A 576,716-nucleotide genomic window follows, 5' to 3' on the forward strand; every position below is an offset into this window, starting at 1 on the left:
TAACCTTGACCGTCCCGCCTCTTGTCACCGGAGACAGTCACCACAGAGTCCCCAGAGCCTTCTAGAACCTTCCAACCCCCACCCCAGGTTGGAGCCAGAACTTGCTGCCTTTTTGATAGGGTCACCTGACCTAGGGGTATAAAAAGTTAAGGAGGGAAACCTCACAGTTCAGTTGTTGCACTACTGGACCTGGGGACCCTCCGCTAGAGTAAAGGCTGCTGAGCTAGGGGGATGCTACACTACTGAGGCTGACTGATCTTAGGACCTGCTGCCCCTAGTCAGATGAGTTGACCTGCCTGCCTAGTGACCTTGCCCTGTATAGCGGAACCTGGGACACCAGCTCCAGTGTGCCTGCCCAGGACCACCAACTCTTCCCCTGCAACTAATAGATGCCATCTAGAGCCAGCGATGAGACTGGGAAGAGATGTGGACCTGACAACTGAAACTCCCCCACTAGCGCTGTTACTCCTAAGCGCTGGGAACCTTAGAGTGCTGCTGCTGCTGGGGATCATAAGATACAGAGCGCTAAGCCAGCTGAGCACTGTACCACAAGAATCTGCCATTGTCGTGGAGCGCTGTGTCAACTGAACGCAGTACAATCCAAACTCAAAGTGAAGGCTTAGCGCCCTCTGCCCAGGATCACCGCAGCTGGGGGCGAGCGCTGAGGCAGGGCAGAGCCCTTTGGGCCGGAGCGCCACTGGGCCGAACTCAATGCTGTGGACCCAGCGCCGCTAGCTGAAGACGCCGTAGCTGAGATCACCGCCGCGGCCTAGGCGCCGTTTGAAGAATCCGCTGTGGGCCTGATCACCGCCGTGGCCCCCCTGGGGTAAAGTTAGGGCCGCCGCAACGAGCGCCGAGCCGAGCGCGCGAAGTAGCGCATTGCCTGGCAACCTGGGGGGCCAGTCGCTTCATCGGCCGCGCCCCCGGGAAGCCGCGCTTTGGTTGGTTCCCGGGCCCCGAGTGTAGGAGGGAGCCAGCCCGGGCATCAGAGCGAGAGCAGGAGCAGGGAGATGTGCCACCTTCCCCAGTCTAAGCCCAGAGTGTAGGAGGGAGCGGGCTGACTGGGGAGGAGGCGGCTACGAGGCCTGAATTCCTCCCCCCAGGACAGAGTGGTGAGTGAGGGAGATCGGTGGCCCACGCCTACGTAGAGTCCCCGTCTCAGGTGCAACAAGGAAATTCTGGGGCACCAACAATCAACCACCGAAGACCAGACGCATGCCCCCATTGTCTAAATACCTCCTGCATGGAATCTTTGCCCTGGGAATGTACCTGTTATGAATGTAACTCTGCATTACACCTACTACCTGAATATTGTACGTAACTGGGCCTTAGAACTGGTTTACCCACCTAAGCGAGCCTGACTACCTGTAGTGAATCAGTGCATGTTGAATATATGACTGCGGAAGACAGGCTGCCTACATTAATTATATATCTGCCTAATAATTATCCCCTGTTCTGTATCTCCGAATGAGTCATATTACCTGCCCTGCATAGGAAATGTTGCCCAAATTGAACCTATGTCTAAGTAATGTTTCTTGTATGGAATGTTTGCCTAAGAATTGTTGTTCGCATTGACCTAATGTAACTGAAATTGTTTAACCTGCATCCTGTGAGACCCTTGCATTTCTAATCCTGACCAGTAGACAAAGATACTGGTTTTTGGTAAATGAAACCAGAGTGGTGTCTCCTTATTGCGTGTGCTTTACTGAGTCAGATTGGGAGTGTGCTGCACAACTACTTCACACATAGCCTTGGCGTGCCTACCTCCCTCGCGCCACGCTACAGTGTCAGAGTCAGTGGTCCCTGGGGCCGCGGTTCTAACATTGGTGGCAGCGGTGGGATTAGGATTTGCGCTGGTGTAGAACCACTTATCCTGACAGAAGTTAGCAGCCCAAGTCTGTCCAGTGCTATGAGTGCGGAGAGGTTGGACACTATAAGGGGGATTCCCAGTGTCGTATACGGACCCCAGCCCCTACTGGAGGTAAGAACCCCAGGGTGGCTAGTGTAGAGCTGGGGGAAGAGCTGTCTCTAGAAAAGGCGGGTGAGAGGGCAGGTTTGACCCTAGTATCCATGGGAGACAGGGAGATAGTCCCACAGACTCAGGTACCCTCAAACACTGCCAAGTACCGGCAGAGGGTCCTTGTCAACGGGCAGGGGGTGGAGGCTCTAAGGGACACAGGTGCCAGCATGACAATGGTAAGGAGACAGATGGTGTCCCCGGAGCAAGTGATTCCGGATGTATTCCACCTGGTTGTGATGGCTGACAACAGTGTGGGTAACTACCCCGTGGCCTAGGTTCCCTTTGAGTGGGGAGGGGGTTTCAGGCCTTCTGAGAGTTGCGGTGAGCCCTGCCATGCCAGTCGACTGTTTGTTGGGTAACGATCTTGAGCATACTGCCTGGAAGGAGGTGGAGTTTAAAGCGCACGCAGAGATGCTGGGACTACCAGAATGGACCTGTGCGGTCACACGGTCAATGGCTGTCCGGCATGGGAATCAACCAGGGCTGGAGCCTGGGACAATGGCCAGCCCACTGCTGAACAGGAAAACGCCTTGGAGGACGCACCCCGTAAGCTGGGTGGGGCACCCGCTGCGGATGCACCGGAGTCCATGTAGGATGACGTTGTTCCCGTGGGGGACTTGCCAACCCCTGCAGAGCGCCAGGTGGAAGGAGGGCCTACCCAGGAGGAATTCTGTGGGGCCAGGAGTGTCCCACCCTTGAGGGCATGCGGCCACAGGCCGAAGCTCAAGCAGCTGAAAATGCTGCTGGAAACTATCATATCTACTGGGAGGATGGTCTTCTTTACAGTGAGCCCAAGGCTCCGGTTCATAGGTCCTCAAGGGCCTTAGTGGTCCCCTAATGCTATTGAGCCTTTTTGCTGGAGTTAGCGCATGAGATCCCCCAAGCTGGACACCTGGGCCGAGATAAAACTTTTGATCGTCTGGTCCCACACTTTTATTGGTCCAGGATGAGGATTGCTTCCGATGCCTTCTGCAAGACTTACATGACCTGTCAAGCGAGTGGGAAGACAGGGACCAAGTTGAAGGTCGCCCTAGAACTGCTACCCGTCGTTGGTACTCCTTCTGAGCGGGTGTGCATCGACATTGTCGGGCCTATGGATTCGCTGACCTCTTCTGGACACCAGTTCATCCTAGTTCTGGTGGACCACGCCACCCGGTACCCGGAGGCAATCCCTCCAAGGACCATCACTGCACCTACAGTGGCGCGGGACCTGATGGGAATTTTTACCCAGGTGAGTTTCCCAAAGGTCGTGGTGTCGGATAGGGTCACCAACTTTCTGTCCGCCTATATGCAGTCCATGTGGAAGGAGTGTGGGGTGACTTACAAGTTCTCCACTCCTTACCACCCCCAGACCAACGGGCTCGTTGAGTGTTTTAACAAGACTCTGAAAGGAATAATCAGGAGTCTGCCTGAGGACTGGAGGAAGAAGTGGAACCTCCTCTTGCCCTGGGTGTTGTTTTCCTACAAGGAGATGCCGCAGAAGGGGGTAGGCTTCAGCCCCTTCGAGCTTCTGTATGGACACCCTGTTAGGGGACCCCTCAGTCTAGTGAAGGAGGGGTGGGAGAAGACTCCTAGGAGGCTTCCCCAGGATGTGGTGAGCTACATGTTGGCGTTTCGCAGCCAGAAGGCCAAGTTGTGGAAGGAGGCATCCGACAATCTGGAGGTCAGCCAAGCAGTCATAAAAGAGTGGTACGACCGGAGTGCCCATCCTGTGGAACTGGAAGCTGGACAGAAGGTGTGGGTCATGGAGCCCGGAGAGCTTAGCGCTCTCCAGGACCAGTGGACTGGCCCACTCGACATACTGGAGAAGAAGGGCCAGGCCACTTACATGGTGGATCTTAAGACCCCAAGGCAACCCCACCGATTGTTACACATCAACCGCCTCAAGCCACACTATGACAGATCTGACCTTACCCTCCTGATGGTAACTGATGGGAGCGAGAAGGAGGAGAGCGAGCCTCTTCCGGACCCTCTGGCGTCCCAAGAGAAAGATGGATTGGTAGAGGGAGTGGTCCTCTCCCCGTCCCTGACGCAGGAGAAACAGAGGGACTGCCGCCAGGTATTGGGGCAGTACGCCTCCTTATTTTCCCTCATCCTGGGATTACCCACCTGTGTACCCATGACGTGGACACAGGAGACAGCCCCCCTGTCAAGACCAAATATTATCGGCTATCAGACAAGGTGAAGACCAGCATCCAGCGCAAAGTCACCAAAATGCTGGAGCTGGGAGTGATGGAGCCGGCCAGCAGCCCCTGGGCCAGTCCGGTGGTGTTGGTACCGAAAGCAGCCCCACCGGGCACCACACCTGTACTTCGGTTCTGTGTGGACTATCGAGGACTTAACTCCGTGACTAAGACGGATGCTCACCCGAGCCCTAGGGCAGATGAGCTCGGACCGGCTGGGGGCCGCCCGGTACTTGAGTACTTTGACCTCACATCAGGATACTGGCAGATCGCCCTCACAGACGGAGCCAAGGAGAAGACTGCATTCTCCACTGCAGTGGGCCACTTCCAATTTAGAGTGATGCCCTCTGGATTGAAAAACGCTCCTGCCACCTTTCAGCGGATGGTGAACCAGGTGCTTTCTGGCCTAGAGGCCTTCTCTGCTGCCTACCTGGATGACATTGCTGTCTTTAGCAGCAGCTGGGAGGACCATCTGGAGCATCTCCAGGAGGTGCTGCAGGCCCTGCAGCGGGCCCGCCTGATGCCAGATTCGACAGGGATCGGTTGTCTACCTAGGACACCTGGTGGGCAGGGGTAAGGTGCAGCCCCTCCAAGCCAAAATCGAGACCATCCTGGCCTGGGAGCCCCCAAAACCCAGACGGAGGTCCGGGCTTTCCTAGGCCTCACAGGTTACTACCTCCAGTTTGTCAAGGGGTATTGCACCATTGTGGCCCCCTTAACCGAACTCACGTCCAAGAAGGAACCACAAAAAGTGATTTGGACTGAAGCTTGCCAGAAAGCTTTTGATACCTTCAAGCAAGCTGTGTGCACTGCTCCGGTGCTTAGGGCTCTGGACTATAGCAAGGAATTTATCGTTCAAACGGATGTCTACGAACATGGCATTGGGGTAGTACTCTCGCAACTTAACGAGGAGTGCCTAGACTAGCCTATGGCCTTCATATCGAGGAGGCTACTCCCCCGGGAACTGCGGTGCAGTACTATCAAGCAAGAAGCTTTTGCTCTGGTTTGGGCCTTGAAGAAGCTGAGGCCCTATCTTTTTGGCTCTCACTTCCTGATTCAGACCGACCACTGGCCCCTTCGTTGGCTTATGAGGGGCGAAAACCCTAAATTGCTGAGGTGGTCCATTTCCCACCAGGGTATGGACTTCAGGTTGGAACACCGACCCGGAGTAGACCACGCCAACGCTGTCGGTCTCTCTAGGTTTTTCCGCCTTAGTGACGAGAACTCCCTAGAGGTTGGGTAGGTCTCCCTACTTTCGGCTGGGGGGTGGGGGGACGCGTGTTAGACCTGTCAGCCCTGGGGTGGTCTTATCCCGCATTTTTTCCCATTTTTGCGACGATCTTGACCGCCATTTTTGTTGGACATAGGACTCTGGGCGCCTTACCGCTGTTGAACAGTGCTAAGGTGCAGGTGCTCTCTCTTAACAACATGTTTGCCACAGGCCCCTGCTACTGCGGTGTGGCCACTGTCTTATCTGCGCACTAGTAGTTGGGATAAGGCTGGGACTTAATCCTACTGTAACCTTGACTGTCCCGCCTCTTGTCACCGGAGACAGTCACCACAGAGTCCCCAGAGCCTTCTAGAACCTCCCCCCCAGGTTGGAGCCGGAACTTGCTGCCTTTCGGGTAGGGTCACCTGACCTAGGTGTATAAAAGTAAAGGAGGGAAACCTGACAGTTCAGTTGTTGCACTACTGGACCTGGGGACCCTCTGCTGGAGTAAAGGCTCCTGAGCTAGGGGGATGCTACACTACTGAGGCTGACTGATCCTAGGACCTGCTGCCCCAAGTCAGATGAGTTGACCTGCCTGCCTACTGACCTTGCCCTGTGTGAGGGAACCAAGGACACCAGCTCCAGTGTGCCTGCCCAGGACTACCAACTCTTCCTCTGCAACTAATACCTGCCATCTAGTGCCAGCGCTGAGACTGGAAAGTACTGTGGACCTAACACCTGAAACTCCCCCACTAGCGCTGTGACTCCTAAGCGCTGGGAACCTGAGAGTGCTGCTGCTGCTGGGGATCATTAGATACGGAGCGCTAAGCCTGCTGAGCGTTGTACCACAAGGATCTGCCATTGTCGGGGAGCGCTGTGTCAACTGAGCGTGGTACATTCCGAACTCGAAGTGAAGGCTAAGCGCCCTCTGCCCAGGATCACCGCAGCTGGGGGCGAACGGTGAAGCGGGGGAAAGCCCTGTGGGCCGGGCGCCGCTGGGCCTGACTCACCGCCATGGACCCCGCGCCGATAGCTGAAGACGCCATAGCCGAGGTCACCACAGCGGCCTAGGCGCCGCTTAAAGAAGCCGCTGTGGCCCCCCTGAGGTACAGTGAGGGCTGCCACAACCACTGCCGAAGCCGCTCCGAGCCGAGCGCGAGAAGAGCGTTGCCTGGCAACCGGGGCGCCAGCTGTGCCATCGGCCGCGCCCCTGGGAAGCTGCACTCTGGTTGGTTCCCGAGCCCAGAGTGTAGGAAGGAGCCAGCCCAGGCATCGGAGCGAGAGCAGGAGCAGGGAGATATGCTGCCTTCCCCTGTCTAAGCCCAGAGTGTAGGAGGGAGCGGTCTGACTGGGGAGGAGGCGGCTAAGAGCAGGGCCGGAATGAGAACCAAAACCGGCCTTGGCAAAGTGCTCGGCCGGCCCCCTGGGGGTGCGACCGAGCTCTTTGGCGGGGCTGGTTTTCGGCCAATTTTGTTACAGGGCCGATTTTGCAGCTATGCTGCAAAAACGGCCCTGTAACAAAAACGGCCCCTGGGCCCAAAACCGGCCCCCACCCTTGCCGCCCACCGGGGGATTGCCCGGTGCCCGCAACGGCCAGTCCGGGCCTGGCTAAGAGGCCTGAATTCTTCCTTTCAGGACAGAGTGAGGGAGATCGGGGCCCACGCCTAAGTAGCCCAGACGCACGCCCCATTGTCTGGGGAATGCCCCTGCCTACGAAATACCGCCTGCATGGAATCTCTGCCCTGGGAATGTACCCGTAATGAATGTATGTCTGCATTACACCTTCTACCTGAATATTGTACGTAACTGGGCCTTAGAACTGGTTTACCCACCTAAGCGAGCCTAACTACCTGTATTGAATCGGTGCATGGGGCATGGCGCTTATGTTGAATATATGACTGCGGGAGACAGGCAGCCTACAATAATTATATATCTGCCTAAGAATGATCCCCTGTGCTGTATCTCTGAATGAGCCGTATTACCTACCCTGCATAGGAAATGTTACCCAAATCTAACCTCTGTCTAAGTAATGTTTCTTGTATGGCATTTTTGCCAAAGATTTGTTGTTGGCATTGACCTAATGTTGGCTGTCTCCACCAGGAGGGTGTATAAGCAGGCTTGGTTGGAGGTCATAGAAGGGGAGACTTAGAAGAGGACGAACATGTGGGCAAGGGAAGAGGATGTTGTACTGTAGATTTTATCAAGGATTGACAGGGGCCTGTTGAAAGTCACGATTGCAGGCAAGCTGGCAGAAACCGCTTTCATGGGGAGGCTGTGGTGGGGGTATGCCCCCTCTGCGGGTGAATCAGGCATATTATAGTTTAGAAGGCTGGGTTAGATAGAAGGGAGCTAAGCCATGAGTTAGGAGGCCGGTGTCTAAAGCTTTGTTGTCATTCTTGTTAGAGGTCATGCCGAAGAATTGCAGGAATATTGAGGAGACAACATTGTTCTCTAACTTAATGTCTTGGATGTATTTTGGTGCTTTTCGGGTTTTGGACCTGCTGGGAAGGAAAGGCGTGCCAGGTCTACAATGGGGCAAAGTAGACATGCAGGAAGGGGTGGTTGCAGTGGAGCTCAAATAATCGTAGACAGATCAAAGGGGTACAGAGAAGTGGGTAGTGATGGCGGCAGCAGGTGACGTGGAGGCATGTCCGGTGCGATGGGTGTGTTCATTGACAGGGTTAGCTGCACCAGGTTCTAGGGAGGTGGGGAGTTCGCAGGGTTTCAGGCCACATGGTTACTGCAGCGCAGCTGCTGTGGGTGATGCGTAGACCATTGTTGCATTTAGGGGAAGCCCCAGGCGATTATGGTACTCACGCCTTTCGGATCGGGGTAGCGACGGATGCAGTGAGACAGGGCTGGGAGAAGGATAAGATCATGCAATTGGGGCATTGGACTTCTGATTGGTTTAAAACGTACTTCAAATTGGGGGAGACAGGGTTCTGTGATCCATAGTTTTCCATGTACTTACACGTGTCTTTTCAGGTGCAATGGCGGGGCCAACTGCGGTGGAGCTGTCCATTTGGATAGTTGGTCATTCTTTTATAATATGGGCTGCACGTGATGAAATGAAAAATGGGAAAGTTTTGAACCCTGGTTAGGAAACGTCTTTATTTAATGTTTCGTGGCATGGGAAGGGTGGTATGTGATGGCATGAGCTGACTCCCCATTTGAACAATTTAATTAGAAGTAACATTTGCCCGGATTTTTTGATTGTGCACCTTGGGGAGAATGACCTTGTGATTTGTAAAGGGTTAGTGTTACTTAAACAGATGGAAAGGGACATCCTAGGGATTAAGCAGCAGTGGTCAGAATGTTATATCATCTGGACGGAGTTCATTCATAGGAGAAAGTTGGAGGGGGGCTGAAAGACCCGCTGCAATAGACAGAGCTAGGAGAAAAATCAATAGGAATATGAGGGTATTTCGTGATAAGGAGGCTTTTGGGAGTGAGCATCCCGACCTGAGGTATGCAGAGGTTTAATTTTCAGGGATGATGGGGTGCACTTGTCACACTTGAGGATGGAACTATATCTGATACAGATCAAGGCGATACTAGATAGGCCCTTAAATATAAGGAGGTATCATAAACCGTTCTAGATTGGGGGTTCAGTAAATTCATAGTCAGGCAGGGACATTGGTAGCTAGTTTTTGCATGTTTACAGGCTTATGGTTGGGAACAAGTTACTCCGGGATCAGGCAATAAGGGGAAGTTAAGATAAGAGATGCTTAGTTAGGTAGATGTTTTGAGAAGGTAAGAAGTTACAGGCTTAAAGTTCAACAGTTAATGACTGAGTAGGATATTTTAAATAGTTCCAAGGAAGGGTAAAAGTGGAAAACCTTAGGGGTGGGAGGAGGAGGCAAGGTAGGTGAACAAATGTACAGCAAGGTTTAGTTTTGTAAAATAAATGACAAGGGTAATGTTGTGATGTGCACCTTTCTTCAACAAAGCGCTCTTTTTCACAAATATAGAAACTGTTTTGTGGTCTGTGTAGCTCCCCGTTTGGCCAAATCAATACACAGCAGAGAAATTATAAATTAGTTAGTTAGATTGCACTGAATTAATCTTTTAAAATAAAAAAAAAATCCTTTCCATATAATACGTTTTCAGTGAGGGCGTGCTTCCAGCTCTGTGCAGTTTGTGAGGCACCCTCTTTAGAGCATTTTTGGCAGCAAGAGGGCACACGGGACGTGCTTCAGAAAGAACAGTGGTAGAGAATTTGGCTTTTCCTACCAAACAGTGACCGAAAGGAAACAGGATATCACTTGAATAACAGGTTGGGAAAGGAGCCCTGTGGTTACACCAGTTAGTGTAGTGTTGAAAATTGCTCAAGTCGTAATAACATTGGAGTTTGCAGGAGAAAATATAAGGAACCAACAAGATATCATATCTGGAGCAGTGGATATGCACGGAAATAGTGTAGGAATGCCTCTCAACATTTTTTGCCCTTGAGCACACCAGGGTGCTACATATTTGCTCAACTCGTGTCGTACGCCGACGACACCCAGCTCCTCTTCTCTTGCGAGAGAGGGGCTGACTTTGACGGGGAGAGTATCCGGAATTGCCTTGGGGCTGTGTTCGCATGGTTCCAACTGAACAGCCTCAAGTGCAATTCCGACAAATCGGAGGTACTCTTCTTCGGGTGCGATACGGAGCCTAGCTGGCAGGCCTGGTGGCCCATCGACATGTTCCCTCCGTCCGGCTCTTCTCCCATGGCTAAAAACTTGGGGGTTAAGATGGACAAGGGGCTGACGATGAAAGCCCAGATCCTGGGGGTAACCGGCACCTGCTTCGGCCTTTTAAAAATGTTGCGGAGGTTTCTGCCTCTCTTGTCCGAGGAGCACAGGAGGCTGACGGTGCAGGCTCTGATAGGCTCCAGGTTGGATTATGCCAACATTCTTTACCTGGGCCTGCCAGAGTATCTGCTGCAGAGGCTTCAAGTTGCACAGAACGCGGCGGCCAGGGCCATCTTTGGCCTAAGTAGACGCACCAGCGCCTCTGGGTTGTTGGTGACGTTACACTGGCTACCCATCCGCAAACGGATCGCCTTTAAGGCTCTGACCTTGGCCTACAAAGCGCTCCATGCTGTGGGAGCTAAACATCTCCAAAAGAGACTGACCTTTTACCACCCGACTCGCTCGTTGAGGTCGGAATCTCTACTCTTGGCGGCTGTTCCGCGTGTGAAGAGGGCTCGCCTCGGGGGCCGCTCTTTCAGTCTGTTGGCCCCACAGATGTGGAATTCATTACCGCTCCCTTTGCGGGGGGCGACTACTCTCCTTGATTTTAGAAGAGGTCTCAAAACCTGGCTGTTTTCCCAATAGGTCTGCCAGTAGTTCCGCTTTTTTTCTGTTTGCTTTTTAACCTCTTTTATCTGTGTTGTGTTATTCTGAAATCTGTTCTCCTTACCTAAAGCGCCGGGACACTCTTTTTGAGTAACCGTTGCGCTATACAAAAGAATAAATAACATAACATAACATAACATAAAGGAGAACTTCAAGTGGAGAATGTATATTTCCAGACTTCTCCCGTGAGGTGCAAAGACAGAGAGCGACATTTCAGGAGGCCAAGAAAAAACTGCGACAACTAGGTCTTCCATATGCAATGATCTTCCCGGCTCGATCGCGAGTAGTGAATCCGGACGATGCAAAATTCTTTTAGTCTTCTCAGGATCTGTGGGACTGACTGGACCAGCGTCCGCAGAGAGAGCCTACGAAAGCCCAAGGAGACAGCGGAGGCGTCATTCTCGCTCTGGGCGCAGAAAGTCACTACATAGCACTGCAGCTCTGTCACAGGCTGAAGCACAATTAGGTAGACAGAGTGTAGTGGAAACGCAAATTAACGAAGAGGACACGGGCCCCTCTCCACCGGAGCGGGTGAATCCAGCACAAGATAAGGACTCAGACCACGGCTCCCTCAGCTCTGCGTTAAGTGCCTTACGCTCCCTAAGGTGACCCTGGGATCAACTGATGACCTTATCTAATTACCTACACAGCCTCATATTGAGCGAGGGGAATTAACTGAGAGACCTTCATGATGTAATATGGGGCAATTACTACTCTTGTCACATTCTTTCCCTCAGGGCTGCAAAAAATTATCCTTAGATTTTAACTGGATTAGGGGATGAGTGCCTAAGAGGATCTCTTGATCGTGCCCCCTCTCTAAGAGCTGCAGGAGAACTCCCTCGACTTTTCTAATAATAGGTTACTTGTTTGGATGGGGGGGGCGACCACCTACTTGTACTGGGGAGTGGGCATCAGGGAAATTGTTGTTGGTTTATATGTAGGGGGACTTTTGATTCATACAACATTGAATGCCATGGTTGTGCCACATAGGGGATAGCTTCTTGATGGTGGCGGGTGGAGGTCGGGAGGGGAACAAGCCTATAACTTACTCATATGTAGTAGATGGCAGTACCACTAACCTACAAATGTATATCCTGGAACATATATGGTATGAACACTATGTCAAAGAATTACAAAGTATTCTCCTATCTCAACAGGAGAGGAGTACAGATAGCAATGTTACTAGAAACGCACCTCAGAGGGTAGGTACGTTATGGTTGGGACGGCACTACCCATTGTAAATCTCTATGCCCCAAACGGGGACCAGATTGCTTTCCTTGAAAATCTCTCACGGTCCTTAGCCCCTTACTTGACGACTCCAACTATAACAGGAGGGGACTTTAATTGCGAAGCAGACGTCTACCTAGATAGATCTCACTCCTCATTGTGGGACTCCTAGATGGTGCGTACGGCCCCAGCCTTCGGGGACTACTAACAACACTGGGGACTTGTTGATTCTTGGAGAACTATGCACCCCCACAGGGACAATACTATTCATTTTTATTTGGCCTATATTATTATTATTATTATGTTTCTTATATAGCGCCAGAATCGACCCCCGAAGGGGTATCTCCGCGCTTGCCTTGGGAACCCGTCCAGGTTTTTCCCTGTGAGATAGCCCCTACAGGGCATCCCCAAGGTGAAAGCCAGGCATCCCGCCGCGGGGGGCCGTTGTGGAGATTAAGCAAGCTTAATGCCCAGAGTTGCAGAGTGTGAACCCATGATTAGGTCAGGCACCGATGCGAGAATGATCGAGTCCATGGACATTTGAGCTCAAGACCCTGCCGCGTCGGGAATTGAACCCTGGTCCCGGGTCTGACTCTGCTTCAGGGTCTGCCTGCTCTAACCAGTGAGCCACACTTCTCCACATATGAGGTTCACGCCCGCTTAGACACATTTCTCTGCACTGTGGATATCCACTGCTTAGTCCACACTGTTGAATATCTTGCACACCCAATATCTGATCATAACTCTGTCCTCCTCTGTTTGAAGTGTGCCAACCTCTCACCCTCTATTCCTACTCGGGAACTTAAGTCAGAGTCACTGGAGGGCCAGGCTTTTAGAGAAGTGATTAGGGACCAGTATTTTATTGATTACAATGGTATGGCCTTCTCTCCCCTGGTGGAGTGGGATGCCTTTAAAGCAGTCCTACGAGGCCAGTGCATAGTGGAGTCCAAGGGAGTTAGAAATACCATACTGATGGAGGTGCTTGCTGCTGAACAGAACCTAAGAGATCTTGAAACTCGGCTGCCGGGATACCCAGAAATACAGCCTGTGCTACTAGAAGGTTAAGAGACAGAGGCGGTGCAGACGGAGAAACTTAGATGCTTTGACTTTAAGCAGCATATGGACCAAACACATGCAGACTGAGAAAAGTCTGTGTCCCTTCTGGCATGGCTACGGAACCCGTCCAAGCGTGGCTCTCCTATAGTCAAATTGGGGGACGACCAAGGAGACAAATATACACTGGAAGGTATTAACTCTTCGTTCAGTATTTCTCCATTTTCTATTGTGGAGGTCTGACAAACGTCACATCAATACGAATGTACCTGGAAAAGTAGTCTCCAGCGCCTTGGAGAGGAGGCGGCGGAGGAACTGTGAGGAAACATAACGCCCTAGGAGGTGCGAACTGCCATTAAACACATGGCCCGCAATAAGGATTCAGGCACAGATTGATTTCCAACAGAATTCTATGCTGCGTGCTCCACAGAACTGGCACCTAGACTGGCTGCCTTATATGCTGCATCCAAGACTACAGGGAACCTACCGGTCATTACCAGGGAAGCACTCATAATACCTGTCCTGAAGCCGGGGCAACAGGTTCATCATCGCACAGCCTGAAGGTCACTGTCAATGTTAAATATAGACTTCAAAATATTGAGCAATATTGAGCAGATTATTGCCCCTCATGCCTAAACTGATTAACTAAGACCAGGCACGATTCATACCGGGCCGGAACATGGCCATAAACACTAGGCAACTCCTGTCCATCCTGGATGCAGAGGACTATGACTGGGCAAGTGCAGCAGTATTCGTGGTGGAAATAGACAAAGCATTTGACAGTCTTGATTAGCACTACCTCTATGAGATGTTATTGCACGTGGGGCTTGGTGGAGGCTTCCTGGCATGGACGAGGATCCTCTATACAAACACAACTGCCTGAGTCCGCACAGGCAAAACCATCTCCTTGAGTTAGAGAGTAAAGCAGTGACAGGGGTGTCCCCTATTCCCCCTGTTGTTAGTGCTAGCTATGGAGCCCGTGGCAAGCTATGCGCACACGGTGTGGCTATCATGGATTGCACATACGGGGCTCGCAGCATTGCTTTATATGCTGATGATCTCCTCCTCTTCCTCCGCCATCCAGAGGGAGACCTGGATGGGGCCAGGAACATGCTGGAGAACTTTATCCTATTGTTTGGCTTGTAGCTAAACCGTGGGAATACCGCTGCCTAGCATACCTGGCGGTGAGGATATACCACAACCCTGCAGACCTTTTGGAGGGCAACATGAGTAGAGAGCAATCCCCCTGGTCCTAAGGAAGAATTGAGTCATCTGAACCACCGGCACTTGGATGCTGCCTCTACGTGTCCTTATCGGCGGGCACCATTAAGACGGTCTCTTGTCTCTATAAAGCGATAGGCAGTGACCTCAAGCGCCTGCTGGAGCGCCTGAGGACACAGTTACTGGAAAGTTTCAAGATCTAGCATACGTACTTGACAAATATGCAATTGCCAGAAACTGGAAATCACCGGGAGGGCCCAGACTAACCTCATGGAAGGTGAAATGGATAAATGGGTAGCATGTGAAGGAAGGTTACTACTGAGGGAGGCCTGACAAAGCATTGGCAAATTAGAGAGAGCCAGGGCCTGGGAAAAGTTGGCTGACGGGTTTGTTGCACCGGAATTAGAAACTACCATGTCATCAACTGTAAGATCGCAACACCTAGACCTGGGAAAATACGGGTTATGCCCACACTGAAGATCTGGTGAGCCCCCTGCTACTCCGACACCCAGCCAAACATGTCACTGAATACTTGCTCATCAATATAAAGTACTCTCTAGAGTGCACATATGTATTACCCATAATATCAGTTCTGTGATGTGGCATTGACTCACCGGGGAAGATGAAGTAGGGGGCGGTAGGAACATTCAATACAGTAAGGGTCCAGAGATACAGTTGATGTGCTAGTGCTATCGCCATTTAAATGAACCAACTGTAAAACTGCAATATGATGTAGGCTAAACAAAACCCTAATAAAGTTTGTTAAAAAAAAAAAAAAAAGAGGACCAGGTAAAAAGGCTCATAGCAGAAGTAACTTAAGATCTGCAGGATAGTCAGACCACAAGATGGCCGACGCATAGCATGGCTCTGCCGGGCGAAGGCACAATCCTGCTTTTATTTGGGGTGCCAGTCTGCTTTCCAACTCCTGAAGTGCTAGTGTCCATGACAGCGAGAGGCGTGGGGCATCAACCCTTAAGATTTTCTTGTTTGGCGACCCCGGGTGAGAGACCCACAGTCTTGCACTGTGCTTTCCTGTATCATGACTGTGGCTGTTGAGGTGGCAGTGGCCTGCGCCTCTGCTGCGGGAGCTCTGTGGAACATCCCGTGGCAGCTTCGCCTCATCACACATAGGCGGGCGGAACGGCTTAATGCAGATCAGATTTAGCCCAGGTGAGGAGGATTGGGAGGGAGGGGTGCTGTACAGAAACTGACCACTGCTTTATTGATACAGGTGCACATCACAAATTTTCCTGGCAAACTGCCTTACAAAGCCAAAACCTCGCTATACATCCAGTGAACTAGCACCTACCCCACTCTCATAGTCCCCCCTAACATACCCACGCTGCCGCCTCTGACTATATGTATGAACCTGTAAGTAACAAACCTAAACTGAACCTTGATCTACCTGCCTACTCTCCCCTTGCACATGGTTCCCCAACAGGCAATGCCAACCAAATTCTAGCAAACTTTTCATGCCGCTGTTATCCAAACAAGGGAGGTTGTGAAACTACCCCCCTTTTTTGCCCCGCCTCTACCTTTATTGAGTGGTATGACCATCTACTGCCTAAAATTCAATGCCTTAGCCAAAACTTCCTTTATCACCAGCAAATACAAATCCATTCCCACCGAGACAGATGTACCCCATTTCCCCTAAAAGCTCTGTGGTCTCAAATTTAATGTCAGAGTGACAAATTTGACCAAAACCAATTTCCCTACAAGAACGTAACATCTACTATGGATTTTCCTCTGTGCCTTGTCTATTGACGTCGGCTTGCATGCACCTCTCAAGAGCGCCTAGCACAAACTCAGCCCATAGTACGAAACACCCTGCCCACTGCCTGCTCTTTTATCTCCGAACCTCTTTCCATAGTCCTTAACAACACAACCCCTTTCTCTCCCACCAAGTCATTCTCTCCAAGGTAAAGAAGCAACACATTCAGGCACCTTACCCAACCATCATGACATTTAATGTGTGGAAAAGGTACCTCCAAAGCATTCCGTCCATTCCCCTCCAAGCAACCCAAAAAAGGCAGTCGCTGAAGACCATATTAGACCCCATGCCCCTCTGGCATGCTTGTATAGCCATCATCAGCCAGGCTAGCTTAAATCCAGTGGCAAAGTGAGCAAGCAACCCACGTCTGGGCATAACCTGCCAACTTAGAGCGAACATAGCGATACCAAAGGGGATGATGGACGAAGCGTTGGAGCAAATCAAACACTCACCCCCAGTCAACTGATCTGGGTTTAATCCATCATCATTCTTTAGCTCACTCCACCACCCCGGTTCAGACATGGTCATTTGCAAATCAGTTTGACCCTGTGCCTCTTGAGAACAGTCCAGCCCGAACTGCCAAGCCATGTCTTCCCTGGACCGGAAACAAGCATCCTGGGACCGGTTTCTGGCTAATCAGCCGTCATCAGCCAGGCTAGCTTGAATCCATTTGGCAATGTGAGCAAGGGACCCACGTCTGGGCATACCCTGCCAACTTAGGATGAACAAAGCGATACCAAAGGGGATGATGGACGGAGCGTTGGAGCAAATCAAACACTCACCCCCAGTCAATTGATATGGGTTTAATCGATCATCATTCTTTAGCTCACTCCACCACCCCAGTTCAGGCATGGCCATATGCAAATCAATCTGACCCTTTGCCTCATGGGAACAGTCCAGCCTGCCAAGCCATGTCTTCCCTGGACCAGAAACAAGCATCCTGGGACCAGTTTCTGGCTAATCAGCTGTCATCAGCTAGGCTAGCTTGAATCCAGTGGCAAAGTGATCAATGGACCCACGTCTGGGAATACCCTGCCAACTTAGGGCAAACAAAGCGATTCCAAAGGGTATGATGGATGGAGCGTTGGAACAAATCAAACACTCACCCCCAGTCAATTGATCTGGGTTTAATCCATCATCATTAGTTCGCTCACTCCAACACCCCAGTTCAGACATGGCCATATGCAAATCAGTTTGACCCTGTGCCTCTTGTGAACAGTCCAGCCCGAACTGCCAAGCCATGTCTTCCCTGGACCGGAAACAAGCATCCTGGGAGCGGTTTCTGGCTAATCAGCTGTCATCAGCCAGGCTGAGCAAGCAACCCATGTCTGGGCATACCCTGACAACTTATGGCGAACATAGCGATACCAAAGGGGATGATGGACGAAGCGTTGGAGCAAATCAAACACTCACCCCCAGTCAACTGATCTGGGTTTAATCCATCATCATTCTTTAGCTCACTCCACCACCCCGGTTCAGACATGGTCGTTTGCAAATCAGTTTGACCCTGTGCCTCTTGAGAACAGTCCAGCCCGAACTGCCAAGCCATGTCTTCCCTGGACCGGAAACAAGCATCCTGGGAGCGGTTTCTGGCTAATCAGCTGTCATTAGCCAGGCTAGCTTGAATCGACTAGCAAAGTGAGCAAGGGGCCCACGTCTAGGCATACCCTACCAACTTAGGGCGAACAAAGCAATACCAAAGGGGATGATGGACAGAGCGTTGGAACAAATCAAACACTCACCCCCAGTCAACTGATCTGGGTTTAATCCATCATCATTCTTTAGCTCCCTCCACCACCCCAGTTCAGACATGGCCATATGCAAATCAGTCGATAAACCCGTATTTCTTGCTTATATGCATCCAAAATCATTTACTTCCCATACTGGTGGATGATTAAGCATGTCGGTGTGCCTGCCGGCTGGGACTCCTCACGTTTGGTGACCTATATTCTGCCTCCCCCAACACAGACCTGCACTGCTCTTGATCATTGCTATACCATCAGCTGCTTGCCACATGCTGGGCCCTGCATGACACCTTACCTTCAGTCCCCCGTAAGCTCCATGCTCTAGAAAAAGGGTTCTCCAATGTCGGTCCTGGGGGGGCAAGATCCTTGCCAGATTTTTTGGACATCCACATTTCGATAAATGTAGGTATCTTAAACAACAGATATGGATCTGTCCCTTCAGGACCGAATATGGAGAACCCTGATCTAGAACACCTAATTGTTGATCCTTCAGCCTACAAACTCATCACATGTCTTACGGTTCCTACCTTCTTAATAAGACTGTGCGTTTAGGCAACATAAGCTTCGAAATTATGTGGGACTGAGTCCACTCATACAATCAGAATATGTATTTTATAAAGATGCAGAATTCAAAAATGCTCGAACTTCATTATTATTCAAAGGTTCTGAGAGTCAGTAGGAGCACTATTGTTCCCAGCCTCCGCAGATATGTTTCCGATGGTGCCCAAGAGAACAAATATGATCATGTCCAACAGCAGCTGAGCGTATGGCAGCCAGTAGTGTTCCTGATGACAAGGAGTCCTGTTCCACATCCGTGGATGTCACATAATATGCATTCTGTAACAAAGGTAACCAATCTCCCAGGACTTCCGCGTAGATGGATTCTTAATGAACCCATCAGCAACTCTACGTCCGTAGACTGGACCAGTTGTTTAACAAGACATAAATCCATTGCACACTCAAATATGCACAATATGCAGCAGAATACAGGCTGCACACAATGTAATCATATATGTTGAAAGAGAGACCAATTCTCGTTCAGTTACTAGAGCAAGGGTGCACTGGCTCGGGAGCCGCGGGGTCGCGTAGATACCCTGCCGCGATGCACGGACACTGCAACTGTGGAGTGCGCCCTGGGCGAACAGCAGTGAGGGCCTCTGCAGGGACATCCTGAGCTGGACCAGCCCCTACGCGTTGGTGACCCTTAGGCCCCTTGCGGGGTGCGTTTACTATCGGCGGCCTGTTCGGGTCTCAGACGGATCCGTGTAAGCGGCTGGAGTGTGAGGTGCAGCCGGTGGCCATCTTGGAGCTGCAGTTTCCTCCCGGTGGCAGAGGACTGCGAAAAGGGAATATGGAGTGATTTCTTAAGGAATGGCTGAAGAGCAGGCTCCCGACTGGAGAACTATCGACCTGTTTTGTGGTGGAACGTGCACACAGGGCCCTGATGCAGAAGCCCCCCCTCCCCCCCAGGGCGCCCGCCCGCGGCCTGTCATCGCCAAGCTCAATTTCTATGACAGGGACACTATCCTGAAACAGGCCCGAGCTAGGGAACCGCTACTCTTCAACAACTCACGTATCTTAATTTTTCTGGACTACACTAAGCTAGTACAGCAGCAGCGACAGTAGTTCTTGGCTGCTGTTGGAGTTGAATTCAAACTCCCCTATGCCTTGCTTTATCCAGCCAGGATTCGTGTGGTATACCGGTCCTGCACTGACTTCTTTGACACACCGGAGGAGGTATTCCACTGGACAGACGAAACTGTGTGGTTACGCCCTCACTCTCTCCCGGGAAGAGAATCCCACTCCTCTTCGGGTGGGCCTGCCCGGAATCATCGTGGGGTTAGAGGGGGAAGGTGCTCCAAATCCAGGCGTCGCTCACAGTCTGCTGGAGTCGTGGCCCAGAAGGGGTCCGTCTCTCGGTCGCATGTTTCGGCGGACTGACACCAGGTTGACCAGGCAATTTACCGAACTTGATTATTCTTCTATGACCGGAGAAGCGTGCATGATGGCCGGTCTCTCCGTGGGGCTCCACAGAAGGAGAGGAGGCCAATAGACAATGGGTTGTGACTTGGGGATCCATGGGCGGATGAGGGGTGGGAACTCCGGTTGGGGTCAGCCTGCTCTGCCTGCTGCAACAGGTACTTCACTGTTTTGGAGGTACAGGGTGGGGGGGATGTTGTGGGGTTGTATTTTTGGGGGGGGGGGAGGGTTGTGGGGTTGCTGCACTGTCTACCTGGGTTCTGGACTGTGTTTTATTATGCAGGGGATTTTTGATGCTGCGAAGGTACTGTATAGGGCCTGCACGGAGTAGGAATGCCCGTTAGCACACAGGAGGCCCCTGGTCTAATTAGAGTCCTTAGTTGGAATGTGAGAGGGGAACTCAACAAGATCAAAAGGGGGGCTATCCTAAAGTCGGCCAAGCGTGCCCGCGTAGATTTATTGTTGTTGCAGGAGACCCACCTCATGGGGACTAAGGCATTATGCTTTCAGCGTTTTGGATTTACTCAGGTCTTTCATTCCGGGTTTGTGAGGGGTTCCAGAGGGGTTGCTATTTTAATACACCGTAGGGTTGCGTATACACACGTTATGACCTGGGGGGACCTTAAGGGCAGGTACATGTTTGTGCAGGGCACAGTGGATGGTGAGATCTTGGTGTCAGGGAGGCTCTACGCCCGCCTCTTTCCTGGAGGCTGGGCGAGAAAATTATGACCCTGTGGGCGGATATACCAGAGGGCCTAGCGGTGGTTGGAGGGGATTGGAATGATGGGATGGATGTGGCCAGAGACAGATGGAGGTCCAGGGGTTGATCAGAAGCTCGCCACCCTACTAAATACCCTTAGTGATGAGCCTGGATTGGGTTGACCGCAGGTGCAGAATGCATGGTAGTACACTGGGTACACATACCTCTCGGTAGTGCCTGGTCCCCTTTCCCGCCTAGATTATCTGTTAATTCCATGGGTCTTTGACAATAGGGTGATGGCGGTGGACATTCTCCCGCGGGGACTTTCCAATCACTCCCCGCTGACACTTACTATACGAGCTGGGGGTGCCTGTGGGCCGTTGGCACCGATCAGTCTGGAACCTTCAGAAGGAGGATTATAGAAACCGAATGGACGATGCGATTGATCAATATCTAGCCGTTAATTTGGGTTCGGTCTCGGGCTGGGACTCTTTAGGAGGACTTAAAGCCCACTATTCAGGGGTGGACATCTCCTTTTGCGCTGCTGCCCAACAACTGCGTATAGAAGTCCTGGTCCGTGCGGAAGCTACCATTCTGGAGTTGGAGTCATGCGGCGGGGAAGAGGGAGGGCGACGGACTCAACATCAGTTACTTCTAGCGCAGCAGGAATATTCTTGTATCCCATTGGATGAGGCTCGCCAGGCTTGGCTGGCTACTCGCAGTAGGATCTACGAGCGGGGCGAAAAATCTAGAAAATGTTGCATAGACTGTGTCAGGGTTCGCTCCGCCTTCAGGCCCTCCCGGGTATCGTGGGGTCGGATGGGCTACCTTTGTCTGGCACGTCGGCTATTGCACGTAGTTTTGCAGAGTATTATGCTCAGCTATATGCCCCCATGGAATGCCTCCCGGCGGAAGTCATTGATCGCTTCCTGGACGATCTCCCTCTGAAGGCACTTCCAGATGAAGTTAGGGAAGCACTGGAGGACCCGCTTACAGATGAAGAATTAGGGGCGGCCCCAGGGGAGCTAAACTCGGGCAAGGCTCCTGGCACTAACTGCTTTCCGTGCACATTTTTAAGAAATATTTTCGGCAGCTGGGGACCCACTACCGCAGGGTGGTGAAGGAGGCCAGGGACCTGGGGTGTCTGCCCAGTGACTGAAGGCATGCGGAGATAGTGGGCTTCCATAAGCCCAGTAGACCGCCGGAACATCACGCCTCATATCACCCTATCTCCCTCCTGAATGTTGAGGCTAAGAAATTAGCTAAGGCATTGGCAAACAGCCTCCGCCCCCATATCAGCCCCATATCAGCCTACTTGTGCATCCGGACCAGGCTGGGTTCATGCCCCAGCGTGCAACCCACCATAATATCAGGCAGGCACATGTGGCGGTCGTAACGGTTCAGGGATTGGGAGAACAAGCAGCGCTTGTGCTGGCGGATATGGACAGGGCGTTCGCTTTCCTGAATTGGGTCTCTTTATTTGCGCTACTGCCGCGAATGAATTTCGGACCGCATTTTTTGTCCTACCTAACCCTGTTGTACACTGACTTGACGGCATAAGTGCAAGTTGCGAGCTTCGTTTCTTCTGGTTTTTCCATTGGGCGGGGCACCAGGCAGGGGTGACCTCTATCCCCATATCTTTTTGCTCTAGCAAAGGAACCCTTGGCTGCCTGGGTGCGGATGGACGCTCAGGTGTCAGATTTGGAGTGGGCGCACGGAATCTCTGATCGCATTGCCCTTTATGCGGATGATGTATTGTTTTCCTTACCAATCTGGAACGCACGAGCCCCCTATTGAAATGTCTCATGCAGATCTTTGGGGAAACGTTGGGTCTATATATGAACCCTCTGAAGTACACCTAATGGGTATTGTGAGGTCGGGTAGTTGGGCATCGCCGGTACAGGTGGTGTATGGGGGCGCGAAATATTTGGGGGTGTATCTGTCCGTTTCTCCCACCACGGCTTGGGAGCGAAATCTCGCACGTATATGGGAGCGTGTGCAAGAGGAAATTAAGACCTGGTCCCATAGGCAACTGTCCATCTATGGCCGATCTGTAATTTGTAAGATAGTGTCGCTCACACGATTATTGTATCGCGTACAAAATCATCCCTACCCGATTTCCCCGCTGTGGTACTGGCAGGTGAACCCTGTCCTGGGCTAATTCCTTTGGGATTGGGGAGCAGTGAGGGTAGAGGTCCGGATGTACTTTATATCTACGTGTTGTGGGGATGTGGGGGGAGGGGGGCAGGCAATCTGTGATATCTGGTCATATTATGTTGCATCGCATCTACTTGTCTGAAATGAGTGGTGGTATGGAGACAGAGCAGACCCAGCCTATGCCGTGGAGCGCCGCTGCATGGATGACCAGTCCCTACACATTGTCCCTTATTCGGCCCCGTTGAGGCGTCCCCGACCGTTTGCCTCGCAGATTGTTTTTCAGCTTTGGAGGCAGGCATTGCGAAGGATGGGCTGGTGGAATAGACTGACTCGGGAGACCCCACTTTGGTACAACGGTCGCTTCCCGCAGTTGCTGAATCTTTGTCATTGGGACAACATTGGGATTTCCACTCTGGGGGACGTCATGCGGGGCACTATTTTAAAATCCTTTCAGCACATCCAGAATGATTTCCAGATGCCAAAGACCCAATTCTTCAAATATTTGCAATTTAGGCATGCTATCCCCCCCAGCTTGGAGGGTCTGGACTCATTGCCGGAGTTTAGCCCAGTAGAGGCTAAGGTATTTATGGGGGACTTCCTAGACCAGGGGTACTCATAGTATGGCCCGCTGGCCTCCAGCTGCCTGGCAAGCCTTCCTTGACGGCCCGCAGACCTTGCAAGCATGTACCAGTTAAAAAAATTTTTTTTTTCAAGAGTGTCAGTTAACACCACCGGTTGCAGCAGCCTGGAGAGGCTCTGCTCTATGGGGGCCCGGGAGATTCCAGCCATAGAGTGGAGCTGCAGAGGCCTCAGAAGAGGTGAAGCAGAACAAAGCCTCATTAACAAGTTAATGGTCTTTTAAAGACCTGTGAAGTGCTCCAGTGCGGCTGTGTGAGCGCCAGGCAAGCTGTCTCATCCCGTGCTTACACACGGGGGAGGGGCTTTGAACTCCATGGGCGTTGCAAGCCTGTATGTGGCACATATATTTCCTTCAGGGCTTTGACCTGGCACGCAGGTTTCTGGTGGTCACATACATAAGCTTGCTTGCCCTTGGTTGATGGCAGGGCTGTCCTTCACAACCTACTTTTAACAGTGTGCAAAGCTTCACTTTCCACCCAGCGCATGGCTGGAGCCGGGCCTTGGAAAGCATCTGCGGTTGTGGGGAGCAGTCCCCCCACTTTGTTCTTTTTCTGCTCTCTTGTAATTTGGGAATTGTTGGACAATTACAGTGACCAGGACTCAAAGACAAACCCCGTGAATGATTGAAGTAGCATTTGTTTTATCGACACTAAAGGGATAAAGATCTCTAAAATCTATCAATCCCTGGTCACGTACTGTTCCCCCTCTTTGCAGCGTCTGCGGGAGGCCTGAGAGGGAGATGTGGGTCAGATGGAGGAAGAGGACTGGACGGAAGCTTTGGCTTACCCGCGTGAGGCGGCTTTTGCGGTCAGCCCGAGGTTTATTTAGTTTAAATACCTTCATAGGGTCTATTTCACCGGGGTTAGGCTCTGGCGGGCGGGACTGGTGGCTTCCCTGGTGTGTCTTCGATGCGGGCATGAGGAGAGGATCCTGCTACACACTAATTGGCACTGCGCTCGCACGATTCTGGAGGGGGGTTCTGGCTTGCCTTTTTGAAGTACTGGGGGGAGTGCTCCCTAATTCACCGAAACTTGTCCTCCTCCATGTGATGAAAGGGATCGGGGGCAACATCTATAAGCGCCATTTTATGCTCATAGGCTTTACCTTAGCGACGAGAGATATAACTAGAGCCTGGAAAGCGGTGGTTGCCCCCTCGGTCTCGGCTTGGAAAAAAGGTCTGGACTTTTTTTTTATATGAATCTGTTTTTATTTTTTATGGAAGGAACAAAGTTAGGGTCCAGGTACATACAGTGCAAGGCCCACAACCCTGCGTAAGGCCCACAACTCTACTAAGGGCCGGCCGCGCAATTCAAAAGTGCCTCGAGGGATTTCAGGGAGGCTTATCGGAACAGCTTATACACAGTATGTCGCCTACAGGTCTGGACTTTTGTATGGGCCTTGAGATTCCCATTTTTGAAGCTAGAGGGTGCCCCCGCAAGCACTATAAGATCTGGAGGCGCTGGGCGGATTATCGATGCTTGGGGTTGGAGCCGCCGCGGAGGGCCCGGGGTCATGACCCAGAGTGACCTCTTGGCCTCTTCCTGCACTTTCATATGGGTTGCCCTTACTTCCACAGCAGGATGTGATATCCTAGACAGTGAGCTTTATGTAGAGTAATGGCACTCTGGCTTAGAGATATGTTGTTCCGGAATAAGGAGACTGTGCTCTAGGGGGTGGGGAAGGAGGGGGGGTGTAGGGTGTTTGCAGGGATCGATTTTATTTGAATTGCCTTCCATATTCTCCTGTTTTAAATGAGTAAAACGGTCAAAGTCAATTCCTTTTGTATCGTACATGCAGCAGCGGTCTTTGGGATTCAGAGGTCGGCATAATATGTGTTATTTTGACAAATAAAATCTGTTTTCAACAAAAAAAAGAGATGGTAATGATTTTTGTCAATGATGTGGTTACGGTTGTGCAGTAGGTTATATGGGAGTGGGTCTTTGGTGTGCGAGGTTGGCGTTAATTTCATAATGATATTAAAGACTTCAAGCTCAGTCATAGGATAGAAATTAGACCAGGAGACTGTATTTTTCAGTTGTAAATTGGAAAGAATGTCACCAGAGATAGTTTGAATGGGTAGGAGAGTGGGAGGATTAGGCGGGAGGAACGGGGCACAAATAGGAGGTAGGTCTGTAGAAATTTGGGGGCAGGGCCAGTCTTTGAGGAAAGGATTGATCAATTTTAGCAATTTTTTCCGAGAAGAAGTTGGCAATTACCTCACATCTTTCGATTGAGGCCGTCAGCTCTGGAGGGGGGAGATGAAGATTGTGTTCTGACAATGTTAAAGAGTTCTCTGGGCTTGTTCTTGACACGATCAAGTTGGGCACGAAAGAAAGATGCCTTTTCATTGAAAATGTGCTTCTTATATGTTGATCTTTCAGATCTGATGGGAGGGCGTGGGGTGTTGTCTCGATGTTCTTTCAGCTAGTCTAATTTGTCTTTTTTCATTATTGAGTTCAGGATTGAACCAAGAATTGGATTGATTCTTCTTTGTAGTTTTAGTTTGAGTGGTGTGACTTGATCCAAGACATCACTAATGGCCTTATTGAAATGTTTAGTGAGCTCATTAGCGTTCTGGAAGAGAGGGAGAAGTTGTAGTTGGGCTTACAGTTTGGACTCGAGTTCACTAGGGAGGGTTTGTTTAAGGTTTCTGGTCCACATCTTGGGTTTGTTATTAACTGGTGTGGGAATTAGGGCGCTGGTTGAGATGTTGAACAGAATGAGATGGTGGTGAGATCAGTCGATGGAGATAATGTTGGTAAAGGAGACCAGATCAGTGTTAGAGATGATTGTGTCAAGTGAGTAAGTCCCAATCATCCGTGATGGTTCCAGGAGTAATAACATCTTGAAGTGTCAATTTCAAAACATAAGGTATTTGTAACCTTTCTGTTGGTCCAAATATTTCAAAAGTTACCTTATCTCAAACAAAGACTTTATGTACTGAAACCGTTGAAATGTTCACAAGGAACAGGCCTCTTCAAACTTTCTGTCACGACGAATGAGGTTTCAATACCTCAACCACAGAGGATTCTGGAAGAAAGTCTTTAAGAATAAAAAGAACAGATTTACAAAGATGATATAAAAAGAAAAAAAGCAATGTCACTGACATCTAAATGTAAATCCACGGTGGAACAAAATGTATTGCTTTGAGCCAAATAATGTTCGCATGGATTCCATGCGGCGTGTGTCTTTCTGATCCAAAGACAAGTCAATTAAAATCTATGAAATAACCAGAAATAGTTTCTGCAAAAACAGGGACATCATGCAGCATTATTGAATTTGTAGTTGACACCAAAGGTGGAACATAGTAAACAACTTTGTTGCTGTGATTTGTTGATGAATTCTGTGAAGTTGCGTATGAAGCTTTAATGTTGTTAGTTGAAGTGACTGGAAGTAGCATAACTCAGTATCAGATGTCCCCAGCAAGGGTGTAGCAACTTCAACGGTGGTGAAAGTTTGTAACAGGAATTTCTTCATGGTACTGAGAAGAGGCGGGTAACTACTCGGCCCACTGATTAGGACTGGCCAAATGGTGTGGTTTGATCAGAGCGACTGACACAAACCTCTGTTTTTTTACAACCAGCAAGAGGCGGTAAAAGTATAGTTCTGGTACCTTCAACCGTCAGTACAGACACTGGTGCTCTGTACAATGGGCCAAATTGTGTTTTGTCCATATTCTTCTCTCAGACCAGATCCTTGGAATCAAGCCAGGAGCTTGTCGCATCCCCACTTCCCCAGTGGCTGTAGGTTTCTTCAATTTGTTACTGTTCTCCTCACAGAAATCATTCAGTTTGTGTAAGACAGCAAAGGGTTCACTAATATAGGCAGGCATTTCCGCTGCGACTGGGATAGGATTGTCTAGGTCAGATACACACATTGTGAGCCCAAACAGGACTTCATAGGGAGTCTGACCACCTAAGGATCTTCTTGGCAGATTATTTAGAGCTCTCTGAACCCTATATAGGTGATGCACCCAACTACAACCTGAACCTAATACTCTAGCTGTTGAAGACTGTTTTAAGTAATGGTTCTTCCTCTCCACTGTAGAATTTCCCTCGGAACGGTATAGGGAAGAGAACTGCAGGTACACCCAAAGTTTCCATGGTATCCTGAAAAGCCTTAGAGGCAAACACAGGTACTCGGTCCAAATAGATACAGCGAATGCATGTCCTGATAAAGACTTGTTAATCTGCAATAACAGTTCGAGCGGCAGCCGGTCGCTGTGTCCATACTAATAGGAAGATCCCACAAATACGCGGATTACTAGGTCTACACGTGTATTTAAGGGTTTTGTAGCTAGCATTTCAGCTTACACTGCAAGCAGAATCTATGTGTGTTCTGGTGTCTACTGTGTGCTTGAGAGGTCTGGGTGGATCAGTTCATAAAATAGTATATATGTTCTACCAACATTTAGAAAGCCTAAAAGTGATTGTAGCCTTTTTATTGAGGCTGGTGTTTGAGAAAGTGTGCGCTTCTCTAAGAAGTGTGGCGCTAAGCTTTTGCCTTCATTTGACAACTTGTATCTGAAGACCAGGAAACATACGCAATTTTGAATTTTTTTATTGAATTTGTATCCAACCATAGCACATTCCATGATTATGCGAGCTACTCTGACCAGATGGGCGTCTAAGTCCTCATCCGTATGGTATATGTCATTGACATAGGACAATGCTTTATTGTCCAATCTTTGTAACAGTTCTGTTACACAGGCTGAGAACAAGCTTGGGCTGTTCTTGTATCCGTGTGCCTAGCGGCAGAATTAGTTTTGTGACCATAGGACGGTAAATGTTGTCAAAAACCTGCTTTCAGGTGCTATGTTTTGTAATATTTGATATGTCTAATGAGGTTTTATATTTTTTGCACACTGTTATTCATTAGTGCTGCGTTGTGCGTATTTTGTACTGGAAATGTGCAAGTGTGACTTTAATGGTCTATAGTCTAAGATGAATCTGTATAAGTGCTCTGGTTTTGCTACTGAAATCAAGGAATTGTTCATTGGTGAGTTACAAGGCTCGATGACGCCTTGATATTCAAGTTGTGTTAATATTTCTCAATCTTCTTTTTTAGCCTCATGTTTAATGGGATACTGAGGTTGCACTTGCGGGCTTTACCTAGTAGGTATTATATAAAGCTAATCTTCATCCCAGCCAACAAGACTGCTATACAATGCAAGGGTTTGAGCAACAGCCCACTCAATGGAATATGCATATTTAACTGATTCTAGAACAAGGCAGGAGAAAGCTGGACATATCATAGTTCCCCTCATGGAGCTTATGTTACGAACTCAGGTGGTTAATCTTTGTCAGTCAAGAGAAGGCCAAAGCCAAATGTCAGGTTCTCCCAAAAAACGCAGCTATTAGACACAATCTGATATTTGACTGGTGCCCACAGATATGTCGAGACAACCGTGTGTCGGGTCTAGTCAATAGTTTGTCTTACAGATGTGCCACAGGATATGACAAACTATACTGTTGATTGTTTTTCTCTCGAGGGTGATTGTGGAGATTAACTCCTTATTGTTTTTCAAGTGATATTGTATGAATCTGCCTTCATAATCAAATGTCTGATATAGTTTAGCTTTTTATAATTGATTGTAATGTTTGTTTTATGTAAAAAAAGAAATATCTGATTTGTAAAATGATTTTCTAAATAAATCTACTAATGTTAATTTTGACCTTGATTTTGTGGTTTACTCATTGGGCTTTATTTCCTGTGTTTGCCTTTTCTATGGTATTGTCCTTTCTATGGTATGGTTTTCTTCTATACAAGAAAGGGCTTGTGAATAGATGTCACATTATATGTATGAGTTGGTATTAGCAACCACGGAATTCCCTACCTTTTAAGTCTCCCACAAAACAACCATAATGGTGCGTTCTTTATCTCCCCCAATTTGGAGTAGCAAATCATATCCTCTGCTTGGCGAGCTGAGGCTCTGACCTGGTGTTTTCACTTGAACAAATTCTTCAGTTGCCCTTGCCACCAGCAACGCTTGGATACCCTGGAGAACTATCAATACCTCTGCAGTGCTGCTTAGAAGAGTCAGAGCACACTCCATGTTTAGAAGCAGAGTCCTTAGTATTTGTGGCATGTCTAACCAAAATACTTCATCATTTGGGATTTGTCCGGACCACCCGTGTGAGAATGTTTTTATCACAGTCAAAGAGAGACCAGGTGGTTGAACAGTCTCCTTTGCTGTGCCAACAGCAGTGTGGTCTACCACTCGACAATAACTAATGAGTGGAAAAAATCATGGGACTGGGGTGTGCAGTGCGAAAAAATGTGAGTGAAAAACAATAAACAAAGTGTGCTAAAATTGAGAGCACAGAACAAACTTTATTTAATGGGTGCTCACTGGACCAGGATTAAAATTGTTTTGTCTAAGACAGTCAGGTTAGGTAGATTGTCTAAGGTAGAACCAGGTCGACATGTTTCAGCAATATAGGACTCCTTCGTCCTTGCTTTCATCAGGACCATATAAACAAAACCAGTGCTATTGCACAAAAGTGAAGAAAATAAAGAAGTGTCAACAAAAAGTGTGGGATAAACAAGTGCAAAAAGTCACCTGTAATTTCCAAGTACGATTACAGCTAGTGTTGTTCACTGTGGATATAGAAAGAAAAAGGAGGAATGAGTGTCAGATAAGGCTATCTACTCCTTTCAAACTCTTGTCGTGATTAAGTCCATTATCTATAGATCTACAGTTCTGTCAGAATTTACTGGTGCTGACATGCGCTCTATTTACGATAGAGAATCAGTTATCTTATATTTGGAAATACACCTTATATTCCAAACACACGAAACAAGTCTTCCCATAGTATGTAAGGTAGGACGACCTCACCCCACCTGGCAGCGGCTCAGGAGAAGAGTGAAGCACCGCTCTAAAAAAACATGTAAAAGGTCACAACATGTTTACATAGTGTGCAAAAAACTTCCATACAGTTCCTTTCTCTCTGGTTGACTGAAGAAAGGCACATTTTTCAGAAGAATGATAACCCCAATTACTTTCGTTCGATACTGTTTTTTTAAGGGGCATGGATCGTAATCTAACCCACGGCAAACCATTTGTCAGTGAGCATGGTGAATACGCGGGTGAGCTGTTGCTAACCTAGATTATTCCCGAAGCAATAGAGAAGCCCCCCTTACCTGTCCGTCGGTACTCCGTAGCCGGCGTCTGAACCGACTGGGGAGGTACCGGACGGCAGGAAAGGGCTTCGTTTTCTAGCGCTGTCTGATAGGCGGAGAATCACGTGGTGTTAGTGGCTCAGCATTCCTATTGGTCTATTGTAGGCTGGCCGTCTAACCGCACTTCTCATTGGTGTAGTTAAGGTTACCATGGTGTTTATGTGTGTATCGATGTTGTTCGAGCAAAGTAAACCTGTAAGTAAAGGTGATAACTAGCATCTACATATAAATGTATGTATGCATATAGCGTAACCCATAAACTTAATTTTGAAACAAGAAACAAGTCTTGTCTAATACGTCAAGTAATGTCATAGTTGACGCTCGGCAATATCTAAGGCGCATCGGCACCCATCTGCAGCGGCAAAGAAGTGCTCATTGTCTCTCAGAATGTATGCGATATGAGGCCAAGGCACTCGGCAATATCTAAGGCGCATCGGCACCCATCTGCAGCGGCAAGGAAAGTGCTCATTGTCTCTCAGAATGTGTGCGATATGGGGCCAAGGCACTATGTGATGGCAGAGTGTCTAATTATGTCAAGCGGGCATTCAAGTTTAAATAGATGATGGTTAGATATGACCATTTAGAAAATGGATATACCACGATAACTTCGTCAAGGCTCAGCAGCTCAATTAGAGAAATATGTTTCCTTATATCATCTGAGGCAGTAAGATGAATACAGAGGACCAGACTACTTAAGGGTAAAGCTACTTATAATGTAGACCAAGGAATATCATCATTGAGCCCCTCACGATGTGTATTCAGCTTCAGTACCCATTTCTGTTCTTTTACCAATAGGTATTTGGCGACGTCTGCTGTATGTGATGGAATGAATGGTTGCTCTAAAACAGTCCATTGGAACTCAGTAGACAGATGTTTGGCCTCTAAAAAATGGGTGGTTAGTTTAGTGGCCTGTCTCGCACACCGAATCGTGCTTTTATGTTCCGATATCCTTATACGGACTTTTCGTGTAGTCATACCCACATACTTGTATCCACAGGGACATGTAATTAGATAGACAAGATGATCACTGTTGCAATTGGTGAATTTCACTTGTTTTCAGGGTCTTGATGTTCCAAGTCTATCTCAACGGACTTGGTGGTCTGTGCACAAGCATGACAATTGCCACAGGGATGGTGTCCCGTGACTGGGGGAAGGTTCCATAGTGATCCAATAGCTCTTGGTTGTTCCTCAAGTGGTCTGGTGTGTACCAGTCTGTCTTTTAGGTTGGGACCCCTTTTAAATGAGAACAGAGGACGTTGAAGAGTCAGTCGAGCCGCTGCCAGGTGGGGTAAGGTTGTCCTACCTTACAGACTATGGTAAGACTTGTTTTGTGTGTTTGGAATATAAGGTGTATTTCCAAATATAAGATAACTGATTCTCTATCGTAAATAGAGCGCATGTCAGCACCAGTAAATTCTGACAGAACTGTAGATCTATAGATAATGGACTTAATCATGACAAGAGTTTGAAAGGAGTAGATAGCCTTATCTGACACTCATTCCTCCTTTTTCTTCCTATATCCACAGTGAACAACACTAGCTGTAATCGTACTTGGAAATTACAGGTGACTTTTTGCACTTGTTTATCCCACACTTTTTGTTGTCACTTCTTTATTTTCTTCACTATTGTGCAGTAGCACTGGTTTTGTTTATATGGTCCTGATGAAAGCAAGGACGAAGGAGTCCTATATTGCTGAAACATGTCGACCTGGTTCTACCTTAGACAGTCTACCTAACCTGACTGTCTTAGACAAAACAATTTTAATCTTGGTACAGTGAGCACCCATTGAATAAAGTTTGTTCTGTGCTCTCTTAGCCAATTTTAGCACACTTTGTTTATTGTTTTTCACTCACATTTATTCGCACTGCACACCCCAGTCCCATGACTTTTTCCACTCATTAGTTATTGTCGAGTGGTAGACCACACTGCTGTTGGCACAGCAAAGGAGACTGTTCAACCACCTGGTATCTCTTTGACTGTGATAAAAACATTCTCACACGGGTGGTCCGGACAAATCCCAAATGATGAAGGGCGGATCCGAGTGGTGACTGATGGGTATTTTCCTCATCCACTTGAGATGTTTTTTGCACACTACGCTATCTTTTAGTCAGTTTAAGGGCTTTGTACTGTTGGGTGGGTGTCTATCACCTTTGAACTCTTTTCTTTTCTGAGACCCTCTGGTACTTCTGGTAATTGTTTGGTATTTGGGGACTGTATCCAGAGCTTGGTCTTTAAACATCCCCTAGGTCCTACCCCACCGTAGTGTGTTTTGCTAACCAAAATACTTGCCACCTTCTTTTTGAATTGAGCCTTTGGATATTTTTCTTCCTTTTTAGGGCGAGGCCTCCGCCACTGCGTCAGCAGTGGGAGGAGCTCCGACCCTATCGGGGCTTCCAGACTTCTGTAGGATACATTCCAGAAAGCGCGCGGTTTTTGCGTGTGGTATTTTGCCATGTGCATGGTAATTGGTCCAGGCAAGGCTGTGTTTAAGTAAGGCAGCACGCCATAGGCCTTAGGAATTTGTCAATGTCCACTTCCTGCATATTGTGTTCGGACACGCGCAGAAGAATACATAAATCCTCAATTACCAGCTGTCCGAGGTGCCGGTAATTGCAGGCAGATGGTGCTGGGAGCGTGTGCACTGCTGCTGCTTGTTTAAACATTTGTGATCGCGAAAGTGATCGCTTTCTGTGCTGCTTGTTTTTCGTATGTAATCTTGTTCTTCTACGAACTCGATGGTAGCGGAGTATCCCATCCTCACCCTCTAGGTCACTTCATTAATTTTCCACGAGTCCGCAGTGTCTGGTGGCGAGTGCAGAGTGGTAGTGCAGAGTGCAGAGTGGTAGTGCAGAGTGAGAGTGCAGATTGGTAGTGCAGATTGGTAGTGCAGATTGCAGATTGGTAGTGCAGAGTGCAGATTGGTAGTGCAGAGTGCAGAGTGGTAGTGCAGAGTGGTAGTGAAGAGTGCAGAGTGGTAGCGCAGAGTGCAGATTGGTAGTGCAGAGTGGTAGTGCAGAGTGCAGAGTGGTAGTGCAGAGTGCAGAGTGGTAGTGCAGAGTGGTAGTGCAGAGTGCAGAGTGGTAGTGCAGAGTGCAGAGTGGTAGTGCAGAGTGCAGATTGGTAGTGCAGAGTGCAGATTGGTAGTGCAGAGTGGTAGTGAAGAGTGCAGATTGGTAGTGCAGAGTGCAGATTGGTAGTGCAGAGTGCAGATTGGTAGTGCAGAGTACAGAGTGGTAGTGCAGAGTGGTAGTGCAGAGTGCAGGGTGCTAGTGCAGAGTGCAGAGTGGTAGTGCAGAGTGGTAGTGCAGAGTGCAGATTGAGAGTGCAGAGTGGTAGTGCAGAGTGGTAGTGCAGAGTGGTAGTGCAGAGTGAGAGTGCGAGTGGTAGTGCAGAGTGAGAGTGCGAGTGGTAGTGGTAGTGCAGAGTGCAGAGTGGTAGTACAGAGTGCGAGTGGTAGTGCACAGTGCAGAGTGGTAGTGCAGAATGCAGTTTGGTAGTGCAGATTGGTAGTGCAGAGTGCAGAGTGGTAGTGCAGAGTGCAGATTGGTAGTGCAGAGTGCAGATTGGTAGTGCAGAGTGCAGAGTGGTAGTGCAGAGTGCAGAGTGGTAGTGCAGAGTGGTAGTGTAGAGTGCAGAGTGGTAGTGCAGAGTGCAGAGTGGTAGTGCAGAGTGCAGAGAAGTAGTGCAGAGTGCAGAGTGGTAGTGCAGAGTGCAGAGTGGTAGTGCAGAGTGCAGAGTGGTAGTGCAGAGTGGTAGTGCAGAGTGCAGATTGGTAGTTCAGAGTGCAGATTGGTAGTGCAGAGTGCAGATTGGTAGTGCAGAGTGGTAGTGCAGAGTGCAGAGTGGTAGTGCAGTGTGGTAGTGCAGAGTGGTAGTGCAGAGTGCAGAGTGGTAGTGCAGAGTGCAGAGTGGTAGTGCAGATTGGTAGTGCAGAGTGCAGAGTGGTAGTGCAGAGTGCAGATTGAGAGTGCAGAGTGCAGATTGACAGTGCAGAGTGCAGATTGAGAGTGCAAGTGGTAGTGCAGAGTGCAGAGTGGTAGTGCAGAGTGGTAGTGCAGAGTGAAGAGTGGTAGTGCAGAGTGGTAGTGCAGTGTGGTAGTGCAGAGTGCAGAGTGGTAGTGCAGAGTGGTAGTGCAGAGTGCAGAGTGGTAGTGCAGAGTGGTAGTGCAAAGTGGTAGTGCAGAGTGGTAGTGCAGAGTGGTAGTGCAGAGTGGTAGTGCAGAGTGCAGAGTGGAAGTGCAGAGTGCAGAGTGGTAGTGCAGAGTGGTAGTGCAGAGTGCAGAGTGGTAGTGCAGAGTGGTAGTGCAGATTGGTAGTGCAGAGTGCAGAGTGGTAGTGCAGATTGAGAGTGCAGAGTGCAGATTGAGAGTGCAGAGTGGTAGTGCAGAGTGCAGAGTGGTAGTGCAGAGTGCAGATTGAGAGTGCAGAGTGCAGATTGGTAGTGCAGAGTGCAGAGTGGTAGTGCAGAGTGCAGAGTGGTAGTGCAGAGTGCAGATTGAGAGTGCAGAGTGCAGATTGGTAGTGCAGAGTGCAGAGTGGTAGTGCAGAGTGCAGAGTGGTAGTGCAGAGTGCAGAGTGGTAGTGCAGAGTGCAGAGTGGTAGTGCAGAGTGCAGAGTGGTAGTGCAGATTGCAGAGTGGTAGTGCAGAGTGGTAGTGCAGAGTGCAGAGTGGTAGTGCAGAGTGCAGAGTGGTAGTGCAGAGTGCAGATTGAGAGTGCAGAGTGCAGATTGGTAGTGCAGAGTGGTAGTGCAGATTGAGAGTGCAGAGTGCAGATTGAGAGTGCAGAGTGGTAGTGCAGAGTGGTAGAGCAGAGTGCAGATTGAGAGTGCGAGTGGTAGTGCAGAGTGCAGATTGGTAGTGCAGAGTGGTAGTGCAGAGTGCAGAGTGGTAGTGCAGAGTGCAGAGTGGCAGTGCAGAGTGCAGAGTGGCAGTGCAGAGTGCAGAGTGGTGGTGCAGAGTGCAGAGTGGTGGTGCAGAGTGCAGAGTGGTGGTGCAGAGTGCAGAGTGGTAGTGCAGATTGCAGAGTGGTAGTGCAGAGTGGTAGTGCAGAGTGGTAGTGCAGAGTGCAGATTGAGAGTGCAGAGTGCAGATTGGTAGTGCAGATTGAGAGTGCAGAGTGGTAGTGCAGAGTGCAGAGTGGTAGTGCAGAGTGGTAGTGCAGAGTGGTAGTGCAGAGTGCAGAGTGGTAGTGCAGAGTGGTATTGCAGAGTGGTAGTGCAGAGTGCAGAGTGGTAGTGCAGAGTGCAGAGTGGTAGTGCAGAGTGGTAGTGCAGAGTGCAGAGTGAGAGTGCAGAGTGGTAGTGCAGAGTGCAGAGTGGTAGTGCAGATTGGTAGTGCAGAGTGCAGAGTGGTAGTGCAGAGTGGTAGTGCAGATTGAGAGTGCGAGTGGTAGTGCAGATTGAGAGTGCAAGTGGTAGTGCAGAGTGCAGATTGAGAGTGCAGAGTGCAGATTGAGAGTGCAGAGTGCAGATTGAGAGTGCAGAGTGCAGAGTGCAGATTGGTAGTGCAGAGTAGTAGTGCAGAGTGCAGAGTGGTAGTGCAGAGTGCAGAGTGGTAGTGCAGAGTGCAGATTGAGAGTGCAGAGTGCAGAGTGGTAGTGCAGAGTGCAGATTGGTAGTGCAGAGTGCAGATTGGTAGTGCAGAGTGCAGAGTGGTAGTGCAGAGTGGTAGTGCAGAGTGCAGGGTGGTAGTGCAGAGTGGTAGTGTAGAGTGCAGAGTGGTAGTGCAGAGTGCAGAGTGAGAGTGCAGAGTGGTAGTGCAGAGTGGTAGTGCAGAGTGCAGAGTGGTAGTGCAGAGTGCAGATTGGTAGTTCAGAGTGCAGATTGGTAGTGCAGAGTGCAGATTGGTAGTGCAGAGTGGTAGTGCAGAGTGCCGAGTGGTAGTGCAGAGTGGTAGTGCAGAGTGCAGAGTGCTAGTGCAGAGTGGTAGTGCAGAGTGCAGAGTGGTAGTGCAGATTGGTAGTGCAGAGTGCAGAGTGGTAGTGCAGAGTGCAGATTGAGAGTGCAGAGTGCAGATTGACAGTGCAGAGTGCAGATTGAGAGTGCAGAGTGCAGATTGAGAGTGCAGAGTGGTAGTGCAGAGTGCTAGTGCAGAGTGAAGAGTGGTAGTGCAGAGTGGTAGTGCAGTGTGGTAGTGCAGAGTGCAGAGTGGTAGTGCAGAGTGAGAGTGCAGAGTGGTAGTGCAGAGTGCAGAGTGGTAGTGCAGAGTGGTAGTGCAAAGTGGTAGTGCAGAGTGGTAGTGCAGAGTGGTAGTGCAGAGTGCAGAGTGGTAGTGCAGAGTGCAGAGTGGAAGTGCAGAGTGGTAGTGCAGAGTGGTAGTGCAGAGTGCAGAGTGGTAGTGCAGAGTGGTAGTGCAGATTGGTAGTGCAGAGTGGTAGTGCAGAGTGCAGAGTGGTAGTGCAGAGTGCAGAGTGGTAGTGCAGATTGAGAGTGCAGAGTGCAGATTGAGAGTGCAGAGTGGTAGTGCAGAGTGCAGAGTGGTAGTGCAGAGTGGTAGTGCAGAGTGCAGATTGAGAGTGCAGAGTGCAGATTGGTAGTGCAGAGTGCAGAGTGGTAGTGCAGAGTGCAGAGTGGTAGTGCAGAGTGCAGATTGAGAGTGCAGAGTGCAGATTGAGAGTGCAGAGTGCAGATTGGTAGTGCAGAGTGCAGATTGGTAGTGCAGAGTGCAGATTGAGAGTGCAGAGTGCAGATTGGTAGTGCAGAGTGCAGATTGGTAGTGCAGAGTGCAGATTGAGAGTGCAGAGTGGTAGTGCAGAGTGCAGAGTGGTAGTGCAGAGTGCAGAGTGGTAGTGCAGAGTGCAGAGTGGTAGTGCAGAGTGGTAGTGCAGATTGCAGAGTGGTAGTGCAGAGTGGTAGTGCAGAGTGCAGAGTGGTAGTGCAGAGTGGTAGTGCAGAGTGCAGATTGAGAGTGCAGAGTGCAGATTGGTAGTGCAGAGTGGCAGTGCAGATTGAGAGTGCAGAGTGCAGATTGAGAGTGCAGAGTGGTAGTGCAGAGTGCAGAGTGGTAGTGCAGAGTGCAGATTGAGAGTGCGAGTGGTAGTGCAGAGTGCAGATTGGTAGTGCAGAGTGGTAGTGCAGAGTGCAGAGTGGTAGTGCAGAGTGCAGAGTGGCAGTGCAGAGTGTAGATTGGTAGTGCAGAGTGCAGAGTGGTGGGGCAGAGTGCAGAGTGGTGGTGCAGAGTGCAGAGTGGTGGTGCAGAGTGCAGAGTGGTAGTGCAGATTGCAGAGTGGTAGTGCAGAGTGGTAGTGCAGAGTGGTAGTGCAGAGTGCAGATTGAGAGTGCAGAGTGCAGATTGGTAGTGCAGAGTGGTAGTGCAGATTGAGAGTGCAGATTGAGAGTGCAGAGTGGTAGTGCAGAGTGCAGAGTGGTAGTGCAGAGTGGTAGTGCAGAGTGCAGAGTGGTAGTGCAGAGTGGTATTGCAGAGTGGTAGTGCAGAGTGCAGAGTGGTAGTGCAGAGTAGTAGTGCAGAGTGGTAGTGCAGAGTGCAGAGTGGTAGTGCAGAGTGCAGAGTGAGAGTGCAGAGTGGTAGTGCAGAGTGCAGAGTGGTAGTGCAGATTGGTAGTGCAGAGTGCAGAGTGGTAGTGCAGAGTGGTAGTGCAGATTGAGAGTGCGAGTGGTAGTGCAGATTGAGAGTGCAAGTGGTAGTGCAGAGTGCAGATTGAGAGTGCAGAGTGCAGATTGAGAGTGCAGAGTGCAGATTGAGAGTGCAGAGTGCAGATTGGTAGTGCAGAGTAGTAGTGCAGAGTGGTAGTGCAGAGTGCAGAGTGGTAGTGCAGAGTGCAGATTGAGAGTGCAGAGTGCAGATTGGTAGTGCAGAGTGCATAGTGGTAGTGCAGAGTGCAGAGTGGTAGTGCAGAGTGCAGAGTGGTAGTGCAGAGCGCAGAGTGGTAGTGCAGAGTGCAGATTGAGAGTGCGAGTGGTAGTGCAGAGTGCAGATTGAGAGTGCAGATTGGTAGTGCAGAGTGCGGATTGGTAGTGCAGAGTGCAGATTGGTAGTGCAGAGTGCAGAGTGGTAGTGCAGAGTGCAGAGTGGTAGTGCAGAGTGGTAGTGCAGAGTGCAGAGTGGTAGTGCAGAGTGCAGATTGAGAGTGCAGAGTGCAGATTGAGAGTGCAGAGTGCAGATTGAGAGTGCAGATTGAGAGTGGTAGTGCAGAGTGCAGAGTGGTAGTGCAGAGTGCCTAAAACACATTGCCATTTACAATGCCATTATCTCTAACTTAAAACAAACCTGAGCCCTAATGCATTCCTAATGCTTGTTTAAAATGAAGTCTGAAGAGAGGTGTGACTCCTTCTTTGGTTTCACGTACTCCTTCAACCTGTGTTCTGATCATCCTGCTCTTTCCGTCAGATTTTCGTATGACTCCTGAAAAGAACGAGAAGGACGTGTATTAGTATACTGATACCTTAAGTGTATCACTTTTGTGCAGATTATAAATCTTTTTGGAGGATTACTGTGAAGTAAATCCACCCCGTGTTGTAAAATGTTCTTTATTATTTTTCCTATTAGCCCAGCATTTTTTAGAAGACTCAGGTGCCTGTTTGGAGTTATCCTTTTCAGAAAACTCTTTATTTGTGGTTTATTAGTTTTGTCTCCCAAATTATCTCGACCTATAGATGTATAGGTGTATGCAATAATCTTTGGTAGTTCTCACTCCTGAGCCACTCATGGAACTTGTGTGAGACGTTAGCCTACTGCAAGTGCTGCTGCTTCTCCTTTAATATTCCTTAAAATCACAGAGGAGACTGTGGCAAAGTTCTTCAGCAGTTTCGTCCCCAAGTCCAGGGCTGGAGCTGCCCCATATTCATTTTGAATCTGTTTTAGCGCATCAGACAAAACAGCAATGGATGGTGTACCATGTATTTCCTTCCATCCAGTAATCTTTCCCATAACTGAATTAATATTTACAGAACTAATTGCCTGCATTGATAAATGCAACATTGCAATTTCTGTTTTCCTCGTTTAATTTAGTGCCATTGTTTGCATTACGTCCTGAATCATACTTCTGTATAACCTATCTAGACCTGAGTAAAGTACACGTAGTTATATTGCGTTTAGGTTTGCTATGTGAGGATACGGTATGTGGCCGGCCAAGATAGGCCATATTGCCACTTCACTGCTGAGGGGACCCAGTCTAATGTGGTATGTGGTAGTGCGTCTTGGAACCAATTTGCTTGTTGCTGATATGTGAGCGGTATTTCTAAATATGCATATGCTGGGTAATTGTTGGGAACTGCTTGTACTATGTATTCATGAAAATGTCTAGATTGCCCATTAATTGCTGGAAATGTTACCCAGGAATAAAATACCTCTGTTGTATACACGTTTGAGCCCCTACCACAAAGGTAAAATCTCCACCTGTTGCTTGGAGCCCATGATGTAGTCATAATTGTACTACCGCATGTCTACAATTTAGTAGTACGATTACCGGTTATGCGTTAGCCATGTTGATGTATGGAATTCAGAGAAGGCAACTATAGTGGGGTATCTTTTGAAAGGTTCAAGCTTGAACAAACTACAGGCAACATAGGGGTTCCCTTTTTAGCTCGAGAAGGATTCATCCTTAACACCACGGATTCAGTCGATTGGTGAGTAGGGTCTTTGGGCACACTAAAGAAAACTAATAGGGACACCCATTAAATAAGTACCCAACTAAAACGTTGGGTGCCATGATGTACTGTTCCTACTTTCTCAGTAAGATTGTGTGTTTAGACAACATAAACTTCAAAAGTTTGTGGGACTGAATCTACTCATACCATCATTATATGTTAACTCAATTCCTGGCTAGCTCACAGTACGCCATCTGGGCCCCTAAACTGACCGGGCACCGGATGGTGTCTGTAACCTTAGAACATGGCAACCCCAATTACCCCAAGAAAACTGCGGAAACAAATATTTTGCCCTTTCATTTGTAACTCAGGCATGCCCAAAGAGGTACACAAGAAATATACGAGTGGTGTTTCAAATATTTGTTGAGGCAATTTGAATCTTGTGTAAAATATATGCACTGCTTGGGTGGCTACAGGGAGGATGAAATATCTGGGAGTATTCTTGTCGGATTCGCCTAGCGGGTCTTGGGACAGAAATTTGGCCCCAGTATGGGAACATGTACGGGAGGATCTTAAGATCTGGTCCCATATGCCATTGTTCATTTATGGTAGATCGGCCATCTTCAAGATGGTCTCGCTCCCCCGTGTACTATACCACTTGCAAAATCACCCCTACCCGATTCCTCCCAGATGGCTCCAACAGGTTAATGCGGCCTTGGTACAGTTTTTGTGGGACGGTGGAGTGGCCAGAGTTGCATTGCAGGCGGGTTTCCAATCTACGTACTGCGGGGGGCTGGGGACCTCAGACATTCTGTCTTACTATATGGCTTCGCACCTGCATGTCTTAAAGGAATGGTGGTATGGAGATAGGGCAACCCTGCCTGTGCAGTTGAATGGAGGTGTATGGGGGATTCCACTTTGCACACTATACTAATCTCTGCACAGCTGCGCAACTCTTTGCCGCCAGTTACGAAGGTAATTTTTCAAATTTTGAGGCAGGCCCTACGGAAGATGGGGGTGGTGTAATAGGCTGATGAGGGAGACTTTCCCACTGGAACAATGGGCGATTGCCACAGTTGGCTACTCTATCTGGGTTTTGTGGCTGGGACAGCATTGGTATCTCGACCCCGGGGGACATTAATGCGGGGACCGGTCCTGAAGTCCTTTCAGGATCTACAGAAGTACTTTCAAATGCCGAAAACCCAATTTTATAGATATCTTCAGTTCCGGCATGGTATTCCCCTAGCTTGGAGGGCTTAGAGTTGCTTGCTGAGTTCAGCCCGATTGAGGTGAAGGTGTTTATGGGAGATCTCCAAGACCATAAGATCTCTAAAATCGACCAGTCCCTGGTTACCCATAGCTCCTCCACGCTACAGAAGTTCAGAGAGGTCTGGGAGGGCGATGTTGGCTCGCTGGAGGGGGTAGGACTGGACGGAGGCACTGGCATCCCTGCGGGGGGCTGCAATAGCAGTACGCTTGTGCCTTATCAAGGTCAAGTACCTTCATCGGGTATACTTCATTAGGGTTAGATTGTGGAGGGCGGGATTGGTGGCCTCCTCTATATGTCTCAGGTGCGAGCGGGAGGAGGGTATCCTGATGCACACGGTCTGGCACTGCTCTGCCCTGGCACGATTTTACAGGGGAGTTATGGCCTGCCTCTCTGAGGTATTGGGGAGGGAAATTCCCTGCTCGCCAAAGCTGGTACTCTTACATATTATGGAAGGGGTGGGGGGGCAACATATACAAACATCATCTTATGCTACTCGGGTTTACTCTGGCCAAAAGAGATATCGCAAAGTCATGGAGGGCACAGTGTCCACATGGAAGAACGGCCTAGACTTTTGCATGGGCTTGGAGATCCCTATTTTTACAGCAAGGGGGTGCCCGCACAAACATTTTAAAATTTGGAAGCAATGGGCAGACTATTGAGGCCTGCAGTTGGAACTCATCTCTATGGCAGGCCTCCTCGACCAAGCTTAATTTCCTTTTTGTTGATGCAAGACATAGTTTCATGTGTAATAGTGTGCTGCAGTTATTGATGTAGGTGCATTTCCTAATGATGTGCTGCTCTAGGGAAGACTTTAGTGCGACGGGGGAGGGCTTGTTGGGTTTTTGTTTCATTGATGATTTTTTCATCTGTATTGCTTTCCATTCTTCCTTGATTTGCTTTTGTAAAAGTCAAAGTCATGATTTTTTTTTTAAACAAACTTTATTGAGTTTTCAAAACCCCTTCAAGCGTGTCATACACATCAGCTTAGAGACAACATTATAACAACAGAATTGAATAGACATCTTGTGACCACAGTATGGCAAGGCCTCGCAACCCGCTAGTTTGTCTGGGACACCCTATCCTGCGTTGCCAGCAGATTAGTCCCTCTTAATATGAAGATCATAGTCCTTCCTGCAAGCAACGTGGTCCCAAGAAGCTGAGTCATGCACCCCTTATGTATGCGGGCCTTGCCCACAGCTATGCATCAATTCAGATAACAAGGAACTCAACCCCCCCACCTCAACCATCCCCCCACCCTTAACCCCCATAACTCCACCTCCCTCCTCCCCTCAGACAAGTCGCTTCCCTATCAGCACCTCCGTCGCACAGTATGCATGTCGCATTCTCCGACAGATTCCCTATGTCAGTGTTCCATGTCACACCCGGAATGATGCACCCATGGCAGCCGTCCTCTCCAATCACCCACTCATCCTGTGATCTGTGGTTGTGGTCTCATGTTACAAAGAGGACACTCAAAGCCTAAAGGATCAGTCCTCATCGTCAGCTGGGTTTTTAAGCAGGTCCACCATTGCCACCCAAGCTCTCGCCGTGTCCCACATTTTGTCGTTATCAGTCCTCTGAGCTAGCTGGAGTTGGAGGGCCCCCTCGCAGCCAGCCCACTTCAAAAAGTCCCATAACCAGTGTGCAACACTGGGTGCTGTGACTGCCTTCCAATGACTAGTGATTTCGCGCTTGGCCAGGACTAACCCCAAATCTAGGAATTTACTGATGGTTTTGTTACGGGCAGTGTGGCAGAACCAATGCAGCAAGCACACCCCTGGAGTATGCTGCAGCTCCCGATCCATCACCTCTGTCAATTTAGCCAGAACCTCTCCCCAATACCCCTGGAGCAATGAGCATACCCAGAGCATATGCAAGAACGCCGCATCCTCCAGCCTGCATCTCGGACAGGCAGTGCGGGAGCCAAAAAAAAAAGTCAAAGTCATGATGATGTAAACTTATCATGCAGAATTTTCTGGGTTACAGAGCTCTGCTTCATATGTGCTATTTGACAAATAAAATCTGTTAAAAAAATATATTCATATATGCACTGTAATGATTAAAAGCAAGAAACAAACAATGTCACCAGCATGACAAGAATGGTGAACAGGATGAATAATTAAACCATTGTAAATTGCATTGGAATATATAAAGACGTATACAATTGTACTCCTACCAGCTTTGCCTGTCCTAATAAGCATAGGCGTGCTAATTTGCCATATCCCCCAGAATGTTCTAACTTCCCATTTACCTGTGTGCATACATCATCCGACAGCCAGGTCTAGCATAGAGCAGGATGCTGTCCTTCTCAGGATAGAGATGAGATACAGCTGTGCCACAATTCAGGCTCAGAGTGACCACAACAATCCTGTCTGGATGTTCCTCTGCCTATGCAAGGATTAATGTGGTTTATACATTAAATTAAACCCATGCCTTAAGTACCTGAGCTCCGGACCGGCCACCTCTTGTTTATTCTACCCACTCAGGGGTGTCGCATCAAACACAACAATCCATAACATAGTTTGTACAGAGTACCGGGGACAGAGTGTTCAAAGAGACAATAATGTGCCCACACAGAAATGTACATGAAAGCAACTATTTTCTGAGTAGGCTGATGTGTAAGCAAATGTGTTACAAAGGTCACAGTTTACAAAGATGTCAACATTAAACGTGAATATGTCAAATGTAAGTGTTTGTGCCCAGGACCTATGCAACTAGACAACACACTTGCTCATACACTATGATGTAGGAGAGGGTTCCCGTATTCGATTCCGGAGCTCGTGTTGACTGAGAGGCAGATACGGACGTTCCCATTCCTATAGCGCAGAGGCACTACTACTGCGCACAGTCCATGACCCTATCCTCGAACACACAAGAACAACTAGAGAGTAAGGAACTAGTTTACTTGTCCTTTTCCCTGGGTAGTATGCAAATAAACAAAGTGGACAAGTCTTTTAGTAGGTTTTAGGTCATAGTTCCTGACCTGAACCTTTCAAAAAGGAGCACAAACAACTGATAGTTGTTTTATGAAACTCCTCACCCACCTACCTAATAGGTGGCATGCTTCATCATCGGGGCAGAGCTGGATCACCGAGTGAAATCCAGCTGTGCTTCTACGCCTGAATTACAGCTGAGCTGGTTGTTTGTGTGAGAAAAGTGAAGTGCTATGTGAAGTAAAGTTATGTGATAAAAAGGCCTCTAGGAATACCCTTTATAAAAGTTTTAATGTAAGGGTCCTAGGACATAGGAAACAACATCGTCGGGATCAGTGTGAGGTTTTAAAATGTACCTCTGTATCCTTTAAAGATTTGGGTCTACTAATTTCAGCCTTCAGATGTGTTCACAAGGCTTTCGTCAGGACCATTCAAGTGGATGGCCAAAATGAAGGGCCACTGTGGTGCACCTATCAGCACACCCCCTAAAGTGCGCTGTGAGTGTGGTGGGATCTTGTTACTTACAGATCCTCAATAGGGAGTACTTTGACTCTGTATGAAAATTGCCTCATGGATCCGATCGATCAATGCTACACCCCACTCTGACCGTTTGTCTGGGGATATTAATCGTTAATTATTTATTTTTTATTTATTTATTTAGAGGGTTTTATAGAGCGCAAACAAGATCCTTGCGGTTTACAATGATCAAAGCTGATTAAACATAATGAATAGTATGACACATTATATATGCAGTAATATGGGGGAAAGAACAAGTATGGGATAAATATAAGAATTCACACGAAAAAGTCGTAAAGTACCAAAACATGGGATCATGGTACAAAAACACAGAAAAGTCGTCAAAGAACATAACAGGCGTGTCTCGGTTGAAAAAGGATCGGGGCAGGTTAGAGTGGTCAAGTAAATTTTGCCATGAGAATCGCTTTTACTTCCTTTTTGAAAGATACGGTAGAAGAATTCAGTCTGGTTTCAGGGGGAAGAGTATTCCAAATCCTAGGCGCCATCCCAGAGAAGAATAGTTTAAATGTGTTTTTTTTTATTGAATCTTTGAGGTTTCAGTAGGAGGTTATCTGCACCCCTAGAGGACCTTGAGCCACCAGAGATTGTCAGTTTCTGTGCGAGGTAAATGGATGCCTTGTGGTGTAAGGCCTTATGTGTCATGCAAGCTATTTTTAGATGAATTCTTGCTTCGAACGGGAGTCAGTTCAAGGATTTTAGGTCAGGGGAGATGTGGGAACTTCTTTTTGAGCCAGTGATGAGTCTTTCTGCAGAGTTTATTGCGGCTCTAAGGGGGGCTGTAGTCGCTTTTGGAAGGCCGCATAAAGAGACACCACCATAATCCACACGAGGGATAACTAGCGCTTGTACAGCCTGTTTGAAGTTGTTGACTGGCAAAAATGCCTTCAACTTTCTTAGAATGTTTATCTGGAAGTATGTTCCCTTTGTAGCGTTGCTAACGTGTTTCTGCATAGTGAGATTGCTGTCCAGAGTTATTCCCAAGGATTTTGCTGAGTCCACAATAGTTGGTTGAACGCGTTGAGTGCAGTGAGATGTTGGATTAAGTTTTGCATCAAGGGGATTTTAGCAGGGGGGCTATAAGGAGGAATTCAGTCTTTAGAGCTTTCAGTTTGAGATTATTTTCTGCCAACCATGTTTGGGTGTTCATGAGTGTAGAGTTAAGCTGTCTAATGTCTTCTAAGGTATTAATCTTTAGATACAGTTGTGTGTCATCAGCGTACATATGATATTGCAGGTTAGCCGCTTGTAGAATTTCCGTGAGCGGCTCCATGAACAGGTTAAACAGTGTCGGGGATAGTGAGGATCCTTGCGGGACGCCCAGCCTTACTGTTACTGGGTTGGAAAGAGTGTTGTTTATCTTGAATAGTTGTGTTCGGTTATGTAGAAAGGAGGTAAGGGTAAACCAGTTTAGCACTGATCTTGATAGACCCATCCTAAGTCTGAGCACATCAAGCAAGACTCTCGTTTTTGACCATATTAAAAGCTGAAGATAGGCCCAGTAGGATACATAGGCATGATCCATTCTGGTTCAGGATTTGAAGCGCATCATCAATAATGTGAGTTATGGCTGATTCCGTGCTGTGCCCTGCTCTGAAGCCTGATTGGTAGTTGTTAAGGAGTTCAAAGTGAACGATATGTTTCGTTAGTTGGTGGTGCACACATTTTTTAAGCAGTTTGGCCAGGGTAGGGATATTGGATATAGGGCGATAGATTGTAAGATCTGTGGGGTCAGCTGTTGGTTTCTTTAGGATGGGTGAGACCTGCCCGACTTTGAGGGTGTCCGGAATGCAACCTGTTGGAGTGAATTGTTGATGACTTTGGTCCATAGTGGAAGCAGCCATGGGGTTAGGTCTTTAACAGCGTTAGCGGGGAGCGGATCGATGAGGTGGTTGGAAGGTTTCAAGGCATTTAGAATCTTACCCAAAGCCTCTTCCGGATAGGTGTCAAAGGACGACCAGGCGGCTTCGTCCTTAAGGGCACACTTTGAAAGGATTTGGAGCGTTGTAGTTGGTGGTGACGGGGAGGTTTGTGAATGTGGCACAGAATATAGTAATTGGTCCTTCAAGAGATCATTCTCGTTGATAAGGGTCTTCTGAGTAAAGAAGGTGGAAAATTGTTCACACTTGGGTTGCGATTGGGCGGCGTCTTGTAACCATTGGGGTGCGTCCTTAGATTGAGTTTGATAAGCTGTTACGTTCAGCAACTCTAAGAGAACGTCTGTCTTCATTGAGTAGGCTATTGTACCAAGGTTTTGAGTCTTTAGTGGAGACTCTCTTTAGTTAAAGAGAGGCTACCTCATTGATTATTGCGGTCATCGAGTTGAGGTAGTGGTTGGTTAGTTCATGCACGTCTGCGGTGCGACCTACGATGTCGATCGGTGGGACCCGGGATTTATTTTGGCGCTCCAACATTTTTCGTTCTCTAAAAGTCAGGAAGATCAAAGCACTTCATCAGGACCAAACATAACTATCTACACAACTTGATAAGTGGAACTTTTTTAAAGAAAAAATGTTGGCACACCCATGCTCAATACCTTGTTGGTGGTATAATCAAGATCATGCTACAGTCATGTATTGGAATTCAGGTATACATGACAGGTACATCAGCTTAAAAACTTAATACTGTAAGACACTCATAATAAAAAACTATTGTAGGCAAAAAGTTAAACAGTGCAAACAAAATTAAAAAAGGCTCACCACACTTGCTGCCTATGAGGGCTCGCAACGGACAGCAATGTGTGTCCTAGGGAGAAGGGGAGGGAAGATAGGAGTCCGGGTGTAGTTAAAAGCAAAAACACCTCTGTCAGAGGGGATTTTAGAAGGGGGGCTATAAGGAGGAATTTAGTCTTTAGAGCTTTCAGTTTGAGATTATTTTCTGCCAACCATGTTTGGGTGTTCATGAGTGTAGAGTTAAGCTGTCTAATGTCTTCTAAGGTATTAATCTTTAGATACAGTTGTGTGTCATCAGCGTACATATGATATTGCAGGTTAGCCGCGTGTAGAATTTCCGTGAGCGGCTCCATGAACAGGTTAAACAGTGTCGGGGATAGTGAGGATCCTTGCGGGACGCCCAGCCTTACTGGTACTGGGTTGGAAAGAGTGTTGTTTATCTTGAATAGTTGTGTTCGGTTATGTAGAAAGGAGGTAAACCAGTTTAGCACTGATCCTGATAGACCCATCCTAAGTCTGAGCACATCAAGCAGACTCTCGTTTTTGACCATATTAAAAGCTGAAGATAGGCCCAGTAGGATACATAGTCATGCTACAGTCATGTATTGGAATTCAGGTATACATGACAGGTACATCAGCTTAAAAACTTAATACTGTAAGACACTCATAATAAAAAACTATTGTGGGCAAAAAGTTAAACAGTGCAAACAAAATTGAAAAAGGCTCACCACACTTGCTGCCTATGAGGGCTCGCAACGGACAGCAATGTGTGTCCTGTCAGAGGTGTTTTTTTGCTTTTAACCACTTTTTCTTAAATACACCCCCCTACTGAGTAATAGTACGCAACGCTGAGGTTTTTATTTATAATGTTCTTCTGTTTCCACATTTAGGGTAACGTCCTGACTACATGGTATGTAGGTTCCCACTTATCATGTTGTGTAGATAGTTATGTTTGGTCCTGATGAAGAGCTTTGATCTTCCTGACGCTTGGAGCATGAAACATGTTGAGCTTTAGAGAGTAGAGCATACACAGCTAGAAACCTTAGATCTAGTTTATTGCCACTCTTCCTATTTTTACTCAGGCAGTTTACCTTCCAGAATAAAATGTCACTGGGACTAACTGACCTGTATTAATTCACCCACCCACATCTACACACACTAGGCCCCTCACCCCCACTGCACCCACCGGCAGGAACAAAAGATCCCCGCTAAAGAGCCCCGTACTGGGTGCCCGTCAGGTATTGCAACACCGACCTGATGAGGGGCAGGCTCATATGAGGAAGCACGACACCTAGCTTGCTAGGTATGTGAGAGCCCTAGTTCCAACAAGGGAACTTCCCCTTCCCTTTTTCTACCTCCTAGGTGGAACGGCAACCGTGTGGCGTAAATCCCCACCTACATTTTCTCGTTATTTAATCAGACATTGAGGAACTTTATACCCTCTTTGTACACTGCACCAAGTGCTGTCACAAGAGGAAGGCAGCCAACACTCTTTGCCCTAGAGCCCGACACTTTTGTTACAAAATGTATTATTATAAAAAACAAAAAGACCGCCTGACCTCTACTTTTGCAGCAGACATAGCCACAGCACTAAGGGGCACCAAATGAAGCATTTTCTATCCCAAGCGAACTTTGGTTTTAATGAGGATGTTCGATTAAAAATCAGAGTAGCCACAAAAAATGCTGGATGGATCCCCAGATAGCTTTTGAAAATCCTGCATCTACCTCTGCCTTACTCCTACCTCCCTCTATCTTGCCCCCTTCCTCTGGCTACCACACCTTTTTCCTCATCTACGCATTTTGTTGTATCTCATCCACTACACCAATCAAGATCCCCGCGCTACTACACCAATCAAGATCCCCACGCTTCTAACTCATTTCTACCTCATTACTCTCTACCTCACATGTTTTGCTACCTCCTCTACACAACTTTGTCCTGGTGTAATTGGCAGACCCCAGGCCACATTCCACAGCAGCCCACATTCCACAGCATCTAGACATCTCTGCTTTCTGTTCCAAGCAGCAACCTGCAGTGGGTGAAATGGGTTTCTTATTTTCCTTCCAGTTGGGCCCAATACAAAGGTTTTACTTTAAGGGCCATCAGTACTCCTTTTGTCAGAGTCTTTTCTTGGCCATGAGATAGGTACCTGGAGCCTAATACGTTGATGCCAGTGGAGGGTAATAAAGGCACTCAGCTTGTTAGCACTTCACAAGTACTAGGGATAAACCTTGATTTGGAGTGAGGAGTTTGACTTCATTCGACCTCTGTATGTAAGAGATATACATGCACTTTAAGAATGTCAGAGCAATTTGTGTTTGAATAGTTATTCTAATAGCAAATTAAATTGCACTAATTTCATGTTTTCAATTCTTTTGTAACGCTACTTATCCCAGTGATGGGTGTCAGAGTGCTCTACAACACACACAGACACACACACACACACACACACACACACAATATAGAGACAATGAATTATATTAGTGTGTAAATCTAGCTACAAGAAATGCTACATGAGACAATTAGGGTTAAGGTGTAGTAATGGGTCAAATATCATCCATGGTAGGAAGCATTATATGTTAAAAATGCTTCATCTTGAGACAGGCAAACTCATGATCGAAGACGTAACCCAGTGGTTGGGTCGTCTGTACTAATAAGACTGGATCGTTTTTTTACAACCCAAGTGAACCCTTTTTAGCAACCTTGCAATAATGAAAGAACGAAAGGGAAAAAAAAGATTCTAAAACTATTTCTTGTAGTTTACATGCAGTTCCCCGAGTTCAGTTGACAGTGATGTAGTAGAAGAACTGTAACTTATGAACTGCAAGGAACAAAGGGGTCTCTTTGGCAAAAGCTGTAATCCACTGAGCTATCTAAATAAAATAAAAGATGTTCTTTGCATTTTACACGTTCTGCTTTGCAGCAGGAACAGTAACCATCTATGCTACATGATGAGTCGCAACTGTCACTAGCCAAATCACAGATCTCAAAGTAAGTACAACCAATGTTATTATTATGACCTGAAAACTGATGGGCACACTGCAGGAGACGTCACTGATATTTTAAAATGCAACTTGTTTGAGACTAATTTGAATTTCCATTAAAGCGCCTCGTGTAACGGACTGAAAAGGGTGTCAAAGTTAAGAACTACTATCTCACGTTAGCAGAAAACACTCTTACACTTTATGGGAGCAGCTCTTATTCAGTTCAAATGAACTAACAGAAGCTCCCCCAAAGAAACGTATTTGTTACTATATAAAGGCCAGGGCTGCAAGCTTTCCGCCGGAGGTGGCATGGAACGGCACCTTGATCACAAATACATTCAGCCAACTGGAAAGGGTATATGTGAATTCCAACCTGCTCTGTCACAGAACTCGGTGTCGACGACGTACATTTTTTATGTTGCGCAGATCTTTTTATCTACAGCAACCCTGTCGTCGCTCACTTCGACACCACTGAAAGTTTACGGAACGCGAGCGACAAGGTCAGGGGTCGCACGTTGCTTCCTACGCGCACACGGCCGTGCGCTAGTTAAGCGAATCACGACCTTGGAAGGCCCAGAATAGGCGAGTTACGCTAATGCCGTTCGTTGTCATTCCGTTTCTTGCTGCTATCGCATAATCATATATGGGATGAAGGGATTCTGGACAGTAACCCACACCCCTTTCTTTTTGCTCGGAACCTAGCCTGATTTCATCAGAGTTGCAAAGATAAATAAATGTAATTGGAGGGTGCGCGAGGTGTGTCCGGCACACTGGAGCTCTTTGTACGAGCAAATCCGCAGGGGACAGAAAAGTCAAACCCACCTCGAAGCCGCAGAGTCGGCTCCGTCCGGATTCCACTCCGTCACAATGTGCTTCTTTGTGGGCAAGCGGAGACTTAAAAGGATACAACAGGGTGACCAGATTTTCATAACAAGAAAAAAAGCAGAACAGCCATCGACATAGAAAACGGGACTAATTGTTGGCACTAGTGAAGTAAGTATCATACACCAATCAAGGGCTATGCTAGCCCCTTCGCGGCTAGGCCTCCTCCCTCTCGCCCCACCCCCCCACTCCCTCCCCCGGCCTTTTTTTTGGGCTATTTGAGGTCGTTCGTGCTTAGGCCCCTGTAACTTTTTGACCACATAAGGTATCCACATCAAATTTGCGTCCTTTTTTCCCCAACATCATGGGGATTCTAAAGGTATCCAGGGTTTGTGGATTCCCCTGCATGGGACCCAGAAATTAGCCAAAAGACAGCATTTTTTTATTTTTTTTTAATGGGAAAAAAGGTCTCCAGATGAAAGCATCTGTTTTTCCCCGCTGCAAATGGTATCAACAAAGGGGTTGTGGGGCTGAAATCACAGTTTTCCCAGCTTTCCGGGACAAGCACACTTTTGTCAGAAAACAAACATTTTTTACTACGTTTTGGCATTTTTCTGGGACATAGTCTATTTTTTGTGCTTTCAACCTCCTTCCAGTTAATGGTAGAAATGGGTATGGGAGCAATAATTGATCCTGGAAAACTATACATTTTAGAAAAGTAGACAACATTCTGAATTCAGCAAGGGGTCATTTGTGTAGATCCTTTAAGGTTTCTTCATAGAAACTTACAGATGAATATAGGAAACATTTAAAATTAGTTGGAAAAAACAGCCATTTGTGACAACGTTTTCACCTGTAACAACTTCTGATTGTGACAGCTATTTGAAAAGAATATGACGTTACATTTGCTAGACCCTTCTGGTTGTGGGGATATATATAGGACGTGTAAGTTCACCAAGAACCTGACGAACCCAGAGCCAATAACTGAGCACCGTCTTACAATGGTTTTTCATTATGTTTCGGTATATAGCATTAATTTGGGAAAATATATACATGGAAAAATCGGTATGAAAGACATCTATGTATTTCTGAATTTGGGACAAAATATAGAGTTTAGAAACAGTAGATATTTGCACATTTCCAAAATTGTAGGTACCCATACTAGCATGAGACTTATAGGTCATTTTTCAAAATGACTTATTTTTTACACATTGCCTTTTATTTGGGAGGCAGAAGTGCATCGAAAGTCAATAGGTGATAACAGTTACAATTCTGTGTTACCCTAAGTCTCCCGATAAAAATGGTACCTCACTTGTGTGGGTAGGCTTAGTTCCTATGACAGGAAACGGTCCAAAACGCAACATGGACACTTTATTTTTACCATGAAAACTGACCCTTTTTTTGCAAAGTGCCTACCTGTAGATTTTGAACCCTAGTTCTTCCGGCACCTAGGGAAACCTAGCAAACCTATACATTTTTGAAAAGTAGACATCCAGGGGAATCCAGGATGGGGTGACTTGTGTGGCTCTCACCAGGTTCTGCTACCCAGAATCCCTTGTAAACTTCAGAATTTGTCAAAAATACACATTTTCCTCACATTTCTGTAGTGGAAAGTTCTGGAATGTGCCTGGATCCACAAAATCCCATCTACCCTGCATTTCCCAATGTCTTACGAGGAAAACGGTACCTCACCTTTCTGGATAGGCCTAGTTCCCGCAACAGAAAATGGCCCAAAACGCAACATGGACACACCACATTTTCACAGTCAAAACTGACCCTTTTTTTGCAAAGTGCCTTGCTGTAGATTTTTAACCTTAGCTCTGCCGGCACCTATGGAAACCTAGCAAACCTATACATTTTTGAAAACTACACTCCCAGGGGAATCCAGGATAGGGTGACTTGTATGGCTATCACCAGGTTCTGTTACCCAGAACCCCTTGCAAACCTCTAAATTTGTAAAAATAAAAACACATTTTCCTCACATTTCTGTGGTGAAAGTCCAGAAATCTGCGTGGATCCACAAAATTCCACCCACGCTGCGTCCCCCAAAGTGTTCAGAGAAAAATGGTACCTCACTTGTGTGGGTAGGCCTAGTGCCCGCGACAGGAAATGGCCCAAAACGCACCATGGACCCACCACATTTTCACAGTGAAAACGGACCCCTTTTTTGCAAAGTGCCAAACTGTAGATTTTGAACCCTAGCTCTGCCGGCACCTAGAGAAACCTAGCAAACCTATATATTTTTGAAAACTAGACACCTGGGGGATTTCAGGGTGGTATGGCTTGCGTGGATCCCCCAACGTTTTCTTACCCAGAATCCCCTGCAAACCTCAAATTTAGCTGAAATAATCACTTTTACCATACATTTTTGTGTGGGAAAGTTCTGGCATCACCGGGCTGACACAAATTTCCTACACCCCGTGTTTCCCCAGGTCTCCCGATAAAAATAGTGCCTCACTCATATGGGAGGCCCAAGTACCCGCGACAAGCAAGGGCCCAAAACATATTGAGGCGGCATCAAAATTGCCTATCACAAAACGACCTGGTTTTGCAAGAGGGGTCACCTGGGTTTTTCGGCGGCCAGCTAGGGAAATGTTATGTTTGCTGTCTCTTTAAGAGTGTCCTGGTTGATTACATCATTAATGGAATGATTATATTCCAATTGCTGAGAATTCAGTTTGCTGTTACTATTGCTGGTTGATGGTTGTACATTAAAGCTACTCTACAACTACTACTTCTTCTGGATTGGGAGCTTTTATCACTCGCGACGAGGGTCACGGCTTGATTGGGGACAGGCATCTACAACCATCAATTCCCCTAGATTTGAAAATTTTATTGGACTTGGTTTGGACAAAACTTTGAACTTTCCTCTTCATTTGGATACCTTACAGATACTTGGACTTGTACTTGGACACCTTCAGGTACTGCATTCTTGGATTTATCATGGCACTTTATCTCTACTTGTGCTATTGATTCATTTGACTTTATCTACAACTTGAATTTTAATTATCTTTGGATTGACTATTTCTTGTGATTCCTGGAAATTCGTTACACTGTTTAATTTTGGATTATTTACTTTAATCTGCCTTTGGATTGGCCGAACAAGAACTTATTTCCGTTTTGCCTGTGAAATTCCGATATTTAGAAACCCTTTCTAAATTCTTTAATCGGATTCCCCGATCTTCACATTAATTTTGTTGATTTTTAAAATCATAACGCTGGACTTGCCTCGCGTCACGTCGCGTGCAAACCTCAAGATTCCTGCCTCCTTCGTGACTCCATTCGGCATTCGGCAGCTTCTTCATTCCAGCGCGATTGTGGACGATACGTGCCTGACGTCCACCTCCTCACGCAACGTATTGCGTCATCGCGCAGGCGGCCATTTTCTTTGTTTCCATGACTACGTTTCCACGACGATGCGCACGGCTGCGCATCAATTATTCATAAACGCCGATGCACACAGCTGTGCATCAATTATTTACCTAATCGCATTACTGTTTCTACGCCGATGCGCACGGCTGCGCATCAATTATTCATAAACGCGGATGCACACGGCTGTGTATCTATTATTTTGCTAATCAGATTATCGTCTCCACGCTGATGTGCACAGCTGCACATCAATTCTTTTAAAGGTTTGGACCACTCATTCTACGTTGATGCGCACAGCTACACATTACTCATTTCATATATTCTAATTCGAACTGTGTATGTGTACAGTTGTACTTTGCAATATTGGAAATTTTATAGTTTCTCTCTTACCTACCTGTTTCTTGATAATTGCCACAGCTTATTGATTTCTTTTATTATTCTGATGTTATTGCATTTTTCAAGATTTTCGTTGTGTTAGCCTTTATTTTCTTATTCATTACTAATTCATTATGGCTACTACATCTAGCATGTCACAACCACCACCTTTTCTTTCAGAGGAAGGTGAACCCATTCTTCCTTGGAAGAGATGGAGGAATTTGTTTGACTCATATTTGGTTGCAATTGGTGGAGAGAAATTTTCGGCTTTTAGAAAACAAGCGATTTTGTTACACAATTTAGGAGTTGAAGGTAGACACACTTACAATAGTATGGACATTATACCTGTTGGTGGTGCTGATGGTGAACCTGCAGATGTTTTTGAAATGTCTATGACTATGTTAGAACAGTATTTTGGTCCAAGAATTAATGTTGTTTTAGAACGACATAGATTCTTTACTCGTGTCCAAGGTTCTCGCGAACGTGTTGGGACATATGTTGCTGCTTTGAAAACTCTTTCACGTACATGTGATTTTGGAGATTTATCTGAATCTCTTGTCAGAGATCAACTTGTTCGGTGCACGAACAGTTCTAGGGTTCAAGAGAAGTTATTGTCTAAGAACCCCACATTGAAAGAAGCTGTAGCTATTGTAGAGGGCATGGAGAATACCTCTACATGGGTCAAAGAAATAAGAAAAAATAAAGAAGGTGAAAGTCATACTGTTAGTGATAATAAAAAGAAAGCTCTTGACTCTGTACACATGTTAGAAGAAAATGAACTGGTTGGTGAGTGTCATGAGTAAGTGGCTAAAATCAGTGTTGGTTCAAAGAACAAACCTATTCAAAAGACTTCATTTTCTCAAAAAAACACTTTTGATAATCGTCCTTCTTCTTCTAAAGAGTCTGTTCTGTCTAAAGAACGTGATTCTCGTCAACAACGTCCTTTCACCAACCAGAAGTTACGTTGTTTTAGGTGTGGAAGCTTTTCCCACACTTCTAATTTTCCTAATTGTTTTGCAAAAGACAATATTTGTAATAACTGTGGAATCAAAGGACATTATGCACGCGTGTGTAGGTCTGGTAAGAAGAGGGATACCAATGAGTCTATTTCTGACATTGTTCGTACAGTTGTGGTTTCTAATGTTAAAGGTGAAATGGTTGTCACAGAACATATTTTCATGCCATTCTGTGATATAGGAATTGACAAATTTGTATTTAAGCTTATGGCAGACTCTGGGTCCCCCTTTACCTTAATTGGGAACAAGATTTGGGATGAAGTGGTAGGTCTAGAAAATGTTCAACTTTTACCTTCTGACATTTCTCCTCTGAGTTATACTAAGTCAAAAATAGAGATTTTGGGATACACTGTAGCCAACATTTCTTTCAGAGGTAAGAGTATTTCTGGCAAGGTTTATGTTGCTGTTAGAGGTGACAACTTTCTTGGATGGCAACATCAGCATGATTTAGGTATTATTCTTAATCCTGGAGCCGAAGATCCTAAGAACCAAGTCATGCTGATGGAGGATTTTCTTTCTGGTTCTCTCCCTACTCAGGTAGATTTTGTGTGTGGGTCTGACAAATATTTTGCTGATTATCCTAAAGTCTTTTCTGATACCTTGGGGTGTTTAAAGGGATTTGAACACAAAATCATTCTTAAGAAATCTGACAAACCATGTGTGCACAAAGTTAGGAAAGTACCTAACATGATGCTTGAGCCACTGAAGCATGAGATTGAAAGATTGTTGAATTTAGGTGTGGTTGAAGAGATTGAATCGTCTGAATGGTTAAGTCCAGTGGTTTTAGCACCCTAGGATGGTGGGAAATCGATTAGGATGTGTGTAGATCTGCGCGGATTGAATGAGTGGATTTGGGTAGATCGGCAGCCGTTACCCAACATAGCTGAGAGTATTAGTATTTTGAAGAGGTGCAAAGATATTCAGTGTACTGGATCTTTCTTCAGCTTATCACCAAATTGTCTTGCATAAGGATTGCAGACATCTAACATCTTTTGTTAAACCTTTGGGTGCTTATCAATTTCTAAGAATGCCTTTTGGTTTAGCCTCGGCTGCTGCGTGTTTTCAAAGAGTGATGAAGATGGTTCTTGGTAGTCTTTCCAATGTGATGTTCTTCCAAGACGATATTTTAATTCATGGTATAGATGTGTGGGAACATGACAAAGTATTGAGATCTGTTTTAGACAAGTTAAATGATAGTGGACTTACAGTGAAGAAGGAAAAGTGTCGTATTGGTTGAGAGTCTGTCACATATTTGGGACATGTTATTTCTGGGAGTGGAATTCAGCCCAAATTGGAGCTAGCTGAGAGCATTGTAAAGGCACCGACTCGGATAAAGACCAAGTCAAGTCATTTTTAGGAATGGCGGAATTTTATTCCAAGTTTGTTAAGGGTTTTGCCAGTCTTGCTGAGCCCATAAGGTCCCTATTAAAGAAGGGTGTGCATTTTACTTGGTCTGTTGATTGTGAGAAAGCTTTTGAATTGGTTAAAATGGAGATAGGTAAAATGCCAACTCTGGGTCATTTTGACTCCAAACTCAAGACCATCCTGACAACTGATGCTAGCCTTAAGGGTTTAGGTGCTGTGCTTTCCCCAGTTGTGAATGGAGAAGAAGTTGTTGTTGCTTTCGCTTCAAGAGCCTTAAAGGAAGCTGAGTTTAATTATTCGTGTATTGAGATAGAAGCGTTGGCAGTATTTTGGTCTGTACTTCACTTTAAATTTTACCTGTGGGGCATTCCGTTCGTTGTTAAATCTGATCATCGTCCCCTGGTTCAAATTTTTTCATGTCATCAGAGTGATCATATGACACCTAGGTTGAAAAGGTGGAGTGAGGGCTTGCAAGAGTTTAACTTCATAGTAAAGTATATTCCAGGATTGAATAATAAGCCTGCTGATTGTTTATCACGTCTTCCCATCAAAAGAGATTGTGTTACAGATGGTGTCGCTACATGTATAAATTGGGTATTGGAGTCTAGCATATCCAAGGAGGAATGGTTACAGAGTGTTGAAGATGATGTCATTTTTCAGTTGTTAAAAAATGTCATCAGGAATGGGTGGCCAAACTATGATGCTCCTGAGGGTGTATTGAAGCCTTGTTGGACAGTGAAGGATGATTTGACTTTTTTCCAAGACAATTTGATGAGAGGCGACAGAATTGTGCCTCCAGGTGATTTAAGAGAAAGAGTTGTTAATCTCGCTCATGAAGGGCACTTGGGTAGAAATCTCACAAAGGCTCGGATTAGAGAGAGGTGCTGGTGGCCTGGTATGGATCGTATGGTGGAAGCTGTTGTCAAAGATTCTCATTTGTGTGCAGTCAATGACAAGTCACGTACCACTAGTCAGTCTCCACTTTCACCTGTTGAGGTTCCTGTTGCTGTATGGACTAAGTTAGGCTTGGACATTGCAGGTCCGTTTGAACTTATGCCCTCACATGAGAGATTTGTTGTATTGTTGGTGGATTACACCACTAAATGGGTGGTTTCCAAATGCATGAGTGTTGTTAATTCTAGAACTGTGATTGAGTTCTTGAAGGATGTGTTTGTGTTGGAGGGTGTGCCAAAGTATTTGCTCACTGATAACGGGGTACAATTCACTTCCAGTGAGATGTATGGTTTCTTGAAAAGTCTGGGAATTATTCATCAGAACACAGCTCTTTACTCTCCACAGGCGAATGGTCTCACGGAGAGGATGAATAGAGTTGTGAAGAGTTGTGCACAGAGGGTTTGGAGTCCAAAGCTTCTTTTAGCAGTGTCTTGAGGGAAACGTGGTGGGCACACCGCACAACTCCTAATGCTGTCATGCAGAGATCTCCTTTTGAGGCTTTGAGGGGAAGATTAGCTAGTTCTAAGCTCAACCCTACTTGGCTTCCGGAGAAGGTTGGTGCTGACAGTGTTGAAAAGGAAGTGAGAAGGAGAGAAGTGTTGACAAATTATCAGCAGAAATATAAACAACGTTACGATGCTAAGATGGTTGTCAAACTTAGGAAATGGAATGTGTTCTGGTGAAAAAAACGAAATTTGGTCACAAAGGTGTTTCGAACTTCACCGGTCCTTTCACCATTGTTTCCATTAGGAGAAATGTTGTCACTTTGGATAATGGTTGCACTTGGAATATGTCTAAACTAGCCAAGTGCAATGATGTCAGGAATCATTTCAATAATGGTTCCAGAGTCTCTGGCAATCCTAGTATTGCTCCTTCTACTAGTTGCCAGAGAGATTCTCCTAGGAGGTCTACACAGCTTCCTAGGAAGTTTAATGATTATGTAATGCATTAATTCATTTTATTGTTATACATTCTTTTCCTAGTTTGATGTTTTATATTCTCTTTTCAAACTTTATCTTTTTTCTTTTACTGTGTATAGGGGATGTGTTATGTTTGCTGTCTCTTTAAGAGTGTCCTGGTTGATTACATCATTAATGGAATGATTATATTCCAATTGCTGAGAATTCAGTTTGCTGTTACTATTGCTTGTTGATGGTTGTACATTAAAGCTACTCTACAACTACTACTTCTTCTAGATTGTGAGCTTTTATCAGGAAACCTACCAAACCCACACATTTCTGAAAACTAGATACCCGGGGTATTCCAGGGAGATATGGCTTGCGTTTTGTGATAGGCAATTTTGATGTTGCCTCAATACATTTTGGGCCCTTGCCTGTCGTGGGTACTTGGGCGTCCCACACGAGTGAGGCACCCCAGCCAGACAAGTCACCCCTTCCTGGATTCCCCTTGGTGTCTAGTTTTCAAAAGTGTACACGTTTGATCTGTTTTCCTATGTGCCAGCTGCACTAGGGCCCAAAATCCCCAGGTAGGCACATTGCTAAAACAAAGTCTGTGCCCTAGGAGGAATCGGGGGTGGGGGAGGGGTTGCCCTAATATATCCCCAAGGGGGCAGAAAGACTGTGGCAATTTTTTGGGGGTGGGGGCATTGGTATGCCTATTCTGGGCAGCCCCCACCGCCAATCTGGTGGCAGATCAGGGGCCACTGCCTCCACCTGCCTCCCCGGGGGGGCAAAAAGACTGGAATTTCTTTAGGGGGGAGGGTGGGGGTAATTGTCATTTATTTATTTTAAGTTTTATATAGCCCGAACATGACCCGTTAGGGTATCAGAGCCATATTCGATTCTGGAGATAACTAACACCTGCACAGTGGTTTTTAGGTCAGCAGTTCCAAGGAATGGTTTTAGTTTTCAAGTAGCTCCGATGGAATCTGGCAGTATTGGCCATTGCGTTGATGTGTTCAATAATATCAAGGTTCCTGTCAAAAATGATCCCAAGAGATTTGGCAGAATCCATAATGGTAGGGGTGCAGTTGAGTGCTGTGATTGAGTTAGTCCATTCCAGGATGTCAGCAGATGTTTTTGGGGGGGAGATGAGAAGAAACTCAGTTTTTTGGACATTCAGTTTGAGCTGGTTGTTGGCAAGCCAATGGACAGTCAGTTTCAGGGCATCATTTAGATGGGTGATCTCCTCAAGAGAGGAGATTTTAATGTAGATCTGGGTATCGTCAGCATACATGTGGAAGGAGATGTTGGCTGAGTGGAGAATTTCAGCTTAAGGTTTGAGGTAGAGATTGAAGAGGGTAGGGGACAGAGTGGAGTCTTGCGGGACACCGATGGAGATCGGAGAGGGAGAAGATAGGTTGTTGTTGACAAGGAATCTGTGTGCAGTTCTGCAGGAAGGAACCAAACCATTTGATGACGGTACCTCCTAAGCCCATCCTGTGTTCGAGGCAAAAAAAGTGTCTCATGGTTGACCGTGTCGAATGCCGGGGAGAGATCCAGAAGGATCATAAGACCGGTTTTGCCTTGGTCAAGGGCTAGGATAGCATCATCAACGATGTGAAGAATAGTAGTTTCAGTGCTGTGCCCAGGCCTGAACCCAGATTGGAATTCATTGAGTAGATTGAAATTGGCAATGTGTTGGTTTAGTTGTAGCAGCACACATTTCTCCAGTACTTTCGCAAGAAGAGGGATATTCAATATGGGTCTGAAGTTATTTGGAATTTCCGGGTTCCAAGTGTTTTTTTTATAGGATGGGGATGACTTGCCCGGTTTTCAGTTAGTCGGGTATGGTCCTTTGGAGAAGGGAAGCATTGGTAATGGTAGTCCAGATGGGAGCGATGAGTGAGGCGGTCACTGCCAAGCAGTTGGCGGGGAGCGGGTCGTTAAAGTGGGTATTCGGTTTTAAGGAGGATAGAATTTTCGAGATGAAACGGTCATCATAAAGTTTGAATTTGGACCAGTGAGCCTTGTTTTTGGGTGTTGCTTGGTGGGGACGAGAGGAGAGAGGGGTCCCAGACGGGGAAGGAGGGGAGTTTGAGGAAGCATTGAGGTTGTTACCAAGCGAGTTGATTTTGGTTATGAAAAAGGAGGAGAACTCATTGCAGGTTATTGTAGATTTAGTGGTTTCTTTTGATGATTTTGCTAGTTTGTTTGATTGAAGTTTGACTATTTTCAAAAGTTTGCAGGGTCTGATCTTGGCATTTTCCAGCTCAGAATTGAAAAACTCTGTTTTGGACAGAAAGATATTCTTATTGTACTTATTTCTGGCCTGACGGATGAGTTTAAGGTGGGAGGCTGAGGGGTGCTGTCTCCTGTTCCTTTCTTTCAGACGGAGATCTCTCCTTTCGTCATTGAGGGGTCCGCTGAACCAATGGTTTTTGTCTTTGATTTGGGACCTTTTAAAATATTTGTCATAGTCGAGTTGTAGTGATCTGCGAGGTCGTTGACCTTAGGTAGATTCGGGGGGTTGGGGCTCATTCTCGCAGCGAGCTGTCAGTTTTTGGAGGTCCAGGATCTTAGAGTCTCTGAGCCAGCGTTTTGGTTTCACCGGTTGCCCAAGTTTTTTCAGGCAGTGATCAGGTATAGTGCAGGTGATGATGTGGTGGTCTGACTAGTCACATGGCTCTATTGAATTCAGCTTGATCGCCCAAGCCTTAGCAATAATCCAGTCTGGGTAGGCAAGGTGCAGGCCTGGGTGAGTGATTGATCAACAAGGAAAACTTTGACAGAGTTGACCTGGGAGTTATTAGGGTCATTTCAATGCATATTAAAGTCACAGGGGAAAATGTCATTGGAGTGAGGTGAGATGCCCATTTTGGGCAACCCCCAACCCTACATGAATTTAAAAAAATCCCTGGTGTCTAGTGGGCTTTCTGCCCCCTGGGGGCAGATTGGGGGATACTGCCCCCATATGCCTCCGGGGGTAGCGGGGGGGGGGGCAGAAAGGCTGTAATTTTGGCAGGGGAGGTGGGGGCATTGGCACGCCCGTTTTGGGCAACCCTCACCCTAATTAAAATTCCCCCCCACCCCCCCAAAAAAAATCCCTGGTTTTTAGTGGGCTCTCTGCCCCCGGGGGCAGAAAGACTATAATTGTTGCTGTGGGGGGCAGAAAGGCTGTAATTGTGGCAGGGGTGGGACATTGGCATGCTCGTTTTTGGCAGCCCCCACCCTAATTAGAATTGCTTCCAAAAAATCCCTGGTGTCTAGGGGGCTTTCTACCCCACCGGGGCGGGTTAGAAAGGCTGTAGTTGTGATGGGGGTGGAGGCATTGGCATGTCCGTTTTGAGCAGCCCCCACCCTCATTGAAATGGCACACAAAAATAATCCATGGCCCCCGAGGTGGGAAGGGGGGTCAGACTGAATATGGACAATATATTTTTGGGGGGGAGCAAAGGCCCTTGCCTAAGGGGCTGCCCACACCCTCTCCCCCCCCCCCCGGTGTCTAGTGGTGGATCCCTGGGGCGGGAGGGGTACCATTGGAAAGGGGAGATTCTCCCTTTTTCCATGATACCTTTCCAGTCTTTCTACTTGCTCAGGGGGCTGATATAGCCTCTTGAACACGTAGAAAGTGAAATTGAAATGAGCCTAGAGGCTCATTTCGGTTTCTGTGAAATGACGTCGTCAGCGCGACGTGCGCGCTGATCGGCATTTCACAGAAACTGGGTGGGAGGCCGAGGCTTTGGGGGAGTGAAAGATGCCTGCACCAGAGGGATTTCTTCTGTAATGGCCTTGGACGCGCTGGAGCCTTCCGACGCACACGAGAACTTATGCGTCAGACGGCTCCCGCGTGTCAGACTCATGGAAAGGGATAAGTCTTTATTTGGAGCTTCGACATACCATCCAGTCCAGTCTCCAACAGAATAAGAACCCTCCTAGAGAGGAATCTGGAATGCTCACAGTGTCCCACAGATAGGGTGACCAACTGGCATGGGTGCAAATTCAGGACACTGAGTGTAAAAACATGAGAGGGGGTTGCACAATAGTATATGAGTAAGTAAATAGACAACCACTTAAGTACAAGTGAAAATCAATTTAGATTAGGTTGTAACAATTGTGCACTTCATGGTTTTTCAGCATGAGCGCAGCTTTAAGCAAATGTGCGGTCTTTTTGTGGTAACAAAACCACCCCACCCTTCCTTTCCAGCTCCCAGACAAAACTCTTGATGCCCGGTCAGGCCAGTCTGGCGTTGTTACCATCCTCCAATGGTGCCCCTCATCTTCACATAGACCCTCTCGCATGTGTATTTAATTTCTTTCATAGTGCTATTCGTCCCAAGTATGTTGGGCCGAGTGTTGGAGTGCATTACAACACACACATATTATATAGAGCCAATGACTCATATAAATATGGAAGTAAATCTATAGCAAATGTTGCTTAAGATAATGGGGCTTACAATGTGTAATCATGCTTTCATCCATCATTCAGTCTTTCACCATTTATTCTGTCCTTCCATCTGTGTGCCCATCCATGTCCATATTCAACCATGCATTTGAGGCAGAGATGCCCTGGGGTTGAGGAGTAGATTGGTAAAGGGTTATTGGGGCATTTAAGGCCATCAGACAAGTGAAGGGTATTGGGGTTATACTTATACATGCCTATCAACAGTGTGACATGATTCAGAGTTGCGGACAAGCTGGAGTGCATAGGAACATAGATTATCATCAGAGTAAAAAAGCAATATTACCAGAGTTGGGGTGTCTGGCCAAGTTCATGATAGGATGCTTGCCTCATAGCTCCAACAGCCACACCCACTCCAGTGACTGATCCTATCCTAAGGGGGACCACCCACACCCAAACGGGATAGCGGGTGAAGGAGGTACCTCTGGTGAACCACCCCTCCCCCCCCCATCAGCTCTGGACAATAGCACTATTAGTCCCCACCCAGGCCGGGAGCAGACAGAGCTGATTGAGGCTGCTCCTGTAGTTTCTGCAGGTAGTAGGCGGGCCGAGCTGCTGACCGCTGCAGCACATCGAGCATGTGGGCTCGCATGGGATGTTGAACTGGGGAGCCCAAACCCATGAAATATCTATGCCGGGGACCCCGCGGAGCACTCTTAGTGGACAGATCAGGACAGAAGATGTGGAGGATGCCTGGGTGCTGCTTGGGATGGCGGTGGCAAACTAGAAGGCCAGATATCCGCCATTTGCTGCCGCACAGATCTCCATCCGGAATAAACCGGGAACGAACTACTTACAGAAACAAGGGGACTGGATAATAAAGGGATAGAGGGTCCACTGCCTTGTAGGGCTTAGAGATCCTGACAAAAGTACGTTTACTAAACTGGGGAAGCCTAATAGGGTGTTACTTGTGTGCTCTTCTAGATACTCTGTAGGGTGCTGGACGGCAGCAGCCTGATACTGTCCGCAGGAGGTTAAACTCCCTCCCCGAGGGACAATAGCTCTACAATGGTCAAGCCAAAAACACGACAGACAGCTAACGACTCGCAACAATCGCAACCTCCGGAAGGGACACAATTATTGAGAGGACACCGCCCTGAAATCCACATAGGATGCCATAGCAAATCAAACAGATCTATTGGGGAAGATCCTGGGGGCATTAGCTGACCTAAAAGTCTTTTTGAAGACAAAGATAGATGGGCTAGTGCTAGACTTGGGACTTCTGCGAATGGACCACCGGAAGCTGGCAGACAGAATTACTGAGGTGGTGGAGACGGTGGGACAGATGACTCCGAATCTGGAGGAAACGTAGCGCATGCTCCAAGGCATAGCTGCAGTGATGGAAAGACCCCAAGAAAAGGCGGAAGATGCTGCGGGCCACTCCCACCCTAATAGTGTTTGAGAAACATGACTTCCTGAAAAGATCGAGGATCAGTCTGCAGGACGTTCCCTGGACCAATGGCTCATCAATAACATTTAATAATGCAACCCCTTGACCCTCTTCTTCATGGAGAGGGCCCATTGGGTGCCCAGGTGCCCCCTGTTCCGGGAGCCCCAGATGCCAATGGTTGCCAGGCTGCTGAACTTCAGGGACCAAGATTACATTTAAAGAGCTACAGCACCCCTGGCCTCAGTGCAGTAGGGGGCAATGTGGTCCACCTCTATCCTGTCACTGTGATTCCAGCAGCAGCGGACTTCATTCTTAGAGACCAAGGCAAAACTGTGACAGCTGGGTCTGCAATACGCAGCCCTCGACCTGGGTAAGCTCCAGGACACCAAAGACAACAAGACCCACTTCTTACTGATGCCTGAGGAGGCCTGGAACTGGCTAGAATGGGAGGGAATGGCTAATGGAAGGGAAGGCACATGGCAGCAGGTTGGCAGGAGGAAACAGCGTCGACATAGATGGTTGGCCTCATCTTTGTAATCTCCAGCACGCATGGAGAGGGCCAGAGCGGTGGCAAAAATGGTAACTCTCTGTGACACCCAGAACTCGACTTCACAGACCGCCTCTGAGTCTGAGGTGGATTCAACAGCAGAGGCCCTTGGTCAGGGACCTGTGGTCACCCCCATGACAGTGGAGGGGCTGATATGATAAGTATGTGCCACTTGTCTACTGTGGACTCAGCAGACCGTGTGAAGGAGACCTGCCATAGACATTCACTATCTAGGTAAAGGGCGAGCTGGACCGCCTCTGGTATTAGTGGTATGAAGCGGGCGTGCTGCAAAGGGAGCACCCACCAGTAGATATATCTGCTTTGTCACCTTTTCCCTCTTGACACTGCCCGCTTGTCTGCTAAAACAGCCATATTTGGTCATTGTTAGCTTTCTTGTTTGAAGGGGGGGAGGGGTGGCGACAGACCTTTCCTGAGTTGGGGACAACCAAGTTATCGCCAATTAATAGGAAATGTGGTGTCAGAGGAGGGGGAGAGAAGTTCGGTATTGTTATGTTTTTTGAGCAGTCACATGAATGCTGGAGTGGACATGGGACAGATGAGGTGGGCTGGACTTGCGGGGGATGGATACAGCCACTGGGGTATGTAACTAGATAGAAATAAGATTGGCCTCCTCAAGTAATATTAGGCAATGGGAATAAGATAAGTTTTTTGTGTTTTTATGTTTGATATGTGCAAGTCTATATGACTTTAAGTGTATTTGTTAGTGAGCGTTGTAAATGGGTGTCTGTGTGTGTGTGTGTGTGCATGGGTGTGTGTGAGTGTATATATGTGTGTGTGTGTGGCTCCCCAAACACCTCTTTGTAAAATTACTAGCAGCCACTCCTGGACAAGAGGAACTCCCTTTTTAGACTAATGTAAACATGGCAGGACCCAGAGGGAATGGGGTTGACTGTCCAGGTAACCAAGGTACATGAGCGCTCACATTTATTAATATCTATGCATCACTGAGACTACAAAAGGAAGCACTGGAGAAAGTGGGCTCGATATTCTTAGAAGCGGGGAACACCGTTCCGCTGATGGAGGGTTACTGGAATGACGTTATCGCACCAGTACTGGACAGGTCTACCACGAGGGCCGGGTGATCGCCCCATGGACACTTATCTGGCGGAGTTTGTCAGAGCTTTTGGAATCACAGACATCTTTAGGCAGAAGCACCCAAATGCAGTGACGTATTCCTTTAATTCAGAGGCCCACAAGTCCTTTTCTAGAATAGTTTATCTGTTCACGACCATGGAAATGGCTCTGACGATAGAAAGGGGCAGAGTATCTTGCGAGGAGTATCGCTGACTATTCACCTCTATTAGTCATCCTGGGGGAGGCGGGTGGAAGACATGTAACCACCCAGTGTCGTCTTAACGCCTGGGAGCTTCAAGATCCTGAAATAGTGATTGAGATGGGGGCAGACACCACAGTTTATTCTGAAGAAAACAAGGATTCAGTGGAGTCCTCAATAGTGGTCTGGCAGGCCTACGACAGTAATGTGGGACAAACTACAATCCAAGATTGCTCGTAAGCGGGCTTAAACAATGCAGATCCAGTCCCTGGAGCGCGGGGTGTGTCAACAATAGCCCTAGGTGACGTTACGACCTGGAGAAGAAAAGTCCAGCTTCTTGGCCTTAATGGGAGCCGAAATCTAGGATGATGTGGAGGAAACGGGTAGGTGACATTACCTCTTGTTGCGGTGAAAACTCTATGATGTTGGGAACAAGGCGGGATGCCTGTTGGCGTGGCTAAGTCGCAAAGAGGAGGGGGCGAGATGGGTGGAGAAGATCACAGCCAACACTGGTGCAAAAATTACCCAGGCACCAGAAATTGCCAAAGAATTTGTCCGCTATTACCAAGCACTCTATGCCCACAGGACATAGAGGAATGAAAGGAAGATGACATGCTTTCTGGACTCCTTGAGCCTATGCGCACTAGGGAGGGAGAAAGCCGAGTATCTGGAGGGCGACATCAATTTGGGAGAGATATCGGGGCACTGGCATTCATAGTAAGTCGGAAAATGCCAGGCCCTATCAGATTCTTTGTGGGCTTCATTAAGTGACTAGTTAACCTAGTGGGACCCCATCTTTTGCCCATGTAAAAGCGAATGAAAACTGCTCCATTCCGTCCTTTCAACATGCAGGGCAGTGGCAGAAAGAAACGGTATCCCTCTATGTGGACTATGTCCTGCTCTACAACTTAGACCATGCTATGACTCTATACCCTCTACTCGAGAAGGTGAAGGACTTCAGGAATATTCTGGCTATAGGGTGACATGGGGAAAATCAGTACTTTGCAAAATTGACAACTGAGACAAGGAGATCACTATTCCGGGCACAATCAAAATAACAACAAAGGGTTTTAGATACTTGGGTATACAGTTCACAATGGATCTTGACGAGTTTCTGGGGCAGAACTTGGAGAGGCCACTGGGTTGTGGTCATATGGAGGAATCTCCCCCCTTACGAATTGGCGAAGGGCAACTATCCTAAAAATGATAACCTTTCCGTAACTCCTCTATATATCATGCAGAATACCCCATTCCAATATCAGATTCCTATTTCCTCTAATTGGACAGGGAAATTTGACGGTCAATATGGGATGCAGGAACTCCTAGAATAGCTCTGGGGGCACTCCGCCACTCGGACTATAATTGTGAGATATCACATCCCCACTTCTGGGTGTATTATTGAGCCTCCTGGATTCAAACTATAAATGACTGGGTGCATGCCCTGGAGGAAGATCCTGCACTGCATTTAGAGAAATGCTCTATTGCAGACCCGTTATGGTGGTACTACTTCTTCGGTGGACCTGACGGATCAGGGCTCTTTGCCCTGACGCTGGCAGCACTGGTGGCATGGGGTGGAGTAGGGCAGTAAATGGGATGGAAGTGCATGGTGACCAAGACCACGCCCTTCTGGGAATGTGGTGAGTTGCGAGAAGTCTGGAAACTACAGAAATTAACCCAATGAGATTTGATTGTCAATCTCCAATCTTGGTGATGGGATGGAATGGGGACTGGTGAAGTCTTCTGAACAACTACGGGGGGAACATGACTTATCAGGTACGCAGTATTATAAATATGCACAGCTTAAACATGCCCTAATGGCAGAGAAAGTGAATTGGACGGTCCGCACGGATGTTCCCCCTTTGGAAAATCACTTGCTTCGTGGCCCACTTGGTAAGGGAGCAGTTTCTACCACATACAAGGTAATCCTAAATAAAATACCTAACACACTGGAGAACCTCTGCAGACGATAGGAATAGGATATGGCGAAATAGACTATGTGGACTCGGAAGAAGCCTTGATGCTTCCCCGCAAGGTGGCTATAAGGGCCTACAGCCAGATTCATCATAGGAAATTCGGCTCGCAAAGGGCCAGATTCTGAGAATCTGGCCCTTTGCAAGCGCTATTTTTGCATTTGGGATTCATCATCCCAAATGCAAAAATTGCAATTATAGAAATCGCTAAATTGCGATAAATTGCATTAAAGGAATCTCAATTTGAGATTCCTTAAATGCAATTCATGAACCATTTAAAAATTGCGAATTCGCAATCTGGGGCCGCTATTTACCGCGAAGTCTGACTACGTGGTAAATAGCGAAAACTTAGAAAAATGCACTTTGGTGCATTTTACTTAGAAAAATGCACTTTGGTGCATTTTTCTAAGTTGTATGTTACACACACACATGTCCTTTGGACATGTGTGTGCGCAACACCAGTGTACATTACCATTTCAGGGGTGCAACAGGGTGTCCTTTGGACACCCTGGCAAACTTGAAATCGCTTCCTTATTTGCGATTCGCTACTTGCTAATCGCAAATAAGGAATGACTCCCCATTCATTCCTATGGGCCTTTAAGCCCATAGGCCCATGGGAATAAATGGGGAGTCATTCCTTTTTTTGCTATTAGCAATTAGCGAATCGCAAATAAGGAAGCTGTAGGAATCGCAATAAATATTGCGATTTCTACATGAATTCCGTTTTGCGAGTCTTTAATAGCGATTCCTTAATAATCGCTATTAAGGACTCGTAAAACATGACAATGATGAATCTGGGGGAAAATTCAGTAAAAATTCCAATATAGAACCAATATATATTCAGAGATAGACTGCGTTAAATGGGAAAATTCCCCAAACCAGACTGTCTCCGTTGGGAGCCCCTGAAGAGACTTTCTTTTCAGACAATCTGGGGCTTGCCTGCAATTCACATTTAATTGAAGGACATATCAAGGGAGCTGGGCAACATATTGGAGGAGATCCCATTCCTGCCTAAGTTTATACTACTGTGGGTCTCAGGCAATATATAGACTTGCCCTGCAGGTAGCTGATCTGCTCCTTGAGCCTTGTGGTTGCAAAGAGAGATATTGCACATGTCCTGGGGGTACGAACAATGCCCACTAAAACCCGGTGAACTGCCGGAATAGACTTGTATATTGTAGCTGAAAAGGTAGTGTATGCAGTCAGGAATGCTCCCGAAAATTCACTACGATAGGGGGAAACTGAAGGGCGAACTATGGACTAGGGGCTGAAGCCTCTGAGATGTCCCAGGTGGCAGCCTTTGTTCGAGCAGGTACACACGGAGCCTTGTATTGGAGATTAATATTCCCTTATCCAACCCCTCCACACCCCTTGACTTGGAGATTTGCCCCTCTATGCCCCAATACCACATCCACTGCTCTAACATCACAACTCACCACCCAGGGAAACTCACAGGGAGGAATCAACACCAGGCCTTCCAGATAAATGAACCATCGTATGAGTTTTAGTAACTTCTCTTCCATAAATCTTATTTTATCTCTTTAACTCCAGCTCTTTTCTGTTGGTCAGTGCTTTGTTCTCACTCCAGCTCTTGTTTGCAGGTCCATGCTCCATTCTCACTACTCCAGCTTCTGTCTACAGCTCTTTTATGCTGTCCAGTGCTTCATTTTAAGTCCAGCGCTGGTGTGCTGGTCCATGACTCATTTTTGCTCCAGATCGTGCCTGCTAGTCTGTGCTTTATTCTAACTTCATCTCTAGTGTGCGAGTCAGTGCCTCTTTATAACTCCAACTCTTGTCTGCTGGTCCATGCTTCATTCTTACTCCTCCCCTGGTGAGCTGCGCGGTGCTTTATTTTAACTCCAGCTCTTGTCTGCTGGTCCATGCTTCTTTCTTACTCCTCCCCTGGTGAGCTGGTTGGTGCTTTATTTTACCTCCAACTCTTTTCTGCTGGTCCATGCTTCATTCTTACTCCGCCCCTGATGTGCTGGTCGGTGCTTTATTTTAACTCCAGCTCTTGCCTGCTGGACCATGCTTCATTCTTAGTCCATGCCTGGTGTGCAGGTTCGTGATTGATTTGAACTCCAGCTCCAGTGTGCTGGTCCATGCTTCATTCTTACTCTGCCCCTAGTGTGCTGGTCCATGCTTTATTTTTACTCCAGCTCTTGTCTCCTGTTCCATGCTTCATTCTTATTCCACCTCTCGTTTGCTAGTCGGTGCTACTTTCTAACTCCAACTCTTGTTTGCTAGTCTGTGCTTCATTCTCACTCCACCTCTGGTGTGCTAGTCGGTGCTTTATTTTAACTCGACCTCTCGTCTGCTGGTCCATGCTTCATTCTTACTCCGTCCCTGGTGTGCTGGTCGGTGCATTATTTTAACTCCAGCTCTTGGCTTCTGGTTCATGCTTCATTCTTACTTTGCCCCTGGTGTGCTGGTTGGTGCTTTATTTTACCTCCAACTCTTTTCTGCTGGTCCATGGTTCATTTTTACTCCATCCCTGGTATGCAGGTCCGTGATTCATTCAAAATCCAGCTCTTGTCCGCTGGTCTATGCTTCATTCTTACTCCGCCCCTGGTGTGCTGGTCAGTGCTTTATTTCAACTTCAGCACTTGTCTGCTGGTCCATGCTTCATTCTTACTCTGCCCCTGGTGTGCTGGTCGGTGTTTTATTTTAACTCCAGCTCTTGTTTGCTGGTCCATGCTTCATTCTTACTCCGCCCTTGGTGTGCTGGTCGGTGCTTTATTTTAACTCCAGCTCTTGTCTTCTTGTCCATGCTTCATTCTTACTCTGCCCCTGGTGTGCTGGTCGGTGCTTTATTTTACCTCCAACTCTTTTCTGCTGGTCCATGGTTCATTTTTACTCCATCCCTGGTATGCAGGTCCGTGATTCATTCAAACTCCAACTCTTGTCTGCTGGTCCATGCTTCATTCTTAATCCGCCCTTGGTGTGCTGGTCGATGCTTCATTTTAACTCCAGCTCTTGTCTTCTGGTCCATGCTTCATTCTTACTCTGCCCCTGGTGTGCTGGTTGGTGCTTTATTTTACCTCCAACTCTTTTCTGCTGGTCCATGGTTAATTTTTACTCCATCCCTGGTATCCAGGTCCGTGATTCATTCAAACTCCAGCTCTTGTCTGCTGGTCCATGCTTCATTCTTACTCCGCCCTTGGTGTGCTGGTCGGTGCTTTATTTTAACTCCAGCTCTTGTCTTCTGGTCCATGCTTCATTCTTACTCCACTCCTGGAGAGCTGGTCGGTGCTTTATTTTACCTCCAACTCTTGTCTGCTGGTCCATGCTTCATCTTACTCCGCCCCTGGTGTGCTGGTCGGAGCTTTATTTTAACTCCAGCTCCGGTCTGCTGGTCTATGATCCATTCCTACTCCGCCCCTGGTGTGCTGGTCGGTGCTTTATTTTACCTCCAACTCTTGTCTGCTGGTCCATGCTTCATCTTACTCCGCCCCTGGTGTGCTGGTCGGAGCTTTATTTTAACTCCAGCTCCGGTCTGCTGGTCTATGATCCATTCCTACTCCGCCCCTGGTGTGCTGGTCGGTGCTTTATTTTAACTCCATCTCTTGTCTGCTGGTCCATGCTTCATTCTTACTCCGCCTCTGGTGTGCTGGCCGGTGCTTTATTTTAACTCCAGCTCTTGTCTGCTGGTCCATGCTTCATTCCTACTCCACCCCTGGTGTGTTGGTCTGTGCTTTATTTTAATTCTAGCTCCGATGTGCTGGTCCATGCATCATTCTTACTCTGCTCTTGGTGTGCTGGTCAGTGCTTTATTTTAACTCCAGTTCTAGTCTGCTGGTCCATGCTTCATTCTTACTCCGCCCCTGGTGACCTGGTCGGTGCTTCATTTTAACTCCAGCTCTTGTCTGCTGGTCCATGCTGAATTCTTTCTCCCCCCTTGGTGTGCAGGTCTTTGATTCATTAACACTCCAGCTTTTTCTGCTGGTCCATGCTTCATTCTTACTCCGCCCCTGGTGAGCTGGTTGGTGCTTTTTATTTTAACTCCAGCGCTTGTCTGCTGGTCCATGCTTCATTTTTCCTCGACCTCTGGTGTGCTGGTCGGTGCTTTATTTTACCTCCAACTCTTGTCTGCTGGTCGGTGCTTCATTCTGACTCCACCCCTGGTGTGCTGGTTGGTGCTTTATTTTAACTCCAGCTCTTCTCTGCTGGTCTGTGGTTCATTCTTACTCCGCCCCGGTGTGCTGGTTGGTGCTTTATTTTAACTCCAGCTCTTGTCTGCTGGTCGGTGCTTCACTCTTACTTTGCCCCTGGTGTGCTGGTCGGTGCTTAATTTTAACTCCAGCTCTTGTCTGCTGGTCCGTGCTTTATTTTTACTCCGCCCTGGGTGTGCTGGTCGGTGTTTTATTTTAACTCCACCTCATGTCTTCTGGTCCTTGCTTCATTCTTACTCCGCCCCTGGTGTGCTGGTTGGTGCTTCATTTTAACTCCAGCTCTTGTCTGCTGGCCAGTGCTTCATTCTTACTCCGCCCCTGGTGGGCTGGTCAGTGCTTTATTTTAACTCCAGCTCTTGTCTGCTGCTCCGTGCTTTATTCTTACTCCGCCCCGGTGTGCTGGTCGGTGCTTTATATTAACTCCAACTATTGTCTGCTGGTCGGTGCTTCATTCTTCCTCCGCCCCTGGTGTGCTGGTCGGTGCTTTATTTTAACTCCAGCTCTTGTCTGCTGGTCCATGCTTTATTCTTACTCCGCCCTGGGTGTGCTGGTCGGTGTTTTATTTTAACTCCACCTCATGTCTTCTGGTCCTTGCTTCCTTCTTACTCCGCCCCTGGTGTTCTGGTTGGTGCTTTATTTTAACTCCAGCTCTTGTCTGCTGGTCCGTACTTCCTTCTTACTCCGCCCCTGGGAAGCTGGTCGGTGCTTTATTTTAACTCCAGGTCTTGTCTGTGGTCCATGCTTCATTTTTACTCCGTCCTTGGTGTGCAGGTCTTTGATTCATTCAAACTCCAGCTCTTGTCTGCTGGTCGGTGCTTCATTCTTACTCCGCCCATTGTGTGCTAGTTGGTGCTTTATTTTAAATCCAGCTCTTATCTGCTGGTCCATGCTTCATTCTTACTCCGTCCTTGGTGTGCAGGTCTTTGATTCATTCAAACTCCAGCTCTTGTCTGCTGGTCCCTGCTTCATTCTTACTCCGTCCTTCATTCAAATTCCAGCTCTTGTCTGCTGGTCTGTGCTTCATTCTTACTCCACCTCTGTGCTAGTCGGTGCTTTATTTTAACTCCAGCTCTTGTCTGCTGGTCCATGCTTCATTCTTACTCCGCCCCTGGTGTGCTGGTCGGTGTTTTATTTTAACTCCAGCTCTTGTCTGCTGGTCCGTGCCTCATTCTTATTCCACCTCTGGTTTGCTAGTCGGTGGTACTTTCTAACTTCAACTCTTGTCTGCTGGTCTGTGCTTCTTTCTTACTCCACCTCTGTGCTAGTCGGTGCTTTATTTTAACTCCAACTCTTGTCTGCTGGTCTGTGCTTCATTCTTACTGCGCCCCGGGTGTGCAGGTCTTTCATTCATTCAAACTCCAGCTCATGTCTGCTGGTCCATGCTGCATTCCTAGTCCACCCCTGGTGTGCTGGTTGGTGCTTTATTTGAACTCCAGCTCTTGTCTGCTGGTGCATGCTTCATTCTTACTCTGCCCCTGGTGTGCTGGTCTGTGCTGTATTTTAAATCCAGCTCTTGTCTACTGGTCCATGCTTCATTCTTACTCCGCCCCTGGTGTGCTGGTCGGTGCTTTATTTTAACTCCAACTCTTCTCTGCTAGTCCATGCTTCATTCTTAAGCCACCCTTGGTGTGCAGGTCTTTGATTCATTCTAACTCCAGCTCATGTCTGCTGGTCCATGCTGCATTCCTAGTCCGCCCCTGGTGTTCTGGTCGGTGCTTTATTTTAACTCCAGCTCCGGTGTGGTGGTCCATGCTTCATTCCTACTCCACCCCTGGTGTGCTGGTCGATGCTTTGTTTAAACGACAGCTCTTGTCTGCTGGTCCATGCTTCATTCTTACTCCTCCCCTGGTGTGCTGGTCAGTGTTTTATTTTAACGACAGCTCTTGTCTGCTGGTCCATGCTTCATTCTTACTCCGCCCCAGTTGTGCTGGTCGGTGCTTTATTTTAACTCCAGCTCTTGTCTGGTGGTCCATGCTTCATTCTTACTCCGCCCCTGGTGTGCTGGTCGGTGGATTATTTTAACTCCAGCTCTTGTCTGGTGGTCCATGCTTCATTCATACTCCGCCTCTGGTGTGCTGGTCGGTGCTTTATTTTAACTCCAGGACCGGTGTGCTGGCCCATGCTTTATTTTTACTCCGCCCCTGGTGTGCTGGTCGGTTCTTTTATTTAACTCCAGCTCTAGTCTGCTGGTCCATGCTTCATTCTTACTCCGCCCCTGGTGTGCTGGTCAGTGCTTTATTTGAAATCCAGCTCTTGTCTGCTGGTCCATGCTTCATTCTTACTCCGCCCCTGGTGTGCTGGCCAGTGCTTTTTTTTACTCCAACTCTTGTCTGCTTGTCAATGCTTCATTCTTACTCCGCCCCTGGGGAGTTGGTCGTTGCTTTATTTTAACTCCAGCTCTTGTCTGCTGGTCCGTGCTTCATTCTTACTCCGCCCGTTTGTGCTGGTTGGTGCTTTATTTTAAATCCAACTCTTGTCTGCTGGTCCATGCTTCATTCTTACTCCGTCCTTGGTGTGCAGGTCTTTGATTCATTCAAACTCCAGCTCTTGTGGGAGTGCCCCAGGGATCCATTCTGAGCCCACTGTTTTTTAATCTTTATCTTAGACCTCTGGCTGACCTAGCTGACAAATCAGGACTCGCGCTCATGACCTACGCCGACGACTCACAGATCATCTTCTCCTTGCTGAATCCAGCCCTTCATCCCCGTCTCCCCTCAAACTAGGTCTTCAAAACATCTTCAGCTGGATGACTAGAAACCAGCTAAAGCTTAATGGAGAAAAAACTGAGATCCTCCTTCTGGGGAAACAACATGACCTATGGAATCCCTCCCACTGGCCACTCCAGATGGGAAATTTCCCAGTCCCAGCCACCCAGGTACGCAATCTGGGGGTCATTGTGGATAGCTCCCTCTCCATGAAACAACAGGCCAGCAAAGTCGTCGGCCTTTGTTTTACCATCATTAAGTGGCAGAGGAAAATCCTTTTGATGTTGCCCATATCCACCCAAAAAACCGTAGTCAATGTCCTCTTTACATCTCGGCTTGACTACGGTAACATACTGCACCTAGGCTCAAATAAAGCCGTAGTTCGGCGACTGCAGCTTGTCCAGAACTCAGCTGTCAGGCTGCTGTGTAGAATTCCTAAAACTACCAGGGTCTCGAACTACCGACGTGAGCTGCATTGGCTCAGGGTAGAAAACCGAATTAGATTTAAAGCCCTGTACTATATGTTCAGAATAAAAGCAGGTACTGCACCCAAATACCTACTAGCACTAGCCTATCCCTACACTCCCAAATGCAACCTACGGTCACAATCAGCAGCTAACTTTTGTGTGCCTAGGTTTAAACTCGCAAGAATGGGAGGCAGATCCTTTGCTCATCTAGGACCAACACTTTGGAACGCACTCCATCCCTATATTCGCAAGGAGGAAAACCATGCTAGGTTCAGAAAGAACATCAAAACCTGGTTGTTCGAGCAATAACATGAATGACCCTGCAATCCTTTGCCACCTTTCTGTGCTGTGTCTCTGCGCCAGGAAACCCTTTTTGGGTAGCTGTTGCGCCTTACAAGTTTAATAAATAAACAAATAAATAAATATTGTCTGCTGGTCCATGCTTCATTCTTATTCCACCTCTGGTTTGCTAGTCGGTGCTACTTTCTAACTTCAACTCTTGTCTGCTGGTCTGTGCTTCTTTCTTACTCCACCTCTGTTCTACTCAGTGCTTTATTTGAACTCCAGCTCTTGTCTGCTGGTCCATGCTTCATTCTTACTACGCCCATGGTGTGCTGGTTGGTGCTTTATTTTAACTCCAGCTCTTGTCTGCTGGTCCGTGCTTCATTCTTATTCCACCTCTGGTTTGCTAGTCGGTGCTACTTTCTAACTCCAACTCTTGTCTGCTGGTCCATGCTTCATTCTTACTCCGCCCCTGGTGTGCTGGTCGGTGCTTTATTTTAACTCCAGCTCTTGTCTGCTGGTCCATGCTTCATTCTTACTCCACCCCAGGTGAGCTGGTCGATGCTTTATTTTAACTCCAGCTCTTGTCTGCTGGTCGGTGCTACATTCTTACTCCGCCCCTTGTGTGCTGGTCGGTGCTGTACTTTAAATCCAGCTCTTGTCTGCTGGTCCATGCTTCATTCTTACTCCGTCCTTGGTGTGCAGGTCTTTGATTCATTCAAACTCCAGCTCTTGTCTGCTGGTCCATACTTCATTCTTACTCCTCTCCTGGTGTGCTGGTCGATGCTTTATTTTAACTCCAGCTCTTGTCTGCTGTTCGGTGCTTCATTCTTACTCCGCCTCTTGTGTGCTGGTTGGTGCTTTATTTTAAATCCAGCTCATGTCTGCTAGTCCATGCTTCATTCTTACTCAGTCCTTGGTGTGCAGGTTGTTTTATTCATTCAAACTCCAGCTCTTGTCTGCTGGTCCATGCTTCATTCTTACTCCTCCCCTGGTGTGCTGGTCGGTGCTGTAATTTAACTCCAGCTCTTGTCCGCTGGTCTATGCTTCATTGTTACTCCGCCCCTGGTGTGCTGGTCAGAGCTTTATTTCAACTCCAGCTCTTGTCTGCTTGTCCATGCTTCATTCTTACTCTGCCCCTGGTGTGCTGGTCGGTGCTTTATTTTAACTCCAGCTCTTGTTTGCTGGTCCATGCTTCATTCTTACTCCGCCCTTGGTGTGCAGGTCTTTGATTCATTCAAACTCCAGCTCTTTTCTGGTGGTCGGTGCTTCATTCTTACTCCGCCCCTGGTGTGCTGGTCAGTGCTTTACTTTAACTCCAGCTCTTGTCTGCTGGTCCATGCTTCATTCTTACTCCTCCCCTGGTGAGCTAGTTGGTGCTTTATTTTAACTCCAGCTCTTGACTGCTGGTCCATACTTCATTCTGACGCCGCTCTTGGTGTGCAGGTCTTTGATTCATTCAAACTCCAGCTCTTGTCTGCTGGTCCATGTTTCATTCTTAATCTGCCCCTGTTGTGCTGGTCGGTGCTTTATTTTACCTCCAACTCTTTTCTGCTGGTCCATGGTTCATTTTTACTCCATCCCTGGTATGCAGGTCCGTGATTCATTAAAACTCCAGCTCTTGTCTGCTGGTCCATGCTTCATTCTTACTCCACCCCTGGTGTGCTGGTTGGTGCTTTTTTTTAACTCCAGCTCTTGTCTGCTGGCCCATGCTTCATTCTTACTCCGCACCTGGTGAGCTATTGGTGCTTTATTTTACCTCCAACTCTTTTTTGCTGGTCCATGCTTCATTCTTACTCCGCCCCTGGTGTGCTGGTCGGTGCTTTATTTTAACTCCAGCTCTTGTCTGCTGGTCCATGCTTCATTCTTACTCCGCCTCTGGTGTGCTGGTCGGTGCTTTATTTTAACTCCAGCTCTTGTCTGCTGGTCCATGCTTCATTCTTACTCCGCCCCTGGTGTGTTGGTCTGTGCTTTATTTTAATTCTAGCTCTGATGTGCTGGTCCATGCATCATTCTTACTCCGCTCCTGGTGTGCTGGTCAGTGCTTTATTTTAACTCCAGCTCTTGTCTGCTGGTCCATGCTTCATTCTTACTCTGCCCCTGGTGTGCTGGTGGTGCTTTATTTTAACTCCAGCTCTTGTCTGCTGCTCCATGCTTCATTCTTACTCTGCCCCTGGTGTGCTGGCGGTGCTTTATTTTAACTCTAGCTCTTGTCTGCTGGTCTGTGCTTCATTCTTACTGCGCCCCGGGTGTGCAGGTCTTTGATTCATTCAAACTCCAGCTCATGTCTTCTGGTCCATGCTTCATTTTTAATCTGCCCCTGGTGTGCTGGTCGGTGCTTTATTTTAACTCCAGCTCTTGTTTTCTAGTCAATGCTTCATTCTTACTCTCCCCCTGGTGTGCTGGTCGGTGCTTTATTTTACCTCCAACTCTTTTCTGCTGGTCCATGGTTCATTTTTACTCCATCCCTGGTATGCAGGTCTGTGATTCATTCAAACTCCAGCTCTTGTCTGCTGGTCCATGCTTCATTCTTACTCCACCCCTGGTGTGCTGGTTGGTGCTCCTTTTTTTAACTCCAGCTCTTGTCTGCTGGCCCATGCTTCATTCTTACTCCGCACCTGGTGAGCTATTGGTGCTTTATTTTACCTCCAACTCTTTTTTGCTGGTCCATGCTTCATTCTTACTCCGCCCCTGGTGTGCTGGTCGGTGCTTTATTTTAACTCCAGCTCTTGTCTGCTGGTCCATGCTTCATTCTTACTCCGCCCCTGGTGTGTTGGTCTGTGCTTTATTTTAATTCTAGCTCTGATGTGCTGGTCCATGCATCATTCTTACTCCGCTCCTGGTGTGCTGGTCAGTGCTTTATTTTAACTCCAGCTCTTGTCTGCTGGTCCATGCTTCATTCTTACTCTGCCCCTGGTGTGCTGGTGGTGCTTTATTTTAACTCCAGCTCTTGTCTGCTGGTCCATGCTTCATTCTTACTCTGCCCCTGATGTGTTGGTTGGTGCTTTATTTTAATTCTAGCTCTGATGTGCTGGTCCATGCATCATTCTTACTCCGCTCCTGGTGTGCTGGTCAGTGCTTTATATTCACTCCAGCTCTAGCCTGCTGGTCCATGCTTCATTCTTACTCCGCCCCTGGTGACCTGGTCGGTCCTTCATTAAAACTACAGCTCTTGTCTGCAGGTCCATGCTTCATTCTTACTCCGCCCCGGTGAGCTGGTTGGTGCTTTTGATTTTAACTCCAGCGCTTGTCTGCTGGTCCATGCTTCATTTTTCCTCGGCCTCTGGTGTGCTTGTCGGTGCTTTATTTGACCTCCAACTCTTGTCTGCTGGTCCGTGGTTCATTCTTACTCCACCCCGGTGTGCTGGTTGGTGCTTTATTTTAACTCCAGCTCTTGTCTGCTGGTCGGTGCTTCATTCTTACTTTGCCCCTGGTGTGCTGGTCGGTGCTTAATTTTAACTCCAACTCTTGTCTGCTGGTCGGTGCTTCATTCTTATTCCGCCCCTGATGTGCTGGTCGGTGCTTTATTTTAACTGAAGCTCTTGTCTGCTGGTCCGTGCTTCATTTTTACTCCGCCCCTGGTGTGCTGGTCGGTGCTTTATTTTACCTCCAGCTCTTGTCTGCTGGCCGGTGCTTCATTCTTACTCCGCCCCTAGTGTGCTGGTTGGTGCTTTATTTTAACTCCAGCTCTTGTCTGCTGGTCGGTGCTTCATCCTTACTCCGCCCTGGTGTTCTGGTCGGTGCTTTATTTTAACTCCAGCTCTCGTCTGCTGGTCCGTGCTTTATTCTTACACCTCCCCTGGTGAGCTGATCGGTGCTTTATTCTACCGCCAACTTTTTTCTGGTGGTCCATTCTTCATTCTTTCTCCGCCCCTGGTGAGCAGGTGGGTGCTTTATTTTACTTCCAACTCTTGTCTGCTGGTCGGTGCTTCATTCTTACTCCGCACCTGGTGTGCAGGTCTTCGCTTCTTTCAAACCCCAATTCTTGTCTGCTGGTCCATGCTTCATTCTCAGGAATCCAGCTTTTGTCGACAGCTCTTTTGTGCTGTGCAGACCAGTGCCTCATTTAAGTCCAGCTCTGCTGTGCTGGCCAGTGATTCATTCTTGGTTCTGTCCGTGATTCATTCACACGCCACCTCTGGTGTGCTTACCGTAAAAGCTGCTGGTGAAAACACCAGCCATGTATCTTGGTTTGACTTTGCCTCATGTTCAGGACAACTTGGATGAGTACTGACCCTAAGTAACCTCATGTGAATCACCTCCAGTGGCGAAGTCTTTCATTTGCTCTGCCTCTGACCTCTGACTCCGTGTGACCTCTGGCACATACAGGAACGTCCCAGCGCCTACGTTAAAACCAGGCTCTGCGTCTGCCTCCAAAACGGCCACTTATCTAGCTGTGCCTCATTTGAGACCAAGATGTCTCCTGAAACTTAAATAAACATCATAAAATACACTGCATTTCCCGAAAGATAAATATTTGAACTTCTGGTGTCAAAGTAAGCCGGAGCCTGTTTATAGAAGCGGCAGCATTCAGAGCACAACAAGTCTGAAATGCGCAAAAGGAAGCGTTTCAGGGCCGGTCCAAGCGTCGGATTAGAGACTTGATCTTTTTCACATACATCGCCTCAGATGATAGCAGCGGAGAGGGGAGAGCACCCGGCAGTGAGAGTGATTGCGCATGGGGCGCCTGGGCGGTGAAGGTTGTGCACCAATCCATAAAACAGGTTAAATGGGTCGATTAGCACACAATGGACTACACCGGCGGTGCTTTGAGCCGTCACAGGGGGTGTTTCGCCGGCCTGGGAAGCTACTGTAAAGCCCGGGACAGTGCTAATCACTTTTTTCATGCCATTTATTAACTCAAGCCTGCACCAGTGGCGGCTGGCATCTATGGGGAGTGGTGAGGAGGGCAAATTGGTGGTGGGTAAAAATAACAATGAAATTAAAAAAATCGGTGACACGTCCGACTCCAACCCTATTTTCTGCTGCACGTCTTCCTCCTGCAGCGCGAGCCCTTAACCAATCCTGGCGCTGCTCTCATGCTGTGAGAGCAGCTCCTTGATTGGAGGAAGTGGCCTTACTCCCCGCTCCCAGTGATACTGGAACCCTGCACTTACTCTAACTCAGCTGTCTTAAGACTGCTGGCCAAAAAAACATGCGCACTTTGAAAAGTGCCGATGCAGCCCATCAGCCTCCCTGATGCTGTCAGTCAGCAGCGGCCTGTCCTGATGTGAGCATTAGACGGTTGTATATTGAAAACTAAAATGGTAATAAACCAACTTTATTACCATTTTTTTCTCCAATTTTGGGGCATGGAGGGGCATTTTAACCAGTAGGGCAATGTTCCTCTGCTCAAACGGAGGAGCCACCCTGGCCTGCACCACTCTTATTTTATACGTTTTCAGATCCAGTATTGTACGCCTGCCAGTTACTTGGCCCTATGGCGCTGTTCCTGGATTCAGTATGTGTTTGCGGTTGCATGCCTGTGCCAGGACAGACTAATCCTCATAGAGTAAAAGCGCTGTTGTGCTGGATATTGGAACTTCCCTGTGGCTGCATATCGATGGTGGTAGGTGCCAGGGTGAGGGAAGACCTCTTGCTGTCCAGGGTAAAACTGTAGTCTTCTAGGTGTTCTTGCAGTATGTGTGCGTCTGTGTGATGTATGGGGCTGAAGGTACTGCCAACTCTGATCAGCTGATTTTGATGTCAAGTTGCTGGACTGGTGATCTATGTGGTCCATGAGTGAGGGTTTTAATTTGTCTTGGTCATTTTAAGTGGCGAGTCTCCCTGTACAGGCATTTTCCTCAGACCAGGACTATCCTGGAAATCTAACTCAACAGTTTCCCTGTTGCTGTGCCTTCGTCTTGCCACCCCGGGTCTCCCTTCCCAAGAGCTCCTGAATTTTCCAACATGCAATGGGATTTGCATAGCACAGGAATCATCAATTACTTGTCCTGTTGGTCCTTAATATTCTAGTGGGCAGGCTCATGTCTGCCATTTCGGATTTACAAATTGGAGGGTTTCCTGGTCCTAGAAGGGATGCATACTTTTCATGGCCAGAGAATGTTAGCCACTGTAGTTGTAAAATGAGGGTTTCCCTATGAAGGAGTTTGAGCAGGCAGGGAGATATCTTGTAACCCTCCATCCTAAACTGGATGAGTCATATTATGTCATGGGGTGTCGCTGAAGCGTGCCCCCTAGGGAAGCAGTTCTAGTCTTAGTTACCAACACTGAGCTGCTGAGCTATGGCAATACTGATTAGTGACTCACAATTGGGAGCTATAAGATGAATGTAGAGCAGACAGAGAAGTAGATTCATAAACAGGTATCATACAGAAAGGTATGGACTTGTCCAAGGATAGATGAGTGAAGCAAAGCATAGATCAGCTGTCCGTATTTGGTGGGATTAGCTTTGCTGTCTGCGACGAGTGAGGGATAGCTCTGCTGCTGTCTGCACCGAGCAAAATATCAGTCAGATCAGCAAGAGAATGCTCTGCTGAATGTGTGATAGAAGTGGATATGCTCCAAAACTAGCAGCAAACATCTGTTAGTTGAGAATCATAGGGTCCGCATAGTGTATTCTTGTCTTGGGAAAACCATAGGCCAACAGTGATGGGAGGCTGAAATAGATCAAACACTGTCAGATCGGTAGTGGAGTGACATCTTCACTAGACCCTGAGTAGGCTTAACCAGCTCGATAACTTCAAGGACAATAAAAAAGAGCCAATTACTGGTATTACACCCCAAACAGAATTCACACATGGGACAATACAAAAGCCAGGCATGGTGGGGGAGGTTTGGAAGGACAAGTTCACTTTTCCACTCACCGATGGCCTTGCTCAAAGCTTAAAAGGTACTAGCAAGACCACTCAAACTGAAAATCTTTATGTTTCTGCTTTGCACTTCCTAGATTACCCACTTATACTACACCGGGTGTGGCCAACATACTTTCATATCCTTTGAGATCCCAGAGTGGTCACTTGAACCACTTGTTCACCAAACAGGTGCTTTTCAGCCCTGCAGGAGAGGGAAGATGCACTCAATCAATGGACCCAGCTTTTTGGAATTTGGATAATGATTTGAACAGAGAAGATATTGATAGACCTCGCAAGGAGGCACAAACCGTGTGAAACAACGTGGAAGCCACCATGCCTATCCCTGCTTGCAATTGAGATTACTTGTCCCAAATTCCTTAGGGTGTTAGGCATTTTGGGGATACATTTATCTGGTGATTGTGGCAAAATGAAGCCTCTGACCCAGGAGCAGTCTGACCATGGAGCTGAAAGTTTTATACTTTCTGTGGCTCTTTCTGGAAGAGTGACGCTTTTCATTTCAGGCTATGCACCAAGGGTGTGTGGGAGGGCTAAGGAGGTAGTTGGGGTGGTTTCTTGGTTAATGTCTACTTCACTGCTTTGAGTGAGGGTACGGGTCAGCAAAGAGTTCTTTGGATGCTGGCTGTGGGCTGGCCTATGTTTATTTGTTTGAAACTGATAAACAAATCGGATCCATAAAAAGGAACAGTAGCTCTCCTGTCTGACTCCTGTTTGGTAGCAGTGCCGATTGTGGTCAGTGAGGGATAGTTCTAGGTGCAACAGATGATAGGTCGCTGTTGTCTGCAGTGAGCATGGAGCTGAGCAAGGGATGGCTCTGCTCTCAATGACAGGTGAACATGAAGCTCCCTGCTCTTGCCTCTGGGCGCATGGCAGTTTATTCCTTGTGCCAGTGCTGGTATACTCTCAGAAGTCTGCCCAGGATTGCAGGAGCAGAAATGCTTTGCTAATTAGTAGTCAATAGATGTTCTTGTAGGCCAGGGCAGGCCTTTCTGCTGCTTTTCATTCATCATTACCTTTATACAGGGAGACCGAATTTGCAGATAGAGTTGACAGAAAAAGGGAAGTGATACTTGCTCATCTGACTGAAGAGTTTGGATTTCTGGGAAAGTAGGAATCAAAGAGTTTGAGACATAACCGAATCGGGGTTGTTATGAGGAGGACCATGGAATTCTAGGACAGCAAGATTTAGGGTGACAGATCCCCAGGATTCCCAGGACAGCAGGAGTTATGGTGACATCTCTCAGCCTGAACGGGCAGTGTGGCTGCTCCAGTGAGTTATCATTAGGGCTGTGCCCATGTTGGGATTCATCGGGGTCATTTACAGAGGGCAGAGCTCTGCCGCTTTCACTGCAGGGTTTCTGACTAAAGACTGGTGACAGTAGCAGCAAGCTGCAAGTTCCAAATCCAAAGCCACAAACACATTTGCATGCAGGCATAAACGCACATATGAAAACGTATCCATTTCATAAGCATCTGATGCAGTGGTCGTCGCTTGGAGAGAAATGGGGCTACACTAAGAAGTGAAGAGTGTTGTTGACTGCCCGACTGTCAATCCAGCTGATTATCTCAATTACTGTGAAATGTTGTTACATAGCAAGGGTTAAAGTTACGCCGGGGAAGATGGTGGCGTGAGCTTTTCTCTCCTCCCGTGGCTCTGTGTCTTTCAAAATTATCAGCACCTCCCTGATGCCATCCACATACCTCGGCGGTGGGGAAATGTACTGGATCCCATGAAGACCCTGATGCCAGCACCTGGATAGCCTCAGTGTGCCCTAACCTGCTCTTCTGCACACTGTTGTTGCAGTCAACGTGTCATCCTAGACGGAACTCCGATAGGCGGCCCTGGGACGCCACCGCATTCCTGAGCGCTTTACACCTGCCTATGCTGCCTCCACTGCTCATCGGTATCAGGGGCTCGCTTGCTGTAGTCCCGGAAAACGCCTGAAATTGCGGTGAGCTTTCTAAATATAGGCACAGTTTTACACGCTCGATCCAAAAATGGCAGCCATGATCATCTGAGCAGGCACTGGCTCCAGGACTTGCTCACTCCTGCCTGCATGTCGCCTATCTCAATGCCCATAGCGACGGACTGCGTGTTAGAAAGAGAATGACAGAATCAGCGCTCACTACATTTTGTTTTTAGCGAGTGCCTAACGTGAGGACTGCCATGTCTTGCCCTAGGAGGCAGCTACAGATAGCTACAGGTCCTGCTGTTATATAGCGCGAGAAATAGACCGCAGACAAGTTTTTCTGACCCTAGCAATGATTTTCCATGAGGAGCGCTTCGCCACTGTCATAAATGTGTTCATGCCTCATGCCAGCTAATGTTTTTCCCTGTGATATGTCGATGCCTGACCTCAAAATAGATGCCACCCACAGGTCCCATTCACAACACTGCCTCTGCCTGACCTTAAGATGGCCGACAATTTGGACATATCTTACTATCGTGAATCAGTGTAGCTTTGGGGCTGGTTCTCACTACATAACTGGTCCTCATTCCTCCTGTGCAGAGCTGATTCCAATCTCTCTACGCTGCCTATGCGCTACAATCGCACTTACCAAGAAGTGTAACATTTTTTCAAGCAATACAACTCTCAAGCAATAAATGACCAGCCATCACTTTCAGCACAAGGCCTGTTTTCGCGCCGTAACTCAAGACTTACGGGCTGTGTAACAATCATGTGGGAAAAAGACGCCAAAAATCTGAAGAGACTTAAAGCTGAGCCACCGAATCCAGACTCACCAACTAAAGTGAGGCGCGACATTCACTCTACATTAGATACGATTTTGCTCAAAATTGCTGAGGTTCCACGATCTGGCTAAGTCCACCAAGGAGGAAATATCTGCTGTCAGGCAGGACATCAGAGACACGAATGCCAGGCTCTCCGAGACAGAATGTAGAATAAGTCATCTGGAAGATTCCGAGGTGAAGGTGAGCAAGTCTATCTTGGATTTATCAGCAACAACGGCCTCCATCACAAGACGTCTGTCTGAGTTGGAAGACAGGAACCGAGAGGGAACCTGCGTATCTACGGAATTCCAGAAGGTTCAGAGGATAAAGATGGATCATGCATATCATTCCTAGAGTCCTGGTTCACGCAAGCCACTAACCTCTCCTTCAGCAATCCGCTAGAATTTGACCGGGCCCACAGACTTCCAGCTCGTATCACACCAAGACAAAAGGGTCCTAGACCAATTGTATGTAAACCTATCAGATACCAGCACGTCGAGCAAATCCTGGCATTTATGCGCAAAAATAATCACATTCTATGGAAAGCTAATAAAATATTCATCTGCCAGGATTATAGCAAAGAGACGGTGGGCATAAGAAAAGGCTTTCTAGCTCTCAGACCGAAGCTGTGTGATTTAAACTATCAATATGGTTTTGTAGGCCCAGGGAGATTCAGAGTCCTGATTCAAGGTGTACCGCAAATATTTACAGACCCGACGCATCTGAAGAAATTTCTAGATGGCACCGGACGACTCTTCAATGGACACAGCAGCCTCGAATGCTCATGGTGTGAGCACTCCGCATCCATAACATCGCTTTACAAGTTGTGGAAAATTAGAAAAATTGATGTACATAAGCGGCGTTCATTTCCCTTTCCCACTCCCCTCCCTGTAAGCACCATGAATACCGTAAAATATTGACCGCATCACTCCGCCAGTAAAAGCCTGTGCCCATATGTACATGACAGCCATTTTAGGCACCCTGGCCTTTTGCCCGCTCATTAGAATTACTGGCTTCCCTTCTACGCGTATTTGAACCCCCCCCCTCTCACATGCATAGACCATGAAACCCTCTCCCTCTGCGCGACCCTGCCCTGAAAGGCAACTCTCCTGCTTGACCCACGCAAACCCCCCCATTTCCTCTTGAAGAGGCATCCTTCGCCTCAGCTGACATAGCCCTCCCCAGCTGCACCTGACTGCCCCCGCTCTCTCATGCACGAGTCAATAAGACCTCTCTCTCTCTCTCTCTGTGCGACTCTGTCCTTGGGAGTCACGGCCGCGCCTGACCAGCACCTCCCTTCCTTTCATGAATAACCCCTCTGTTGGTAATCCCTCCCTCCGCGATTGACTGTCCACACATGTCCGAGGTCATCGCCTAAGCCAGGAGATACTGTTTACTGCCCCTTATTGTATGGAGTCACTCCTCTTCAAAGGACCCACTATTGATCCTGGCCTCCCCACCCCCTGGGCTACGATCAGGCGCACATATCCTAAAAATCGACGGAACACTCAGCTGTGTGATTACCCCCTCCTCTTATCGACAGGTCAAGGGTCTCTATTGTGAATATATGTGGGGTAGGATTGACACGAGGATTATGGGGATGTCTTTTCCTTGTTTCACAATGTCGTGATTGTAATACGAAGTGTTTTGTAAGGTATAAAAGACGATGTCTCAGCTCACTTGTTAGAGCACCTCCCGAAAGACACTGTGTTTCGTGTCCGAAATGACAGGCTCTCCTCATGAGTAATAAATCCTGTTCTTGTGACTCCTGCTTCCAGCGCCCGTCTCTTTATTTGGTAACTATTCAGAATGGGAACTAAGAGGCGACTTGCGCCAGCCGTCCGGGCATCGATAGTAGTCTGGGCTCCTGTTCCACAAAGTCTTCCACGCCGTATGCTCATATTGGATCGTCTGACAGGCCGGCCAATTAGACTTCCTTTGTCCTTTGTCCAGGCCCAAGCAGTGTCTATTGCTTAGTTGGCATTTCTGCCCACAGTTAGTCCTACCATGGGTCCAGGCCGGCAGGTTGACCTATTCACTGGTTTGATGACAAGTTTTATAACAGTTGTATAATGTAGTTGTGCTATGTCCCACTTGTGCTCCACGGTGTGATAAACGCGGTAAGAGGCACTCCCAGAGATTACTGAGTCAGAACAACATATTGTTTGCATTCTTCTACCGTATAACTGCGTATTCTATTTTTAGTTAATGCTAGTTAATCTTAATGTAATACCCACAGGCTAAACTACTGGTTTCAGGTTGCATTGGTTGTTCCCAGTCTTATTTGCAACTAAGCAGGGAATTCCAGATTTGCCATGGGGGGAGAGTTGTTGCTTTTTTCTCCCTTGTCACCATGTTCTTGGACTATTTTTGGGGTGGGGGAGGGATTGGGTTGAGGGGGGTTTGGGGATGGGCCCTGTTTGTATTGTTGTCTGCTTTCTTTTTGATTCTTTTCTTCAGTCGGACTTTCTTTGTGAATAGCTACCACTTGTACTTTAGTGACAGAATGAGATTTGTGCTCCTTCCAACATGTGACAGAGTTTTAGGTTCATATCGCACTATTGTCTTCACCCTCATTCAAAAAGCACCTGACTCTTGGCTTACTCGCCCACTACAATGTATACATCTGGTAATCAGAACATCATTTTGTACATTCAATATGACTCGCTGTCAATCACATTCCCTCTAATCTCATGGCCCAGAAAAATAAATCTATTAAAATTGTCTCGCTGAACGTTAAGGGTATCAATCACCCGATCAACAAAAGGAAGATACTTGATTACATATACAAACGAAAAGGGGATGTAATTCTTCTACAAGAAACAAAAATTGACTCTTCACAGTTTTATTCTATGAAGAGCAGAACGTACAGCGAGGCAATTGGTTCTGATGCTCTAGGGAAATAGAACCGAGTTTTGACTCTAATTGCAAAGAAGGCCAATATTGACGTGCTACAGAGCACTGCGGACGCCAAGGGCAGGTGGGTCTCCACGAAACTCTCGAAGGATAACAGGGACTTTTATGTACTAATATTTATGCTCCTAATAGGGATGACCCAGCTTTCTGGAAGGAGTTGTGCGACCACATCAGCACATTGCCGGATAATGTTATACATACCTTAGGTGGTGACCTTAATCTCCCCTTGACGCTCTGTTAGACAGGGATTCTCGTTGCACCTTCCGCTCGAACAACTCGCATAAAGCACTCTTTAATCTATGTACATGTTTCAACATGGTAGACTCATGGAGATTATTGAACCCCACAGGGAGGGACTACACTTTCTATTCACCCCTCAAATTCTTACTCACCTATAGACTATTTTCTCACCTCCGGTCACTCCTCTGCTGATATTGAGGAAACTTCAATTGAGCCTCGTGTGATTTCTGACCACTCTTGTATCACGATACAAAAAAAAAGACGCAAACAGACTCTCTATTGAGTCAGCCATACGCGATTACCTTGTAAATAATAAAAAAGGGGATACTGCTGACCTCACAAGGTGGGAAGCCCTCAAGACTACTATCAGAGGTGAAATAATTAGGATAAGTGCAGCCATGAATAAGGACGCCACTAGTAATCTGTCCCGTCTAGAACAGGAGATATCGGCCATGGAGAAGAGACACATACTATCTAAGGACCCTCTCATCCTAGGCGACATAATGAATAAAAAATATGAGTATAACAAAATAGTAAGTGAAAGGGCAGGAATCTGGCTAAAGAATCAAAAGCACTTTAGATTATGTTATTCAAACAAAGCTGGTAAGAGTCTTGCTTTTTACCTGAAATTTTAATTACAACAAACAGCCATCAAAAGCTTAACTTATCAATCTGGGACGGCACACTCAGACCCCACCAAAATCGCAGACATCTTTAAAGATTTTTGCAACCACTTATATAGCAAGAAAAGCCACCTCGACAATTCAAAAAAAGATGTGTATTTAAGAAACTGTTCACTTCCTTCACTTTCACAGCAAGACCAATTAGAACTTAACTTCCCCATATCAGCTGAAGAAATTGGTAACGCAATTAAAACTCTCAAAACGGGGAAAGCCCCTGGACCGGATGAGTTTAGCGCTATGTTTTATAAGAGTTTCTCTTCATTCCTGTCAAACCCCTCAAGGACCTATATGACGACTTCACTAGCAGTGGCCAAGTCAATGGCACCCCTGCAGAGGCTATTATAGCTGTAATCCCACAGGATGGGAAAGATCCATCCTCCCCGAAGAATTACAGACCGATTTCATTAATAAATTTCGATTGCAAGATCTACGCTATGATTTTAGCCAAAAGGATTCAGAAAGTCCTGCCCAAACTCATTCATCCTTCACAGGTAGGATTTCTAAAAAATAGATTGTCTAGCGACAACACACACACCCTGGCACACATAATATAAAGGGCAAAAACAAGCGACTCACCAACTGTGGCAGTCACCTTAGATGCCGAGAAGGCCTTTGATAAGGTTGACTGGACATACTTGGAGGCAGCTCTAAATAAATTCTGTCTGGGAACAGACTTTATTCGAATGGTGATGGCTCTGTATTCTAACCCTTCAGCTAGAGTTAGAGCAGGCAGCTGTCTTTCGCCCTCATTTAAATTAGAGCAAGGTACGAGACAGGGTTGCCCCCTCTCTCCCTCCCTCTTCTTGCTCGCTATTGATCCCTTCCTCTATCACCTCAGGAATAATGACCAAATCAAAGGTATTGGCTTTGATGGATACACAGTCAAAATAATGGCATATGCAGACGACGTGTTGGTGGTATCTGAAGACACGGAGGCCGCAATCTCGGCCCTGATTTCCTCAATAGAGGGTTTTGCCGCAGTCCTAATCTCCCAACTCTTAGATTGCTTATCATGTGCAAATTATATACTCCTCATGTAAGATGACTGTAAATAATTGTTGTGTCACGTGCTCGATACTCCAATCCTATTCTTCTCTCTCACAGTGTATATAATCACGCTTTCGTGACTTACAAGGCATGAGCTCTGTCTCACTACAATTACTACACATTCTTCTATGCATGATCACGTTACGAATGATCTCGTTACCAGATTCTTTTTCTCTCGTGTGTTCCATTCTCTATTAAGTTCATTTTTCAGTTTCAGAAGGTGTAACAAGCAGTTTTGGATTTTTGCCTCCGGCTTCTTTTGTTATGTTTTAGACTTCCTCCTCTTTATCTAGTACTATAGTCACGCGGCGAGTATATATTTTCCTGGTCATTGGCGCATAATTTGCGCTTTTATATTAAGAGCTATGGCATAAACCTGAACACCATGTGAAGAGAGGTTAACGTTGCGGACCCTCCAATCCGGCTCCAACGTGACGTACGGCAAGTGGGTATATAACCACTTCCGGGTCACGTGTCCTTACCCGGAGCACGAAACATATTGCAGATTGGATCTCACACAGATCTTCTTCCACGAGTAAGTTTGCTGTCCTGATTTTAAACTAATTATCATTTTTGGCACCATGTAAATGTACTATTCTTACCGGAGCTTACTTTGGCCTCCGTTTTACTGTTTTTGCAGACTTCGTGGCGAACAAGAGGGTTTATCCTTCCCTTACCACGCCGTAGTGATTTTACGCTTTGACAGCTCCATTGGATTCTGACCCAACGAAGTTTGGTAATTACCCTTTCTATGCCGCGCTTTTTATCACACGTTCACCACTCTTCCCGTACCTTTATTGGACTCCTCATTTTTTGTCTCCCTATTTTTTCCAGTTTGGACAGTATCAACTTCAGTCAGTGGACGAATAGTATTCCACCTACGTGTACGCTTTGGCACTCCTAAACTGTTTTTCTCTCCAGAAACCGTGGACACTTTTGACTCAACCCCAGATCGAGTGAGCAAGATATTATTTACCTTTACAGGGCTTTTTAAGCCCAAGACTAGTGCCAGCTGCCCACCCCTTAACACTGAGCTTGTGCACTTACTAGTGAGCAAGATATTCCTTTTTGGTCACCAGGCAGCCTGATTACAGGGCTAGTGCCCTCTGCCTTTCCCTTGTCACCAAGTTTTTGTACTCATTACTTTTTTTCTCCCCTCTCTTTCCTTCACTTTACCAGGTCTTTGTCTTTTTCTCACTACACGGTTTACAACAATTGAGTCCCGGGCCCTGCCCGGTGGGAATTATCACTGGCGGAGCAGTGAGCTTCTTTACCTTATCTTGTATTTGCCTATCTGTGACTATTTAGGCCTCGCCCTCTGACTTTGTTCCATCTCTACTTTTACCTCTTCTCTTTTTACACTTCCCTAGAGACTGATCATTTCATCATAGGTATGATCGACCTTTGAATTATAAAACCCTCCCCCCCCACCTCCTCCCCCTTGCTTGCACTCAGCACTTGCCTGTTTTTTTATCATTTCACTTTTTCCACCATTCCTTTGTATGGCATATTAAGCCCATACATTTCCTTCTTTCTGTAACAATTGGTGAGTTAATTTATCTTCCACCCTGAGCTACGTTGTCTACCCTTCCTTTACAGACACACCTCTGTATCACACCACCACCACACGATTGTTGGCCCGTGCACAGCAAGTTTTTTCACGCCTTACGAGGTCTTTCCTTTGGTTATGGGCTTCCTTTCACAGACGGTCTCGGGCTGGGACTTGTCACAAGATGTCATAATATTTCGATATTATGTTTGGTGTTCCACAAATGTCCCTTGTATCTTCCCCATCCCTGAGGAGTTGAGGGAGAACTATCCCATGAGCGACGAAACACGCGTCGGCTGGATTGTTTTGAAGAACATTAAATACTAAATTTCTCAGGAACCAGAAGATGAATTTTTTGTTTATCCACAGGCTTTGTTTCTAATTGTACCAGTTTCTACACTGACCAGCAACTCACTAGTATCCACCCCTGCTCCTCCACTATTCCAATTGTTTACAATTCCCTCAAAGGCATGCTGGTTAACTGTCGTTCGGCCTCATGTCACGCTACTGAAATCGTCAAAACCATCCTCAGCGAATGCATTGATATCGCCTTTCTGACTGAAACCTGGCTCCCCTCTCTACACGAAACCTGGACATGCTCTCCACTCCTGGTTACTCCATCCTCAGAAAAAAAACAGGCCCGGCAAAATTGGAGGTGGCCTTGCCATAATTTATAAATCCGAACTTCAACTCTCCCCTTCTAACCATCACAACCCGACTACCTATGAATACCTTGGTGCAGAACTCATAGTCCCGGGTTCACCTTCCATCTTATTACATAATATCTATCACCCCCCTGGCAAACCTCTCTCCTTCGTTGAAGAGCTATCCGATCTTCTTATACAGTCATCTATCTCTAATTCTAAAAACCTCTTCCTCGGAGATTTCAACCTCCACTTTAACAGAAGCAATGACCCTTCGGTTACTCGCTTCAATAACTTACTTGACATCAATAATTTTAAACAATTTTGTGATTCTCCAACCCACTCTAAAGGTGCCATCCTTGACGCTATTATCACTAGCAGGGATCTGGCATCTTTTTCACGATCAATAACTTTGTGCCCTCCCCTTCCTCCAACGGAACTAAACTAAAGAAGTTATCCAGAAACCTTCACACTATTCCCCCTGGTGAGCTCGAGACGAAAATAAGATTTTCTACAGGTCACTCCTCCGTCTCAAAGTCCCACCGATTTTACTGAACACTAAAATAATTCAATTAGTGAAGCACTTGATCAATTAGCCCCATCAAAATTAAAACTACAAAAAAATAAACCCTACAGATCCTGGTTCAATACTGACCATAATTATGAGAGACGTGCTCTCAGACAGACTGAACGCACATGGAGACAACAGCCCTCCCACTCTAATCTTATCTTCCTTAGAACTTCAAGGGCTAACTACAAAAAACATATCTTTAATGCGAAAGCCTCCTTCTTCCGTTCACAACTAGACCGGGTCAGAAATAGTCCCAGAGAACTATTTAACATCGTCAAATCCCAGAAGTCCTCAGCCCCCCCTAGACTAAGGGCCACGGCTGAAAGATGCAAAGAAATTGCTAGCTTTTTTTCTGATAAAATTTCTAAGATTGAGCAAACCTTCGCCCTTACACCCCCTCAAGTTTACCAACCTCCCCTCCCTAACCTCCACTTCTTGTCCTCTTCCTCTCTCACCAATCCAACTGATCCTGCCCAACCCATCCATGCTGTCACCCCCTCCGAACCTCTCTGGCTCTGAACTTAAAAATAAGGCTTCCTGGAACCACTTCAGCCCAGTTTCTGAACTTGCAGCCAGATTCATCAAAGACCCGTTTTGCGAGTTTTTAATAGCGATTCATAAGGAATCGCTATTACAGACTCGCAAAACGGGATTCATGTAGAAATCGCAAAATAAGATGCGATTGCTACACAATCCTTATTTGCGATTTGCAAATTGCTAATCGCAAATAAGGAATAACTCCCCATTCATTCCTATGGGCCTTTTTAATCGCAAATAAGATAGCGATTTCAAGGGTGCCAGGGGTGTCCAAAGGACACCCTGTGGCACCCCTTAAATGCAAATTGAAACAGGTGTTGCGCACACACATGTCCAAAGGACATGTGTGTGTGTAACATGCAAAAGAAAAAAATGCACTAAAGTGCTTTTTTCTCTCTTTTCGCAATTTACCACGAAGTCAGACTTCGTGGTAAATTGCGACCAAATATTGCGAATTCGCAATTTCAAATTGGTTGATGAATTGCATTTAAGGAATCTCTATTAGAGATTCCTTAAATCCAATTCCTCGCAAATATGCGATTTCGCTAATAGCGATTTTTGCATTTGGAATGATGAATCCCAAATGCAAAAATTGCACTCGCAAAGGGCCAGATTCTGAGAATCTGGCCCTTTGCGAGCGCAATTTCGCTTGATGAATCGGCTGTTGATGTCCTCAACATCATTACCAAGCTCAAACCCTCTTCGCACACCAAAGATCCCCTCCCTTCCTATCTGGTACAAGAATTAAAAAACATCATCGCCCCTATTGGACATCTATTATCAACTCTTCCCTTGCAAATGGTTGTGTTCCTGCATCCCTTCAATTAGGCCAAATCACTCCCATCATCAAAAACGTCATGGCCGACCCAAACGACTTAAACAATCTACCTCCTATCTCCAACCTCCCTTTCCTATCTAAGGCCCTGGAAAAATGTGCCCTGCTCCAATTATTGACACCTTCAATCTCTTGTACGCTTTACAATCTGGCTTTAGAAAGGGCTGCAGTACTGAAACTGCAATGCTCAACATCATTGACGACATCCATGGTTCCCTAGATAAGGGTGAATCTTCCCTTCTAATTCTACTTGACCTTTCTGCTGCCTTCGATACCGTCAACCATTTAACATTACGCAATACTCTCAAAAAACGTTTTGGTCAAGTGGTTCACCTCATATTTACAACACAGAACCCAACAAATTAAAGTCTGCAACTGCCTCTCGGAACCTCAGCCAATCACCTTAGGTGTCCCCCAGGGCCAATATTCGCGTTATTGGCCTTCCGGAGCGCTATGAGGGGCTTCACGCAGCGGACTTCATGGAACAATGGTTTCGAGACCATATTGCGGCAGAGGGCCTATCATCATATTTCTGCGTGGAAAGAGCACACCGCGTCCCCACGGGGAGACCTAAACCTGGACGTTCGCCTCGCCCCCTGATAGTACGGTTATTAAATTACAGAGACAGAGATGCCCTCCTCCAAAAAGCGAGAGAGAAATCCCTAATACAATATGAGAATTGCCGCGTGTCTCTTTATCCGGATTACACCAACCTAGTACAAAACAACGTTCTTCATACCAGGAGGTAAAAAAGACACTTCAAAAGGCCAAGCTGACATACGCGCTATTTTTCCCAGCTCGGCTGAAGATCGTATATGATAAGAAGACACATTTCTTTGAGAGCCCGGCAGACGTCAAGGAGCGGCTGGACGTAATGGATATTGATGGCCGCCCAAAGGCCTCTCGAAATACAATTACCGACTGCTCGGAAAGAGTTCTGGATCCGACCGGGGGAGACAACCCTGCCCCGGGAAGAAGACCCGGGAATCCCGGCCCATCGAAGGAGAAGCAGCGTGAAGAACAGCTGGACTTGGTGGAATTGGTGGGCAGCTTTCGGGAGGAGCAGGAGAAAATGAGCACGGACACAGAGGAAAGCACGATTCACTCTGATTCGGAGCATAGCATGGTCCTATTTCCCACTGTCACACCGAGGGCGGCAGACGACTTGTTGGACAATTGAAGAGATGCGGAGACCGGCCTATACCGGTTGAAATGCTTGTTGACATTTAGTATTCTTTTGATGATAAATAACTTACACTTGCAAACTTAATACGCAGAGGAATCCGGGGGGACTGGGGAACTGTACTTATCTGTATCAGGGGGGTGGACTACGGGGGGGACTCCCCTCTTAGTGGTGGGGAACCCGGTGATGGGGCCTTCCTGGTCAGTTACACCCCTATAACGCTCATATACCCCCTCTAAAAGGACCTCCAGATGGTAACGAAGAACAGACTCCTGGACTGACTGCCCCTGGGTTGGTTCACTGTAGAGCCCATGGCACCCAATAGGGCAGTTAAGATAACTAGAGCAGCGCTAGGCCACCCCCCCCAGTGGTGAATGCAATTGTGTTCATTACGTTTATGATTCCTTTGTTCGGCTCAGCACCGTTACAATGCTGCGCCAAGTTAGTTTTGTTTAGGGAAGGGAAGGCAGAGGTCTCCAAGTTGACACTCATAGAATGTAACAGAAAAGTCCTACTGATACTCAGAGATCAGATAGAAGGAGATAATGGCTGAAAGATCAGGGTCATATACATTTTCCACCTGGAACGTGCGCGGGCTTGGTGCGATTTAAAAAAAGGCACCGGATCCAAGCGTTTTTACTTAGGCAACATGCACAGATCACATTTTTACAGGAATCGCACCTAACCACAGCAGAGGCGCAGACACTAAGGAAACGATGGAGAGGTACTATATATTCCACGACATACTCTGCCTTCTCTAGAGGGGCAACCATCTGGGTTCACACAGGACGCCCTTTATTAAGATAGAGAGGAGAGTGGACGACCAAAAGAGATATATTATGGTGAAGGGCACGCTTGATGGTACGTTGTTAGTTAATGGCAGTATATACGCCCCGAATTTCAACCAAGAGGTATATCTGAGTAAGGTGCGCAGAGTGTTGTCCGACTGGGCCGACATCCCCTGGATACTAGGAGGGGACTGGAAACATGATTTTAGATATTGATCTGGATTGGTCGTACCCCCCACTGCAACTGTCTGGGGTTACAAAATTGACGGAGGCGTTTACGGCTTGGGCTGCGGGCTGGGGTCTAGTGGATGCATGGCGGGGGCTACACCCGACCCATAAGGAGTACTCTTGCTATTCCCCCGTACATAACTTGCACAAACGTATAGATAGGTTTATGTGCTCTCGCTTCTTAATGACGAAGACTGGCAGTATGGAATACTTAGCTAAAACTTTCTCTGACCACAGACCACTGACACTTGACCTCCTCTGGGGCAGAGTACCGAGCCCGGTGCCTACCTGGAGACTCGACCCACCGCTCTTGGAAGATGGCCCTTTTCGAACGTCCCTGTCCAATACCCTGAACAGTTATTTTCTTGAAAATTGGGATTCTGCGACGTCCAACTTAGTGGAGTGGGATGCCATGAAAGTGGTAGTACGGGGGGCCGCCATAGGGCAACTAGTAGGGGCCTGGCAAGAAATTCATAAGAGACTCTGTGAGGTCGAAGACCGCCTGAATACGCTGGAAAGGGAAGCAAATGTAGACCCTGAGAAACGAGGCGACCTACAGACAGGAAATATTGACCATGCGGACATCCTAGAGACACTGCGGGTCATTGACCATAGGGAATATCTACGACGGCAACACGCCGAAACGAACAGATCAGGTACCCTGTTAGCCCGCTTAGTGCTAACAGGGACACTCCGGTGATTACCCGGATACGCAATGGAACGGGCAATTTAGTTCATACGCAGTCCGAGATCAATGAGGCGTTTTACGACCACCTGAAAACATTGTATGCTTCTTTCCCTATGGAGGACCCGGTCCGAGTGGTGGAGTTCCTACATGGTATACCTTTCCCAACCCTGTCTGCGGATGCCCGAAAAGAAGTCGGTGGCCCCATAACACAGCGAGAAATCCGGGTTGCCATACGGTCCCTGAATCGAAACAAAACGCCAGGCCTGAATGGGCTACCGGTTGAGTTTTATCAAACCTACTCCGATGTTCTAGTACTAGTCCTAGAAAAGATATATAAGGTGGCATTTGAGGAGGGTCGATTACCCAAATCCACGATGCAAGCCCTAGTCATATCAATAACCATGCAGGGGAGAGACACACTCGAACTGACCAACTACAGACCCCTGTCCATGCTCTCATCAGAGTATAAGATCCTTAGTAGGGCCATCGCCTTACGGATACAACCCCACCTCTCTGATTTGGTACACCCGGACCAGTGTGGTTTTCTCCCGGAAAGGAGCACGTCCCAGAATACGCGTCGACTCCATGCCCTTATGACTGCTACATCATAGGAATATCCCCGGGTGGGCTGTATAGCACTGGACCTGAAGCAGGCGTTCGACTCCCTGTCGTGGACATTCATGTGCGAAACTCTGCGGCGTTTTGGCTTCCCGGACTCCTTGTTGACATGGATGAAACTACTCTACACGGACCCCTCGGCTCGTGCACATACAGGCCGATATATAGAGGCACCCGGCAGGGCTGTCCCCTGTCCCCGATTTTGTTCGGGCCCACGGAGAACGGAGGGGTATATCAATAGGGGGTACACATCACCTAATATCCATATATGCAGACGACATCTTACTGTATTTTCGTGATCTGGAAGAGGAGACTACTGATTGGAAGATGTGTCTGGATTAGCCATAAATCCAGGGAAATCCACTGGTTTCTACTTTAGGGACCTGCCACACCCTCCCACTCTCCACTTTGGGAGATATCGAATCCCAGTGGCCCAGACTACATTCAGATACCTGGGCATTCAGGTGCATAGACAGCCGGAGGATCAGATCGAGGGTAATGTCCGGAGAGCCATTACTGGTCTCCGTAGGAGTGTGGGGTTCTGGACGCCTTTACCCCTATCCATTATGGGCAGAATTGCCATATCCAAGATGGTCTTGCTCCCCCGCATGCTATATTACTTAATTAATCTGCCAGTCATTCTCCCACAACAGATATTTAACACGTTGAATACGATCCTGGTGACTCTTATCTGGGGTACGGGACGCAGGCGTATTAGTCTCCGAATATTGCAACTGGGGACTAGAAACGGAGGCCTAGGGGTGCCTGATCTTAGAGGTTACTACTACGCCAGTCAACTCCAGTGGCTTGCGCGATGGGTAGCGGGTAGGAACCTGCACGAAATCGACTTCACGGCAGACCGGTTGGCGCGGGGAGAATTACATTCCTTGTTGCTGCCTAAGAGCCGGCTCCCCCCGGATTGCCACCCCCTTTTGAGGACGGCCCTCTTGTGCTGGATGAAGGTGCTGGCATACACCTCAAACACAGTGTCCTTTGAGGAGAATATTCCTCTGTTAGGTATCCCATCAACGCAGGGAAGACTTACACAGTATAGATTACGACCCTTGGCAGAGGCTGGAGTGGAGGATGTAGGTGCCTTCATCGGGGATGACACCCTATTGGATCATGACTCCTTCCTGCGAGTCACGGGTGCTCCCCAGCGACTGTACCTGCTACATGTGGCGGTGTCCCACTACATACGACAAACCTGGGCTCCGCAGAGGCTTCAACCCACGAGACATGAACTGGTCCACTTGATTTACCACATGGGAACGGGGGGCCACCTAGTACGATGGTTATACTGGGGGATCAGAGAACACGCTGCGAACCCACTCGTTACGCTTAGAGACACATGGACACAGGACACGGGAGAGGTAATGACCGATAAGGCCTGGCAGATGGTTCTGGAGCATCCCAGGAGGGTGTTGAGGAACGTTAAATTTAAATTTATACAGGCCATGGTGCTACATAGAGCGTACCTCACCCCTCAGAGGTTACACAGAATGTTTCCTGACTTCCCCCACTGCTGTCCACGCTGTAAAGAGGATGAGGCTGGCTTTCTCCAAATGTTGTGAGCATGCCCGTACCTGAATAGCGACTGGGGGACAATTTGTAAGACACTGCGTACAGTAACTACCCTTCCGGTCCCAGAGGATGCATTATATTGCTTGGTGGGATCCCGTCAAAGACCTAAAAAACAAAAAAGCTAACTTGAAATTCCTATATCTGGCCTTGCTATTGGCGATAAGGGTTATTACAATGAGGTGGAAGTCACCCAGACCGCCTAGAGTATCTGTATGGCAGTCTGAGATGTTGAAATGGGGTAGGGCGGAGAGTGCAGTGTTGAGACGGGAGGAGGGTAGCGGGCAAAGGAAGCATCCCATAGCGCAGGAGTGGGAGGCTATGCTGCTAGTACTCGAGGAGGTAGAGATGGCACCATCGCAGATGGAGGGTGTGTGACTGGAAGAATAGTACAGGGTCTGAAGACGCGTGCAATACCGGTGTACTAAAGCTCGCTGGTGCACGGGTGTGGTTTATGTGAACTTACATTATGTACTATGACAATCTGGTTCATTCTGACGGAGTGTTACATTTTGGACTACACATGTGCAGGAGACGTACGGGGATAGGGTGGTTGTTGTAGGGAGGGGGGAGGATCGGGGGTTTGATCCTTCAGTTTGTTGATTGCTAAACTTGTTGATGTGACACTGTGTAATGTAATAACGACTTTGCAAGCGCCATCATGGAAATGTAGTTTGGGAAGAATATGATGTACTGTACTCCTGTATCTCTTTCCATACGACATCTATAACATGCTGGAATAGTACATGACTGCCTTGTTTGGTTGGGGAGAAAATGAGAAAATAGACTGTATTGTATGATAAGAATTAATGATAAATCGGTGCAAATACTGTACAGTTGCTAATAAAGAGTTTTTTAAAAAAGGTGTCCCCCAGGGCTCTAATCTCTCTCCCACTCCATTCAAACTTTTCATGGAACCCCTTACTCTTATTCTTAAACAAGCTGGAATCAGCTACCACCTCTATGCTGACGATACACAACTTTATTACAGAATCAAATCCCATGATGACGTCTGACATCTAAAGGACACTCTGACTAAGATTCAAATGTGGTTCCATTACAACCACCTAAAACTAAATCCTAAAAAAACTGAAATCATTCTATTCTCTCCTAAAAACAACCTGCTCCCTATCCAAAATTGGATCTCTGACATTAATGCTCTTAACTGCTCTCTCACCCTCTCAAACTCAGTCAAGTCCCTCGGCATCAGCATCGACCAGAGCCTCAGTCTTAATCCCCACATAAAAAACTCAGCCAAAGGTGCTCTTTTCACTCTGCACCATCTTAAAAAAATCAAACCCTTTATTCCTGCTGATGACTTTAAGTCAGTTGTACAATCTTTGGTCCTGTCCAAAATTGACTATGGTAACGCCTTGCTTAACGGAACTCCTAAAATCCACCTAGCCCCTCTCATATTGATCCTTAATCTTGCAGCCAGGCTAATCTCTGACTGCAAACGCTTTGAACAGATCTCCCCTGTTCTCATAAACCTGAAATGGCTCCCGATTGAAGGCAGATCTCACTACAAGACTGCTTGCATCACTCACAAAGCCCTCCACCAAAATACCCCTTCCTACCTCTCGGACAAACTCCACAAAGCAGTTTGCTCTAGAACTTTGAGCAGCACTAACGCACTTGTATTGGTCCCTCCTTTACTCAATAAGAAATCAACGCAATCTCGCTCTTTCTCTGGCAATGCGCCGTCCATCTGGAATGCCCTTCCTAAAGACTTACGTTGCAACCCCTCCTACGACTGCTTCAAAAAAGACCTCAAGCTGCTCCTTCTCAACAAATACTGGGGTACTTAATTTATTGCTTCACTGTTTATTAACTCTTGAATCTTTCTCCAGACATGGTCATTATCCACCCCCAAGCTCTTCCTTTGTTTCTCTCTTCCCAGATATCGCCTTTAACCCTTTATTTTTATTTTTCTCGAACATACCCACCCTCCATGAATCACCTCTCCCCCTTATCAAATCACTTATCACTATATTGCCTTCTCTCCCCCGCTTCCCCCTATCCGCTCTTACTCTGCAATTCGCTTTTCTCATCCATTTCCACCTACCTTAATCTGTATTTGTCTTTTGACTAACTATTTTTGTATTTTATTCCCAAATGTTGCTAAATGCCATGCCTCATTACCTTTTTGTATTATTACTCTGTTTGAAACTCTGTGGTCTCCTATATGTTGTAAAGCGCTATGATACTCCTGGTCCGGCCAGCGCTATATAAAACCCTTTAAATAAATAAATAAATGAAAGTATATCTGGTGGAGGGGCCGGAGCATGTCTCGCTAGGCCCACGCGGTGTGCCCAGTCAATGCGGATTTCAAAGACAGGTGCCTCTCCCAAAATTTCTCTAAATATTCCCTGAAGGTAGCGAGCGCTGTGGAGCCCCCAACACAGTACTGTATGTGCTGCCACTATCTGGGGTCCCCTCACTCCATACAGCCTCTTCCGTGGTGGGTCTCCTCCACCCGTGCTATGTGGTCACCAAGGCAGCCTTTGGGGGGCCCCCTGCCACTTATGTGTGGGAACACCCGTGGTGCGTGTTCCTGCTTTCTCCTGGGATGCTGCCTTAATTAACTAGGGGAATTGCAGGCCTGTCCCGCTGCCGCCACCGTGCGCACACTCCTACCTCGCCTAGGCGCTAACCGCCGATGGTATCAGCTCCGCTGCCGAGGGCTCTCCAGATTCTGCCCTGGCAGCGATAGCAGGCGCGACCCGACTTGGACTGTGCTTCTCCGTGCTACTAGCAGGTGTTCACCGCTATGTCGTGGGGGCTCTGGATTCGCCCTCGTGCAGGCCTGTGATTCACGCCTCTGCTGCTACTCTGCTGCCTGGGGGGAACCGCTAGTGACACACGGCGCCCAGGGGCGGCTCTAGGCTCATGGCGGCCCTGGGCAGGGAGCATAGGTAGGGGGCCCCAGGAGAGGGGGGTCCGGGCGGAGCGCGGAGGCCAGTGAAGAGGGGAGGGTCAGGGTGTTTGGAAGTGGAACAGAGCCAGAGGCCGCCAAATCCCTGCCAGGGACCACCACGCAAATATGTATGCATCCTCGGAGGATTATTATATTAAGGATATATAGTGGCGTGGTGGCCCCTGGGGTTTGGGGGCCCTGTGCAGGTGCACAGCTTGCACATGCCTAAGGCCGCCCCTGCGGCGCCGCTCCCCTGCGGCCACTCACCTGTTCCAGACGGGTATCAGCCACCACTGCTGCCTTACCCGCTGCTAAGGGCCCCTCCAATGTCGCTTTGACTGCAGCGCTAGATGTCGCCAGGCCTGGGCACCTTTTCCTTTTGCCACCGCCTGCACTCGGAAGGGCGCTCAGAGCGCCGATCGAGAGCGTACCTTTGCCGCTTTCGCTCTCTGGGCCGCCGCTTTGCTTCCTCACGCCGTACCGCCGTCTGTGGCATCAAGACGGGGGTCTAGTGCTAAGATTTGGCCGGATTAGAAGGCTAGGATCGAGGAGCCTCCGAGTCAAGCGACCGTTCAGACTGCCATCTTGGCCACGCCCCCAATTCGGGACTTACACTTTTAAAAAAACACGCCTTGAGGACCATTTGGTGTAATTTTGGCCAATTCTGTTTTTGAATGCTGTTTTATCCCATAAAAGCCTCTCTTGCCTCTCTGCTAATGGGCATGCATGAGAACTAATTATGTATGCATCTGAAACATTGCTGAACAAGTTACTTACCTTAAATAATCCTCTTTCTGGTAGATAGTTTATCTAACTGAAGATTCCTCAGATGTAGAATATTCCATAAGCACAAGCCTGGATCTAGAAGTTTTCACAGCAGCGCTCTCATATACTACTAGTTGGCGCAGTGCAATTCCGTGTTGGCCTCATTCCGTGCCGGAAATGATACAGCATATCCGCATACAAGCACCACCCCTGCGTGGACGCAAGAAATAAACAATTGGCGGTGCCAGTGTGCAGGTCTCTAATTTGGGAACTTTCTGATGGTAAAAAAGAGGCCATTCCACAGAATGGGAAGGTGATAAGGCATTGAGGAATCTGTGGACCAGAAAGAACATTACAGAAGGTTAAGTACCTTATTCTTCTGATAGATACAGAAAGCAGTACCTCCCCTAAGTGGAGGGTGTGTGGAGTGGACTTAGACCAAAAAGTTCTTCAGAACAGAATTGGCTAAATGTCCTTCCAATTGGTCCTGGCTTCATGCTTTATGAACGAGTGTACTGACACCCACGTCGGACCCTGACAAATGTCATGAACAGACACTCCACATGCCAACGTAGTGGTAGGAGCCATGGCCCTAGTGGAAAGAGACATCAGACCTTCTGGGGGCTGCTTCTTGGCCAATGCGTAGCAGATGTTATTGCAGAGGACTATACATCTTGACAAGGTTTTTTCTGCATGGCTTTACCTTTCTTTACCCTTAAGAACCCAACATAAAGCTGATCCCCCCCCCCCCTCGATGGTCCTTGATGCAATTGATGTATAAGCTTAAGGTTCTTTTAGGGTCTGGCCGATGGAGTCCCTCCTCATTCGGGGGGAAGGCGGAGAAAATAAGATTAGAAGGACTGCATGGAGGTTCTGGTGAAGAACCTTGCACTGAATGGTAGCTTGATTGAAGAACAGATGCTCATGTCCAGATGTTTTAGGTAGTCCACTCTCCTGGCCTAATCTAAAATCACAAGGACGACTTGGGTTGGTTGTTCCTGATCTTCAAAACTCAAGGCAGAAGAGGTAGGGGTAGAGATGCATACAGAATTCCTGTGCTCCACTCTAGCCTAAAAGTGTCTCCTAGAGAGCGCACTCTTGGAAACTAAAACAAACAGAAGTTTTGACACTGCACATTCTCAACAGCGAAAAGTTCTCATCACCCCAGCCCCCCCCCCCAATGGTGGAAGATGCCCGGTTCCACCTCAGGATGTAACTGCCATCCGCAGTCCACCAGACGTTGCCTATTGAGGTTCGTTCTTCAGCCCTTGCGTTTAAAAATCCCAGCATTGAGGTTTGTGACAAAGAGGTGCTCTGCTGCAGCAGTGAAATCCAGAGGCGTAGCTGTTCTTGGCAGAGGACCGCACTCTATCCTCCTTGTTACAGTACCACATGGTGGGGTGTTATTTGGGAGAACCTGCACCAGCCTATCCTTGATGTACAGCCGGAAGACCTTCCAAGCCAAGGATAGCCCGCAGCTCCAACAGATTTATGTAGAGGCAGGTTTCTGCCAGAGACATCTGACTTCTACCTCTCCCAGATTTCCCGCATCTGTAACTACTGTCAGCTCTGGGTGGGGAAGGGAGAGGAGTCTGCCCCTGGTCAGGTTACAGTTGAGCAGCCACCACTGTAGATCTCGTGCAGTCCACTCTGAAATCTGGATAACATCTGAGAGGGTTTCTTCATGCTGGGCCCACTGAGACTCCACATTCCGTTGCAGAGCATGCATTGGCCACCTGGCAAAGTGGGCAAGCAAGGTGCAGGAAGCCTAAGAGCTGAGATCCATGACCAAGGCTGAAGCATCAGGATCAAGCCCAAATGACCCAGATTTGTTATGACAGAGGAAAAACATATAACTGTAGAGTGTCCAGAACATCTCCCGTAAAAAGAATTCTCTGCGATGGAGTCAGATATTACTTTGTCTCATTGATCTATACGCCAACACTATGCAGTAGCTTCAGAAGGGTCAAAACTGATGAGGGAATCTTAGAGCAGGGGAAGAAAGGTCAAAGGACTCATCAAAAGGCATATCCATAAGGGATGGCTGCACGTCTCCAGAAAAGCTAGTGTATTGCATGCATGCATGGCGTAGGAGCACAAAACTAGTGCCCACTGGTTTTCCAAGGCAAACAGTAGTATCCAAACCAGCAATTATTACATATTTGTCTGCATCCTGGCTGGCCTGAATGGCTTGAGCCAGAGAGGCTCTAAACTCCCCCGGGATCATGGGCAAGAGCTTGCCGGCTGACGATATTTATAATAGTCAAAAAAGCAGACCTCAATGTCAAGCTAGAGAAAGGGAAAATGTACTTCCCTAACATCTTAATCTTTTCCGACTCCCTGTCAGGATGAGTTGAGGGGAGTGCAATATGATATACTTTGCTGGTGGAAGCCTGAACCACCACACTCTCAGCTTAAGGATAATGCGTAAGAAAATCCGGGTCAACAGGCACCAGTCTGAGGTGTGTGCAAAACCTCAGTAAGTATGCTGGTCTTGGCTTCCACAGAAGGCAGCTGTAGGTCCAAGATCCCAGCTTTACATCCTATGACTACTAGAAATGAAACACTCTCCTTCGTTGGGAGTGCAAGAAGCTAAATGAAATATATTTACACAAAAGGTTAACAGGAAATCTGCTCTGCGCTAACACACACAGATCACTGGTTACCTGGCCAGTGACTTAATGTGCCCATACAAATTAAAGTTCTGAGAACAGAAATATCAACATTATTCCAAACAAATATTGATGTTCCTGTTATGAACATGATGAGTTCTTTATTCAGTAGATAATTTACTGATCCTTCAATTAAAATGAGATAACTTTCAATTGTATCCAAAAGATTGCAAATTAATTTGTCATAACCAGCCCTAATAATATATTTCCAAATAGTACATCTTAAAAGTTCCAGACCCGACAGGTCAAGATAGTATCCCCTAAGGGGATCTTCAGTATTCTTTGAAATTGTAACTTTCGATACGACTCCAATAGTAAATTAAAAGATTTCATGCCACAGAGAACAAGACTACATCCCCCATAAAACGATATGCTCCCACTGCAGATCAGAATAATTTCAAACCACAAAGGTCATGGACCAGGAAAATCCCTATGAGACGAGATCTTCAATAATGTTTACTGAAATGCCTTATCTTGTATATAGATCACAATCGCCATTATTATAGTGGTGGCATACTATTTATATATTCTAAGCCAAAAAGATGATGGAGCCTCTGAGTATGACTCCATGGTAGATTCAGTGTTTTGTCTGAATCAGAATGTATGGGAACTGGGTGTACCAGAGTGGAGTCATACCGTGACCTTGGCCGGTGGTTCATACAGATTAGGCTTCGGCTCGGACACTAGAGTTGGCAGGGACTCGCCCTTCGGCAGCGTTGCTACCGGTGTCAATGAAGAAGGGGCCAGTGCAGGACTTGGAGGCAGTATGGAAGTTGGCACTAGAGTGGATGCAGAACTGGAAGCAGGTTCTAGGATCTCAGATGGCACACAGGGTGTATCTGCAGGTGGTAACTCTACTGGAGGCCCCTCAGACCCCCTGGGTATTAAGGCACTCCAAGAGGGAGCCAGAAATGTGCCAGAAATATGCAGCATGGTCTCCATAAAGACACTGATCTAGTGCCTGGGGGTTATTCTAAAGGCAAATTACCTGCAGTTAGAAGTATCCATCAGAAACATCCATGTGTTTTGAGCAATGGTGCACCACAATTGAGTGGGGAGGTGGGGTTCGGGAAGGGGTTAATGTAAATGTTATATAGAGTGGTTGGGAGAATTGGGAGCTCTGGGGGATTATGCAGGGGACTGGATTGACAAATATGAAATGCCACCTAGTCCTACTCCTTTGCTGAAATCAATCTGGAAAGCTGAAACCATGTGACTGCTTCTTCTGATATAAAGGCCACTGACTGGAATTGGTGGAGGAGAATGGCGATTCTCCAATTAACATGCAAAGAGAATCTTGATTCCATTAAAGATAACGGAGGATAACATTATGCAATAACCATTTATTGCTGCCCCAACATGCAGCCATTTAAAGTACATTAACACATCACAAAGCATTTAAAATATTAAAAATGTATAAACATCCAGAGCATGCAGTCATCTTCCTCTTTAAGGGAGTGACGAAACAGGATAACATCTTCTTCTGATAGGCTTAAAATCTAATATTCTGAAAATACAAAAACTCTAAATTAAACCAAGAAAAATAAACTGCATATTAACGCAAACAATACTCATACATTGACATTTCTTTATCATTTCGACTAAACTCCAACATTTAATTAATAATTTCCACTAAATTCAATTTCTCTATTTTTCTTATTTTTGTATTTTTTATTTTGTTCTTACCATTCCTCCTCCATCTTTTTCCCTTTTCTCAAAGGTGAGGAGGGTGGGATAATGTTAGTCTCCGTTTTCTATAATGAAATCAAGATTCTCTTTGCATGTTAATTGGAGAATTACAATTTCATTACAAGACCGGAGGCTACCATTATGCATGCAGTGCCACACAACTCACATGCTCTACAGGTCTTAAGTAGAACTTTGTGAAAGTATTTGCACTTGGCCAATCTGTTGTTTCAAGATCTCTGGTAGCACTCCCGGAAAAATGGGCATAATAACCTGGAAAGATCCACACCTGCTTCATTTATATGCACCCATCTGGCTAATGTAGTTGTAAATACCGCTTCATATGGTCCAACGTAAGACAACGGCAATTGAGCTACACAATGTGCTCTAAACTCCTGGACCTTGTTCTCATACACTCTAATTCAGCTCACCACACAGTTTCTCACATTCTTGAGAAAAGGGGTAGAAAACTGAATCAGACATTGTCTTTGTTCTTTTCCAAAGATCAAAATGTACCACTTCAGGAGAATAAAATCGATTTGAGATCTCTAATGCTTTAACATCTGTAATCCCATTCTGAATATCAAACAAAGGAAGGTAGCTAGCTGCAGGGATATTTGTTCAAGAGAAACGTAATCATTACCTGGCCATGAAGAAAATAACTTGAAAATTAAGCTTACGTCTCAAAGAACCTTGGAAGGTCTCCTTAATCTCACACCCTTCATCACTCTTATTAGAGGATTACTACCAATTACAAAATTATCATTCAGAGCGTGACCATCAGGAATAGCAGATCTATAACAGTTAATTGTTGTATATATGAGACCTGAGTTATACAAGACCGCTAGGTAGTTGGCTACTACAGGTGCAGGAGCCTCCACAGGATCAAACCCCCTCTCCATGCACCAACTACACAATTTCTTCCAAACACCTCTATATCTTTTCTATGTTCCTGGGGCCCAAGACTTATCCAGTAGACTCCTGAAAGGCCTGAATATCTGCTTCTACCCCTGGAATCTTCAAGACAAGAAGAATATTTTTTGCCACCAGAACCAATAGATACTCTTCACCGTTTAAATCCACCAAAAGGCACAGGGATACCAGGTATGGCGACTGCAAGTTCCATCACCCCTGGGAACTAAACTTATGACCTCCAAAAGGGAGTCACCAAAATAATGTTGCAGGCTTCCGACCTTACTTCCCTCAAAACTATCTGAATCATGGAGAAGGGGGGAAAAGATTAAATAACCCCTGCACCCCACCCCCAAACCTGCAAAAAAGCATTGACTGCTGCTGCCTCTGGATCCAGACTCCAACTAAAGTACCTGGGAACCTGGTAGGTGAGTCTGCTCGCAAACAAGTCTATTGGAACCGGGCTTCATAATTCCTGAATCAAACTGAAAATCTTTGGATTTAATTTCCAATCGCTGGAGTCACAGAGATATCTGGAATTCTAATCTGTCCTTACATTCTGAATACCTGGAATAAACTCTACTCTTAACACAATCTTGTGATCCCAACAAAAATACCAAATTCATCTTGCCAACTCCGCGAGAACCTTTGACCTCACACTGCCCAAGCAATTTATATAGGATACTGCTGTGAAATAGTCTAGCTTAATCAGTGTAACAGAATTTGCCAACTACTCTTAGAAGCTTATTAAAGCATTCAACCCAGCTAACATCTTTAAACAATTTATATGATGTAATGTTCTTCCTTGGACCATCTTCTACCTGTTTATAAATCGTCCAAGGCTAGGTCGGAGACATTCCCGAAAATAGCCTTCCCGTTCCAAGCCTTGAGATTCTTCAACCACCACTTTAGATCATCTCAAGGGTCTACTGATAGGGGAAAGAGTCCCCATGCCATAAATATTTCCTCAGTCCTTAAGCCTTCAGCCTCTGGAGGCCCTTGTAATGGTGGAGGCTGGGGGAATGGCCTTAATGGAGAATGACAATACTACAAAAACTCTTGCAAGATCCTTTAGGAAAACCACTTCTTTCATCAACACTTCTCTCATGTCCTTCTTTGTTTGTCACCTTCTTCTGAGGGAGAATAAAGTGGGACAATAGAGGATCTACCTGGAAATCCAAAATTTCTAGTTACTGAGTGGGACCCATGACAGTCTTTTCTTTATTCGCTATGAAACTCAAACTTTCCAGAAGCTCGATCTTTCATGCCAAATGTTCTAGAAGCTCTAGTCTGTCTTAGAATATTAGCAAAATGTTGGCCAAGTAAATCATTAGTCGGACGCCCCTCTGTCGGAGGAAGGCTACCACTGGATGCAACACCTTGATGAAACATCATGGAGCCAAGGACACCCCAAAAGGGAGACAGAGGAGCTAGTAAATAACACTAGTCCAGGTGAATGACAGATATTTCAGGCTGCCCCGTCCATGGGTATCTTGACAGAAGCGTCCTTCAGATCTCACTTCACTAACCTTCATTTGACTGAAAAATGCCTCTTAAAAGATGTATACCCTCCATCTTGAAGTGTCTGTAGATTAGAAATCTGTTCAACTCCCCTTAATTTATAAACAAGACACCAACCTTTGTCATTCTTCACTAGAAAAACTGTAATTTTAAAACCTCCTGTCCTTCCTTGATCTGGGACACCAATAAAAACGCCTTTTTCTAATATCTGGGCCACCTCTGAATCTATCAGAGACATCTTCTCTGCATCCAAGGAAAACTCTTTGGGTTGCCTGACCTGAACTTGTAACTCCCAGAACTCTATCCTGAAACCAACGGCTGCTTCTAAAACCCAAGCATCTCCTGTAATTTTCTCCCAATTGTGGATATAGACTTATGACCTTGTAGAAAAACAGTGTTTCTCTTGTAAATACCAAAGTTGCCCGGCGCAAGACACCTCTGATTCCCTTTAATAATAGTTACCAAAATAAAGAGGCAGGCACTGAAAAACTGGAAGGCAAGAACAGGTTTATTACTCCAGAGGAGAACACATCAACTCGGACACGCAGAATGTCTTTGGGAGGTGTTGTAACTGCATCTCATTTTGGCTCTTCCTTTTATACAGATTTTACACAATGCATTGTTGTCATGTCAGCCCACCTTTGTTATATCAACATGTTTATACAAGATTTGAGTCCCCGCTCCGAGCGTGTTGTCATACAAGCCCCACTGTTATTCTCCTCCCACCCGGGTCAAACAGACAATATTATGGTATAACAGGGCCTTGCTTCAGGGTCTAAAACATGTGAGATTGGCCAGATCTAAGAGTCTGTTCCGTTGATAGAGCAGATCCCACTGTTGGTGAAAACAAGTCTTGCTGTTTGCGGTGCAATAAATTATGTCTGCAAGGGTCATCTTAGTATCTGAAATCTTTGGTTAGTATACAAGTGTGGGGAGGGGAGAAGAATGCAAAAGTTCATAAGTTCATTAGTTATCGAGGACAGGAAGAGGTGGTGGTTTAGCCAAAGGGCGCTAAGGGTTGTTGTGGCAATAGAATGTCTCTTTGAAGATACCATCAAAGGCATGCCTGTTAGTTATGGCCTCAGCACACATACCAGGTTTGGTCAGAGGGTCAGATGGGTGTTAGTGAGGGCAGGGTGAGAAAAAGGTGACCATTAGAATACAAAATGGCTGCAATATCTAAAATAGTTGCTACTTACGTGCACGCAGAGGCCCTTGCTACGTAAGATGGCGCCGGCAATGTTTCACGATCTTCACTTTGCTCTTAACAGTGGCTGTGGCGAACATAAATGAACGCTGCTTATGTATACCTAAAGTTTATCGATTTGCACATCCTTCCCCAGACCTTTACCTTGGAAGAACCAACACTCTTCACCATGTGTTCCGCAGCCCGAAGGTCTAGATCTTCCATCATGGAATCGCAAGCTTCTCCCTCTCTGGGGGTAAAAGTTTGAATTGGGGAGGTATACCCTGCTGTAGTTACCATAGTTTCTTGAATCTTGGGTGTTAAATTGGAACCTGAAGGCACCGCAGCTGACAGCCAGTCCTCTCCTTTCATCACATACAAAAACAGCCCTGGAGCCAAAGACCCTTTGCATGTTAGTCTGTGCTTTACTGAAGGCAGTAAATGTTGATCCGTATTTCCCTAAGGACTTCACAAAACTTTCTCCAAAGAGGAGTTGTTTCGGGTCGCCCATGTCCTTCCTAGTGGACAAATCTGCCAGCTTAGGATTTCTCCTCATAAGGATTGCTTTTGCCTATCTGTGATCAGGCTCGCAATAGCGTTTCCTAAAATTTAAAAGGCATGTTGTCCCAACCCCTCAACAGATCTAAATTAACTCTGCTGTTTTTGCCGAAAAAGAACAGATGATGGACAGAATGCTAAACAAATCAAACATTCACCTCCAGTCACAAATCTGGGTTAAATCCATTGTTTGTTTGCATGCCAGATGAAAGCAGATCAGCTGTTCTCATCTTGCTTAACTTGAGTGTTGCTTTCGATACCGTCTCTCATAATAGTTTGCTCCAGCATTTACAGGAGATTGGTATCGGCAGAGCTGCACTAACTTGGTTCTCCTCCTTTCAGTGATCTTTTCAGGTTGTTTCCCCTCTATATAGTTCTCATTCATATGCTTTGCACCATGGTGTCCCCAAGGGCTCCTCGCTGAGCTCCACTTTATTTAACATTTATATTCAATCATTGGCTCAGAAAGCCCTGATGTTCATGCTGATGATGCTCAGCTTGTGATCTCTCTTTCCAACAATCCTACTTTGGATCTAGCTAAATTCCAGAGCGGCATGGTGGCTGTTGCAGAGTGGATGGCGACCAATTGCCTGGATTTCAAGTAAATCTGAAATGCTTTTTTTAGGAAGAGATATCCACCATTGGGGCGACCATTGGTCGCCCTCTTCTTTGGGGCTCCCTCCGCAGCCTAAGGCATGTTACAAAATCTAGGTGTGTGGGTCGATAATGCTTTGACTTTTGAAGCCCAGGCAAAATCGGTGGTAGGCACGTGTTTTGAACTTCTAGGTGGGCTCAAACCTATTCTTGGAATCTTTGACTCCCACACCGACAGGTTATTATTCAGTCTACCATTCTTTCTAGGTTGAACTATTGTAATATCCTGTACAAAGGTTCTAACAAGACGGTGGTCAGAAGACTCCAGTTGGCCCAAAATGCTGTGGCAAGGTTGCTATTCTCTCTTCCAAAGTTTGGCCAAGTCTCTAGCTTCATCCTCAGGTTGCATTGGCTCCCTGTGGACAAGCGTGTCCCCTTTAAGGTCCTGTGCAGCGGTCTTTTCTTGAAACCAGCACTGGGACGCCCCAGGGGCAGCCATGCGCTTTACAAATCCTTTAACATAACATCATGCCATTCCAGTTTAGACCCAGCCATATGCAAATCAGTCTTGACTCTGCTCCTCATGGGAACAGTCCAGCCTGTTCTTGCCCCCGGCCTCCTCGGTCATATCAAGGATGCGTATGAGAGTACCCAGGATGTCAAGGACATTGTCCTGACACTGTTTCGGGCACTTCTCAATTCCCTTTCTATAGTTCTTACCAAACAAACAAATATTGTACAAACTCCGTGTCCAGGTAAGGTGTGTTGCAGTTCTTATCATCGGACTAAAGAACGGTGATGGATTAAACCCAGATCTTTTGACTAGGTGTGAGTGTTTGATTGATTCAGATGCTCCGTCCATCACCACCCCCTTTTTGTACCGCAGTTCTTATCATCAGCAGAGGGTCTAGGGTATAGGGTCTAGGGTATTTATCCGGAAGCAGATTATGAGTCTCCTTGCCCAAAGACTTCCGGACCCAGTGCTTAGGTACTTAGCAACGTGGTCCATTGGCCACCACTCCGCACTGCGTGGACGCTTTGTCATGGTGAAATTTAAAATTTCTCCCTTCAAAGGCGTCTTTTACCTCAGTAGAGGTAGAAGCCTGTTCCAGGTCATCATCCAGACTACCCAAAAGCTCACAGCTGTCTTGCGGGTCAAAAACATGTACAACCCATTCTATATCATCATTGTCAGTTTTATCCTTACTGGATTTTAAGCTGTCTTGCATCTCTTTTGTGCCATGAAGGTCACTGTTTGCTAGCATGCTGCTAAGGGTAACCCTTCTCTGGGCCCCATCACGGTGGCCCCTTCCTTTTGTGCTGCTACGAGCACTACTTTCTATTGTAGCACTGAGGCTACCTGGGCCGTAGGCGTGGCTTAGTGCCTTCTCAGTATGCTTCCTCTTGTGGGAAACCTTTCCTTCTCCATGGGGTTCTGATGTAGAAGGGAAGCCCCCATCTGAGAAGGAAAAATAATTTTCCTCTACAGGGGCGTCCCTCTCTCTTAGCCAGTGCAGCGCCCAATGCGTCTCTCACAGAGGACCTAAGTTCCTCTTCCAAAGACGTTTTAATGGATTTACCCACGAAATCAGACACAGGATGGGACTGAGGATTTGAGCCCCCCATTCCTAGTGTTACCAAGGAATACCAGGATTTAAAATATCAGGCAGAAACTAACTCAACTGCAGCGCAGGGCTAAGAAGACAAAGTATAGAAGAGGCCCAGAACCAGTAATCAAATACCTTAAAAAAATGTATAGCTGTCAGCCAATATGAAATATTTCTGTTGTTCTGAAACAGTAAATTAATCCCCCTTAAATTCAACAGTGGGAGTGCAAATGCAGCAACAGCTCACAAAATGGCTCAATTTTCCTCTCGTTAACAGATTACCTAAACTTCCTGGGCCCAAACCGCTACAAAGCACCGAACTGAATGGCAGCCGTATCCAGACAATACAAAGGCTTGCGCGTCACTTGGAATGAACGAAAGAAAGAGGACTAACGCCTCAGGCAGCATCGACAAGGTTGCCTGGTGGCAATGCACTCCGTGATGAAAAGAAAATCCTTCAAACTGGGAAATCAGTGGGCGTGACGGCAGAGCAAGAGCTACCGCAACTGTGTCCAACGTTATAAAGACTATTGCAGCGTTGGTAAACGGCATCTTCAAAAGATGCACATATGTTAATGGACAAATTCAGGGCTCGAGTCGGGGTACCACGCGGGTGAAAGACGTCCCCCCACTCATTTTACCGATGGGACTGTAGTGGCGCACTAGTTGTTGCACGTCACGGCATTACGTGACGTGCAGGCGGCCATTTTGGGCAGTATGCGCGCGCAGCTCATTAGGAGGCGCGAACGCATACGGACATCAGCGCCGGCTCGGCGCTCTTTAGGAAATCACAGTTTAAGAATAAATAAGCGTTACCAACCATTACAGTGCAGCGTCTTATTGGCAATCAGCTTCTTTACAGTGGCGACGAGGTCGGGAAGCCACCACCAGGCACCCCAAAGAAAAAAAAAACAGACCCACCACGAGGGAACACTGAGGGACACAGCAGCACACCAGTGAGCCCAGACCCTGACAGAGGTCTGTTCAGCACGGACAAGCGGCCAGGACGAGCACAAGGCGGACAGAGCTCGCACAGAAGCCTCTAACTAAGGTACTGGACCCTAAAGAGCGCGGCAGAGCCCATCGACACCCTGTAAGGGAAAGCAGCAGGCTAGCAAGCATAAAGACCCAAGAGAGCCAGGAAACAAAAGCGCGCCAAAACAAATCGACCACAATAAAGTGAGAATTAGCGCTGGCTACCACAAAGGAGGGGGAGGAGGCTGACTCTGAGAGTCCCCAATTGCAACCAAGGAAAGAAGAAACGGACAGCACCCCAGGTAGCCCCAGTAACAAAGGGAGCACTACACCCACAGTTAAGGAGGAGAAAATGAGCACACCAGCAGGATACGCGATTGCGCCTGTCCAATTCCTGCCCAAGCCAGGGGAACCACTAATGAAGTGGGAAGACTGGAGAGAGTATATAGACAATTTCATTGGGGTTCTGGAAGACGAGAGTGAGGAACAATTTAACCCTAAAAGGAAAAAGCGCATACTACTACTCAATCTGGGACCAGAAGGACTCAGAATATACAAAAGCCTGGTACCCAAACAAAGAGGAAGCACAGACGATGATTTATATGTCCACGCCATTGATGACCTGAACGAACACTACCGGCCCACGGTATGTGTGTCAGTCGACAGATTCAACTTCCAGCAGAGGAGACAACGGCCGGGAGAGTCGGTAGAAGAGTATGTGGCTGCCCTGAAGAAGCTGGCGACCACGTGCAGGTACGGAGCATGGGAGGAGGAGTTCATTAAAGACCAGATAGTGATGCACACTACCAGCACGAATGTTCAGGACAAGCTGTGGGCAAGTGGGGATACCACACTCAAGGAAGTAATGGTCATCGTCAAAAGGGCGGAACTGGCGCACAGGTGCGCAGACGCAACCAAGAAAGAAACGACGCCAAACACCATGGTAAACAGGGTATACAACGAGGAACCGCGCAGAGACCAAAAGTACAAGGGTTCCACCCCAAAGGGACCCAACAAATGGCAAGGTAACACCGGACCCCCAGGGAAACAAGCAAGCAACGACAACAAGAAAACGTGCTACAGATGTGGAAGTTGGTCTCATGAGGCACACGACAGGAAATGCCCAGCGTTCCGGGCCAAATGCATGTACTGTGGAATCATTGGCCACTATGAGAAAGTGTGCCGGAAGAAATCGTCCAAGAGCGTGGTGAAATACATCGACCAGGGCGAGGAAGACCAGGAAGAAAACGCGGAAGAAGAGGTAGTCACAGTTCTGTGCATATACGACTAGGTGCTGTGTGTGGATGGAAAAAGGACAACCAAACCGGTTCTGGAAATGACGATTGGCGGAATACCCATAAGTGTAGTAGCGGATACTGGCTCTCCCTACACCAATGTCCAGAGAGCGGTATGGGACGAAACTTTCAGACCACACTTGGGCCAGAACTAGAGAAACTGGACATCCGACCAGTCACATATAACGGTGACCGCATTCCAATGGCGGGATTCCGACCCTTGAAGTTTGAGTTCAGAGGCCGGTCAGCGTTCTGCAAGCTATATATCTCAGAGAAGGGACCGTCAGTCTTGGGATGGCTGGACCAGGGCGACCTGGGAATCAAATTGGACCCAGGAGGAAAAGAACAGATACTGCTCACGGAACCAGAAGTGTGGCCAAATCTGGCCAAGTGGAAAGAAGACTACCCGAAGGTGTTCGGAGGCACAGTGGGTAAACTGGAGAGATTCCTACACAAGATAATACTTAAGGAGGGAGCAATTCCAATCGCCCACAAAGTAAGAAACGTGCCCATAGCGGTGAAAGACGCGGTCCAAATGGAACTACAAGACTTGGAGAAAAAAGGGATAATTGAACCCATCACGCGTGCAGAGTGGCTCGCGCCATTGGTGGTAGTCATGAAGCCAAATGGGAAGGTCAGGAACTGTGTTGACCTGAGAGAACTAAATAAGAACATAGTGGTAGAGAAATTCCCGCTCCCAAGGATTGACGAAATGTTGGCGAAAACCCGGGGAGTCAAGTGGTACTCCACCATCGACTTAACCTACGCCTACCACCAAAAAGTCTTACACCCGGACAGCAGAAAACTCACGTCATTCATCACCCCATTCGGATGCTATCAGTTCTGCCCCATGCCGTTTGGACTGGCCTCGGCAGCCGCAGTGTTCCAGAACTAATGCACCAGCTGTTTAGGAACATGGAAGGCGTCCAATACTTCCAGGACGACATCCTGGTAATGGGGCGTGACAAAATGGACCACAACTTGAAGCTTGGCAAAGTTCTGGAAACCCTGGAGGTCAAGGGCCTCACGGCAGAATGGACAAAGTGCCGACTGGGCCTAGAGTCGGTGACTTACCTAGGCCACGAGATAGGGGTGCAAGGAATCACACCTAAGGCAGAAAATGTGAAGGCAATATCTGAAGCTCCGCCCCCCACCAACAAGGAGGAGGTCAGGTCATTTTTGGGCATGGCGGAGTACTACAGCAAATTTGTGGTACACTTTGCCTCAAAAACACACCATATGAGGATGCTGACCAGGGAGAGCACCACCATCCAGTGGACACTAGAGACTCAAAGTGAATTCGGGACAATCAAGAAAGATGTTGCAGGAGCGGTACCGCTCCAAGGATATGACCCACAGGGCACAACGGTGCTCACGACCGACGCCAGCGACAAGGGAATAGGTGCGGTGCTCATGCAAGATCGGGGGCAAGGGAAGATGGAGACGATCAGTTTTGCCTCCCGTGCATTGAACGACACCGAAAGAAAATACAGTGTAATCGAAAAGGAAATGTTGGCTGTAGTGTGGGCCATGACCAGATTTCGACAATTCCTGTGGGGAACCCGATTCCAACTAAGGACAGATCACAAGCCCTTGGTGAAGGTGCTAACATCCAGCGGACATGCCAACGCCACCCCCAGAATATCCAAAATGACTCTGAAGTTACTCGAGTTCAGGTACGACATAGAGTACATTCCAGGAAATCGGAACAGAGTAGCAGACTACCTGAGCTGAGCGGCAGCCATGGAGCCAGGAGAGGAAGACCCAACGGGTAAGGAGGAGATGGTAGCGCTCATGGAGGACCAAGAAAGAGCCATCAGCTACCAAGAGTGGACAGAGGCATACGAAGAGGACAGCGTCATGCAAGAAGTGAAGATGCACATTGTCAAGGGTTGGCCAGACAAAAGACAACTGAGTGAAAACCTCAAGCCCTACTATGAAGTTAGGGAAGAATTATCGTTAGGTGACAAGGGAGTATTCACATACAGAAGAGACAAAGTTGTCCCACCAAGAAGCATCATACCCAAGCTACTAGACATCCTACATGAGGGCTACCTGGGTATAGGAAAAATGAAGCTAAGAACGAAACAAAACTACTGGTGGCCAGGTATGGACATACGGGCAGAGAGACATGTCAGAGATTGTCCACAGTGCCAAGGAGCCGACAAGACACTCAAACCCTTGCGCCCGGCTCTGGGAAAGTTCGACCCCCCGCAGAACCCGTGGGAAGAATTGTCAATAGACATTTTGGGGCCAATCCTTGATGGCCAAGGCATCCAGAAGTACGTATGTGTCCTTATAGATAGATACTCCAAATGCCCGGAGGTAAAAGTAGATGAGGCCATGGACGCTGAAAACATACTGAAATTTCTGTCGGACACATTTGTAAGAGAAGGCATCCCCAAGTCCATCCTGAGTGATAATGGACCCCAATTTACATCTGAAAGATGGAACAGATTCCTGCAGAGGAACGGTATCACAGTCAAACATACGTCGGTCTACCATCCAGCTGGCAACGGTTTAGTGGAGCGATTTAATAGGGTTGTGATGGGAGCTGTACAAGCGGCAATCTCTAGCAACAAGGACTGGGAAAGGGCAATATGGAACATGGTATGGGCATACAGAATCACCCCCACCGGAACCGGATACAGCCGATTCCAGATATTAAGAGGCCGTGAACCGTTCACGCATGACAACCGTGCTTGGAAAGAAAAAATCATCACTAGTGAATGGTCTCCCGCATTAGTACAAGCCAACTTGGAAAGGTCACAGTCCATCTGTGCCACCCACTACAACAAACGCAGGAACGTGAAAGGGACAGAGCTGGAAAAAGTCGAGTGGGTACGAGTAAAATTGGCCACACTACAGAAGAAAGGAGACAGTAAATATAGTAAACCCATGCAAGTTAAGGAAGTGTACGACCGAGCGGCCTTGCTGAGTGATGGGAACGTGTGGTCCCAAGATCGCATGGCCAGATGCAACAAAGTCATGCAATGGCAGCAAGAAGGAACTGAATGGGAGGACATGGAGGAACCCAATGTGGACTTGGGACATCAGGCAGGAGAGCTGCAAGAAGAGAGAAGCGAAAGTAGTGAACAATCGGAAGAGAGAAGTGCTGACAGTGACCAGGGACCAGAAATGGACATGCGAAGGAGGAGCACTGATGAGAGCGCGGCTGCGCTGAGAGAGGGAAGGAGCACAGAGATAAGGAGCAGGGGGGCCCCGGTGACCCCGACCAGGGTAACCTGGAGCGGAAGGACTGTGGTGAGACCCTCTAGGTTTCGAGATTACGATATGGACAGCGAACTGTAAGTGACTTATCCATTGTTTGGAAAAAAGGAGATATGTAGTGGCGCACTAGTTGTTGCACGTCACGTCATTACGTGATGTGCAGGCGGCCATTTTGGGCAGTATGCGCGCGCAGCTCATTAGGAGGCGCGAACGCATACGGACATCAGCGCCGGCTCGGCGCTCTTTAGGAAATCACAGTTTAAGAATAAATAAGCGTTACCAACCATTACAGTGCAGCGTCGTATTGGCAATCAGCTTCTTTACAGGGACGCCATCCCCCCTGCCAAACAGCGGGACTTAACGCTTTGGCCTCTCTGGGACGAGGAGCTCGGCACCTTTCGTGAAATCACTTCCGGTTGTGACGTCACTTCCGGTGACGGCGTCCCCCCACTTCTTTTTTTACGACTTGTGCCCTGGACCAATTACACCACAAGAGAGGACGGGGATAATAGAAAAGGTCAGTTGAGGCCTCCTGAGCCTGAAACAACGGTTGGAGACCGAACCGAAGGCAAATTAGGTAAGGCAAAGAATTCTGCTTTACCTATAGAAAAACTACTAAATAGAGAAAACAAACAAGTTGCTATGCATCAAATTTAATACTGATGCCAACCATAAATTGGAGTGGCAACATAAACTGTACACATAAGCTATCAGAAAAAAGACCAATAAAGCATGATAGGCATAACAAAGTACTTATCTTGTTGAGGAGCAGCGAATAAGAAGAGGATAACTGCGTGCACTGGATGTTTATACGTTTTGAAAATTCAAAATGCTTTGTGATCGGTCAATGTTCTTTAAAGAGCTGCATAGTGGGGGCAGCAATAAAAGGTTATTGCATAATGGTAGCCTTCAGTCTTGTAATGAAATTCTATGAACCTCAATGTTGAAAGAAGGTGAAACTTCTATCGGAATTGGTTGGCACGGGTGGGCTCCTCAGTCGGATACTTCTGGTATGTTACCCCTTACACCGACTTTGGGTGGAAATGCGATTTATTGGCATTTAGGATGTGATTGACTTTTCGTGTGTGGATTGGAGGCAGGCAGTAACCACCATAAACCTTTACCATAAGTTTAGAGATCAACCTAGGAAGTGGTGTGCACTTGTGTGGCAGTGACATCTTCCTCTTTGTGAATTATACTGTTGGGCTGTCCAGTGTCTCTCTCTGTGTTAGCTGCAGTTGCAAAATTACACTGTTACAGGCACATGCATCAAAGCTTTTTGCGATCGCAAACGGTGCGGATCGTAAAAATCGTCCGTTTGCGATCTCAAAATCAGCTTTTGGGATGCATCAAAGGTGAAGGCCCTCGCAATTTGAGCATTTGCAAATATTTGCGAGTTCTCAAATTGCGATTGCATTTACGGAATCGCATTTTGCGATTCCTTAGATGCAATGCATGAAAGTTTTAAAAATAGCTATTTCGCAATTAGGTGGAGCAAATTACCATGAGGTTGAACCTCATGGTAATTTGCGAAAACTTTGAAAAATGCACTTTTGTGCATTTTTCAAAGTTTCATGTTGTGCACACACATGCCCTTAGGCTATGTGTGTGCACAACATATGTGCACAGATTGATTTCAGGGGTGCAACAGGGTGTCCTTTGGACACCCCTGCACCCTTGAAATAGCATTCTCAATTTGCGATTCGCTAATTGTGAATCGCAAATTGAGAATGTCTTCCCATTCATTCCTATGGGCATATAAGCCCATAGGAATGAATGGGGAGGCATTCCTTAATTGCAAGTCGCAATTTGCGAGTCGCAATTAAGGAATGTTTAGAAATCGCAAATTTTACATTGATTTCTTCATGCATATGCTTTTGCGATTTCTTAAATGCGATTCCTTAAAAATCGCAATTAAGAAATCGCAAAAGCCAACAATGATGCATGTGCCTGTTAGTTCGAGCCTTCTTGCTGGGTTTGAGGCTTTGGGATAAAAAGAGAAAACGTGAAGGTTTGGCTGGTGTGAAGATAAAATGTTGTGGGCTGCTGACGGGGTCTACAGTGGTGATGTGTCGGGTGCGCCGCTTCTCAGCACAACAGCTGTCCTGATTTTCTGCTTTTTGTCCACGAAAGAAGAAGCCAAATTAAACGCAAACCCCTTGGGTTTGGTGGTGACAGTTGTGTGCATGATGCTAAAGCGAAAATTTCGGCCACCAAAAAAAGTTCACAGGGACTGTTAATAGTTCCTCTTACCATTCTTGAAGTTTTCAGTCAACAGGTGTGACCTTGTTGTGACCTTTGGCAGGCAGGAGTGACTCTGCGGTGCGCACTGTGCCCTGGGGCGGGTGCATTATTAAGTACAGATGCTACCCACATTAACACACACAAGCCATTTGCACTCACGTTTAATTGTCCATTAGAGCGCCATTCTCCGCCCAGCTCATATAGGCGCTGAGAGGGGACATCGCTCTGCACCCATTGATTGTAACCGACTTCGTTCTGCGGAACCGGTCGCTTTTAGGCTTTACCAGCCGTAATGTAGATGGTTTCTTGTGCTAGAAATAAACGCAGTCATGCCTAAAATAAATACTGGGAGATATGTCGAAAGGCCGGTTTGCCAGACGAAGACTGTGAAAAGCCGGTGGAGCCGTGGTCAGTGGCCATACCTGTCAGCAACAACTGCTGCCTTAGAGAGGTGCGCATTTTCACCCCGTCAGTGAGCGGTATCTTGTCGCTCACGTTTCCTAGGGTAATAATCCTTTGTTTATCCACTTGTTACTGAACTGTTTCGTCTAAAGCGCTCCGGGTCTAGCCCGCGCTACATAAAATCATAAAAATAAAGACATAGATAACTGGCAGTCGCGCGGAATCGTGATTTCTCTTTAAACCGAGGTAGTCTTTAAAGAAGGTTTGACTGTACCAAAATGACGGACTTCCATGCGCGCCATTCCTGCGGCTGGCCCCGTTCCCTCAACATGGAAGGTGGTCTGGAGGCACCGAGACCCGTTCCTATCTGCGGGGAGAGGAGCGGTAACACTTACTCAACTGGTACAGGAAGTACCCCGGCCCGGCGGACGCAGAAGTGATACCAAACATTTTTCGCTACTCGATGCTTGCACAGTAATCTCCGTTGAATGTCGTCACGTCAAGGAGAGCAATTGTACGTGGAAGTAACATGAGAGCCTTATAAATCCGGATTAACTCTGGGCAGCTGGGCGAGGAGGGCGGCGAGCCCGGCAGCGCCGGCACGCAATGTCACACGCCCTCGGGGGAGGATTCTCCGGGGGCCACTGTGTTTATAAATTATATCGGTATGGGTCTCAGTTCGGGGGCTGGTTCTTTTATTTCGTTATGGGATCTAAGCCATGGGGGTTGCCTGCAACCATCTGAGAGAAGACCATGCAGGATTTGAGGTGTGAGGATGGGATGAAGTGCGGGCAATGGTAGCCTACTTACATTAACGCAAGTCAAGTCAAGTCAAGTCAGAGAATTTATATAGCGCACTACATACCCAGAGGGTCTCAAGGCGCTTAAGGAGGGGTGGGGAATTACTTGTCAAATATCCACGTTTTAAGTTGCTTTCTGAATGCTAGGTGGTTCTGGGTAAGGCGAAGGTAAGTGGGGAGTGAGTTCCAGGTTTTAGCTGCCAGGTAGGAGAAGGATCTACCTCCCATGGTGGTCTTGTTGATGCGAGGTACAGTGGCAAGGGCTTGGTTGGAAGATCGAAGCTGGCGGGAGGGGGTGTAGAAGGACAGTTGTGTGTTGAGGCATTCTGGTCCGATTTCGTAGAGTGCTTTGTGTGCGTGGGTTAGGAGCCGGAAAGTGATCCTCTTATTGACGGGAAGCCAGTGGAGGTTTTTCAGGTGACCAGAGATATGTTCTTTACGCGGGATGTCTAATATGAGCCTGGCTGAGGCGTTTTGGATTCGTTGGAGTTTTTTCTGGAGTTTAGCGGTAGTCCCGGCGTAGAGGGTGTTTCCATAGTCCAGTCGGCTCGTCACCAGAGCGTGGGTGACCGTTTTCCTAGTTTCGGTGGGGATCCAACGAAATGTTTTTTTGAGCATGCGAAGAATGTTGAAGCAGGATGAGGAGACGGCGTTGACTTGTCTGTTCATTGAAAGTGAGGAATCCAGGATGACGCCCAGGTTCCGTGCGTGGTATGTCGGGATGGGTGCTTTTCCAAGGGCTTCTGGCCACCAAGAGTCGTCCCATGCGGAGGGGGAGGTACCTAAGATGAGGACTTCTGTTTTATCTGAGTTCAGTTTCAGACGGCTGTGTTTCATCCATTCGGCTACTTCTTTCATTCCTTCGTGTAGGTTCGTTTTGGCGGTGCTAGGGTCATTGGTGAGTGATAGGATCAGTTGAGTGTCATCCGCGTAGGAGATGATGTTGAGGTTGTGTTGGCGGGCGATGGCCGCGAGGGGGCTCATGTATACGTTGAAAAGGGTGGGGCTGAGTGAAGATCCTTGTGGTACGCCGCAGATGACTTCAGTGGCCTCTGACTTGAATGGTGGAAGGCGGACTCTCTGGGTTCTTCCGGTGAGGAACGAGGTGATCCATTCCAGTGCTTTTCCTTGGATTCCGATGTTTCTGAGGCGCTGTAGAAGGGTGCTATGGCAGACTGTGTCGAAGGCTGCGGAGAGGTCGAGGAGGATGAGGGCGACTGTGTCTCCATTGTCCAGTAGGGTTCGGATGTCGTCTGTTGCTGCGATGAGGGCGGTCTCAGTGCTGTGTTTTGCTCGGAAGCCGGACTGTGAGGAGTCGAGGGATTTGTTGGCTTCGAGGAAGGCGGCGAGCTGGTTGTTGACAGCTTTCTCGATGACTTTGGCCGGGAATGGAAGGAGCGAGATGGGGCGGTAATTTTTGAGTTCGGTGGGGTCCGCTGTGGGTTTTTTCAGAAGGGCGCTGAGTTCAGCGTGTTTCCAGCTTTCCGGGAAGGTGGCGGATTTGAAGGAGCAATTGATGACGTCTCGGAGGTGCGGTGCTATGATGGAGTCTGCTTTGTTGAAGATGTGGTGAGGGCATGGGTCTGTGGGGGATCCTGAGTGGATGGAGTTCATCAGGCGGATGGTGTCCTCAGTGGAGATTGGGTTCCAGTCCTTAAGGATGTTCGAGGGGGGTGAAGGTCCAGCAGATGGTTGGGTGGGTTGGTCTCCGGGTTGGTTGTCGAAGCTGTTGTGGATGTCTGCAATTTTGTTGTGGAAGAATGAGTGGATGTCTGCAATTTTGTTGTGGAAGAATGAGGCTAGGGAGTCGCAGAGTGCTTGAGAGGGGGTGATGTCGTTAGAGTTGGCCGAGGGATTGGTAAATTCCTTGACGATGTTGAAAAGTTCCTTGCTGTTGTGGGCATTGTTATCTAGTCGTTCCTTGAAGGCGGTTTTCTTGGCCTTTCGGATCAGTTGGTGGTGTATGCGGGTGGTGTTTTTGAAGGCGTCCTTGGTGCTGGTGGTTGGGTCTTTTTTCCAGACCTTCTCAAGGGAGCGGCAGAGTTTCTTGGATTTCTTAAGATCATCGTTGAACCATGAGGCCTTCTTGCTGCCAAGTTTGCTTTGTCGTTTTTTCAGTGGTGCTAGGATGTCGGCGCTGTTGGATAGCCATAGGGTGAGGTTGGTGGCGGCTTGGTCGGGGTTTGAGGAGTGGGATGGGGGTTTAGAAGAAGCGATGAGGAGATCTGGTCGATGGTGATTTTGTTCCAGTTTCTTTGCAAAGTTGGTTGGGGGTGGTTGTTGGGTTTGGGCTTGTTGTAGGTAAAGTGAACGCAGCTGTGGTCAGTCCAGAGGAGAGCCGTAGTGTGGCTGAAGGAGACATGATTGCTGGAGGTGAAGATAGGGTCGAGAGTGTGACCTGCGATGTGGGTGGGGGAAGTGACCAGTTGTTTAAGTCCGAGGTTGGCGAGGTTGTCCAGAAGGGTGGTGGAGTTGCGGTCGTTGTTCTTTTCAAGGTGAAAGTTGAGGTCTCCCAGAAGGATGTAATCTTTGGAGGGGAGCGCGTGTGGAGTGATGAAGTCCGTGATGTCCTCACTAAATAGTGCGCGGGGTCCTGGTGGCCTGTAAAGGAGGGTGCCTCTGAGTGTGGTCTTGGGGTCGATGTGGATCTGGAAGTGAAGGTGTTCAGAGTTGGCGAGATTGACGTCTGAGCTGGTTGAGATGTGGATGGATTTCTTATGGACGATAGCGATTCTTCCTCCTCCTGTGTGGCCGGTACGGTCCTTGCGTATGATCTTATAATCTTCTGGGATGGCAATGGTGATGTCTGGGGCGGAGGAGGCGTTCATCCATGTTTCTGTAAGGAAGGCGACGTCCGGAGAGATGGTGTCTAGAAGATTCCAGAGGTCGATGGCGTGCCTGTGGACCGAGCGGGTGTTGAGCAGGATGCATTGTAGGTGGTTGGGGTCGGAGATCTGTTGTGTGGTCGTAGATGAGGTGTTGGTCTTGGAGCCGTCGAACTTGCAGGAGTTGCAGGAAAAGGGTCCATGGGTGTGTCCAGGAGCGGCTTGGATGCAGTTGAGGGAGCGGCCGGGGTTGAGGGCTAGGAGGGTGGTGGCATCGTAAGTAATGCGGGAGGGGTGGGCATTACGAGGACCAGGGGCACTGGCGCTGGGCGCGGTCCAGGCGCGGACGGGCGTAGACGGGCTTACCTTTGGTGCACCTTCGGCGTGGCCGTAGCGCGTGGACGCTGCGCGTGGGGGCATTGGCCATAAATGGGTGGTGGAGGGGGCAGAGCGTGGGAGGGGCCGCTGGGAGGCGGGAGCGAGGTCGAGGGAGGGCTCGGGTCAACCAGGGAAATGGCCGCAACAATAACAACAACGAGCAAAGGGGCGCTATGAGGTCCTAAATATGTTTACAGATACTGTTGTGGTGGGAGCGGGTTTGAGCGCGGAGACAGGGTTAAACACAGCCAATGTAATCACGGACAATGAGCAAACACTGCCAATCTAATCACGGAAATGAGCAGCCAATACAAACACATGGATATGCACAGGAAATATAAAACAGTTTACAGTCTGCCAAAGCGCTATGATAATGTTTAGGCAAACGTGCGCGCTAGCAGAAAGGCAGATGCAGAAGTCAGCGCTACACTCAGCCAAAGCGCTATGAACAAATTTGAACAAACAAACTAGTGCGCTAGCTGAGAGGCAAATGCGGAGGTCGGCGCTACACTCAGTCAAAGCGCTATGAAAATAATTATCAAACAAACGAGCGTGCTAGCTGAGAGGCAGATGCGGAGGTCAGCGCTACGATACCACAGTTGGAGGCTGAGGGAGGAGGCGAGGGGAGCGACCACTCGCGTTGTAGGCAAGATGGTCACAGCTCTCTGTGTGGGTGAGGACGGCCCGTAGCTCTCGTGGGTGGGAGGGGCCGCTGGGAGGCGGGAGCGAGGTCGAGGGAGGGCTCGGGTCAACCAGGGAAATGGCCGCAACAATAACAACAATGAGCAAAGGGGCGCTATGAGGTCCTAAATATGTTTACAGATACTGTTGTGGTGGGAGCGGGTTTGAGCGCTGAGACAGGGTTAAACACAGACAATGTAATCACGGACAATGAGCAAACACTGCCAATCTAATCACGGAAATGAGCAGCCAATACAAACACATGGATATGCACAGCAAATATAAAACAGTTTACAGTCTGCCAAAGCGCTATGATAATGTTTAGGCAAACGTGCGCGCTAGCAGAAAGGCAGATGCAGAAGTCAGCGCTACACTCAGCCAAAGCGCTATGAACAAATTTGAACAAACAAACTAGTGCGCTAGCTGAGAGGCAAATGCGGAGGTCGGCGCTACACTCAGTCAAAGCATCTCGCAGCAAGTTGGTCATTGTGAAGGAGACAGCCCCTCCCCCATGCAGTGCTGTGTGGGATACTCGGGATCGGGTAACATTTTTCTTGCTAACGACACACTGTCAAATTAATTGCTTCTAGGCACTCTCAGCATTTTTTGCAGACGATGGAGCTGAGCCCAAGGTACGGTGTTTGGCTCAGGATCATACAACCGAATGGAGAGTGGAAAGCAGGGATTGAAAGCTAGGTTTCCTCGCTCTAAAGATAACCTTGCTGCTAAACTACACCTTCTCTAAAGCAGCCCTTCAATGGAGCCCTAAGACCAATCCAATGTAACAGTTAATGCTTTTGTAAATTTACTGAAAGATGGCAAGAAAGGGTAATTTTGATACATTTTCAATTGAAAGTGTTGACTTTTAACATTAAAATTCGACACTTTTAACATTGAAATTCTACAGAACACATGGTAATTCCAGTGTAGCAAATTTTGAATACTACACCAAAAGCATGGCCACAGCCTAGCAGTAGCAGCACCACAAGATTAGATCTCTCACAGCACTTAACCCAACAAACACGACAGCAAGGCACACTGGAAAATATTTGCAAATCTCTTATGGACCTCAATCCTTCTGTACCCCTACAAAAGTTGCCCCTAATGGGTTAGGCACTACATAAAATATCCAAGACAGCCCCAACAGCAAATAAAGTATGTACCTGCTGTCAACCGTTATTTAAGATGTGCCTAGTAAACGAATACAAAAAAAGGGGAGTCTGCTAGAAAAATAAAGAAAGAAATAAAACTGTCACAAAACACGGTAGTTACCAGTTATTGACGCCGCACCCGTACCATTTTCTTACCCTTTGCTCCACACTAGAGAAGTTTTCAAGAATAATGTACAGAGGCGAACTCGGAAACGGTCTCTATTGGAACCCCCTCTGGGAGACCCGCACACTGCACTTGAACAATGCATACGTGCCAGTAAGAAGTCTAGATTATCATGTAAATGTAGGAGGAAATGGAACACAGTGTCCCTCTAAATGCAACATTTCACGTCTAAAAAGGGTAATATACCTACAGTGAAAAGGCTCTAGAACAGCAGAGTGCAGCGCACCACCCTGCCCACAAGTAGCAGAGGAACAGCCTCAAACCCTCTGACGCAGCAATGACAGCCTGCCCACCAGCACCTGCTGGACACCTGTCACCACCGAAGACACCACCACGACAATCAAGAGCACCCACTCCGGGGTCCCCACAGACACCTGCCCGCCTCACATCTTTCACAGAGCCGCCGCCGCCTTGTGCCCGAACTACACCGGACCATCAACGCCACCTTCGATTCCGGCTTCTTCCCACCTCACTGGAAGCTCGCCGAGGTCAAGCCAGTCCTCAAGAAACCTTCGGCTGACCAGAGGGACCTGAGAAACTGCCGACCCATCTCCCTCCTTCCCCTTCGCTGCCAAAGTCACAGAGAAATTCGTCAACGCACAACTGCCCACCTTCATCGAAGAGAACGCCATCCTCGACTCCTCCCAGTCCCGATTCCGCCGCAACCACAGTACCGCATGCTACCCGACCAGGGACACACCGTTGCCCTCGTCCTGCTAGACCTCTCCGGAGCCTTCGACACCGTCTCCCATCGCACTCTTGCAGCCAGAGTCCGCGACGCTGGCATACGGGGATCAGCCCTCAACTGGATCCTCTCCTTTCTCGCCGGCAGAACCCAAAGGATCAGACTCCCACACTTCCTCTCCCAACCCACAGAGATCAACTGCGGAGTACCCCAAGGATCATCGCTCAGCCCCACGCTCTTAAACATCTACATGACCCCCCTCGCCGCCATCATCAGACAGCATGGGCTCAGCATAGTATCCTACGCTGTCAACACCCACAACCCTTACGAAAAACCCTGAAGACACCAAACTCAGCTTCCAGGAAGGAATGAAAGACGTTGCGGCCTGGATGAGCGACAGCTGCCTAAAACTGAACTTGGAGAAGACTGAGGTCCTCGGACCCTCCCCCACCTCTTGGGATAGCTCCTGTTGGCCGTCCGCCCTCAGAAAACCTCCCACCCCGACGGACAACACCCAGAACTTTGGCATCATTCTTGACTCCTCCCTCACCATGACTCGCCAGATCAACGCTGTTGCCTCCACCTGTTTTAACTCCCTCCGCAAGACCTTCAAGTGGATCCCCACCCTGAGGCCAGAAGGACCGTCACCCACGCCCTCATTACCAGTAGATTGGACTACGGAAACACCCTCTACGCGGGAATTGACAAATCCCTGCTACACAAACTCCAGACCATCCAGAACTCCGCAGCCAGACTAGTCCTCGGCACCCCTCGACATGAGCACATGACCCAACACCTGCGAGTCCTCCACTGGCTCCCCGTCGAGAAGAGAGTAACTTTCAAACTACTCACCCACGCCTACAAATCCCTCCACAACACAGGACCCAAATACCTCAACGACAGAATCTCTTTCCACGCACCCAAAAGAAAACTCCGCTCCGCCGACCTCGCCCTGGAAGCGACCCAGCGCATCTGCAGAACCAGAGCTGGAGGAAGAGCCTTCTCCTATTTAGCAGCCAAAGCCTGGAACGAGCTCCCAGCCACCAGTAGACGCTCCCCTACCCTGCACACTTTCAGGAAGAGCCTCCTTCCCTGGCGGTTCGGCTGACCAGGAGCTGCACCCCCTCCCCACTCAGTGCCTTCAGACCCTCACGGGTGAGTAGCGCGCTTAAACAAACCCTGTTTGATTGAACTCACAACTTTAATACTTTCTCTGGTCCTGCCTTGTAGGCGGGTGAGGTGGTGGACGTGACGGTTAAAGCAGAAAATGATGCAGAAAGATAAGAAGGACACTGCGTAACAGACTAGCACAAGGGACAATGTGAGGCGAGCAGGCACCTGGGGAGACCAGGATCATTCAGGAGCGCAGAATCACGAAGACAAACAGGCCTCGAGGACAGCACAACAGTACAAGGCTTAAACATACACTCTCCACAACAAATGTGTACATGTTCACGTCCATGATAATAAAATAAAGAACTCTTTACTTGTGTGCAAACCTTGGCTGCTCTTTCAACTGTAAATGGACATTGTGAGGTGGTCCATCTTGTTTGCACACGTCAAGCAATGCCATGCAAGCAGGCTGTGTTAAACTGCCTATTTAATTAAAATTTCAAAAGCAAGTTCATGGAGCGGAACGAAGACATGGAGTGCTGGCAGTAACAAACGAGATGCACTACTGGCACGAACAAGCAGAGTTTGGATGCTAATAACCACATTTATGAGACAAAGATCCCAGATATGTTATTGTATAGTAATGACGCTCCTCTTCAGGTATGGCAAGAAGAATAAAAAGGTACTGAGTATTTTCTTATCTGGAAAATGTTAAATGAAATGAGAAGATAGTGACTGATAGATGGCATTAGATTGGAATTGAGTTTTATCGCCATTCATGCTAAAATAAATGCCCAGAAAGAAGGACAAGGTGAACCAAGAGGCAATACCACCAGGCACTGTATCAATTTAGAGTTGACACTGAAAATAAATATAGCATTTATTTTAACACATTGTTGGCTATAGATTTATCTAACCTGACATACTTGAAGGAGGAACTGTTGGGATGAATTTCAAAGAAGAGCAGATTAAAGAGAAACATTAAATGGTTCAATCTCGTGAACAATAAATAATACTGTGTGAAGATCAGGACTTTTTTGCAGAAAGTGTTGCATCTTCGTACAAAACTTGAACCAGCAGTTAGATTGTTTTATTATGTTTAAAAAATATAGTCTGAATTCTTTAGATGATATTGTGAAATATGAGTTTCTGAGGTCTACCAATTTAAATAGTTGATTATGTAAAGTGGGAGACAGTAGAGAATGTGGAACAGGCGGTGGTTGTTTGTAAATGTAGGCAATATTGACAAAGGACATAGAAAATGATTTTGGTAAGATGCGTGGAACAGTATTATAATATGTCAGGTTGCTTCTTGAGTGCGGGGGCTGGTGGCATGTGTTAAATGAAAATAATTAAATAGGCAATCACATCGGGAATCATTGTCTTTGTACATGAAACCTTAGCACACCAACTGGAACTAATGAATGTTTCTTTTGGTGTAGGCAGATAGGGCAATGGACGAAGTTGGAATAGCATGTGATATAAAAAGAGATGGCAGTATATACATCAGGTGGGTTACATGCCAAATATAACACGTGACTGAATGGTAATATACTGAAGGGAACTAATAACAAGCATTGGCAAAGCCAATAGGTCTTGTCTTTGCCAGAGGTTCTATTTTTGTTTTCTCTGTTTTACTGTAGTTGTGTTGATAGCAAGCGTAGATTGTTTGTTTTTGTGTTAATAAAATAGACTTCACTGTTACTTACCTCAAAGGACCATAATCACTACACCCTCAAAATATTACATCATCAAAAAGAATGAGTTACACTTTAAGTAACTGACCAACTTTGCTACCCAAACCTGATGTTTAAATACCATGAAAGGAAAATGTAGCTATACATAACTCTACATCCAGACAGTTACACTTTAAAAAAAATGTTCACATTCCATACACTCTATCCACAAAACACACCGAACTTGGAGGGCCTGGCAGGCAGCTGGAAGGCACATCGGGGCGAGCAGCAAACAGATATGTGTGACTAGCACACTGACGATCAATAATGTTACCCTAGATAGTACGGATTGCAAGAGGGGTCAAAACAATGACAGATTACTATGACCCAACTGAATAAACTGAGTGTGTACAAGAGGTATGTAAGTAAGAACAAAAATTATATGGAACATTTCCGCCTGGGAAAAAATAAAGTCATAAAAATGTTATTGGATTTTAGCACAGAGGTGTTAGCTAAAGCTAGAAAGCACACTACAGCAATATTTGAGAAAGCGTTCAAGGCTGTCCAGTTAACAGGGTGATGCCAGTGGATGCAACAAAACATGTAAAAGATGGGAGATACACTTTTAAAATATTGTTTCCAAACATTTACTGGTTGCTATGGTTCAAACAGTGTGAATGCAATCAGGATACGTGAGAGACTACTGCAGCAGTCAGGGCGCAGGTCTGTCCTTAGTTTACAACACAGTTTGTGGAACAAGCAGTCTCTGGTTCTAGGCTCTGGTTGAACTTTAGCCCATAACTAGTTAATCTTCGACACTGTCTCTCATCGAGAAGAGAATCACCTTCAAGCCTCCATAACACCGGACCCGCCAACCTGAACCACGCCTCAGGTTCCACGCTCCCCAGCTTTTTCTCCATTCAGCCCAGCTGACGGTACCTCGCATCAAGAAAACCAGAGCAGGAGGACGTTCCTTCACCCAAGGCTTGGAATTCCCTCCCCTGCCACCTCCGACAGACACCATCACTCCCTAAGTTCTTATAGGACCTCAATACCTGGCTCTTCAATGGAACCCTGTGAACCTCCCGAGAACTGGGGGACTCTCCCCCCCCCCCTTTCTTCTCCCCACCCCTCAGCGCCTTGAGACCCGTTCGGGTGAGTGGTTTGCGCTTACAAAACCCTTGATTGAATGATTGAATCTACTTGTATAGTGTTAAAGTACAAGTCATGTGGATCAGCTACCATTATCCCAGTAATCTCTGGTCCGTAAAGACCATTGTTTAATTTAGATTGCACATGACAACTCATCACTAGGGTGTGGAGCTAGTGGGATGCCTGGATTGTCTCATCTAGAAATCAGAACGAACATATTTTTGGCATTGTTGCTGTTTCTTTTCTATATCTATCCCATTGCAAGCCATTCCACCTTTGGAGTACACATTTTTCTGCCCAGAACAAACACACACACACTATTGAACTCGGCTGCAGCGGTAGAAAACAAGATTACCGGCGTTCTTTTGGAAGGCATAATGCGAATGCATTATAATTCTGCGATCCAAAGGAGTGCCAGCCATCTTATCTGATGTTCTTGAGGGGAGAGGATGTGGAGTAAGGACTAGAGTAGCCGACCTTGGTGCTAGGGCTAGAGTGGTTGAAGTCTCGGAGGGAGGTTCAACATCCTGTGTTTCTGTGTAAATCACTTAATATCTCTGTGCCTGTTAATTCTCTGTGCTTGTGAATGTGTCCTTGTGTCTAATGCAACTGTTACTCGTGTAAAGCGCACTGATAACTTTGGATGGAGTTTGCGCTATGAAAAATAGCAAAAAAAGCGCAAACATTTCAGAAACATATCAACACAGGATAGCCTTGCTAAACAAATAAAGCACACTCAAATTAAAAAAACGCTTAGAACACATCTCCCACAAGTTTTAGGGACAACACGACATAAGAAAACGGAACCTACCTAAAACATAGGTACTCTGCAATGAAAAAATAGTGCGCAAACACAAAGCTAAATACACCAAAGTGAAAGGATACAAGTAATATGCCATTGCTCTATGGGAGTGAGCAAGACATGAGAAAGAGGGACATATATCAAAGATTAACCACAGTTGCAAAATCCAGTCTAATGAACAAATCAAAAGTGGTTGGCGGGCTGTACGTCCACAGAATGAATACAGCATGTCTCAAAGAGACAGCACATGCATTTGTTGATTCTAAAATCAAATCAAACTGAAACAGTTTCTAGTCACCGAGGTAGGAATTTATCTATATAGAATTTGGAGACCATGTACAGATCTTTATTCATGTCTTTTATTTATTAAATTCTAACAATGAAACTGCATACATTTTGTTATGTAACTCAGTGAGTTAACCCCTCATTGGCAGGATCTGTCTGAGTGATTGACCTGCTTGTCCGAGGTTTGGATCCTTGCATTGCCAATTCAGCCTACAATATTTGGGAGGATACCAATATATGAGCTACACCACACCAAAAGCCAACAAAAACTTATTTTCCACCCCAGCACGGACTTGCACACAGGGGCTTTGGGAGTGACCATTCACACAAGTAGAAATCCAAAAAGTTCATAGGTTTTAAAATTATAATAGTCATTTCAATGATAAAAAAAATCGAATCCGTGGAAAGTTCCAAGGAATAAGGCAATCCAGTCCTCAGAAATAATACCCCACCAGCAGGCGTGTTTTAAGGTAGAATAAGGACCATATTAGAGATATAGTGCACTCTTCCACTCTGCGCTGTGGTGCGAAAAAATTGTTATTTTCAGAGCAAGCGTGAACAGCACACCAGTGAAAGACAGACCAGCTGTCTGAAGCGGTCGGTCTGCCGTTCACTGTGCCTGCATTGCTAAAGGGGGCAGGGGTACCATGGATGTCTCTGCAGGTGAGTGCAGTTAGTGGCTGTACCCACCTGCAGGAGGATACATAGGATGCCCTTTCCCCCTCTTCTAAGGAGCAATGTCGGAGGTGGGGGGGAGTGGGGTGCACTGACTGCACAACACATTTATGTGGTACACAGTTACTCAGCCATTTGATGATCTATTTGCCCACATCTGTAATATGGCGCAAAGGCAAATTAATCCCTCATTTGCATGGGCGATTGCCAGTAGGGAACACCCCCCTAAGATCGTTCCAGCGGCATCTATATATTACTGAAGAGCCTGGCAGATGTCTTTGGCCCCGATAGTGATACCAAGAACCATAGGGGTTCTGTTATGTTCTGTTGATTTGTATAGCGTACTAATCACCCAAGAGTGTATCTAGACTCTTGGCCTTTAGGGGGTGCAAAAAGCAGACACAAACACACGTTGCAACCCTAGGGAATTTTCTATAATACAGCCCAAGGTAGCCTTAGGCCTAATTTTCACCCAGCACTGCACCAATGGAGTAATTTTTTAAAATTTTATTTAAAAAGTTGTATATAGCGCTGGCTAGACCCGGAGGTATCAGAGCGCTTTACATGAGCATCAGATCATAGTTACAGGTTACATCGTTACAAAGGTTACACAGTTCTTAGAGCATGGCAACATAGTTACTTGTAAGGTCGAGATAAACAATAAGCACTAATACGAAAGGGGAAAAGCAGGCAAGGTGAGAGATTCAGGGGGGTTGGAGCAGGGGAAGTAGACCGATAATGAAGGCGGGAAAGAGGAGGGAAGGGTGAGAGACACAGCATGGGGAGAGGAGGGGAAGGGTGACGGGAACACAAACCGGTAGACGAGTCAAGGCAACGTCCAATGTCCAGTAGGCTGTGATCCCAGGGGAAGTGGTATCCCTTCTCTCTATTGCGAGAGGCTCCCTTTACGCAGTGGACTCTCTCAGTGGGGTCTCTGAGACTCCAAGGTCTACATACTGGATCCTTCCCCAAAAAGGGGAGAGGGAGTGCTTTGGCAAGGGGTGCGATACCATACCTCAAGTGTGAGTGGCTCCCTTGGTGCAGTGGACTCACTCAGCGGGTTCGCTGAGACTCCCGAGTATAAATATTGGATCTTTCGCAAACAAGGGGAGAAGGAGTGCTTAGTCAAAGGGCTCAAAGGACAGGGGGGTAGACAGAGTAGCAGGCAAGGGGAGAGATTCAGAGGAGAGAGGATAGGAGCTAGGGAAGAGACAATAAGGAGAGACGAAAAGAAATCTTCCTAAAGACCGACTGGGTAGGTGACGACCAAGGTGGGAATCCACGGCCCATCTCCCCTATAGCTAAACCAAGTAGCTCCATCGGGCATCAGACAAAATAGTTTAGTCTCAATACATTGAGAGAGGAGGGAGGGAGAGACATAAATAGAGGGAGGATGCGGTAGGAGACGACAGGAGAGAAGAAAGGAAGTGCAACAATGTGGTTCAACAATATACCAGAAAAAGATCAACAAGTAAACATTATATCAAACAATCAGCAATACAATTATGGGAGGAGAGAAAGTAGTGGGCCGTATGGGATGAGGGAAAGTGAGGATAAGGGAAGAGACAACCGTAGAGACGAAAGGAAGTCTGTCTAAAGACCGACTGGGTAGGTGACGACCAAGGAGGGAATCCACGGCCCATCTCCCTTTGTAGCTAAACCAGGTAGCTCCATCGGGCATCAGACAAAATAGTTCGGTCTCAATACATTGAGAGAGGAGGGAAGGAGAGACATAAATAGAGGGAGGATGCGGGAGGAGACGACAGGAGAGACGAAAGGAAGTGCAACAATGTGGTTCAACAATACCAGAAAAAGAACAACAAGTAAACAATAAATCAAACAGTCGCCAATACATTAGGGGAGGAGAGAAAGGAGAGAGAAAGTAGTGGGAGGTAGGGAAGAGACAACCATAGAGACGAAAGGAAGTCTGTCTAAAGACCGACTGCGTAGGTGACGACCAAGGAGGGAATCCACGGCCCATCTCCCCTATAGATAAACCAGGTAGCTCCATCGGGCATCAGACAAAATAGATCAGTCTCAAGTGGCGAGGGGAGAGGTTGACAGAAAAACAGGATGGAGACAAAGGGCAAGAGCATGTGAGGGCAGAGGACAGAAGCTGGAAAGAGTAGGAGCGGAGAGGGGGAAGGGTTGGGGGGAGGGGGAAGGGTTGGGGGAAGGGGGAAGGTAAGGTCAGGAGAGACGCGGACGCGTTAGCCCGAAGTCCGGCTGTGCTGTGTGTGGTGAGAGTGCTCGTTGACCAAGCTCCTCTTTTTTGTCATTCTTAATAGTGTACATTTGTTTAAGATTTTCAAATTAGGGTGGTGTGTGGAAAGGTTTGAGAACACATTTCCCTAAACGTAACATGCTTTGGTTTGTGAACCTAAACTTACAGATTCTCAACCTAAATGCCACTTTTCCTGATTTTTTCTGGATGGAATGAGTATATTTCTGTCAATTCTTTCATAGATGTCTAGAGTGGTTTTTAGACCTGACATCATTGGCTGGAGTCTCTCCTCCATTTTTTCTGTTTGCCTCCACTGTTTTACGATGTTTTGCTGGTATATGCTTTGGGCGCCGTGCCACTGCTGATCAGTGCCACAGCGCAAGTGCTCCCGATGTTAAATTGATGTATCGATTGTATCCATGTTTGGCTTATTTGGTTTACTGTCAGTCCCTAGTCTAGTGCACCAGGAGTGCCGGGGCTTGTAAATACAAATGCCGCTCGTGGGCCTGCAGCACGTGTTGTGCCACCCACAAGAGCGGCCTCGTAAAAGAATGTCTACGGGTCGGTCATTGCGAGACCCACGTGCAGCCTAGTGCTGTCACGCCGGCTGCGCAAGTATACCTACTTGTCAGCCCCTCAAACCTTCCCTTGACTTCATGTTAGTCACCCCTATGGTAGGCCTACGGGCAGGGTGCATTGTAAGTATAAGGTAGGACACGCCTGGCCAAGTTGGCATGTCCTAATGGTGAACAACAGCCATCTTTGTTCTTCACTATTGCGAGGTAGCCTGCTCTCCATCAGTTAGAATGGGCCGCCGGGATTATTAATGCTATGATCCTAGTTGGCTCGGGGAGCATGGTACAATGTCGAGTTTGGTATCCCTGAACTCGGGGTTTAATTACGCATCCGTTGGTGTGGATGGTTTTTGGACTCTGGGTTCGAAAATAGCACTTTTAGAAAGTGTCTATTTTCTTGTCTAACCATTTCTGGTTTCTGCTGGTCTTGCGTGTGTGTGACAGGAGCTGGGTGGCTCCAGAGGTCTGGACGAGTCAGTGTGGGATGAGTGGGACATTTGCGTTGAGAGTAGGGGGAGAGTAGTTGCTGATAGCCTGCCCTGCCTAATACAATGCTGGCTCCACCTCCTGCCAAGCGGCTGATGGCTCTGTGCCTGCCATGGACGATGTTGGCTCCATCTCCTGCTGGGCGTCTGAGGACCCAGCCCTGCTCAGTGAATAGGCCAGGTGCTTCTGCCTGGCTCCACCCACGACGGACCCAGGATGTTGGGAAAATCCCCGGCATGGACAAAGGGATCAAAGCCGAAAAGGGGTATAAGAGAAGGACCCCTGAACCAAGAATTTAGATCACTTCTGACAAGGAACCCTGTAACCAAGGACAAGAGGCCTGCTGATCTGAGGACTTGCCTACCCCTTCTGCCAGTGTGCTGTTTGCTGGGGGGAATCCTGCAGTGCTTCTTTATTTTTGCCAAGGAAACCAGGAGAGAGGAACTGTGTGTGTACTCTCACGCTTGCTAAGAAAATCTCCAAGGACTAGAAGAGTGCCAGTCTCCTGCTGAAGTCACAGGGCTAAAGGACTTCATCTGCTTAAAGTGCTATTTGCTGGAACCTGTGAATCCAGCACCTCTGAAAGAACCAGATTTCTCGACGCCGACGGACGTCGCCGAATCCAGCTCGACAAAGTGGGTAACGGCCCCATTGACCCGCTTCCTCGACGACCGGCCGCCGGGCCGATCGACGCCAGCAGCAACGCCAGTGAGTGGGAGTATGGCTCCAGCTCCAAGGGACCTCGTGTCTGCACCGCTGCTGATCGCATCGCCCTCGTGCCCTCTCGACGCCGTGAGCGCTGCTCACACTTTGCAACCGCATCATCGACAACGACGCCTGCTGAGGCCTGATCGACACGAAGACGCGACGCCGGATTGCTCGACGCCGCTGATCATCGTGTGCTTCATTTTTCCTAAGGTACCGTGTTGTTGGGGGTCCGTGTGACTCCGGACTCGACGTAGCGCTCCTCGCGGTCGACGCCGAACCTTTGGATTAACTTTGCCTCGACGTCGTGTAGCTCCCGTGTGAGTTACCCTGTTGCTAAGAACTGTGTTTCCAAGAAGAAGATTTGCTTGATACTAAAGACTTTGTGCTAAAGAAGAAACTACCTTTGAACTATCCTTTTTCCTTCCTAAAGTATTTATTCAGATTGTGTACAGTTCTGTCGTTATTTGGTCTTGTGCTAAGCCTTATATAAAAATACTTATTTTTATAATACTACTGTGTCGTGTCCATTTGTAGTGCCTTCACTTTATTACTGTATGTGGTCATAAATGCTTAACACACAGCCTCTGAGATAAGCCTGTTCTGCTCTGCCAAGCTACCAAGGGGGTGAGCAGGGGTTATCAAAGGGTGATCCCCTTGCCCTGACTAGAAAAGGTGTGTCCCTATTTGTCAGAAGTGCATACCTCTGCCAACTAGAGACAGCCGGTTCTAACAGTGGTATTGATAGTGCTATTAATTATGGTATGAAAACAATTGATCTGGAGAGGGGCCCTCGCAGCACATCTCTTTATTCTCCCCGTGGCCCACTGCTGAGGACTTTTAAAAGAGTTACATCCATTCCCCAAGATTAAGAAGGAACACACTTATGAGTCTGGTGACAGAACTCACTTTAGAGAAGGGGTAGTCTGCTACCCTGGTTACAGAGATGAAAAGTAAGACATGGCAGTACATAAAGTGTGTGAAGTGAACAGCTTGTGGCATGGAATGCAGGGAGGTAGGAGAGCTGTCTGGTTGGCTCCATAAGATTTACAGCACATCCACTCTGAAAGGCAATTTCAATATTACAAGTGGAGGCTGAATCTAAGGGAAGGCGTCTTGGGTCTTAATGTAATCCCTGCATCAAAAAAGTATGCAGAATTTTTAGGCTAGTGTCTTTACTGAGCTCATACAGAGCCCACACTGCTAAAGATAACACCTGTCCACTGAAGAAAAAACATGACTCCTGGAGAAGCTGGAAGGCCTGTGGTCTTAGAAGGTCTTACACCTAGCAGCTGAACTTTGGATTGATTGATAATTGACTGGATGTGTCAGCAACACTCTGTTCCCAAATGGTTGTAGTCACTTGCTATGCCGAGATCCCAGAAAGGAACTTGGTTCTAAAGTGTATGTAAAGCTGAGAAGTATTTTCAAAGGGGATTCAGGTACGCTTGAGGAGTCAAGGTGCTAAAATCATCTTCCGTGTTGAATCCATCCACGGTGGAAAGTTTGTGGCACTAAGCAGCTGCCGTGGGAAGAAGTCCTGGAGTCCTGGAGGAAATAAACTACAGTATGAATACAATATTCTGCACGTATTTGCACCTGTAGGACTGACTCTCAAGAGTCTCCAGTGACCGCCCTTGGTGCTCTGCTGACCTCCAATGGCTGTTTTGACAACCACATTTTCTTTTTCTTTCCTCTTTCTATCTTAACCACCATTATCTACTTAAATGAAGCAAATATGTTTATTTTAATTTCATTTCATTTCATAAAACTTTATTTCAGCAATCAATGCCATAAAAGCAACATTAAAAAACACAGAGAAATACATTGAATTCATAAAAGTTTACAGAGTTTAAAAAGTAATATTAAAAATGAGATATGGTACTAATCTGATATTAAAATGGTGTGGCCCCTCCCACGACCCAGACTATAACCAGAAAAGTGCAGTAATAGAATCATTCATACAAATCCTGCAAATCAATCGTTCGGGCCTAAAATTTCACGTCTGGACCCCAGATTTCTGCAAACTTGGATTAGCCAGTGTGTTCTGGCCTTTCCCTATCCCTTGCAGAAAAATAGCACATGCAATTCCTACTGGACATATAGCTTTTTAGCAAGGAGTGGCTGGATGTCATCCAGCACCAGTTCTAGACTGCACTTGCATTTTACCGCCAGGAATTCCACTGTCATACGGCCGGTGGTAGCTCTCCTTTCAAGCTCATTGAGCTTCTGCTCTCTAAAGCTCTCTACCAGTGCCTTTCTAGCAGTTTTTAGGGCTCGGGCCAACGTCACACACTGTGAAGCAGTGTGGGGGGAGCCTAAGAGTCCTATAATCAGGGTCTCCGAAAAGCTACCCAAACATTCCTGAATGCTCGTGATTTTTCGTGTTCTTTTTTTGCCATCTGCATGGCAATTGGGCCTCGCATGCCTGTCTTTTTAGAAGACAGCACGCAATAGGCCATAGGCTGTAGAGTTGCTCCACTTCCTGCATATTCCGTGCGGACACGAGCAGTAGAAGGGCATATATCATCAATTACCACCTGTCAGGGGCCGCGGTAATTGAAGCCAGATGCTGGGCGCGCATTAGCACTCTCCAGTTACTTTTTTTTTCCAGCTGTGTGTGCGCGCATGCTGGCTCCCTGCCAAAGCTTGTGTGTCTAGTTTATGTTGACTCAGATCGGCACTGCTTCAGGCAAGTCAAATTCCGTTAAATGTCCGAGTTCTCAACACATTAGAACGATGACTTATTCCCACCTTACAGTTAGTATTTATTCCGCTTGTACGTACATTGTAGATGTCAGTCTATTTACAACCGCAAGCATTATTTTTATGCTGGCGCAGAACGATACTGCTCCCAGTAAGTCACATTCCGTTAATACACAATATTAAGAACTGCATACGTGATTACAGTAAATGCCGTTAACGCTCTTAAGCACTTTTTTAGGTGGTGTTTTCAGCGTTCACAGTTGTTTAATAGTAACAACTACCACTCCCACAAGGCACAGTAGTTTTTAGTCACGTGACTAATAAGAACTCTATTAAACTTTGAATGGTATCATTACGTGGTAAATACAACGGGCGAGTATAGCGGTTTTTGGAAAGACGCGATCACCACTTTAATACAGATTTGCTGAGGTACGTTCATGAGGCATTTATAAGGTATTGGCAAAATTAATAGTTTAGGCTTACGAATTATTCACGGCAATTCATGAATATATGTTGTCGTTTTTTTAAAGGCACAATTTACTCACGAGCGTGTGAAGGACCATTTATTTTCCAGACCATTGGATTATTTTTTTTTTTCGCTATCACAAGGTATGTCTATTAAGACACGTTTTTTTAAGACACACACTAATGTGGATGTAAGTTTGGAAATGACAGGAGCACCATATTTCTTACAGATGATTATGAAATAGGATGATTCGGCAATTGTATAGAAAAAACATCTCTGGAATTCCTTTGGTCAGCACCTGGTCCTGCTTTAATCAGGTCAGCTACATTCTATACTTATTTGAGGGTGTTATCGGAGAGAGTAAGCAGCACAGCACTTTTCCACTCAGGTGGCAATAGTACATTTGTTGATGTATGTACAACCATGCAACATTTGTATCAGTGCTCCCTTCACACCTCGCCATAGCCTTGTGCCCCAAAACGCTTGTGTTGATCATCACAGGTTCAAACTGTGTGATCCTGGACACATCGCCCACCCCTCCTTTGTCCCCGATCTCTGGCAAAGGTGGGAGAGCTTAGAAGCAAACGTATACCCGCGTTAAGCAGCATATAAGGAACTGGGTCGGTACATTGGCAGCTGCGGCTAGCTCCCCCCTCCAACACCCCCACAGCTCCCCCATCCCAGATGTAAGTCTCCCGCGCCCAGTATTGGCTACTTTACATGTCTCTGCCTGGGAGTTCATTCCATAGGGACCCGGGCTCACTTAGCTGACGTCTCAGGGCAGGGAAGGATGTGCGCTGCCACTCACCCCTCCAACCCGTTCTCATATAACTCATGTAAGTACGTGTCTGCGGTGGCCCTGTCTTTGCATTCCTATTTGCATTCAGTGCTCTTGTAAGGACATTTCATACTCCCACAATTTAAATCATCCCTCAAGGTAGAGCTTTGTGAGTTTATCAGGAGCCCGGGAAAGGGTACCAGCATGCTACAATAGAAGTCGGACAACTCGGTGGGTCGAGTGCCTGCTACAGAGATCTGAGTAACCTGCAGGGGTAATATTCAAATATAGACAGGGCCAACTTAGATTTTCCTCCTTTGGAAGTTGATGATATAAGAGTCGTTAGATTTTACAATGGAAAAAACCTTTGTTAGCAGGACTGCAACAATGGCAAGTTGTGCGGCAGCAAGGGCTCTATGAACGCACTGAATGCACACTTTGTTGCTGTTACAACCACAGGAAGACTGCGGGGGTTCTCGCAGAGTGAACGCCGACGTGGCCATGTTTAACTGTGTATTTCGCAGCACATTTCACTGTTGTAACCCATGTGTACAGCACCAGTACTATGAGCCTCTGGTGTTCAGTGCCACAAAGGCTGCAGCACAGTAACTTTCTACAGTACAGAAATCCAAGCTTTTGAGCATGATGCTGCGGTCCAGTCCTATATATTCTTACCAGCCTGCCAGTCCTCTTCAGATTGCAGCTCCTTTCCTCCCCCACTGGCGATCTGATGTAAGTATCGTGCCTGCCGCTGTCTATGGCAGAGTGCAGTAGAGTGCAGCGTGCAGTAGAGTGCAGCGTGCAGTGGAGTGCGGCATGCAGTAGAGTGCGGCATGCAGTAGAGTGCGGCATGCAGTAGAGTGCGGCATGCAGTAGAGTGCGGCGTGCAGTAGAGTGCAGCGTGCAGTAGAGTGCGGCGTGCAGTGGAGTGCGGCATGCAGTAGAGTGCGGCATGCAGTAGAGTGCGGCATGCAGTAGAGTGCAGCGTGCAGTAGAGTGCAGCGTGCAGTAGAGTGCAGGGTGCAGTAGAGTGCAGAATAGTGCAGAGTGCAGTAGAGTGCAGAATAGTACAGTAGAGTTCAGTAGAGTGCAGCAGAGTGCAGTAGAGTGCAGCAGAGTGCAGTAGAGTGCAGAGTGAGTGCAGAATGACTGCGAAGTGAGATGGAGTGAGTGCAGAGTGTGAATAAGTGCAGAGTGCATGCAGAGTGAGCGCAGGGGCAGAGTGAGTGCAGTTGCAGAGTGAGTGCAGGTGCACAGTCATACAGGTGCAATATTTCATATAGATACATTTAATAATGTCTGATGTTACCTACAACTGTGTCAATGAAAACGTTTTCCTTTTCGAATATCAATATACCACTTTTACTTGCAAAAAGTGTTTTTTTCACAGACTGTAAATCAAAGTTCCAAACACATATTTTACGTGTGAGTGTGCAGAGTAAGCAGGCACACACACCTCCACCAGGTACTGCATGCTTCCACCAAGCACACATACCACCAGCCATCAGTGCACAATTTCTACAGCCACACACACCACCGCCCATCAGTGCACACATCAATTGTTAACGCATCTACAATTAACTATTGTAGCAATCACACTAGGCTGCACTTACTTTGAAACATATTCATCTAAAGCGCAGCATGCACCATTGCTACTAGTCCAATCCAACACACATATTTCCACTACACACCACATGCATACACTCCATAACACATGGCTAAAAGACATTGCCATTTACAATGCCATTACCTCCAACTCAAAAAAATCCGAGACCTATTGCATTTCTAATGCTTGTTTGGGTGGTGTCTGCCGCATTGGACCATAAGTTACCCCTACCAAGGCCCTCCTAAATGATCTTAATGTAGATCAACCACGGTATCCTAACCGAGTCCTGCATACCCATTACATCAGTTAATTCGTCCCTATATGCAGCTAATTCCGGGGTGCTCCAGAGGCGACGCCAATAGAGAAGGGGCCTAAGGTCAACCTCTTCTACTATGGGCCTTACCCCAAGGTCCAAGCAGAGCAGTATTAAGGGCGTACTGGGGGAAGGCCCAAAAGTTGTCTGGTGAAAAAATTCTCTGTTCGAACTAACGGGCCTGATGCACAATGTCCCCAAAGTTCTGCTCCATAAAGGGCAGCAGACCTGGCTTGCACCTTGTATATTCCTGTAACTGGGCTGAGTGTTTTTTTGGTTCAGCTCCTGTATAATTTTAGAATACCCCCCCCGATGTTTGAGTAAATTTCAGCCCTGCTTTATTTATTTGGGCACCCCAATCCATTTTTTCGGTCAGCGTCAACCCCAGGTATTCAAAGATGGTTACTCTCTCAAGAGGACTGCCGTCCAAGCAAGGATTGGGGGTGGGTGGAATTGCCTGCATTAAAAACCATGTACTTAGTTGTTTGCAGATTTATCTCCAGGCCCGATGTTTGCAGAAGGCACTAAAGTTATCGAGGGCCCTCTGAATTCCCATCGGGGATTTTGCAAGGAGAGGCATATCGTCCGCAAACATCAGGGCCGGGATCTTACGCTGCGCCAACCTGGGGGCATCAATGTTCTTCCCTGCAATCAGGAAGTCTATAAGGCTATTGATGTAGAGGGAAACGAGTGTGGGTGCCAGGACGCAGCCCCGGCAAACCCCTCTCTCTACGGTCAAAGGGGCTGAGAGTTCACCGTTCTTACCATATCTTATGCAAGCAAAGTTACCCTCATGAAGACGCCTTATTTATTTATTTATTTATAAAAGATTTATAATGCGCATGGCTGCCTCAGCAACGAGGCATCCCAGCTCAACCAGAGAACCAATCAATCAATCAATCAATCAATCATGGTATTTGTAAAGCGCGCTACTCACCAGTGAGGGTCTCAAGGCGCTGAGAGGGGGGTGAAGGGGTGGGGGGTTTCGCTACTGCTCGAAGAGCCAGGTCTTGAGGAGTCTTCTGAAGGCGAGTAGGTCTTCAATCTGCCGTAGGTGGGTAGGTAGGGTGTTCCAGGTCTTGGCGGCAAGGTAGGAGAAGGATCTGCAGCCGGAGGTTGTTCGTTGGATGCGGGGGACGGCGGCGAGGACGAGGCTGGCTGAGCGGAGCTGGCGGGTGGAGGTGTGGAAGCTGAGTCTGCTGTTCAGGTAGGCTGGTCCGGTGTTGTGGAGTGCTTTGTGTGTGTGGGTGAGGAGTTGGAAGGTGATCCTCTTGTCGATAGGAGCCAGTGTAGGTTTGTCAGGTGGGGGGTGATGTAGCTGCGGCGGGGGACGTTGACGATCATTCGGGGGGGGAGGCATTTTGGATGCGCTGTGGTCGTCGTAGGTGTTTGGCTAGGATTCCAGCGTAGAGTGTGTTGCCGTAGTCCAGCCTGCTGCTGACGAGGGCCTGTGTCACCGTTCTTCTTGTTTCGGTCGGGATCCACTTGTAGATCCTGCAGAGCATGCGGAGAGTGTTGTAGCAGGAGGAGGAGACAGCGTTGTTTGGCTATGGAGAGGGAGTAGTCGAGGATGAATCCTAGATTGCGTGCGTGGTCGGTGAGTGTTGGTGCTGTCCCGTGAGTGGTCGGCCACCAGGAGTCGTCCCAGGCTGAGAGGTTGGGTCCGAGGATAAGGACCTCCGTCTTGTCCGAGTTCAGTTTCAGCCGGCTGCTCCTCATCCAGTCGGCGATGGCCTTCATTCCGTCGTGGATGTTGGTTTTGGCGGTGCGTGGGTCCTTGGTGAGGGAGAGAATGAGCTGAGTGTCGTCGGCGTAGGAGATGATGTTGAGGTTGTGGTGGCAGGGCCACTTGTGCGAGGGGGGCCATGTAGATGTTGAACAGCGTTGGGCTGAAGGAGGAGCCCTGGGGGACGCTGCAGATGATGTTGGTGGCCTCGGATCGGAAGGATGGGAGGCGGACGAACTGTGATCTGCCGGAGAGGAAGGATGTGGTCCAGTCGAGGGCCTTCTCTTAGATACAGGCTTTTTGGAGGCGTGTTTTTAGAGTGCGATGGCAGACCGTGTTGAAGGCGGCCAAGAGGTCCAGGAGGATGAGGGCTGATGTTTCGCCGTTGTCTAATTGTCGCCTGATGTCGTCTGTGGCGGTGATGAGGGCAGTCTCGGTGCCGTGGTTTCGTCTGAATCCAGATTGGGACGGGTCCAGGATGTTGTTGTCTTCGAGGTGGTGGGTCAGTTGCATGTTGACGATTTTCTCGATGACCTTCGCCGGGAACGGGAGCAGGGAGATGGGCTGGAAGTTCTTGTGGTCCTTTAGTCCGCCTTGGGCTTCTTGAGGAGAGCATTGATTTCGGCGTGCTTCCAGCTTTCGGGAATGTCGCTGTTTCGAAGGAGATGTTGATGACCTTCCGTAGTTGGGGGGGCGATAGCTGCGTCTTCCTTGTTGAATATGTGGTGTGGGCACGGGTCTGTCGGAGATCCTGAGTTGATGGAGTACATGACCTTGCGTGTCTCGTCGTCGCTGACGTTGGACCAGGAGGTAAGGCGGTTGGCGTTGTTGGTGTTCGGAGGAGGGTTGGAGTCTGGCGTGGTTGGGTCGGTCGTGGTGTTGAAACTATCGTGGATGTCAGCGATCTTCCGGTGGAAGAAGATGGCCAGTGAGTCGCACAGTTCCTGTTAGTACGGGATGTCGTTGGTGTTGGCGCTGGGGTTGGATAGTTCTTTAACGATGCGGAAGAGCTCCTTGCTGTTGTGTGCGTTGTTATCCAGGCGGTCTTTGAAGGAGGACCTCTTCGCTGACCTGATGAGGTGGTGGTGTCTGCGGATGGCGTAATTGTGGGCTGCGTAGTTGTCCGGTGTACGTTCGTGGAGCCATTTCTTCTCCAGTTTCTGGCATGCGCGCTTGGAGGCCAGGAGCTCGTCGGTGAACCAGGTGGCTCTCTTGCTGGCGTGGCTGTTCCAGGGTTTCTTCAGTGGGGCGAGGGTGTTGGCACAGGCGTCAATCCACTGTCTGAGGTTGCGGGATGCGGGATCTGGGTTGGTGGGGTCGGTAGGTGGGTTCTGGGAGAGGGTGGTGAGCAGCTGGTCTTCAGTGACTTTGCTCCAGCCGCGGCAAGGCAGCTGTTGAGTGCGGTGGTGCGTGGTTGGTCTTTTGAAGGTGAAGTGCATGTAGCGGTGGTTGGTCCAGTGGGGTTCGGTGGTGTGGTCGAAGGTGACGTGGGTGCTTGTGGAGAAGACGGCATCCAGCGTGTGGCCGGCGGCGTGGGTGGGTGCAGTCACGAGTTGTCTGAGGCCGAGGTTGGCGAAGTTGCCGATCAGCGTGTTGGAGTTGACGTCATTGTTGTTCTTGAGGTGGAAGTTCAGGTCCCCGAGGAGGATGTAGTCCTTGGAGGCGAGTGCGTGGGTTTTGGCGAGGCCGGCAATGGAGTCGCTGAACTGGGCCTGGGGTCCGGGGGGTCTGTAGACGAGCGTTCCTCTGAGGGTCGTGTTGGGGTCGGTGTGGATCCGGAAGTGCAGGTGTTCGGCGGCATTGAGGGTGTCATCTGCGTGGGGGGGTGACCTTGAGGGTGGACTTGTGAACAATGGCAATTCCTCCTCCGATGCCGTCAGCGCGGTCCCTGCAGGTGATCTTGTAGCCGTCTGAGATGGCAATGGCGATGTCTGGTGCAGAGGAGTCGTTCCAACACGTCTCGGTCAGGAAGTCTATGTCCGGGGCAGTGACGTCGAGCTGGTCCCAGAGCTCGATTTCGTGTCTGCGTGCGGAGCGGGTGTTGAGGAGTATGCAGTGCAGGTGATTGGGTCTGGTTCATGATGGTTTGGTGGTTCTGTCGCAGGTGAAGCTGCAGCTGTGGCAGGAAAAGGGTCAGTGGGTGCGTTTCGGGGCGGCCTGGTTGCAGCGTTGGTCTCGGCCGGTGTTGAGAGCGTGGAGAAAGTTGGCGTCGTAGCTGAGGCTGGTTATGGTGCGGTTGGCTGCGTGGGGTCCAGGGGTTCTGGAGCGGGCCCAGTCCAGGCGTGAAAGGGCGCAGACGGGCTTGCCTCCGGCGTGCCAGCGGCGCGGCCGCGCAGCGTCCTACATTAAGAAGGGGTGGAGGGAGGGAGGTGCAGCTGGGAGGCGGGTGGCGGGAAGGGAATGGGAGAAGAGGGGGCGGGGCCGCAGCGGCGGGAAAGGAATGCGGGAGTGCGGGGAGCGGGGCGGCGAAGAACTAAAGGCACAGCAGAAGGAAACAGGCAACAAAAACATAACCGTCAGAAACGTTTCCCCTTTGGGTAACTTTAAACACAACAACAGTTATTATCACACCATTACATATATGGAACGACTTTTTACCCACAGACAAAGATATAAAAAGGAATATAGTTGATAAGTTTTATCAAAAAATGTACATTTTATTACACATTATTAAAAACAGTAAAAACACAATTAATATATACCACACAACATATGGGAAATACACAAAAATGGAAAATAATTCCAATTTAAAAAGAGTGATAAAAAACGCTAGTTGGAAGGAAATAAATCAAACTCCAATTCGTAGTATTATCGCAAAAGGAGTTGCTGTATCCATAGGCTTAGCGTGTCAAGACTCAACATTAGCATCGACGCGTTTCGGTTATGGCTCTTGTGTTTTATAGCCAACACCTTCTTCAGGATTAAAAAATATATTTCCCACACAGATACAGTATATCTTCTCAGGGGTTACAGACAGCCCTCAGAGCATTTCTCGGCTATATCAATATGCAATCCCATATAGTTTGGTTTGATGGGATGGTTTCATCTATGAGGGGTCAATGACCGTACGTGTTTCTCAGTTTTCTCTGAGGGATGTAAGAGTCTTGCATAAACATATGCTAAGCAATTGTCGATGTTTATGCAAGACTCTTACATCCCTCAGAGAAAGCTGAGAAACACGAACGGTATGGGATTGCATATTGATATAGCCGAGAAATGCTCTGAGGGCTGTCTGTAACCCCTGAGAAAATATACTGTATCTGTGTGGGAAATTATATTTTTTAATCCTGAAGAAGGTGTTGGCTATAAAACACAAGAGCCATAACCGAAACGCGTTGATGCTAATGTTGAGTCTTGACACGCTAAGCCTATGGATACAGCAACTCCTTTTGCGATAATACTACGAATTGGAGTTTGATTTATTTCCTTCCAACTAGCGTTTTTTATCACTCTTTTTAAATTGGAATTATTTTCAATTTTTGTGTATTTCCCATATGTTGTGTGGTATATATTAATTGTGTTTTTACTGTTTTTAATAATGTGTAATAAAATGTAAATTTTTTGATAAAGCTTATCAACTATATTCCTTTTTATATCTTTGTCTGTGGGTTAAAAGTCTTTCCATATATGTAATGGTGTGATAATAACTGTTGTTGTGTTTAAAGTTACCCAAAGGGGAAACGTTTCTGAAGGTTTTTCTTTTGGTACCCTACCCCTTTGGTTTGTGGGTCCCTCTCTTTTATTAGAGAAACAAAACAAGCATTTACAATGCAATGGTTTCGCCTTTGGAAAAGTTAGAGCTATTGGCATTGCTCATGACATTTCTTTTTTTTTTTTACTTCTAAATAAATGGCATTGTTGTTTACATTGCAATAGGTCTCACATTTGTTGGAGTTGGAGCTACTGGCATTGTAAATGGCAATGTTTTTTTATTCATGCTTTGTTAGCAGTGGAGTGATATTTTTTTTAAAGTGCCCACTATACCATATTATAAGCTTTTATAGCAACTATACAGTAAAGCTATAGCTATTTTAACGTAAAAGGGTGTAAATGGATGAATACAAATACCAAAAAGAATCTTAAACTGTATGGTGGAATGTATAGCAGGTGACAGACTACCGATCACAACATACGTACTTTAAGTGATTGTGGAAACCATATGTAATAAAAAAATCGGTAGTATGGGGTGTCAATGACGCTTATGCAAATGATGCTCAGCTGGTGAAGTGGTCAGCTCTGTTTGCAGATGCAAAGTGGTGAAAGGTGAAGTATTCAGCTCTGTCTGCAGGCACAAAGGGATGAATGGTGAAGTGGTCACTCTTCAGCTGTGAACATGCTCTTTACTGTTGCTCATGGGCATCAAGAGAATCTGCCAGGTCTGAGTAATTTCAGACACCTTATGTGAGGGCTGGGGTTTGTAAATGCACCTACATTAAACACCACTAAGAGATGAAGCGATTTCTGTGACATCACGTGATTTTTCTCCAAAATGTTTTTTTCACTTTCACTTTTTGGGTTTTCCGGGATGCTCTGGCATAAGATTCCTGGTTCCACCATGATTCGTTTTGTACAATAAGAAAACACAATAACTAAAAATACTCTCAAACTACGGTTTAACAGAGACACCTTTTTCTGTGTAAAAAGCACCTCACCATGGACCAAGCAGGGGCACGTGCCCCTAATCCACAGCAGTATTGAGACACTTCTCTGACAGGAGTTGTGCCAACCCACCTGCAGCCAACGCCATGGGTCACAGGAACATGAGATAGAGAGAAGGGGAGGAGAGAGAGAGGGGGGGGAGAGAGAGAAGGGGGGATGAGAGAGAGAAGGGGGGATGAGAGAGAGAAGGGGGGATGAGAGAGAGAAGGGGGGAGAGAGAGAGAGAAGGGGGAGAGAGAGAGAGAAGGGGGGGAGAGAGAGAGAGAAGGGGGGTACATGGAGAGAGAAATGGGAAATAGGAGAGAGAAATGGGTGACAGAGAGAGAAATGGGTGACAGAGAAATGGGGGACAGAGAGAGAAATGGGGGACAGAGAGAGAAATGGGGGACATAGAGAAATGGGGGACAGAGAGAGAAATGGGGGACAGAGAGAAATAGGGGACAGAGAGAGAAATGGGGGACAGAGAGAGAAATGGGGGACAGAGAGAGAAATGGGGGACAGAGAGAGAACGGGGGAAGAGTCTGGAAGGGTGAAAACGAAAGGGAGAGAAGGCGATAGTTCGGGGGGTACAGGAAAGGGGCAGGAGGTGGACAGGCAATATACATTTTAAAAACAAGCGGTAGATTTGGAAGAGGAAAGCAAAAGAAAGATAGGGCGAGTACAATGTATCAATGGAGGATGTGAGAGGATGGGAGGGAGAAAGGAAAGGAGGGGGCATACTAAGTGGAGAGGGGTGTGTGAGGACAACGGTGAGCGGGCAGGAGGGACGGCGAATGGAGGAGGTTGAGCTGGTCAGGGTGCGAGGAGAAGAACGAGAGGGAAAGGCAGAGCGAGGAACCAACGAGGAAATAGAGGGGAAACGCGAGAGGGGACGGCTGGGGCAGAGGGGAGAGTGAGGGCAGAAGAGAGCCACCCACACACACACACACACCCAGAGCCCCCCCCCCCCCCACACACACACACACACACACACCCCCAGAGCAGTCACATACACACACACTCTGGAGCAGTCACACACACACACACACTGGAGCAGTCACACACACACACCCACTCTGGAGCAGTCACACACACACACACACTCTGGAGCAGTCACACACACACACTGGAGCAGTCACATACACACACACACTCTGGGGCAGTCACATACACACACACTCTGAGGCAGTCACATACACACACACCCTGGGGCAGTCACACACACACACACACCCTGGAGCAGTCACACACACACCCTGGAGCAGTCACACACGCGCACACACACACCCTGGAGCAGTCACACAATCACGCACACACCCTGGAGCAGTCACACACGCACACACACACTAGAGCAGTGACATACACATACTGGAGCAGTCGCACACACACACACACACACACTGGAGCAGTCACATACACACACACACACACACTGGAGCAGTCACATACACACACACTCTGGAGCAGTCACATACACACACACACCCTGGAGCCCCGGTGTGTCTAAGACGACAACGTACGTTTATCAAACATCTCAACAAAGCATCAAGGGAACCCTGTTTTGCAAGACTATTTCACCTCAGTTATCATACCACAAATGAGCGGTTTTAAAAAAGAGACCATATTCCATATTTTTAATTGTACACCATGCACCCATAATGACATTTATCCCATATTCAGGTTTAACCATGCTCATTCTTGCGCCTCAAGTTCCTGCTGAATGACTTGTGCAGAGGTGGTCATGGTGCAGTCAATGAGGAGAAAGGTCACAGTTCAAACCCTCTAATCAATACCACTGTCGAGAAGGCTGCACAGATTTACCAGCCCTGGATTTAAAGGTATCCTGGCAACAGCATCACCCCACGCCTGGGCGCTGACACAGCAGTGACGGATTCACAGGGAGAGGACCCCCGAGCGGTCACGAACTATCCCCGCGCGTGCCGAGCAAAAGGGCGGCGCACATGTTGACAAAGACAAAAGAAGCCTTGGCAAAGCCAGAATGTTTGGTTTGCATTTTGAGTGCCGGCTAAAACATTAAGAGCGCCTGATGCACAGGAAAAAACGAACTAACCGATTTTTATATACGATGCATCTACGGAATATATACTTTAATGTGCCATGATTTCAGAGTTCTTTTGAGATATAAAATATTCCTTCATGCGCTGCAATGCAATCATTCCATAGCAGGCTGAATACTATACAAATAAGAAAATAACATGGGGTGAGAGAAATACTGTTCAGGGCAGAGCAAACACCGGCACTATGTGTGTATGTATGTATTAAAGAATTGGTAAATATCGGTCTTCAGATAGCTGCTGTCATGACAAACCTAAAGATAATAGCAACTGGTGGGAGTGCTGCCTGCCTGGGAGAGTCCCAGGTGGCCTCCTCTGTGGAAAAAAAAGTCCTCTGCCTGGATGCTTGTAAAAATAAGCCTGATGTTTCTCAAAGCGACAAACCAAAATACTTTCTTCCTACTGAGTAACCAGTCCCACATTGCAGGCGAGATCTCCCACCAAAGACGGAGGAGAGACAACCAGCGGAAGGCCAAGCACCGGACCAGCCTCGTGTTGGCTCGTGCGGGCTTTGTTCAACAGGTTTACTATGAGTCATGAGGCGAACACCCCAAGTGCAGTCCTGCGGTGTAAGCGGATGTGACCAGCTCCACCGCGGGAAACAGCACACCTACACACAGCTAGTCACACAACACATTGAACACCCGAACTTGACTTAATAATACAAAGTAGTGCTGAAGGTTGGCTTGGAGCACTGCTCGCTGTAGGAGCGGTTCTGGAGAATTCGGATTGTCCAATTGGACCTCTTCATTAGTTGCTACTCCACAGCACGTGAGCTCTAAGGGAAGGAGTGGGATAAGCTCACGTTACCTGAAAAACGTTGATAAAGTTAGGAATGCCACTGGTTGCAACCACAACCTCATTCTATACAAATGACCCATACATATCGATTCACCTCATGACCAACACCCCGGACACCATTTATGAGCCAGCTAACTCATTCACATTCAGTGCCCCCCCCATGACTCCGTGGTTCGCAGACATACCGTCGGAAACATGTCTCCGGTGGCCGGAGGGCAGTGGCGTGGGAAGTTGCAGCATAGCGCTGGTGGTACACGGACGGGGGGGGCGCAAACGGACAGCGGGAGGGGGGGGCGGGAACGGGCGCAAGAAAAATAAAACAGCACTCACCTGGAGTGCGTGAAGTGCGTGAGGGAAAAACAAGGCTCTCCACAAATCGCATGTAAACTTTTCATCAAAGCTTCAGTTCATTATCCTTTTCGTTATTAACCAGTAATATTGTTGGCGTTAATATTAACAATTAATCACTAGCGTGATTTAGAATTGTTAGTAGTATGCTGGATTAATATTACAACAAGCCCAGTTTAACTACCATAGGGTTGAGCACGCATGTTTGCTGGCATAGCGCTTAGTGTCGAGCATGTCCAGTCTCGAAGCGCCGCGCCGGAAGGAGATGCCAAGCCTGTCCGTGCGTTTTGCAGCCCAGAGCACTCCGCCTCAGGCGGGAGACGGGCACAGGGCCCTCTCCAGGCACTGCCCAGGGCCCCCACCGAGAGGAGCCAGGCTGTGTCAACACAGCCCGCGGCCCGGCCCAGAGAATTCAGGAGGGGGGTTTTACTGAGGGGAAGAAACCACAGAGAGATGGACGCACGCCTGTGGTCACGACCAATGCTAGACGGCTCTCCGAGTCTCCGTGAACGAATATCGAGTTGTGGAGAGTGAAGGGGGAGGGGGGGCGGGAACGGGCACACGGGGAGGGGGGCGGAACGGACAGCGGTAGCGGGAAGAAAAGAATTAAAAACAAGTCAGGTCCCGGGCCGGCAGCCAATCACAGCGCGGCCCGGGACAAAGGGGCGGGGCTTAAAAAAAGCCAGAGAAACGCCCCCGAATCGCGTTTTCGCCAGAAAGCGTGATTGACAGCCTCTGTCTCCCAATGGCTAGTCTCCATTTATGGAGCTAGCCAATTGGAAACAGAGGTGGTCTGAACATCCCTACTGAAAACAAAAGTTTTCGAACTGGGAGGGGCACGTGCCCCTCGCCAGGTCGAAACCTAAACACAGGCAACAGTTATTTAAGCAGCGCACAGAAAAACAGGCAACAAATACAGGCAGCAAATACAGGCAACAGTCACTGAAGCAGTGCACAGAGAAAACAGGCAAGAAATACCATACAAATAGGGGGAACAGGCAGCAGATCACACCAAATACTTACAGCCCACCACTGGGCCACCAGGTATGAGGCGCAGGCGGAAAACCTGCGGGTGGAGGTGGGCCGCGAACTCCCAGCAGCAGCGAGGGGCAGCAGACAGAGGACACAGCACCAGCAGGAAGCGCTGGGGCGGTGGGGGGAGCGTCCTGGCCTGAGAACAGGTCAAAGTTTGCACCCTGGCCGCGCAGCGTTCTGCATTTCGAAGGGGTGGAGGGTGGGAGGAGCAGCTGTGAGGCGGGTGGCGGGATGCGAATGGGAGAGGAGGGCGGGGCTGCAGGGGAAGCAGCGGCGGGAAAGGAATGCGGGGAGCGGGCGGCGAAGAACTAAAGGCACAGCAGAAGGAAACCGCAACAAAAACACAGGCAACAGTTAATTAAGCAGGGTACAGTAAAACAGGCAACAAATACAGGCAACAGTCACTAAAGCAGTGCACAGAGAAAACAGGCAACAAATACAATACAAATACGGGAAACAGTCACTCAAGCAGCGCACAGAGAAAACAGGAAACAAATACAATACAAATACGGGAAACAGTCACTGAAGCAGCGCACAGAGAAAACGGGCAACAAATACCATACAAATACGGGGAATAGGGAGCAGATCAGACCGAATACTTACCGCCCACCACTGGGCCACCAGGGATGAGGCGCAGGCGGGAGCTTGCGGGTGGCGGAGGGCCTCGAACTCCCAGCAGCAGCAGCGAGGGGCAGCAGACGAGGACACAGCACCACCAGGGAGCGCAGGGGCGGTTGGGGGAGTGTCCTGGCCTGAGAACAGGTCAAGGTTCGCCTTGACCCAAGGAAAGAGCAGAGAGACCCATAAGCGCCTAAACATCAGATAGTGGGAAACAGCCAGGTTTTTAGAGACTTACGAAACGTCAAAAGATGAGGGATGTCTCGAATGTGCGCTAGAAGAGAGTTCCAGAGTTTGGCCGCCAAGGGGCCAAACGAATGGTCCCCAGCCCTCGCTCTCCAGACTCGAGGGACACAGACAAGCCCATGATTGGCGGATCTCAGAGCACGCCTGGGCATATAGGGCTTCAATAAGCCAGATATACCCAATAGGGGCTTGGTGCATCAGGATTTTCTGAGAGATGCACAGCACCTTGAACTGAATACGTTCTTCAATAGGCAGCCAGTGCAGCTTGGGAAGCACATGTGCCACCAACTGAAATCTAGGTAGAGCCACTAACATACGTGCTGTCGTGTTCTGAACCCTCTGCAGGCATTTAATACTAGCTTTGTTGGCACCCAGATATAAAGAGTTACCGTAATCAAGCCTAGCAAGAATGGAGGCCTGCACGATGGTTTGGCGCACTCTGGGAGGAAAAAAACCAAGCAAGGGCCTCAGTCCTCTCAAGAGCCCAAAGCAAACAGCGGCAACAACTCTTGTCTGTTTCTCAAATGTCAGTCCATTATCGAGCCAGACACCCAAGTCCTTTACAGCCTCCGCAGGTGACGGGCGGGTTTAAGATGGTCAGGCCACCACTGTTCGGACCAGAGCTCCTGGTACTTCCCGAACAGTAGGACCTCGGATTTGCTGGCGTTGAAGACAATTGGCCTTCATCCAATCCGAGATGACCAACAGATCCTCCTTAAACTTTTCCAGTTTTGCGCGGCAATTTTTGGAGAAGGCGATCACCAGCTGGGTGTCATCTGTGTACGACACCAAGAACAACCCCCTCCCTCTAGCCACCTCCGCCAAGAGTCTCACATAAAGGTTAAATAAAAGCAGGCTCAGGAATTAGCCTTGAGGTACCCCATGGCACAGGGTGTGGTCCTGAGAGTGAAAAGGTGGCACTGAGACTTGGAAAGACCACCCTGCTAAGAAGGAACAAATCCAATCCAGAGCACCGCCCCTGATTCCAGCCGCCCAGAGGCGTTCGAGGAGGATCGCATGGGACACCGTATCAAAAGCGGCACTTAGGTCCAGAAGGACCAAGGCCGCAGAGTCTCGCACATCCAGCCTGCTCCGGATGGATTCCGTTACAGCCAGGAGAGCTGACTCAGTACTATGACGAAGGCGAAACCCATTTTGGGAGGAGTCAAAGATGTTACACTCGTCAATATATTTGGACAGGATGGAATTCACATGCGCCTCCACCAACTTGGCCATGAAAGGCAGCTGGGATATGGGGCGGTAATTGCCAGGGACTTCCGGATCTAATGATGACTTTTTAATCAATGGGATGACTTTTGCATGCTTCCACACCCTAGGGACGGAAGCTAGTTTCAGGGAAAAATTGGCCTTAACTGCTTGCACAGATATACTGGTACTCCCATGTCTGTTAAAATAGCCCATAATTTGTACCTCGGACCTAGGTCAAAAGCCGATTTTAAATCTACAAAAATTATATAAAGGCTGCCCCCCCTCAATGAAAACAGATTTCCAATATATCAGCTGCAGCCTACATATTTAGTCAATTGTTGATGTCCTAGCTCTAAACCCGGCTTGGAGGGGGGTTAAGATGTTATGTTCCTCCATCCAGACTTGCAGGTGTCCCAATAAAACACAAGCATAGATTTTCTGGCCAACATCTATAAGACTAATCAGACGATAATTGGCAGGCGAGAGCGGGGAGCCCTTTTTATAAATCGGTATTATTTCGGCTCCAGCCCACGTGTTAGAGATTGCCATGCCTTGTTATATAGCATTAAACAGAATGGCCAAATGTGGGGACCAGATGGTAGGTTCTGATAGGTAGAGATCGCCAGGGATCTTATCCAGACCTGCCGCTTTTGCAGGTAGTATCTTCTTTAGGGTGTCAGTGACTTCTCTTACCCTAATTGGAGGAACATCGTCTATGTTTGGGTCCAGATACAGCAAAGCGCTTGCCGCACTTTCTTCCCCATCCTTGTCCTTTTTTATTTTTTTTATTTTTGAAAACCTTTATTATATCGTTCAACACAAGATACAAAAGTAACCCTGCAGCGGCAGGGGCCGGTACCACATGCATGTAACACGGATCAGTAATGCCAATAACACAGCTCTTCAGCCGACAACCCATGGGTCCGGCAGCGGTGAAGGATAGACGATGTATTGGAAACATTTCGAATCAAGGATATGAATAAGGTTTCATTTTATATTTAACCCCCCCCCCCAAACGAAATCAAGAAGAAAATACAGGATAGCCGGAGCTACACATTCGGAGGTATAAAATATGTGGGTAGGTGTTAAAAGCAGTCGTGGATCAAAATAGGCTAACAGTAAAAACGCAAGCCCCATTAAGTTCACTAAGGGTAAAGAACTAAGCTACCTATCTATCATCACAGCCACCCACTCCATACCCCGTCCACTCGTATACATCAGGATGAAACCGAAAGTTATCGCGACCGGACCCTGCGAGAAAAAGAAAAAGAAAAAGAAAAGGGGGCCATAGAACACAACAAAGGCAAAATAACAAACCCCCCTCAACCTGCTCCCTGCAATGGCTACGGCCTACCCCACTAGCAGCGAGCCTGTCGCCCAGAGGAATACCCGAAAGAGAGAAGAGAAGAAAAAGGGGCCATAAAACAAAACAAAACAAAGGCAAAATAACAAACCCCCCCACCACCCTGCACCCCTGCAATGGCTACGGCCTAACCCACTAGCAGCGTGCCTGTCGCCCAGAAGCATCCCTAAAAGAAGAAAGCAACGGAGGAGGAGAAACAAAAACACACACTCCCGGACTCCCCTCCCCCACACCAGATGCAACCCCCCGGAACCAAATTTAAAAGAAAGGGCGAAGAAATACACAATCAATCCGGGGAAGTACCAAACATACCACCCGACTCCCGCAGTTCACAGGTCACAATCCCAGCAACCGATTACATTATTGTCCCGTGTCCTGAAAAGCCCCACAAGTTAACCCTGGCCAGTACGAGTGTTCACTGGAGTAATTGTAACCCAGGCCACAGCAGCAGTGAGAGCGGTGAAGCTTTCATGGAAATGCAAGTCAGTACGAACAAGCCAATTCAAGGATAAAAGTTCAGTCTACACAAAGCAAGCGAGGAAAAGCGTGGCAGGATGATAAAACTCTCCAATAGTCACAGGTGATGTTTTTGAGGCAGTCAAGGTTGTCCATAGTGATGTTCGGCGAGATAGGGCTCAAGCAGGGAAAGCTGACAATGTTCACGGGCGCGCGATCTGTATTATAGGAATCCGCAGCGCCAAAGGAATCCGGCTCCTGCACAGGGACCTCGAAGTCGGACATACGATGTTCCGTCGATAGCACCGCTGGCTGCGATGATGGCAAAAAGCCACAGTCCGGTCTCCAGCAAAGGTCGTCCATCGTTACAGACAGTGCTCGGTAGTTGACGACGATCTGTGAGTGGAGCGCTCTAATGGCCGCCATTACGGCGTGCAGGGGTGGCGCGTCTTTTGTCCCCTCCATCTCCTTCCGCAAGCAACAGATCAGGATGCAAACCCCCGGAGGCCGGCTTCTCCGGGGTAGCAAGCAAATCGGGAGCGGACACCAACAACGGGCGCTCTCACCTCACGATGTTGCTCCTTCGCCGCTGATCAGGTCTCCCATCCGCACCCCCGCGGCAAGCTTACTGTGTCTCCAGGCGTCGGATACGGGGCCAGCAAACGATGTGACACGCCGTAGCGTGTGTGTTGCAGGCAGGATACGAAATCGCCGTCAAAAACCAGGAAGATTATATCTCCGTTCGGGAGACCGGACAAAGCCAAGGTTCCAGCCGATGTTGTTCAATTCCAGCCCGAATGGGTTGGAAATCGAGGCCCCGGCTTCAGCTCCGGGGTAGGCCAAGAATGAAACACGGCATATCTCTGTCACCCGGTATGATAAAAAGTTCGGGATTGCGCCTTCAGAGTCAGCTACTCCTCACACATACGGGAGTCTGGTGTGAAATCAGGATAACTTGCAGGATATACGAGCTGCTGGCGGAGGTCGGCAGAGCCGGGAGCTTAAGCGGCCATCTTGCTTGCTAGCGTAGCTCCTCCCCCATCCTTGTCCTTTTTATAGAGAGTTTCAAAATGTGCCCTCCAAACTCCTTCATCTATATTAGGTTCAATTGCCAATCTACCTGCATGGGAACCAGTATTTAGAATGTTTCAGAAGGACCTCAGATCATGTTAGATTAATGCGTTTCTGACGTCCTCCCGTTTTTGCTCTTGCCAGTATTGTTTAGCTTTGGTTAAGGCACCTTTATATGCAGATCTAGCTACTTTGGTTTTTATTTTGTCACCACTTTTGATGGCAGTGATTAAGTTGGATTTAGCAACTCGGCAGTTGGCATTAAACCATTTATGCTAGGCATATTGGGCGCTCTCAACTTTGTCTTTTGGTGGAAAAAGGTGGCCATAGTAGCAACCAGATCATGATGATTTTGAGCAATCCTTGAAAAGGAGTTAGGAGTTCCAGTACTCTCAATTAATTGGGATGTTATTTCAAGATAGGGGATTGCTTGATCATAAAGTTTGGCCAATTTGTCTTGCTCTTGGGAGATTTCGGCCCAACGCACTCTTCTCCCTCCATTAGTCTGAATAAGGTTTTGAGCTGGAGTTGGGGGTTTGGCCTGAGCCTTCATATTACATGGCGATACTATTTCTAAGATAAGCGCATCATGATCACTGTCATGACGGGTTCTGATTTTAAAATCTATCACATTATGCCAAGACTGTAAATCTATTTACAAAAAGGGGGTGGTGATGAACAGAGTGTCTGAGTTAAACAGACCACTCTTACCCAGTCCAAAGATCAGGGCTTGATCCATCACCGTTATTTATCTCACTGCCCCATCCCAGTTCAGAACCTGGCTATATGCAAATCAGTCTGTCCCTGGCCCAGTGCATCATGGGAACAGGGCAGACTAAACTACCAAGCCAATTCTTCACCAGAAAGGAGACAAGCTACCGGAGACCGGTTTCTGGCATTTCAGCCTTCTTCGGCCCGGCTTGCTTGAATCCTGATGGAGCAGTGAGAAAGGGACTCATGTCTGAGTATACCCTGCCACACCTATAGTGGCCAAAAACGATTTACAAAAAGGGGGTGGCTTTTGTAGTTTGGTTTGCCCTGTTCCCATCATGCACTGGGACAGGAACAGACTAATTTGCATACAGCCAGGTTCTGAAACTGGGATGGTGCAGTGAGCTAAAAAACGGTGTTGGATCTAGCCCTGATCTCTTGACTGGGTGAGAGCTTTCTGCTTAATTCAGAGACTCTGTCCCTCTCCACCCCTTGTTGTAAATATTTTTGTCCACCCTAAGCGTGGAAGGGTATTCTCAGATGTGAGACCCTTGCTCATTGCACCATCAGGATTCAAGCAAACCGGGCCGAAGACGGCTGTAATGCCAGAAACCGGTCCCCGGGAGCTTGTTTCCTTCCCAGTGTAAGAATTGGCTTTTGTAGTTTGGTTTGCCCTGTTCCCATCATGCACTGGGACAGGAACAGACTAATTTGCATACAGCCAGGTTCTGAAACTGGGATGGTGCAGTGAGCTAAAAAACGGTGTTGGATCTAGCCCTGATCTCTTGACTGGGTGAGAGCTTTCTGCTTAATTCAAAGACTCTGTCCCTCACCACCCCTTGTTGTAAATATTTTTGTCCACCCTAAGCGTGGAAGGGTATTCTCAGATGTGAGACCCTTGCTCATTGCACCATCAGGATTCAAGCAAACCGGGCCGAAGACGGCTGTAATGCCAGAAACCGGTCCCCGGGAGCTTGTTTCCTTCCCAGTGTAAGAATTGGCTTTTGTAGTTTGGTTTGCCCTGTTCCCATCATGCACTGGGACAGGAACAGACTAATTTGCATACAGCCAGGTTCTGAAACTGGGATGGTGCAGTGAGCTAAAAAACGGTGTTGGATCTAGCCCTGATCTCTTGACTGGGTGAGAGCTTTCTGCTTAATTCAGAGACTCTGTCCCTCACCACCCCTTGTTGTAAATATTTTTGTCCACCCTAAGCGTGGAAGGGTATTCTCAGATGTGAGACCCTTGCTCATTGCACCATCAGGATTCAAGCAAACCGGGCCGAAGACGGCTGTAATGCCAGAAACCGGTCCCCGGGAGCTTGTTTCCTTCCCAGTGTAAGAATTGGCTTTTGTAGTTTGGTTTGCCCTGTTCCCATCATGCACTGGGACAGGAACAGACTAATTTGCATACAGCCAGGTTCTGAAACTGGGATGGTGCAGTGAGCTAAAAAACGGTGTTGGATCTAGCCCTGATCTCTTGACTGGGTGAGAGCTTTCTGCTTAATTCAGAGACTCTGTCCCTCACCACCCCTTGTTGTAAATAAGACTGTAAATCTAGCATAATGTAATCAATGGTTGAGGGATGGCCCGGTCTGTTAAAGGTGTTGTTCCCTGGGTTATCAGATTTGGTACGTCCATTACATGCTCTTAGAGAGAAATTTAGTGTTAGGGTCTGTATCTGGAGTACTATTGGGGTCCAAACCCTCACTGGGGAGATGTTAGGCTCGGGATGGACCAAAGTTGGTCCTCCTCATTCCTTAGGCCTGTAACTAAAACATCCAGGGGCTCAAATTGGCAGTTAAAATCACTGCCAATGATTACCCCGCAATTTAATGGAATGGTTCAGAGGAGGGTATTAAGTTGGTCCAGGGTGCTATACTCTTGAACCCGGGTCGTCGTACGTGAGTATAGATTTATTAGCAGGATACTTTGTTTTGATTGAAAGGTTAAAAGGATACAAAGAATATTGTGGGACAGCTATCAATAAGTTTTGCATCGCAGCTTAGATGGACACCCACCTATGTCGACAGCCCCCCTGAAGATCTACCTCTTCCCTTGTAGATCGCAGGGATAATGAAAAATGCGTACCACTGTCTACTCAGTTCGTCCCTAGACCATGTTTCTTGGAACATACAGATTTCATGATGTTCAATGAAGAGTCCCCAATCAGGGTTCTTGAGTTTAGACTGTAAACCCGCTGTGTTCCAAGAAAGTATTATCACACTTGGGGGGTGCACTGAAGTGGCGTGTGAGGGGGGTTCGATGCTTATACTATCTGGAGTAATCTCTTTATGACAGAAAATACTTGGGTTGTGATTTAAAGTATGTATATTTCTGGCTGTTAGGGGCGAATTTTCATCCCCGAGTGCTGATTTGCTTGAATGAGTGTCAGCAAGAGGTTTATCTAGGATCAATAAGCCCACAAGATCTTGATCCGTTTATCCTCTGCTAAGATGCGTTTTCCCGCCTCTGTATACTGAACAACAGCCATGGATTGTATTAAATGATCGCTCCTTTGGACAGTCCCCTCGCCTGTATGATGTGCATTCTAGGTTGGGCTTTATCTAGTGTGTGGGGTGCTACTTTCACCAGTCAGTCTACTGCCTCGAGGGGGCTAAACCTGGTATTCATGGGAATATTAAAGAGTAATGAGGGTGGTTTCGCCTGCAAAGGTGTAAGGAATTGGTTGTTCTGGATCTCTCCCCACCTCGGGTAGTAGGCTCCTCTGGGCTCTTGTCATTGCTGCCATGGGGGTAAAAATAGCCTAAGGGCAGTAGGTTGACAGACTTGCCAAGCCTATATACCTGGTGATCTAAGAGAGAGTTTACAATCCCCCCTACTCCTAAAGTTGATGACAACATAGTCGCCAATGATGTCTTTGGATCTCCTGCCTACCCACCCCACCCTACGGGTCCTAATTATTTAATTTATATCTCTATTGGAGAACTGTTTATTATTAGTTAACCAATGGATACATTTATTCTTCAAGTCAGAGTAGGATTCCCTAGTGCCTTTTTTCAATTCCGGGACTCCAGACAAAATAACTACATAAGGGATTGAGGCTGGGAGTAGATTAATGCACGTAAGACCTATCCCTACCTCCTGTGGCCTGCTCTTCTGCCTGACCTCAGCGTCAGTAGAATGGCTCTCAGAGGTTCTGATTACCCCTCTACCCCCCAGCACTATCTTTTTCCATCTGTGCTCCCTGCTTATTTTCCTGGCCGTGAGTACCATTTCCTTTCCCCACCCCTTTATGGCTACTGGGTCGCTTTCCCTCCTTTTCCTGATTACATTGTAGACTCTTGTTAGGGGGGGGGGGGGCATGTTAGCTTCTGCGGGCTGGGAGCCAGGTCTTGTATGGGGAAATGTATTGACTGACTCCTTTTCCCTCAAAATCACATCGGTCCTATCCACCCAGCATTCTACCAACTTAGCAAGATTATTTACCAGATCCCATACACTTTTTAGTTCGTCCGTCACTATACTCCTTATTTGGACCTGCATATCCACGACCACGTCCATAGCCCACGCTGGCTGTTCTGGGCCTTCCTTGACTAGAAGGCTATGGTCATTGGCCCTTGCAGCAATAGGGGTCTTAGGAGCTGGAGCTTTTCGTTTGGGTCCTCTGGATGCAGTGACTTTAGTTTCCCTTTTTTAGAGTGGGCCCCCCTGGATATAAATCGTCCACCCCACTTGCTATGGAAGGTCTTGTATCACAGGAGATAAGTTCCAATGGCCCAATATCAATCAATCAATCAATCAAGGCATTTATAGAGCGCACTACTTACCCGGAGGGTCTCAAGGCGCTTGGAAGGGGTGGGGTGCCGCTACTGCTTGAACAGCCAGGTCTTGAGTTTCTTCCTGAAGGAGAGGTGGTCTTGGGTCAGGCGAAGGTCGGTCGGGAGGGTGTTCCAGGTCTTGGCGGCCAGGTAGGCGAAGGACCTTCCTCCTGTTGTCGCTCTTCGGATGCGGGGGACGGCGGCGAGGGCGTGGTTGGTCGATCGGAGGTGGCGTTTGGGAGTGTAGAAGTTGAGGCGGTTGTTGAGGTAGCTCGGGCCTTGGTCGTGTAGGGCTTTGTGTGCATGGGTGAGGAGGCGGAAGGTGATTCTCTTGTTGACGGGGAGCCAGTGCAGGTCTCTCAGATGTCCGGAGATGTGGCTGCTCCGGGGGATGTCGAGGATGAGTCTGGCTGAGGCGTTCTGGATCCGCTGGAGTCTCTTCTGGAGCTTGGCGGTGGTTCCGGCGTAGAGGGCGTTGCCGTAGTCCAGTCGGCTGGTGATGAGGGCCTGGGTGACCGTCTTCCTGGTCTCGGTGGGGATCCACCGGAAGATCTTCCGTAGCATGCACAGGATGTTAAAACAGGACGCGGAGACGGCGTTGACTTGTCTGGTCATGGAGAGGGAGGAGTCCAGGATGAAGCCCAGGTTGCGTGCGTGGTCTGTCGGTTTGGATGCGGTGCCCAGGGCGGGGGGCCACCAGGAGTCGTCCCAGGCAGAGGGCGAGGAGCCCAGGATGAGGACTTCCGTCTTGTCTGAGTTCAGTTTCAGGCGGCTGGTCGTCATCCACTCGGCTACGTCTTTCATCCCTTCGTGGAGGTTGGTTCTGGCGGCGGCGGGGTCGTTGGTCAGGGAGAGGATCAGCTGGGTGTCGTCGGCGTAGGAGATGATGTTGAGGTTGTGTTGGCGTGCGATGGCCGCAAGGGGGCTCATGTAGACGTTGAAGAGGGTGGGGCTGAGCGAGGAGCCCTGAGGAACGCCGCAGATGACTTCCGTGGCTGCAGATCTGAACGGTGGTAGGCGGACTCTCTGTGTCCTTCCAGTGAGGAAGGAGATGATCCACTCCAGTGCCTTCTCCTGGATTCCGATGTTGCTGAGGCGCTGCACTAGGGTGCGGTGGCAGACAGTGTCGAACGCCGCGGAGAGGTCTAGGAGGATGAGGGCCGCTGTTTCACCGTTGTCCAGCAGGGCTCGGATGTCATCGGTGGCAGCGATGAGGGCGGTCTCGGTGCTGTGGTTGGCTCGGAAGCCAGACTGTGAGGGGTCGAGGGATCCATTCGTCTCGAGGGAGGCGGCCAGCTGCTTGTTGACGATCTTCTCGATGATTTTGGCTGGGAACGAGAGGAGCGAGATGGGGCGGTAATTCTTGAGTTCGGTGGGGTCCGCTGTTGGTTTCTTTAGTAGAGCACTGAGTTTGGCGTGCTTCCAGCTCTCAGGGAAGGTGGCGGTGTCGAAGGAGGAGTTGATGATGTCCCGCAGGTGGGGTGCGATGACAGCGTCGGCCTTGTTGAAGACGTGGCGGGGGCACGGGTCGGTCGGGGATCCGGAGTGGATAGAGTTCATCGTGCAGATGGTGTCTTCTGTGTTGATCTGGGTCCAGGCGCTGAGGGTGGTGGTGGGGGGCGTTGGTGCGGTCGTTGGGAGCGTTGTTTGTGGGCTGAAGCTGTTGTGTATGTCCGCGATCTTGTTGTGGAAGTAGGAGGCGAGGGAGTTGCAGAGGTCTTGCGACGGAGTGATGTCGTTGTTTCCGGCGTTGAGGTTGGAGAGCTCTTTCACGATGTTGAAAAGTTCCTTGCAGTTGTGTGCGTTGTTGTCCAGCGGGTCCTTGAATGCTGCTTTCTTGGTGGCGCGGATCAGTTGATGGTGCTTCCGGGTGGCGAGCTTGAGGGTGGTCATGTTGTCCGGTGTTGGCTCCCTTCTCCAGGCTTTCTCGAGGGCTCGGCAGTTCTTCTTGGAGCTCTTGAGTTCGTCGGTGAACCATGGGGCCTTCTTGCTGCCGGGTCTGCTAGGCGGGGTCCTCAGTGGGGCGAGGTCGTCTGCGCAGTTGCTGATCCACTTTGTGAGGTTGTCGGCGGCCTGGCTGGGGTTCGCTGAGCTGGCGGGAGGGTTCTGGCTCAGGGAAGCGGCGAGCTGGTCTGCTGTGATCTTGTTCCAGTTTCTTCGAGCAACCTGTTGCTGGTGGTGGTGGATCGTGGATCTTCTGAAAGTGAAGTGGACGCAGCTGTGGTCCGTCCAGTGGAGTCCGGTGGTGTGGCTGAAGACGATGTCTTTGCTGGATGAGAAGACAGCGTCGAGTGTGTGTCCGGCGAGGTGGGTGGGGGTGGTCACCAGCTGCTTGAGTCCGAGGTTGGCGAGGTTGTCAAGCAGGGTGGTGGTGTTGCAATCGTTGTTGTTCTCCAGGTGGAAGTTGATGTCCCCCAGGAGGATGTAGTCAGCGGATGGGAGGGCGTGCGGGCTGATGAAGTTGGCGATGTCTTCGCTGAATTGTGTGCGTGGTCCCGGGGGTCGGTAGATGAGGGTGCCTCTGAGGGTGGTTCTGGGGTCCGTGTGGATCTGGAAGTGCAGGTGTTCAGCGGTTGTCAGGGTGTCGTCGGTGTTGGTCGTGATGCGGATGGTGTCCCTGTAGATGATGGCGATGCCTCCTCCCGTCTGGTTGCCTCGGTCTCTTCGGGTGATCTTGTAGCCCTCTGGTATGGCGATGGCGATGTCGGGCGCTGAGGAGTCGTTCATCCAGGTTTCCGTGAGGAAGGCGACGTCAGGATCTGTGGTGTCGAGGAGGTTCCAGAGTTCGATGATGTGTCTGTGGACGGAGCGGGTGTTGAGTTGGATGCACTTGAGGTGGTTGCTGCTGGTGATCGGCTTTGCGGGTGCTGGTGCGGGGCAGGTCCGGATGCAGGAGAACTTGCAGGCGTGACAGCTGAAGGGTCCGTGGGTTCGTCTCGGGGTGGCTCGGTAGCATCCCGGGATTCGGCCGGTTTTGAGTGCGTTGAGGGTGGCGGCGTCGTACGTCCGGCGGGTGGGCTGGGGTCCTCGGGGGCCAGGGGTCCTGGCACTGGGCGCGGTCCAGGCGCGGATGGGCGCAGACGGGCTTACCTTTGGCGCACCTTCGGCGCTCAATCGGTGCTCCCGCTGCGCGCGTCCGCTGCGCGGTCGCTCAGGGGGCGTCATAAGAAGGGGGACGGGAGGGCGGGTCTGCTGGGCTGGGCGAGCGGCTGGGCCAATGGGCCTGTGGTGGGCGGGGCCGCAGGGGCCCAGCGGCGGGAAAAAGTGGCGAGCGGGCGGCTCAGCTGTGGCTGGGCCGCTCGGGGGTGCTGGGGGGCGACGGAGTCGGTAGCGGCAGGCAGGAACAGCAGGCGAGGGAGCAAGGATCAGCAGGCGAGCAGATGAGGGAGCAAGGGGGTAACCCGGCCTTGAGAGGCACAGTGGTCACTCCCGCGGCAACCGGGCTCTCCCCTTAAGAAGGGGGATGGGAGGGCGGGTCTGCTGGGCTGGGCGAGCGGCTGGGCCAATGGGCCGGTGGTGGGCGGGGCCGCAGGGGGCCAGCGGCGGGAAAAAGTGGCGAGCGGGCGGCTCAGCTGTGGCTAGGCTGCTCGGGGGTGCTGGGGGGCGACGGAGTCGGTGGCGGCAGGCAGGAACAGCAGGCGAGGGAGCAAGGATCAGCAGGCGAGCAGGTGAGGGAGCAAGGGGGTGACCCGGCCTCGAGAGGCACAATGGTCACTCCCGCGGCAACCGGGCTCTCCCCTTAAGAAGGGGGACGGGAGGGCGGGTCTGCTGGGCTGGGCGAGCGGCTGGGCCAATGGGCCGGTGGTGGGCGGGGCCGCAGGGGGCCAGCGGCGGGAAAAAGTGGCGAGCGGGCGGCTCAGCTGTGGCTGGGCCGCTCGGGGGTGCTGGGGGGCGACGGAGTCGGTGGCGGCAGGCAGGAACAGCAGGCGAGGGAGCAAGGATCAGCAGGCGAGCAGGTGAGGGAGCAAGGGGGTGACCCGGCCTCGAGAGGCACAGTGGTCACTCAATATCCAATATCCGTGGTCAGAGGTGAGCCTGTTGTGTCAAGTGGGCTAGAAGATGCGGCAAGGTTCGGTGTTAGAGATAGTCGCCTTTCAGTTAGTTCTATCTCTTTTGCAACCACGCCAATGGCTCTCTGGAGCATCCAGTCTATTGAGGTTTGCTGAATAGAAGAGGCCGGCTGTATTGGTACTGCATTTGGCTTCGCCGCCCCAGCTCTCCTCCCTATTTTTACAAAAGGCTTAATTTTAATGTGCAAAAATAAATGCACTGGTGCCCTTAAGCCACTAACATTGATAAGACCATGAAGAGATCCACTTCCCAAGATCTGTCATGCTCGCCTTCGAGGGCTCAGAGATATGGCCCAGCACAGCCTCTTCCGGGCTCGGACGGGCCTGCCCTAGGCCCGGGCTTGGTCCGCGCGCGTCCCGCACTGCGGGGGTGGCTGCGCTGGCTTTACAGAACCTTCTGACGCCCTGTGATGACACCTTCCGCAGGCGCCAAGCAATGCCTGCTGGGAGCTAAGGCTCTTTTCTGGCCGTTCCCCTCACGGCTGGAACTGGTGTCGAAGTAGCGTGGAGGCAGGTTGGCGTGCCGTTTCCCTCACGACTATGGGAAGGATGAGGTGAGTGTAGGTATATGTATTCAGCGCGTATCCCTGTTTTTTTTTTAGAACACACAATTTTTCTTTGGGGCATGGCACTGATGCTTTTGCTTACAACAAGGTGAGCACGGTTGCCCTTAGTGATTCAGGATTAACCTTCCTCACTGGTAAAGTAAGGGACCTCAGTGACACTTAAAATCAAGATTATGTCTCCACTCCTCGTAGCCTGCCAAGGATAATTTATTGCACTGTGTGCGTGTGTAACATAACCCAAGCTACTGCATTCTCCCCAACCTTGAAGTATATAACCAGTTCTTATATAACCCTTGCCCATTTGCAAACTTTAATTGGACCATTCACTGCATGTTGGTGCTCCTTGATCTATTCATCAATTTCAAACGGGAACTACCTCTTTGACTTTTTGTTTAAATATAAGAGGGGGTGCAGTGTGCCACCCACATGCAGGAACCAAGAACCATCATGACCAGTGTATCATCACAGGTACAATACAATGGATCTGGCACTCAGTAGCCCAGCGCCTCAAGTATGGTATTGCAAGCCTGGTGTCCTTGTACTGCACGGGGCCCGACACTCTGCACTGGTGACAACCGGGCAGACTAGACCCACACACTCTTGAGGCCTGACACTGCATAAGTGCTTGCTCCCCAGCCAGGCATTGCAGATGTTTAATGCTGAAAACCGGTCCTATGATTCTTGTTTCCAGTCCAGGGAGGACCTGGCCTGGCAGTTCAGGCTGCACTGTTCCCATTGGGTGCCGGGTCAAGACTGATTTGCATATGGCTGGGTTCAAACTGGGGTGGCATGGTGAGCAACAAAACGACGGATTTAGGCCCAGATCTCTGTACTGGGGTGAATGTATGACATTGTTCTGCATTCAGTCCATCAATTGTTGTTTTGCAGATGTTTGACGCCCACCAGAGTCTGCCTAATGCTGCGCTCTGACTAACTCTGTGCACCGCCTGCCTTGCGCTGCGTACCGCCTGCCTTGCGCTGCGTACCGCCTGCCTTGCGCTGCGCGCTACACCCTGCTCACAAGAGTGCCACATACTTTAGCAGCACCCGAGCAATATGAAAGGATCTCACTGCTATCTGGAAAAACTGTAAAGAGCAAGGACACATTGGTGACAAAGACTAATTTGTTTGATACACACAACTGTATATTATTATATTGTATCTATATCGTATTGCATAATTTTGATGTTAATATTTCTTATCGTATCCTACTGTTTTGGTACCTTTATCTTTGAGTGCTATGTACAGCGTATTAGAAATAGGTGCTTTACTGTTCCGCAACCCTCATTAGCTCTCTGTACAGCGCTCTGATTCCTTGTTGGTCTTGTTCGCGCTTTATAAAACACAACAAATAAATAAATAGGCTGTGCCTGGGTGTGGCATGTGTAAACAAAACTGGACAAAGTAATGGAATTAGTTGCACGTTTGTAATCTTAGGAGCTTAAAGTCACCAGGTGCTTTGACCTAATGATTAGCAAGAAAAACTGCTGGCAGGACTAAGTAAGTGCACCCCTGAATTCAGTGCAAATCTCCCTGCCTTGGGGTTGGGGCACACAGTTACAGTCCTTGCAATGCTTCTCTGTCCTGAGGTGCTGCAGCAAACCAAGAGCTATACAGATGTGGGCTTGTTAGATGGTGGCTAGTAGTATCCCTGTGGAAATGGTGCCACAATAGATGGGGGGGGGCAAGGTGAGGGTGGACCAGTGCCTACTCCTGTGCAAGACACTGCTGCTCTCCACTAGCCATAGAAATGGGTGCAACTGCGTGCCCAGTGCTGCAATTCAGTGAATTATGTCTCCCCTCAGTGGGCAGTGCGGACAGGCTGACCCCCATGAGAAACACTCACTGCTTCGCTATTGCACAGAACAAAAGATTGTCAAATCGTTTAGAACCTGCCCACGACTGGGGATGAGTTCAACTACGATGCAGCAGTAGCCCCATCCAAGGCACACTTTTAAGTTAAATGTGGACTACAAAAGGGTTGTCTTTTGCGAGGCTTCACAATGAGAAGGTGAGTCGCTCGACCAGTTTTACTCTGTATTGAGAGACCTCTCCGGTACTGATGAGGATGCAAAAAGGAGGTACTTGGTCAGATGATTAAAGGCTGCCATTCATCAGAATTAAGACATCTCATCCTCTGAACCCTGAATAGCTCTAAATGACATACGTACCCTCAGCAGGTCACATGAGTTGTCCAATGGAAGGGTGGTGACAATGGAATCTGAACTTGCTCGAATTGCAATAAAAAAAAAATCAGATGACTTCAAACCCATTAATGTGGAGCTGGTCAACCCTATTAGACACAGACCGTCCGCAAGAGGTGCTCCCAATAGGAGGAGTGGAGACCTAGGAGACAGACCACCCCTTTGGATATTGTGAAGGTGAACCACAGCAAGCAGCTGATTGTTTGGCAAAGTGAAAATAATTTAAGCGTAAGATTAAACCACTTTGCAAGAGTTTGCCACAGTGACAAAAGAGGCAAGATGCAGCTATGCCAGCCATAACAACACTGAACACTATCTTGCATGCATTTGACGATTGGGCACACTCTTCAACCAGAGATGGTGCCTTTGGAATTGAAGAGGAAGAAATCTTTATGATTTGTTGACAGATATTGCTAAACTATAAGACAGACGTCTAGATGCAGAGTCCAAATATAATCCTTAACTATCACTGGACTGATTAATGCATTCAGGCACAACATTCAACATAATGGACAGTCAACAGTTTTTGCAACTATGCCCAAGGCACACCCACAAGACAAGCATATACACTTAAGGACGCTTATCTCCTCTGCCACTTGGATGCATGTTTGAGACCTCCATATCTTAGGAGTCGACATCTTTAAAGGTCAAAGTATTTGTCTCGAAAGTTAGAACTGGCCCCTTGAATAGCTGTGCGGCAGCTTACGACTTGGGTCTCTCTTTTTTTGCCCACAGTGTAAATACATTTGCCATTGAAATATCAAAGATATTTTCTTATGACTACGATGTTTAAGAGATAAATCTATTACCACTACTTGACAAGCATATGAATCCTGCAGTTCTTAAGCACAATAGGATACTGTTTCATCTGAGGCTTCAAATAGAGGGGAAACCCCAAGAGGCTGGAGTAAATGAACATAATTGAAAAGCTCTTAGGGTCTATACCGTGGATGATGCCCATCATAGGGGCAACTAAACCAAAACAACCCAGCATGGGCCACCACAGAAATGTTTTCAGGGGGGAATAATTTTAACATCATCCACAGTGGCGGCTGGTGATATTTGAAAGTGTTGAGGTGTAAAAGTTTGAAATGAGTGACCTGGCAAGCGAGCATAGCAAGCGAGCCTGACTTCTATAATAGGAGTTTTTGGGCGAGAGGGGATCGGAGGGGGGGGGGGGATCTGTGGGGGAGGGGGATCTCACCTGAGAAAAGTTTGAGATAAAAAATGTGGGCAAATGGTTCATTTTCAAGGAAATTTGAGAAAACAAGAAGGTTATAAGGCAATTGTGAAAGTGTAGTTATGCCATCAATAAAGAGATTTCATATGATAATGATGTAAGTAGCTGCTTATTCATAATGCAGCACATTATGCGAAAGAATTATGTAGTGATTTGTCATTTTACACATGTTAGCACTGGTTGTGCTCTGGTTATGCCTCAACCAAATATAGCAACAAGCAACAGAAAGGCAACACGTCACTATGTTTTCAGTAACCTTTGCAGTTTATGTAGCAGATTATGTGGCAAATGTTGCAAATCTATAATTATGACGCGTAAGCTTTCAGTGCAGCACTGTACGGAGCAGAGTTGTGGGGATTTGACAATGCCCACAACCTCTGCAGATCTGAGCATACATTCCTTGGGGATTTAGTGATGCTTCCCTAATATATTTCCCTCACCCCTCCCCCCTTATGCTTTAAATGGGCAGACAATCTATTGGCGACATAGCGAGGCTTCGCCTGCTGCTCATCTGTGCTCGCCTCAGGCGAACCCCAAAGCTCCTACCCTATGCAGAAGCCCTATCTCAGGTTATCAGAGTTTTTAGAGGACATGAGTCCAGATAGGGGTGAGGGAGGGACACAGTCCCCAGTGGAAGGACCAGTGGGTTAGGGGTTGCTAGCTCTGAGGTCAGAGCACCCCACGACTAACCCTGTAGAGGCCACTTCTGGCCTGGGGGATCTTCATGCTCTGTCAGGTGGACAGAAGGGTGGAGACCTGCACCAGGCAGACTCTTATTCAACTCCAGACAAGTGTGTTTCCCTTGGGGGAGGTGGGTGTACTCCCCCAGAAGTCCTGGGATGCAAGGCACAGGTCCAGCCCAAGGGTGTAAACCCTAGGTTGGAGGGCCAGGTTCAGGGTGTCCCTCGTGTCCTGGAGGAAGGGATGACTGCTAACAGTTCCCCTACCAGTTTGTCATCTGGGGGCATCACTCCTAGGTGGGAGGGTGCAGGGCCCCAGAATGGGGCCAGGGAGAAGGCAGCCTCACCTCTGACCATTGCCCAGTCCAAGGGTTCAGATCATAGGCTGGGATCCCAGTTGCAGGATAGAACCCCCAAACCGGTGGGCAAATTGTGCAGGACACCTGCAACAGGTGCTCAGACAATTTTGGAAGGGGGTACCGCTCCAAGTGGGAGGGTGCAGAGCCCGAAGGAGGAGGGCCGGGTGTGGAAGAGCCCGCCCCAGTCCCCTGTCCAGTTTCAGGGTACAGAACCCGGGCTGGTGGGTCAGTGTCAGGATGTCATCCTTGACCTGACAGGATGAAGAGTGGACAAATGGTGATAAGCACCTGGGGCTACTGCCCCCCACTCTCTGATGCCACAGAGGTTTGAGAGCCCTGAGAGGCATAAGGCCTTGGTCTCATCCCTGACAACTGTCAGTGGCCACTGTGGGCTTGCAGTCCTGGGGGACAGAGTGGCCCCTGGGAGGGAGGTTACAGGAGTCCCACCCCGGGATGGACTGGACCTCACCACTGTGTTGGCCATATGGGTACTGTCTACCTGCTGGGCAACACCTGTGAGCAAGCTAAGGTTAGGTGCTGCACAGATGGGGTCCCTAGTTGAGAAGTTGGGTTAGCTTAGTGGGCCCTTAGAGTATAGACAGAGGGACCTAACTGGGTTCAGCGAGGCGTAGAACCAGAACGTGACCCCCGCTATTGTAGGCCAGGTCTATGTTATATCGCCCCAAACAGGAAAGTCCATCAAGAGATTGTCTAGTCTAACCTGGCTTTAGGCTGGAAGGGTGTTGTGTAAGACTTGGCTTTTTCAGCGGGTTTATCCACAGACATTTTGCTTTTGGGACTTCTGTTTTGGACCCTGTTTTGATGGTTTTATGACTCTGGGTACTTTGCCACTGCTGATCAGTGCTAAAGTGCATATGCTCTTCCTGTAAATTGTGTTTATGGATTGGTGATTCCATGATTGGCATATTTGATTAACTGGTAAGCTCCTACTACAGTGCACTGTGTGTGCCCAGGGAATGCAAATCAAATGCTGCTAGTGGGCCTGCAGCACTGATTGTGCCACCTACATGAGCAGCCTGTAAATGTAACTCAGACCTGCCAGTGCAGTGTCTATGCGCACTTTGGTACTGCAATGTCAACAGGGCAAGTGCACCCACTTGCCAGGTCCTAACCTTCCCTTTTCTTACATGTAAGACACCCCTAAGGTAGGCCCAAGGTAGCCCCATGGGCAAAGTGCCGTGCATGTGAGAGGTAGGACTTGTACTGAGTTGTGTGACATGTCCTGATAGTGAAATATAATGGATTTCGTTTTTCACTATTGAAAGGCTATCAGTCTCATAGGATAGAATATGAGTTTATTTATTACATCTTATAAATATAACTTTGAATTGGGACAAGATAGAAAGATGGAGTTTGGTATGCCTGAACTCAGAATATAAAATGCATCTTTTAGTAAAGATGTTTTTTATAGTGTGTGTGTGAAAATACCACTTTTAGAAAGTGGGTATATTCTTGCTTATCTATCCCTTGTGCCTCTGCTGGTTTGTGGATGCACTGTCTGGCTTTGGAGTGACAGTGCATTCTCTCAGACAACCACTGGGGGGACGTGGGTGGTTGATGTGTGTCCTGCCTTTCCTGAATGAGTCAGGGCTGGGCTGAATAGACATAGGCTGCATTCAGAGTATGGGGGAGGAGAGTTCTTTCCACACCTGAATGGGCCTGGACTGCCTTGGACAATGCTGTGTCCACCTCCTGCCGGCAGCTGCACCAGAGAGGACATAACTGGTTGTGGCTGGGCAAAGATCTTCTCTGCCGCCAGAGAACAAAGGACTTTGTGCAATAAAAAAGTGGGACCCAGACTCTCGAACTTTGGATTACTGATGAACTAAGGGTTGGCCTGCAGTGGTTGTTTCTGACTTGAGCAGTGAAAGGTTGAGACTGTGCTTTCATCATCCTGCTGTTAGAGGTTTCTCCAAGAGCTTGAATAAGAGCTTGCTTCTTGGTGGAAGTCTCAGGGATATAAAAAACTTCAGAGATTACTTCCGGGATTCAAGAGGAACTTTTGCCAAGGAGTAGAGCTGGAGAAACTTAGAAGTACTGCCCGTTTGCTGTGTGCTATCTGGGGTTGGCCTGCAGTGTCTGTTTCTGCTAAGGAAAGATCAAGGGCTTTGCTGTGTGCTGTGTCCCCTGCTTGAGGTAGACCTCCAAGGGTTTGAAGTAAAGCTTGCCTCTTGTTCTGAAGTATCAGGAACACAAAGACTTCACCCCCCAGCTCCCCTGAACTTCCTCGCCGGGAGTTCTGACCCGCCAAGAGGTGCCTGTTGCTGTTCTGGGCCTCTGGAGGTTATTCCTGCTGTTGTGAGCTTGAAAAGTAACTCAATGACGAGAAGCACGACACATCCGCTCCTGTTTCCGACGCATGGCCAAAGAAATCGACGCAGCACCTGCCCCCCGCTGGAGAAATCGCTGCAGGCAGTTTCGAGGGCACCGATCTACAAAGTCCGAGATCACTGCAATGATTTCGACGTAGGCCCTGCTGTGCAGCTGCAAGAAACAACCCATCGTGGGACCCCAGCAGTGGCAGCCGCTGCAACAAGAACCGATGCATCCCCGATCCTCATCTATCGCACTGGGGCGCAAACTAGAAACCAACGCATCACCCCCCCCTGCAGTAAGAAACCGACACATCACCTCCCCTGTGTGGCAATAAGGAATTGATGCATCACCTCCCCTGCGCGTAAGAAACCGACGTATCACCTTCCCTGCGCGTATGGAACCGATGCATCACCTTCCCTGCGGGTATTCCTGCTTTTGATTTTGCTGCATCCAAGGTACTTTGTGTTGAAAGTGTTGCATCTATAGTTTGATCTGGACAGAACTGTTTCTACATACTGTATTGTGGATATTTGTTGTTTTGGTCTTGTTTGGTTTAGATAAAGATTACTTATTTTTCTAAACTGGTATGGTGTCCATTTGTAGTGTTTTCACTATATTACTGTATGTGTGCACACATGCTTTACACACTGCCTTTGAGATAACCTGTCTGTCCGTGACAAGCAATCAAGGGGGTGAGCAGGGGTTATTTTAGAATTGTATCCCCCTTACCCTGGTTAGGAAAAAGCGTCCCTACTTGGGCAACAGTGCAAACCATTGCCAAATAGAGACCTCCATTTCTAAAAGTGCTCATTTGCTCAATGACAGTAGTGAAAGATTACAATGCGATCTCTGCATACAACCTTACCATTAATATTAAAATGATACAGCATACTTGCAGTAGGCCTTCTCCTGTAAAGCATTACTGTATAGTGGAGAAAGGGGGTGGGAGCGAGTCATGATCTTTATTATTAACAAAACTGTTAATGCTAATGCTAAAGGAGTAAGACATATAGTCATCTTCATTTTCTGTCACTTCAGAAACTAAAGATTATTCAAGACATCTTCCTGCTGTATAAATATATACCTGTGTAGAAACAGTGTGAACTGTACAGAGGAGCTTCTCAAGTTCTAACGTGAAAAGGAAAAAACAATTGCACTATTAACTGTTTAATAAATTACTTCCCTACCTCCTTGCCATTCACAACCTCCTAGCCCTTCACAATCACACACAGATAGGATCACGTTGTAACAAGATGACCAGGGGGCAGATGTAGGTAAATGTAAATGTGAAATACCGAATTCTTAATACTGAATTTTACCGATTCAGTATTAAGAAATCGGTATTTCCGATGTAGGTAAAAATTCGGTAATTTTTACCGAATCGGTAATATTCGGAAAAAAATACTGAATCCTTAATACCGATCGGTATTACCGATTCTGAATTACCGAATCGGTAAATACCGAATCGGTATTTCAAAATTCCTGCAATTGAGTAATCAACACCACCACCAATACCATCAACACCACCACCACTGGTATTGACACCGGCATCACGACCGGCATCACCAGCAGCGTCACCGACGCCATCATCTCCAAGACCCAGGAGGCATGCAGTTGCCAGCCTCCAACAGATGGAGTTGTCCTACGAGGACTGCAGGGGGGAAGAACAGCCGACGGTACGAGACGATGGCAATAATGCCGGTACACAGTCCCCCACAGAGAGACCACACACAGGTGCCAGACGCCGCAGGGCTAGGGCACACAGTCCACCTTCGCAGAGCGAGGATCAGAGTGTATATGCAGGTCTGGAAAGGAATATGTTGAAGTTGCAGCACCTGCAAGGAAAGGCAATCCGATCAGTTCAGCTGCAGATGGGGCACATGACAGCACACTTGCAGTGCATAGATCAGGGCATCTGCACAATGAACACAACACTGGCTGAGGGAATGAGGACATGGCTGAGGGCATGAGGGACATGTCCGACTCAGTGAGGCTGCTGTGCAGCAAGATGGACGATGACAGAATGGCAAGGAGCAGGGAGAGGCACATAATGGAGAACTACACTCTCCACTGCCACTTCTCTGATCTGCTGGCTCAATGACCATGCAGGAAGAGATGGCACACTGCAGCCGGGATGTGGCAAGGGGGCTGGTGACAGTGACCACTGCACTTGAAGTGCTGCAGAATAATCAGACTGCCAATACTGGTGCCGGTGATGTGGTGGACAGTGAGGAGACAAATAGCCGCAGTAGTGAAACGTCCCCTGTTATAGAATCCAGGAGGCGCAGCGGACAGCAAAGTGTTGGTACAGGAAAGATTGCCAGTGTATACAGAGGAAGCAGCCATGTTGTGCGTGGGCACAGGAGGTAATGCCAGGCACACTTGTTTTTGATACATGGGTGAATTAACCCCTGATGGCTTTGTAGGCAGTTGGAATTGGGACTGCTATGTTAAGCCCTTCATGATGTGGCGTAGTGACATGCTATTAAACTACGTCACTCACACACAATTACTGGCTGTGTCTCCTTACTTACCTAGAAATAGTTCAGTGTAATCTCAGCCCGTCTTTGTCTCCCATCTGGTGCTGGTGCCGCTCCTGCTGCGCTGGGCTCTGGCTGTGGACAGTCATTGTCATCGTCCTCAGAGTCAGTCAAATCGACTGCTGTCCCTTTCTTAGTTGCCAGGTTATGCAGCATAGCACATGTAGCGATGATCTTGCAGCAGATGATGGGTCGGTACTGACGGGTGCCTCCGCTTTTGTGCAGGCAGCGGAACCTGCTCTTCAACAGTCCAAACGTCCGCTCCACCACGTGTGCTGATTTGTGCGCAGCATTATATCGTCTCTCACTTGGGGTTGATGGCTCAGGTAGGAGTGAGGATGAATGCCCACATGGCATATGCGCGATCCCCTAGATGAGAAAGAAAGTGCCATTAATAACAAACACCAACACATTCATCAGCAGTATACATCAGGGTGTGTCACAGTGATTTACCTAGCAGATATCCTTCTCCAAATTCTCCCCCAGCCAGACATGTGTATATCCCACTGTTGCGGAATATGTAGGAGTCATGGGTGCTCCCAATAAATTTTGCCACGATGTCGGTGATGATGTAGGCCACATCACAGATGACCTGCACGTTGATGGAGTGGGTGGATTTTCTGTTACGGTAGATGTACTCGTTGGCTGTAGGTGGGCAGATAGGTATGTGTGTCCCATCAATGCACCCTATAACATGCAGGAACTGTGCCTTTTGGTACAAGTCTGTTTTTGTTTTCAGCAGTTCAGCCTGTGTGGTGGGAAAGCTTATGTAGTGATACATCCTTTGCATCATGGCATCCAGGAAACTGTTGAAGAACCGAGACAGGTAGCTCTGCGACACACCACCTACCGCGGCTATCACCCCCTGGTAACTTCCTGATGCTAATAGGTGGAGGCTACAGAGCACCTGGACATGTGGTGGTATAGCGTGCGCCTTTGGTGTAGGATGCTCCAGGAGTGGGTGCAGGTCCCGTATCAGGTCCAGAATAGTTTGGGGGATGTAGCCTGTACCTTTCATGAATTTCTGCCTCAGTGAGTTAAAATAGTGTGATGCGAAATCTGTATATGCGCTCCTCCCTTCTCCAGATCCTCATTCCTGCTGCCTATAGTCGTAGCCGCCTTGCAATAACGTAGAGGGCCCCCATTGTGTTGAGACGGTTGCATTTTGGGGCTGTTTAAATGCTGTGCACATGATTACCACCTGCTTTGAGTCCGTGGTAATTACCGACTCTTAAATACCGAATTTCATGAAATTTGGTATTACCGATTTTTGGAACATCTCTTTTACCGAATCTTATTTACCGAATCAGTATTTGTGGTTTTCGGTATCTCTGATTCAGTAATACGGAATCAGTAACTGGTTTTCCTTATTTTACCGATTCCTTATTACCGAATCCGTTCGGTATTACGAAAATTGCAATTGGCTAATTACTGGTCGGTAATGGTGAAATTTACAGAATTTCACCGTTACCGACCGGTATTTCGCCACCTACATCGGGCCCCAGAGCCCTACTCTTCTCCTCATTCACAAACCAATGCTTCCAAAATACGCAACCCCACAGCACTAAATCCTACCACCCTCACATCCGTGCTAGGACTTGCACCAAATAGGGCAAGGAAACCACTGTAAGAAGCTCCAACTTGAATAACGACTATATTACAGAGCAAGGTGCTTTACAAATGCCAGCACAATACAAACAGGAAAAATCACATGGGCAGGCTGAAACAAACAGTCCCATGCTGGCAACATTAACTTATCTGGCTACATCATGTGCTGGGCCTTGTTACTCTTTTATCATTTATGTCATGAGAATAGCAGTCTCGCTTATGATAAGGTGTACAGAGAAAGTTGTGAATGATGTGTACATTCTTACTTAAATGGTAGAAGAATTAGGAGGCCATTTCAACGTCCTTTTTACACAACACAGTGAAGTGTCAAGGTAAGTGCCTCAGCCGCAATGCATAGTCCGCTTTAGCAGTTGGATTAAGGAGGTATATCTGATGATCAAATGGCCCTTGCACCACCTCCCATACCTCACTAATGTGCACCTCTCTTGTGTACCACTATCTACACATGTGGTATAGGCACAAACCCATTTTGTATAACCTGGCTCTTCTATGCGAGTCCCTTGTTCGCAGCTTGCACAGACCTCATAAAGTTTCAGAGTTTTAGCTGCCAATACTAACCACTTAATGAGAATTAGTGGCATGGAGCAAGACTTACTCGGCAGCCTTGAGATTGAACTGCAGAACTATTCGCGCCACCAGATGCCTTATTGAGCCGTCTGGGAGACATCAGTAGCAGTGCTTAATTTGTGCCGGTGCTATCCGGTGCTTAGCACCAGCACTTAATTATCAGGGCTGGGGCTACACGCATCTGCTGCACATCACATGATATTGGTATATTTACCTCACTACTGGACTCGGAGTCGGCCCTGACTGTTTTTCTCATCTCCTGAATGTGTCCCAGTAAAGAGTTTATTTCTCTTCCGAAAAAGGATCCACCCGAACAGAACAATGCACCTGTCCCTGTGTGTAACAAGCATTGCATATAAATATGAATGACATGGCAATGAAGCTCGCTGGACATGGGACCAACCATGAAAGTTAGAAAAACAAATAGAAAGCGAGTGGGAGACAAGGGGGAGAGAATGAGATAAGTGGAGAGGGGGTGGAAAGGGAGGGGAGGTGACTGGGGAGGGATGGAAAGAGAGGGGAGGGAAGGGAAGTGAAGATGGGGAAGAGAAGTGAAGATGGGGCAGGGAAGTGAAGATGGGGCAGGGAATTGAAGATAGGGAAGGGAACCTTAAACTGCAATCCACCTTTGGTGCCCTGATACCTCCAATCCCGCCGAACCACCTGTACCCGCTTCCATGAAGGTCGATTCACCAAAGTATCAGGGTAGAATGAGTGACTTAACATGGCCTTGACCTCACTTAAATCACATGGATGCAAAAGGGGTGAGCACCTGTTTTGCAGTATGTACTGATTTGTTCTTGGTGAAGGATTGACTTTTGCTGCAGGGTCCTACATTGAAGGTGTTTGCCAATTGCAAGATTCTGTTATTAAAAACAATGGGCCATATGTAGGAGGCCAAATACCGGTCGGTAACGGCTGATTTCGGCCGTTACCGACCGGTATTTGGAGTTTCAGATGTAGGGGGCCAACATATTTCCGAATCTGTAAATTTACCGAATCGGTAATTTTACAGATTCTGTAAATTACCGATTCGTAAATTTACAGATTCGGTAATATGGGATGTAGGTGGCACTGAAAACAGTGCCACAGGCCCTAAATAATTTGTTATTTACCATCAAATTCTATTTGATGGTAAATAACGAATTCCTGTGTACATACACATCTGTGCATGTACACCTGTGCCATGTGACACACATACATGCCCCTAGGGCATGTATGTGTGCCACATGGCGCACAAGCCTGAATCCGGGGTGCAACAGGGTGTCAAAGTGACACCCTGTCCCCCTTGTCAAATCGGTAATTTTACCGAATCGGTATTTACCGATTCGGTAATTGCCATTGGTTCCTATGGGCCTCAAGGCCCATAGGAATCAATGGCAAATACCGAATTTCTTTGTTAGTACACTGGTTTCTGTCCCTAGGACTTGGCACGCTTCTCAGAGGAAAATGAATTATGATTCGGTTTCTAACATGACTGAACTCAAGGCTGACACTTTCGCCTTTACTGCTGGTGACGCAGATACAATCTATGGAATGATCCAAGAGGAAGTAGCTGCTGCCGCTAACACCCGCAGCGCTGAGAGTAATATCAAACAATTGCTCTACCTACTTAAGAAGGAATCCAACCAAAAACTTCATGCTTGTTCACTCGTGCGGTATCACCGAGCCCAGCGGATCCCCCCGGGGCCTACAGGTACCCCTTAAACCATTACTATGTAAAAATAATGTGAAGTTTGTTGAGCGATGGTTCGCCATCCTCAACAAATGTTCGCTTGATTTGATTCTCCTCATTGTTGAGGAACTAGCCAAAACACTTGAAGATTTAGCCCAAGAGATCAGAAGCGTATGTACTGGGCTTGACAATGCCATGGATGCTGCAGATCTGGCTAAAATGTTGGAAGACGTGAATGCCCAACTAGAAAAACACACCAGTGAGACACAGGAACGCAAGTTCCGGAAATATAAAAGGGATACCATCGATTACAACCTCGGCGAGGTGTACACTTGGGCAGAAGTGTACGCCCGCCGACGCCCAAATCGCCCCTATAATCCTTATTCTGAAAATGAAACCTCATCATCTGATGGTGACACCAGAGCACAAACCTCGACAAGATCTGCTTCTCGCTCCGAGCAACCACAACCAAGCACCTCCAGCACTGCGGTTAATTTTTTAGAGCAGGGCCAAGAGCAAGTTTCGGATACAGGCGAGGAAAAACCCGCAGAAGTAGAAAAAGAACAACCCAAAGCCAAGAAGGGTCAGCGACGGAAATAGCCGGCCAGGATAATTTGGTGATTAACATATAGAAGACTCAATTGAATGATGAACAAATTTGTGTTTTGCAAAAAGGTCAGTCTTTTGTACCAACCACTAGAACCAACACTCTTGAACTGGAAGTCAGTACTTTCAAACTCGGCCACAACATTAGACTACAACATTATTTTCAAAACGTGGTAACTACACCCATGGAAGAAGATAATATGTTACGAGGTCTCCGACCACACAGTACATTCATGGCTCCCGTGAGCCATAAGATTGTAGACATGTTTGAAAATTTGGTAAAACGTGACATTGCCACCTTGCCTTTTCAATTCAGGAGCAAGCAGGAAAATGTGACCAAAAAAGAAAAGAACATTTTACAAAAAATTGCAAATGATTCATCGATAGTGTGTCAAACAGCTGACAAGGGGGGTGCCCTTGTCATTATGGATTCCTCCTACTACGAAGAACAAGTACTAGCACACACTTCTGATTCTAACACGTATGCTTCATTACCATCTGACCCCACTAATGAATTCGCTACCATCTTGCTTAAAATCATCACACAGGCCTTCGACACTGGAACGATCCCTGATCGAGTAAGACGTTACTTAACACCTTCCAACCCTAAACCACCTGTGTTGTATATGTTGCCGAAAGTGCACAAGCACCCTACGAGGCCGCCACTAAGACCCATCGTCTCAACAAAAGGAAGCATCCATGAAACGACTGGCAAGTTTTTGGATAAATACCTTCAATCTTTTGTTTTACAGACGAGGTCACATGTTCGTGACACCACTGATTTTTTGATTAAATTGAAACAGATTTCCGATTTGTTGGAAGATCAAGAACTGGTAATGTGTACAGTGGACGTCTGTTCATTGTATACATCCATACCACATGACCTTGGGATTATAGCTGTGGAAAATGAACTATCCCATTCGGATCTTGATTCTGATTTGCAGGTACTACTGATAGAACTAATGGTATTCACTTTGTACCATAGTTACTTTACTGTATACGACAAATGGTTTCACCAGTTATGCGGTACCACCATGGGAAATTGTGCGGCACCGTTGTACGCTAATTTATTTATGAAATCCTTCGAAGAATCTCACATCTTGATTCAACCTACATGGCAAAAACATGGGAAACTCTATCTAAGATTTATCGATGATATTTTCCTGTTAAGGGCTGGAACAGAGAATGCTCTTCTGGATTTTTTGAGATCATGGAATGGAGTTAATGATCGAGTGCAGTTCACTTGGACCTTTGATAGGGAGTGTATACATTTCTTGGATGTGAAGATTCAACGACATACTGAAAAAATGACAACCACCATATTCCGTAAACCCACCGATCGTAATTCAATTTTACACTACCAGAGTTTCCACCGACCTGGGTTGAAACAGAATTTGCCCCTTTCACAGTTGATGCGTGTCAAACGCATCGTTTCATCTGACAGTGTATGCCAAGAAGAAATATCTCACATGGTGGAAAGATTCAGATCACGTGGATATCCCCAACAGACTTTGGAAAAGGCAGTTAACCGATGTGGTAGCATGAAACGTGATGAGCTGTTACAAGTTAGACCTAGAACTGAAAATTCTAGGATGGTTGTGGTGTCCAAATACATAGTGATGAGCAATCTTTTCAGGACCATCATTTCTAAACACTGGTCTTTACTTAGCTTGGAACCTGACTTTCAGGGAGCCTTTGCAGAACCACCGTTGTTTGCATACACAAGGGGACGCAATTTGAAAGAAATTTTGTCCAAACCTAAGGAACGACATGAATCAGAAACATTCAAAGGTCTACGACCCTGTTATAATTGCAGTTATTGCAATAACTGCATTTTAGGTAATGTCACCAACCCTCCCATGAAGGGTCAACCAATCAAATTGAGAGTTAACGCCACATGTAATTCCGCCAATGTAATTTACATGCTGAAATGTCCCTGCGGGAAATGTTACATTGGTCATATAGAAAGAAAAATAAGAGTGAGACTGTTGGAACATAAAAGTAACACAAGAACTGGAAATACTAAATCTACAGTAGCTGCACATTTCTTGGAACAAAAACATACAGTAGCCCAATTAAAATATCTTATATTGGAGCAAGTGACACCCACACACAACAACAAAAACACGTTATTGAAGAGAGAGAACTTTTGGATCCGCTTCATGGCGACGATGCAGCCACACGGTTTAAATGATAGGATGGAATTCCTATGCTACTTATAAACTTTGTTATTCCGGACATTAGCTGTGCATCTCAGATTACATATTATTCTCTCGCACCAGTTCTATATCCTATATAAGCTATCATTTATTTATTGTCATTTATTGGTGTGTTGCTTGTCTCATTCCTTCTTTTATCTTTACCATAATTTCTCGTTTCTGATTTGACACATTGTTTAAGTTAGACACATACGAAGATGTTATTTTGCTGTCCACTGTTTGTATGTGTATCTTTCGTCCCTTCCAACATAGCGCTAGCGTCCCGCTCTGTTCACAGTCCGTCGTTTATTTTTATGGTCATTTATGTCACTTGCAGCGCGTTTACTCGTCTTTTTCATACCGCCGAGTCTACAGACTCTGAGCAGGTCCCGTATAGAAAGTTCCTGTGCACCGTTCTAAGTAAGTACCTCTACCGAGGACCTTGTTTCACGCGCTTCACGTTCTCACTCTGACCGAGTGGGTCATTCACTTCAGTCCGGGTTCACTGCTGGTTTACTCTTTAGGCACTTCGATGGGATTATAGTTGCAAGCGTCGCGGATCACCGCGCTCTGTTTATTTTATGTTTGGGCACATTTCTTTAGTTTGCGCAGTGTCACGTTAGACTTTTGTTTTTTCACGCATGATTTTAACGGGTCTTTCTATCTCGTTACTACGCACGATGTTTAGGCACAGTTCGGCACGTCTTAGAGTCATTTTACTTTGTGAGATTAAGACATCAGCGTTAGGCTGTTTCACATGGGGCAAGGTTTCCGGTAATATCACGATACGTGAGTTTATATTAGTGCACTGCATGGCTTATTGTCAGTAATTGTTTAGCTGTTGAGTCACTTATTGAGATGTATGAACCTATCAGTGATGGCATGTTGTTCTTCTTTATGTTTGTAGAGCATTCCCCGGAGGAAGGGCTATACAGCAGCCCGAAATGCATTAGGATTGGGATTGTTAACGCTGCATGATACCTTTTATGGATTATACCTGTTGAATTTGCGTTTCAAGTAATCATTCACCACTCATGAATATAATGAGTACGGATTAAAACACTGGAGCAACCGCTTGAATTTGTGGATTGAACTTTTTTATGAACTTGTTTGAACCTTTAGACTTAATTGTTATTTGAACGCAGAGCACCGGAGAGTCTTCCTCCAACTGGAGGGAGCTGTGTATTAGTCTTTATAACTCACGCTGGTTGGTACAGACAGCGTCTTCCCTGGTAGCTCGCCACAGACCATCATCACAGTTTAATTTTTGGATTTACCACGCTGTGCAAGTCCTGCTTCTTTTCTCTGTTAATCTTGCACTGCTGTCACTGCTTCCTCTTTGTTCTTTGTGTTAGGGAAGCTTTGCTCTTGTTGCTATACCTGTGTTATTTGCTTCTTAAGCCAAAGCGATTGACTCTATGAGGGAGAGGAGCGCAGAGTGCAAAGAGGTGGAGCATGTGTACAAAGATGGGCAGGTTTCTGGCTCCCACACACAGCGGTGTGTACAGGTGGCTGTGCATGTTGTCTGTGCGTGTTGCCTGTGTGTTGGTTTGTGTCTGGCTCAGGTGCTTTCAAGCTGAAAGTTGAAGGAGGGCATAAGTGAGTTTAGCTAATTTATTCCAAAATTGTGCTTTAAATGCACTTTTGATTTAATCTTTTTCAAAATTTTCACAGGGAAGGAGAACCTCCTATCAAAACCCTACTATGAGGAAGGCTCCCTTGCTGAAATTCAGATCGGATATTACTCCTGAATTTTAGCAGTGCCTGTTGAGGATGTGGGTGGAGCTAATATAGTAAGTGTGTGGAGCCAGTGGAGGAAATGAGTCGAGCCAGAGAAAAGTAGGTGTGGCCTCCAACACCTATTTAAGCACCTGGACTTCATATTTTACTAATTAGGCACTGAACAGTGGGTTCTTTTTTATAAAGTCACGACTGCTACTCATTAAGGGAGCGACCGGAGGAGGCATTTGTGTCTTTTCTTGATACTAGCAAATGGCATCATAATTACCGGGTCTGACTGTCCACTCGACTCCGGAGTACTACTCTGATCTTCGTAACGAATGATCAAAGGCTGCTCGACTCACCCCAAAAGCATAAGTCACAGGTTCGGTCTGACTGGCCCTGGCTCGCTGAGAGGAGGGAGAGACAGGCTGGCCGAGCATGAATCACACATCCAATCCAGGCGCTGCTCCCTTGCTAATACACAGCATGAGAGCAGTGTCAGGACTGGCTTGAGAGGGGAAACGCACTGCTCATTAGGAGACAGAGGGTCTATGGCTTTCAGCACTCACTAATGTACAGCAGGGAGAAGCTTTTAGCGTGCATGTCGGATGGGCCAGAGAATGGCAGCCGTCCAACCTGGCATGCACACTTTGTGGTCTAACTGCCCTGCACTGTCAGTGCTACCCATGTGTGTGTCTATCACATTGAAGCCCCGCCTTCAGCCCTTAAGAGCCGTCATCGCACCTGCAGGCTAACTCGTAGTCTCGCTAATTGGATTCCAAAACAATAGATGACATGTTATTGAATCTCACTGGTGCTCGTGGTTTTCTAAACTGGATCTTAACTCTTGCTGTCACCAGTTGTGACTTGACAACAAGATAGCCCGTCGGGCTTTAGAGTAAAGGCAGGTCAGAGGGGGTAAGAAAGCAGAAAGAGTCAGAACAGAACCCTGCCGTAACTATTTAGGGGAGGTCCCATAAAGGGATCCTAGAGAATCAGGGGAGCAACAACCTACCGTTTCAGAGACAAACAACACATCATTATATTTATTATCTTTTATTTATTCATTTTTATGTTTATATTTTCAGATTTCACAAATTGACATTACAAAAATTAAAATTTATACAATTCCATTATTACACCATATGGGTTAGGATATCCATGATCAATGTAACAAATATAGTTCCACAAACACCGCACAATTCACACACTCACAACACTATCTATTCAACTAACTATCAATCAGCCAGTCTTTCACACATCCAAACAAAGAGATCTTACTGGTACATAAACACCTTTAAATGAAATCAAGATGGACAATAATTCATTAACCAAAGGGGTATGGGGCAAGGTAAGAAGGGAACAAAGGGATTGTTGAAGAAATAAGCAATCCTGCCGCCAACAAGAACCAGGCCGACGCGCGTTTCGGTGTACCGGCCCACACAGGCCACACCTTCGTCAGGGCGATGATGTACCACGGAGTAGGGGACAGAGTGACAATAAGGGTTCAACCCACAGTCTAACAGAGAGCCCTCGGAGAGGGCACGGTCAGATCAGAGAATATGTTCCAAAGGGAGGGTCCCTCAAGTAATAGGCGACAGCAGCCTGGTAGGGGTAGACGTTTCTTTCAGAACTTACATGGGCAGTATGGAAATCTGAATAGTATTTCCGAGGCGTCACATTGGGAATTAGAGCCTTGCATAGGATTCTCTATTTTGAGACGAACAATTTCAGAAGGATGGACTGAATCCGGACGGATTTAGCAATCTGTGTGTCAGGGTCTAATTCAGATAGGGCAGTCCACCTGGGTCCAGCAGCACACTTTCAATGTCAAAAACGCCCGGGGGTCGGCAGTTAAAAGTCCGGGTTGATGCACGGCAGCGCCGTCAGGATGGGGTCTGATGAATACAAGAACGTCATTATCCTCCAGGTAGCGCCCCCCGGAGGATACTGACATTCTCGTCAGACCCCAGCCTGAGGGCGCTGCCGTGCATCAAAATCCAACTGAACGAACTGACCAGATAACTTTCAGCGACAAGTAACCTTGCAAAATGATGTGTAATAAAGTACTGAGTAAATATACATGTATTCCTAAATAAAACTGCTGCCAACAAATGACCATCACAAGAAGTGTGTACGTTGGCTTTATTACAGAAGGGATACAACGTGATACATGCTACTGGGGGGAGTGGGGCTGAGTGTGTGGGTTATCACAACAAAAGAGCTCATTTGGGTCACGGGTACCCCCACCACATATGACGCACCATAAGTTATTACACACAAAACTGGAAAAATCTTGTGGCCTCTGGAACAGCGAGTCCTTTCCACATTAATTCCCTCTTCTGGGGCGAATAACCGGACCTTTCCTGCTGCCATTTACCACTTCCTCTGAGCAGAAGTAAATGATAGTTTTCTGTACAGCCTGTGGCATGCCAGGCCGTAGCCTGACTGGCAGGGCACAGGCCACTCCTACTGGAGTACTGTATGTACAGGGTGAGCTGGGCAGATCTGTGTCCCTGTCCACAGCCCCTGCCCCAATCCAGCCACAGTTCTACTGAGTGCAGATCTGTGTCTGGTAAAACTAGTTCTGCTGCTTCAAGTTGTGGTAGCTTCAGGTCCGACAACATCAGCCAACCTGTAGCTGCCATAAGCAGTATGCCCCATGGAGATACCATTCTGGGCAACTTGTTATCAGGGCAATTGTGGTTTTCTAGTTAGTAAACAGTCCCGAAATAAGAGCAAAGCGATTTATCAATGTGTTGGCTGAATTCGCGGCATCGTGTGCTGCATGAGGTTCAAATCACATACGGTGGTACATGCCCTTTAAAGCGGCAGTCTGGGATTACATTGAGTGTAATGGGGTACGCACTTCATCAGGAGAAGTGCAAAAACCACAGTTGATGGACAGAATGCAGAACAATGTCATACATTCACCCCAGTAAAGAGATCTGGGCCTAAATCCATTGTTTTTTTGCACTCCACACCACCCCAGTTCAGACATGGCCATATGCAAATCAGTCTGACCCTGTACCTCATGGGAACAGTCCAGCCGAACTGCCAAGCCATGCCTTCCCTGGACTGGAAACAAGCTTCCGAGGACCGGTTTCTGGCATTCCAGCCGTCTTCAGCCCGGCTTGCTTGAATCCAGTGGTGTGGAGTGCATGGGACTCACGTCTGAGCATACCCATCCTACTCGGGGTGACAATTGCAAAAACCACAGTTGATGGACAGAATGCAGAACAATGTCATACATTCACCCCAGTAAAGAGATCTGGGCCTAAATCCATTGTTTTTTTGCACTCCACACCACCCCAGTTCAGACATGGCCATATGCAAATCAGCCTTGACCCTGTGCCTCATGGGAACAGTCCAGCCCGAACTGCCAAGCCATGTCTTTCCTGGAACCCAGATCTCTTGACTGGGTGTGAGTGTTTGATTGGTTCAGATGCTCCGTCCATCACCACCCCCTTTTGTACCTCTTTGTTCGCCATAAGTTGGCAGGGTATGCTCAGACGTGAGTCCCTTGCTCACTTTGCCACAGGATTCAAGCAAGCCGGGCTGAAGACGGCTGAAATCAGGAGAAGTGGCACGTGACTTCGGCATGCCCGGAAGTGAAGGGCGCTACATCAAAGCAAAGCATCATTTCTGCCAACACATTCGACAAGCAAAGCAAAGGTCCGCAAGAGAAAGGGTAGGGTTGAGTGTGTGTTCTGACTGAAATGATTCCTGAAATTGGGACCAGTGCATGTGCTTAAGAATAGAAAGGAAAAGTTGTCCCTCACATCAGTCTCCATTCGTAATTTCTGTTACTGGTGTACAGCAAGGCTTGTAATATATGTATCTCTACAGCACATATTCAGTACAAGCTGATGCTGAATAACAGATGACTGCGGCCATCCAACTCAATGGTATTCATTTAGTCTACCTCGAAGGAAGAAAGACTACTTGGACCCATCAGGATCCAAACCTGTGACCAGGAGTCCAAACAGTGATGCATTAGTTCACTGACCCTCAAAATGTAGACTATATTAACCCTGTCTCATACACTTCTGTATGGAATCAGCTACAACATATATTTAGTATTAATCTGGAACATGTAACTTTCTACTTCTCTAATAAAATAGGTCAGTATAAATATATCCCAGCAGTAACAGAACTGCATCCTCTAGGACCCTAACCTGCCAGTGACCCCTTAAATATTACCCATTGTGACCCACAAATATCCCTTGAGTGACCCCATCATAGCATTGTCCGACACTAGAGTGCCTCCATGAGTGACATTGACATATGAGTTGTGTTGATTATAAAATATTCCTAGGCCAATAAATATTTCTCTATTTAAATCTAAAATATCACATACATCCCCAAAATAACGCAGAATATGATTCATAGTGCCCTTCGTTGATATTGCACTCTGGCCTTCAGTATACCGAGGGCTGGACTGGTAGTAGTGGGCACCGGGTGTTTCCCCCGTGGACCGCCAGGGTGGGGTCTGGTATTGGGCCCCTAGGAGGCCATTTTTGTAAGTGGGGGCAGGCAATATTGGATGCCTGTAACAAAATCATCCAAAACCGGCCCTCGCAAACAGCTCAGCCACCCCCCTCCCCGGCCCTCCCCACACGGGGGGCAGCCGAGCAGTTTGCCAATCAATCTTTTATGGCCTTCTAGATTGCTTTCAGTGCTCTTGCGTCATTATATTTATAAACCAATTTAGCCTGTAAGCTCTTGCTTATATAACTTTCTACATTGTTTCAATGCTGTTGTATGTCGTGTCTATATAGACATTTAACTTTTATATTAATAATTTTAGCTCTGCTATTTATTCCAATTTCGTGTATATCTAGCAATCTATGCAACCCTTTCTGTCTGTCTACTCCATCTAATTACCTGTCCGACTGTCAGTCTTCCTGTCTGTCAAGCTACATGTCTATACACCTGCCCGTCTGTCTGTCAACCTATCTATCTATTTATACATCCATTCCTCCCTCCATCCATCCATCCATCTATCCATCCATCCATCCATCCATCTATCCATCCACCCATCCATCTATGCAACCCTCTCCAACTATGCAGTCTTCTGTGTGCATGCAACCCTATCTAGCTATACAACCCTCTCTATTTGTCTCTGCAAGCCTCCCTTTTTGCCTATCTGTTCAACGCTTCTTATCTATTTGCAATAAAGAATTACAGACACATTACTTGGCAAAGAGGCTTCCATCAACAGCAGACCAATTGGTTTTTTTCTATTTTTATTTTTATAGATCTAGCTTTATTCAAGACCTTTTGATTTTTACTTAAATTGTGTGTGCAATATAGTTAGTTATAGGGAATTTCAGGCAGACTTAATCCATTGTTCATTTCACAAGGAGTACATCCGCAGACAATGAAGTTCTGTTCGGTGCCAGGGACTAAGGTAATGTGTGCTTCTTGCAGGCCAGAAAATATTTTTGCCTTCTCCCATTTTTTTTAGATAGATGAGGGCCCAGCAGCTTCCCCAACAAAAGCGTTTTGCTAAAATCCAAGAAAAAACAAAACAAAAAATTGCCGAAAGCCTAGACCCTGGCTTTGCCAATGCTTGTCTAAAGAGTCCCCTAGTCAGCTCCTGGAGTGTAAAGCCCTACCGTCAGCGTTCACATTGCTTGCTCAGCAGTACGTAAAGCTGCATTCAGCTTGTGCTTTGACACCTTTGCAGTATACACTCTGCATCCAGCCAGTGCACCCTCTTGAGGACATGGTTCTGTAGATTGTGTTTGCCCCCACCCCCCACGGTGCAAGCTCAACGCTGTGCATCTCTCGAGTCCGCGCTGGCTCCACAGCATTGTAATTGAACACCGAGGCTGCCCGGGCTTCTTTAAGTCAGTGCCAGAACCACCACTTTTCCGAGTGAGAACGATGAGCGAGCACATTGTCTAAATGTCAGTGGCTGGATGTGCACAACGCTGTAAAATCTGAAGTGTGGCCTTGGCATGCTTCTCTTCACACTCCAGGAATGAAGCGAGTCAGCCTGGCTTCCTGTGTGGTGTTGTCCTGCCATTTTCAATAACAGAGCCTTCTGTGATGCATCCACACTGCAAGTGAGGGCTCAGACCTTTGCTGAGCTTGTCCTTGAGTCCTTGGCACTTACAGGGCCCTTTGTTGCATTTTGCCTTCAGTCCAGCAGAAATATGAAAACTATGCCAGGAATCTGCCTTTCTGTTTAAAACAGATTGTCTTTTATGGAAGTATACCAAAAATAGCTGTGTTGTGATACAAACATAAGGATTCTGAGTCCATATTGGTCACTTTGAGCTCGGGACTTGTAATCAGGCCGGTGGACACGCCACACTTTGGGAGCCGGAGATATTAACGGTAGGAAGCAAAAAATCTTGCTATCAGTTATATATTAGTGCAATGGCAGTTGTGGGGAGCGAAGTGTGGAGGGGCTAATGGGTTGTATTTCTTCTTTTAAACCCGGTAGGCAACTTGAACCGGGACTGAGAGAAAAGGATTTGCTCCTCTTGACATTTGTGGAAATAGCGGAGAAGAAGGACGTGTAGGAGTACCATACACGGTGCTTGTACATTTGGGTGAGTCCTTGTTATAAATGGAATCTACTCAAAATCAACTGGTAACCAGGTCTAGACAGGGCGCACTACCACAGTTTTAAGGTCAGGTCACAAGAAAATAATGTCGATGTGGTGCTTCTAAGGGTGGAAAAGAGGTTGGCTACCAGGCAACCCCAAAGTCCCCACAAGGTGGATAACAGGTACACGAAAAAGCTTTCCTCCCTGAGCAAATACAGTAATAAATTATAAGTATATTCAATTTTTGGTAAACTTGATGTAAAGCCACAATACAAATGATGATTAAGATGAAATCAGTCCGAAATTCCTCAAAAGCTCCAAGATGTAAATCACACACAATTAATCCATGTATGGTGTTGTCTAAAGTAAATCTTCCAATCACTCTTGTCCAGATGATCCTTTATTTCTAATCAGGTTTTCCAGCTAAGTCAAAAGGTATACAGTATCCAACGTAACAAAGCAGCCTACACGTGTTTCGTCAAGTACAAGTCTGTGCAGATGACTTCATCAGGGCTGCAGTTCAAAAAGAACATACGTTTCATTATAATATCAATCCCAATAATTAATTTTGAACAAAACAAAATGAAAAGACCTCAATAGAGAAAAAAGTAAATATACCAAAGAGTTAATAGTTTCTCATAGGAGATGAGTAGATAGAAAGTTATAGAACAACACCACTAGAGTGACTTGAAAATATTATCAAAAGGATACAGCAAGTCACCAGGGTCAGAGATCCACCTTAGTGCACAACACCACCGAAGAATAAAAGTATTAAAAACTAATATAGTATTTCACCTTCTTGAACATAAAATAGCACGGTCCAAAATTTCATTCACTAGTGTTAGATCAGAGCTCTGAAACGATATATAAAGTATCCAAAAACAACAGATTAATCTATAATACTACAATGTTCTACGTGACACCACTCCTGAGATTATAAATACGTATCGATGTCCCTATGTAAAGCTTGTCCAGTATTTAAGTACAAGTCAATATCCGCTTTCTACTTGAAAAGCTCACCTAAATTCTCGAGTGGATCCTTACTCCAAATAATCAATTAAAGTATAAATATGTAATTCTGCAGAAAAAAAAGGGAGAAATTACTTTTAAACAATGTGCATGTAAGGAGTGAATATACACCCCAAAATTATCCTATACTATACTGCCATTACCCATAAATCACTCACCTATATATCGTGATCAGTACTTAGATGAATCGATATCAAGTTCATGTATCTTAATCGTCATCCCTGTGAGTAAACCAAAAAATAAAAATAATACACTAAGCACATCCTAAGTATACCATTAATACACTCCTCGCAAAATTCCGAGTCTACCCGCTTACCTGAGTATATTCGTGCTCAAAGTACAACCTCGTACCTGTAAGAATAATAACGTGTAAGCTATCGATAAACTAAACGCAAATGTTATAATACTAAAGCGTTAATAAAATATAAAAAAATCATAAAATATCAAATAAAATTTAAAAAAGACAATACGCTGGGTAACCAGTAATCACCTGAAGCTAAATGCACACAAAACTGAATTCCTATTAATCTCACCACCAAAGAACCACACAGAGGTGATGGAATGGACCAAATTTATCACAGCACTAAACTGCACCCCTACGCTAGTGGACTCAGCCAAATCATTAGGAATCACATTGGATAAGAATCAAATTTATTGCAAAAAATGCTCGCTTTCACTTGAACTACTTAAGGAAAGTGAAACTATTCATCTCGTCGGCAGATCTCAAACTGGCAATACAATCTCAAGGATTGAATACGGATGTACAACCTTAGCAGGTCTACCAAAAATTTCCACTGCACCACTAAAAGCATGCCTCAATGCAGCAGCAAGGCTCATTACCGGATCGAGGAAATTCGACCATATTTCACCACACCTAAAAGCGTTAAACTGGCTACCATATGAAGCCAGAATCCAATTTAACATGGCATGTATCACCCACAAAGCACTCCACTACAAAACACCAAGATACCTGGCCCAGAAGATTGAGCTTACTGGAGGAAGCAGACCAGCTAGGAGTGCCAAGGAGCGGCTGCTGAGGCCACCCATCTTCCGGAAGAAGAAAATATACGAAGGAGCGTTCTCTGGGGCAGCCCCCAGAATATGGAACTCACTCCCACCGAATGTCAGGAAAATTACAAACACAACAACATTCAAAAGAAAGCTAAGATCTTCCTAATGAGTAAGTCCCTTACATAGACAAGAACAGACTTCACCGCCACCGCGTCTTAGAGGTGCCAAAACGGAACATCGACTGGAAGAAAGAGAAAGACTCTAGTAAACGGGGAACAACCTAGCGGCGCTACACCCTCACAGAACCTGAGGAAGATTGCACAGATAAAGACAAGTCAGAACTATTTGTACAGGAATACAGCATACAATATAGTAGGCTAGTAGAATAACTTATATGATAACCTGGGAGATAGACGCAGACAGAAATTATATGGAAATGTGTAATCCCGATGTTAATACTAGCCTAATTTTAGCAAACCATTGTACATATTACAGGATAAATCCCCTTTTAGACATATACCTAACCTACCTCATATCAGTGTGATACGTTTACTATATAGCTCTATACTTACCTACCTCATTCCCTATATGGTAATGTTATGCGAGTTGTATCTCAAATCTACCTCATGTATATGTATCTGTGAAGCGCTCTGATACCCAAGGGTCACGTTCACGCTATTTAAAACTCTCTAAATAAAATAAATAAATAAATAAACTTTAAAGTCACTTATTCAGAGACTCACTCACTCGTCAAACCGTATTGGTCTCTAGAAGTATTTTGAGGCGTGCACAACAAGCGCCATTGCTCACGTTGCTTATAACGTGATTATCCAAATAATGGGCGCCATCTTGGAACAGTTAACCAAACCACTATTGTAAAATACTAAGCCGATTATTAAATTATTTACATTGTTTATATACTATTAACAGACGCTACAATATTGTTGGTAGCAAACTATCAAATTTGATCCTTATGTTAGGTTAATCGTTCCTCGAGTCCTATTCCAACCAGATTCGGAAACCATCATCACTTTCTACTCATTAGCCGTATCTAACGTTCAGCTCACAGGATACATAAATCAGTCCTAAATCGCAGTATTTAAATCTGTGTTAACATAAAACCTAATACCTAATAAAAGAACATTTATTCTGGTTAAAAGTATATATAAACGAATCAGAAAAAAACAATTTGTCCGTTCATCAATATCAATTGCACTGAAGTCTCGAACCTGTAAGTCCATTAAAATCTCAAGAGATAGCCAACACCTAGAGCTATCTTAGTCTTGCAAGTAATTTAATAATAAATCTTGAATCCATTCCTATTAACTAAATATCTAAATAAATGGAATCCCCCTTTTTTTATAATTACAATTCCTGGTGTAATGAGCTTGGAGTAATATTTTGAAAGAAGTTATTGCTTTTAGTGTTAGAAACTTTAGGATTTTTGTAAAATACTGATAGGTGGTGGTTTAGGATGTCACATAGAATGACTATGTATATTTTTGTGATTCTGTCTTTGCACTAGGTACATTCAGTGTCGAATATGGACTTTGAGTCCTTATGTTTGTATCACAACACAGCTATTTTTGGTATATTTTAGCCCGGAGGAAGTTGTAAGGGATACACTCCCGTTTTGATGAAACGAATTGGCGCAAGGCTAAAAAAAAATAAAAGAACAAAAAAATGAACGAGCATTTCAGCATTGTCCTTTGTTTTCAAGATAACTACGAACTGCAGTTGTGATTGTGTTACGCGGGTGCCTTGATTTTGTTAATTAATGTTTCAATCATTTGATTGATAATTGGGAGGAGCAGGGTGTATATCCCCCTCAAGAGCACGGCACTAATTGAGCTATTTCGATATACAGTGGTGTATTCAATGTACAGCACCAGAAAACTAATATACCAACGATAGTAGGATCGTTTATGGAAGTGTAGCATTTGTTTCAGAGTAGGATGTCTCTGTGGTCGTAGTGCTGCTGGCGGCTGTGTATGTAGACCACGAGGGGGAAGGCTCTGTTCGAGCACCCGAGCGTTTCTCATGTGGGTAGGCACTTGATTTAGACGATTCGCGTTACTTCAGAAATTTTGGGAGAACAATCATCACCAGATTAACACTAAGTGCCTAACATAGTAATCTTTTCTGAGGGATATGCTCTTCGCAGGTCCCTTACAATAATCCTGTTTCCAGCAGCCAGATTAACATATCCATCATAAAACACTTACGAAGATAAGGAACTTGTTATTTGGGCTTCTATTGAGAGAAGCCTGTCCAGCTGCACGCAGAAAGGTGTTATATCAAAATACAATCAATCAACCAAGTGAATTTATGCAGCATGGCCTGGATACCCTCTCGGGTATCCAGGCTCAAGCGCCTGGATACCCGAGAGGGTATCCAGGTGCTTGAGGGGCATGATGGTTCAGGTGGCTCAGTCCAACAACCAGGTCTTGCGTGCTGTCCGGGAGGGTTGTAGCTGCAAACAGAGGTCGTTCCAGGTTTTCTCTGCGATGTAGGAGAAGGAGCGTCATCCGCTGTTAATTCGGTGGATGTATTATTATATGCACTATTTTAGAGACAGGAATAAACTAAGAGTACCGAAAGTACAGCGCAGACTCAGCAATCAAAAAGTATAGTTTACGACTATTCGTTTTGAGACAAACTAACTTCAAAGGGCTCTCAGAGGCTCATTGGTGGCGAGGGACGCCGTTCCTAAAAGAGAATTCGCATGCCACCATCCATGAACTGTTACCATGTAATTTGCATCAGGGTTTCTGGTTTAACTTGAATAGCCTGTCCCAGTCTGCTGTCGTTGTACACTGACCTGCCTAGTAATAGTTGCCCAAGCGCATTTCTATTCACAATGACTTGGGGAAAGGAAACTGGTCCAGCATAACTAGTAGATTCCTTTGTCACCGTCCATTAAGCACTCAACACAAAGAAGGTGGCAATTGTGTTTCCTCCAACCCATTCTCCACTCAAACATTCACTATTGAACTCTACAGAGCAGCCAACGAAGGATATTCAAACTGAGGCCAAGTCAATAAGCTATTATGAAGAAAGTGGTGGGGGACACTTGACGATAGTCCACTTATTTCATACCCAGTTCAAAGTCTACAATGACATACAGAAAGAATAACAGCAGAAAGAAACTGGATGCCTACTAGGAACTGAGAAATAAACATTTTATTTTATTCAAGTGGATTGAAGAGTTAAACTTTGTCAGGTGGGAGGGCTCTTCTGTGCATGAAGATGAATTTGAGACTTCCAATGAGCTGCCTAACTGTGAAGTGGATTTCACGCCTTCTAAGTTTCAGGTGAGGACAGCTACTTAAATGAGATGCACGTGAGGAATGTGAAGATGGATTGAGGACACTGGGGTGAGAAAGAGTTTGTTCCCTCTGTCGACAACTGCAAGTTACCATACATCAGGAGTCAGCCCCCCCCAATGGGTTAGAATGGACCACACATTCACAAGACAGAAGATTTATTAGAGGTTTTGAGGGTATTCAGATTGTGGTTGAAGACGAAGCATACATCTCTACCCTTCTGAAGAGGTGGGTCATCAATGCTCCTCCCCACTGAAAATGGATCCATGGGACCTGATTTCTTCTTCCTCCTGAGCACGCGGCCCAAAGGAGCTCAGCTCTCAAAGGTGATTAACTTGATAGGTAAGTCTCCCACTGGACTTATTCATAAATAACCGAGAGGTAAGCCTGAATGGAGCAACACTCACTATTAACAGTGGCCTGTTATGCACTGGTGGCTGATTGTGATCAGTAAACACACACACAGGATGCTAAGGGTCTAGATAAAGCTCTGAATATCAATACACTCCTAAGTAATGTTTGAAGAGCTAAGCAAAGTGTTCAGAAAAGAAGGAGTAGAAAAGTATAGAAATATACCCATCAGCCCACCTGTGGGCGGAATCTCATCATCTGTTTTTTTTTGTTGTAAACTGGTATCTACTAGATCCTTCACTTGATTGTATTGTGAAGAATACTAGTGTGAGATCCACTACTCCTTCTTCTCTGAACACTTTGCTTAGCTCTTCAAACATTACTTAGGAGTGTATTGATATTCAGAGCTTTATCTAGACCCTTAGCATCCTGTGTGTGTGTTTACTAGTCAGATTGAGGGATAGGATGCAAGTAGGTCTTTAAAAACGTTTCCCCTTAGACCCTTATTTATGGTTAGTTTTTCTAGGCTGATTGTGATCAACTTTTTCTGGTGTCATTGAAAGCCATTACTAAACTTTCCAAATGCAACCCAATGATGTAGCTTATCCAAGTAACGATTAGAGATGCACCAACTGAATCTATCATAGAGACAAAAAGTGATAAAAAACTGTTTGCAGACTTAGTTGTAATGTTTTCTGGCCAGCACCTACTGGCAAACTCCAAAGACACTAGATGAGGGTAAAAATCCAGTCCAATGAAGTTGTCCTTAAGTCAGTCATACACATGCTCTTTCTGTTCCTGGATGGTGGTTGGTGCAGCCTTACTGCTAGGGGCACTCAAAGCCCTGTGCAAAAAAGTGACTGCCTCAGCAAAGGATTGACTTTTAGGGCCTCACTAAGAGTTAGACGGTCTGTGAACTGCTGTACCCGTGGTCGTAGTCTGACAGTCGAGAACTTCGCAGTATGACCGCCGAATTACGAGATGAGTGGATTGCATTTGGAAAAACTGCTGCTGAACCGCAGACACCTCCTACACACCACATGCCGCTGGGGTCGCAGTCGGGCAAAAGCAGTTGCCATAGGGCGGTACAAGGGAGTTTCACCGCTGTCTGTTTTATGAGTTGGCTTTTCAATGAGCTGACCGCATCGGGGGGACCGCCAGCTTACAAGTCGGCAGAAACAAAGGATTTGGGGTGGTTGCTCACCCCTTTCCTGTTCTTTCTGGCAGATTTTGACATGGATCAGTTTCTTCATTCCCCCCACCCTTCAGAGCAGCATCTTCACCCTGAGGATTATGACCCTGTTTGTGGCGATATACAGGTGAGTCTTTTTGTATCATATACCCATTGCCTGGAATGCCAACACAGGGGCCAGACTCGGGCAATGGGTAAGTGGTATATTTCCACATGTAGTATACATATGTGTGCATCCGACATATATGTAGTCTAAATACTCACACAGGCAATGATACATATGGAAAAGTTGTCACCACAGCTGCAAGATCTCCACAGCCACACCATGGGCACTGCAGTAAACTCGGAATATGGCGGTCAGAAGATCGCTAGCGCTACAGTCTTCTAGAGACCGTGGCCATGGTGTTTGGGCAGTCGGACTCGTAATAAGGTCCTTAGAAGGAATGCCGGACACATGTTGCAAAGGCAATAGTTTCTGTGTTGCATATTAAACAAGCATTGAAAATGCAATAGTCTCACCTTTGATTAAGTTAAAGCCATTTGCTTTGCTAATGGTATTGTATAGTAAAGCAAATGGATTTAACTTCATGAAAGGTGAGACCTAATGTTAGTCAGTGTCAGTGTGTGTCAGTCATGTCAGTGCCAGTCAGTGTCAGTCAGTTTCAGTCAGTGTCAGTCAGTTTCAGTCAGTGCCAGTCAGTCAGTGTCAGTCCGTGTCAGTCAGTTTCAGTCAGTGTCAGTCACTCAGTGTCAGTCAGTCAGTGCCAGTCAGTCAGTAACAGACAGTCAGTGTCAGTCAGTTAGTGTCAGTCAGTGTTACTCAGTCCATGTCAGTCATTGTCAGTCATGTCAGTCAGTGTTAGTCAGTCAGTGTCAGTCATGTCAGTCAGTGTCAGTCAGTCTGTGTCAGTCAGTCTGTGTCAGCCAGTCAGTGTCTGTTAGTCAGTGTCAGTTAGTCAGTGTCAGTCAGTCAGTGTCTGTTAGTCAGTCAGTGTCAGTCAGTCAGTCAGAGTCAGTTAGTGTCATTCAGTGTCAGTCAGTGTCTGTCAGTCAGTCAGTCAGTCAGTCAGTGTCAGTCAGCTTCAGTCAGTCATCCTAGCATTTGTTTTTTGTTATGAAGGGTAACATGGACGATGGAAGGAGGAACAACACAGTGGGGAAAGCAACAATGCGGAGGAAGAGAGGGGAAAGCAACAGCCCAGACAGTACATGAAGGCAAGCAGCAACTTGGAATATGGAAGGGGGAAAGCAACAGCATGAACAGCTGGTGGTGGCGAGCAACTGCAGCAAGGGGGTCAAAAGCACACAGTTGAGGAAGGGTGGAGAGTAGCCCAGGAGGGGGACGGCCTTCAAAGACATGCACTCTTATGGAGTGCTTAAACAAAACGAAAAAATTAGTTCCAAAAGCACAAGCAGTGGATGGACGCGAGTACTTTGTCATGCTTCAGGTAGGGATGCACACACAAAGAGTAAGACCAAGGAGAAGCAAGCAAATCAGAACAACGATAAACCCAACCAAAGGTAAGTGATTGTCAGCCTCTAAGTCCACTGTAAGTTAACATAATGCCTTGCAAGCGATAGTGCATGCACTGTATCAGGTGAGACCTAAAGAAGGGGGCAGAAACAAGGCAGGGCTGCAACTGAAAATGAGGGCGTTCATTCTCTAAAACCCCTCCATATTGAATCATCAAGAAGAGGAATTTCAGAGTCCCTTCCTTTTATCATTGTAGGTTATTTTCCCGGAGATCCTTACCTAGCTCCTTTTCCCCATGGCTTGTTGTTCAATTTGTGATTTGTATGATTATTTGGGTCAAAGGCACAGTTGATTGGGAATGGTTAATGCACTACGTTGTACACGGTGCTGAGACTGTTATAATTATACAGTTTTAACATCTGCAGTATTCCCAGTCCTTACCCTAAAAGCTTTACAATGCTTAATATACCCCACATTTCTCAAAAAATTAGTCGCCTGATGCTAACCAAGCAATGTTTGTGAAAGGCTGCACTCCTCGACTGTGGGCCATTTTTTGGGGGTTGCTGGGACAATTTTTGGTCCCAATCTGACCCTGGACCTGCAGCTAATGTAAGCATTTCTAAAACACACATACTAGATTCCCTGTCTGCGTGCACGAATGTCCCTGTGCATGTTCTTGCATGGGGGAATGTTGTCTGCAGTGTTCAGCACAGCAAATAGATAGTTGCAAGCACAACAAGCTCTGCATCACCACGTTCTGCCCATGAAGCAAGCACACGTGAAAGGGTTTGCTTGCAGCAAGTGCTAGGCCACTCTGTCCAGTGCAGATCTGCTTTCTCTGCAGTGTTTCAAAACGTTCCATTTTGTTTTTAGAGACAGTGTTCTCTTGGGTTAATGGAGGGGCTCTGGGAGTGGTAGAGGTGGGCGAACCAACAAATGAACAAGAAGAGTCCAGTCAGGAAGTCTGGTCGGCCTTAAAAGCTCGTACATAAGTCGAGCCTTGAAAACATTCCCATTGAAATACAAGTGTATATTTTATCCCGGGGAAGCGTTTCACCTTGGTGCATAAACTTATGTTACAGTATTGAGAGGAGTTTGTGCTTCCACTGTGACGACAATGCCGTTATTGATCTAGGAAGCAAGTCACTGTCAGATATAGATATATATATATATATTCCATATGAAACCGCCAAAAATTGAGGTACCACACACCAGCGACATTTCACCTTTCATTACTCACAAGTGGCAAACAACAACCAGCGTCTCCTGACAGCAAAGGTATGTCCAAACGCGTTTCAGGCTCTGTTGCCCTTGATCACTGGTATAGTTCGAAGTCAGGGTTAGGTGGTTTCGCGTCGTGAATATGGCGCTTTTCAAGTTGATCGCCTCAGTGGGCGTGGCAGTAAAGCATTCTGGTACTTGTGGTTTTATAGTCTTTAGTAGTACCACCATGTCTCCATTGTAATTTCCCTCCCTTAGTGGGCTTCCTGAAACGGAAACCGCCGTGTTGTCAGCCAAGTTTGCATGTGAAGGACAGTATCGCTGTTCCTCCTGACGCAGTTTCACATCTTATACGGCGTTGAGGAGCCGCACGTGAGCAGCGGGTTGCCTCGCGACCCAGGCGGTGCCGCTTACATATCCCATATGAAACCGGCAAAAAATTGAGGTACCACACACCAGCGACATTTCACCTTTTATTCCTCACAAGTGGCAAACAACAACCAGCGTCTCCCGACAGCCAAGGCGTTTCAGGCTCTGTGGCCCTTGATCACTGGTATAGTTTGAAGTCAGGGTTAGGTGGTTTCGCGTCGTGAATATGGCGCTTTTCAAGTTGATCGCCTCAGTGGGCGTGGCAGATAAGCATTCTGGTACTTGTGGTTTTATAGTCTTTAGTAGTACCACCCTCTCTTCTTCGTAATTTTACTCCCTTAGTGGGCTTGCTGAAACGAAAACCGCCGTGTTGTCAGCCAAATTTGCATGTGAAGTACGGTATCGCTGTTCCTCCTGACGCAGTTTCACATCTTATACGGCGTTGAGGAGCCACATGTCAGGAGGAACAGCGATACCGTCCTTCACATGCAAACTTGGCTGACAACACGGCGGTTTTCGTTTATAAATATATATATATATATATACTCAAGAAAAGTTTGATGAAGGGGCAACTGCAATGCTTGAAAGATTGGAATCAAGGGGATATAGCAAATCATGTCTTGCTATTGCAATGCAGAAGTGCAGTGAAAGATCTAGGGATTCCTTACTGTCATCCAAACCCTCTAATATGGACGCAACAACCAATACAAGTAGACTAATAACTACTTACAGTAGGCAGCACCGCAAGATTACATCCATTGTCAATAAACACTGGGCAGTCTTAAAGACCGATGGAGTTTTACGTGATTTAACTCCAGACAAACCAACAATCACATTCAGGTGTGCATACAGCATGCAAAGCAGGCTAGTACAATCCAGCCCTGAATTGCCTATGATTGCTCAATGGTTTGGGGGAAAGGGATTTCACAAATGTTCCTCATGTCGGGCGTGCAAGTTTGGACAAAATACTACCCATTACCGCACTCCGTTTTCTGAAACCGAATTTCCTATTCACGGTAACTACAACTGCCGTACGGAGTTTGCGGTTTATGTCCTAACCTGCACGTGCAGTCTACGATATGTAGGCAGTACAGGTGCACAGGTGCATGTCAGAATACTGCAGCACCTTCGTGCCATAGTTAATCACGATGGGGCATACCCGGTGGCGTGCCACTTTAACAGCAGGCATGACAGGGATCTGTCTTGTCTCACCTATTATGTCATTGATGCCCTCGCCCCCCTTAGGCGGGGTGGAGATCGTGATAAACTACTACGCCGATTAGAAACGCAGTACATCATCAAACTCGACAGCAAACAACCCAACGGGTTGAATGCGACAGAGGGCATGCACAACTTTCTGTAGGAACATCAGCTCAGTACACACATTCTGTATATAGTAGACTAACTGAATACAAACGTGGGAAAATACAAAAAATTGTATATAGTTTGTATATATATGAAATCTTGAATTGAAGCACCTATTTTAGGTATCCTGTAGTCCTATCTCTTAAAACAGAGCTATCTGCTTAGTTTTTCTAAGCAGTGCAGTCTTTTTAAACAAACACTTGGAAAATTCTTTTCGTTGGTGGTTATTTTACACTGTACATTTACTCGAGCACTTTTTTCAAAAACAACTGTCTTGTAAATAGTTCTTAAAAATGTACAAAATTTGAAGGAAATAAGAAAAATATTCTCTTAAAAACAAAATACATAGGACTGAAATTTATATTTATGTTTTTTTCACGAAGGTGCTGTTTTTTTGGTGTTACACATAAATTGTTTTTACACAAGGTTGTTCCTGGCCAGGGCAGCACATTACACTGCACAGCTATGATTTGCATTTGTACTAGTGATTTACAAGCTCTAGTTTAGTTAATTATCCAGAATTGTTTTTCTGATGTACTGTGCGATACAAAATGCATTCATGCAGGTCATTATGTTTCAGTCATTAATGTAAAATAACATTTGCGCATTCATGCGGCAATTTTGTTACTCACTAATCTGTTTTTCTGAGTATTTACGTTTACAGAAATCAATTAGGATTAACAGTTATTAACTTGGAAACATATACCATTGTTTCTGTTTCAGATGCAACTTTGTTACATGAACATAGCGTTATTGTGCACTGTTTCTTTAATTTGTTTGTACCTGGCATTGGTAGTACCATGTGACTCACGTTTGGAAGGTGGGGCCCGGAAGGGTGGGTCTACACTGCATAGATAAAAGAGTTTTCCATCCTGTGTAATGTGGTGTGTGAACAAGACTACGCTGGTAGTCGAAACGTTACATTTTGGAAGGCACAAGGAATAAATAACATCTTGCCTGGAGAACGTGGGGTCTGTCTCTTCTTTCGCCGCTGCATGTGGAGGTTTGAAGACTTTGCACTCACAGACAGCGCGTTCAAGTTCTGGGGGAGAACCAAGGCGCCACGGCGCTTTGGAACATTCTGGCGTTATTTTGAAAGGAGGAGTTACAGGAAAGGCTCACTTTGATTGTTGTTTTATTTTCCTTAAGGTTTGCCATCCAGCCCACTGGGGTATTATTTGGAACAGACTACCAGTCCCACAATTCAATGCTGACACTCACCTGAGATTGGATGTGATGATTAAAGAAAGGGACAAAAGACTGGTGTCTGCATGTTTGGCGAGCATTTTGGAGCAGAAAAGCCTTTGATAAAGGGAGGATTCCTGAAACGCGTCAGGCTCTGCTGATGCAAGTGGCGCCTTGGTTCTCCCCCAGAACTTGAACGCGCTGTCTGTGAGTGCACCCTGCACCTTGGGTAAACTGTGAACCTTAAAATATATATATATATATATATATATATTACTGCACGTTTCTGTTTCCCAATACCGGTTTTCAGAAAAAAGATTGGCTGGCACACTGGTATCCGTTTCATGAATTTAATAACACCAAACCCCCCTCACCCCTTACAGACGCGTTTCGCCTTTGCAGGCTTTGTCAGTGTAACGTTTGTGCATAGTTGGAGTCGCCATTTAAAACCATTGGCCCAATCCCTTTCATAAGCATGGAGAAAGGACAATTAATACAAAAATCCGGTGGCCATCTTGTAGTGCGCAAATTACACTAAAAATAACAGGCTAAATAATGGCGACTAAAGTGAAAAGTGCATAGTGCTCATTAAAACCATTGTAACGTAATCACAATAACTATATTGAATAAATTCATTTAAACACAGCAAAAAATGATTTCATAATCCATTGAATTCTTTGCAACAAGTTATTACTCAATGTACATGACTTAGTTATTCAGCCCTGAATGGGCGGTTTCACAAACAGTGCAGATTAATATATGTAAGGTTCACAGTTCATTGTAAAAATGGGGCATATTAGTTAGTTTGTAATTCATATTCTTCCCCTCATTACCAAATGTTAGTGACAAAACAGGAATTATAGACGAACCCAAAGTTCCTCATTGTTATTCAGTCCCCACGGAGTCATGGTTTTTAAACTGATGATGTACTTTGACTCCAAAATTCGTAGGGACTTCTCCCTGTCACCTCCCCGTTCTAATTTGGGCGCTTGGTCGATACAGTAGAAACTAAGTTTTTCCCACTTGCTCTGATGGTATTGAGCGAAGTGGCGGGCAACAGGATATGATTTATCCTTGTTTGTAATTGCCCGCATGTGTTCCAGGATCCTTAGTTTCGCTGGTTTGATAGTACTGCCAATGTATCGCAGCTTGCAAGGACAGGTAAGGCAGTAAACAGTATATTCAGAATTACAATTCAGCGATTGTTTTATTTTTGTATTGGGTTTTTTATCACCTGTACGATCGGGGTATTCCAGTACTTTGTCACTAAATCTGCAAGCCTTGCATTTTAAACAAGGAAAAAAGCCAACTGATTTTGATAATTAGATGGGTGGGACTGATGATTTAAAATGACTGTGGACCAGGTGATCTGCCAAAGATGGACATCTTTTGTGAGTGATTGATGGTTTTTTTGGCAGATTATTTTTCAAAACTCTGTCGGCAGTGAGTATATGCCAGTGTCTCTGGAAAATGTTTACTATTTCCCCTGATTTAGTATTGAATTCGGTTATCATTCGTACCTCATCAGGTGCTTCTGTTTTTGGTTTGGGAATAAGGAGATCCCTCCTATTAATCCCTGAAGCTTTGGCACTGGCTTGTTTAAGGATATTGCTGTTGTACCCCCTACTCTCAAATCTTACCCGTGCATCAGTTATGGCATGCTTATAGTCTTGTTCCAAGGAGCAATTTCTCTTTAGGCGTAAAAACTCGCCGTAGGGTACGTTTTTTACAAGACTTTTCGGGTGATATGAACTAGCATGCAATACTGCATTACCCGCGGTTGGTTTTCTGTATAAGCGGGTATGCAAGATGTCATTGTGCACAAATACTTCAAGATCTAAGTAATGGATACTGGTGGTACTTATAGTGCTTGTGAATCTAAGATTGAGAGTGTTGGTGTTCAGAATTGTAATGTACTCTTCTGCCGATTGACGATCCCCGTTCCAAATTATAAACAGGTCGTCAATATACCTAGTCCATATAAGGATTTTCTCAGTCCATTCCTGATTGGAATCTCTCCATGCCTCATGCTTCTCCCACCAGCCCACGAATAAATTCGCGTAGCTGGGGGAGAAGCACGAGCCCATGGAAGTACCCCTTTTCTGATTGTACATCGCCCCATCAAATAAAAAGTTGTTGTTAAACAAACAAAATCTGATCATAGACAAAATCATGGTGCTATGACTTCGGAAATGTTCAGGCTTTTGGTCTAAGAACCATTTGATAGCAACAAGACCCTGCTCATGGTCAATGCAGGTGTATAAATTTGCTACATCTAATGTAATCAACAACATTCCGGAGTCCCATGTAATATTGTCCATGATACTTAAGAAGTCTTGCGTGTCCTTCAGATAGGATGGAAGGTTTGTGACAAAGGGTGCCAGGTATGAGTCGACAAATCTGGAAGTATTCTCGAGAAGACTTCCGATGGAGGACACTATTGGGCGTCCTGGAGGTCTTTTTGCATGTTTGTGCACCTTTGGCAGGTGGTAGAATGTTGGTAATATTGGTGCCTCACATTTCAGAAAGAGGTACTCATCCATGGTTAGCATACCTTCTTTCTGCCAGTTATCCAACATGCCATGAAAAGTCAAAATACTCTTGTTATACTCAGTTCTTTTTATGGGGGTATAACAGTCTTTATCTTTCAGTTGTTTATGTGCCTCCGCTAGATAATGATCACGGTCAAAGATTACAACGTTTCCTCCTTTATCAGAAGGTTTGATTTCAATTGTTGTGTCTTCTTTGAGCGATCTGATCGCCTGCCATTCTCTTTTTGATATATTAGATGTTCTTTGGTTTATTTTACTTTTTGGTCCAGATGAAATTTTGTCCAAGTCTTCAAGCACCGCTTCGTTAAAGAGATCAATGGCATCATAGTTCGTAATGGGCAACTTTTTGGACTTGTTTTTCAAAGTGCTCGGGTCCCGTTTTTGAGTAATGTTACTCATTGATGGTGGTTCAACGGTTGCACTATTGGATGATAGTTCTTGAGTGGGTGTCAGGAGTATGTCAGCAAGTTCTTCACATGTTGGTGCATGACTTTGATTCAAGATTGAAACTTCCAAATTTGGTTCAATGATGTCATTTTTTGGATTTTGAAGAAAGATCTTCTTAAATTTGAGTTTCCTGATATACTTAAATAAGTCAATCCGTACTTTTACGGGGTCGAAGTCACTTGCTGGGCAGAAACTTAAGCCTTTTTTGAGGATGGAAACTTCATCGTCTGTTAGCTTTCTCTTAGACAAATTGATTATGTTGTTATCTTGTTTGTCTATTACCTTCTGCGGTTCAGTCCGCTCCTGTTCACCCTTGGGGAGGCCGTTGCTAGATGAGCCCCACCTCTTGCTCCTCTTGCCCCTCCGTGTCCTCCTCTTTGGTTTTGTTGAGGTGCCGGTGGGTGATTCCTCTGTTGGGGGCGGAGACGAGTTTCCTTGATCACCTCGAACTCGTCGAAAAAAGGATCATCAGTTGCTCTAGTATTCTCCTTGATGTTTTCCATTTGCTCTCCTTCTGAGACTTCAGATTCCTCAGTATCCTCATTAACAGGTGTCACGTTCGTCTGAGCCATGCGTTTTCTCGTGGCATCAAATTTTCTAGCGAACGTTAAAATTCTTCCTGTGAGGTAATCTTGCTCATCTCTGAGGAATTTTGATTGCTTTCTTTTTCGAATCGTTAGCTCATAGTTTTTAATCCTTTTGTTAATGGTATCTCTTAGTTCTTCCTTTTCTTTGGAGTCCTTTTCTTTTGCTATTTGTTCTTCAATATCTGCAATTTCTTTTAGGCATTTGTCTCTGTCGCTCCATGTGTATTTGATCAGTAATCGCACCATTCCCTTTGCAGACTCAGCAGTGTACTCTGCCCAGTCCTTAAGTAGCGCAGGATCCGGGTTCTCGTATGAGGGAACCGTGTAAATGCGTAACCCTCTTGGTATCCTGCCACACTCAATATACCTTTCTAATGAGGTGGCCTCCCACCATTTTCGTGTTTCTCGCTCTTGTACCTTTTCAAGTTTCGAAAATAGTGTTTTTAAAACAGTTGTGGAGGCATTCTGGGTTTGGGTTGTAGATTTATTAGGTTGCGTTTGTTTTATTCCTGAGCCTTTAAACATGAAGTTGGCAGCCGCCTCCCTTTCTCCCATGATACCATCAGCATCAGACATTCTTGTGTTGCACTGTTAGTTGCTGTGTTTAATTTTCGCTAGACAAGGGGGTGGTGACGTAGTCATTGGGGTTTGGTGTCTCCCTTTCGGAACCTTCAGAGATGAGGCTTAAGCGTATTTAGGTTGAATACAATCGGCGTTCACTCACCGGGTGCGCCGCCAGTTCTTGGCTCCCGCCGGCCGCCGCCGACGTGTTTCCAGTCCCGGTTCGGCAGACCCGCCGGTTCACGCTATATATAATATGTGTATATATATATATATATATATATATACACTATTTTCTTTTCATGAATGAAGCAACATTATAGTGTATCAAATCTAATACAAGATATGATTGTACAGGAGACATTCTGAACTGGTGAATTTTAATATACTACCATATTTGCTAATGAAGAAAAAGGAGATTGGTAAGATAAAATATTTATCTACGATCACACAGTTTGGTCATGTGGGGAGGCTAAGATTGATCCCAGAATTTCTGCTTTCACATTGTGCAATTCAGCCTCTAGGAGGCTATATATTTCTTTCTCTCAAGTATTACACTAATGGTCACTATTTGTCTTTATTCTTTGCACATGAGATTAGAGCTTGGTTGGCTGGCAGATGCACCATCACAGTTCAGTTCATTTTTGTCTTGAGAGTGCAAGAGGACCTGGAACTGAGCCAGGCATCCAGGTGGAAGCTTTCACTTACCTTCAGAAAGAGGGAATCAGACTCTACAGCAGGCCAGGAGCTTTGTGGCAAGGCTGTGCCATCTAGGAGGGGCTGGGTGATGTCTGCTAGGTATAAATGAGACAAAGAGGGTTAACCATAGTTAAACGTTTCCAAAAACTGTAAAGGAAAAGATCTTGTGCAAGTCATATGTGATTTAGGTGTTGCACCATACGAAGCCCATTTAATGTTAAATGTGTCCTTTTGTACATGTATGGGGAAAGGAATCCTCAAAATATACCAGAAATGCTTTAGTATAATCATGCACATCTGCACACTGATTAAATCTCAATCAATTTAAACACCGTAACCCACATCTACATATTGTGAGCACATGCACTTATTGTTCCATTTAAAGCACTGCCAGGGGTGACAAATGCTGATTGATTTCTGTTGCCACAGACAGATCTGCGTACAGTTGTCAAAGATTGATTAATTAATCTGTTCTGGTTTTACACAAACGAGTTTCCGTTGCTGTGGCAGAATACGCATGTACAGGAGTAACTAAATTAAAAATAGATTTCAGTACTATGTGTCAGTAACAGGGATTATGCGAGGAGCAGAAAGTGAGCAAGAGTTTGGGGCGAGCAGGAAGGGGTTGTAGGGGATTGTGCTAACTAGCCACATGTCTTTTTTGGGGTCGGCCAGTATTTCACTTCACAGTCAGCTCAACAGTGAGCGAAAGACAGCTGCCCCTGGGAGGGACAGCCAGCCAGCGAGCACGCCAGAAAGCTTTCAAGCATAGTCACATCATGTCCACAGAACCCCCCACCCCCAACATAACCAAACATCCCGCAAATAACACACAAGACACCATTGTTAGTTTGGGGAAAGTTGCTGCATGTTTATTTACATACAACGATATGTAATCATGGTGGGTTATCTTACAGGCGACCCAAGGGCAGGCCGCATTCTCGCCACCTCCCGCCTGATGTGCCAGGCAGCACCATGGCGAACCACCCATAAGCTGCACATTATGGTAATCAATCTACTCACGCCCCTTGTGGGGCATATCTAAGCAAACCCCTCGTTGCACAGGCACACAACCGCCCGAAGGACTACTGGGGCGCCGACACGGGTTCCCGGACCTCCCATGAGGTTCCAGGTTTTAGGCTCTGGCACCCCTATGTGCCCGCTGAAGTACAGTGCTGCACCTCTCTGCTTCCGGATCGCCCTGTAACTCCGCCACAGCCCGGCCGGCAGCCACCGTCGCCGTCCGGGCCCCCCACCACATCGCTGCCTGCATTACCTGCAACCATTGCTCTGCAGAGCATCTCGTAAATCCAGGAGGAACAAGTCCAACCCGACCGGGGAAAGGTGGACCCCATCCGGCTCAAAGTAACCCTTGACCTTGTCCTGAATCATTTCATGTCTGATGAAACCCAAGCCCCTCTGTAGGGTGAACTTCTTCATCGCGCTGTTGAGTCTACGCCTCGACCTGTCTATGGCCTCACTAGACTTAGCGCCCCGCCACGCCCTGCGTGGCACAATTTCGGACCACCAGACTTCACATTGTCCCACTAAACCGCAGATTTCGCCACGGTCCAACTTCATCTTTTGCAAAAGCTTTGACCTTCCCAGGTTCGTGAGGTCATTACCACCCAGGTGTATGGCTAAGTGCTGAGGCGGGCCCCTACAGCTGAAAGCGCTTCCCTCACTCTATGTACTAGACTGTTCCAGCGCATGCCAGGGAAACCCAACCACACACATTCTGTGTTAGAGAAACCCTGCGTCCAGTTCCTGATCGCTGCCCATCGCCCCAACCTGGAGACGGTCGAATACCCAAAGACCCACACAAGCGACCCTGTCAAAAGAAAAGACACAATCACTTTTCTTACTTTTATTGACATAAAGTATCACAACACAAATCACTTCTAGAAAGTGTGGAATTAAACTAGCACCATAGCTACACACTGCACACCAATATATACAAAATTGACACAGCGAATTGAGGCACTGCTAGCCGGCTCAAGGGCGGATGTACCGCTTGTAGCAAAGGGACTCCCAGCGTCCCACTTTTTGAACACCAGCTGGCGTCATCCCTGCTTTGTAGGCTGCAGTCGCCGCCCCTATTCTGAAAGAGTGGCTAGAAAACCTCTTCTCCTGACCCAACAGTCCTGCTCTGCCAAGGCATGCTAGCATGATTTTGTCCATTTGGTACCTAGTGAGTGGGCTTAGATCTGCATGAATAAGGAGGTAGCCTTGTACCGACGGCCGCAAGGCGAGATAGGCATGTAGGACTGATACTGGACAATATCTACGGTCCCCAAGGGGGGCCAACACAATAACTGCCCCTTTCCCTGCTTGGTCTGTCTTGGACTTTCTGAGGGTGATGATCAGGCTCTTGTCTATGCTAATGTCTGCTACCCCTAGGGCGTCCCCCGAACAATCGATCTTGGAGCCCGCCACTATCTCGCTGCTCCGAAAAGCACCGAAGAAAGCTAAGCAAAAGGCCGCTGAAAACAGGGACGCCTCGAACTGCGAGTGTGCCACAGCAGGCAGAGCATCTAGCATGGACTGTAAAGCGGGGAAATCAATAGGAGACCTAGTGTCAGGGACCCTCGGTGCATCCCAAGCCCAGCCCTTCAGAGCCCCCTTTATGACAAAAGACTTGTCAGGATCCTGAGCCCCTCCCAGTCTAGCATCAAGACTGATAGCAGCCAAGTGGCCACAGGTCCAGGAGTGAGATTTGCCCTGCTTCTTTGCAAAGACAACAAAAGCCTGCACTCTGTCCTCAGGAGTCAATGTTGACAGGCCCATGTCCTCCATTGCTTTGTTGAAATTCTCCAGGTAACTCCCATACCGCCTTCTCGTACCTGGGGCCAAAGATCTCTCCCCCAACTCTCTTAACTCCTGCTCCACTCCAAGATGCGCCAGAGTGCCGGTGGGAAAGGGGTCATCTCTGTTCTCGCCCGCGGGCAAGCCGCCCGGAAACGGTCCCACTGGAAACGAGAAAGAGCCTCAGCTGCCACGTTTTTGACCCCTGCAATATGCCTAGCTCTGAATTCCTGTTCCCATCGGCTGTATGATTTTCTTTTTCCTTCCCAGCATCGATTTGTTATGTTGTTGTACCTGATCAGGCGCCAGGACGCCCCTTGGCTGGGGCAGCTGTGCGCCTTATAAAAGTTATTAACATAACATTAACATATTGGCGAGCTCTCTCAGCAGACAAAGGATCAGCGGGCAGCAGGCTGTTTGACCGTTGATAGCCTGAACGACCGCCATATTATCTGACCAGAAAAGGACCTTTTTATCGGACAGGGCCCCCGGCCAGAGGTGTAGAGCAATGACAATGGGAAAAAGTTCGAGCACCGTGATATTGGAGGTGATGCCTCGCTTGTGCCATGCATTGGGCCACTCCTGCGCACACCAGTGTTAGCCCAGAATTGCGCCAAAGCCCTCTCTACCTGATGCGTCCGTAAACAAGCTGATTTCAGGACTGGTTACCCAAGGGGACCTCCAGATCACAGTCCCGTTAAAGTCAGACAAGAACTCTGCCCACATTACCAGATTTCTTCTTCAAACCAGCTGACAGCCTCACAAAATGATGACGTTTAACCACCTTGGCAGTGGCCCTGGCTAATCTTCTGGCAAACACACAACCTACCGGGATGACTCTAGCCGCAAATTGAGCTTGCCCAAAAGGCTCTGGATGACCCCTAGAGGCGCTTTGTCCCTTTCCAGCAAATCCTGAATGTCCCGTTTCAAGTCCTGCACCTTCCCGGCAGGGAGTCTCGACATGCCTACGACAGTGTCTAACTCAATGCCCAGAAATGTGAGAACCTGTACCGGGCCCTCAGTCTTGCCAGGTGCCAAAGGCACTCCCAGGTGAGTAGCCAGGTCCGTGAAGCAATGTAGTCCCTCACTGCATTCCTCAGTACCATCCTTTCCAATGAATAAGAAATCATCCAGGTAGTGGGATACTGCCTATACATCATATTTCACTGTGAGAACCCACTGCAGGAAGGAGCTAAAGGCCTCAAAAAAGGTGCACGACACAGCACAGCCCATGGGCATGCATTTGTCATAGAAGAATTCCCCTCTCCATTTGAAGCCCAAGAGGTGCTGGCTCCCAGGGTAGACTGGCAAAAGTCTGAAAGCTGCCTCAATGTCTGCCTTCGCCAACCATGCCCCCTTCCCTGTTCTCCTAATCAAGTCAATGGCAATGTCTAAAGAGCAGTAGGAAACAGAGCTAGCCCCTTCTTCCAACCAAGAATTCACAGAGTTGCCCTCAGGGAACGAAAGGTTATGGATCAGCCTAAAGGATCCTGGCTCCTTTTTGGGGACCACACCCAGAGGGGATACCACAAAGTCGGGAAGGGGCAGGAAATGGAACGGGCCAGCCACCCTCCCTAAAGCCAGTTCCTTCCTAATCTTCTCGCACACCACCTCAGGGAGGTCCCTAGCTGACTTCAAGTTCTCGGCATCCCTGCTGACCATAGGACCCAGGTAGGGGATTTTGAAGCCTTCGAGAAACCCCTCGGCCAAGGTGGCCCTATCCTTGACATTGGGGTAATTCCTCAAGAGAGGAAAAAGGCTCGGAATGATGATCGGGGACGGGCCTTTGGACTGGGGAGAACCCGTGGGAACCGGGGTCGCTACTGGGGCGGCCTGAATGGGGTGGAAAGAAGGAATGAGAGGAGGCAATGTGGCACGGCCGGGGAGGGTCCAATCTGGAGCAGGGCAGTTACTTGTCTCTACTGGCAGGGCCCGCTGCGGAATCGCGCTTGTCGCAAGCCGAGGCGGGATGGGCCCCGCTACACTTGCTGCAGGAATGTGCAAATCTGCAGGCCTTACCCCAAGTGCAGGTACCTCCGTTAAACAGCCTGCACGTGGATGAAACGCCCTTTCTGAACCCTTGCTTGTGGAAGCCCCCTCCACCCCGCCCCCCCCCCCGAAAGGACTGTTTGATTTGCACCTTCCTCTCCTGATTCTGTCCCTTACCTACCTCAACCTTCTTGTCGTGATAATTACCTTTGACCACAACATCGGCCCTACCTTTGCCCATATGCTGCATCCAAAGCCTTACTTCCATTTGGTCCCAATCTAAATCAGGACAAACAGCCATCTTTTTACTCAACTCACAATCATATCTGTACCAACCCATGCCAGCAGTGGATACAGCCTCTTCCGTTATGACACTCGCATACTGAAAAAGGCCCTGAGCCTGCTCGGGGAAACGTTCCGTAATGACCGCCGCTAAGATGGAAAAAGCCTGTCTCCAGTTCTTGATGGATTTTTCCGGCCATGCCTGAAAGCGAACCTTCTTATCTTCCTCTTTGCCCCCCATCTTCCTGATGTCTACCCCTTCCGCCCGAGCATAAGGAGCGGGAAAATGTCAATGAACTCCCTGTGTCAGGATTCCTCTTTCCGCGCCTACCGGGTGTTCAGACTACAACCCCCATGAGCCCTTGCGACATTAGGGTATTTCCTGTCTACTCGCACTTTGGAGCATGCGCGTTATTCTGTGTTTGGTTCCTGCCGACGGCTGGTCTGCTCAGCGAGTGGACACTAGTCGTTGAAGTCCTGGTGCTATTTGGAGATCCCGCGTCCTCTCCTTGAAGGTACCGTTTCTGCTGTTTGGTGCTTCGGAAGGGCGGCTGTCCCTGATGCTGTAAGCGGAGCGCCGTGTGTTGTCCGACCACGCGCTACCGTTGATGAAAGTGGAGATCGGCTGGTTTCCACCTTTGTTCTCTCAAGCGCGGTTGTGCTTGAGCTCACTGAGCGGAACGTAGTGTGTCGGCTGACCACACGTTACCGATTTAGTATCCACAAACTTATTGGATGTATTCATTGTACATTGTAGCGGCTGCTACATGTTACGGTGTGAATAGTTATTGAACTTTGATGACAAACGGAACGCTGTGTGTATTCTGCCACGCATTACCGTTAACGGAGGTACATTGGTGTCTCAAGTATTTTAGGTCGGAATCGACCTCGCTGCTTTTCTGTTTGAAACGTTCCACAGGTCTCTGTCTGGATTTCAATGTGGTATTAACTTTATACATGATATATGCATCTATAATATATTGTGTGAGCAAGGAAATCAAAGGCCAGACAAAATTCCATTGCAGCTACCTTCTCCAGGTTGTGTTATAGGAGAAGTATCCAAACTCATTCTTTTGAACTCAAGAACTGCTCCTCCTTTCTTGTATGCTGTGCGTTTTGGTTATACCTTATTTCGTGTCCTACTCTGCTGGGATGTATGGAACTTGGTTCCCCATAGGAGGTGTGTTTCCCTTCTTCCTTAGCTACTTCCTTATAGCGAGAACTGATGAGAGTAGTTTAATATGACCTATGTTGTGATTAATGTTATTTGTATGCTTATGTCTTTCAGAGCCTAACATCCCAGCAGTCCCTTCCCCTTCCCTGATTTTTCCCTCGCCTAATGGTTCGAATTCCCTGTATATTCTACTCAGGGAGTTGGTAACATTGGGAGGTGGACCCCTTTGAGCTACAGCCGTATCCTGTGGAGCGTATTCCTGACAGAATAACGCGCCCACGAATAGGGCTCCACCTGGTACGGTTGTATAGGGGTCATGGCTACCATGGACGATGTCCTCCAGACGTTGGTTGTGGTACAGCAGGAACTGCTGTCCTCAAAAAACGAGACCGCAGCTTTAAAAGAAAAGGTGGATAGATTAACCAGGAATCCTTTTGATGCCTCTTCCACCGCTCCTCAAATTCAGGTCACTGTACCCCCTCCTATACCTCTAGCAGCCCCTGAAAGGTATTCAGGGGATCCGTTAAAGACACAGGTTTATTTAACGCAGATCATGATGCATGTTTCCTACAGACCGTCCTCTTTTCCTACCAACCATTCAAGGGTAGCTTTTGCCATATCGTATTTAAGTGGGGACGCTGCCAATTGGGCAGTACCTTTTGTACGTAGAGACGATGCCATCTTGAACGATTGGACTGCATTTCGTAGAGAGTTCGAGAAAGTGTTCGACAGGAGAGCCACCACATATAGTGCGGATAGAGAACTCTTAGAGTTAAAACAAGGGAGGCAGGATCTGGTTTCTTATCTTACTGCTTTCAATAGATTAGTGGCTGAGACAGCATGGCCAAAAGAGAAGAGAATGTCTCTGTACTACCAGGGGTTGAGAGAAGGCCTAAAAAGATGTCATTGCCCAAATAGAACCTCAACCTCTCACCTGTACGGATATGATTAATCTTTCCCTTAGGTTGGATGGTAGGCTTACAGAGAGAGGAGGTGAAAGGCTTAAGAGTGAGAGGAGCTATTATAGACCAGAGTTTACCCCACGTAAGACCAGTATCCCTCCTGAACCTAGCAGTGAACCTATGGAGATAGGGGCAGTACGAGCGCCTCTATCCAGAGCAGAAAGAGAGAGCCGTAGAGTCCTGGGTCAGTGTATGTATTGCGGAAAGAAAGGACATTACGTTAAAGAATGTCCTGTGAAACCAAAAAATTCCGGAACCTGGGCAAGGAGTAAAAAGGTGGCGGTATCTACTGTAGGAGCTGAGGAACAGGCCCCTAGTATAAAGGAGGAGACCAATTGGAAAGTTCCCTCACTTACGGCCTCCATTACAAGGGATCATGAGTCACATATATTGCTTCCCATGACCCTTGAAAGACAGGATCAGATACATCAAGTGATGGTCATGGTGGATTCTGGTGCCACCGGGAATTTTGTGGACAGCGGGCTGGTGTCCACCTTGAAGCTGACTAGAGTGCGCAGGGATCGCCCCGAGGAAGTATGGGCCGTGGATGGTAAACCCCTAAAGTCAGGACTCATTACAGAACAGACAGAACTTTTGTACCTATCTATACCAGTGAGTGGGGGTACACATAGAGAAGAGATTAGACTTAACATCATTGAAGCACCACAGTACGAGGTGATCCTGGGGATGCCCTGTTTGAGCCATCACAATCCCTCGGTGCAATGGAGGGAAAAATCATTGCAGTTTCTAGATTCAAGATGTCAAGAACATATCGTAGCCGATCATAACACACAAGTGATAGCACTGTTGACTTCCCACTGCGTAGCGACCGCAGCCGAACAAGAAGTCGAGTTGCCTCCATGCTATAGTGACTATCAAGATGTGTTTAGTGAAGTCATGCAGAACATCTCCCTCCACACAGAGAATATGATTGTCGCATTGATCTGGTGGATGGAGCTGTTGTTCCTACCTGTAGGGTTTATGCCCTATCTGTACCTGAGACTACGTATCTTAAGGAATACTTGGATCACTACGTACGCATAGGTTTCATCCGTCCATCCCGTTCGCCTTCAGCTTCCTCTTTGTTTTTTATCTCAAAGGCGAATGGTGACCTGAGGGCATGTGTGGATTATCGTAGGCTAAACAAGATCACAATCCGCAACCGGTATCCACTTCCCCTGATCACTGTTTTACTAGACCAGGTTCGCACCGCAAAGATTTATACCAGACTTGATTTGCGAGGGGCTTATCAGTTGGTTCGCGTCAGGGCAGGGGATGAGTGGAAAACAGCCTTTAAAACCCATTACGGCTTGTACGAGTACTTGGTGATGCCTTTTGGGCTCTGCAATGGCCCTGCTGCATTTCAGTTTTTCTTAAACGATGCCCTAAGAGAACTCATTGATGTATGCGTAGTGGTGTATATCGATGACATCCTGATTTATTCTGATGAGGTACAGACACATAACACTCATGTCATTCTAGTACTTCAAAGATTGAGAGAACATAAGCTTTACTGCAAATTAAGCAAGTGCGATTTTGGTGTGACGTCTGTTGAGTTTTTGGGGGTGATGCTCCACCCCGAAGGGTTACGCATGTCTGACCGTAAGGTGCTAGCTGTACAAGAATGGCCTACGCCCAAGAACATGAAAGAGGTCCAAAGCTTTCTGGGCTTCGCAAATGACTACAGACGCTTTATTGTGGGGTTTTCACAGGTGGCGGTGCCTTTGACTCGTATGCTTCGAAAGGGAGTGAGTTTTCATTGGTCTCCGGAAGCCGATGCTTCCTTTGTGTGTCTGAAAGAAGCGTTTACTTCTGCTCCTGTTTTGGCCCACCCCAATCCAGCTCTTCCTTTCATTGTTGAGGCAGATGCTTCCGATGAGGCTATAGGGGCCGTATTGTCACAAAGAGATCCAGAAACAGGCCAGTTACATCCAGTGGCGTACCTTTCCAAGAAACTCAATCCAGCCGAAAAGAACTACACCATTTCTGAAAAGGAATTACTGGCAATAAAGAGAGCTTTTCAGGAATGGAGACAATATCTTTGGGGTGCGGAATACCCAGTTACAGTGTACTCAGACCATCGCAATCTTCAGTACATGAAGACAGCAAGACATCTGACCCAGAGACAAATGCGATGAATGTTATTCTTCGCAGAATACAACTTTGTCATAAATTTTCGCCCCGGAAGCGAAAACAGAAAGGCGGATGCCTTGTCCAGGCAGGAAGAAGGAAACTCTTCAGAACCACATGTTCAGGAATCCATAGTTACTCCATCAAAGGTGATATGTGTCCTTAGTGCTGAAACTTTTATAGAAAAAGTGAGAAACTCGAAACCTTTGGCCGTCTGGGTTGCCTGGGCGGCCAAAGACAACATAAGACACATAAGACAGGGGTTGCCTTTTGTGAACAAGCAGTTGTTATTGCCCTCCATTGATTTACAGAAAGAGGCCTTTCAGTGGTGTCATGTATCTCCATTGGCTGGACATCAGGGTGTAATAAAGACGATACATCTGTTACAGAGACACTTCTGGTGGTCTACTCTGAAGAAAGACGTTGCCTTATGGGTATCTCAATGCGAGGTATGTGCTCGTGCCAAGAACAGTAGTGGTAAACAGAAAGGGAAACTCATGTGGGAGAGGTGTGGCGCCGCGGCCAGGGCGACTGACGTTGGAATCTGGGGATCACGGTTCGATCCCCGGCGCCAGCAGCAGATTAGCCCAGCACCATGTGACTCTGGGCAATACCTTGCTTAATCTTCCCGACGGCCCCCAGCGCCTAGAGACCCTTACGGGTGATTGTGCGCCTTACAAATGTGGATTATTATTATTATTATTATGGTCATGCCTACTCCTCGAAAACCCTGGCAAACCCTCAGCCAGGATTTTGTTACAGGATTACCACCTGATCAAGGAAAAACCGCTATCCTGGTAGTGGTCGACAGCCTGACCAAACTTGGCCATTTCATTCCTTGTGTCAATCTTCCAACAGCAGGGCAAACAGCTCAGTTGATTCTCTCTGAAGTCATCAGGTTACATGGGGTGCCCGAGGTGATAGTGTCAGATAGAGGACCTCAGTTTATTGCTCGGTTTTGGAAAGACTGGTGTTCCGCTTTGCACATTAAGGTATTCTTGTCCACCAGTTTCCATCCCCAAACTGATGGACAGACGGAAAGATTGAATCAGACTCCCAAGAAGTATCTTCGTTGTTTTGCATCTGCTGCCCAAGACTCTTGGGTTTCCTTGTTGTGGATGGCCGAATTGGCCTACAACAATGCATGGCACTATTCCACTGGGGTATCTCCTTTCTATGCAACCTATGACATAGTGTATCAGACCAACCCTCGGTGTATAGAAGATTGAGAAGAATGCATGCTGTACGAAACAACTCATCAAACATCTAGGTAAGGCCAAGACCGAGTACAAGCGGTGGGCGGATAAGCATCGTTGTTCAGGTCCTGAATATCAGGTGGGAGACAGAGTATGGCTCTCTACGAAAAACATCCGGTTTAAGCTACAGAGCATATTCCATCCTCGCTTCATTGGCCCGTATGTGATTACCAAGAAGGTGAACGCTGTGGCCTATAAGTTGAAGTTGCCTAGCAGTCTTCGGATCCATCCAGTTTTTCATGTGAGTCTTCTGAAGCCTGCTTTGTCACCTGTCCGTAGGGCCGCCCCTCCGGTCATTATTGATGGGGGTGAGGAATATGAGGTGAAGTGTATACGTGACTCCAAGTGGAAGCGGGGAGCTCTGTGTTATCTAGTGGCATGGAAAGGGTACTCAGCAGAGATTCGTGGGAACCCTGTGACAATGTGCATTCTCCTGCGGCTGTGCGACGCTTTCATGCCAGGTTTCCTGCTAAGCCTCGTCCTAGGAGGCGCTGAGGAGGGGGGCATACTGTCAGGATTCCTCTTTCCATGCCTACCTGGTGTTCAGACTACAACCCCCATGAGCCCTTGCGACATTAGGTTATTTTCTGTCTACTCGCACTTTGGAGCATGCGCGTTATTCTGTGTCTGGTTCCTGCCGACGGCTGGTCTGCTCAGCGAGTGGACACTAGTCGTTGAAGTCCTGGTGCTATTTGGAGATCCCGTGTCCTCTCCTTGAAGGTACCGTTTCTGCTGTTTGGTGCTTCGGAAGGGCGGCTTTCCCTGATGCTGTAAGCGGAGCGCCGTGTGTTGTCCAACCACGCGCTACCGTTGATGAAAGTGGAGACCGGCTGGTTTCCACCTTCGTTCTCTCAAGCGCGTCTGTGCTTGAGCTCACTAAGCGGAATGTAGTGTGTCGGCTGACCACACGTTACCGATTTAGTATCCACAAACTTATTGGATGTATTCATTGCACATTGTAGCGGCTGCTACATGTTACGGTGTGAATAGCTATTGAACTTTGATGACAAACGGAACGCTCTGTATATTCCGCCACGCGTTACCGTTAACGGAGGTACATTGGTGTCTCAAGTATTTTAGGTCGGAATCGACCTCGCTGCTTTTCTGTTTGAAACGTTCCACAGGTCTCTGTCTGGATTTCAATGTGGTATTAACTTTATACATGATATATGCATCTATAATATATTGTGTGAGCAAGGAAATCAAAGGCCAGACAAAATTCCATTGCAGCTACCTTCTCCAGGTTGTGTTATAGGAGAAGTATCCAAACTCATTCTTTTGAACTCAAGAACCGCTCCTCCTTTCTTGTATGCTGTGCGTTTTGGTTAACATCCCAGCAGTCCCTTCCCCTTCCCTGATTTTTTCCTCGCCTAATGGTTCGAATTCCCTGTATATTCTACTCAGGGAGTTGGTAATATTGGGAGGTGGACCCCTTTGAGCTACAGCCGTATCCTGTGGAGCGTATTCCTGACACCCTGCGCCAGATGCCTTCCTTGGCAGCCAGGGGTACCTGCCATGCGAGAGAGCACTTGCCCGACAGCACGGGGACCATGGTCATGATAGCCGCCGGGGGGGGGTAGCTGTGCTAGGAGGTTGAGCGTGTGCAGCAGGTAGGGTGGGCGAGGCCGGGGTGGCCAGAGGAGTTGCTGGGAAGGGGGTGGGAGCTGACCGTAGCTGGGCGCCCGGGGTCGCCGGGGATGCTTGAGCTGAAGAAGGGGGGTTCGCTGCGCTGCTGGTGCTGGCCCCACCCAAGTCAGGAAGCAAACCCCACACTTGTGTAACCCCTGCGTCGGGTGTTGACTGCAGGGCTGGTGCAGGTGCCACCGACCCAGCCCCAAAGGCCCCAGCTGCTGGCCCAGCATGGGTGGGAGGTGCCCGAAGGCCAGCTCTGACCTCAGCCATGAAGTCTGCGAGGGAGTCAGTAAGCTTACCCAGGTCCGCACGAGTGAAAAAGTCCAAAGAAGTTGCAACAGCCGGCGGCGGAGGGGGCGCTGCCTTGGCCGCTGGTGGAGGGGATGCGGCCGTGTGTACTATTACATTTCTGGCTAACTCGGGCGGACAGGCTTTTGCAGGTGCCGGGTCCGCGGGAAAGTCCTTGACGGTGGCCCTTCGCACCCAATTGGGCCTGGTAGGCCCTGCTTCCTCTAAGATCTCATGTTCCGATGCTGGCGGCGACGGGCCGACCCCGGAGTCCCCGGGAATTTTGGCATTCAATAGTTCGCTTGCCCAAGCAACCCCTTTGGCTTTTATCAAATCCATGACAGCTTTCAGCTGCGCCTCATCTGAGGGTCCTGGGAAAGACTCATCGACTTGGGACGTCTGGGTAAAACGCGGGGGGGATTCCTGGCTGTCCATTCCAAACTTGGGCTCTTTCCCTGCCAAAGAAAGGACTGTGAGCTGACAAAAGACAGGAGTGTGGCAACCCTTCCAAGCTATCCTCAGCTAACCCTGAGGGACATCGCCCCTATGCCGAGACATGCCACCCGCAGCCCACTGTACATACCTCTGGAATTAGATCCTGATGCTGGGGGGGGAGAGCGACAAAAGCGTAATGATCAATGCGTGCCCGGCGTTGTTCTGAAATGCAAATAGGAGTGTGAGAAAAGCGCATACAGGCGAGGGTGCCCGGGGGGGCGGGGGGGCCCGGGTGCCGAGCAATCCGGCAAGCCACGCAGCGTCAAGAGACCAGCAGCCTGTGCCTATGCCCGAATGGCCAGCTAGTGCGTGAACCCGCTGTTACATAAACAAGCATGCCGTAATGCGTGGCGCCAATCACGTTAACAGGGAACAATATATGCACTAGTTTGCTCGTTGGGCAGGTGTTGCTCAGTGTACCACAATAAAGCATCAGAGCAGGCTCAGCCCTGCCCCAGGTACACATTGAATGCTCCCGCCTGAGGGCTACCGCCCCCGCCCGCACCTGCGTAAGAAAAGGGGCTGGGAGGGTGAGCTGGGCAGGGACACCTACTAAGTTAGCAGCTGCTACCGGGCCCCGGGCGGGCTGCGATGCAGGGATGGTCCACCGGCCACCGGGCGCCTACCACACGCTGATGCCAAACCATAAAACGAGCCCTGCGCCCCAACCACAGAAGGCCCGGCAAACAGGATCTCGAGCCGGCGCCGGAAAGGCAGGCCTGTCGATCCCCCCCCTGGAAGCTGTGTCCTTTAATGTATAAAAAGGTGGCAGATGCTCCCCGAGGAAGGAGGACACCAAGGCGAACCCGGCCAGACGGTTAGCCGAGGCATTGGGGGCACGACGTGCTCGCCAAGGTGGCCGCCGCCCAAGCCCGACCTATCCTACTGAGATAAAGCACAAGGGAGTCCGGGCCTTGTCCCGAGAGCACAGGTGTGCGACCACTGCCTGGCCACCAACTGCTGGAGTATGCGAGTAATCATAGCTACAGCATGAATTTCACGTAAGTAACAAACCATGAGCCTAAATGTGCACCATAGCGCCAGCCGTTCCACGAAGAGGCGCCGCCGCCACCACCGAAGTGGACAAAGTGGCAGCGCCCCCCGCCGAATCAGCACCCTGGGGGCAGTCGCCCAACTCCGCGCTGACCAGGGCACAGCTCCCGATCGCCGCCCCAGGCCCCTCCCACAATGCCATGCAGGGAGGAGCACTGGGACAGCCGACCGGAGGGAAGATAACAAAATGTTACTCCGGGAAGCCGTGCGAAACCCTTACGGCACTCGGAGGAAGTACACTTAGATCCGTACGGAGATGGAACCCGCAACGTAGGTGTGTAATCAGCACCCCGCGGCACTCCAGCCAACAGAGCTAACCGGCCTCGAGGATGGATGCCGGGTAAGGCCCAGCCCAGAACGCAGGCGCGTACCTATCCACACGGACAGGCCAGGGGCACAGCACCGGACAGTATACTCAATTTTTCAATCCCCCGAGCAACCAACCTATGAACCCTCTGCGAGGGACCCGGGTCGGTCGGCAAGGCGTGGCAGGTATGACAAGGAACACCACACACCGCCCCGCCCAACGGAGATGCGCACAACAGGGCTCAAAGTATTCAGCGGGGAATGGGGGCCACGGTCCCGCTGCCTCTTGCAAATAAGCAAGCGCTCTGCAAATTAAGCGATATGAGGTCTGGGGAGCAGGTCGGGGGACCGCGACGCCGAACCCATGAGGCGTCCGCCCGAAACCAATGCAATAGTCCGCGTAGGCCCGGGCGCGGCCCGACCACTACCGGCGGACAGGATGTCGGGCGAGGGCCCAGGGAAGGTACTGAACCCGCGCCTCCACAGCGGCCGACGATAAGCGGGTCGCCTAGCCGGGACTCCGCCTGCCCGGGGGGAGTGTGGCTGACTAGAGTAGGGGGCGGGGAGACCCTCTGTGACTAAGGGCCCGCCCTCCTGATGGCCACAGGGTGGCCTCGGGCAGACGCATTACCGCCACACCGAGCCTATCAGAGCCTGCATGACGCAGGCCTCGCAGAATTTAGCACAGCTCTCTGCCGCGCGTGCTCTCGGTGCAGATTGCGTCAGAAAGGGGCGGCGTTACAATGAGCTCTTTGAAAAAACCAAACAGGCAATTCAGTGCCCACTGAGCATGTGGCATTAGTAGAAAACACGCTGCAATACACTACGGAGGAGAGAAGTAATACTATATAGAACTCCATGAGACTGAACAAAATGCACGCAGGTCCAATATTCTGCTAAAACTGCTAGAAACAAGCAGAACTTGGAAAGATCTAACCTTGCCTTGAAATGCATGGTCCACGCAGAAAAAGGCACAGCGATCAGTAATACGCTGAATCCCTACTAGAGCCAAAGAATGTACAGGGGCAGTGCTTTAAATGGGGAAAAAAAAGTGCAGGTACTCATCAGATCGAGTTGGGGGCGTGGCAAGGAGGCGGGGCTAGAGGCGGGACTAAGGGTGGGTCTAATGAAAAACATTTGAAGGGCGCAAGAATTTTTTCAACAGGCCCGTTCAACCAATCTGTGTCATTCTCGAACGCCTTGGCTGTTTCTTGGGACACCCACCCCCGACTCGCATCGGATGATCCTCATCTCATCCATCATGTGCTTTTTTTTAAACCCAGTGCCCCCGCCTGCAGGGTATTCTCTACTATAATTTGCTTGCCCCTTTCTTCTTCTTCAGATAACCCCCCCATTTCTTCAGCTGGCGTGTGACGTCACTCCTGAAAGCTCTCCTCAGTGGTCCCCTTTCTTACCCGCCAGCTGCTGTGCTATCCTTTCCTTTCCGTCTTTTTCGCATAGAAGAAAGGGAAAGCCAGAGCAAATTGGGCTTCTTTAAGAGCTTCCCTTTGTTCCTGCGCACAGTTTCCTGGCGGGGAGTGAGGTCACACCAGAGGAGCAACGAAAGTCAAATATCGGAGGAGGGAGTGGGGGGGGGGCGTAGGAAAAAATGTTGGAGGGGGGGAGAGAGTATCTTCAAGCAAAAGTCAGAGTGGCACTGCAGGAGCTCTCTAAGAAGGGGTGAAGTAAATCAACGCCTCCTTAACAAGCAAATAGGTCTTTCAAAGACCTGTGAAGTACTAGGGTGCGGCTGTGTGCGCGCCCGGAAGCTGTCTCAGCCGGGCTCTCACACGTGGAGGGAAGGGGGGGGGGGATTAAGTCCAATGGGCATTGCGAGCCTGGGTCACACGTCGCCCTGCCTTGCAGCCAAGCCATTACTGCCCTCCGTGTGAAATCACCAATATGTGAGCATGCGCAGCAGTGTAGAAATGCGATGCATGCTCACATTACTATGCGTGACAGTGAGTACCGGTACTCTATTTTGTGACAGAGAAGTGCCGGTACTCTTGGGGGGAAAAAAAGAAGTGCCGGTACTCAGTACCAGTGAGTATCGGCCCATTTAAAGCACTGTACAGGGGAAAATAAGATGCAAAAGCTCTACCGAGACAAAACAGAGCGCCCAGGGAAGCGCACGGCATTAGGGACAGTGCGTGGTAGGGGCTCAAAAAGCCCCCTGCTACGGGAACAGACACTGACAGTGTGTATGAGCCAAGTCGCTATCTGTAGAAAGAAACCAAAGTCCAGCAATTTTGCGCCATTGCTGAAAGATCTAGAGGACTGTGTCAATCACACAAGACTGATCCCTAACATGCAAACAGGTTTTCGAGCAGGGATGGGCACCCTAACAAACTTATCAGGTGTCACGCTCTTGGGCAACCAGGCAATAGTTAATTAAAATGTTTTGTATACCTGCTTTGTAGATCTCAAATCAGCCTTTGATAAGGTCCCTAGAACTTTGCTATGGCCTAAAATGAAGTCTTCGGGAGCCCCCACGAAACTGTTAAACGCAATCATTAATCTATACTCAAAAACATGGGTCCAAATAAAAATGGGGGATGGTCAAAGTTTAACTAATAAAATCTCGACAAATGGCTTAAAACAGGGGTGCGTTTTGGCCCCCTGCTTATTCAACATCTACACAGCCGACCTAGACACTAACCTTCGCCTAGTGTGGTAATTTTAATTACCTGGTACTGAATTTCTATGCGGTAAAGTCAATAAGAATAACTCATAATAAATAAGAGGCAAAATCCGTGATATTTGAGGTTTCTCAAAAAGGGTTTTATTCCTATAAAAGGAATTGGGTGATTAGCATATTGGCTCGAGCCAAGGTGGCATACCGTTCCGTCACCACACAGGTTCGGGAAGGGACAGACTGACAGAGTCAATGGTAATATGCGAATATGCAAGTATGCGACAATACATTATTGACAGGCATTCATATATATAGTCAATGCATTACAGTAAAAGCATATGCAGGAGGCGTAACAGCTGAGAAGAGAGATAAGAATGCATGTACGTAATACAAAAAGGCGTTACAATAGGCGTGCATGAAGGCGTGAACAAGAACGTCATTTATCATGATGTCACAAGTAGGCGGATCCAGGAGTGAATCCGGCTGTGTCAGCAGAAATACATGGCAGAGATGCGCGCGCAGCAGTATGACGTGTAATGCACGTGTAACTTGAGGGGTAAAGGGGGACTTGACATTTAGCCCTACATGAGGAGACAGAAGTCTGGAGTGTCAGATCAACCTAATCCCAAATCGTATCTAATATCTCATGTTTAAGGAACAGTATTATCTGGAAGGAAAAGGTCTCTCGGACAAGAGGCTATTCTATACTGACTGTGAGTGCGTGTATGAGCGTCTACGTGTCTGCATGAGATGCGAGGGGTGCGAGGGAGGGCATGGGCCTACCATGGAAACAGAGGCATGAATTACTTGCATAGAGACAGTGAGGCCAAACCCTTTGCTCTGCAGCTGGAAGGATGTTGACGTGAACTACTAGACAGGAATGTATTTTCGAGGAGTGGAGCAGATAATTCGAAGGTTGAATACAGTCTTGGCAGGCAACAGGCTGAGCCAAGCACCGTTAGCCGCGCAGAGAGTAAGGCAGAGGTCACCGGTATAGATGCAGGCTCAGGTTTGAGATTCAGAGTCAGAAGGCAGGAAAAGGCTCGATGACAGAGTCCAGGGCCTACTTCGCCAGAACTGAAAAATGTGTAAAGTACACTACATAAAGACGTTGGCATGGCATATTTAGGAACGGACTATTTGACCCATTCATGGTGGGTCTGAAAGAGGACATGTTAACGTTGGACGCAAATGTATTTGCGTCTTCATAGCTTGAAGTGGAGGGAACATACATGTACTTGTAGCGTGTACACGGAGTCGGTGGGGTCTAAGATAGGGGACACAATTGATCATAAAATTTATATTACCTCATTCCCTCCTTGTCCCCTACGGACCCTTCATGATATATCGATCTGCATGAACCGATCAATCTGTTCATGTAACATCATTTGCTCTTCTTTCTTCTTTTGGCGGTTTGAATGGGAATTTGAATTCGGAATACATGATGTGGCGCACAGGCCGCAAATCGCCGGTCCACATTGTAAACACAGGCAACAACTGAATACTATGAGAAGGCCAATGCCTAGGAAGGATAGGATCTTCCATCCCCAAGCGGTCAACGTTGTCCAGAACCAACCGGACCAAGTCCAGGTGCCTGGATTCTGATGTATCAGACTTGCAATTTTATGGAGACGTGTTATAGCTTTATATACCGTTGGCGCGTTTTCTGGAATGAAAATACAGCAACTTGACCCGATGACCTTACAGGCTCCACCCCTATCAGCTAGGATGACGTCAATGACGAGACGATTTTGAAGAACAACAACCCGCATCGCGGACTGTTCCTCTGTTAAGTTACCTAGAGCGGAAGTAGTTTCATTCACTACTGCTTCGAGGGTTCTAGTTAATCTACGTATCAGTTTACTATTAGTAACAGTACCTAAGTAGGGGAAGAAACCTTTATTGAAGTCGGTGTATTGTTCCCATGCCGTTTCAGTGTAGTCGACAATCGGGAGATCTCTTCTAAGTCTGCTGTTTACTAGATTGGTATTTCTGTGATAGTCAGGAGGAGCTAGGAAAACAGGTGGCAGAAGGAATGCAATGTAACAGGTACCATCCCAATCTGGAGGCAAACGTATGTATGCGGTATGGCCACAGACAAAGTAGGAATGACGGGTAGCTCTAAACGTGGATTTGCCTTGATCACTGAATTCGATCACAGTAGTACATTCACTATGACCTAAGTGTATGGAACCATTCTTTCTGATACATAATTCACCTTTGACTGGTAACACTGACATGGCAGGTAAGACTGGTGCTGTTTCGGATTCAACAGTCAGAATCATGAGGTTAATTGTGTAGTTACCTAATCCATATACTTCATTTTCTAGATCTGTTCCTGTTCTAGTGGGAAGTCCCTTCTTGTCAGGGTAACAGACTTTAAGTAAAACTAAGTTCAGGTTTCCCCAAACCCAATTCCCATCGTAAACAGCAATGTCAGAATCTAGGGAATTAATCAATCTAAACCATGCCCCACAGGAGCCATTGTGAGTGAACGGATATGGAAAGAGGGGCAGAACTCCCTTGTATCTCTGGTAGGGAGGGAGTCGGCCACATATCCAGCAGTTTGTAGCATTGTTAGTCTGATGGGAGTGATGTAACATACTAATGAATGTGTTGTTGTGCAGCGCAAGTCTATAGGACAATTCATGGGGAGGTAATTTGCTAAAAGAATGTTCGGCAGTAACATTGAAAGCAGATGGTGCACGCTTGAAAATAGGGTAGTACATGTGTAATAATATACTGGCAGCAATAATAAGAAGGCTTAGAAAAAACATAATCAACAACGTCACTATACAGTGACTACGGAGTGATTTACAATATGCACGTTTCTTGAGTTGTCTCTGTCTATCTCTCTCTCTATCTCGGTCTAGGGGATACATGTCAGAAACTAATTTAACCGATTCACCTAGGGGAGGACTTAAACAATTAAACTGTCTGACTTGCTAGACCGTAACTTTAGTCTATACTCTTCGGAGGCGGTTTTCTCAACCAGGGGGAGTTTTGAGTCAGTTTGTGGAGGAGGGCAGGGCTTAGAGTCCAAGTCCGAAGGAAGTCCGTGGAATTTCTTGATGTGGCTCGAGTGCAGCCACCCTTTTCTGCCCTCCAATTTAACAGCCGTCCTTGTTGTCAGAAGAACCAACTTCGGGGTCTGCCAGCGGGGCTCCAGTGGACTTCTCCGGTCAAAATTCCTCACGAACACGAAGTCACCAGGGACCACTTCATGGGGCTTCACCTCGGTGTTGTCGGGAAAGGCTGCAGCTACCTGTGAACGACAAGATTGTAGTGCAGACATCAAGGAGGCAAGGTAATCTGTCAGCATGACACAATCAACATCTGTGATTTTACGAGGTATAGGCGTCCCCCACATATTTGGTGGCCTACCGAAGACCACTTCATACGGGGATAGCCCGGTTCGAGAGTGCGCAACCATCCTCATATAGAAGAGGGCAACTGGCAAGGCTACTATCCAGTCAACGCCTTTCTCTCTACATATTTTGGAAAGTCGGATCTTTAGAGTCTGATTATGGCGCTCCACGAGACCTGCTGCCTCGGGATGCCGGACACAGTGGAACTTCCACTGATACCCTAACAGAAGTGTTATGTGCTTCACGAGCTCGGATGAGAATGGCTGACCGTTATCTGAGTACACGATACGGGGCAAACCATACCGTGGGAAGAACTCGCGAACCAGTTGCTTGGCTGTGGTCGGAGCAGTATAATCTGGGACTGGGTATGCTTCTGTCCATCGGGAAAGTGCACATACGACTACGAGGACATACTTGAATCCTCGACAACGTTCCATCTGGATATAATCCATCTGGAGGACTTCAAAAGGGTGATCGGGAGGCTGAAATCCACCTTTCTCTACAGGAATGCTTTTACCTGGATTGAACTGACAACAAATCATGCAAGTACGCACTTTTTGTTTCGCTGCTGCTCGTAAGTTCTTATTGTACCATATGTGCTGAATACTGTCTAGCATAGCTTTTTCTCCTAGGTGTGCTGGACTATGTATCGTGTTAATGATGACCTGAACCATAGAGTCGGGGAGAAACCATGTAGATTTTCCCTCCGTCATCCATCCCTGATCTGTTTGGATCCCTCCTAGTTCAGTCCACTTCTTGATTTCGTCTGGTGTGGCATGTGTCTGTATGTCAATTACATCATGGGCGGGATCCCTGACTGTCATGCAGTGTGATGGTGTCGGAACTATTGTCTTTGTCGAGTCAGTTACATGAATTCGATTCTGGGCAGTTTGCTTAGCTGTTCGGTCTGCCAGGTCGTTACCCTGGGAGATCGTGTCGGTAACCTTCGTATGTGCCTTACACTTCATAATAGATATCGCAGTAGGTAGATGTATTGCATCTAACAGGGCTTGAATGAGGGGACCGTGTTGGATGTTGGCACCGTGAGAAGTCAAGTAACCTCTCTCTCGCCAGAGGACTCCAAAGTCGTGAACGACTCCGAATGCATAACGTGAATCAGTGTATATGTTAACTCTCTTATTTTTGGCTTGAATACAGGCTTGTGTCAGAGCGATGAGCTCTGCTGCTTGGGCTGACAGGGTGTCGATACAATTTGTTTCTATAACTTCGGTGTCTGTTGTGACTGCGTAAGCTGCCACTAATTCTCCTGTACCTGTTCTCATACATGAACCATCCACATAAAGTGTCAGATCTGGGTCTGGTAATGGGACGTCTGTCAAGTCTTGTCTGGGTTTCGTCGTAACAGTAATGACTTCAATACAATCATGCTTCAGTGGGTCTACACCGCTTAATGGCAATAGTGTGGCAGGATTCAATGTGCTGCAGCGTCTGATTTCTATATGTGGTTGAAACAATGTCAATTCATAACCTGTCAGTCTTGCTATGGTCAAGTGTTGGGTTTGTGTACGATTTAAAAGAACTTCCACGGAATGTGGAACTTGTACTGTCATTTGATGTCCTAATACTATGGAATCACTCTGTCTGATTGCTAAAGCTGTCGCTGCAACTGATTTCAAACATGCAGGTAAAGCTTGGGCTACTGGATCTAATGTGTTAGAAAAGTAAGCACACGGTTTGTGTGAACCTGCTTGTTCCTGAGTGAGGACTGATAATGCAGTACCTTCACGTTCTGTGACAAAAAGTGTAAAAGGCTTACTGTAACATGGTGTTGCTAAAACAGGTGCTTGGCATAGGGCTTTCTTTAAGTCTTCAAAAGCTTGTGTATGTTCCTGAGTCCAAGGGAGGACAGTCGATGTCGCTGCCTCCTGAGTTGTCAATTGAATGAGTGGCTTTGCTAGAAATGCATATTGGGGAATCCATTGTCTGCAGTATGAAGTGAGGCCTATAAAAGCCCGCACCTCCTTTTGTGTTTTCGGTGGTGACATGTTTACAATTAACTGGATGCGATCTGGAGTGAGCTGTCTCCCCACTTTGGACAGCAAGTGACCCAGGTACACAACTTGCTGAACACAGAATTGTAGCTTCGAAGGGGATACCTTGTGCCCCTTGTCAGCCAGAAAATTTAAAACCGTCAGTGATGCTTTTTCACATTCGGGTTCGCTTCGGGCGGTGATCAGCAGATCATCGACATACTGAAGTAGGGCGGTGTTAACAGGCATGTGGATACTGTCGAGTTGTCTTTTCAGTGCTTGGCTATAGATGCTGGGGCTTTCTGTGAATCCTTGAGGTGCGCGTGAAAATTTGAAACTTCGTCCATTTAAACTGAATCCGAACAAGTATTGGCTTTCTGGATCAATTGGGACGCTAAAGAAGGCGTTCTTGAGGTCAATTACAGTAAAGAACGTTGCTTCTGAATCAATAGCTGTCAGTAAGGAAGAGATATCTGGAACCACAGGGTACTGTGGTACAATGCATTTATTCAATTCGCGCAGATCAATAACTAATCGATAAACAGGTGGTGCATTTGGATCAGTACGTTTAAGAACTGGAATAATAGGAGAATTACATACATTGGAGTCGGTTTCTACGACCACTCCTTGTGCGATGAGTTCGTCAATGATTCTCAGTAAAGCCACTACAGCATCTGGAGGTAACTTGTATTGTCGAATTCGTGGTAATACCACTCCTGCTTTGAGTGTGACTCGATATGGTGTAATGTGCATACAACCTACATCAGTGGGGCCTTGTGCCCACAAGTGTGCAGGTACATTCTGTAACCGGGGATCCATGTCTCTTAATACATAATGGCCTTTAAAATCTCGTAAGAATAATCGTACTCCTTCCGGAGAACAGCATATTATAGCTCCTAGAGCCTTCAATGTCTTTATTCCTAATAAGTTTTCTGGACATGATTTCGTAAGCAATAGATCTGTAGTCCGTGTCAAAGGACCAACTGCCAGAGGAAGTGGCTGTGATACTTCATTAATAATAGGCTTTCCTGAAAATCCAAGGGAAACATTTTGTGAGCCTGAGAGGGGTGCCCCTGGAACCTCATTGTGACTGATTGTGGTCCTGCTTGCCCCTGTATCAATTAAAAACTTTCTGTCTTTCCCTAACACCTGACTGTGTACATAAGGACCCTCTTGATCTACAGGTACTTCAATAAGAGGCAAGCCAAATTCCCTCTCTAGGCTGTTTCATGTGTATCGCTGATAATCGGGGTAGTCATTTTGTGCATACTGGTACATCTGTTGTGTCGTGTTCTGTGTTGCAGTAATAGGCTGTTGCTGTGGCACTGCTACAGTCTGTTGTGAAACTGGCATAGGCGGAATATGTTGTATATTCTGTGGTACTTGTTGTTGGGCCTGATCTTGTCTAGGTGCACGCGGTCTCTCCTTGGTCTTGGTCTTACCCGTGGAGATATTGTGTTTAGTCTGCCCTGTTCCCATGATGCACTGGGCCAGGGACAGACTGATTTGCATATAGCCAGGTTCTGAGCTGGGATGGTGCAGTGAGATAAATAACGGTGATGGATCAAGCCCTGATCTTTGGACTGGGTAAGAGTGGTCTGCTTAATTCAGACACTCTGTTCATCACCACCCCCTTTTCTGAATCGTTTTTGGCCACTATAGGTGTGGCAGGGTATACTCAGACATGAGTCCCTTTCTCACTGCTCCATCAGGATTCAAGCAAGCCGGGCCGAAGAGGCTGAAATGCCAGAAACCGGTCCCCGGTAGCTTGTCTCCTTTCTGGTAAAGAATTGGCTTGGTAGTTTAGTCTGCCCTGTTCCCATGATGCACTGGGCCAGGGACAGACTGATTTGCATATAGCCAGGTTCTGAGCTGGGATGGGGCAGTGAGATAAATAACGGTGATGGATCAAGCCCTGATCTTTGGACTGGGTAAGAGTGGTCTGCTCAATTCAGACACTCTGTTCATCACCACCCCCTTTTGTAAATCTATTGTGTTTCAGAACTGCACAATTGTTTACATAATGACCAGGCTGTTTACAGTAGTTACATGTCCCTTTAACAGGAGCCGTCGAATTACTGGGCTGGGTCGCACCCTTTTTGTGACCGTCAGCAGGAACTGACTGGGCAACTAACATTTTCATTTTCGTGTCTTTCATACGTCTTTGTTCATGTTCTTGTTCTTCTCTGATTCTATTCTGGTGATACTGTAACATTTGTAACATTTGTGAAGGGGTGTTAGCTTGCCAAGTACTTTCGACTTTTAATACTCTGTTCTTTACTTGGGGCAGTGAGTTCTCGACTAATTTCGTTACAAAAAGGTGTGGATATGACTCGCTACTTGGTTTCAGGCCGCTATTAATACCAAAACATTTCTCAAATCGAGTATAAAAATCACTAGTGTCTTCATCGGGTTTCTGTTTACAGGCTGAAATTGCACCCCAATCTTCCTTTTTCGTACTTAATAAACGTGGCAACACTTGTACTAACAATCCTGGTAATGCTTTAACCTTATCCCCGAGCCCTTGGCCTGGAATTCTAGTATTTTCTTCGTTTTCTAATGCAGTCCAATCAATCTTTGCATTTCCCACTTCCCATTCTTTTTCTTTAAGTTTCTCATAAATACCAGGAGGCAATAGTACTTTCAATATCTTCATAATGTCGGGATAAGTATAGTCACCCATGAGTAACATGTCTTTTAATTCACGGTGGAAACCTGCGGGATCTTTATCATGGCTAGGTACTAGTTTTTTCATTTCCAATAATTCTATTTTGGTTATGGGTGTGAACACAAACACACGTCTAAGTGTATTGTCGGCATTCTGAACTGGGTGCACTTCTCGCAACGGATTCTGTCTTATCCAGGTAATACATTTTTCTTTCCATGGAGTGTGCTGAATCAGATTGTGGACATAGGAAGGCACTATATCTGTGCCTCTGTTCCAGAATTATTTTAATTAAATCGGTACCTAGACCTCTCCATTTATTCATGAGTAGTTCTGCTAATATATCATGCAGGGGGCCTGGGTCGGAATGTTGGCTCCTATATAATAGAAGTAGGTGTTGTATCATGTATGTACCAGCTAAACGCTGCTCACTTGGTGTCATATTTAAAAATGTGTGTGCTAACGCATCATCACTATATTTCTCGGGACTGTCAGCCCATTGTACTGCTGACCTCGCTAATTCTTGTTCATCCATAGAATCGAGTACATGGTACCCCATTCGTTCTCGAAGTCTGTTGTCAGTGGCTTGGAATAAGTGTTCAGGAGTTCTCGGATTACACATGGCTTCCTGAAAAAGTCTTTTGCTTTCTGGACGTACTGGACGTATTGAATTATTAAAAGGTCTCCCTTTACCTACATACGCTATCGTTTCTCTAACTGGTAATCGTTCTTGTCCTGTAGCTTCTTCTTGTTGCTCCTCCTCTGAGGACTCAAACTTGTCTGATTCATTTTCTGGTTCTAACCGTCTGGTTTCATGTATTTTTAATACTTCACTTCTGATTCTTTGATACATGTTTTTTATACTATTCTGTTTATCATGGTTCCCGTCTGCTATATTCTGACCCCATCTATGAAGTGCTTTCATTTCCTCCGGGTCCATCCCCGGCCTATCTTGTTCTCTTATTAAGCAGTTTATAAAAAACCGTAATATCTTGGCTTGAGTGTCAACTTTCTGGTGAGCCATGGCTTCCTTAATACTTTCAGGTCCTTGCCCTGTTTGGACAAAATGATATATTCTGTCTAGATGTTCAACCATTCCGGGTAGGGTTAACAAGAAATTGGTAACCCGTCTTAGTCGTACTGATGCGAGTATTAATCTATCATCATTTCTACCGGGTACTGGATCGTATCTACAATCCCCGATACGTTCTTTTATTATATCAAAATCGGCTGATCGAGGTGTACGTTGTTGTGCTAGATCCCTGTAAGTCAATCTATGTACTTGTGGAGGTGTCTGGAAACCTATCGCCCCTCCGGACGCGCCTCCTGAGGCACCGGCTCCGAAGGGGTTATTTGGGTGAAAAGTTGGAGGAATGGGTGCGGGAAGAGCTGGAAGAATGGGGGGAAGACCAGGAGGGACATTCGGAACGGGAGGAAGAGGTGGGGGAGTAGCTTGTCGCGGGGGTAGGGGCTGATTGTCTCGGGGTCGAGCGCCGCCAGTAGGAGGTGTGCGCTGCGGTGCGGTATTAGCATATGCGGGCACTACATCATCTAGATAGGAAGAAAGGAAAATATCCTTCGCGGTTTTGGGATGCACTTTAGTCGGGAGCATAGGAGGTGATAGATCTTTTGGTACTTCCGCAGTGGCCTTAGGTAAACCTTCGGCCAGGAGAGGATACATACCATTCCTAAGGGCGTTCAGTTGTCTGTCTACTTGTTCTATTTTTACTCGGATACCTTCCTCAACTAATACGTTTTCTTGGGCCTTGTCTGAATCCTCCTTCCTTTTGTCTTCTTTTCTAAGTGCTTTTTCTGTACGCCTATGCGATTCTTTACGCCATAATTCGATGGCATCCTTCTGTGACTGTCTAGCTTTCTTTTTCCGTAATGCTTCTTCTACTCTTATGATGCAATCTGCATCCCATGTCCCTGCAGCGGGCCATCTCTGGTTCTCTGCTAGATCTTTAGTGTAGTCCACCCATAAATCGAGAAATAGAACGGCATCTAGGCCGTGCTTTTGGTACATAAAGTACCCTGGAGTATCCCTAGGTGGAATGGGAACGGCTTCCTCGAGTATCCCTTTTCTAGTTTTTATCTGTCTTAATTTGGAGAATAACGGCATTTTAAAAATCTGGCTACTTGGTTCTTACTCAGATATGAACACAATGAACACAATAATCACAATAATGAAGATCGAACAATCACTCATACCACGACATTTTGAGACACATTAAAACATTTTGAAACGAACAACAATAATCAGAATAAAACTCGCTAACTGCATAGTACTAGATACACTGCTCAACAGTGCAGACTTGATATACTGCTAAACAGTACAGATACACTGTCTAAAACAGTGCAGACCAGGTGTGTGTACCCAAACCTGTCTTGACCGGCACAGACTAATGTGCACGTCTAGATGCGTCCCCAGCAACGGTACTCACCGGGAAGCACGGAAACAGAAGGCCTCGGAAACTCTGGACTGGACTCGACTGGATTCGGACTGGACTCGGACTCGACTCGTGACGCAGATACTTCGGAACTTCGGAACCTGGTGGGCCTCCGTATACCTCGGATCTTGCTCTCTCAGCTAGGCTCTGGTCGGGATCCTCCGCACTCCTCACCGCCTCGTCTGGGTGTCGATCGCAGCCTCAGTCACCTCCGTTGGCCTGAGGGAGATACAGGAAATCCTGCGGGTACGCGTAGTTTCCGTCCGGCTGTGGCAGGGGGCTAGGCCTGCGAAGCACCTCCGGCGGGTGAGATGGGGGAGGGGTCCCTATTCGGGCGCCAATTATGTGGTAATTTTAATTACCTGGTACTGAATTTCTATGCGGTAAAGTCAATAAGAATAACTCATAATAAATAAGAGGCAAAATCCGTGATATTTGAGGTTTCTCAAAAAGGGTTTTATTCCTATAAAAGGAATTGGGTGATTAGCATATTGGCTCGAGCCAAGGTGGCATACCGTTCCGTCACCACACAGGTTCGGGAAGGGACAGACTGACAGAGTCAATGGTAATATGCGAATATGCAAGTATGCGACAATACATTATTGACAGGCATTCATATATATAGTCAATGCATTACAGTAAAAGCATATGCAGGAGGCGTAACAGCTGAGAAGAGAGATAAGAATGCATGTACGTAATACAAAAAGGCGTTACAATAGGCGTGCATGAAGGCGTGAACAAGAACGTCATTTATCATGATGTCACAAGTAGGCGGATCCAGGAGTGAATCCGGCTGTGTCAGCAGAAATACATGGCAGAGATGCGCGCGCAGCAGTATGACGTGTAATGCACGTGTAACTTGAGGGGTAAAGGGGGACTTGACATTTAGCCCTACATGAGGAGACAGAAGTCTGGAGTGTCAGATCAACCTAATCCCAAATCGTATCTAATATCTCATGTTTAAGGAACAGTATTATCTGGAAGGAAAAGGTCTCTCGGACAAGAGGCTATTCTATACTGACTGTGAGTGCGTGTATGAGCGTCTACGTGTCTGCATGAGATGCGAGGGGTGCGAGGGAGGGCATGGGCCTACCATGGAAACAGAGGCATGAATTACTTGCATAGAGACAGTGAGGCCAAACCCTTTGCTCTGCAGCTGGAAGGATGTTGACGTGAACTACTAGACAGGAATGTATTTTCGAGGAGTGGAGCAGATAATTCGAAGGTTGAATACAGTCTTGGCAGGCAACAGGCTGAGCCAAGCACCGTTAGCCGCGCAGAGAGTAAGGCAGAGGTCACCGGTATAGATGCAGGCTCAGGTTTGAGATTCAGAGTCAGAAGGCAGGAAAAGGCTTGATGACAGAGTCCAGGGCCTACTTCGCCAGAACTGAAAAATGTGTAAAGTACACTACATAAAGACGTTGGCATGGCATATTTAGGAACGGACTATTTGACCCATTCATGGTGGGTCTGAAAGAGGACATGTTAACGTTGGACGCAAATGTATTTGCGTCTTCATAGCTTGAAGTGGAGGGAACATACATGTACTTGTAGCGTGTACACGGAGTCGGTGGGGTCTAAGATAGGGGACACAATTGATCATAAAATTTATATTACCTCACTAGCACAAGGGAACCCCCCTAAAACTGAGCAATGTTCGTACAACAAACCTGCAATATGCTGACGACATAGTGCTGCTATCTCAAACTCCCAGAGGTCTACAGCGGTTGATAAATCAATTAGCACTATATACAGCTTCAGTTCAACTAATCATACATTTTCGGAAAACAAAGGTTATGTATTTTTCAAACTCACATCAAAAACAACCAAAATGTACCTGGACGATAAACAGTGACTCCCTGGATCAGGTGGGAACATACAAATATCTGGCGGTACTATTAGACCAACGCCTCATTTTCAAGCAACATCTAGAACTAGGAAAGTCAAAGCAAAACAGCTATTATTCGCATTTAAAATTTTGCAAAAGAAACGGAGCGACATTTCAATAACACACTTATTAACAGTCGTGGCAGAAACATTTTTGCCATCAATCACATATGGTTCTGTACTTCTAAACACAAAGGATGCAACAATTCTAAATACTGCTCGAACCAGCCTGTTTAGGAATCTATTTTTTATTCCGCGCCATATTCCACAAGATTTGGGAATTCGGGTTAAAAAATCAGATTCCAACAAGACAAGAGGCACTTGTCAAATATTATTGGACAATGAGGGCTGCAGAGGAAGATTCCTTAACACATAATTGCTGGTTGGAGGTTGAAAAGATATCCAGATCGACTAACAGAGTTTGCATTTCCCTAAAACAATCCATCACAGCTCTAAAACTAGAGGACGCTTGGAATACAATATCGTCTTAACCTGAATTTAAACAAGTAGTCAACAAATCCATCAAGCTACAATCTCAGGTAATAGACAAAGCCTATTTGACTTCAAAAACCAACTCCTGGATGGTAATGCCAACATATAAAAAGCTAAAACCTCGACCATACCTAACAGTACATTTGGCAAATAAAACAAAAAAGCAGAAATTGATTTAACTGTGACTGGGTGCGTATTCATCAAAAGATCTTACTCCAAAATGGACACTGGCTTGGCTGCCGCCTGTGTGGTCAAGGAGAAGAGTCAGTACTCCACCTACTATGTATTTGTCCATTATTACACATAGTGAAAGCCCTTCTACAGCCACTATTGAAAAAAGAACAAATAAGGACTTGCAGAACTGCTGTAATCAAATGCCTAAGAGGCTCGATAGTACAACTGGCTTGTAAGGCAATAACATTCCTGAATATCGCAGCAAAGGAACTAGACAAGAGGGACAGGACAGCCAGTTAGAACCAACTGGGGATACAAGGTGATAAATTGCAATTAAGATTTCAAAGTCCATTTATTTACAGCCCCACATACTTCACCCTGGCGAAATAATAAGAAATTTCCAACGGTACTAGTCTCCACCCTAGATAAAGTACAAATGAACACTGTTTCCTCTTTCAGGCTATTAGTTTACAGCACTAAGCACTTTATCCTGGCAATTATTGGATTCGATCTATGGTACTAGTCTTCTTTTAGGTCACCAACCCATTTCTATCCCTTTTTAACATGTTTTAATGTAAATTTTAATGATATTCATGTTAATTAATGCATTGATATAATCGCTCTTGTACATTGTGCATATTGGTGGATGTGCCGCCCTTTTATGATTTAAACTAAATCAAATTAAAGTAAATTTCAAATTTAAAAAATGTGCGCTCTTGCTGATAGTAGTGAATTAACTGCAGCAGGGGGTCCCTTTTGTGTTCACTGGTCAGTTCCTGGCTGATCAATGACTGGCCCTTGAATACAAACCTTTACAGACCTTCCTCAGCTCACATAAATCACCTATAGCTTAGATGCTGCCCGTTTATGATGGTTTTGTTAGTGTGTGTCAGTAGGTGTGAGATGTTGAAGGGGGGTAAGGAAGGGAGCAATGGGGTGTTAAAAACATTGCCCACTGTATGATAATGAAAAATTAACAACACTTACTATCTAATTAGACAGAAATAAGCACACAAGAACAGGAACAAGGCTGGAGCAAGACCAAAGGTGTGCTGCTGTTGGCTGGTATAAAGGGCCCCTTGAGTAGATCTCCACAGCCTTTGAGGCCCCTATCGATACTCCTGAATTGAGTGTGATGGCTGCTCTGAACTAAACTGTTTACAGATGAATAAGGATCTAGATGCCGCAGCCACAACTAAAGAGAAAGAGCCCCAAACCACAAAACCATCCGAACCATGGCCTTCTGATGAGCTATTCGATAAAAAAAAGCATATAGATGGAAGCACAAAGAACAAATTGTCTAACCAAACAGCCCTCCGTCATTACAAAAGCATGATCATGCAAGCTAAAACTCACCCTCCAGATTCAATCAGGTACTAGTACTTCTAAAAACTTTTTTTAAATTGTTAACTATTGTATCAATCCAGAATATCTTGCATATGACATCACTGAAGCCCCCAAAAAGTTATGACGTAGCAAAATTCTTCCAAGATAAAATTGATAAGATCTGTGTTAGCTTTAACACAAACAAGAACTCAGATCACCTCTTGCAATGTTTTTAATTTAAACCCCACACTTACATTTGATCAGTCTTGATTGTAGTTTGAGCCCCCTTCCTCTTGTGTGTGCCATTCTGCTTTTAAACAAATCGGGGTCAGTCCGTGAACATGTCCCACTCACATCCTACTGTCAGAGTGCCACAGGGCAAACAGGGGTTACTGGGCCCAAACGTTTGGGTTGAGGCCTTTTACTTCTGATGTCCTGGGGCCCCACCTACTGTGGAATCTGAGCAACTGGGCCGAGAATCCCTTCAGCACTTAACTCACAGGGTTAGCGTAGTCCAAGCAGTCCAAGGTTTCCTGTGTGGAGAGAGGATGAGGAGTGGGTGGATAAAAGTGAGTGAACTCCGGCTGACCACTCAAAATGCACCCAACCAAATATTCACTTTTATGGAAAAAGAGAAGTATTTTATTTGTACTGCTATCTACAGAAAGGAAAACACGACATCCACAAGTAACTACACAGCACCCCTGAGGACAGAGCTCTAGTGTTTCTTTAGGCGGTCCCCGGGTCCCATTCCCTCTTTGCTCTTAGTGATAGTGGTTGTTCCCTATTCACCTCAGGCAACATCCAGGGCAAGCACCACTAATAGTCAGAGTCTCAAGAGTCCACTCTGACTATATTTTAAAGTCATGAGCTTTCAAGTGCTGCATCTTTAACTGGCAAGCTAGTTCCCCCGGGGCTTACTGGCCTGAAAGCGTCTGGAGCGTCTGGAGTTCCTGAGTGCGTTCAGACCACCGGTGCTTGGAGCAGCAGCAGCAGCTGATTCAGGTGAATTTCTCAGAATGCCGCCAAAAAGGGCTTGCACTCAGCGGGACAGAGTTTTGCACACGTAGTCGCACCACCGAAGCGACCAAAGGTTTTTTGCAGCTGCACCTTTGCAAGGAAGTGTCCGATCTGTCCCACAGTGGGTGGGCTGGGAGGGTTGTGATGCAAAGATCCTGAAGTAGGTCTCTCACCTTGGTGATCCCATGGTGATGGCCTCACTTCTGAAGCAGGTTGTAGATCAGTTTACATGTCTAGTTGCTCCCGGTGTGCACTTCTGGCACATACAGGGTCACTGTTATTCTCCCTGTACACTGGCTTTGGCCTGCTTAGCAAAGCAAAGTCTCCAGCGGCAGCCCCTCCTGGCATATAGAACTTGGCACACCACCGCTCAAGGGTTCACAGAATGGATTTCTTCACACTGCTCCTCACTACGTAGGTCTCCAACCTTATTGGCGCAGTGACGCACACAGCTAAGATGTAAATGTAAATGTAAATGTATTGGCATTTATATAGCGCACTACTTACCCGTAGGGTCCCAAGGCGCTTCGACCGCTGCGAAACCCTTCCTGGCTTCCCTGAGAGATGGTCCCTTAATGGGTATCTCCAGGGTGAGACCAGGCATCCCCGGCGGTCTGGTGGGGCCGTTAGTGAAGATGAGGCAAGCTAATGCCCAGAGTTGCCGAGTGTGATCGCTGATCAGAGTGGGAACCGAGGCGAGAGAATTATCGAGTCCGCTGACCCTGGTCCAGAAACCTGCCGCGCCGGGAATCGAACCCTGGTCCCGGGCCGTCCTCTGCTCTCGGGTCTGCCGCCTCTAACCGGTGAGCCACACTACTTCACTACTTCACTAGATCACGGCTGCCCTCCTCTGGCATAAGAGGGTCACCGACTTCATCCTGCACATGGGCAATGACCCAATCAGTGCAGCAGCCATATCCTCACACCTCACAACAGGAGTTCACTAGATAGGCTCCCCACTGAACCGTGCTTCCTCCAAATACTCTCCTCTTCCTCACAAGGGCACAGTAGTCTTGGAAAACAGGCAGGTGTTGGTGCTCAGGCTCCATGGCTGGTAGTCTTGGATTCCATTGGTGATGTCCCCTAACCCCACAGGGAGATTAGCAGGCCTTGGATCCCAGTTATGGCAGAAGTCTTGAAGAGCTTCTTCTCTCCATGTCGTCTGGCTGATTGGCAGATGCCAATTTTTGGAGTCTCAAGCTACACTGGCTCCCGGTGAGAAATCGTGTGCGCTTTAAATCTGTTTGCACTATATTTAAAGCATTTCAAGGATTAGGACCCGAGTATCTACAAAAACAATCTATGTTTGTTAGGAGCTAAGTTGGTTACAGTTCCAACTATAAAAAACAAGCATTTACAATGCCACGGTCTCGCCTTTGCCAAAGTTAGAGCTATTGGCATTGTAAATGACAACATTTTTATTTATGTGTTGGTTTTGAAAACAGATAAATAAATAGCATTGTCATTTACAATGTCAATAGCTTAATCTCTCGCAAATGCGAGACCTATTGCATTTGCACCCACACACTCACATGGAGCCCCACACAGAGAGCCACACACAGAGAGCCCCCCCACACACACACAGCGCCCCCACACACACACAGAGCCCCCCACACACAGAGCCCCCCCACACACACAGAGCCCCCCACACACACAGAGCCCCCCCCACACACACACAGAGCCCCTTCACACACACACACACAGAGCCCACCCCCACACACACAGAGCCCACCCACACACACAGAGCCCCCAAACACACAGAGACCCCCCACACACAGAGCCCCCCCCACACACAGAGCCCCCCCACACACACAGAGCCCCCCCACATACACAGCCCCCCACACACACACAGCCCCCTACACCCACAAACAAAGCCCCCCCCACACACAGAGAGCCCCCCAACACACACAGAGCCCACCCACACACAGAGCCCCCCACATACAGAGCCCCCCCACACACACACACTTTTTATCTGTGATTCAGTTCGTACCCTGCTAAAATCCGCAAATAGTGACACCACTGTCAAGGGAGGAGATCTGAAGAGGCAGGTAGGTACACGACTGGTCAAAGCCCGGGATTTGAAAGGGGACTAACAACCATAAGGTTCGTCAGGACTGAGGTACAGAAAGAGGCAGAGAGCACAAGGGGGAGGGGGCAGGTCGGAAGGTGCACCCTTTCCTGCCCGGAAGTCAATCTCGCTCCCAGCTCACCTGCTCGGGGGTATTCTTCTCGCTCACGGTGGCCAGCGGAGTCCTAGGAGACGTCATGTTTGCGGTGGACCCTGAGCGGGTCTCTGGTGCAGGGGTTGCAATACGGCCCCTGATTCAGTCCCTCAATTGCAGTACAAACTATATATAGTAAGAATAAAAAAAAATTACAATAATTTGCCTGTACCCTGAAGATCACATCCAACAAGTAAATTCCGCAGAACGATAACTGTGAAACTTCCCAGTAAGTAGTTCGCTACTGCTAACTGCCTTGCCCTGCTCCCAGTATGGGACATAACCATCCAGAATAACAAGTCACGTTAGTTATACAAGGGGGGTCAAGCAAGCACTGGGTGTCGCAGTCTCCACAATGTTATTCCTTCATGGGCAATATTCTCTAAATTCCACCTGGCCACGGTAATTTAATATACAAACATAGCAAGTACACAGTCTATTCTAGACAGCGCCTCAAATTCCCTTTGGAGTGATGCAGGTGACAGATGTCTTCTATTCAGAGAGGTGTGTGTGCGTGTCATCAAACCCAGAGGGGCACAAGGACACAGAAATGGAAGTTAGACATTGCCCCGCCTGGCGTAAACAGATGTCTTATCGCAAATCCTACACGCCACACAGATCCAAATCAAAGCCTCCTTGTAAGCCCAGGGACCTTGCAGAACTGTGGCTTTACAATTTTCCCCTGCTTGTTCTCCTGCATAAAATCAAATTATGGAAAAGGGCTTGCAAAGTACTCCTTGGGCAGGCAAGCGAGGGAGAGAGAGAGACGCATTTGGTGAGAGCACGTCCTGTTCAGCTGCTGCAATATGGTGCACTAGTGCCCTGCAGCACACCCGATAGTACTGGACGAGGTGTTCAAGACGGGCTCAACACAGCAGTAGCAGACATGGAATGGAAAAGTCACTCGGGAGAGAGAGAGACGCATTTGGTGAGAGCACGTCCTGTTCAGCTGCTGCAATATGGTGCATTAGTTCCCTGAGCACACCCGATAGTACTGGACGAGGTGTTTAAGACGTGCTCAACACAGCAATAGCAGAGATGGAATGGAAAAGTCACTCGACTTCTAGAAGCTTGGAGTAAAACGTGAAGCCTGGACAAGACTTTACGTTAACACGTGCGAACAGTTCGCTTTGTTTAATATAGCCGCCGCGGTAAAGGTACCCCGGGGGCCGGTGTCTCAGAGCGGCGACCAGCACGCCATGCTGTGCAGGGAGACCACGAGCTGGACAATGGCGAGTAAAGATTTCACAATGAACGGGCGGGGTTGGGGGACAGCCAGCCACATGTCAGATACGAAGTCACCCATTTTCCTAAGGCTCATGGGACATTAACCGGTTCCTGGCTCTTCCACCCACGCAGCCCCATTCATAATGTCGGATCCGACATGGGCTGATAAGAAGGTATGCAGCTATTGCTGCACCCCTCCCATCTTTTTGTGAAGAAACTGGGCCCCAGCCTCTCTCATACGCGCAGCCCCATTCAACACGTCAGTTCAGACCCGATAGGGGCTGTTACAGCTGTGGCTGCCCTGCCTCCCTTCCCGAACCAGGCACTCCCGCCTGTACTGCACAGATAGTGCAGGAGGCCCATTCAATGAGCGGTATCTACACTGCCCCCTGCTCGGACGCTCTAGTGCTCCGCCTCTTCTCTCGAGCACCCCCTTAGCTCCCTTTGACTGCCCAGGAGTGGCACGCGCCTCCCAGCTCGGACCAAGCTGGAGCAAGGGTCCAGGCAGGGAGGAAATCGTTCGCCAGTTGGGAGAGCCAACCACATTGGTTGGAGGGGGGACAACACGAACAACGTAGGAAAAACAAGGCCACGGACAGTGGGCGGGCGGGAGGGAGGAGGCACGGACAGTGGGCGGGCGGGAGACAGAAGGCACAGACAACGGGAGGGAGGGCGGGGGATAAACAAGGCACAACTACGGGAAGGGGAGGATAGAGAACATGGACAACAGGGAGGAGGCGGGAACAAATGGATCACCGATGGCGGGAGGAGGGCAGGATAACTCCTCGGCGAGAGGCAGGGTGTGGGGGGCGGGACTTAAAAAAAGAGACAGAAACGCCCACAAATCGTGTCGTGACGGGGGAAAGAGTGATTGACAACCATCTCTTCCAATGGCTAGCCTCCATTTATGGAGCTAGCCAATGGAAGAGAGAGGCGAGTTAAAGCCCCCTACTGCAGCTCAAAAGATTTTGCCTGCACGAACACTGCTGCGCAGTGGACGCCAGGCGAAACCTAAAAAGCAACCTGGGGAGGCCGAAGCTTTGTCTTCGGGGCAGTTAAAGCCTGGAATGATCTTCCTGTCCACCTGAGAAATGCCACAGATCTTTTATCCTTGGCTTTTCGATAAGTAACCCTGCCTGTGCTGCTTTAGCTGAAAGGATAGGTAACTAGCGCCAGGAGACCTTTGGGTAACCGCTGCGCTTTATAAATATCTGTAACATAACATAACATTCATTAAGTCCATTTCCAGATACTAAATATAATTTAGAGTCTGAGTCTTTAAAGTTTCTATTGGGGGTCTGCTTCTTTTTAAGTGCCCAATCCCCAGCCTTCTTCTTCCTCTTGAAAGCAGTCTGTCAGAGTAGAAGTGACTCAAAAGCTGAGACACACACCACAGTCCATGGGAGTGACTAGAGTTTACACCTGGATGTTAGCCACAATTAAACGTGTGTAAAAAGGTTAGCCTAGTGCCCCAGCCCTACTCTGAACCATTTGTTTATCAGAACCATCTCCTTCCTGAGAAATGGCCAATCCCCTTTCTTGTGACCTCTCACTAAGTTAAAGATCACCCTTTGAAGTGCACATGGGAGCCTGGCTCTCCTCCCTCCGGTGTGTATCCCACCCAGCTTACAGGAAAGCAGCAATACACAATTTTGTCTGTAGAATTTCTCTACCTCCTCATGTTTTGTCATGCAGGCCTGGGTCTCCCAAAATGTATCTCAGGCTCTCCATGCATTGTACTATCCAGAGACATACATACACCTAGTATATGCTTACAACCTACACACACTGCACAGCCCTATATCCTTCACGTACTGTACCACCCATAGGTACACATATATTTAACATGCACGCACTGCACATCACTGTAACACTCATAGGCGCAAACACATCCAGCACATGCATTTAACATGAACAAACCACATTCTCCATGTATCGAACCACTTAAAGGCACACACAAATTCAGCACATACATTCACCAGGCACGCACTGCTCAGGCACACATAAATCCAAATTAGGTAAAACACTCACGCAGCACTACACCCCAAACCAATGTAGGCCAAGGGAGAGTTAGGCACACAGCAGTGGAACTTTAAAATGAGTAGGCCCCACCCCAGTGACACACGTTAACAAGTCTTGGCAAAGAGAAAAGGCTTCATCTATGAGAAATCTATTGGCTTTGTCAATGTTTTTTACATATGCACATAAAGTTTAAAAATAAAAAGCACTATAGCATGACCATATCCGCGTCATAGCACTTTTCGTTTTTAAGTTTGAGCCATGTTGCTAAGCAGCTCAACTACTGTGCAACATGTAAAAAAAAGGCAAAGCCAATAAAATTCACATAGGAGATACCTATTGGCTTTGCCAATGCTTGTGATATGGTGCACGCTAAACTATTCAGAATCACTACACCGCAGGCAGTGACACATCTGGGGTAGGGCATCTGACTCTCAAGGGTTCTGATGCTATGTTTTCATTATAAACACAAGGTAAGGTCTCCGAAAAGTTAAAGCGTTCTCACTTCACCACAAATATGACCCCCTGATAGTGCACCTCAAGGAGGAACTAACATGCTTTTCAGCCTCACAAATGTGTGAATTCTCAGAAGCAAAAGAGGAACCTGCACATTCCAGCACATGACGCTGCCGGTTCACTAAAGGGCAAGTGTGGGTCAAGAAGCACACACCAATATATGTGCGAACAAACACCACTGGTGTGTAGTGTGAGCCAACTCCTCCTTGGCACTAGAAACAGTGCACACGCAAAGCCCCCCATGCCATCCTTTTAAAAAGAGTCTCCCCCCTGGGGCAGGTCTACTAGGATGGTATGCCTACAAGTACTGCTCAACATTTATTTCTAACCGCAACTATTAGAGATTTCTTACTATATGTTAATCACTCCCACGTGTGTCATTTACACACAAGACATTATTGCTGCAGGCTGTTGACACCACTTTTCAGATTTGTTACAAACCTGAAATAGAAAACAGTGGAGTTCTGTGGGACAGGTGAATGATGCAGGCATGTTCCTTCCCCACAGGATACTTAACCCGTGGCGTGTGAGCGTCGGCTAATGGCCGCCGCGAGCACTACCTCGGTAGTGCTGTTTACGTCCGTTGACTAATGCGCCCCGCCCACTCTTTAGAACTCCAGCACCACGGCAGAATTTGCGCGGCGGTTAAGGAGTTAAAAACAAAAAAAAACAATTACAATGCAATGCATCTCATGCTGTGGAGGCAACTTCAAAGGTGCATGAATAGGACTGGCTGGCCATGGAAGTCCTGTGGGCAGGCTACTTCGCCACAGATGTTCTTCATTTTTGTTTTTAATAAACCTTTTTTTTACTATCCAAAAGTTTTGGAGTCAATGTATAAGAGGTATAGCGATACCAATGAGCAAACATACTGGGAAGTGAAAATAACATCAAACACATGGTGTATCATATGCTAATAGAAGCACAACTCCCACAATATCAACCTTAAAAAGACTGCAGGGTTGTAAAGAACAGGCTGTGGTGTTTTAGTGTAGCTGGCAGTGTTGCAGAAGGGGGATTGACGTTGATAGTAAACACAGTGGTTTTGTGGAAACCCATAAACGCTCACCATCTTGCCAGCACCAGCGGACCGAAGAGGATAAGATTCACCTGGATGTGGTTGTATATATGCTTTGGAAAAGTGACCTAGAAGAAAAGGCTACATGACCCTAGTGAGATAAAAAATTGTTGTAAGAACAGGAAGTATGAGTGAATGACAACGCCATTAAGAACCTTAGATCAACAAATGTCACTGTGGATAGCACAATTTACACACACGCACACAAACTGAATTTTTTTTTTTAACCCACACTTATGCCACTCCCCGTTCAAACAAATGCGATGTTGGGGATAGTTTAGAGAGAAAAAGTGATACTCAACTCCTCCCTCACCATGACCCGACAGATCAACGCCATCTCCTACACGTGCTTCAACACCCTCCACATCATACAAAAGACCTTCAAGTGGATCCCCCACAAATCCAGAAAGAACGTCAACCATGCACTCATTACAAGCAGACTGGACTATGGAACCGCCCTCTACGCCGGAATCAACAAATCCCTGCTCCATAAACTCCAGACCATCCAGAAAGCCACTGCCAGACTCGTCCTCTGCATCCCACAACAAGAACACATCACCCAGCACCTACGAGACCTCCACTGGCTCCCCGTGGAGAAGACAGTAACCTTCAAGCTACTCACTCATGCCTACAAATCCCTCCACAACACCAGACCACTCCACCCCAGATCAGACATGGCCATGTGCAAATCAGCCTTGACCCTGTGCCTCATGGGAACAGTCCAGCCCGAACTGCCAAGCCATGCCTTTCCTGGACCGGAATCAAGCATCCTAGGACCGGTGTCTGGCTATCAGCCGTCTACAGCCAGGATAGCTTGACTCCAGTGGTGTGGAGAGCATGGGACTCACGTCTGAGCATACCCATCCCACTCGGGGTGACAAATGCAAAAACAACAGTTGATAGACAGAATGCAGAACAATGTCATACATTCACCCCAGTACAGAGATCTGGGCCTAAATCCATCGTTTTTTTGCACTCCACACCACCCCAGTTCAGACATGGCCATATGAAAATCAGCCTTGACCCTGTGCCTCATGGGTACAGTCCAGCCCGAACTGCCAAGCCATGTCTTTCCTGGAACCCAGATCTCTTGACTGGGTGTGAGTGTTTGATTGGTTCAGATGCTCCGTCCATCACCACCCCCTTTTGTACCGCTTTGTTCGCCATAAGTTGGCAGAGTATGCTCAGACGTGAGTCCCTTGCTCACTTTGCCACTGGATTCAAGCAAGCTGGGCTGAAGACGGCTGAAATGCCAGAAACCGGTCCTCGGAAGCTTGTTTCCGGTCCAGGGAAGGCATGGTTTGGCAGTTCGGGCTGGACTGTTCCCAGGAGGCACTGGGTCAGACTGATTTGCATATGGCCATGTCTGAACTGGGGTGGCAGAGTGGGCTAAAGAACGGTGATGGATTAAACCCAGAATTCTTGACTGGGTGTGAGTGTTTGATTGGTTCAGATGCTCCGTCCATCACCACCCCCTTTTGTACCGCTTTGTTCGCCATAAGTTGGCAGGGTATGCTCAGACGTGAGTCCCTTGCTCACTTTGCCGCTGGATTCAAGCAAGCCGGGCTGAAGATGGCTGAAATGCCAGAAACCGGTCCTCGGAAGCTTGTTTCCAGTCCAGGGAAGGCATGGCTTGGCAGTTCGGGCTGGACTGTTCCCATGAGGCACAGGGTCAGACTGATTTGCATATGGCCATGTCTGAACTGGGGTGGCAGAGAGGGGTAAAGAACGGTGATGGATTAAACCCAGATCTCTTGACTAGATGTGAGTGTTTGATTGGTTCAGATGCTCCGTCCATCACCACCCTCTTTTGTACCGCTTTGTTCGCCATAAGTTGGCTGGGTATGCTCAGACGTGAGTCCCTTGCTCACTTTGCCACTGGATTCAAGCAAGCCGGGCTGAAGACGGCTGAAATGCTAGAAACCGGTCCTCGGTAGCTTGTTTCTGGTCCAGGGAAGGCATGGCTTGGCAGTTCGGACTGGACTGTTCCCATGGGGCACAGGGTCAGACTGATTTGCATATGGCCATGTCTGAACTGGGGTGGCAGATTGGGCTAAAGAACGGTGATGGATTAAACCCAGATCTCTTGACTGGGTGTGAGTGTTTGATTGGTTCAGATGCTCCGTCCATCACCACCCCCTTTTGTACCGCTTTGTTCGCCATAAGTTGGCAGAGTATGCTCAGACGTGAGTCCCTTGCTCACTTTGCCACTGGATTCAAGCAAGCTGGGCTGAAGACGGCTGAAATGCCAGAAACCGGTCCTCGGAAGCTTGTTTCCGGTCCAGGGAAGGCATGGTTTGGCAGTTCGGGCTGGACTGTTCCCAGGAGGCACTGGGTCAGACTGATTTGCATATGGCCATGTCTGAACTGGGGTGGCAGAGTGGGCTAAAGAACGGTGATGGATTAAACCCAGAATTCTTGACTGGGTGTGAGTGTTTGATTGGTTCAGATGCTCCGTCCATCACCACCCCCTTTTGTACCGCTTTGTTCGCCATAAGTTGGCAGGGTATGCTCAGACGTGAGTCCCTTGCTCACTTTGCCGCTGGATTCAAGCAAGCCGGGCTGAAGATGGCTGAAATGCCAGAAACCGGTCCTCGGAAGCTTGTTTCCGGTCCAGGGAAGGCATGGCTTGGCAGTTCGGGCTGGACTGTTCCCATGAGGCACAGGGTCAGACTGATTTGCATATGGCCATGTCTGAACTGGGGTGGCAGAGAGGGGTAAAGAACGGTGATGGATTAAACCCAGATCTCTTGACTAGATGTGAGTGTTTGATTGGTTCAGATGCTCCGTCCATCACCACCCTCTTTTGTACCGCTTTGTTCGCCATAAGTTGGCTGGGTATGCTCAGACGTGAGTCCCTTGCTCACTTTGCTACTGGATTCAGGCAAGCCGGGCTGAAGACGGCTGAAATGCTAGAAACCGGTCCTCGGTAGCTTGTTTCTGGTCCAGGGAAGGCATGGCTTGGCAGTTCGGACTGGACTGTTCCCATGGGGCACAGGATCAGACTGATTTGCATATGGCCATGTCTGAACTGGGGTGGCAGATTGGGCTAAAGAACGGTGATGGATTAAACCCAGATCTCTTGACTGGGTGTGAGTGTTTGATTGGTTCAGATGCTCCGTCCATCACCACCTCCTTTTGTACCGCTTTGTTCGCCATAAGTTGGCAGGGTATGCTCAGACGTGAGTCCCTTGCTCACTTTGCCACTGGATTCAAGCAAGCCGGGCTGAAGACGGCTGAAATGCTAGAAACCGGTCCTCGGAAGCTTGTTTCCGGTCCAGGGAACGCATGGCTTGGCAGTTCGGGCTGGACTGTTCCCATGAGGCACAGGGTCAGACTGATTTTCATATGGCCATGTCTGAACTGGGGTGGCAGAGTGGGCTAAAGAACGGTGATGGATTAAACCCAGATCTCTTGACTGGATGTGAGTGTTTGACTGGCTCCCCGTCAGCAAGAGAATCACGGTCCGACTCCTCACCCACGCACACAAGGCCCTTCACGACCTGGGCACCAGGTACCTCAACAACCACCTGACCTGCTACATCCCCACCCACCAGCTACGATCGACCAGCCACGCCATCGCCGCCGTTCCACGCATTCGAAGAGCCACTATGGGAGGAAGATCCTTCTCCTACCTGGCAGCCAAGACTTGGAACTCCCTCCCCATCCACCTCCGTCTTACCCAAGACCACCTCGCCTTCAGGAAGCAACTCAAGACCAGGCTGTTCGAGCAGTAGCGTTCCCCTCTCCCCAAGCGCCTTGAGAACCTCCGGGTGAGTAGCGCGCTATAAAGATTTCTTGATTGATTGATTGATTGGTTCAGATGCTCCGTCCATCACCATCCCCTTTTGTACCGCTTTACTACTACATCATGGCGAAGCCCTGGAACGAGCTCCCGCTCAACATCAGATGTTCCCCAATCTGCACACCTTCAGGAAGAGCCTCAAGACCTGGTTCTTCGGATGATTCGGGGCTGCATGTCCCCCCAGCTCCCCAGCACCTTGAGACTCTCATAGGTGAGTAGCGCACTTCACAAATCCCTGATTGATTGATTGATACGTGTAATTCTCTACTTGAAACAAAAACATGTACCAACAATATATATAAAGAAATGCGCTAGGAAAAGTACATTTTAAATACTAGTTTGTTATGGTAATACCATATTTGTTAGTGAAAATGTCCCGCTGCAATATGGTCTCTCTTTAGGATTATCTCATTTGCACCTAAAAGATGCACTGAACCCAGGAGGAGATGGAGGCGAGGAGGAGGTGCTGACCAATAGTAAGAAAAGAAACAAGTGAGACGAGGGAGCCACATGGGAGCCAGTCATTGGTAAGTAAAGGTAAATAATGGGTGGGTTTTAAGCCCCTTTTCTTTTTAAATACAAGAGATTGCTCAAGCAAAGCTCAAGCGCTGTGCAGGTGAAACCCAAAAAGGACCTATTCACTCCTACTAATCATTACACTGTATGCTGCCACCAATGCGCTTGTGCTGCTTAACTTCTGGTGAAGGTCCAAAAAGACTGCAATCCATAGAGAGGCCTATGTCATGGCACGCACACATGATCCGTGTCTGCCTATGACAACAAAAATCAGCATTAGAAATCCAGGCATCAGTAGTTGGGCACTCAGGGCAGGGGTGCACGTCTACTACCATGCAGAGGACTTTTCTGTCGCAACACCTACATCTGGTAATTGATTCTCTTGTTCCTGTTTTCACATCACTCTGCTATACTCTCTTTAACTGCTGACGTTTCTCCTAGTTGGAAGCATGCAAATGTTTCTCCTATTTGGAAGAACCCTCTACCATCCTACCCATTATTAGCAATTACTGCCATATCTTGCTGTTACCTTGTTCTGTAGAAGCAAGTCAATAACATTTAGTCATTCTTCCTCTCATATCATTTGATCCTTGATTCATCTCAATCAGAATTTAGACCATTGTATAGCACAGAGTCTGTTTTCATTGCAGTGGTTGATAAACTACGCTGGACTCTTGACCAAGGTGGCAACACATCCTTGATTCTTTTGGACAGTGGTTATGGAATTGAACTGGCCATCTTCTTAGCTTCATAACCAAGTAGTCAAAATTCAGAAGTATTCCCAGTAACTCACTGGGGGGCATATTATCAAGAACAGCATTAAAATTATTGCTCGGCCAATAGAAGCCCATGTTCACACCAGAACATGGACTTCTATTGGAATTCTCAAAGGCATATTATCAAGCCCATTATCGCCGTTTTAGCAGCGGTTTTCTGCCGCTAAACCGGCGATAATTTTTACCGCCATTCTTGATAATATGCCTCGGAGTTCCTCAGAGCTCCTAATTATGCCTACACTTTTCATCATTTATGTGGCTCCATTGGTACAATTCATCCATTCCTTTGGGCATTTTTGTTAGGATGTATGCTGATGGCACTCAGCTCGTCATTTGTCTGCATGGGCCTATGAATCACAATGCAACATCCTTTGAGTATTGCTGATGTTAACTGGGTGAACGGTAACGTCCTAAAAAGGAATAGTGAGAAGACTGGCAATTTTGTCCTAGGACACTCAAATATCGTCTGATCTGATAGCTAATTTGTGGGCTCCTCCATCTCCAGCAAATATAGTTAAAAATGTCGGTGTTCACCTGGATGACAAAATTGTCATTATCTATTTAGATCAGTAAGACTGTCTCCACTTTTTTTGAAAAAATCTCTCCTTAGCTGCCTCTGTATAATGTGTACACTGCTTGTTAAAGCTTTTTAGGTCTCGCCTATTCTACCATGTAAGTGATAAATAGGACGAGAGTATAGAGGCTCAACCAAGCTCTGAAACCATCGCGGATTTCGTCGAGTGCATGTGCTCGTGAAAGCGCTCCCCGAGCCGCCTGCCTCCGAGAGCTTGGCCTCGCACACCACATCACCACATCAAAGGCTTCTGCTCCCCCTCACTCACACCTCATCCCCATATGCTCGCTCCTTCCCTCCCTCCCTCTCTTCGAAACTGCTTTGCCGCCCCATGCCGTGCCTTTCACGCACACAACATGCCATGCCCGCTTTCACTTTCAAAGCGTCCCTTGTCCCTCGTTCCTGTTAAGACGGTGCTGTAGAAAGTAAAAGCTCGACTGCTTGTTTTTTATTTACTTTTAGGCCGTGGTTGTTGTCTCCACCTATGTTGGTGCTTTACCACGAGCATATTTCTCACAAGCGCCTGACTATCTGTTCATCTATGTGCAGCAGCAGCTGTCAGAGTCGATTGCCTGACCCGCCGGTTTACAGGTCAAACTCTCAGGACTACAGTAAGATTAAACTGAGAACTGCAGGCTGCTTAGGCAGCCGGAACTGCAACTACGTTCTAATATTGGAAGTGCCATCATTTTGTAATCGGGGCATTGGAAACGCTTGAAGGTCTGTTTCTTCCCAGCCTTTCTGTCTTTACCCGGCTCCTGTTTCTCCGCTACCCTTCTTTCTCTCCACTTGCCTTTCTGCTTTTCCCGTTGCCCTTCTGTTTCTCCCCCTGCCTTCCTGTCTTTCCGGTGCTTCTGTCTCTACCTTGCCCTTCTGTTTCTCCCCTTGCCCTTCTGTTTCTCCTCTTGTTTCTACGGTTGCGGCAGCAGCTGTAGTGAGACATCACTGCATTGAAGTGATTGCCACCAGTGGGAAGGGACTGCAGGGGAACTTGTCTCCTGCTTGTTGTTTTTAACCTAACACTTTTCACTTCCATATGAGGCTAGACAACAGTGACTGTGCACACGCCTGGTGCTCCAGCTAATTGGGACCCCCATAACAATGTAATCAGGCTGATATGTCTTTCAGCCGCATTCACACCTGTCTCATGTATAGCCCATATTCCATGCCTCAAAATCATGTCCATTAACTCTTTGGAATGGAGCTTACTACTAACAAATACTCAAACCCTCACAGTGCCTAACACCACACGTAGCAGGTCCTACTTTCATACTTTGCACTACCTCTTTTCAAAATGTAACACTACTTACTCAGCTATTAATATTACGATAAAAAACGTTTTAAACTGTATGGAGTGCTCCAAAACAAAATTACATCTCACAGGGGAATACCAGGACGGGTTCCCTAAGCAAGCGCCGGGACACCCACTGCGGGTAGCTGTGCGCTATATAAGCTCAAATACATTTACTTATACATCTCTAATTCTATACAACACTCTCTTTTTCTACAATGTATTAGAATCAATGTCCTTATAATATTACATGTTCTCTATACATGTTTCCCTCTAAGTCAAAGACGTTACAATATAATACCATTTTATCCAAAACGTCTGTGCGTGGGAGGAATTTTTATTCCTATCGGGGTCGCCATCAGTTTCAACTTGCAGACAGGACATATACATGCCCTGAAGCAATTTGTTTCACTAGCTCCAACGCAGGCCTTTCATGCTTATCTATCTCGCTATCTCTTAGACAACAGGAATTAGTAGGTGAAAGCTAACCATTCCGGACTGACTTTCAGCCACATGCTGTGACTATTTACACTTTCCTATCAACTTGTAAGTTGACCTTTCCTCTCTGGGAATTGTACCCTGAGGTTGCTTCCATTAGCACTATTGGGCATACAGGCACAGAAGAGGACCGTTCCTACAGCCATGCACCACTAGCTCATTGATTGATTGATTGAAGCTTTATTTTGATAAAAAAAAAATCTTAAAAGCATTGACAGCATAATAAAAGATCACAATCTATACATCATTCATGTTGCTGATCATTAAAACTTGCTTAAAAACAGAGAAAAGCTACATAAAAAGATACAGGTAAAAACACTCATTAGATATGTACAGAAAGCCTTTTTAATAGGATGGACCAAGTCCATCTTAAAAATTTGGACACACCACATATAAAAGAGTACGGGCATCTGACATCAAAATGCGAAGTGCCACAATATGTTGCCGGGTGCCCAATTCCCTGCAAATTGGGCGTAACCAGCATTTTCTCCGTGCTTCATAAGCCGGACATTCAAACAACATGTGAGCAACGGACTCTACTCTAGTCAGACAGAATGGGCAAAAAGATGAAGTCTGATGCGGAGGGTTCCAGCGTGCAGTCAGTTCACCTACTGGGAGGATACCCACCCTAAATCTGAAATACAAGGCCCTGTCAGATGGCTTCAAAATTGTATCAAGGTACGGTTCATAAACCGCCACATACTTGATCCTTAAAAACTCTACAGTTGTTCTGCCATGCAATGAGTTAGAACTGTTTTTGCTGGATATCCAGCTCCAATATAACTTTTTGAGAACAGCTTTGGGGTGGCAGATCTAGTTTCCCAAGCATCCCCGAGTCCCAGTTCACCAAGCAGAAATGTAACGTATTTCAGCCACTTGATTTTTGACCAGCCATGCAACGACATTACATCCCGCAAGCCGTCTGCATAAGAGGCTAGATCCGGCACTCGCCACAACGGAGCGCATAATAACATTGGACAAATTTGAGCCTGGTCTTTAATCGAGCGACATCCCATATCTAGCAACAAGAGTTAAGTCGGGGTACGCTGTGGGAGAGCCATCAAATCCTTCAAGAATTTACTCCTGGATCTGGCTAACACATCTACATTACAAGTACCCCACAATTCAGCCCCATATAGGGCCGCGCTAACTCCTCTAGCCTTATAGATGTCAACAACAGGGGCAATAGGTTTAGATGAGGAGGAGCGCTGCTCCTTCAGGAGTGCCCCCACTACCCTTTTATGACTAAGTAACATCTTCTGGATATGGGAATTCCACTGCATAGTGTCTGTGAGACGGACGCCTGAATAATCAAATTCCGCTACCCTCTCCAATGGCACAAGGTTTAACGCCGGTGGACGTCGAAGTTTCTTCGGGGGGTTCAGCACCAAATACTTGGTTTTGTCCGTATTAATTATAAGCCCTCTGGTCTTGCGGAAGGACTCAAAACTATCCAAAAGACTCTGCAGGCCCACAGGAGACTTTGAGATGAGGAGGGTGTCGTCATCGAAAAGGAGAGTTGGTATACGCTTCCCCGCCAGGGACGGTGCATCTGATGGAATTTTCGTTAAATGTTCAACCACTCCATTCACATAAAGAGAGAATAGAGTGGGAGCAAGCACGCATCCATGGCGGACACCCCTATTCACTGGCACCCTTTCGGTTTTCTGGCCCCGCGTACCCCACCTCACCTGGGCGAAGTTACCAGCATGTAACTTCACCAGCAAGGACAAAATGTACGAGGGCACTCCCATTTCGGACAGGACCCCCCAAAGTTGGTCCCGGGGCACTAGGTCAAAGGCAGTCTTTAAGTCTATAAACGCAAGGTAAAGACTGCCTTTGGCCAGAAGGACCACCTTCCAATAGATGAGCACTAGCCTAAAGGCCTGCTCAATGGTCCCTGTACCCGTCCTGAAGCCAGCTTGGTAATCGGAAAGAATATTGTTGTCTTCCACCCACTGGAGGACCCTCCCAAGAACCACTTTCCCAGCAACCTTCTGTGAGGAGTCAATTAGACTGATTGGTCGGTAATTGGCGGGGTCGTCTCTACGCCCCTTTTTAAAAATAGGGACGACCTCCGCTCCTTTCCAGGAATCTGGAAATGGTGCACCATTGTTGATGGCGTTAAGTGAGGACGAAATTATCCTTCCCCACTCGATATAATTGAGGCGTAGCAAGTCTCTCGGGATCCCATCTGGGCCAGCTGCTTTAAGGGGGACCAAGGTTTTAATCACATTCTCCACTTCCTTAGGTGTAAAGGGTAGCCCTGGTAGTTCCCCAGAGGGGTCAGTTGAAATTAAAAAGGGTATAAACGACCCCTGGCTAACCTCCCGATCGATGGTATATAGGGACGAGAAGTGGATGAACCAGCTTTCACCCGAGATGTTGCACGTCATAAGTGTGTTATCTGGCCTATTCTTGGCCCTTACTATATTACAGAACCCTCTGGAGTCCCTCCCCGCACTGGCTTCCTTTAACTCACACCGGTACCCGTCCTCCCATTCTTCCTTAGCTACACTGATGGTCAGTTTGTATTCTTTTCTGGCCGACTGGATCTTAACCTGGGATTTGCTTTTAACTGCTATAATCAGTGCAGTCTTCATCGCCCTGCATTTTTTGTTGTACTAGCCCAAATTATTCTTGAGTCTCTTGCAGTCTGCTGGAGGAGTATCCCTACTTGCTACCAAAAATAGATCCCCCAATGCCTTAGTAGTCTCGCAGAAAAGAATAAACACCTCACTGTTGTCCACTAGCTCATTGAGTATATTTAATTTATTTACATTTTATGCTTTATAACTGGTTTTGAAGTACTAAAGCTGCACTTTAAAAAAAGTTTAAAAAAAAAGCTTACCACAAATACGGAAACACTCACAGGGCCTCACACCACACCTAGTTTCTTTTGTGTGCTGTGAGAGTCCTGAGCATCTCACTAGGAGCCAGTGGAGAAATCACTAGGAGGAGGAGGATTAGCCTGCATTAAAACATCTGGTGGGGCTCATAGAACTTACTGAAGATTGTACCGTAAATTGTACATGGCTAAACACAAGAATTGAGCTGGGCCTGCTAGTATGACAGCGAATACTGCGCAGTTATCAACATTTTCTGCACCGTTTTGAAACTTCTTCATTTCCATGTCTTCAGAAGTTAAATAGCCATGTCAGTAACGTATTGGAGGGCACCTTGAACAGCACACAATAGACCGCATCCAACACTCTATACAATGTACTTTCACCAGTGCAAAGATAATACGTCTCCTCTTTCACAATGTGTGTGCTGGTGTTAGGATATGCCACACTGACATTCCAGGCCTATTTTACCCAGTGTGCACGTTGGAGTGTAGTTGCATGTCTCATGCGCTTAGTGTGGTAAACTCGTTGCATACTGATATTTGCCCACTTGTGCTGCTGCATAGCAAAGATGTTTATGCTCATACATACATTGTAATCTGACCCCATCCTAGCCGTGCATTTTATTTAACTGAACCCCCAGTCATAAGCTTTCTCGACATAAGAGTTGTAATTTTCTCCAAATATATGTTGTGCCCCACCTGCCAGATTCAACAGCTGTGTAAAAGCTTCATTCTTTAATGCTCCTTCCCGTTGATGCTCATGAATGAATTATTTGTTGTCTCTTACCTTGTTTGTCTAACTTTCCGTTTCTCATTTCTTGTCAATAATAGAACACATTTATTAACTTTCACGGTGAAACACCTGAGGCTTCCTTGTTTCTTTCTCTTTTCCACCATATGCCTGCTCCACCTCCCCGCCCCCCACGCCTCGCAACAGACTCGCCTTCCCTCCCACTGGCAGCCTGCGGCCACTGATCACAGTAAACGCTTTGACTATCTCACACCCCTCTCCCACTCCCTCCTCCCACTTGCACCTACTGACCATGTAAAGGGGACGACACTGGAACAATGGCTGCCTTGCCAGGAATGGCCTTCTGTCGACCCCTTCTTACATCCTCCAGACATGGCTGAGGCAGCTTCTTCCTGCAGTTTGTTCTTATGCCCATGCACACCACAACTTCGCCTTGCTTTGTTGTATTTATGCATTGTTAATGTTCACATGTGTTCGCAATTCGCCATGTACCTTTCGTTTCTGTCTCACTCACTCCTGCCCCTTCACTGTCTTGGCCTCTCCCCTCTGTCTCACTCTCTCCTGACCCTTCACTGTCTTGGCCTCTCCACTCTTCCTCTATTTCTGTCTCACTCTCTCCTGCCCCTTCACTGTCTTGGCCTATCCACTCTTCCTCTATTTCTGTCTCACTCTCTCCTGCCCCTTCACTGTCTTGGTCTCTCCACTCTGTCTCACTCTCTCCCGCCCCTTCCCTGTCTTGGCCTCTCCACTCTTCCTCTATTTCTGTCTCACTCTCTCCTGCCCCTTCACTGTCTTGACCTCTCCACTCTTCCTTTGTTTCCGTCTCACTCTCTCCTGCCCCTTCACTGTCTTGGCCTCTCCACTCTGTCTCACTCTCTCCTGCCCCTTCACTGTCTTGGCCTCTCCACTCTTCCTCTAATTCTGTTTCACTCTCTCCTGCCCCTTCACTGTCTTGGCCTCTCCACTCTTCCTCTATTTCTGTTTCACTCTCTCCTGCCCCTTCACTGTCTTGGCCTCTCCACTCTTCCTCTATTTCCTTCTCACTCTCTCCTGTCCCTTCACTGTCTTGGCCTATCCACTCTTCCTCTATTTCTGTCTCACTCTCTCCTGCCCCTTCACTGTCTTGGCCTCTCCACTCTTTCTCACTCTCTCCTACCCTTTCACTGTCTTGGCCTCTCCACTCTTCCTCTATTTCTGTCTCACTCTCTCCTGGCCCTTCACTGTCTTGGCCTCTCCACTCTTTGTCTCACTCTCTCCTGCCCCTTTACTGCCTTGGCCTCTCCACTCTGTCTCACTCTCTCCTGCCCCTTCACTGTCTTGGCCTCTCCACTCTTCCTCTATTTTGGTCTCACTCTCTCCTGCCCCTTCACTGTCTTGGCCTCTCCACTCTTCCTCTACTTCTGTCTCACTCTCTCCTGCCCCTTCCCTGTCTTTGCCTCTCCACTCTTCCTCTGTTTCCATCTCACTCTCTCCTGGCCCTTCACTGTCCTGGCCTCTCCACTCTTCCTCTATTTCTGTTTCACTCTCTCCTACCCCTTCACTGTCTCTATCTGTCTATCTGTCTATCTGTCTATCTATCTATCTATCTATCTATCTATCTATCTATCTATCTATCTATCTATCTATCTATCTATCTATCTATCTATCTATCTATCTATCTATCTATCTACCTATCTACCTATCGCCCTCACTCTATCTATCTATCTATCTATCGCCCTCACTCTATCTATCTATCTATCGCCCTCACACTATTTATCGCCCTCACTCTATCTATCGCCCTCACTCTATCTATCGCCCTCACTCTATCTATCTATCGCCCTCACTCTATCTATCTATCGCCCTCACTCTATCTATCTATCGCCCTCACTCAGCACCACCACTCAGGGGCACCCCAGCATCAATCTGCACAACCATTCAACAACAACTGGTTCAAATATGTTCTCTCAATGTCTCAAACTTTATTACAAATGTCACAAAAAGATGTTAATATTTCACTTCTGTTCTTGTATTTTCGTCACAATAAAATACACTTAGCACAATCTTCACAAAAGTTATTTACGAAAGTTTAAGCTATTGCCATTATAAATTACAATAACTTTTATTTAAGTATTCATTATTTAAAAAGATTAAAAGCCATTGTTATTTGTAGGAGCAATACATCTAAGTCATGTAAATACAACACATATTGCATTACAAATGCTATAGGTGTCACATTTGCGAAAGTTAGAACTATTGGCATTGTAAATGACAAAGCTATTAATTTAGCTATTTTCAAAACAAACACAGAAATAAAAAAAAATTCATTTACAATACCAATAGCTCAAAATATCCTAATGCGAGACCTATTGCATTGCAAATGCTAGTTAATACTTCAAGCTTAGGGTACTGTAATAGCCTACATTTTAGTGCTCCTAAACCATTTTTTTGTTAAATTACAAGTACTTCAGAACCTAGCTGTGCTACTGATTTTTTGCTTAGACAGGAGGCTACACATCACCTACTTCAGGGACTACTAGTTGATTGGACGATATCCTTAAAATCCCTCTGCTTAGTTCATCAAGCTGTAAACAATATAGGACATGACTATTTGCATGGCAGGTTTAAGAAATATTTCTCTACTTGCTCACTGCACTTCATATCTGAAAACATTCTTAAACTACCTATTTAAGAAATCTCACTGTAATTGTAATGGTAATATGTAGGGCTTACTAACGCAGACAAGGTGTTAAAGTACTTTTCAGCGAGTAGCACACTACTCCGGAACAAACAAGGCTTAGTAGTGAAATAGTATAGGGAAATATTAATTAATTTGAGTGGAGAACATGTGATCTGTTGGCTGGATTGAAAAGGTGAAAGGAGGGATAGAAGAGGGAAATTGGGAGGTCGTAGTAGGATGAGGATTGGGATTAGTAAAAAGGAGATGAAGGGGGGTGGGTCTCTGGAAATGGATTGGGGAGATCATAGTAGTAAAATGAGGGGGTGTGGGTGATTCTAAGGAGGGTTATTTTATTTATTTATTTATTTAAATGCTTATAGAGCGCCAGAATCGAACCCAAGGGTTATCTCCGCGCTATGGCCGCAAGCACAGGTGACTGAATAGCAACAGTACTGGTGAACTGATGATGCGTAGTGAGGAGGAGGAAGGCTTATAAAGCAGTGAACAGATTGGTCTTTAGTGCTTTCCTGAATGTAAGGTGGTGGGAGATCTGTCTGAGGCTAAGGGGCAGATTGTTCCACAGAGTTGGCCCCACTGAGGAGAGGGCGCGGCCACCTTGTCTGGTCTTTTTAATGAAAGGAGAATTAAGCAGGAGCTGGTTGCTGGACCGTAGATCACGTTCCGGTCTGTAAGGATGAAATAGTTGGGCTAGGTAGCTGGGGCCATTTCCAAAAAGGCATCTGTGGACAGTACAGCAGATCTTGAATTTGATCCGTTGGCGTACCGGGAGCCAATGAAGTTCTCTCAACAGGGGTCCAGAAGGAGTTCTAGGGGGGGCGTTCAGAATCAATCTGGCCGCCGTGTTCTGGACCACCTGCAGCCTATTGATGGCATCCTCATTGGCTAGTATCAGGAGCCCATTGCAATAGTCAAGACGACTTATTACAAGGGTCTGTACCAGTGTCTTCCTATAGATGTCAGGTAAAAGAGGGAAGATACGTCTGAGTAAGCCAATGGTATGGAAACAGGCTCCAGCAGTCACGTTCGCGTGATCCTTTAGGGTTAAGTTTTGATCCAGTTTCACTCCTAGGTTTTTTATAGTAGACTTTGGGGAAGGTACTGGTCCCAGGTCTTGGGGCCACCAGTCGGGAGACCAGAGCATGCTAGCTTTACCGAAAAGCATCACCTCTGTCTTCCCGACATTGCACTGGAGGTAGTTGGAGGCCATCCAGTTAGAGATGGCCCTCATGCCTTCCGCAAAGTTTTCCCTAACATTAGCATTGAGGGCATGGAAAGGGAAGAGGAGTTGGGTGTCGTCGGCATACGACACTGGTGTGAATCCGTACTTCCTCACAATCTCAGCAAGGGGGGCCACATACACATTGAACAGTGTGGGGCTTAGGCATGAGCCCTGTGGCACCCCTTTGGTGAGCTCCCTAGTGATGGAATGATAGGGGCCCAAGCTGACAGATTGTGTGCGCCCAGATAGGAAACTCTCCAGCCATGCAAGCGCCTGGCCTCTAATGCCCACTCCTTGTAGTCTGTTCAACAGGATCTTATGTGACACAGTATCAAAAGCTGCAGACAGGTCTAACAGCACCAGAATCATTGATCCTCCTCTATCCTGTGACATCTTGATGTTGTCGGTCACGGAGAGGAGAGCAGATTCGGTGCTGTAGTTGGGCCTGAACCCAGATTGAGATTGGTCCAGGCCCCCTGTCGCTTCTATGAAGCTGGAAATCTGAGAGTTAGCAAATTTCTCAGCCAACTTAGTCAGGAGGGGCAGCAGAGAAATAGGGCGAAGGTTGGAGAGTTCCGTCCAGGGGGAGGTGGTGTTTTTGCGTATCGGATTCACAACTGCCTCTTTCCACTGTTGCGGGAGTTTACCCTCTGTGAAAGAGAGATTGAGGATCTTCATGATGATAGGACATAGTAAGCTGCTCAGGTTATTAGTTACTCTGGCAGGAAGAAGATCACGAGGGGAACCAGATTTCACATTACTCAGAAGGGTAAGTATATCACTTTCTGTGACTTCTGGGAAGACTTCAAGGGTCTCGGTAGGAGTTTCTTTGCACAGAGTGCTAGGGACTTCCAAATTGTTAGGATGTTTGATAAGAATTTTATTGTAAATGGTGTCTATTTTGTCCTCAAAGAATGTGGAGATGTTGTTACACAACTCTTGTGTGAAAGTGTCAGAACTTTCACAGGCCGGGGGGTTGGCGAAGGTCCTAAGAATTTTATACAGTTCCTTAGTTGAGTTGGCCGCTCCATCAAGCTGAGACAACAGGCAGGTTTTCCTTGCCTTTTTAATGTTTTTATGGTAGGAGGATAAAGCCTGCTGATAAAGTTCTTTGCTGGCAAGAGAGTGATTTCTCCTCCAGTGTTTTTCCAGCTTCCTACATTTTTGTTTCTCCAGTTTTAATGATTCAGAATACCATGGTTCTTTATTGGTGATCAGAGGTTTTTTGACAGTCTTTTGAGGGGCTAGCAAGTTAGTGATATCCAGAAGGGTATTATTTAATTTGGATAGAGCCACTTCAACATTGTCAGAGTCGGAGATTGTTGGCTCTCTCCAAAGTTGTTTAAAGGAGTCCAGAGTAATTTTATGCCACGACCTTTTGGTAATACTCAGATTAGCGCAGCGGTCCGGGGGTTTCTCAAGTAGTGAAAAGGAGAATTCCAGCAGGCTATGATCCGACCAACTGATGGCTTTGGGAGGGTGGCAATGTATTAAAGGGTGATTGGTGAATATTAGGTCCAATGTATGGCCCTTTCTATGAGTGGGGCCACAATTTCTTAAATGAAGACCTAGGAGAGCAAGGTCAGCTAGGAGGAGTTTAGTGTCAGGGTCGTCTGCAACATCTACATGAAAATTGAAATCACCGATATGAGGGAATAATTTAGAAAGGGTTTTTGAGAGCTCTTAGTTGTACAATAATGTTTGGGGTGATGCAAAGATGTTTGGAGGAGGCGAAAGAGTTATTTTGGAGATCGTAGTTGCAGAATGAGGTTTTGAATGAATCAGAGAGAGGAGGTAGAGAATATATTGAGAGAGGTATAGGGTGAAACATAGAGTAGTGAATTGGAGAGACTCAAATGAGTTTTTTTTTATGACAGTAGGAGTAAAGTAATAAATATATAGATATACAAGTACATGTAAGGTATACATAAGGAACGTAATGTATCAATATTTAAGTTGTATTTAATAAACCGATAAGCAGGTGAGCTTTATAACGACCTTCCTTGTGCTCTCAGTCATTGACCACTGTTCTGCCTTTAGGAAATCGCTCAAAATCTTCCTTTATGTCTAACCCCCCAGTGGCATCTGCTGACTGTCTTGGATTAGTTGTTAGCACCAGGACACCCTTTTGAGTTTCAGCTCGCACTCTATAAAACAATGGAATCTGCTTGCATTGAATTGAATTGAATTGAAAGAGTATTTGTATAGCGCCATACTACCCGGAGGCCTCGTAGTGCTTCAGAAGCAAGAGTGACAATTCAATGAAGCCATTAGTTGAAGAGATATGTCTTCAGGTGTTTGCGGAAGGCAGTGAGGTTGCGTATCTCTCTTAAAGATTGGGATTTTGCTGCTAGATGTGAGAAGGAGCGGCCTCCCCATCTTACTTTCTTTATCTTTCTAGTGGAAGCTAGAAATTGGTTACTAGATCGGAGCGACCTAGATGGAAGATAGAGTGGTATTAATGGGTGGAGGATTTTAGGGCCTGTTTTCCAGATGGCTTTATGAGCTATGCACAATATTTTAAATTGAATTCTGGCATTCATTGGGAGCCAATGTAATTGGCGAAGAGCTTGTTTGGCCGATTGTCTCCTAGGGACTTGAAGGAGAAGTCTGGCTGCACTGTTTTGTACCACTTGTAAATTGTTAATAGTGGACAGAGGAGCTCCCAGGTATAGAGAGTTCCCATAATCCAGCCGAGGCGGAATTAAGGCCTGAATCATGATTCTTCGTGCTGCAAAAGGGAGGAGAGGGAGAATTTTTCGCATCATCCTTAACAGGATGTAGCATGTTGATGATAGTATTGTTGCTTGGTGATTAAAGGTCAATTTATCATCAAGCCACATTCCCAGACTCTTTATATGTGGTTTGGGTAGTGGAGCTGGTCCCAAACATGTGGGCCATAAGGGCATGATGAAAGTAGGGGCGGCATTGCCCAACAACATGATTTCAGTTTTTTCTCCGTTAAGAAGGAGGCAGGAGTCCTCCATCCATCCGGCTACTGCTTCAAGGCAGGGTGTCAGCTTATCAGACAAACCCATATCTTAGCCCAACGATACCACCAGTTGGGTATCGTCTGCGTAGCTGACGATCTTAATGCCGAAAGGATGTACCACAGCTGCTAACGGCTTCATGTAAATATTAAATAATGTTGGGCTCAGTGCCGAACCCTGGGGAACTCCACATTCTAACCGCTGAACAGATGAGACTGTATCTCCCTCAAAGACTTGGAAATGGCGATCACTGAGGAAGGAGGTGATCCAGTTCAGTGCAGCGCCCGACACCCCGCTCATTCTGAGATGGTTAATTAAGATGGAATGTTTAACAGTGTCAAACGCTGCACTGAGGTCCAACAGGATGCAAGCTGCCCTTCCTCCTTCGTCTACCAATTTCCTTGCCTCTTCCGTTACTAGCAACAGTGCAGTCTCCGTACCATGGTTAGCTCGAAATCCTGTCTGGGTGTCATCTAACAGGCTGTTTGATTCGAGATGATTGGTGAAAATGTTGTTTACATGTTTCTCAACCAATTTACTAAGCCAAGGCAGGAGAAAAATTGGCCGATAATTGGATAGAATGGAAGGATCCAGACTAGGCTTTTTAATCAATGCTTTCACCATTGCGCACTTCCATAATAAAGGGACTATACCGGTCGAAAGGGAGAGATTTAATATGTCCATTATGGTAGTTTGAATACAATTAATTATTGTTTTTAGCTGATTGGGCGGTGCAGCATCTGTCGGAGATCCTGAGACTACTTTGCCAATGATAGTATTGAGTGTCTCTGGCGTCAGAGGGTCCAGATGGTCTAAGATAGGCACTCCGATTAAGTTGATGTGATGTTGATTATCTGTATCAATTTGGGTGAGGGGAAAGGTGTTATATATAGTTTCTATTTTTTCTCTAAAGAATGCTGCAAGATTGTTACAGCGTTCCAGGGCTCCTTCTTTAATGGGGGGTATTTGGGTCGGATTAATCAGAGTTTTCGCTATTCGAAAGATCTCTTTTGGGGAGTTTGCTGCAGTGGCTATTTTTTTCCTTGTAAAATTTGGCCTGTGTTTCTTTTATCTCCTTCTAGTAACTCCTAATAGCTTGTCTGTATATGTCTTTTGTGTCTTTTGATGGAGAAGCTCTCCATATTCTTTCAAGTCTACGGCATGTTTGTTTTTGCGATCTTAGTTTTATTTATTTATTTATTTGCGTGTTTATACCGCGCTAGGATCACCTCCCGAAGGAGTATCTCCGCGCCTTTGGCGACCAAAAAAGAAAAGCAAATAGCGGACCCTAACCATAAACATAGATCAATTTTGAAAAAGGAATGTCTTTAATTGCTTCCTAAAAGGAAGGTGGTCCTTGCACTGTCTCAGAAACAGTGGGAGGCTGTTCCACAAGGTTGGACCAGCAACCGTAAGAGATCTTCCCCCTTGTCTTACTTTTCTAAATTTTGGAATCTGTAACAATGCCTGCTCACTAGATCTCAAAGAGCGTGTCGGTGTGTACCAGGAGAATTTCTTAATCAAATATGCTGGGCCATTTCCCTGTAGACACTTATGCATTGTACAGCAGATCTTAAACTTTACCCTCTGTTTGATGGATAACCAATGTAACTTCTCCAGAAGGGGTTTAGAGGGGGTGCGAGAGGGCTGGTTCAGGACCAGACGGGCAGCTGTATTCTGGACCACCTGGAGTCTAGAGATTACCGCTTCATTTGTTGACAGCAGCAACCCATTGCAGTAGTCCAAGCGACTCAATACTAGGGCCTGCACCAAAGTTCTCCTAGTAGAGTCTGGTAGTAGAGGAAATACCTTTCGTAGCATCCCGATGATATGGAAGCAGGAGCCCACCACTTGATTGCTATGATGTTTTAATGAAAGCTCCTGATCAAGTCGGACGCCAAGGTTTTTCACTACCTGCTTGGGCTCTGGAGCCGGGCCAAGATCTTGAGGCCACCAGTCTGGGGTCCACAGAAGTTTGGCCTCACCGAACAGCATCACCTCCGTTTTTGCAACATTACACTGCAGGAGGTTAGATGCCATCCAGTGTGCCACCGCCTTCATCCCCTGAGCAAAGGAGTTCCTGACCTCCACCGTAAGGGTCTCAAACGGAAAGAGGAGTTGGGTGTCATCTGCATATGACACAGGAATAAATCCATACGATCTCATGATGTTAGCTAGGGGGGCCACATAGATATTAAAAAGAGTAGGGCTCAGACAGGAGCCCTGTGGCACCCCCTTAGAGATCTCCAACTCCTCTGACCGATAATCCCCCAGGGTGACCCTTTGGGTACGACCTGTCAGGAAACTCCTCAGCCATGACAGCGCCTTGCCTTCCAGGCCGATGTTAGCTAGCCTGGTTGTCATGATGTCGTATGACACGGTGTCAAACGCCGCAGACAGATCCAGCAGAACCAGGATAACAGAATGACCTTTATCCTGGAACATGCGTAGATCGTCTGCGACTGACAGCAAGGCGGTCTCAGTACTGTGTCTTGGTCTAAAGCCCGACTGGGTTGGATCCAGACCGCCTACTAGCTCAATATAGCTGGATAGGTGGCGATTTACATATTTCTCTATAATTTTCCCCAAAAAGGGGAGAAGAGAGATGGGCCTTAAATTCGCCAACTCCGTCCAGGGAATGGCAGTGTTTTTCCTCAATGGCCTTACCAACGCCCTCTTCCAGTCCATAGGGACCTGCCCTGTACAAAGGGAAAGATTAATCAAGTTCTGGATTTCTGGTCCAAGAACTTCTACCAGTTTAGGCAAGATACGGGCAGGAATGCTATCATAAGGACTTCCACTCTTGATCTGTGCAACCAAAGAGATTACCTCCTCCAAAGAGATAGGAGGAAAGCTAGAGAGACATTGAGTAGGTGGTCCTGATTGTACACTCGACTGGGATCTGTTGTTATTATTCATTCCCTCAGCCGTCTTTGAGGCCATTATCTTCTCATAGATAGCCTCTATCTTCTTCATAAAGAAGGTAGAGATCTCATTGCACAGCTCTTGGGTGGCTACCTCAGCAGTCTCACAGGCTGCAGGACTGGTAAAGGTTTGTAAGATGTTATACAAAACTCTAGAATCTTTCCCTGCCTCTATAAGTTGTGCTGCAATATGGTTTTTCCGAGCAGTCCTGATGGCTTTATGGTACAACTTAAGAGAGGATTTGTAGAGTGTTTTATCCTCCAGCCTTCTAGACCGTCTCCATAATTTTTCCAGTTTTCTAGTATTTTGTTTCAAAGATCTTAGGTCTTCCGAGAACCAGATTTCTTGCTTTTTAGCTGGGCGGGGTTTGTAGATTTTCTGTGGGATAGTAGTATTTATTGCATCCCTAACTGCCTCCTCAAACCTGTACAACTCTGTTGTTATATCTCCTGTAGTGAGTCCATACAGGGGAACTTTGTACTGATCTCTAAAGGCTTCCACCGTAAGTTTATGCCAGGGTCTCCTTTTAGTGGCCAGAATACTCCGCTTTTGAGGCTTATTATTAGTGGCAGTATGGAACTTTAAGATAAAATGATCTGTCCATTCTACTTGTTCAGGAGGCATACATTTAATTAAAGGAGAGTTGGATATGACCAAATCCAAAGTATGGCCTGCCTCATGAGTGGGGCCGTCATTGATCTTTTTCAATCCTAGGGAGTCTAGGTCCATTAGGAGAGTTCTTGCCTCCTTACAGTTCTCTAGCTCACTATGGATATTAAAATCCCCTACCAAGAGGAAATCCTGATTATCTTGTACAAATGGTGCTAAAGCCTCTATTAGCACGACTGGGAAAGTCCCAGTCGGACCTGGTGGTCTATACAATAATGCACCCTTCGTTTGATCTCTGGGATTAGGACTAAGTTTAAAAATGAGTAATTCCATTTGAGGATTACTAATTTCCTCCAGGATAGTTAAGTTCAATTCCTCTTTGTAAACAATTGCAACCCCCCCTCCAGTTTTCTTTAAGCGGTCAACCCTGGCAATCTTGTATCCTAATGGGATACTAAGTGTGATCGCTGGAACCAGATGGGGCTTAAGCCAGGTTTCTGTAAAAAAACAGAGGTCTGGCTCCTCAGTCAATATAAGATCCCATACCTGTTGAGGACTATACCAAGGTGCAGTATTTTTCCTGTCACATTTCTGTATAGTAACTTGCGGGAGAATGGAGTCTAGCGTATTTTGGATCCAGATATTAACTTACATACTTCAATGTTAGTTCCTATTACAGGTTGAGTGGCTTTTAAAGAGGTTTGCCATTTATCCAAAGGTAGCTTACCCCACTTTCGATCGCGTATTACATTGAGAGGAGGTGCTTCTCGCGTATTTTTAGTGGCCCAGAACAGAGGAATTAAAAAATGGTCAGTCCAGGGTAGAGGGATAGGATCTCCCGAGGTAAGGTTTTGCAGATTACTGAATACAGGGTCCAGTAGGTGGCCTTTCTCGTGAGTAGGAAGTGGGCATTTTAGATCCAAGCCTAAAGCCTGAAGGCCAGATAGGAGGTTATTGGTGGTGACCAGAACAGAGAGACATCATCTAGATGAATATTAAAGTCTCCTAAAGTGGTAAAATTGGCCATGGTTATCACTTGTTCAGAGGCTAGATCAATCAATTTTGGAATAAAATCTTTGAGCGTATCTGGGGGGCGATATATCAGAGTGCCGGATAGACAGTCTGTAGGGGATAGCTCTAGGGAGAAAAGAAGGTTTTCTCCTTCTGTAAAGATTGATGGCAGGAGGCGACAGCTATACTTATCCTTAAAAATAATGGCTAGCCCTCCACCTCTGCCTGTGCCACGGTCTAGTCTACAGATATTGTACCCTGAAGGCAGGGCGCAAACAATATCTGGTTCATTTCCTGTTTGGATCCAAGTTTTGGTCAGGAATATGGCATCCAATTCCAGTTCTTCTATTAGGAGTCCTATTTCTGTGCAATGTTTTGGCAAGGATCTGCAATTTAGAAGTGCTATATTATAAAGTGTGGTGGACGTATGGTCTCTATCCCGATGATCGTGCTTTTTAAAATGCCTATGACAATGTTGGCATAATAAAGGAGATTTGGCAGGATCCAATGTGTGTTGACATTTCATCAGCTCACTAGGTCTTAGACGATATAAAGTAGTGTTGTCATATCTCCTAGGGTTTTTGTCTAAAGGACTTGGGGTAATGGCCCCTTGCCCCGTTCGGCCGCGGACGGGCGCAGACGGGCAGGACTCTGGCACGACTCCGGCACAGGTCCGGCGCGCCCGCTGACCGCGTCCGCTGCGCGGAGGCATGACCGGTTCCTTTTATCTTCAGCTGGAGCGCGTCACCGCGCTCGCCCACACCCTATATGGCCGCTGATTTGGGATTGGCTGCCCGAGACCAGCTCTCAGCGTCGGTACTCAGCAGAGAGTGGCCCGGTGACGAGGGGAGGGGGAGAGAGATCTCTACGAGGTCGCCACACAGTGTCCTGAATAAAAACTGCTTTGTAATCAAGCCGAAACACACAGGTTCAATAAACTAGGTGTAAGTTTTAAAATGGCAAGTATCACGAATATCGCGAAATCACTATTAAAATAAAGGGAAAGAGAGACCTCCCGGCTGTTGCCTCAAGAGGGTGAAAAGCGCACTTCTTAGTCAAGCGAACGCGCCCTAATGAGTCCTTTTATCTTCAGCTGGAGCACGTCACCGCGCTCGCCCACACCCAATATGGCCGCTGATTTGGGATTGGCTGCCCGAGACCAGCTCTCAGCGTCGGTACTCAGCTGAGAGTGGCCCGGTGACAAGGGGAGGGGGAGAGAGATCTCTACGAGGTCTCCACACAGTGTCCTGAATAAATACTGCTTTGTAATCAAGCCGAAACACACAGGTTTAATAAACTCGGTGTAAGTTTTAAAATGGCAAGTATCACGAATATCGCGAAATCACTATTAAAATAAAGGGAAAGAGAGACCTCCCGGCTGTTGCCTCAAGAGGGTGAAAAGCGCACTTCTTAGTCAAGCGAGCGCGCCCTAATGAGTCCTTTTATCTTCAGCTGGAGCGCGTCACCGCGCTCGCCCACACCCAATATGGCCGCTGATTTGGGATTGGCTGCCCGAGACCAGCTCTCAGCGTCGGTACTCAGCTGAGAGTGGCCCGGTGACGAGGGGAGGGGGAGAGAGATCTCTACGAGGTCTCCACACAGTGTCCTGAATAAAAACTGCTTTGTAATCAAGCCGAAACACACAGGTTCAATAAACTCGGTGTAAGTTTTAAAATGGCAAGTATCACAAATATCGCGAAATCACTATTAAAATAAAGGGAAAGAGAGACCTCCCGGCTGTTGCCTCAAGAGGGTGAAAAGCGCACTTCTTAGTCGGAAGTATGTATTGAAAGCAAGTACGATCCATGCCTTATATTTGTACCGGGCTAAACCAAATCCGGTTCTTAGCATCAGGCACCCTGTGTGTAAATGGGAAAAGCACAGGGCCTTGTGTCATGTTGTTTGAATGAAAAAAGTACTCGAGGGACCGGGTCTCCACATTCGGAATATAGAGTGTGTTAGGCAGCGCATCAGTGTATTTTTTGAGAAGAGCAAAGAAGGTTCTAACATCAGAAGCAGTGGGTAAGCCTGGGAATAGCTCAGGGGAATCTCACACAAAGGGCTGTGTGTGTGCTTGGGAAGAGCACCGGAAGATCTCACATTAGGAGTTATGTGCGTACACAAACAATAATACAGGAGGGTCTCACATTCAGAGCACACTGTGTGCATGGGAAATGCGCAGGCGGTTCTCACACTAAGAACAGTGCACATACATGGGCAGAGCAAAGAGGGTTCTCAGGCTAGGAGCACTGTGCATGCAAAGGAAGAACACATGATTATCTCAGATTAGGAGCACTGTGTTTGCATGGACAGGGCGCAGTAGTTTCACATATTAAGAAAACTGAGCATGCCACCGAAGAGCACAGGAGGTTCTCTTCTGAGGAGCACTTGGTATGCACAGGAAGAGCACAGTGGGTTCTCACACAAAGAGCATATTGTATTCAAGGGGAGACAATGCTAGTACCATAGACGTGCCACATGCTTAACTGTGCACATACATATCAATGCTGGGTCTGGCTTTCATATAACTACAGAACACTACTCAAGATGGGTCAGCAGACCGCAGTCTCTCTCTCACACAGCTAGGCTTTCATATAACTACAGAACACTACTCAAGATGGGTCAGTAGACCGCAGTCTCTCTCACACAGATAAACGTCGGGTTGCACTGTATATTCATGAAACGTGGTATGCTGCCACCTCAGCTTTACATGATACACCTAGGATCGGGATAGCAATAGCTCTCTCTTTTGAGGGCTCGCTTGGTGCACCCCTATAAGTCACAGAACAGGTCTGGACCTCACACTGTTAGAGACAGAGTTAGGCGTCTGTACTCTTGTTAGATTAGCCTGATATTAGAGGCAAAATAAAAGTCAGAAAACCTATTTCACATGCAATGTGGCACTAGGGGTAGGAAAACACACCTGTATACTATGTTATTGTTATATGCATTTGTAGCACGCTCGGCAACTCCAGAGAGTGTCCCGACGTGAAACCTAAAAGGATCATAGATCAGAGTTTTAAAACAAGAAGGTGTTCAGCTTTTTCTTGAAAGTCCGGGAATCTGGAATACTGCGAATAGCCAAAGGCAGTGCGTTCCAACCTAAAGTAGCTTTCCGAACAAGGGAGCATCCGCCCAGCCTTTGACGAATGAAGCGGGGGATCTGAACCAACAGTTGAGAAGAGGAACAAAGCTGTCTCGTCGGCACATAAAAAGAGCACCTCTTCTGAAGATAACTGGGCCCCTGGCCATACAGGGCACTATGGGCAATGGACAAGACCTTAAATTTAATCCTCACCTCCATAGGTAAACCAATGCGAGCAGATGGAGGCGCACACTACTCCTTCTGGGGAGATCTAGGAAGAGGCTGGCCGCTGAATTCTGCACCACCTGGAGCTTGTTCAACAAATAGCCGGGGGTCCCGACATACAGTGCATTAGCGTAGTCCAGGCAAGAGAGGATCAGAGCCTGAACCATGGTTTCTTTTGCACTCTTTGGGAGAAGAGGAAGAAACTTCCTCAAAGTTTTTTAAATGCCAAAGCAGGACCCCGGGGCACATTCCTGTCCCAACAGGATGTCACCAAAGTAAGGCACTGCCAACGAAGCTACATATCAGTGTGAGAAAGTGCCCTCTTTCTTGCCCCCACTTTTTGCTGAACTGCTGATGTGCTTTGACTGAGCGTGCCATGGGCTCCTGCTAATCAGGTACCCAGGGCCTATGTTCTTTCTCCAAAACGGCATAGAAACCCAAACGCATATGGCATCTCTGGCCACAGGTCAGCCCCTGGTAAATGGTAACACAGGTACCCAGGGCACCGTGACCAAGGAAGACCTCTAAGGGCTGCAGCACTTATTGTGCGACTCTTAGAGGCCCTGTAACTTTACACTCACACACTTCCTTTGTAGGCTGCAAGTCTTGGTGCAGAACAAAGTGAAGAGTCGACATGGCACACTTCCGTGTATGCCATGCCTACAAACCACTGCCCTGGCATAGATCAGTCACTCCTCTAGTTGGGTGCACTATACCAGTGGAGCCCTGTACCCCTACAGTGTCCAAGTCCATGCTTAAACATTGTAAGTGCAGTGCTGCCATTAAGAGTATATGGTGTGGGAGTTTGTCATTATAAACTCCACAGCACCATAATGGCTACACTGAAAACTGAGAAGTTTGGTATCAAACTTCTCAGCACATTAAACCCACACTGATGCCAGTGTGGGATTTAAGGAAAAATGCACACAGAGGGCATCTTAGAGATGCCCCCTGAAAAACAACCTACCACTAGTGTTCAGTCTGAGTGGATGGTTTTAGCTGCCACCCCCAGATATGTTTCTGGACCCCTGGGTCGAGAGCCTGCTGCTCTGGGGGGACTGAAACAAAGCATATCCTGGGACAAGGTGCCAAGCCTCCTCCCCTAGGATGGGCAGGGTCCGCGAAGGGGAAGCTTCAAAGGCTTGCCGCCTTAGTGAGGTTCCAAGGCCACTTGCTGCTTTCAGCAACTGGTCCCCACTGGTTCTGACCTCCACTTTGGGTGGAGGTCCTCGAACTGACAGGAAAAACAAGTGAGGAAGAGAGGTGTGCCCACCTCTGCCAACTCCACCCCTCAGGTGGGGAAGGCGAGGTGAAGCACAACTCTCAGTCCCCGCCATCTTGCAGATGGGGGGTCCCAACCAACCAGAGTGAGGCACATGCCCCCCTCCCACTGGAGGGTGGCATAATAGGGGGTATATCCACCCCAAGGAAGGAACCCATGTGTCCCTACCTTTACTTACCTGTAACACACCTAAATCTAGTATTTAGGGAGCACCCCGAACCTTGCTTCCTGAGACAAGAAACCAGAAGAAGAAAAGAAGAAGGACCGAAAAGCCGTGCCCAAGCTAACAAGAGGATGCCTACTGACTTGGCCCCAGCCGGCCTGTCCCCACCTCGAACTTGCAGAAGCGAAATATCGGGGTGTCCTGGAGCCAGCAGCCTCAAGAACCCCGAGGACCTCCCTTGCATTTAAAAGAAAAGACTCTGTCTCCTGGAAACACCAGGTTTGTTCACCAACAGACTCCAGGTCCTGCAAAGTCCGCGAGTCTGCACCCGACACACACGGCCCGAGTTTGAGTTGCCCAACACCAAGAGAAGGTCTCCCCGGCGATCCTGACCTGAGATCCGATTACCCCTGACCAGCCTCAAACCTCCAGCTGACGTCTGCAACCTGAAACTGGAAGGTCTACCCACCACGACCTGGAGCTGGTAAGAAGATACAACCCTAAAAGGCACCCCTGCACCCGACGTCCCATGGCCTTGGATGGCTCAACCAAGAGTGCCTAACCAACCCCCAGCATCCCAACTTACCTCTCCAAGTGGTGGTCGCACCGAGAAGACCTTCGTCCCAGAGCCTGCAGTGTGTTTCCAAACCGGAGATTCCCCATTGAAAGCTACAGGGCGCCCAATGCCAAAACAGCACTCTGCACCCAGCCTCCCCAGTGCTGCTGAGGGTGCACCTTCTGTGCTGGCTTGAACCCCCATTTGCCCTGAGTTTAAGTCCCAGAGCTTTGCTCCCACAACCCAGTGGCCTGCTCGTAAGCAGCCACCAACCGGAGGCCTCCTATCCCTTATTAGATAACATTGGGCATCAGCACTCTGCACCTGGCCGCACTAGTGCCGTTGAGGGTGTAACAGGAGTGCATCCGTGACCCTGGGAGACCGCTGAGTCAAACCCCAGAGTACCAACACCCACAACGGAATACTTACCTTTTTACAGATAACCCTATTTTCCTCCAAAGGATAACATTGACTGTTTTTCTGTGAAAAGTTTCTAAGTGTGGAGTTGGGAAATCTATGAAACCCTTTAAAACTGTAACTAAATAACAAAAACGCTTTTACTTACCTGTTTACAGGAAATGTTCCAGCGCAGTATCCAGGTATACTGCACTGTGTAAGAAAAGTAATCTGTAAAGTAATCTACTTGACATTCTACTTAAAAGCCAACACAGAGTATATGTACAATATATCAAAAGCATTGCATTACTAGTAGCTCTACTGTAATCAAATCAAAGTGCATATACAATTGCAATTCAAACTGTTTACAAACTGCATTACTACTGTAGAGTATTTACTGCTTACCTGTGCCAGGCTCGCTTGGTTCTAGAAAATAAAATAACTACAAGAATATTTTTTATACAAAGCCAAATTGATCTGAAGTTCATGATTTGAGTGTGTGATATTATTTGCGGATTGAGTGTGTACAACAAATGCTTAACATTACCCTCTAATACAGCCTTACTGCTCGGCCACACTACTACAAATAGAGTGAAAGGTGCTATCTACTTTTACCTCTGCTTCATTTGGGGTTCCACTAGACTCTGTGCACACTATACCTCACTTTGGTATAGTATATACAGATCCAGCTTCCTACAATCAGCCCTCATTTTAACCTTACTAGAAAACTGTGAGGTGCGAGCAAGAGGTCCTACTCAATGAAAGATTATCTTGATGTAGGCAAAGTAGAGAAAAGAGAACACAGAATTTTATTAAAACCGAGAACATAAAAAAAAGCTAAAATGTACCCTTTAACTGTGAATTCTGAACTCACCACGATTTTCGTAAATAACCTGTGTTCCTTTTTCTCACGCATACTATGATCTCCTGCAACCTAAAATTTGGTTGATGAAGACACGGACACATCATAGCTTAGGAGATAAAACTATGTGGACTAGATTCTCAGGGAATCTCAGATCAGGGCCAACTTTTTTCCTTAAATCAACAGTTTCTATGAAACTAAAACCTTCCACACACGTATACTACATTTGTTTTGTAATTAATACTGTAAAACTAATTAGAAGGGTGAATATCAGAATATTCTTTTAGATATTTACATTCTTTAGCCCATATATATTCTCTCGCATTGCTATTGCCATGAGTTTGCTGATGATAGCTCTAGCTATTTCCCTTTATATGAATATAGCCATTAAACTACAGTTCCATCCCTTGTGCTGAACAGCTGTGCTTGCTGAAGCGGTGGCCTAGTGATAGCTCAGCAGCAGATTGACTCTTTCTACCGTTTTGCACTGTCAGCCTACATGTCATCTCAAAATGTCACCCCTATAGTCTTAAAATCCAGCATTAAAACAATAAAACATGACGTTGACTTAAAACTTCTGATTATTGCCTCCTCTTTTTTTTATTTTTGACTGACCCTCTTCTTCCTATATATCTACTGAATACATCCTCCCTCGGAGTACAGCCTACTTATATAGGTCAGGTGCATGTTACAATTAATCACTTTTATTGTATTGCTGAAAATTGCCCACACCTCATCTCAAATATCAAAGCCTCTTCTTCTATGAAAGTCACACCCCTGCAACCTACCAATACCCAATTTTCATTAGACCATCTATTAATTAAACCAATCATCTGCATGACCTCACATACTACTCATTAACTATCACACCTAACACCTATTAACTTAATCTATTTCGAAGAATTTGGATTAAATACATGGAATCGTTTCCTTGGGAGCACTGGCGGCACACGCACACACAATGCCCATGTTGAAGGTAGGGAGTATTAGAGATGATGCAGATATTACACCTAAATCACATCAAAGTCCCCTCCGGCAAAAGGGTGCCAGCACATTGCTTTTACTTTCTCAGAGTCTCTTTAAATAAGTCTGACTACCGCTACTCACATTGATCTGGTAAGTAACATTTTTCTAAGCCAGGGAGTGTCAATGATCCCATTAGCATCAATATGCTTGTATTTGCATTTGAAAGGCTATCTCTGCTCTTTGAAATGCTATCTCTGCTCTCTCATTGACTGGGTTGTTTACCCTGAAAATGCCTACAAGAAAAAAAGACAGAAAGTCAGGAGCTACATTTTATTTTGCATTTCACTAGTCTGTTAAGTGGCCCTATAACATATAATGCCATCAGCCTTTTCTGACTTTTCAACCAACAGCGTGTTGCATTATAGAGCTTTTAGTTTTGCTTTTAACACTTTCATTATTGGCTTATTAATCCTAGCATACAAAGAGATATTGGCTGAGATGACAAAATTGGATGAAGGTGTTATATTGCACGGGCCACTTGTCAACTACATTTAAATAATTTACAAATTATAATCTCAGTTTAGATTTTGCTGTTTTAATGGACATCATTAGCATGTATACAGTTTTCTTAGCCGCCTCACAATTTGCAATGTGTACCAGAGATCAAATGTATGTATTACATAATTTGCTATTACCTGCGATGGTGCAATCCAACCTACCCCCCAATATGTTTGTGAGGCGTGCAAAGTTCTGATATAGATACAACATAGTAACAAGAAAACAATACTCAACATAGTCCAAAGGGATTCAAACAAGCCCCCCTCCCTCTCCCGAACTGGTATGTGCGATGACTATTGCGATTTAAAAATTGGTGTGCAGAGAGAGCTTCTTAACAACTTTTAAGTTCTAGTGGTCGTCTCCTCAATTGCCATGAGCCGGAGAAGGCGGTGATACGTTGGGCACGTGATCTTATCAAATTCTGCGGACAGGAGAGTTATAAACTGCTGCCAAACCTCCTTGAATCCCAATACAGTGTTTGTGAGGGAAGCCTGTATCCGTTCCATCCCCAAAATATGCCATAATCTGTGAATCCACCCTGTGTGTGTCACGATCGTTTGTGTCCCCCAGTGTAATAAAATGTTCTGAAGTACCGCCCCCTGAGCTAGACCTATCTGTTTCCCTTTGCGAGACTTCTGAGGGAATGTTAAGGGATTGGGTAGCCCCAATAATACATAATCTGGGAATCTTGGGATCTGTGTCTCAAACTGCTGATCTATTTCCTCCAATATCTTGGGCCAGTTTGTGGCCAGAACTGGACAGTCTGTAGTAAGCTACTCCACAGCAAGAGTTCAGAAAGAGTAGTTTATTTGATAGCAGACTACACAGCTGATCATCTGCCTGGCCCATCTGTGACCAGAGACAGTTGGCTCACCCAGTTGAAGCATAACACTCTAAGTGGAACCAGACACAATGACATCACAGACCTGATGGCTGCACTGACACAGTGAGAGATAGTTAATGCAGTGTAACATCCATGGGAACTAACTAATACAGTGTAATTAGAATATAACACAGTCCCATAGAAAATGCAATAATGTCCCCTCCTCCCCGCACCCCTGCCAGCAAGTAGTGCTGCAGTCTGTGTTCCCTTTATTTAGGCGCACCGGCGTCAAGTACCAATTTTAAAAGCTGTTTCTTTGTCGACCGTGTTTCGCACCGAATGTTTGGCCCTGCAATAGATTTCCCCCCACTCCTTCCCCTTGGGCTTCCTTCCTATCTCTTTCGCCCAGCATTTCTGGCTAGCAGTAGGCTGGGTGGGGACTGGCAGACGTATCATGTCATAAAGCTCGGGAATCAGTTTCCTATTGGTTAGCTTCGTTGCCAGCCATTTCTCGTATTTCGTCAATTTCCTGTTGACATTTGGCTGGACGTCTGGATGTAGTAGCCAATGTCTTATTTGTAAATTATTGGACTTGGCCCTTTTTTGCAGGGTCATCCCTTAACTTTTTGCCTTCCTCCTGTATTTTGTCAGACCTGTTTTTGTTGGTTTTATGACTCTGGGCACTTTACCACTGCTGATCAGTGCTAAAGTGCATATGCTCTCCCTATTATAAATTAATGTATTAATTTGTGATTCAATGATTGGCTGGTTGGGTTTACCTGTCAGACCCTAGTACAGTGCACCAGGAGTGCCCAGGGCTTGTAAATCAAATGCTGCTGGTGGGCTTGCAGCACTGGTTGTGCCACCCACAGAGGTGGCCTGTAAAGGTATGTCTAAGGCCTGCCATTGCAGAGCCTGTGTGCAGTCTGGTACTGCCATGCTGACTGGGCAAGTGCACCCACTTGCCAGTCCCTAAATCTTCCCTTTTCTTCATATCAGACACCCCTATGGTAGGCCCAAGGGCAGGGTGCTTTGTAAGTATAAGGTAGGACAAGCCCTGGTGTGTGTGGAATGTCCTAATAGTGAATTACAGCCATTTTCGTTTTTCTCTATTGCAAAACTACCTGTTCTCAATAGGCAGTTAGATTATTACGTTGTATAATTCTAACTGACTCAGAGAACATGGTAGAAATTCAAGTTTAGTATGCCTGAACTCAGAATGATAAAATACATCTTTTAGCGAAGTTGATTTTAACATTCTGTGTTTGAAAATACCACTTTTAGAAAGTAGGTATTTTCTTGTCTAACTTTCCAGGCCTGCCTCTGCTAGGTTGTGCATTCCTAGTCTGGAGTTTGAGTGACAGGGCTGGGGGATTCAAGGAGACAGAATGAGTCAGCCCAGTGGTGAATAGAGAGATCTACATCTAGATGGAAGGGAGGAGTTGCACCTGGGACCTGATTAGGACTGTGCCTGCCTCCCACAGTGCTGGCTGCACCCCTGAGGTGCGTCTGATGTCTCTGCCCTGCACTGTGAAAGGAGAGAAGGAATGATGTCAACAAAGTGCTCCAGGGCTGTGCTTTCCCTCCACAATGCTGGCTCCACTTCCTGTGAGGCGTCTGATGTTTCTGCCCTGCACTGTGAAAGGAAAGAAGGAGTCATGTCGACAGAGTGCTCCAGAACTAGTTTGGACTGGGCCCCTCTGCCCTCAGAGGACGAAGGATTTTGGTTTATAAATATTGGGACCCTGATCCCAAGAAATTAGATCACTTTTGGACAAACAAGAAGAAACCTTTGCAGAGGAGAGGAACCTGATGAAACTGAGGAGAGACTATCCCTAAGCTGAAGTGCTGCTTGGGGGATTGGCCTACAGTGGTTGCCTGACTGTCAAAGAGAGGAGAAATGGACTTTGTGTACTTTCATCAACTTGTAAGGATCTCCTAGGGCTTGGAACAGAGCTTGCCTCCTGCTGAAGTCTCAGGGACAACAGACTTCAAACCCCAGCTCCCCAGAGTTCCTTGGGAAGTGCCTGCTGCTGTTTTGGGCCTTCTGAGGGACTGCATGTCGCAAGGAGTTGGAAGCGCGACTCAAGAGGAAAAAGCGTGTTGCCATCGCTGCTGCTGCCATCGCATCTTGGATGTCACCGCGGTAGCTATCGTATTGCACCGCATCGAGAGAAGCGTCTCACAACGAGGAAGAAGCGTGTCGCTGTCGCTGCTGCTGCTGTGGCATCATGGATGTCGCCGCTGTAGCTGTCATATTGCACTGCATCAAGAAAAGAGCCTTGCATCCCCGGAAAAGCGTGCCGCCATCGGAGCTGCTGCCGTCACATCTTGGATGTCGCCGCTGTGGTTGTCACTTTGTGCGGAAGCATCTCGAAACGTCAGAGAAGAGTGCTGCAGCCGAAGCTGTTGTCGTCGCATCGCTGAACAAGGGTGTTGCTGCTGCAGCTGATGCATCAAATCGAGACTTCTCGCATCATCGGAGTAGCGAACCGCATCTGGAAGATCTTCACGTCTTTATTTATTTGCACCGGAACTTTGCCGCATTTCCATCGCTGCAACACTTTTGTTGTGGAAGCGTCACGCATCGTAACGTACATTGACTTAAAGTGTTGCATTTTAAGAACTGAACAGAACTAAGCTAAAACCATTTTAAGTATAGTATTGTGGATTTTTGTTGTTTGTAGTCTTGTGTTAACTCTATATAAAGAATACTTATTTTTAATATACAACTACTGTGTGGTGTCCATCTGTAGTGTTGTCACTTGATTACTGTATGTGGTCACAAATGCTTTACTCACTGCCTCTGAGATAAGCCTATCTGCTCGAGCCAAGCTACCAAGGGGGTGAGCAGGGGTTATTTTAGGAGTGTGCTCCCTTACCCTGACTAGAAACACGGGTCCCTATTTGTCACAAGTACCTACCTGTGCCAACTAGAGACCCCCAAATCTAACATAAATAGTGGAACCTATCCGTCTCTGGGAGTGTATAGTCCTGTCTTAGTAGTGAAAACGGTATGATCCCCTCGATATCAAACAGGTGGCCTGCCACCTTGCAAGCCGTAGCTTGCCAAGTTGAAAACGCATTTCCATCGAGCCCCAGTGTAAACTCCTTATTTTCGAATAAGGGAGTCATAGGGGAGGGGAAAGTCATAAGTTCCCTTCTACTGGCCACCCCTTCCCAAACCTGCAGCACCGTTTTCGTGGTAGGTGAGCCCTGGAGATTCTGTGGCTGGTCCGCCCTCTACAGAAAGGGAACCTTCCACAGGGAGAGTTTCGCTAATGCCCTGTCTTGAAATAGCCATCTCTTCTCCAATTCCGTTCTACACCATTCCACCAGATATCGTAATTGGGGAACCCTAAAATAATTTAGCAAGTTCGGAATCCCCAGGCCTCCCTCCTCTGATCTCAGATGCCCCAGCTCCTTATTTATTTATTTATTTATTTATTTATTTATTTATTTATTTTAAAAATTTATAAAGCGCAGCGTATACCCGTGGGTGTCTTGGCGCTATGACTTTGCTGAAAATCTCGGATTGAACATGTATCTACCTTAAAAAGTATTGTCCTGAGCAGTTTATTGGTCAAATAACCAGGTTTTTACCAGTTTTCTGAATTGAAGTAGCGAGGGTGCCAATTTTCCTTCTGCATGCGTGCACGTCCCTGCCCAGACAAAATGGAGTATCTCCTTTTGCAGGGTGTTAAGTGTCCCCTTTGGTGGCCAGACTGGCAACGTCTGGAACAGATATAATGCTTTTGGGAGAATAAACATTTTGACTGCAGCAACTCGTCCCAGCAGGGACAAGTGATGCAGCTTCCAGCTCTACAGCTCCCTCGTAATCTGTCGGACTAGTTTAGTGTAATTTAGTGTGATCATCTGCTGGGTAGACGGGGCCAATTCAATCCCCAAGTATGGGATGGACTCCATTATCCTAATCTCTGAGAAACTATTGTCACCCGTCTTCGGATCTTCCCGTTTCCCATCCAGGCGGAGGATCATTGACTTCCCAATATTTACCCGGAATCCAGAGACCTGACCGAATGACTCCAGTTGTTTTAAGAATACCGGGACCGAACGATCCGGGAAGCAAGAATATTGTCTGCGTATAGACTTATTGCGTGTCTATTCCTCCGAAGGGAACGCCCATGATGTCTGGGTTGTCTCTGATCTTCTGGGCCAGTGGCTCGATGTATAAGGCTATAAGGCCTTGTCCCTCGTTGGATGGCGAAAGTTCGAGACAATATTCCATTGACTCTTATAGTAGCAGTGGGCGAGCTATAACAACTTGTCACCCACACTCTAAATCGGTCTTCCAAACCGAAGTGAATCAAGGTTTGGTCTAGGAAGTCCCAGTCCACCCGGCCAATCGCCTTCTCGGCGTTGATCGTTAAAAGCAAGGCGTCCATGTGCGTGCGGTGAGCGTTATCGACGAGATGAAGAATCCGTTTGGGTTTGTCACTGCTGTGTCTATTTTGAATGAATCCCGCTTGATCCGGCACTATTATACCAGGCATCAAGGGTCCTAGTCTTGCCGCTAAGATGCTGGTGAACAGCTTAAGGTCCACATTGAGGCAGGACACCAGGAGATAGAAGCCACACAAGGTTTTATCTTTCCCTTGTTTGGTCAGGACTACTATAAATGCTGCCTGCATGTCAGGAGGAATCGACCCCGGCCCTGCAAATGAGTAAAATAGTCTTGTCATGATTGGGGGTAAGACATGGCAAAAGGATTTGTAGAAACCCGCAGAGAATCCATCCGGTCCCGGTGATTTCAGAAGCTTGAGGTGTGATATCGCCCCTATAACTTCTTCAATCCGGATTAGGGTGTCTAACACTTCCGCTTGATCTCTAACGCTCCTCACGCTGCTCCCTGCCCTGCATGCCGAACTGGTATCGTAGCACCCACTGCCAGACCACTGCCTGCATTGAATACATATTGAATACCCTCGTTGCGCTAGATCGCCATATAACGCTTTAAATACCTGCTCAATTGTGCTGCGCTGCCTTGTCTATTTCGCGATCGCTAATTTGCATATTGTCGTAGCGCTAGTCTTCCAAAGCGCGCTGCAACGCTCTGCTCAATTGTGCTGCCTGTATTTTGGTTTTGTGCCCGATTGTGCCTTGTGCCGGTTCCACTGCCATTCACATCGCGTTTTTAACATATTGTGCCCCAACCCTGTTTCGCTTTTGGCTGACTGCCATTTTGTTTTTGTTGTTGTTGTTGTGCCTCCCTGCCCGGCTCTCCATCCCGCCTCCCGCCTCCCAGCTGCTCCTCCCTCCCACTGATAGTCAGGCTCCGCTCTCCCGCTGAAACGCTGTGACCGTCCTGATTTCTTCAGAAGCGGTCGCTCCTCACGCTGCTCCCTGCCCTGCATGCCGAACTGGTATCGTAGCGCCCACTGCCGGACCACTGTCTGCATTTAATTTCTGAAATTTTTTGTTGTATAAAAAAATATATATTTACATGGAGCATGGGATATACATGAGTGGAAGGGAAAGAGGAAGAAGAAAGAAAAAAAGCGCCGGGGGGGGGGGGTTGGAGTCCAGCATGCCTTTGCGATAGTTCGATTGTCCAAGTTCTGTTAGTCGTTGTCTTCTGCCGCCTCCTTTGCGATGCTTCGTTGTTCGTTGGTATCCCTTTCCCACGCCCCGAGCGATAGAGAGGATAGAGAAGGATAAAGGTCGAGGTTGAGAGAGAAAGTGCACGGGTCCGCACAGTGTGTCCCCTCTATTGTTTTTTTTTTTTTTTTTTTTTTTTGAAAAACCTTTATTGACCAAAATAGTACACCGCTATTCAGCCATACATCCCGGAGGCCAGGCAGCATTGAAGTGGCATATAAGTCATGTACAAAACAGCACATAGGATTAATCAGGTTTAATTTTACAATAGAGAACTACTAAATAAAATTAGAGGAGTAGGGCCCCAAGAGGCCACTGAAGAACTAGGTGCCGAAGCACCAATAGGTAAGGAACAGAGAAAGAAAGAGAGAAGTGGCCGAGGACAGCGCAGACCTAACGTAAGGGCACTTTTGGGGGGGGGGGGGGTCAGGGGCCACACATCCAGATCAGCACAAGATGTAACACGATGAGCTGGGGGGGGGTAAACGGTACAGGATGTCACAACCAGAAGTACGGGAAGGGTAGTTCTCTAAGGGGAGGGTGAGGCGTCCACCTCAGGCTCAAGCGGGGGTTCACACAAGTCACCCCGATAAGAGTTCCAGGCTCCCCACACGGCCCTCCACATTTTCGGCTTGCCCCTGGTAACATACACCGTCTTCTCTCTCACCATACACCAGTCCATACTTTCCATCCAACGACTGAGGGACGGGGGAGCAGGCGCGCCCCACTTCTGGGCAATGTCCCTCTTGGCCACCATATTCCCCAAAGTCACCCACCGGGTTTGGGCCACACTGTAGTCATTCGGGCACCACACGTTGAGGAGGCAACGTCGCGCCTCAGCTGGCAGGGCCACGCCCGTCACCTCCTCCATCACCTCATGCACACGCATCCAGTACCGGGCCACACCGGGACACTCCCAGATAATGTGTAGGAAGGTGGCGAGTGAACCGCAACCCCGCCGACACAGGCCATCCGTAGAAAGCCCCATGTGGATGAGCCTGGGGCCGGTAACATACACCCTGTGGAGAATTTTCAGCTGGACCAAGCGGAACCGCGCCGATATTGCCACCTCCCTGGGGGACGAAGCCGCCGACTGCCACTCCTCGTCATCCATCTCTATACCATCATTCACCCAGTGCGTCCGCAATCGCTCAAGCAAATCCACCCTCACGTTGATCAGCTTCTTATAAGTCAGGGAAATGGCGCCGTCTGGCATGTGGCCGTCCAGCACCCGATCCTCCAGGGGCGAAGACTCGGGGATGGCTTCGCCGTTTGCGACGTGAGGGGAGAGGGCATGGCTTAGCTGGGCGTGCCGGAAAAATTCCGTCGGCGCCAGCTGGTACTCCTGTTGCAGCGAAGCAAATGTTTTAATGCCGCCCCGCACTACCATGTCACCAACTTTAGATATACCGATGGTGTCCCACCGGTCAAAGCCTTTGGTCTTCCACAGCTTCCCCAGCACGTCGGAATCGTACAGGGGAGTGGCTAGTGTGACCCTATCCTTCCAACCGAGAGTGTCTGTCACCGTACGCCACACGTGCACCATGTTCTTGGCGGGGCCCGTCAACCGACGATCCAGTGTCTTGGAGTAAAGGTCCCCTCTATTGTTGTCTGTATTCCGCGCCTATGGGGGTTTATGCGATGTTAGATAGTGGTCTAGGGGTCCCCACATGTTCGACTGCCTGTGAGTTTTCGGTGAGTGTTTCGCTGTGATGTTATCTGCCCCCCTTAAGAACGTGACCCAGTTGAGCCATGCGTGGGGCGCAGCTTTCGAGGTATCTTTCCAATTACTTAGGACTGTTTTGACTGCCGCCGTCAGCAATAGATCAATGAGGTCGCGATCTTCTGTCGTTGTGATTAACGGGGACGTAAAACCTAGGACTAGATTCGGGAAATCTATGTGCAAGTCTACTCCTGTGATCTCATTGATAAGTGTTCCATTTCTATTCCAGAATTCCCTGACCTTCGGGCAGCTGAGCAGAAGGTGTTCTTAGTCTCCCTTCCCTTTGTTGCAATTCCAGCATGTATCGCTGTCTCTTATCCCCAGGGAGGCCAGGCGGGCCGGTGTCCAGTATGCCTTGTGCACTAGCCAATATTTGGTCTGGTTGAGCGCTGCCTTTATTTTTTTCCTAGTGTAGGATCTCCACAGCTCTGCTCTCTCTACTTCGCTTAGCTCCCTCCCTGCTGCCGCCCCCCAGAAATTTGTGACCTTATCGTTCAGTTTGGTGTTTTTGGGGCGGAGGACTTTGTATAGGTGTGCTACTTGGTGTCCTAGTGTGTTGAGACTGGCTGCAAGTTGTATGAGCGATGGCGTTCGGCTGTTGAGGTTTGCCTTTCTGATAGCCACTTTGATTTTCAGGAAGTTGTAGAGCTCTATGCTTTGTAGGTTGTGTGTTTCTTTGATGGTGTCGAATGTTGTGTACGTGCGCTGTTTCTGAAGGTCTTGGGCAGTGGAGATGCCATGTCTGTACCATTCGTGCATGTCTAGGACCTTATCTCTGTATTTCAATGTAGGGTTGTGCCATATGGATTCAAGTTGGCTGCCCCTTATGCTTGTTGTCAGTAGTTTGTCGACACTCAGGAGAGCTGTTTTCGTGTTCTTCAGGACGGGGTTGTCCTTGACTGCTGGGTGTCGGGTAGCGGTGAGGAGGGTGATGGGGTTCATGCATTTCAATAGTCCACGCTCTAGTGTTAGCCATGCTGGAGTGTATTCCTGTCTTGGGTCCAGCCAGTGTAGCCCCTGTCTGGCTATGCATGCTACCTGGAATCTTTTGAAGTTTGTTATGTTCAGACCGCCCTGATCTTTTGTGAGTCTGAGCTTGTGTAGGCTTATTCTGGGTTTTTTCCCTCTCCACAGGAAGTTGTTCAGTATCTTGTCTAGTCTCTTGTGGAAATCTTCTGTGTTAATCAGTGGAAGCATGGTTAGCATGTAGTTGACCACAGGTGTTAGCATCATTTTTATCGCTTCTACCCTCCCCCACCATGTTGTGAATTTGGGGGACCACCCTTCTACTTTATCCTTAATTTTCTGGTTTGTTGCTTGCTCATTGTGTTCCAGTGTCGTTCTTAGATCTCTCTCAAAGAGGATGCCCAGGTATTTTATGGTCTTCTGTTGCCATGCTAATCCGGATGTCCCTAGTACCGTTCTTGTTGTGTGGATGTTTAGGGGCTTGCACTCTGATTTGTCTTTGGTGAGTTTGTACCCCGAGACTTGGGCGTATTTATCAATAGTGTCAGTCAGTGCTTTAATGGATCTTTCTGGGTCTTCTGTGACTATTAGAACGTCGTCCGCATACGCTGCTAACTTAAAGGTTTCCCCCCTATTGGTATCCCTACTATATCTTCATTTGTTCTAATCATCGTGAGGAGTGGTTCAATGGCTAATAGGAATAGGGCTGGTGAGAGTGGGCAGCCTTGTCTCGTACCCCTGCCAAGGTTGAGTATGTTCGATGTGCCTCCGTTGACCACCACCCTCGCTTTGGGATTGCTGTATAGGGCCATCACCACCTAACCCAAATTTCGCCATGCAGTGATCTAAAAACGGCCATGAGACCCTATCGAAAGCTTTCTCTGCGTCTAGGGCTATCATGACTGCTGCATTGCTGCTTCAGGAGGAGTGGTTAATTATGTGGCATAGTCGTCTCGTGTTGTCGTGGGACATGCGGTTTTTGAGGTAGCCCACTTGAGAGTTGTGTATGAGTTTGGGTAGGTATTCGTTGAGTCTATTAGCAAGTATTTTTGCATAGATCTTGCAGTCTACATTTATGAGGGAGATCGGTCTAAAGTTCTTCGCCTCAGTTGTATCCTTCCCCTCATTTGGTATAACAATTATGTTTGCCTCAGCCATTGAGGGTGTCATGCGTCCAGTCTGGACACATTCTGTGAATACCTGTTTCATTGTGGGTTTGAGAATGTGCAGGTACTGCTTGGTGAAGCCAGCTGTGAAACCGTCTGGCCCTGGTGCTTTATTGTCCTTGAGGCTTGCCGTGGCTTTCTCTATCTCATCCTCCGTTATATCCAGCTCTAGGATGTCGCGTTCACGGTCTGATAATGTGGGCATGGTTATGTTTCCTAGCAGCTCTTTGCCCCCATTCTCCTTTAGTGTTCCATCCCTGGTGTACAATCCCTCATAGAAGTCTCTGAAAACCTCTAGGATGTCTTTGTTTGCAGTCCTGGACTTGGCCTGTCTGTCTTTGATGGCCCCTATCTTGTGCTGTTTCTGTTTCCCTCTTAGGTAGGATGCTAGGTTTTTGCCCGCTTTGTTTGCAGTGCAGAGGTTAATAGATTTATATTTATTAATCCAAGTCCCTGCTCGCTCGCTCAATATTCTATTGAGTTCGTATTTCTGTTTGGTCAGGTTCGTGAGTGTGTTCTTATCTTCCATTCTGGCTATGTGGCTGTTCTCCAGCTTTTTAATCTCTTCCTCTAGGTCTTCAATTTTCTTGTTCCTTTCTTTGTTCAATCTGCCCTTGACTGTCATGACTACTCCCCGGATGGTGGCCTTTAGAGCATCCCATAGTACCTCCCTGTTTGTCTCTGGTGCATCGTTCATTAGCATGTATTCTTTTATCGCCTCCTCTATCTTGGCTTTCGCTGAGGTGTGATTGAGTAGGCTGTCATCGAATCGCCATCTACGGGTTGGCTTTTTGTTGTGCCTGCCCGATAAGGTTAGACTTATGTGCGAGTGATCTGATACTGATCTGGGTCTTATCTCCGTGTGGTCTATGAGGTGGGTGTGTGTTTCTGACATAAGGATATAATCTATTCGGCTGTATGAGTTGTGTGGGTTGGAGTAGAATGTGTATTCTCTGGCATCTGGGTTGCTTAGGCGCCATGGGTCTCTCAATCTGAGTTTGGAGCAAAGATTCTACAGGATGTTGGGATTGTTTGTTGATTGGCTTGGTCTGTGTGGGTGCTTGTCGATCGCTGAGTCAAGAACTTGGTTCATGTCTCCCGCGACTATCAGCAGGTCGCCCAGCGGTAGGGTGTGTAGTTGTGATCCGACCCCCTCCCAGAATGATTTGTCTTCGGTGTTGCGACCATATATGTTCGCTACATGAAATGTTTCTCCCGCTCTTCTAAGAGTGGTCACCAGTGTCCTTCCTTGGGTGTCTGCTTGTGAGTCTACCACTGCTAGTTTGGAGTTTTTGCTGATAATTGTTACTACCCCATTCTTCTTATTCTGTGCCGGAGATCCCACAACCTCGCCTATCCAGTTCGCACCTATGCGCCCAATGTCTGCTGCTTCTAACTTCTAATCTCGTTTCTTGGAGCACATATATGTCGCTTTTAAGTTTCTTAAGGTGCTTGAGCACCTTCCTCCTTTTGACCGGACTGTTAAGGGCCTTGACATTTAGGGACACTATCTTAATGTCTGTCGCAATGCTGCTCTGGTTGATGTTTGTCATTTTATGATGCTTGTGTTTCGCGGTCTATTTGGCCCTTCCTTGTGTGCTTCTGGTCTCTGTGTTGTATGTGGTTCTCGGTATCTATGCCCGCATTTGCTGGTCCTCGACATGAGAGTATAGAGAGGAAGATAGTAGAAAAAGAGAAGATGATAGAAAGTAAGCCCATGTACACGCTCCCCGCTCCCCCCACTCCCCCTGGCCCCTCCGACCATCCCTCCCCTCCCGCCCCCGCCCTCCCTTACTTGCTGAGTGGGTGTGCGACGACAAAGTTCCTCTGCCCCGCATCGTCCCTGAGGTAGAGTTTGTGTTCTTCCTTGGTGTAGCCTTGAGGTAGGATGGGAAAAAGGCACAGTCTTATTCTGTCTCTGTTGCATAGTGGGCCGTTGGGGTTGCCACCGTCCGGCGGTGAGCCTCGTTGTATCTGCTTGGGAGTACCCCCAGGCCATTGTGTCTAGTTACAGCTCCTATTTATCTGTCCCGGATATCATGAGGTAGGTATGTTGTCTTGTGTACTACATATTTCTTAGTTTTGTGGTGCGTCTTACTCAGATTGTCCGCTCACGTCTGGTGAGGCACTTCTTTTCGCTGCTCCTGGGCTTTTTATTTCCTCCATCTCTTCCACCGGTGGTCCTCGTAGGTAGTTCCTTAGGTCTCCTGGGCAATCAAAGATCATTGTTTTCCATTTGTCTGTTACTTTGAACCTGGCAGGGCCAACGAAGCTGAAAGTGGCGCCTCTCTTACGAAGGGGTTTCTCTGAGGGCCAGGAATCCTTTTCTTGACTCCACCGTTGGCTTCGAGTAATCCTGGGTTAGCACGATCTTGCTTCCCGCCCACGTTAGATTCTGGTTCTTTCTGGCAAAGGCCAAGATGGCGTCTGTTTGGCTCAGACTGAGCGGATTGCTAATTATCGCCCTTGGCCCCTTGCCTGTCATTGGTTTCCCTGCTGGTACTCTGTAGGCCTTTTGCACCTCGAACCTTCTCTCAAATGTGATGCCTGTGAGTTGTGGGATCATCTCCTCTAGCATGGCTGCACACGAGCCCGCCTTGTCTTCTGCTCCTTCCGGTACGCCCAGGATCCTTACGTTGCCCCTTCTGACCACTGCTTGCATTGAATACTTATTGAATACCCTTGTTGCGCTAGATCGCCATATAACGCTTTAAATACCTGCTCAATTGTGCTGCGCTGCCTTGTCTATTTCGCGATCGCTAATTTGCATATTATCGTAGCGCTAGTCTTCTAAAGCGCGCTGCAATGCTCTGCTCAATTGTGCTGCCTGTATTTTGGTTTTGTGCCTGATTGTGCCTTGTGCCGGTTCCACTGCCATTCACATCGCGTTTCTAACATATTGTGCCCCAACCCTGTTTCGCTTTTGGCTGACTGCCATTTTGTTTTTGTTGTTGTTGTTGTGCCTCCCTGCCCGGCTCTCCACCCCGCCTCCCGCCTCCCAGCTGCTCCTCCCTCGCCCCTCCCCCTCCACTATCCACATATGACAGATGCTTTTGTGCGCAGCGTTCACGCACAGCGGTCGCGCCCTATGCGCGCCAAAGGTAAGCCCGTCTGCGCCCGTCCGCGCCTGGACTGCGCCCAGCGCCAGACCCCCTGGCCCCCGCAAAATCCATTCCACCTACATAACGTACGACGCCGCAACCCTCTCAGCACTTAACCCCGGCCGCACACCACTATGCTACCAAGCTGCCCCAGGACACACCCATGGACCCTTCACCTGCCACTCCTGCAAATTCGACTGCATCAGGACCCACACCAAATCCACAAACTCCAGACATATTTCTGACTCTAACCACCTGAAGTGCATCCTGTTGAACACTCGCTCGGTCCACAGACACTCCATTGAACTCTGGAACCTACTCGACACTACCTTACCGGACGTCGCCTTCCTTACAGAAACATGGATGAACGCCTCATCAGCACCCGACATCGCCATAGCCATCCCGAACGGCTACAAGATCATCCGAAAGGACCGCACCAACCAAACAGGAGGAGGCATTGCCATCGTCCATAAGAACACCATCCGCATCACAACCAGCTCCGACGACAACCTCGCTACAGCCGAACACCTACACTTCCAGATTCACACCGACCCCAAGACCACACTCAGAGGCACCCTCATCTACAGACCACCAGGACCCCGCACACAATTCAGTGAAGACATCACGGACTTCATCAGCCCACATGCCCTCACCTCTGAGAACTACACTCTATGGGGAGACCTCAACTTCCATTTGGAAAAGAAAAACGACAGCAACACCACCACCCTCCTGGACAACCTGGACAATCTCGTACTCAAACAACTTGTTGACACCCCCACCCACCTTGCCGGACACAATCTTGACCCTATCTTCACCTCCAACAAACACATCTCCTTCGATCACACCACAGCACTCCATTGGACAGACCACAGCTGCGTCCACTTCAGCTACAAAAAGACCACGACCCACAATCCCCAACATCCTATACCTCGAAGAAATTGGAACAAAATCACCACCGACCAGCTCTTCACTTCACTCCACCAAAACCCCCCTGCCATATCATCGGACCCAAACCAAGCAGCCACCAACCTCACACAATGGATCACCCACTGCGCTGACGAATTAACACTCTTGAAGAACCAGCTATTCAAACAAAGTAGCAAAAAAGCCTCCTGGTTCATCGATGACCTTAAGAAATCCAAGAAGCTCTGCCGTACTCTCGAGAAAGCCTGGAGAAAAAACCCAACCACTGGCAACCTAGCCACCTTCAAGAACGCCATCCGCAAACACCACCAACTTATCCGATCCACCAAGAAATCAGCATTCAAGGATCGACTCAACAACAATGCCCAAAACAGCAAGGAACTAACCCCACCGCCGGCACCAACGACATCACTCCCTCCCAAGACCTCTGCGACTCTCTAGCCTCATTCTTCCACAACAAAATCGCCGACATACATAACAGCTTTGAAAACCAGTACGAAGACCAGCCCACTCCACCCACCTCCGAACCAAAACCGCACTCTAACAACCTTTACACCTGGAACCCAATCACCACCGAAGACACCATCCGCCTGATGAACTCCATCCACTCAGGATCGCCAACCGACCCATGTCCTCACCACATTTTCAACAAAGCAGACTCCATCATCGCACCCCATCTCCGCGATGTCATCAACTGTTCCTTCAACTCCGCTACCTTCCCGGTAAGCTGGAAACATGCTGAACTCAACGCCCTTCTGAAGAAACCCACAGCAGACCCCACTGAACTTAAGAACTACTGCCCCATCCCGCTCCTCCCATTCCCTGCCAAAGTCATAGAGAAAGCCGTCAATAATCAGCTCGCCGCCTTCCTTGAATCCAACAAATCCCTCGACCCCTCACAGTCCGGCTTCCGAGCCAAACACAGCACCGAAACCGCCCTCATCGCAGCAACAGATGATATTCGAACTCTACTGGACAACGGTGAAACAGCCGCCCTCATCCTACTCAACCTCTCCGCAGCCTTCGACACAGTCTGTCATAGCACCCTCACTCAACGCCTCAGCAACATCGGAATACAAGGGAAAGCATTAGACTGGATCATCTCGTTCCTCGCCGGAAGAACCCAAAAAGTCTGCCTCCCCTCTTTTACATCAGAGGCTACTGAAGTCATCTGTGGCGTACCACAAGGATCATCACTCAGTCCCACCCTCTTCAACGTATACATGAGTCCCCTCGCATCTATCGATCGCCAACACAACCTCAACATCATCTCCTACGCAGACGACACCCAGCTGATCCTCTCCCTCACCAAAGACCCAAACACTGCCAAAACCAACTTACACGAAGGGATGAAAGAAGTAGCCGAATGGATGAAGAACAGCTGTCTAATACTCAACTCCGACAAAACGGAAGTCCTCATCTTAGGATCATCCCCCTCTGCCTGGGACGACTCTGGGTGGCCACCGGCCCTGGGAACCGCACCCAAACCTACGGATCACGCACGTAACCTGGGCTTCATCCTGGACTCCTCCCTCTCGATGACCAGACAAGCCAACTCCATCTCATCATCTTGCTTCAACATCCTCCGCATGCTCAAAAAATTCTTCCGTTGGATCCCCACCGAAACAAGAAAAACAGTTACCCACGCACTGGTCACCAGCCAACTGGATTACGGAAACACCCTCTACGCCGGAACAACAGCCAAACTACAGAAAAAACTCCAACGAATCCAAAACGCCTCAGCCAGACTCATATTGGACATCCCTCGGCAAGCTCACATTTCTTGCCACCTGAAAGACCTCCATTGGCTCCCCGTCAACAAGAGAATAACGTTCCGCCTCCTCACCCACGCACACAAAGCCCTCTACGACCAAGGACCCGAATGCCTCAACACGCGACTGTCCTTCTACACCCCCTCCCGCCAATTACGATCGTCCAATCAAGCCCTCGCCGCTATCCCACGCATACATAAATCCACCATGGGGGGAAGATCCTTCTCCTACTTAGCGGCCAAGACCTGGAATTCTCTCCCCACCCACCTCCGCCTTACACAGAACCACCTCGCCTTCAGAAAGCAACTAAAAACTTGGATATTCGATAAATAAAACACCCCCCTCCCTCAAGCGCCTTGAGACCCTCTGGGTGAGTAGTGCACTATACAAATCTCTAAACTTGAACTTGAACTTGTAAGTATGCCTTCACTCGTGGTCCTGGGGTGGTCTCCCTTCTGTATAGATCTGCATAAAAGTCCCTAAATGTTTTCGCTATCTCATCATCCTCAGTGACTACCTCCCCCTTGTCGTTCGCAATTTGATTGGACTCTTGTCTGTTGGGTTCTGGCCCTAAGTTTACTCGCCAGCATGGGCCCTGTCTTGTCCCCTCCAACATAATAGGAGTGCTTGATACGCAGCGCTGCGTATTTGCCTCTGTCTAGATCTAGCCCCGCCAATTGTGCTTGTGCCGCCTTCAACTGTCGCCAGACCCTAGGTGCCCCCATCCGACTGTGAACCTGCTCCAATTCCAAAACTTGTGCTATGAGATATTCCCTCTTTTCCCTGCTCTCCTATTCTCTGCAGCGGAGCTGACTATCAGTTCCCCCATTACTAACGCTTTCAGGGCCCCCCCATAGAGTGGGCAATGAGATATCGGGGGAGTCACTTATCTCTAGGTAGTCCTTAATGCATTTGTGTATCTGTCGTGCCACTGCCTCTTTGTGAAGCATGTTTTCCCTAAGTCGCCAATATCCCAGCTGTCTCCGTATCGGGGGCAACCTGAGGGAGACAGTCAATGCGTTCTGGTCAGAAAGTGCTGCCGGTGTAATTTCCTCCTCGCCCACCATTGCATTTATTTCTGTTGTGCCTATCAAGTGACCCAGGCGTTAATATGTACCATGTGCATGTGAGTAAAATGAAAACTTTGAGGCCTGCGGATCTGCCGCTCGCCACAAATCTACCAACCCCCCTGGATTGAAGCCATTCCATACCATCTCTGGAGAGCTCTCCCGATTGCTTGAAGCAGCTACCTGACCGGTCTTTAGTCGCGTCCATGACGAGATTGAGATCCCCTCTCACAATTGTTCTTCACTCCTGTTCGCCTAAGACCTCAGAGAGAGCTGTTTTCAGGAATTTCTCCTGTCCCGAGTTGGGAGCATATAATTATCCTATTGCTAGGGAGTGCCCCCCGACCTGAAATGTGTAAGCAAGAATCGTCCTTTGACTTCCGCTATCTTATCCCCTACTGTCCCAGAGAAATGCTTAGCAACCAGTATAGCTACCCCCGCTTTTTTATCCGGAGTAGAGCAGAAAAATTGATGGGGGAAGGATCGTTACCTCATCCAGTGCCACTCCTTTGAAAGAAGGTGAGTTTTCTGGAGGAGACACACATCTGCCCCCATGTTCTCTAAATATGAAAGAATGGATTTCCGCTTAATGGGATTATTAAGGCCCTTCACTTTAGGGTAACAACTTTCAATGTGGAGTACGAAATGGTATGAGATTATGGTGACCCTTCGTTCCATTGGACTCGTGAGCCCTCGTTCCTTCCGTGCCCTCACCCCTGCCGCTGTGTCAGCATCTTCCGAAGCAATCTCTGCCTCTGCAACACCAACACCCAAATTACCAGTTCCCTCCCACCCCCTCCCTAGCCTCAACTGAAAACCCCCCAAATCCCCATAATGTCTAGAGCCCGCAGTTCGTGCTCGCCTGCCCTTGGAAAGAAGAAAAGAGAGGTGCATAATGTGGCCCAAGCCCCATGGTCCCCCCTCTCCCAACTACCGCCCCCAGCTCGGCTTAGGTCTGTCATCTTTAGTTATCCCCTAAGAGTTCAGGAGTCATCTTGGGAAGATGTGTCTTTGAGCAACGTCTCGAGAACCGACTGCCTCTCCTGTGCCATGGTTGTAGGATCTGGTTTCAGCACAGGCTCCCTGCAGACACGGTCGCTCCCCCACGCTGCTCCTTGACCTGCCTCGCCTCTGTGACTGGTATCGTTGCACATACATTACACATTTACATTTACATTTACATTTACATTTACCTCTGCGCTGCCTGCTCTGAGTGATATTGACGAATCCTATTGCTGCCTCACATTGCATTACCATCGCCGTATTGCGCTGTGTACTACCGCTTATGCATTGATTTCTGTTGCTAATAGTGCATCTGCTCGATCCGTGTAAGGGCGCCGGCCATTTTGTTATTGTTGTTGTTGTGTGGCCCTGCCCTGGTCTCCACCCCGCTCCCGCCTTCCCAGCTGACCCTCCCTCCCACTAATACTACCTGTGCAGCTCTGACTCTAACGCGCTGTGACCTTCCTGCTCCCTGCAGACACGGTCGCTCCCCCACGCTGCTCCTTGACCTGCCTCGCCTCTGTGACTGGTATCGTTGCACATCTACGCTGCCTGCTCTGAGTGATATTGACGAATCCTATTGCTGCCTCACATTGCATTACCATCGCCGTATTGCGATGTGTACTACCGCTTATGCATTGATTTCTGTTGCTAAAAGTGCATCTGCTCGATCCGTGTAAGGCCGCCGGCCATTTTGTTATTGTTGTTGTTGTGTGGCCCTGCCCTGGTCTCCACCCCGCTCCCGCCTTCCCAGCTGACCCTCCCTCCCACTAATACTACCTGCGCAGCTCTGACTCTAACGCGCTGTGACCTTCCTGCTCCCTGCAGACACGGTCGCTCCCCCACGCTGCTCCTTGACCTGCCTCGCCTCTGTGACTGGTATCGTTGCACATCTGCGCTGCCTGCTCTGAGTGATATTGACGAATCCTATTGCTGCCTCACATTGCATTACCATTGCCGTATTGCGCTGTGTACTACCGCTTATGCATTGATTTCTGTTGCTAATAGTGCATCTGCTCGATCCGTGTAAGGCCGCCGGCCATTTTGTTATTGTTGTTGTTGTGAGGCCCTGCCCTGGTCTCCACCCCGCTCCCGCCTTCCCAGCTGACCCTCCCTCCCACTAATACTACCTGCGCAGCTCTGACTCTAACGCGCTGTGACCTTCCTGCTCCCTGCAGACACGGTCGCTCCCCCACGCTGCTCCTTGACCTGCCTCGCCTCTGTGACTGGTATCGTTGCACATCTGCGTTGCCTGCTCTGAGTGATATTGACGAATCCTATTGCTGCCTCACATTGCATTACCATCGCCGTATTGCACTGTGTACTACCGCTTATGCATTGATTTCTGTTGCTAATAGTGCATCTGCTCGATCCGTGTAAGGCCGCCGGCCATTTTGTTATTGTTGTTGTTGTGTGGCCCTGCCCTGGTCTCCACCCACTCCCGCCTTCCCAGCTAACCCTCCCTCGCCTCTCCCCTTCCACTATCCACATATGACAGATGCCTACGCGCGCAGCGTTCACGCGCAGCGGGCGCGCCCCAGTCGTGCCGAAGGTGCGCCAAAGGTAAGCCCGTCTACGCCCGTCCGCGCCTGGTCCGCGCCCAGCGCCTGTCCCCCTGGCCCCCGCCATACCCAGCCCACTAGAGTCACATACGATGCCGCAACCCTCCTCGCCCTCAACCCCGGACGTGTCCCACAATGCTGCGAAGCCACCCCTGGACGTACCCACGGTCCATTCGCCTGCCTCTCCTGCAAGTTCAACTGTTCCAGGACCCTCACCAAACCCACCTCCTCCACACGCAGCCCTGACGCTAACCAACTGAAGTGCATCCTGCTCTACACCCGCTCGGTCCACAGACACGCTACGGAACTCTGGGACCTCCTCGACACCGCTTCACCGGACATCGCCTTCCTCACAGAAACCTGGATGAACACATCATCAGCACCCGACATCGCCATAGCCATACCGGACGGCTACAAGATTACCCGTAAAGACCGCACCAACCAAATAGGAGGAGGAATCGCCATCATCCATAAGAACACCATCAAAGTCACGACCAGCGCCGATGATAAGCTTGCAACCGCCGAACATCTCCACTTTCAGATTCACACCGACCCTAGGACCACACTCAGAGGCACCCTCATCTACAGGCCTCCAGGAACCCGCGTTCAATTCAGCGATGACATCACAGACTTCGTCAGCCCACATGCCCTCGCCTCAGAGAACTACATTCTTTTAGGAGACTTCAACTACCACCTCGAAAACAAACACGACAGCAACACCACCGCCCTTCTGGACAACCTGGCCAATCTCGGACTCATACAACTCGTTAACACCCCCACCCATGTAGCCGGACACACGCTCGACCCTATCTTCACCTCCAGCAAGCACATCTCCTTCGACCGCACCACAGCTCTCCACTGGACGGACCACAGCTGTGTTCACTTCAACTACAAAACCACCCTGACCCACAACCGCCCACAACCTATTCCTCGGAGAAACTGGAACAAAATCACGTCCGACCAACTCCTCACATCACTCACCCGAAACCCTCCCACCCTCTCATTGGACCCAAACCAAGCAGCCACCAATCTCAAGCAATGGATCACCCACAGCGCTGATGAATTAGCACCTCTGAAAAAACACCAGATCAAATCAGCCAACAAAAAGGCTCCCTGGTTCAACGATGACCTTAAAAAATCCAAGAAGCGATGCCGCACCCTGGAGAAAACATGGAGAAAAAACCCGACCACAGACAACATGTCCACCCTTAAGGCAGCCACCCGCAAACACCACCAACTGATTCGATCCGCCAAGAAATCAGCATTCAAGGATTGCCTCGACAACAACACTCACAACAGCAAGGGACTTTTCAACATCGTCAAAGAACTCAACCAACCCCACCGCAGCATCCAACGACATCACTCCATCCCAAGACCTCTGCGACGCGTTATCCTCCTTCTTCCACAACAAAATTGCCGACATCCACAACCGCTTCGAGAACACTCCCAGCGGTCAAGCCTCCCCACCCCCCTCAGATCCAACCCCGCCAATTTACAATCATGGCGCCTGGAACCCAATCACCACTGAAGACACCATCCGCCTAATGAACTCAATCCACTCTGGCTCGCCAACTGACCCCTGCCCCCACCACATCTTCAACAAAGCGGACTCCATCATCGCACCCCATCTCCGTGATGTCATCAACTGCTCGTTCAGCTCTGCCACCTTTCCAAAAAGCTGGAAACACGCCGAACTCAGCGCCCTCCTGAAGAAACCCACAGCAGACCCCTCTCAACTTAAAAACTACCGGCCCATTTCCCTCCTCCCTTTCCCGGCCAAAGTCATCGAGAAAGCCGTCAACAGCCAGCTCGCCACCTTCCTTGAATCCAACAACTCCCTTGACCCATCCCAATCGGATTTCGAGCCAAACACAGCACCGAAACTGCCCTCATTGCAGCTACTGACGACATCCGAACTCTACTGGACAACGGTGAAACAGTGGCCCTCATTCTACTCGACCTCTCCGCCGCTTTCGACACAGTCTGCCACAGTACCCTTATACAACGCCTCAGCAACATTGGAATACAAGGAAAAGCCTTGGACTGGATCACCTCATTCCTCATTGGGAGAACTCAAAGAGTCCGACTTCCCCCTTTCAACTCTGAGGCCACCGAAGTCATCTGTGGCGTACCACAAGGATCTTCACTCAGTCCCACCCTCTTCAACGTTTACATGAGTCCACTTGCCTCCATCGCACGTCAACACAACCTTAACATCATCTCTTACGCCGACGACACCCAGTTGATCCTCTCCCTCACCAAAGACCCTAACATCGCCAAAACCAATCTTCACGAAGGCATGAAAGAAGCAGCCGAATGGATGAAACATAGCCGCCTAAAACTCAACTCAGACAAAACGGAGGTGCTCATCCTAGGATCTTCCCCCTCTGCATGGGACGACTCTTGGTGGCCTTCCGCTCTGGGCACAGCACCCACACCCACAGACCACGCACGTAACCTTGGCTTCATCCTAGACTCCTCTCTCTCGATGTCCAGACAAGTCAACGCAGTCTCATCCTCTTGCTTCAACGTACTTCACACTCTCAAAAAGATCTTCCGCTGGATCCCCCTGGAGACAAGAAAGACTGTCACCCACGCACTGGTCACAAGTCGACTGGATTACGGCAACGCACTTTACGCCGGAATCACAGCAAAATTACAGAAAAAACTCCAACGCATCCAAAACGTATCAGCGAGACTCATATTAGACATCCCTCGCCAAGATCACATCACCGGACACCTAAAAGACCTCCACTGGCTTCCTGTCAACAAAAGAATTACATTCCGCCTTCTCACCCACGTACACAAGGCCCTCTACAATCTAGGACCTGAATGCCTCAACACTCGCCTGTCCTTCTACAAACCCGCCCGCCAAATAAGATCTTCCAATCAAGCCCTTGCCGCGGTCCCGCGCATCCGAAAATCCACCGTGGGTGGCAGATCCTTCTCCTTCCTTGCCGCCAAGACCTGGAACTCACTCCCCACTCACCTCCGCCTTACTCAAAATCACAACGCCTTCAGAAAAGATCTTAAAACTTGGTTATGTGACAAATAATGAAGCCCTTCCCCAAGCGCCTTGAGACCCTCTGGGTGAGCAGTACGCTATACAAATTCCAGAACTTGAACTTGACGCTTCCCCCGGACTCTCTGCCATCACTCCTGGGGGAACTTGCGGCCATTGCTGTCTGCCTCCTCTCGGGTCAGTTGCTCTAGGCCCAGCACCCTGCAAGCTTCTTCTAGTGATTTGATTTGATAGAGTTTTCCTTGCCACTTGAATATCAGCCAGTAGGGATGGCCCCAGGAGTACTCCACTCCCTGGTCCCAAAGGAACGTTGTCGCTACTTGAAACTCCAGCCGTTTTTGCAAGGTTATCAATACCAGGTCTTGGTATAGGGCCACAGGTCGATCCTGGTATTTGAGTGGTTGCTTCGCAGTAGCGCCTCGTAGAATACGTTCTTTGAGGGGGAAGTCAGGGAGGTAGGCCAAAATATCTGGTGGAGGTGCTGGTGCCTTTCTCCGCAAACCCACCTTATGTGCCCGGTCTATTCTGATGTCAAAGTCTGGTGGGACCCCACAATATGCTCCGGAAAAGCCCCTGCAGGTGTTGAACCATGTCCCAGCCTTCTTCCCCGAATGGAACTCCCTTAACACGTATGTTGTTCCGTCTAGAGTGATTCTCCAGGTCCTCCGTGTGCGTCTGGAGATCGATCTGCTGAGCCTGTAGCCGTATCACCTCCTGTTGAAGCTGCTCCACTTCCTCATCCCTGGTCTACTCCTGCTTCGTTGCTTGCCACTCGCTCTCCCACTGCATCCACATCTCTTCTAATTTCTTTCACATCTTTCGCGATATCGCTCTTTGGGTCTAAAAATCCTCCCTTAGGGTACTGTACAGCATCTCTAGAAAGGAGCGGGTGACAGAGGCTTCCGCTCCCTCTGCTTCATGCTCTAGTTGTGCAGTTGGGGACCCTCTGCCCTCTCCTCCGCTGTTCTGCGGGGTTTTGGTCAACATGTCTTTCAGAGTTCGATCTTTCTTTCCTCTCACCTAGGACATGGCGACTGTGTTTCCAGCCGCTCCCTCTCTGACGTCCGCCCCATTCGGTTCTAGTTGATGTGCTATGGGGAGGACCCTGTGGTGTTTGCACCTCCAGATCTCTGCTCCCTAAATGACAGCCACCTTGGTCTCCTCCTCGTTCCCACACTAAAGTCCTGCTTGGATCAAGTGTTTTGCGCTCCAATGGCAGCCCAGGGGCTCTTTCGTGTTGCCTGTCCACCGGCCCTGGTCGTCCTTTCTCCCACCCTCTGGGCTCTGGATAGCCTTCCTCATGGGCTAGCACCTCCTGGCCTGTCCCGGTCGTTTCCTCCAATAATGTCCTCGGGACTATCTTACTTTGCCGGTCCGATTAGCTCCTGCCTCTCCTCTGGCCCTAATACAGGGGGACTCCAATCACTACTCATATAGTGTCTCTGCTGATGTCTGCTCTGTGGATGCCTGCCCCTGCGCAGGCCAGATTATGGCGGTGCCTTTTACTCTGCCATTACAGCTGCTGCCCTTGGGGACCTGGTTGCTGTCATCTGCTCCACCTCGCGCTGCTACCCTAGCAATTCCCTGAAGTGCTCCGGGGAAGCGTGGGTTTCCCGCTGATCTCTCTCGCTCTCTTCCTCCTCGGCGTATACTTCCCCGATAGGGACTGCCAGGTCTCCCCTCTCACCCGGTGCAATGGCCTATGGGTCCCAGGGCCTTGTAGTTCCACCCCACAGTCACGCTCTGGTTCTCTGCCAGCCGAGTATGCGGACGGGCCGACTCCCCGGTAGCTTTTACCCCTGTTATGACGTACCGCTTCTCGGGGGCAATGTTCGCTGGCGCCTCTGGAACCATTCCGTGCACGCCTCTTTTGGAGCCCTGTCTCTCTCCCGGGCCTTTCTCTCTTCTCCCCTGGCCTCCTCACCTGGAATCCGCTTCCACCAGTGCTCAGACAACCCCGATACCTCGGCTGCCCAAAGGCGTGTGCCCGGTTCTTGGTGCCCCGGCTTCCTGGTCACTCTGTCGGGGATGCCTCCTCTGCAGTCAGGCCTCAATTGCTCTGCCAGGCACCGCCGCCATTTTCTTTCAGCGGGCCTGCTCCGCTTCATGGCCTCTCTCGCTCCGCGGTCTCTGGTGCCTGAATTCCAGGCCCATGGCACACCATCGGCTCCTTAGCCCTTGTTTACCAAAAATGATGCGTTTCGGGAGATTTTCAATGCTGTAGGAGCCGGAAAAGGGTGAACGGGAGTGGGAAGACAAGAACAACACGTCTTACCCGCTCGCCATTTTGGCCACGCCGCCCCTAATGTCAGTTTAAAAGAAACTGCTTGCTATACATGTAAAACCAAAAGTTAACTCTGCTCACATATCTTGTAAGGGTTCACTCTTATCATTCATTAAAATAAGCATTGACAATGCAAGGCATTTTACCTTTTGTATAGTGAAAAGCTAAATAACAGTCTTCGCAACACAACAAAGGTATAACATGGATAGCAGCAGCAACCTTTCCTAATACAGAGGAATAAATACATGAGAGGTGGCAGTAGCAGAAGGAATACCACATGAATCTCTCAATAATACTGGACAGGTGCAACACATGTGGCGTCTAATGTGGCTTATGAAGTATGTTTTTTTATTTGTATGTTGGAAGGGTTGATTCAATGTTTTGGAAATAGGTATAATTTAAGAGCTTACTCTGTGAATAAAATAAAAAATAACTAAATAAAAAGTAGCTAACAAATTAAACAGTGAGAGAGTGACATTGAAAGACTATTGTACGCATTCTATAAACAGACAAACATACAAAAAGTACAAAACTCCTGGAAAACAGCCAAACCTCTAATGGTGTTAATTTACAATCACTTACTCATATAGAATGATGAACCCTACATACCTAACAAGATTTGTATGCTTCATCCGAGAGTTCCAAATCTAGAGCTGCAAAGCATCCTAGAGTACTATTCTTCACTGGTTGTTAGTCTCCCAGTTATGGGTTCCCAAATCTATGCTCTCTCTTTGTTCAAATATCAAATCTGTATTAAAATTGCATGTGGATGAGCTAAATATCTTTACTGGTATCTCCCTACACCAGGATTAACAAATAGGTGTCACCTACGTGAGAGCTATTGTCTTTGGTAATGTCTTCTAACCATGTTCTACCGCAGCATGGCTGATGTTCAGCATGGCTAAAAGTTAGTGGTATGACGCAGAGTACAGTGGTGTAGAAGAGAGTGAAGTAGAGTGGTGTAGATTAGAGTTGTTTTTCCTTGTGGAGACGCGTTTAGTGTTTGTTTAGCTGAATGGCCACAAACATAGTATGGTTACTCATGGGCAGTAGTTTTGGAGAACCCAAGCCATTGTAGACAAGAATTTAAAGGCAGAGTCATTTCCTGCATTTGGAACCCTGGCCCTGTTTAGCTACTGGAAGGATTGTCTCTGTTCTCGACCAAAAAATACGGACCAGAACAGCAATCTGTTGCACATAAATACCATATCAGGTAACCTGTAACTATACTACTTAGCAACCCGATTGCTCATCATACACGACTGGTTCAATGGTGGCTGGTCGTACCCAGCATACAAAGTGGAATTACATGCCCTGGGCCTGAATCCAAGCGATGAACAGCTATTCCCACATCCCTGCCCACAGTGACCCCGGGGCGTTCTCTTGGCTTGGCGTGCCTCTCTGCGCCACAACCACTGGTCAAGTAAGCTGACTCAATATACCCCACTCTGGCACTGCACTTGGCTCCAGGAGGTTACCAACCTAACAGGATTCATCGGCATCTCACAAGTTGGAGACATTTGGAGGGGTGAACACATATGTACCTTCCAAGACCTCCAAGCCCGGTATTCTCTGCACCCCTCACAGTTTTATCGGTACTTACAATTGCGTCACGCCCTCCGCTCCCACATCTCAGATGGTTCCTTACTGCCCGAATACAGCCCACCCGAAGCCCAAATCATGACAGGTGACATGGGGAGGGGGAGAATTTCACAAATTTACCACTCCTTAGCGAATAACACCCCCACCACGCAGCCCCGACTCAGGGACCAATGGGAGGGATGGATTGGGCCCCTGGAGGAGGAGGACTGGAGGGACACACTGATGACACCCAAAACAATCGCCACATCCGCGAGACTCCGTCTAGTCCAAATATACTATCTTCATACCGCCTATCTCACACCGAGGCACCTTCACAGCGCAGGGTTGAGACCAGACACGTAGTGCTCCTGTTGTAACCAACAACAAGCCAAGGTCCTGGGCTGGGAGGTCCCGCATAACCCGCTGAACATGCTCCTGGGGGTTGCTGAGGCTTTGGACAGGTCCAGAGCAGACAAATTCTTTCTAAACACTGCCATGATGGTGGCCAAGAGAGTCATTGCGGCTAGCTAGTTGAACATGGTTGCGCCCACCACAGCAAGGCGGCATAGGGGAGTGGACTGGTGCGCAGCACAAGAAAAACCAGTTAAACATTGCTAAGTATGGAGCAAATGGGTGGGGGTATTAGACGAATGACACTCCACCTATGCATCTGTATCCTCAATGCAAGAATTCGCTTTGTTCTCCAGTTCCTCGGGCGGAAGAGGGGGTTGGTCAATGCTGCGGTGATGCCATACGTCTGCTGTATATTAATGTCTCTACTCACAGCTGGTCGTATGTTTCTTTCTGTTTTCACAAAATCAATCAAATTGATTATAAAAAAAAAAATACCATATCAGGATATGATACTTCTATACTGAAGTACCAGGACTTTTTTTCCCCTAAATACATGGCTTCCAGATGAAGGCTTTCAAACTGAAACGCACGTAGTGGACCACACAGCCAGGATAAATAAAAAATGAATGTCCCTTCAATTTCAATATTGTTTATTGCAGAATGACGTCAACATTATGTACAAGAAATTTCCTGATATTAGTTTTCCAAGTTTTGAACACTATGGAAAATAGGTAAGCATGTTGTCACATGTATATTGAGACAATGTATTGTGATGTCTCATTATGTAATAAAGAGGAATTAATGAGGATGTATTACTGTATGATTGAAATCTATATGAGTATTGGTATGGATGGTATTTTTTAAACGAAACAGAATACATTTTGTATATGGATTGATATGTATATATTTATTCATTGTTTTTTCATACGATAAATGTACGACATTTGATTATATTGTGGGTCTTTTTAGTCATATATTAGGAGTCCCCTAATTTAGTAGTGATATATGTCAATGATAATAACATGTACAGTTGTTTAGGAATTTTTTTGTACAATTTATCTATTTGTCCCTGACTTAGGAACTTCATTTCTCCCCAGGGGAATTTCAATCTATTTTCAGTTATGTAGATTAGAGTGGTATACAGTGGCTCAGAGTAGAGATGACTGGGGTAGGGTAGAGTGGAATTGGGTGGAGTGGTGCAGATTGGCATAGGGTAGACTGGAGTGGCGTGCAATGGCTATAGGAAGGTGGCTCTTTATATAATATACCATAAAGAGGTGTATTATGCACATAGTCCAGGTATATCTTATGAGTGGACAGGGTCTTGCTTTAACAATCGCAAGGTGTTCTTTTTGTGGTAGTGTGGTCGAGCAGCCTTAGGCTTATCAAGGAGGTGTGTTAGACCTTTGTTGCATATACACAGTCAATAAATGATACACACATACTCAATAAGGCGATCCAAACCAATATAGAAAAATAACACGTATCTATGTATCATTTTTGACACCAAGAATTTCGTTATTGGGTAAGTACGCTTTAGAATAGCAGTTTTGAAGAAAGCAGGTAAATACACTTGTATTGTCTCTAAACGGTAATGTTATCCTATGGGGAAAAACACATATAATGCATACTGGTACTTAGCAGTGACTTACAGGACCAATATTCTGGAGTTAAGGTAAGTATGGGGCAAGGTCCAAGGCAGCACCAACAGGTCACCTCGGTAGGCTCTGTAGCGTCCGGGTGCAGAGGTGCTTTTCGGCATTAGGTGCCCCTTTGATTTCAATGAGAGGCAGTCCTGGGGAAAAGAGGCCACAAGCTGGGATGGGGGGGGCAGTCTGGGTGAACACACAGGGGGGCTTGGTCCTTGAGATGATCGGGCACATAGGGACACTGTTGGTTCATTTGTCGGGCTGTAGGGCTCAGGGGCAGTGGTGACTTTAGGCTTCTGTGCTGCCGGAGACACTCGCGGTTGAGGGGGCCTGCACCAAGAGGCTGCAGGTGGTGATTGGAAGTCCAGTCTGTGCAAACCCAAGGTGGGGTTCCACTCTGGTGGGTCTCAGGGACTCATTGGTGCACTTTGACTTGGGCTGGGGGGCACGGGTGCAGTGGTGGTTTCTGGTATCCGGTTTTTGTGGTCCAGAGTCCTCAAGGTGCTTACTGGGTGCCTGCAGGGTGCAAGGAAGTAACTATGCTACTCCATTGAAGATGCTAGTTGCTCCTTGAAGTGCTGGGAGTCCACCCCAGGCTTTTGGAGGCAGAGCAGATGCAGGACATTTGTCGGTGACAGCTGGCTGACCGGCAGGGTTGGCGCCAAGTCAGTTGCTGCTCCTCAGTTCTTGCTCTTTGCAGCTCTTCAGTGTCCTTCTTCCTAGGTCTTCAGAATCTCCTTTACTGGTGCCGGGAGCTCTCCTCAATACTAGATTTATGAATGTTAAGGGGAGGTGAAGGATGTAGCCAATGGGCTACTTACCTTTGGGGTCACTATACCCCCCCGTATGACCACTTACTGTGGGAAATAGGTATAACCCTGTCAGAGAGTACCTAAGTCTGCCATCACCAAGATGGTGGAATTTTCCAAAAAAGGGCACATTAGGCAGCTCACCTTAGGGGTGGGACTGGCCTGGTAGTGCACTAAGCCTCCTTGAATATCTAATTTCCTGCCTGTTCTGATGCCAAATAGTCCCAGGGCAGGGGGTTGGCATTTCCCATCTGTGAAAACCGTGGTCACATATCAAAGGGGGCAGAGGCCTTTGAAGCCTCTTGCCTTAATATGCTGATTACTTAGCCATCCTGCTTGAGGGAGGTAAACACATCCGGCCAGAGATGGCATTGTTTCTGCCCTCAGAGAGCATATGCTCTCCTCTGCAGGGGGTCAGAAACCTGTCTGTGGTGGCAGGTTGGTCGGCACCAGTCAGCCAGCACACTAGAGGATGGTAGGTTTTCATGGGGCACCTCTAGGGTGCCCTCTGGGTGCATGTATTAAGATTTCCACCACTGGAATCAGTGTGGGTTTATTAATACAAGGTGTTTGATACCAAACACCATAGATTTCAGTAAAGTCATAATCTTTTTATTTATTTATTGCAGTTTCAATAAATACACAGAGACATGTTAATGCCCCAACAAACAAAACATACAGGGATATTTTATCAACGAGGAGCTGGTAGCGTTGGGATAAGCAAGTAGCATTCAAACTATCATTATAATTACAAGCACTAATTATTCCTGTTACAGGGGAGGCATTGTCTTTCTCACTTACACTTTGGGTCGTTCTGTGGAACATAATAATGTAACATTCAGTCCATCTCCTCATGATGTAAGAGCAAGTAAGAGCGGAGTGGTTGCCAGATTTTTTTGGGCCTAGAGGTAAGTGGTTGCATGGAGGCATATGTATCACTAGTGGTGTTGCAATGTATTAGGTCCTTCATCCAGGCCTTACCCACCAGAGCCACAGGCCTACACCAATGTCTAGAGACTTATCGTTTGGCTAGGAGTAAGGGGATAGCTGAAAAGAGGCGCACGCCAGGCTGGAGCGGCTTCACATAGCCTTCAGCGCCAGTGATGGTGAAGGTGTCAGCTCAGCCTCTCTTATATCAGCAATGCAGCAGAAAACTCCACTCCAATATGCTAGCACTGGCTCACTGCTTCATTCCATATGAGAGAAGTCTGAGGCCTCCGCTTCACATCTGGGGCCGGTGTGAGGTTTGGTGGGGTCTATTTTGGTCAGTAGTTTGGTTCTGATGTACACTCTGTGTAAGCATTTAAAGTGTAGCAGCTTATGACGATGGTTAAATAAGATTTAGCGGATCTGCTCATAACAGTAAATCCATGTTATATCAGGGAGGGGGTGGCCCAGATCATTTTCCAAAGCAGCTCGTGCCCCAATCCCCATCTGTGGTGTAAGTGTAAGAGCCAGGTGATAGAGTCTGGAAAGCAAATGGGCACCAGAGGGGGAGGTAATAACGAGTGAGAGTGGGGGAAGTCCGCCGGCTCTGCAGTAGATGCTTGCAGTGCCACTATCAATGAGGTGCGTGTTCTGTGTAGTAGAAACCTGTCCATATAAGATACCTCTTGATCCTCTGCCATGTTTGGACACATCGCACCTGACTGTGGGCTGAGCGATGTGTGGCGTACCCAGCACCCGGATGGGCGTGACTACACTTACTAGTCTGCAGCTTACAAAATCTATGCACGGTTGGATCACTTTTTAGCCTCCCCCTCTCTCCTCACTGGCCTGCACACTGCAGATATCACTCCCTGTTTCCTTTTGGACCATGTCCTCATATCGGTGCTACTCACATCTCATGGCAAGCTTTCACCACCGCTCGGCTGGCGCCTTCGTGACTCCCTTCTGCACTCAGAGGAGGTTGCTACTCGTATTCGGTATACTATAGTTTACTACCTCGCGGAAAATGACCAAGCGGTTACTCCTCTCGCGGCGGTATGGGAAGCTTTGAAACTAGTGGTGCAGGGCGAATTTATCGCGATCGCAGCATCCTTCGTGCGATTACGCAAAGAAAAGCGTGCAAAATTGGAATGGGAGGTGGGAGAACTGGAAGCAGTTCACAAACGGACCGGAGCCCCTAGTGTCTGGAGGGAACTGGAAACACGGCGGCGCATGCTGAAACACCTAGACTTTGACAGGGCAGAGCATGCCCTCCTAAGACTACGGCATGAATTCTATCTTAGCGGGGACAAGGGAGGGAAGATGCTGGCACACAGATTGCGGGCGTGAGCACCGATGTCCGCTATCCAGTCTATTCGAGATTTGAATTCGGTGGAGCATAACACAAACACACTTATTGTCGACACCTTTAGCCAGTTCTATAAACGCCTTTACACGAGGGTGAATGCTTGCTCACATGCCACAAAGGAATACTTAAACTCTTGCAATATCACTCCTTTGTTTAAATCATCGGCTGACACCTTAGACTCGGCCATTCGAATAGAGGAAGTCATTTCCGCGATTGCCCGACTGAAAGTGGCCAAATCCCCAGGTCCGGATGGCTTTCCAGCACTATTTTACAAAATGTTCTGCGTGAAGCTGGCTCCCCTTTTAACAAGACTTTTTAACCCTTTTCTCGAGTCTGGAGAGGTGCACCTTCAATGTCTGAGGCTGCAATTTCTGTCATTCTTAAACCAGGAAAGGACCCTAAGGAGTGAGGGTCGTACCGGCCAATTTCACTCCTTAACATTGACGCGAAGCTCTTCGCGAGTATATTGGCAGCGCGACTTAGTCCCTTGATGGATGGCCTTATTGACCCAAATGGAAATCACGTGGTGTCCACACATATAGAAAAGGGACGGATAATATAATGTCTATTTCCCTCTTACCTTTACCGTCAGTTGCTACTATCCTCAAAAGAAGCACTGATAGCAAACAGACCCATATACCCAAAGGGATCCTGATGCAGTACGATCTTCAATCTACCATTGAGTTCATATAAAACCATTTTAACCTGGAGGTGAGTGACACCTTGGAGTCAGTAAAATGACAAAACAACATAGGGGCCTATTGACTGATAAGAATAAAAGAAAAAGGGAGAGGTAACAGACTATAAATGTGTAACTATATCTACTATGTGTACACCTAAAAAGAAAGAGGGCATGTGAACCTAATAGCTTTATTTGTGTGAGGAAAGTTGTGATAATATGTAAACAAAGACGACACTGTGATAAACAATGTTTAGTAATTCTGTGTTCTTTTAAACCTAGAATCTGTCCTGAAAAAGGTGTTTTTATGAAAATAAGCCGAAACGCCGCGTCGACATTTTTCTGATTCTTGTTTTATTAATTATGTTTTATGTTTTATAAAATTTTTGCATTAACTGTCAAAAGTATTGAGATGTGTATTCATCTATGTTTTTAACGTATTGATAAATCAAACTGTATGTAATAATAAAAATTTGTATATATTTTTTCACAAAAAACCTCTTGAAAACAGCCTCGTTAATCCAGTTTTTGCTTAAATTGTAAAAAGACATTATAAACTGTAGGAGCTTTTGCCTTTGTTGTACCGCTTAAACTAGGATCTCTTACCTCTTGCCTTTTTCATACCCAAGAATTTTCAGATAGGCCAATTGCTTGTGTTTCGCATATAGATTCACAAAAATCTCCATATAGAAGTCCTTAAGTCCAGTAGTCGGACTTACAGTGTGGGACACCACTTGATTTCCATTTCCTTTCCCCCTGGTCCCAGACAAACCCAGATAGGGGGCCTCCTAATTTTTTCTCATTGACCCAAACCAATCCGGCTTTATTCCGACGTTGCAAGGAGGGGACAACACCAAACAGCTCCTCCATCTCATAGACTTAGTCCACCGGTCACGTACTCAGGCCTTCTTGCTTTCAATCGACGCGGAGAAGGCCTTTGACCGCGCCGACCGGGGCTATTTATTCGCAGTCTTGCGGGCTTTCGGATTCGGCAATAACTCTGTCAGTTGGGTCCAGTGCCTATATGCCTCCCCCAAGGCTGCGGTGCGGGTGAATGGGTGTAAATCGACCCTCTTTTACATTGTCAGGGGAACATGGCAGGGTTGTCCCTTGTCCCGCTGCTTTTTGCACTCTATATGGAGCCTTTTGCCCAACGCATACGATTCATTCCTGACATTGTAGGTATCAAATTTGGCACTGACACGCACAAAATTAGTATGTACGTGAACAATGTCATTCTCTCACTCACACAACCACAGTCAACACTGCGGCATCTATCACAAGAGCTCCTTGCTTTTGGAGACGTCGCAGGATTCAAAGTACATTTTTCTAAATCGCAGATTCTCAACGTCTCTATTCCTGAAGTTGAGGTCCAGGACCTGCAAAAGTTTTTCGCCTTCCAATGGGCCCACACAGACATCACGTATTTGGGCATTCGGCTGACCTCGTCTATCGCTAAAACCACTGCCCTTAATTATAAATTATTGTTGGAGCAAACGACTAAGGCATTGTCTGCCTGGTCCCGTCTCAACCTGGCATGGTATGGGAGATTAGCGTCAGTAAAAATCACTGTGCTTCCGCACATCCTATACATCTTTCAAATGCTGGCTGTGCGTACCCCGCCAGGCGCCCTTCGAAAATTGCAGGGGCTGCTTAACAAGTTCCTGTGGGATAATAAGAAGCCACGGCTTGCGTTACCCCTAGTCACCTCTCCGAAAGCTAGCGGTGGGCTTGGCTTCCCGCCAGTGAGTGCTTATTACCAAGCATCTTGCCTTTGCTGCATTACCGAATGGAACAGGCCTTTGTCCAGTAAACACTGGAACTTTATGGATCAAACTGTGGCTGGCTGTAATATCTGGCGCAAGCTGTGGCTCCCGCGCACAGAGGCACAGTGCTTGGGGCCTATACTCCTCTACGGTTACATCACCGACCCTTAAGGTGTGGGATCAGCTAGCAAGAGAGAAGGGATGGACCACGTTCCCCTCCCCTATGACCCCTATTGTGGACAACCCCGACTTCCCACCAGGTTGCGCGTCACCAGTCTTCCACCGCTGGAGGGAGTAGGGTTGTAAAAGGGTGGGTTCTCTCTTTGACCTAGACGGCTTGATTCCCTTTCCCCAAAGGATTATTATGATCTACCAGAGTCGACGCTTTCCACTACTCACAGCTTGCACACTGGGTGACACAGCCCTCACACTTTGCTCTCATGTCCCGCCCCTTGACAACTTTTGAAAAGTGGCTGGTCTGTAAAAAAGATGACCCTAAGCTCATATCTGAACTGTACGCTATGATTATTGCATGCCCTAAGAAACAACGCACAAAAGCACAGGTCCAATGGGAGACGGAATTAGGGTGGCCCTTAACGCAAAAAGAATGGGAACACATCTTTTATCAGGCGCATCACACTGCTTCCAACTCAGCGGGTTCGGAATCTGCCTATAAAGTGGAACCTTCTGGTATTATACCTCAGAGCGCATCAAATCGTGGGACAGAACTAAGTCAGACCTCTGCTGGCGGGGGTGTGGTCTTACTGGCACTTTAGTACATTTACTGTGGCATTGCCCGAAACTGGTGCGGTATTGGACAGCAATTCTCGACGACATTGATGCTGGATTTCAGATTACATTTCCACGAGTACCTGAGCACACATTACTGGGACTTCCCCATTCTGGGTCCTTCCCTTTGCAATCACTGAGGGGTAAGCAGATAGCCCTGGCACTGCTTGCTGCAAGGCAAGTACTGCTGGCGCATTGGGGGTCCTCGTCAGCTCCAGACCCTCGAGATTCGATTCAGAGGCTTTGGCATCTCTTAGCAATGGAGCGCCTTACGCTCAGTGTAGATGGGACGGGCACGTTATATGCAAAAATATGGGCCCCATTCTTACAACACCTCACCAAAGATATGAGGGAAGTTACATGTCCGAAATACTTGCAAATCTTACAGCTTATACCACTGGAACCACCAGGTGCCTCTGATAATTAGCGTGAAAGACGTTAGCCAGGGATTGGCTGCTAGGGAGAGGTAGTAGTGAAGGTCCTGAACTGATGCGGAGAGGGAGGGGGTTATGGGGGGGTTAGGGTGGAGGTAGGTAGGGTTGTTTGTCTATTTCTCTGTTCTTTTTGTTCTATGAAAATGGGGTCTTAGCCAAGTGCCCTATCATTGCGCTATGGACTGAGTCTTATCGCGCGGTCGCCCTCTGGGATGTAGACCTATAACACTGTGTAATGTCTCGAAGATCACGCTCTGCCGGCGCACTGATGTAGGCAGCTGAGCTGTGTATTACTGTTCTTCTACCACGCAATAAAAATTATTGATTCTAAAAAAATCTATATTATATATGGGGAGGGATTTGAAGATGGCAGCCTGGACCCCACTCTTGTGTATTACTACCCTGTTATATCTAATTTTATGACCTCCATAGGTGACCTGGCTGAGCTTGGTCCTTAGTCTGTACTCTCATATGCATAGACAAACACCGTCATGTGAAAACACAGGTCCTAGAGATTATAGACGACAGCTATTGTCTCTCAAAGTACAATCCTAGGCAGTGCTGAAAGCAAGGACCTCTGGGACAGCCGTTCACCAGCATTCCTAGACGATCTAAGCTCTAAAACGATGTGCATGTAGTTATTCTGATGTAGGCTTGCCGGTGTATGACACTGCACAATATTTAGTACGAGCATGCTAATTTGCAACACCCATGCCTTCACGAAAATGTTCTCGTGCAGACATGGCACAAATAAATCTCTAAAATGTTGATCTAAACAGTAACTCTGCTTTTTTGCTTTCTGGTAGGTGTGAGGTAACTGGCCCACGGAGTAGAATACTGATACCCTGGTGCTGCTGTCTTCTGTCAGCCAGCTCTGCAGAGGAACCAAACACGTCGTCATCCACAAACCGCACTAACTACAAACAGTACCTTCGCCAACACACTGAAATACTATGCTGAAGGACCATCCATACTGATTCTGCCTAGACTGTGGGAACTTCAGTTGCTGTGTCTTGTAGGTCAAGAAATAATTTACTTTGGGTAGGGTCTTGTAGGTGTCAGCAGTTATAATGGAGTCAGGGCTCTGGGCTGGCTTGATTCAGGTCTTTGCTTGGAGGAATAGCTTGTGTGCTTTCTTATATGACTTTGGGTGTTGATGCACCTCCCGCACTTCATGGCCGGTCATGGCACCCACCAATTAGGTTAGTAATGGAGAAACTTGTTTTTTTCTCACAGAAAATGAGATCAGTAGGGCGAGCATGAGCATGAGAGCTTTGGTAAATTCAGGTTAAAATTTCAACAAGATGATTTGTCTGCCACATTTCTGACACTGTTGTAATTAGTGCACCTTAGTTTGGTAAATGGAAATCCATTTATTTAAACCACAGGCAATCCTTTTATTTTTGTTGCATGGGGGGTTATAATGAAGGTACTGGTGTGTGGTGGAAGATTACCGCACTGCAATTAGCTCATAATGCCCACATTTTAAACTTTCTCCCTAAGTGACCTGTCACATAAATATTGATCATGTTGAACATTTCCTTTTTGTACTGTTCCACCCGAATGTCTTCTGACAACTATGCAGTAAGGTACAGGACGTTGTCAGCAGTTCTTAATGTGCAAGGGTGGTATCTTACTTTTGTGCACTGGGTGGCTACCTTTGCACATTTCTCCTAATGGGCAGCTCTATACACCATTTAACCGAGATAATGTTTCAGGTGTATGCTGGGCGTCACTGGCAGGTGCTGCCTTTTCTCTTTGCTCTTTACTTATGGCCCCTTGCAATTGTTTTCCCAATGTAATTTTACTTTTGCCATAGAAATTTTGATTAGAAACGTATGTTCATCAGAAATAATATGCATGCTCTTTTGTTGCCAGTATTTTAGGCCAAGTTTATAGCTTATGTTTTTTTAATTCTCTTTTATGCACTCAAGGCTACAAAAAGAGAGGTTTTTCAAATGAGGTGGTGTGCTGATGCTAATAATAAAACTAGAATTTGCAAAGCGAATAGGTATGGGCTTGGCAATAATAGATCTTTTCCCCTGCAAACATATGCAATAGGTTTTTAATAGTGTAAAGGTAATAACATAATTCTTTTGACTATAATACATGGTAGAATGGTGTCTGGACTTACTGTGAAGCCTTTTAACCTACTATAGTGCTGGGATATACTGAAAAAGGTAAAAAGTCCTGAAATGGGAGAGGGCCACAGCCCAATTGAACAGCTATCATTTGACTTGGCCCGTACCATACAGTGCATGGTTTGTGGGAATTAAGGGTACACTATAAATTCAACACTTCATTAAAAAAATGGCATGATAAAAAAAACAATTAAAAAGGAATGTTCCTTTTGTAAAGCGTAAAAAAAAAAGTGAGATACACCACTACCTGAGGAAATGAGTGGGAGTAACATAACCCATACCCTAAAAAAAGTGCAAGAATTGCAGAGAGACCCAGAGCAGGGAAAGTAAGAGTGTAGCCACGGGTCAGCAGAAAAGAGTGAAAAAAGTATGTGTGTAGTTTAAAAGCGCTATGACATCTAAAAGCATTGGCATAGCCAATAGGTCTCGCATTTGGGACCTTATAAGTGTTTAGCAATGCAATAGTTGGTGTTGTTGCACCAAGGATATTCTGCTGCATAACTAAATACATATAGGGTCCAAAAAGCGAGATCTTTTGGCTATGCCAATGCTTGTTGGAAAAGCAGCGCTGCAGAGGCAAAGAGTACAGCTCTTACCACAACCTGGACCAACGCCCTGCTGCAAGTGTTGCTGACTGTCGCTTTAGTTAAAGCTGAGGTACAAACTTTTAAAATTAAAAAAATATATATTTTGCAGATTACTACACTGGGTGGTCCCCATTAGAATTAAGGAAACACACCTCTTCAACACTTGCAATCCTATTAATGACTCAAGAGACAAATTGAGTTGTATTATTTCTCCTATTTAAGCCTTTATTGTTATAGATGGGCAATAGTATGGTCTTTTAAACCATATACAATAGAGATTTTTGTACAGTGCACATCCTAAACTGAATTATTTCAAGGTGCTCTCAAAGTGATGATCCTGAAAAAGAAGGCACAGTGAAGAAAAGAAACTGCCTAGGATCATACATTTTGGTCAAGCAGGGAAGCTGAGATCAAAAGCAGATTTCCTGATTAGGTATTCTGCAATTCAGATCATATCATGGATAGGTATCGCATTCTTTCCCCCCTTCTCCAATGATGACAATTTTATTAGTGACCCACATAGCAAATAAGTTATCTTGTGCCTCTTATACAAGCACTTTATTATTGTTGCACTTAGAACAACATTGTGATCTAATACACCATATACATGAGAGGTTTTTATACAGTGCACATCCTGAGCTGAAATATTTAATGTTGCTCTGAAAATTGATAATTTGGAAAAGGAGACACAGCAAAGAAAAGTAAATGTCCAGGGTGGATCACTGACATAATATCAATAACACAAATATCGATGTAGCAAAATATCGAGTTAAAAATATAGAAAACAAAAATATCGAACTCCTATCTCCACACAGGTAAGTGCAAAAATATCGAATCAAAAATATCGTTGTAAAAAATATAGATAGTCAAAATATCGAATTTTTTGTATGTCTCAAAAGTAATTAAAAAATAATAAAATATTAAATATAATTAACTTAAACATACTTAAAATACTTAAATAACCTTAAAATTAATGAATAATTAATTTAAGTTAAAAATAAATAAACATACAATTTAATTTTTAAATAGATACATATATATAAACATAATATTAATAAAAAATATACAATATTTTTACTGTAGGTTAGCAGGACAGTAAAATTTACTATTCCCACTCCAGTGAGTACAACAGTAGGGAAATCGTTGGATAGCGGGAAGGTAAAAATTACTATTCCCACTCCAAAGAGTGCAATAGTAGGGAAAGCATTGGATAGCGTAGGGTTAAAAAATACTATTCCCACTCCAGTGAGTGCAACAGTAGGGAAAGCGTTGGATAATGGGAGGGTAAAAATTACTATTCCCACTCCAGACAGTGCAACAGTAGGGAAAGCGTTGGATAGCGTAGGGGTAAAAGTTACTATTCCCACTCCAGAGAGTGCAACAGTAGGGAAAGCTTTGGATAGCGGGAAGGTAAAAATTACTATTCCCACTCCAGGGATTGCAACAGTAGGGAAAGCGTTGGATAGCGTAGGGGTAAAAATTACTATTCCCACTCCAGTCAGTGCAACAGTAGAAAAAACATTGGATAGCGTAAGGGTAAAAATTACTATTTCCACTCCAGAGAGGGCAACAGTAGGAAAAGCGTTGCAAAGCGGGAGTGTAAAAATTACTATTCCCACTCCAAAGAGTGCACCGGTAGGGAAAGCGTTGGATAGCGTAGGGGTAAAAATTACTATTCCCACTGCAGTGAGTGCAACAGTAGGGAAAGCGTTGGATAGGGAGAAGGTAAAAATTACTAGTCCCACTCCAGAGAGTGCAACAGTACAGAAAGGATTGGATAGCGTAGGAGTAAAAATTACTATTCCCACTCCAGGGAGGGCAGCAGTAGGGAAAGCATTGGATAGCGGGAGGGTGAAAATTACTATTCCCACTCCAAAGAGTGCAACAGTAGGGTAAGCATTGGATAGCGTAGGGATAAAGATTACTATTCCCACTCCAGTGAGTGCAACAGTAGGGAAAGCGTTGTATAGCGTAGGGGTAAAAATTACTATTCCCACTCCAGGGAGGGCAAAAGTAGGGAAAGCATTGCATCGCGGGAGGGTAAAAATTACTATTCCCACTCCAAGAAGAGCAACAGTAGGGAAAGTAAATATTTCATATATGATTAAAAATAAATTAAATATTAATACCAATTACAAATAATATAATATAATAATTAATCAATTAAAAATAATAAAAAAATTAATTACCAAAAAATAATTACCTATAATACAAATTAATTACCAATAACAATTAATTATTAACAATTGAAAAATAATTGACAGTTAATTCAAAATAAATACCATTAATAAATTAAAAAATTTAATTAATTACAATTAAATTACTTCCCACCCAATTCCCCTATAAACCCACATCCCGCTACAGAAAATGAATTAATAAAATGAACATAATTATCAATTAATCAATTAATAAAAATTAATTACCAATTATATTTTAATTAATTACCAATTAAAAATTATTTAACAATTAATTCAAAATAAATACCAATAAATAAATTAAAATATTTAATTAATTATATTTAAATTACTTCCCACCCTATTCCCCTATAAACTCACAACTCGCTACAGAAAATAAATAAATAAAATTAACATAATTATCAATTAATAAAAATTAATTACCAATTATATTTTAATTAATTACCAATTAAACATTAATTAACAATTCATTCAAAATAAATACCAATAAATAAATTAAAATATTTAATTATATTTAAATCACTTCCCACCCTATTCCCCTATAAACCCACAACCCGCTCCAGAATTATATTATGCAAAAATTAAATACCATAAAATTAATTAATTTAAATAAAAATACACTTTTAACACATATACTAACATAAAAAACACTTACATATTATTAAAAAATTAATATTAACTTACTTACTTAAAATTCGATATTTTTGTTGTCTATATTCTGTCCATCGATTTTTGTTGTTGTCTATATTCTGTCCATTCGAAATTTTGTCCATTCTATATTTTGGATTCGATATTACTGCTATCCTATTCGATATTTTTGTAGTCTATATTCTGTCCATTCGATATTTTGCCCATTCTATATTTTTGACTCAATATTTTGCCCATTCTATATTTTTTACTCGATATTATGACTGTATACCGTCCAGGGTCATGCAGTTTGGCCGAGCTGAAAAGCCAGGATTGAAATCCGGGCTTCTGGGTCAGCCTCCCTTGCAACTAATTTTTCCCTCGAGTCACACAAAAGCTTCTGACTGGCCTGGGCCTTATATGCAAGTGGACAGATACGGCAAGGGCAATAGCACTGCAGGATTGTCCCAGCTTTCCCCATCACAGGACCGGTACAAATCGGCAGCATCAATGGAACGTTTTCTTCCTCAAAGAAAGGGTAAAGCAGCATGGCAGTAGCTGAGCAAGTATCTCCCTGGCACACAAGGCAGTAGGAGCAATCGCATGTTCCCAGTAGAACAGTAAAGCACTGCAGACTAGTAGAAGCTTTCAACGCTCACAGAACATATACAGTTAAGTCATGAGTGACATAGAGGTTTAATACAGATCTCTGGAGCGGGTGCTTAACTCACGGAGAGCCATCCTCTGTGAAAAGGGCACCCACCAGATACTGTGTGATCCCAACCTCAGTGCTCCACCAGTTCAGAATTTTAAACACAAGATTAATCCAAATAACCACTGTGTTAGCCACAGTGGTGTAATATAGGACCCAGCAGGCCCGGCGGTGCGGGTGGCGTGAGTACTAGGGGCAACCCTCAACACAGTACCCTGGCCTGAGAGCTCTTGACTTAGTCTGGAGGGGGGCCCATCATTATACTTTGCAGGGTCCCCTTCAAGTTTTAATACGCCACTGATTATTCAGTAACCTTGGGTTAGGTATCAGCATGATGCCCAGCTTAAAGTGCTTGAACAACTGATCAGGGATGGTAAGCATAATATACAATACTATTGCATGGAACACTATGGGTTCTCACATTAAGGGTACTGTGTATGCACAGAAGTAGTCCAATGAGTCATCATATCTTCTGCAGAGTGTATGCATGGAAAGAGCACCATGGGTTCCCTCATTAGGAGCAGTGTATGCACGGGTTCTCACTTTCGAAACAGTAGATGCATGGGAAGAGGACCGTGGGTAAACGCATTAGGGGCAGTGTATGCATGGAAAGAGCACCATGGGTTCCCTCATTAGGAGCAGTGTATGCATGGAAAGAGCACCATGGGTTCCCTCATTAGGAGCAGTGTATGCATGGAAAGAGCACCATGGGTTCCCTCATTAGGAGCAGTGTATGCATGGGAAGTGCACAATGGGCTGTCACATTAGGAACAGTGTATGCATTGATTCCCTCATTAGGAGCAGTGTATGCACGGGTTCTCGCTTTCGAAACAGTAGATGCATGGGAAGAGGACGTGGGTTCCTGCATTAGGAGCAGTGTATGCATGGAAAGAGCACCATGGGTTCCCTCATTAGGAGCAGTGTATGCACGGGTTCTCACTTTCGAAACAGTAGATGCATGGGAAGAGGACGTGGGTTCCCGCTTTAGGAGCAGTGTATGCATGGAAAGAGCACCATGGGTTCCCTCATTAGGAGCAGTGTATGCATGGGAAGTGCACAATGGGCTGTCACATTAGGAACAGTGTGTGCATGGGTTCCCTCATTAGGAGCAGTGTATGCATGGGAAGTACACAATGGGCTGTCACATTAGGAGAAATGTATTCACTGATTCCCTCATTAGGAGCAGTGTATGCACGGGTTTTCACTTTCCAAACAGTAGATGCATGGGAAGAGGACCGTGGGTAAACGCATTAGGAGCAGTGTATGCGCGGGTTCTCACTTTCGAAACAGTAGATGCATGGGAAGAAGACGTGGGTTCCCTCATTAGGAGCAGTGTATGCACGGGTTTTCACTTTCGAAACAGTAGATGCATGGGAAGAGGACGTGGGTTCCCGCATTAGGAGCAGTGTATGCATGGGAAGAGGACGTGGGTTCCCTCATTAGGAGCAGTGTATGCATGGAAAGAGCACCATGGGTTCCCTCATTAGGAGCAGTGTATGCATGGGAAGTGCACAATGGGCTGTCACATTAGGAACAGTGTATGCATTGATTCCCTCATTAGGAGCAGTGTATGCACGGGTTCTCGCTTTCGAAACAGTAGATGCATGGGAAGAGGACGTGGGTTCCTGCATTAGGAGCAGTGTATGCATGGAAAGAGCACCATGGGTTCCCTCATTAGGAGCAGTGTATGCACGGGTTCTCACTTTCGAAACAGTAGATGCATGGGAAGAGGACGTGGGTTCCCGCATTAGGAGCAGTGTATGCATGGAAAGAGCACCATGGGTTCCCTCATTAGGAGCAGTGTATGCATGGGAAGTGCACAATGGGCTGTCACATTAGGAACAGTGTATGCATGGGTTCCCTCATTAGGAGCAGTGTATGCATGGGAAGTGCACAATGGGCTGTCACATTAGGAGAAATGTATTCACTGATTCCATCATTAGGAGCAGTGTATGCACGGGTTTTCACTTTCCAAACAGTAGATGCATGGGAAGAGGACCGTGGGTAAACGCATTAGGAGCAGTGTATGCACGGGTTCTCACTTTCGAAACAGTAGATGCATGGGAAGAAGACGTGGGTTCCCTCATTAGGAGCAGTGTATGCACGGGTTTTCACTTTCGAAACAGTAGATGCATGGGAAGAGGACCGTGGGTAAACGCATTAGGAGCAGTGTATGCACGGGTTCTCACTTTCGAAACAGTAGATGCATGGGAAGAGGACGTGGGTTCCCTCATTAGGAGCAGTGTATGCACGGGTTTTCACTTTCGAAACAGTAGATGCATGGGAAGAGGACCGTGGGTAAACGCATTAGGAGCTGTGTATGCACGGGTTCTCACTTTCAAAACAGTAGATGCATGGGAAGAGGACCGTGGGTAAACGCATTAGGAGCAGTGTATGCACGGGTTCTCACTTTCGAAACAGTAGATGCATGGGAAGAGGACCGTGGGTAAACGCATTAGGAGCAGTGTATGCATGGAAAGAGCACGATGGGTTCCCTCATTAAGAGCAGTGTATGCATGGAAAGAGCACCATGGGTTCCCTCATTAGGAGCAGTGTATGCATGGAAAGAGCACCATGGGTTCCCTCATTAGGAGCAGTGTATGCATGGGAAGTGCACAATGGGCTGTCACATTAGGAACAGTGTATGCATGGGTTCCCTCATTAGGAGCAGTGTATGCATGGGAAGTGCACAATGGGCTGTCACATTAGGAGAAATGTATTCACTGATTCCATCATTAGGAGCAGTGTATGCACGGGTTTTCACTTTCCAAACAGTAGATGCATGGGAAGAGGACCGTGGGTAAACGCATTAGGAGCAGTGTATGCACGGGTTCTCACTTTCGAAACAGTTGATGCATGGGAAGAAGACGTGGGTTCCCTCATTAGGAGCAGTGTATGCACGGGTTTTCACTTTCGAAACAGTAGATGCATGGGAAGAGGACCGTGGGTAAACGCATTAGGAGCAGTGTATGCACGGGTTCTCACTTTCGAAACAGTAGATGCATGGGAAGAGGACGTGGGTTCCCTCATTAGGAGCAGTGTATGCACGGGTTTTCACTTTCGAAACAGTAGATGCATGGGAAGAGGACCGTGTGTAAACGCATTAGGAGCTGTGTATGCACGGGTTCTCACTTTCAAAACAGTAGATGCATGGGAAGAGGACCGTGGGTAAACGCATTAGGAGCAGTGAATGCACGGGTTCTCACTTTCGAAACAGTAGATGCATGGGAAGAGGACCGTGGGTAAACGCATTAGGAGCAGTGTATGCATGGAAAGAGCACCATGGGTTCTCTCATTAGGAGCAGTGTATGCATGGAAAGAGCACCATGGGTTCCCTCATTAGGAGCAGTGTATGCATGGAAAGAGCACGATGGGTTCCCTCATTAAGAGCAGTGTATGCATGGAAAGAGCACCATGGGTTCCCTCATTAGGAGCAGTGTATGCATGGAAAGAGCACCATGGGTTCCCTCATTAGGAGCAGTGTATGCATGGGAAGTGCACAATGGGCTGTCACATTAGGAACAGTGTATGCATTGATTCCCTCATTAGGAGCAGTGTATGCACAGGTTCTCACTTTCGAAACAGTAGATGCATGGGAAGAGGACGTGGGTTCCCGCATTAGGAGCAGTGTATGCACGGGTTTTCACCTTGGAAACAGTAGATGCATGGGAAGAGGACCGTGGGTAAACGCATTAGGAGCAGTGTATGCACGGGTTTTCCCTTTCGAAACAGTAGATGCATGGGAAGAAGGACCGTGGGTAAATGCATTAGGAGAAGTGTATGCACGGGTTCTCACTTTCGAAACAGTAGATGCATTAGAAGAGGACGTGGGTTCCCTCATTAGGAGCGGTGTATGCACGGGTTTTCACTTTCGAAACAGTAGATGCATGGGAAGAGGACCGTGGGTAAACGCATTAGTAACAGTGTATGCACGGGTTCTCACTTTCGAAACAGTAGATGCATGGGAAGAGGACCGTGGGTAAACGCATTAGGAGCAGCGTATGCATGGGTTCTCACTTTCGAAACAGTAGATGCATGGGAAGAGGACCGTGGGTAAACGCATTAGGAGCAGTGTATGCACGGGTTCTCACTTTCGAAACAGTAGATGCATGGGAAGAGGACCGTGGGTAAACGCATTAGGAGCAGTGTATGAAAGGGTTCTCACTTTCGAAACAGTAGATGCATGGGAAGAGGACCGTGGGTAAACTCATTAGGAGCAGTGTATGCATGGAAAGAGCACCATGGGTTCCCTCATTAGGAGCAGTGTATGCATGGGAAGTGCACAATGGGCTGTCACATTAGGAACAGTGTATGCATTGATTCCCTCATTAGGAGCAGTGTATGCACGGGTTCTCACTTTCGAAACAGTAGATGCATGGGAAGAGGACGTGGGTTCCCGCATTAGGAGCAGTGTATGCACGGGTTCTCACTTTCGAAACAGTAGATGCATGGGAAGAGGACCGTGGGTAAACGCATTAGGAGCAGTGTATGCACGGGTTTTCACTTTCGAAACAGTAGATGCATGGGAAGAGGACCGTGGGTAAACGCATTAGGAGCAGTGTATGCACGGGTTCTCACTTTCGAAACAGTAGATACATGGGAAGAGGACGTGGGTTCCCTCATTAGGAGCAGTGTATGCACGGGTTTTCACTTTCGAAACAGTAGATGCATGGGAAGAGGACCGTGGGTAAACGCATTAGGAGCAGTGTATGCACGGGTTCTCACTTTCGAAACAGTAGATGCATGGGAAGAGGACCGTGGGTAAAAGCATTAGGAGCAGTGTATGCACGGGTTCTCACTTTCGAAACAGTAGATGCATGGGAAGAGGACCGTGGGTAAACGCATTAGGAGCAGTGTATGCATGGAAAGAGCACCATGGGTTCCCTCATTAGGAGCAGTGTATGCATGAAAAGAGCACCATGGGTTCCCTCATTAGGAGCAGTGTATGCATGGAAAGAGCACCATGGGTTCCCTCATTAAGAGCAGTGTATGCATGGAAAGAGCACCATGGGTTCCCTCATTAGGAGCAGTGTATGCATGGAAAGAGCACCATGGGTTCCCTCATTAGGAGCAGTGTATGCATGGAAAGAGCACCATGGGTTCCCTCATTAGGAGCAGTGTATGCACGGGTTCTCACTTTCGAAACAGTAGATGCATGGGAAGAGGACGTGGGTTCCCGCATTAGGAGCAGTGTATGCATGGAAAGAGCACCATAGGTTCCCTCATTAGGAGCAGTGTATGCATGGGAAGTGAACAATGGGCTGTCACATTAGGAACAGTGTATGCATTGATTCCCTCATCAGGAGCAGTGTATGCACGGGTTCTCACTTTCGAAACAGTATATGCATGGGAAGAGGACGTGGGTTCCCGCATTAGGAGCAGTGTATGCATGGAAAGAGCACCATGGGTTCCCTCATTAGGAGCAGTGTATGCACAGGTTCTCACTTTCGAAACAGTAGATGCATGGGAAGAGGACGGTGGGTTCCCTCATTGGGAGCAGTGTATGCATGGGAAGAGCACAATGAAATCTTACATAAGGAGCAGTGTCTGCATGGGTTCCCTCCACGCATTGGAAGAGCACCGTGGGTTCCCTCATTAGGAGCAGTGTATGCATGGGAAGTGCACAATGGGCTGTCACATAAGGAACAGTGTATGCATGGGTTCCCTCATTAGGAGCAGTGTATGCACAGGTTCTCACTTTCGAAACAGTAGATGCATGGGAAGAGCACCGTAGGTTCCCTCATTAGGAGCAGTGTATGCATGGAAAGAGCACCATGGGTTCCCTCATTAGGAGCAGCGTATGCATGGAAAGAGCACCATGGGTTCCCTCATTAGGAGCAGCGTATGCATGGAAAGAGCACCATGGGTTCCCTCATTAGGAGCAGCGTATGCATGGAAAGAGCACCATGGGTTCCCTCATTAGGAGCAGTGTATGCATGGAAAGGGCACCATGGGTTCCCTCATTAAGAGCAGTGTATGCATGGAAAGAGCACCATGGGTTCCCTCATTAGGAGCAGTGTATGCATGGAAAGAGCACCATGGGTTCCCTCATTAAGAGCAGCGTATGCATGGAAAGAGCACCATGGGTTCCCTCATTAGGAGCAGCGTATGCATGGAAAGAGCACCATGGGTTCCCTCATTAAGAGCAGTGTATGCATGGAAAGAGCACCATGGGTTCCCTCATTAGGAGCAGCGTATGCATGGAAAGAGCACCATGGGTTCCCTCATTAAGAGCAGCGTATGCATGGAAAGAGCACCATGGGTTCCCTCATTAGGAGCAGCGTATGCATGGAAAGAGCACCATGGATCTAGGCTGTTCCAGAGCGTGGGAACCAGATGTGTGAAAGATCTTCCACCCCATCTGGCTCTTTTAATTGTGACAGCTTTTATCAGACATTTTGAGCTAGATCTAAGGTGCCGGTGGGGTGAATAGTGAGTGATCAACTTTTGGATGAGAGCAGGGCCTCTCCCATACCTGGCCCTGTGGGCAAGACTCAAAGACTTGAATTTAATTCTGGCTTGGATCGGGAGCCAATGCAATTCCTGCAGTCCTTGCTTGGCTGATTGGCATCTGGGTATGCTCAGCAACATTCGAGCAGCGGCGTTCTGAACAATTTGCAGTCTTTTTATAACATATTTGGGCGATCCCAGAAAGAGGGAGCTGCCGTAGTCCAGTCTCGATATAACCAGGGCCTGGACTATGGTTCTCCTTGCATCCTCTGGGAGCAAGGATGTGATTTTGCTAATCAGACGTAACATCCCAAAACAAATCCTGGACACTTTATTAGCCTGAACCTCCATGGTTAAGTTCTGGTCCAGCCACATGCCTAGATCTTTGATGGCTGCTTTGGGGGGAGGGGATGGCCCCCAGCTTGCTGGCCAGAAAATTTCCAATTGCGGATTAATGTTGTTACCCAGAATCATCGGTTATGTTTTATCTCCGTTCAACTTGATCCTGCAGTTCGACATCCATGATCCAATTTTTTCAAGGCAAGGGACAAGTTGCCAGTGGTCTGAGTTGAGAGAATCCGAGATTGAAAACACTAGTTGCGTGTCATCAGCATATGACACGATGGAGATGCCGAACTCCTGTATTAACTGAGCCAGAGGAATGAGGTAAATATTAAATAACGTCCGTGTTGGACAGGCCACGTGAAGGGCTTGCTCCCTCCCCGCATGACAGGGCCCGAGCCCCGGTCCTCCAGGTGTTACCCACAGAAGCAACCCGCACCCCGTCTCATACGGGACTCCTGCCCCCGGACATCTCTGCATCATGGGGCCGAATTCCTCCCAGCTCCCTCGGCCGGCCCGGCCGCCATCTTGGACACTGCACCACGAGGCCGCGTGGCCTCAGATCGACCCTAACCCTGGGCCTGGCCAGGCCCCGACATCCCGGCACCACCATCCACCCGGGAGGTGAACGGCCCACTTGGCAGGTCAATGGGAGGAAGAAGTGTTGATGGCTCTCCCCCGCCAGGTGCCGATCGCACCCAGCTCCCCCGGGCGCTGGCTCCACCCCCCTGCTGGGTGTCTGGACTCCCTCATCCCGGACCTCCCGACCTCCAAGTGCGAGGGTCCGGACATCAAAGGGCGCCAGACCTATAACTGGGGCAGCCCCAGAGCAGGAAGGCAGTTGTATCCTGGAGTCGAGAGACACCGCGACGAACTCATCCTTGACGGACTACTGGCGCTGCCGTAGTCCTGCCTTGCGAACTATTATCTTGCCTGCTGGCGCTGCCGCAACCTTCTGAATCCTTCCACCTCGTCGGGACCTGCTGGCACTGCCGCGGACCGTTGTAACTACCATCTTCACCGGGACCTGCTGGCGCCGCCGCGGACCGTCGTCACCTTCGATCCACTCGGGACCTGCTGGCTCCGCCGCGGCCCGACCATCCAGAACGCCGAGCTCGAGGATTGTGAGCTATCCATCTTATCATCACATCTACCAGATTGGTAACAAGACTGTCCCGCTACCCCCTTCCCATCCAAGAGACTAAAATCGAGGGGACCCCTGAGTCCAGACCTCCTTGTACCATTCTACCGTACTTAAAGATTGCTTATAAAGAACGTTAAACCTTATCTTTGTGTGGTGCACATCTGTGGGGGGGAAGTTACTTGTCTGTACGATCGCTGGAGACGGCTCTCCCCGGAGACCTCTCCTCCTGTCCTCGGCCGACCCTCCCGGTCCGTCTAACAGTCCGACTCAGGGAGGATCCCTGTCAGACTCCCCATGATGCTGAAAGAGGGTCTGACTGAAATCCAGCCTCCATACATTGGAAGTACCTGTCGCTCAGAAATGATGCCACCCATTTCTTCGCAGTTCCTCCTATTCCAGCGTTTTCCAGCCTCTGGTTCAGCACTGAGTGGTCTACCGTATCAAAAGCGGTGCTCAAATCTAAGAGTACCACAGCTGCAGTTCTTCCTTGATCCAGAATAGACTTGAGTTTTTCAGTGACTACCAGCAGGGCTGATTCAGTGCTATGTTTAGGTCTGAAACCCATCTGGGTCTGATGAATTACACTATTATTTTCAAGAAAGGTAGAGATTGCAGTATTCACATGCTTTTCAGCGATTTTCCCCACTACTGGCAGTAGCGATATTGGGCGATAGTTTGATAGGTCCGCGGGTTCCAGATCTGTTTTTTTCAGCAAAGGCTTAATGATTGTGTGTTTTCAGTCTCTTGGAACTTTACCTTTTTCAAAGGAAAGATTAATTAAATTGCATAGTTGAGTAAGCATTAATCTTCCTCCCTTTGGAAGAATGTGCGGTGGGGCTGGGTCCCGTGGGGAGCCTGACTTAATTTCCTGAAGTAAAGAAGATATAAGATCTGTATTTACCAGCGGAATAGACATAAGAGCAGGACCAGTCAAATGATCTGGTTCCCTTTGTTCACTTTGTGATTCATCATGGGGGTTTAGCGGTGCTCCTGGTGTCATCATTGGGTTGGGGGAAGAGAGTTATAAATATTTTCCACTTTACTTTTAAAGAAAGTGGCCAATCCATTACACCTTTCTTTAGAATATTGTGGGCTGATTGCTTCCTATTTTACAGTGGTGAGTCCTTTAACAATTTAAAAAAGCTCCTTAGAAGAGCTGGAAGCCTTTGCTATTTTTCCTCAAAGAAAATAGCCTGGGCTTTCCTAATGCTCTTATGATAGAGCTGTATCGCTATTTTGGAAGATCTTTTTAATTCAGGGTCATCTGACTTCCTCCAGTCTTGTTCCAATCTTTTGCAATTTATTTTTTGAGCGACCAGCATAGGTGAGAACCAAGAGGATCTATTTGAGTTTTTGTTAGATAGAGGACCTGGCTTCCTAAAATTCCTATCAATGAAGTTGTTTACCCATGTCCGCAAGTTACCATAAGCCTCTTCTGGATCTTTAGCGTCTGGAGGCGTAGAGGACTCCAGATCACTGATCCATGCTTTCGGAACAATCCTGGGCCATTTTCTTCCTACTATTGTGCGTTCTTTCTTTTGTGTGTTCTTTCTCCCAAGGGTATTAGGAGATGCAGTGGGATCAGGGCATGGTCAGTCCACGGCATCCATGTAGGATCTAGTACCTCAGTCTCTGGTCATTTGAGAAAATAGGGTCTAAAAGATGACTTTTCTCATGGGTGGCCGCCAATACCAGTTGTTCAAGCTGTAAGGCTTCCATGTCAGCTAAACATCTCCTAGCTGTAGAATCATTGAGATCATCTAGATGTATATTAAAGTCACCTAACATTGGGATGGCACTCTTCTCAATGAGCATGCTTGCCACCAAGTCCGGGACTGCGTCCAGGAACTGCCCACAGGGTCCTGGGTGGTCTATAGATTAATCCCCCTGAAAAGGAACTTGTGGCGGAAAGAGATATTCGAAAACTGAGGGCCTCAGATTTTGCAATATTCACTGGGCGTATCATGCATCCAAACTGCGCTTTATGAATAATGGCTAAGCCTCCCCCTGTGGCTCCTACCCTGTCCAGGCGGGAAATTTCATATTCCAGGGGTAGGGCCTCTACTATTTCAGGGGCTGAGCTTTCGCTAAGCCAGCTTTCAGTTAGGAACAGGACGTCCAAGTTCTCGTTTTCTATTAAAAGTTTAATTTCCACCACATGCTTGGGTAGGGATCTGCAGTTGATTAATCCAATTTTCACGACTTTACATTGAGTTGTTTTAATGTTTAGTCCCTGACCGTGGTGCACACTTGCTGTTCCCATAAATCCACAGGTCGTGCAGCACAGTGGTTGATCTAAACTCAGAGTATGTTTACACAGTGGATGGACTACTATGTTTAAGGCTAAAAGCTCTGAGTTAGTATAAGTACATAGGTTTCCTGGGGGTAGGGTGACATGGGCAGGATTACTGGCCCCTGGTCCCGGCTGGGCACCGACGGGCACAGACGGGCTTGACTTTGGCGCGCCTTCGGCACGCCAGTGGCGCGCCCGCTGCGCGTCAGCGCCATGCCCGATTTAAATAATGTCTGCTCCCTAATGCGGTGATGAACTAGACTGCCAACTTCAAGATGGCCGTTACTTATTGGCAACCCGGAAATCGTGAGGTTAGGAAGTGAACCTCCCTTCCACAACAAGCAGCTCTAAAAGCTGTGGTGGACCGGGGAGTCACTGTCAATTTCTCAAGCCCCAGGGAGTTTTAAGGTATTTCAAACGCTTATGTGGCAATAAAAACTGTTTAAAAAGAAGCACTATTGCGCTATGCAAAAAACGCTAGCAGCAAAATGACAGTCCCAATAACAGCTAAAAACAATCTTAACTAGCGTGGCACTTTCCCTGGCCAGCGAGTAATTAAATGTAGCTGCCTCTACACTGTCAACTGTGCGTCAGCGCCATACCCGATTTAAATAATGTCTGCCCCCTAATGCGGTAATGAACTAGACCGCCGACTTCAAGATGGCCGTTACTTATTGGCAACCCGGAAATCGTGAGGTTAGGAAGGGAACCTCCCTCCACAACAACCAGCTCTAAAAGCTGTGGTGGACCGGGGAGTCACTGCCAATTTCTCAATCCCTAGGGAGTTTCAAGGTATTTCAAACGCTTATGTGGCAATAAAAACAGTTCAAAAAGAAGCGCTATTGCGCTGTGCAAAAACAACGGTAGCAGCAAAATGACAGGCCCAATAACAGCTAAAAATAATCTTAACTAGCGTGGCACTTTCCCTGGCTAGCGAGTAATTAAATGTAGCTGCCTCTACCTTGTCTACATTGGTGCAGTTACTATCTTCTTTTTATAACCAGTATGTATGTGTGTATATATATATATATATATATATATATATATATATATATATATATATATATATATATATATATATATATATATCTATATCCTACTGGCAGTCGCCAGTAGGTAGTTATAGTTAGGATTTTTTTCAATGTTAAATCTCAAAATTCTATTTGGAATAACTTTGGCGCCGGTTGACGAATCTGACAGAAAATTTCCTCAAAATGGCCTGGCGGCGTTCCGGTCCTTCCCTGAAAGTTTGGGGGGGGGGATTCGTCAAGCGGGGGCCGAGATAAAAGGCGGGTCCCAAAACGCGTTTTCCCCATGTTAATTTCCATAGGGCGGTCGATTTCACTTTTAGCCCGAACATCTGAATGGATTTCAACCAAATTTGGCAAAATTGTAGGGACTGGTAGCCCGATGTGCCTTTGCTATGTCTCAAGATATGTGCTCCAGTGGATTTTGAGTAATTTAGGTTCAAAAAAATATATATATCTATAGGCGCGCCCCGGTACGCGCACCGGGCGCGCCACGCGACTTGCGTGCAGAAAGCTGATTGGCTCTCGGGTGTCTGTAAACATTCGAAACAGACCACTGTGCCCTCGGCCTGGTCGCCCCGCACCTCCCGCCTGCTCCTCCTTACCTGCCTGAGCCTCGCACCCAGCGACGCCCCAGCCGCCACAGGGCCGCCCAGCGACGCCCCAGCCGCCACAGGGCCGCCCAGCGATGCCCCAGCCGCCACAGGGCCGCCCAGCGACGCCCCAGCCGCCACAGGACCACCCAGCGACGCCCCAGCCGACACAGGGCCGCCCAGCGACGCCCCAGCCGCCACAGGACCACCCAGCGACGCCCCAGCTACCACAGGACCACCCAGCGACGCCCCAGCCACCGCAGGGCCGCCGCCGAGCCCCCAGGCTTTCCCGCCGGTTCCCACGAGACCCCGGCCCCCCGGCCGCCGATTGGTTCCCGCGCTCCCCGCCTCCCCGCAGACCCTCCCTCCCGGCTCCCCTCTTAAGGGGTCCCACACCGCTGCCCTGGAGTGACCACTGTGCCCTCGGCCTGGTCGCCCCCGCACCTCCCGCCTGCTCCTCCTTACCTGCCTGAGCCTCGCACCCAGCGACGCCCCAGCCGCCACAGGGCCGCCCAGCGACGCCCCAGCCGCCACAGGGCCGCCCAGCGACGCCCCAGCCGCCACAGGGCCGCCCAGCGACGCCCCAGCCGCCACAGGACCACCCAGCGACGCCCCAGCCGCCACAGGGCCGCCCAGCGACGCCCCAGCCGCCACAGGACCACCCATCGACGCCCCAGCCACCACAGGACCACCCAGCGACGCCCCAGCCACCGCAGGGCCGCCGCCGAGCCCCCAGGCTTTCCCGCTGGTTCCCACGAGACCCTGCCCCCCCCGGCCGCCGATTGGTTCCCGCGCTCCCCGCAGACCCTCCCTCCCGGCTCCCCTCTTATGACGCCCCCAGAGGACGCGCGCAGCGGGAGCACCGATTGAGCGCCGAAGGTGCGCCAAAGGGAAGCCCGTCTGCGCCCGTCCGCGCCTGGACCGCGCCCAGCGCCTGGACCCCTGGCCCTCGCAGACCCCTACCCACCCGCCGGACGTACGACGCCGCCACCCTCAACGCACTCAACACCGGCCGAACCCCTGGATGCTACCGAGCCACCCCGAGACGCACCCACGGACCCTTCACCTGCCAGTCCTGCAAGTTCTCCTGCATCCGGACCTGCACTGCACCAGCGCCCACCAAGCCGAACATCAGCAGCAACCACCTGAAGTGCATCCTGCTCAACACCCGCTCCGTCCACAGACACGCCGTCCAGCTCTGGAACCTCCTCGACACCACAGCTCCTGACGTTGCCTTCCTCACGGAAACCTGGATGAACGCCTCCTCAGCGCCCGACATCGCCATCGCCATCCCAGAGGACTACAAGATCATCCGGAGAGACCGCGACAAGCAGACTGGAGGAGGCATCGCCATCATCCACAGGAACAGCATCCGCATCTCGACCAACACCGACGACACCCTGACAACCGCCGAACACCTGCACTTCCAGATCCACACCGACCCCAAGACCACCCTCAGGGGCACCCTGATCTACCGACCCCCGGGACCACGCACTCAATTCAGCGAAGACATCGCTGACTTCATCTGCCCGCACGCCCTCCCCTCCGCTGACTACATCCTCCTCGGGGACATCAACTTCCACCTGGAGAACAACAACGACCGCAACACCACCACCCTGCTTGACAACCTCGCCACCCTCGGACTCAAGCAGCTGGTGACCACCCCCACCCACCTCGCCGGACACACACTCGACGCCGTCTTCTCGTCCAGCAAAGACATCGGCTTCAGCCACGCCACTGGACTCCACTGGACGGACCACAGCTGCATCCACTTCACCTTCAGAAGGACCACGGTCCACCACCACCAGCAACAGGCTGCACGAAGAAGCTGGAACAAGATCACAGCCGACCAACTCGCCGCATCCCTAAGCCAGCACCCTCCCGCCAGCTCAGCGAACCCCAGCCAAGCTGCTGACAACCTCACGAAATGGATCTGCACCTGCGCGGACGAACTCGCCCCTCTGAGGACCCCGCCCAGCAGACCCAGAAGCAAGAAGGCCCCGTGGTTCACCGACGAACTCAAGAGCTCCAAGAAGAACTGCCGTGCCCTCGAGAAAGCCTGGAGAAAAGACCCTACACCGGACAACATGACTACCCTCAAGCTCGCCACCCGAAAGCACCACCAACTGATCCACGCCACCAAGAAAACAGCATTCAAGGACCGGCTGGACAACAACGCACACAACAGCAAGGAACTCTTCAACATCGTGAGAGAGCTCTCCAACCCCAACACCGGAACCAACGACATCACCCCATCGCAAGACCTCTGCAACTCCCTCGCCTCCTACTTCCACAACAAGATCGCTGACATACACAACAGCTTCAGCACACAAACAATGCTCCCCACGACCACACCAACGCCCCCCACCACCACCCTCAACGCCTGGACACCGATCAACCTCGAAGACACCATCAGCACGATGAACTCCATCCACTCCGGATCTCCAACCGACCCCTGCCCTCACCACGTCTTCAACAAGGCCGACGCTGTCATCGCACCCCACCTGCGGGACATCATCAACACCTCCTTCAACACTGCCACCTTCCCTGAGAGCTGGAAGCACGCCGAACTCAGCGCTCTACTAAAGAAACCAACGGCGGACCCCACCGAACTCAAGAACTACCGCCCCATCTCGCTCCTCCCGTTTCCAGCCAAAGTCATCGAGAAGACCGTCAACAAGCAACTGGCAGCCTTCCTCGAGACGACTGGATCCCTCGACCCATCTCAGTCAGGCTTCCGGGCCAACCACAGCACCGAGACCGCCCTCATCGCTGCCACTGACGACATCCGAACCCTGCTGGACAACGGAGAAACAGCGGCCCACATCCTTCTGGACCTCTCCGCGGCATTCGACACTGTCTGCCACCGCACCCTAGTGCAGCGCCTCAGCAACGTCGGAATCAAGGAGAAGGCACTGGAATGGATTATCTCCTTCCTCGCCGGAAGGACACAGAGAGTCCGCCTCCCCCCGTTCAGATCAGAAGCCACGGAAGTCATCTGCGGCGTCCCTCAGGGCTCCTCGCTCAGCCCCACCCTCTTCAATGTCTACATGAGCCCCCTTGCGGCCATCGCACGCCAACACAACCTGAACATCATCTCCTACGCCGATGACACCCAGCTGATCCTCTCCCTGACCAACGACCCCGCCAGAGCCAACCTACACGAAGGGATGAAAGACGTGGCCGAGTGGATGATGACCAGCCGCCTGAAACTGAACACAGACAAGACGGAAGTCCTCATCCTGGGCTCCTCACCCTCCGCCTGGGACGACTCCTGGTGGCCCCCCGCCCTGGGCAACGCACCCAAACCGACAGACCACGCACGCAACCTGGGCTTCATCCTGGACTCCTCCCTCTCCATGACCAGACAAGTCAAAGCCGTCTCCTCGTCCTGTTTCAACATCCTGCGCATGCTACGTAAGATCTTCCGGTGGATCCCCACCGAGACCAGGAAGACGGTCACCCAGGCCCTCGTCACCAGCCGTCTGGACTACGGCAACGCCCTCTACGCCGGAACCACCGCCAAGCTCCAGAAGAGACTCCAGCGTATCCAGAACGCCTCGGCGAGACTCATCCTCGACGTCCCCAGACGAAGCCACATCTCCAGACACCTGAGAGACCTGCACTGGCTCCCGATCAACAAAAGAATCACCTTCCGGCTCCTCACCCACGCACACAAAGCCCTACACAACCAATGTCCGACTTACCTCAACAGCCGCCTCAACTTCTACGCTCCCAAACGCCATCTCCTCTCGACCAGTCACGCCCTCGCCGCCGTCCCCCGCATCCGCAGAGCGACAACTGGAGGAAGGTCCTTCTCCCACTTGGCCGCCAAGACTTGGAACTCCCTCCCGACCGACCTACGCCTGACCCAAGACCACCTCTCCTTCAGGAAGAAGCTCAAGACCTGGCTGTTCGAGCAGTGCGGACCCCCCCCCCCCCAAGCGCCTTGAGACCCTCCGGGTGAGTAGTGCGCGGTATAAATGCCTATGATTGATTGATGATTGAGTCCGGAGCGGCCGCCATCTTGTGTCTCGGTAAAAACGAGACACAAGAGGTGGCAAAAACAAAGGGGGGAATTGACCATAAGGGGGCAGGGTAGACCCCCCCTGACCCTGTAGGTTTGATGTGGGGGCCATAAAAGGGCCCCGCTGGGTAAAAAAAAAATTGTTTTTTCCGATTTTCGCGGGGGGAGCGCCCGGTACGCGCACCGGGAAGCGCACCGGGGAGCGAAGCACGGGGAAAATCCAGGGCCTTATTTATGAAGGCCTTGCAACAGTTTTGCGCCGCCTGTGCGTCACTTTTTGTGACGCACCAGCGGTGTAAAAAAATGTGCCTCGTTGCGCTATATTTAAAAAGTGACGCATCTAGGTAGATGGGTCACTTTTTAAAACCCTGCGCCACATTATACCTGCGTCAGGTATAATGTATGCAGAGGAGGCGTTCCCCCGCAAAAAGCTTCGTAATAGTGACGCAGTGAAATCTATGAGATTTCACTGCGTCACTTTTAGGATGCTGTTGCGTCAAAATCTTGCGCCTGCATCACAGCAGGTGTAAGACTGACGCAAGACCTTTCACATGGTGCTTTCCCCATGTGAAAGGACGCATTACTGGAGTTGCGTCACTTTTGTGATGCACTCCAGCAATGCGTCACTTTTGTGTTTACAGATACGTCAGAAATACTGACGTATCTGTAACTCCTTGCGACATGATTCGTCATACATTAAATATGACACATCTGGAATGTCGTAAGGAGTGCGCACAGAAAAATAACGCATCGCTGTTTTCACGCAGCGATGCGTCACTTTTCAGAAATGAGGCCTCCAGTTTATTCACTGTGTCACCTCTACGACCCTTTCTTGAGTCAATACGTCCCTTTTGCATACATTACACCTGACGTAGGAATAATGTGGCGCAGGGGCTTACAAAGTGATGCAACTACCTAGATGTGTCACTTTGTAAATATGACTGAATAAGGTGCATTTTTTACAGCACTGGTGCGTCACAAAAAGTAACGCATCGGTGGCGTTAAAGTGACGTATCGCCTCATAAATGAGTCCTTCAGTCTTCTACTCATGCGTCATATTACATTTATGACGTATTATGTTGGAAGTTCTTTTAGATACGTTAGTATTTCAGACGTATCTGTAAGCGCAAAAGTGAAGCATTGCTGGAGTGTGTCACAAAAATGAAGCAACTCCAGGAATGTATCCTTTCACATGGGGCCAAGCCCCATGTGAAAGGGCCTGCACGCCTGCTGTGAAACAGGCGTAAGATTTGGACGCAACAGCGTCATAAAAGTGACGCAGTGATATCTCATAGATTTCACTGCGTCATCTCTACGACCCTTTCTTGCGTCAATACGTCCCTTTTGCATACATTACACCTGACGTAGGAACAATGTGGCGCAGGGGCTTACAAAGTGACGCATCTACCTAGATGCGGCACTTTGTAAATATGAATAAATAAGGTGCATTTTTTACTGGACTGATGGTGTTAAGGTGACGCATGGCTTCATAAATGAGGCCTTCAGCCTTCAACTCCAGCAATGTATCTTTTCTTACCCTTCCACACCCCCGTTCCTTTTCAACATTTTCTTTGAATATCAACATTCCCTATATTCACTCTTCTTCTCCTTACTTTTCTTCCCAACATTCACCTTCTTTCAGTCCCCCTACTTCACTTCCTTTCTCCTCTCATACCGTTCTGTTCTTTCTTACTTATTTTCCTTTCCATTATCAATGCACTCCATTTCACTTACTCTTTTTCATTTTTTAAAGAATATAGCTCTTTGATGAGAATTGGAGGTAGTTCTGAAAAGAACTTTTTGTTTTCTTCTTTTTTCAAAACAGGAACAAAAACAGGGAATGGAAACTGCTCAACAGGAGCAAAAAGAACAAAATAAATTAGGGGTGGAAAGGGCAGCGATGGTTTTCCAAAGCTCGAACCATGAGCTGTACACTTTGTTCCCCAAAGGTAAGGAGTTGATTGCAGTATCTGCATCTGAGGGCACCATGGTTAAAAGCAGGTTGAATATTTGGCACGAGCTCCTGCGATTGCCCTCTCCCAGAAGTAGTTTCTCCTCCGGTTGATGTAGAGGCCCCATCACTGGGAACCTCTTGTGCCAGAGCCCTGACACTTTCCCGGGCAAAATTCTAGGGGTGCTTCCTCTCCACATGCCGGATCATCGTGAAGTTTCCAAATGAGTATTTTTTTAAGGGGTTACCCCGTGACAGGACTTCTTTGCAGATCCTTCACTCCACTTTTGGAGCATTCATATTTTTTTGGTTAGGTGGTATTTAAAAAAAATTCCAAATAAAATGTTCCTTCACCTTTCGTTGAGGAGGCTCTTCATTGATGAATTCAGGTTCTTCATCACTGCTGGATTCTCTGGCAGCCATGGTAAACCAAGAAAGATCCAGGAGCAAAAAGGCAGGTCTTGCAGTCACAAAAGTGAAAGAAGAAGTGAAGGAAATGGGTGGGGATTTCATTCTTTGTAAAAAAAACTGTTAGCAACCAATGAAAAGTGTTATTTTAAGGTCACATGACTTGACGCGCTGACGCTGCGCGCACCGGAGCGCTTCCGGGGCGCTTACGCGGCGCGAACGTAGGCGCTTCCGGGGCGCATACGCGGCGCGAACGTAGGTGCTTCCGGGGGCGCATACGCGGCGCGAACGTAGGCGCTTCCGGGGGCGCTTACGTTGCTCGCCGAAGTGACGTCATCATAGTTTTACGGAAATGCAAAATCATTTTCATTTCCTTATAAAAAAAAACTGCTTTTATTTGTATGGTACGAAATGTTTTGCGTTTTTAATTAACTTTTTATTCATATTTTTTTCACGAACGAAAGTAGTGCTCTGGGTGCGCTTTCCGGAGAGCTTACCGGAGCGCGCACCCAGAGCGCCCCAGGAAAAAATTATAAAAGAAAAAAAAAAAAAAACTTAAAAATTAATACTTACACAAAACAGCAAATTGTAAAAAAAAACATAGGTTAGAAACTCGATATAGAAAGGAATTAGCATTTAAAAAACCTATGAAATTCACTGAAAAAACCATAGGTTTCACACCAGTTATAGTTAGGAATTAGCATTTTAAAAACCTATTAAATTCACTGAAAAAACCATAGGTTTCACACCAGTTATAGTTAGCTGGAAATTTTACTGAAATAAAACCATTGAAATTCCCACGTTATAGTTAGTTGGACTCACTATAACTTGCGCGCCTGCAATGCACTGCTGATGACGTCACATATTACATCACTCATGACATGGTCAGTGACATCACTCATGACATCACTGATGACACCATCCCTGTGACAGAGTGAGAGACCTCCTTTCAGTGTAATGTAAGCCTTAAAACACATATTCAAAAATAGTATTTAACATTTTCAAAAAAATGGAGATACCCATACCAGTTACAACAAACAATTCAGTAATTCCACCATCTATATACACATCCACTCATTCACCAACAGTTCTATATAGTCACTCATACATATACTCACTCATTATATGTAGTGATACACCTATACATCCTGTTACACTTCGACAGTCATCCAAAAGTTACTCACACACATATTCACACATGCAAAAAAACTATTGAACATCCATTTATTTGCATATACAGCAATACACACACTACCACTTTACTTCTAAGAATACTTACACATGCTTACTCTCTTAAACAATCACTTATATAAACACATACTTATTTAAACAGGAACTCTTATAATCTCTCACTCTCACATATACTCACTTTTATAAATCAATACTCACATATACTAGATTAAAACATATGTCGTTACTGAAAAAGACAATAGTGAGACAGTCGTTTACTCACTAACATACACATATACACACTCATCCATCCATACAGTCCTGTACATATGCTGTCTTCAAAACACATACAAACAGTGAGTCAGTCACCAACCCATACAGCCACTTATACACAAAGTGAAACACTGATACATACATTTCAATATTTAAAAGTTACTTGCTAATATATGTATTCACTAAGATACACTTAATAAGGCAGTTAACCAATCAATTCTTTTAAAAACAAACATCCATTTACACACTTATTTAACCATTTATTCTTCCATCGCACTTTACAAATACATATACAAAACATTTATTTTTCAGAAAGACACACATTCACTGGATGGTGTCATCAGTGATGTCATGAGTGATGTCACTGACCATGTCATGAGTGATGTAATATGTGACGTCATCAGCAGTGCATTGCAGGCGCGCAAGTTATAGTGAGTCCAACTAACTATAACGTGGGAATTTCAATGGTTTTATGTCAGTAAAATTTCCAGCTAACTATAACTGGTGTGAAACCTATGGTTTTTTCAGTGAATTTAATAGGTTTTTTTAAATGCTAATTCCTAACTATAACTGGTGTGAAACCTATGGTTTTTTCAGTGAATATATATATATATATATATATATATATACACATACACACATTTAAATTTCCACAAAAACAAAGATGAAGAAGTTAAAAGCTTTTAACGAAATGAGAGCCTTTGAGAAAAACCAAACACAGACATAGCAATTTCGACTCAGGGACCTGACTCAACTATCAAGCCCAGAATGTATTTGGAGGGTGTCACATCCCACATATTGCTCCCACGCCCCTGGAAGCTAAGCCTGTGACTGATCCAACTGGGTATGGTAATTTTCCCTGGGAACTCATGTTACATTTACGTACAACGCAATGGCCTGGAGTCCCTACCATGGTACCACTTATTGTATATGTATTTTCCCTGCATACACACTTCTTCTCTGCCCAGGAGCCTTTACGGTAGATATTTCAAATAGGTGTATGTAGGTTGGGCTCCATGTCTCGAGTCCTCACCTTGAACAAATAATTTTTTCAAGTGACAAATGGCTTCTTGTACTAAACCCAATTTGAAAATAGAGGTTGGTGCAACTGCAAATTAATAGGGCAAGATGAGGCAAGCCATGGGTCTGGCTCTGGCAAATGCGGACCCCAAGGACCTCAAGAACTTCCGGCCCATCTCCCTGCTCCCATTTCCGGCAAAGGTCACCGAGAAAATCGTCAACAAACAGCTGACCCGATACCGCGAAGACAACAACATCCTGGACCCATCCCAGTCCGGTTTCGGCAGCAACCACAGCACCGAAACCGCCCTTATCGCCGCCACAGATGACATCAGGACCCTGCTAGACAACGGAGAAACAGCAGCCCTCATCCTCCTGGACCTGTCAGCTGCCTTCGACACAATCTGCCACTGCACCCTACGCACACGCCTACACAACGCCGGAATCCAAGGGAAGGCCCTGGAGCACATCCTTGCTCTCTGGCAGATCCCAGAGTATCCGCCTCCCCCCTTCCAGTCCAATGCCACAGAGATCATCTGCGGCGTACCCCAGGGTTTGTCCCTCAGCCCAACACTGTTCAATATCTACATGGCACCCCTCGCCCACGTAGCCCGTCAACACGACCTCCACATCATCTCCTACGCCGACGACACCCAGCTGATCATCTCCCTCCCCAAAGACCCTCACACAGCCAAATCTAACCTCCACGAAGGAATGAAGGCCGTCGCCGACTGGATGAGGAATAGCCGACTGAAGCTGAACTCTGATAAGACGGAGGTCCTCATCCTTGGGTCCACCCCTTCGGCCTGGGATGACACCTGGTGGCCGACCTCACTGGGAACCGCTCCGACTCCCACAGACCACACACGCAACTTGGGGGCCATCCTCGACTCCACCCTCACCATGACTAAGCAGTTCAACACCATCTCCTCCTCCTGCTTCAACACCCTCCGAATGCTACGCAGGATCTTCAAATGGATCCCCACTGAAACAAGAAGAACAGTCACCCAGGGCCTCGTTACCAGCAGGCTAGACTACGGTAACGCCCTCTACGCAGGAGCATCGGCCAAACTCTGAAGATGGCTGCAACGCATCCAAAACGCCTCGGCACAGCTGATCCTCGACATCCCCCGCCGCAGCCACATCAATCCCCACCTGAGAGACCTGCACTGGCTCCCCGTCAACAAGAGGATAAACTTCAAGTTCCTCATCCATGCACACAAAGCCCTCCACGACACCGGCCCAGCGTACCTCAACAGACGACTCAACTTCTACACCCTCACCCGCAAGCTCCTCTCTGCCGACCTCGCCGATGTCCATCGCATCCGAAGAATGACAGGCGGAGGCAGATCCTTCTCCCACCTTGCCGCCAAGACCTGGAACACCCTCCCCAGCAACCTACGGCAGACCCAAGACCTACTGGCCTTCAGGAGACTACTCAAGACCTGACTCTTCAATCAGTCAACCCCCCTGCTTTCCCCCCAGCGCCTTGAGACCCTCACGGGTATGTAGTGCGCTTTACAAGTGTCCTGATTGATTAATTGATTGATTGAACAGTCCACGCATGAAAACATTTGGCATTTGTATCATACAACAAACAATTTAAAAATATGATACAGCCTGTTGAAACTCCAAAAAGTGTAAAGCTTTAAAATGTAGAAGCATTTAACCTTAGTAACTCAGATTATATCACTACTTTGGCAGACCTTTATTAAAAGTGGCTTTAAAAATTCACCAATGGCATTGTCCATTTGGGGGCATTAATGTTTCTAAGAGGCATGTCAGTAGTCATATACACCATTAACATGGCCTAGATTCTTTTTTCAGATGAAGCAACATTATAGTCTATTAAACATGATAAGTGCTAGTAAAGTGTACATCCTGAACTCAGGTATTTAAAAATGGTCTCTGTACAGTCTTATGTGTAAAAATAATGAAAAACGAAGCTCTGTTAAATTAAATGTTTGGAATCACACAATTCGGACAAGTACTAATTACTGGTTATCTGGTTTAACATTTTGAAAATCAGCCGGCAGATAGATGTATGTCTCTGACTTTCTCTCTCGCGTGCCCCTCTGTTTGACACTTAAGGCCACTGTGTTTTGTTTGTTTTATTTTGTGTGCTGAGAAACTCTTAACACAGACCAAACTACCATGCCGAAAATGCATTTATTTGGCTGGCGTCACGCCCTCAAACCCCTCTTCCCCAAGGTACGCCCCTGATTGTGGAGTCTGCAGTAAATCTAGTCACGTTGTAATAGCGTCCGAGCAAGCAACATCAAAAGCGATTTCACTTTAAACTTGCAGAGCCTCGGCTCCTGACTCTCTCTTCCGGGGGCCCCTCCCTGCAGCCCTCACAACATCCACGCGCCGCGCATGGCTTATGTCTTGTCTCCCTCATCGGTGCCATAAATCTCGCGCTGCTCGGTTTTCCACATTAAGGCTAGTCACAAGAGCAGTGTAATGGCTGCGCTCCCCGCTTCTCTTCAGGAATGTTCCTAATTTAGAAAGAATGCAGGCAGCCGTTAATGTCCGCACCGAGGAGCCGGGCAGGAAGGCCGCCAGGAAGCGCCTGTGCCTGCGAGGCACGGGAGCAGGCGTGCAGGAAGATCACAGGTTCTGCTGCTGCACAGGCAGCACCGGCGAGGTCTCGTGTCCTGCGGCCTGTGGGGTAACTGCCTGGAGCAGGAAGGAGCAAGTTGTGCAGCTGATGCAGTGCTAAGCGCACCTCGATGCTGCAGCCGCACTGAACTGCACAAATAATTGATAGCATTTATTTTTCGTTTCCTTACCTTGCGCCCTTTTGTATATAGGGTTGCCACCTTTCTCAGGGAAAAATACCTTCATTTATGTGTTAACATTTTGCCAACGCCAGGGCATGATTTTTTAGTAGAACTTTATATGATGAAATCGTCCGTAGATATTTTAAGTATGTTCTTTCTGTATTTGATTGCTTTCATTTACAGCCGGGAGCCATTAGGGCAGCCTTAGAACACAATGTAAAGAGTTTTCTTCTTACATTTACTGTTTCAAATATTGTATTGTAATTGCATTTATGTAGCACTTACTACCCCTGACGAGGCGTCAAAGCTCTTTTTCGGCGAGTAGCACGCTACTCCGGGACCCATAGAGGATTAGTGTTGAATTAGTATAGTGAAACATGCAAGTACATTTTAAGTGGTGGATAGGTTAGAAGACAAAAAAAAGGCTTATATTTATATAGCTATGTTACACCTGATGGGGTGTTGAAGCATGCTACTCTGGAAACCCATAAAGGATTAGTGCTGAATTAGTATGGTGAAATATGAAAGTAATTTGAGTGGTGGATATTAGTCAGTTATTTGGAGTGAGAAGGATAGGGGAGGGATAAAAGGGGAAGAAAGATTTGCATTCATGTAGCACCTGTTACCCCTGACGGTTGTTGAAGTGCTTTTCTGGCAAGTAGGTCGCTACTCCGGAGCCCATAAAGGATTAGTGTTGAAAATAAGTATATTCAAATATGAATTTATTTTACTGATAGATATGTTATTCAGTTATTTGGATAGAGAAGAGTAGGTTGCGGGATAGAGGAGGCAAAGAGGTTTGTATTTATATAGCGCTTGCTACCCCTTGATGGGTTTTTGAAGAGCTTTATTGTCGAGTAGCACGCTACTCTGGAACCCATAAGGATTATGTTGAATTAGTATGGTGAAACATGAAAGTAATTTGAGTAGTGGATATGTTAGTCAGTTATTTAGATTGAGACGGGTTGGGGAGGGGTAGAAAAGGGAAAAAGTTTTGGATTTATTTAGCGCTGGTAACCCTGATCGGGTGTTGAAATGCTTTATTGGCAAGTAGCATGCTACTCTGGAACCCTTAAAGGATTAGTGGTGAATTAGTATAGTGGAATATGGAATTTGAGAAGTGAACATGTTAGTCTGTTATTTTGATTGAAAAGGATAGTGGAGGGATAGAAGAGGGAAAGATTTTATTTTGAGGTCATAGCAGTAGGAGGAGGCTTTTGGATGAGTAAAAAGGGGTTATTGATGGGAAGAGTCAGAGGGAAGAGTTTAGAAAGGTTTGTTTCGGGGGACCTGTGTAGTAAAAGAGGTGTCAGAGGATGCAAGGAGGGGAAGAGCAGGAGAGAGTCTAGAAAGGGTTATTTTGGGGATCATAGTAGTGGTATGGGATAAATGAGAGAGTGGATGTAGAGGATATATATTGATAGATGTATAGGGTGAGAGATAGGGTAGTGCATTGTAAAGAGTAGTAGAAAGAAGTTTGATATGAGTCAGAAGGTTGCGCTAGAAGATCTATTGAGAGAAGTATAGGGTGATATATAGGGTAGTGCATTTATTTTCATAATAATTGTACATGTTTATGCAGAGCAATGCACAAAGATAGGTACATATCTATAGTGAAAATAAATGCTTATATACAGAGGGATAATCTGTAAATGTCTGTTTGCGTAAGGGGCTTGTGTGGGGAAGAGCCAATTCTTGAGTAGTTTTCTGAAGATAAGGTGGTAGTCGGTGGATCTTATGTTGGGGTAAAGAGTCCCATAGTTTGGTGCTAGAACAGAGAAGGATGGCCACCCATGTTTTTTTTCTTGTATTTTGGGATTTTGAGGTGACATTCCCCTTTAGAGTCTAGGGGCCAGATGTAGGTAGGCCGTTACCGATCGGTAACGGCCGAAAATACCGATTTTGGGCCCTTACCGATCGGTATACAGCCATCGAGATGTAGGGCAAAGAAAAAAGTCAAAATCGGAGCGAAAACCGAATCGGAATGAGTACCGAATGGAAAAGAATCCGATACGTACATACCGAAAATCGGATATGTAACGAATCGGTAATACACCGAATCGGATGCAAACACCGATTCGGTCCATGTACCGAATCGGTAGTGACACCGAATCGGAAATTAACCGATTCGGTCCATGTACCGATTCAGTAGTGACACCGAATCGGAAAATAACCGAATCGGTCCATGTACCGAATCGGTAGTGACACCGAATCGGAAATTATCCGATTCGGTCCATTTACCGAATCGGTAGTGACACCGAATCGGAAATTATCCGATTCGGTCAATGTACCGATTCGGTAGATAAACCGATTCGGACATAAGCCGAATCGGAGAACCTACCGATTCGGTAGGCTCACCGATCGGGAAATTCCCCGATTCGGACAGATGGGGAGATGTAGGGAGGCACAGAAACACCGATTTCGGCTCAAAATCGGTAGAATTCACTCGGTATTTACCATGGATTACAATCAGGTGGTAACCAACTCCAACCCATAAAAACAGCCCCAAAATGCATTGCAACTTGCAGGATGGCAGCTTTTTATGTCATTGCGAGGCGGCTACGGCTACAGCAGGAAGGACAGAGGGAATGGCAAAGAAATGAACAGGTCTACAGACAGAGGATAACCCTGTTCATGCTCACAGAGGCAGAGATCCTACAGAGATACAGGCTGGACTCTGACACCATTCTTGAGCTCATCAGGGACGTCAAACCATTGTTGGACCACCCCACCCCAAGGGCACACGCCATCCCAGCACACGTCCAGGTGCTATGCAGCCTACACCTGCTTGCGTCTGGCAGCTATCAAAGTGGAGTTGCAGCGGCAGGAGGGGTGACCCAGAGCAGCCTGTCAAGGTTCTTCCACACATTCCTTGACGCCATGATACACAGGATGGACCAATACATCTCGTTCCCTGCAACCCACGCAGAACTGCTACAAACTAAAGCTGACTTCTACCAGATGGCACAATTTCCCCAAATCATTGGCTGCATAGATGGCACGCACATTCCGATATGCCCACCAGCGGACACAGAATACATATACCGCAATCGGAAGTCTACGCACACCATCAACGTGCAGGTGATCTGCAATGCGAAGTGCACCATCACAGACCTGGTAGCAAAATTCCCAGGGAGTACCCACGACTCCTATATTTTCCAACAGAGCGGCATCTATGCACGGCTGATGGCTGGCAAATTTGGTGAAGGATACCTCCTAGGTGAGACACATCATCAGACCCCCATAACACAAAGTAGCTAGGTGTAATACATGTATGCATGTACGCCTGGTACGCCTGGTGCTCCTGCGTGGCTCTGACGCAGCGCTGACCGGGCTGCTGCGGCTGCTGCTGTCCCCAGCATCCCCCAGGTCCAGGGCAGGATTTGCGGCAGTGTTAGAGATAATCATGGCCTCCATTGCCGTAGTGATGCGGGCCATTCCCCTTGTTAACTCGGCGGTATTTTGGGTGAGACTTGACTCCATGTTGGCACTGCGCTGACAGAGTTGCGCCGTTGCAGCAGCAAGGCGGCTCATGGAGCGGTTTAGCACGCGGGCATCCCGCCTGCGCGAGAGCTCATGCTCCTCTAGGCTCCAGCATAACTGGGTAATGGCAGTGGTTAGCCTGCCTAGACCTGCTGCTACCTCCTTGTTGCTATCTACAAAGGCCTTGAAACTGTCACCATCTCCCCCATCTGCAGGTTGTGCTGCCGGAGCTGGCGTTGGCAGGCCATGATGGACTTCGCCTGCTGCCTTTGGATCTTCACCATTTTCCCTTCAAGGCCCAGGAAGACACTGCCCTCCGGTGCTGGCGCTGCAGTGCTGGGAATGGCACGGCGCCGGGTACTGCTGCTGCCGGCCTGCTGAGTGGGCTGGGGTGCCACTGGTGTGGGTGTGGTGCTGGCCGGGGCCTGAGCCCCTGCTCCCATGATTGGGTTTCCTGGAGCCACAGCCATAATCGTGGCAGGAGGTGGTGTAGGTGCATGGTGGTCCCTTGTCGGGGAGTTCTCTGGGGAGAACATCAAGGGTGGTGTGCTTGGCATTTGTGGGGAGTGCAATAGGTCATAGTCAATTGCCAGGTCTCCCTCAATACCCAGCCCGATGGTGTTTTCCTCCTCCTCCTCAGCAGCCTGACTCGTGCTTGGCCCTGCGACTGCACTGGTAGTTGCTGCAGCTGCCTCTGTTGCCTGTGGTCCTCCGCCTGATGGTGCCCCTAGGTATAAAGAAGCATTTGTAAATGGAGTGCCGATGTATTACAGTCAGTACAAATAAAGCATTGCACATGTCCTTGCATCTCCTTAGAATGTGTTCCACTGTTTCCTATCTTGTCATTCTGCACTGCCATATTTTGCTACCTTCTGCTGACTACATATACCATGATGCTTTACTCTTGTATGTTGGTTACAGTACTGGGCTGGGGTTTGGCTGTGCATTGTGTCTAATGGGGAGGTGTCTGCTAGGGTGTGTCATGATGCGCATGCTTCTTACCTGTAGCTGTAGCTCTGGCTGAGCTGTCCAGGGTCCCGATTCCGGTCACGCTCTCCCTCTCGATGGTGCTGGACACCAGTTCCTCCAGCTCTGTGAGGGGAGGCGCCGGGTTCCTGCCTCCACCTGTTGCTACTGCTTGCCTCTGGATCTCAGCCATCTTACGTTTGGTCAGGCTGCGGATGTCATAGAAGCGCTTTTTCAGCTCGTCAAGGGTCCTGGGGGTGACACCTACAGCACTGACCCTTTCTGCAATTTCACTCCACAGCCTCCTCTTAGTGCTGTCCGGCACACTGAGGGACAGCTTCCCGAATAGCTGCCTGTGCACCCTCACCACCAACACCTGCAGCTCGGTGCTGCTGAACTTTGGCTTCCTCTTCTGGCTGGCCTTCTGGCTGTCACTGGGGTTTGCCATCTTGCTCTCAACAGTTCACTGCCTCCTGCTCCCACTGCTGCTCACTGTGAGTGTTCAGCTCAGGCCTGCTCTCCAGAAAGTTCTTAATTAGCTGCAACTGCCAGGGTTGCCACTCCCTGTTTGGGTGGGGGAGGGGGGATCCACCTCATTGGCTGAATCGGATTTTACCGAATCGGTAAGAGCCGAATCGGATTTCACCGATTCGGTTTGTTCAATGCATTCCTATGGGCTTTTTGGCCATGGGTGTGTTTTCATACCTCCGATTCGGTAATTGCAGAATCGGATTTTACCGAATCGGCTATTTCCGATTCGGTGGTAGCCGATTCGGCTACTTCCGAATCGGTGGCAGCCGATTCGGTAATTTCCGATTCGGTCCGTGCCGATTCGGTACGTAGCGATTCACATTACCGATGCCGACCGAATCGGTATTATTTCGCTGTTTGTTTCCTACATCTCGTTTTCCGATTTCAGAATACCGAATCGGCCCGCCTCGGTATTCTGAATTCGGAAAATCCCTTTTACCTACATCTGGCCCTAGGTTCCTATGATGAATGTGTTTAGTGATTTTATTCTTGATGAAGAGCTGTCCCATTCCATGTATTGCTTTGTGGGTGATAAAAAGTAGCTTGAACGTGGATCTTCTGGCAACTGGTAACCAATGCAGGGCTTTCAAGGCAGGGCAGATGTAGTCTTGCGGTTTGATATGCAAGAGTAGTCTGGCAGCCAAGTTCTGAATCTGTTGTAGTCTTTTCATAGTCGCTAAAGGTGATCCATGGTAGAGGCTATTGGCGTAATCGAGTTTGGACAGAACAAGGAAGATGGTAGCATGGATCTTGTGTGGAAATCTCAAATGAGGGAAAATTTGTCGCAGCGTTTTTATAGTGACAAAAATGAACATGTATTTGCCCTACACATGTCAGCTACCAGGAAGCTGCTTGACAGCCATGGAGGTGGCCAAGGCTCTGCAAGAATGGGCACAGATGCCCTCTGGAAGCTCGCTCTTAGCCAAGGCATTTAACAGATCTTAATACTGAGGATGAGTGAACACAAGACTGTGCATCTAGCCCTTCTTGGCCCCAACTATGCCCACAAAGCGATGAAGTAGGACACTACCCATGGTCACGCTGATGCTGTTGTAGCTCCTTTTTTGTTGGTGTGGAGGAAGGAAGGACAATGACGGGTGACAGATTGGGCCCAATGAAATGCAGACCGCACCTTGGACAAGATGGGTGGGAAGGAGCAGAGGACCAACTCATCCAGATAGAAACCTCTGAAAAGAAGTGTGAACTGAGACAGCCTGAACTTCACCAACTCTACCAGCTAAAGATATTGCCACCATGTAGGAAGGTAGGATCCTTCTGCATGGTTACCCCCACTTTTTGCTTGGTGCTAAGCTGTTTTTTACTAGTCTGACTGGGACCCTGCTAATCAGCATCCCAGTCTATCCGCTTTCTCCCTTAAATTGTTATGTTCAGTAATTGGGTACATCTCAGATTGGATACTGGGGTACCCTTATAAGTCCCTAGGATATGGTACTAAGGTACCCAGGGCATAGGTACCCCAGAGGTCCCCCACGGGCTGAAGCATGCATTATGCCGTCCATGGGAGACTATTCAAAATGGAACTACGGGCCTGCCATTGCAGCCCGTGGAAGCTGGTTCTAGCACCACATATCAAAGATATAGGTTTCATATATCTAGGATCACAGCACTTAAAACCTATAAGTCACCCCTATAGCAGTCCTTTGCAATCCTGAAGGCAGGGTGCTTGGTTCTAAGTGTGAGGGTGCCCCTGCATGAGCATGACACCCTTATAGCCTAGACCCAAGTCTCCTAGGTTGTAAATAAAGCAGCCATATACTACATGTAATTATGCGATGACCATCTTGAAAAGAGCTGCAACAAATCCTATCTTTGGTATCAAACATGTAGGAATCATACCCCCACACCGTCAACGGTGTGGGAGGTATGTTTCCCAGCACTGGAAGAACCCTCTGTTAGGCTCTCAGTGTTCCCGGTACCATCCTTCTAGACCCAAACAGCACAAAATGGTTGCTGCCGACCAGAGACATGATTCTGCCCTCCTGCTACTGAGCCAAGCTCGAGCAGGGGAAGGCAGAACAATAGGCATCCTGTCACAGGGAGGAGTGACTACCTCCCAAACAGGAGTTAGTGTATTGGGGCCAGGTGGGTGCTCTTGCCAGCACCACTCAGTCTGCATGAGGGGCACATTTGGTGTCCCCGTGAATAGTTCAGTTCTAATCAGTTCTCGGAGCCGTTGGCTCCCACTCTGGTGCAAATCTGGACAAAGGACATGGGAGTAACCTGCCCCCTATCCAGACCCTCGCCTTGGAGGGTCCCCTGAATCGTCCCAACCATTTCCTAAGGGTACTTGAGGGTCAACTTGTGGGTGCGTCCCTAGATTCGTCGCGGGATAAGATTCAGATAAGACACCACTTCTCCTACCGTCTGGGCACGCTGGACTTCGTTTGGGCTCCACTTCATTCCCCTCCCAGTCTGCTGCATCGTCTGTGCACCATACAGGAACCTTCCAAGGCCTGTGGGCATCAAAGACACCTGAAGAAATCTCCCTTGAATTGAAGGAGTCACTTCCCTGCATTTGAAGGCAGTGCAACTAAGTCGACCGGTCTGCTGATCCTGAGTTCCTTCGGACTCCGAAAGGTTCTGCAACACAGGTGGTGGTTATCCACAGCTCTCGGGCCTGCCCCGCCCTCTCACCAAGTTTGAGGCCAGTATCCCTCATGGGGGCTGCAATAAACAAACTCCTCTGCACCACATCACTGTGCAGTTGCAAAGGCTTATTGGCTTCCTTCCAAGAAGATCTTAGGGCTCCAAGTAGCCCCAACCTCGAGCATCTCCAGTGACCAGAAGCTTCGGCCACACCGAATCGTTGTGCATTGTAGCCTGCATCTTTTGGTGAGTTACTTGAGGTCCTCTCGCGACTCTAGTGCCTCCGGCCTGTGGGTCCATTTGAGGGTCACCTTTGTTTCTGTTGGGCTCCCCTGATTGCTTGGGGCCTGCCCTAACTCCCCTGCTTGTGGTGAGTCCCCTGGACCTTGCTGGTCCCGACATGCACCTTCTTCGACTCCAGCGTGGGTTGTATTTGCCATGGTGTGTTGGTGCTTCCACCGGACACAGACCCATCAGCACTCGACATCCGACGTGATACAGCTCGTGTACAGCTCCTGGTCTTCCTTAGCATCGCCTAGTCCTCACAGCTGCAGAGTCAAGGTCACCTGATCTTCTAGTCACTTCTGAGTGACATAGACTCTGTCTCCTCTGCTTGCGGTTACCTCTCAACTAGAATCCACCTCACAATTTTTCCTCCTTCGGCAGCTGCACTTTCCTGAAGTCCTCCATTTGGTTCGACGGCGGTTTCCAACACCACTTCATATCTATACACCCGGCTTCCCTGCTGTAAGTAACGTTGGTACTAGGGTATCCACGGGTGGGGTGGCTCTTCAACCTTTTGTCTTCCACAGGGTTTCTTCAGGGTCCACTGGGAAGGGTTCTTAATCTTTAAAATTCCAACCGTGACTTTTTAAAAAAAATATTATTTTTATTGGAATTTCGACAGAGCAACATACAGCGTACATCCTTTGTTGACATATAAATCACTCACAACATACATATGCATAAACCAATAAGATGCTTTTACTGCGGCAAAAACATCTCCGTACATATCTAAATAAATATGTTAAGGCACCAAAACACCTCCCACCCCTCCCGCCTCCCCCTGAATATCAACAAGGCGATAAGAGTACTTCAGAGCCCCTTTCCGAGGCAACGTGGCTGGAGCATGTGTTGCATAGCGGCCAGTTACAAACAGGTAGCATCGTCCTAAACACATCATAACACAGCATTTAGGTCAAGTAGTGAAGTATTCCTGGTTAGTGATAGTTCAATAAGAATGTCCGCAGCTGTGCCACTCGTGGAGCATCGACCCTCAAAATAAATCAGGATGTGCCAGCAGATACGCTGTTAAAGGGCCCCAAAAATCTTTAGGGCGAGAGGCTTCAGGCAACTCCTCCTCGTACACTTGCACCTGGTCCCTGCGTTAGGCTAGATCCTTAAGCCACAGTTTTATAGTAGGAGCAGATCTCGATCTCCATCTCTTCGCCACTGCCCGTTTCGCCATCAGAGTAGAGACCGCCATGAGGCGTCTATTGGCAGGTTTCAAATATTTCACATACCCTAGAAGACACAATTCAGGCGTACAGGCCACAGGCTCCAGCACCACCTCCGACAATATACGAGTCACATCTGTCCAGAATGCCAACACTGTCCCACACAACCAGGCAACATGTTAGAAATCTGCATCTCCACCGCCACATCGCACACATCCAGCTGATTTCCTCAGACCATACCTATGGAGTTGCAGAGGCGAGTAATATATTTGATGCAGAAATTTGAAGTGAATGATTCTGAGATTGCAGTTGGCCGTAAGACGTCCTGTGAGTTGACAACATGCCAACCATACCTCCATCGAGATCGGACTACTTATCGCGGCTTGCCAGCGTTGGTGTGACTGGTGGTCCTAGAACTCTTGCTCCCGCTGGGAAGCCTAATAAAGTAATAAGTCCCTTACGACTCTCCCCTGCCAGCAGTGCCTGTAATGCCCGAAGAGTTGTAGGCTCCTCAGGGAAGTCCGGATACGCATCAAGAACGGCCTGCCTGACTCTAACGTAGGTAAATCAAAACATAAAGGTGCGATTCACTTCACTCTGGGCCTCTCCAAAGGTTTTGAAACGACCCTCCTTGTACAGATCACCCATCCGGACAATACTCGCAGCCGCAGCTCCCTCAAGGCAGCGGGCTCCCGAGCTGCCGAAATCCCCGGATGTGAAGCTATGGGCAAGAGAGGGGCATATAATTATGGGAGCTGCACTCTAGCAGCCAGAGCCCTCCACGCCCAGGACGTACACAGAGGGGGGTTAATTTTCTTGCCGAGGTCCACCTGAGCCACCTGTCAGAACCATAGCCTGCACCGGAACGGGAAGTACCGTGTCCGCCTCAATGGCTACGTGCGGCTGAAAGCACTGCGGGAAGTGCCAGTAGTGGGCAAAGTGCGCCTGTGCGCAGATGTAATACAATCGTAGATCTGGGGCCTCAAAACTGCCCCGGTCAAAGGGCTGCACCAGCAGATCCCAGCGGCATCGAGGTTGTTTCCCCCCCCAGACAAATGTAAGCAGTGCCGTCTGTAACGTTCGGAATAAGACCACATTCAGTTTAATTGGGCTATTGATAAAAAAGTACAGCATTTTGGGCAGACACACCATTTTTACCACAGCAATCCTATCTGCCAACGACAAGGGAAGCCGTGCCCATCGTTCCGCCTGCTCCGTTATGCGCATAATGGTGGATCCATAATTCTCTGTGACTACCACAGGCGGATCCCTATGGATCATCACCCCCAGGTACTTTACGGGTTCGGAGGTCCAGGACAGAGGAAAGTCCAGCTCAACCTCCCTTGTGCGCTCTGTTATTAGAAAGACCACAGATTTGGACCAATTAATGCCCAGACCAGAAAACCTCTCAAATTGGACATATTCCCTCAATAACGGTGCGAGATAGACTGATGGTTCCCGGACATAGAGTAGTATATCGTCCGCGTATAGCGAGACAATCAGCAGGCGCTGTCGAAACTCTAATGCCGCAGCTGAATGTTTTTGGCGGAGCTTATAAGCTAGAGGTTCTACTATCAAGGGGAAGAGCATGGGTGACAGGGGGCATCCGTGTTGTGTGCCTCTTTCTATAGAGAATAAGGACGAGACCCTGCCATTAACTCGCACCCTGGTGACAGGCACGCTATAGAGAACCCGAATCCACTGTACAAAGAAGGGGGTAACCACATTATGCTCAGGACCATAAACATATAGGACCAGTGCACTGAATCAAACGCCTTTGCTGCGTCAAGTAACACAGCAACGTCTTGAAAGTCTGGTTCGAAGTAATGTAACGTGGAGAATAACGTGCGCAGATTGTGCGTGGTGGATCTCTCCATGACAAAACCGGACTGATCCGGTAAGACCAGCAAGGGCACCAGGGGTTGGAGTCTGGTGGCTATCATTTTTTGCCAATATTTTGGTATTGATATTGATGATGGATAGTGGCCTGTACGATCTGCATTGGTTAGGTGGCTTGTCCGGTTTCAGCAGGGTGACCAGTAAGGCCTCCCGAAGCGATGGTGGCAGAATCCCGCTATCATATGCCTCCATGTAAACCTCCAGTAGCCGCTGAGCTGTCGCAAAGGTCTTATAAAATTCTCTTGGCAGACCATCCGGTCCAGCAGCTTTACACGTAGGCAAAGCCATTATAGCGTCCCGCACATCCTCCTCACCAAACGACTGCCCCAAATATTCACAATATGTATTAGACATCCAACCCAGTGCCACATCGCCCAGGTAATCATGTGTTTCCTCAGATGAAGGGGACTCTCTAACAGCATATAGATCTGTATAGAATTTCAACACTGTATCACAGAGCTCTTCCGTAGAGTGACGGGGCGTGCCAGTGTCATCTCTGAGCTCATTGATGGGCTCCTGACTTTGGGGCTCCATCAGTTTCTGGGCGAGAGAGCAGCCTGGCCGCCCACTTTCCCCATAATACCGAGCTATCTGACACCAAGAGCAATGCCACAGCTCCTGATCTATGGTGTCATTGTGTTCAGTGACAAGGTCTTGTATCCGTGCCAGCTTGTCTGCAGTGGGATCAGTATCAAACGATCGCTCCAGGGTATTAATGTCTGCAGCCAGCTTTCGTATCCAGCGCCTGATATCTCGCAGAACTCCAGCTTGTGCCCCTATACAGGCTCCCCTAATGGTGACCTTGAAGGCCTGCCATAAGACCCCTGCACTGTCTACTGTGCCTTTGTTTTCTTTAAAATCATTCTCAATCGCTTCCCCTAAAGTGTGCTTAAACACTGGATCTTTAAGCTCAGACGCTTGGAGCCGCCATGCAAACTGTGGCACCCTATATTCCGGCAATGTCAACTCCATAAGTACCAGGGAGTGGTCAGAAAGTGTTCTGGCAGCATGAGCGACACTCTTGACCCAGTGACCAACCTCCCCCGAAATCAACCAATAATCAATACGTGATCATGAGCCATGCCCCGAAGACACACACGTACTCTCGCAGTCATCCGGGTGGCGCAAGCGCCAAATATCATGCAAAGATCATTGATTACATTGCCCACTGGGGCTAAATGTGGTAACTAGATAAGGCGGGGCAAAAATAGTCAAAGGGATATCCATAAATAATACATTGCAGTGGCCAGTCCAAACAGATTTTGGAGAGTTTACAATGCAATAATTGTGATATTTTTCACTAAATAATTAATTTTGGATTAGTGTATTACATGTATTATTCATCAATAAGACCCACAGCACATCCAATGCTCTCTTTTGTCTGATCTCACCAGACCCATGCTGGTCCTTAAACCTGTCCAAATACACATTAAAATCTCCCCCCCCCCCAAAAAAAAGAGACTACGCTACTTACCCTTGCCTGGCAGTGAGTGGTGTGGTCCTGGGTGTCCCTGGAGCCTGGGTGCATTAGTCCCTGCTGATTCCTCCATTGGTGCTTGCTGTGCAGCCTATGGACAAGGGGCGGATAGACAAAAAACAATCTAAACTAACTTTTGAGTCACGGAGGCCGCCCAGGACCCAGCAGGATCCTGAGCCACACATCCGAAAAGAACGCAGGGTCATCCACATTAGGTCCATAAATGTTCACCAAGAGCACGCTTTCACCTCCCAACCTACCGTGCAGAATCACAGACCGTCCACTATCATCCGTTTCAGTCTTAATTTCAGCGAATGAAACACCTTTCTTTACCAGTGTTAGCAACTTCTTGCATACGAGGAATATGAGGAAGACGCGCACATGCTAGCCCAGCGCACTCCTACATTCCGCACTGACGCAGCAGTCAAATGCATTTCCTGAAGGAAATCGACACCCACTCCCATACAATCCAGGCCTGCAAACACATCCTGATTTTCCAGGCGAATTCTGGCCACGGACATTCCAAGTGGCAAACTTAATAGCCCTACCCATTACCTGGTTGCAGAAAAATCAAGCAGCGATCACTGAATTCAGAACAATACGACCACAAGCCGCAGCAAATACGGCACACCATATCTTTATGCCTGGGAAACGCCCCCAATCCCAATGTCAGCCCTACCCACCCACCACCCACTTCAGCACCCCAACCATGCCAAAGCAAAAGCCATCCCGAAACCCAACCTAAGCCTCCCTTCCCCGTAACAACAAAAAATCAATGTTTGGGGTAAACCCATATGAAGGAGGCACAGCTGTGCAGTCCTCCTGCATAGCAGGAGTTGACCAAGCAGTCAATGTCCAAGCATCCCAGCTCAGTCTGACAAACTATATGTATACTAGCGGAGTAGGATAAATCATGAAAACAGGAACAGAGGTAGGCCCACAGGCCCCGGCCACTATAAAAGAGGAACCCCCACTAATAGATAAGTTACCACAGTAAACAGAAGAGGCAGTACAATCAATCCACCCAATTGGTTGTAAAACAGCGGAGGATCAGAACTTCTCTAGCATTCGCCCATATGCAACAACCTTCTCGATAAAAGAAAAATACAAGGAAGGCTTGACCAATAAAGTAACATGGTACCATAGAGGCACATCAGATTCCAATATAACAAAACTCTCCAGAGAAAAAGACACAGTTCTTCCCAGAGTGGAACCATCAGCTCTCTGCATCCTTGAAGAAATCAAAAAAGGTTCCTAGTGGTCCCGCTGATGCTTGGTTCTTTTAAACCAACAAAGAAGAAATTGGCACAGAAGCTGAAATATAAAAGTTACATCTTTATTAACCTCAAATGATTTAGACTACATCACACAGAAGCCTTAGCAACTGAATGAGGCAGTCTGAGGAGTACAGAAAACATGGCCTTATATATGCTTAGGGTTACATAGTAAGCATATGACCAAGGGGCAGTCCTGGCTCATGTAAGCATCCAAAATGACTAATATGGGTATACAAGATCTACTTGCTCAACAAAGTGGGAGGAGAGTTACTTCTCCATACAACAGCAAAAATAGCCTGACAGTTATACTAGAGAAGCAGGTGCATTCTACTAGCTAGGCCCTTCTGGGCATGTGTGAAGGTGGAAGATGCTGAATATAGTTTGTCTCTAGGCAGATTTCAAGAGCAGTTAACAGAAAGGTAGGACAGAGCACAAGGCGAGCACATGGCAAACAAAATGGCTGCCAGAAATACAAAATGGCTTTCACAAAGCGGATAAGATACCGGATGGCTTCTGCTAATTCTAAACCATTGCTTCCAATTTACAACATCCTCCGCCCCGCCCACACCGTTGCCTCAGTAGAGCCACGCTTCCTGCGTTTCAGTTTTTTTGCATATTCCATTGCAGCCTTTGGGGAAGAGAATATCTTGTTGTCGGCCGCAGCGCCAATGCAAAGTCTTGCCGGATAGAGCATGGCGTAGGGGACCGCCTCACTATGCAAAAACTGCTTCACAGTGCCAAACTCCCTCCTTGCGGCCTGGACAGCGACCGTGAAATCCGGGAAGAAAGCAAGTGTATTCCCCTGGTGTTTGATCTTCCCCTTCTCTCTTGCCAGGCGCAAAATTGTATCCCGGTCCCCATAGTTTGGAACCCTAGCTATTATGGGGCGGGGGGGAGGAGGCTCCCAGGACAGAGCGAGCCGCCAAAGAGCGGTGGGTACGTTTCACAATAAACTTATTAGACAATTGTTCTGTGCCAAATATATCTGCGATGAGGTTCTCCATATAGGTCCCCATCCTGGCCACATTTGTGGACTCTGGCAGCCCCGTAACGCAGATGTTATTGCGTCGGGACCGCGCCTCTAAGTTCTCATTCTTCACTTGGATGAGAGACAGGGCCTTTTCCATATTCAACGCCTTGTCAGTAACCGTCGATAGCCCATCCTCAGTAGCTGTGACTCTCTGCTCCACCTCCCCCATGCGTGCGCTCTGTTTTTCCAGTTGAGAGGACATGTGATCAAGTCTGTGATTAACAGCAGCCATAGCGCCTTCAATCGACTGTAAAGTCCGCTGCATGGCCACCAAAGTGGCCTCCAGCGTGGGGGGCTCATTCGTTGTGGCGTCCGCCTCCGAGCCCGAGGCAGCACGCTGCCGGGTCCTGGGTGGCCTCCGTGACTCAAAAGTTAGTTTAGATTGTTTTTTGTCTATCCGCCCCTTGTCCATAGGCTGCACAGCAAGCACCAATGGAGGAATCAGCAGGGACTAATGCACCCAGGCTCCAGGGACCCCCAGGACCACACCACTCACTGCCAGGCAAGGGTAAGTAGCGTAGTCTCTTTTTTTTTTTGTCCTCATATTGGGAAAATTCTATGTGTATGGAAATTCAGGTCTCTGCCTCTGTACTTTTATACCGTCACTGCCCCTTGGTCTTTCTTGGTTGGGGAGTTTCCCTTATTTTGCTGTATCAGAGTAGCCCTTTTAAGCCATTTACATATTAACATTTCTGCTGTCGGGGAAGGGGAGCTAGCCACCTTGGCTACTCTATGAGTATTATACTCATCAACCAGAAAATGCTTTCGCATTAATCATGGGACCGTATGTTCTGTCCTTACATTGGAGGTCAGGTAGTTTTCCATGATTTCCCAGTATTTATATCTCTTGCTAGCTTTCCCTCTTCTATCTAGTCTGTTTATCTTAATGGCTGAATTCATCCACTCTCCATGTGTTGGAGGCGATGGCCCAATCCACTTAATACAAATCTCCCTCCTTGCTATCAACATTAATACGAAGAGTAGATTTGCTTCACTTACTGTTAGTTCATGCCCTTCTCCTGAGTTACCAATCCCAAAGAGAATAAGACTTGTACTTACATTTAGTTGTCTTTGGAAAATCGAGCTTAGAGTCTTACCAACTTCTTCCCAAAACTTTTCCAGGAATGGGCAGTTCCAGAACATGTGGACATCGTCTGCTCTCTCTTCTCCACATTTAGGGCACTTTTTTACTCCTGCATTTTTAAATTTTGATAGTCTTTTCGGTGTCCAATATGCCCTGTGTAGTGTGTAAAGATGATTTCTTTTCAAGGCAGCTGATTTTAGTGTTGACCAACATTTCTTTAGAGACTCTTCCCATATTCTGCCTAGATCTACCATAGGCAGTTCTCTCCCCCAAATTTGATCTTCAGTCTGAATATTTTCGTCTCCTGCCATTATAAAGGTCCAGTACCACTTTGCAATTTCCTTATTTATCGGTAAAATTTTTATCATTTCTTTTTCAAGATTTTTACTGTCTTTGTCGTATACCGGAATTGTTTTTGCCCAGCTGTTTAGTTGATAGAACTTGAATTTTGAGACTGTCCCGTTGGAAATCGTGTGTAGTTCTTCCCAGGAGATTAGTGTTGATCCGTTTAAAAGTTGGCCCCAGTATTTGATGTCAGCTTGTTTCAGAGGGTTAGCCATAGCGTCTTTTAAGCAATCCGGGGTTCCTGGTGAATCCCATACCGGTGCCATTGAGCTATAATAGGGAATATTTAGAATTTTTCTAATTTGGAGCCATAATTTAGCTGCCTCCTTTAGTATCTTTAGTTTGATTTTTTTGAAGTACTTTTGATGTCCAAACTTGAAAAGAAAATGATCCTCAGCTTCTGTCATTGCCTGTAAATGTTCTGGGTAGTATTGGTGAATTTTTAAAAGTGTTCACATATTTTTGAAGTGAAATGCCCTGTGATATTCCGCCAGGTCTGGGCTTGCTATCCCTCCGTTCTCTTTTTTTCTCCTGTGTTTTTTCCTTGATATTCTTATTCCTTTAGAGGCCCATATAAAGCTAGTCATTTCCCCCTGCAATTTTTTTAGTGCGTCTTTTTTAAATTCTAGTGGAATGTTGTTAAAGAGGTATGTATATTTAGGTAGTACAGTCATTTGTATGATGTTAGACCTCCCTATAAAACTTAAGGGTAGGCTGGACCATACTTTAAGTAATTTCCTTACCTCACGTGCCACTCTGTTTAGATTGTTCTGTGGAATTGTGTCTAGGTCCTGACTCACTAAAATACCCAGGTATTTTATCTCTTGCCTGACGTTTGGGCTGTTGAAGTGTGTGTTCCATGTCATGATTTCTGTTTTGGTATGGTTAACTAAATATCCTGAGACCTTCCCAAAGCTGTTTAAGATTTTTTCTATGGCTAGTTTAGAGCTGGTATAGTTATCTGTGAATAGCATCAGGTCATCTGCGTAAAGTGCAGTCTTTTTTTCCCATCCCTGATGTTTAAAGGGGGTTATTTCCTTGTTGTTTCTAAGTTTGTTTGCTAAAGGCTCAATATATAGATTAAAAAGCAAGGGAGAAAGGGGGCATCCCTGTCTGGTGCCTCTTTGTATTCTGATATAATTTGTAAGATTGCCATTGACCAGAATTTTGGATCTTGGAGTTTTATAAATTTCTCCTATGGCATGTAAAAAGGAGTTACCTAGATTATTTTTATTCATTATTTTATTCAGAAAAGCCCAGTTTACTCTGTCAAATGCCTTAGCGGCATCGACAGTCAATATCGTTAGAGGGATCTTCTTTAGTGTGGCAATATCTATGGCGCTCAGAAGTTTGTGTAGTAGTCTTCCTTTTGTAAAGCCTTTCTGGTCTGGGTGTATGAGCTGGGGCATGAGTCATCCCAGTCTAGCTGCCATTATCTTTGTGAATATTTTATAGTCTGCGTTGAGCAGAGATATCGGGCGGTAGGATTCACATTTTGTAGGATCTTTTCCTGGTTTTAAGATGATAGTTATTACCGCGTCGTTCCAAGAATCAGGCAGCTTGGAGGAGGAGCCAAGCCAGCGACCGAGATGGCCGCATAGACGCTCGGCTCCGTGAGCCCTCTCACCCCGCGCATATATCCTGGCAACTATCCTGAGCCGTAACGGCATATTTAAGTAGGCGAAGGAAAACTTTCACTGACCGTTTGCTCCTGAGGCTTCTGCGTGCGGCAGACCCGTAGAAATGTCCCCGAGATCTGCGGCCCTCACGGAGCTGGGACTGGGGTGTCGAGTGAGAAGAACAGCCGGCCGCGACGGTGACAACAGCGGCCACTGGTGGAGGTGGAGAGTCGGCCGGAGGGCGCCGGAGGTTTGATGGGCCGATGGCGACAGTGACGACCCAGTCCATCTAGCGGAGTGCCTCGTGGGGATGCGGGGCAAAGCAGGATCGAGGGAAGTGCATGATATTTGGCCCCCTTTCCAGTGTTGTGTCCGGGCATAACTAAGGACTTCCCCCGGAATTGGCGGGCGGCTCCCGGAGAGCGGCAGAGATTTTGTTTAGCCCTTTGGTGACTCTTCTCCGGGAAGCCTGCCTTGACTTTCTGGGTCCTCGCTGTAAATCCTGTTGCGCCCTGGTATGGGGCCCGGTCCCGAGGTGAGGTGAAGGAGGACGAGGCCGGATCAGCTAAGATGGCGGCTGGCACCCTCCTACGCAGACCATAACCGGATAGAAAAGCTGCCGTGCGGGAGAGTTCAGGGGTCTGGCGGCACGAGAAAGAGCCCACGTCCAAAGATATATTGGCTGCTCTAACGACCCTGCATGAGACCCTGATCCGTAACGCCCGGGACCTGGGAAGAAGGATGGCCGCCATTGTTGTCCCGCCGTTCCACACGGGCACAGTTCGATCTCAAGGAAGTGCCGACGTGCCCGCTTCTATGCTTGTGAAGAGTGCTCCGGCTATGCCTAGGTTCGTGGAGACGCTGGAAGACCCGGCTCATGAGATCGCCTTGGACAGATCTGTAGTACATGTGAGTGACTCGTCGGGGCACATATCTAATCAGCGGCTGGGGAAACAACGCCGATCTATGTCTTGGGCTGCCCCGGCGACGTCTCAGCGCTTGCCGGATGGTGTGACTCTCTCTCCTTGGATGGTGCGACTGTGTTCGGACTTGAGGATGTTTTCGGGGTCGATACCGACACAGACGGATTTCCGCAGTACATATTCGGCTGGGTTTTGGTTGCTGAAGTCCCATGGAGTACTAACACGACCCGGTCCGCCCGTATCACTTGGACCCTTCACGCCGCTCTGTATGCCGATTGATAAGTGGACGTATGTTGGTACTACTGATAGAAAAGGCCAGGGGTGATACCGTCTAGGATCTAGTGGACTTATTGATGGCTGACGGTGATTTGGGGGACACTTGACGGGGATTTTATTGACGGTGCTCTCGGTGATTAATGTTTTCCATGGCTATTCTGATCTTGCTTTTAGGATGTTTACTGGGCGCGGGGGTGGGGGGGGGGGCGGGTGGCAATATCGAGGGCCCTTCTCCACTTTTTTCTTCTTTCTCCTCTCTTCTATATTTCGGGTCTCTTATTTAGGGCGACAGGCACGCTGCTGGGGAGGGGGGTAGGCCGTGGCCTTCTGCACGGGTGCAGGGTGGGGGGTAGGGGGATGGGGTTTGCTAATTTTTCCGTTATTTGTTTCTATGGCCCTTTTGTCTTTCTTCCTTTTTGGTGTCGTCGTTTTTCATGTTTCCTACAGTATGTTTCGTTTTGAGGGGTGGGGTGCAGCTTTGCTATGGAACGGGTTTGTGTTCACATTTATCCTGACTCGTATACCTTACCCCCAATACTTCAATTGTATTTGCACTACTTGCAGATTTCCTGATTCAGGCTTGCTATTGTAGGACCATGTATGACCGTTTGGCATTGACTTTTAGTTTTTTCTTTATTGTAAAATGAACCTTCATGAATCCTGAATTTCGGCCAGTACGCTTGAATACAAGTTATATCCTGGACACTTGTTAAACCCCGGTTTTCGGGCTGCTATATTTTCTCACATTGATTTGCTGTACTTACGACTTGACTAGCGGCCGGCCGGGGTGGTTGTAGGCCCATGCTTGTATTTGATTGAAGTAATAATAAAGGTTCCCAAAAAAAAAAAAGAATCAGGCAGCTTGTCATGTTGTTTGAAAGACAGATTTACCAACTCCGTTATATATGGGGATAGAGTTTCCATTAAAGTCATGTAAAGCTCATTTGGCAATGCGTATGGACCTGCGGCTTTACCTTTCTTCAGAGTTCTTATTACGTTCTTTACCTCGGTGATTGTGATTTCTTTATTTAACTCATCTTTCTCATCTTCAGTTAAGGCTAAGAACGATATGTCTCCTAAATAATCCTCTATCTGTTCCTCAGATGGGCTGATGTCTTCGGTGTATAGTTCAGAGAAAAAAGTCCCAAATTCTCTTCTAATTGTCTCTTCCTCTGTGATCAAACTTGGTTGATCATGTTGTTTTAGGCCCTTTACTTTATTTCTTGCCATGTCGGTCTTTAACTTCCATGCAAGCCATTTTCCGCAGCCTTCTCCATACTCGTGGTTTGCCAGCTTGCTTGCTTCCCATTTTGTTCGTACTCTATCCTCGAGAATATCACTTAAGGAGTCTTTCTGTTTTGTCTGTCCTTTTGTAGGTATTCTTTCTTATCTAGGTCTCTTTCCACTAATATTTGGGTATCTAGGGTGTTTATACTCTTTTCCAGATCTGTTATCTCTTGCTTCATTTTCTTAGATTTATATGGTCCTAAGCTAAGTAGCTTGCCCCTTATTACAGCCTTAAATGCATCCCAGGTAACTTGTTTTGTTGTACCTAGTTTATTGTTTTCAAAAAAGTTTTCTGTTTCTGTTTTAAGTTCCTGTAGGATTTGCTGGTCAAATAACATAGCCCTTTCAACTGTAAATCTCTTTTGCGTTTGAGCTGCGTTTATTTGAACAGTTAGCTGTACAGCGGAATGGTCTGATAGGTGGGCGGGTATGTGGATTAAGTTTGTTACACTTTCCAGTAAGCTTCTATCTATCAAGAAGTAGTCTATTCTTGACCTGTGCCCCAGTTTTTTGTTATGTAGTGTGTAAGGCTGACTTTTGTCTCGTTTTTCCTTCCATATATCTATCAGATCTAAGTCTGTTCTATATATTCCAATCCACTCCCTCATTTTCGGTAAATTGGGTTGCCTTCCTGGGGGGGACCTGTCTACTCTAGGATCTAATATGAGGTTGAAGTCTCCTCCCAGGATTACCGGGGTAGTGGCAGATAACAGGTGTGTGTATAAATTTTGGAGGGGCTCGGGGTCATCAAGATTAAGGCCGTAGTAACCTGCTATTGTATATGAGGTGTTTCCCATTTTTATTTTAGCTAGTGCCCACCTACCCTTACTATCTACTTCCGAGGATTCCATAGTTGCTTTTAATGATTTTTTGATGATAATGGCTACTCCTTTGATGTTGCACCCTTGATTTGTACAGACGTACGTATCGACCCATCTTAGGTTTTTCATTGCCTGATCCCATTCCTCCTTTAGGAGATGCGTCTCTTGTAAGATAATGATCTTACTTTCAGCTGTCTTGAAGTATTCTAGGATTTTATTCCTCCTACCTTTTGTCCTCATGCCATTTACGTTCCAACAGAGTATTTTGATTTGTTTAATAATTTCTCCCATCCATCATGTTTGTTGTTAGTGCATTTTGATTACAAATACTAAATGTTTTGATAGGGGCTTCGACTTTCCGTTCCTTCCATTTTTTCCAATATTTGAGGATTCTTTTTTTAGTTTTTTTCCCTATTTTGCTCCCCACCCATTTTTTGTTCTCTGAGTTTCTTTTGTTTTTGTGCTCTGTCCTTACCCTCCCTGGGGAAGCCTCCTTCTTCTTTTCTTGGGGTTTTCATCTTAACCCCTTTGTAGTTCCTTGACTCTTGACTTGACTGTGTGTGGTGTTTTTTACTTATCGCGCCCTACACCGACCTATTCTATGCTTTCTTGTATGCGTTTTTTCTTTTTTTTTTTAGTTTCATCTTGAAATCCTTTTTAACTTGTGGGATCTTCCATTCGGATATTGTCTCGCATTAGCTCAAGAAGACTTTTCACTTCTTCAGGATCTCTGATGTTCCTCATTTTGTTGCGCCACATGATTCTTAACGAGGGTGGAAACTTCATTTGCACTGTGGCACCCAATGATTGTAGTTCTGGCATGAGTTTCCCCAACTCCCATTGCCTGTCTTGTGATGCTTTTGACATGTCGGACCTGATCCTGAAGGACCATGAGCCTTTACTGAAGTTACCTTTTTTCAGGGCCTCACCAAGAATTTTCTCTTTTAATGTGTAGGTTTTAAAGTTAATGAGTATTTTCCTAGGTGTTTTCCTTTCTTTATTTTTTCCAAATGGGTCTCTATGAACTCTTTGCATGTCTTCCTTTAATTGCTCTGCATCAATCCAGGGAAAATGTTCCACCAAGAGTTCTACAATAAACGTCTTGATATCAATTCCTTCTTCATTCAGCCATAGCGCCTTCAATCGACTGTAAAGTCCACTGCATGGCCACCAAAGTGGCCTCCAGCGTGGGGGGCTCATCCGTTGTGGCGTCCGCCTCCGAGCCCGAGGCAGCACCCTGCCGGGTCCTGGGCGGCCTCCGTGACTCAAAAGTTAGTTTAGGTTGTTTTTTGTCTATCCGCCCCTTGTCCATAGGCTGCACAGCAAGCACCAATGGAGGAATCAGCAGAGACTAATGCAACCAGGCTCCAGGGACCCCCAGGACCACACCACTCACTGCCAGGCAAGGGTAAGTAGCGTAGTCTCACACATGGCCCCAGCAGCTGCACAGCACGCGCAGTCGGTTCCAATCGTAAGCGCAATGGAGGAATCAGCAGGGACTAATGCACCCAGGCTCCAGGGACCCCCAGGACCACACCACTCACTGCCAGGCAAGGGGAAGTAGCATAGTCTCACACCTGGCCCCAGCAGCTGCACAGCATGCGCAGTCAGCTCCAAACATAAGCGCAGCCAAAGCAGTCCCCCAGCCACTCGGGTCCCACCCAAGCCAGTCCGCTAAGCAATCCAGCTGTGGTCCCGGGCCTTATCAGGGTGCTGGGTAGAGAGTGGAGGAGGCACAGATAGCCAATTGTAAAGGAAGACAAAAGTCAATCAAAGGCAATATAGCATCAAAGATCACCGTGGGCCTAGAGCAAGGTGGAAACTGCAGTGCAATGTTCAGGAGGATGGCAGCAATAGAAAAAACAACTTCAGCTCCATTAGTGCACAGCCCCACATTGAATTGTTCTGCTGCCGGTGGAGCCGCAGACAAAGCAGGCGCCCTCCAAAACTCAGCGCGCCAGGCCAATAGACCCGGGCCCCAGCAGGCACCACCACAGTCGCCAAAGGCCTCTCGAGTGTCACAGTCCAGCACCCAGCACTCGGCATCAAAGGGGGCTCCCCCTGAGCCACAGAAGCCGCAGCACTCATCCGCCCCTCTGCCGCTGCTATAAGCCCCGCACCAGACACAGCAAGCCAGGCTCAGCCCCGGTTCCAGGCACGATCCCACCTCCGCGGCCCGAGCCGTAGCAAGGGCCGGCCCACTCACCGCATCCGGCGCCGACGGGCACCGTTGTCCGACAATGCAGGGGCCTCTCCTCCGCAGACGCAGGACCTCGACGACAGCCCCAGACCTCGCTGGCAACGCCGCCCTCGCGGCTCTCCAACAGCACTGCTGGGCTTCTCCGCGGCAGGCAGGCTCCGATCACGCCGCCCTGCAACAGCCGCCATTCAATGGGGGCACACAGCAGTCTCCGCAGCCGGGCGCCCACCAATACCCAGAGGGGGGCGCGCAGCAAGCTCCCAGGTCTCGGACAGCTCCTCCGTCCAGCGGCCCACCAAGATCAAACGGCCGCCATTTTTGGGCCAAACCACGAGGCAGGTGAGTCGCAACAGTTCTCAGCCAAAAATAGGATTACGTGTGCTGCATTTCAACCCAGGCAGTGCAGGAGCCGATAAAGAGGTCTCATCCAATTTTTGGAAGCGTCTGGAGCGCGAGATGCAGTGGATAATGGTCAGGTGGTCACTCGGTCAGGCAGAGCCTCACAGCAGTGCGGCCATCTTGCTGTGCGCTCTCTAGCGCCCTCCTCCAACCTTGACTTTCACGTTGATTTGTATGGAGCACACGGTCGTGTTCCCACACTGCACACGCTCCCGGTGGGGTTCCTAGTCATTCACCTTTGGTGGTTCCTTCGGTCCCCAGCATTTCTACGTCCTCTTGACATTGTCTTGACCGGAGTCATGGTTCTTATACCACTTTCTTAGATATCTAAACGTGTTAGAGAGTATTATATAATAAATACATGTATTTATAAATACCTTGTGTCGTTCTTTTTCATTTAATCTACACTATAAGATTGCATTCTGGTAAAACAAGCAGCCTTACACTCCTTCTGGACTAAGCCTGAAGGCTGTTCTCCACAGCTATCACTCAGAGAGCTTTCTAAGGTTGCCTAAGACCTCTTAGATCACTATAACAGTTGTCTGGACAGGTGCAGGGTGCCCACTTACATAAGTGTACACCATATACCAAGCCAGCCTCTCACACACCAACTAAACTATATTCAGAGTACAAAGTCACGCTGAAGAAACCAGTAAAGAACTCTTTTAGAAAACGCACCATTAATTATCGGGAAGACAAACCAAGGCAGATGGAGCAGCAATATAGCACTTACTTACTGCCATTGGCAGACCCTGCTGTACATGGAACTTGACAAATCCCAAGACACTTGAAAGGCAAGCTTGAATGGGATGGATTCCTTCTAACTCGCACCACTGAAGAAACGTATCCTAGCGCCTATGTAGATGGATTTTGTGGTGGTACACGATGAAGATATTGATTACATAATTCAAAAGCAAAACAATTGTTGCCGGCACAACCCAATATTCCGGCCTGCAACTGCAGTGGCTGAGAAGTGAGGTTGGAGGCCTGACCAGCCTGCTGCAAGGACAAGTCAGCTCTCAGAAGTAGTGGGGCCCATATGCCAAGTGCTACTACATTGGCGTACAGAACCTCCATTTCCATTCTGGGGTGATCAGCTGTGCTTGATTCCTTCAGTTTGTATGGCAGAAGCGGGATTGGTGGAAACATGGAAACATTTAGAGCAAGGCCTGAGACCAGCTGAACTTAAAGGCATTCACCAGCGAACCGTTTAGAGCATGGCCCAAACCAAGCAAATTTTCAGTTCTGAGTTGTGGCAAAAAGGTCACCAAGAGGTCCACTAACGAAAACCCCAATCTGATGAAGTGACATCACTTCAGGGTGCAGCACACACTCATCTCATATTACACCAGTGAGAGATGATGGATGGAGAGCATCTGACATTCCTCTGAGGGAGCTGCAAGATGAGCCACAACTGGCCAAAGTTTCAGTCGCTGCATCCACTGCACCTGGAGTTTTATATTAATGGAATAAGAAACACAGGCTTACACCCCCTACTTTCTCTTAACATCAGGACATGCCAAGAAGCACTGGAAGTATGCATGAGGGGCGACTTATCCCAGATGGCGACTTGCTTTGTAAAATTTATGTCTGAAATTAACTCTTTGTTACCACTAGATGACCAAGAATGAACTCTGATTCCCCAAATCAATTTTCCCTTTCTTATGTGCTTACTGCTTTTATTAGAATTTGATTACTGTTTTTTCTTAACTTTTAACCAGTGTCTGTATAAATTGCAATGATTTTAATTAATTATGCAAATAAAAACTCTTACTTACTTACACCCCCTACTCCTTTCATAACCACCATCACTCCCAGCTGTGAGCGACCCCACCCTCAGTGAACAAGAAGTGGCATGAAAAAACAAGTCAACTAGAGTAATGTTCTGCAACTGCAATGTGTTTCAAATGAAGCACTAGTTGAGTTCCAGGGAGGAAGTATGCCCCAGCTGATCAATGACTTTGGCAACAATATTTGCCATGTTGTGCTTCCCAAACGGTCTGGAATGAAATACTTTCTGCTCACTACACAAGACATTCACACGGTCCATATTTTTCATAAATCAGCTAGCATAGTCAATTTGAGCATTGACGAGTGTACATAGTTTAGCGCATAATGGATAGTATAAATATTGTGTCCCTGCTCGGTGGAAACGGGCTGCTGCACGGAAGAATCAGCCTACCTGCTGCCTTTTCTTTGGATCCTGACCCCACGCCTCGCAGCCCCCGCTTCGCGGGAGCCGCTTGTGTGCCTGTGACATTCCAACTGTGGGGAACTTGACGAACGGCGGACCAGGGAGTGAAGCCGTACTCCAGCAAGGCTTGTTGCGGGACTGCGAGGACCAGCGGGCAGTGCGCTAACCTGCCACAGCTGGTCCTCTTCCCGCCGACTCTTCCCTGGCCCTTGAAATTGAGGCTGGACTTGGGCTTTGTGGGTCCCTGCTAGGTGGAAACGGGCTGCTGCACGGAAGAATCAGCCTACCTGCTGCCTTTTCTTTGGATCCTGACCCCACGCCTCGCGGCCCCCGCTTCGCGGGAGCCGCTCGTGTGCCTGTGACATTCCAACTGTGGGGAACTTGATGAACGGCGGACCAGGGAGTGAAGCCGTACTCCAGCAAGGCTTGTTGCGGGACTGCGAGGACCAGCGGGCAGTGTGCTAACCTGCCACAGCTGGTCCTCTTCCCGCCGACTCCTCCCTGGCCCTTGAAATTGAGGCTGGACTTGGGCTTTGTGTGTCCCTGCTAGGTGGAAACGGGCTGCTGCACGGAAGAATCAGCCTACCTGCTGCCTTTTCTTTGGATCCTGACCCCACGCCTCGCGGCCCCCGCTTCGTGGGAGCCGCTCGTGTGCCTGTGACATTCCAACTGTGGGGAACTTGACGAACGGAGGACTAGGGAGTGAAGCCGTACTCCAGCAAGGCTTGTTGCGGGACTGCGAGGACCAGCAGGCAGTGCGCTAACCTGCCACAGCTGGTCCTCTTCCCGCCGACTCCTCCCTGGCCCTTGGAATTAGGGGCGTTGTTACACCCATAGAACTATATAGCTGGACAACCACCACCGGCCCGCGGGACGCGCGCGTACGCCCACGGGCGAAGACCGGGCAAAGAGCGGGCCGTTTGAGGCCGTTCAAGGACCGGAGAGACTGGACTGGACCCCATTCCCCAGGTTCTCCAGTCTTCCTGTTAGCACACATTCCATCTACATCACACATCTGTTTAGCAAGCCACACCAGAATCAACCTAGCACTATGTGCACACGGGCTACCCGCAGTAAAGCCGCCAAGGTTGGGAAGATGGTAAATGGAACGCTGGATGACTTTATCACTAGAACAAACATTGCTATCGATCACGAAATTTCCAAAATGCATAAACGTGTTTCTCTGGACCTAGAAGCAGCTAGAAGACTGTCCCAAAACATTGCAATGTCTAAGAAATCTTCCCTAGGTCACATAGCAACAGTTAAAAGCCCCGAGCACCCATTAATTCCTCGCCTAATCACAACCCACGCTGAGGTCCACCAAACCCCACCCCTATCGCCCGGGTTGACTGTGACTTCGAGTCTCTTCCAACTGCAAAATAGCCAAATCTCCCCTTTGCATGCTAGTGACCCGGATCTTGCCACTCATACTGACACAGCCCCTATCCCTATCTCTCCCAGTACCATTGAGGAGTATGCTAATCCCCAGGGTTCCCACCAAAAGGGCACATTTCACAAAAGGAAATGCACTGCAAGGTCTGCTTACTCGCGGAAGAAGGCCAAAATTGCTAGGGTACACTGCTCAACCAATGCCAACTTACCTAAACAGGGAGTAGTAGCAATACCCGTTGCCCAAGACTTGGTCCCTCCAAGCGTTGCTGAGAACCGCCCAAGCCTGGACCCCAATGATATTGTCATCACACAGGCGAATACTGGGGCGGAATCAAGTGAAGTTGGGGGAAGTGATGAGGAGTTCCTAAGAATAGTTTGGAACTCTCTAAAAAAGCTCCTTACCCCGCTAGACCTTAGACTCTCCCGCATTGAAAACCACCTTTTAGAGGTGGAAAAAAGCATCTTAACTCTAGCAAGCCTTAGTCTTCAAAATATCAAAGGGCCCGTCATAGCCGAAGAGGACACACCCATCATTATCCCAACTGCACTGCCCTCCAGTAAACCAATACCCAAACCACGCACAAAGGGCTTTGAACTTAAATCCACCAATCCCCCTGTTAAGCCACCCTTGCAGTCCTCACAACAGTCAACCAAACCAAATAAAGAGGCAGTTGCCCAAAGGGTGAACGACACCAAGTATAACCAAACTACCAAGCAGGGCCCACGTAATGCCGAAAATTTCTGTGGAGGATATATAGATCTACCCCCGGATGCAAAGCCCTATGTGGTAGTATTAACGGGTGTTACCGAACTGGGGAGTTCCAACCAAGAAAATTACTGGTCCCTTAAAAACAAGGTTATTCACTGGTTGAACATTAACAGGCAGATCCCAAGGCATCTGAGAAGCAAAGTCCTAATGGTGCGCAGAGTTCCCTGGATAGGACCCTCACGCAAAACTATCCAAGGTGACTGTATTGCAGTCTCTTTTGAGGATCCACAAACAGCACAACACATTTGTTCATGGAACACTGGAGAGGACAAATCACCTATTGCTGTAAGACCCCTAACTTTCTTCTACCCCCCGCGTCCTGCTCTAAATTATGGGGGTGATTGGTCACACCCTCGCTATCCGGCTCGTGGAGGGGCGAGAGGAGATTGGCAAGGTCCCAATAGGAGGTGGCACGGAGTAACAACCGCCAATAGATTTGGCTGTCTAGAAGAGGTAGACTGACTCTCTCTGCCTCTTACTTTATCTTATGAAGCCAAGGTTAAATTGCCACCAGCAACCTTGGCTTCCCCTATCCCTGAGAGCAGCCTAATTGGGTGTAGCCCTGCTTTGTGCTTATTAGAGAAGCCCGCTAGGTCACTGCCCAGCGCTCCAATTTTCCACCTTCCCATTAGCCATCCATCCGACTATCCAATCCTAGATGTTGAAGCTGACATGGGGCTGATGAGTAATGCCACCCACAAGGTAGCCCAGCCACTAGCTATTTCGCCCCAGTCTAACTTACCATCATGGTCACCCGTACTTACACCTATCTATAGTGATAAGGCAGTCCTTGTACCCGCTCCCACGGTAGGCAAACCTATAGCCAGGGTGGGGTCACATCCCAAAGTGGATAATCTTATAGTGGATGTTATGTCGCCACCTGTAGATAGGAGCCTGGGCCTTGAGCCTAATCCCCTTGTAAATGTTCCAACATCGGGAACGAGGGCTACTGGGAGCACTGTATCGGGTACTGTGCTCCGGATCCTGAGTTGGAACGTAGCAGGTCTTGTACGCAATCTTAATATCCCCGACTGGAACACCCTTGTTGAATCCTTCGGGATTTGTATATTGCAGGAAACTTGGTGCTTAGAACCTCGTCACAAGGTGGGTTATACTACCTACTTTGTCTCTGCTTCACAACCATCTGGCACCAAAGGGCGCCCTTCAGGCGGCCTCTTAATCTGGGTTAGTATTGCTTTGGGCCTTTCTATTAGGCACTTACCTACAAAATCCCCCGATCTACAGAGAATATCAGTCAAAGGTCCGGGGGGGGAAAAATTTGGAAATATTTAACATCTACCTAAGGGGGCAAGGGGTGGTGTCTCCATGCTGCCACTGACAGGTATAGAGGAAGAACTTGGAACTCGTAATGCCAACTCTCTTGTCCTACTCGCAGGGGATTTTAACTGTTCCTTCGAACCTCTCTCCAGCGAGGACATTTTAGACACCTGGGAGGAAGACACTAGGAGAGGTATCCCCTTATTAACACTCAACCCTATCAAAAAATGGTCACAGGGGGCCATAGATCTTGATGCCCTCTGCATGGAATTTGGCTTAAGGGCAACCAATGGCAGATCCAAATCTGATCCCAATGGGGCACACACTTATAATAGGGTTGGTCACACTTCTCGGATCGACTATATCCTCCTCAACTACAAGCTTTGGGCTCACCTGCTTGACATGGAGGTCTTAACAACCACTGATAGTGATCACAACCAACTAGCATTGACACTGTCTTCCCCTTGGAGGGGCTCAAAGCCAAACCCTCCCCCTCACTTATGGAAGTCAACACATGATGTGTGCCCTTCAAACTGTGGAAGGAGGCTTAAATGGAGAAAAGTTGCTGCGGACGAAGGGAAGATGACCTTAGCAAATTCCATAATGTCCAACGTCAAAGCGGGGCTTGACGCCATGAGCCCTGGTAATGCGGATGTTCCACTCCTTTTCGTTGAAACAACTAAAGCTCTGGGAGAACTGTTCACTATCGTCCCAGTAGATGGGAGACGGAAGGGAAAAAGCACTTCAAAAGGTGGAGTATCCTGGTTCACCCCTGCCTGTCGCTCTGCAAAATGTGAACTTATCGGAGGAGTGAAATCCAAGGATGCCAACTTCATAAAACTTGCCAGGAAAAGTTATCGGAAGGCACTATCTACGGCTAGGGTTGAGCACGAAACTCAATTCTGGATTGACCTAAAAGCGGCGAGCTCCAGGAAAGACTCGACGGGCTTTTGGGACCTGGTGAGATTGAAAAACAAACCCGATGACTCCCTTATGACTTGTAACATTACTGGGGAGGTGTGGTTTGCTCATTTTTCCCAGCTCTATTCCCAAACTGGGGGTCCCACATCCAGCCCCATGATCCAACTGTCCGGCGTTCGCTCTCATTCCAATAGCACAGTTCACATCGAGGCTGATCATTTCACTACCAAAGAAGTTGAGGGGGCAATCAAGTGTCTGGTCCCGAATAAGGCTGCGGGGCCCGACGGAATCCCAGGCGACTTATTAAGGGTCAACACACGAGAGTGGAGCAGTCTAATCGCCGCACTTTTAAATGCTGCCCTGATGGGTGGGTCCCTCCCGGACTCATGGAAGGGAGCGGAGGTCGTCCCTATTTTTAAAAAAAGGACCCGGGACGACCCCGCAAATTATCGCCCAATCAGTTTGCTTGATTCCACGCAGAAGATAGCGGGCAAAGTAGTCCTAGGAAGGATTCAACAGTGGATTTAGGAGAAAAATATCCTCTCGGACTACCAGGCGGGGTTTAGATCAGGCACTGGCACCATCGAGCAAACATTCCGGCTCTTAATGATCCTTTGGAAAGTGGTTGTCCTGTTTAAGGGCAGCCTGTACCTTGCCTTTATAGACCTACGCACCGCGTTCGACTTAGTCCCACGAGACCAACTGTGGCGCGTACTGGACACAATGGGCATTCCCCAGTACTTACTAAATATGCTCATAAAACTACATGAGGACAATTTTGCTCAGATCAGGTGGGGAGACCAGGGCCAAAACACACCTCGCATCCCTGTGAATAGGGGAGTCCGCCAGGGTTGCGGGCTTGCCCCCACTCTATTTTCTCTATATGTTAATGGAGTGGTGGAGCATCTTCTTAAACATCCTGCTGACGCACCTTCCCTGGCTGGTAGGAAAATCCCTACTCTCCTCTTCGCAGACGATACCCTCCTGATCTCAAAAACACCAGCAGGTCTGCAACGCCTACTCACTGGCTTTAAGGACTTCTGTGACGCAAGGGGTCTATCAATAAAAAACCAAGTTCCTGGTCCTGAACGCCCGGAAGAAAACTGTCATCCCACCATCTCTGGATTCTGTCCCACTTGAAAGGGTAAAGGAGTTTGACTATTTGGGCATTCGCCTCAGTGATTCAATGAGCTGGCAACCCCACCTACAAAAGGCATCGCTGGCCCACAAGAAGGTGGTAGGGGCACTTCTGAAAGAACAACGGGCCTCAGTTCTCAAACCCATTGGTCCTGTATTGGACATTTACAGGGCAAGGGGGGTGAGTGCAGCCCTTTATGGATCCGAACTATGGGGCATTCAGAACACAGACCTTTTGACCAGAGTGGAAAACAAATTTCACAGAGACCTTATGGGACTGCCGTATAGCACTCCTGCCCTTCCAATCCTTCTAGACGCAGGTACTCGTCCCATAGGGGACCAGGCGAGGTTGCGCCCCCTTCTCCTCTGGGCACGCATCTGGAGGGTACCAGAATTGTCTAGCTATGCTGATGGGCTAAGGGAACTGGTTTTAACACCAGGTTGGTCCAAAATCCGTTGGCTCAAGGAAGTCAAGCATCTTCTCATCGAACTGGGCCTTGAGGATGCGTGGGCCAATAGATCTGCCCCGCCTAAACAGACATTAAAGACGCTATATTGGTCATGGGTGACGGACACCAGAAATTGTAATCCCAAACTCCGTAGAACCTCTGTCGAATTTCTCTTGTTCAAGGATGTCCCTTACTGTGAACCATATTTAGACCTGATTAGTAAATCTTGGGACAGGGCACTTTATATCAAATTCAGGTTGGGGTTACTGCCAGTGGGTAAATTGATTGCCAGCTGGAGGGCATCGTCGCATTTATCTTTATTTTGTCCTTTTTGTAATAGTAGGCTAGAGTCTGTGCCCCACTTACTTTTCGAGTGCCCAGCCTATCTTGCCCCGCGCCACATCTGGTTAAAGCCTTTGTGTAGGAGTCTCGGAACCAGATCCCATCTTGAGGCTCTACGAATTTTAAGATCTGACCCCCGCCCTCTGTTTGCTTTCTGTCTAGCTAAATGTTTGGCTTGGGCATGGAGGATCCGATCTCTGAGGCTATCAGCAGTACCCTAATAGCCAGCTGCATATCCCGTATCAATGTCCATATCGTCTGCATGTAAATAATGAAATGAAATGTTTTAACACTGTATTGAGTTTTTTAATATATACATGTTTTTTGTAATGCTTTTTAAGATATGTGCAATATATCGAAATAAAACTTGTTTCAATCAATCAAAATATTGCGTGATGTGCAGTGCAAAGACAAGTTAATGCGGCACACAACGTTTAAAAAACTTCCAATTAAAAATAGAGGTTTGTGTAGGAAATATAGGATTTACATTTCGTTATTGAAATATCTTAGGATGGGTGGGGTTTCTTAAATAAAAAATAAGGAACATGTGTATTCTTCAAGACGTTTTTAGATTGGTCAGTTTGTTGCTATCTGAAGACTGGTCAGTTTGTTGGCATTTCTGGACTTGTTACTTTACTGGCAAGCCTGTCTGGTTTCTCTCAGCTATTTTGCTTGTATCCAACAGTAGGCTTTCAATGGGATTTGTGCTGATGGGTAGGAGAAGGAGTAATGTCCTAGGTATGTTAGTCAAAGTCATATTCCATTTAATGTAAGAAGTTAACTGTAGTGTTGAGTTGGCTAGAGAGTAGAGTGTTACCACTGTGTGAAAAAAGATGTGCAAATTAATAGGTGCCATGACATTTTGGAGGGATGTATGGCTTCACTTTTCAAAAAAGGTCCAATCGTTACAATACTGTTTATTACTTCTTGCTAATGCTATTTCATACCATAGACAATTAATTTCCTGTACACCGGGGACTGCCACAGTGGGATAGGGCCCAACTGGTTTTGATGTCCGCATTGGTGTAAGGCAAGGATATAGTTATGCCTCATTTCGATTAAGCTTGTATATTAATAATCTTGCAGACTCTTTGTCTACATCTAAGTTCATCCACTTTCACTGCAAAGAGGTTTGATTTACCACCATACATTTTGCGAATTATGCTAATATTAGAAGCGGCACCAGGCATGGCTGTCCGCTGTCCTCTTTGCTCTTAGCCCTAGAGCTCCTCCTGCAGAATATCCGGTAGAATTTCTGTATCTCAGGGTGGAAACTTCAAACAAGTGCCCTTTGCTGATGACATCTTGATAATGTTAGTGAACTCATAACAATAGTTAGGTGTGCTGATAACAGAATTAGATGGCCCACCTCTGGGATATGCCACCTGGGGGTAACTCCCAACCTATGAATATGCACTACAGAGGACATATCCGGTTTACCAAGAGTAGTCAAAGCAGAGCTCTCGTCATACTATAATCAACTAGACATTATCTTGAGTGGGTCAAGGCGCAGCACTTAAAATGATGCTCCATCCACAAACCTCATTTACATTTCAACCCCTACGATTTCTCTTTAAAGCGAGCAAAATCAATTATCTACAGGACTTTTGGTCTCTCTGTTGTATCACAAGGCTCTCTTGCGGCTGTATCATGAGGCTCTCTTGCATAAGCCTGTTGTGGATAGTGGGTGCGTGCGGCATGGGAAAGATCTAGGTAGCCCAATACCAGACAAGACAATGTACCTTTGCTGTGAGCAGATTGGTCTCTAATAATCACAGACACAAACTTCTACATTTTAAATACCTACACCGCACCTACATTACCCCTCATTTGCTAGCCAAATCACACTGCTGCCCTCGATGAGCCGCGGAATATACTGCCTTTTCACAGTTGGCGTGGAACTGTGTGCCAATACTTGCCTATAGGGAAGAGGTATTCCGCATTCTATTACAAATGATCGAGACCGAGCTTGCTCCGTCTCCCTTAATGGCACTGCTGGACTATGTTCGACTACTTCCTGTAAGAGTTCAGCGTTATGTAGCTATTGCGTTCTTACTAGCGAAGCACCAGGTGTCCTTGCACTGGGTTGATCGCACGCCAACACAACCTCAACATCATCTCCTACGCGGACGACACTCAACTGATCCTATCACTCACCAATGACCCTAGCACCGCCAAAACTAACCTACACGAAGGAATGAAATAAGTAGCTGAATGGATGAAACACAGCCGTCTGAAACTGAACTCAGATAAAACAGAAGTCCTCATCTTAGGTACCTCCCCCTCCGCATGGGACGACTCGTGGTGGCCAGAAGCCCTTGGAAAAGCACCCATCCCAACAGACCACGCACGGAACCTGGGCGTCATCCTGGATTCCTCACTTTCAATGAACAGACAAGTCAACGCCGTCTCTTCATCCTGCTTCAACATTCTTTGCATGCTCAAAATAACATTTCGTTGGATCCCCACCGAAACTAGGAAAACGGTCACCCACGCTCTGGTCACGAGCCGACTGGACTATGGAAACACCCTCTACGCCGGTACTACCGCTAAACTCCAGAAAAAACTCCAACGAATCCAAAACGCCTCAGCCAGGCTCATATTAGACATCCCACGTAAAGAACATATCTCTGGTCACCTGAAAAACCTCCACTGGCTCCCCGTCAATAAGAGGATCACTTTCCGGCTCCTAACCCACGCACACAAAGCACTCTACGAAATCGGACCAGAATGCCTCAACACACGACTGTCCTTCTACACTCCCTCCCGCCAGCTACGATCATCCAACCAAGCCCTCGCCACGGTACCTCGCATCAACAAAACCACCATGGGAGGCAGATCCTTCTCCTACCTGGCAGCTAAAACCTGGAACTCACTTCCCACTCACCTTCGCCTTACCCAGAACCACCTAGCATTCAGAAAGCAACTTAAAACATGGATATTTGACAAGTAATTCCCCACCCCTCCTCAAGCGCCTTGAGACCCTCTGGGTATGTAGCGCGCTATATAAATTCCTTGACTTGACTTGACTTGACTAGATTCAAGATCTGGTGTGCTGAGACACCATGAGTGATACCTACACTGCAATACAACCACTCATTCCCAAGCCTAAAAATATATGGCAACCACTGCAAACCTACTTATTACTTTTTTCCTCTGAAGTTGGAGGTGTCTGACCACGATTGACGCACACTTCGCCCCCGGACAAATACCTATTATCATACAATGTAACTGCATGGTTTCACCACAGACAAGTTTTTTTTGCGACCAGAAACTTATTTAACAAACCAGCCTATGTACTAATGTGTCAGTCTGCAAAATAAGGATTCAAGCAAGTCACAATCCAACCTACCTAATTAATATTAATTTGGTAGGGTACAATTTGCAAATCAAACTGATTTGTCACAATGACTGGAATGGTGGCCTGCAAGTTTCATCAGACCACCAGGTCTGTAATTGTTTGTAAATAAAGTAAACTTAAAAAAAAATAAAGTAATACATTCCCTTAAAGGAACACTGGGCACTGCCTACTCCCTCTATTCACAAAGAGACCCTTCCCTTTTCCAGATAACTAAACACTGAACTTGGAAGTCTGTAACTTTTCAATATTTGGCAAGTAGAATTCTGGATACAAACTTTTGATACATAGGGTACCGATTTGCAATCTAGAAGAGACGCCCCCAATATGCCTCTACCAAATTGTCAATAAGTAGCCATTCTGAATCCCATTTCAGTAACCAGTAAAAGTTTACTGACTCCTAAAATGGGATTCGTACAAAAGAAAAGCGGTTGCAAACGCTCAGAGTTTGCCAAGTGGAGTGTTTGCAACCTCAAAATAAGGTTAGTTCATCTGGCCTCCAATTTGTAAGCCAGAGCAAATTCCAAAATTCCAGTCTTCCTCCTGTTACTAGCTGCTAAAACGTACTAATGTCATTATGGGAAAAGGATCGGCTTTTGACAGCAGACAAGTATGTACAATGGCTATGGCTGACGTGAAAAATATATTTGTGAAAATTAATGCCCCAAAGAAATAGAATGACCATTGTATAGTAGATCATTCAAAAGCATATGACAATTAGGTGAAGTAGACGTGTTGTGGAGTATGTGAGCACCATGCATGTGATCCGAAGGACGTGGTTGCTGGCCTCCATTCTTGGCACTGACTGCTAGTTCTGTAGCATTTAGTGTTGTGTGATGCCTGTCTTTCACAGGATGAAAATGTCTATGGTACACTATGCAACGATGCTGCTGTTTGATAGGCCATTTGGCTCAAGAAGATTCTTTAGCAGGAGGCACTGGAGAGAAAGTGGAGGTTTCTTTGCGACTACCCTAAGGCTAAAACCCCAATCAAATGAAAACTACACTTTTAACCATAGGAACACTAACTTCATGAGAAGGTCCAGGTCAAGAAACTAACTAGGGATCGTTTGTACTTGTTTTACCGTTTTATGCTAGAGCTCCATTGCTAACATATGGCAATTATGTTCCTATGGACACTGCAAAACGGGAAAAATTCACTTCATCTAGCCAATTCCTATTTTGTTGCTTCACTTATTATGATTATCTTTAATGTTGTATTGTACATCTACTCTCCGAAGACGGCTAATGCTTAAGCCTAGAAGACTTTCTCCAAACTACAGTATTTAAAAGGCACTTAAAATGCAAAATAAACTGTGTATTTTTGGACTTACAAAGCACAAATGAATCTGTATGTTTGTGCGGCACTCTTAAGGGAGAGAGTACAATAGTGACTGGGCTAGAAGCACAATATGGTGGTGATGATGGCAAAGGGAGTTTTTTTCAGTAAGTTGTCCATGCGGGCATTACTCTAGAAACTGTTAAAAGCAGACAAGTCAATTTTAAAAATCTTGTCCTTATATGGTGGGTTTTGGAGACTTTGTGCTAATGTTCCCTCATTGTTAAAGCACATTTCTGTTCAAAAACCTCCTTAATTCTGCTGTAAAGCTTACACCTAACACTAAAAGATTCAACTCGCCACTTCTCATGATATTGACACCACAGTTTCTTCTCTCAAACTTCACTCCTTCATGCTTATACCCTGTTGGAAATACAAGCTTTAGGTGCTCTTTTAGGTCGAGCCTAGGCACAGCGCATGCGCTGCTCTAGAAAATGACCTCTTGGAATCACGTCACACGCATGAGTTTTCTGAAAAGCTTAAGTGATTGGCCATTGCGTGTGGCTCTCAAAAATTGAAAGCCTGCAATTGGCCAAAGGGGGGTGCAAGTCCCGCCTTCTCCCTAAGCGTTAACTCCCTTAGCCTAGTGAGCTCGAGTGCGGGCAGCAGCGCGGCCGGATACCAGCTGCATTCCTGACATTACTTGTTTCCTTCATTCTCTCTCTTCCCTAACATCTTCCCCACCTCTTTCTTCACCCAAAATCTAACCATTCCCCTTATGGCGCTCTGTGCTCCCTCGCTCAAAACCCACCGCCCATTCTTCCCTGCTCTCCCATCACCCTTAGGGGTCTCTGCAGTTTATCCCCTCCTATTTCTGTAACGACCCCCTTCTTTCTTCCCTGGTCCGTAGCCACTGCCCTTACACCGCCCTCACCTGTTTCTCTAGGGGCACGCTCTCTCTCCTACCACACTCTCAGAGTTCACCTTGCAGCTTTTCCTAAAGGCCCTTCCTTCGTTCTCCGCCTCTTTCTTACATCCCGTTCTTACCCACGAGTTGATTCATCGGAGATTTGAGAGCCGGTGACGTGTGCAGATGATTGTTGCTGGGAACCCTCCGTCCCGACTGCCGACTATTGGCGCGAAGTAAAGGATGAACTGACTGTTCAGAACGGTGTCCAGAAGTTCAGGCTAAACAGTAGTAAACTGCCTGAGTGTGGGTCCATGTTTTTCCGTAGCACATCCTAGGGCTGCCCAAATACCATTTAAAAACTGCCATCACAGAAATACCGATTTGGTTCTTGCTCTAAGACACTAAGGGCATGATTTAGAGTTTGCTGTATGGGTACTCCGTCCTCAGCAAATGCACAGCGTGCCCTGCTCCGCAACGCTTGGTCTGCCACCTCGTTTAAAGTAGGTATGTGCGAAATTCAGCTATTTGCTTAAATAAGTGACATTTCAGAAAATGTATGCGACATTGCTCGTAATTATACGAAATGTAAAACTGGCATTTAGCACTGTATTTTATGTCGAAATGCGTGGACACAAGGATGCACTCTGTGCTAAAAAAAAGGGCACAGGAAAGAAAAGCACAGTGAACTAAAACTGCTCATGCTCTGTAATTCAAGTGGTCCCCATGCATGCGCGGTAGTTTGCTTTTTTATCACAAACAGCACTTTCACATTATATTCTTATTGCAAATAGTGCATAATTATGCGTGTGACCTAACAGAATTTCTGGAGTTTTGTGTAACAAGAGAAATATATTTTTTGTCAGTTGGGAGGTTAGAGACAGTCAAAATTCAATAATGACCCCCACACCCTGGGCAAAATCTCTCAGGGCGAGGGGCTAATTATTTTTTTGTTTATCAAAAAAAATTCTGACTTTGGCAGTTTGTTTTTGGTAGCAAAAAACTGTTAAAAGTTTGGCGTCCCGCAGTTAAAACAAATGGATACCACATTCCAGACTTATTATATTGAAAGGAACCACAGTGACAGTGGTTCCTTTCAATGCCAACAGATGACTGCATGGCCGACAGTCATTTCTAATTTGGCCGGTGGAATACCCTCGGGATGATGTAGGTAATGTCCTCTGCCATCCAGGCGGACACTACTCCATCCTTAAACTGAAAATCAGACCCAGACGGCCTTCTATAGACTTTGCCAGATGCAGGACACCCTCTTAAAAGTGGCAGATGTCATTTTCGCAATTTGTAGAGTGCATTGGTGTCTATTCACTCCTCAGCCTTCCATAAACTGCGGCTCATTAGGAAAATCCTGCCTTTCTTACCGGAGAGTGCCGGAAAAACGCTGGTGAGCTCCCTCGTCTTGTCGACCCTAGATTATTGCAATGCTCTGTTTCTAGGTGCCCAGGAGAGAGTGCTATGGAAAATGCAGGCCATTCAGAATGCTGCCGCCAGACTCTTAGGGCGCATTCCTAAACATCAATCGGCCGCACTCACCATAAGACAGCTGCACTGGCTACCAGTGAGAAAGAGAATTATGTTTAAGTCTCTTTGCCTGGTATACAAGGCTCTGCACAGTGTTGGACCTGTATTCTTCGTCCAAAACCTTATCCCTTACTGTCCTTCAAGAACGTTACGATCATCCAATCTGCACGAGTTGGTGGTACCTCGAACCAAATCTGACACATGGGGGGACAGAAGATTCATGGTACCCGCACCGAAACTGTGGAACACATTACCACAATCGATCAGAATCAGCACCTCCCTCTGGATGTTCCGCAAGCAACTTAAAACTTGGCTTTTCAACCAATGAACTCCTGCCCGCATGAGGGTTAAACACTGCAGCAACTCTAGCGCCGAGATGCCCAAGGGCCTTCGTTCGCGCTTTACAAATGTTTTTATAAATAAATAAATAAAATAAATAAATAAAATAGGGCAGACGGTACACCTGCTGTTATTTGGGAATATCCTGCATCTGCCAAACTCAAAATCCATCAGTCTGTTTGAGAATCAATGAAGGGGTTCTCCGGACATACAGAAGTCAAGAGTTGAGGTCGTGGTTTCAGCAGTTTTTTTTATTAGATTCCTATTATTCCAATTTTGCTCTCGTCTTTAAATGACGCCAACACGTGTTGACGCTGACACTGTGCAAGCAGACTTCACCAGGGCTGGTTCTATGTATATGTGGCTACTATACATTAGGAATTCCGGTAGGTAGAACAAGAATATAAATTCTGCACTAGTACTCTTGAGTTGTCTCCAGATGCCCGCTTCCACCTCGGGACTTCTCGTCGACAGATCAAAATATACTGCATTGTACATAGTGTCCCATACTCCACATAAGTCAATGGGACAACGCCTTCCCTATTTGAAAACGTGTGCTACATTATAACAAGACCTCATCTGCCTCTGTAAATACACCATAAAAATACATCTTAATTTTTCTGCCACCGTACTAGGACAATAATCACAAAACAATGAATCTTTTTTTATGTTAATTCTTTTTTTGATAAGGTCGTTCAGTTGTACATGTCTTCTTAGTTCTATATAAGGTACCAAAAATGCTTATAAGACTTTTTAATTCTAACTTTTCAACATACTGTACAGCGGCCACAATGCTCCACAAAATAGCTTAAACACAATGGCAAAGCCTATAGCTCTGGCTAATAACTTATAAGGTCCCAAAGGCGAGACCTATTGGCTAGGCCAATGCTTGTCTAATTTGTACCTGCTAGAAAATATAAAGTCCCGGTCATGCTTGTATAAAACCGGCCAGGGGGCAGCCCAATTTGTATACTGCAAAAGCCACCTTATGATTTATGACTGTAAACTTTAATCAATTAGGATAGGAACCTGGATCTATTCATGGGAGCAGCTTAGTGAGATAAGGGGGCATTGACGACCCTCAAGAGGCTGGGTTTGCACAGCGCCTGATGTGCACACATTGAAAATCTTTGCAAAGAGGTTGGCACCTGTGGGCCAGTTTACTGCATAGTTACTTAGTTGTAGTTTTTTTGCTCCTAATAACAATGGTTACAGGTACTCTCAATAAGTGGTAAACCTACAAATCAACTCAAACACCAGATCCCCAAGTGACAGCAGCAGCACTTTCAGGATGTTAATGTGCTCACAAGGCTTTGTCTCCCTCCTCCTGATTCCTGCATGCAGAAAGCTGATTCGAATGACCAAATCATGATGTGCTGGAAACAAGGAAGCTCGACAATGGAAATATATATCCTGAGCCACAACGCTTTGCCCATAACCTCTTAAGCGCTGCCGTCGGCCAACGGTCGTCGCGAGCACTACCTTGCCAGTGCTGCGCACGACCGTTGGCCGACGGGCCAGCGCTCGTTATTTGAACATTCAGCACTGGGTGCTGAACGTTCGACGTAGCTAAGAGGTTAATTCTTGGAGTGGGAGATCAGAACGTGTGACAGGCCTCGACATTTGATTTTTGGCAGCGCATGCAAAAAAAGGGTTTAGAACTCCTTGTGCTACGTTTTTAAACTGCCAATAATGAAATGCTCATTGTCTGTCAACATCCATGCCAATAGACCCGATTCAGGCAGATTGCCTGTGCTTCAGTGAAAGTCAATAGGGAAAATGTTATAAAAACTTATACTGTGCACAGCTACTCACATGAGTGTCCTGGCTCTAGGGCATGGCGGCACCTACAAATAAGACGTATGCCAATTGTGTGAAAAGCCAAGTTTTCAGTTTCTTGCTGAAGACGGCAAGGTTGTGTGTTAGACGCAGGTCGCTAGGGAGCATGTTCCAAACTACATTCTCCAGACACATTTTTTTAAATCTCTACTTGGCTGCTCTAAAAAGTTGGCATGTATGGAAATATCACCTAAGTGTCAGTCCTCTGATATTCACCTACTTATCCACCTATACATCCCTCTCAATGAATTGCACATCCTCTACAGCAATCTGCCTATAATAATGCCACGCCTGACTTAACTGTACATGTTCTGTGAGCGATAACATTTGTACTAGACTGTTCTACTGAATATGTTCTGGGGGGAAAGTAAGATTGCAGTTGCGGCTTTTTGTGAGGCAGGGAAGTTTGCTTTGCCATGCTGTACCTATTGTATGAGAAAGCAAAGCTTGTATTGTGGTTGTCTGATTTGTGTGTGCCCTGTAATGGGGAAAGCTTGCACTGTTGCTGCTCCAGCAGTATTTGTCCTCTGAAGGACTGATGCTTACACTGTTTTTGCCCAAGGTGTACCTGTTCTATGAAGAAGGGGTGTTTCAACTGCTGCTGTTTCATCTCATAAAAAAGAAATAAAGGATATGTTAGACCTGGCACCTTGGCGTGAGTCTCCCTTCCACTTTTTGCTGATGTGCCTCAGATGTTTTTCTGGTGTTAGCTGCTCAGGGCACTGCGCCACGGCCAATCCGTGCCGCAGTGCCAGTGCTCCCAATGTAAAGTGTACCTGTGATTGATTCCCATGATTGGCTCATTTGATTTACTGTTAGTCCCCAGTAAAGTTCACCAGGAGTGCCAGGGCTTGTAAATACAAATACTGCTAGTGGGCCTGCAGCGCTGGTTGCGCCACCCATAGAAGCAGCCTTTTAAAATGTGTCTAAGGTCTGCCATTGCGGAACCTGCGTGCAGTCTGGTACTGTCATGCTGGCTGGGCAAGTGCACACACTTGCCAGCCTCTAAACCTTCCCTTTACTTCATGTGAGTCACCCCTATGGTAGGCCCTAGGGCAGGGTGCATTGTAAGCATAAGGTAGGACAAGCCCTGATGTGTGTGGCATATCCTAATAGTGAATTACAGCCATTTTTGTTTTTCACTATTGTAAGGCTACCTACTCTCCATAGGCCAGAATGGGCTGCTGGAATTATTACACTATATAATCCCAACAGACTCAGGGAGCATGGTAGAAAGTAAAGTTTAGTATGCCTGAACTCAGAATAATAAAATGCTTCTTTTAGTAAAGTTTATTTTAATATCCTGTGTTTGCAAATGCTACTTTTAGGAAGTTAGCATTTGCTTGCCTAACCATTTCAGCCCGCCTCTGCCAGGATGTGTATCTGTTGTCTGGGTTGTGTGAGTGACAGGGCTGGGGATGACAGGTGGTGAATAGATATTTACAACAAGGGGTGGTGAGGGACAGAGTCTCTGAATTAAGCAGAAAGCTCTCACCCAAACAAGAGATCAGGGCTAGATCCAACACCGTTCTTTAGCTCACTGCACCATCCCAGTTTCAGAACCTGGCTGTATGCAAATTAGTCTGTTCCTGTCCCAGTGCATGATGGGAACAGGGCAAACCAAACTACAAAAGCCAATTCTTACACTGGGAAGGAAACAAGCTCCCGGGGACCGGTTTCTGGCATTACAGCCGTCTTCGGCCCGGTTTGCTTGAATCCTGATGGTGCAATGAGCAAGGGTCTCACATCTGAGAATACCCTTCCACGCTTAGGGTGGACAAAAATATTTACAACAAGGGGTGGTGAGGGACAGAGTCTCTGAATTAAGCAGAAAGCTCTCACCCAGTCAAGAGATCAGGGCTAGATCCAACACCGTTCTTTAGCTCACTGCACCATCCCAGTTTCAGAACCTGGCTGTATGCAAATTAGTCTGTTCCTGTCCCAGTGCATGATGGGAACAGGGCAAACCAAACTACAAAAGCCAATTCTTACACTGGGAAGAAAACAAGCTCCCGGGGACCGGTTTCTGGCATTACAGCCGTCTTCGGCCCGGTTTGCTTGAATCCTGATGGTGCAATGAGCAAGGGTCTCACATCTGAGAATACCCTTCCACGCTTAGGGTGGACAAAAATATTTACAACAAGGGGTGGTGAGGGACAGAGTCTCTGAATTAAGCAGAAAGCTCTCACCCAGTCAAGAGATCAGGGCTAGATCCAACACCGTTCTTTAGCTCACTGCACCATCCCAGTTTCAGAACCTGGCTGTATGCAAATTAGTCTGTTCCTGTCCCAGTGCATGATGGGAACAGGGCAAACCAAACTACAAAAGCCAATTCTTACACTGGGAAGGAAACAAGCTCCCGGGGACCGGTTTCTGGCATTACAGCCGTCTTCGGCCCGGTTTGCTTGAATCCTGATGGTGCAATGAGCAAGGGTCTCACATCTGAGAATACCCTTCCACGCTTAGGGTGGACAAAAATATTTACAACAAGGGGTGGTGAGGGACAGAGTCTCTGAATTAAGCAGAAATCTCTCACCCAGTCAAGAGATCAGGGCTAGATCCAACACCGTTCTTTAGCTCACTGCACCATCCCAGTTTCAGAACCTGGCTGTATGCAAATTAGTCTGTTCCTGTCCCAGTGCATGATGGGAACAGGGCAAACCAAACTACAAAAGCCAATTCTTACACTGGGAAGGAAACAAGCTCCCGGGGACCGGTTTCTGGCATTACAGCCGTCTTCGGCCCAGTTTGCTTGAATCCTGATGGTGCAATGAGCAAGGGTCTCACATCTGAGAATACCCTTCCACGCTTAGGGTGGACAAAAATATTTACAACAAGGGGTGGTGAGGGACAGAGTCTCTGAATTAAGCAGAAAGCTCTCACCCAGTCAAGAGATCAGGGCTAGATCCAACACCGTTCTTTAGCTCACTGCACCATCCCAGTTTCAGAACCTGGCTGTATGCAAATTAGTCTGTTCCTGTCCCAGTGCATGATGGGAACAGGGCAAACCAAACTACAAAAGCCAATTCTTACACTGGGAAGGAAACAAGCTCCCGGGGACCGGTTTCTGGCATTACAGCCGTCTTCGGCCCGGTTTGCTTGAATCCTGATGGTGCAATGAGCAAGGGTCTCACATCTGAGAATACCCTTCCACGCTTAGGGTGGACAAAAATATCTACAACAAGGGGTGGTGAGGGACAGAGTCTCTGAATTAAGCAGAAAGCTCTCACCCAGTCAAGAGATCAGGGCTAGATCCAACACCGTTCTTTAGCTCACTGCACCATCCCAGTTTCAGAACCTGGCTGTATGCAAATTAGTCTGTTCCTGTCCCAGTGCATGATGGGAACAGGGCAAACCAAACTACAAAAGCCGATTCTTACACTGGGAAGGAAACAAGCTCCCGGGGACCGGTTTCTGGCATTACAGCCGTCTTCGGCCCGGTTTGCTTGAATCCTGATGGTGCAATGAGCAAGGGTCTCACATCTGAGAATACCCTTCCACGCTTAGGGTGGACAAAAATATTTACAACAAGGGGTGGTGAGGGACAGAGTCTCTGAATTAAGCAGAAAGCTCTCACCCAGTCAAGAGATCAGGGCTAGATCCAACACCGTTCTTTAGCTCACTGCACCATCCCAGTTTCAGAACCTGGCTGGATGCAAATTAGTCTGTTCCTGTCCCAGTGCATGATGGGAACAGGGCAAACCAAACTACAAAAGCCAATTCTTACACTGGGAAGAAAACAAGCTCCCGGGGACCGGTTTCTGGCATTACAGCCGTCTTCGGCCCGGTTTGCTTGAATCCTGATGGTGCAATGAGCAAGGGTCTCACATCTGAGAATACCCTTCCACGCTTAGGGTGGACAAAAATATTTACAACAAGGGGTGGTGAGGGACAGAGTCTCTGAATTAAGCAGAAAGCTCTCACCCAGTCAAGAGATCAGGGCTAGATCCAACACCGTTCTTTAGCTCACTGCACCATCCCAGTTTCAGAACCTGGCTGTATGCAAATTAGTCTGTTCCTGTCCCAGTGCATGATGGGAACAGGGCAAACCAAACTACAAAAGCCAATTCTTACACTGGGAAGGAAACAAGCTCCCGGGGACCGGTTTCTGGCATTACAGCCGTCTTCGGCCCGGTTTGCTTGAATCCTGATGGTGCAATGAGCAAGGGTCTCACATCTGAGAATACCCTTCCACGCTTAGGGTGGACAAAAATATTTACAACAAGGGGTGGTGAGGGACAGAGTCTCTGAATTAAGCAGAAAGCTCTCACCCAGTCAAGAGATCAGGGCTAGATCCAACACCGTTCTTTAGCTCACTGCACCATCCCAGTTTCAGAACCTGGCTGTATGCAAATTAGTCTGTTCCTGTCCCAGTGCATGATGGGAACAGGGCAAACCAAACTACAAACGCCAATTCTTACACTGGGAAGGAAACAAGCTCCCGGGGACCGGTTTTTGGCATTACAGCCGTCTTCGGCCCGGTTTGCTTGAATCCTGATGGTGCAATGATCAAGGGTCTCACATCTGAGAATACTCTTCCACGCTTAGGGTGGACAAAAATATTCACAACAAGGGGTTGTGAGGGACAGAGTCTCTGAATTAAGCAGAAAGCTCTCACCCAGTCAAGAGATCAGGGCTAGATCCAACACCGTTCTTTAGCTCACTGCACCATCCCAGTTTCAGAACCTGGCTGTATGCAAATTAGTCTGTTCATCACCACCCCCTTTTCTAAATCGTTTTTGGCCACTATAGGTTTGGCAGGGTATACTCAGACATGAGTCCCTTTCTCACTGCTCCATCAGGATTCAAGCAAGCCGGGCCGAAGAAGGCTGAAATGCCAGAAACCGGTCCCCGGTAGCTTGTCTCCTTTCTGGTGAAGAATTGGCTTGGTAGTTTAGTCTGCCCTGTTCCCATGATGCACTGGGCCAGGGACAGACTGATTTGCATATAGCCAGGTTCTGAGCTGGGATGGGGCAGTGAGATAAATAACGGTGATGGATCAAGCCCTGATCTTTGGACTGGGTAAGAGTGGTCTGTTTAACTCAGACACTCTGTTCATCACCACCCCCTTTTCTAAATCGTTTTTGGCCACTATAGGTGTGGCAGGGTATACTCAGACATGAGTCCCTTTCTCACTGCTCCTTCAGGATTCAAGCAAGCCGGGCCGAAGAAGGCTGAAATGCCTGAAACCGGTCCCCGGTAGCTTGTCTCCTTTCTGGTGAAGAATTGGCTTGGTAGTTTAGTCTGCCCTGTTCCCATGATGCACTGGGCCAGGGACAGACTGATTTGCATATAGCCAGGTTCTGAGCTGGGATGGGGCAGTGAGATAAATAACGGTGATGGATCAAGCCCTGATCTTTGGACTGGGTAAGAGTGGTCTGTTTAACTCAGACACTCTGTTCATCACCACCCCCTTTTCTAAATCGTTTTTGGCCATTATAGGTGTGGCAGGGTATACTCAGACATGAGTCCCTTTCTCACTGCTCCATCAGGATTCAAGCAAGCCGGGCCGAAGAAGGCTGAAATGCCAGAAACCGGTCCCCGGTAGCTTGTCTCCTTTCTGGTGAAGAATTGGCTTGGTAGTTTAGTCTGCCCTGTTCCCATGATGCACTGGGCCAGGGACAGACTGATTTGCATATAGCCAGGTTCTGAGCTGGGATGGGGCAGTGAGATAAATAACGGTGATGGATCAAGCCCTGATCTTTGGACTGGGTAATAGTGGTCTGTTTAACTCAGACACTCTGTTCATCACCACCCCCTTTTCTAAATCGTTTTTGGCCACTATAGGTGTGGCAGGGTATACTCAGACATGAGTCCCTTTCTCACTGCTCCATCAGGATTCAAGCAAGCCGGGCCGAAGAAGGCTGAAATGCCAGAAACCAGTCCCCGGTAGCTTGTCTCCTTTCTGGTGAAGAATTGGCTTGGTAGTTTAGTCTGCCCTGTTCCCATGATGCACTGGGCCAGGGACAGACTGATTTGCATATAGCCAGGTTCTGAGCTGGGATGGGGCAGTGAGATAAATAACGGTGATGGATCAAGCCCTGATCTTTGGACTGGGTAAGAGTGGTCTGTTTAACTCAGACACTCTGTTCATCACCACCCCCTTTTCTAAATCGTTTTTGGCCACTATAGGTGTGGCAGGGTATACTCAGACATGAGTCCCTTTCTCACTGCTCCATCAGGATTCAAGCAAGCCGGGCCGAAGAAGGCTGAAATGCCAGAAACCGGTCCCCGGTAGCTTGTCTCCTTTCTGGTGAAGAATTGGCTTGGTAGTTTAGTCTGCCCTGTTCCCATGATGCACTGGGCCAGGGACAGACTGATTTGCATATAGCCAGGTTCTGAGCTGGGATGGGGCAGTGAGATAAATAACGGTGATGGATCAAGCCCTGATCTTTGGACTGGGTAAGAGTGGTCTGTTTAACTCAGACACTCTGTTCATCACCACCCCCTTTTCTAAATCGTTTTTGGCCACTATAGGTGTGGCAGGGTATACTCAGACATGAGTCCCTTTCTCACTGCTCCATCAGGATTCAAGCAAGCCGGGCCGAAGAAGGCTGAAATGCCAGAAACCGGTCCCCGGTAGCTTGTCTCCTTTCTGGTGAAGAATTGGCTTGGTAGTTTAGTCTGCCCTGTTCCCATGATGCACTGGGCCAGGGACAGACTGATTTGCATATAGCCAGGTTCTGAGCTGGGATGGGGCAGTGAGATAAATAACGGTGATGGATCAAGCCCTGATCTTTGGACTGGGTAAGAGTGGTCTGTTTAACTCAGACACTCTGTTCATCACCACCCCCTTTTCTAAATCGTTTTTGGCCACTATAGGTGTGGCAGGGTATACTCAGACATGAGTCCCTTTCTCACTGCTCCATCAGGATTCAAGCAAGCCGGGCCGAAGAAGGCTGAAATGCCAGAAACCGGTCCCCGGTAGCTTGTCTCCTTTCTGGTGAAGAATTGGCTTGGTAGTTTAGTCTGCCCTGTTCCCATGATGCACTGGGCCAGGGACAGACTGATTTGCATATAGCCAGGTTCTGAGCTGGGATGGGGCAGTGAGATAAATAACGGTGATGGATCAAGCCCTGATCTTTGGACTGGGTAAGAGTGGTCTGTTTAACTCAGACACTCTGTTCATCACCACCCCCTTTTCTAGGTGGTGAATAGAGGGATTACACCAGAGTGGGTGGTGGGAGTGCCCCTTGACTCTGAATAGGGCTGTGCTATGCCACCACAATGCTGGCTCCACCTCCTGCTGAGCGACTCATGACTCTGCCCGACACCTGGCCCAGGAAGAGGGAGGACTGTCAACAGAGTGCTCCTGACAGTACTTGTCATTTCAATGCTGGCTCCACCTCCTGCGGAGCGTCTGCTGTCCCTGCCCCTCACACTGAAAGAAGAAGCCAGGAACAGCAAAACAAAGTGCTCAGAGAATGAAATGGACTATGCAAAGGCCTCCCTGGCCTAAAAGAACAAAAGAAACGGACTATAAATGTAGGAGCCCAGCTCCTAACAAATCAGATCCAGTTTCCCACAACGAACCTCTGCCCAACTAGAAGGACCAAGAAGAAGCTGGAGGACTGACCTGCAGTGTGCCTTGCTGAGGAAGGAGAGGAGAAGACCAAAGAGGTCTTTGTTTTGCTGTGCCGAAAATCATCTCCAAGGGCTTGACTGAGCTTGCCCCCTGAACGGAACCCCAGGACCAGTGGGTTCCTCTTGTCTTCGCTCGTCTTGTGGATTGAGCCATGTTCCTCCTGCCGGAGCTGACACTGGACCCCCTTACCCCCTCCTAGGGCCGTGGCACTCGGGAGCTGGCCTGACTTTCTGCCCGTTGGGAGCCCCGCTCGTGTAGAGCCGCTATCTGCCCCTCAGGTCAGGCCGCCTGCTCCTCTGCCACCCCGTCCACTGTTGGAGCGCGCCAGAGTGCTCTCTCGCCCCTCCCGCCGGAATCCCTCTTGTGAGCGCGATCTATGCCTAGACGGCCGCCAGTACGCCTGGACGTACCCAGCCGCCCCGCTTTGCCTCCAAGTAGTAATACAGGCCTCGCCGCCGCTCTGAAGTGACCCCCAGTACAGTCCGTACTGGAGGTCTTGGGCCACGCCTGCTTGCTGGAACCCGCTCGCTGATCAGAAGAGACCCGGAGATACGCTGGTGCCACGAAGCGCACTGACAGCGTACGACTCGTCCCCTGCCAAGAAGGACGACTAAAGACTGTACGTCACGCACTTCCAGGTACCGTACTTTACCAACTTGCTGCAACGGGCTTGGGGCCCACAACGTTTCTATTTCCCCGTGAACCTTGTGCGCCTGTATTTGTTTAAATACGCTTCTGCCTGCCAGTCCTTTAAGCCGCCTGCATGAGGCGCGTACCCTGGCCGGAGCCTTCAAATTCGTCCCGGAGTATGAGTCGCACAAGATTGGTACGACTCGTACCCCTCAGTAGAAACGACGCGTACCGAGGCGCCACGAAGCGCACAACCCTCACGAACCTTGTACCAGCGCCTGCAAATAGTGCCCTGAGAGTGGTGGAACTATTTTTTTAGGTGATTGGAACCAGATGGAAGCAGGCTAAGCATTTTTCTGAGATCTAAAGAAACACTTGCCGTTTTGAAATCTTGTGGCCCCCATTTTAAAACGTTACAGAAGGTCTTGTGATAATTTTACCTGCCTGCATATATTTTTACATAAAGATTACATATTTTCATAGAATTGCCGCCTGGTGTCTATTTGTGAGGGAATCAGTGTATTTGCTGTGTATGATTACAAATGCTTAACTGACACATCGCCCTGAAGTTTAGCCTTGACTGCTCGCTCCACGCAACCGAAAGAGTGATCAGGGGTTATTTTAAAGGGATAGTTCCCTTGCCCTGATTAGAGGAGAGGGTCCCTGCTTGCCACAAGTACCTACCTGTGCCAACCAGAGACCCCCAATTCTAACATTGGACGCAGCGGAAGGGATTTTTGAATTTGCATTTGTGATTAATGTGCAGTAAATTATTGATCACCACATAGTGAGAGCAGACCTATAACGCAGCCACAGATTTCTGTTTATTAAATTTTGTTGAGAGATCTCCAATAGTTGAAGTCATGCCTGGCTCACTCCCTGCTGGAAGAGCACCCTCCATAATCTCTGGAATAGATGAAGTAAATTGGGAACCCCAGGGACTGGAGGGCTATACAGGAGAGCAGTTGAGAGGCTACTGTCTGAAGTTCAGAGTTGGCCACACAGGTTGCAAAAAGAAAGCCCACTACATCAAGGCACTGAGAGCCTGGAAGGAGTCAAGGGAGCCACAGAATGCGGTGGTAATGGAACCACCAGAAGGCGTTGTGGATTTCAGCAGAGTCCTGTCGCCAGAGGGGCTGGCAGACAGGCCAGCAACCAGGGCACATGAGTGGAGATGGCGAAATTGAATGGACAAATGAAAATGGAGAAACAAAGATTGGCAATGGAGGATAAAAAGCTCCAAATGGATCATGACATGAGAGTAAAGGAGTTGGAGCTGAAAGCAAACAGTTTGGAAACATCTCCTACTGGTGGCAGCACAACTCCGGTGCAGGTAGAGTCAAGGGTGTACATGCCTAAAGATGTAGTAAAGGAGTATTTCAAGGGGGATGACATAGGACAGTGGTTCCGGGCATACGAGGTAGCCATGTCCTCCGACCGGGTCCCTGAGAGAGATTGGGGAGCGGGGTTGTGGGGGAAGTTCCTTAGCGAGGGACAGGACACACTGCTAGACCTACCCTCTGAAGTTTACAACTCTTATTCTCACATGAAAGATGCCTTTATGACCAGGTTTGGGTTAACTCCTGAAATGTATAGACAGAGGTTCAGAGAGTGTACTAAGATTCCTGGGGGTACCTATGTGGAGTATGTGACCTTTTTCTGCAGAGCACTGGATGGTTGGGTAAAGGGTAGCAAAGTGAATGATTTTCAAGGGTTTCTTGATTTAATGGCATGGGAGCACTTGTCTAGTAATTGTTTTCCTGAGCTACGCCAGCACCTGATAGATAGCAAGTTGACCAACCCGAGGAATCTTGCTGAGGAGGCGGACTGCTGGCTCAGCACCAGGGTCCACAAGGGTCCAGTGGGAGACTCAGCCAAAGGTGGGCAGGGTCCCCAGCAGAAGAGTGCGGGGGACAGGGGTAAACAGAAAGGGTTCCACAAAGGCCCCCAAAGTAATCCCCAAGGGAACCAGCAGAAAGGTTCTCAGTCTCCCCCAACCCCAAAGCAGACCGGGGCCCTACAGGTAAACCTGTTCAGAGAGGGCCCATTGCCTGTTACAGGTGTGGTGACCAGGGTCATATATGCCACTGATCCTAAGTGTCGCCTATTTGGAAAACCCGCACCCACTGGTGCTCCACCCCGACAAATGGCTAGTGTTAATTTTGGGGAGGAAGTAGCAATCCAAGGGGGTGGGGATCCTGCCCAGATGACCCTAGTCTCACTAGGAGACAGCGAGATGGTCCCTGAGAACTACTTACCCTCTAACACTAAGAAATATGGGCAAGTAGTGACCGTCAATGGAAAAAAGGTTGAGGCTCTTAGAGACACAGGAGCCAGTGTGACTGCTGTCCGGCAGCACCTGGTGTCTCAAGAGCAGGTTGTACCCCATGCCTACTGTAGGATTGTCAATGCTGACAACTCAGAGATTTGTTGTCCAATGGCTCAAGTTCCCTTTGGGTGGGGGGGGGGGGTCTCTGGTACTCTGCAGGTTGCTGTGAGAACTGCCATGCCTGTAGACTGTTTGCTAGGGATTGACCTAGAGAGCTCCCCTTGGGAAAAAGTGGAGAAGGCGGCTCACCTGCGGATGGTGGGTCTACCCGACTGGGCATGTGTGACCACCTGGTCAATGGCAGCCAGTAGGGGTGCTTCTTTCTGGAGCCTGAGGGAGAGGCCCAGGAACCGGCCTTAGAGAGAGGGCGCAGGGGGCGCGGGAGACTGGCCCCTGAAGTTCCCATGGCCCAGGAAGAAGCAGACCTTGAGGGGGATGCCCTGGAGCCTACCGGGGAACAGATAGCCGAACTGGGGGACCTGCCTCAGCTGACCCATTGGCAGCAAGAAGGAGGCCCCTCCAGGGAGGAATTCTGCAGGGAGCAGAGAGAATGCCCCTCTCTCATAGGTGTTCGGCAGGAGGCTACAGACCAGGCCAACAGTAGTCAGTCCGGTACACACTTCATTTACTGGGAGAATGACCTCCTGTATTCAGAGCCTAAGGTTGCTGAACCTGGGTCAGCCCGTGCGCTGGTAGTACCCCAGAAGTTCAGAGCCTTCCTACTGGGGCTGGCTCACGACGTTTCATTAGCAGGACATTTGGGGCAGGACAAGACCTTTGAAAGGCTTGTCACCCACTTTTATTGGCCCCAGATGCGCAAGAGCTCAGATGTGCATTGTAGGACTTGTCAGACTTGCCAGGCAAGTGGGAAGAGTGGGAGGAAATAGAAGGCTCCTCTCCAGCCCTTCCCGGTGGTCAGTACCCCATTCCAGCGAGTGGGAATTGACATAATTGGGCCTCTGGACCCCAGGACAGCCATGGGCAACAGGTTCATCCTGGTCCTGGTGGATCATGCCACCGGTACCCTGAAGCCATCCCTCTGAGGACAGTGACGGCCCCTATGGTGGGACGGGCACTGATGGGAATTTTCTCCCGAGTGGGATTCCCTCTAGAGGTGGTGTCTGACAGGCGCACCAATTTCATATCCAAGTATGTGAAATCCCTTTGGCAAGAATGTGGTGTAACCTACAAATTCACCACCCCTTACCACCCCCAAGGAAATGGGTTGGTTGAGAGATTCAACCGAACTCTGAAGGGCATGATTATGGGTCTGGAAGTACCCATGAGGCGTAAGTGGGACGTCCTCTTGCCATGCCTTCTCTTTGCATACTGGGAGGTGCCACAGAAGTTTCTAGGGTTCAGCCCCTTTGAGCTTTTGTATGGTCATCCAGTGAGAGCACCTCTGAGTTTGGTAAAGGAAGGCTGGGAGCAATCTCCCAGGAAACCTCCCCAGAATGTATACAGTTACATGCTGGCCTTCAGAAATCAAACCAGGCGATTCAGGCAACTTGCTGAGGCAAATCTGGAAGCCAGCCAGGAAGAGATGAAGCGGTGGTATGACCAGAATGCCACTCTGGTAGAGCTTCAACCCCAGTGGAGCCTTGTGCACTTCAGGATAAGTGGACAGGTCCATTTGAGGTTGTGGAGTGCAAGAGTCCTGTCACCTACTTGGTGGACTTGCAGTCTCCCAGGAACCCTTTGAGGGACCTACATGTTAACCGCCTTAAGCCCCACTTGGAGAGTCCAAAGTGGGCATGCTCTTGGCAGCTGATGATGGGATGGAGGAGGAGACCGAGCCTCTTCCTGACCTCTTGGTAGCGTCAGAGCGAGATGAGTCAGTGGATAGAGTTAACCTCTCACCCACCCTGACTCCTGAGCAACAGGATGACTGCCGCCAATTGCAGGGGCAGTTTCCAGATCTGTTCTGCCTGGTTCCTGGTATCACAGATTGGTGCGTCCATGATGTGTATTCAGGAGACAGCTTACCTGTAAAGCACAAGGCTTACAGAGTAACTGACAGGGTCAGAGCCTGCATCAAGGAGGAGGTCTCCAAAATGCTTGCTCTAGGGGTGGTTGAGTCCTCCAGCAGTCCTTGGGCCAGACCAAAGGCTTCAGCGCCGGGAGAAACACCTGAACTCCAGTTCTGTGTGGACTACAGAGGACTCAATTCAGTCACAAAGACTGACGCGCACCTCATCCCCAGAGCTGATGAACTCATCGATCGGTTAGGGGCTGCCCAGTTCCTCAGCACGTTTGATTTAACGTCTGGGTACTGGCAGATCGCCTTGACTGATGGGGCCAAAGAGAAGTCAGCATTCTCCACACCAGATGGGCATTTCCAGTTCCGGGTTATGCCCTTTGGGATGAAGAATGCCCCTGCCATCTTCCAGAGATTGGTCAACCAGGTGTTGGCAGGACTGGCTGAGTTCAGCACCGCCTACCTGGATGACATTGCAGGGTTCAGCAGCACATGGGAAGAACACTTGCAACACCTCTGGGAAGTGTTGATGGCACTGCGCAAGGCAGGCCTCACGATCAAGGCCAGCAAATGTCAGATCGGGAAGGGTTCAGTGGTGTACTTGGGACACCAAGTGGGGAGCGGCAAGGTGGCGCCCCTACAACCCAAGATTGAAACCATCCTGGCTTGGGAGCCCCCAAAACCCAAACTGCAGTGAGAGCCTTCCTGGGTCTCACAGGGTACTACAGTAGGTTTGTCAAGGAGTATGGCAGCATTGTTGCACCCTTGACAGAGCTGACTTCTAAGAAGCAGCCCAGGAAAGTGATCTGGACTGACACCTGTCAGAAAGCTTTTGACACCTGAAGATTGCCATGTGCACGGCACATGTGCTCCTGGCTCCTGACTTCTCCAAGGAATTCCAAGTGCAGACAGACTCTTCAGAGCATGGTGTAGGGGCTGTTCTCTCACAGATGACTGAGGAGGGCTGGGGCCAACCTGTAGCCTTCATCAGTAGGAGGTTACTTCCCCGGGAACAAAGGTGGAGTGCAGTTGAGTGAGAAGCATTTGCTGTGGTCTGGGCATTGAAGAAGCTAAGACCCTACTTGTTTGGGTCTCCGTTCCAGGTTCAGACAGACCACAGGCCCCTCAGATGATTGATGCAAATGAGGGGTGAGAACCCAAAACTGTTGAGGTGGTCCATTTCCCTACAGGGGATGGACTTCACGGTGGAACACCGCCCTGGCACAGATCACGCCAGTGCTGACGGTCTGTCCAGGTGTTTCCGCCTTAGTGATGAGGAACTCCCTGGGGTAGGGTAGTTCTCCCCACATTTAGGTGGAGGGGACACGTGTTAGACCTGGCACCTTGGCGTGAGTCTCCCTTCCACTTTTTGCTGATGTGCCTCAGATGTTTTGCTGGTGTTAGCTGCTCAGGGCACTGCGCCACGGCCAATCTGTGCCGCAGTGCCAGTGCTCCCAATGTAAAGTGTACCTGTGATTGATTCCCATGATTGGCTCATTTGATTTACTGTTAGTCCCCAGTAAAGTGCATTAGGAGTGCCAGGGCTTGTAAATACAAATACTGCTAGTGGGCCTGCAGCGCTGGTTGCGCCACCCACAGAAGCAGCCTTTTAAAATGTGTCTAAGGTCTGCCATTGCAGAACCTGCATGCAGTCTGGTACTGTCATGCTGGCTGGGCAAGTGCACACACTTGCCAGCCTCTAAACCTTCCCTTTACTTCATGTGAGTCACCCCTATGGTAGGCCCTAGGGCAGGGTGCATTGTAAGCATAAGGTAGGACAAGCCCTGATGTGGCATGTCCTAATAGTGAATTACAGCCATTTTCGTTTTTCACTGTTGTAAGGCTACCTACTCTCCATAGAATGGGCTGCTGGAATTATTACACTATATAATCCCAACAGACTCAGGGATCATGGTAGAAAGTCAAGTTTAGTATGCCTGAACTCAGAATAATAAAATACTTCTTTTAGTAAGGTTTATTTTAATATCCTGTGTTTGCAAATGCTACTTTTAGAAAGTTAGCATTTGCTTGCCTAACCATTTCAGCCCGCCTCTGCCAGGATATGTATCTTCTGTCATGGTTGTGTGAGTGACAGGGCTGGGGATGACAGGTGGTGAATAGAGGGATTACACCAGAGTGGGTGGTGGGAGTGCCCCTTGACTCTGAATAGGGCTGTGCTCTGCCACCACAATGCTGGCTCCACCTCCTGCAGAGCGACTGATGACTCTGTCCGACACCTGGCCCAGGAAGAGGGAGGACTGTCAACAGAGTGCTCCTGACTGTACTTGTAATTTCAATGCTGGTTCTACCTCCTGCGGAGCGTCTCCTGTCTCTGCCCCTCACACTGAAAGAAGAAGCCAGGAACAGCAAAACAAAGCGTTCAGAGAATGAAATGGACTATGCAAAGACCCCCTGGCCTGAAAGAACAAAAGAAACGGACTATAAATGTAGGAGCCCAGCTCCTAACAAATCAGATCCAGTTTTCCCACAACGAACCTCTGCCCAACTAGAAGGACCAAGAAGAAGCTGAAGGACTGGCCTGCAGTGTGCCTTGCTGAGGAAGGAGAGGAGAAGACCAAAGAGGACTTTGTTTTGCTTCGCTGAAAATCATCTCCAAAGGCTTGACTGAGCTTGCCCCCTGAACGGAACCCCAGGACCAGTGGGTTCCTTGTGTCTTTACTCGTCTTGTGAATTGAGTCGTGTGTTCCTCCCGCCGGAGCTGAGACTGCACCCCCTCACCACTCCTAGGGCCGTGGCACTCGGGAGCTGGCCTGCCTTTCTGTCCGTTGAGAGCCCCGCTCGTCTAGAGCCGCTCTCAGCCGCACGGGTCAGGCCGCCTGCTCCTCTGCCACCCCGCCCGCTATTGGAGCGCGCCAGAGTGCTCTCTCGCCCCTCCTGCCGGAATCCCTCTTGTGAGCGCGATCTATGCCTGGACGGCCGCCCGTACGCCTGGACGTACCCTGCAGCCCTGCTTTGCCTCCAAGTAGTAATACAGGCCTCGCTGCCCCTCTGAAGTGACCCCTAGTGGGTATACACCTGTTACAACGCAACTTTTACAACTACCTACTATTACAACGCAACTTTTACAACGCATACCATTACAACGCATTGCGCTGGGGGGCGCTCTAGGATAGGGAATAAGTATAATTTACTATCCAACACCTTCCCTAGTGTCCACGGGGACTGGAGTTAGAATAGTAAATTATACTTACCACTATCCAGCACCTCAAAGCGCTATGCATTGTAATGGTATGCGTTGTAATGGTCGCGTTGTAATAGTAGGTAGTTGTAATGGTATGCGTTGTAACATGGTACATCCCCCCTAGTGCAGTCCGTACTGGAGGTCGTGGGCCGCGCCTGCTTGCTGGAACCCGCCCGCTGATTAGAAGAGACCCGGAGATACGCTGGTGCCACGAAGCGCACGACTCATCCCCTGCCAAGAAGGGCGACTAAAGACTGCACGTTGCGCACTTCCAGGTACCGTACTTTACCAACTTGCTGCAACGGAGTTGGGGCCTGCAACGTTCTTATTCCCCCGTGAACCTTGTGCGCCTGTATTTGTTTCAATACGCTTCTGCCTCCCAGTCCTGTACGTCGCCTGCGTGAGGCGCGTACCCTAGCCGGAGCCTTCAAATTCATCCCGGAGTATGAGTCGCACAAGATTGGTACAACTCGTACCCCTCAGTAGAAATGACGCGTACCGAGGCGCCACGAAGCGCACTACCCTCACGAACCTTGCACCAGCGCCTGGAAATAGTGCCCTGAGAGTGGTGGAACTATTTTTGTAGGGGATTGGAACCAGATGGAAGCAGCCTAAGCATTTTTCTGAGATCTAAAGAAACACTTGCCGTTTTGAAATCTTGTGGCCCCCATTTTAAAACGTTACAGAAGGTCTTGTGATAATTTTACCTGCCTGCATATATTTTTACATAAAGAGTACATATTTTCATAGAATTACCGCCTGGTGTCTATTTGTCATCAGTGTATTTGCTGTGTATGATTACAAATGCTTAACTGACACATCGCCCTGAAGTTTAGCCTTGACTGCTCGCGCCACGCAACCGAAAGAGTGATCAGGGGTTATTCTAAAGGGATAGTTCCCTTCCCTGATTAGAGGAGAGGGTCCCTGCTTGCCACAAGTACCTACCTGTGCCAACCAGAGACCCCCAATTCTAACAGGATATATTAAATGTACTTGCATAACAAGCCTTATTATTAGCCAGGGACAATCTCGCAGTGTGTGATGAGAGATACCTGTAGTTCAGATGAAGGCGCCTGACCTCCCAGGGGCAATATTCGAGCACTGAAACTTCAACAGAAAAGAGAAACAAGTTTCATTGCATGACCCTCCTGTTTTTAGGGGTGGTGTTAGCTAAGTCCTTTTGATTTTACTATAATGATATATATACTTACTTATAGGGGCTTTAAAAGTTAAGCCTCTTCATCAGTTGGTCTGTCATTGCATACTTCACATTTTGCTGCTGCCCTCTATAGCATACAGCACGGGACAGTTTTTCAGCTACTGACTTACTTCAGTGTGAGTGACAGCATGGGATCACTTACGTTATATGTATTTTCCCTGCATACACACTGATCCAGCGGGTTACCAGCAACAGGTAATCTAACACCACATACTCACCTGGGCCCATAAATTCATTCACAACATACTGGCAATTACAGGGTTAGGTCATGTTTTCTGATTTTCAAGATTAGTTATCTCTAGTCCCTAACTAATCTTTCACTGATCAAAGAGTTCTTTCCTCTGGTCAGTGGACCATTAGTTGACCTAGTTGATGGTGAAATGCCATAAGATTTTAAATATACTTACACATTGGAAATTATGACAGATTTGAGATGTATTTAAATTTTTTATCTTAGATTAATTTATGTGAACTACTTACACAGTACAGAACAAACTCTGTTTCTCACAGGAAGGAAGATTCAAATAATCAATTAAATTGCATTCATTTATACTTTGCAATGACGCTGCATGAAAGGGAGAGAATAGAGAGAAAAGCACACAAGCGCATACACAGATATATTTATAGTTACCTAGAATGGTGTGAAAACCCACTCCCAGGTCTAGGAATTGGTTGGGGGGGTTCCCCAGGAAGGATCTGGCGAACAAAGACTTCAAGATAAGAATTAGGACAGGAAATCTGGACCGGACAGACGATCTCTCTATCACCGATGCTTGCGTAGCACCCCTCTCTGACACTCTCTTCCTCCTCGAGATTGTCCCGCAATCTACTTCTAAATTAATTTGTTTAAGATAATTGGTTCAGCAATTCGATTCTTCTTCAGCATCACTCGTCACTCCGACAGCATCCCGGTCTCAATGCTCTGTGCTTCACAATGCCCACTAACTAACTAATTCTACCACAATTATACCTTTCTATATGCTGGTACCACTTAATGTTTCAAACTTATGATAATACTAACTCTGATTGGACAGGCAAGGGAGGGTATCATCACACCATGCTTACATATTACTCTTTTCAGTTAGCCCTTTGTTAATAAACCCATCCCCTTAATTCTTTATTCAAACTTTATTTCCCACCCACATTCGCAATGTAATTGTCACAAATTATAAAAAGTCTGTAGGTTCCCATCCATTTCAGTAGACTGTCCTTCTGGTTCTCAGGAAAGTATCCGTCAGCAACCTTGGACGATGTTCAAGTTGACATTGCGTCTTCCAGCTTGGTTGCACTACGCATTTGCGGTAGAATGAGAGGGAATAAATAGACTGTGGCTCACCATTCTAAGCCCATAATAAGCACTATTGAGAGAGTCAAAAAGACAAATATTAAAATCAAAAATACATTGTTTCACTGTCTACTCTAATCCCATTTACTTATTATTACTCTCCCCGCATTAGCATTAGTATTAGTAAAATAGCTGAGTTTAGTTTTCCAGCAAGTAGGTGGCAAGAATTTCAAACGGCCATTTTGTTTACTTCTGCGCAAGTGCAGAAAGTACTCTCCAAGCAAAAGGTACGTCATACTACGTAGATGCAGTAGACGCATGCGCACTAAGATCGGTGGTTAGCGGCCATTTTAGAATTACACTCGGGTTGCTAATTAATAAAACACATAGGCAAGCTTCGTCTTTTCTCATAAATGTTGTGTAGTGCATATTATTTCCACACAACAGGTTTGATACGGTGTTAGATGTTACATGAGAAGATTGCTTTCAAGCAAGTCTCTTTTTACGCGAGTCCTTACTCCATCAACACTTCTTCTCTGCTATGAGGAGCCTTTATGGTAGAGATGTCGAATAGGTGTATGTAGGTCGGGCACCATGTTTCGAGTCCTCACCTTTAACAAATAATTTTTTCAAGTGACAGATGGCTTCTTGTACTAAGGCCAATTTGTACATAGAGGTGGGTGCGCCCGCAAATTGATAGGGCAAGATGAGGCACGCCATGGGTCTGGCTTGGCTCTAACAGTCCATGCACAGGCTAAGCCCTGAAAACATTTGGCATTTGTATCATACAACAAACAATTAAAAAATATGATACAGTCTCTTCAAACTCCCAAAAAGTGTATAGCTTTAACATGTGGAAGCATTTCACCTTTGTGCATTAGATTATATCACTGCGTTGTCAGATCTTTAATAAAAGTGGCTTTAAAAATTAACTTAGTTCACTAATGGCATTGTCCTTTTGGGGGGCATTAATGTTTCTAAGGGGCGTATTAGTAGTCATATACACCATAAACATGGCCTAGAGTCTTTTTTTAGTTGGAGCAACATTATAGCTATTAAACATGATAAGTGCTTGAAAAGTGCACATCCGGAACTCAGGTATTTAAAAAATGGTCTCTGACCAGTATCTTGCAAAAAAAATTCAGGCAGATTTCCTGTCCTTCAGTGAAAGTCAATAGGGAAAATATGTTATGTTATAAAGATTTATACCGCACATAGCTACTCACAAGAGTGTCCTGGCTCTAGGGCAGCGTTCTTCAATCTGTGGGGCACGCCCCCCAGGATGGGCGTGCCACCATCCCAGGGGGGGTCGCGCTCCCCAGCCGAAATGCTTACCTTTGTTTTCTTTGTTGTTCCGGCTTTCCTCTGCTCTGTCCCCACGTCGCAAGTAATCACACATTAAGAAAAAGAATGTGTGATTGGCCAGCTGCTCCCGCGTTCTCCAATCAGCACCTGGGACGTCACCGGTGACGTTCCACCAATGGAAGTGGCAGCAGTTCTGATTTCAGGAAGTGCCGCGAAATGTGCGGCCATAAAGCCCCTGGATTCACCTTTCCATGCCTTTTCTTCCTGCTTCCTGCTTTTATTTTGGAAAGTTTTCCCGTCGTCTCGCATAGCCTCTCCTCGCTCGTGTGCCTCTCCTCGTTGGACTCTGCCCCCCGTCGCCTCTCTTTGCTGAAGGACTCTGCCCCTCGTCGCCTCTCTTTGCTGGAAGGACTCTGCCCCTCGTCGCCTCTCTTTACTGAAGGACTCTGCCCCTCGTCGCCTCTCTTTGCTGGAAGGACTCTGTGCCCCTCATCGCCTCTCATCGTTGGAAGGACTGCTGGTAAGAGGACTTTCTCAAAGTCGGGGGGGGGGGGCTGTTGTTCGGCCGTATTTCTTACTGTTTTGTGCGTTTCTTTTGCTAGTGGGGACTTTACAGGCATCCTCCACATCAGCACATCGGGGGGGGGGGGGGGTTGTACTGTTGTTTGGCCTTATTTAAGTATGTATTAGTCTTTTGTGCGTTTTTTGCTAGCACCGACTTTACAGGCTTTCTCCACATCGGGGGGGGGGGGATCTTGTACTGCTGTGTGGCCGTATTTATGTACTTATTAGTGTTTGGTGCGTTTTTTTACTAGCGCCGACTTTACAGGCTTTCTCCACATCAGCACACCGGGGGGGGGGGGGGTTGTACTGCTGTTTGGCCGTATTTATGTATTTATTACTGTTTTGTGCGTTTTTTTGCTAGTGCCGACTTTACAAGCTTCGACTTAACAGGCTTCCTCCACATCAGCACATCAGAGGGTGTGGGAGGAGGGGGTTTGGAACTGCTGTTTGGCCTTATTTAAGTATTTATTAGTGTTTTGTGCTTTTGTTTAATAGTGCCGACTTTACAGACTTTCTCCACATCAGAGGGGGCGGGGGTGTTGTACTGCTGTTAGGCCGTATTTAAGTATTCATTTGTATTTTATGCGTTTTTATATAGCGCCGACTTTACCCGATGTCAGAACGCTTCACAATAGGAACAGTAATGATGCATGAGTAAAAATTACAAGTGAACAAATCACTATGTGTACATGGCGCCTGGCCATTGCGTCACTGGGGGCCTCTGGGCATGTCGGCCACTGGCGGGTTGCACCACTGCCAGACCAAGTAATGTGGCACTTGTGCAAGTATCAAAAGTAAACAAAATGCAAGAGGTAGCAAACCGTACATTACAGGAGGAAAAAGTGACATGTGTGCAAGTAACAAAAGCGTACAAAGTACAATATTATTGTATCTCTGAGATTTTTCTGCTTAGAAAAAGACCTGCTTTCTATCACATATAAAACCATTGTTTTCCTCTCTTTTCTGCGAGGCCATTTGCATGATCTGCAGTACACTGATCCCAACAGTGCCAGCATCACCCTTGCACTGAATGTTTTAGTTGAAAGTCTTGTCTGCTAGGTCCACTGGTGTTCCATTGGTTATTTGTATGCACATAACTTTCTATTTATGCATTTTCACGATTTCTAGTGTGACAACAGCGCCAGCATGTTTTAGAGCACTTTTACCCGTGTATCTGTCGCAACATTGGAAGGTTTTGCACTCGTTTCCTTCCTCTGAGCACTCTGTCATGACATTGAGTTTGCACCTATCTTTTCCCCACCAGCCAATCAGTATTCATGCAGCCGCACAGGGTCTTTGGGCTGACTCAATCAAAACTTTGGTTTATTCCTCTCTTTTTTTGCACAGCCTCACAGCCGGTTTAAACGCCTGTTACTCATGTTTTCACTGCTCTTCACACTGGGTTTCAACCCTGATTGTTCAAGATTTTGGTTCTTCATTTAGCCAGGTACCCAAACAGGTCTATGGGAAAAAGAAATTTCCTTTTGCAGCATATGCTTCGCAAACGGGCTTGTAAAAATATATAGTGGGAGAGCACACATATCCGTGAAACTCATTAAGTGCGGGCTGTTCCGGGGTAAAACAAAAAAATTGAAGTGTTTTTTTTTTTAGGACCACATCTAAGTCTCCATGACATATGTACCAAGTGCTTTACCTAGTCATGAAGTATTAAGTCCTGTCACACACTTTAGGTCAGTGACTTTTCAAGAGTTTCATGTTGCTCAACTGGATGTGATTTCTGATATTTATGTTCCCCTCACCTTCTTTGCTTGATTTGCTTACGAGAAAGTGTCGCTCATATAATCATTGAAATGCCACTCATAAGACACTAAAATTATGAAAATGTCTCACATAGCAATCTGAAACCTTGGCAGCTCTCTACTTCTCAGGAGACCTGTTGACTTTAAGAATCCCACACATGGAAATCCCAAAAGATTTGGGGACAAATGGGATGTTTACATTGTGGAATGAGGTGTTAGGGTACACTAAGTCATGTCAGTATGTCTTCATTTGTAATGTGACTTTTCTGTCATTGTTCCCTTTCATTCACTGATCTTTCAGGCAGCCCTAGAACCCAATGTAAAGTGCTTTCTATTTATATTTGCTGTTCAAAGTATGCACAGATAAGTGCTGAATATACAGCTTTAGGTGGCTGCTTTTTTTTTTTAACCGCGTGGAATCTTTCCTAAAATATCAAGGTGGTATCTTAACCAATGGAGTCATAGCTTTGGCATAGGAAAGATTTATATTTTGAATACAAATTTAAAAAATGTACAGAGTGGCGGTACGGAGTATCCCAGGAGCCCTCCTTGTTCTGTTCCAGAAGCCTTTTTCATATAAATATGGCACAAGTAAAATCAAAATTTGTGCTTACAGGAGAGTGGGTGTATTGTGTATGGGGGATATTGAAGTGAAGAAGCCTCAAGGAAGTACATGCAATCTATTTAACAAATTAAAAGAATGGAAGGCTAATATGGTCCTGCCAGAAATCAAATTTTTAACTTGCAGATCATGGCCAGCTTACCAGCCATCAGGACTTCAACTAATAACTTGAGAACATGCAAGTAATATTTCGTAAATATTTTCTCCTCATTGCAAGGGAAAAAGCTACTTGGTCGCTAGGCTGAGGACTACTATTCAAGCAGAAGAAACATCTGAGGAAGTGAATAAGAAGGTACGCATTTGTTTTTGAGTGATGGGTGAAGGGGCAGTGCTGACGTTTTCCCCTCACTAACCTTTGAACAAGTAACTTGCAGAGCCTCATCGGTGGGATACAGCATATACATACTGCAGCAATTTTGGGAGCACCTACTTAAAGCATGGATAAGCTGGAATTACTTTTTAGCCACTTACCACAGAATTATTCTTCTACCCAAATTTATTTTATTTAAAACATAAGATGTTTTTTTTAAGATTTTGTTTTTTTGCAATTGCAACTACAACGTTAAAAACCTCCTGTACCTCATGCAGCTGTACAATTGCAGCTATTTACTATTCATTAACATGCAGCTTCAAATTTTGTATCTTAGGTTAAGCAAGCATTTGATATGGATCGTTTTCTGCTCCCAAACGGTGGTAGAGTGCTCAAGCGAAAGGCTGAAACAGAAAGCGACGGAGAGAGAAAAGCTGCAAAAATAAGGAAATATGATTCCTCCTACTTGGATATTGGTTTCACCTGCATTGTTGTTAGTGGAGAAAGTAGACCGCAGTGTGTGATTTGTGGCGTGATCTTAGCTAACGACAGCTTGAAGCAAACCAAACTAAGGCGTCACTTTGAAACGAAACATGGGTCTCTAGCAGGAAAAAGCAGAGATTTTTTTGCCCGGAAGTTGACAGAGATAACCCATCAGAAAGAAGCTGTGAAACATGTGGCAAATACTCCTGCAACTGCATTAAAAGCATCATACCAAGTAGCATACCACATTGCCAAAAACAAAAGGCCCTTTGTAGATGGAAAAAAGGTGATTCTCCCAGCATTGCTCGACGTAGCTAGTACAATGCTTGGTGAAAAAGCAGCAGAGAAGTTCAAAAGTATACCAATCTCAGATACAACAGTTTGCCGCGGCATCGCTGACATGTCAGAAGATATCCAGGGACAGCTCATAGCCAGGTTGAAATCAAGTTTGTTTGCTTTACAGCTGGATGAAGCAACTGATGTGTCAAAGGATGCCCATTTATTTGCATATGTTTGTTACTGTTATGAAACACTACTATTAGAAGATTTTTTATTTTGCAAGCCAATCAAGGGGCGTGCAACAGGATCCGATTTGTTTTCCATGATCAATGACTTCCTGAATGTCCATGTCTTGAAATGGGATAACTGTGTTGGAATCTGCACAGATGGTGCTCCTTCAATGTGTGGTGCTAGGGCTGGCCTAAAAGCAAACGTATTGAAAGTGGCTCCACATATTCCTTGGACCCACTGCATGATACACCGTGAAGCCCTTGCTGTTCGAAACATGGACAGCGAACTAGAGGATGTGCTGAATTCTGCTGTAAAAATAGTAAATTTTATAAAGACCCATCCCACAAGGGCTCGTCTATTTGCAATTTTATGTGCAGAAATGGGAGCTGAGCATGATGGCTTGCTGTTTCATACAGAAGTGCGGTGGTTATCCCGGGGGAAAGTGCTGTCTCGCATCTTTGAATTAATGAATGAAGTACGGCAGTTTCTTCTGTGTTTGGACCCCTGCAAAGCAGAACAACTATGCAATCCCCGCTGGCTTGTACTTCTAGCATACCTTGCTGACATTTTTGAGAAATTAAATTCCCTGAATCTGTCTCTGCAAGGAGCTGACATGACTTCTTTTACCATGTGTTAGAACTGGGGGTCTCTAGTGGGCAGAGGTAAGTACCTTAGACCAAGTAGGGACCCTTGCTTCTAGTCAGGGTGAAGGAATAACCCTCTGAGATAACCCCTGCTCACCCTCTAGGTAGCATGGCGCGAGCAGTCTGGGCTAAACAGAGGCAATGTGGATAACATTTGCACTTAACACAACAATAATCCCCAATCCACCACAAACTGAGACCACACAAGTAAGTATATTTTATAAAAATACAGAACTTTATCTAGTTTCAGCAAGGTTAATCAAGCAGTTGCACGATTATTAACTTCATTATGAAAACGTAGCACTTCTTCTCAATGGTTGCACTTAATTCTTAATGGTTGCATGCATGTAGGAAGTTCTTATTCAAAAGAAAATAGTCTCTAGTCTCTTAGCTTAGTATTAAAAATAATACTAGTGATTTTAATCTCACATCAGCTCTTTAAGGTTGGTCAAGATCAAGCAATGCCAGTGGGCTAAATTATCCAAAAATCAGCCCTGTCAGTCAATGAGCCCCCAAGCGCTGCAAGCGCGCCTCACCAGATACCTTAGGGACTCCTTTCCTGGCGATCGTTACTGCCTTGTACACCTGATGACCCCAGGCGCCCCGCGCCTACTAGAACGCACTCGTTCCTGGTCCCGGCCGGCCCCTCCTGCTCCCCCGCCTGCTCTCGACAATCCAACGAGCGGCGGGGAGCTGACCGGGCACTCCGCTGCTGGGACGGCAGGCCGGGGACAGAAGACACTCGGGAGACTCCCTCGGCGAGGACAGGTCACTTCTTCCCGGGCCCGGCGGTGATCGTGCAGCACTCCCAGAGGTCCCGAGGACGGGGACCAATCCGGTCGCGGCTTTCGGGGCGAGCCTCCCTGCACACCCGGGAGTCAGCCAATGGCAGTGCGGCTCCCGGGGTAGGCTCGCGATGACGCTCCGTCCCCCAACCAATCACGGCGCGGCAGAGACTATGACGCTGCAGCCCACGAGCCAATCCCGTCGTGGCGTCAGTGAGGGGGTTCGGCTCCTTCAGCCAATGGGAGCGCGGCAGCTCCGATTTTCGCCGCGGCAGCTCCTGGACACAGAGGCAACTCGTAGAGGGTGTTTCTGGCCCCGGGCCGCGACGGTGATTTGGCGGCAAGAGATTTTCGTGGCCGCAGATCACAGTCAGCCGGATTCCCCACCAGTAAATCAACAGGGGGAATGTAGGATGCAGGAAAACTCTCCGGGTCCCTCCTCACCCCCTGAATCTGTGCCGAAGAGCACAGCGATCGATCCTCACGGCTGGCAAGTAATAATCACACGTTGGGGCCGGCCACCACACGATCTCTCAGCAGATTTTGGCAAAGCTTTAGGAACCTTTAACCCTGGGTTCCAAACAGGAGGCCAGCTTTTCTCAGGCCCTTGGAGATTCAGTGAAGACACAGCACACAGCAAAGTCTTGGTAGTTTCAAGCAGGCAGGGTCACAGCACCCAGCAAAGTCCCTTTCTCCTCCTCAGCTTTCAGTTGCAACAGCAGAACAGGTCAGCCCTTAGAGCACACAGCAAGGCAATCTTCCTTTAGTTCTCCAGCCGTCCTTCTTCCAGCAGAGGTTCCTTCTTGATTGTAGAATTTTAGAATCTACTCTTCCGTGGTCAGGGGTCCTTCCCTTATACCCCAAAAAGCCTTTGAAGTCCTTTGAAGTCTTTGTGCAAGGGGGCTCTGAGCACTGGAATGTTTCTGGTGTTCTTCTTCCTGTCAGCTTCAGGGCCAGAGGTGACAGTGGGCCGGCAGGGGAGTTAGCCAGCATGGTGGTCAGGCAAACACAGCCCGGCACTATCAGGCCCTTCTTCCTCCCCCTCCCTTGGCAACAGATGTTGCCTTTCACCCCTGGGCTGACTCTAACCCCCTCCGGGGCCCTGCAGCTCCTGTCACCCAGGCATTCCACACACAGGCCCAGGCACACAGAAAGGTTTAGACAAAAGAACAGCCACTTTCTAAAAGTAATATTCTCAACCCCAGGATCTAAAAACAACCTTCACTAAAAGATGTGTCATTAACTTCTGAGTTCAGGGATATCTTTCACTTATGTCCCATCTTGTTCCTATGAGCAGATAGGCTGGTATCCATTGGGACCAGCCTCCCCCATGTTATTCTATGGAGAAATATAGCCTTACAGCAGTGAGCACACAAAAGGGCTGCTGCTCACTACCAGAGCATGTTACCTGCACTAGTACGTGCTCTACCTTATCCATGCACTGCACCCTGCCCAGGGGGGTACGTTGAGCCTTCTATAGGGGTGACTGATGTGCACAGACAGGGAAGGGTTAGGCCCAGCCAGTGGGGACACTGGCCAGGCAGACATAGCAGTCCACTGACTGCATACAGGCCCTGCGTTGGGAGGCCTGAAACCATTTTAGAGCTACTCATGTGGGTGGCGCAATCTGCGCTGCAGGCCCACTAGTAGCATCTGTCATCACCACCCTGACACACACAGTGCACTTTACTAGGGACTTCATGGTGATACAAATATGCCAATCAGGTATACCCCATCAATATGACAATTTACAGAGGGAGCACTTACCCTCTGACACTGATCAGTAGTGGCAGAGGGTCCAAAGCATCTAAACCAGCAAAAACGAAATCCAGCACAGCATCAAAAATACATGAGTCAGAGGCAAAAAGATGGGGGAAAAACCATGCCAAGGATGTCAGGTCTAACACCATGAATAAAAGAATAACTGCATTCAAGAAGAAGCTTGAATTATGTAGAAGACTAGTTGAAGATGGCCTGTTTGAGTAGTTTCCATGTTTAGTAGATGCACTTGCGGAGACTGAATATGAACTTCCAAGGGTTGCTGAGGTAATAAAAAAATCATCTGACTTCTCTCAGGGACAGTTTGCAAAAGTATTTTCCTGAGGAAAATGATCACTTAAATGACTGGGTCTTTCAACCATTTCTGGCAGAGGTGGCAAGCCATCTCCCAATCCGTATGCAGGAAGAACTAATTGATCTCCAAAGTGACCGCACTCTGCAGATGCATTTCAGCAAAGTCTCGCTGGGAGAGTTTTAGCTGAAAATGTCTGCAGAATATTCAGCTTTGCGAGAACCTGCAAGCAAAACTCTCTTGCCTTTCAGCTCGTCCTATTTATGTGAGGTTGGGTTCTCAGCACTTGCGGTACTAAAGACTATGGGGCCGATTAGGATGGCGAACGGAAACGTGCTCCGTCCGCCGCGGAAGGTGGCAAGATACTCCGGACCTTGCCGCGGAAAAACCGCATTAGCGATTAGGATCAAATGTGACCGAAACGCCGACCGCGGCGGACGGAGCACAACAATCCCCGTCCGCGGCGGTCGAAGTACACCCGATTCCGCGCCATGCGGACGGAACCTACAAAACACCGACCGCCGCGTACGCACATGACCAGGAGAACAACATCCTCCCCCGCGATACCTGCGTACTTTCCGTGTCCGCAATTAGGATAACTCCGCAAGTACCTCGGTAGCCACCGCGATCCACGTCCGCGGCGGGAGCAATGCAATGAGAAACGGTTCACCACTGCGGAAGTCCAACATCCCTACAGTCAATCCAATGGCATACATACCGACAGAATCCATCACCAAACACAGCAAAATGGCCGACAACCCACCTGACACATCTAAACCAAACACAAGACACATTTACCCACCCCCAAAAACTGCATAGACCACACCTGACAACACACCCACCTATCACCTGACTGCCAATCAACATTCACACAGGGCCAACACACAGACTATAAATTGACTCCCACCCACTCCCGAAATCCTCTGCATCCCAGCATAGCTGACAGCAGGAGACAATACCTGACTTGACTAACAGCAAACTATTTGATTCAGACACATTACCCACACCCAAACACACCCTGCACACAAACACCCATCCACACCATACCCAAACAGCACACACCAGCACCTCCGCACCCCACACAAACACACCCCCCGAGCACCATGGCTCCCAAAAAGAATCCCAAATTCTCCGACACCGAGCTCAAGGTAATGGTGGAAGAGATCCTTCGTGTGGAACCCCACATCTTCGGGTCCCTCGTGCAGCAGACGAGCATAGCTCGGAAGAACAGCCTGTGGGACCGTATCGTGACCAGGGTCAATGCCTCCGGGAGCGTTCCGAGAACCAAGGCTGACATCCAGAGGCGGTGGCACGACCTGAAGACCCGGGTGAAGTCTATTAGAGCCAGGAACTTCCTCCGGGCCAACCACACCGGCGGTGGAACCCCCCCGGAGCCCCTACCATACACCGAGTGGGAGGAGAAGGTGCTGACCATCCTGCACCCTGACACCCTCGATGGACTTCCTGATGGAGAAGAGGCTGGTAAGTACCAACCAACCACCACAAACACAACAACACGGTGTGGGCCACACAACTCTGAAGACACATCCCACATACCCCAGCCTTGCATGCAGTCCACATACTCACCAACCTCAAAAGCACTCCCACAGGCCCCCATGTCCATAGAGAGGGTGGTGGTGGTGGGTGTGGTGTGTGAGGGGTCACTACTCCGACTTCCAACAGGCCCCCATGTCCATAGAGAGGGTGGTGGTGGTGGGTGTGGTGTGTGAGGGGTCACTACTCCGACTTCCAACAGGCCCCCATGTCCATAGAGAGGGTGGTGGTGGTGGGTGGGGTGTGTGAGGGGTCACTACTCCGACTTCCAACAGGCCCCCATGTCCATAGAGAGGGTGGTGGTGGTGTGTGTGGTGTGTGAGGGGTCGGAACTACAACTTCCAACAGGCCCCCATGTCCATAGAGAGGGTGGTGGTGGTGGGTGGGGTGTGTGAGGGGTCACTACTCCGACTTCCAACAGGCCCCCATGTCCATAGAGAGGGTGGTGGTGGTGGGTGTGGTGTGTGAGGGGTCGGAACTACAACTTCCAACAGGCCCCCATGTCCATAGAGAGGGTGGTGGTGGTGGGTGGGGTGTGTGAGGGGTCACTACTCCGACTTCCAACAGGCCCCCATGTCCATAGAGAGGGTGGTGGTGGTGGGTGTGGTGTGTGAGGGGTCACTACTCCGACTTCCAACAGGCCCCCATGTCCATAGAGAGGGTGGTGGTGGTGGGTGGGGTGTGTGAGGGGTCACTACTCCGACTTCCAACAGGCCCCCATGTCCATAGAGAGGGTGGTGGTGGTGTGTGTGGTGTGTGAGGGGTCGGAACTACAACTTCCAACAGGCCCCCATGTCCATAGAGAGGGTGGTGGTGGTGGGTGGGGTGCGTGAGGGGTCACTACTCCGACTTCCAACAGGCCCCGATGTCCATAGAGAGGGTGGTGGTGGTGGGTGTGGTGTGTGAGGGGTCGGAACTACAACTTCCAACAGGCCCCCATGTCCATAGAGAGGGTGGTGGTGGTGGGTGGGGTGTGTGAGGGGTCACTACTCCGACTTCCAACAGGCCCCCATGTCCATAGAGAGGGTGGTGGTGGTGGATGTGGTGTGTGAGGGGTCACTACTCCGACTTCCAACAGGCCCCCATGTCCATAGAGTGGGTGGGGTGTGTGAGGGGTCACTACTCCGACTTCCAACAGGCCCCCATGTCCATAGAGAGGGTGGTGGTGGTGTGTGTGGTGTGTGAGGGGTCACTACTCCGACTTCCAACAGGCCCCCATGTCCATAGAGAGGGTGGTGGTGGTGGGTGTGGTGTGTGAGGGGTCACTACTCCGACTTCCAACAGGCCCCCATGTCCATAGAGAGGGTGGTGGTGGTGGGTGTGGTGTGTGAGGGGTCACTACTCCGACTTCCAACAGGCCCCCATGTCCATAGAGTGGGTGGGGTGTGTGAGGGGTCACTACTCCGACTTCCAACAGGCCCCCATGTCCATAGAGAGGGTGGTGGTGGTGTGTGTGGTGTGTGAGGGGTCACTACTCCGACTTCCAACAGGCCCCCATGTCCATAGAGAGGGTGGTGGTGGTGGGTGGGGTGTGTGAGGGGTCGGAACTACAACTTCCAACAGGCCCCCATGTCCATAGAGAGGGTGGTGGTGGTGGGTGTGGTGTGTGAGGGGTCGGAACTACAACTTCCAACAGGCCCCCATGTCCATAGAGAGGGTGGTGGTGGGTGGGGTGTGTGAGGGGTCACTACTCCGACTTCCAACAGGCCCCCATGTCCATAGAGAGGGTGGTGGTGGTGGGTGGGGTGTGTGAGGGGTCACTACTCCGACTTCCAACAGGCCCCCATGTCCATAGAGAGGGTGGTGGTGGTGGGTGGGGTGTGTGAGGGGTCACTACTCCGACTTCCAACAGGCCCCCATGTCCATAGAGAGGGTGGTGGTGGTGGGTGTGGTGTGTGAGGGGTCGGAACTACAACTTCCAACAGGCCCCCATGTCCATAGAGAGGGTGGTGGTGGTGGGTGTGGTGTGTGAGGGGTCACTACTCCGACTTCCAACAGGCCCCCATGTCCATAGAGAGGGTGGTGGTGGTGGGTGGGGTGTGTGAGGGGTCACTACTCCGACTTCCAACAGGCCCCCATGTCCATAGAGAGGGTGGTGGTGGTGGGTGTGGTGTGTGAGGGGTCGGAACTACAACTTCCAACAGGCCCCCATGTCCATAGAGAGGGTGGTGGTGGTGGGTGTGGTGTGTGAGGGGTCACTACTCCGACTTCCAACAGGCCCCCATGTCCATAGAGAGGGTGGTGGTGGTGGGTGTGGTGTGTGAGGGGTCGGAACTACAACTTCCAACAGGCCCCCATGTCCATAGAGAGGGTGGTGGTGGTGGGTGGGGTGTGTGAGGGGTCACTACTCCGACTTCCAACAGGCCCCCATGTCCATAGAGAGGGTGGTGGTGGTGGGTGTGGTGTGTGAGGGGTCACTACTCCGACTTCCAACAGGCCCCCATGTCCATAGAGAGGGTGGTGGTGGTGGGTGTGGTGTGTGAGGGGTCGGAACTACAACTTCCAACAGGCCCCCATGTCCATAGAGAGGGTGGTGGTGGTGGGTGGGGTGTGTGAGGGGTCACTACTCCGACTTCCAACAGGCCCCCATGTCCATAGAGAGGGTGGTGGTGGTGGGTGGGGTGTGTGAGGGGTCACTACTCCGACTTCCAACAGGCCCCCATGTCCATAGAGAGGGTGGTGGTGGTGGGTGTGGTGTGTGAGGGGTCGGAACTACAACTTCCAACAGGCCCCCATGTCCATAGAGAGGGTGGTGGTGGTGTGTGTGGTGTGTGAGGGGTCACTACTCCGACTTCCAACAGGCCCCCATGTCCATAGAGAGGGTGGTGGTGGTGGGTGTGGTGTGTGAGGGGTCGGAGCTACAACTTCCAACAGGCCCCCATGTCCATAGAGAGGGTGGTGGTGGTGGGTGTGGTGTGTGAGGGGTCACTACTCCGACTTCCAACAGGCCCCCATGTCCATAGAGAGGGTGGTGGTGGTGGGTGTGGTGTGTGAGGGGTCGGAACTACAACTTCCAACAGGCCCCCATGTCCATAGAGAGGGTGGTGGTGGTGGGTGTGGTGTGTGAGGGGTCGGAACTACAACTTCCAACAGGCCCCCATGTCCATAGAGAGGGTGGTGGTGGTGGGTGGGGTGTGTGAGGGGTCGGAACTACAACTCCCAACAGGCCCCCATGTCCATAGAGAGGGTGGTGGTGGTGGGTGGGGTGTGTGCCAATGCCGACTGAATGTCAACCACTAATACATGTACATGTCTAGGCAACATTACTCATCATCACATTCTTCTTTTGCAGGAGATCCCAATCTGACTGCCGCCATTGACACCAGGCCTCCAGCATCCCCAAACTCCGAGCACTCATGGGACGATTGTGCAGCCACCTCCGGGGCAGAGGATGGTGCCGGACCAAGCACCCAGACAGGGACCTCTGGCACGCAGGTCACACCTGCAACTACATCCACAACGGGCACTGGCATCACAACAACACCGGCGACTCGGACCTGCACAGCTGCCTCCAGCACCACCTCCACCACCACCACTACTACCACTACTTCTGCCCCTGCCACCCTGCCCAACCCCGCCACCAACGCTGGGCCTGCGCCATCCCAGCCACGCAGGGAGACAGTCAGGCAATCCACCACTGCAAGGGCAGATCCTGCAGGCAGGAGCAGGGCGGAAAGAAGGGCTGAGGACACAACACTGAATGCTGTGCAACAGTGCCATGAAGCACTAGTCCGGGTGGAGGCGGGCTATGCACGTAGCCAGGAACATGCAGACCGGGCCCACCAGGACTTTGTGGAAAACACCGCCATGTTGGGGGCCATCGAGAGGCGGCTTGGCCAACTGGTCGACATTTTCAGCGCCAGGGCATCCGCCAACACCACCCCCCCCCCCTCAAACAACGGCACCGGCCACAACACCGCCACCGCCGACTGCGCCCCTGGCGGCGGATGTGGCACCGGATCAGCCTGCGCCCCTAGCTGACCCCGTCCCGGCACAAAGACGGAGGGGCCGTCCGAGGAACGAAGTGGCCGAGAGCAGTGTTGGAGCACATGGCACACGCTCCAAGAGGAGCCGACAGTGACTCATTGGAGTACCTGAGGCTCCGATCCAACCTGGAAAGTATCCGGTCACACCTCCCACAGGCCTGCTGCAGTAGGCACACACCACCCTATGTGGTGTCTGCACGGCCATTTCATCTACCATTACCTTGGACTGTCACTCCCCCACCCCTTCACTCCTTTGTAAATATGCACCTACCCCAATGCACAATCTGTAAATAAATACCACTTACTCACTCAATGATGTGTTGCCTCCATGTTTATTCACATGATTGCATCAGAAACAGACGTAACCAGGTTCAGGGATCCAACAGGTACAGAATCATGCCGCAACGGAGTGACCTAGGGAAACATAGAACCCGCAAACAGACGTTAGTAAACAGCATCACACTCATCCCAACTCACTGCAGTGCAACTTACAACAAACCACACACATCACTACACGAATGGCTGACACTACACACATCATGGAGGAGTGCATGTACTCATAAATGAAGACACACACACACATGCATACATCACATAACAAAACACATAGATGATCCCCAACACAATGACACTAGAGCAGCACACCGACACAGGGCATACACAAGCAGCACAAGAGGGGCACACTCACAGTCAAGGGAAGTAGCGTTCAATGAGCTGGCGCCTCTGGTCCACACCTTCCTCCTCACCACTATCCTCATCAGTCGACATGGGTGGGTCGGGAGGGCGAGGAACTTGCTGTTCATCTGGGTCCAAGATCAGTTCTATGTTATTTCGCACAGCCAGGTTGTGGAGCATGCAGCAGGCCATCACAATCATGCATACTTTGCCAGGTGCGTAAGGCAGGGCCCCTCCAGTCTTATCTAGGCACCGAAACCTAGACTTAAGCAGGCCAAAAGTTCGTTCCACCACTCGACGTGTCCTACCATGGGCATCGTTGTATCGCATTTCTCCTGCTGTGGTGGGATTGCGAATTGGACTCAGAAGCCAAGGCCTGTTTGGGTAAGCCGAGTCGCCTGTGTATGTGGGAATTAGAGAGAGAGAGACATCAGTACCTGAACATGTGGCCACACCAAGCCACCCAGATATCACTCCAGTCACCACAGCATACTCACCAACAAGCCAGGCTTGTGCCGGACGCAGATTTGCCATCAGTCGTGGGACTATGCTGCTCCGCATGATGTGGGCGTCATGTGCAGAGCCAGGAAATCTTGCACACACATGTGAGATAATGTTGTCGGCCTGGCACACCACCTGCACGTTAAGGGAGTGGAAGTGCTTCCGATTCCGAAACACCTGCTCACGTGCCCGTGGCGGAATGATCGCAATATGCGTGCCATCAATTGAACCCACAACGTGTGGAATGCGACCCAGTGCATAAAAGTCTGCCTTGACCGCTGCCAACTCTGCCGCCTGTGGAAAATGTATGTACTCATGCTTGTACAGCATCATGGCTGTCAGTACATCCTTGAGTACCGTGCTGAACATGGCCTGTGACATTCCCCCGGCATGTCCTATAGTGTACTGGAATGTGCCTGTTGCAAAAAAATGGAGTGCCGCCATCACCTTTTGGGTGGGTGAAATTGAGCCTGGATAAGTTCTCCGCGGCTGCAGGTGACGAGACAACTTGTTCACAAGCTCCAGCAATCTACGTCGATCAAGCCTGAATTTCCGGATCACCTCCTCGTCCACCATGTCCTCCAGCACAGTATATGGGCGATGGACATTTTGAGCCCTCCTGTGTGGGAGTAAATGGAATGGAAGTCAATTCACATACAACGCATGTCTGTGCAACTCACACACATGTCACCGTACTCTATCCAACATGTAATAGGCAGTGTACGCTTTGCTTATGTGTGACACCTCTGATTGTCACAACAACATGGATTGACGTAGCAATGTGCACCCACCAGCTACATGATGTGTTGCAACATGTCCAATGCACTCTGTTGCACCTCAACATCACTGCCAACAAGGCATGTGACATGACCCAAAAGTGACGGTCATTAGTGGCACACCGATGGGCATGGCATGGAAAACATGGGATAGAGCCTGAAGTGTGGAGTCACGCAATCACGCACACAACCCTCATCATGCAGCTGCAGACAATTAAACATAGTGCATCGTGCATCGTCAGCTGACATGCACTCATTGACGCCGCCATGGCGGTGCACTGCTTCCGCTGTTGACGTCTGGCCATACGCGGCCCGCGTTCAACATTCCAATTGTCTGCACGTGCTAGACACCGGGACGGATGCTTCATTTGCAACAAAGTTGTAACAGTGGCGCCACCATGGCGGGGCACGTATTCGGCGGGGGAGGTGGAGGCCAATACAGCCATAAGCTGATGTCCATGCACATGACAGGTCATGACCCCCTTACAGTGACATTGCATCAGCCAGCCTACACCGGCCGGCCCAGCTCTACCCACTACCGCCGTGCCAGACCTAGGCCATGACCGCCGTTGCGGCCGTGCCAACTACCGCCGCTTCAGGCCCCTCCACTACCGCCGTGCCAGACCTAGGCCATGACCGCCGTTGCGGCCGTGCCAACTACCGCCGCTTCAGGCCCCTCCACTACCGCCGTGCCAGACCTAGGCCATGACCGCCGTTGCGGCCGTGCCAACTACCGCCGCTTCAGGCCCCTCCACTACCGCCGTGCCAGACCTAGGCCATGACCGCCGTTGCGGCCGTGCCAACTACCGCCGCTTCAGGCCCCTCCACTACCGCCGTGCAAGACCTAGGCCATGACCGCCGTGCCAGGGCCGCCAGGGCACGGCGGTAGTGGAGGGGGCCTGAAGCGGCGGTAGTTGGCACGGCCGCAACGGCGGTCATGGCCTAGGTCTGGCACGGCGGTAGTGGGTAGAGCTGGGCCGGCCGGTGTAGGCTGGCTGATGCAATGTCACTGTAAGGGGGTCATGACCTGTCATGTGCATGCACATCACCTAATGGCTGTATTGGCCTCCACCTCCCCCGCCGAATACGTGCCCCGCCATGGTGGCGCCACAGTTACAACTTTGTTGCAAATGATGCATCCGTCCCGGTCTCTAGCACGTGCAGTTGCCGGTGTGTGAGCGTGACGGTCTGTGCAAGTGCAGCCAATGGGAGGTGTGGACATGGGCCACGGTTGGCCAATTGCAAGTACTGTATGGTGTTCACCGCAACACCAGGGCCAATCATTGGCCCAATTCCAAACACGCTCTCACGGCGGACCAATGGCTGGCGCCGTATGCCACTGACATGGCCACAGGGCCCTATATATGTGTGATGTGCAAAAGCAAACTTTCTACGATGACCACCGACTGCTGCCTGTGACCATCACCGCCACCTGCTGCTGATGCGGAGCTGAGCACCGACTGCTGCCTGTGACCATCACCGCCACCTGCTGCTGATGCGGAGCTGACCACCGACTGCTGCCTGTGACCATCACCGCCACCTGCTGCTGATGCGGAGCTGACCACCGACTGCTGCCTGTGACCATCACCGCCACCTGCTGCTGCGGAGCTGACCACCGACTGCTGCCTGTGACCATCACCGCCACCTGCTGCTGATGCGGAGCTGACCACCGACTGCTGCCTGTGACCATCACCTCCACCTGCTGCTGCGGAGCTGACCACCGACTGCCGCTCTAGTGCCATACTCCGTGACCTTGCCATGTCTGGAGTCAAAGAGGTCCGGTCTCGTCCCTTCACCGCCGCGGAGCTGGATGTCCTCGTGGACGCTGTGCTACGCAACTACGGACGCCTGTACGGCGCACCCGGACAGGCGGTAAGTGTCGTGGGGGATGAGTTGTGGTGCATGAGGTGTGATATGGCACCTGGTCTCTGGGAAACTTGGCGGTGTGATGTGTGAACAACAACAAAATTCGATATGTGCATGGCTGCTGAGAGTAATGTGTTGCTCCTATCTGTGTGACTGGCCAACTGTCCCCTGACTTCCACCCTTTTGTCTCCCATCATGGTAGGTAAAGCTGCACCTTCGCAAGGACGTGTGGAGGAGCATTGCACGTGAAGTACGAGCAGCGGGGGTGTCCAATAGACGACATACACACTGCCACAAACGCTGGGACGACATTTCCAGACTGAGCAAGAATGTAGCGGAAGTGACACTAGGGCTGATTCCACGGACGGCACGTCTGGCCCGACGCTCAATGACCCCTCTCATGCACCGTATCATAGCTGTGACGCATCCTGACCTGTCCGAGCGGTTGCGTGTGGATGAACAGCAACGTGGCGGTAAGCTTACTGTCAGTGTATGCTGCTTGTGAGTGCAATGCATGTATGGTTGCCCACACACATTAGGGTCTTCCGTCTATCGTGAGTCTATTTCCAATGGCATGTTGGTGAGATTGCCACAGTTAACTTTTCACTTGCACATGCGGAATGTTGAGACGCCACCTGCTAAGCTGTTCAGTTGTCATGCACATGCTGTAGTGCTCCGTCACCCCTTGGCAACACTTGTGTGCTGATGTAGTTCCTCATGCCCAGTGTGCATGCTGTACATGTATTACGGCCAACGCCACAGAATTCCTGTGAGGATGACTGCTTGGGGTGGGCTGTGTGCAGGTTGGGGGATCGATGGACAGTGTCATCAGTGGCTTTAGGGATTCCGCAGCAGTACTGTACGTGTGTGTGCCCATTACTTACACCCATTTCCTGTGCTTTTCAGCTTTGGCAGAGGGCACTCAGCCACAGACGGCGGAGGTTACAGAAGGCAATGCATCCGGATCAGACGTCGCGCACACGCAGACTGACACCGAAGGGGCCAGCGGCGGAGAGGGGGACAGGACCGTCCCGGAGGACTCGCATGTGGAGACAACATCGTCATCAACTTCCGACAGTGTTGGTGAGTCAGCACTGTTGTCACAGACTGGGAGTGGACAACCTACACCTTCGGTCGGGACACAGCACACAGGGCCCACCCTGCCGGCAACTGCACCATGTACTGTTCGTGCACGCAGGAGTAGGGGGAGCAGAGTGGCGTTCGGTGTCGGCACCGCTGCCCCAGCCTCGGTGACCCAAAATTCACTTTGTGCAGAGGCTGTAGATCTGCTGCGACAGCTGTGTGTGGGCCAGACCAATATGATTAATGCATTCCAAGACCACGATAGGAAGTTAGGGCAGGTGGTGGCATTCATGGAAGGTATGCATGGTGATCTGGCTGGTGTACACAGGACACTGCAGTCATTGTCTAACAGTGTGTCGTCTGCCATTGCACAGTCGCATGGACTGGGTGGTACTTCTGTTCCACCATCTACAACTCAGGATGTGTCAGGGGGGAGTGAATTTTCTGATCTGGACTCTAATAGAGGTTATTGCACTAGAAGCAGCGTCAGCCAGCACGTCAAGGCACGGAGGCCTCAGACCCCATCCCCTAGGTCAGGTAACTGTGTTCACAAGGACAACGTCAGATGTAGTGGAGTACACACACGTGAGGCAAAAGAGGGGTTGGGTGTAATGGCTACACATGCTGCACAGCCATCCCACACACAAGGTACTACCAGGCCAAGACTCACTCCCGCTTCCATTGACACTACCCTGTACGAGGACAGTGAGAAGACGAATACATCTCTTGAGGGCTCGCATACTCCCAGTGCCAGGGACACTAGGAAGGAAGGTGCCACTCCCAAGGGCAGGGAAAGCAGGAAGGATGTAGGCACTCCCAAGGGCAGGGTAAGCAGGAAGGATGTAGGCACTCCCAAGGGCAGGGAAAGCAGGAAGGATGTAGGCACTCCCAAGGGCAGGGAAAGCAGGAAGGATGTAGGCACTCCCAAGGGCAGGGAGCCTACGAAGGAAGGTGCCACTCCCAAGGCCAGGGACAGCAGGAAGGATGTAAGCACTCCCAAGGGCAGGGAGACTACGAAGGAAGGTGCCACTCCCAAGGGCGGGGACAGCAGGAAGGATGTGGGCACTCCCAAGGGCAGGGATACTACGAAGGAAGGTGCCACTCCCAAGGGCAGGGACAGCAGGAAGGATGTAGTCACTCCCAAGGGCAGGGATACTACGAAGGAAGGTGCCACTCCCAAGGGCAGGGACAGCAGGAAGGATGTAGGCACTCCCAAGGGCAGGGATACTACGAAGGAAGGTGCCACTCCCAAGGGCAGGGACAGCAGGAAGGATGTAGGCACTCCCAAGGGCAGGGATACTACGAAGGAAGGTGCCACTCCCAAGGGCAGGGACAAGAATAGTCACAAGACAAACGCACCTAAGAGGAGCACGGACAGTCCCAGGGGCAGGGACACACACGGGCAGAAGGGGTGTCCTGCTGATATGTACACCACAGACGACAAGTCTGCTGCCTGGAAGAGGGCACCATCCAGGGAACAGGGCAAGTCCACAGACTACAGTACTCCGACGGAAATGGAACATCCAAGGCCCAAGGACTCGCCCATGAACAGTGGCGCTGTCAGGGACAGGCATACATCACCCATAGTTGCTCTGAGACAGCTGTTTTCTGGCAAACGGAATACAGAAGACTCAGCAGTGGAGTCACCCCTTACCTCCACTCCCATCATGGCCCGTCAGGGACGGATGCAGGTGGACCCTGTCGTGGCATCCCCCATGACACATGTTGCAGAGCCCACAAGGCAGCCACACAGCAAACGACAAGCAGGCTCCAGCACGTCCCCAGAGACCATTCCCCCCCCAGCACATGCACCTCCCATGGTGGGTGACATTGCTTCTCAGTCCGGTCGACTTGTGAGTCCTGTCCTGTCCAGGGTGCAGGCACATGTCCAAAAGAAGCGTAGACACACAGCATTGACACATGCACAATCCGATATCGGCCAATTGCAACTATCCCCCGCTCCCAGAGCCACCCTGCCTCCTGGACCATACAGCCCTGTGGCTCATCATTTCAGTGGTCACAGTGGCGCTGGTGCAGTTGACTCGCATGTGTCTGTTAGTGGCAGGGTATCAGTCGAGACATGTCCTGTATCAGGTGCTGGCAGTGTATCTGGGTCTATGGGCCATGTGTCAGTAACTCGGGCTGTGTCGGTGTGTCACACTCCTGCATCAGGTGCTGGCAGTGTATCTGGGTCTATGGGCCATGTGTCAGTAACTCGGGCTGTGTCGGTGTGTCACACTCCTGCATCAGGTGCTGGCAGTGTATCTGGGTCTATGGGCCATGTGTCAGTAACTCGGGCTGTGTCGGTGTGTCACACTCCTGCATCAGGTGCTGGCAGTGTATCTGGGTCTATGGGCCATGTGTCAGTAACTCGGGCTGTGTCGGTGTGTCACACTCCTGCATCAGGTGCTGGCAGTGTATCTGGGTCTATGGGCCATGTGTCAGTGACTCGGGCTGTGTCTGTGTGTCACACTCCTGTATCAGGTGCTGGCAGTGTATCTGGGTCTGTGGCTCACGTGTCAGTCACTACATCTGTGGCTGTGTGTCACACTCCGGTTTCTGGTGCTGCCAGTGTGTCCGATGCGGGTACTTCACGCAATCCACCTGATAGTGTGCTGTAAGTTGCTGTACTGTGCCCTCTGATGTACCTGCTCTGGTGTCCACACTGCCCTGTTGCTGCCCTGTTGCTATCCTCATACTGATGTACTGCATCTGATGTACCTGCTCTGGTGTCCACACTGCCCTGTTGCTGCCCTGTTGCTATCCTCATACTGATGTACTGCATCTGATGTACCTGCTCTGGTGTCCACACTGCCCTGTTGCTATCCTCATACTGATGTACTGCATCTGATGTACCTGCTCTGGTGTCCACACTGCCCTGTTGCTATCCTCATACTGATGTACTGCATCTGATGTACCTGCTCTGGTGTCCACACTGCCCTGTTGCTGCCCTGTTGCTGTTCTGATACTGATGTACTGCATCTGATGTACCTGCTCTGGTGTCCACACTGCCCTGTTGCTGCCCTGTTGCTATCCTCATACTGATGTACTGCATCTGATGTACCTGCTCTGGTGTCCACACTGCCCTGTTGCTGCCCTGTTGCTGTTCTGATACTGATGTACTGCATGTGATGTACCTGCTCTGGTGTCCACACTGCCCTGTTGCTATCCTCATACTGATGTACTGCATCTGATGTACCTGCTCTGGTGTCCACACTGCCCTGTTGCTGCCCTGTTGCTGTTCTGATACTGATGTACTGCATCTGATGTACCTGCTCTGGTGTCCACACTGCCCTGTTGCTGCCCTGTTGCTATCCTCATACTGATGTACTGCATCTGATGTACCTGCTCTGGTGTCCACACTGCCCTGTTGCTGCCCTGTTGCTGTTCTGATACTGATGTACTGCATGTGATGTACCTGCTCTGGTGTCCACACTGCCCTGTTGCTGCCCTGTTGCTATCCTCATACTGATGTACTGCATCTGATGTACCTGCTCTGGTGTCCACACTGCCCTGTTGCTATCCTCATACTGATGTACTGCATCTGATGTACCTGCTCTGGTGTCCACACTGCCCTGTTGCTGCCCTGTTGCTGTTCTGATACTGATGTACTGCATGTGATGTACCTGCTCTGGTGTCCACACTGCCCTGTTGCTGCCCTGTTGCTATCCTCATACTGATGTACTGCATCTGATGTACCTGCTCTGGTGTCCACACTGCCCTGTTGCTGCCCTGTTGCTATCCTCATACTGATGTACTGCATCTGATGTACCTGCTCTGGTGTCCACACTGCCCTGTTGCTATCCTCATACTGATGTACTGCATCTGATGTACCTGCTCTGGTGTCCACACTGCCCTGTTGCTGCCCTGTTGCTGTTCTGATACTGATGTACTGCATCTGATGTACCTGCTCTGGTGTCCACACTGCCCTGTTGCTGCCCTGTTGCTATCCTCATACTGATGTACTGCATCTGATGTACCTGCTCTGGTGTCCACACTGCCCTGTTGCTGCCCTGTTGCTGTTCTGATACTGATGTACTGCATGTGATGTACCTGCTCTGGTGTCCACACTGCCCTGTTGCTGCCCTGTTGCTATCCTCATACTGATGTACTGCATCTGATGTACCTGCTCTGGTGTCCACACTGCCCTGTTGCTATCCTCATACTGATGTACTGCATCTGATGTACCTGCTCTGGTGTCCACACTGCCCTGTTGCTGCCCTGTTGCTGTTCTGATACTGATGTACTGCATGTGATGTACCTGCTCTGGTGTCCACACTGCCCTGTTGCTGCCCTGTTGCTATCCTCATACTGATGTACTGCATCTGATGTACCTGCTCTGGTGTCCACACTGCCCTGTTGCTATCCTCATACTGATGTACTGCATCTGATGTACCTGCTCTGGTGTCCACACTGCCCTGTTGCTATCCTCATGCTGATGTACTGCCTCTGATGTACCTGCTCTGGTGTCCACACTGCCCTGTTGCTGCCCTGTTGCTATCCTCATGCTGATGTACTGCCTCTGATGTACCTGCTCTGGTGTCCACAATGCCCTGTTGCTATCCTCATGCTGATGTACTGCATCTGATGTACCTGCTCTGGTGTCCACACTGCCCTGTTGCTGCCCTGTTGCTGTTCTGATACTGATGTACTGCATCTGATGTACCTGCTCTGGTGTCCACACTGCCCTGTTGCTATCCTCATACTGATGTACTGCATCTGATGTACCTGCTCTGGTGTCCACACTGCCCTGTTGCTATCCTCATACTGATGTACTGCATCTGATGTACCTGCTCTGGTGTCCACACTGCCCTGTTGCTGCCCTGTTGCTATCCTCATACTGATGTACTGCATCTGATGTACCTGCTCTGGTGTCCACACTGCCCTGTTGCTGCCCTGTTGCTATCCTCATACTGATGTACTGCATCTGATGTACCTGCTCTGGTGTCCACACTGCCCTGTTGCTGCCCTGTTGCTGTTCTGATACTGATGTACTGCATGTGATGTACCTGCTCTGGTGTCCACACTGCCCTGTTGCTGCCCTGTTGCTATCCTCATACTGATGTACTGCATCTGATGTACCTGCTCTGGTGTCCACACTGCCCTGTTGCTATCCTCATACTGATGTACTGCATCTGATGTACCTGCTCTGGTGTCCACACTGCCCTGTTGCTGCCCTGTTGCTATCCTCATACTGATGTACTGCATCTGATGTACCTGCTCTGGTGTCCACACTGCCCTGTTGCTGCCCTGTTGCTGTTCTGATACTGATGTACTGCATCTGATGTACCTGCTCTGGTGTCCACACTGCCCTGTTGCTGCCCTGTTGCTGTTCTGATACTGATGTACTGCATCTGATGTACCTGCTCTGGTGTCCACACTGCCCTGTTGCTGCCCTGTTGCTGTTCTGATACTGATGTACTGCATCTGATGTACCTGCTCTGGTGTCCACACTGCCCTGTTGCTGCCCTGTTGCTATCCTCATACTGATGTACTGCATGTGATGTACCTGCTCTGGTGTCCACACTGCCCTGTTGCTGCCCTGTTGCTGTTCTGATACTGATGTACTGCATGTGATGTACCTGCTCTGGTGTCCACACTGCCCTGTTGCTGCCCTGTTGCTATCCTCATACTGATGTACTGCATCTGATGTACCTGCTCTGGTGTCCACACTGCCCTGTTGCTATCCTCATACTGATGTACTGCATCTGATGTACCTGCTCTGGTGTCCACACTGCCCTGTTGCTGCCCTGTTGCTATCCTCATACTGATGTACTGCATCTGATGTACCTGCTCTGGTGTCCACACTGCCCTGTTGCTGCCCTGTTGCTATCCTCATACTGATGTACTGCATCTGATGTACCTGCTCTGGTGTCCACACTGCCCTGTTGCTGCCCTGTTGCTGTTCTGATACTGATGTACTGCATCTGATGTACCTGCTCTGGTGTCCACACTGCCCTGTTGCTGCCCTGTTGCTGTTCTGATACTGATGTACTGCATCTGATGTACCTGCTCTGGTGTCCACACTGCCCTGTTGCTGCCCTGTTGCTGTTCTGATACTGATGTACTGCATCTGATGTACCTGCTCTGGTGTCCACACTGCCCTGTTGCTGCCCTGTTGCTATCCTCATACTGATGTACTGCATCTGATGCACCTGCTCTGGTGTCCACACTGCCCTGTTGCTGCCCTGTTGCTGTTCTGATACTGATGTACTGCATGTGATGTACCTGCTCTGGTGTCCACACTGCCCTGTTGCTATCCTCATACTGATGTACTGCATCTGATGTACCTGCTCTGGTGTCCACACTGCCCTGTTGCTGCCCTGTTGCTGTTCTGATACTGATGTACTGCATCTGATGTACCTGCTCTGGTGTCCACACTGCCCTGTTGCTGCCCTGTTGCTATCCTCATACTGATGTACTGCATCTGATGTTCCTGCTCTGGTGTCCACACTGCCCTGTTGCTGCCCTGTTGCTGTTCTGATACTGATGTACTGCATCTGATGTACCTGCTCTGGTGTCCACACTGCCCTGTTGCTGCCCTGTTGCTATCCTCATACTGATGTACTGCATCTGATGTACCTGCTCTGGTGTCCACACTGCCCTGCTGCTGCCCTGTTGCTATCCTCATACTGATGTACTGCATCTGATGTACCTGCTCTGGTGTCCACACTGCCCTGTTGCTGCCCTGTTGCTGTTCTGATACTGATGTACTGCATCTGATGTACCTGCTCTGGTGTCCACACTGCCCTGTTGCTGCCCTGTTGCTATCCTCATACTGATGTACTGCATCTGATGTACCTGCTCTGGTGTCCACACTGCCCTGTTGCTGCCCTGTTGCTGTTCTGATACTGATGTACTGCATCTGATGTACCTGCTCTGGTGTCCACACTGCCCTGTTGCTATCCTCATACTGATGTACTGCATCTGATGTACCTGCTCTGGTGTCCACACTGCCCTGTTGCTGCCCTGTTGCTATCCTCATACTGATGTACTGCATCTGATGTACCTGCTCTGGTGTCCACACTGCCCTGTTGCTGCCCTGTTGCTGTTCTGATACTGATGTACTGCATGTGATGTACCTGCTCTGGTGTCCACACTGCCCTGTTGCTGCCCTGTTGCTATCCTCATACTGATGTACTGCATCTGATGTACCTGCTCTGGTGTCCACACTGCCCTGTTGCTATCCTCATACTGATGTACTGCATCTGATGTACCTGCTCTGGTGTCCACACTGCCCTGTTGCTGCCCTGTTGCTATCCTCATACTGATGTACTGCATCTGATGTACCTGCTCTGGTGTCCACACTGCCCTGTTGCTGCCCTGTTGCTGTTCTGATACTGATGTACTGCATCTGATGTACCTGCTCTGGTGTCCACACTGCCCTGTTGCTATCCTCATACTGATGTACTGCATCTGATGTTCCTGCTCTGGTGTCCACTATGGCCATGCTCCATCCTAGACTGTGACTTTGCTCCGAATCTGCGTAAATAAAATGGGGATTAATGTGTCGTGCTTTGTCAGAGTCATTCTTGCGTGTGTGATGCTGGTGTGGATTGGTATTTTCTTGGGGGCGGTGGGTTCTGCTCAGGACCCAAGTCCTGCTAAAAGAAGTGGGGGGACGCTGACATCACGACAGGAAGTGACGACACAAAAGGTGGCTTCCACTCAGGTGCAGTTTATGGTTATCATGCTCCCTGTTAAATTGGTGGGGGGACGCCGTCCACCCGCGTGGTACCCCGACTTGTGCCCTGCTTCTGCTACGTGTCACTCTCCCCTACCTGGGTCACGGCCCTTGGAGGCGTAGCCGTACACAGGCATTTGTGCATTTTGGGACTTGTCACTCCCCCCTCCCTACGTCACCGCCCTTGCCGGTACTCCTCTCCAGACAGCGAATGCTTAGGTGCCTACCTGCGTCGTCGTCGATGGTGGGCCAAGACGAGGACGTACTGGATCGCGTAGAGTATCGGGTAAGCCTGTAGTGCAGGGTCCATGTCGGCGTGCGGCTCGTGGTGGGTATGGTCGCTGTGGAGCATCCGCCGTGTTCAGGCAGGTTGTTTATCCGCAGCGCTTTTATGTGTGTTTTCCGCCATCTTGATTTGGAGGTCGGTCCTAGTCGTCAGTCCGTACGGCGGAGTCTCTGTTAAGGTTACGTCCGCCGCGTAGTTGGGTGTGGTGGTGCGGCGGACCTTGTTCTACCGCCGCGGACGGATTTTGGCACGTATTTCGTATCCTGATTTGGCGGTCGGAGTGTCCGCGACGGGCGCACGGAAAATAGGCCTGTTCCGCATACTCAGGGTCTGCGGAGGCACTTCCGTCCGCCATCCTAATGACCCCCTAAGTACCGTTCAAGACTGGATGTGGAGCACAACCTGAGGATGGCAGTGGCAAAAATCCATCCACAGATTGACCGTCTCTGTGGGGAAAAACAGGCCCACCCGTCACATTAATGTTGGTGGTGTTATTATCAATCTGTCATGTGTAAAACAAAGCATTCTAGTAAAAACAATTTGAGCACATATTATCTTGGGAAATTTTGTTTTGAGCTGTGTAATAAGCCTCTGTGATTATAAATAATGTGATGAGCAATAAATATACTTTTAACCACACCCACTCATAAACCTACAGTTAACTAAACTCTTATTGCGTTGAACATTATTTGCCGGATATGGCCCGGGATACGCGGGTGGCGGTCAATTATGTAGCGTACCACATTCCAGAAATTTCTGCCAGGTGGTGGGGGGGGCCCGACATTTCCAAAAATTCAGCAGGGGGGCTCAACCTACAAAAGTTTGAAGACCTCTGTTCTAGGGCATGGCGGCACCTACAAATAAGACATATGCCAATTGTGTGAAAAGCCGAGTGTTCAGTTTCTTTTTGAAGATTGCAAGGTTGTGTGTTAAATAACTATAGTTCCGACGAAGGCGGACCTCCCAGGGCCAATATTCGAGCACTGAAACATCAACAGAAAAGACAAACAAGTTTCAATGCACGCCCCTCCTGTTTTTAGGGCTAGTGTTAAGACCTTTTGATTTTACTAAAAGGATATATATAACATACTTACTTATAGGAGCTTTAAAAGCTAGGCCTCTTCATCCGTTGGTCTGTTGTTGTATTCTTCACATTTTTCTTCTGCTTACCGCACGGGTCAGTTTTCCAGCTACTGGCTAACGTTCTTGTGAGTGACAGCATTCTGCAATCTCACACAGAGCTGATCCACACACCCAATACTGCCAGGTATGACTATGCAATGTGTGCTTTGAGACCTAAAAATATTTTTGCTTATGGCGAATGTTAATTTTGTTAGATTGATGATGAGGCCCAATCAAAGATTTACTAAAAACCATAACAAAACAAGAATTGATAAACTCAAAAACCTACTGGCTTTGCCAATGCTTGTTAATCATGTAGTGAGACAGCAATAAAACCATATTTATATGGCCCAAACACAATGTAATATCGGTCTGACAGTTTAACAAAGGGGGATATAAATGTTGCGGTAAGGAACATAACATTAAGCATAACTAGTAGACCGTATGAGTGAACAGTAGTACACTCGAATATTCCCCAGAGCTAGATGTAGAATCCAGTGATGAATCATAACACACAAAGGAGTTCAGGGTTCATATTCCTATATTGGGACACACCGGTTTGGAAATTCCATAAGCGATCTAGCTGTTTCTTCAACGACTCTTGTACTTCCTGTATGTTTATGTCTATTTATGGAGAGCTTAGTACAGTCCTTGAACGCCTCTCACTCCCTCTTTAGTGTGTTAGTTACCTGTGTTGCACCTAGCCTATATGTGTGAGAGAATTGAGTGTTGTTTCCTTGGCTACTGCCACCAGTCCTTTAGTTATTCTTTGTGTTATAAGCTATAAATGAAAAATGTAAGTCATAAAATATGTGAGTACTTTACTTTTGGTTTTATATGTAAAGCAAGCAACTTTTTCAAAAAGGACTAGACAACTTTGTCAAATGTTAAAATATAGCTGACAAGTGGCTTCATGTTCTGTCTAACATTAGGGCAATTTGTTTCATTTTAGCGAACACCGCTTTGCATACTAGAATTTTGACAGTGATAAAAGTAACCTGCAAGCCCCGCAATGCCACACGACACTGGCTGAAAAGCATAGCAACCATTAGTATATTTGTCAAAAGCATAATAAAATGTAGTTCCTGACTTTATGCTATTTTGTAGGTAGTCAAGGCTTTAAGAGCTATTGGGTGAGATGGCAGAGACAGCCTTCCAAACGCAAATGCAAGCATCTCGTTGGTAATCTGCTGACATTATTACCCTTCTTTGAAAAAAGAACCTAGCATGTTATTTACCAGACCAATGTGAGCAATAGCTGCTGAAAGTGTCTGAAGAGACACAGAGGAAGTAAAAAATATTTTCTAGACAATCCTCGGCCTAGAGGTTGGTGTGATTTACGTGGAGTGCTTGAAAGGCCCCGCTTTGTGCTGCCCCACAAGGACCAACAGTGTTAGGGGGGTGATAGTGGTGAATCTCAAATTTTCCAACTAAAAAATCAATAGGGGTGAGACAAGGTTTGGGGTGGACTGTTTCTATGAGTAACAGGGCCAGTACTGATTTGCATTAGGTGACCTATGTGTATAGTGGCACTGTGGGCAAAAAACGGATTGGAATGCTACCCCGACAGATTGATAGCAGTAAGACTATTTATAAGCATTCATCCAATCAGCGTTTGGGTGGTTTATTGCTAGTAGTATGCATGGAAACTTGAGACTGGCACATATTCCCAAGCCTACTACTGCCAAATGTTGTGATTTCCCAAAAAGAGTAAATTTGCAGCCTTTCAAGGAGCACTTCTGTGGGTGCAGATTTACTATTTTATTTGTAAGCCTCTCACTATATATATTTACGTTTCTGCCCCAAAAAATGAATAAGTTAAAAGCACTCAGGGAAATGAGAAACAACATTAACATAGCAGACATAACTACCAAGCCAAGAATGCATTTGGGAATGTCACACCCCAGACACCCCCCTAAGGCTTTGACCCTGCTCATCACACCTAGGCCTGGTAGTTCTCTCTGAGAAGTCCTAACTACGGTCACGTATCACACAACAGCCTGGAGTTCTTGGCATGAGATCACTTATTTTAAATGTATTTTCAATGCACACACTCATCTTCGCCTCTCCTATGAGAAGCCTTGATGGTAGAGTTTTTGTCTTGGGGAGTTTAATATATAGGGCTTCTGGTTTGGGGTATTTTTTTTTTTAACATTTACATCTGTATTTATCCATATTTATTTTTTAGCCATCTTATTGGTATTTATCCATGTTTATTTTGTGTTTTGAGACTAAATGGAGCCTTAAAATGGTATATTTCCACATTTATTTAACTGTTGAACGTGCGCTCATACATTGATGCTTGTCACGATTCAGCAAATTAAGCAGCCATGTATAATAAAATGCTACACTCACAAGTACACATTAGCGTTGTCCTAAAAACATATGTTAACATATGCAAGTATTTAATGGAATGGAATGGAAGAGCATTTATAGAGCGCATAGCTACCCGGAAGCCTTCCAGCGTTATGTCACCGACACAGGGAGTCAGGGAGTTAGGGAAAGAGCAGGGACTTGAGTTGCTTCCGGAAAGCCATGTGGTCCGAGATTGCGCGAAAGCAGAGGGGCAGGGAATTCCAGAGTCTGGAGGCATTATAGGAGAAGAGTCTGCCCCCACTCCTGGATCTCTTGATTCTAGGAGTCTCTGCCAGGTGAAGATCTGATCGAAGGTTCCGACTCGCTTTATAGGGATGGATCATGGTGGAGATCTGGGTGGGCTGAGTCCTTGCAATCCTTTGTGTACAAGGCACAAAGCCTTAAACCTGATCCGCTCTTGAACCGGGAGCCAGTGGAGGGTGCGGATTTAAGGAAATCTTAACATGTTTTTGAACTCTCCATGCTGTCTATCTGCTCTGCTGTTGCCTGGAATTAATGAAAGCATAGAAAGTCTCTCACAACAAGCACAATTTTCTGTATTTTTCCGCTTTTAAAAATAATTATACACAGGAAACACATTGTTTTCTGTCTGTATTTATCTGTAAAAATCAGTAAAAACGGAAAACCGAAAGCCTTATTTATGTAGTGCGAACTAGACCAGAAGATATCAGAGTGCTTTAGATGAGCACCAGTTGTGTTTCAGACAGATACATTCATTTTTGTTAGGCACAAGGAGAGTAAGTGCTTTGCCAAGAATCACAGGATGTTGAGCATTCCTGCCGAGACTTGCACTCGGTTCCCCAGCTTCGAGGTTGACCACTCTAGCCGTTAGGCCACATCTTCTCCCCGACAAATCAATGCATGCAGGTAGGCTTCCATGTTCGTAGTGCTTGCCCTTTACCAATCATTTTATCCATAGACTGACAACTACATGGACTAAGCCCGAGTTGAAAAGAGGGTTGGGTGCAGAAGAAAAAATTAGCTCGAGCTGAGCCTAGGGTCTGGCTTGGCTCTAATGTCTGTTCACGAGCCAAGCCATTTATAAGTTTGGCATGCACACTTATTAACAAACATAATGTAAACATATAATACAATCTCTTCGAAATTCAAAATGCTTATTTCTTTAACATGAGTAAGTGTTTCACCTTAGTACGGCAGATCCTATCACTATATAGACAGACATTTATCCCCTAACGACAATGCTGTTAGTGAACTAAAGGTAAGTCCATAGTCATGTAAAACCTAGACATGGCTAGGTTCTTATTATAGATGGAGAAACATTATAGTTTATTAAATCAAACCTAAGAGGTGCTTATACAGTGCACATCCAGAACCCAAGTATTTAAAAGTGCTGTCATATGTGATAATAAAGAAAAAAGAGGCTTGGTGAAATAAAATGTTTGCCTAGGATTACACCATTTGGACAAGCAGGGAAGCAGTATTGATTCCAGGTATCTGTTTTCACATTTTAAAATTCAGCCACCATGTGTATATCTCTCTCTCCTGTTTTACATCAAATTATTTTATTGTTGGCACAGGATGAGAAAACTGACACAGACAAAGCAGACCTTGATTCAGAACCTCCACGCCCAAGTACCATGCAAAGAATGAATTTATTTGGGGTGTGTCACACACTAAGCCCTCCCCCCCCCAGTGAAGCTACGCCCATGGGTCTATTGGAATATAAAAATTGTTTCTCTTCATTGTAGTGATTCCTGTCTTTTACACCACGTATAATTGGTTCTTCAGTGGTCTCTAGCAAAATAAAAATCAACAATGGAGACAGCCTGATGACTACAGTGACGTGTTTATCAGAAAACTCCCCATGTGCCAAGAAATCCAATTATCGATGGGCCATGAGTAGGAAAACGTATGAGCAATAAGCATATTTGCTAAAACTGCTATTGCAAATTATGTCAAGAGCGTTAATATAGCACATTTTATTACTTCAGTCATCTTGAGGCTCTAGACGCAGGCTTACTCAGAGTAGCCTAAGAGAAGGCTGATTATAACAGATGGTATATCTGGAGAGAGTCAGTTCAAGAGTCTAATCCCAAAGCAAATTAGCCTCCATTCTCCAATGATAATTACCAAAAATTGAGTCCTTGGAGTTTTATTATTAAAGCATACAATTCTAACAAGTTTATTGCACCCGAAATATCCCCTCTAAAGCTGCGCTCTATGGACTATTGGAATATAAAAATGATTCCTCTTTATTGTAGTATGTGGTATGGGATTCAAATTACAGTTACAGCCCTATCAGTATTTCTGAATCGTGAGCTGGAATAAATAGGAGTCAGTGCCCCATGAGCCGATCTGGAAGAGGGGTAAATGAAACTTCCATTAATCCTCGAGCAGTCCTCGCATCCTCCCTCGTCCGCGGCCGAGGGAGGATGCGAGGAACTGTAATTTGAATCCCATACCACAAAGGTATTATACTTTACACCGTTTCACTTGTATATACACATAGCACACATTGCTGGCAACGTTAGTGAGTGACAGAGGGATCTGACACCGTCCTGACGAAGAGGCAGTCAGCCTCGAAACATGTTGACATCACTAGGAGATCTAGCTCATTGTCAAGCTTGAGTTTCTCTGCTACACGAATTTTTAACGATACCAGCCTATGACCAATAAAGATTTTTTTTTTTCATAAGGCCAGGTTTTCTTTTTATCTCACTTTTCCATATCACTCCTGACCCTACTTAAACTCACTCAAATACACCTCACATAGCACTTACAATATCAAAGTGCTCCAGCGTAGTCGCTAGTCATGGCACGCCCTGTCCCGCAGCGGGGCGGTAAGACCCCGATGACGAAGCATGACACCAAGGGCCCTTTTGGTGTGTGAGGGGTATTTTAACAAATACTGTGTATGCCTGCTATACGTTGGCTCACAGGAAACCTCTTAGAGGTGGACCTTGTTGTTTATTTATACCATTGACTGGAGGAGGGTGCGCCCACCTGAGTGCTTCCTAGCACTTCCTCTTCACTCCCCGTTTTGTTTTTTTGTTTGCATGTGTTTTACACCTCTATCCCCATGCGCTTTTCCCCCTGCAGTCCTCGTTGCTATTTCCCTGATGTTGCAAGCTCTCTTTGAAGTTCTTCTCCACACTGTCAAACTCCCTTCCTACCCTGCTCTGGGTGTTGCTTTTCACTTGTGGGCTTCTTAAGTTTAAGTTTAAGTTTAAGTTTAAAATATTTATTGAGCGCAACATACACCTGAACGGTTTCTTGGCGCTAAAGTAGAAGACAGCCCACTGAGCGGGGACAGTCACTGAGACAGGGCTGGAGAATAAACGATAGACTAGGGAAGAGCCTGAGGGAATAAAAAGGTCTTCAAAGCTTTGCGGAAAGCGGAATAATCAGTGAGAGACCTAAGATAAAAAGGGAGAGAATTCCAAAACATGGGGGCAAGAATGGAAAATTTTGAGCCACCCTGTTTTTTTTTCCGGTAACGGGGCACATCTAAGAGAAGTTGGGCCGAGGAACGAAGGTCTCTGCCAGGGACATAAGCCTTGATGGCCGATGATATAAATAGGGGGGCCAGGCCAGTCCTGGCCTGGAACACCATGCAGCCTAGTTTAAACAGGGCACGCTCCCGCACCGGGAGCCAGTGAAGAGTTTTCAGGAGGGGGGAGGAGTGGTGGAATTTAGGGAGACCAAAGGCAAGACGAGCAGCCTGGTTTTGCACTAATTGCAATTTACGGAGGCTGTACTGAGGGATGCCATTATACAGAATGTTCCCGTAGTCCAGGCGGGACAGGACCAGTGCGGACATAATTAGCTTGAGTGCAGGGAAGGAAAAGAAACGGGAAATAGAGCGAATAGTGCGGAGAGTAAGAAAGCAAGAAGAAACCACAGAACCAATCTGGGAGTGCATAGTGAGTTGATTGTTGAGCCTAATACCAACAGTCTTAACATCCCCATTTTTGCTTTCGCTTGTTTTCAGTTTTTCCCTGCCCCACCCACTTCCTGTTAATTCTCCCACACCCACCGTCTTTTACTTTTAAATGTTTTATTTTGTTATTTATTTTTTGTGGGAGAGGTGCAGGCAGGAAATTACTGCCGGCCACTCTACCTTAAGAATAGTGCTTTTCCTCTACTTCTTCTTTATTTATTTTATTTACTAATCCATCTCAGAAAGGTAAAAAAATTGGTGCCCACAACATTTTGTAGGCAGGCATGTGTAATGACTCACGCACAAGTCATCACGAAATGACAAACACGTTCCATTGCACCTTTTAAAAAACTTTTGGTTATAATGCATAGCATCTTGTTGATGTGGTACAGCATCCCCAAAAAGCATTGGCAACACTAATAGGTCACAAAAGTGAGACTTGTTGTTGTCTTTGGCAACCCTTATTGTGTTAAAGGTAAACTGTGCCATCTCATGTCAGCACTTCAGTATGCTGCAAAGACATTTGAATTCAGATCTGGTACAGACATGAAGCCAGTGAAGTCTTTTCACAGGGCGTTAGACACAGTCCCACTTAAATATTTGGGCTTTTTGTATCTGATATTACGCATTTGTGTGGCTCCCTGGGTGCAACGCATTTATTTAACCCAGTCTGTAGTTAACAAAGGACCGAATTTTAGCAGCAATGGGCATTGTCTGTCCAAAAATTGGATATTGTGGCTTGAGTGAGCTTGTTTTTTTTTTACCACTGTCCCAAACACTGGTGCACTGCCAGGAAGTAAAATTTAATCCATGTATTTATTTTCTTGAGACAATGAGGGAGAGAATAAGACTGAACTGCAGGCCTTGAACAGGTAAAGGATGTCATCCACATATGGTTGTATGTAAAACTGACTCCATGAATACATCACTGATGTCACTTGTATAAACATTAAATATGCAGTACTGAGAGCTTCCGCGTTTTATCACCTGGGAGTGATCCTGCTGGACGGTGGTCCAAAATCTCATGAGCTCATGAACCAAACATGATCAACATGGCTGCATGTTTTCAAAGGGCTGAAAGTTATAGATGCCTACGATGGAGCTGCACGGGCTATGACCACTGTTCCCTCATCTGCTCCCCAGGCTCCGGTTGATACCACTGGCCTGTTTATCTGGCACTTTAGAAAGCGATCCTACCATGCTTCGAACTAGGATTTGGGCTCCTCCTGACATACCTAACTGTTAGGTGCCGAGTACATAGCCACTATCCTACACCTCAACACTGCCAGCACAGCCACCTCCTCCTCAGCCACCTAACCCAAACTGAGTTTCTCAGATGTGCTTCTCTCTCTGTCTCCCTCACTCTCTGTCTCTCTCTATAATGTACTCTTTCTTCTGTTCGTGATTGCGTATGTAGTACGGAAAGTGGCATAAATCTCTTCATACCTTGGCTCCAAGGCAAATATACCAGAGCAAGGTTTTAATCAATGGTTCGTAATTAAAGCTCAAAACTATTAATTTGTCAAAAGTAGCACCTTGGGGACAAAGTATAAAGATGACAGAATGAATGTACATTCTGTGCATTTGCGTTCTGCTTGCATTGAATCAGCCATTATTATTAAACTACCCACATCGCTAGAGGTCAGCCCAGATGTATTACAATGAATGAATCATCCTACCATATGGGCAATAGATAGGTTCTTATCCTACTAACCACATCTTTGTGTAAGGGCAATGGCTCCATCCGATGCCCTTTATGAATGCAAGTAATATCCCATGATGTACAACTCTCCAATGAGGAGTCAACAGTGGACTGTAGTGTGAGCTTACTTGCAGGATGTTTTCCGAAGGAGAGGGCATAGAGGTGACCCAGAGTGCTCAAGATGGTCGGAAACTGTGTGTGTGAAATTCAAAACTTACCATGAGATGAAGAAGGTTCCTTTGAAAGTTTCTGTTCTAAATGATCTCATTGGCTCAGTGAAAAGGAATGTCTTGCCGCGTGCAGTTTGCCATTTATCGCTAGGTTACAGACCGCTAATCATTTCCACACATCAATGATCACTTCCACTGTCAATGTGTCTTTCTTCTGCCAAGAAAGGCTTGTTACATCCCTCTCTGGTCACTCCATGTGACGTGACCCATGTGTGTCCTCGTGGGCAGGATCCAAGGACTTTCAGAAATGCTATGTCCCAAAATAAGTTTATGATTCCTGCACAGTCTGGATTCCTTTGGGCAGTGGTCAGCTGGTCTCTCGCGTGACTTGGATTAGGTATTCAGGGTTCCTGTAGAGATGGCGCCCCCAGGACTGGCAGCTAAATGGACCCATTCAGTCATCTCCGATCAGCAGATAGCAGTCTTGAAACAGAGAGGACAACAAGCCTTTCATCCCATGGGTGCCTAGAGCTCTCCCATACATTCCAAAATCCTAAGTATACTTTTCATTCCATCCTCAAACTATGTGGGAGGCACCCCCAAGGGTGCTATTGCGAGGCACTACACTCGGGCATAGCAGTGCTTCTGCAAGTGGATACCTGCCCCAGAAATGGACGTTGTTAATTTTCGTTTCAACACCAAATATGTCACATGACAGTGCCCTGCTTTTCCTCTCATCTCTTCCAGATAGTTGTACATCAGAATATCGTAGTCAGAAATCGTGTCGAACATAAATACCGCGTCCTAAATATTGTTTACGCAAATAATGTACCAGTGGGTAAAGCTTTTCAATTATCAACTCCAAAGGGGCGAGATCTTTGTAAAGGAATTTAGCACATTATATTCTTGATAGACTACGATATTCTGTTACCACACCCTTTCAAAATGATATCAGATCTTGTGGTGGTCCCTGAAGTCTCCTGTTATCATCACTGTGCAGTCCTGCATCAGAGCAGGTAGACATACACGGAGACAGATATCCACTGCTTAGCAAGAGAGCCTATCCCAGCTCAGAGGCCGCGCCCTTTTATAAGTCCAATGACCACATAACCCGGGCTATCAAATGAAGAAATAATAGGAGCGCGACAGTGCCCCCCTTCGGTGGCATGAACCTCTGCACACAACATTCCTATCAAGAACTGGGATCAAGAATATAGTCAAACTTTTGAGTGCAGTTCAAGTTATTGTGGCGAGGGCTAGGCATCCATGTAGCCATGATAGTTCAGCATGGACGTAATTTAGGAGTCACAGCTGTGAGCCTTTGCTTGCCCCTGGGACTGCCTTTGCTACCCCTGTTCAGAGGGGGCACAATGAACGCCTGGACACATGGGCAGCGCGTCCTAATGGACACCGCTTAGGGCTCCACTTCCCTAGTTTTCCGTCCGTTTTTTATTACATAAATAATGAATAATATTAATCACTATTAGGGGAATAAAAAAAATGGAATACAAATAGCTGGAAAATGACACTATATGGCAGCTAGCGAATGTAAGAATGCTTTTAAATATCTTTGGTATGCGTGCTTGCTGGTGAGTGTGTTGTGTGAGTAAGAGTGGGTGAATGTGTTTGTATGTGTAAGCATTTGTATGTGAGTCACATTAAAAGTCAAAGGGCATGTGATGTCATTTCTGCTATCCCAGGCATTTTGTTGGATTGACGCCCTTACAGTTTAGGTGGTATAGGGACTGTATTGTTGCACAGGTGGATGCAGTGGTTGTATATAATGTATTGCTTAGCTTGCTTGATCACCTTGATATCCAGGGAAACTACAGGCTGTAGGACACTGATGAGAACTGTGTAGTGCACAGGAAAGTGAAACAGCATTGGTGTGCTTCCACAAAGGAATATCAGAGCTGAGACACAGGACTCATTTAAAGCTATCTCACTAGAGATGGAGAATCCTTTGTCTTCCCCAGTAGCAATAAGCTTCTTGAATAGAGACCTGTTTCTGGAAACATGATCATCTCCTGTGATCACTGTGACTTCAGTACTGTTTCTTTCTGTAACAGTCCAGGGATGTGCTTCATATGGGCTTCCTGATATGTTTCCTAGAGTCCAATCTAAGGCTAACACCAAGCATAAAACAACACAAAGGAAGAAAAAAAAAACAAGTGGAAAATATACTACTACACATAATTTTCAAATTATATTTAGCCGAGTAACTCTGGTAGACAATCATAGTGTAGCAAGCATTCATTGTATTGCTCCCTTTTTTCAGATTTAGCATCCAACTTCACACCATCCTTCTCATTGTTATTACACTCTGAATGAACATGAATACCAGCCTGATATACTCCTTCCATCACTATGTCATTTTTCTCCAGGGCTCACAACAAACTGATGAAACTTTGACACACAGCTCCTACCACAACATCATTATCACCCCCACCAGAACACTTTTTAGTTTGCTTCTCCTCCTGCTCCACACAAGAACCACTCTTTTCAAACTCTATCAGAAAACATTATCTAACATTAAATACATTATCCTTACTGTAGCCATTCCTTAAGCTCTGGAAAACCTAGACTAACCCTTCTTGGTCTACCAAGGATTCTTCACCGTCACCCAATCTCTTCTCTCAAAATCCCTATTTTTGACACACCTAATTCCTAATAAAACCACCTTTTTCCTTCTGTCTGATTTTCACTTTACACTTAACCTTCCATACAAGTCTGACTAATTAACCGTTTTCTTGACTTATTAATGCATACATGCCAGATTTAAGTCATACACAGGTTTGCATCCTCTGATCAATTCCCAGGTAGACACACCAGTTGAACGATTTGGCGAAGATCGTATGGCAAAACTCTGTTTCCAAGATGTTCCTTCACTTTAGCTTTGAGGCAGCAACCACATGAATACTTAAAAAAATTACCCTGTGAATTTTGTCAATCAACACAATTATATGTGGTGCAAAAGCTGCAGTTCTTTTATGATCAATCACTGTGTTTTCCAAAAACGTTGTCATTACCAACAAAGCAAATTGCACTCCATTATCTGTTGTAGTGCAGCACGGAAAATCTTCTCAAACAAAAGTCTTCCTACAAATCAATCACACTTTCAGGCAAAAAACTGATGATCCCATACTATTTGACCTATTTATGTTATTTAAAATAATTTATAAAGTGTGCGTATACCTATAGGTGTCTGCGCTTGCTGAGCATGCCGTATTAGGACCATCTTAGTTTCTAAAGAGCCACATTGTGAGCTTTTTCTGAAATGGAAGAAAGGGTGTAATACTTTTGAGGTATGTAGGGAGACTATTCCATAGATCCTTCCTCTCCATTTCACTTTTCTGACTGGGGATGGTGAGCCTTCTGGATGCAGCGGACCACAGGGTTATTGGGAATTTACCAATGGAAGTGGTGCCATAGGAATTCAGGTCCTGCATGGTGGGCCATGTGAGACAAGCATGAGGCATTGAATTTAACCTGCTTGTGGACCGGGAGCCAATGCAGCTTTCGGATTCCGGGAGCAATCGTATGAAACTTTGGAAGGTCAACGATCATTATGGCTGCTGCGTTTTGGACTAGCTGGAGCCTTCTAACCAGTTCTTCTTGCGGGTTCATGTACAGGGCATTGCAATAGTCCACCTTTGAGAGTACTTAGACCGTAATCACATCTTTCCTAGTCTTATCAGGAATGTAGGGGAGAATTTTCCTGATCATCCTTAGGGTATAAAATAAGGAAGCCCAGATTTTTGGCGAAGGTCACAGGTATGGGTGGTGGGCCGTGTGTGTCAGGCCACCAGGCTGGGGACTAGGTGGGGGAAAGATTGCCGAGCAAAACGACTTCAATTTTACCTGAGTTGACTTTTAGACAATGTTTACTCATACATAGACTGATTGCTCCCATACAGTCCTGGAAATGTTGGGGACCTGAGGAGTCATTGTCAGAGGCTGCGACTACCAGTTGGGTTTCATCAGCATAAGACGTAAGATTCAGGTTAAAGCTTTTGATTAGGGGAGTGTGATCCGGCGGTGGACCTTTCACAACCTCTCACTGCGATAGCGGAGGGACCAGCAGCAGCAGTCATGCTCACCAGGTGGGCATCAGTGCTCCCCCAGCGAGGCGGGAGGAGACGCGAAACAGGACAAGAATGTCGTGATCCCACTGCATGAGAAGAGGATGCCAGAAAAGGAGAAGACTGACGGGATGGCAGAGGCAGCTGGTTGTAGAAGGTAGCTACGCCCCCCCTCGGAAGACAGGCGGATGTGCTGACTCCATCTGGCCCGGGCGGGTCACAGCTAAAGGCAAGTCCTGGGGGCAGGAAAAGCCCTATTACGGAAGTGGTGGGAGGGGAGGCAGAATCATTAAAAGTGGGAGGGGGTAGAAGAGAGGACAAGACCGGCGGAGGGGTATTTCACAGAAGCGAGCTGGGGAAGGGAAGAACACCTACGTGAGACAGAGGGGCAAGAGAGGAAATACATCCTTCCTGATTCTATTTTCTCCCTAAAGAAAGAAGGAAGGAGGGAGTGGTAGACAGAGAAGGGGTGGTGGGCGATCAAGGATATAGAAGTCTAACCAGCTAGCCGATGTGCCTAAAAGGGGAAACATTCTTTACCATGCATCAATTACTATGCGGTATGTTACATCGTAGTTTTGACTACGCAAGTCGTTATATGGACTTGTACTGGAAGGCGCTCTAGACTAAGGAATAGTGTAATTTACTATTCCACCTTCCCTACTGTAAGTAGACTGGAGTTGTAAAAGTAAATCACACTGTCCCTAAGTCCTGCACCCTCCAGCACAAGTAGTTGTAACGACTTGCGTTGTCAGGACCGCAATGTCACACATCGCATTGTAATAGAACGTGTTGCATTGTCATACATCCGCCTAAAAGACCGGAGCCGGAGATAGAGACCTGTATCTGGGAGACCGGAATAGGAGGAAAATACCTATACCTGAGAAATCGGAGTAGGAGGGAGGTATCAGTAACCTGGACCAAAGAGAGTGGACTAACAGGGACATAGAGACTGGGGAAGGAGTGGAGAAGAGCCCACAGATAGATTATGTTTGAAATGTGTACTGCTCTACTGTATCCTTGCATACACTAATAAAAGTCAACAAGCAAAGGAAAACCCCAGTGCTTAGCCCATTCATTAACCTAAGCCTTGCCCCTAGCACAGGCCATACCACAGGGAGCCACTTCCAAGATATAATTATTCAAAAGAGTGGGATCCCGCTTGGTAGTGTGAAAGGTGAAGATTCAAATTTGCCCGAAGGCAGTGTTTGGGTTCTGTCTGAAAGGAAAAACATTAGCAGGGAGGGGCCTCCTCTTTTACTCCTATGGTGGTCAAATGGTGGATCAGGGTCTGGGGTCCACCGTATCGAAGGCGGCAAATAGGTCAAGAAGAAGGAGGTTGCCGATCCCCCTCTGTCTAAGGCAGTTCTTATTTCTTCTGAGGTTTCGAAGAGGGCTGCTTCTGTGCTGTGTCCTGCTCTAAAGCTGAACTGGGTGGCGTTCAGCAAATGGTTATCTTGGATAAACTTTGACAGTTATAGGTTCATTATTTTTTCAGCAATTTTCGGGGACAGTAATTATTAGGATCTGGGTGCTGAGATTGGGCTTTTTTATTAGTGGGAGAATGGAAGCTTATTTCCATCTGGTTGAGAAAACCCTAGATGAGAACATCATCTTAAAGATGGCTGATAGGTTGATGGAGATATGTTCTGGTACAAGTTTCAGTACTTTGGGGGTGGGCCATGGGTCATCAGGGGACCCTGACTTTGCTCCAAGTTGGAAAGAGGCCACTTGTTCGGGAGTAGTGGGAGAAAATTCAGAGACAGGGGTGGTGGCCCTGATCTTTTTGAGGTCTCAGCTCTTTGGTGGCCTCAGACTGCAAAATATTGCATCTGTTGAATATTTGGTCACCCCTATCTTTGAAGGTGAAGGCCAGGGTATCACAACATTGTTGGCTATGTGTGGTTGTGTTGTTTTTTTGGATAGAGGTAAGCTTACTGACCACCAGAAACTATTACTTATTGGAATTGAATGCATTTTCAATCATCTGTGTGTAAAAATTACTTTTTGCTTCTATGCAAAGGTTTTTGTTTTTGGCTAACGCTAGTTTGTTTTCTTGGGCATCGTAATGCTTTCACCAGCAACTTTCTTGCCTCCCGCAGGCTTGTTTCTCCAGTCTAAGGGCTTCGGTAAACCAAGGGGCAGATGGTTCCTTCCTGTTGAAGGGCAAGAAAATGGGTGAAGCTAATTTAAGGAAGGTGGTATTAAGCCAGTTAGTGAAGTAGGTAGATGCTAGGTCTGCATCCGGAGGGAGGACAGGTTGATTCTGTGCCCAGAGTTGAGGTAGTAAGACCATGTCTAGCTTGTGCCAGGCTCTGTGAGTAGTGGACTCAATTGGCTTAGAAGAGTCAGATGTTTTAAAAGGCATAAGGAGTTCAAAACCTATGGCTTGATGATCAGATCAAAAAACGGGAGAATTGTTTTGACTGTAATAAAAGGATTGCTGGTATAAAGGCCATTAAGGGTGTGACCTGCCAAGTGTTTAGAGTCCTAAATGAGTTGACTAAGTTCTAATGCTGAAGCAATTTCCATGAGCTATTTTGTGTCTTTGTCATCATTGGCTTCCAGTTGAAAATTTAAGTCGCCAAGAATAGTGAATTTGTGGGATTGGAGACCATATTTCAGTAGTGACTGAAAGTTATGCAGAAATTGGGGTTTTGCACCCTGGGGCAATATACAAGTATGCCCTTAAAAGTCATTTGCTTATGGCTCCCTATTTTGAAAAAAAATGCCTCACAGTTGTTGGAGTGAACAGCAGTGCAGTTAGCAGTAATCCAACTGTGGTATATCAGAGCGAGGCATCTGCCTCTTTTTAAAGGGCTATCAAGTCTAAACAGCGAGTTGTCGGTCGGAACAGCTACTGCAAAATCTGGGTTGGTGCCTCTTCACCCCAATATTTGGTATTAAATTCACATCAAGGTATTCATTGTGACGGAGTTAAGCGATTTCATATTTATGTATTGGCAAGGACCGTGTGTGATAAAGCGAGATTTGGTATGGTTCTTATGTTGCCCTCGATTGGTGGTAGCTGGCCTTAGAGGAGGGCCCAGATTAACTGTATTGCAAGTAGGACAAGTGAGCAAGCTGAAGAGGCCAGGGAAGCAATGCAAAGGTTAATACAGCTGTGGGAGCTGGAAGGGTGTAAGGCATGGAGAGTCCTACCTGAATATTTGATGTGAGTTTCTTGATGCGAGGGGGAGATCCAGAGGTTGTGGCCCTGGGCCCGTTACGGGTGTGGACCAGCACAGACGGGCTTGCCTTTGGAGCGCCAGGAGCGCATCCCCTGCGCCGATGCATTGTGTCCATTAATAAGTACCCTCATAGAGGATGGTGGCGTGTTCAGACTCAGTGACGGAGCGCAAAAGATAAAAGTAAGTGGTCAAAACAGATGAGGCTTTCCAACTCTGGCCCATCAACCTCTGCGGCACCCACAGGCTTCCCTGCGTGTGTTGATAATGGTAAAGAAACATTTAAAACAAATAAAAAAGTGTGAAAAGTACTCTGCAAATCATTAAAAGCAAGTCCACGGTACACCAGAAATGGCGCCCGCACTATCTGGAGCCAGGAACCTCCCACACCGGAAATAAAAGGAAATTTGCAACTGCATCCGCATTTTAGCATGATAAAAAAATCATCTATAATATCAACACTTATTTTTATCCAAGACACATAATTTGAAATGGAACCAAAATATCAAGGAAATGCACTTGTTAACTATGTGTTCTCAACTCCTTCATTATGTTTCCTTAACGCCCTAGCAAACTCCACAATGTGATCCTGTTAGGCACCAACTACCTCTATGTTTCTTAACGGCACAGGTTGCAGAAGCCAACCCAAACAAGAGCCTAACATACTGAAAAGCATCAGTAGGAGAGATGAAAGTAGTTAGTTTCCTTTCCAAGACTATTGGTGATGCCCACTCAGCAGCATCCATAGGTTCTAACACCCATCCCACAATCACTTGCTTCAACATTTGGGATACATCTCTTTTCATGCTTAGAGGGTCATTCTTTAATTTACGTTTAACAGGAACATTTTTCTACAGTTCATTTTTTGAAAACCCTTGTCGCCAAAATAGAAGAGGCAAAAAACAAGTTGTTGAAATAAGGAGGCGATCAAATAAAATGTATACCCAAGCACACGTAAAATTCAAAATTTGCAAACATTCGTGACAAGAATTTTCAATTCTATTAAGGACTAGGAGGCGAGGATTATGCTTTCTCATTTCTTTAATGAAATGCTCAGCAGCCAATAAAAACAACCAAAAAACTACATTTCCCATGAACACCAGGGAATGACCATAGAGAGTAGCGTATAAAAGGTCCCAACATTAGTCTTTCTTCCTCTTTCTTTGTGGAAACAGGTCCAGTTCAAAATAAAATCCCAAGTAAAGTAAGAACAATAACTCCAAACACGCTGCAGAAATCCAGAGAATCCTGAAGTAGGCAGCAGAAGAACTGTGGGTCCAGAAGCCAGGAAGAGAACGACACTCCGGAGGAGGACAAATAACATCACTTCTGGTCTGAACTTGGAAAAGATACAGAGCCGTAACATCCAAAAATTGCAAGAGAGTCAAGAGCAATCCAGGGAGGGAAAAACAAGGAGTGATATATTTGCAATTGCATGTAAACAGATTACAATACATTAGCATGCAAATAAGAACAATGGGTGGGAGAATCCTCGCCTCCTAGTCCTTAATAGAATTGAAAATTCTTGTCACGAATGTTTGCAAATTTTGAATTCTATGTCAGGACAGGAGGCTCCGATTATGCTTTTTTAAAGCTGATCCACCACCACAGAAGCAACACTATCAATAGGTTTATAATAAAACGTTTTGAACACAGAATCAGATGACCAGTCTGCAGCTTTCATAATATCAAACAGAGTAACACACATGGAAAAAGCTTTAGAGGCCATTGCCCCTCGTGCAGAATGCGCGCCAAACACAGATACATCAATACCTGCCTCAGACATAAGCCACCGCACCCAGCGCGCCAAAGTAGCTGGAGTGACAGGGCGAAAAGGTTTCTGTAAGGAAATCAACAGTTGACCCTGCATGTCTGAACGGAAAGAAGCAGTACTCACCTCATAATCCTTAAGGCATTGCACAACACAAAGGTTGGGACGAGCAGGAAAAGAAGGATATGTAATGGAAGGCATATTAGATTTCGTACGTCTGGAAAGATGAAAGGTAACTCCCTCAGGAGTAAAACTGCGACCTGCTAGATCCAAAGCGTGGACATCCGATACACGCTTGCAAGAAACTAGACAAAGTAACATCGTCAACTTCGCAGATAATTGTTTGCGAGATAACAAAAGATTCGAAGGCCAAGCCTCCAAGAACCTGAGAACAACAGAAACATCCCATAAAGAAACATATTTAGGTGTGGGAGGTTTCGCAAAACGAACTCCCTTAAGTAACCTGGAAATAAAGGGATGTTCACCCGCAGGTTTCCCATCGATGTGGATGTGGCCCGCTGAAATAGCAGAGCGAAAACTATTGACCGTCGAATAAGCCAGACCTGAGGTGGCCAAGGATGCCAAAAAATTAATAATCATACTGATATCTGCTGAAACGGGATCAACTTCCCGTTGAGCACACCAATCACACCATCGCTTCCAAGCCCCTTTATACCGTTTGTGAGTATTGGGAGACCATGTCTCACTAAGGAATTTGGAAGCGTCGCTAGAAATGCCTGGGATCGTCCAGCGATCCCCGAGATCCGCCACGCTAGCAGCTGAAGAGAGCCGGATAGGATCAGGGGATGCGGATCTCCGAGGGGATCCAGCAAGAGATTCCATAGCTGGGGAAGAAGGAACGGCGGAGCGCAGCACATTTCCAGAAGCACCGGAAACCACGCTTGAGCCCTCCAGAGAGGGGCAATCAGAATCAGATCCGCTCGAAATCGTTTGGTGTAAGCCAGCACCCTGGGAATCATTAGGAAAGGTGGAAAGGCATAACATAGGGTCGATGGCCACTGTTGAATAAAAGTATCCGTGGCCAGAGCCTGAGGGTCCGGCCTCCAACTGTAAAAGTGCGGAAGTTGCGCGTTGAGGCGAGAGGCAAACAGATCTAACTGCCATTGACCCCAACGCCGAAGGAGAGCACGGAATACTCGAGGGTGAAGCCTCCAGTCGCTGTAATCCCGAAGATGTCTGGAGTGCCAATCCGCAATCTGATTGTTGCACCCCAGAAGATACTCCGCAATAACAGTGATCTTCCTTTGAAGACAAAAGTGCCAGAAATCCTTGGCTATCTCCGCCAACACCTTGGACCGAGTCCCGCCCAGCTTGTTGACATAGCGGACTGCGGACACGTTGTCCATCCGAAGAAGAATGCAGCAACTCGGTTGAAGGCGAGAGAAACACTTGATCGCAAACGAACCCGCTAGGAGTTCCAGGCAGTTTATGTGGAGAGACAACTCCTGAGGGGACCAACGACCCCCCGTCGAGACAGACCCGCAGCGGGCTCCCCAACCCCACCGACTGGCATCGGATTCTATCACCAGCTCCGGGGACGCACCGAATAGGGCTCGACCATTCCAGGCCTCCATGTGGTCCAACCACCACTGCATCTCCCAACGCACTTCCTCCGTAAGAGGAATCTGGTCCGAGTACCTGAGACCTTTCCGGAGATGCTGGATTTTCAGCCTTTGCATCGCTCTGTAATGTAGAGGACCTGGAAAGATCGCCTGAATGGAAGATGCTAACAGACCTACTACAAGTGCCAACGACCTCAACGACACAGTTGGTCTGGAAATAATAGATGTCAATTCCCTCTTGATGTAACGCATCTTCTTATTGGGTAAGAGAAGTTGACAAGCCACCGAGTCGATCTGGAAGCCCAGGAACTCTATAGATTGGGCAGGAACCAAAACCGACTTCTGAACGTTGATCAGAAAACCGAGAGACTGTAAAAGATCGATGGACCACTCCAGATATTGTAGAAGTTTGAGAGGACAATCCGCCATAAGGAGAATATCGTCCAGATAAATAATCAACCTGACACCCCGAGACCGCAGATGTTCCACAACCGGTCTCAACAGCTTCGTGAAGCACCATGGTGCCGACGAGAGACCGAACGGGAGAACCTGATACTCGTACCAAACCCCCTGCCAGTGAAACTGGAGAAAACGATGATGAGGCCTGTAAATTGGAATCGACAGGTACGCATCCTTGAGATCCAAGCGGACCATCCAATCCCTTTCGCGCAGGAGATCCCTCAATAGATGGATACCCTCCATCTTGAAATGTCGATAGATCACCCCTCCGTTGAAGTCTTTCAGGTTGAGAACCAGGCGGGAGCCGCCCCCTCTTTTCTCGACCAGAAAGACTGAACTGGCAAACCCCATCGGATAACGGATGGTTGGAAGAATCACCCCTTTCTTGAGGAGAGTGTCTATTTCTCCGGAGAGACAAGCCTGATCCTGAAGGGAAAAAAGCAAACAAGGGGGAGGACGGGTCTGATGCATCGGGTGATAAAACTCTATTCTGAACCCTTGAACAGTTTGTAGCACCCATGCATCGCTGGAGATCATGCGCCAATTTTTTAGGAAAAATTGAATGCGACCCCCCAACATCACATCGCATGCATGAATCAGGCTCACCTGTAGAGTTGGCATCCTGGTAGTGTCCTTGCTGACCACCTGAACGTCCTTTGCCATACTGGCCTTTTCCTTTCCGTGAGGGATAAAAGTTGGCCCTGGTGGAATAACCGGCGTCGTATGTTCCTCTTTGCTGAGAGGAGTTGCCTCTCTGGGACTGGTGTGCGGAACCACGGCCGAACGAACGTCCCCTACTTCGTCCGGCCTTTGCAAAAACCGGACGCATTGCACGTCTCAATGAGGCTTGCGCCTTGTCTATACCACTGAAGGTGGAGACAAACCGCGTGAGTTCTTTGAGAAAAGGTTGACCAAATAAAAGACCTTGCGCCTCGGGCCCAGACTCCGAAGTTGCTAATTCTGAAAGCTTAGGATCAAGTTTCAAAAGGATGGATCTGCGGCGTTCCGCAGACATTGCGCAATTGGCGTTCCCCAATTGGCAAATCGCCCGTTGGGCCCACTCAATTAACTCAGTCGGGTTCACAAGGGCACAGGCCTCTTTCGCCTTATAGCCCAGATCCAAAATCTTGGTGAGAGGTCCAAGTAAGTCCAGTACCTTATCTTGACAGGACCGCCAAGATCTATCAAGGCCCTTCTTCGGGTCCTTTGCATACTTCTTCAAATATGTGACCATCATGGGGTCAACCTCGGGAGTCTCGGCCAACTGGTCAGACAAATCAGGTCTCGGGCACTCTGAACGCAACCTGGCCCGAACTGAGGCCTCAAAAGGTTGTCTAATGTGCGCCTGAATATAGGCGGCCACAGCAGGTGAAGGCAGCCACGAGGAAGAGTTTGGATGAACAATATCCGCAGATTCAAAATTGAGCACCGGAGGGCGCTCCGGGGCATCCACAAAATGCTCCTTACAGACACGTTTTTTCGGGGGAGGAGAAGCATGGTCCGAAGAAGCGGAAGACTGTGCGTTGTCCGATTCGGTATCATGCAGAGTAGAAGCAGTGGAAGGCGCAGCCGCCAATGTCTTAGCCAGGCGCTGAAAGTCTGTCTTATGAGGGTTAACCGGAGACTTTGCAGTTTTCTTGGAAGCAGGCAGCCAATCCTGCTGCTGCGCATAGAGATTCAAATGACGCTTTAAGGGGTTAATTGCACGTACCAGTGCTTTGTTAACCGACTGTTGAACACCCTTATCCAATTGTTCCACCAAATTCTGTTCCAAGGAGCCTTCCTCCTCATCATCATAGTAATAGTCGTCATCAGCGTCGTAGTAATCAGCCATTCTACACAAGGGTAGAGAGTAAATGCCCACAAGACGACCACAACAATATGGAGTGTCAAAACACAAGTCAAGGGGGAGTGTTATAACCCCAATGCAGGCTTTGAAAGAAGCAGGAACAAACCTGACTTCAAAAGTATTCAAGCGTGGAGGGAGCCAAAGCCTGCACAGCACAAAAAACACTCTAGGCAGAGCCTATGCTACAATGTTGAAACCAAAGCCCTCAGTAGACCTCGGTGTCTGACGGGGTTACGTTTTGGAGACAGGCTGTGGGCAGGACGCCAAAAACGACCGTCGTCACTCAACCAGCACTGAGGAAACCCCAGAAACCGGAAATAAGGCAGCACGCATGCGCGACTGCCGCCTGCCACCAAAGACCGTCTCGAGAGCGCTCGCGCTCCCCAACAAGACGGAAACCCCTGCTCCCGCTCCAGCAAAGGCACGCGAGCAGCTAGGAAGCGCCCGGACCAACAAACAGAGGTGAGACACACGCTCCGAGCCCAAAGCAAGCTGCACACCGGCAGCGGAGAAAAACACGCACGGAGAAACGGAGACCGAGCTCCAAACGCGTGAACTATAATGCGCAATGGCAAGGCGCGATATACAAAGCAAGCAACAATGTTACAGCAGTAAGCAAGTAACAATATGCAAGTAGAGAGAAAATAATGCACTTAACTGGCTGTGGAGCAGCAAAGAAAGAGGAAGAAAGACTAATGTTGGGACCTTTTATACGCTACTCTCTATGGTCATTCCCTGGTGTTCATGGGAAATGTAGTTTTTTGGTTGTTTTTATTGGCTGCTGAGCATTTCATTAAAGAAATGAGAAAGCATAATCGGAGCCTCCTGGCTGACATAGAATTCAACTGGTAGTGTCAGATGAAAATCACACATAAAACACAATAAATCAATCCGTTTTTTTCTCTTTTTTTCTTTCCTTCTTTTTAATTGGTCTTCAAGCTTTCAGTGAGTGAACGGTTCACAAGACACCAAGTGTTTCGTAGCCTCAGTATAGTTGTACATGCAACTTGTTCACCGCTAGGTAAAGAATAATATGATGTTTTACATTACTCATTACTCGCAAGCATTTGTTAATTCCAAAACAAATGTGCTCCCAGAAGAATTCAAAGTGACGCGGTGCTAATTATATATTAGCACCTCAAAGTCTAGTGTTTGTTCATGCATATAGTGCAAGTAGTGACTTTCAAATTAAAATGCGAGACATCACACATTATGAAAACGGTTGTACACATACATTTGTTGTGCTTTAAAAGTGAATAGTGCGTGTGACAATGATTAGCTATGTGATGAGAATTATATTCTATATGAGTCGTAGTACCAGTCTTCTGAGTAAAGCCAAAATACGTCACCCAGTGACAAAACCTGAAACACCAACTTAGTTTACAAACTGAGACCTCAATATTAATCTCAGTTCGACCAATATCATAAATACAAGACCCACTGACCTGAACAGATTCACTGTATTGAAGTCTGTAAAGAGAGCAAAGAAAGGATCACAAGTGTGTGTATTACACTCTGGACTAAACTCTGCATCGTCCAAGATTAAAAACTAACTGCTGCACAGTATTCATCACTAAGAGGAAAGGGGTCCCAGTTAAGAAGGGGTGTTTCAAATTATAAACAATTAAATCCAATAGACAAAAATACATCTATAATGTTTTATTCACATTATAGGGTAAACCAATAATTATCATATCAGAAAATTTCGGTTGTATTAGTGCCCCAAAGGGTAGGGAGGATGTGAATACGTGAGGGTGGTGTAGGTAGGAAGTAGTGACAGTAAAAACACGTATGTATCGACCATTAGCATAAATTCAATAGTAGATATAGAGCAAAAACAATCATAGTTCAGAACATCACTTCATATTTCACATGCCCCATAATCCATAATATGCAAAGGTAGTGGGTAGGACGAGGCTGTGTCTTGAACCGGGGATAGTGTCGACGTTTCGACCCCAACGTAAGGCAGGAATCACTGGAGTCCTTGCATGAGGGTCTTCATCAGGACGAGAGGGTGGAGGGGACGGGGCTAGCAACCTATTCAAATCAATAATTAATATATATTATTGTAGTGACCATGGGAGAAATTCGTAGTCACACAGTGAAGGGTTTCAAGGGTGAACACACCGTATACAGAGAAGCATACCTGAAAATAATCAGTGCTTAGTCATAGATCGGGATCGGTCCGTAGACGAGGTAATGATTCCTATGGGAAATATCAACATTAAGTGATTCGGTATTCTAAATCAATATATGGGAGAGAGAGAGAGTTGTGAATCAATCACACTAACTTATGGGTTTAAATTCGGTGTCTTTGAAGTGATTGGGAAGAAAGATCCAGAGACACTGGGCACAGGGGACCACTCTGCGTATCTATATGAGAGGGGAGAACATGATCACCCATGGTGGCAATATACACATTCGGAAAAATCGTTAGGGCAGGCGGTGGGATGGCTTACCAAATAACGTGGAGAAACTTCAAAAGTCCCCGTTCGGATAGGTTGCGTCCGCATCAATCAGGGATCGTAACCTAAGTGGGTGACAGGGAATGGATTTTTAGGGAATGCTGTGGAGTTGTAAATCCACGATGTTGATTGTCCGGTCGAGACTGGAAAAGAAGGGAGGGTAAACTTACCGGTGATTAATCTGAACAGCGTCTTTCAGTCAGCCTCGAGGTGAATGCCGGGCTTCCTGAAGCGCTGGTGGTCATGGAAACAGAAGTGTCACATGGCCTATGGAGGTGGAAAAAAGACTAAGTATGTCTCAGGTGGCGAGAGAACATACATGGAAGGTTCAAACCAGTCCCAAAGTTGAACCGAAGGGCCACAATAAAAACTTGATTATTATACCAGGATATATACCATTACAATCTACTGCTCAAATGATACGGTGGTTCACAACTCGTTCCGCCGTACAGGATGCCCCTAGTCTAATACTTATTCCTCACAAGAAATCCGTGAATTACATCCTCAACTTTTTTATCCAACTATTTTAAGTTTTTATTGTGGCCCTTCGGTTCAACTTTGGGTATCTGAGGTCGCTCTGTTTGACCGCCCTCATTTGTTCCCCAATCCTCTCACATAATGGTTTTATGGTGCTCCCCACATATTTTCTGGTGCATCGGCATTCAATTATGTATACTACAAAATTGGTACTGCAGTTTATGTTTGTGGTGATTTTGTAGCGTTTGTTGTCAGGGCCTGTAAAGTCTACCTTCTTCCTGTGCTGAGCAACGTCCACACCCATAGAATCCCACTGTGCGAGTTGTCAACCAATTCGTGTTAGTTTTTTGGTGTGGGATAACTGGGATAACTGGGGCTCCAAAGGTTCCTGAGACACATTCCTCTCCTGTACGTTATTTCTGGTCTGCTGTTGATAGATCCTGTCAGTGTTGCATCTTCCCTCAGAATATGCCAATGTCTGTTAAGACTTTTGGTCAAAATACTTGAGAGATTATTGCAATATGTAACAAATCTGATTTTGTTGTCTCTCTTCTTTTTGTTAGCAGTGTTCCTCAGAGTTACCTCTCTCTCATCTCAATCTTTGTTTTAGCTTTTTCTAGGGTGCAGGTGTCATAACCCCTTTGTTTGAAGCGTTGAGTCATTGCTTTTGTACAGGCTTTGAAATCAGACTCTAAACAGCACTTGCGTCTTGTTCTCACAAATCCTCCATAAGGAATAGCGTTAATCTGGTGAGAGGGGTGTGCGCTTGATGCGTGTAGTTACTGGCCGTACTCTTACGGTATAGCCTACTGTGAATCTGACTGTCCTTCACATATAGTTCTAGGTCAAGAAATGTTATTTTCTCTCTACTATATTTGTATGTGAATCTGATGCTCCAGGTGTTACTGTTGAGATGTTCTACTAGAAATAAGGAGGTGCTTTATTGTTGCTTCCACGTCATCCTGGGACCAACCACTTACTGACCAACTGTTAATAAAACTCACCTACAGAATTGAAAACACAACTAGAATGCAGATCATCAGCAAAAGAATACATAATTAGAGGGCATGGCCAGGGTTGAAGCTTGGCATGCAGCATCTCTTTTTTGAGCTCCAGGAAGCAGGTAAGAGTGGTTGCACTGTGGGGTTCGGGGGAGTGTGGGGAGGGGTTGGTATATCGATAGACGACGCTGAGGAAAAATGAATATTTATTTACTTTTCCCTTGGGGTCGTCTGTCGAATACCACCTCCCCAAACTGGCCCCACTGCCGTACCGCTCTTAACTGCACGGGCTGTGGGCTGCCAGGAAGAGGCTTTCCTCAGGTTTTCCTCAACTATCTAAATCCTAACTTAGGAACCATGGGTTCAAGCAGAATTAACTGTTCTGCATACCGTGGACTGCGTAATCAAAATATTTTATTTCCACAGTCTGAGATGGATCCTGCAGAAAAGTTCCCCCGCAAATCTTCTTCCCTCTGTGCAGCTCCAAGATAGCAGTGAGCTCCATTGACAGGGAGGTTCTAAAGGCTCTGGGCCATCCTGACACCATCCAGAAGAGGCTGCTTACATGAGAAGTGGAAGAACCGAGGTGGCCGCTCGCTGAATTTGGGGAGAACCAGCTGCTTTAGTGATGTAGTGAAAGTCCATAAGTCGCACACAGCTCCACCCACCAGCGGGTATACCCCTGAGCATGATGGTAAATGCAGTTCTTTGAAGCGTTGGCCTGCAACTTTGCATTTACACTTGAGATTCTACGAAAAGCGCACACGCTCAAAAGAACTGCATTTACCATGATGCTCAGGGGTATACCCGCTGGTGGGTGGAGCAGTGTGCGACCTATGGACTTTCACTTAATATGGCTCCCTTGAGCCACACGAGCTGACGAGCTCTGGTTACGCACCTGCGCACCGTGAGAGGTACCAGACCCGATAAAACTAGGCAGCCTGCACAGCAAAACCCGAAGAACTGCCTAAACTCTGCTGATGAAGGATAACAATCCTGAAACACCGGTGTCCAGAGTTGGCCTGCAACTTTGCATTTACACTTGAGATTCTACGAAAAGCGCACACGCTTCAAAGAACTGCATTTACCATGATGCTCAGGGGTATACCCGCTGGGGGGTGGAGCAGTGTGCGACCTATGGACTTTCACTTAATATGGCTCCCTTGAGCCACACGAGCTGACGAGCTCTGGTTACGCACCTGCGCACCGTGAGAGGTACCAGACCCGATAAAACTTGGCAGCCTGCACAGAAAAACCCGAAGAACTGCCTAAACTCTGCTGATGAAGGATAACAATCCTGAAACACCGGTGTCCAGAGTTGGCCTGCAACTTTGCATTTACACTTGAGATTCTACGAAAAGCGCACACGCTTCAAAGAACTGCATTTACCATGATGCTCAGGGGTATACCCGCTGGTGGGTGGGGCAGTGTGCGACCTATGGACTTTCACTTCATATGGCTCCCTTGAGCCACACGAGCTGACGAGCTCTGGTTACGAACCTGTGCGCCGTGAGAGGTACCAGACCCGATAAAACTTGGCAGCCTGCACAGCAAACCCCGAAGAACTGCCTAAACTCTGCTGATGAAGGATAACAATCCTGAAACACCAGTGTCCAGAGTTGGCCTGCAACTTTGCATTTACACTTGAGATTCTACGAAAAGCGCACACACTTCAAAGAACTGCATTTACCATGATTCTCAGGGGTATACCCGCTGGTGGGTGGAGCCGTGTGCGACCTATGGACTTTCACTTAATATGGCTCCCTTGAGCCACACGAGCTGACTAGCTCTGGTTACGCACCTGCGCGCCGTGAGAGGTACCAGACTCGATAAAACTTGGCAGCCTGCACAGCAAACCCCGAAGAACTGCCTAAACTCTGCTGATGAAGGATAACAATCCTGAAACACTGGTGTCGAGAGCTGGCCTGCAACTTTGCAATTACACTTGAGATTCTACGAAAAGCGCACACGCTACAAAGAACTGCATTTACCATGATGCTCAGGGGTATACCCGCTGGTGGGTGGAGCAGTGTGAGACCTATGGACTTTTGCTTTAGTGATGTAGCTGGAACATGGATGTTGTCAAGCCATTGGGCTGTGCACCAGCCTTCTACAATAAGGTGAACATCTCCATGCAGCCAAGCTTCCAAGGTGGAGGCGCCCTGAAGAAATACACAGCATGGACAAAAGGCACCATCATAACTGCCAAGTTTTCAGATTGCTTATGTGTAATGTTTCCATGGTTTCAATGTACTCCTGAATGACATTCAGATGCCAAATGTGTGATGCTTGGAGTGACACTTTCTCGCAAATAAAACCAAGCAAATAAATCCATGAAAAGAAATTAATATTTGAAATAATGCACCTTTAACCAATGAGAAGCTCTAAAAAGATCCTGAAATGCTTCAAATATCTCTGTAATGGAAGGTCACTAACCTACTACCCCTTTTTATGATGATCTTGGTCAAATGGAGCTCGAAATTGTCATACAGATGGTCATTCATAAGACTTCATAAGACTTACCTTTGCAATCATTAAATGTGAACTGTAGGGTTTAAGTGGGATGTTTTGTTCGAGAAGTGGCCCCTTTTATGTTTTCATAAGTTTTTCTAAAAAGGTTTTTATTTTTGGAATTATGAAACCAGAATCTTTCTATTTCAAAAGAAAAACAAGCATTGGCATAGCCAATAGGTCTCGCCTTTGGGACCTTATAAGTGTTTAGCCATGACACAGTTGATGTAGTTGCACCAAGGATATTGTGCTGGAAACTAAACACTTATAAGGTCCCAAAGGCAAGACCTATTGGCTATCAATCAATCAATCAATCAATCAGAGTACTTGTAAAGCACGCTACTTACCCGTAAACGTCCCAAGGCGCTGAGGGGAGGGGTTGGGGGGTGCTGCTACTGCTCAAAGAGCCTGGTCTTGAGGAGCCTTCACAAGGTGAGTAAGTCTTGGGTCTGCCGTATGTGGGTAGGGAGGGTGTTCCAGGTCTTGGCGGCGAGGTAGGAGAAGGATCTGCAGCCGGAGGTCGTCTGTTGGATGCGGGGGACAGCAGCGAGGGCGAGGCTGGCAGAGTGGAGCTGGCGGGTGGGAGTGTGAAACCTGAGTCTGCTGTTCAGGCAGGCTGTATAAATCACCATGGGGTGACCCAGTTTCCCTCAGAACCTGGGCAGTACAATTAAATATAAACAATGGTTCTGTCGGGTATGCGATCTGATTACTTCAAAGTATGCATTATTTCATCACAATTCAAAGTAGTCCTTTAATCACTTAAGACTGCGGTCCAAGCACGGAGCTCGCTCTCAACGCAAATCCAATACCACACGAATTCAGGGTAACCAATTACTTTTAATCTATGAATTTCATTCTTCATTCATAAATAACCCTGTAAATACATGATTTATTTACAATTCAGGCAGGCTGGTCCGGCGTTGTGGAGTGCTTTGTGTCCGTGGGGGAAGAGCTTGAAGGTGATCCTCTTGTCGACTGGGAGCCAGTGTAGGTCTCTCAGGTGGGGGGTGATGTGGTTGCGGCGGGGGCCGTTGATGATCAGTTGGGCGGAGGCATTTTGGATGCGTTGTAGTCGTCATGGGTGTTTGGCTGGGATTCCTGCATAGAGTGCGTTGCCGTAGTCAAGTCTGCTGCTGACCAGGGCCTGTGACACCGTTCTTTTTGTTTCGGTCGGGATCCACTTGTAAATCCTGTGGAGCATGCGGAGGGTATTTTAGCAGGAGGAGGAGACAGCGTTGACCTGTTTAGACATGGAGAGGGAGGAATCGAGGATGAAACCTAGGTTGCGTGCGTGGTCGGTGGGTGTTGGTGCTGTTCCCAGTGTGGTCAGCCACCAGGAGTCGTCTCAGGCGGAGTGGGTGGGTCCGAGGATGAGGAACTCCATCTTGTCCGAGTTCAGCTTCAGACGGCTGCTCCTCATCCAGTCGGCGACAGCCTTTATTCCCTCATGGAGGTTGGTTTTGGCGGTGTGTGGGTCCTTGGTGAGGGAGAGGATGAGCTGGGTGTCGTTGGCGTAGGAGATGATGTTGAGGTCGTGATGGCGGGCCACTTGTTTGAGGGGGGCCATGTTGACGTTGAACAGCGTTGGGCTGAGGGATGAGCCCTGGGGGACGCCGCAGATGATGTAGGTGGCTTCGGATCAGAAGGTTGGGAGGCGGACACTCTGGGTTCTGCCGGTGAGGAAAGACGTGGTCCAGTCGAGAGCCTTCTCTTGGATTCCGGCTTCTAGGAGGCGTGTCTTTAGAGTGCAATGGCAGACCGTGTCGAAGGCGGCTGACAGGTCCAGGAGGATGAGGGCTGATGTTTCGCCGTTGTCTAGTTGGCGCCTGATGTCGTCTGTGAGGGCTGTCTTGGTGCTGTGGTTTCATCTGAATCCGGACTGGGACAGGTCCAAGATGTTGTTGTCTTCCAGGTGGTGGGCCAGTTGCATGTTGACGATTTTCTCGATGACCTTTGCCGGAGAGGGAAGCAGGGAGATGGTCTGGAAGTTCTTGAGGTCCTTGGGGTCCGCTTTGGGCTTCTTGAGAAGGGCGTTGATTTTGGCGTGTTTCCAGCTTTCCGGGAATGTCGCTGTTTCGAAGGAGATGTTGATGACCTTTCGTAGTTGGGATGCGATGACTGCTTCTGCATTGTTGAACACGTGGTGAGGGCACGGGTCAGACAGAGATCCTGAGTGGATGGAGTTCATGACCTTGCGTGTCTCGTCGTCGTTGATGTTGGACCAGGAGGTCAGGCGGTTGGCACTGGTGGTGTTCACAGGGGGAGTGAAGTCTGGAGTAGTCGGGGCAGTCGTGGTGTTGAAGCTGTCGTGGATGTCAGCGATATTGCGGTCGAAGAAGATGGCTAGTGAGTCGCACAGTTCTTGTGAGGGCGGGATGTCGTTGGCGCTGGGGTTGGAGAATTCCTTTACGATGCCGAAGAGCTCTTTGCTGTCGTGTGCATTGTTGTCCAAGCAGTCTTTGAAAGAGGATCTATTGGCTAGTCTGATGAGGTGGTGGTGTCTGCGGGTGGCGTCCTTGTGGGCTACATGGTTGTCTGGTGTGCGTTCGTGGAGCCATGTCTTCTCCAGTTTCCGGCATGTGCGTTTGGAGGCCTGGAGCTCGTTGGTGAACCAGGTAGCTCTCTTGTTAGTGTGGCTGTTGGAGCGTTTCTTAAGCAAGCGAGGGTGTTGGTACAGTCGTCGATCCACTGTCTGAGGTTGGCGGCTGAGGCGTCTGAGTTGGTGTGGTCGGTGGGTGGGTTCTTGGCGAGGGAACTTTGCTCCAGCAGCGGCGTGGCAGCTGTTGGGTGCAGTGGTGCGTGGTTGGTTTCTTGAAGGTGAAATGGATGCAGCGGTGGTCGGTCCAGTGGAGTTCGGTGGTGTGGTCGAAGGTGACGTGGGAGCCTGTGGAGTAGATGGGGTCAAGCGTGTGGCCGGTGGCGTGGGTGGGTGCGGTGACGAGTTGTCTGAGCCCGAGGTTGGCGAGGTTGTCGATCAGGGTGGTGGAGTTGGCGTTGTTGTTGTGCTCGAGGTGGAAGTTCAGGTCCCCGAGGAGGATGTAGTCCGTGGAGGCGAGTGCGTGGGTGCTGGCAAAGTTGGCGATGGAGTCGCTGATCTGAGCCTGGGGTCCGGGGGGTCTGTAGATGAGTGTTCCTCTGAGGGTAGTGTTGGGGTCGTGTGTATCCGGAAGTGCAGGTGTTCGGCGGTGTTGAGGGTGTCGTCTGCCTGCGTGGCGACTTTGAGGGTGGACTTGTGGACGATGGCTATTCCTCCTCCGATTCCGTTGGCGCGATCCCTGTGGGTGATCAGGAGTATGCAGCGGAGGTGGTTGAGTCCAGTCCTTGTGGGTTTGGTGGTTCTGTCGCAGTTGAAGCTGCAGGTGTGGCAGGAGAAGGGTCCGTGGGTCCGTTTCGGGGTGGCCTGGAAGCAGGTGTGGTTTCAGTCGGCATTGAGTGCGTGGAGGGTGCTGACGTCGTAGTGGATTCTGGTGTCGTGATGTTCGCGGGGTTCTGGCGCTGGGCGCAGTCCAGCTGCGGACGGGCTCAGACGGGCTTGCCTTAGGCGCGCCTTCGGCGCGCCAGCAGCACACCCGCTGCGCGCTGCCGCTTCTTGGCCTGCATTTGAGGTGGCTTGGGAGGGAGGAGCAGCTGGGAGGCGGGAGCAGGGAGGCCAATTGGTGTCCCTGGGAGACAGCGGCGGAAAGGGCCGTACAGAGAGCGGTGGGGGCGGGGTGGAACTGGCACGCAGGGCGAAGGGGAGGGAAAAAGAGCTCAGGAAAAAGGAGGCAGGCAGGTGACAAGTAGCGGTGTGGGGGCGACCTGCCTGCAAGCAGGGTCAAAGGCTATGCCAATGCTTGTTTAAGTTAGTAGGGAAGAAGAAGAGGAGTAAACAATAAGCATTGATCTAGAGAAGAATAGAGAGAGGGCATGACTTTTCATAACTCTCTTTTTCACAGTAGTCTGCAGCACAAATAACTGTCAATAAGATGAAGAAGCAGTTCATTTTAAGTGAAAGGCACCATTTGACTGGTCCATAAATTCGGTTTTTAGATGAATGCCTCCACCCTCCTCATTTTCACCTTAGCGCATACGATTTCCCTGTCTGAAATACATTACTGTCAATGAACGTTTTTTACCGCTACCCTGCCCGACAAAAAAGAAAGTCTGCTATTTAAATTTATTATTTACTGTCCCAAAGACTAGTGCGACGAGAGTAACTCGTTTCTAATTTTGATAACCACGAGTTGCAGGCACGAGGGTAGGAGCATGGATCACTACTCTACCGTGCACCAAGCTGCCTTTCACTAGCACTGAGTTTCCGGAGGCAGATTTGCACAGGGTCTGAGTCAGCTAAGCACAGACATACGTTTCTTTTAGCGGCGCGTATGGTAATCAGTGGTCGAAGTGGGGTAAAAAAAGTAGGGGAACTGTGAGAGGAGATCAGGGGGCAGGAATAACCTGAGGCTTGGGTCAGTGGGCGGAGTCAGAGATGTGGCCAGAAAGAGCAAATCATTCTAATGTTTGTGTTTGTTTGGCATTTCACTGCCTAGTTGCAACTTATCATGTTATTTAATTCAACCAATGGATACCAATGGATACACATGTATTTAAGGCTTAATGTGTTATTGACATTAAAATACATTCACAAATTGGGATTCGTATACAATCACAGAATGTCCCAAATACGCTTAAAAGTGGAATCACAAGCCATTTGTCTCTGAGCTATGGAGTTTCTGTCATCATCACGTCTCCCTTTTTCCACAAGAGCAGTTCAAACATGAATGACAAACAATTATTCTACACATTTATACAAAGCAATATGCATATATAGGTATATATCTATAGTACAAATACATGCTTTTGTACAGAGGGATATGCTGTATATTTCTGTTTGCTTATGGTGGTTATGTGAGGAAGAGTCAATTCTTGGGTAGTTTTCTGAAGCTAAGGTGGCTGTCCATGGATCTTATCTTCCACTTGACAAAACTCCATCCCTCTCTAGGAAGAACATTAATCACCAAAGTTATGAGTACATTTTTATTGTTGCCGAAAATTGCTGGAGGCCAGGAAGGAGGCAGCATGTGATTTTAGAAAAATAATATACTTCCGAACATGACGCGCCCACGCAAATCAGTACCTCCAGGAATGGTGCACTTCTCCACCCATGGAAAACAATGTTGTTCAAGGAAGACGAGAAAAAAAAGCAGCGCTTCACTTTCAAACTCAGTAAAGTGCTGCTAATGTGTTTGGGTGAATAAAATCAATCTGGCCATTTTGACTCCATTCTAATTTTTATTGTATTGTAATTGCATTTATATAGCATGCACTACCCCTGACGAGGCGTCAAAGCACTTTTTAAGTGAGTAGTAAGCTACTCCGGAACCTATAAAGGATTAGTGGTGAATTAGTATAGTGAAACATGAAAGTAATTTGAATAGTAGATATATTAGTCAGTTTTTTGGATTAAGATGGATAGTGTAAGGATAGAAAAGGGAGAAAGGTTTGCATTTATATTGCGCTTACTACCCCTGAAGGGGTGGTGAAGCACTTTTTCGGCGAGTAGCATGCTACTCCAGAACCAATAAAGGATTAGTGGTGAAATAGTATAGTGAAAAATGAAATTCATTTGAGTGATGGATATGTTAGTCTGTTATTTGGATTGAAAAGGATAGTGGAGGGTTGGAAAAGGAAAGGATTTAGAAATCTTTTTTGTTTTGGAGCTTGGAATGAGTAAAAGGGAGGTGTAGTGGGAAGAGTCAGAGGGAAAGGTTTAGAAAGGCTTGTTTTGGGCGATTGGAACAGTAAAAGAGGTATAAGATGATGCAAGGAGGCGTAATGTTGCCTAATCCCCTCCACGACTGATTGCCACACTCGTCGCGTGTAGGAAGCGCTATATAAATGCATCTACAATTACAATTCTGAAATGGACCTGACAGGCCCATTCCTCCGCACTGTCTCCTGTGTGGCAATCTAATTAATCCCCTAGATAGAGTGCATAATGTGAGAGCAGGCAGGGACGCGGCCATGCCTGATGGCCATGCAAGCCTTCCCTGATGTCAGTATCTATGCCGCTAGGAACAACAGTGAGTATTTGTGGGTTCCAACTATAGCAGGACTGCACTATGGAATAAAGGTTCTGTGGCCCTGGCATAGGCTGACTAGGTGTCCCGGATTTGCTGGGACAGTCTCGGTTTTTCAACAGGTGGGCCCGTAGACTTCAGCAAATTTGGCTCATGTCCCGGTTTTTAGAGTGTGTCAACTGTAAACAGTGAGAATCACTTTTTTAAGGGTTCCAGAGCAGCGTTAGTTAGCATCTTTTATAAGCAAGTAATTTAATGAACAGGCATGATGTTACCCGACGATACCCAGCTGATCCTCTCCCTGACCAACGACCCCGCCGCCGCCAGAGCCAACCTTCACGAAGGAATGAAAGAGGTAGCCGAGTGGATGTCGACCAGCCGCCTGAAGCTGAACTCGGACAAGACTCAAGTCCTCATCCTGGGATCCTCGCCCTCCGCCTGGGACGACTCCTGGTGGCCCCCCGCCCTGGGCACCGCACCCAAACCGACAGACCACGCACGCAACCTGGGCTTCATCCTGGACTCCTCCCTCTCCATGACCAAGCAAGTCAACGCCGTCTCCTCGTCATGCTTCAACACCCTGCGCATGCTACGGAAGATCTTCCGGTGGATCCCCACCGAGACCAGGAAGACTGTCACCCAGGCACTCGTCACCAGCCGACTGGACTACGGCAACGCCCTCTACGCCGGAACCACCGCCAAGCTCCAGAAGAGACTCCAACGGATCCAGAACGCCTCAGCCAGACTCATCCTCGACATCCCACGACACAGTCACATCTCCGGACACCTAAGAGACCTGCACTGGCTCCCGGTCAACAAGAGAATCACCTTCCGTCTCCTTACCCACGCACACAAAGCTCTTCACGATCAAGGCCCGAGCTACCTCAACAACCGCATCAACTTCTACGCTCCCAAACGACACCTCCGATCAGCCAGTCACGCCCTCGCCGCCGTCCCCCGCATCCGAAGAACGACAACAGGAGGAAGGTCCTTCTCCTACCTGGCCGCCAAGACCTGGAACTCCCTCCCTCCCGACCTGCGCCTGACCCAAGACCACCTCGCCTTCAGGAAGAAGCTCAAGACCTGGCGACCTGGCTGTTCGGGTAGTAGCAGCACCCCCCCCCCCCCCCCCCCCCCTAGCGCCTTGAGACCCTCCGGGTAAGTAGAGCGCTCTATAAATGCCTATGATTGATTGATTGATTGATTGATGCTGGTTTTAAAAATTACGTTATATATGTCTTCTCAGTGCGTCTTCTGTGCTGCTGAGGGCTGTCATTCTATGCCACTTCGCTATTGAAGAATTGTGGGCCTTCCTCTATTTTTGCAAAATCTCCCAGTTGTGGGGTCCTAAGATGTGGTAACCCTACTCTGGCAGCATCTGACACCCCCCAAAAGACAATAGCCCCTCTTCGACTGGAAGTGCAAACAGCGGTGGGGGCAGTGCATGACTAAAAGGCACAACAGCTGCTCTGCATTCCAGCATGCGTGTGCCTCAAAGATTTAGCATGCTTCGTAGCAGGGTATTCTAACCCTTTGAGGCCTGCAGCAAGACGGAGCAGTCTGAAGGTATGTTTATATGTGCAGCCTGTGTTCGTGCACGTCATGTCCTCTCAATGTACACACCTCCTCCCTCATCCCCATAAGAATGTGTTACTTACAGATCGGTAGAGTTTTCCTTTGTTGTTCATAGCCAGGAACAGACTGCTCTTGACGCTCAGTACACTGACCACGCTCCTTTCCACAGGAGAGATTTCTAGCCCACTATATAGTTTTTTTATTATTGTATAGGTTATTTCTTTATTTTCCACATTTTGAACCTTTATTTTCTCTCCTTCCCAAGGCTGCACTTTGGAATAGAAAAATGTCCCAAAAAGACGACATTTCCAGAGTGAATGGTTTTTTTTTTGGATCCATTTCACGGAGAAATAACTAAAGGAAAGGAGATGAAAGAGGGAGTAATAACTGTTGTTTGAAGTCAATAAGTGAGGAGGAGCAAGACAGAACTAGAGGGAGGCAGAGCAGAGGTGCAACTAGAGTCAAATTTCGGGGTGCCTAAGACAAAATTTCAGGGGAGGGCTGAATCTTTAAGCAATCGGCAGAGTCGAGCTGCAGGGGCTCTTAGAAGGGGTAAAACAACAACAAAGCCCCATTAACATGCACAAGGTCTTTTAAAGACCTCTGAAGTGCTCGGGTGCGGCTGTGAGCGGGCCCGGGAAGTGTCTCATCCCGGGCTGCCACACACCTTTGAGGCCAATGAGTGTTGCGCACCTGAGGCAGAGTAAGAAAGTGTGTGGAGGGCAGCTGCTGGGGGGGATGAGGGGGGAGCTGCCAGAAGCAGAGCAGGAGACGTGGACACTGTCCTTGTCTTCTCTGGGAAGGAAGGAAGAAACAGAGTCCTTTTCCTTCTCTGCCTTGATGTAAATAAATAATTTACTCTTAATTTCTATGCAGGTAAGTACTTAATCAATAATAACTCAATCGGAAATGAAAGAAAACAGAGTCCGTGGTGTTAGAGTTCTAAGGGGTTTTATTCCTTAAAAAAGGAATGGTCAAGACCAGAATATCATGTTCTGAACACCACACAGGGTGTCAGAAGGGATAAAGTGAGCGCGCCAACATTTTATTAACAGTACATAGCTTATATACTTATTGTACAGCATGGAAAACAGTATAGAAGGCGTAACAGCTGAGAGAAGACAAGATAACAGTATACACGTGGTACATGTGCGTAATCAAGAGGCGTGAACTAGAGATGTGTGCTAGAAACGTCATAGGTAGGTGTCACGAATGGGTGGCACTAACAGAAAATGTTGCAATGTCAGCAGAAATCGGAAGCTTGGATGCGCGCGCAGCTGCATGACGTGTAATTGGAGGGGTGCAGGGGACTTGACATTTACACTGACGGAAAGAGACAGAAGTCTGGCATGTCAGATCAACTTGTGCTTCTATCATATCTGATATCTGATGTTTAGGAACTAAGCTATCTGGGCGGAAAGGTCTCTAGAGCAGAAGCTATTCTATACTTGCTGTGAGTGCGTGTATAAGCGCCTGGGTGTCTGCATGAGATGTGTGGGGCATGGGGCCTTCCATGGAAGCATGGCAACGGAGGCTATGAATTACTTGAATTGGTTGCATAGAGACAGGTCGGCCCTTTGGCCTGCATCTGCGGAAGGATGTTTACTGGAGCTAGCAGGCAGGAATGTATTTTCGGGGAGGGAAACAGATAACTCGAAGGTTATAGTCAATCTTGGCAGGCAGCAGGCTGAGCTGAGCACGGAGGGCCGCGCTAGAAGTAAGTCAGAGTTCATGGGTACGGGGGCTGCCTGGGCAGAGATTCTCGGAGTCAGAAGCCAGAAAAGAGGTTCGGTGGCAGAAATTCAGGGCCTACTTCAGCCAGGGCTGGAAAACATAGGAGTACACTACAAAAAGACGTTGGCATAGCATACTTAGGAACGGACCATTCAACCCATTCATGGTGGGTCTAGAAGAGGACATGTTAACGTTGGACGCAAATGTATTTGCGTCTTCATAGCTGGTACAGGAGGGAAGTTACATGCACTTTAACTCGTACATGGAGTCGGTGGGGTACGCGCTAGGGAACATAACTTGACCATAAAATTTATATTACCTCATTCCCTCCTTGTTCCCTACGGACCCTTCATGATATATCGATCCTCATGAATCGATCAGTCTGTTCTTGTAACATTATATGTTCATCTTTCTTTCTTTGACTGTTTGAGAGACAACTGGAATGTTCAATGCACGATGTGGCACACAGTCCACATATCGCTGGCCCACACTGTAGGCACAGGCAGCAACTGAATACTATGACAAGGCCAATGCCTAGGAAGGATAGGATCTTCCATCCCCAAGCGGATAACGTTGTCCAGAACCAACCGGACCAAGTCCAGGTGCCTGGATTCTGATGTATCTGATTTGTAATTTTATGCAGACGGGTAATAGCTTGATAGACAGATGGTGCGTTTTATGGAATGAAAACACAGCAACTTGACCCGATGACCTTACAGGCTCCACCTCTATCTGCCAAGATGACGTCAATTACAAGACGATTTTGAAGGACAACAACCCGCATAGCAGATTGCTCCTCTGTTAAGTTACCTAAGGCGGAGGCAGTTTCATGTACTACAGCTTCGAGTGTTCTGGTTAATCTGCGTATTAATTTACTGTTTTGGACAGGTCCTAAAAAGAAAAAGAATCCTTTATTGAAATCAGTGTACTGTTCCCATGCCGTTTCTGTGTAGTCGACAAGTGGAATATCTCTTTTGGGTCTATTCTGTACTAGATTCGTATTTCTATGGTAGTCAGGGGGAGCTAGAAAAACAGGTGGCAGAAGGAATGCAATATAACAGGTACCATCCCAATCTGGAGGCAAACGTATGTATGCGGTATGACCACAAACAAAATAGGAGTGACTGATAGCTTTGAAGGACGATTTACCATGGTCACTGAATTCGACCACAGTAGTGCATTTACTATGACCTACGTGTACTGAACCTTTCTTGCTAACACATAATTCACCTGTAACTGGTAATACTAACATATGGGGCAGGACTGGAGTAGCTTCGGATTCAACAGTAAGGATCATAAGGCTAATTGTGTAATTACCTAATCCATATACTTCATTTTCTAGATCAGTTCCTATTCGAGTGGGAAGTCCCTCTTTATCAGGGTAACAGACGTTGAGCAGGACTAAGTTCAAGTTTCCCCAAACCCAGCCCCCATCGAAAACAGCAATATCAGGATCTAAGGAATTAATTATTTTAAACCATGCTCCACAGGAGCCATTGTGAGTGAACGGGTACGGAAAGAGGGGCAGAGCTCCCTTGTAATTCTGGTAGGGAGGGAGTCGGCCACATATCCAGCAGTCGGTAGCATTGTTGGTCTGATGGGAATGGTGTAACATACTAATGAATGTATTGTTGCGCAGCGCAAGTCTGTAAGAGAGTTCATGTGCAGGAAGTTCACTAAAAGTGTGTTCAGCAGAGACATTGTAAGCAGATTGTTCACGCCTGAAAATAGGCCAATAGATGGGTAGCAGAATACTGGCAATAATAATTAGAATACTTAGAAAAAACATTATTAACAACGTCACTATACAGTGACTACGCAGCGATTTGCAGTATGTAATTTGTTTAACTTGTCTCTCTCTCTCTCTATCTCGATCTAGGGGATACATGTCAGAAACTATTTAACCGATTCACCTAGGGGAGGACTTAAACAATTAAACTGTCTGACTTGCTAGATCTGAGTTTCATACGATATAGTTCTTGGGGAGTCTTTTCTCGCTCGGATACGGTAAAGTCTTTTTCCTCAACACAGTCTTTGGTGGGGGTGGACGAGTCTCGATCAGGTTTCAGTCCAGAAATTTTTTTCACATGACTCGTATGTACCCACCCCTTTCTCCCCTCTATCTTCACGGCGGTCCTCGTTGTAAGAAGGACGGTCTTTGGTTCCCTCCAGCGGGGCTCCAACGGATTTCTCCGGTCGAAATTCCGGACGAGTACCAGGTCCCCAGGACGGACCTCATGCGGCTTTACATCAGTGTTGTCAGGGAAAGCTGCGGCAACCTGTGAACGACATGATTGGAGTGCAGACATCAAGGAGGCAAGGTAATCTGTCAACATATTGCAATCAACATCAGTTATTTTCTTGGGAATGGGCGTCCCCCACATATTCGGTGGTCTGCCAAAGACCACTTCGTACGGGGATAGCCCTGATCTAGAATGGGCGACCATTCTCCTGTAGAATAGTGCCACGGGCAGGGCGACTATCCAGTCGACCCCCTTTTCCTGACAGATCTTTGCAAGGCGGATTTTTAGTGTCTGATTATGCCTTTCTACAAGGCCTGCTGCTTCGGGGTGTCGGACACAGTGGAACCTCCACTGATATCCTAGCAAGAGGGAAACCTGTTTCATCAACTCGGACGAGAATGGCTGTCCGTTATCTGAATACACGACACGGGGCAAACCGTACCGTGGGAAGAATTCACGAACCAGCTGCTTGGCAGTGGTCGGAGCAGTGTAATCTGGAACTGGGTACGCTTCGGTCCAACGGGACAGAGCACAAACAATTACAAGGACATACTTGAATCCTCGGCAACTGTTCATCTGGATATAATCCATCTGGAGGACTTCAAAAGGGTGATCGGGAGGATGAAATCCCCCTTGCTCTACAGGGACGCTTTTACCTGGATTGAACTGACAACAGATCATGCAAGTACGCACTTTCTGTTTTGCTGCTGCTCGTAAGTGTTTATTGTACCAGAGATTTTGTAAACTGTCTAACATTGCTTTCTCCCCTAGATGTGCCGGGCTATGTGCTGTATTTATCATGCTTTGAACCATTGAGTCGGGGAGAAACCATATAGATTTTTCCTTTGTTACCCAACCTTGATCTGTCTGAATCCCTCCTAGTTCAGTCCATTTCTTTATCTCATCTGGAGTAGCATGTGTCTGGATATCAATTACGTCTAGGGTGGGATCTCTAACTGCCATACACTTCGTCGGTACTATTGTCTTTGTCACATCAGTGATCTGGGTGTGAGTCAGTGCTGTATGTTTAGCTGTTTGGTCTGCCAGGTCGTTACCCTGGGAAACAGGATCCGTAACTTTAGTATGTGCTTTACACTTCATGACTGATATGCCCGAGGCCAAATGTATTGCTTCTAACAGTGCTTGAATGAGGGGACCGTGTTGAATTTTGGCCCCATGAGAGGTCAGGAAACCTCGTTCTTGCCAGAGGACTCCGAAGTCGTGTACAACTCCGAAGGCATAACGGGAATCAGTGTATATGTTAACATTTCTGTTCTTGGCTAGAATACAAGCTCGGGTCAGAGCGATAAGCTCTGCTGCTTGAGCAGACAGTGTGTCAATACGATGTGTTTCTTTTACTTCAGTGTCAGTGGTCACGGCATACGCGGCCACTAATTCTCCTGTACTTGTTCTCATGCATGAACCGTCCACATAAAGTGTCAGGTCTGGATTTGTCAATGGAACATCTGTTAAATCTCGTCGTGGCTTGGTTACTGCATTAATGATTTCTATACAATCATGCGGGGCTGAATCTGTCATATGTGTGGGTAACAGTGTTGCTGGGTTCAGGATGCCACAGCGTCTGATTTCTATGTGTGGCTGGAATAGCGTTAATTCATAACCTGTCAGTCGTGCTATAGTTAAGTGTTGAGTCTGTGTTCTGTTTAACAAAACCTCTACAGAATGTGGTACTTGAACTGTCAGCTGATGACCTAAAACAATTGAATCACTTTGTCTTATTGCTAACGCTGTTGCTGCTACTGACTTTAAGCACGCAGGGAGTGCCTGGGCTACTGAATCCAATGTACTTGAAAAATAAGCGCAAGGCTTATGTGAACCTGCTTGATCTTGAGTGAGGACAGACAACGCTGTACCATCACGTTCTGTAAAAAAAAGTGTAAACGGTTTACTGTAACATGGTGTTGCTAAAACTGGTGCTTGGCATAATGCTCTCTTTAAGTCTTCAAAAGCTTGTGTATGTTCCTGAGTCCAAGGGAGGACAGTCGAAGTCGCTGCCTCCTGTGTCGTTAACTGGATGAGTGGCTTAGCTAGAAATGCATACTGGGGAATCCATTGTCTGCAGTACGAGGTGAGGCCTATGAAGGCCCGCACTTCCTTTTGTGTCTGGGGTTGCGGCATATTTGCAATTAACTGAATGCGATCGGGAGTGAGCTGTCTCCCCACTTTGGACAGCAAGTGACCCAAGTACACAACTTGCTGAACACAGAATTGTAGCTTCGAAGGAGACACCTTGTGTCCCTTGTCGGCCAGGAAATGTGAAACTGTCAGTGATGCTTTTTCACATTCGGGCTCACTTCGTGCGGTGATCAGTAGATCATCGACGTATTGCAGTAAAGCGGTGTTAACTGGCATTTGAATACAATCTAGTTGTCTTTTCAGTGCTTGACTATAGATGCTGGGGCTTTCTGTGAATCCTTGAGGTGCGCGTGAAAATTTGAAGCTGCGTTCATTTAAACTGAATCCGAAGAGATATTGGCTCTCTGGATCAATAGGCACGCTGAAGAAGGCGTTCTTGAGATCAATTACAGTGAAGAACGTTGCTTCTGAATCAATGGCAGTCAATAAGGATGAGATATCCGGGACCACAGGGTACTGTGGAATAATGCATTTATTTAATTCTCGAAGATCAATCACCAGCCGATATACTGGCGGTGCATTGGGATCTGTACGTTTAAGAATCGGAATGATGGGTGAATTACAGATGTTGGAGTCGGTCTCGACGACCACTCCTTGGGCAATGAGCTCTTCAATGATTTTCAGTAAAGCCACTACAGCATCGGGTGGTAACTTGTATTGTCTGATTCTTGGTAAAACTACACCTACTTTGAGAGTGACACGGTATGGTGTAATGTGCATACATCCTACATCAGTTGGGCCTTTTGCCCACAAGTAATCTGGTACATTTTTCAATCTGACATCAAATTCACGCAGAACATAATGACCCTTGAAATCCCGCAGAAAGAGTCTAACCCCCTCCGGGGAACAGCATATTATAGCTCCTAGAGCCTTCAATGTTTTAATTCCTAACAGATTTTCTGGACATGATTTTGTAAGTAACAAGTCTGTAACACGTGATAATGGACCCACAGCCAGGGGGACTGGTTCGGATACTTCATTTACAATAGGCTGTCCTGAAAAACCAAGGGAAACATTTTGTGAGCCTGAGAGGGGTGCCCCTGGAACTTCATCATGGCTAATTGTAGTGCGACTTGCCCCTGTGTCAATTAAAAACTTTCTGTCTTTTCCCAATACTTGACTGTGTACATAAGGACCTTCTTGATCTACAGGAATCTCAATAAGAGGCAAGCCACCTTCCCTCTCTAGGCTGTTTCATGTATATCGGGAATATTCGGGATAAGCAGACTGGGCATACTGATACATCTGTTGTGAGACTTGCTGAGACGCGGCAATAGGCTGTGGCTGTGGTATCGCTACTGTCTGTGCTGGAGTTGAGGAAGCATGCATAGGCTGTGTATTCTGTGTATTCTGTGAAGTCTGATGCTGGTTATGGTCTTGTCTAGGCGGATGCGGTCTTTCTTTAGTTTTACCTGTCGCTATGTTATGCTTCAGAACTGGGCATTCGTGTACGTAGTGACCTGGCTGCTTGCAGTAATTACATGTCCCTTTAACGGGAGCTGTAGTGTGACTTGTCTGGGTCGCACCCTTTCTGTGACTGTCGGCTGGGACCGTTTGTGCTACTAACATTTTCATCTTCGTGTCTTTCATACGTTTCTGTTCCTGATCTTGTTCTTCTCTAATTCTGTTCTGATGATATTGTAACATTTGTAACATCTGTGATGGCGTGTTTGCTTGCCATGTACTCTCGACCTTATACACTCGATTTTTAACTAACGGTAGAGAATTCTCGACTAACTTTGATACAAAAAGATGTGGGTACGACTCGCTACTTGGCTTGAGGCCACTATTAATAATAAAACATTTCTCGAATCTTGAATAGAAGTCACTAGTATCTTCATCATGTTTCTGTTTGCAGGACGAGATGGCGTCCCAATCTTCCTTCCTAGTTGTCAATAATCTGGGCAGAACCTGTACTATCAAACCTGGTAATGCTTTAGTTTTGTCCCCAAGGCCTAACCCCGGGATCCGTTTCTTTTCTTCGTCCTCTATTTCTGCCCACGCAATCTTTGTGTCTCCCACCTCCCATTCCTTTTCCTTTAATTTCTCGAATATGCCCGTGGGCAATAGTACTTTCAGCATTTTCATGATATCATCATATGTGTAGTCTCCCATCAGTAACATGTCTTTGAGCTCTCTGTGGAAACCTGCAGGGTCTTTATCATGGCACGGTACTAGTTTCTTCATTTCTAACAGTTCTAATTTAGTCAGAGGCGTGTGTACATACACGCGTTTCAAGACCTTATCCTCACCCATAACTGGGTGTACTTCTCGTAAGGGGTTCTGACTTTCAATACTACCCCCGCAACTTGAATTTGTCGTTTAGGTGGATCAGGCAAACGTGGTTTCGGTAGGTCAGTTTTGAGTACGGGAAGTGGCGGGGCTGGCGGGACAGGAGAAGTCTGTTGTGGTACCGGCGGAACGGAACCAGGGGGTGGAGTGCCACCTCCGTCCCTGTCGGTAGGCAGGGCACGAACAGGCAGATTGGTGTAAGCTGGAGCTACATCTTCTAGGTAGGAATTTAGGAATATGTCTTTAGTAGTCTTGTGCATTACTTTAGTTGGGACTAGTGGTGACGGTAAATTTTTCGGTATTTCTGAAATGGCGTCAGGTGTACCCTCGGCCAAAAGATACATGCTGTTCACTTGACTATTTCGGATGCGATCTATTTGTTCTGATTTCACTCGGATTCCTTCCATAACTAGTTCGTTCTCTCGGGCTTTTTCTGATTCTTTAAGTCTGTCTTCTCTACGGAGTGCTCTTTCAGCATGTTTATGTGATTCCTTACGCCAAAATTCTATGGCGTCTTTCTGGGATTGTCTGGCTTTCTTTTTCCGTAATGCCTCTTCTACCTTTATGATGCACTCGGCATCCCATGTTCCGTTAACTGGCCATCGATATCTTTCCTCTAGGTGTTTTGTATAATCGGTCCATAATTCTAGATACAATATGGCATCTATGCCATGCTTATGGTACATGAAATTACCTGGAGTGTCCCTAGGGGGGATAGGGATTTCTTCCTCTAACATCCCTTTCCTAGTTCCTATCTGCTTTAACTTGTTGAAAAACGGCATTGTGCCTACTTGATACTGAAATGCTCGATCCTTGATACTTAATTCTGAATTTAACTAGTTATACAAGAAAACACAATAATGCACAAAAACAGTCACATTCATACCACGACATTAATTACATGGAAAAAAACATTTGAGACATAGATGACTACCCCCTATATCGGATGTACTGCTCAACAGTACAGATACACTGGTGTAACAGTGCAAAATTCAGAAATTCGGAATACTAGCTATACTGCTAAACAGTACAGATACACTGCCTAAAAACAGTGCAGACCGGACTTGTGTACCCAAACCCGTCTAGATACGACCCAGCAATGGTACTCACCGGGAAGCACGGAAAACAGAAGGCCTCGGAAAACTCGACTGGGCTCGACTCGGAGCTTCGGAAAACTTCGGAAAACTTCGGAAAACTTCGGAAAACTTCGGAAACCTGGTGGGCCTCTTGACACCTCGGACCTTGCTTCTTTCGGCTAGGCTCTGGTCGGGATCCTCCGCACTCCTCACCGCCTCGTCTGGGCACTGATCGCAGTCTTCGTCACCTCCGTGGGTCAGAGGGAGATGCAGGAAATCCTGCTGATACGCGTATGTTCCGGCTAACTGACGGCAGGGGACACAGGTTGCAACGCACCAACCGGCGCGTGAGGTGGGGGAGGGGTCCCTGTTCGGGCGCCAAAATGATGTAAATAAATAATTTACTCTTAATTTCTATGCAGGTAAGTACTTAATCAATAATAACTCAATCGGAAATGAAAGAAAACAGAGTCCGTGGTGTTAGAGTTCTAAGGGGTTTTATTCCTTAAAAAAGGAATGGTCAAGACCAGAATATCATGTTCTGAACACCACACAGGGTGTCAGAAGGGATAAAGTGAGCGCGCCAACATTTTATTAACAGTACATAGCTTATATACTTATTGTACAGCATGGAAAACAGTATAGAAGGCGTAACAGCTGAGAGAAGACAAGATAACAGTATACACGTGGTACATGTGCGTAATCAAGAGGCGTGAACTAGAGATGTGTGCTAGAAACGTCATAGGTAGGTGTCACGAATGGGTGGCACTAACAGAAAATGTTGCAATGTCAGCAGAAATCGGAAGCTTGGATGCGCGCGCAGCTGCATGACGTGTAATTGGAGGGGTGCAGGGGACTTGACATTTACACTGACGGAAAGAGACAGAAGTCTGGCATGTCAGATCAACTTGTGCTTCTATCATATCTGATATCTGATGTTTAGGAACTAAGCTATCTGGGCGGAAAGGTCTCTAGAGCAGAAGCTATTCTATACTTGCTGTGAGTGCGTGTATAAGCGCCTGGGTGTCTGCATGAGATGCGTGGGGCATGGGGCCTTCCATGGAAGCATGGCAACGGAGGCTATGAATTACTTGAATTGGTTGCATAGAGACAGGTCGGCCCTTTGGCCTGCATCTGCGGAAGGATGTTTACTGGAGCTAGCAGGCAGGAATGTATTTTCGGGGAGGGAAACAGATAACTCGAAGGTTATAGTCAATCTTGGCAGGCAGCAGGCTGAGCTGAGCACGGAGGGCCGCGCTAGAAGTAAGTCAGAGTTCATGGGTACGGGGGCTGCCTGGGCAGAGATTCTCGGAGTCAGAAGCCAGAAAAGAGGTTTGGTGGCAGAAATTCAGGGCCTACTTCAGCCAGGGCTGGAAAACATAGGAGTACACTACAAAAAGACGTTGGCATAGCATACTTAGGAACGGACCATTCAACCCATTCATGGTGGGTCTAGAAGAGGACATGTTAACGTTGGACGCAAATGTATTTGCGTCTTCATAGCTGGTACAGGAGGGAAGTTACATGCACTTTAACTCGTACATGGAGTCGGTGGGGTACGCGCTAGGGAACATAACTTGACCATAAAATTTATATTACCTCAGCCTGTCCCGCCTCCCCGAACGACCACGAACTCTAAGCCTTATCTATAGATCTTGGCTATTTCTGGCGTCCTCGGACGCACGTTTAAACTAAAAAAGTAGGGGAACGGAATTTGTTAAATGAAAGAAGTAGGGGCCGCCGTGCCCTGCCGTTCCCGTCCACTTCTTTCACTGATGGTAATACAAGTCACAAATTCAAATGGTTGCATCAACATGAAATATGCCGGAAAAAGCAGAGCGCCGCAGCGTGTTGAAAGTACAGACTTCGGCCGGCTGTGTACCAGAAGCACAATTCATTTTATACCTAATCTTTTATTATTTGTATAAAGTATTTCGAAAGTCAATAGGGAGAGGCTAAGATGCACGACTAATAGCTAAGCCCGCTGAAAGCTGGAAACTGGTTATCAAAAGCTACCAAGACTTTGCCCTTCCTCTGCATTGAGACAAACGGTAATGAGGGAGTTCTCGAGCGGCCAATTCTCCAGGTTCAAGGAGGCCCGGGATACAGAATCCTCAGGGAAGGGTAACAGTTTATTCCCCTCCACAAATACAGAATGCCTCATTTATAGACAAGTAAACTGAATTTTATTTAAAAAAAGAAAAAAGAAAATCTAAGTCAATGCCTAAAGCGTTCAGGGAACAGAAGGGCACGATACCGCTTTCATAAATACCTTCAAAAGCCAATTCAAAAGAAAAGGTAATCTGCTGGGTCACACCTTATTTTATTCTAGCTCACACAAATCAATTCACACAAAAACCACCATAGAATGGGCTAAAAATACTTTCTGTTGGATTTGCTGGAATTAAGTTGTTCAAGTGAAGGTGTAATGCGTAAATGTTGGCCCAATTTACCTTTACATTAATTAGCCCAACAGTTAAATTCCCAGCCATTTCGAGTCGGCCTCTTTTTGGCTGGCCAAAGTCAGATTTTGTGTTAAGATGAGAGTACCGCTGCTACCCCCGACACAGGTATTTATCAAAATAAACATGGCTAATTTTTAAGGCCTGGCAACGTGCAAAAAAAATCAGTGTGATTAGCCAGTAAATCCCATATTAAGAAACCTTTTTATGACTAGGCACTTTTGCCACTTTACAAATGTATTCCTCTAAACCCACTAATGCAGTTAGCCCTTTCAATCCATTGCAATATCCTTGGACAGGCTCATGTTGCATTAAATACACTGCAGAAAGCTAAACTGAAAAATAGAAGAAAAAAATCTGACTTGATCCCAGCTTCCCCTTTGTTCTCAGATGGAGACCGAAAGTAGTCCTGCGCTCCTGCCACACACTTTCATTCCCAATTTATAGGAACCCAGAGTGCAAGGAGAAGCGATGTGCACCATTGTCTTGGGACTTCAAAACGGTTCTCTCTACACAAGGGAGGAAATTCTCTCCGTCAGCGGTGCAGGCCGGAGGTGGGTTAAAAGTTATACACAAACCCCAGTACCCTACAGCCTAAGACCGTCTCGCCGACCCAAACGCTGCATTCCTGACTTTTACCCACAGTCAGGCTCTGGCCTACAGGGACTTCAAAGAAAAAGTCATCAAAAATTATTAGTTTCAGCAGCATGCGACAGGCATATTGCCTCTGTCAACGCAATAGCAAAATGTGCCGCGTCTCAGCAGTTCAGAATATTCCAGAATCCCAAGGTCCCCTTCCATCCTCCCCTCCCCCAACACTCCTGTTACAATTATTAAAAAACTCACAAAATCGCCCCATCATTGCTTGCCAAACTCACGCTCAAGTTCATTTGCGTTGCTCATCTTGTTTATTTAGTCTGAGTGTATTAAAAAAACAGAATACCCCCTAACCCCCTTAATTTAGTGTGAATCTGCTCGGCTCCAGACAAACTTCTCAAAAGCGCTCGTTAGCGCTCGGAAGAGCAGGGTGAAACAGCCCCCACTCACTCACATTCACTTCATGCTTGGCACCGTCCATCAGGGCTTTCTGCGTGGCGCTGGAAAGCGAGCTGCCCACCTGTGGCTGCGCCTCGAGGAGCCTCTTTAGCTTCAAATCCACCAACTTGCTGTGCTGATCAGCTATAAACATGCAAATGTCAGTAGCAAGAGTTTGACGGATGTATTCAAACGGGAGGCCTGTTCAACAGTACTCGGCACACATTACTACAATTTTTTAAAACAAATAATGAAACTTGAGGCACGCATGAATTATGAGACGTGGGGCGCACGGGAAAGATAGGCCTGCATCGAGTTTATTTATACAAGCTCTCCTTTAATTTTTCTCCTTCAAACAAACTTGCACACCTTAATTCTTGGCTCCGGGTCAACTCTCAAGTTGTACTGAAAGGCAAGACATAAGAAGAAAACAAGCGGGCAGCACGGCGACTGCGAACGTACTAATTGGTAACAATTTAAGGAATGCAGCGGGCTGCTGCTTGTTCCCAAGAAGGCTAGGCCAGGGCACAGAGAAGGCGGGACATGCACCTGCCTTGGACCAATTGCGTGCTGTCTTTCTTAGAAAGACGCATGCAAAGGCCAATTGCGTGTGCTTAAAAAAAAAGTACAAGCGTGTGTTTAGCATGGAAAAACCCTTACTGTAAGTCTTGCAGAGCAGCTCTTGCATGCTGGCTCAGGCGAGACCTAATGACTGCTGGGTTTTATTAGGCATTGATCAGTAGATGTGTATCCATCACCTGAGGAAGGCGGCCTGCAGAGGCATGTTTAGTCGGACAAGATATCATGGTTCCATACTATGCAAAAGGTACAGAGTTTTAGAGAAAACTGCACTTTTCCAGTTGTCTATGAAAAGATAAAAAGCATATTTGAAATTATCAGGGAGTAAGTGCTGGCCTCACCTGACTGTGCACCCAGAACTGCCTCCCCATGGGACTGTCTGCTACAGACTGTGAGGCAGCTCAGCCTAACAGCGATTTATTCTGCCCAGATTGTGTGGTATGACCACTTGGCTGCAGCCAGCTAGGGCAGTGCTGAAGATGATTGTACCTCTGATGAGGAGCAGACTTGCTGGTAGTGGCAAGAGAGACACCTTCCTGACCTTCTGTTCTCCTGCAACCGGCATCCAGTCGTGTGGCTGTTCTTCAGAAAATAGCTACAGTTTTACTGGTCTTCTTTTCCTGCTGAGAAGGCCTTGCAGGCTTCATCTGATAAATATAAAGGCTGGCCTGACAGGTTTTAATACTACACTATCTCTGTGATACAACTTATAGGATAATCCATATCCAGTTCAGCTATGGACCAAGGGCTAGAAGTAGGTAAATCTTATTTATCGATTCATAAATACCGAATTTTACCGATTCGGTATTTATGAATCGGTAAATAAGATAAAGGTAAAAATTCGGTAATTTTTACCGAATCGGTAGGATTCGTTATTTACTGATTCGGTAATTACCGCATCGGTATTTGCCATTGATTCCTATGGGCCTTGAAGCCCATAGGAATCAATAGCAAATACCGATTCGGTAATTACCGAATCGGTAAAAATACTGAATTGCCAAGGGGGACAGGGTGTCACTTTGACACCCTGTTACACCCCTGTTTCTGGCTTGCGTGCCATGTGACACACATACATGCCTTAGGGCATGTATGTGTGCCACATGGCACAGGTGTACATGCACAGATGTGCATGTACACAGGAATTCGTTATTTACCACCCAATGGTATTAGATGGTAAATAACGAATTCTAAAGGCCCTGCCTGTAGCACTGTTTAAAGTGCTACCTACATAAGAAATTACAGATTCTGTAATTTTACCGATCGGTAATTTTACCGAATCTTGAAATTTTACCGAATCAGTACATTTACCGATTCGGTAAATTTTACTGATTTGTAAAATTACCGATTCGGTATTTACCGAATCTGTATGTTTTTGCTACCCCTACATACCAATGTCCAAATACCGGTCGGAAACGGCCGAAAATCTGTATTTTCTGCCGTTTCCGACCGGTATTTGGACACCTACATCTGGCCCCAAGAGTTTATTCTTAGAAGCTTTCACTATCACCAATAAATGGTACCTCAAATGCTTTCCCGGGACTCTCATCAGTGATAAAAAAGAAGGGTGATGATGAGAAGCCCTGTTATGCTTGGACTGTCTGGTTTACAGTTTCAACCATTTTTTGTGGTAAATACCCACTTGATGAAAATCAGCCCCTCAAGGTTGAAACTGAAAATCATAGGCAGCATCTGTCACTGGTGGTCAGCAGATGTCCAGGGTGAGCTGCAGCAGCTTTGAGGGCAGGTGCAGAGAGGAAAAAGGAACACTTTAAACGCCTCCCTTTCCCCATCAGTGCCATCTGACTGGTTATAGTTTGGCACATCAGGTGGAGTTGATGGTGTGAAGCTAGGGAGGTCGCAAGGACATCCTCTGCCCACTAAAGCAGGGCTTCTGCTGCTGCCTCCTTTCTGTTGGTGCTGCCACCCACTGAGGATCCTGCACACCTGCCAGGAACTGGACAACAATTAAGTTGCCCAGCCGTGCCTCCCACCTCCACCTTCCACCTTTCTGTGGGTTACAAGGCTGTGGGGCATCAGTGCCTGTCAGGGATGGGGAACAGGCATACCAGCATTTTTAGAGGTAGTGGAACACTGTGGCAGACCAATAGTTTTAGGGATATGGGAAACCTGTGCCAGCTCTTCCACCCCTGTGTAGCCATTATGCCAGGCTGGGACGGACGGGTCATGGATGGAAAATAATATAGAAACTTGGAGGCATCAGTGCCTGCCGGGGTTGGAGTCCCGGCAGGCCTCTAATTTTAGGGCTGGGGGAGCACTGTGCCAGCTCCCTCACTCTGTGTGAAGGCCATGATGCCAGCCAGGACCAGTGGTTCCCAACAGGTCCCAGCAGGCAACCGAAAGTGGGATGGGGGCTGACATGCCAGCTGAGGATGGGGTCTCAGAAGGCCTCTAATTTTAGAGGTAGGAAAGCACTTTGTCTGGCTCCCCCAAAGCCCATTAGAGGCACAATTCTAGCCAGGACCAATGGTTCCTGGCTGACCAATTATACAGGACCGGGGTGGGGGCATTAGTTCCTGCCGGGGGATGGGGTCCCGGTTGGCCTCTAATTTTAGCGTTGGCGGAGCGAGGTACAGGCCCCCCATCCTGCATAAAAGCCATTATGCCAGTCAGGACCAGCGGGTTCCAGCTGGCAAACGAGGGGCTGACGTGCTAGCTGGAGATGAGGAACACTTTGTTCAGCTCCCTCATGCTCCATTATGGGCACAATGACAGCCCGGACCAATGGCTCCTGGATGACAAATTATACTGGACAGTAGTGGCATCAGGACCTCATCCCTGGCAGGCCTCTAATTTTGGGGGTAGGCGAGCACTTTTTTCAGCTCCCCCATCCCCTATTAGGGGAACAGTGCCTGCGGGATGAACGGGTCCTTACCGACAAAGTATATAGGGGCTGATATGCCTGCTGGGGGTGTGGTACCGGCTGGTCAGTAATTTTAGTAATGGGGTAGCATTTTGTAAAGCTGGGAACAACTGGTTCCAGCTGGCAAATGAAAGAGGGTCTGGGGGTTGACATGCCTGCCTGGGATGGGGTCCAACGAGGCTTCTGATTGTAGGGGGGGTGAAGCACTATGCCCAACTCCTCCACCTTGTGAAGGCCACAATGCCAGCCGCAACCAAAGGGTCATGGATGGCAAATGAAAAAGGGAATGGGGTCCTGACGTGTGCTGCGGATTGGGGCCCCAGAAAGCCAGTCATTTTAGGGGTAGGGCCGGAATCAATGAACCCAGCTCACAAATTATACAGAGCCTGGGGGACTAACATGCCTGCCAGGGATGAGATCCAGGCAGGCGTCTAGTTTGAGGGCTGGGCGAGCATTGTGCCAGCTCCACCATCCCCTGTGAAGGACATTATGCCAGCCAGGACCAAAGGGTCCCAGCTGGCAAATTATGTAGAGCTGGCAGAGGGGCATCAGTGCCTCCTGGGGCTAGGGTCTCGGCAGGCCTCTATTATTAGGGTCGAGAGAGCACTTTGTGCTGCTTCCACACCCCCATTAGGTGTGAAGTGCTAGCAAACTATACAAATCTGGCTGAGGGGGGTCATCAGGGCCCTCTGGGGATGGGGTCCTGGCAGGCCAGTAATTTTAAGGGTAGGGAAGCCCTTTGCCCAGTTCCCCTGTCCTCTGAAGCCCATTACGCCAACTAGGACTGTGGAAAACGTGTATTATTTTACTTGGCTTAAGCTGCAGCCATTTTGGCAGTGGTATCCATTTAGGTTTCTTTCATAATTCTCCTATCCTCTGCTGCTCGTCTTTTTCCCTGCCTGTGCTGTCTATTTTAGTTGACTGGCGAAACAAAAGAGAAGGGTCCCACTCTGCCAAAGGGACATGACACCAACTAGACTGCAGTCTTAAAAATGTATCCCTTTGAGACATGATCATACCACACATATAAATGCTTAAACCATTAAATCTTACCACACCACACAAGCACACATTGGCCAATCAATCAAAAGTATAAATGTTTATTTTCAATAATTCATAAAACTGTTAAAATCAGACTCGAGCTGTTAGCTCTAATAAAAATAATATACCAATACAATATTTCACAATGTTCTTCTAAAAATTATTGCAAGGGGGCGTGGCCAAGATGGCGGGCTGAGAGGACGCACTTGCCGTGAGCTCCCGGGCCCCTGGAAACCCTGCACCGCTTACAACCGCTGATCTCCCCCGGATCGAGCGGTAACTACACCTGGTGATTCCCGTGGTGGTGTAGAGCAGTCGGCGAGCCCCAGATGTTCCACCGCGGTGGTGACTCCGCTCGGAATACGACTGAGACGGTGCCCGCTGATCGGCCTGTGGGAGGCCCGAGAGCCGCGAGACCTTCAGGCTTGGGGTCCCGGCGGCGTGATCTAGCGAATGCGCGTGGCCTGCCGGCGTACCTGCGCCACAGCGACTGAGGGGGTGCCGAGACGGCCTTCGCCGGCGGAGCGGAGCGGAACGGAAGAAGGCGACGGAGGCGTAGCCGGCCTACGATGACTACGCGAGTCCGGGGCTCGAGAAGGCCTACTCCACGTGGCTGCTCCGGCCCACCCCTGGCAGTGGCGGAGTAGAGTTGCGCTTCCGGAGTATTCGCACATCCAGGCGAGCCGACCCTGGTTGCCACTCGCCCAGCGGGCCTGCCCTTCGACTGTGTGTATCGCCTGAGGATCCGTGACGGAGATCGGCCTCGTTCCCTGGGCGTTGGCCCCATTGACTGTAACGGGCAGCCATTTTGGAGACCTCGGACTGGCTGCCCGGCCTTGATCGGGGCCTCTGCGCTGCAGTGCTTCCTGACCGGCGATTAGCTGCCCGGCCGGCCTCTGCTGCTCGGCTGCCCTGACCTTGGGCACCTCTTCGCCGAGCCGCGGCCTCCGGTGACTCCCGCCTCGCCAGGATGTCGAATGCCAGGGGTCAGAGGAGAGGCGATCGGACTTTGCCGGACATGTTGGGACGCGGTGCCCTGCGCAGCGGGGGGAGCCAGGCCGCCCGAGCTCCCCGGCCCATTCCAGAGGCGCTGACGGCGGAGAGCCCCCGGTTACTCGATCGTTCCTGGAGTCGCTGTTTAGCTCCCTGGGGGAGGATTTTCAGACTTTGAAGCAGGAGGTGGCCGGAGAGGTCCGGGAAGTCCGGAGAGAAGTGGACTCCCTGGGGGAGCGAGTTAACACTGTAGAGGAGGCTGGTCATTCTCGAGATGAAGAGATCACCCACCTGCAGCAGGAGGTCCTGCGGCTGCGGGAACAACAGATTGAGCTGCAGGCCCACGCCGAAGACCTCGAAAACCGGTCCAGGCGGAACAATATCAGGGTCCGGGGCGTCCCGTCCAACGAAGAGGGTGGCGACGTGGCCGCCTACCTGGGGGCCCTCTTCCGCGCAATCTTGGGGGAGTCAGAGGACTTTCAAGTCCGTATCGACAGGGCGCACAGGGTGGGCCGCCCTCGCAGAGCCTCGGCACCCCCCCCCGGACATTTTGGCCTTTCTGCCGGACTTCCCCCTGAAGGAGCGGATTCTCCGCGAGGCGCGGCGGCAGCAGCCTTTCCGCTTCAGAGACCACCCGGTGGCTCTCTATCAAGACTTATCCACGGTCACGCTGCAGAAGAGGAAATCTTTTAAAATCGCCACGGACTTCCTTCGGGAGCATGAAACGCAGTATTCTTGGGGGCACCCCTTCCGCTTGATCTTCCGGTGGAATGGGACATTGCACCAGCTTCGGTCCCTCCAGGATTTCTGCGCAGTACTGGGAATCACGGCTTCGGATGCAGACACCCCGGCTCCGCGCCGCAGGCGAAGCACTCGAGACGGCTGGCAGCAGATCGGGGAGAGGGGCTCCCCACCGCCTGAGCGGCCTGACTCGCCCACGATTCGGACGGACATGTCGAGCGCTATCCAGGAGGCCTCCAGGGCAACAGCGACCAGTGATGTGGCCTTGACGGCCTGAACTTACTCCGGGGGGAGTCTACATTAGCTTTTCATCATTGCAGGTGCGGGGTTCCGGGGGGAGGGGGGGACGGGGGTGCTGGTGGTGGTGGCTGGACGTCCACTCAATCGACTTTCCACGGCCTTGTCCGATAAGGACCGGACTGGGACAATGACTTTTTTTAATTGCTTGAGAAGCGGAGGGTGGGAAGGGGAGTTGCAGGGGACAGTTTTGAGTTGGGGGGTCTGTTGGAGTGATGGGAGTTGGGGGCAGTATGGAGCTGGGTGTGCGAAGTTATGGGGGAAGGGGGGGTCCACATAGTTGGGGGGTTTTGGGGTTCGGGGACTGTACTGTGCCGTAGGGGTGTTTGCTTTCGCTGTGAGTTGAGGTTTTTTGTTGTGGCCTCTCTGTTTTGCCTGCTGGGCTTCGCCCGCCTTCATGTGCGTTTCTGGGGTTCCCCTCCTTGATGGCCCTTAAAGTTGTTACTCTGAATGTGAAGGGGCTGAATAACCCGGTTAAAAGACGGGCCGTCCTGTCTCTGTTAGAGAACTCTCAGGCCGACATCTGCCTGCTGCAGGAGACCCATCTGCTGGCCAAGGATTGTCCCAGAATGCGCACCCCCAAGTTCCCCACGCAACTCTTTTCCTCCAGTGCCTCTAAAACGGCAGGTGTGGCACTCTTGTTCTCTGGAGGGTTTAGAGGGGAGGTTTTGCAGAAGGTGGCGGAACAGAAGGGGAGACTTTTGGCATATAGGATTAAGGTGGGGGGCTTGGTGTTGACTGTAGGCTCCATTTACGGCCCCAATGACCATCAGGACCAATTTTTGCACAGGGCATTGGAAGACGTGGCATCCACCTCTGATAGGCACATAGTGCTAGTGGGAGATCTGAATTTAGTCTTTGATGCGACTCTGGACAGGTCTGTGCAACGGCGCCACCGGTTGGGAGAGCTTTCGGGCTCGGTTCGTACCCAACTGGAGGAGCTCGATATGCACGACATGTGGCGCCGCCTCCACCCCGCGACCCGCGCATATTCCTATTTCTCTCATGCACACAAGTCCTATGCGAGACTGGATCATCTTCTGGTGACAGGCCCGATGTTCGCACTAGCCTCGAATGCCGACATGGGGGTCCTCTCTCTCTCCGACCATGCGCCGGTGGAAGGTACCTTCTGTCTACCCCCGGTGGCTCGTCCGAGGAGGGTCTGGCGTCTTCGGGACACGCTGCTGCATAAGCGATCGACGGTGCAACAGATTCGCGCGGCCATAACAGACTTCCAGCGAGTAAACGACAACAACGACACCACCCGCGCGACGCAATGGGCTGCCCTAAAGGCTGTGCTCCGGGGCGAATTTATCGCTATCTCCTCGGCGGAGAATAAGGATCGCCAGCTCAAGAGGGACAAGCTTACTAGGCAGGTGCGGGAGCTGGAGCAGGTACATCACAGAACGGGCGCCCCCAGAGTCTGGAGGCAATTGAAGGCCGCCAGGAAACTCTTGTCTGCTCTCGACACGGACCGGGCAGAGTACGCGGTGCTTCGCCTGAAGCACAAGTTTTACACCGGTGGAGACAGGTGCGGCCGGCTATTGGCGCACAAGCTCAGGGTGCAACACCAACAGCACCAGGTGAAAGAGCTGATTACTCCTGCTGGGGGGTCAGTCACGGAGGACGAGCAGATTGCGGACGTTTTCCATAACTTCTACACTGACCTCTGCACTGGCGAGGCCCCCTCCACACGGGCGGAGGTGGACTATCTGGAATCGGTGTCGCTCCCGTCGTTGACGCCTGATCAGGCCCAGTATCTGGAGCGGGAGATTCGGATCGAGGAGGTGGTTACGGCGATCTCCCGGCTTAAGACGGGTAAGGCCCCGGGACCGGATGGCTTCATCCCTCTTTTTTATAAGACCTTCTGTCAGGAACTTGCGCCTCTATTGACGCGTCTCTTCAATACATTTTTGGAGCCGGGTGCCATCCCCCCCGAATTTCTCCAGGCCACGGTCTCCGTGATCCCGAAACCGGGCAAGGACTGGACTGCCTGCGGGTCCTACTGCCCTATCTCGCTACTGAACACGGACCTGAAGGTTTTCACTAGCATACTTGCAGCACGTCTGGCGCTTCATCTCCCGGGCATGGTCGACTCGGATCAGGCCGGCTTCGTGCCAGGCAGGCAGACAGTGGACAACACGAAAAGGGTGACTCATATTTTTGAGAAGGCCTCCAGAATTCCCGGGGAACGCATGCTCCTCTCCATTGACGCGGAAAAGGCGTTTGACAGGGTGCATTGGCCCTATCTAGAGAAGGTCCTGGGCAAGTTTGGGGTCGGTGAGAAGTTCCGGCACCTGATTTTCAATTGCTACCGTTTTCCATCCGCGGTGGTCCGGGTGAATGGGGGCAGCTCCCGACACTTTCCGATAGAACGTGGCACGCGACAGGGATGCCCACTGTCCCCTCTGCTCTTCGCTCTTTATATGGAGCCGTTCGCTCAAAGGGTCCGCCAGAACCCCGATATCACGGGGGTCAAGATGGGAGAGTTTCACCATGCCCTTAGCCTCTACGCGGATGACGTCATTTTGACGCTCGATGACCCGCGGAGGTCCCTGCCGGCATGTATCGCGGTGGCGGGCTTCAAAGTGAACCTCGGGAAGTCTGCTGCCCTTGATATCTCGCTGACTAGCGCCACCAGAGCTGACCTGCAGCGGCTTTTCCCTCTGAGCTGGTCTGGGGACCAGATACCGTATCTGGGGATCCTCTTGGCGCCCGCACTCCCCGCGATGGTCACGGCCAATTACGCGGCCTTGAGTGCGAAAATCAGAGAGGAATTGGCCCGATGGGACAAGGGCACGTTGTCGCTGCTGGGCAGGGTGGCCGCAGTGAAGATGACCCTTCTACCTCCGGTGCTATACCTGTTTAGGGCGCTCCCGCTACAGCCCCCCAAAGGATGGCTCGCGGAGACTCAATCAGCCATCGCACGTTTTGTGTGGCAGGGCCGTAGGCCTAGGATCAAACGGACCATAGCTATGCTGGCGCCTGAGTCTGGAGGACTATGGATACCAGACTTGCAGAAATATTTCCAGGCCGCCCAATTGCGCTATTTGGTGGAGTGGAGCCGGTGGGAGTCGGATAAACACTGGCTGTTTCAGGACCAGGCGGTATCAGGCAGAACGCTGCAAGAGGTGCCTTTCTTGAGGCGGGCCCATCGGCCTCCTAACCTTTATGCCTCTTTTGTGACGCGGGCCCCGATTCGCGTGTGGGACTCGGTGGCTACTAGGCATGAACTCACTACCTTTCCCTCTCCCTTTACGCCGCTGATTGGCAATCCGGACTTTGGCCCGGGTATGGAGCCTGGCGCCTACGATCACTGGCGGGCGGCCCGTTGCTGCACCTTGTATCATCTATATGGCCCAGAGGGTGTCGTCCCCTTCCAGGACTTGCGTCGGGATTATGGCCTCCCCGAGACGGAACGCATGCGGTATATGCAGGCGCGCCACTTGGCGCTACAGTCTCAAGTGCGCGTGACGGCAGACCGGGAGATCACGGCGTACGAGCGCTGGCTAGTCACGTGCTCGTCGGACGCTAAGATCATCTCCGATTTGTATAAGATGCTGCAGCCCCCTCCCTTTCATATCCACAACCCTGGTAGGGAGCGCTGGGAGCGGGAGCTTGGTTGAGTGCTGAGTCATACTGAATGGGACCACATCTCCTATTGGGCACGCCACTCTGCCTATCATACGGGGCTCACGGAGACCTTCACCAAGATTTCAACCTATTGGTATCGCACTCCTGAGAAACTACATGAGATGGATAGCTCAATACCTGGGACGTGCTGGCGTAACTGTGGTCAGAATGGCACGCTTACTCATATCTTGTGGGACTGTCCCCTTTTGGCTTCTTATTGGGAGGAGGTCCTCCATGAGGTTGACAAATGTTTCGGGATAGAGCTACCCCGCTTCCCTGCCTATGTCCTACTGGGATTGCCAAATGGATTGATGTACTCTCTCAGATCTAAAAGGGGTAGACAGATAGCGATAGCCTTGGGGTCAGCTGTACAGAACATACTTATACACTGGCGCTCCACCACGCTCCCCGCTGTTGTCGGCTGGCTGCACAGATTGTGGCATGTCCTTGGAATGGAGAAGCTGTCCCTGGTGGTGGCAGGAGACGTAGATACTTTTGAGGAACTGTGGGCGCCTTTCCATAATCTGTTATGCTCTGAATTCAAAGAAATCACCTGCCCTAGGTATCTTAGACTGTTGCGGCTGACAACGCCGCCGGACCCGCCTAATTGACTGGGCTAAGCCGGCATCCGGTAGTGGGGGCTAACGATAGGTTGCTACGAGGGGAGAGCGAGTGGTTGACGGCACAGTACGGGGGTAGGGACGGGGTGTGGGAGTTGGGGGGTAGTTGGTTTGGTAGGTAATGGGGCAGGGTTGTTTCCCACACCCTTTTTCCTCTTTTCCCTTTCCTTCCCTTTCCCCCCCTTTTTCTTTTCTCCATCCACAGGTGCGCGAGCTATGTTTCCAAGCATGATGGTGCCCACTGTGGCGAAAGGATTGCTTTGATGTTTCTAATGTACCATACGCACTGATTTTGAGGGCACCTGTGGTTTTCTTAATTTTTATGTAGTTTTGTTGTTTCCTTCCTTACCCTGCTTCAATAAAATACTTTAAACATAAAAATTATTGCAAGTGCTATCTACTGAAAGCAATTCATAAGATAGTAAAGTGCAGCAATGACAATTCATCATTTTTAAACATTATGCAAGCGATATCCTATTGTACAAAAGCATACATAAAAACAACCAAGTTTGTTTTTAAAAAAATGACCAAGAAGCGACGCGTTTCAGTGGTATTAAAGGTCCAACCACCTTCTTCAGGCACAATAATAAAGATTTTAAAACGTCCCAGCACCTTGAACCTATTAAAGAGAAAAGGAAGGGGAGATGTATTTGTAAACTTAAACTTCATTTTTCAATAACATCTTCACATTGTTATCCACTTTTTACAATACATATGACCAATAATAAACAAATACATTTCAGATTGTTGGCCACACAAACTCTCTCCATCAATAGCAGACACAGAGCCAATGTCCCTGTTTCCAAAAAAAATATGTCAACCCATTAACAACGCAAGTTACATCCATGTAACGGGTTACTTTTCCACTCACACTGTAAGCATTCGTTTCTTACATACTATGTAGCTCAAAACAGGGCACCCACCTCCGCTGTTTTCTATCTTACTTGTAAACTCGGGGATAGACCCTCCTTGTGTATAGTTCCTAATAGAAGCTGGCTTTGTTTATCGCGCACTTTTGTGGGGGGATTTTTTCACCTTACATATTCATCATAGTATTCTTGCTAGGGATCAATACACTTTTTATATTTTTTTAGCACTCTTCCCCTCACTCACATATTACATTGAAGAAAAAACACCTCACGCTCCTCTCCTGAGGGAGAGTTGTAGCCCACACAGTGTACCTTGCGGGCACTGTGTGCAAGAAGGAACCCAATGATGAAACATGTCACCCTATGGGTGAGTGAGGGTTCTCGTCTATAAAAAGCAAATGCTGTTTATCTTAGTTTTGTTTATACAAACCTGTTCACATTCTAGCTAAAAAAAACATTGGTTTACCTTTTGTGTGTATTATATTTATTAAAAAAGCACATTGATAAATAATTTAGATTTTTAGCAATGGAGCAGAACTTTAGGAAAAGGTGTAACTTGGAATACAGGAGAACTTCAATCTTCGACCCTCACATTGAAAGACTAAAACCTTAATCTGTAAGTCACCAGTGACCAGAGCACTCCAGCCTCTCTTTCTTTGTGTCCCTAATGGGGGTGGGAGAGCTGGGCAGAGTTCCCCATTCCACCCCTAAAATCAGAGGCCAGACGGGACCCTATCTGCGGCAGGCACAGATCCCCACAGCTAACCCTATATAATTGGTGGGCTGGGACCTGCTGGTCCTGTGAAATGTGCCTTATGTGAGCTCATTTTCATCAGCAAACAACAAAACAGATGGTGCCCTAAGGTCCTGGGCAAGCGTTGGTTTCTTCACTAATATTGAGACGAGTAGTTACTAATAAGCTACCCCCCTTTGTAGTCAGTCTTTAACCACCCAGGAGAGTGGCTCAGACAGTCTTTCTGCACTGAAATGTTTTTCTTCCTGGATAGAAGCAGATATCTAGATGTACCAGGGATTGTGTGTTCCGGGAAGACTTCTTCAGGTGACGTAGCTCGCCCTTTCCGGGTAATCAGAATGTCATGGTGATCTGTCAACACAGCTGGGCTTACCAGGGCATGTGGCATGGAATTGCCAGGCCGCAGATAATGGCCTTCACCCTACAACCTGTCTGGAACAACTTCCTGTACCTGCTGATGAAAAGAAGACAAGCTGTCAGTTAACTGGGACAAATAGTCACTCATCAACAAATGGGGTACATAATGTATAGGGTGAGGCTTAGGGATTCCCCAAATATTCATAGGCCTGTCAAACACAACCCCCTCATCATCCAGTGTTCCCTCCTTAGACCATTGATCTAGTTCATCAGCAGAGGCAGATTGTTGCTTGTCCAGCACTTCCTGCCTGGCATCATGCCAACGTTCAGCTTGTGACTTTACCAAATACTTGAACGTGGTACTTCACTGCATTAAGGTCTCATGGACTGTGTGATCTGCAAATGCATTTACCTACTCCTATTTTATCTGTCACTTTCTTGTGTGCACTACATTTAACAATTGCTACTTTCTTAGGATAGGTTAGGGCAATAAGATTATGCACTAATTTTCCATGCACTATCTGAGTCCCATGTGAGGTGAGGAAACCCCTTTCTTTCCATAAGCGACCAAAATTATAGGCCACCCCGAATGCGTACTAGCTGTCGGCAAAAATATTGACAGATAAATCTGTGCTAAGCTCACATGCTCTGTAGTCTGGAGTTCCTAATACTGGTGCAGAACAAAGAGCTTGGTGTGACTGTTGGAAGACATTCTGACATTCAATAGTCCATGGGAAAGGCATCGAACTGTGTTTAGTAAAAAGGGCCAACAAGGGTTTAATAATGTATGAAAAGCTAGGTATTCACTGCCTATAGAAAGAGGTAAGGCCAATCATTGCACGGACGTCCTTCTGAGTACGGGGCACAGGAGTGTCTAAAATGGTCTGAATGCGCTCTGGTGTGAGTGCACATCCCTCTTTGGACAGGGGGTGACCTAAATAGGTAACCTGCTGTCTACAAAATAGCAGTTTCTACCGAGAGACTTTGTGATGATGAGAGGCAAGATATGATAGCAATAACAGTGTTCATTTTACACTAGGTAAGGACGCCAGAGCGGCATCCTTATTGATAAAATAGGATGTCTGAACCATTGGAGAATTGTTACTTAACCCCTTCCCTGCTTCCCACATTCCCCTGCTGTGCTGGGGGGCGGGGGGTGAGCACAGCGCCCGTATGCTCATGATGAGCTCAGCTCGTCATGCAGTACAGTGCTCCTGTGCTCATGACGAGCTGAGCTCGTCATGCCCACACCCGTTTCTTTAGAACGCTCAGCACAGCAGGGGAATTAGCCCAGCGTGCGAGCATTCTAAAGGCCATGACGAGCTCAGCTCGTCATGAGCACAGGAGCACTGTAGCTCATGATGAGCTAAGCTCGTCATGAGCATGCAAGGGGTTAAAATACCACACACACCTTCTGGAGAACAATGTATTGTGGAACGAAAATATTTACGCATATCGATACTCACACTGTTGTCCGGCGTGTTAGGGGAAAGCAAAAATGGACATGCTGCAGTGAATTTGTCAAGTCCAAATTCAAGTTGCTGTGAAAGTGGGCAATGTGTAGGTGTCCCATCGAATCCTATCGATGTTATCATTCTGCTGGACAGGAGAGCCCTAGGAACCAATTTTAGACAGAGTACTACAGGCAGCTCTTGTGTCAACCAGAAACACACCAGTAGAACCCAAGACGCTTGCATCAACATAAGGACCCATTTAATCTACTGGCAACTCAACCGGTCCCTTAACCCATCCTAGCCATCCCTTTGCACAATCGGAATCTGCAAGAGCATCAGCAGAATAATCAGACACTTGATATTGATTTCGTCTATCAAAAGTATTAGAGTGATTTGGTCCTTGTTCAACTGCTTCAAATCTGGGGCGAGCTCCTGTACCTCCCGTTTCCTGAATTCCCTGGGTGTCCTCTCATACGGCCCCTTCCCCATTAATACTGCTGACCTCGCAAAAAGGGGCACTTAAAACGCCAATACCCAGTATCAAGGGGAAAAATTTGCTCGAGGAAGAGGGGGCACTTCAGTTGTATACATTGCGCATCCACCTCTTCCACCTCCCCTAAATGGTGGACCATATACTTGAGCCAACATAACTTTTGTCTTTAATTCCATAACCTTCTTATCCTCTTTGCCTTTTGCTTCCTATTCCTGTTGCTCATAACATTGGACCATAGCCAAAAGGAAAACTGGGGAACATGTGGTCCAAGAACTCTCGCTGGCCTTTAAGCGACAAGCTATTTCTGGTAACATATTAGCGACAAATTTATCAACAAACAAATGCCTATCCGTATCATCGGCCAATGACTGACCACTAAAATCATGGAATGTTTCCTCACACCTTGAAAAGAAGTCAGAAACTAACTCATTCTTTTTCTGTTTACAGGACGCTAACGTTGTCCAATCTATTTCCTTAGGGGGTATGGGAGTCTTTAACTTAGTCACAATAGCTTTAGGAATATCTAATATCTCCCTCTGAGGTTTCGGCGCAGGCTCCCTTTCCGTATCTATTCTTTCTAATTCCACCCAGGTGTCACCAAATGCCGCATTTGTCATCTATTTTACGTATTGTTCTCCACAAAACAGGGGGTAAAATAAGCCCAAAGAACATATCAATATCTGGCAAGGTCATAGCGCAGGAGCTAATGGCTCCTTCCACCTCATCATAGAAGGAGGCAGGATTTTTCATCCGGGAGTCGGGCAAAGCAGCTTTAAGAGCCATCACATCAGCTCTACTCTAAGGAGTGTAAACCCAATTAAATAAAATATCCTTTTGCATCATCCGAAGTTGTATCATTATTGGTTCCCGCACCCTTCGGAGGAACATAAAGGGGTGCAGTTTCACTCATAGGTTTCATTGCAGACTCACTACTACCAGTTTATTCACATCCACCAAAGCATTTACTTTCTTTGCCTGAGATTGAACTGCTTCTGCAACTTTATTTTCCTTAGCTAATTCTTGCTGCTCCTTTTGCAAAGGTAATGTGTCATCTCGTAATTGGACCACCGGTCTAATCATATCAGGAAGGTTTGAAAAAAGGAAAGTCCCATCTCCTAACTGTATATAATCAGTACTTATATCATCTGGTTCTGTTGCATTAGAAATATGCCGCCAACCATGTATTACCTCCCAAGTGAATTTTTCTATAAAAAATAACTGGCGTCTTCCCAAGTCTGAACTGTAACTGTGAGGGCCGTTGCTGTAGTAATCCGACGTACTTCCTCTCTAGCAATATCCCACAAGTTATCTTTCTCTTCCCTAGATAAAGTAGAGCAAGTCTGTTACATTGTACCTGGTCAGCATGTTAGATGCTGGCCACACTAATTGTTTAGTGTGCACAGGTGTGCCACACAGTTATAATCTGGCGACCTCACCACGGAATGAGTATTCGTTGCCGTTCCTCTCCCCCTAGCGGGTGTTCCCCAATTGTTGAGCTGTATGGAAGCTGGGGCTGATGTGTGGGTGGGAGGCAGGGTTTTGCTCTCAACCTAATTGGGAGGTTAGAGTGAGTGGTGGGGTGGGGGGTGAGAAGAGTGGGGTATATGGTGTATTTTATTTTCGTAACTGTTGCACTAAAGTCGGTTGGAGAGAGAGCTGGAAAATATGATGGGATAATTAGATGCGGGGTTGGTGTAGACTCTCCACAGCCGTCTGAGTTAATGTTAGGGTGGACAGGTATCGTTTCAGGATGCTATGGGTGAGAGATTTTGACTGTTGACCTGGAATGTAAGGGGCCTCAACTCTCCTAAAAAAAATAAGACAAGTACTAGCCTATTTGAACCGGCATTCTGTACAAATAGCCTTGTTGCAGGAAACACATTTGACTAAGTATACAGAACGAGGCATTGCAGGGAGATGGGCGGGTTTTAAGCTGGCGGCTTCGTTTTCATCATATGCTGGAGGCACGATGATACTGGTCAAACGGGGAGTAGCATTTACGCCTGTTCGTACATATGTTGATGAGGTGGGACGATGCGCAATGGTGCAAGGGAAACTGGGAGGTTCGTTGGGGACTATAGTTAACATGTATGGACCTATTACGGATGACACAGAGTGTTTTGTGCGGATGTATGCTGTATTGAGGAATTGGCCAGAGACAGATGTGTTGTGGGGGGGACATAAACACCTATTTGAATCCTGACCTGGATAAGTTCAATCCACTGTCCCATCGCACTCCTAAAGTAGCCCAATGTGTTAAATGTACCATGGAAGAATTTGGGTTTAGTGATGTGTGGAGAGTGGGAAACCCCCTGGCGAAAGGGACACATGCGACGCCATCGCGTAACTGTTGGGAGGGGATGCCATAGATTGGGTGCAGGAAGTGACGAACTTGCCGCCCACATTGTCAGATCACAATCCTGTGCAGTTACAATTGAAATTCCCGACGGCCTTGCATCGCCCTTTTGCATGGCGACTGCGCTCTGAAGCACTGCTTGACCGGTATACAAGACTACAGTGCGGGAGGCTATTGAACAACATTTTACAATTAATAAGGGCTTAGTAGAAGAGTCCTCAACGTTATGGGAAGCTTTTAAGGCTACAACCAGGGGGTTGTGCATTGGTACCGCAGCAGGTATTTTGAAAGATATTAGAGCGCAGCTTCACGGAACCAAGAACGCTCTTCTTGAATTGGAGCTTAGTTACGCAGTGGCTCCGGCGGCTGACACCCTGGCCCATATAAGTGAGTTGATTAAAAAATATGACACATTGGCTAAAACCAAAATAAAATATCTATCACGCAGGCACACAGCTCGACGCTATGGGGGGGGGGGGGGTTGGAGGCCGGGGCTCACATTAGCGAATAAGATTAAAGAACGCATGGAGCAACCGCACATAGATAAGATCATGGACTCACATGGGGGGAACACTACCATCCACTTGCCATTACAAAACAATTCTGAGAATTTTACACAGATTTATACACATCCAAAGGGCGGGGCAACAGCGTCTGAGTTTGAGGAATACCTAGAGGATGTGGCGTGCGCCTGGCTATCAGATGCTCACAGGGAGTATTTGTTTGCCTATAGATGAGAAGGAAATTAAGGCAGCTATACTAGCACTTCTCAATGGAAAAGCACCTGGGCCTGATTGCCTCACGGTGGAATTCTATAAGAAATATGCAGACTTGCTTGCTCCGTATTTATTGGAGGTGTATGCTGAGGCACATGAGTCCGGGAAACTGCCACTGTCATTGCGGCAGGCATTGATAATAACTCTGCTCAAAAAAGACAAACCCCCGGACAGATGTGAATCTTACCGCCCTCCGTTACTGATTAACATAGATGCCAAAATACGAGGTGACAGAGATTGAAAATGCTGTTTGAAAATGGGCAGCGGAAAATGTATGCCCAAATGAGAGACTGCTATGATCTCCCTCCTGGGCAATTCCTAGTGCACCGACGAATAGTAGACAGCGCCCGGTAATGCTGGGATCTCACTGACGGGGAACCGCAGACGCACCCGGTCCTTCACACAATCCTCTGTATGGGCAGAGGCAGGCACCTAATCCCATGGCATTGCAAGGCAATTAGGGAACTGACCACAACCCCTCTGCAGACCTTGCGACAAAAGTGGGAGGATGAAATAGGACGGGTGCTGCATGACCGAGAAAGCTCTGGAGTACCCCAAGAAAGTATCAAGAAACGCAAGATTCAAAAACATTTAATTCAATATATTACATCGCAGGTATTTAACACCGCACGAGCTGCACCGCTTTTATCCCGACACACACTCGCATGCCTCAAATGCCAACTGCCGGAGGCAAATTTCAAGCACACGTTCTGGGACTGTCCCACAATCCAGCTATCTTGGGGTAGGGTACATCAGGTACTGAGAACGACTGTACACCTCATGCACATTACCTCATGTTAGGCATGCGCCCTGGGAATCTTCCGCAGACGGAAGACAGAAAAAGTGCAGGGCAGGTTTGGGTCCTTAGCCATACTCCTAGCGAAACGAGGAATAGCCATGTATTGGAGTGCGCCGGCAGGACGCCCTGAGGCAGCCTGGATAGGGGTGGTGCAAAAATGGGGGGGAGCGGAGGAAATACTGTTGCGGGAGGAGTAGGTGAAAGGGATTCGCAAACACCCCATGCGTAGATAACATGCAGATGCCACAGACGTTGTATACTTAAACTGCCTGGAAGAAGATTCACCTTCTGTCTAAGTGTAGCCCCTAAGCTACATGGGAGGAGTGCCGGACATGCCCCTGCAGTCATACATGATCCCAGGTAAAAGCATGATGCCAGAGCAATGTAGTATGTACAATGGAGGGAAAAAAGAGAATAGTAGACTCATTTGAATGGTCAAATATCTCATGTAAGTGCCAGAGGACCATCCGGCTCTCAAAGTCATTTATTTTGACACAGGTCATGTGTCTCCATACACTTATGTGGTCAGCTTTTTACCTCCCCGCAGATAACAAGCGGAGTGTGGAGTCTCCTCATTTGTACCGCGGACCCTGTCTTCTGTATTCGAACTGTCATTACATCCAAATCATCACCGCGCCGCAGCGTAGATTGTTGCCACTAGGTCCCATGGGAAATGTGCCAATTTAGACCATCATTACATATGAGAAGTCATCGTGCTATAGCGTATATTGTTCTGCTATGCTCCATAGGAACTGTAGTCCAATGGACTAGCGTGCAGAGGAAACACTATGCTACTCTTTACCCATGGCTAAAAGAGCCTCAGTAGGAGTACTAGACTAATATTTACGCATCCAAAGCCATAGGAATTAGTAGCCATTTGTTGCAGAATTCATGACAAATTAATGCATTAACACATATGACAAGTGCTCTTTTTCTTCATCTTAAATCTTCGAGTAGTGTTTCAGGGGTTAAATATATAAAAACCCCAGAACTGCTGAGAGATTATGTTATAGAAAAGAGAATTATTATTTATACAGTTCGGTTTGGCAGGTGAGGCTGGTCTACTGCCATTATAAGTAGTTTAAGTTGTGCCCATGGCATATCGTCATTCAATCCTGTAAGGTAGGTGCGTAGACTATACACCCGCTGTTGTTCTCGGTTTAGCAGTGCCTTCGTCATACTAAATCTTGTTTCTATCTTTTTGAATGGCTCACTGGTTAGAGTGGCTCACTGGTTAGAGTGGAGAAGTGTGGCTCACTGGTTATAAGCGGCAGACCCTGAAGCAGAAGTCGGCCCGGGACCAGGGTTCAATTCCCGACGCGGCAGGGTCTTCAGTCAATGTCCGCGGACTCGATAATTCTCACCTAGGTGCCCACGCTAACCATGGGTCCCACTCTGCAACTCTGGGCAATCGCTTGCTTAATCTCCACAATGGCCCCAGCAGCGCCGGGGATGCCTGGCTTCACCTTTGGGGTGCCTTCTCACAGGGAAAGCCAGGACGGGTTCCCCAGCGGTATACAGCGCCAGGATGCCACGTAACGAGGTAACAGTGCGCTTTACAAGTATACATACATTAGAGGTCATTCTCTGAGTGATTCTTTGCAAGGTAATGTGCTGTTTAGCGCGTTGTAATGCATTGGCACTGAATGTTAGTGCAGTGTTCCCCTATTCGGATCTTAACTTTCCTTGCGGTCATACCAACATACATTTTATTGCAGGGGCATCTAATGAGGTACACAACATTTGTAGAGTAGCAAGTAGTCTAGGTCCTCTGTTCCCATTGGATATTTAGCTCTATCTCAATGGTTTTGTGCGTATTGTGAACTGTGCAGAGAGCAAGAACCACAGTGGAAATCTCAATTAACTTTTGGGAGACTCCACTATGTACACTGTGACTTAATGTCCTGCTTAGGTCTTGTGCGGACTAGCATGTCTCTCAAATTTTTGTTCATTTCGAAGGAAAACATTGCTTTTTGTAGTGTACTCTACCACTATTAAAGATCCTCCAAAGTCTGGTGAGGATCTTTTTAACTGAGTCAGAGTTATTATTATAGGTGCTTACACAACGTCGGTTTATCTTCCAACAGTGCTCTCCCGTTATTACTACACACCAGTATGTTGGCCCTGTTAATGATCTTTCTGGGATAATTTCAGGCTGCAAGTTTCTCCATTAGAATATGTGTATCTGGTGTTTCATAAGCCCGTTAGACCCCCCAGAACATCACGCCTCCTACCCTCCCATTTCGCTTTTAAACGTGGTGGCCAAGATACTGGCCAAGGCACTAGCCAATCTCTTGCAGTCCCACATCACCACCTTAGTCCACCCAGATCAGGCCGGGTTTATGCCTCAAAGGACGACCAGATATAATATCTGTCATGCCCAGGTGGCGGTGGCTGCTATCCGGGGGCTCGGCATGCGCACGGCGGTCCTCTTGGCAGATATGGACAGGGCGTTCAACTCCCTTAGCTGGGTTTACCTTTTCATGCTGTTACACAGGTTAAATCTTGGTCCGTGCTTCCTGTCCTACTTGTCCTTACTCTACACTGATCTTACTCTGCGGCGGTACGCGTCACCGGCTCCACCTCCTCCACTTTTTCACTTGGGAGCGGTACCTGACAGTGATGCAGGTTGTCTCCCTACTTGTTTGTGCTGGCGGTTGATCCTTTGGCCGCTTGGGTGCGCTTAGATGCGCAGGTGACTGGCTGCGAATGGGCACATGGCTTGTCGGATCGTATTGCCTTTTACTCTGATGACGTTTTATTTTTTCTTACGGACGTGGACAGGATGGGGCCATGGCTGCTTCGTAGAAAGCAGATCTTCGGGGAGTCATCAGGCCTCCATTTGAATCCCAGCAAGTCTATTGTGTGGTCCCTGGGGGATGCGTCGGGCCAGGGCGCCTGGGCCTTGTCGGTCCAGGTTGTTACTTGCTAGATGAAGTACCTTGGGGTCTTTTTATCGGACTCACCTACTGTGGCATGGGAGCAGAATTTGGCTCCAGTCTGGAAGCGGGTGCGGGACGATCTCAAGACATTGTCACATATGCCTTTATCGAATTATGGCCGATCTGCCATTTTTAAGATGGTTTCGCTCCCCCGCTTGCTGTATCAGTTGCAGAACCACCCCTATCCGATTCCTTGTAGATGGTTTAGGCAGGTTAATGCGGCTTTGGGCCAATTTCTGTGGACGGGAGGTGCGGCTAGAATCGCCATATGGACATGTTTCCTCTCTGCGTACTGCGGTGGACTGGGGACTTCTGACTATCGTATTACATGGGTTCGCACCTGCTAGTCTTGAATGAGTGGTGGTATGGGGATAGAGATGAGCCTACATATGCTGTGGAGCGATGCCGTATGGGGGATCTCTCCCTTCATACAATTCTGTATTCAGCACTGGTACGTAGATCCCTGCCGCCGGCAACACAGGTGGTCTTCCGGCTCTGGCGACAAGCCTTGAATAGGATGGGGTGGTGGAATACACTGACACAGGAGACTCCCCTATAGAACAATGGCCGCCTGCCCCAATTTGCTACTCTGCCCGGGTTCCATGGATGGGACACCATTGGTATCTCTACCCTGGGGGACGTCATGTGGGGGTTGACCCTGAGGTCGTTTCAAGACCTACAAAGGGATTTTTAGATGTCAAAAATCCCAATTCTACAAATGCTTACAATTTCGGCACGCCCTTTTCCCTAGCTTAGAGGGCCTGGGGTCATTGGCGGAGTTTAGCCCAATAGAAGCAAAGGTGTTAATGGGGGACCTCCAAGATCATAAAATATCTACGATCTACCAAACCCTGGTGACACACAGCTCTCCCACACTACTGAAGCTCAGAGGGGCCTGGGAGAAAGATGTGGGTCCACTTGATGAAGAGGACTGGACCGATGCCCTGGCCTCCCCTGGGGGGCAGCCATAGCGGGGCGGCTGTGCCTAGTTCAGCTGAAATATTTGCACCAGGTCAACTTTACTCGGGTCCGGCTGTGGACGGCGGGATTGGTGGCCTCCACTATATGTCTTAGATGCGAACCGGAGGAAGGGATCCTGATGCACACCGTTTGGCACTGTCCTGACCTGTCTTTCTGAAGTGCTGGGCTGGGACTTGCCCCATTCGTAGAAACTGGTGCGTTTACAGTTATGGATGGAATTGGGGGCAATGTTTATAAACGTCATCTTATGCTGTTGGGGTTAACCTTAGCTAAAATGGACATTGCCAGAGCATGGAAGGTGCCGGCGTCACCTTTGCTGTCGACATGGAACAAAGGGACTGGACTTCTGCATGGGCTTGGAACTTCCCATTTTCATTACAAGAGGGTGCCCGCAGATGCACTATAAAGTGTGGAAGCGCTGGGCAGACTATCGAGGTCTGCTGTTTGAGCCGGTTGCTGTACCGGGGCACCTCCACCTGGATTGATGATTCCTCGCTGGTGCAGGAGGTTGTTCTTTAGTATTTAAGTTTCTGGAGCAAGTGGTAATGGGGTGTAATTTACAGCTAGGCTGCTATTTACGAGGCTGTTAGTGCAACCGGGGTAGGGCGGAGTTGGGGGGATTTTCATTCGATATATTTCATATGTATTGCTCTTATTTACTCCTTGCATTCATTAGTGAAAAGTCAGTCATAATACTGAATATTGATCGTGCAGATGTCTCTGGGTTACAGAGCTTTGCTCCATATATGTCATTTGATAAATAAAATGTGTTTTTTTTTAAAAAAAAAAGAATACGTGTCTCTGTTCTATAATCTTTAAGTTCAGAACAGTTTCTTCGAATTCTGTGAAACTGTCTTTTAGGCAAGTTCTTACTAAGGGACCTGTGATGTGCACTCTCGAAATCTAGTAGGCTACTCTGATCAGTGGGATTTGTGTACAACTTAGTTTTTAATTTACCTCCTGCTGCAGTAATTGTTACATCTAAAAATGGTATCTCTATATGACTTCCTCTCATTGTACATTTTAGGTATGGGTTACATGTATTAAGCCACACAAGAAACTCCTCAACTTTTTTCATTATCACCATGCTAAACAATCAGAATTTTGTCAATATAACGATGCAAAATAATAATCTGTTCTATGTATTCCATATGTGTGCTTTCTCAAATTGATGGACATATAAGCATGCTATGCTGGGAGCGAAGGTACTAACCATTGAGTGCCTTTGTACTAAAAAACCTCTTAGTCAGTGCCACTCTTGCTAGACTTATGACCCAGTGGATTGGGTCCTTAAACGGCCAATCACCCTCAGATAGTAATTACTTAATAACCCAGATACTCTCTTTTTAGGGTATGCTGGTATAAAGTGATTCCACATCCAGGGTTAAGAGTTGATGTTGTTCAGGTTGAAGTCCATGTTTGTGAGTAAATGTTTCATATCTTTTACATTGGATGGCATTTTGGTTACCAGTGAGCGTAGGAACCAGTCAACAAACTCTGATAGAGGTTCAAATATGGAACCAATTCCTGAGACAATAGCTCTCCCTTGGACTGGCACATGTTTGTGCATTTTCAGTAATCTTTAAGAGTATGGAGTTCAGGGTACAGTCAGGAAATCACATTATTTTATTGTTATCCATTCATTTTCCTTAGCTGTCTCTACTAAATATTTTATCTCTCTTTGTAACATGGGTGTCGGATCTTAGTTTAGGATTTTGTAATTATGCTTATCTCTCAATATGGCCATAAAAGCTTGGTAGTAATTCTCCTTTGTTTGGATCACTATTGCCCCATCTTTGTCTGCCTGTTTGATTATTATGCTTGTCATGTTTTTAGACATGTAAGGCCTGATTTTTCCTCCTTTGAGAGGTTATGATATTCGATTCTTCGGGGGTCCAATAATTCAATGTCTTTGATCACCAGTCCTCAAATGCAAGGATTTCTGGAGGTATGGAGGTAATGGGGGGGAAGGAGGGGGTTGTGGGGGGTAAAACATTGATTTCCTTTTTAAACCCACATGTCCTACTGGGGAATAAAAAAAAAGCTTTTAGCCTAATGTTCACCCAAAAATCTGTCATTTCAAGCATATTTGGATTTTGTCAGTGTAGTCGGTGGGGGCAAAACCTAGGCCTCTATGTAGTACTTTTAGTTTCACTGCTGTAAGTGTTTTTGATGAGAGGTTAATCCCTAGCTTGATGTTACAATCGTGCCTTGCTGTGGGTCCTCTGCTCCTTGTTCTCACTCCCTCTGTTTCTGAATACTCCCATTGAACCTTCTTTTCCCCTTGTCTTCCTCCCCATCCACTCTTTCTAAAAAAAGTTGATTTCCTTGGGAAAAAAGTGGTGGTGGTTGTCCTAATGGGGGTGGAGGGCCATAAGATGAGGTGTTGGGCCAGAATTGCATGTTGTGAGATGGTTTGTTTTGAAAATATTGGATATTATGGTTATTATGTTTTCTGCCTCTACGATTTGTGGTCTACTTTTTCTGCTCTTGTTTGACCCGTCACTGGACCAAATATTTGAGTCAGAATCTATTTGCCAAGTGTCATCTATTTGTGTACTCACTTTCATAGAAGATGATTGTTGTTTCTCAATATAATCATCTCTAATGCATAGGTATATTTTTTCCTGAGAAAACACTTTAACATCTTTTTGTAGTTTCCGAACACTGCTGTAAGACTCATAGTCGACCTCCCATGCCACACCAACATCATACTGCACCTCAGGAAGCTTCACTGGCTCTCCATTCACAACCGCAATAATTCGAACTTCTCATGGACACATAGAGAGCCCTACACAATACAGGAACAGAACACCTGAACATCTGCATACACATTCATCAACTCACCAGACAAATATGCCCTGACTTACTCTCAGTACACACATTCTCCCATCTGCAAAAACAAACTGGAGGTTGCTCATCCTCCTACATAACACCCAAGACATGGAACAACCTCCCTCAACATATCAGAGCCTCCTCCTCACTTCTCGATTACGGCAAGTAGCTTAAAATTGGCTTTTCGTATAAGCACCTTGGGGACCACACACCTACATACCTGCCCAAGCGCCTGGATACCCTCCTGGTGATTAGCGCGCTATATCAATCAGCATAACATAACTCATTGCCGAAAAGACAATTGATCAAGTTGAATCGATCCACCAATTTAAAGTAGTGGACAAAATATGCTTACTTAAAATTACATTAAATCAGAATTTGTAGGTACACAGGCTAAAATTGAGATCAATGGTCTACTTTTACTGCCCATTATGTTACCCTAAGGAACCAGACAATGATGTCCACGTTCTTCTCTACTTTTGAACCTTTAGTTGGAATGATAAGTGTAAGTTAAAAGATGCAAAAATAAAAACAAAAATCTGGCACAAAGTGAAAGTGTTCACGAAAGACATTCTCACTTTTGTTACAGACCCTGAAAAATCTCTATCCAGCCTACTGTCTTTGCCAGATGCTTTTCTTAAAGTGTTAGGATTCAGACTCAATCAAACAATCTCCAGTGGATAGAATCTTCATTTAGATGAAAGGATTTGCTGTGATTTTATTTCGGTATCAGGGTCTAATGTGGACTAATGGCTAAAATGAATGTTTGCCCGTTAGTCTAGCTCAAAAAAAGAAAGTCCTCTATAATTAAGATTTCCCCAACCTGCTTGATGTCCAGTTTAAAGAGCTGTATAGATGGAGTGAATTAGCTATATCCTGGTTTGGCAGAATGGCCTGTCTGACAATGAATTTCTTATAGTTTTGTATGTCTGCAAGCGTTCCCCTAGACAACGTACGCGGTCAGTGGGTTACCGTTAGTCTATCGCCCCTTTCAAAGTAGTCCCACCTGGGGGGGAGGGGGCAACACTCTGAAGCCATCAGGGGGAAGTACAGGGGCCTGTTGGGACTATAACAAAGGCACATGTGCCCCGGAGTATTGCAGGTTACGGCACAAATGCTCACAATGCTCTGGAAGGCATTCATTGGTCCAGTGTTTCGGGCCAGGGTATGCAGGGCAGAGCTAGGCAGGGGGTCAGGGGCTGCAACATCAGAATGCCAATAGCGGACAGCAGGGGATGGGAGGTAGGGGAGGATATGGGGTGCAGGGTTACATGGGCAAAGGCTCATACACCCATTAAGCTGGATTGCTTAGAGGGCCTGTCTAGCGCATTACCCATGAGAACAGGAAGTGCACATTTTGATGGCAGGTTTCAGGGACGGCTTTAAATTGGGGTACGAGGGACCGAGGTAGGCAAGATGGTCAGAGAACCTGAAGTCAGTGGTGGCTCACAAATCAGTAGTTTGGGAGAAATTGCAAAAAGAAGTAAGAGAAGGGCACATTGAGGGGCTATTTCCAATTAGCCCCCTAAATGATTTAAATATTTCGCCTGTTGGGGTGGTGCCCAAAAAAGAGAGAGTATCGATTAATTCAGCACATGTCAGGGCCGCAAGGGGGGGTCAGTAAACAATTTCATTCCTGATGACTTGACCTTCCTGTTGCTTGGCATTCAAGTGGACTGAAACATCTTTGTATAAGGCTTTACCCATGGGGTGTTCAATATCATGTGCGCTTGATGACTTCTTCTTGGTGGGCCGGCCTGGCTCGACGGACTGCCAGCAGCAGCTGGACAGTTTACAGAGCTCATGGGGACGTTGGGTGTCCCCTTAGCACCGGAGAAAACACAAGGTGTTGTTTTTCCTGGGGATTGAACTAAATTCTGTGGCTATGGAAGCCAGGTTGCCAGAAGATAAAAAAGTGCTCATGAGGTTATTGATGAATGAGGTGCTGGCCAAAAAGAAAGTGACAGTGAGGATGGTACAAGTGTTACTCGAGCATTTGAACTTAGCATGCAGAGTAGTGAGAGTGGGACGGACATTTTGCAGGAGACTGAGAAGGTCACTGGCAGGCCTCACGCACCACACCACCACATGCGTTTGTCGGCAGGTACGAAGGAGGTCTTAAGAACGTGGTGTAGGTTCTTGGAGGATTTCAGTGGGATACCCATGTCCACTCCATAAGAGATGGAATGGGAGACTCAGATATTTTCGGACGCCACCGGAGCAGGTGGGTTCGGTCTGTAGTGGCAGGGAAAATGGTGTGCGGAAAAGTGGCCACATCATTGGAAGTATGGGGGCAGGAGCATTGCTTTCCTAGAATTGTTCCCCATAGTAGTTGTGGTCACGCTGTGGGGGCAGAGGCTAACACACAAAAGGGTCACTTTCAGGTTAGACAACATGGCAGTGGTGCAGGTGGTTAACAGGCAGTCCGCAAGGGACGAGCAGGTCTTAAAGCTATTGAGAATTTTCATGTTGAGTTGCTTAAAGTATGACATTCAATTCAGAGCACAGCACGTCCCAGGCGTAGACAATGACTTTGCGATGCTTTGTCTCGTTTGCAGTGGAAGAGGTTCCATGGGCCGGCCACGGAGGCGGAAACTCACAAGACGACGGTGCCCGAAGGGAAGTGGTCCGTAGGAGAAAAAGGATGCTGTAACTGATGGTAGGGTCAATTGTGCTTTCCACGAGGAAGGCCTACAGACTAGTGTGGCAGGAATTTCTGTAGGGAGGTGCGAAGAGGAGGCCTGGAATGTGGGCAAGGGAAGAGGACGTCATTCAGTTCATTTTGGACTTGATTGACAGGGGTTTGTCGGAGGTTACCCTAGCGGCAAAGCTGGCAGGGATAGCCTTCATGGGGAAGTTAGTGTGGGGATATGCCCCAGCGGCAGGCGAGCTGGGTAAGCTGTTGCAAGAGGGTTGAGCCAGGGAGACATGTAGGGGACAACGGATCAGGTTACCAGTGAATTAGGTGCTGTTGGGCAGAATGATAAAAGGAGAAAATTAATGCTGCATCTTGCTCGTCGAGGGAGACTTTCCGAATAGTAAAACAACTTTTGAAAACTCCAGAGCCCACATGTCCGATCGACCTCTCAGACAACCACTGCGATAAGCTAGCCACCTATTTTGATCAAAAAATTCAAAATATCCTTCAGCAACTCCCGCCAATCACCCCTATGGACCTACCATCCACGCCCCTAATGCAGGCTCACAACCTTAATACTAGATTTGAGACATTCAATCCCATAAGTAAGGATACCTTGTCCCCCATTCTCCAATCTCTCAAAAGTGGCTCTCCGTCTGCCCCTGCCCCAGTTAAAATCTTAAAGCAAGTAGCACCCACCATCCTTGCACCTATGGTAAACTTAATCAATGCCTCCCTAGCAGACTGAGTAGTGCCCCCCAGTTGGAAGAAAGCGAAAGTTAGAGCCCTACTTAAAAAACCTAATCTAGACCCCCTCAATTTAGCCAACTTCAGGCCTATCTCTCTCCTCCCGTGGGTACCAGAGAAAGGTAATTGATGATGCTATAGTAAGAGTTAATAAACTGAAGAGATCTAAGACTTTGGACAAAAAAACATGTGAGATGACAATCAAGGATACTAAGATTTGCTTCATTACCAATTATAGTAGTGAGAGTGCTCAATTGTATAACATCATGAATAAGCATTGGCATCTATTAAAGATGGATAAAGACTTACTCCCCTTTATTGGAGACAGACCTGGACTAACCTTCAGGAAGGGTCGGACACTGTCCAACTGCATCAGCCCTAGTTACCCTATTAAAAATATTGAGCCTAACTGGCTCACTGAGACAAAAGGTTTTTATAAATGTGGCAGATGTAGTTCGTGCAGATGGGCCATGACAAGAGTTTAAACATTTAATTATAATGATACTGGCGACTACCACATTGAGATGTTCATTAACTGTGATACTACTTATGTAGTGTATGTTATTTTATGTTCCTGTAACCAAATATATGTTGGTAGTACGATTAGGAAACTTAGAGAGCGGATGGTTGAGCACTTCAGAGCTCTAAAAACAGGTGATACTCGGTATCCTATCGCCTCTCATATGGTTAGGAATTTTCAAGATAAGGGAAAGCATACATTTGTCTACCATGGGATTGATCATGTCAAACGCGATCCCAGGGGTGGGAATAGACAACTGCAACTTCGACGTAGAGAGGTGATGTGGCTGATGAAGCTTAAAGCTGTGGAGCGAGGTTTAAATGTTGACCATGAATTTGAATATTTTTTGGGACATGACCGTTAAAAATGATATAAGAATGGTATCCATTGTGTGGATCTGAAAGGATGCTATCTGTATACTGTAATCTGTAGGTAATATATTACTTTTACTTAATGTAATGTATATCTGTTTGTTTGCTATACTTTTCTCCTTTACACTGTATTTCCCCTTCCGACTTTGGCTTTCCTATCTATGGTTTGTTGTACTTAGGTTCTCGAGCGTAACGCTTTTTTTTTTACCTTTCGTTTTATTATTTTTCCCGCAATATTCCGCATTCAGGCATGTTATTTGTTAGTTTAATTTATGGTGATAGTGCTAGATGGGATTAATGATAGGTTTGAACTGGACAATCGTGCTATATTAATACTGGAAGATGTCAGAAGGATTAGGATTTAGACATGGTTAATGGACTCGTGAGTATGAATGACTGTCAGAGAGAATGTTGACTTATGATGGTTAACCATAGTGCTCAAGTTTAATTTGGCAGTGGTGAAGCAGTTCGTGTGCGGGCTACTTGTTCATTTAGATTAATTATCACAAACGTATGTTCCGGACATTCAAACATGGCGCGCGTAATTTCGCCGATCATTCTTTTACGTATGATGCTTGAGTATATCATGACATAACGGACTTAGGATATTGGATAAGTGATAACTGGATTTTGATTTGACGATGGTCAAACTTGCTAAAGAGTGTTTTGGTAGTTATTTTGGATTTTGCTTACGATGATATTACATTTGGAGTTATTTATTTTTAGCGAAGGTTTGGTCAGTCAAACATGGCGCGCGATATTGCTTGCTACTTAAAGCCATTCTAAGATGGCGCGTGTGCAGCCCGCCGGAATCACAGAGGACGGGTCCATGCTGATACGCGGTAAGCCAAGATTAGTGCAGTGAGAATATGGTTGTTGAATCTTTTACAAGTACGTCTGGTTTGGTTTCTGGTACCGTGTTTGTGAAAATGTATTACCTTATTATTTACAGAATTGGACTGCGCATATCTTTAATACTTTGTTACCAGACCGGGTGAATGACAACGGACAGGTAAGATAGCGGTCTGCTAACTGTATGCGTGTAATAGGATTTACTAGGTAGTGAATTGGATACTTATAGCTTTATTGTTATTTTTTATTTTCAGCAACTTGCTGAACCGCATTCTAGCTGCCAAGCTACACGCTAATCTTGCATATAAGGACTTCATTTAGCTACACGCTATTGTGGAAAGGAAGTGAATTAAATGATCTACTTGATGTTTTTGTTGGTGAGTTTCGAGTCGCTTGTTTATACTATACTTTAGACCTGAAGGAAGGGATACTGTTAGGGTTGCTTACTGCATTAATTAATTTTTCTTGAGATTGGAGATTTTATATACAGAGTGTCTATAAAAGAGGCAGTGGTATGCCTTTTGTTTGATACTTTATTCTTTTACTATGGGATTCATACTTTGGTAATGCCGACTTGGCAACTTGCTCTGGCACACTTGGGAGATTTTGGTTTTACTCTTGGTATTGGGTATCTATTTCTGCTTTACTATTATCTATTTTACTAGCTATTCAGTGACTGTTTGAGATTAGTCAAGATTAATTTAGTGGTTGTACTGTTGTTTAGGTAATTTAGTTAAGACTTAATGCTGGTTATTATATGTTGACAGCCCTGAAGAAGTCATTTGTCACATACTGACTAGACGAAACACGTGTTGGCTGTGTTTATGAACTACTGTGGAACCTTTATGAAGCAATAAAGAAGAAGTGAAATACACGGATATCAACTTTACCTTTGTGGACTTTTGAATTACATTTGAGTGCTTGGTGGTAATGTGCATCTCTCTCCTCCCTTGCATCAGTAAGAAGACAGAAAAATTTATAAATGCCCGGCTGTCAAACTATCTTGAATCTAACGAACTACTCAAATCCTTACAGACAGGTTTTCGCCCTGGCCAGGGCACTGAAACAGCGATGGTGACGGTGGTCGAGGAGGCCATGAAGATCATGGATGCAGGAGGATCAGTGGCAGTGATCCTCCTGGACCTAAGCGCGGCCTTCGATACGGTCGACCATCAAATCCTGGTCCAGCGACTCAGAGATCTTGGGATCACAGATGTCGCCCTGTCCTGGCTGAAATCATTTCTGCATGACCGCTCATTCCAAGTGATAGAGGGTAGTTACACATCTAAAGAGACCCCTATATGTTGCGGAGTGCCACAGGGCTCCTCCTTGAGCCCTACGCTCTTCAACGTATATATGTCCCCTCTGGAAAAAATAGTCACCCCCCATGGTATCAAACTCCTAACTTATGCGGACGAGACACAGCTGGTCGTCTCTATTTCTCAGCAGGAAAATCATACCACCGACCTCTACTCCTGCCTGAGAGACATAGTCAGCTGGATGGACAGATCTCACTTGAAGCTAAATAGTGACAAGACGGAGATACTGCTGATGGGGAATCAGTCCCATTTTCGTCCGGACTCTCTATGGCCCCCATGCATGGATAAGCCCCCCACCCCCAAATCCGAGATCAAAAGCCTCGGAGTATGGCTGGACCAAAACCTTACCATGCACACCCAGGAAAGGAAAACGGCTGGAGTCTGCTATGGGCTCATGCGATCCGCCCGTTAAATTCTACCACTGCTCCCTTTCCTTTCAAGGAAACTCCTGATCCAGGGCCTCATTCTGTCACGACTGGATTACGGAAACGCACTGTATCTGGGCGCCCCGTGGAAAGTAACTACTAAACTACAGGTAGTACAGAAAGCGGCAGCACAGATCCTTACCAACACCAAAAGCCGTTGCTCGGCCAAGCCAGCCATTAAAGCGCTTCACTGACTGCCCGTCATTGAAAGAGTGCAGTTCAAGGCGCTCTGTTTAACGCACAAAATCCTCAACGGGAAACCCCCTCCCATCTTCAGAGATCTGGTGACTCCTTACACCACCTCCAGACCCCTCCGATCCTCTAACGCCCACTTAACGCTGATACCTAAGATCAAGAGAGCACGATCAGGAGGTCGGCGTTTCTCCTACAACGCCTCCAAACTGTGGAACTCCCTCCCCCCTGACATCCGCGCACAGCCCAATTTGCTGGCATTTCGAAAATCTCTGAAAACCTGGCTGTTCCCATGAGCTTCCCCCTCGGACTCCACCTGTACTTATTCAGCGCTGGGACGCTCACGGGCAGCCATGCGCTCAATGAATCTTTTAACATAACATAACATAATAGAGGTGTTGCCAATCGTGTGCCACAGCCGACAGGAGGCGGTCCTGTTTGATGCGTTAATGTCTTGGTTATATTGCGGAGCATTCTGAGTTTTAAGTTGTTGGGTAGGAAAGGGGCACCTCAGGCACTTGAAGACAGATCAAAGGAGGATGGGGAAGTCAGTGGCGCTTTTGGGCTAGCGAGGATCCCATGATCTGACCGGTACAATGGGGTGCCTTCTGCGGGGAGGAACATTGAGGAAGGTGGGGGACGTTGTTTGCAGAAGCCAGGGGTGGGAAGTTGCGGCAGCACAGCTTCTATGGGTCATGAGGCGGGCGTTAAAATTACTGGTGGAGGTGCCTGAGGCATTTGGCACTCATTCCTTCAGGATAGGGGTGACTTCTGACGCGGCGAAGATGGGTTGTGGCTCAGAGAGGTTGAAGCGCCTGGGGCGTTGGTCATCAGATTGTTATAGACGCTATATTAAAGCAGGGATGGAGGGGGTTGAGAGGAAGGTGGTAATGTGAATTTTTCTCACGCCTGTGTATTTTCAGGTGCAGTAGTAGGGCCAGAGCCAACGGCGCTCACAATATAGATTGTCGGGCATTCTTTTGTGAAATGGACGGAAAGACACGAGCGGAAAAAAGGAAAAGAGTAAACCTACGATTGGACCCGGGTTTGTTTAAAGTCAGTTGGCACGGAAAGGGAGGGGCATGACAAGCTTTTCCCCCTTTTAAATAAGTTACTCCATCGCCAGGTTTGTCTGGAAGTGCTGATAATTCACTTGGGGGAGAATGATTTGGTGGTGTCTAAGGGTTTGTCTCTGTTGAAGCAGATGAAAAGGGATGTGCAGGAAATTAAGAGGCAGTGGGCAGGGTGCTTTGTGGTTTGGAATGAATTTATTACCAGAGGGCACTGGAGTGGGGCCGAGAGGCCCACCTCTATTGATAAATCCAGGAGGAAGGTAAACAGAGAAATGAGGGTGTTTTGCAGAGAGGCAGGCCTTTGCAGGGTTGAGCACCCAGAACTAAAGCATTCAGCGGTAGCAAATGTATTCGGCAAAAACCTTTTTCAAAGAGGATGGGGTGCATTTGTCTTGCTTCGGGATGGAGCTGTACTTGATTCAAATTAAAGAAGTTTTAGATTTAGCTCTGGATATAAGACGTTAACCTAGAAGTGGGGGGGGGGGGGCTATTTCTGAGTGGCGTTGGTTAGCTACTTTTGCCCAGTTTTTACTGTTTCATTTTATGGTTGGGGACATGCAGGTAAGAAGGTTAGGATAGGTTATACTTTGGATCTTTAGGCAGGTAGATAAGAGGTTACATGGTTTAAAGGGTTAACAATTAGTGATCGAGTAGATAGATCTTTATACAGGTTGAGAAGAGGTTACAAGGTTTTAAAGGGGCGAAAGTTATTAAGTTGGGATCTGTTAAATAAATGGCAATTGTGTTTGGGGAACCCTTAGGGGTGAGGGAAGGAGGACACGTAGATGAACTTCGTATAGTTAGTTATTGTTTTGTGAGGCAAAGGCCAAGGTTATGTTTTGTAAGGGGCACCTGTCTTCAATAAAGCAGCCTTTTTCACACATATGGAGAGTCAACTGTGGTTCATTCTGCACACTGCGGCCCAATGGCGCTTTGCGGGGGGCCCGACCGGCAGGGCACCCCTCGGGTTTTCGAGCCGGGTGGGGCGGTCCGAGCCCAATTGGGCTTGGTTTGGGCTTCCTTTGGGCTGGGGGCAGTGGGTACATATGAGGCCATTTTGGGAGCCGTGTCACCATTTTGGAAGGTGACAATGCTACAGTTTTACCGCAGAGTAGAGACAGTTTTTTGCCACGTCCCACCCATTTTTAAGGGGTAAGGGGAGGGAGTTTTTTTTTCTATGTTATATTTTTGCTGCCATGCTTTTCATTGGGTACAGGTGCATCAAGGGTCAAACGATTTGTACTTTGGTTGTCGCTTGAAGCAGGTGTGCAGCCCATGTTCCCAAACAAAGTGTCAAAAATCTTGGATTAAAATTGGACCAATTGCTAATGATGAAGGATCATATAGCAGCCACAACGAGCTCTTGCTATTATAGCCTACGACTACTTCGTAAAAACCTCCCATAGATGCCTACTAATCACCGCAGAACCTTGGTTCAAGCAATGGTGATTAGACTATGGCAATGCCCTGCTGGCGGAAGTGGGTGAGACCCTGCTAAATAAATTACAGGTGATTCAGAATACAGCTGCCAGAATGAATTAAACATGCCAGCTGGCTCGCCCTCTGAACCCTTGCTGAAAGAACTGCATTGACTGCCAGTAAGGAAGAGATCCTTTTTTAAAATATGCTACCTTACTTATAATGCTCTAAATGGTAGAGGCCCTTACTATCTACGAAAGAAACTGGTTAAACACGTTCCAGGTAGAAATCTGAGATCTGGTTCATTAGGACTTCTACACGTCCCTCGTATACACTTGAGCCGCACTGGGGGTAAAGCCTTTTCGTATCTTGCTTCAAAGTACTGGAATGGACTGCCCATGGCCCTGCGGAAAACTCCGACTTACTGCACCTTTAGGAAACAACTAAAAGCCTTCCTGTTTTTAAAATAGTTGCTGACATGACTCTCCGCTATTGGGTTTTTTCTAGGCAGCGCCTAGATGCCCCAGGGTGAGTTGTGCGCTATAAAAGAACAAATACCATAACATAACAGGTGCGTGGCGTCGGTTAGCTATTTTTACCCAAATTTTACTGTTTCATTTTATGGTTGGGGACAAGCAGGTAAGGAGGTTTGGATAGTTTATACTTTGTAGAGAGATCTTTAGACAGGTAGATAAGAGGTTATAGGGTTTAAAGCGTTAAGAGTTAGTGATCGAGTAGATAGATCTTTAGACAGGTAGATAAGAGGTTATAGGGTTTAAAGCGTTAAGAGTTAGTGATCGAGTAGATAGATCTTTAGACAGGTTGAGAAGAGGTTACAAGGTTTAAAAGGGGCGAAAGTTATTGCTCAAGTTAGGGTCTATTAAATAAATTGCAATCTTGTTTGGGGAAACCTTAGGGGTGAGGGGAGGAGGATTTGTAGATGAACTTTGTATAGTTAGCTATAGTTTTGTGAGGCAAAGGCCAAGGTTATGTTTTGTATGGTGCACCTGTCTTCAATAAAGCGCCCTTTTTCACACATATGGAGAGTCAATTGTGGTTTGTTCCGCGCGCTGCGGCCTTAGAGTACACAACGCATATGCATTTACTTTCGTACTGTAAGCATAGCTGGCACACCATGCATTAGGGCAATCTGAAAAACAACCACGGGCACTCGCACACAGCTGGACAGACAGCTGCACAGGGCTGTGGGAAGGCTGCAGGAATGCACCAGGATCTGAAAGGGGCAGCACGCCCTTTCTAAGGGAGGTCGAGAATTCTGCAGTCCGGGGAGGGCACTGGGACGCCTCGGGCAGCTTGGACAGCACACCCTTCACGTGTGCCTTGAGCAGCCAATGGGAGACCGGGAAGGAGCTGCAGCACAGAAAGTGCAAAGCATCAGCAGTGTACTAAAGACCAATATGATCACAAACCACGAGAGAGCCCAAAGTACAGCAGGAGGAGTCCTAAAGCCTTTAAGATAGCTGGCCGACTGGGTATTTCCCCTTTAAGGTTACTGGCCAGTGCCTGGGCGGAGCTTGTCTATATTCTTGCCTCTGCCTTATTCATTGGTGTCTTTCTCTCTATCAATAATGATACCCAAGGGATGTTGGTGTTTTTTTCGGGATTATTTGCAGGGTTCAATTGAAGATCCCGAAGGCCATGATCAGTCTTAGGAATGAGTGATTCATCATGCTGTTTTCTTTGACTACAAAGGACAGTCGTTTTGAAGTCCCAGCTGTAGGGTATTACACAGTCTAGTCACGAATCTTTTTTGAGAAATGTTATCTATTGACAATGCTATGTTTGAAATACGGCTGTCTTAGTGTAGGACATTGATCACAACGTTTGCCTTTAACAAAAATGTACGTACTGCAGCTACTTCTTAAGTCTTTGTTCTGAGGAAAAATCACCTATAAAGGGGTCACAAGGTAGGAAGAAGGGAGTGATCAAAGACAATTTTTCTACTCCATTCAAGTAGCAAAGTAAAGCTTCTCTTCATTGCACATACATTCAATAAACACTTCACAGGCCTCAAGCAATTTACAGACTTGATGACAAAATGACATCCATCTTCCTCTTGCCAGCTTGCTTAGGGAACTTGCTTACTAAAACATAATGTGATCTCCCTGATTGGGTGTTGAATACCGTCTCTCTAGAGGCTATTCACAAAGCTAAGTTACACTTTTGAGTAATTTACACATGCAATGTACTGTCACCTATGAGAACATTTACTACTTTGGGCTAGTCACAAAATCCAACTGTAAATGGGTGTGGAGCCACATTTATGCGTTTAGGTTACTAATGTATTAAGTTAACAGCGTAGTATTTATTTTGTTCTACATTTAAAATACAAATATGAAATGTATTTACAATAATATTTAACAAACGTATTTTTACTAACTTTTTCCAAGTTTAACAAACGTTTTACATTTTCCCTATACTTTACCATAGGTAGATCTTGGCCACTGGGGTGGAGATCTCCCTATGGTAAAGGATAGGGAATTGTTCTCTATACTCTACCAGAGGGCTAACTCTGCCACCAGGGTGGAAATCTTCTTGTGGTAAAGTGCAGGGTTCCTTTTGTAGAACAAAAGAAAAGAAATGTTACAGAACATTTGAATTAAATCATTATTCAATGTAAATATATTAAATTAAAATACAATTATTTTGCTCAAGTTTAAATTAAAGAGAATTTCCACCTAAACTAAAAGAACATGTTTACTATGCATTAACAATTATTAAAAGTGATGTATATAATTAATTAAAAGTAATTTACTTATATTTTATTGAAATGTAATGTGACATTAAATTGTTAATGCAAGAATTGTTGTTAAAAAAATGTATGACTAAATAATAAATGTTTATTTTTAGGTATTTTTCTTAACATTAAATCATATTTATTTATATTTTTACTTAGTTTAAATAACTGAATGTAATTTAACATTGTTTTTACGGGGTTTAATTGTAAGTCATCTCTTAATATTTTCTATGAGACAGTGTTGCAGTACTAGTGGTTGGCCATGTGTGGTGCCTGACTTACTTCAGGTCTGACCTGGAGTACTTTACTACTGTTTTATGTCCTTTTGGGCTATAGTAACTTTAGGCGTGCTGTTTGTGAATACCAAAGGGCTTACTCTTTTGTAGGTGGGTGCACATCCCTCTTTAAACCCCTTCCTAGTCTTCCTTTAACTCCTCTTTACTCCTTCCTAAACCCCATCTATTTCCGAGCAACTATGCACCATTTTCAAGCACTGCCCTCGATCCCGCCCACATTTAGTACTAAACAGAAAAGTTAGAGGTGTGAGGATCTTCCCATAGACAACAAAGGGGAAGTGGAGATGGAGACGAACACTCATAAGTTTGTGAATAGTACTTTAATAGCACTTTCTTCGTAGTAATAAACGTACCACAAAATGCGGGTTGTGAATTGGCCCCTCTCTGGATTATTTGGCACAGCCTGCCTGCTAGTCAGATGGCGCTACTGATGTGCTGTATTTCTCATCTGGCACTGGCCTTGACACCACCTTCTAAAACATGTTTGGAAAAAAGGGCACAGCATAACTAGGCTTCATCTGAATGTGTGTATGAATTGTTTTTTACAGCTCTGAATGCCACACATTCCTGGGAGGTCTACGATTCAGCATGGTTTAGTTTATATGCCCCATGGCCCCTGAGAGGCGCCTCGCTGTTATTTTCTAAATATCTAGCCTCACAGACTCTGGAGCTCAGCAATTCTGAATTCTTGGAAGGCATTGCTTGCCGTTTTTTTCCCTAAAAGTATTTTTTATTTGCTAACCATGCTCACTATTAAAGTAATTCATTTATTGGTTTCCAATTTTCAAATAAATTAAGTGCGCACCTGTATCACGATAGTGATGAAGATGGAGTTACAAGAAACAAGAAATAGCAGCGAAGAAAGAAAAAGAAAAGATAACATTTTGCAAAAAGGATGCAGCCTGCTGTACGAACTAGAACAATAAAAGTAGGGTCACTCGCCATAGACATTTTGCATTGGACCGTTGTTGCTTTCTTACAACCCACGTTTGCAGCGATACATGTGATATTTGAAAGAATTCCTTAAAGATAGTCAGACAGACAGAGAGACAGACATACAGACAGACAGACAGACAGACAGACAGACAGATAGACCATACCCAGACATTACAAACAGATCATAACACTGTTCAAGGCTCCAGGACAAACATTTTTAATCACTCTGTGTCAAATCCGCGTAGGTAAAGGTGCCACTCAGTATATCTGATGAGGAACTAATTGCAAGGGCACCTGTGGAAAGGGGTTCTATGATCCTTTAAAAACTGTAGTCAATTGATGCCTTGGCTCGTAATGGTATCCCAGCAGTTCTGGTCAGCATGTCTCGCCTCTCTGATTAATGGATGCTATAACATCAAGGAGATGCGCCCGGTCTCCTTGACCACGATTCGCCGCTGCCCTGTGGCAAGGTCTTTTCTTTGGCACTTTTTGCCCCCTGTGTCCTGCTGTTGTTGGTGCCCTTGTGTGTCCGTTCGCCCATGCCCCTTGGGATTGCTTCCCGCCTCTGTCCCCTTCCCGCTTCCTGCCGCTGCTCCCCTGCGGCCCCGCCCCTTCTTGTTTTGTGTCCTACCCTGAGCCACCCCGCTCCCACCTCCCAGCTGCCCCTCCCTCCCGCCGGCTATTTAGGGACAGCCCGCGCGACTGTGAGCGGTGAACTGACCTGACCTTGGTCGGTGCCGGTCGCTCCACATGCCGCGCGGCTCCCCCCCTCCCCCCACCCCCCGAGTGCGCCCGGTCTCCTTGACCCCGATTCGCCGCTGCCCTGTGGCAAGGTCTTTTCTTTGGCACTTTTTGCCCCCTGTGTCCTGCTGTTGTTGGTGCCCTTGTGTGTCCGTTCGCCCCTGCCCCTTGGGATCGCTTCCCGCCTCTGTCCCCTCCCCTCTCCCTGCCGCTGCTCCCCTGCGGCCTGCCCCTTCTTGTTTTGTGTCCTACCCTGAGCCACCCCGCTCCTGCCTCCCAGCTGCCCCTCCCTCCCGCCGCACTACATATGGCGGAGTCCACGCGTACATGCAGCGGTCACGCGCAGCGGGCGCGCCGATTGTGCGCCGTAGGCGCACCAAAGGCAAGCCCGTCTACGCCCATCTGTGCCTGGACCACGCCCAGCGCCAGGAACCCTGGATCTCGACGATGCCAACGCCCCCGACGAACCTACGACGCAGCAACCCTCCGCGCACTCAATACCGGCCGGAACCTTGCCTGCTACCGAGCCACCCCAAAACACACCCACGGACCCTTCACCTGCCATGCCTGCAAATTCACCTGCCTCCGAACCTGCACCGCACCCGCCAAGCCGAGCCCCAGCAACAACCACCTCAAGTGCATCCTGCTCAACACCCGCTCCGTCCACAAGCACGCCGTCGAACTCTGGAACCTCCTCGACACAAAATCTCCAGACGTCGCCTTCCTTACAGAAACATGGATGAACGCCTCCTCAGCCCCTGACATCGCCATAGCCATCCCGGAGGGCTACAAGACCACCCGGAGAGACTGCATCAACCTAACCGGAGGAGTCATCGCCATCGTCCACAGAAACACCATCCACATCACGACCAACTCCGACGACACCCTCACCGCCGCCGAGCACCTTTACTTCCAGATACACACCGACCCCAAGACCACCCTCAGAGGCACCCTCATCTACAGACCCCCGGGACCACGCACACAATTCAGCGAGGCCATTGCTGACTTCGTCAGTCCGCACGCCCTCACCTCCACAGACTACATCCTCCTAGGGGACCTCAACTTCCACCGGGAGAACAACTAGGACTGCAACACCACCGCCCTGCTGGACAACCTCGCCAATCTCGGACTCTAGCAACTGGTGAACACCCCCACCCACTACGCCGGCCACACGCTCGACCCCATCTTCTCCTCCAGCAAGCACATCTCCTTCAGCCACTCAACCGGACTACACTGGACAGACCACAGCTGCGTCCACTTCAGCTTCAGGAGAACCACGACCCCCCCCACCACCCACAACAGGTTCCCTGCAGAAGCTGGAGCAAGATCACCGCCGACCAGCTCACCACCACCCTCAGCCAAAACCTGCCCACCAACACGAGGGACCCCAACGAAGCAGCCCGCAACCTCACACAGTGGCTCACCAACTGCGCTGACAAACTCGCACCACTGAAGAATCCTCCCAGCAGACCCGGCAGCAGGAAAGCCTCGTGGTTTACCAGCGAACTCAAAAACTCCAAGAAAACATGCCGCACCCTCGAGAAAGCCTGGCGCCTCGACCAGACAGATGAATGCATGACCGCCCTCAAGAACGCCACCCGCAATCACCACCAGCTGATCCGCACCACCAAGAAGACTACTTTCAAAGAACGACTGGACAACAACACCCACAACAGCAAGGAATTCTTCAGCATAGTTAAAGAGCTCTCCAACCCCAGCGCCTGCAACAACGACATCACACCCTCGCAAGACCTCTGCGACTCACTCGCCTCGTTCTTCCACCGCAAGATCGCCGACATACACAACAGCTTCGGCGCACACACCACTGAGCCAACCACCGATCCAACGCCCCCCACCAAAACCACCCTCTGCACCTGGACCCCGGTCAGCAGTGAAGACACCACCCGCCTGATGAACACCATCTACTCCGGCTCCCCTACCGACCCTTGCCCACACCACATCTTCAACAAAGCTGACTCCATCATCGCTCCCCAACTCCGTAACATCATCAACAGCTCCTTTGCATCCGCCACCTTCCCGGAGAGTTGGAAACATGCCGAGCTGAGCTCCCTCCTGAAGAAACCCACCGCAGACCCCACGGACCTCAAGAACTTCTGCCCATCTGGCTTCTCCCCTTTCCAGCCAAAGCCATCGAGAAGACCGTCAACAGACAACTCTCCGCCTTCCTCGAGACCAACGGATCTCTCGACCCCTCACAGTCCGGGTTTCGAGCAAACTACAGCACCGAGACCGCCCTCATCGCAGCCACCGACGACATCAGGTCCCTGCTCGACAACTGAGTAACTGCCGCCCTCATCCTCCTGGACCTCTCAGCAGCCTTCGACACCGGATGCCACAGCACCCCGATACAGCGCCTCAGCAACACCGGAATCCAAGAAGCGGCCTGGAGTGGATCATCTCGTTCCTCGACGGAAGAACCCAGAGAGTCCGCCTCCCCCCGTTCCGCTCCTCATCCACCGAAGTAATCTGCGGCGTTCAGCAAGGATCCTCACTCAGCCCCACCCTCTTCAACGTCTACATGAGCCCTCTTGCAGCCATCGCACGCCAGAACAACCTCAACATCATCTCCTACGCCAACGACACCCAGCTGATCCTCTCCCTCACCAACGCCCCCGCCTCCGCCACAGCCAACATCCAGGAAGGAATGAAAGACGTCGCCGAATGGATGAAGATCAGCCGTCTGAAACTGAACTCAGACAAGACGGAAGTCCTCATCCTCGGACCGTCTCCCTCCGCCTGGGACGACTCCTGGTGGCCCCCTGCCCTGGGTACCGCACCCAAGCCAACTGACCACGCACGCAACCTGGGCTTCATCCTGAACTCCTCCCTCACGATGACCAAGCAAGCCAACGCCGTCTTGTCATCCTGCTTCAACACCCTGCGCATGCTCCAAAAGATCTTCCGATGGATCCCCACCGAGACCAGAAAGACGGTCACCCAAGCCCTCGTCACCAGCCGTCTGGACTACGGGAACACCCTCTACGCCAGAACCACAGCCAAACTCCAGAAAAGACTCCAGCGCATCCAGAACACCTCAGCACAGCTCATCCTGAACATCCCTCGCCATAGCCACATCTCTGCACACCTGAAGGACCTGCACTGGCTCCCCGTCAACAGGATCACGGCCACATCTCTGCACACCTGAAGGACCTGCACTGGCTCCCCGTCAACAGGATCACGTTTAGACTCCTCACCCACACACACAAGGCCCTCCACGACACGGGCCCGAAGTACCTCAACAGCCGACTCACATTCTATACACCCAGCCGCCAGCTCTGTTCCGCCAGCCTCGCCATCGCCTCCGTCCCACGAATCTGCAAATCCACTGTCGCAGGAAGATCCTTCTCCTACCTGGCAGCCAAGACATGGAACTCCCTCCCCACCCACCTATGGCTGACCCTGGACCATCTCTCCTTCAGGAAACAATTCAAGACCTGGCTGTTCGAGCAGTAGCGCCCCCCCTTTCTCAGCGCCTTGAGACCCTTTTGGGTGAGTAGCGCGCTATACAAATTCTTTGATTGATTGATTGATTGATGCGAGACTCCTGGTTAGGTCCAGTTCTGCACCCTTTATATTAAAACGTCTGCCACGCAAACCCCAAAAGTTTCAGAATGATCACCCTTCACCCTTAATGACATAGATGACCAAAGTGTATGCTTCCCCATTTTTAGAAGATTTGAAAGACTGGGTCAATGAAAAAAAATGGATTCCTTAATTTCAGACTTGAGTACTCAAGGACAATCGGTATTGTAATTGCTCTATCCTTGCTGGTTGAAACATACACCGCCCGCAGCAGCCCTCATCTATATGTTTGCTTCATAGATTTTCAAACGGAATTTGATAGTATCAATAGAAATATACTACATAGCAAGTGGCATAGATCAGTGGCGGCTGGCATCTACGGGGGGCGCAAATAAAATTAAACATTTTTAAATTAAACACTTACCTAGCCTCAGCACCAGACCTCTTCTTTCTGCAGCTGCAACCCAGCCACCAGGAAAATCCCTTAACAAATCCTGGCATTGCTCTCATACCCTGAGAGCAGGGCTGTGATTGGAGGGAGCGGCCTCACTCTGCGCTCCATAGCGCTCTGTGGGCCTGCACTTGCTCTAACTCAGTTGCCTTAAGACAGATAAATTAGAGTAGTCGTAGTGCGCAAGTGTGGCTGGCCATCGCAAGAAGGCCGGCCAAAAATACATGTGCACTTTAAACAGTGTATAGACAGCCCACCTTTCTCCCTACTGCTATCACTATGCACTGGCCCCACTCCTGTCCTGGTGCTCTGTTCGGGACGAGGGATGAAAAATAAAATAGTAATGAATTACCATTTTGTTTTTCATCACTGGGGTTTTGGGAGTAAGTTAAGTGGGGCGACGCTCCTTCGCTCGAATAGAGGAGCAGTCCCTGGCTAAGATGGGTTTCCGTGCACTATTACTCAGGGCCATACAGTGATGAAATCATGAAACCTGCCTCGGTTTCAAATTAGTAAAAGCTATTTAAATTACTGATCTAATTAAACAAATAGGGGCCTAAAGCAGAGTTGCATATCAGCTCCCAGGCTTTTTGATTTACATGTTGCAGACCTTGATACAGGTCCTCTCCCCCAAAATTAGGCAGGATGCCTGTGTCAATCTTATAATGCGCTGATACTGTCTTCCTAGACAAGGCAGGGTTTGGTCTCCAAATCCTGCAGATGGACCTGGAAGTTTACTTCCATAGTGATGTGTTGCCAGTAAACATTGCAAAAAGAAATATTGTCATATTTGGTAAAAGACTCAAAAAGAAGTGGACATTTAATGGATCCTTAATTTCAAGGGCCTCAGTATATAAATATCTAGGAATACGGTTCTATATGCGAGCTGGCGAATATTCTCATTTAATCCCCCTAAAGCCAAACTCAGTGTCACTGCCAGCTTCATTGTCTTGTTTATAAAGTGGACAGACTGGCCCCTCCCTTGCTCCATTCTTGGAAAATATAAAAGTTGAGGGACATGTTTATGAGCCGGTTAACGTCGCTCTTGCACCATCAACATGAGCAAGAGCGGCGCAAACCGTAAGTGAGTTTTATGAGGTCATGCACGGTCACTTTGCGTGGCCCTGAGAAGCTCCATATATCTAGAGTAAATGAACATAGCGCATATCGCCTTACTCTGCCCTGGGAGGAGTTCCATGGCGTTGCATGGATTTCCACGCATTCCCAAATTTACTAGAATTGGTAAACCTGGAATTGCCCCAAAAAGATACAACTTCACAGGAGATATCTTTATTTGTCCTTGTTATTTCCTCTTTCTATGAGTACTGCATTCTGCCTCGTTCTGCACAAAAACAATCCTGCATGCATCGGAGGCACCGTTGCACCATGGTGCATGGATGCCTGTGTTGGCGCTAGACTGCCATAAGGGCGCCGGCACCGCGGAAGACAGGAATGTGGCATATTGACTTAAATACGGTTCATTCCTGCCCTTTCCTTGTCACGCAGTGCAGCGCAGCAAGGTGACTTGCTGCCTTTCACTGTGTGACAGGTTCGTAAATCTACCCCTTAAGTCTTACCAGCCGTCTACTATGGCAATGAGATTTTTCAAGGGCAAGTTATTATCCAGGTTGAGTCCCGCCCAATGTAATTAATCTAAGCACCTATTTTTATTTCCTCTTCGTCTTCCCAAGCACAGAGTGGATTAGAACTCAGCTTGCTAACTAGCACCGCGTCGGTGAAGCAGCAATACTTTGGTGCTGGTATAGGAACAAATGCACTACAGTAGGAACTTCAACACCATTTATTTGTACAGAACCAAAGGCCCCAATAGTGATTGAATCCAGTTTGTGCCAATCATTGAAAAAAAACCTAGATAATCTAGGATGGAGCTCGTCTGGAGTCAGGGTCTGTCATAGGTCCTTTTAAGAGCATTTGAAAAAGGAGACAAAACCCTTTAATCAGGAATTTTCATTACTTACTAGGTGCAAACTGCTTAGCTTGGTATGGAAATCTTATACAAAACCAGGGTTCCAACAACCTCTAACCTCCTGGTTAAAAAAGGCTATAGACAATAACTGATAATTCGGGTAAAACAAAAATACTAACCTCCCAGCCGGCAGCTGACTGGCAGCCACCACTTCTCCTGTGTCCCGTCCTGTCCTCTTCCTTGCTTCTTGTGAGAAGCAGAAAGCACCAGGGCTCAAACGCTCCCCGCAGCCAATCACAAACAGCGTTGTGATCGGTCGGAGCGCTGTGACACCGCGCTCAGCCAGGGGCTGGAGAGGTGGGCATGTTCTCCATGCAGGATATAATACAGCCTGCATGGGGAACAGGGAAATGCGCATGACTGTTTTGGGTGGCCCAAGAAGGCTGGCCAAACAGTAATTGTACACCGGATAGTTCTACCACCCCCCCCCCCCGACTTCCCCCCCCTGCTCTGTAGCACCGCCCAGCCCGCTCACGCATGCTGTCGCAGCAGAAGGACACATTTTTTTTATAATAGCATTACATTATTATCATTTTATTCTTTCCTATCTTTTGCTGCCTCCATGGAGGAGCCGCCACTGGTTGTTAACGATGCTGAATTAAATTTTGTAGCCCACATGCATGCTGCTGTACATTCTGTGAAACAATTCAGCTTGGTATTGTAAATGTTGTTAGCTTCAGCATCATCCTGCATACCGTGACCATATTGCATTTGATCATTCTGCATACTGTGTGTGGCTTAGGTTTCCCAGTGAGAATGCTATATATGTGACATAGCTCACATTTCATGGAGTTGATGATTCTGCAAAGTGCTAAATATACACTATTGATCCCTTTGCCTGCACATTGATGATTCTTCATGCTGTTATGTATTAGCATTGACTCACATTAACTAGAGGCGGATGAATCAGCATGCTGATATACGTTCACAATAACTTGCATTCTCTTAATACTGATGAATCGGAATGCTGTTACACATCCAACATGGACCCTGGAGATCAATGCTCCTGCATGCTGCCATAAACAACGTGCCCCTGGAGATCAATGCTCCTGCATACTCCCATATCCAATATGGCCCCTGGAGATCAATGCTCCTGCATGATGCCATAAACAACGTGCCCCTGGAGATCAATGCTCCTGCATACTCCCATATCCAATATGGCCCCTGGAGATCAATGCTCCTGCATGCTGCCATATCCAACATGGCCACCTGGGAAAAATGCTCCTTGATGCTGCCAAATCCAACATGGTCCCTGGAGATCAATGCTCCTGCATGATGCCACATCCAACATGGCCCCTGGAGATCAATGCTCCTGCATGCTGCCATATCCAGCATGGACCTCGGAGGTCAATGCTCCTCCGTGCTGCCATAACACACATGGCCCCTAAAGATGCTCCTGCATGCTGCCATATCCAACATCGGTACAAAAGGGGGTGGTGATGGACGGAGCATCTGAATCAATCAAACACTCACACCCATTCAAAAGATCTGGGTTTAATCCATAACCGTTCTTTAGCCCACTCTGCCACCCCAGTTCAGACATGGCTATATGCAAATCAGTCTGACCCTGTGCCTCATGGGAACAGTCCAGCCCGAACTGCCAAGCCATGTCTTCCCTGGACCGGAAACAAGCTTCCGAGGACCGGTTTCTGGCATTTCAGCCGTCTTCAGCCCGGCTTGCTTGAATTTAGTGGCAAAGTGAGCAAGGGACTCACGTCTGAGCACACCCTGCCACACTTATGGCGGCCAAAAGGGGTTCAAAAGGGGGTGGTGATGGACAGAGCATCTGAATCAATCAAACACTCACACCCAGTCAAAAGATCTGGGTTTAAACCATCACCGTTCTTTAGCCCACTCTGCCACCCCAGTTCAGACATGGCTATATGCAAATCAGTCTGACCCTGTGCCTCATGGGAACAGTCCAGCCCGAACTGCCAAGCCATGTCTTCCCTGGACCGGAAACAAGCTTCCGAGGACCGGTTTCTGGCATTCCAGCCGTCTTCAGCCCGGCCTGCATGAATCCAGTGGCAAAGTGAGCAAGGGACTCACGTCTGAGCATACCCTGCCACACTTATGGCGGCCAAAAGCGGTACAAAAGGGGGCGGTGATGGACGGAGCATCTGAATCAATCAAACACTCACACCCAGTCAAAAGATCTGGGTTTAATCCTCCGTCCATTACCACCCCCTTTTGTACCTCTTTTGGCCGCCATAAGTGTGGCAGGGTGTGCTCAGACGTGAGTCCCTTGCTCACTTTGCCACTGGATTCAAGCAAGCCGGGCTGAAGACGGCTGGAATGCCAGAAACCGGTCTTCGGAAGCTTGTTTCCGGTCCAGGGAAGGCATGGCTCGGCAGTTCGGGCTGGACTGTTCCCATGAGGCACAGGGTCAGACTGATTTGCATATAGCCATGTCTGAACTGGGGTGGCAGAGTGGGCTAAAGAACGGTGATGGATTAAACCCAGATCTTTTGACTGGGTGTGAGTGTTTGATTGGTTCAGATGCTCCGTCCATTACCACCCCCTTTTGTACCGCTATATCCAACATGGCACCTGGACGTAAATCCTCCTGTATGCTGCCATATCCAACATTGACCCTGAGGATCAATGCTCCTGCATGCTGCAATAACCAACATGGTCCCTGGAGATCAATGATCCTGCATGCTGCCATATCCTGCCATTTCCAACATGGCCCTTGGAGATCAATGCTCCTGCATGATGCCATGAACAACATGCCCCTGGAGATCAATGCTCCTGCATACTCCCATATCCAACATGGCCCCTGGAGATCATTGCTCCTGCATGCTGCCATATCCAACATGACCACCTGGGAAAATGCTCCTTCATGCTGCCAAATCCAACATGGCCCCTGGAGATCAATGCTCCTGCATGATGCCTCATCCAACATGGCCCCTGGAGATCAATGCTCCTGCATGCTGCCATATCCAGCATGGAGCTCGGAGGTCAATGCTCCTGCATGCTGCCATAACACATATGGCCCCTGAAGATGCTCCTGCCTGCTGCCATATCCAACATGGCCCCTGGAGGTAAATGCTCCTGTATGCTGCCATATCCAACAAGGACCCTGAGGATCAATTCTTCTGCATGCTGCAATAACCTGCCACCTCCAACATGGCCCCTGGAGATCAATGCTCCTGCATTATGACACATCCAACATGGCACCTGGATATCAATGCTTCTGCATGATGCCATATCCAACTTGGCCCCTGGAGCTCAATGACCTTGCATGCTGCCATATCCAACATGACCCCTGGAGATCAATGCTCCTGGCATGCTGCCATAACTAACATGACAAAAAACACAAGACCTGATTTGAAAGGCACCTCTTTTTGGGCTATATATATATATTTTCAAACGGTGGTGAGGTTTCAGAAACTGTAAACACCAAATATTCCTCTCTTTTCCATTATGAGGTAATTAGCAACCGTTTTTTTGCCTTTACTTAAAGCTAAAACCTGTTTTTACACCTGGCAGTAACCACATCTTTTAATATTTCCATCACCATACAAATTTTTTTATAAATAATGTAAGGAATTCAAAAAGGGTGGAGAGGCAAGATGACCCCTCACGTGCGCATCACCAACAGTCTCACTGGTTGGTACTTACCAGTCGTGCGCACTTTTCTCATCTTTGGTGGTCATCTTGTCTCAAATTCTTTTTATAATCAGGTGTCCAAATAAAATAAGAAAAATAACTTGAGTACTGTGAAGTTCAACAGTCACATCCCACGATGTGACCGTATGTGATTAAAATTGAAGAAAATGCACTGTATTCAGAACCAACTTTATTATTCAAAAGTGCACTTGTTCAAGTTAAAAGCGGTTGCTTTTCTTGCATACCGTTTACAGAGCCAACATGTTTCTTTGCCACATCAATTGTAGGCAAAGGCTTCAGGGCAAATGACTTCGCCAAGTCACCAGTATTGGACCCACCAACCCGTTTTCGGAGACTGCCAAATGTAAAAACTCAACAAGAACACATTCTATCACTCACATCTCCATTAGGGTAAAGAGACCTCCTAATACATTTGTCATGAAGATAGTATTCAAATTTAGCCTCGAAAAGCCATTGTTCCACGTACCGGCTTGCTTTATTGAAGTCACCTAAGGGACTCCATATGTGAGTCCTCTGGATCGATTAAACATTCAACTATGATGTCAATCTATAAAACAATACATACTCTGTTTAAAAACGCCAAGATAGTAGTACTCATGGAACCCTTTTGCTATTTCGTAAATGTCCCCCGTACTCCTCTTTGTACATAAGGTCCTTCTTAACCAAATAGAGCAAAAGTTGTGCCCTTTTCGATTCTGTTTCTTGCCACCATGATTGTGTATCTGTAGCCAACTAATTATTATTAGCCTGGATCTCTCTCCCTTATCAATACTTTTTACACATCACCGGAACTGGCTTGCTTTTCAAATGTATTGATATGACGTTCATATTCACATCACACAACAAGGGTGTACATTCAACCAATCAATATCTAGTGACCTCAATAAAGCAAACCGGTACCTGGAACAGTGGCTTTTCGAGCGTAAATATGAATACTATCTTCATCACAAATGTCCTAGGAGGTCTCTTGACCCTAAGGGAGTTGTGAGTGATGGAATATGTTCTTGTTGTGTTTTTACATTTTGCAGTCTCCGAAAACGGTGTATGGTGTATTCAATACTGGTGCCTTGGCAAAGTCGTTTGCCCTGAAGAATTTGCCAAAATTGATGTGGCAAAGAAACATGTTGGCGCTGTAAACGGTATGCAAGCCAAGCAACCGCTTTTAACTTGAAGAAGTGCACTTTTGAATAATAAAGTTGGTTCTGAATACAGTGCATTTTCTTCAATTTTAATCACATACGGTCACATCGTGGGGTGTGACCGTTGCACTTCACAGCACTCGTTATTTTTCTTATTTTTCTTATTTTATTTGGACCCTTTATTATTTTAAATTTTTTGGGAGACAAGATGACCACCAATGATGAGAAAAGTGGGTACGACTGGTGAGTACCATCCAGTGAGCCCGTTGGTGGTGCGCACGTGAAGGGTCATCTTGCCTCTCCACCCTTTTTGAATTCCTCACATTATTTATAATTTCTTTTGTATGGTGATGGAAATATTAAAAGATGTGGTGACTGCCAGGTGTAAAAACAGTTTTTGGCTTTAAGTAAAGGCAAAAAAATGGTTGGTGATTACCTCATAATGGAAAAGAGAGGACTATTTGGTATTTACAGTTTGTGAAACCTCACCACCGTTTGAAAATATATATAGCCCAAAAAGATGTGCCTTTCAAACCAGGTCTTGTGTTTTTTGTCTGATCATTGAGTGGAGGGCGACATGTGTTTTCTTTCCCTCTAAAGCTCCTATTTGTATGTATAAGTAACATGGCCCCTGGAGATCAATGCTCATGCATGCTGCCATAACCAACATGGCCCCAGGAGATCAATGCTCCTGCATGCTGCCATAACCAACATGGCCCATCTTCCATGGTGATTGATTCTGCATGCAGGAATGTATTCTGCATTTTTCCGTTTATTGAGATGGAGCACCTCAGAGTACCACTGGACGCACCCCATAGGCCACTGTATTACTTACATTGTTTGATGTGTGAGGCTCACTTGTATACTGCCGCTATCTTACTGTGTTAGAGTGCCATGAAGCTGCCGTAAGGGGTATGGTGTCACATTATTAAACATGCAAGCAAACGCATTTCTTCACAATGCTGCTTCTGCACATTGTTCTATTCTCTGCATGGATCGTATCTCCTAAACAGTGGTGCCCTCCATCATATGGTATATTGTGCATGACTCATGTTTTCGAGAAACAGATCCCTCTACATGCTATTTCAGTGTGCATGACTCATATTTTCGACAAATTGAACATTATGCATGACTCATTCTTCCTGGTAAGGTTTCTGCAGGGCAGCAGGGTGTATCCTCTGCATAACTCAGATTTATTTTAAAAAGATTCTTCTGCTGGTTGTTCTATATTCGGCATTGCTCTCATTTCATAGAGGCAGCCACTTCCATAGCTGTTCCACATTCTTTGCGTGATGTAAATGTCCTAGTTATTGATCCTTCTGCGTGATCTTGTACCTTCTGGGACATCACACTGACCAGAGATTTGATGCCCCTGTGCCTTATTTCTACCGACCCCACCTTCTTCAAAACATCAAATCCGCAGTAGGGAAAACCCCAGTAGAAGACACCACTTGTAGTGAGGGTCACGCCAAATATGCGGCAACGGTGGGCCAAATTATGCTGCCGTTGTGGCTACATTTCGTGCAAGAAAGGGCAAATAATGCTGGATAACGCACCAAAATCTGTGGAAATATTATTCCATGCCATGTCGCTTTAACACACATTTAATGCAATGTGGACTGTGGTTGCACCTCATTAGCAGGGGAACGTCCTTTACAACGGAACTTTTACAACGTAGTACCGTTACGACGCAGGTTTAACAACGAAAGTCATTACAACGACTTTCCCTGGAGGGCGCTCTAGGATAGGTAATAGTTTAATTTACTATCCAACACCTTCCCTACTATCCACGGGGACTGGAGTTAGAATAGTAAATTAAAATATTCACTATCCAGCGTCCCCCAACGCAAGTCGTTGTAACGACTTGCGTTGTAAAACTTGCGTCATAACGTTATGCGTTGTAAAAGCACGCATTGTACCGTCATACATCCTCATTAGCACCAGTTTAAGAGCTGAAAGTAGCAAGCAGCAACTAGCAAATGACCAGTTAACATTTGCAAACGATCAGCCACTGCACAGTACAAGGAATTGAGCTTATTTTGGTAACTCATTATCCACTTAACCCCTTCGGTGCTGATGACGGCCCCCAGCCGCCATGCATCACGGTGCTCGTGTGCTGATGACGGCTGGAGGCCATCATGAACCCGCCCACTTTTAAAAACGACCGCACTGGCGCAGCATCGCGGTCGCGCCACAGGGGTTAAGCTAGAAACAATTTTTACAGTTCATAATGAGCAAATACAGAGTATCTGGTAGATATGCTCGAAATATTCATCCTGAAATCATTTCTATAGGGAAGGTTTTTCCACTGGTAGTCATGCTGACAATGAAGCTACCTGTAAGTCCTGTGCAAGAGGAAAGTAATGAAAAAGCGAGCAGTGTCAGAAAGATGTAAATTCCTTCAAAAGGAACAGGAAATCATCTTCCTTTAATTGAGTTTTCAGGATTCCCAGCAATGCAGCAGTTTCATTGGACATGAAGTATCCACAGCAACGACAATTTGTTAAGCGGTCAAGATGTGGCCATCTCTCCATCGGCAACATTTTTGCAAAATTGTATTAAACAGCACAATAACTAACAGAACATAACTTAGAATCTCCACCACTTGGCCTAACTATGTCCATGCTACAGGGAGTAAGCAACATACGCTCTTGAAATTCGTGTGAATTTCTAAAATTTGTTATTTAACTTTTGTGTACTTCATAGGGAGGAGTATGTTCAGCAATGTCTCCAGATGTACGGTTCAGTGTTTTTGAGTAGCATGTATAACTTGCGGAGGAAACATAGATGGTGACAAGAACATGCTAACAGTGTGGGCTTCCGCAGTGGAAGCTTCTGACTGTGGTGGTGAACATGGAGGTGCTCAAGAGAACAGAGAAGGCGCAATGGAAAATCGGCCGGCTGTTTTACACTATAACCGAGTCGTGCACGTTATCCCAGCGAGGATGTGGCACTGTGGAGTGAAGGCGGTGGGCGGTCACTGCAGCCAGGGGAACCCAAAGACACTACTCACTAAGAGCACAGATGGCCCCAGGGATCTAACTGCCTGAAAAAGGAAACTGACTTTCAAAACAGAATCTTCAAGGTTAAAGAAACCATAGAGTAACCACGTCACCTGCTTGTTTACGTAAGCATCCAACATTGGTGCTTTGTATTCCATGTCAGCTACATCTGGGACATGAAAAGACAGCGATCAGCCTGAGTGAGTGGTCATCCTGCAAGCAGAACCACACATGTAGCATTGTCATTCCATTTAAGCAGTGGATCACAGCAATAACAGCTTCCCTGGGATCTCTGCTTGTCAAATTTGACAGGAAGTTCTATTTTGTTTGTGAAAAGGAGAATGTGATGACTGAAGGTGGAGAGCATCCGTGCTAAACTGAAACCCACCATGAGCTACCTTGACATGCAAGCAGAATATGAGGATGGTAATATGCAGACGCAAGTGGATTTCACAAAGGACAACATTCTCGTCATACAGCTTTCACGAAAAGTGGTTTCTATAGGAATGTGTTGTGTTATGCACTCACTGCAGGGAGCTGTTGGGGACCAGAAGCACCAGACACACCTAAGATCTTTAACAGTTGTGGTGTTTCGAACTGGTAGAAGAGCATACAGGAGAACTGAACTGGAGAGTTAGGTAAGAAGATGCTTACCATGGTGGAGAAATGCATGGAAATGCATGCTCGGATAAAGTTAGGCATAAGATAAATAAGTAAACGTGAAGACGACTCTTTAAACAAGAATTGGCAAAGCTAATAGTTCTCACTTATCCGTGATGAAACAGCTTTGTCAATATTATTTTAGGTATGCTGTATAGAATGGTATGCTATGACATTGTATAGTATGATATGGTATGGCTGTCTTTGCATAGTATAGTATGGTATACCCTGTCATTGTATGGTGTGGTATGGAATGGTATGATGTATCAGTGGATGGTTTGCTAGTGTATGGTATGGCCTGTTATTGTACTGTATGCTACGCCATGGCCTGTTTTTGTTTAGTGTGGTAAGGGCGGTTATTGAACAGTATGGTATGGCCTGTTATTCTATAGTGTAATTTGTGGTATGGTATGGCTTGTCATTGTCTAGTATTGCATGGCTTGTCATTGTATTGTATGCTATGTTATGGTACGGCTTGTCATTATATAGTATGGTTTGATATGGGCTGTCTTTGTACAGTATGGTATGGCCTAACATTGTATGATTTGGTGTGGTATAACATGTAATTGTAGTTATGGTGTGGCCTGGTATGGTATGGTAAGGAATGCTATAGTATAGTCTGTCATTCTAGAGTATGGTATGCCATTGGAGAGTGTGGTATGGCCTATCAGTGTATAGTATGACAAGGTATGCTATATCATGTCATTGTATGTTATGGTTTATGATTGTATAGTATGGTATGGTGAGACCTGTCATTAATTCAATGACATATATATGTCAATCACGATGATGCTATTGAACACTCTCATCCCCGCCAGTTACTACGTGTATCTTGAGGTCTATGAAAGAAGATCCCATTGGGGTGTGCACCCCCAACACCAGATACACACGTCTACAGGAAGTAATTCATGTAAAGGAAAATGACATTCTCGCGGGGTGAGAGTGTTCAACAGCATTGTTGCGATACACATATATATGTCTTTGAATTAATATTAAAATGAAAAAACGAAAATACGTCTGCTATGCAGACACGTACACTAGCAAGATCCAGATAACACCTGTCGACTGAAAACAACTTTCACTAAAAGGTGGAGGGCACAAGTACGGAGAAGGGGAAATCTGGAAACCACATGGGGTGCGAGTTTAGGGCTTGCAAGGCAAATATCTTGAACAGGTAAGTGCCTTGTAAGGGCAGTAAGCACTATATAAATGCACATATAAGCAACAACATGTTAACTGCATGTTGAATACTGTTATCAAATATAGGGTAACCACTGGGCTATGCACAATATCGCTGAAGGATGGTTCTGTTGCATTTACTTTGTATACAAGGAGAAAATAAGTGAATATTTTCTTCATTCAACACACAAGAGAATAATGAATCAAAAAAACAAATATTGAAAATATTTGAGTCATTGAGACTATTTACAATAATATTTAAAAGATGCTATGTGGTTAGTGCAAAAGTGCTCGTGCGATGTGTCAACTGGTGTATAATACATAAAAAAGAGGATGTAGGCAATAATTTTCAAAAAACGCCTTGTCAAGAACAAAGTTCATTAGAATCTATAGAGTTGGGGCTGGGCACTTGATTCACAAATCTGTTGACCCTATGTAATGTTTTTGGATCCAGCAATACAAAAGGATTCCGTTGATGGTTTAACCCAGTAAGAAACTGTGTCAGTAGTACATCACAGTGGGGACTTCATCAGGATAATCAATAGGAACACTCAAGTTGTCTTGATAAACAACAGAATGGAATTACTGCGTTATTGTAATAGTATCAGAATTAAATCCTAGTCTTCATTATCAATGAAGCCACTGAATGGAAAAAGTGTTGATAATGAACCCAGTGTAACAAACATCCAGATGAGCGCCTTAGAGATGTGCAAAAATGGCTTGAGAGATACTCATTAGAATTCGCATCTGGAACGAGAACTGGAATGATCCTGCAGCTTCTAAGTCTATCTCCCGCGTTTGTCTCTAGCTTAGCTTGAATACAGCAAAGTGAACCCAGTCTTTCACCCTTTTGAGGTAGACTGTGCACCAATTTAAAAAACACTACATAACCGACATATTATTGGGAGAGGTGTGGCGTAGCGGCCAGACCGGCTGACTCCGGAGCGCAGGGTTCACGGTTCGATCGCCAGCAGTAGCTCAGCCCAGCACCATGTGATTCTGGGCAATAGCTCACTTAATCTCCCCAATGGCCCCAGCACCTTGATACCTTAAGGGGTGATATTTTCGCGCTTTACAAATAGGAATTATTATTTGACAGGCAGTGTACTTTTGTCACAAAAGAAAACGTATTACCAGGGAATCATAGCCTAAATTATACACAAATAAATAAAAATACAGCAGAAATGTGTACAATAGAAACACTAGAGTAGAAGCATGTAAGACACCATGTCAAAAGCGACTGACAAAGATAGAGCACCCTTTAATTGCTATAAACACACGTCAACAAACTAGCCCAATCTGTGAATTTTTATACACGGACTTCAGAAAATAATCAAGGCTCTTGTGACACCCAACCAGGTTTAAACAATCTGCTTATGCAATAATATCCGAAATAAAATCTTGTAAAGGCATTCTGGCTGGTTTTCTGCTGTTCTCTCTCTCACTCCAGTCAATATTGTTTTTCAGGCTACGGCCCAACTTTTCTCCACAAAAAGAAAACCTCACCACATCTTTGGGCTTTTACGTGACTTACAATTACTTTGAATCCAGGGCAGCATTTATTTAAGGGCAGCGTTATATTTAAAATATCTTGCCTTACGTACAAAGTTCTCGATTTGGAAAATCTACCCTACTTGGCAAGCCACCATAGGTCAGCAGGGCCTCAGCAGTGGAGACACAGTACAGATGGAAACCCGAAAATTCAAACCGCCTATAACACTAAAACATTCCTTCCCTGGTTCTGTAATCAACCCCTGGAATGCCTTTCTTTCCTCGCTCAAAATACACGTATTTTACACTCTTTTTCACATTTCCATCGGTGCAAAATTCTTAAGCAGTCACCTTTCCTATGATCACAGTTCTTCAGAATATTTCAAGTAGGTATTTTTTTTTGTTTGTAAAACAGAATTGTATTGAGCTTTCGGGCATACATTCGTGCAACTCTTAAAAATGTATGGCATTGTTACTAAATACGGATACTTATTCACACGTTCAAAGAATTGAAGATACATGTCTAAAGACAGAATTTCATTTTGTGCTAAAGATGTACCTACTCTACCATCTTCTGTCTCTTAGTAAGTGCTCTGCGCCAGCTGCATCCTATTCAATCAGCTTAGTTCTATTCCAATTAAACCAAACAGATAGAAAAGAAAAAATCGTAACATTACAAAACTAACCAAATCTAAACAAATCTGCATATTTCAAGCTGTTAGGGGTAAAGGACAATTATATCTTTTATGGCAGAAGCATATTAGAAAAAAAGCTAAAAGTTAAAGAAAAGAAAATAAGCTAGCCAATAAATAAGGAAGGAGGTAACAAGAAATCTGGCAGACTGTAGATGGGCCTCCTGGTCTTTTTCTTCTAAATCTCAGAAGCAAAGCAACCGATGGACCACAGCGGTATCCGAGAGATGACCTGTTCTCACGGATGTATCTCAAAATCATTCAATATATATGCAGCCGAGTTTAAAGATTCAATTTGGGGCGGTTCTCTGTGTCCCATTTTATACAGTTAAGATTTTCCATGATTATTGATTTTCTGTGATTTCCTCCATTCGGTACACCTTTATTGTTCATTTCCTTGCTTATGTTTAGGTGACTCGCAAAAATGCAATGTACAACAGTGTCACAGACACTGTAAGTGATTCCTAATGGGGTCGCAAATTGCATGCCTCATCAATATTCATGAGGCAAGCGCAATCTGCAACCCCATTGGGAATGGCTGGCACTCCCAGGGATGGTGGCCTGCTGGGGTCATAAAGGAGGCTCTGGACTACCAAAGTCTAAACACGGTGCACAGCTTAACAGACGACAATCTGTCGTCTCCACATTTATATATACACAAAATTTAAGACTGTAAGCCAAATTAATTTGAATGTTTGTTCGTAACCATATTCTTTTTTATATGGACATTTCAAAAGAAAAGAACATATACATTTTCATATACTGTAATAGCAGAGCAATTAAACAACAGTTATTTAGTATATTTTGTGAAATGTCTGAATGCTGCTGAAAGCTAAAAAACTTAGGACAAGTCCAAATTAAACTAAAGGAAAGTCCCAATGCATTTCGGGTTCCAACACATGAACCCTTCGTCAGGGGAAAACTAAACGTAATTCAAAATCCAGCAAAATCGTCCAATATTCTCTTCCACAGGAAACCTACAACACAAAAGGTTGCATCTGTCAGCTCTTGGCTCAATCTACTACAAAAACTGAAACCTTCACCTGTTACAAGATTTTCAGTTAGAATTTGCATTCACCGAGATTTGAAACATGGAGGAAAAAGAGAAGAGAAAACGGTTAACGAATGTGTAGAGAGAGCCCAAAGGGTGAAATACAAATTGCATGCCTCATCAATATTCATGAGGCAAGCGCAATTTGCAACCCCATTGGGAATGGCTGTCACTCCCAGGGATGGTGGCCTGCTGGGGTCAGCAGACTACTACGTCTAGGACTGCTTTTTAAATAAAGCAAGTGTTATTAGGTCTCGCGCAGCGTTGCAGCGCAATGCGCTGTTCACTCTGAGAGACCTCTTGTGATCAAGGAGATTTCAGAAGGGGACTTGAAGCCCCGCCCATCATTTTCATTGGGTCGCGTTAGCATTTATGCTAAACGCTGGCTTCCCATTGAAAATTATTCTTTTTGGCCACTGCCCTTTCTCCCTTTCGCCCTTTCTGTCCTTTCATCCGGACTGGCTCTGCTGCTTCACGGCTGTCGTGAAGCAATTTCCTAACTCCACATTGGCCGGGTGTTTTTTTTTTGCATCGTGCTTTTACTTAAAGTGAAAGCGCAATGCAAATATAAACAAGCGGCTGCCTTCCCGCAAATGTGAGCCCCTGTTGTATCTGCCTCTATCTCGTTTTACCCTGCGCTCTCATGTAGTTTCCTGTCTCACTCTGACCCCCTCACACTGTCCTTACGCACCCCTCCGTCTAACAGCCTCTCGCCCCCTCTTTCTTTCCCCTTCTCTCTGTCATCCGGTCTCTTTACTGTTTCTTTCTGTACACCTTCTGCATCTTATGCTCCCTGTCTCGATCTGTCTTGATCTTTATCTCCGTTGTGGTCACCAGTGTCTCCCCTCCCATCCTCCCTGGCTCTGTTTCTCATCTGTTTTTGTTTTGTTGTTTTCTTTCCTTCTCTGCCCCCGCTCGACACTTTGCCCTCCTGCACTCTTCTCCCATCGCCGCTTCACTGTCTTTCTGTAGAACCTTTCTCTCCCTTTCCTCCTCCTCGTCGCTTCTTCCCAGTCATGTCTCGCACCTTCATTCTTCCCTCTCCCTCTACCTCTCCACTCTCTTCCCTCGCTCTCTCCCTCTTGCCTCCTCTTTGCTCTCCTCTCTCCCGTGAGTGGGCAGGTGCAGGGGTGGGAGTCAGGGGCAGTCGTATTTAGCACATTAACCTTTTCTGGACTGTGCACAGGGGTCCAGACACATTACAAATGGTCAGCTTTAATCATGAAGTCAGCTCATTAAGCCGCAGAGACCCCTCACTGCTAAACCATTTCAGAGCCAGTCCTTCAACGCCCGGCCCAGCCGTGCCTACAGCCCTGCCCATCCACACAGACTCACCGGTCCAAGTAGACCTGCTTGGCCCAAGGCCTGCCTGCCCCGCATGCGTCACAGTCCTGCCTCTGCCTTCAACCCTGTCTATGCCTTCACGTCCACCTCCCCCTATAGGCCTGATTGTCCCCAGCCCTGCCTGCCCCGCACATCCACCCTGCCCTGCCTTCGGTTGTGCCTCTGTCTCCATCACTTCCCACCCGCCTGTTTCTTCAGCCCACCCAGTCCACCCAAACCCCCCTGCCCGTAACCCTCCGCCCTGTTTATCTCACACACTCCTGCTGGCCGCCCGGTTTTCATACCTGCTGTCCACCCAGAGCTGCCTGTCTCCTGCTATGTCTTTCCACCAGTGCTGCCTGTCCACCAAGACCACCTGTTCTCAGTCTTGGCTGTTTAGCCCCACCTGCTGGTTCTCTAGTACTGATTGAACGTCAGACGTCAGTGCAGCCCTTCATGCCCCAGGTCTGTGGTTGCCAACGCTCTGCCTGTCTCCGTGGTACTAGGCGTCCCACGGGCTTGTCCCCCTCCATCACCTGCCCACCTAGGCCTTGCCTGAGTTCATGACCCCCAGCGCTGCTGTAGCTCAGCACCACTTGCCCCACAGACCTACTTCCCCAAGCTCTGCCTGTCCCCTCTCCTACGTGGAGGGTCTGGCTGACCTCACCTGGCTCCTAGCCGGTGCGTGGGCATATTTAGGGCAGCCGAAGCAGCAGCGTGTTCACATGCCAAGATATGCACACCTGTTTTTATATTCACACTATTATTTGTGCACAGAGTGTATGTTCACAAAAATACAAGCTGCATGCAATGTGCACAAACACACCGGGCAGTAAGTACACCGTCATGGTTTTATGTACACACCTGCAGGGTGTTAGTGCACACAACAGAATGGGTTGAGATGTACGAAAGTGAAAGCCAGAGCTGCTGTCTTCCTGTAACTTTTCGGATAGTTGCATTAGCGCTATATGAATGCAAACCTTTTTCGCCCTTCTATCTCTTCACTATCCTGCTCAATCCAAATAACTAACTAACATATCCACCACTCAAATCACTTTCATATTTCACTTTACTAATTTACCACTAATCCTTTATGGGTTCCGGAGTAGCGTTCCACTCGCTGAAAAAAGCGCTTCAACTGCTGTTGTTGCTATGTTTAGCTCACTTAGGGTGAAATAAATATTTATTTTGAAATTAGAAGATATTTTTGGGTAGCAGTAATATGAATTTGTAAGTAAGATGAATGAGTTATATATCACGTCTACTGAAAGAATATAACATATTGCTTATTTATGCTAGTAAGTGTGATGTTAGTGAAAATGTTAGTTGTTGTTTTTATATGCTTTTTGCCTGTAGGAGGCAGATGCCACTGATGGTTTTTGGTAATGTTCTAATTAAATTGCTCTACATTTATATTTTGTGCATAAACATGGGTACAAACACATTTGAGCATAGGAGATTTGCTAAACAGTGTAGTTTGTTTTGATTGCTCAGTTTTTTTTCTCATGTCGATAGAACTCAAAATCCATATGACTGATGAAATCAAACTAGTATCCTATGGCATTAAATGTGTAATTCATAGAAAATTTTGAAATTACCGTACATCATTGAAAATTAATCTGTGATGTGTCATTTTTATTGCTGTGTATGCAACAATGCTAGCAAAACATTTAAACAGTCAACTGTCCACATTTCTGGAAGAGAGGCAGGTGCTTCATAAAACCCAGTCAGGTTTAGACCATGACACAGTATGGAGTTGGCCCTTCTTCTTGCTTCAGAGGACCTGAAAACCGGTGCCGATGAGGGTAGAACTACTGCTCTGATCCTAATAGACCTGAGGGCTGCTTTTGACACGGTCTCCCACGGCCTTCTTATGGAACAGTTGATGGAGGCCAGGGATCGATGGAGGGACATGGGAGTGGGTTAAACATTTTCTGTAGAATAGATCCTTTCCAGGTTCTACAGCATCCTTTTAAATCCAGAGTCTGTCCTCTGTCTCAAGGGGTGCCGCAGGGTTCGGCTCTTAGCCCTACCCTATTTAATATCTACATGCACCCCTTGGCAGATATTGTGCGGAGACATGGGGTAAAACTGGTGTCATATGCCGATGATGCACAGTTAATCGTTACCCTGGAGCAAAAGGAGGCAGGAACGGCATCTGATTTTAAGGTATGCCTGGGGGAAATTGCCAATTGGATGAAGCTCAGCTGGCTGCAGCTGTCGGCAGCTGAATGCGGGAAAGATGGAGGTGATGGTAGTTGGTAAGCAGCCCTCTCTTTAGTCACAATTTTGGTGGCCGGGGATGCTGGGACCGATTCCTAAGGCTAAGGTCAAGAATCGGGGAGTATGGTTCAACAACACCCTCTCTTAGCCCTGCATACCCTGCACGGGTTCTACCCCTGGCCCCGCACCCCTCCTTCCCCCCTCCCCACCTTACAGTCCCGGTTTATACACTCTGGTTCCCCCCTTCACACCCGCTCTACAGCGCAGTCAAGCGGACCTATGCTTCATGTACTCTTGCCGGACCTTGACGATATGTTCATTGATCGACTGCCCACTTACCGGTCATGGAAATGTACATGTAATGCTGTAATGTGAGCATTTTTGGAAAAATGTTAATAAAAATATTTACCAAAAAAACAACACCCTCTCTTACTCAGAGCAGATATCAGCTGTGGCTGGTGCCTGCTTTGGCATTCTTAAAATGTTGCGAAAAATCCTGGATTTACTCCCATTGCTAGAAGTACCATTGTACAGGCCCTTGTTACGTCCCTTCTAGATCATTGCAACATTCTGTACCTAGGGGTGACCCCAAAAAATCTGAACATCCTGCAGAAGGTTTATAATGCTGCAGCTCGGCTAATTCCGAATATTCCTAGGCTGACTTCGGTGGGGGAGGCCTTGAGGAAATTACACTGGCTCGCCATACAGGCCAGAGTTACCTTTAAGGCCTTGTGTTTTAGCCACAGGATCTTCAACAAGAAAGGTCCTAGCTTCTTGCACCCCCTTCTTACCGCCTATAGACCTGCACGTTGCCTGAGATCCTTGGGCACGGCAAAGTTGATTGTGCCCAAGGTTCAGAAGGTGGGAGCTCTTTTGGCTTCCTTGCGGCTAAGGCCTGGAATGAACTCCCTGTTGAGTTAGGGATGTGTTCGTCTGAGTCTCTGTTCAGGAAAAAACGTAAGACGTGGCTCTTCCAGCATCCCCTTGGTGGCTGGAACTAGGCCTTTGTAGCGGTTCCCTTGGGGTCCTAGACTGTAGGGTGGGTGGGTGGCTCTGGCCAGTTATCAGGTACTATTGTGGTTCTAGCACGGGACACTCCGTTAAAGTAACCAAGCGCTCTATAAGCTAGATAATAATAATAATAATAATAAAACATGCAACAGATAGACAGAAAGATAGATAGATAGATAGATAGATAGATAGATAGATAGATAGATAGATAGATAGATAGATAGATAGATAGATAGATAGATAGATAGATAGATACGTAGATTAGAAGAACGCTCTTCTTTGTCCTGTGATTGCATGTTGGTTTAGTACATCATCTCAGACTGCAAAGGGCGCAGAAGCAGTGCTATGGTTGAAACAATTGACTGTATGCTCCATTTTAACCATCTAAATGGGTCATTGATCTTAATGGGAGATGATTAGATGAGTAGATGAATTTGAATAAAGTGCATGCAGGGAATAAAACATAAAACATTAAATTAAATTGAACAGCGAACATTATGCTTTGAATTAGTTTAAATACCGCCTGCAGTTTTTCCTCTGAGCATGGCCAAGAAGTCTGTATTGGGATTTGTTTGGTGCATGGTTTTGTCTCACAAGAACCATAGCTCCTACCTTAGTTTTATTTTGGATGATGAGGTTTTTGCTGCATTAAATTAATATGATTAAAAACAAATCATTACTAAAAGCCAATACCATTTACAATAAAAAACTCACACTAGTACAAATGCAATGCAATAGATTAGACAATACCATTACACCATTTGATTAATGCTTCACATCCCTGCACGGGCCACCTCGATCCCCTGCTGCTGGGAGGGGCTATTCCAGGCCTCCAAGAGCTGAAAAAGTGGTGTTGAGGCACAATCGGTCCTGACATAGAAAACTGGGGAGTCAGGGCCCGGCCTGCCTGACCTTAAAATGGCGGCTGCTGGTGACCGCCAGAACTAAAATAGTGGATCACAAGCAAAAGCAGATGGTGATCAGCCACATCAGTCTCCTCTTCACTTTCTGTTTTCTGGCTACACACATTGTCTGGGAGTTCTACTGCCTTGGGACCCCGGCCATCTTGAGTGGAGGATGGCTCACTACTAAGGCCACAGCTACAAAATGGTAGCTCAACTTCCACCTGGAGAACAACAACGACGCAACACCACCACCCTGCTGGACAACCTCGCCAACCTCGGTCTCAAGCAGCTGGTGACCACCCCCACCAACTACGCCGGACACACACTCGACCCCGTCTTCTCATCCAGCAAGGACATCATCTTCAGCCACGCCACCGGACTCCACTGGACGGACCACAGCTGCATCCACTTCAGCTTCAGAAGAACAACGGTCCACCACCACCAGCAACAAGTTGCACGCAGAAGCTAGAACAAGATCACAGCCGACCAGCTCGCTGCATCCCTGAGCCAGCACCCTCCCACCAGCTCAGCGAACCCCAGCCAGGCCGCCGACAACCTCACGAAGTGGATCAGCAACTGCGCAGACGACCTCGCCCCACTGAGGACCCCGCCTAGCAGACCCGGCAGTAAGAAAGCACCTTGGTTCACCGACGAACTCAAGAGCTCCAAGAAGAACTGCCGAGCCCTCGAGAGATCCTGGCGCAGAGACCCAACACCAGACAACATGACCACCCTCAAGCTCGCCACCCGAAAACACCATCAACTGATCCACGCCACCAAGAAAACTGCATTCAAGGAACGACTGGACAACAACGCACACAACAGCAAGGAACTCTTCAACATCGTTAAAGAGCTCTCCAACCCCAACGCCGGAAACAACGACATCACCCCAATTTCAAGACCTCTGCAACTCCCTCGCCTCCTATCTCCACAACAAGATCGCTGACATTCACAACAGCTTCAGCACACAACCAACGCTCCCCACGACCGCACCTACGCCCCCCACCACCACCCTCCGAGCCTGGACCCTGATCAGCACCGAAGACACCATCCGCACGATGAACACCAGCCACTCCGGATCTCCAACCGACCCCTGCCCTCACCACGTCTTCAACAAGGCCGACGCTGCCATCGCACCCCATCTGCGGGACATCATCAACACCTCCTTCGACACCGATACCTTCCCGGAGCGCTGGAAGCACGCCGAACTCAGCGCTCTACTGAAGAAACCATCAGCGGACCCCACCGAACTCAAAAACTACCGCCCCATCTCGCTCCTCCCATTTCCGGCCAAAGTCATCGAGAAGACCGTCAACAAGCAGCTGGCCGCCTTCCTCGAGACAAATGGATCCCTCGACTTCTCGCAGTCTGGCTTCCGGGCTAACCACAGCACCGAGACCGCCCTCATCGCAGCCACCGATGACATCCGAGCCCTGCTCGACAACGGAGAAACAGCGGCCCTCATCCTCCTGGACCTCTCTGCGGCATTCCACACAGTCTGCCACCGCACCCTAGTGCAGCGCCTCAGCAACGTCGGAATCCAGGAGAAGGCACTGGAGTGGATCATCTCCTTCCTCGCCGTAAGGACACAGAGAGTCCGCCTTACCCCGTTCAGATCAGAAGCCACCGAAGTCATCTGCGGCGTCCCTCATGGCTCCTCGCTCAGCCCCACCCTCTTCAATGTCTACATGAGCCCCCTTGCGGCCATCGCACGCCAACACAACCTCAACATCATCTCCTACGCCGACGACACTCAGCTGATCCTCTCCCTCACCAACGACCCCGCCACCGCCAGAGCCAACCTACACGAAGGGATGACAGACGTAGCCGAGTGGATGATGCCCAGCCGCCTGAAACTGAACTCAGACAAGACGGAAGTACTCATCCTGGGCTCCTCGCCCTCTGCCTGGGATGACTCCTAGTGGCCCCACGCCCTGGGCAGCGCGCCCAAACCGACAGACCACGCACGCAACCTGGGCTTCATCCTGGACTCCTCCCTCTCCATGACCAGACAAGTCAACGCCGTCTCCTCGTCTTGCTTCAATATCCTGGGCATGCTACGTAAGATCTTCCGGTGGATCCCCACCGAGACCAGGAAAACGGTCACCCAGGCCCTCGTCACCAGCCGACTGGACTACGGCAACGCCCTCTATGCCGGAACCACTGCCAAGCTCCAGAAGAGACTCCAGCGGATCCAGAACGCCTCAGCAAGACTCATCCTCAACATCCCCCGACACAGCCACATCTCCGGACACCTGAGAGAACTGCACTGGCTCCCGGTCAACAAGAGAATCACCTTCCGTCTCCTCACCCACGCTCACAAAGCCCTACACAACCAAGGCCCAAGATACCTCCACAGCCGCCTCAACTTCTACACTCCCACCCGCCAGCTTCGATCGACCAGCCACGCCCTCGCTGCCGTCCCCCGCACCCGAAGAGCCACAACAGGAGGAAGGTCCTTCTCCTACCTGGCCGCCAAGACTTGGAACTCCCTCCCGACCCACCTCCGCCTGACCCAAGACCACCTCGCCTTCAGGAAGCAGCTCAAGACCTGGCTGTTCGAGCAGTAGCGGACCCCCCCTCCCCAGCGCCTTGAGACCCTCCGGGTGAGTAGTGCACTATAGAAATGCTATTGATTGATTGATTGATAGTACAAGAAAGGGCAAGTAAAAGAGGACTATACAATAGAAAGAGATATGGGCATCCAGCTCTCAGATGAGCTCGGCAACCAAGCCGTCGGACATCTTGAAATGACTTTTTAACAGGAAAGATATGGGAAAGTATTCTGAACTTTACGTTGACAATACGCCTTAATCCAAATTTTACAGAATTAAAGAAATCTATTCCGGACAAAGAGAATTAATAAATGTTCACTAAAAAACTAGGTAAAAGAAGAGAACAAAGGCAATAGCAGAAACCACAGGCAGACAGGGATGCAAGAGAACACATCACACATCAAACTGGACAAGTGGCAACAAAGGAGAGGAGGGACACCACAAGAATATCATTAGCCCTGGTAACTGCCGGAGACAGATAGTGACATATAAGAGAGGGCACCACCGTATTACGTTACGTCAATCAGCAATATGGCCGACAACTATTTAGAGTCAGTTGGCATATACGCACATGCCATAAATTACCCAACCAAAATATCCAAGAATGAAGCCCAAAAATTCAAACACAATCTAATGAGGAAAAACCCGGACACGCTAATCTCTGACCCATCCTTTAACATAGACAAAAGACATTATCGTGAATTACCTGATATTCTTCACCAGAAGAACGGCTAAATGGCGCAATGTCATTACAAAAATGCTCAACATAAAAACTATAAGCACTATCCCACATGGCACAAAACTTATGATCATATCATCACCAAGATTCAGAGCGGACCTATGCATAACTATTTACAAGAACGGAATAGTGCTTATACAAGCACCCAACAACGAATTAGAAAAATTCGACAACATGTTCTCAACATTAAAAGAATGTGTCGAGAACTCAAGATCTCAACAACACCGGACCCCACAAGTAGACACCCTATACATCACCAACACTACTACTTACAGGCATCGTACAATTTAGAGACCCTCAGGAATCACAACATTCAACGTGACTAGGAGACACAACTGGAACAGGAGGCACATTGAATGGGAAGGATACAGAGAGAACAGAAATGTCTACACGATATGCGAATACCGACCCGGAGCAGGTTCAGAAGGAAGAATCAATGCCTCTCCCCCTTGATGGGACATCTTCTACGAGTAGGCCACTCAATGAGAACCTGGAAATATTTGGTTTGGAAGATATCACCCCTTCCTTACACCCCCTCCACTACAGCACAAATGACACCTAGAACCATACGAAACGTAGTTCCCCCAAACATGGTATTAAGATCACAAGACATAGATAGCGCATCTCACATCGCAAATAGAGGTGGAGCAGTCAACCGAACCAATGACAAGAAGAAAAGGATTGTGGGAAGGATAACGGATCTAAAACACTGGAACGCAAACCGTGAATCCCGAAATGAGCAGATGAGCACACCTAATACGTCACCCCAGATTCAGAGGGAAATCAAAGAGCTACAAACACAAATAGGCTGTATGTCACAGAACATACAAAGCGCACTACAAGCGATGGAAAAGATACTTGAAATCACTGTAAGCACTCACTCCAAAGTTGAGCACATCCAAGAACTAGTACATAACTCACAAAGAAAGAGCAATGCCATGCCATTATCAAATAGACATAAGCGACCAGACAGGAATCGTAATTACTTGTCGGAAGAGGAAACCCTAGCCTTACTCCGGGCGTATGAGCCTATGGATCGCAGTAGAGGGGAGGAAATTAGAACAGTATTGATTGATGCTAATAGAACATCCAGACATAATGAAAAGAAAACCAACCTTAACAACTTACATCCTGTCCAGCTAACCACCGGCTTGCAAAAGCTGAACCCTAGTAGCTCAGGGAAACTTATGATATGCCTACTGCGTAACTGTCGGTCCGCAGCAAAACATGCATCAGTCATCGCTGCCCTCATCATTAACCAGGAAATTGACCTGACAATCCTAACAGAAACATGGCTTTAGGAACCCTCATCCCCATTCATGGATCTTCTAGTGCCCCCTCAGTATAACATTGTGAGATTAGATAGACTAAAAAAGACAGGAGGTGGTATAGCCTGCATCCACCGATCGGATATAGAGGTCAGCCAAATACAATCCGATCCACTCGAATCCTGTGAATATCTAGGTCTGAATATAAGATCGGCAGACAATCAAAGGTGCAACCTACATGAGCTTTACCACCCACCAGGAAACAATGCTACTTTCATAGACCAATTAATGGAGATCAGAAGGGCTAACTCAAGCTAATAACATATTCCTAGGTGATTTTAAATTACACTGGGACGACAATAATGACAAACAGGTCAACGCTCTCAAAGACTTTTTATCAGAGCTAAACCTCACCCAAGCCTGAACACAGCCAACACACTCAAAAGGTGCTACGTTAGACTGGATAATATTGAGAAATAAGGATACTTCAATCCACTCAATTGTTCTGTGCGTCTGGTCGGATCACCATGCCATAACCTTCTTGATACCCACCTTGAAAAAGAACAAGACCAGGCAACCTATCAAACTCAAAAAGTGGACTCAGGACACTAAAGACTCGAACATTGAACTACTAGTAGAAAGCTGTGAGAAGGACCTAAATCCACCTAACAACTTTCAGAATTTGAATGATCTAATGGATCACTACACTACATCAGTAACGAATATAGTCAATGCAACCATGCCACTAAAACTGAAAAGAGTCACAGAGAAGGTTAAATATTAAGCATGGGCGGAAAATCCGTTCCGCTCGCTGATTTTGCGGATTTTCGGTAAATTCGCAATCCGCGAACGCACGCGAATTTACCGAAAATCCGCAAATTCGCACGCAGCAGATTTTTTTTTCTTGGTGATACAATTTTGCGGCGTGCGGTGTAAGTTCGCAATTGCGAACATGTAGGTGCGGCGGGCAGCAACAATCTCGCACTCGCGAAATTACAAAAATTGCAATTCTGCACAAGAAATCTACTAGCAAGCAGCATAGACCTTCTGAAAATGATGATTTTTATCAGAATAACTCCTCAGGTTGACATTTGCCTGCACTTTTTTGGATTTGAGGCCTTTTGATTTTCTTTGGATAACTTTTGGATTAGAAATCAACTTTCTCATATAAGCTTGTTTGGGGCATTACAGTTGCTGTAATGCTGTTCTGCAGAAAAACGAGTTTTGCAAAAGTGAAAGCATTCAGCAGGTTCAAAAGTTCAAATTCATCATTAGTAACCATTCCCTGTAGTGCTTCCTGACAAGGGCCCCTCCAGAGTTCAGATGCTAGTTGCAACAATTGTATGACCCTGCTCTGACCCTCACAGCAGGCTCATAGAATAGCTACAAGTAGGCCACAAAGGTCCTGGAAAAAAAATTGCACTGCAACAGAAAGCAAATTACAGATAAGGAAGCAGGTGCCAGACTGGAATTTTAAAACAGTGACACATTAATAAATCAACCCCAAATTAATTCATGTCAGTTGAAGCAGGCAGGTGTGCTTGCTTTTTCCCCCCATAATCTACAGTGATGATGAACCAGAGGGTGGCATTGATGTACCAGAGGGTGGCATGGGTGAAACAGAGGGTGGCAGGGGTAAAACAGAGGGTGCTGGGAACCTGTGATGATGAACCAGATGTAGAAACAACATAATCGCGACCGTTGCGAGCCGACATGTAAGTTCGCAATTGCGAACTGGTACAAAACCCTCGCGAACTGGCAGAAATCCTTGCGAACACAAAAAAAAAATCCGCAAATTTGCGAGAATTCGCGGATTTTGCGGATTGCGAGTTCACAAATTCGCAAAATTTGCGAACGCCAGATTCGCAAAATTCGCCCATGCTTATTAAATATCCATGGTTTAATGGGACACTGAATGAAGATAGGCGGAAACTAAGACTTGCTGAAAGAAAATGGAGACAACACCCATCATCCCCCAAACTGAAATCCCTCAGAAAAATCAGAAACGAATACAACAAAAAGATCCTCAATTCCAAAAAGGAATTTATTAGATCAGAACTGGATAACACCAAAAACAGACCACGGAAACTATTTGAGATCTTAAAGCAACAATCCAATAAGTTGGCCAAACTGCCCAGGAAACTACAAAAACGCAACTAAGTTGTGAGGAATTCTCAACATTCTTCACCGACAAGGCCAACACGCTAGTAATAGAGCTCAGGAGAGCAGCTGACAACATTCCCAACCAACCACTCTCACTGATCAATAACACCACGAAAATCGACCATAATAGGGCAAAAAAACAAAGCACAGTGGGATACCTTCAAACTATATGACCAAAATACCATCACCAAAACACTCTTGGCTATCAAACCTAATAACCACTATAATGACCCACTCCCCTCAAAACGCCTGAAAGAAATCAGCCATATTGTCATTCCAATATGGACAAAAATAATAAATGCCTCTCTATCCCATGGGATCCTTCCAGATTGCCTAAAAACAGGTCATCATCCCCATCATCAAAAAACCTACAGCGACCCGGCAGATCCTAATAACTTTTGCCCAGTGACCAATATTCCGTTACTTGCCAAAAAAATTGTGAAGTGTGTGCAAAATCAACTGTGCCATCACATCGCCAATTTCATGCTACTGGACGACTGCTAGTCGGGATTCAAAACAGGACACAGCACGGAAACAGCGATCCTACATATTGTCGATGACGCATTACAGACCCTAGACCATAATCGAACATGTCTACTAATCCTCCTTGACCTGTCTTCTGCATTTGACATGGTAAAACATGAAAAACTACTAACCAGGCTCCATGACAGGATGGGAATGTCTTGAAATGTGCGGAAATGGTTTGAATCCTTCCTTCAGTATAGAACGCAAAGATTCCTGGTCAACTAGACACTATCACCATCATGCCCTAACTCAATTGGAGTCCCCCAAGGATCTACACTATCTCCATCACTATTCAACTTGTATATCGAACCTCTTACAGAAATTCTCCGAAACTCAAAGATATCCTATCACATGTACGTGAACGACACGCAGATATACATCAAGATCGCGTCTCTGGAAGACATCAAGTTAAGGAATGAGGCCTTAAAAATGTCATTACAATGGTTAACTCGCAATCATCTGCAGCTAAATGCACAAAAAACGGAATTCCTATTAATCTCACCACCAAAGAACCACACAGAAGTGAAGGAATGCACCAAACTGATCACAGCATTAAATTGCACCCCTACTCTAGTGGACTCAGCGAAATCACTGGGAATCACGCTGGATGAGAAGCTAGACATGAAAGCCCACATCAAATCAATGGCAAAAAGTGCCCGTTTTCATTTGAACTACATTAGAAAAGTGAAACCATTCATTTCTACGGCGGATCTCAAAATGGCAGTCAAATCCATGAGTGGCTGATAGGTTTAAAGGAGTTGCAAATCCTGAGATTTCACTGATCAATGGTGAAATGAGAGCTCGACAGCGCGTATGATGAACTATTAGCGGCGATACTTCGTGTCTCTCGGACCTCTTTCAAGTGCTTGCCGCCCTTTTGCCCCGGGCGCCACAAGCTCTAGCTATGCCTCTGCAGTCAAAATAAGAAAAGGAATGTGACTGAATAAAGAGACAAGTCTTGGTGTCTTTTTAAAAGGATTCGGGGAGGGACAGGGAATAGAGAGGATAAAGGTGAGATAGAACGGAAGGAAAAAAAGAAGAGTGAGAGTGCAGTAGAGGAAGAATATGTCATTATATGTCATATTTAGAGACAATTCTTCTGGAATACACAGACATGCTTAGAATCGAATTATGTCAGCCAAACAGCAACAATGAATGAACTACTCACACAAAACAGCTTTCACTGTACTATTATTTCACTATTCTGCAATATTCTATTTAAACGATATTTTTGAGTTCATTTAAAGTCCTGGGTGTAATGGGCAGAAATGTGCTGCAATCCGACTACCATATATTTCCAGTTTTACCTCAGATTTTGGTGGTTTGGTAGAACATCACCATATCAAGAAAATACTGTGACCTGATACCTCTCCCCGCCCCTACCCTCTCATCCACAGTAACAAAATGCAAAAGAATTCACCCTCTTTCGCAATGTTATTCAGCAGTTAGAAGCTCTGACAAATGAGAGCTTTAAAAGAATGAAAAAATCAATCAATCATAAATAGACACAAACTTGCGGAAACATTGTTACTGCAAGTTAGTCTTCATTTATTAGCACATTAGTCTAAATTCAGCGCGAAAACAATATAATAATCCCTTTACTGCAGAGTTTCATCATCTCTGGATGTAAAGCAGCTATGATGGATTCAAATTGTCAGATGAAAAGACATTCGGTTTTGTACATGAGACTCAGATACATTGATGTTCATAAATCATCCATAAACAACTCACGAGGAGCATTTCTACCTGAGGCTGTCATGTAATTGTACTTAAAAATGTGCAACAGAATCATGATTCGGCAACAGTGTTACTGTGTCTGCTATTTGGGGATTTACCAGTAATCAACGTTAAATGTGGCTTAATATGCTGAAATCGTGTTGCAGAGACAGACCTACATTTTGCTGGTAGTAACACCTGTGGCTTTTTTGCACCATGAAGTGGCATTACCACGTTTATAATGCAATAATATGGCCTCACTGCAAGATACAAAAGCCTTTTAAAATATGCATCATCTGTTGCCTTTTTCTTAATCCCTGACAAGGTCTAAGTGAGCCTGTAAGTCTTGAAAGAGTGAAACGAGTCCCCTGTGTCACGGATCGACTTTGATAGGTTCTATGGATTTCACTGGGGCCACCATATGTTCTCCAACTTCAAACACAGTTGGGTTGGCCAACATCTGTCCAGGCAGGGGGACACATGTCCATGATAGTGGATTGACACTGTCAAAGAGGACTGAAAGGGTCTATATTCATGTTGTCCTTGAAGATAGTGGGTAGTCAGAGTGTAGTGTAGTTCCTATATTCCCAATAGGCTCTGCGCATTGGAGTAATATATACTATAGTTTAGACGTAGGACTGAGGTCGACTAGGTCTCTATCGAATATATTAGACTTAATTGTGAGTGCCAGCTAGCTCAGAGGTCACTAGAAACTTTCTCGAATTCACAAGAAGGGATTCGTTTTTGACAACCGCATAAACATGACAACTTTGTTTCCCAAGAATAAGAAATCAATCTTTAGAGTCGCGGAAACAATAGATAGCTATTTTACTCTGTCAGTTAATCGTGCATGCTTCGATTCACCAGAGGTGCTTTGAGAAAAATAGAGAGACAGGCGTTTTCAATAAAAAGTATTTATTGAACAGTCTTCGTTCTCAAGCATAAGAAGTGTACTGCTACAATCGTAATACTGGTTATAAAGTACAAGGCATATAATACGAAGAGTATTATAAAATAGTACTGTAAGAGCATGATATGGTTTCTAAGCCATATATTGCCTAAAACATATAAAATACATACAGTGATAAAATAATGACTAAAAGTACTCAACTGGTGCTTCTAAAATACGCCTACCCCGATTTACCTAACCTAAGTCTAGCACGAGGGAAGAAGTAAGGGAGGTGTAGCTTGAGTTTAGTATTCTTTGCCAAGAATCTATTCCAAGAATTCTCTTAAGGGTCTAATCAGCTCCGTACCTTGGTTTTAGAATGAAGGAGGTCTTGTATCTCTTTCTCAGGACTCGATTTCCCAGCACCCCGCAAGGGTAGCCTGGAAACACTGGGCTGGATTTCTCGGCAGGAGAAAAGACAGCATCTCTCAGTGCGTCACCTGGAGAGTCGGCTTCCTTCGGCACTTGTTGCTGCAGGGCGTCAGGCAAGTAGTTAGTCGATCTGCTCCAAACCACCGTGTGTTTGTCTGGGCAAATGTAGGCATATTTATACTTTGAAGGTGCCGAGTTTGACATATGATTGGACATAATAACGTCATCAAAGTCTCAGTTCTTTGAAAACTCCATGATTTCCTAGATAAATTAGTATTCAGGCAAGGGGAAGTCCCTAGCTGCTGAAGGCTGTTTTTTCTAAGAAATCATTGTTGATTCTCGGAACTTAGTGGAAGTAGCCATGCTGAATTTGGGCTGCATAGGCTCAGTCTAAATATGGTAATATTTTCTATGCCTATATAAGGATCGGGTAATTTATATCTATATATGGGCAAGAATCGGGAAAATTACACTAGGGTCCTAGATTCCTACACAACACCCACTCCACGATATTAAGTTCAATAAAACTAAATGTATAAGCACTAAACATATCTAAGGCAAGTGTTTACAATCCCACCCAAAATACAAAATACAAATTACATTTGAAAAGGCTTGTTTACATGAAATGAGTATAGACTGTATGAAAAACAGCTCTCTATAGATATGAAGCATAGTATGTGAGCATACATTAGAACATTTATAAAATATAAAATTACATCCATGAAATGTCTCTGAAGTTTACAGAAAAAAAAATCTCGAGACTATCCCATAGCACAATATTTAAATCGTTTTGTTATGATGATTAGGTCAAATATTGTCACTAGGAAGTTTTCAAAAGAAATCTTGTTCTCTAAGAATAGTTCTACTTTAAGCAGATTACTCTGTGCCAAAAAAAGTTCTATTTTGGAAAAAGTTCAAATTGTTAGACGGTTTGTTTTGAAACTATGAAGGCTCAATTTCAGAGTTCAGGGAACGCTGTATGAATTAATCAAAGGTTATTCTCGGTGTCAGGAGAAAACATCAGATCGTCTAGGATGGCAAAGAAACCGTCTACCATAGTAGGCGAAAGTGGAACCATTCTTCTCCGCAAAGCAGGCATCGCAGAACAGGTAAGATGCAATCTTGCCAGATTGGTCTGAACAATAGAAACCAGGTTGTGTTCACATCTCTTAAACGAGCCAAGCCAAGTATCTGTGTAATTCTTTCACGATACCTCATGGCAAGGAGGGCTCCTTTCATGGTAGTCTGGGTATCGCCAGTGACTGGACTTGCCATATCGGAGCAGAAGGAATAAAAATAGAATTCCCGCTACGAGTCCCAAGATGAGAGGCAGTCCGCCGAAGACAGAGTGCACGAAATTTGGAAAAATGCAGAGGACTGCTTCAAATGGTGTTAACAGTCTTGAAAAAATCATCTTAAAAACATGTGCGATGCCGCTGGTATCAGACATATTCAAGATTTGACTTAACTTTTCTGCGAAATGAGCTGGGCAGTTCGTTGATAATAATGTATGTATCTCTGCAGAAGTCCTTGCAACTTGCAGATCATACGTTTCTCTGGACGAGGTCAGTGGCACAGTTTTTTGCAAAAGAATGATTTTCATTCTGCTTAAAGTATCAATTTGTATAGAAGAGATATTCAGTGAAGGCCATAACGCCATCTCCCTGTCTGCCTTGCTCTTTGGATACAATACTTGCATACAACAATTGACCCTGGATGACACACTAACTAGATGCGCTGCTCCTGGCAACATTCCACAACAGCTGTGGTCATTGAGCATAAAGTAGCTGCCATTGGACAGCTGCCTGTAAATTGGTTCTATCACTGTGGACGGCGAACAGTGCAGGTGGCATGAAAGGCTATTTGCAGAACCTTCGCAGGCTCCGTGTGAATTAATACCTTGGCACAAAAGTGTACCACTTAGTGAGTTCTTACAATTTTTACCACTAAGGAATACCTCCTTTCCCCCATTCCATCATTTGTGTGTGTATGGTAATGTCCATGTCGACTTAATGTATTCTTTACCCAACCTTTCATACAGGCCCGCTGGTATATGCTGTAGACAATACTGAAATTGGAAAATCGTCACTGGTATCGTGATGGTGCCATGTATTATCCATTCAATAACAGACTTCTCACAAACTGTCAATGGTAATCTTTCCAGTTTTTCAATGCTCAGCACCGCATAGTCTTCTCCTTTTTGTGCCAAAGAAATTTGTTTATCTGTAAGGTTAAATACAGAAAACAATGACGTTGTGTTGAATAGACGCCATGGCACGTAGCCTGAACGGAGATTTTGTAACGTCCAGCCTAGCTGAATTATAGAACGTAATTGAGACTGGCCATGTTGTAACATTAGCAAGTCCTGCTCTATTATGTCAATTGCAGAGGATACAATGCTGTCCAAAGAATATATTCTGGAGGACAGAGTCGTTAACCCATTGTCCACTACAGAGAGAGTTTTCTCTAAATTAATACGATCAATTTCTCGTATTCTTTCTGCAGTTTCCATTTGCGTTATTGTCCAAGCTTCGTTGTACACTGCGTATATACCGGCGCATATGAAATGTTTTTGACATGGTTTGCGAGGCCCCATTAAGAAATTTCGCAAATCATTGCCTTCTTTAAGTAAAGATAAGTGTTGTTTGATTTCTGGAAGTGTAGATTTCTGTAGCCACTCAAGGCATAACTTTCCTACACTGTAAGTAGTTACTATCCCTGGATGTTGTCTCTGGGAGTATCTTGGATCTGGCTTATTCACTTTGAACCCTTGTGGTTTGTTCAGGAATCTATCTTGACAGTTATTCTTGTCAGTTGGCCAGATTAACCATTTTTTCCAATCAGGATTAGTTCTGTTTTGTCTTAAATTATAAGGTACATCTACCTCCTCTTCTGTAGTATCATTACTGTCAGATGTGGGTTTAGGTATAGACGGTTTATTTAAATATTTTATCTTAGCCAGGTCAAGACAAGAAGTTTGTTGAATAGTGTCATTTAAAAACATTATTTGTTCTGGTATAATGCAGGCTCTGAACAGGGCTTCTAAACCTTGCATCTGCCAGTCTTTTGTGGCCCAGACAGTGTTTGTCTCAATGTTGTCTTTCCAAAAGTCAAAACCTAATGTAGACAGCTGAGTATAAAAGTTTGCAGAATAAATTAGTTTTGTATTGGTCAACATTGTTTTCATTCCTGTCTTATTCATATTTTTATAATAAAACGTTTCTGGATTCGTAAAATTAAACCCTGAGAAGTACGGAAACTTTTCGTGAAATGTTTTTGAGCTACCCTTTGGTGGCGTTGGACAATGTTCCCATTGATTATAAGTAAAAACATTCCTAGGGCTTGCAGATTTATGCAAATAATGGTGACCATAATGATTAAAACAATACACGTGTTCATAATCTGAAGAACCTTCTAAGTATTCATGTTCTGTAAATTTTGCTGACATTCCTAAATCTGTCATCATGTTGTTAACAGTTTCAAAGTCCCAATCATCAGAAAATGTGCTGAGTGATACAAAGTCACTCAAAGAAACCTTGAACTGGTGTGAAAACTTCAGCGGTTCCACCTGGTCATAGATGTCATAATCAGTTCTGACCCATGCTATACCACCAGGTATAGGAACAGCTGTGATGTTCACTGATGACAGGTCTCTTCGTTCACGATGAGATGATTTGTGAGGTTTCAGGAGCAAGTTGATGTTCTTACTTGCTGTGTCCATTGTACTATATTTTCCATCTATCATTTTTCCCAATCTTAAAACAAGAATGAGCCAGAGCAGGAGAAAAAGTACACCTAACACAATCCAAAATTCAACCCATGGTGAAACCAGATATGTTTTTTCAAGTTAATGAAAGAGTTCTGTTATTTTTTCTTTGAAAGTTGTATTTGCTGGCGTATTTTCAGGTTCACTGGGATCCTCAGAAAATGTATCAAAGACAAGTTGATGAAATAGCCAGAGGCAGTTCTGTCAATTGTTGGAATTGCATCAGGATTGTTATTATTTTTGGAGCTATTTCTTCCTTTGTCATATTTGTATAGTCAGAGGCTACATCATTGTAGACAGGAGTTTCTTGACGAACTGTTATTTGGGTTTCAAGAGGCACAAGTTCCGTTGCTTTGTTGCATAGTCCTTCTTTTCTTACTGCAGGTTTATCAAAGGTGATAAGTCTTCAGTTTGAACCTCTTGGATTGTAGCAAGATTTGGTCGTCTGCTACATCTTGAGAGTCCACTGGGCCTACTACTTATTATCGGCCACATGATGTGGTTTTACCAGGTCGATGGACACAACTCTGTTCTCCCTTTTACCAGCAAGTGGCGGTAGTACTACTGATCTTGTTCTGTGGATTGCTAAGACAGGTACTGCTTTTCTGTAAGAAGCCCAAATTCCTTCTTTACCGCGATCTTTTCCCTGACTAGATCCCCAATCTTTGGAATCCAGGCAGGTCTTGCTGGGACAGTGGTTTCTCTTCAGTGGTCGTTGGCTTCTGTATTGTGTTACTCAGACTTTTTCTTGTTTCATTTAAGTCCTGTAAGACAGCCAAACGATCCTTGACATCAAAGGGTTTTTGTTCCACCACTGAAGACTGACAATCGAGGTCTTTGATTATCATTCTAGTACCAAACAGTAATTCATAAGGAGTGATTCCACCCAGAGAATTTCTTGGCAGATTGTTAAGACTACGTTGGACACTTATTAGATGTTTGACCCACCCATCACCCGAACCTAATACCTTAGCTGTTATGGATTGCTTTATGTCACGTTTTTTTCTTTGCACTACCGCATTATCCTCAGGATGGGAGGGACTAGAATACCGCAATGCAACGCCCAAGCTAGCCATGGCCTCCTTGTAAGCTCGAGAGCTAAACGCAGGACCCTGGTCAGAATGTAGCATGCCGATTGCGTATGTGCCGATAAAGACTCGCAAATCCATTATAACAGTTCTAGCATTAGCCGAGCGCTGGGGCCACATCCAAATAAATCTTGTTCTAGTAGTTGTGGGACCGCATCTGTCCATAGTGACGTCTGCGTATAGATAGTTTAATGCTGTCTAACAATGGTGTCTGAACTGGGCTGGCTCCTCTGTAGTCAGGTATCTGGTGATCTTCAAAGCTATGATATCACAGTTTATTCCAAATTCGTAAACTTGGACGCTCATTCCTGGCCACCAGTACATCTCTTCTAATTCTATTAGAGATTTTAAGATCCCTTGATGTGTCAGACCCTCTCCCATATGTGCATCTTGAACCAAAGCAGCTCTCTGCTTCCTGTTTGGAATTACTCTGTCCCCCACTCCAGGGATTCGAGCAAAAGGAAGTTTGCATCAATTATGTATGTATACATGAGTGGATAGTTTTGAGGTAATGCTGCATAGTTGCCTTCCATTGAGGCTTTTACCAATAGTAGCGTTTCACCGTCTATTACTCTTTTTGAGCGAGCGATTGTAGCTACGGAAGCCGTTTGTACAGCTGCCTTCGCGGCCTTATCAGCCAATGAATTCCCTGCAGCGTGAACGCCATCACGCTGATGACTCAGTGTATGGATCACGTGAGTCCTTTGTAGTTTTTTTTGTAAAAGAACTACTTGTTCCCAAAGCTTTTTGTGCTTGATTGTGCCTCCTTTTGTATTTTTGAAACCATTTTGAACCCAGTTCTGCATGTGCTCGTTGTAAGATTCAACGCAGAAATACGAATCGCACACTATTAATGTGGGGAATTCGCGATCGGTATTCTCAAGCGCCATCTTGAAAGCCTGTAGTACAGCTCGCTGAGCTGTACAGTCTCTAAGTGATTGAGTTTTAGTGACCATCGGTCTAAATTTACCTTCGTGCCAGCGACCTTTAAAAATCACGCACGCAGCACTATAGGCTTGTTTACCCCCAATTGCGGGCTGTGCTGATCCGTCTGTATAAATTATACATCCGTAATTTTCCAGAGGCAGAATTTCGGTCGGCAGAGGACATTCATGTTTCTATTGTAGGAATTTTTGTGTCTTCAAATATGGGTCAAAAACGTATTCAAATTCTGATGCAGCAATAGATTTAACCCACTGAATCCATTTCGGATGTAAAGCTTTAGCATTGGGAATGCTTGCTTTCTTCACTGCCTCTAAGGCAGTTACAGGTGTAATGATCATTATACATTTTCCCTGCGCGAGAGCTCTCTCTTTTGCTACTGCAGTTTAAACCGCTATCAGAATTTTTTCTGTTGAAGTGAATTTTATTCCAGCTTGTTTGTACAAGTGTGATTTGTATGCTATTGGTACCTTTTCACCTTCATTAAAGGTCAGGTACGTGAATCCACATCTCCCTTGGATGATTCGGATTACAAGATTGCGCACATTGTCGCGTGTCTCTAACTGTGTTTTTGTTAACATGTCTGTTTGCACTGAACGCAAAATTTCTGTATGGTTTTGAGTCCAATTAGTTGGTTTAAACTCAGGTTTGATTAGCTCGTAGAGAGGTTTAACCCTTTCTGCATAATTCAGACCATAAGTTATTTTGGAGGTTGGAGCAGCGCACATTTCTCTAGAAAGTTAGCTGCCAGGCTTTTGCCTTCACTTGAAAGTTCGTATCTTAAGAATAGGACGTTGAGGAGGGCAATTTGTGATTTCTTAAAATTGAATTTGTAACCCTCAGAAGGAAACCCAAGTATTATGGTGTTCACTCTTTTCCAGTGCATGTCCAAATCATCGTCCATAAGATAGATGTCATCGACATAGGATAATGCCTCATCATCGTACGTTTGTAGTAACTCTGTTACTCTGGCTGAAGATAACCCTGGACTATTTTTGAATCCCTGGTGGGAGACGGCAAAATTGTCACTGTGTCCTCATAATTGAGAAACCGGTCAAATGCCTGCTTTCAGGTGCAATGTTTTGACAGAAAAACCCATTTGAAATATCCAATGTGGTTTTATATGTTTTCCGTCCGCACGATGTTATTCACCAATGCTGCACTGTGTGCATTTTGTACTGCAAATGTTTTGCAACATGAGTTTAAATGTCTGTAATCCAAAAGTAGACGATATGAATTGTCTGGTTTGGAGACCGGAAACAAAAGATTGTTCATTGACGAGGTGCATGTTTCAATCACCCCTTGGTATTCAAGTTGATTTAAAATCTCCCTGACTTGTTTTTTCGCTTCTTTTTTATGGTGAGGAGAGTCCTCATCCCATCCCACATTATTTTTATATAATGCTGGAGCCTGGGCCAAAGCCCATTTTCTGGCATAGGTGTATTTTTTATGAATAGGAATATGATTTGAGAAGGCTGGCATAATTATCTCTTCGCCATGTGGGCACTCCCTGACAAATTCAGGAGGCAAGTCTTGTTCAGCTAGAGAATGTCATAACCCTTTGATAGCTTCTCCCAAAAGAGTGCTTTTATTTTTCTAGGTATGTCCCACTCCATCCGGAGTGTTATCGCATATAACTTGTGGGGTACACTAACCCTGGTGTCTGCAGTTTCAACTTGAATGGATTCATTCAAGTCCACTGTCTCCAGATGATCCTTCAAGATCTTGCGAACTATGGTGACTTCTGCTGCGCTGTTTAGCATTGTCTGGGCCCACTCCCCGTTCTTGAGTTGTGTCCTCAAGATCCTCGGCATGTCTGATTTTTACGTTTGCTACCTTCTTCTTGGTGAATTGAATTTTCTTATTTTTTGGAACGTGCTGTTCGTCTTTGGACTTCACACGTTCTTCTTTTTGTTCTGATCGTCCTCTCCTCTCGGATTTCTGCGAGGAAGTCTGAAAGGTACGAGATGAACGTGTATCATTATCTTGATTTCTGTCAGGTTTTCTCAGATTATCCCTATTTCTAAGGTTATATCTTTTTTCAGAGGGCTCCCGTTGTGGAGACCCACCTCCCCGTTCGGGAGATCTTTCCCAGGACTGAGAACATTTCTCTTTAGGAAGTGACTGTTTTGTATTTTCCCACTTCTTTTTAGGGGTAATGAGATTATTTTGAATAAAAATCTTTTCAGGATTTTCTGTTAGTTGGGGTTTTAATGGTTTTCCACCCAAACTATTTCTTCCTAGTTCTTCATAAGATTTTTCAATAATTCTAGCAAGCTCATATGGTTGGTCTGTAATATCTGTTTATTTTAACTTTTGGCGGATTGCCACTGATGCTGCTTCACCTTTGATGTTGGCTAATAGTATAGCCGAGACCTGTTTGAAACCGTTTAGTAATTTCATACCAAGAATTAAGGCCGGTTCTGGTCCATATTGGTTTTGAATCTGTCTCAGAACGTCTGTTAACTGTTTTAGTTGAACTAACAGTTCTGGACCTGTCATGTTTTCAATGTTAGGATGTGGTGTATAGCTGGCTACTACCGGCCATGTTGCTCCTGGTCTACCTAGTGGACCGAGCCTTGTTATGTGATTTTCATGTTGTAGGGCGCCTTTAAACCAGAGCTGATGCTCTTGGTAAGTTAATGGAATTTCAACGTCCTCGTAAGGAACGTATTCCGTTGGAGGTTCCTCTACTTTGTAGTAGTGGAACTCGTGTGTCTCTCCATCTGCTGAAGGAAAGTGAATCCATGAATAGAACACTTCTGTCTGCCGATATTCATGTGCCTCTATAACAAATATTACTTTACCACCTCTCGATGATACTCCATTATTTATGAGTTTGTAAGTTATAGTTTTTCTTACATTTACCGGGATGATTATAGGATCCGGGTCATTCTGTAGGACATTTCTGTCATCTAAAACTGCTAGAGCTGCAGCTGTAGCTAATTCTTCGTCAGAAATCATTATTTTACTGACTGAAGAGTGTGCAGGACAAGTTTCAAGGAAACAAAGATTAGGTGCACAATATTTTGGAACACTGTATCCTTCAGCGTTGAACAAACCAAAAGCTAATACATAGGATTTTCGTCCTACTCAGTTTTGGCGGATATTATCCTTTCACCCACTTCAGACGTCTATTGGAGTATTTTACGGGAGAAAAGGGGTCTGTGTGAAAAGCAAGACTGAGTTACTCTAGTATCTAGTGTTAAATTATCGCCTTGCTCCACGTTGGGCACCATGTAGTGTAGTTCCTATATTCCCAATAGGCTCTGCGCATTGCGATAATGTATACTATAGTTTAGACGTAGGACTGAGGTTGACTAGGTCTCTATCAAATATATTAGACTTAATTGTGGGTGCCAGCTAGCTTAGAGGTCAGTAGAAACTTTCTCGAATTCACAAGTAGGGATTACTTTCTAACAACCGCATAAACATGACAACATGTTTGTTGCTGATAAACGCGGCGATTGAGGCTGCGGGTGTGTGCTCGTCTCGCTGATATTTTAATAAGCTGATTTTAATAGCTGTATGGAAATGTTATTCTGATTGTACAAATTTGTCCTGTGTACTGCGCTCAAGGGTACTAGAGCTTCCTTACCTGTTCTTTCAACGCTCTTGACCCCGTTCCGCCCCGGCATTGTGCCGTTTGTGCGGAGGGTCGTCTAGTCGAGCGCCATTTCCTGCTTCTGACAACACTTCCACCCTGCCCCTCCACCCTGCAGGTTAGCGGTCTAGTGGCTCACTCCTGGCTTGTATAAATGGTGACCTGGCGGAAGTGCAGCGGACGAGCGCAGCGGGAGCGCCGACTTCGCACCGAAGTTGCGCCTAAGTTAAGCCTGTCTGTGCCAGTCCACGGCCGACCGGGCCCCGGGGCCAGTTATCATGCCCAAACCATTACCTACTCTTCTGCTTACCTTTTTAATGCTTCGCCGCACGGTGCCCCTAATGGCCCGTGCTGCAAGGGCTGCCCACGATTGCGGTATCTTTGTTTCCCTGGATACTCGTGTCTCAGAGACTCCCTCCCTATGCTCTGGGCCGATACCACCTCGCAGTTCTACGTTACCATTAGGGGCCACTCCATTGACCGTGATATATCTCAATACTCGGTCAACGGTGAAACACCAGCTCGAAATTTTTCAGCTGTTAGATGATAGAGCTGTGGATATCCTCCTCTTATCTGAAACCTGGCTGACTGAGGACTCAATCCCTGACATTCTTGCTGCTATCCTCACCTGCTGTTACATCCTGCAATCCAATCGTCCAGCTGGACAGGCCGGGGGCGGGGTGGCAGCCATCATCCGCTCCCGGTACATTTTTACTACCTTAGCTTGTGCTGTGATCCCCAAAACGGAAAGTCTCAAATTCACTTCTCCCAGGTCCTCTTTTATCTGTGTCCTTGTGTATAGACCCCCTGACCATATGCCCTCCTTCCCTCAACAGTTTGGTGACCTCATCTCTCAACTTATCATTAATCATGCTAAGGTTATCATTATTGGAGACTTTAACTACTGGCCCTCTGACCCCCGGGAGAGTCGTCTCTCGGAGGAATTCTCTGATCTCTTGTCAGGTCTGAATTGTCGTCAATATGTCAAAAAACCCACTCACTGCAAAGGCCACATTTTAGATCAAGTGTGGATGGCCAATCTTGAAATTTCGCCCTTTATAGTGACCCCTTGTTCCTGGTCAGATCATTGCTTTATTTCCTTCTCCCTTAATCTGACTACTCCCAGTCGCCCCATCCCCACGACCAATTTCACTGCCCGGAACTGGAAGAGAGCCAATCTGATGGAACTTCATTCTATATTAGCCTCCACAGTCCCTCCGACCTCCGCTTTGGTGACTCGCCAGGCTTCCCTCCTTGAACAATGGCTGCTGTCCGCCTGTAATATTGTTGCCCCGCTGAAAACTAAAAAACTATGCGCCCCCATGACGCCCAGCGGTGGTTTACAGATCAACTAAAACTGGACAAATTAGCTCTACGCCAGGCTTAGCGCCGCTGGAGGCGTAACTATGATCAACAACTCAAAAGTGAGTATGTGGACTGTCTGAAAGCCAATAAAAAATCCATCCCACTGGCTAAGACAACCTATTTTTCCCAAACAATTATGGAGTCTGCCTCTAAGGCAAAGGACATCTTCTCCATAGTGAATGAGCTCTCTCTGCCAGACCGTGTTACTCCTCAACCCCAACCTACACAGGCTCTGTGCGATTCACTCAATGCCTATTTCATTGATAAAATCATCACCATCAAGAACAATATCCCCTTGCCTTCATCTCCTTCTCCTCTTCCTTCACCCCCAGAAATCCTCACTACCTGGATGTTTTTCCCCCGATTTCCCTCACAGAGTTTTATTCGTTAATGCACAAAGTTAGCTCCAGCTCCCCCAATGATTGCTGCCCCCCCCAATCCTTAAGGAAATCTTTCTGGCATGTCCTGACCCTCCACTGGCACTACTTAACAACTCGCTGGCTACGGGAGTGGTCCCGGACTCCTTTAAACAGGCAGTTGTGATACCGATACTGAAAAAGACCAATGCCGACCCTACGTCTTGAGCAGCTATAGGCCCATTTCCCTCCTCCCTTATCTGGGAAAGATTTTGGAGACCTATGTCACTCGCTGTCTGAGTGCTTTCATTGAGAGCTCGTCCTTTCTGGATGCCCAGCAAGCCGGTTTCCGCCCACTCCATTCTACTGAGGCGGTCATTGTGGCTGTGATGGATACCTTGAGAAAGGGCGCCGACAACATCTCCCAAGCACTTGTCCTACTGGAATTGTCGGCGGCCTTTGACACGGTCGATCATGCAATATTGATCGACCGTGCCAATAATGCCGGCATCCAGGGCGTAGCTCTCGATTGGGTTAGATCTTTTCTGGATAAGCGATCCCAGGCAGTGCACCTGTCCACCTTCTCCGCTTCCTACTCCCCCCTATCCTGCGGAGTCCCACAGGGCTCCGCTCTATACCCTTTGTTATTTAATTTGTACATGCTGCCCCTTATAGCTTCCCTCCGCAAATCCACGGCTACAATTTTTAACTACGCGGATGACCTGCAGTTAATTTTCCCTATTGACACTTCCCTATCCTCCCGCACCAGCTTCCAAACTACCATGCTTGATATATCGGAATGGATGTATCACAGTCAGCTTAAATTAAATCCCACCAAGACCGAGCTTGTGCTAGTGGGCGGGTCAGCCAATCCATGGAATGACAGCTTTTGGCCTCCCTCACTAGGGCTTCCTCCTCGCCCCGTCAACTCTGTGAAGAGCCTTGGCGTAGTCATCTCGGGTGATCATCCATGAGGCCCCAGATTAGTGCTGTCACATCATCCTGCTTCTTCCATCTGCGCAGGATACGTAAAATCAGCAGATTCCTCACCAGAGACGCACTTATCCTTGTCATCATGGCCCTTGTTATGTCCAGAATTGACTATGCCAACACTCTGTACGTGGGAATTCAGCATACCATCTTCAAAGGCTGCAGCTGGTGCAAAACCAGGCAGCACGCTTAGTCTACCACCAGCCTAAACACCAGCACGTTTCGCCGTTGTTGCGGAGCCTGCACTGGCTCCCAGTGGCTAAGCGCTGCACCTTCAAACTTGGCTATACGGTATTCAAATCTCTGTCTGATAAAGCTCCTGTCTTCATCTCTTCGAGTTCGAAGCGATATGTGTCCTCGAGTGATCTCCGCTCCATCTCACACAACCTTTTAGTCATTCCTAAAATCAAACGCAAAAAACACGGCGGTCTCTGTTTCTCTTTTTTGGCCCCCAAAATTTGGAATTCCCTTCAGCCTTCTTTACGACAGTGCCCTACCTTTGATTGCTTCCGTAGGACGCTGAAAACGTTTCTCTTCCAGTCAGCATTCGAGTAACCCCCGTTCCTGCCCTCCGCATTTGTTATGAGCGCCATGAAACCGTCCGGTGACCGAGCGCGGTACAAATAATTTTAACATAACATAACATCCCAAGAATAAGGAATCAATCTCTAGAGTCGCGGAAACAATAGATAGCTATTTTACTAAGTCAATCGTGCATGCTTCGTTTCACCAGAGGTGCTTTGAGAAAAATAGAGAGACGGGCATTTTCAATAAAAAGTATTTATTGAACAGTCTTCGTTCTCAAGCATAAGAAGTGTACTGCTACAATCGTAATACTGGTTATAAAGTACAAGGCATATAACACAAACAGTATTATAAAATAGTACTGTAAGAGCATGATATGTTATCTAAGCCATATATTGCCTAACACATATAAAATACATACAGTGTTAAAATAATGAGTAAAAGTACTCAACTGGTGCTTCTAAAATACGCCTACCCCGATGTACCTAACCTAAGTCTAGCACGAGGAAGAAGTAAGTGAGGTGTAGCTTGAGTTTAGTATTCTTTGCCAAGAATCTATTCCAAGAATTCTCTTAAAGGTCTAATCAGCTCCGTACCTTGGTTTTAGAATGAAGGAGGTCTTGTATCTCTTTCTCAGGACTCGATTTCCCAGCAACCCGCAAGGGTAGCCTGGAAACACTGGAGCTGGATTTCTCGGCAAGAGAAAAGACCGCGTCTCTCAGTGCGTCAGCTGGAGGGTCGGCTTCCTTCTGCACTTGCTGCTGCAGGGCATCGGGCAAGTTATTCGATCTGCTCCAAACCACTGTGTATTTGTCTGGGCAAATGTAGGCATATTTATACTTTGAAGGTGCCGAGTTTGACGTATGATTGGACATAATAACATCATCAAAGACTCAGTACTTTGAAAACTCCATGATTTCCTAGATAAATTAGTATTCAGGCCAGGGGAAGTCCCTAGCTGCTGAAGGCGGGTTTTTCTAAGAAATCGTTGATGATTCTCGGAACTTAGTGGAAGTAGCCATGCCGTATTTGGGCTGCATAGGCTCAGTCTAAATATGGTAATGATTTCTATGCCTATATAAGGATCGGGTAATTTATATCTATATGTGGGCATAAATCGGGAAAATTACACTAGGGTCCTAGATTCCTACACAACAAGAGGAAAGCTTAGGTTTCTTTATAACCATGGTAAATGGAGCTGGGAATCAATCCATCTACTACCCGGTCAAGCATTAGCAGATGGATAAAGACTTGTTCCGGGAAGTTTGGATAGTGAGCAGCAGTATCCAATACACAGGGTCACTGGAATCGTGCGACCGCAGTGATTTCGCATAATTATAATTGTGACACTTTTGCCACATAATCCATAATCTGCCACTTTCAACAAATAAAAAAATAGTTTCTAACTCAGATGATTTACAATTTACTAAAAATGTAGCGATGTGTTGCCGCGCAGTGGGAGGCCCTTTGAAAAGCTGCTATATTTGGGTTTTAAACTGGTACTAATGAGTTGCAACGAAAGCCCAGAAAGTGTTACCAAGTTTAAAAATAGCAAAATAATAAAATAATACTATTACAAAATGTACTACATTATCCCGCATAATGTGCCTTTCTTTTTCTCAACCCTGCCACCTAATTTGGCCCTCTCCTGCCGCATAATTCCAGTGGCCCTATCTATACCACATGTTCATGTTCCAGACCACTACCACCTGTACACCAAATCTTCAAATATTGAATGCTTGGGTGATCCTTATCGAGAAGAAGACAACAGACTTCAGCAATTATAGGACATTTACTGACAGAGGTTTATCGTGTTCAAGGAGTTAGTAGGTAAGAGCAAAGTTTTGAGTCAAAAGTGGCCCTTATAGTGACACAGTTGAAACCTACTGGAACTAAGACGAGGTCAGTTTATTGACTCTCTCCTGCAACAAATTTCCGCTTGCAGCATCAAGTAAGAAGTCCAGCTCCGCACTACCAGCCTGGGGTACTCTTCTGACTAATTTAGCTCTCCTGCTTCGGTTTTCCAGAAAAATACAGCAGATTGTGGATTAAAAGCATGCAATTTATGTAAATTGCCCCAAAATATCTTGTATTGACTACTATGTAAGTTCAGAAGTAAATGACGGTCAACTCAATGGGATGTCACAGCTGTAATAGCCTTTTGCATATTTTTGCAGCTGCCATTTTAAGTATCAGGTAATGGTCCTAAGACCTCAAACTCTATTTGGAAAGTGATTAAAGGGGTCAGGGTAGGGGCACCCTGACAATTTAGGTGTGTTAGAGGGGTCTCAAAGGGACCTATATTGGGCAAGAAATTGCCCTAAAAAAACAATTCCACATGCGGGGCTCCGCGGAACAACTTCAGTGCTCAATGCCACCCCGTGTGAGTCCACAACAAATTTGTGGATCCTGACAAACTTAAAAAACACTTACAGGCCCACTCAGACACCTACATAGGCACTCACAGATCCACTTGCAGACCTATGCAGACACTCACATACCCATTCACATACCCACACAGGCACTCTCACACCCACTCACAGATCTATGCAGACATTCACAAACCCACTCACAGACCCATGCAGTCACTGACAGACCCACACAGGTACCTACAGACCCATGCAGGCACTCACACACACCGACTCGCAGACCCACACAGGCACTCATACACCCACTCACTCACAGACCCACACTGACACACACACCCATTCACAGTCCCACATAGACACTCACATACCCACTCACTCACGTACCGCCCTCCCCCCCCAGCTACGCCACAGGGTGCTTGCAGGCTATTTTTACATTAAGTACGTGTTAGACTTTGCGCTATTCTAAGCGTCTGTTTTAATTTCTGGAAACTACATTGTGTGCTGGGAAACATCTTCACTTGGTGAGCAGGTCACATGCTTTACCAGGCTCCAAATGACAACTCTAGGCACAAGAGGCAAGAGAGGTTTTCCCAGGGGGTCTTGCATGCAGCACAGCCTAGTACTTGGCCGGAGGAATCTATCAGACAGTGTAGGCACATTGAACTAAATTTAGATGAAGCCTAACCATGTTTACAGTATTGTGCCTGCTTGCTTTACATGTATTATTTCACATTGTTTGTAATGTGTTCAAATGCACAAAAGATGACAGCTGGGTAGGAGACAACGGGAAATTAGACTGGATGGAGTGCTAGGAATGGGAAAAGTCCTGAAGCAAAGACTGTGCCTGTGTAACACATGTCTTGGAGTGAGCGGGCTCTAGAAATAGTGCAGGGAGGGGGAAATAGCGAGCAGTGATAGGACCCAAAGCACAGAACTCTGAAGGATGAAGTTCTAAGCGAAAGAGGCTCTGTGGTCCAAATGCCTCAGCTCCATCACAAAACCCTCCTGGAGCAAAACTGAAGGTGCGTAGCTGCCAAGGTTTCAGATTGCTATGTGTGACATTATCATAATTTTTGTGTAATTATGAGTGACATTTCAAGGAATATGAGTGACACTTTCTTGAGCGCGAAATCAAGTAACGAAACTAGGGAAATATATAAATATATGAAATTACACCCATTTGAGCAAGGAGAAGCTCTATAATTTCCCCAAGAATATCTTGTCCAACATAGAATCTGGTCAATGATGTGCGTTCCGCGGTCCCGCTTGCCGGTCCAACGCCGGGGGGTTAATTATTTCCTTGAGTCACCCTCCTGCGCAGGCAGCACTGCAGCACTGCATCAATGATGCCAAACTAAGTCATAAGTAGCGCGGCGAGTCGGGCCCGCACGGCTTCTCCAACCTAATTTTCTGCCTGGACGTACATGAGAGGTCACATCCGTCACCCCCACACGGTGCCACAGAGTCTGTCAGCTGCCTGGTTACTGTAACGCGGCAACGACGACTCTGCTGGGCGGCATGCCCCGCCCGGGTCTCTTCAGGCAGGCCACAGAAGTTTTCAAACTTGTTACATTGTTGTAGCAGAGAACTGCACACGGCACTCTGACTCAGAGCACCAGCCTGATCTTGTTAGTCTGAGCCTGGCAAGTGAAGCTGCAGCCCGGGCCACCGGCGCACGGGCACACACAGCTGGGTGTCGGAGGCGCTGTCAGGCAGAGAGCCCGGTCAGTGGCTAAATTGCGTGACTATGCATTTCAATGCGGTGATGCGGGAACACCACACTGAAATGCGTTAGCGTCACGCCTGATGCGTGATACTTGGCAGGTCTGAAGGTGGCCTGGACACAAGGGAATGCTTGGGTAGGAGTGACAAATATCTTTCCTCCTTGCCACGAGATCAGTCAGAAAAATAATTGAGGTAAGCCTTATCCTAATTCCGGTTTCCTTCTTTCCCCCACCCTCCACGAGATGAGCTATAAGCACAAGGCTTACAGACCATTTCTCTTTGTAAAATGAGTATTCACCATCTCTGTTTGAGCTGTAACTGTTCTGGGCGCTTGTCAGGGAGGGTTGCACTAATGCTGCCTTTTCTGTGTGAATGAAGATTGCACTGTTTCTTCCTGTTCTGTGTGTGTGAGGAGAAAACCCTGCTGCTACATATAACATACGTCTGTATGAGAAAATGTCATATGTGTTCTGTCTGTGTGTGAGGGAAGGTTGTATCGGTTCTGTGTGTGTGTGTGTGTGAGGGAAGGTTGTATCTGTTCTGTGTGTGTGAGGGAAGGTTGTATCTGTTCTGTGTGTTTTGAAGGGAAAGCTCTGATGCACACACTCTCTCGTTTCTGTGAATTCCTTGAGAAGTTCATAGCTGTAGTCAATGAAGAAGTAAGTCATATTCTTCTGTTCAGCCTATAATATGGATTATCCATAAATGCAAAACCCTTTAACCACAACCGTGAGCATGACGATGTACCACCATGGATAACGTGGAGGAAATGATGACCAAAAAGTGCAAAAGGATATAAGAAAAGGTTTTGAAGAAGATGCCGGGCAGAAAAGAAACGCTAAAAACGTGAAACCGCAAGTTGCTATACAAGTGAGTGACACTGACACCCATGCCATTCATGGATCCATGGAATAGAGGCTAAAAGTGCTGATTAAAAAGCGACATGACATGAAAGAATGATAATAAATATTGTAGCTATTACCTAAAGAAATGTCCAACTTCCAAACTAGTGGACAGTGGCAAAAAGCACATCTGCTACAATTCGTAGTGTAGTGTAGTTCCTATTTTCTCAAAAGGCTCTGCGCATTGGAATAATATATCCTATAGATTTGACGTAGGACTTATGTCAATAGGTCTCTATTGAATATACTAAACTTAATTGTGTGTGTGCCAGCTAACTCAGAGGTCACTAGAAACGTTCTCAAATACACAAGAAGGGATTAGTTTCTGACAACCGCATAAACATGACAACTTTGTTTCCCAAGAATAAGAATACATCTCTCAGAGTCGCGGAAACAATAGATAACTAGTTCACTCAGTCAATCCTGCATGCTTCGTTTCTACAGAGTTGCAGAGAAATAGTGAAATGGTTGTTTTCAATAAAAAGGGTTTATTGAACAGTCTTCTTTCTCATGAAATAGAAGGCACTGCTACAATTGTTAGGCAGACTGCAAAGTATAATGTGTACAGCGTAAACAGTAATATAAAATAATACTGTAAGAGCATTGTATGGTTTCTAAGCCATATAAAAATACATACATAAATAACAGATTAAAATACTCAACTGGTGCTTCTAAAATACCCCTACCCCAATGTACCTAACCTAGGTCTAGTACGAGGGAAGAAGTAAGTATGGTCTTTTGCATAGGTTTAGTTTTGCCAAGAATCTACCAAAGATTTCTCTAGGTTCTAGTCAGCTCCATACCTTAGAATGATGGAAATCTGGTATCTCTGTCTCGGGACTCGATTTCCTAACACCCCACAAGGGGAGCCGGAAACACTGGACCTGGATTCTCGTCAGGAGAAAGGCAGCTTCCTGATCAGTGCGTCAGCTGGAGAGTCTGCTTTCTTCGGCACTTACTGTAGCGAGCTGCATCGGGCAAGTAGGTCTTCGAACAACTCCGAACCACCGTATCTTGCTATAGCAAGTGAAGGTATATTTATACCTTGAAAGTGTTCAGGAATGCCATAGTTTGACGTAAAGTCAGGCATATGAATGTCATAAATGAACCCCTGGGGAATAGTTGTTCATTGTAAAGTAACTGAGTTCTTGGAGAAATCAATATTCAAGCAAGGGGAAGTTCCCTAACGGCTTAAGCTGGTTTTCCAAGAAATCGTTGTGACGTTTGGTGAACGGATGAAAGCAGCCATGCCTGTATTTGGGTAGCATGGGCTATGCCTAAATAAGGGCTTGATTTGTATGCCTATATAAGGGCAACGTGAATTGTACTTATATAAGGGCATGTATCGGTAAAATGTAATCGGAGCCTAAAATGCCACACAACAGTAGGTTCTTCAAATTTCAGGATAGGCACTGTAAATTAAAAAATAATATAGTATTTACGCAAGTGAAAGTTACTACTGTCGGTTATGAACAACTAGCCTTAACTGATGCCTGGCTGTCGTAAAACCCCTTATATTGTTAATATATGCAAGAAAATAGAGAGTGAACTATGTGGGAACACCTGCAAGTACAACCAAGAGATTCTGCATTTATGACGTCAAGACTTTAACCCCAGAATCTGTGAAGAGAATACAATTACAGTCAATCCAAACCTGAAGCCCCCATGTCCCCAAGACTAAAGTGCAGGGAAGAGTATATTAATCTGTGAACAAACAAAAAAGGGCCATGTGTATGGGCTCACCATCATTTGGGGGTTGCCATAAAGATTAATCGTCTTCATAAACTGTATATTCAACAGGACCACGATAAGCCAGCGATACAATTAAGGACATTTCACAGAAATCCAGTCTAATTACACAAATCACCCTAAAAGACAACAAAAAACGCAG

This window comes from Lissotriton vulgaris, chromosome 2_2, assembly GCF_964263255.1.
Source record: "Lissotriton vulgaris chromosome 2_2, aLisVul1.2, whole genome shotgun sequence".
Lineage (NCBI taxonomy): Eukaryota > Metazoa > Chordata > Amphibia > Caudata > Salamandridae > Lissotriton > Lissotriton vulgaris.